Here is a 544,015-nt window from a genome sequence, read left to right on the forward strand (position 1 = left end):
GTGCACAAACCTGGAAAATCAGCTAACCCGGCTGATTACATGTCGAGACACCCTCGAGTGACGCAGGACTCCAAACCCTCTCTGGCTGAAGAAAACATTCACTTTGTAGTGGACCATGCCAGACCACCAGCGGTTCCCCTTGAAACTATATGTGAAGCCACTGCCCAGGACGACATTCTCCAGAAGGTGATGCGCCGACTGCAGACCAACCAGTGGTGCCATGACAATGAGGAAGAAAGCGAAGATCCACATACCCGACAGGAAATGCAGGCTTTCAGACATGTGAGTGAGGAACTAGCTGCCACCTCTGATGGGCTTCTGCTGAGGGATCACGGATTGTTATTCCCATGCGACTTCGCCAGGGTGTCATCAATCTCGCACACGAAGGCCACCGTGGGGTAGTTGCCACCAAAAGAGCGCTCAGGGAAAGAGTGTGGTTCCCGTTGCTCGACCAGATGGTGGAACTCACTTTAAAAGATTATCCTCAATGCCAACTTGTTAATCAAGGAGAGCCTCCAGCTCCTTTGCAGATGTCAATACTACCGAGCGGTGTGTGGCAAGAGCTGGCCATGGACTTCTATGGACCCCTTCAGTCAGGCAAATATGTCCTCGTAATAATGGATGAGTACTCCAGATTTCCCATAGCACAGTTTGTACTGTCCACCAACGCCACCAGCACCATTGCTGTTCTGGATGAGGTCTTCGCCGCCTGGGGTGTTCCTAAAGAGGTCAAGACAGAAAATGGACCGCCATTTAATGGACACGACTTTGGGGAATTTGCGAAACACCTTAACTTCAGGCATCGCAAGATCACTCACCTATGGCCACAGGCCAATGGAATGCTCGAGAGGTTTATGGCTACTTTAAAAAAGACATTCCAACAGGCTACCATTGATAAGAAAGACTTTCAAGAGGCTCTAAACGAAGTTCTGAGAGCGTATCGCACGACACCTCATGAAACCACTGGGAAATGTCCCGCCACACTCATGTTGGGATGACCGATCAGAACACGGATCCCTACGTGGGAAGGCGCCTTGCAACCAGTGTCATCCCCAGAGCACACGAAGAGCTGGTGGTGGCCGACCGAGAGCGCAAGAACAAAATGAAGTCCTATGCCGACACCAGGCGGAGAGCAAAATCTCCATCCCTCCATGAAGGAGATTGGGTGTTGGTCAAACAGGAACAGCAGAAAAAGACAGACTGTAAGTTTAGAGCGGAACCTTTAATGATCACACAACAAAAGGGTACAATGATAACGGCTGAATCAGAGAATAAAAGAATTACACGGAACGTATCACACTTTCAACGGTGCACTCCAGCCATCAAGGATGCCATCAACAAAATGCCTGAATGACTGAGTGCAGAGAAGCCTGCTACTGCCGTTGCAGTGCAGAGGCCTGAGAATCAAGCAGAAGTTGAGCCTGAAGGTGAAGGCGTGCTCCTGCGGCCCAGACGAACTATTCGCCGACCTGCACGGCTGATCGAAGAACTGTAATCAAGTCAGATTTTGTTCATTCTCTTTTATTTTGTTAACAAAGGGGGAGACGTAATAATGGACACAGTCTAGTTGTTTGGTGGGTGGAGTTAGGGGGAGCCAGGAAGAGGAGGAGCGGCGACAGGAAAGGGCAGTTAGAGTAGGGACGTGGTCAGGAGCAGCAGCATGAACAAATGCTCTCCAAAGATATCCAGTGTGTCTGTCTCTTATTGGTAGCAGGACGCTATAGCAGGAAATGCGCAACAAATATTACAGTTCTTTTTTAAATAAAGAAACGCTGTTGGAGACAATCCTGACTTCCTGTTAGTGTTTCAAGATCCAAACAGGAAGGCCTGGGATTGATATCGGGTACAGACCATCGGGCAGGTGTAAGATGTGAATGGTGTTTGCTCTTTTTCCGAATTACAGGGTAGTTATGGGCTCCTGCATCACTTTTTCTTTAAATATTTACAAATGAGAGATTATTTCTTGACTCATTGCAATTATCTCATGGATCTTGAAGATACTGATTTAATGGTGTGTTTTTATAAAGTAAGTAGGAAACCAATGAAACATTTGGTATAACAGGCTCTTTGTCAGCATGCAACTGATGATAATTTGCTACGGGCTCCAAAAATGGAGAAGGCAACTTGAGACAGATGTTTATGTCTCAGATATACAGAGGGCATTGGAGATTGTCGACAGATCAGTCAATTCGATTAACCTAAAGCTGCAACAATTCAAGACTATCTGTCTTTTATAGTATACACCAGAAATAATCTCTAAATGGGATCCCAATGCTCTTGGGAATAAAACTAGATGTCCAAAATGGAGGCAGCAGTCGGCAGACATGGCTCATATGATTGTTGCATGTCTTTACCTACAGCAGTATTGGTCAGAGGTAATCAAGTTGCTGTCTTACTGTCTTAACCTGAATTTGTTTTTATTGCCTTAAGAGATTTTGGTGGGTGTTAAATATAAATGTGACGGCGGTATCAAGTGTCTAGTATCACTAATGATAGTTTGTGCCCGGTTATGTGCTGGGACCTGGCGCATTATAATGCTGATTCTTTTTTTTCTCTCTCTCTCTCTCTCTCTCTCTCTCCTCTTTCTCTTTTCCTCTGTATGCTCGCCTGGGATGACCCTAAGTATGCATTCATGTATGTCTATATTAGGAATACCCTGCTCCCCAGCTATTTCATGTTGTAGTGTAATATTTTGTCTATAATGATGTGTTCTGCTTGTCATATAAATACTTTGTTTATAGAGACTTATGCGTTAAATATTCTGACTTGAAATAAAATGAAAAATCATTTTAAAATGCAGGGCTACATTAACAATAGTAAAGCTACACAGGGCAAGACGGTTCGGAAGAGTGAGAAGTGAGCTCCCAGTTTCCCTCCCTCTGGTCCGTGATGTAAAAGCTGAGCGGCAAAGCCAGGGAGATATCAGAATAAGGATAGGAGAATAGCACAAACTTACTGGCGGCATACAAGAAGGCATCTGTGATGGCGATGCAGCATTTGAAATAGGGTTGTGTTCCCAGTGGTGGTGGTTCCATAGAAGGGTTTGACAGCGTTGTAGTACCTGACTGATTCAGAGGCAGTGAACCTGGTGGTGGCAAGAGGCGGAGTCTTCCAGGCTCAGGTGAAGCTGTATGCCTCCCAAGTCGGCAAGAGGAGGGAAGACCCGCATAATGGTGGATGCGGTGTCTGTGAATAGAGCTGCTGCTACCGAGCACGGTATGCAGTGTATGACTTCAGATGGAGCACAGTGCAGTATGGACAATTTGTTTCAAGGAGGTGGGAAGGGAATGGATAACAAAAAAATTCCCCAGATATCTCTGGGTATAAAGAAAGTTACTGCACCACATGTTTCTAAAGTGAGTGCTGGGAAAACGCCAGAAGTAGTATTAGGAAATTTGGGCAGTGTCCTGGCGGATAATACATTTCAGGGGCAGCTGCTGTCAGAGGACTACTCCAAGAGCAATTCAGAACCTGCACAGGAAAGTGGGGATGATGCTAGGGAGATGGGGGCAGTAGCAGAACATATTCCATCCCTGGTGGGTACAAATGAGAGGGTGGAGAAAGAAAAAGCTGTGGAAAGTGTTGCCATCATGGGATCTATGCCAGATGGAGCCTCGTACATGGTAGAGCATGGAGGAGTCTATGAGGGGGCTGCTAAAGAGACTGACTCTGGAGAGAAATTAATTTCAATGTCGGATCTCTCAGACACTTCAGAGGAAGAAGGCATGCCAGGCACTAAATCAAGAACTTATGAACGGTCAATATTGAGTACTGGCAGCGACCAGAACTGCGTCAACCTGGATTATGAAAAAACTGATGTACTGATGGTGCGCAAAATAAAAAGTGCAATTAAGGAAAAGGGGCAGTAAATAGGCGAAAGGGATAATGCCTTATGGGACTTTTCTTCTTCATTAGAGCTGTCAGTCGAAGGAGAAAGAGCTGCCGGTTATACCACGGGAGAGGGACTAGGAAAACAGGACGAAGAAATTTCACTGGGATCAATGTATCAGAGTATTTTAGATCATAGGATTGAGACTCGCACAAAGAATTTAGAAATTCACACTGCCTACCAGACAAAGCAGAATACTGTTCGGAGGATAGCTAAAGCCTGCAATGAATTCACGGAAATAATTAATGAAACAGAGCCACGGATCTTGACGCTCGAGGATGAGATGGTGGCCCAAAAGGCAACAACGGAAGCTATGAGCTCACATAAGGAGGATGTGCAACTAAAGCTTGTCGATTTAGAGAACCGATTATGGCGTAATAATTTGAGAATATTAGGGATTCATGAAGGAATCAAGGGCCATGATATTCGTAAATTCATGGTGGAATTGTTTTCAGAGGCCTTCCCTGAGCTTTCAATGTGGAACTAGGCTAGTAAAGTACAAAGAGCACATAGGTTTCCATTTAAATTACAGCCTAATTTTCTCATGTTTGTTTTGTAAAGGGAATGCTGATGGAAAGGCCAGTTAAATCATGGTATTTTGGTGTATTATGAGGGTGTGTATCCCTATTTTGTCTTTGGAGGACGATATAGGGGGGACATTTTTTTTTTGTGTGGTTGATCTTCTGAATGACTAAGGGAAGAATTTTGGTTGCGAGGAGGAGGATATACCGGGTAGAAAGCCTGCTCCCCATCGCAAAAGCCATTGGCCACAGTGCCTGAATTTTTGGGGAAGGGTAGAGGGTGGGCGGGAGTGGGGGGTGGCACATGGTGGGGAGTGTTGGGGTGTGTGTGTGTGGTCATTGGGGAAGTTGCGGGGAGGGTGTATCCAAAAATTCAATCCATAGCAAGGGCAATATGGCTAATATGATCATTATAGATTTTTCTGAAGAAATGACATACATGTGGTTAGTTAAGTGTGCAAGTTATGGCAGGTTAAATGACAACTTGTGGGCTACATATCTGCTTGTTTAATGTCTGTGGTTTGAACAATATCAGTAAAAGGCAACGGGTAGCCGCTGACTTATGATTGTTGAAACCTGATATCCTGTGTATTCAAGGCAAACGCATAGTATTAAAAGAGCTTGGATTTACACTGATTGTGTCATGCCGACAGACCACTACTAACAGGGGAGTGGTGATTGAGGCCCGAATCTGTGGGACTGGGAAGAAATTGGCAAACAATTTTGGTAGGTGGGCTATTGCTGAGTGTTTAGTAGGGGGCACCAAGGTGGTAGTATGCACAGTATATGCATTAAATTTGGATGAAGCAGCAATATTAGAATGTTTAAATGTAGAGCTTGCCCTGTGGGATACCTCACTGATATTATGTGGGGGTTTTAACAACCACATAGAAGGTCAGATGTGGGAGGCTAACAATGATGAATATGAGGGCCGGAAACCCAGGGTCTTTAAAGCACTAGGGCAGCTTATAAGGGATCACAGATTGGTAAACGTGTGGTCAACCCTAAATCACCCGGATCCCAGGCATAACTTTTACTCATATCCTCACCATAAATTAGTTAGGCTTGATTATGTCTTTATGTCTAGGCCATTCATTGTGGGGGCAAAATACAGGTGTGGCCCAGGACCACAGTGGATTATGTTCCACTGTTATTGGATGTTTATAGGATTAGTCAAGTGAAGGTGGGTAGGGCATTTACCATCAATAGGAAACTTCTATTGGATAGTCTGTTTATTCACCATATGAAAATAGGGGTTACACAATATTTGGATGTCAATAGAGGGTCCACCTCTTGAGCCATGGTATGGGATGCTCTGAAGGCAGGGTTGAGTGGAGAGACGCTTAGTTATGGATTGGCTAAGCAGAAGCAAAAACAGATCATGATCATGATCTAAGGGAATCGGAGCAGGAACTCATAGAGGGGATGAGGAAGGGAGTAGAAGCTAAGGAAATACAAACCAAGATGGCTTGCTGTAAAGCTAAAATTAACATGCTATGGAGCCAGGAAATCGCTAGGCAATATAAGGTTTATAAAGAGGTACGGTACGAATATGGTGAAGCTACAGAGCGCTGCTTGGCACAGAGGTTACGAGTAAAACAAGCTCTACAGAAAATAACGGCATTGGACGATCCAGCTGGGAATATAGTAAAAACTATGGAGGGCATTTTGGGAGTATTTCATATCTTTTACAAAGAACTGTATACACAAAATGCCAAAAACACAACAGGGTGTGGGTCTAATCAGTAAGGCTGAGCCTGCTCAAATGTAATAACGAAGAAAAATGCCAGTACTGATACTTTAATCAAAAGACCTAATCTATCCAAAATGCATAGACGACTGTACAAATCATCCAGTGCTATTTAATAGCTTGTTTTATTTGAAAAATTACTTTTCTGATCATTTGAAAGTTGAACACATTTAAAACAAGAAATATTGTACAACAAATGAAAATGGACACACGGAAAAGTGCAGGAAATTCACAAGTATACTTTCAATCATACCGCTTCAGTCATTTCACAAACACACCTCATTCATTCATCCTGCACAATGCTAAATCAAACGGGGGATTGAATATACCAATTGAAAAAGCACTCGGTCTGCCAAAATGCAATAATTTATACCATTGGTTGATGTAAATACACCTTCTCCAAAGTCATATAGATTCTTAAATTCATTCACAGTGAAACAAGAATAGTACGGTGTAAAGTTGCCACAATCTTTGCTAAATTAATAAGCAAAAAAAGCAACTAGGCAGACTCGATGGTCTACGCGTTTCGAATCCCTCGAATACTAGGGATTCCACTCAGGACCAACCACACTCTGTGGAAAGAAAAAGAAAGAAACTATGTCTCAGCCCAATCTTATATAAATGTCTAAAACAACTAAGTAACATGACCACCAGAACTCCACTACAGCTTACCAGTAAGCGTGGTATAGAACTGTTTTATATCCGTAGGAATAATCTCCTTAACTCCTCTGTTCAATTCATGTACAGCAAAGGAAAGAGAGATAGAAAATCCATGAGTGTACCCATAGCCTAACGGTGTCTAGAGTCCTAGCATGCCTGCAGACAGTAATAAGGCTTACCTCTCGGTGTGCCTCAGTGTCCGGTGCGGACCGTGTTTCTAATGTCAAGCAACTCGCCTGTCACTGCACAGGTTAATCGTACCTCTGGGCATAAGGGGAAGCTGTTTTAATCGGTAAGCTCACCAAAAGAACCCTATGCACGGCCCCCTGTTTGTAATAGTTATGGCAACCATGCTGGCCTTTCTTACCTCCAGGCGCCCAAAGGCGCGGAGAAGCCTTAGTCTTTTCCTCTGTTAGGACCGTAGTCGCTGATCTGGAAGAAAAAAGGGGGGGGACAGTTGAACGTTGCAACCCTTGTTCCATCTCTGCTTGTCCAACACTTGATGTTATGATGTTGAAACTCCGACTTACCAATTTTAGATAAGGTGAGAAACACACTGAGGGCGCTGTGTGAGTCAGCCGCAGTCCTCCGAACAAACAATTGTCACATGCGACTAACGCATGCTTGATGGGAATTGTAGTGCGCCGTGACTCAATGGCGCATGCGTCGTGGTGCACAATCCTTCCTAGTCCAAAGATAACTTTTGGGTTCTATAAAAGGACCCAACGGGATTATAGTTCATAAGCATCTTTTACTTCACATTCACTGCGGAATATGCGGAAAGCGCGGCAGGGTTGAATAGGTTGCCGGCAGGCGGAGTAGTGCCGAGGGATATATGAGACATGTAGTCCCCGCTTGCATCTATGCCCTATATTATTATGCATTGGCCAATCGTCGAGGAAAATATATAGGCAAGCTGTATTAGCCAGGGTGGAAAAAGGTTTCTAAACAGGCGGCATCGTAATAATGAAGGCGCTGACTCTAGAGGCCCCACTCAGTCTTAGGTTAAAAATCCTGTGACAATGGAACATTTGACACAATCAAGAAAAAACAGTTTTGCAGGATAAAGAAAATACAGTATTGCAGAATCAAAAAGAAACTGAAAAAGTCACTATTTACAACTTGTATATTTCTGATATCTCGTTAAGCCCTGACACGGCCATGTCAAATTTAACGATCAGAAGAGCCTCTCTCTGTGATAATTTCGCCTCAAGATCACCGCCCCAGGGATCTCGCTCGACCTTAGATATTACTGTCCATCTTAAGTCAGTTACCAAGTGGCTCTTTCTTGTCCAATGGTTAACCAAAGGGGCTGTCTCTACCTTGTTTTTAATACGCGATTTGTGTTGGGAGATTCTCTGGCGTACCTCCTGATTGGTTTTGCCTATATAGAGTAATCCACACGGGCATGTTATCCCGTAAATCACATATTTGGTCTTACAGTTACTGAAGGCATCATGTTTCCAAGAAATTCCTCTGTGTGTAAACACTGAGTCTTCTATTGTAAGGTCACAACTGATGCATGTTCCACATTTATGATGTCCAATAATTGGAGCGAGACCCATCAATTGTCTCAGTGAAGGATGAGGATCTTTATGACTAGCAAAAAAATGGTCAGGGGTTCTGCCCACTTAACCCTCCCATACCTGAGCAGGAGACATCCTAAGATGAGAAAATAGCAACAAAGGGTACCGAAGGGATTGATCCAAATTTAATTTTCAAACAAGAAACAATGAATTCTCTTGTGAAACAGAAATTAAACATGAAAGAATTACATATATAAATTCATCAACACACATATGAGCGGACATCAAGGGAAGCACAACAACCGACAGTCTATCTACAAAATATCACATATACATATATACAAATATACATCACATTTACAGTATCACGTTTCTATGTACCCCAAACAAAAAATATATATAAAATATATATATATATATATCCTAATTCAGATCAGTGCCTCCACTTAATTTATAATGAGAGCACAACACAATGGTAGTCCCAAGAGTAAAGCACCTGGGGGTTACATAATCAATCCAGTCTATATTTGTAAAGGTGCCAATCAGACAAAAATCAAACAAATTATTTCATAGTAACAGGGGACTCCAATTGAAGCAAAAGGTGTTGAAGCAGTCGCGGTCGCGTTTCAGCCAGACGATGTAGGCTTCATCAGGACAATGGGTACTCTGTTCTTCTAAATCCTCGCAATTTCTCGGACAGATATCGGCGGTCAGCAAACACACCCACCCACACAGGGGTGTGGGGATGGGGCAGGAATCACTATCTAACCCCAGTACAAGGAATTCTTCCTTTATATATAAGCAGTGAGTCCACTTGGATGAGGCAAGAGGAGGACAGGCGTGGCTTGAATCACACGTACTTTCTGCAGTCACAAGACCAAAGCGACACAAAGCGATCGATGCCCTTACAATATGGTTAGAAATGCTAGGTTCTTTTTTTAATGCAAAGAGCAGCGGTGATTTCAGACTCGCTTCCAAGTTCTTCACTAATTGCCAGTTTTGTGAAATAACTTTCTTCAATTTATTGGAGTTAGGGCAAAATGTGGTAACACAAACCTGTCTTTGTATCTGCGGTTTCGTCTTTCTTTCCAAGAGACATTCCCTTGGTGTCCATCTTGCGCGTTTCATCACATTTTTTACCAATTTTTTAGGGTATCCGCGCTCCCGTAGTTTGGTTGCCAAATTGCCAGCATGTAGATTATAATCCTCTTTGTAAAAGCAATTACGACGAATTCTTAAAAACTGGCCACACGACAGGTTCTCCCGCAAGCTTCTTGGATGATTGCTTGGTCGAATCCTTCCTTCAAGATGGTAAATAGTTCATTCTGCAAGTCCGATGTGGGGTCTTTTAAGATTTTTCTGTAACATGTGCAGTCATTCAGTTGTTTCATGACCTCCGTAGTATAATCAGTAGTGCCCCATACCACTATCAATCCCCCTTTATCAGCCTGCTTAATTGTCACAGATGGATCATTCCTTAGTGTTGCCAGAGCGTTTTTTTTGTTCTTTTGAAATGTTGTGTTGCACAAAGCTTTTATTTTTCTCCATATCTGAAATGGCTGATAAAACAGTCCTTTCAAACAAGATAATTTATTTTATTGCCTGGCGGACAGAAAGTCGATTTTTTCCTTAAGCCTGTTACTTCCAAGGATGAGTTAGATGGTTTATCTGAAAAAAACATCGGCAAACTTAATTTCCGGCAGAATTCAATGAACTCAGTTTTCATTTTCACGAAATCTGTTCTTTTAGAGGGGACAAAAGAAAGTCCTTTTGCAAGAATACTTTCCTCGGCTTCAGTTAATGGTCTATTTGATAAATTAAAAATGGGAGACACCACTAATTTTTGTAATGTTGCCTGCGAGTGGTCATCTCCCACGGCTGGTTGTTGTATCTTACCCTTGCTCTTGATCTGGGCTGGCCTCTCCCTAAAAAAGAATAGGATGTGGAAACCTGTTGATGTGGCTGATTCCATTTACGGTTACGGTTTGGCCTAGTATCACTGTTATCCGTTTCCCCTCCAGAGGAAGATGAGGTGTCCGAAAAGGTGATAAATTGATTTCTAGATCTCCCTCGGTTGTCCGTTAGATATCGCCTTGAGTCTACTTTCATGTAGAAGTCCGCCTGTAAGAATGGATAAACGTTCTCTAAAGAGAATTTTTTTTATCCTTCTCAAATTGATTGTTTTTTTGTATAATCCTTGAATTCCTGGATTTCCTTGTCCACCTTGTCCAGTTAAGTTTTGAAGTCCGTTATTGTTTGATTGTTTTTTATCTCTGATTCTAATGATTCAATCTCTTCGAGTTCTTTTTGTGAGATTCTTAACGCTGTTTCAACAGTAAGGACCATCAGGTCCCTACTGCACTTAGTTTCAATACAACTAAAACCTTTTTTGAAAATGGGATCTTCTGTGAAAATTACCGGGATATTTCAGATTTGGAGGCCTCCTGGAATAGTCCCTTCTCTTAAATGTTGCAATAAAAAGTGACCATGTAAATCTGTTCTAATTTGTTTTTTCTTGAGACGTAACAATTTGTCTGATTCGTTCTGAGTAGCTGCTGAAGTACTAAGTGAGACTGAAGCGAAAACTGGTGGTGCACTCAAACGTTTCTTAATGTGGTCTTCACTTTAAGCGAATGTGTCCTTCTCTGACATACTTTAGGACCTATTAATGCCAAGCGCATAAATGTCGTCTACAAATCGTGAAAAATAATAATTATAAAGTGATGAAGAGAAAAACAACCACCACCAAGAAACATAAAGATAAAGAAATGGATTTTCAGCTGACCCTATTGAATATGAGTCCAACAGACACCCTCGCGGGAATGCTCCCGCTATCAATGCTAAAAACACAACAGGGTGTGGCTCTAATCAGTAAGGCTGAGCCTGCTCAAATGTAATAATGAAGAAAAATGCCAGTACTGATACTTTAATCAAAAGACCTAATCTATCCAAAATACATAGACGACTGTACAATGCATCCAGTGCTATTTAATAGCTTGTTTTATTTGAAAAATTACTTCTCAGATCATTTGAAAGTTGAACACATTTAAAACAACAAATAATGTACAACAAATGAAAATGGACACAAGGAAAAGTGCACGAAATTCACAAATATACTTTCAATCATACCGCTTCAGTCATTTCACAAACACACCTCATTCATTCATCCTGCACAATGCTAAATAAAACGGGGGATTGAATACACCAATTGAAAAAGCACTCGGTCTGCCAAAATGCAATAATTTAAACCATTGGTTGATGTAAATACACCTTCTCCAAAGTCATATTGATACTTAAATTCATTCACAGTGAAACAAGAATAGTACGGTGTAAAGTTGCTACAATCTTTGCGAAATTAATAAGCAAAAAAAAGCAACTAGGCAGACTGGATGGTCTACGTGTGCAGGATGAATGAATGAGGTGTGTTTGTGAAATGACTGAAGCAGTATGATTGAAAGTATATTTGTGAATTTCGTGCAATTTTCCTTGTGTCCGTTTTCATTTGTTGTACAATATTTCTTGTTTTAAATGTGTTCAACTTTCAAAGGATCTGAAAAGTAATTTTTCAAATAAAACAAGCTATTAAATAGCACTGGATGTATTGTACAGTTGTCTATGCATTTTGGATAGTATACGCAAAATGAACATCATGACCAGGCCATAAAGACATTTCTTCAACAATTAGAGCTAGTAGGTTTAAGACAAGAGGAGCAGATAGTACTCGATGCCCGATAACTATGGAGGAGCTTGAGGAGGCAATAGAGTCGCTGGCTAGGGGAAAAGCAGCAGGACCAGACAAACTGCTACTCGAGGTTTATCGAATGCTTTTTCAAGTGCTTAAGGAGGTCATGCTAGTTACATTTCTAGAGGCTCAGTCTGGAAACCCGCCACCATCATGGGATGAGGCTAATATAGTTGTTTTTAAAAAGAAAGATAAGCCCTCAAATTTGCCGGGGTCATATAGACCAATCTCTTGTAAAATGCAGATGGCAAAGTATAAGCAAAAATCCTAGCAACAAGGTTGGCACGAGTGATCACACCCTTGGCATCTACTCATCAGGAGTAGGAGCACGGTCAACCATATAAATAGAGTAATCACTTTGATAGATTATGCTAATATACAACATAGTCAGCCAAGTTTGATCTTTCTTGACACCGAAAAAGCATTTGACCGTGTCTCCTGGTCTTTTTTATGGTCTGTTATGGGTAAGATGGGGTTTGGTCAAAGCTACATCAGGGTTATACAAATTATGTATAAATCACCTCAGGCTAGGACTTGTGTAATGGGCAAGGAATCAGAGCCTGTGTATATCAGCAGGGGAACAAGACAGGGGTGTCCTTGCTCCCCCCTCTTATTTGCCCTGTATATTAACCCACTCCTGGTAATGCTGGAAAAGAGTAATAGGATCACTTCTATGACTTGGGCAATATCAGGTGTGGATTTCAGCCTATGCAGATGACGTCGCGGTGGTGACCTCAGACCCAGAGCAAGCAGTTATAGAGATAGAAAGCTTGGCCTACTCTTTGGGGAGGTCTCAGGGTATAAATTAAACCCAACGAAAACTCAAATTGTTTGCACCAAAGAGGCCTGTCCCGGAGATGCTTGAGTAACCGAGGAAACTTTGTATCTCGGTATTAAAATTAGGATGTCATTGCAGGAATTAATAGAGGTCAACTGGGGAGGTATAGTCTCAGGGATCCAACAACAGCTGGATCGGTTGGGGTGCTTGCATCTCTCACTGGTGGGGAGGTGCAATGTGCTCAAGATGAGTATCCTCCCCAAAGTTATGTATTATTTTAGGGTGGTACCTCTAGAGTTGACTAGAATACAATTACAGAAATTGCAATCCATAGGCGATAGGTTCTTGTGGGGGGATGGGCCGTGCCCAATTTCACATTTTATTATTACGTATGTCTTCTTAAAAACATGTGGATATTGTTAAAGGGGGGTGGAAGTGGCCTCATTGGTGGAAAAACCATCAATATATGAGATGTTGTTGGGGGTCAGCTGCTAGAAATTCCTTATTTAAGTTCTCGGAGCCAAGCTCCTTTAAAAAAACACACTTTAAGGTTGTGCTGGCAGCATATAAGGTATGGAAGTCTGTTCTTAAGATGTTAGCCATTTCAGGGGTTATGTTTTTATACTCCTACAAACTCTACGCTCGCACTACCTGCTATATTTTGGGAGTTAAGGATGGAGAGATGGAGGGCTAATGGGATAAGGCAATTAAGAGACGTATTTGAGGGTGGGTTACTTGCTTCATTTTCAGACTTAGCTGACAGATATAGTTTGCAAAAAAATGATTTCTTTAAGTACTTGCAAATTCAGGATTATTTATTGAAACATCATAAGCAGGTTGGGATGGAAACTAACCCTCTAGTGGAGGCAATTAAACAAGGGACGAAAATAGAGGTATTGTATGGTATGTTAATGGACACACAGCTGGACGATTTGGAAGTCCAAGATAGGAAATGGTGTGCTCAGCTAGGACAGGAAGGTGCATATATGCAGCAATTAATTGATACTGCGGGGAACATTTTGATGTCAGCCAATATGAAAGCCCAACATTTCAAGACATTATTTCATTTGTATCATACACCGGTGAGGATAATGAAATGGGGGGGGGGGGTTCAAATGATGGGAAGTGTTTTAGATGTGCGACTGAGAGGGATGGTCTCCCGCATATTTTTTATGATTGTACATGTCTAACGCAATTGAGGGGGCATATTGACGCGTTTTTGTCTGAAATCACAGGGGTTGATGTCCATATAACAATGGATATAATGCTAACAGGAGTTGGTGATGCTTTCAAGCAGGGCTAATCAGGCTATCAATTTAGATATCTTATATGTATACCTGTGGCGGTAGCACGGTTGTGTGTTGCGTCAGCTTGGTTGCAGCAGGATGCCCCATCGTTTGAGATGTGGCGGGCCAAATTCTATAATATTTTTAATCTAGAATACAGCCTCTATTGTTTGAAATCATTGAAAAGGCAAAAATTATGTATCCAGATATAGGGGCCTATGATAGAGCAAATGAGCTGAGAGTGCCATCCAGTAATTCTCTAGTATATTTTGTTAAATTGTTATTTCTTAATGGACAGCCCGCATATTGTTAAATCTGCCAAACTGTGTATGATTTTGTCAGCAGGTGCTAAAATAGTTATGTAACTGATTAAGACTGCCACTTGCAATAAAAACAATAGTAAATCTAAAAGTTAATAATACACAGAAAACATATCAGCATGAACACGTTAATGGCGATATAAATGCAAAACGTTTAATAGGTGAAAATCGCCTGCAGCAGTGGCAGAGCAAGCTGTACAGAAGGTTTGATACACAGAGGCAGGTACTTGAACTGCTCCAGAGAAGCCGCTGGAAGATAAAAGGACATCAAAAGCCCTTACCAAGCTGCAAGTCAGGGAGTTCTGTTGGCCTCGACAAGTGCATAAAGATTACGGCTAAACATGAAGATATGAAGATATTCAACTGTGTTACAACACTTACCTCTAGTGGCAATATGGAAAACTGCACACAATTCTAACGTCTGCAAACACTGCAGAGAGAGAATTGCGAAGCCTGAAAGATGGACAGTTTTAAGGAATCCCACTCGAGTCATAGATCTAAAGGAAAGACCGCAAACTTGTCAGTAAATGGTAAGAGTGTCAATATTATGCAAGTGAAATGGCTGTTCACCAGCGTGCCAATAGCGCATACTTACAATTAATATCCAGCAGTGGGCATTACTGTGCCCAAAAACTCTGCAGCATGTCAAGAATTACCACCTTTATATGTATTCAGATTTTCCACAATACTCAGCAGTCCTTAGTCCATGTTCATATTTGCACCACCACTCAATAATCCCAACTGCATTTTGGTTTTGCTCCGTTACTCAATAAGCCTTAGGGCGCCTCTACCTCTATCCCTTTGGTGCCTCAGCTGGGCAATCAGTCATCGGTTCTTTTACAATGGTGAATGCCGCTAAAACCATTTATCCAATGGCAAAATGGCAGACACCCACTTCTGTATCATTCGGGCCTTGTACATGGAATAAGTTAGGGTAGACGCGGGTAGGCGGCGTCCACCGGCTTTTTTTCAGAGGGTGGACGCGGTGCAACTTGCAAGAAGTGGGCCCCACTGAAATATGCTGAACTTGTGGTGTAATTTTCAGACACTGGGACAAATTCAGCAGCGCCTTCACATTGTCAGCAATTGGCAGGCAGGGAGGAAGGGGGCTTATCAGATTTCAGTTGGGCCCATAACAAAGGCCGAACTTAATGCCATCAGGAGTCCTTTTATTCCACTATCCTGGTTGGGAGTTAAGTGAGCCTCACACCAGATGCAAATGCAAGGGAGGGGCAACAAAGACACACAGCTTGCTATCACTTCACAAATACTTGAGGGGCATGCTTTGTACTTTATACATAAATATCTAAGGGATAAGAGATGAGCATGCCGTGTAAAAATGTCAGATGTGTTGGTCTGTCCCAGCAAAATTTAAATACCACTATTTTGTTTGATTTCTTTTACAGCGCTACTCATCCCAAAGTAAAGTGTCAGAGGCCTTTGCATCACACGTACACATTATACGTTGACAATAACTCATAGGAATTATATGGACTGGACTCAGACAGAAAGGTGCTGCAGGACTGAGTGGGCAAACGCTTATCTTCCTGGATATGGCTGTCCAGGCAGCAGTGCTTTATGAATGTATACTCTGACACCCATGTTGCAGCCTGGCACATGTACAGGACAGGCATTCCACGAGCCACCGCGATGGTAGAAACCTTAGCCTCACTGGAATGTGATCTCAGACCTTCCTGGGGCTGCTTTTTGGCCAGTGCGAAGGAGATCTTAATGCTGAGGACTATCCACCTCAACAGGGTCTGCTTCTGTACAGCCTTCTATTTCTTGGCACAGGAGAACCCCACAAACAGTTAATAGTGTTCCCTGGTAGGATGAAGAAGTAAGAGGGAATGAAGAACACTGGTAGAGTGATAGATTGCCCAATGTGAAAGAAAGTCCCACATTCCATCACCATCTTTTTCAGGTAAAAATGTGGTGTATGACGGCTGCACTGAAAACGTGTGGAGTTCACTCACGCAATGAGCTGATGTAATCGCAATGAGGAAAAACAGTCTTCAAAGTCACGAGAAGCATCGGGCAATGATGCATTGGTTCAACGTACACATGAGAAACATCAAGACCAAGTTAAGGTCGCACTGTGACATCGCAAACGGCTTGAGAGGGGGCATGTGTGTCAAACCTTTAATAAATCTTACTGCAACTGTTGGTTTAAACAAGGATGGTTAGTCCAGTAAACTTAGAAAAGCCAGAAAGGCCAACAAATACTTTTAATAGTGCCCACTACAAGGCGTTGCTGGCCAAAAATAAAATAAACAAAAGAACGTCCAACATCTTTGATTGTAAATGATCAGTTTTACAAGTGCCGCTGGGCTCATTGAAACTTAAGATCCCATTGTAAAGTCCACATGTGCCACCTTGAATAACTGACAGGGAAGTTACAGGAGGCTAAGATACTGAGAAGTTTCAGAGCCGCTATCACCAAGATCCAGAACCAAGGCTGAAACATTGGGATCATAGCCCGAATGTCCTGGACTCATTGGGGCAGAGGGAAATCCCTGAACTGCAGGATAGCTACAATGAATCGACGCCTCTTCACAGGGGTCAGAAACTACTTCAGCTCATTGATAGTGAACCCAAAAATGTCAATTGGTTCGCCATGGTCTGGAGGTTGTTTATGACTGAATGTGGAGAGCCTCCCTTCAGCAGTCAGTAATCAAGGTAAGGGGAGACTGGCATCCCTGACAGCAACCACTGTCATCAATTTCCTGAACACCTAGAGGGTGTTGGTGAGGTTGAAGTAGAGCACCAAAAACTGAAAATGGCCCGGTCTACCTTAAACGACAGGAAATGCCTGTGCAACTGCAGTGGGGTAAATGAAGATAGGCATTCTGCAGGCCCAAGGACACTATCCAGCCACCCGGGTTGGGGGCGGACAGGATCTGGGCCAGCGTCAGCATTTTTAATTTGCCTTTCCTCAGGAAGGCGCTTAGAAGCCAGACATCTAAAATAGGCCTGAGATTCCAGTCCTACTTTGGCAAAAGAAAATAGCGGGAGTAACAATCAATCAATCAATCAATCAATCAATCAGAGTACTTGTAAAGTGTGCTACTTACCCATGAGGGTCCCAAGGCGCTGAGGGGAGGGGGGGGTGCTACTGCTTGAAGAGCCAGGTCTTGAGTAGTCTTCTGAAGGCGAGTAGGTCTTGGGTCTGCCGTATGTGGGTAGGGAGGGTGTTCCAGGTCTTGGCGGCGAGGTAGGAGAAGGATCTGCCGCCGGAGGTCGTTTGTTGGATGCGGGGGACAGCGGCAAGGGCGAGGCTGGCGGAGCAGAGCTGGCATGTGGGGGTGTGGAAGCTGAGTCTGCTGTTCAGGTAGGCTGGTCCGGCATGGTGGAGTGCTTTGTGCGCATGGGTGAGGAGCTTGAAGGTGATCCTCTTGTCGACAGGGAGCCAGTGTACGTCTCTCAGGTGGGGGGTGATGTGGCTGCGGCGGGGCACGTTGACGATCAGTCGGGCGGAGGCGTTTTGGATGCGTTGTAGTCGTCGTAGGTGTTTGGCTGGGATTCCTGCGTAGAGTGTGTTGCCGTAGTCCAGTCTGCTGCTGACGAGGGTCTGTGTCACCGTTTTTCTTGTTTCGGTCGGGATCCACTTGTAGATCCTGCGGAGCATGCGGAGGGTGTTGTAGCAGGAGGAGGAGACGGCGTTGACCTGCTTAGCCATGGAGAGGGAGGAGTCGAGGATGAATCCTAGATTGTGTGCATGGTCGGTGGGTGTTGGTGCTGTTCCCAGTGTGCTCGGCCACCAGGAGTCGTCCCAGGCTGAGGGGGTGGGTCCGAGGATGAGGACCTCCGTCCTGTCTGAGTTCAGCTTCAGACAGCTGCTCCTCATCCAGTCGGCGACGGCCTTCATTCCCTCGCGGAGGTCGGTTTTGGTGGTGTGTGAGTCCTTGGTGAGGGAGGGGATGAGCTGGGTGTAGTCGGCGTAGGAGATGATGTTGATGTCGAGATGGCGGGCCACTTGTGCGAGGGGGGCCATGTAGACATTGAACAGCACCGGGCTGAGGGATGAGCCCTGGGGGACGCCGCAGATGATGTCGGTGGCTTCGGATCGGAAGGGTGGGAGGCAGACGCTCTGGTTTCTGACGGAGAGGAAGGAAGTGGTCCAGTCAAGAGCCTTCTCTTGGATTCAGGCTTCTAGACGGCATTTCTTTAGAGTGCGATGGCAGACCGTGTCGTAGGCAGCTGACAGGTCCAGGAGGATGAGGGCGGATGTTTCGCTGTTCTCTAGTTGGTACCTGATGTCGTCTGTGGCGGCGATGAGGGCTGTCTCAGTGCTGTGGTTTCGTCTGAATCCGGACTGGGACGGGTCCAAGATGTTGTTGTCTTCCAGGTGGCGGGCTAGTTGCATGTTGACGATTTTCTCGATGACCTTTGCCGGGAACGGGAGCAGGGAGATGGGCCAGAAGTTCTTGAGGCCCTTGGGATCCGCTTTGGGCTTCTTGAGAAGGGCGTTGATTCCGGCGTGCTTCCAGCTTTCCAGGAATGTTGCTGTTTCGAAGGAGATGTTGATGACCTTCCTTAGTTGGGATGCGATGGCTGCGTCTGCTTTGTTGAATACGTGTTGTGGGCACAGGTCAGACGGAGATCCTGAGTGGATGGAGTTCATGACCTTGCGTGTCTCGTTGTGGTTGGACCAGGAGGTCAGGCTGTTGGTGCTGGTGGTGTTCACAGGGGAGGTGGAGCCTGGCGTAGTCGGGGCAGTTGTGGCTTTGAAGCTGTCGTGGATGTCAGCGATCTTGCAGTGGAAGAAGATGGCTAGTGAGTCGCACAGTTCTTGTGAGGGCGGGATGTCGTTGGCGTTGGCGCTGGGGTTGGAGAGTTCCTTTACGATGCTGAAGAGCTCTTTGCTGTCGTGTGCGTTGTTATCCAAGCGGTCTTTGAAGGAATTTCTTGGCTAATCTGATGAGGTTGTGGTGTCTGCGGGTGGCGTCCTTGTGGGCTGCGTGGTTGTCCAGTGTGTGTTCGTGGAGCCATGTCTTCTCCAGTTTCCGGCATGCGTGTTGAGAGGGCTGGAGCTCATCGGTGAACCAGGTGGCTCTCTTGTTGGCGTAGCTGTTAGTGGGTTGCAGCGGTGGTCGGTCCAGTGGAGTTCGGTGGTGTGGTTGAAGGCGACGTGGGAGCCTGTGGAGAAGATGGGATCCAGCGTGTGGCCGGCGGCTTGGGTGGGAACGGTGACGAGTTGTCTGAGGCCGAGGTTGGCGAGGTTGTCGATCAGGGTGGCAGAGTTGGCGTTGTTGTTGTTCTCGAGGTGGAAGTTCAGGTCCCCGAGGAGGATGTAGTCCAAGGAGGCGAGTGCGTGGGTGCCAGCGGGGTCAGCGATGGAGTCACTGAACTGAGCCCGGGGTCCAGGGGGTCTATAGATGAGTGTTCCTCTGAGGGTGGTGTTGGGGTCGGTGTGGATCCCGAAGTGCAGGTGTACGGCGGTGTTGAGGATGAGGTCTGCGTGGGTGGCGAACTTGAGGGTGGACTTGTGGACGATGGCTATTCCTCCTCCGATTCCGCTGGCGCGATTCCTGCGGGTGATCATGTAGCCGTCCGGGATGGCTATGGCGATGTTAGGCGCCAAGGAGTCGTTCCACCAGGTCTCGGTCAGGAAGGCCACGTCTGGGGCGGAGGTGTCGAGCTGATCCCAGAGCTGGATGGCGTGTTTGCGTGCGGAGCGGGTGTTGAGGAGTATGCAGCAGAGGTGGTTGGGTCCAGTCCTTGGAGGTTTGGTGGTTCTGTCGCAGGTGAAGCTGCAGGTGTGACAGGAGAAGGGTCTGTGGGTCCATTTCGGACAACTCTTAGGATATAGAGTAACACTCACACCTTTTTAACAGAATGGACAGGTGCTCTCATTAAAAATTGGCACTGATGTAGGAGGAATATTTGGTGGAGCAAAATGAAAAGGAAGGGCATAACCATGCCAAATGATTTGTGAGACTTATCTGTCATATGTGATGATTTGTCACTCTGGGCGAAATCATGGTTCCTGTCCCCTAGTGGATGCGCATGCACACTAAGGGCAAACTACAGTGGTTTAGTTGCTATTGCAGCAAGTGAAGTAGGGATGGGAGGACTGTTGCCCCTGCTGGCCTCCATGCTTCATGTCAGACCTGCATCCACAGTTCAAAAGGACTGTCACTGTTGTACCGGTTGGGTGACTGACTCTGCTAATCCGGCAGTGCTCTGAATCAACCTCTGAACTTTGTGAATTGGTTTGAAACTGCTTGGCAGGGTTCATCAGTCCCACGGAGTGTAGTGTGGCTCTACATTCTTTAAAGTGCTCCAACGCAGACTTTGCCTTCTCACCGAAAATCAAAGGGCCTATTCATGAGGGAGGCCTGTACATCATTGGAAAAATATGTAGAGTGCCTCCATTCTTATCATCAAAGTACAACACTGATGCCAACTGCCCTCCCCAGGCAATCAGTAGTATATAGACCAGCACAGATATCATATTTGGCCACATTTGCCAACATAAACTGTTTGAGCCATCAAGACCCTAAGGTCTTCTGGGAGTGCTGGCATGCTCTTGCTGGCCATGTTCACACAGGGCATGTGTACAACTACCCAGTAAGCAAACCGCATTAACCGCCTGCAATGCCAGACTGGCAGATGAAAACAGGAGCTTGAAAAAAACCTCAATCCTCTTGGACTCCCAGTCAGGAGTCGTTACGGGGAATTAACTAGGATTCATTTTACTAGTTGAGTCCTGAACCTCAAGGCTATCTGGAGTAGGATGTTTGTAAGAAAATTAAGGTCCGCTGGAGTCGGTCTGTGGTGCCTGGTCATCTGCCTATTTACTGGTGGGCAGGAACAGAGCTTTGACCAGATTGCCATCAACACATCAGTAAGGTCCTCGAGAAATGGGAGTAAAGACTCAGAAGTAGCTGGCCTATGCTGCAAAACACCGACTGAAGGCAGCTGTAACTCCAGAACCCCAGCTTCCATCCAGACCACTACTGCAGAGGAGGCACTTTCCTCCATTGGTGACCCAAGTGGTGAGTCAAACCCTGGCTCAAGAGTGGTGTCCTTTTGAAAGCCCATGTAAAAGGCATCATCTGTTTAGTGAGTGGGGAGAAAGTCATCCCCATCACAAGCATTATCATCATCTACATCTTAAGGAGTCCCGTGCTCTGAATCAGTGCCCAAAAGATAATGGAGACTCTGCTGGCATTCACACCTTGGTAAAGGCACCAGATCAGAATGCATGATGTCTGGCTGCACCTTTGTTATTTGTAGTGTGTCATCGTTCAAGATCAAGCCGGTCAGTTTGGTGAATGGCATTGGTATCAGAATCAGATCTTTTTCCAGCACCGATGGCGTGTATCCCTGGGTTGAAGTACCAGATCAGAGTCAGGGTGCATGACGACCAGCTGCACTTTTGCAATCTTGAATTGTGGCATGAATCTAGATCAAGCCACAGTTGGTTTGGTATCCAACATCGGTATCAGAACTGGATCCTCTGCTGGCAATGATGGCATCGGTACTGGCGTTGATGTGGAATGGAGCAGTACAGGCCTCACAGCCAGAGTGGAGGCATGAACCTGTGTTGGTATGGGGCTCAAAGCGGGTTCATAAGCGTTCAGATAGCATTGAGGACAGATCCACCCTCAGTAACATGACCGAGGAACCTCAGGGCTCAAGGCATCCCAGAGGGCTTCGGAAGCATAGCAAAAATTGCAGCACGACCTCTTGAAGATTTTAATCTGCTGTGGCATGGCCAATGGCCTGGGATATTCGGGGCACACAGGAATCAGACGATAAATCAGCTCCATGACTGGACTTTGATTGTGAATGACTCACATTATGATGCCCTTGTGACTTCTCCTTATGTTCTGAGTGGTGGGATGCATTAGAGTCCTGCTTCATTTTTTATATTTCTGTTTGGACTTCAATCTGATTTACCACAGGACTTTGAGTGCAACGCTAACCGCTCCCGGGTACAGCTTTGGGAACAGGACAAAGACCGCATCCGTTACTTGGAATGAAACTTGTGTGCCGGTCATGGCTTCTTCTTCTATTTGCCAATGTAAAACTTCCCCTTTTGGTCCCAGATAACCTTCAGGTGCATGAGGGCACATACATATTACAGAACTTCATGTCATGTCCCAATACCAGAAACACACCTCGTGAAAGTCCGTCAGAGACATCAAATTTCTGCAGTTGCAGAATGGTTGGAAACCTGCAGTTTTGGGTGGGATCATCATTTCCTAGCACACTGGATTTTGTTTATGGAAGTTGACAGAAGGCCAACGAAACTGGATGAGACACTCGTGATTTACAGGGAAAGAAAGGTACCGACAGTAGCGTGAAGGGGTGGCTCCACTTCCGCCCCAGCACTAAACCAACACAGAGCTGCATGGCACCACCTAGCAGTTGTTGGGAGCACTGCTATGAAAACTTTCCGAATCTAGTGTGGAGCCTGGGGAATTTCGAAAGTGAGGAACTTTCAGTTAGAAGTATCCATCAGATTCCTCTGTTTCACAAGGGGCCAATGGAGACAATGTTGAGAGTCTGACTCATGATCAAATTTATGTAGCCCAGTGGCAAGCTGAAACACCACGTTTTGAATATGCTCCAACTTTGCAATAAGATATTCTGGCAGGCTGAGGTAAAGAGCATTTCCATAGTCTAGATGGGAAAAAATGGTAGCACTAATAACCATACACCAGTTTTTGTGGAGAATATTCAAGATTTTCAGCAAAACACATGTGGCCCAATGTTAAGTATTTGTGTGTCAGACAACAGATCTTGATCAGGCCCAAAGCCCAGTAATTTTCACAGAGCTGGATGGAGAAGGAATGTTGACTAAAGATAGTGGCCAGGAGGAATCTGGCCACGTCAAAGTTATTTTTAGACACCACAATCACCATCTTGTCTTTGTTAAGCTTGAGAAAGTTAGCAATCATCAAGCTATGGACTGCAACCCTTCAATTCTTAAGGGGCTGTGCCAAGTCAGCCACTGCATGATCAAACTTATGACAGATCCAAGTGTCACCAGCAGCAGAGACTCCTTGATTAGTGTGGAGAAGCATCACCCCCTCCTGCTGCGAGCGCAGCAAACACAAAAATTAAAATGCTAATAAAATTATTTTGTTACCATTTTATGTTTTCCTCCTGCCAGCCAGATCGGAGTGTGAAGGCGGGACCATTGCTGCTGATTGGCAGCAGGGAGGAGTGGTAGCGTCTCCAGTTTAAAGTGACCATGTCAGTTTGGCTGGCTGTCTTGCAACTGCCAGTCCAACGTGTGCACTTTGAACATCTCCAACCCGAGATGTGTTAGACAGCTGGGTGGAGAGTGAGACACAGGCCATCATTGTCTCAGTGCACTCCAAACAATCCTGGTGCTTTTCTCATGTTGGTTAATTTTTATTAACAGCACAAGAGTAGCATCTGGATTGGTTAGGGGAGTTGGCTCTGGGACATAATCTTGCATCCCATAAGAGTGTTAGCTATTTCCAGCATGTTGTGCTTCATTTCTTCCATGTAGATTATTACCCTTGGTTAGTGCATACTTTCAACTGAGTCAGCTCTGTGTTTTAACCCCTTCGCTGCGGCGGCTATTCAGCCGCAGCGCTAAGGGGGCGGGGCGGCGGCACGGCGGTCCCGTGCTCATGAAGGAACCGCTCCGTCACGGCACGCGGGTGAGCTGTGCTTGCGACGAAACGGTTCCGTCATGGCCCTGCCATTCAATAGAACGCACTGCGCAGGCGCGAAAACAGCGCCGCGCAGGCGCGGCGGCGGGGCCGTGAAGGAACCGTTCCGTCACCAGCACAGCCCACCCGAGGCTCGTGACGGAACGGTTCCGTCACGAGCATGGGAGGGGTTAATACCTTTTTGATTCACTGACAAGCACTCTGAGAAACTTGCATTGCCTTCAGCCTCAACACTATTAAAAAACGAGCCACAATTGAGAACTTTGGCTTTTAGCCTAAAGGCATTGCTGGTTTCTCACAATGCCTTTCAGTGGGTCAAAATATTGGCTTTGTGCACCCCATCACTTTTAAATGTCACCAGCTGCCACTGGTCATCAGTGTATGACAGAAGACGTAAACCAAAGTTGTGAATCAAAATCTCCCAGAGATTAAATATATATGTTGTAAAGTACTGGGGAGACAGGAGACTGTTGAGTATGCTACATCTCAGAGTCCATTAGTTAAAGGAATATGGAAGCAGGGAAGCTAAATGGGCTGGACAGAGAAAAATTAAATCAACCAGTCAAAAATTCATTCCGCATGGCTATGGATGAGGCTGTCTCGGAGTAGTGACCTGCACAACATTGTATCTTTGCCTGGGCTGAACAGCAAGTAATTCCCATCTACTCACGCCAGAATTTGCTTCAATATATTAGCAAAGACAGGATGATCATGCTAGGGTTATAGTTCATAGGTCAGCTAGCTGCCCTCACAGCATAGTCAAGAATGACAGAGCTATCCGAACCATCCCATTAAACTTGAATGGGACTTGGCAAACCCTGACCAGCATAATAATTTGTGGAACAGCGAAGATCCACAAGTAAATAACATGTGGCAACCTGCCAAAGGAAACATCAGATAAAGGTGTGTAAACAGTGCTACAGTCCAACGAAAGAGCAAGATTTCCGGTCAGTTACAGAGCGGTAAGATGTCTCACTCGCTTATGAGAGTGTCATATTGTATCCTGTGTTTTTAATATTGCGAGAGTATAGCATGAATTGCAGTACAGGTCACCTGCCACTTCTACGATGGCATCGTAACCCCATGTAGATATGAAATCTATAGGAATCTTATAAAATGACAGTGAAGACATCTAGTAGACTTCACACAAGGGACTAAAATGCGCTTAAGGAGTTAGCACTCCTAGCGCCAAGAAACCCTAAGGTTTATGTGCGCTCTAAAAATATTTTTAACAGGACACAGCAACCAGTCTTTAGGCAATATTCAACTGAGCCCATGCATTCCGCAGTGTTTAAAATCCTCCCAGTGTAGATTACTGTCATCATATATTGAAGATTTAAGGAGCAATCAGACTCTAGAAAGTATCCGTCTACCAGCACGTGCTGACCCGTGGCATCTCAGAGTAGGTAGGCGCGTGTTACATTTTCAACAAACTGATCCACACCAACCACACAGAAAGTGTTAAATTAGCCGTATCTGAAGAATCACTTTGCGCTTTTCTCTAATCTCTGTAGATCTGAATGAGGCAGGTGAAGACCGGCAGTTGGAAGGGTATGCCCAGACATGGGTCCCTTGCTCACTTTGCCACTGGATTCAAGCTAGCCTGGCTGATGACGGCTGATTAGCCAGAAAACCCGTCCCAGGATGCTTGTTTCCGGTCCAGGGAAGACATGGCTTGGCAGTTCGGACTGGACTGTTCCCATGAGGCACAGGGTCAGACTGATTTGCAAATGGCCACGTCTGAACTGGGGTGGTGGAGTGAGCTAAAGAATGATGATGGATTAAACCCAGATTGGTTGACTGGGGATGAGTGTTTGATTTGCTCAAATGCTCTGTCCATCATCCCCTTTGGCATCGCTTTGTTCGCCCTAAGTTGGCAGGGTATGCCCAGACGTGGATCCCTTGCTCACTTTGCCACTGGATTCAAGCTAGCCTGGGTGATGACGGCTGATTAGCCAGAAACCGGTCCCAGGATGCTTGTTTTTGGTCCAGGGAAGACATGGCTTAGCAGTTCCAGCTGGACTGTTGCCATGAGGCACAGGGTCAGACTGATTTGCATATGGCCATGTCTGAACTGGGGTGGTGGAGTGAGCTAAAGAATGATGATGGATTAAACCCAGATCGGTTGGCTGGGGGTGAGTGTTTTATTTGCTTAAACGCTCCGTCCATCATCCCGTTTGGTATCGCGGTGAAGACCAGGAAGCATGCCTGTACCAGACTGACGTCATATCAGTGAAAAAAACTTTTGTTTCACTGTTGTTAAGTAAGAGTAGATAATGAACGGAAGATGAGTGAGTAAAACATGGCGGCCTTGAACCACGAAGAACACTTTGTTCTTAAGAACCCAACATTAAAAACATTTCAATACTTTACTTATTTTACGCTATAAATGAAAGAAGCACACATGCGCATAAATAAATTAAAAAAATATATGTGTGGTCCTATTTTAAGCTATGCTTCATTTCCATCTAAATACAAAAAGGATGTAAAGTTTGTGGGCAGGGTTTTTTCTGTTTCTTCCACGACCATGAAGCCTGAAAACGTTTGAAAGTGTTTTTTTTCTTCCAGGGAAGGGTTGTAAAGTTCATACTGTGGTTCACCACAAGATTATCCTTGGACTGAAAACTCAGAAGTCTTTGTAGTCACGAGGTAGGTGACTCCTCCTTAGGACGAGTGTGCTCATGGGCATCGACTCCATCTCAAGATTGTTTTTGCCATGAAGGGTTATGATGGAGTTAGTACGAAATAGAGAGATGTCCTTGTGTAACATATCTAAGTAAGATAGTACTGGAACAGGTAGAGGTATCCAGGGAGGTGGGAGGCCGTATTTGAATCTACAGCTTTACATGCTAAGAACAGATGCATACTGGTAAGTAGCAATTTCCGTTCGCGGCATATGAGCTGTAGATCGTATACTTCTGCATAGACTATACAGCAGTTACCTCCTTAACGGTGGCTACCTGTAATCATGGCAGTGGTTTGAAAAAGTGTTCTTAATACAGCCTGGTCCACACTAGCTTGTTGTTTTGCTTGCACATCTACACAGTAGTGTTTTGTGAAAGTGTGCGGTGTAGAACAAGTTGCTGCTTTGCAGATGTCATCTAGGGGAATGTTCCCTAAGAATGCCGTATAAAACCCTAGTGTGCGTGTGAAATGAGCTCTAGGGGGAATGGTTAATGTGCGTTTGACTTTAATATAGCATATTTGGATGAATTTAACAATCCACCTTGAAATCCCCGTTTTTGAAATGGAATTCCCCTTATGAGGTGGGTAGAAAGCCACAAAGAGTTGTTTAATTTTCCTAAAGGATTTTGTCCTTTCAATGTAGTAAAGTATTGCTCTTTTAACATCTAGCGTGTGAAGAGCCCGTTCTGCCACTGAGTCTGGTTGATGGAAAAAAACTGGGAGTTCAACAGACTGGTTAAGATGGAAGGCAGAAACGACTTTAGGTAAAAAATTTGGGTTAGGCCTAAGAACCACTTTGTTATAATGGATTTGCAAAAATGGTCCTTGTATGGTTAATGCCTGGAGTTCACTAATTCTTCTAAGATATGTGATAGCGACTAGGAAGGCTACTTTCCAGGTGAGGAACTGTAGTTCGCATTTGTGCAGAGGTTCAAATGGGGGACCCATAAGTCTGGTAAGAACATTAGTTAAATTCCGTACTAGAGGGGGTGGAGCTCTGGGTGGAATTATTCTTTTAAGTCCTTCCATAAATGATTTGATAGCGGGTACTCTAAACAAAGACAAGTGTTGTCTGCTTTGGAGATAAGCTGCTATTGCAGCGAGATGTAGTATTATGGATGTATATGCTTGGTTACATTTGTGTATGTGTAAGAGATAACATATAATGTTTTGAATAGAAGCATCTAGTGGATTGACTTTGGTATTTGTACAGTAAATTACAAATTGTTTCCACTTTGCAGCGTAACATGCTCTGGTGGTAGGACGTCTAGCCTCTTTAATGATGTTCATGCAGTCTGGCGGGAGATCGAGGTAGCCAAACTCTAAGACTTCAGATGCCAGATCGCAAGGTTGAGTTGATTGGGATCTGGATGTCCCATGTCTCCATGGTTCTGAGTGAGAAGCTTGGGTGAGAGGCATAGCTTTTAATGAGGAAGTACATATAGTTCCAAGAGGGTTGTGAACCATGGTTGTCGGGTCCATGTTGGAGCAGCTAGGATCATTGTGAGGGAATGCTGTTTGAGCTTCCAAACCACTAACACAATTAGTGGGAGAGGCGGAAAAGCATAAGTAAATTTGCCTGACCAGTTCATCCATAGCGCATTGCCTTTGGACAATGGGTGTGGATACCTGGACGGGAAGCTGTGGCATTTTGAATTTTGATGTGTGAACTGAACAGATCTATTTATGGGTGGCCCCACATGTGGAAGAATGGAAGAAAAATTTGAGGATGAAGTTCCCATTCGTGGATCTGCTGTGTTTGATGACTGAGCAGATCTGCAATTTGACTGTGTACCCCTGGGAGGTGTTCTGCAAGGAGATATATGTTTTGCGAAATGGCCCATCTCCATATGCTTTGAGCTAGGTGTGAAAGCTGTAGAAAGTGTGTCCCCTCTGTTTCTGCATGTAGTAGATTGCTGTCATGTTTTCTGTACGGACCAGGACCGCTTTGCCTACAAGATGGAGTTGAATGCCAGAACAATTGCCAGTAACTCCAGGTAATGTATATAGTGTTGTTTTTGCCGAGGGGTCCATATGCCCTGAATGGTATGGTTTTGAAGATGAGATCCCCAGCCGGTGAGCGATGCGTCTCCTGTTAGCACTACCTGTGAAACAGGGTCGAGAAACGGCCGCCCTTTGGAAAGGATTTGTGTGTTCCACCACTGCAGAGAGCGATGCGTGTGGCTGTCCACCAACACCAGATCTGTTAGCTGACCTTGAGCCCGGTTCCACTGACGTGCCAAACACTCCTGTAAGGGACGCATTTGGAGTCTTGCATAAGGGACGATGAGAATGCAAGAGGCCGCCATCCTGATCAACTGCATGAACACTCAAGCTGGTAATCAGTGTTTGTTATATGGGGTAATGTGGCTCTTAGATACATTGTCGACATTGCTAAGTTAGCATGAGTTTGCTTGCCCTATGCCGCTGCTTTTGCGCATGCCTCTGCTAGAGTTTGTTTTCGCGACGCTTTGCCTCTGCCCCATACATGATAACAGATTGTTATTCATGTTCTCAGCTTTCCCTACAATTCTGTTTAAACATAATGTGCAAGGTCGATCAACAATGTCTCTTGTTATTTGTAGGAAGGTGGATACCTGGCTATGGTTACCCCAGATTTTTTGCCTTGTGTTTAGCTGGTTTTCGACTTAGTTGGCCTGGGATCCTGCTAATCAGGGTCCCAGGCTATCTGCTCTCACTTTAAAATGGACTCCATGTACCCTAGGTGCAAAACTAATTGGATTGGGTCACCTTATGAGCCCCTGTACAGTGTACTATAGGTACCCAGGGCATAGATGCATCCAAGGCCTACCAGGGGCTGCAGCATATCTTTTGCCACCCTTGGCTGGCCATCCAAACTGACACAACTGGCTGATCACTCAGCTGGGGCAAGGTCGTGTAATCACCCCTTGCTTAGATATAGTATACATATATCTAAACCTATATCTGGACACATATATACCTATAAGTCACTCCTATGGCAGGCCTTAACAATCCTGGAGGCAGAGTGCTTGGTTTTATGTGAGATGGTGCTCTAGCATGAGCTGAGCCTGTCTGCAGCTTTCAGAACCATGTCCTTATAGCTGTTCTGGGATATTGCCATACCATATACTCTTAAGTGCATTATAATCCTCGCGGTTATTGCTAACTTTGGTTTGGCTTTATCAAAACATGTCGTGTAAGGTTTCATACACTTTGGAATACTACCCCCTCGCCAGTTCTGGCGACGGGGGTAGCATTCCACCCTTCTAGAGGGCTATGACATGTGAGTAACAGTAAATGCGGTTAAAACTAACCAGAGCCTCAGCATCACAAAATGGATGCTGCTGCCACAGACACAAGTCTGGCCTCCTGCTGCTGACCGAAACTTGGCAGGGGAGGCTTGGACAAAAGGTTTCCTGTCACAGGGAGGTGTTACACCACCCCAGACAGTAGATAGTGGATTGGGGCAGGGAGGGCTGAATGAAACTAGACACTGCCTGGGGCACACAAGGTGTCCCATGCAAAATCCAGTCAAACCGGTTCTGGGGCACTCCAGCCCCAGCTCTGGCGTGAAACTGGACAAAGGGAAAGGGGTGTAACCACCCCCTTCCCTGGTCCCACCCATAGGAGGGACCTAGCAGGATATCCAGCCCCTTGATTTGGAATAAAGGTTGGAGCTGTGCCCATTGAAGACAGATAATCCTGACTGAAACTTTGATACAGAACTCTGGACCCTTCGACATCCCACTCGACGTGGAAGACTGAAGAATCTCCCTTGTGGTCAAGGAGTGACCACCCTGTGCAAACAGGCACCATCCAGCGCCCAACGGTTTGCTTTGTTGCAGCTCCAGCCAGAGCTCGAGCAACAGAGATCAACAAGACCCAGCTTCCCTGACTTCTAATAGCTGGATCCACAGTCCCAGCGAATCTGAGACCCGTGGAGGCGACGTGAAGTGTGGGGCCGGCCATCTTGAAAAGACTGCAAAGTGCTGGCCGTGCAGCTCCCGAGGCACCCTCGAAGCTGTGCATTGGGGTTTGAGAATCCCCAGCCCCGAGCAGCTCGTGCACCAAAGATCACTCCTCCACACTCACCGAGTGCCGCGTGGGGCCCTTTTGCATTTTCCTGCTCAACGCGTCTGTCCGGTCACTTGCCCGGTGGCTAGTGGCGACTACGACGACGAAACTACAAAACTACTCTGCTAGTCTGGTTGCTCTAGACTGGCCCTGCTCCTCTGAAAAGGAGCAACCTCTCTGACCTTGCTGGTTTGAGTAAGAAGCGATTTTCAAATCCTGCATGGGTTGCATTTGCCAAGGCCTGTTAACTCCGATCCGGACGCCGACACTGCCGACAGCGAGAACCTTTGTGGGACAGCTTGTGATCTACTCCTGGACATCCTCAGTGCCCCAGAGTCCACGTGGCAGCGGAGACAAGCTTCCCGACAACCACCTGATTGCGCCTGACATCGCCTGGTTCCTTCCTGGTTCCATCCTGGTCACTGGCTAGTGTCCCCTCTGCTTTCAGGTACTCTACATCTTCGATCCACCCTTGGATCCAACCGGACTCTTCTCTCCTGACCGCCTGCAGCATCTTCATCTCCAGGCTCCATAGAACTCCACGACGAAACCCGACACACTTTGGCACCTATGCACCCGCTTCCTGTGGGTGAGGTAACGATTGAACGCCGGTGCTCCTGTAGTGGTTAACACCTCTAGTGTCCTAGTTTTAAGTGGCTAAGTTCTAGTCCAGTCGGAAGACTTCTAAAACAGTAACTTTGTAACTTTTATGCACCACTGACTTTGCATTGGTGCATGTGTGTGCTTTTAGCGCTGCACCCGAATCCCACGGGCTACTCCCGTCCTAACTACAGTTAGTCCAGTGTAGTCCCAGTGATTCCCAAGGCCCTAGGCCTTACCACTGTTCGAAAAGCGGTTCTTATACCACTTATTTAATATATGGTTTGAGTGGCCACCGGGCCTATCCATAATCGTGCAACTTTTGTATGTTTAACTGTGCTTTTGTTTAAATGCTTGTGCCTCTGCACTCCTAAAGAGTACAGAGGATTATTCTAGTAATAAATACATATATTATTATATTATATAACTTGTATGGTGTCCTTTCATTTGATATTACAGGACTGCATATGGTAAAACAGCTGGCTTCACATGCCCTCTTGAGTTAAGCCTAAGACTGCTTAGCTCCATGCTACCCCTAGGATAGCTTGTCTATAAGGTTGACTTACAACCACCACCATAAGGGATTGTTTGGACTGATTCAAGGTGCCCACAGAACTGTGGACATCATACATCAGGCCAACTTCTCACAGTGGTGTGCAGCGGTTGGGATTTGAGTTTGCTGTTGTTTTACCATTGCAATCATTTGAAAGATCACATTGAGTACTATAGGTACATATAAACAAAGCTTACATACTTAAGTTCTACTGAACTTAGTAGTTGTAGATTAAAGGGCTTTGCACACCTTGACTACAACTCACTAGCAAGGTTCTAGTAGGAAAACAAATAGTGTAGGTAAGTGCACCACTTACACCTCACTAGAGTCATGTCTGGCACAGGTGAGCAACCCAGTCCTCTACCTGTGGCAGGTGACCTTACCAAGGCACCTTCCAGCTATGACAAACTCAGCTTCAGAGACTTGAGTGCCTTGTGCACTACAAGGGGGCTGAAAAAGGGTCACAACCCTACCATTCCAATCCTGATAGGAGTCCTAGGAAGGGATGATCTTGAGAAGGCTAGTGCAGGTCCCTCAGGTAATCCAGGAGAAGGAGTGAACTCCCCCAGATGATGGTAACATCACCCCAGATGAGGAGGAGGAAGAAGAAGAAGAAGAGGGGGATGGTCATGAGCACTGTTCCCTAGATCGTGCGCGGGTTAGTGCGCGCGCACTGAAGTCACCCCGAGCGCGCAGTGTCTCAATTGCAGCGCACACACACAACACAGCTCTTAAGACCATTCGCGCCGCATCAGGAAAGTGTCTCCCTCATGTCCTGAATGGCTAGGGAGGGCTCGGGTACACGAGCAAGTGACGCCTGCAGTTGCTACGTTTTTTTCTTAATAGCGCACAGCTGGGGGCAGATTGTGGGCCTTTGTGAAAGTATTCATGTGAATCGCAGACCCATCATGCGCTGCAATTAAACATGAATACTCTTACAAAGGCACAGAATCTTTGCGGTGAGGTGCTAATGAATTTCCAGATGTCTAGAGGATTTTCTTTTCAAGGTAACCCAAGTACAAGTATTAGAGTACTATTTAACCTGGGGAGTACAACATTGATTGCAGTCGATTTAAACGTGTGTGAGATGTTGATGTATAATTTTGGCTAACAAATATACCCGTGCGCAAGACTCTCACACGTCTGCCTGTTTTATGCACGGTCATCTTAGAACTTTGTAATACTGCATTCCTCAAAAGCCCCAGACCGCCATTATTAGCTTCCTCAGCAACACACTTTTTTTTGTTGGTATAATGCCCCCTCCTATGGACAGGCTGTGTAAGGCGCATTCTTAGAGGCTGTTCCATTAAGTGGTCCCGTTTGAGCAAATATCAAATCTTTTTGTATAATGTGTTTTTCTATACGTTGTACCAATCAAACTCGGGTGGACTCCTCAGACGGGTGCTGTGGTTGATTTCATAATGTAATTCCCATACTTTGTTCTTGTGCTACCCCAGACATCAAATGCCATCTCTGTGCATTCATTCATATGGTTTGCCCATCTCATTGTTAAGAGAACAACTCCACCCATACACCACTCTGTTGCACCCAGCCCCTGCATAGCGGATTCCAAAGAGTATATATAATGTATGGCTGGTTGCAAAACACCACACCTATTGCACCGCTGTCTGGATGAAAAAAACTTAAACTGTAGGCAACAGAAGATTGCACCTCTCAGGCGTTTCGCCCTTCACAACTGCCCTCTTCCCATGCTCCGTATTTATTGTGGCCTAAACTATGATGCAGACCACTGTAGAAATAGTAGGTATTCCTTAAAAAACAATGAAATATTACCTTCTGCTTGTTCCAGTGCGCCTCCCTGTCACACATGTCAGATTGTCTCGCACTGTTTGTCTTTGTACGGCATTACAGGCCCTCTTGCTGATAGCTGCAAAATGGAGGTTTTGTTCTTCCTCTCTTCTGGTGCATCAGTCTGTTTTATTCCTTCAACTACATTCAGCTCCAGGATACTCTCAGGGGTGACGAGAAGTGCTCTACAAATATACTCGTTTGAATGACACCCTGGTCCCTGACCCCTCCCTTCCACTCTAACTCAGACTTGTTTTCTCTTTCGTTCTTCCATGCAGATAGTCCTTCATCACTCCCCCTGCAGCTCAGAATGGTTTTTTTAATATGAAATATCAACTTATGTTATATTTGTGTAACTTGCAACTCGCTGATTTTTATGTAAAGCGCCCTGATACCTCCGGGTCTAGCCACCGCTGTATAAAACTCATCAAATAAATAAAAATAAAAAAATTAAAAAAATCTGCTCCGCAGATGTGCACTATTAGGAAAAGTAATGTGGCAATCTCAAGCGCGACATATTCTTTCAGATGATTCTGAAAGAACATGTTTTGTTTGACTCTGCATTCCTTTGCTAATAGTGGGCATCTGCGGTACTCTCACCTGGGTTAGGACAGAGAGCCGAAAGAGGGGGCTAGCGGCAGAAACAAAGTTGTGTGAGGCCTGCAGTAAGGCACTAGTGCGGAGGCCCCTGAGGAGAAGACTCTGAAGTGGAGGCTGTGTGTAGGAGGGCCGACCCAGTGGAGGGCGATATCTTTTTGCCAGCGTGCCCTGGGGGCCTGAGAGCCCCTGGCCAGAACCGGATGCGTTGCGGTCAATACAGGCGAACGGTCATAACACGGGGGCCTACCTGGATCACCCGAGGAGTTCTGGTAATTGCCAGCTGAGGGACGTGTTTGCAATGAGGTGGCATTGGAGGCAGCCAAAAAAACAGCCAGACAGCAGCATAAGAAGAGAGGGTGCTTGGTGGGGTTCTGCTGGCACCACAGGTGGAGAAAGTGGGCTGTGGCCAGCAAGATTTGAGATACAGAAAGACATTACAATATTCACCACTGCAGGAATAATGTTAAATACTGTTAAATGTTGTCTCCGCTTCAGGTATCGAAATGTTACTGCAAAAGGTTAAAGGGAGCACCCCTCACAAGTTAAAGTCTTTCTTTGCTCTCCAGGGGTGGGGACACAGAGTCAGTGACTTGCGGCCCTGTCCTCTGGCTCTGCTGGGGTACAACTGGGTCACTGATCGCCCCACTAAAGAGCTAGCTGGATCAATAAAAATCATACACTAGTGATTAGATATTGATTAGGCTGAAGTTGGGAATGTTTTTAACTCCAAGGCACGTTTTTTTCTCTAAATACCATGAGCTTAAGTATGCATATTCAATAAATGCATGCATCTTAAAAGCGAGCACAATTACCAACTAGCACTGACGAGCCTATTTTATCAGAGCTTTGCCTACTTTCAAATCATAGAAAGCAGAGTCCTACTGACCACAACGAATGACTCCCTCGGCAAACGTGCCACCCGGGCTGTATTCAGACTCAGCAGCTGCACAGTGCGTGCTCTGGACTCCAACGGCCACCACGGGTCCGTGGGTTTGGATCTCGGCGGTGGCAAGGATCATTCATGATTATGTTTGAATTACCGCACTGCGGTGTAAGTACTGCTCTGGCATTGCCAGGTCCTGCGTAATGCTCAGGAAGCTCTGAGGATTACTTCCTATTTTAACTAATACATTGTAGCTAGCAGCCCGCAAAGCATACCAGGAGCAGCGCTCTCGCACATGCGCGCTGCCACTCCAGTTTCAGTATAGCAGCATTATGGCTTGACAGCCGAGGCAGGTGCTATGGCTATTGTGCGTGAATTTGCATTTCAGTGAGGACCACCACACTGAAGTGCGTTGGTCTAACACCTGAAGCGTTGTACTTGGCAGAGTTGTGAGTAACACTTTCTCGCCAGCAAAATCACGCAATAAAGAGGAGGGAAACATATATAGAAATTACATGTATAGCTGTCAAGGTTTCACATTGCTCTGTGTGACCGTTTCATGATTTCAGTGTAATTATTAGTGACATTTCAACAACTATGAGTGCCGCTTTCTTTTCAGCAAAAGATAGCTGGCAAGTTTAATTTTCCTTATGTGACATTTTCACCTTTTCCTTGTGTTTGTGTGACATTTCTATACTTATGTCTGATGCGTCTCAATATTTTGCTTCCCAACAATATTTTGATCAATAACCAATATAACAATGAATTAACATAGTCTTTAATCAATATTAGCACTGCAAGTTAAACTGTAGAACTTGTGATTTCACATCTGCTTTTAGTATGCGTTGCCTGTGTATACTTTACAAAGCTTGTATTGCATTTCATGATGTTTCCTTTTTACATATAAAATTGTTCTGAAATTAATAATGCATCTACATAACACCTCAAGCATACCGAAGAGTGACCAATTCCTTTGCAATACATGGTGTTGCAAAGAGTTTCTTTGAAAAAGATGTCTTTACATCTACCTTCAAAAACCACTGTTCAACTACTAACACTTGAACATGAGTGATCACTGGTACTAGACAACAATTGAAAGGTGTGAACCTTTTATTGCTCACAAATGTACAGATTCAAGAAGAATAAAAATTAAGCAAAACAAACTAATATGAGCAGAGAACTACACATTAAATCACAATAGACTGTTTCCTTTCTGAAAGCCGCCTCTATTTCAACCTTTTCCATTTTAATAGGATCAAGCACAACAAATACACTTTCCTGATAGTGATTCGGGACAGAATTGTGTCATAAGTAATTTACTACATTATTGCTTGAAAGGGTGTTCTAACTTTAACCAAACACTGTGTAAGGCACCTCATTGACAAGCTGGGTGATGCTGGGTCAGTCACCTTGTAATTACTACACACTCCTTTGGCATTGCAACACAATGCGCGGGATAGAATTGGAACACGGTTTTATGCAACTCCGTGTTTAAGCTCAGTAGTTTCAGGAGCCGGAAAATAAGAAAAGGCGTCAGGGTCATTTTGAGGCTAGACCCAGTGCTTGCACTTTGTGTATTTAACTCCTTTGATGCTCACGTCGAGCTCAGCTCGTCATGAGCCACGGTGCTCGTGTGCTCATGATGAGCTGAGCTCGTTATGACCATTACAACGCTCGCATGCTGGGCTAATTCCCCTGCTGTGCGAGCGTTCTATGAAAACGGGTGTGGTCATGACGAGCTCAGCTTGTCATGAGCACACGAGCACTGTGCTGCATGACGAGCTGAGCTCGTCATGAGCACGGGGCCGCTGTGCGTGACCCCCCTTCCCCCAGCACAGTGGGGGAATGTGCCCAGCAGCGAAGGTGTTATAGGCTTCTCCAAGCCGTACACTTCCAGATTCATCTGGTGCCATATCCATGCGTATTGTATATATGTGATCTTGTATAGGCTCCTAACATTTTTCCACCCTATGAACAGTGCTCGAGTTGAGGATCTTAAGTAAAATCTTAAGGTACCATCGTTGGAGTCTAAATTGAACACCTGCCTTTAGACACTTTATGTGCCGCTACAGGTGTGGAAATGCCCTTTCACTTTTTTAAGCAAAAATTTGGAGTGATAGTTGGCGCTGCACCCACACTTGCGGTCTGGTTCCCGGCGCACATAGCCTGGGCTGCAGCGCACAGAGACCTTACACTGCCGCACACAGAGGAAAAAAATTAGAGGGAACATTGGTCATGAGTCAGATACTCGGGGGGACATCCAGGTCCAGGTTAGAAGGCTTAGCCAAGCTAACTTGAGCCTACATGGGAATGGAGAGGGTAACCACCTCCCCAGACTCAATAGCAGAATACTCCCTGGCAATAGAAGAGATAGATCCCTTTCCAGGGACTCTAACCTTTCTAATGCCTCAAGGGCTTCTCAAAGGGGAATGACTTCCCCTCAGAAGAAAGAGCATCAGGCCAGGATGAGAGCTGTCAGACTCCAGATAGAGAGGGAAGAGATAGCCCTGGCCCAAGCTAAATTTGCTTTGGCAAGGGAACAACAATTGTGTGGATTAGATTCCACTGGTGGCAGCAATATCCCTAGAGATAAAGACAATAGAAACCTGACAAAGATTGTGCCCCCCTATAAAGAAGGGGATGACATCCACAAATGGATGACTGCTCTGGAGAGGGCCTGCATGGTACAGCAGGTTCCCCAAGATCAGTGGGCAGCAATCTTATGGTACTCCTTTTCTGAGAAAGGGAGAGATAAGCTCCTCACTGTTAGACCTGAGGATGCTAAAAACTACACTGTCCTGAAGAGAGCTCTTATTGATGGGTTTGGCTTAACCACTGAGCAATACAGGTTGTTGTTCAGAGATACCCAAAAAGCTCAGACTCAGGACTGGACTGATTTTGTAGATTGTGCTACTAAGGCTCTGGAAGGTTGGCTACTTGGCAGCAAAGTACATGACTATACAGGATTGTATAATTTGATTATGAGGGAGCAGATCCTTGGTAATTGTCACAACCAGCTTTTGCACCAGCACCTGGTGGACTCAGATCTGGCCTCTCCACGAGAATTGGTTAAGAGGGCAGACAAATGGGTCAGAACCAGGATTAGGTCTAAGAATCAGGGTGGTGACCAAAAGAAGGATACTTCCAAGGCTCAAGAGAAAGGTGGGGATAAATCAAAAGACAAGTCTCCCACAGGGCCCCAAAACTCCAAGGGTGGGGGTGGGTCCCAAAACACTTCCTCTAACCCAAAGAAACAGAAACCTTATTGCCATGTCTGTAAGCAGCCTGGCCACTGTAAGACTGATAGCAGTTGTCCAAAGAATAACAATAAAGAAAATATTCCTCCAAGTAAAGCTCCAACACCTCCTGTTACTATTAGTAGTAATCCCCCAGGTGGTGGGAGCACCCCCAAGAATTTGGCTGGGTTTACTTTTGGAACTCATGTGGACTCTGGCCTAACCAGGTCCCCAACTACAGCTACTCTTGTCTGTGAAAATGGCATGGGGTTTGCCAACTTCACTGCTTGCCCAAACACTTTGAGCAAGTACAGACAGGAGCCCCTCATCAATGGTCAGAAAGTTGAGGCCTATAGAGACACAGGGGCTAGTATCACTATGGTGACTGAGAATCTAGTCCCCTCAAGGCAACCTTTACCTGGTGCCACATACCAGGTGACCAATATTGATGAAGAGCAGAAATATCATCCCATGGCAGTAGTAAATCTCAGCTGGGGAGGTGTCACTGGCCCAAAGAGAGTGGCAGTGTCAACAAACTTGCCTGTAGATTGTCTACTGGGAAATATTTGGAAATCTCAACCTGGGCTGAGGTAGAACAAGAAACCCATTCTTAAATGGTAAATCTCCATGGAAAGGTTAGTGGGGCTGTGAAGGCCAGTCTCAGCCCAATCTCAAACAGATTCTTTCCCTGAAAAGTTTAGCAGGGCTGTGATGGTAACAGCCCATACCCAAACTGAGTCCCTTCCTGAAAAGGTTGGTGGGGCTGTGATGGCCACAGCCCAAACTCAAACAGATTCATGTGTTGTGAAGCCTGAAACTATGGATCACTCCACACAAACAGAGAGCATTGAGGAGGAAGAGAAATCTCCCTCCCACCAGACTTTAGGAAAGGATCAGCCTCCTCAGGGAACTGATCTTACCCCTTGTGAAGAAACTGCCCCAGAGGTAGTCAGGCCTAGCCTGGCAGAGCCCCTGATGTCAGTGGAACCTTCCAAGGTGGGACCCAGTCTGGAGCAGGTAACCTGCCCCTCTCTACCCTGCCTCAGTCAGCGTAGGGCTGCAGAGATCAAGGAGGTCAGTGGACTCCAAAGGGCCCCCTGTCCAATAAAACACCCCCATCAGCAGATTAGGGGCACCAAAGCTAGCAGCCCTAGCAAGGTTAAAACTAAAAGAAATTCCTGAGGGATCACCCTTACAACTAGTTAGGGACCTCCCCCGGATGGACACTGTTGGGCACAGCCAAACCTGGGACCCCAAGGCCCCAAACCTGACCTGTCCCTCCAGTAAGCCAACCAAAGGGACCCAGCCTCCAGCTGTAGGCAGCCAGAGGTTGACCCTGAGAGCACAGTGTAACTCAGTCATGGAAAGAAAGGCAGCCATGGTGGATTGTGATTGGAGAAAGTTGAGCCCTACATTAGTGGAGCCTCACTTCAGTACTCCATCTCAACACCAGCCTTTTACTTTGCCAAAACACACTACAGGTAGTAATTCCCTATGGTAGGGACCCTCTGATACCCCTAGGGTTGAAGAACCGGGTTTTAGAACCCAGCGGCGCCAGGGACACACCCAAAGTCTTCGGGTTCACCTGTCTTGGCAAACAGAGACACGGAATACTTCTAGGTGGCGTCAGAGATCAAATTTATTTGCTGCGGCTAGTAACAGTAATCTCAGCAATACAACACGGTGTACAACTCAAGAAACTGTTCAATTTTCATAGAGCAAGACATCACCTTTTATACACAATATTCTCATTATAAATGTACACGAACTGCGCAAAATTCTGACCAATAGGACACATTTTCTAACTGAGTATCACATTAACAAAAACCCAATTTACAGTAACCCAACCCAAAAGTTAATTATTAGGACTGTTCCAAATTCAATTTCCACAAGCCGGACAAACTTATAATTGAAAGCACAACCCATGTAATGTAAAGTCGTAAGGAAAGAAACAATTCAGATGCTGATTAGGATAAGATATGTGCAAGGAAACTAAAAGTTAACGAGGTCCTGAACATTGATTGGAAATCTCAGACAACGATCAGCCAGAGAAATTGGCTTCGTGAAGGGTTAGTTTCAGGTGAAGAGGTCAGCGTCTTGCAGTTCACTCGCAAGTCGAAAAGGGCCTGTTAATATGTACATGGACTGCAAAGCCCATGCAACTTTGTTCGTTCCTTTACTTCCAAGGCCTACGTGAGGGCAACATAAAAATGGCGTCTTGAACAACTCAAACAAAATGGAGTCTGTTTTGAAATCACGGAACCTCAGGCCCTCCTTTTGCCATTACGTAGGCAATAACCTAAACTCACGTCAATCTGAATCCAGGTCTATATCTATTCTCATCAGGTCATCAAGGTGTTGCTGTAACATCATCTTATTATCCTTCGCTTCTCTCGGGACCGGTCTTCTCACACAGATCGTAGCACAAAGACTACAAATGGCGGGACCACACTGGATGCATAAGCAACACAAGAAAAGGATTGCTAAAGCCATACCAAGAAGCATCAGAATCTTCCATCCCCATTTGGACAGCAGTTCCCAAAACCATCCCATCAACGACCAGTTCCCGTCGTCTACATGTATAGACTCAGCGGACTTATGTAACCTCAAGATGGCTTGGTACACTGTCGGGGCGTTATCTGGTATGAAAACGCAGCAACTAGACCCGATCAATTTACATACTCCACCTCTATCTGCAAGTATAATATCTAAAGCAAAGCGGTTCTGTAATGTCATAAGGCGATTCGCTTGAAGCTCGGCTGTAATATTGCTAAGGGCACCTGCAGTCTCATTTATAGTGGCCTCGACCACTCTCGTAAGCTGAGGAATTGTCCTACCATTAGCCATAGGACCCCAAAAGGGCAGGAAACCCTTAAAGAAGTCTCCAACTTCTTGTGCCGCAGTGTCTTTCGCATCGATAACACCTCTACCATATCTTGTCTTATGGTAGTTGAAAGCAGCTGTGTATGTAGGGGGAAGCAACAATGCCACATAACATGTGCCTGAAAAGTCAGAAGGCAACCATGTATATGCTCTATCATAACAAACAAAATACGTGCCTTTAGCTGGCACGAACGGTGGAGATTTCTGGGACGTATAAACATAGGTGTGAACACACACACTCTTACCAAGCTGAGCTCTCGGATTCTGACCATTACCTTGCAGACAAAAATGACCTCGGTGGGGTACAATCCAAATAGGAGGAGACCTTTTCTGTCTCTCTTTCTCTGTCAGACTAATACTATATCTCGTCTTGTTCCAACCAACATATGCTTGTACCTCATCTTTAGGGATAGCATTATATGCATGAATATCTGACCATATCTACTATTCCCTGCATCAAGGCATTATTATTTGCATTGTCTTTGACAGAACGTACAGGAGATGCTTCATTCGCATAGATAAACATTGACTGGAGTGCCCATACTGACCCATTAGGCGAAAAAAGCCAAACCAAATATGGCATTCCCTTATCAGTCGTATGTGGCATAAGACCACACACCCAACAATTCGTGGTATTTACAACTAGCTGATGCTGATGTAACATCTGTATAAATGAATTGTTCACAAATTCTAATCTTCGTGTCTGTTCATGTTCAGGCAACGTATGAAACTCATGTGGGGAAACAGTAGGAAAAGAAAGAGTAGGTTGGGAGGTAGATGCAAGTGTCTGTTGTGATGCATAGAAAATCCAACCCACACAAACCAACGTAATGTTCAAAAGCATAAGAAAACACATTATTAAAAAACATTTGCTACGAACCAATATACACATTTGCACTCTGAAATCAACTCTTTTAACACCCTTGTCGGACTCAAAAGACTCCATCCTCTAACGTGCTGCTCACAGCAATTTTCCTTCTTCACTTAAGTGTGCGTCAAGATCGTACTAACGACCCTAAACCACAGACCTTGTGTCAATACGCAGCTCACCCCTTAAGAACTTATACCGTGACCCTGCAGCTGAATCCGGATGGTGACTCGAAAAAGAAAAAGTAAAAAAGTCTCTTGATCTGACAAGGTGTAATTCACTACATAAAAAAAGTTAGATTTATTTGTCCATTTCAAACGTCCTTTTTCGATCTCAGATTGTAGCACTCTTTGCCAGGCACAGTCTGATCCTTAAAGAGGAGTTCCGGATTCGTCGTGTCGAGTCTCCGAGACGGAGGCACAGCGGCTTGCAGAACATCATCATCTTCGCGTTCCGACTGAGTCCATGTCAAATGTGCATCACTAAAAGGTACGAATCTAGGGACTTTCTCACAATCTGTGTCAGCTATTCCATCCCTCACCCACTTATCATACGGTAAGGGCAAAGGAACTTTTTTACAGTGGGTGGCATGCACCCAGTTCTTTTTGACAGCTACTCTAACAGCAGTTCTAGTTACTAGCAGAACTAAATAGGGACCAATCCATCTCGGTTCCAAATTTTTGGTGCGCTGAAAGTTCTTTATCAAAATGAAGTCACCGGGTTGACTCTTGTGACCTGGATCTGCAGTAGCTGTCGGCAAACTGTCATAGACCTGTTGGTGGAGAACACGTAATTTAGCAGTCAAGTCATGTAAGTAATCCACCAACATAGGGTACTCAAGGTCACTGTATTTTTTAGGACGAGGCACACCCCAAACATTCGCTGGATGACCAAAAACTATTTCGTATAGGCTAAGTCCCACACTAGAATGCACTGTCGTCCTTGTTGACAAAAGAGCCAACGGCAAGGCATCCGGCCATGTAAGACCAGTGCTCGCTTGAATCTTAGAGAGTTTCAGCTTTAATGTGCCGTTATAGCATTCGACAAGACCTGCTGACTGGGGGTGATTCGCAGCATGGAACTTTTGATTTATCCCTAATCCAATACACACTTTCTTCATGACTCGACCCACAAATTCATTCCCATTGTCCGACCATACAATTCTCGGCAAACCAAATCTAGGGAAATACTCTTTGAGCAAAACCTTAGCTGTATACAAGGCAGTAGTATCCTTTAGGGGGTAGGCCTCCATCCATCTGGAAAAGGCGCAAACAACCACAGATTGTTGCATCTCCCCATGTGAAGGTAATCTAGCTGTATCACTTCAAATGGATACGTCAGAGGAGCAAAATGACCAGCTGGAGTTGGAGTTCCCTTGCCAGGATTATACTTCAGACAAATCATGCAATGCTTCACAACATTCTCGCAAAAAAAACAGTTGATAGACAGAATGTAGAAAAATGTCATACATTCATCCCAGTACAAGGATCTGGGCCTAAATCCATCGTTTTTTTTCACTCCACACCACCCTGGCTTAGACACTGGCTATATGCAAATCAGCTCTGACCCTGTGCCTCATGGGAACAGTCCAGACCGAACTACCAAGCCATGTCTTTCCCAGACCGGAATCAAGCATCCAAGGACCGGTTTCTGGCTATCAGCCTTCATCAGACTGTATAGCTTGACTCCAGTAGTGTGGAGAGCCTGGGACTCACGTCTGAGCATACCCAGCCCACTCGGGGTGAAAATTGCAAAAAACACAGTTGATGGACAGAATGTAGAACAAAGTCATACATTCATCCCAGTACAAGTATCTGGGCCTAAATCCATCGTTTTTTTGCACTCCACACCACCCTGGGTTAGACACTGGCTATATGCAAATTTGCTCTGACCCTGTGCCTCATGTGAACAGTCCAGTCCGAACTACCAAGCCATGACTTTCCCAGACCGGAATCAAGCATCCAAGGACCGGTTTCTGGCTATCAGCCTTCATCAGCCTGGATAGCTTGACTCCAGTGGTGTGGAGAGCCTGGGACTCACGTCTGAGCATACCCAGCCCACTCGGGGTGAAAATTGCAAAAAACACAGTTGATGGACAGAATGTAGAACAATGTCATACATTCATCCCAGTACAAGGATCTGGGCCTAAATCCATCATTTTTTTGCACTCCACACCACCCTGGGTTAGACACTGGCTATATGCAAATCAGCTCTGACCCTGTGCCTCATGTGAACAGTCCAGTCCGAACTACCAAGCCATGACTTTCCCAGACCGGAATCAAGCATCCAAGGACCGGTTTCTGGCTATCAGCCTTCATCAGCCTGTATAGCTTGACTCCAGTAGTGTGGAGAGCCTGGGACTCACGTCTGAGCATACCCAGCCCACTCGGGGTGAAAATTGCAAAAAACACAGTTGATGGACAGAATGTAGAACAAAGTCATACATTCATCCCAGTACAAGTATCTGGGCCTAAATCCATCGTTTTTTTGCACTCCACACCACCCTGGGTTAGACACTGGCTATATGCAAATCAGCTCTGACCCTGTGCCTCATGTGAACAGTCCAGTCCGAACTACCAAGCCATGACTTTCCCAGACCGGAATCAAGCATCCAAGGACCGGTTTCTGGCTATCAGCCTTCATCAGCCTGGATAGCTTGACTCCAGTGGTGTGGAGAGCCTGGGACTCACGTCTGAGCATACTCAGCCCACTCGGGATGAAAATTGCAAAAAACACAGTTGATGGACAGAATGTAGAACAATGTCATACATTCATCCCAGTACAAGGATCTGGGCCTAAATCCATCGTTTTTTTGCACTCCACACCACCCTGGGTTAGACACTGGCTATATGCAAATCAGCTCTGACCCTGTGCCTCATGGGAACAGTCCAGTCCGAACTACCAAGCCATGTCTTTCCCAGACCGGAATCAAGCATCCAAGGACCGGTTTCTGGCTATCAGCCTTCATCAGCCTGGATAGCTTGACTCCAGTGGTGTGGAGAGCCTGGGACTCACGTCTGAACATACCCAGCCCACTCGGGGTGACAATTGCAAAAAACACAGCTGATGGACAGAATATAGAACAATGTCAAACATTCATCCCAGTACAAGGATCTGGGCCTAAATCCATCGTTGTTTTGCACTCCACACCACCCTGGGTTAGACACTGGCTATATGCAAATCAGCTCTGACCCTGTGCCTCATGGGAACAGTCCAGTCCGAACTACCAAGCCATGTCTTTCCCAGACCGGAATCAAGCATCCAAGGACCTGTTTCTGGCTATCAGCCTTCATCAGCCTGGATAGCTTGACTCCAGTGGTGTGGAGAGCCTGGGACTCACGTCTGAGCATACCCAGCCCACTCGGGGTGAAAATTGCAAAAAACACAGTTGATGGACAGAATGTAGAACAATGTCATACATTCATCCCAGTACAAGGATCTGGGCCTAAATCCATTCATTTTTTTGCACTCCACACCACCCTGGGTTAGACACTGGGTATATGCAAATCAGCTCTGACCCTGTGCCTCATGGGAACAGTCCAGTCCGAACTACCAAGCCATGTCTTTCCCAGACCGGAATCAAGCATCCAAGGACCGGTTTCTGGCTATCAGCCTTCATCAGCCTGGATAGCTTGACTCCAGTGGTGTGGAGAGCCTGGGACTCACGTCTGAGCATACCCAGGCCACTCGGGTTGAAAATTGCAAAAAACACAGTTGATGGACAGAATGTAGAACAATGTCATACATTCATCCCAGTACAAGGATCTGGGCCTAAATCCATCGTTTTTCTGCACTCCACACCACCCTGGGTTAGACACTGGCTATATGCAAATCAGCTCTGACCCTGTGCCTCATGGGAACAGTCCAGTCCGAACTACCAAGCCATGTCTTTCCCAGACAGGAATCAAGCATCCAAGGACCGGTTTTTGGATATCAGCCTTCATCAGCCTGGATAGGTTGACTCCAGTGGTGTGAAGAGCCTGGGACTCACGTCTGAGCATACCCAGCCCACTTGGGTGAAAATTGCAAAAAACACAGTTGATGGACAGAATGTAGAAGAATGTCATACATTCATCTCAGTACAAGGATCTGGGCCTAAATCCATCGGTTTTTTTGCACTCCACACCACCCTGGGTTAGACACTGGCTATATGCAAATCAGCTCTGACCCTGTGCCTCATGGGAACAGTCCAGTCCGAACAACCAAGCCATGTCTTTCCCAGACCGGAATCAAGCATCCAAGGACCCGTTTCTGGCTATCAGCCTTTATCAGCCTGGATAGCTTGACTCCAGTGGTGTGGAGAGCCTGGGACTCACGTCTGAGCATACCCAGCCCACTCGGGGTGAAAATTGCAAAAAACACAGTCGATGGACAGAATGTAGAACAATGTCATACATTCATCCCAGTACAATGATCTGGGCCTAAATCCATCGTTTCTTTGCACTCCACACAACCCTGGGTTAGACACTGGCTATATGCAAATCAGCTCTGACCCTGTGCCTCATGGGAACAGTCCAGTCCGAACTGCCAAGCCATGTCTTTCCCAGACTGGAATCAAGCATCCAAGGACCGGTTTCTGGCTATCAGCCTTCATCAGCCTGGATAGCTTGACTCCAGTGGTGTGGAGAGCCTGGGACTCACGTCTGAACATACCCAGCCCACTCGGGGTGACAATTGCAAAAAACACAGTTGATGGACAGAATATAGAACAATGTCAAACATTCATCCCAGTACAAGGATCTGGGCCTAAATCCATCGTTCTTTTGCACTCCACACCACCCTGGGTTAGACACTGGCTATATGCAAATCAGCTCTGACCCTGTGCCTCATGGGAACAGTCCAGTCCGAACTACCAAGCCATGTCTTTCCCAGACCAGAATCAAGCATCCAAGGACCGGTTTCTGGCTATCAGCCTTCATCAGCTTGGATAGCTTGACTCCAGTGGTGTGGAGAGCCTGGGACTCACGTCTGAGCATACCCAGCCCACTCGGGGTGAAAATTGCAAAAAACACAGTTTATGGACAGAATGTAGAACAATGTCATACATTCATCCCAGTACAAGGATCTGGGCCTAAATCCATTCGTTTTTTTGAACTCCACACCACCCTGGGTTAGACACTGGCTATATGCAAATCAGCTCTGACCCTGTGCCTCATGGGAACAGTCCAGTCCGAACTACCAAGCCATGTCTTTCCCAGACCGGAATCAAGCATCCATGGACCGGTTTCTGGCTATCAGCCTTCATCAGCCTGGATAGCTTAACTCCAGTGGTGTGGAGAGCCTGGGACTCACGTCTGAGCATACCCAGCCCACTCGGGGTTAAAATTGCAAAAAACACAGTTGATGGACAGAATGTAGAACAATGTCATACATTCATCCCAGTACAAGGATCTGGGCCTAAATCCATCGTTTGTTTGCACTCCACACCACCCTGGGTTAGACACTGGCTATATGCAAATCAGCTCTGACCCAGTGCCTCATGGGAACAGTCCAGTCCGAACTACCAAGCAATGTCTTTCCCAGACCGGAATCAAGCATCCAAGGACCGGTTTCTGGCTATCAGCCTTCATCAGCCTGGATAGCTTGACTCCAGTGGTGTGGAGAGCCTGGGACTCACGTCTGAGCATACCCAGGCCACTCGGGGTGAAAATTGCAAAAAACACAGTTGATGGACAGAATGTAGAGCAATGTCATACATTCATCCCAGTACAAGGATCTGGGCCTAAATCCATCGTTTTTCTGCACTCCACACCACCCTGGGTTAGACACTGGCTATATGCAAATCAGCTCTGACCCTGTGCCTCATGGGAACAGTCCAATCCAAACTACCAAGCCATGTCTTTCCCAGACCGGAATCAAGCATCCAAGGACCGGTTTTTGGCTATCAGCCTTCATCAGCCTGGATAGCTTGACTCCAGTGGTGTGGAGAGCCTGGGACTCACGTCTGAGCATACCCAGCCCACTTGGGTGAAAATTGCAAAAAACACAGTTGATGGACAGAATGTAGAAGAATGTCATACATTCATCTCAGTACAAGGATCTGGGCCTAAATACATCGTTTTTTTGCACTCCACACCACCCTGGGTTAGACACTGGCTATATGCAAATCCGCTCTGACCCTGTGCCTCATGGGAACAGTCCAGTCCGAACTACCAAGCCATGTCTTTCCCATACCGGAATCAAGCATCCAAGGACCGGTTTCTGGCTATCAGCCTTTATCAGCCTGGATAGCTTGACTCCAGTGGTGTGGAGAGCCTGGGACTCACGTCTGAGCATACCCAGCCCACTCGGGGTGAAAATTTCAAAAAACACAGTCGATGGACAGAATGTAGAACAATGTCATACATTCATCCCAGTACAATGATCTGAGCCTAAATCCATCGTTTCTTTGCACTCCACACCACCCTGGGTTAGACACTGGCTATATGCAAATCAGCTCTGACCCTGTGCCTCATGGGAACAGTCCAGTCCGAACTGCCAAGCCATGTCTTTCCCAGACTGGAATCAAGCATCCAAGGACCGGTTTCTGGCTATCAGCCTTCATCAGCCTGGATAGGTTGACTCCAGTGGTGTGGAGAGCCTGGGACTCACGTCTGAGCATACCCAGCCCACTCCGGGTGAAAATTGCAAAAAACACAGTTGATGGACAGAATGTAGAACAATGTCATACATTCATCCCAGTACAAGGATCTGGGCCTAAATCCATCGTTTTTTTGCACTCCACACCACCCTGGGTTAGACACTGGCTATATGCAAATCAGCTCTGACCCTGTGCCTCATGGGAACAGTCCAGTCCGAACTACCAAGCCATGTCTTTCCCAGACCGGAATCAAGCATCCAAGGACCGGTTTCTGGCTATCAGCCTTCATAAGCCTGGATAGCTTGACTCCAGTGGTGTGGAGAGCCTGGGACTCATGTCTGAGCATACCCAGCCCACTCGGGGTGAAAATTGCAAAAAAAACAGTTGATGGACAGAATGTAGAACAATGTCATACATTCATCCCAGTACAAGGATCTGGGCCTAAATCCATCGTTTTTGTGCACTCCACACCACCCTGGGTTAGACACTGGCTATATGCAAATCAGCTCTGACCCTGTGCCTCATGGGAACAGTCCAGTCCGAACTACCAAGCCATGTCTTTCCCAGACCGGAATCAAGCATCCAAGGACCGGTTTCTGGCTATCAGCCTTCATCTGTCTGGATAGCTTGACTCCAGTGGTGTGGAGAGCCTGGGACTCACGTCTGAGCATACCCAGCCCACTCGGGTGAAAATTGCAAAAAACACAGTTGATGGACAGAATGTAGAACAATGTCATACATTCATCCCAGTACATGGATCTGGGCCGAAATCCATCGTTTTTTTGCACTCCACACCACCCTGGGTTAGACACTGGCTATATGCAAATCAGCTTTGACCCTGTGCCTCATGGGAACAGTCCAGTCCGAACTACCAAGCCATGTCTTTCCCAGACCGGAATCAAGCATCCAAGGACCGGTTTCTGGCTATCAGCCTTCATCAGCCTGGATAGCTTTACTCCAGTGGTGTGGAGAGCCTGGGACTCACGTCTGAGCATACCCAGCCCACTCGGGTGAAAATTGCAAAACACACAGTTGATGGAAAGAATGTAGAACAATGTCATACATTCATCCCAGTACAAGGGCTGGAGTCACGCTATCCAGGCTGATGAAGGCTGATAGCCAGAAACCGGTCCTTGGATGCTTGATTCCGGTCTGGGAAAGACAAGGCTTGGTCGTTCGGACTGGACTGTTCCCATGAGGCACAGGGTCAGAGCTGATTTGCATATAGCCAGTGTCTAACCCAGGGTGGTGTGGAGTACAAAAAAACGATCGATTTAGGCCCAGATCCTTGTACTGGGGTGAATGTATGACATTGGTCTACATTCTGTCCATCAACTGTGTTTTTTGCAATTTTCACCCCGAGTGGCTGGGTATGCTCAGACGTGAGTCCCAGGCTCTCCATACCACTGGAGTCAAGCTATCCAGGCTGAAGAAGGCTGATAGCCAAAAACCGGTCCTTGGATGCTTGATTCCGGTCTGGGAAAGACATGGCTTGGTAGTTCGGACTGGACTGTTCCCATGAGGCACAGGGTCAGAGCTGATTTGCATATAGCCAGTGTCTAAACCAGGGTGGTGTGGAGTGCAAAAAAACGATGGATTTAGGCCCAGATCCTTGTACTGGGGTGAATGTATGACATTGGTCTACATTCTGTCCATCAACTGTTTTTTGCAATTTTCACCCCGAGTGGGCTGGGTATGCTCAGACGTGAGTCCCAGGCTCTCCACACCACTGGAGTCAAGCTATCCAGGCTGATGAAGGCTGATAGCCAGAAACCGGTCCTTGGATGCTTGATTCCGGTCTGGGAAAGACATGGCTTGGTAGTTCGGACTGGACTGTTCCCATGAGGCACAGGGTCAGAGCTGATTTGCATATAGCCAGTGTCTAACCCAGGGTGGTGTGGAGTGCAAAAAAACGATGGATTTAGGCCCAGATCCTTGTACTGGGGTGAATGTATGACATTGGTCTACATTCTGTACATCAACTGTTTTTTGCAATTTTCACCCAGAGTGGGCTGGGTATGCTCAGACGTGAGTCCCAGGCTCTCCACACCACTGGAGTCAAGCTATCCAGGCTGATGAAGGCTGATAGCCAGAAACCGGTCCTTGGATGCTTGATTCCGGTCTGGGAAAGACATGGCTTGGTAGTTCGGACTAGACTGTTCCCATGAGGCACAGGGTCAGAGCTGATTTGCATATAGCCAGTGTCTAACCCAGGGTGGTGTGGAGTGTAAAAAAACGATGGATTTAGGCCCAGATCCTTGTACTGGGGTGAATGTATGACTTTGATCTACATTCTGTACATCAACTGCGTTTTTTGCAATTTTCACAACATTCTCAGCACATTTCAGAATTCCAGCATTCTGCCATACTGGAGCCAACAACTTGCATATTCCTTTCGAACTAATGTGAGCCATTCCATGAGCCATAGTAACCACTGGGAGTACATACGCATCAGGCGACAACCATCGCTGGTGTTCTGACAACTCAACCCAACAACCCGTCGAATCCAACATACCCGTACTCTCTCTCCACGTACTCACTTCTTTTTCCGTAGCTTCAGCCTGAATCATCTTCACACTTTCTATTGTGTCTGCACACATTCCACTTTCCACAACCCATCTTGCAGGACCTGCCACATACATACGGCTCATCATGTCTCTCGCCGTTTCCTTCGCAACTTCATCCGCAAACGCATTCCCTCGACCTACATCGTCCACAACTTTCTTATGCTCACTACACTTCACAATTGCAATCTGCTTTGGGAGAGCAAGAGATTCCAAAAGTTCATTCACTAACTGCCCATGCTGAATTTTTGTGCCATGGGAAGTAAGGAATCCTCTTTCTCTCCACAAACGTCCAAAACTATGGGCAGCACCAAATGCATACTGGCTATCAGTATAAACATTCACTCGCTTTCCCTCTGACAATACACACGCTTGTGTCAATGCGATCAACTCTGCTGCTTGCGCAGAATTCTGTGCTATGTGTGCTGTCTTAACAACTGTATGTAAAGTTGTGACAGCATATGCTGCAGTCGTTTCACCATTCGGAAGCTTGAAACACGAACCATCCACCCATAAAGTACCATCAACATTCTCAAGAGGAGTATCTTTTAGGTAAACTCTAGCTTTCGTTTCTCCCTCTGTACGAAGAAAACAATCATGCTGGTCTTGAGCATCCGTCTCTGTAGAGATCGGCAACAACGTAGCTGGATTCAACACATTACCAGGCAGATGCATCAAAGTAAATACCGGGAGCAAACGGGCAGATTCTCAGAATCTGGCCGTTTGCTCCCGGTATTTTTGCATTTGGGATGCATCATCCCAAATGCAGAAATCGCAATTGAAGGAATCTCTAAATAGCGATTCCTTAAATTGCTCTTGCATTTAAGGAATCCCAAAATGAGTTTCCTAAAATGCAATGCATAAAACCCCCAAAAATAGCGAATTCGCTAATAGGGGGAGCAAATTACCATGAAGTTGCACTTCGTGGTAATTTGCTAAAACTTTGAAAAATGCACTTTTGTGCATGTTTCAAAGTTACATGTTGCGCACACACATGCCCTTAGGGCATGTGTGTGTGTAACATTTGTGCACAGGTCCATTTCAGGGGTGCAACAGGGTGTCCTTTGGACACCCTGGCACCCTTGAAATAGCGGAACATTAGCGATTCGGTAATAGCTAATCGCTAATAAGGAATGGCTTTCCCATTCATTCCTATGGGCCCATAGGAATGAATGGGAAAGCCATTCCTTATTAGCGATTAGCTATTACCGAATCGCTAATAAGGAATCTTTAGGAATCGCTAATAACATTGCGATTCCTACATGCATCCCGTTTTGCGAGTCTTTAATAGCGATTCCTTAAAATTCACTATTAAGGACTCACAAAACATAACTTTGATGCATCTGCCAGTACATCTTTTAATGTGAACATGGCTAGCCAAAAGAGTCAACTCATAACCTGACATACGTGCACTAGTAAGGTGCTGTGTCTTGGTCTTGTTCAATAAGGTATCCACTGCATGTGGGACCATCACAATCAACGTATTATCCAATACCAAACCAGCAGACTGTCGGATAGAAACAGCCGCTGCAGCTCTCAAACAGCTCGGCAACGCTTTAGCTACTGGATCTAACGTCGCTGAAAAATACGCACATGGGCGTTTCTTGTCTACAAACTGTTGAGTCAACACTGACAATGCACAACCTTCTCTCTCGTGAACATACAACGTGAAAGTTTTACTGTAGTCAGGAGTACCCAATACCGGAGCCGAACACAATGCATCACGTAATTCAGAAAAACTTTTCTGACACTCATCAGACCAAGGGAGAGGATGCAGAGTATCTTTAAGAGTCAGCGCCAACAGAGATTTCGCTAGCAGGGAAAAATTAGGGATCCATTGTCTACAATACGAGGTGATACCTAAGAAAGCACGCACTTCTCTCTGTGTGGATGGTACACTCATTTGCGCAATCGTTTGAATTCGTTCTGGGGTCAATCTTCTTCCCTCCTTCGACAAGAGATGACCTAAGTAGATTACTTCTTGTCGGCAATACTGTAACTTGGAAGGTGACACTTTATGATGAAGGTCAGACAAATGCCGTTACAAAGAAAGAGTAGCCTCTTTACAAATCTCTTTGTCATCAGCGGCAACCAACAGATCATCAACGTACTGGATAAGAGTAGCACCAGTAGGCAGCACAAAGCTGTCAAGCTGAGTTTTCAACGCCTCACTATAGATGGAGGGACTTTCACAATAACCTTGAGGAGCTCACTTAAACCGGAAGCTTCGACCTCCTAAAGAGAAGCCAAAAATATCCCTACTCTCCTCAGCAATCGGAATGCTAAAGAAAGCATTCTTCAGGTCAATAACAGAAAACCAGGCTGCCGAAGCAGGGATCAGAGTCAACAAAGCAGTGATATCAGGGACAACAGGAAACTGTGGCACCACAATCTTGTTTACCTCTCGAAGGTCAATCACAAACCGGTACACAGGTGGCTGAGAAGCATCAGTACGCTTAAGGACAGGCAAAACCGGACTATTACACACATTACCTCTCGTTTCCTCAACTACACCCTTCTCAACCAGATCATGGACAATCGCTAATAGACCTCTCTCGCCATCACTAGATATTTTATACTGTGGGATACGAGGTAGCCTAGCATTTGATTTGAGGGTGACAACATAAGGTGGAATCTGCAAAAGACCAACATCATTAGGACCTGTAGCCCAAAGTGTATCAGGAAGAGAATGCAATTCCAGTGGAAGACAATCTTTAGACACATACATCGGAGAAATCACTTTCTTACCTAGGGTAAGATGTACTCCCGAAGGAGAACAATGTAATGTCGCATACAATCTTTTCAGGAAGTCCAAACCCAACAGATTCTCATCACAACCAGTCGTCAAAATAAGAGGAGCTTCCAATTCACAAAGGCCAACAGAAAGGGGCAAAGGATTAGAAATCGGGTCACAAACTGGGGCGCCTGAAAATCCTACAGAAACATTGGTCAAGCCAGACAAAGGTGCGCCAGGAAGTTTAGAGTGCATAATAGAACTCTTTGTCGCACCAGTATCCAAAATAAAAGGTTCTGTCACACCTGATGTAGTCACTTCAACATAAGGTCCACTCTGGTCTACTGGAACTGACACTACTCCCTCTCTTTGCCCATGGATGTCCTAATTATCATTATAACCAGCACTCTCACTCTTGACATAATAATCATCAACATAGTACTGTGCAGACTGACCACTCGGAACATTCTGTCTGTCAAAATAATTCTCAGAATTCTGAAGGGAAGAGGAACGCTCATTCTGGGGTAACACACCACGTCCCCTACCCCTAGGAGCTTGCTGGAAACCACCACGACCTCTCTGACCAGATACGCCATTCGCACGCTGTAACAAAGCCGGGCAACTATTCTTAAAATGACCTTCCTCTCTGCAATAAGCACACTGATTAGGACCAGGAAAGAATTGCGGAGCATAAGGCTCAGGTTTCTGTAACAATCTCTGAAACTGTGGAGGTTGCTGAAACTGAGGCTGATTCTGACGAGGCGGATAAGCTTGCTGCAAAAGAACCTTCGTCTTTAAATCTTTAGTTTTCTTCTCTGCTTTATCCTTCTCTTCTTTGTCCCTATTCTCATAACATTGTGCAATAGCCAATATCTAGGCCGACGAAGAAACAGCCCATGAACTCTCAGAGTCCTTTAACTTATTGGAAAGTTCAGGAAGCAAATTAAAGACAAATTTGTCCACGAACAACCTTTGACCACCTTCCGTACTCATGTCCTGACCACTATGATCGATAAACGTTTCTTCAAACCTCGTGAAGAAATCAGACACACTCTGGTCTTTCTTTTGTTTGCATGCTGCTAACTTGTCCCAATTCACTCGTAAAGCAGGCATCATAGTTTTCATTAGATTAATAATCCTACCAGGTAATTCTGCAACTAAAGGCTCAGGTCTGGCACCTCCAACCTGTCGACCATCTGCAGCAACAATATTAGCCCACGTATCTCCTAATTCTGCCGCATGATTCTCATGACGAATCTTCGCCCACAAAGGTTGAGGAACTACATTACCCATTAACATATCTATGTCAGATAAATTCATAATACACGCTTCAACTGTCTGGGACAACTCCTTGTAATAACCAGCAGGATTCTTACGAGGGTCAGGTAAGGTCTGCTTAAGAGCCAAGACCTCTGCTCTCTTCCAAGGGACATGTACTCACACTCGCTGAAAATGGGCTTCTGCAGCCTGAATACCCAAATTAACATTAGCAGCAACTGCCTCTCTCCATAAAGGGGGAACTTCTCATAGGATACTGCTTCACTTTCCTCCTAACAGAAGGATCAGGCTCGTACAATGGCTGAGACGGGAGTCTAGTTCTGAAGGCAAGCATCGTCTCTACAGCATCAGTAACATCAGATTCCACTATCGTCCCTTTAGCAAACTCTGACTGAACATCAAGCACTTCCTGCGGAATCGGACCCAACTCATTATCTTCCCATTCCTGCCGCAGAAAAGCACACATTACATCAAAAACATACCTTTGCTTAGGCGGCTCCCACTGAAAGAAAAACTTCCATAACTGCTGGCAAATTATACCTGGAAGCATTTAAAATCCATCTACGAGCCAACAAATCCAACACTACTCGCTCTTTGGAACTAGGAAGCTGACTACGACTCTGCTTACATTCCGAAACAGGGGTCATACTCAGTGGCCCAAACAATGGAGACAACAGATTAACAACAGTTTCTGTCATTCGTTTTCGAGCAGAAGGAGAAGAAGTAGGCGTAAAAACAGGAAAGTTAAAATCTTGAGACAAAGTAGGAACAAGAGCAGTAGGAGTCTGAGATGCAGAAGCAGAAGGCAAAGGAGTTTGAGGCAAAGCTGGAAGCAAAGCTTGCGACCCTAGAGTGGGTTGCGCAGTAGGAGGCAAAACCATCTGTGGAACACCGGGTGGCTGAACAACAGCAGGAGGTTGAACAACAAAGGGTGGAACAACCGGGGGTAATGGAGGCGCAGTAGCACCCTGCACATAAGGGAGTGGCAATCTCAGTAAATGAGACATCAAAGGATCTTTTTCAGGGTCTTACGTAACTTTCGGAGGAGAAGACGGCAAGGCCGGATAACATTTATCTATGGCCATGCAACGCTGTCTATCTAAAACTTCACACACTCGATCTTCCTCATCTGACTTAAACTGCCTAGCAGCTTGTAGTACTGACATATTCTTATCTTTCCTATCTCTCTTTGCTTGCTTAATTTCTCGCTGTTTGGCTTCCTTTCGCCAAAGGCGGAAAGAGTCAAACATTGCTGGCCGGGCTTTCTTCTTAAATAGCGCAACTTCCAGATTATCTAAAATATTTAATTCAAAACTACCATGTTGGGGCCATCATAAAACACCATCTTTTTTAGTATAGCGGACCCACACTTCATTATAAGTAATAGGACCCACTCCGTGTTTTGAATAGAACTCATAAGTCGGAGTTCCAACCGGAGGTATCGGGCAGGAATCCTCCAATCGGGAATCCCTGTTGCAACCACAACTAAACCATTTCCTAATTTTGTTAAGACCAGGCATCTTATAGCTCACTAATCAAGCTTCAAACTTCAAGGGGTTATCAACTATCGATACACTCGTAAATATACGAGCCCTTCGGCTTCGATTTTTGCAAAAATCAAATCAAAACCAAGAACCAAAACAAAGTCATGGGAGCGACCCACTTATACTTAACCAAATATCTGTCACGCCACCAGAAGACCGTCTATCGTCTCGCTTTACAAAGGATCAATCAAGGGTCCAAGACAGGGCGACAGTCAGGGCAGCAGTCCTTCGTAGCCGTTGGAAAGCGGGAAGCCTCGCAGAAAAGACCTTCGGTCCACGTCGACATGCATGGGTCAATGAAGTGGCGGCCTTCCTCCAGAATTTCCTCACGTGGCTCCTCACGATCCTCGGACTTGGACCGGTACCGCTGAAGTCGCCCCACCGTTGGGCGCCAACTGAAGAACCGGGTTTTAGAACCCAGCGGCGGCAGGGACACGCCCAAAGTCTTCGGGTTCACCTGTCTTGGCAAACAGAGACACGGAATACTTCTAGGTGGCGTCAGAGATCAAATTTATTAGCTGCAGCTAGTAACAGTAATCTCAGCAATACAACACGGTGTACAACTCAAGAAACTGTTAAATTTTCATAGAGCAAGACATCATCTTTTATACACAATATTCTCATTATAAATGTACACCCACTGCGCAAAATTCTGACCAATAGGACACATTTTCTAACTGAGTATCACATTAACAAAAACCCAATTTACAGTAACCCAACCCAAAAGTTAATTATTAGGACTGTCCCAAATTCAATTTCCACAAGCCGGACAAACGTATAATTGAAAGCACAACCCATGTAATGTAAAGTCGTAAGGAAAGAAACAATTCAGATGCTGATTAGGATAAGATATGTGCAAGGAAACTAAAAGTTGACGAGGTCCTGAACATTGATTGGGAATCTCAGACAACGATCAGCCAGAGAAATTGGCTTCGTAAAGTGTCAGTTTCAGGTGAAGAAGTCAGCGTCTTGCAGTTCACTCACAAGTCGAAAAGGGCCTGTTAATATGTACATGGACAGCGAAGCCCATGCAACTTTGTTCGTTCGTTTACTTCCAAGGCCTACGTGAGGGCAACATAAAAATGGCGTCTTGAACAACTCAAACAAAATGGAGTCTGGTTCGAAATCACGGAACCTCAGGGTGAGGGACTGCTTAGTGGACCATGAGACAGGGGGTAACCATGCTAGTGCAGGCACATCCTTATATGGCCACTTAGGCAATATAGGCTTACCTGGCCAAGGATAGCCTTATCTCCTTTCGTTTGGGGGGGGGGGGGGGTATGTAGGAAGGTGGATACCCGACTATGGTTACCCCAGATTTTTTTCCTTGTGTTTAGCTGGTTTTCGACTTAGTTGGCCTGGGATCCTGCTAATCAGGGTCCCAGGCTATCTGCTCTCTCTTTAAAATGGACTCCATGTACCATAGGTGCATAACTAATTGGATTGGGTCACCTTATGAGCCCCTGTACAGTGTACTATAGGTACCCAGGGCATAGGTGCATCCAATGCCTACCAGGGGCTGCAGCCTATCTTTTGCCACCCCTGGCTGGCCATACAAACTGACACAACTGGCTGATCACTCAGCTGGGGCAAGGTTGTGTAATCACCCCTTGCTTAGATATAGTATACCTATATCTAAACCTATATCTGGACACATATATACCTATAAGTCACTCCTATGGCAGGCCTTAACAATCCTTAACCTTAACAATCCTGGAGGCAGAGTGCTTGGTTTTATGTGAGATGGTGCTCTAGCATGAGCTGAGCCTGTCTGCAGCTTTCAGAACCATGTCCTTATAGCTGTTCTGGGATATTGCCATACCATATACTCTTAAGTGCATTATAATCCTCGCGGTTATTGCTAACTTTGGTTTGGCTTTATCAAAACATGTTGTGTAAGGTGTCATACACTTTGGAATACTACCCCCTCTCCAGTTCTGGTGAAGGGGGTAGCATTCCACCCTTCTAGAGGGCTAAGACATGTGGGTAACAGTAAATGCGGTTAAAACTAACCAGAGCCTCAGCATCACAAAATGGATGCTGCTGCCACAGACACAAGTCTGGCCTCCTGCTGCTGACCGAAACTTGGCAGGGGAGGCTTGGACAAAAGGTGTCCAGTCACAGGGAGGTGTTACACCACCCCAGACAGGAGATAGTGGATTGGGGCAGGGAGGGTTGAATGAAACTAGACACTGCCTGGGGCACACAAGGTGTCCCATGCAAAATCCAGTCAAACCGGTTCTGGGGCACTCCAGCCCCAGCTCTGGCGCGAAACTGGACAAAGGGAAAGGGGTGTAACCACCCCCTTCCCTGGTCCCAACCATAGGAGGGACCTAGCAGGATATCCAGCCCCTTGATTTGGAATAAAGGTAGGAGCTGTGCCCATTGAAGACAGATAATCCTGACTGAAACTTTGATACAGAACTCCGGACCCTTCGACATCCCACTCGACGTGGAAGACTGAAGAATCTCCCTTGTGATCAAGGAGTGACCACCCTGTGCAAACAGGCACCACCCAGCGCCCAACGGTTTGCTTTGTTGCAGCTCCAGCCGGAGCTCGAGCAACAGAGATCAACAAGACCCAGCTTCCCTGACTTCTAACAGCCCGATCCACAATCCCAGCGAATCTGAGACCCGTGGAGGTGACGTGAAGCGTGAGGCCGGCCATCTTGAAAAGACTGCAAAGTGCTGGCCGTGCAGCTCCCGAGGCACCCTCGAAGCTGTGCATTGGGGTTTGAGAATCCCCAGCCCCGAGCAGCTCGTGCACCGAAGATCACCCCTCCACACTCACCGAGTGCTGCGTGGGGCCCTTTTGCATTTTCCTGCTCAACGCATCTGTCCAGTCACTTGCCTGTTGGCTAGTGGCCACTACGACGACAAAACTACAAAACTACTCTGCTAGTCTGGTTGCTCCAGAATGGCCCTCGCTCCCCTGAAAAGGAGCAACCTCTCTGACCTTGCTGGTCCGAGTAAGAAGCGATCTTCAAATCCTGCATGGGTTGCATTTGCCAAGGCCTATTAACTTCGATCCGGAAGCCGAAACCGCCGACAGCGAGAGCCTTTGTGGGACAGCTTATGATCCACTCCTGGACATCCTCGGTGCCCCAGAGTCTACGTGGCAGCGGAGACAAACTTCTCAACAACCACCTGATTGCGCCCAACATCGCCTGGTTCCTTCCTGGTTCCATCCTGGCTAGTGACCCAGACTCTGTCCCCTCTGCTTTCAGGTACTCTACATCTTCGATCCACCCTTGGATCCAACCGGACTCTTCTCTCCTGACTGCCTGCAGCATCTACATCTGCAGGCTCCATAGAACTCCACGACGAAACCCGACCCACTTTGGCACCTATGCACCCGCTTCCTGTGGGTGAGGTAACGATTGAACACCGGTGCTCCTGTAGTGGTTAACACCTCTAGTGTCCTAGTTTTAAGTGGCTACGTTCTAGTCCAGTCGGAAGACTTCTAAAATAGTAACTTTGTAACTTTTACGCACCATTGACTTTGCATTGGTGCATGCGTGTGCTTTTAGCGCTGCACCCGAATCCCGCGGGCTACTCCCGTCCTAACTACAGTTAGTCCAGTGTAGTCCCAGCGATTCCCAAGGCCCTAGGCCTTACCACTGTTCGAAAAGCGGTTCTTATACCACTTATTTAATATATGGTTTGAGTGGCCACCGGGCCTATTCATAATCGTGCAACTTTTGTATGTTTAACTGTGCTTTCGTTTAAACGCTTGTGCCTCTGCACTCAAAGAGTACAGATGATTATTCTAGTAATTAATACATATATTTTTATAATATATAACTTGTGTGGTGTCCTTTCATTTGATATTACAGGACTGCATATGGTAAAACAGCTGGCTTCACATGCCCTCTTGAGTTAAGCCTAAGACTGCTTAGGTCCATGCTACCCCTAGGATAGCTTGTCTATAAGGTTGACTTACAACCACCACCATAAGGGATTGTTTGGACTGATACAAGGTGCCCACAGAACTGTGGACATCATACATCAGGCCAACTTCTCACATTATTCTGTTCTGATCAGTCCCTATTACCTAGACAAAACATGTTACCAACAGCTGCAACATGGAAAAATCATGATTTGATATAGAGTTGGTGCATGTTTTTAAAACACACTCGAAGAAAGCCGTTCCATGGCGCTGAGCTCTGCTGTTCCTATGATGTAAACCTTTGCTTTTAGGCTTTCAGGTAGGGGGTCTGCTAACAACGCCTAGAGAGCTTCTATTATATAAAATAACTTTTTACTGCAAAGGGGAGGGCGAATAGGCTTACTTGTTTTGCCTTTTTCACAGTCTTTATAAAATGACGACTCCTTTTGTATTCTATGGTATTGTAACAATGCTGCTGATGCTAACTTTATGCATTTTGCTGCTGGTTGTGGTTCGCATACTGTTTTATGAATCACTATAGTAAAAATAAACATTTTGAACTTATTTAGTGACTCTGATTATTCTTACTGTGGACAAGTACAAGAGAGAGAAAGATTGTCTTGTTTTTGCGACTCTGAGGTGAGTCAGGGGTGCTCTTATTTTGGGTTGTCTAAACATTTGTAGCTTCTTGATATTTGTAGGAGACCGAATGAGACACTATTGCTAGTTGGTTGGGATTTTGGGTACTAAGGTGGTAGGAGGTACACCCCCATTTACTGAGGTCCTGTATTTTTGTGCATAGTTCTGTGTATGAGCAGAATCCCCGCAACATGGCGTCGCCAACGTTTGGTCTGGTTCTTATTTGCAAAGCGCTTGAGAAGTGCTCTTGCTGGTCCACAATCCCCTCACTTCTGTTTCCCGACACAGCTGTGATGGAATAACCTCCTATATTGACATTTTTTTAGGATTAGTCAAGCTTGAAGTTTTAAAAGGTATTTCTTTTCTTATAACCGGAGTTTGACCTACCGCTCTTTAAGTTGTTCTATTGGCTGTAATTGATATTCCGGCTCATAGCAGAGCCGCACTGAGGACGCACTTGACTCGTTATGCAGTCCCTGATGCTGAGGCTGCATTTATTTTCGTGGTTGAAGCCGCTCCGGCTCACCAGTTTGAAGTTTTTTATTCTTGGGTCACCTTACCAGTGGTGGTTGGAACTGATATGTTTCACACAATGCTCCCACTGCCGTTCCTCAGCAGTATCAGCCTTATAGAGCTCTTGAGATTCTGCTTACGGCTTGGCAACACCGTATGTGGTTTAATGGTGCCCTTCCTCACCCATTAACGGCAGTTCATTTAGGCCCTTTATCTATAGATGGGATCACACAGCCCGTTTTGGCAGGGTTTACCCCACACCCATGTGCTTTTACAACTGTAACTCTGGCAGAGCTCCGCGTTTTACACACTTCGTTGATACGCATATATAGAGTGGTAATACAGTACGTAACCTGCACCGTCCAGGTGGGACCACCTGGTGCTGCTGTACAACCTGCAGGTCCCGTTGACGTGACCATCAGCCCCCTATTGGTTAATTTTGTCATGGGCAAGTGCCCACAGAATAAGGATGAATGTCCTTATCGGCTTGCCGAGAAATTTGGACAGATAGAAGCTGTCTTTCCTAATACCACTCCTGTGGAGAAACAGAGGATCCTAATTATTAGTTTACCTCAAGACTTAATTCCCGAATTGGCTGATTAGAACACCTGGAGCAGGATGTTTGCAGCGGTATATTCTTTGTGTTTCAGCACTCCCTCCATGACCGTACTCCCCTCTGTGATTAAGCGCGTTCAAGATGAACACGGAGTAGAGGCGGCTGTCGATGAGACTGGCGGGGTGTTCAACGTGGTTGCTGATATGACCCTTGCGAATGTCAAGGGCGATGCCGTTAGCTTTCAAGTGGCGAACCGCTTAGAAACGATTGCGGAGGCTGACAAACTACGAGAATTACCTAAGATAATTGCAAAGGCTTATAAAACCAGAGGCTGCAATAGTCTGGGAAATAAGCTTACGAATCAAACACAAATGCAGTCTCTAAATCAACAGAAAGCCCAGTCTAAGGATGGGCGCCCTTTCTTTCCTAAGAAGAATTGACAAAGAAATAAGAAACAGGGTTTCCAACAGCAGAAGCAGGGTTCGCATGTGAGTTCACTGACCCCTGATGCTTGTGAACATTCTTATGACTTGCGCAACCACGCTAAAATGAAGTCTCCTGATAGATTTCAGGTTCCTTAAAAGCGTTCTCCTTGTTCTTTACAGGAAACATCAGGCTCACAAGTCGGTGGAAGTGATCGCCAGAATCAGGGTAGAAGTCAACCTGTGACACAACCTCATGAACAGCCTCAACAGTTTGAAGTCAAGGACAAGCAGGGCGATTTCCCTCGAACCCAACCTCCTTTTCAAAAGAAAAAGGTTGCCCCTTTAACAGCGAGAGATATGTCACAGACGTTGAGAACGCGACTCCTGGATTGGACATGGGCAGTGATTCTGCTCGACAGCGCAGCAGAAGTTACCATAGTCAGGGAGGTTATGTATACCCATCTGGATGTGACAGCTACTGACACATTTGTTACTATTGAGACTGCAGATACCCGGGTTTCCCCCCAGATAGACTCTACAAAGTCATTTTCCAAATTGAAGGTGATATACAGCGTTCCATTAAGGTGGTTTTCTGGGAGAATCTGACTGCTTCATATGACATTTTGTTGGCAGAGAGGGATTGGCCTCCACCCTTTGTGTTAGCCTCTTCTCGAGGGGAAGATGTGATACCTCTGAGTTTTTCATGCTGTGTCCCTGAGGACCAAGCGCAGGCTTTCGCGGAGGAAGGGGCTTTGGCCTTGGCCCCAGTGGTGTATCGCAATCAGGTGGGTTGGGATGTTGATTCACCGGCTCATGATATACTGATGCGCTCTATGCCACAACCCCAACCTCAATATCCTATCAAATGTGAAGCAAAATCTTCAGTCTGTGACATTCTGTGACAGTTGAAGAATCAGGGGGTAATTGAGTCATGTACATCACCTATTGAATAATCCTCTCCTTACTGTCCCAAAACCTGATGGTTTATTTTAGATTGTATTGGATTATAGATATTTGAACAGCCATTGCCACAACTTTGAGGTGCAAAACACACACAGCTGTTCGCTGGTGAATAATATTGTTCGTAAAAAATACCAAACGACACTTGACATTTCCAATGGTTTCTATAGTCACAATCTCCACCGTGCGAGTAGTGACTTGACAGCATTCAGTGCCGTCGGAAATCAGAAAAAATATACACAATTGCCTATGGGGTGTAAGAATAGCCCCAGGGCATTTGCGGCACGCATTGTGTCTTTGTTGCAAGACATTGACCCTGAAGCCTTGTTGTACCGTGATGACATCTATTTGACTGACGACGACCTCGTGCCGCATCTTGACCGAGTCGACCACATAATATTGTCTTTTGCTGACTATGGTTATAAGTTCAATTTTGCAAAGTCACACATTGCCCATTTGTGCTCTTTTTGGGCTATGAGCTCAATGATGAGGGAAAGGGTTTAGCACCTCACTTTCTAGAGAAATGTGCACAGTTGCAACCTCCTTCTTCTTTGAAAAAGTTACAATCCCTGCAGTTTTTTTTTAAATTTCGGGAGGTCTTACATTCCAGATTATGCCCAGTGTATCAAACCGCTTTATGCGTTGATGCAACCAAAGCTTACATCTGCCAGCTGGCTTCCAGGACATACTTCCCTTCTGCAGTCTTTGCAGGCAGATTTGCTTGCGACTAACTTCTTAATGACTCGTGATAACACCACCAACCTGGTAACACGTAGGGGCAGTGGGTTTCACGTACTTAAGGAGACACAATACCTATTGCATACAAATCACACTTGTACACTGCAGCTGAAATGCTTTTGACCTCTGTTGAAAAAATCTTGACGGCAGTGCAGATGGCAATTCTAAAGTAACGCTCACTGGCACTGTGCAAATGCATTCTTATGGTCACCCCCTTCCCTGCTTTGGAAGAGGGGACTAAAGCAAGTGCACCTAACTCGAAGGCATTACACCCACATTGGATTCAGTGAGCTACTTCCTTGACATCTTCGGATGTCACGTTTGTCTTTGATCCATCAATTCTGACTCGGGAATTTTTACAGTATGAATTTGTCCATCCACCTCCTTTGTTGCTTCTTCCTCTGAGTGAATACAAATGCATCATTTTGTAGTTCTGAAAATTCTGAACTCGTGAATAAAACTTCGTCGTAACATGACGATTTTTATATCAAAAGACCGAAAATGGCTAGTACACTATGTACAAGCATTTTCGTCATATTCCAGTAACGATTTCACCTCGAAATCCTCATTTTCGTCCTGAACCCTTGGCTACCATTTTGTGTACGGCAGCCATTTTGTGGGTTGCCCTCACATAGGCTTATAATACAGCTAAATTCGATTCCCAAGGACACATACACCTTAATTGACTTCTTTCTGACCTGGGAAAGCTGAAACCATTGCCCCAGGCAGAACCTGTTTGGTTAGTTCCTCTCCCAGTGGCCGAACGAGATCGCATCAAGGCACAACATGCCATAAAACTCTTTTCATCACACACACACCCTGCCTAATATTGCTCACACCTGTCCCTGCTCTTTTCTCTCACTTGCTTTATGATGAGGAGGTGCCCGTTTTTATTTGGGGCCCACCGATATCTGATGAAAATGTTGGGCCTTGCCGGGTGATTTTTTATGGGCTGGACGAACTGTAATGTGGGCTTGCCATCATGACTCTGCTTTTCCTTTGTAGTGAAAACATGTGAATGGTATACTAAAATGTGAAGAATGTTTGCCTAAAGCACAATATTTGGTATAAAAAGAGAAGCCTGATTTTGTAAGATTGAGCAATCTCCTGAGAATATACACACCGTGCTGTTGTACTTCTAGGACGCCTGTTACTTGGTTGCAGCCAATAAATTCGATCTTTGACTTCACCTAGAAGACTGAGTTTCTGTGTCTGAATCAGGAAAGTACTCGAGGTCTTAGGGTGTACCCTGACACCGCTGGGTTACCGGTTCGGTACCGGTTCTGAAAAACCCAGTACCTCAGCTGGCGCCCAACGTGGGGCGATACCAACGGTACCGGTCCAAGCCAGAGGTTCGTGAGGAGCTTCGTGTGAAAATTCTGGAGGAAGGCCGCCACTTCATCGACCCCTGCATGTCGACGTGGTCCGAAAGTCTTTGCTGCGAGGTTCCCCGCTTCCCGACGGCTACGAAGGACTGCGGCCCTGGCTATCGCCCTGATTTGGACCTTTGATGTTTGGTAGAGCGAAACGATAGACGAGTCTTCTGGTGACGTCATCGATATCTTAGTTAAGTATAAGTGGAGCGTCTCCCAGTCCTTAGTTGGTTCTTAGTTTTGGGTATCACTTTGGGATCCTTGATTTGGAACTTGCAAGTACCAAAGCCGAAGGACTCGTGTATTCACGAGAATATCGTAATCGATAATCCTTTGAAGTTTGAAGCTAGACTAGAGAGCGAAGATGCCTGGTCTTAGTAGACTTGGAAATTTGTTTTGTCTTGGTTGTAAAAATAGGGATTCCCGATTGGAGGACTCGTGTCTGGTTCCTCCGATTGGAACTCCAACTTATGAACTGTATGTGAAACATGGAGTAGGCCCCATCACATATAATGAAGTGTGGATCCGTTACACCAGAAAAGATGGTGTTTTAAAATGGCCCCAATACGGTAGCTTTGACACAGAAATCCTAGATAACCTTGAAGTTAAACTTTTTAAGAAGAAAGCCCGGCCGGCGATGTTTGACTCTTTCCGCCTATGGCGTAAGGAAGCCAAACAGAAGGAAATTAAATTAGCAAAGAAAAATAAGAGAGAAAGGGGTCTTTCGATAATGCAAGCTGCTATGCAGTTTAAAGATAACGAAGAAGAACAGATGAGTGAGCAGTTGCACAGGCAACACAAAATGGTAACAGATAAATGCTATCCAGTTTTGCCGCCTCTTCAGCAAGATGCAGCAAAAGACCTTGAAAAAGATCCCCTAATGTCGCATTTGTTAAGTTCGCCACCCCCTTATGCGCAAAATGCTACGGCACCTCCGCAACCTTTAGTTGCGCAACCTTTGGTTGCATTGCCTCCTGCTCCTCTACAGCACCCACCAGCTGTTCTTCAGTTGGCTCCTGCTCCTCCGGTGCAGCCTCCTCAGGGGCCACCGGCTTTTACATCTGCTCCTCCTATACTTCCTACAACTTTAACTACTATAACGACTACCACTCCTGGTACTCCTCCTGACACTGCCTCTGCATCTGCCTTGCCTCACCCTGCTTTTCCGCTTGTCTTTTCATCGACTTCTCCTTCTGTTTGTCAGAGAGTGGCTAGTACTGTTACTAGTATTCTATATCCTTTCTTTGGAGCGGCAAGTCCGGCTCCTGTCTCTGAGCATAAACAGTTGCGTAGTCAACAGCCTGATTCTAGGGAGAAAGAAACGTTAAATCATTTGGCACATGTCTTCCATCAGTGGGAAGCATCAAAACAGAGATACGTTTTTGAGAAAATGTGTGCTTTTCTGTGTGAAGATTTAGAGGAAAATGATTTGGACTCTAATCCGTCCGAGTTGAGCTATGTACGGTTCGAGTTTTCAAAAGGCGCAATTGTGGGTTCAGATGTTAAGAAAGCAGTTGCGACGTTGTTGTCGCTTAGGACTGAAGGTGTTTCTAGGTCGTTGTTTGAGTCTGATTCCTCTGTTAAGAAGAAGGGGAGACAGTATCCCATGAGAGAAGTTCCCCCACAATGGAGGGAAGGGGACCTAGCATAACCCACCTATTCAGCCTCATTTCCAGCGTGTGTGGGTACATGTCCCATGGAAGCGAGCTGAAGTTTTGGCCCTTAAGCAGACATTACCTGATCCCCGTAAAAATCCCGCAGGGTATTACAAAGAGTTGTCACAGACTGCTGGGTCATTGTGGTCGTGGGGTGTCCGCGGGCCGGTAAATCAGGCAAGGAGGCCGGAGATAGTGTGCTATAGTTAGGGTTTTTATTCGCAGTACAACAGTCACGCAAGAGATGAATACAGCGGACTCCTGATGTTCGGATCCGGCGTCTGCGGGGGTGTAGCTCCCTTCGGATGGTCCTTGCCGGGTACTTGATCTTCGTTGTTGGTGGAGAGACCTCGGAGGGCAAGAAGAGAGAGAGGGACCGTTAGTCCGAACAGGGACTCGGCGAGTATGCCACTACCAACACCGGGAGGTGAAAGGGCGGAGCGGAAGGAGTGGTGAGGGAAGGAGGTACGGGAAAGAGGGTCGGTAGGCAAGGACAAAGATAGTGAATCAACAAGGGTGTTCAGGACGTGACGGGGGACCGGGCCGTGTACGGTGATATTGCTGTACAGTACGTTACAGTGTTTACTCTAAGTGATTGGTGCCTACAAGTGTGGAGATTATTTACAATATGTACAGAGAGCACCTAGCGCGCTCAAGGGGCGGTTAACGGTACTCACGCGGTCTGCCGTAGCTCTCCAGGTGAGCCACGGCCGCTCTTCAGCTTCCTCCTTAAGGGTTCCACCACTCCTCCGACCACTCGTCTGCTTCGGTTGGCTCCTCTCCTCCGTCTCCAGATCCAGCCTGAGTATCCTGCCACGATTCTCCGACCCCGCCTCCACTGTTCGGGTTGCTTTTCACCGGTTCCGACGCTTCCTCCAAGGCGGGACTTCCGGGGTCAAGGCGTAGTGCTTCCGGTGATTGCAGGTCCGTGATTGGCTCCTGTAATAGAGAGAGAGGCGGGGGACTGTGGGTCAATGTTATTGTTCCGGCCCGGTTGCGGACCCGAGGGTTTGGACGGCAAGTGTTCGTGTGGACGTCCCCGGGATGAGGTAAAGGCTCAGGGGGAAAGAATCCAGGGGGGGGGTACGCCGGGACTCCATCACATCCCCTTCCCCTAGCTGTCCTTCTTGTACGGGCAGGAGAGGGCGAGAGGGGGTACCGGGACAAAAAATCAGCGTTGCCTTGTTCGGACCCTTTTCGATGTTGGGTACGGAAGTGAAAGGGCTGGAGAGAAAGGAACCAGCGGAGGACCCGGTTGTTGTGTCCTTTGTTCCGGGCCATCCACTCCAAGGGGGCATGGTCCGTATATATGGTGAAGTCACGACCCTCCAGGTAGTATCTCAAGGTTTCGATAGCCCACTTGATGGCAAGGGCCTCTTTCTCAACTACCGCATAGTTAAGTTCCCTGGGGAACAGTTTTCGGCTAAGATATAGAATGGGTTTCTCATTTCCTTGCTCGTCCTTTTGTGACAGGACAGCCCCTAATCCCTGGTCGGAGGCGTCTGTCTGAAGAATGAAGGGCCGGGTATAATCAGGGCTCACCAGGACAGGACTGGAGGTTAGGGCTCCCTTCAGGTCAGTGAACGCCTGCCATATGAGGGGGTTAGGGTGCTTCAGGGCGTGCTCGGTGTGAGTAGCCTTTTTGAGAAGATCCGTAAGAGGTGCGGCTCTCTGAGAGAAGTTGGGCACGAACCTCCTGTAATAACCCAGGAGCCCGAGAAATGCACGGAGATCCTTTTTCGTTCTCGGAAAGGGAAGGGTCTCTATGGCTTCGGTTTTGGATTTCTGGGGTCTGATCATACCTTCGCCCAACAGGAACCCCAGGTACTGGACGGTTTGGGCAGCCAGGGTGGTTTTGGCGGGGTTAATGGAAAAGCCAAAGGAGCCCAAGGAAGAGACAACGTCATGTAAGTGGACCAGGTGTTGTTCCGAGCTGTCGCTGTAGATGACGATGTCATCGAGGTAGGCTCCTGCATACTCTGTGTGTGGCCGCAGGACCTGGTTCATCGCACGCTGGAAGGTGGCGGGGGCCCCGTGGAGTCCAAAGGGCATGACGATGAATTGAAACAGCCTCTCCGGGGTGGAGAAGGCAGTCTTTTTCTTATCTTGGTCTCGGAGGGGAATCTGCCAATAACCCTTGCAGAGGTCGAGGGTGGAGATGAATTTGGCCTTCCCTATCCGTTCGACCATTTAATCGACTCTCGGCAAGGGGTATGTGTCAAATCTGGACACTTTGTTCACTTCGCGGAAGTCTATACAGAACCTGACAGACCCGTCAGGTTTCGGCACCAGAACTATCGGGGAGTTCCACTCACTGATCGACGGTTCGATGATCCCCATCTTTAACATGTCCTCGGTTTCTCTTCTTATGACTGCCCTTCGTGCTTCAGGGACACGGTAAGGACGCAACCGCACCACTTTCCCTGGTTCAGTGTCTATTGCGTGTTCGGTGACGGTGGTTCTTCCGGGGTACGATGAGAAAACCGTCTTCACGGGGGACAGGGCTTTGTGGAGTGCATGGATTTGTCCCGGGGTCAGGGCAGGGTCTAGACAGGGATCAAAGGGAAAGGGAACCGGGAGACTGTGTCCCGACAGGACAGGACGGGGTCCCTCCCATTTCTTCAGATGGTTCACATGGTAGATCTGGGCTGTGCCTTTAGTGGAGTCGAGCTCGATCTCATAAGTGACCGGGGTCACCTGCCGCAGGACGACGTAGGGTCCTTGCCACTGACCCAGGAGTTTATGGTCGGAAGAGGGCATCATTAGGAGGACCAGGTCTCCTACGGAAAACGCCCTATTCTTGGCGCCCTTATCGTATTGCCTTTTCTGGTTGTCTTGGGCTTTTTCCATGTTTTGTTTGACTATGTCTCGGATCTGTGCTAGATGGGTCTTTAAGTTGTTGACGTACTCAGGTAAAGGGCGTGTGCGGTCCGGGTCAGCCTCCCAGGCTTCCTGTGCCATCTCCAGCAGGGTACGAGGGGGTCTTCCATACAGCAACTCGTATGGGGAGTAACCAGTACTGCTCTGGGGTTTACACCTGATGGCAAAAAGGGCCAGCGGGAGGAGCTCCTCCCACCGCTTAGCCTCCAGTCCCAACATCTTCTTTAGGGTCTGCTTTAAGGTGGCATTGTAGCGTTCGACCAAGCCATCTGTTTGGGGGTGGTAGGCTGAGGTCCTGATTTGTTTGATCCCTAGCCTTGAGCAGACTTGCTTCATCAGGGCAGAAACGAAGGGCGTGCCCTGATCAGTGAGGATCTCACGGGGGAAGCCTACACGGGAAAATAGAGTGATAAGCGCCTTGGCGATGTTCTGGGCTGTGGGCTGGCGTAGCGGAAAGGCTTCAGGGAAGCGCGTGGCATAGTCCACGATGACAAGAGCATATCGGCAACCGCTTCGGGAGGGCAATAGGGGCCCTATAATGTCCATTCCCACCCGGCTGAACGGTATGTCGATGAGGGGCAAGGGACACAGGGGTACCCTAGGGGGTCTGTACCGACTGTTCTTTTGACAAATAGCACATTCACGGCAATAGGTTTTTATGTGCTGATAGATTCCAGGCCAGTAGAAACGGTCAAGGACCGTTTGGCTCGTCTTTTCATCCCCGAAATGTCCTCCTAACAGGTGACTGTGGGCCAGGAAAAGGACTTTGTCCCGGAAGGGGCTAGGAATCAACAATTGTGGAGGTTGTTGTGGACCACCCTTTCTGTACAGCAAACCCCTTTTCTTAAAGAAATATGGACCTACTTGTGTAGGGTCTTCATTTTCTAGGGCCCTTCCCCAGGCTTCCTGTAGGAGCGGATCTTCCTGTTGAGCCCCGCGGAACTCGTGGTCCGTCTGCCATGGGTGTTCCTCCACCTCAACTGGATATGCAGAGGCGTATGACATCTTCTCCTGTCTTTTCTGTCTCTTGCTTTTGTGGGGTTTCGGATCCGTAGGGGTTCCGGTCGGGGTCTGAGGGTAGGGGGCCTCCTTCCACCACTGGGCCAGGGAGTCCGTTGTATCCTGGAGCAGCGTCGGGAGACCGGGGTAGTCGCTCCCCAGGATGGCCTGTTCCGGTAAAGCTGGTATGAGGCCAACCGTGAGGTCGGTTCCTGGATCGCCGGGATGCTGCACCCGAACCCGCGTGGTGGGGTACCGTTTCGTGTCGCCGTGCACGCACTGGATGGCCACTGCTCCTGTTGGGGTCTTCTGGTGGAGAACCAAGTCCTGTGGACGGAGGACGCTTTGTCGGCACCCGGTGTCTGCGAGGGCCAGAACCTCTTGTCCATCTAAGTCCACGGGACAATGAAACGGAGGGGGAGCAGCCCCGGGCGTGTGGCAGACGTAGTTCCGTACCAGTCCGATTTCCATCGGTACCTCCTTTTGGGGACACAGGCGGGCTATGTGTCCGTAGTTCCCACAATGATAGCATTGGGGTCCAGGGTTGGGGGGACGGTATAGGATCGGGGAGGGCAAGAGAGGAGCCGGTTCTTGTCTTCGGGGTTGTGGAGGCCTGGGGAATCGGTTGGTGTTGGAGGGGTGGGACCTGTGGGTGGCTTCGTCCTTACCACGTTGCAGGTCTTGAGCTCGTCCATACACACAAGCGATTTCTACTGCCGTCTCCAGGGTGAGCCAGGTATGTTGTCGTACCCATCTCTGCGTGGCGGGATGAAGGGAGTTTAGGAACTGTTCGAGACAGATCTTTTCTATGATGTCCTCTTTTGTGGACGCCTCCGGTTTGAGCCACCGGTTGACAAGATCCCTGATCCGGAAGGACAGAGCCCGAGGGTTTTCCTGGGGCCCTTCTTTGGTCTGCCTGAGCTTCATCCTATACGTATCATCGTCTACTCCCAGACGTTCAAGGATGCACTTCTTTATGTCCGGATACGGGGTGTTGCCTTGGATGTTGGCCTGCTGGTAAGCGGCCTGCAGGTCTCCTGTAAGCAGGGGACCCAGGTACTGGCCCCATCGTTCCACAGGCCAGTTCGCGGCTTGGGATAACCTCTCGAAATTGGTAAAGAAATAATCGGGGTCTTCGCCGGGGACATATTTCTGTAACACCACGGAAGGGAGAGAGGTCATGGGTCGGGGTTGTCCCAGGACGTCAGTCAATTTCCCCAATGCTTGTTCCTGCACTGTTCCTTGTCCTTTCAGGACGTCATGGAGTTGGCCCCTGTCGTCTTCAGCAGTTTTCAAAAATTGTTCCATGAGCTTCCCCAGCTGCTCCTGGGATTCGGCCATTCTCTTCATGACGGCCTCCATGCTACCGGCAGATCCCACTTCTGACACCAGATGTGGTCGTGGGGTGTCCGCGGGCCGGTAAATCAGGCAAGGAGGCCGGAGATAGTGTGCTATAGTTAGGGTTTTTATTCGCAGTACAACAGTCACGCAAGAGATGAATACAGCGGACTCCTGATGTTCGGATCCGGCGTCTGCGGGGGTGTAGCTCCCTTCGGATGGTCCTTGCCGGGTACTTGATCTTCGTTGTTGGTGGAGAGACCTCGGAGGGCAAGAAGAGAGAGAGGGACCGTTAGTCCGAACAGGGACTCGGCGAGTATGCCACTACCAACACCGGGAGGTGAAAGGGCGGAGCGGAAGGAGTGGTGAGGGAAGGAGGTACGGGAAAGAGGGTCGGTAGGCAAGGACAAAGATAGTGAATCAACAAGGGTGTTCAGGACGTGACGGGGGACCGGGCCGTGTACGGTGATATTGCTGTACAGTACGTTACAGTGTTTACTCTAAGTGATTGGTGCCTACAAGTGTGGAGATTATTTACAATATGTACAGAGAGCACCTAGCGCGCTCAAGGGGCGGTTAACGGTACTCACGCGGTCTGCCGTAGCTCTCCAGGTGAGCCACGGCCGCTCTTCAGCTTCCTCCTTAAGGGTTCCACCACTCCTCCGACCACTCGTCTGCTTCGGTTGGCTCCTCTCCTCCGTCTCCAGATCCAGCCTGAGTATCCTGCCACGATTCTCCGACCCCGCCTCCACTGTTCGGGTTGCTTTTCACCGGTTCCGACGCTTCCTCCAAGGCGGGACTTCCGGGGTCAAGGCGTAGTGCTTCCGGTGATTGCAGGTCCGTGATTGGCTCCTGTAATAGAGAGAGAGGCGGGGGACTGTGGGTCAATGTTATTGTTCCGGCCCGGTTGCGGACCCGAGGGTTTGGACGGCAAGTGTTCGTGTGGACGTCCCCGGGATGAGGTAAAGGCTCAGGGGGAAAGAATCCAGGGGGGGGGGGTACGCCGGGACTCCGTCACAGTCATGTATCATGAATTTAGCGGATATAGACATGTTGTTTGGGAACGTTGTTCCACAGCCTTTATGGGGAAAGATTCGTCATACAGATCATGATCAGGAGTTGGGTGACTCATGGGCTAATATTGCTGCTGCAGATGCCCTACAAATTGGTGGTGCTAAACCTGAGCCTTTAGTAGCAGAACTTCCTGGTAAGATCATTGATTACATGAAAACTATAATGCCTGCGATGCGTGTAAATTGGGATAAGTTGTCTGCGTGTAAGCAGAAGAAAGATTTAACGGTGTCTGATTTCTTCACCAGGTTTGAAGAGACTTTTGTCGACCACAGTGGTCAAGATATGAGTACAGAAGGTGGTCAGCGACTGTTCGTCGATAAATTTGTGCATAATTTACTTCCCGAGTTGTGTAAGAAGTTAAAAGATTCAGAGAGTTCATGGGCAGTTTCCTCTTCAGCACAGATATTGGCTACTGCACAATATTACGAAAATCGAGACAAAGATGAGAAAGATAGAGCAGAGAAGAAAACTAAAGAGTTAAAAACGAAGGTTCTGTTACAGCAAGCGTACCCGCCACGTGGTAGTCAAAATAGTGGTGCTCAGAGTAACTATCAGAATAATTATCAGCAGCCTCAACAGTTTCAGAGGAACTCGCAAAGAGTCGAGTATACTCCACCACGTGTCCCTGTAGGTCCCAATCAGTGTTCATATTGTAAGGAAGAGGGTCATTTCAAGTATAGTTGCCCTATTTTGTTACAGCGCGCAAATGGTGTTTCTGGCTCAAGAGGTCAAGGTGTTCAACGAGCACCTAGAGGTAGAGGACGTGGAAATGTCCCCCAGAACGCACGTTCCTTTCCGCCTCAGAATTCAATGAATAGGTTTGATCAGCAGAATAACGCGTCTGGTAGGACGGCTCAGTACTATGCTGATGATTACTATGCAGAAGATGAGCATATGGAAGGTAATGATTGCTAGGACAGCCATAGACAAAGAGAGGGAGTTGTTTCAGTTCCAGTAGATCAGAGTGGACCATACGTTGAGGTAATTACATCAGGTGTGTCAGAACCTTTTCTGTTGGATACTGGTGCTACAAAGAGTTCTATTATGCACTCCAAACTCCCTGGCGCACCTTTGTCTGGCGAAACGAATGTATCAGTAGGTTTTTCTGGCGCCCCGGTTAGAAACCCAGTTTCTAGTCCTATGTCTCTTTCTGTTGGTCCTTGTGAATTCGAAGCACCCCTTATTCTGACAACAGGTTGTGGTGAAAACTTGCTAGGATTAGATTTGCTGAAAAGATTGTATGCAACTTTGTACTGTTCTCCTTCTGGAGTACAACTTACACTGGGTAAGAAAGTGGTTTCTCCAATGTATTTGTCAAGGGACAAACTTCCAACAGAATTGTCATCTCTCCCTAATATTCTTTGGGCTACTGGTCCTAATGATGTAGGTCTTTTGGAAATACCGCCATATGTTGTAACATTGAAAGCCAATGTTAAAATGCCACGCATTCCCCAATACAAAATTTCTAGTGAAGGTGAAAAAGCTTTGCTAGCGATCATTTATGATCTGATTGAAAAAGATGTGATTGAAGAGACAAGAGGCAACGTTTGCAATAGTCCTGTTCTGCCTGTTTTGAAACGAACTGACCCTTCCCAGCCACCTGTTTACAGATTCGTGATTGATCTTAGAGAGGTGAATAAAATAGTTGTGCCACAATTTCCAGTTGTTCCTGACATTACGGCCCTATTGACTATGATTCCAGCTTCTGCCACCTGGTTTTCGGTGATTGACTTGAAGAATGCTTTCTTCAGCATCCCGATTGCAGAGGAGAGTAGGGATATTTTCGGCTTCAGTTTAGGAGGACGAAGCTTCTGCTTTAAACGCGCTCCCCAGGGCTACTGTGAAAGTCCATCAATATATAGTCAAGCTTTAAAAACACAGCTTGATACAATTGTTTTACCTGATGGCGCTACCCTCATTCAGTATGTTGATGATTTGCTTGTTGCTGCAGATACTGAGGAAATCTGTAAAAAAGCCACGTTGTCATTGTTGCGTCATCTGTGTGATTTGCATCACAAGGTGTCACTTTCCAAATTGCAATATTGTCGACAAGAAGTGACCTACTTAGGTCATCTCTTATCGAAGGAGGGAAGGAAACTGACCCCAGAAAGAATTCAGGCAATAGCGAAATTGAGTGTGCCAAGAACACAGAGAGAAGTGCGTGCTTTCTTGGGCATTACATCATATTGCAGGCAATGGATACCAAATTTTTCCTTGCTGGCCAAACCTTTGGTGGCATTAGCTTGTAAAGATACACCGAATACCGTTCCATGGTCTAAAGAGTGTCAGAAAAGTTTTTGCGAATTGCGCACAGCATTATGTTTGGCTCCTGTGTTGGGTACCCCCGACTACAGCAAGCCCTTTACATTGAAAGAAGGTTGTGCATTATCAGTGTTGACTCAGTCTTTTGGAGACAACCAGCGTCCATGCGCGTATTTTTTGTCAACTTTGGACCCGGTAGCTAAAGCATTGCCAAGTTGTTTGAGAGCCACAGCGGCAGCAGCTGTTTCTATTCGACAGTCTGCTGGTTTAGTGATGAATAACACCTTAATTGTGATGGTTCCACATGCAGTGGACACGTTGTTAAACAGAACCAAGACGCAGCACTTAACTAGTGCTCGATTGTCAGGTTACGAGTTGACATTGTTAGCGAGTCATGTGCACATAAAAAGATGCAACATTCTTAACCCAGCTACGTTGTTGCCGAGTGTAGAGGAATTAGATGCTTCAGAACAGCATGATTGTTTTCTTAGAACAGAAGAAGAAACAAAAGGGAGAATAGACCTCCAGGACACTCCTCTTGTAAAGTGTGATGGTACCTTATGGGTGGATGGTTCATGCTTCAAGCTTCCGAATGGTGATAAGACTGCAGCATATGCTGTCACGACTTTGCGTACACTTGTTGAAGCTGCACGTATCCCACATAATTCAGCTCAAGCAGCAGAATTGATTGCACTTACGAGAGCATGTGTGTTGTCAAAAGGAATGAAAGTGACCATCTATACCGACAGCCAGTATGCATTTGGTGTGGCTCACAGTTTTGGACGATTGTGGAAAGAACGTTGGTTCCTGACTTCGCATGGAGCTAAGATACAGCATGGTCAGTTGGTGAATGAGCTTCTTGAGTCACTGACTTTGCCCCTGCAAGTTGCGATTGTGAAATGTAGTGCGCACAAGAAAGTGACTGATGCTGTTGGTCGTGGTAATGCATTTGCTGTCGAAATAGCAAAAGAAACTGCAAGGAATGTGATGAGTCGAATGTATGTTGCGGGCCCTGCAAGATGGATTGGTGATGTTGGAATGTGTGAAGACACAAGCTGAAGCTACAGAGAAAGAATTGAGTGTGTGGAGAGAAAGTACGGGTAAAATGGATGCAAATGGTTGTTGGATTGAATTGTCAGAGCATCAGAGATGGTTGCTACCCTATGCGTATGTGCTTGCAGTGGTTACAATGGCTCATGGAATGGCTCATATCAGTGTGAAAGGGATTTGCAAGTTGTTGGCTCCAGTATGGCAAAATGCTGGAATTCCTAAGTGTGCAGAGAATGTTGTCAAGAATTGCATGGTGTGTCTGAAGTACAATCCTGGTAGGGGAACCCCAACTCCAGCTGGTCATTTTGCACCTCCAACGTATCCGTTCAAGGTTTTGCAGCTAGATTTCATCCACATGGAGAGGTGCAACAATTTAAAATACGTACTCGTCGTTGTTTGTGCCTTTTCAAGATGGGTGGAAGCCTACCCCCTAAAAGACAACACTGCCTTATCCACAGCTAAAGCCCTTGTGAAAGAGTTCTTCCCCAGATTCGGAATGCCTAGAATGGTCTGGAGTGACAATGGAAGTGAATTTGTGGGTCGAGTGATGAAGAAAGTATGCGAAGGGCTAGGCATTCATCAGAAATTCCACGCTGCAAATCACCCCCAATCAGCTGGACTGGTAGAATGCTACAATGGCACATTGAAACTTAAATTGGCCAAAATTCAAGCGAGCTCTGGTCTTAAATGGCCTGACGCTCTCCCTCTAGCACTCCTATCAACCAGAATGACTGTGCATTCGCGAGTGGGACTTAGTCCTTACGAGATAGTTTTTGGCCGCTCGGCCAACATATGGGGAGTGCCAAGGCCCACAAAGTTCAGTGAAATCGAACACCCTGTTTTGCTTGATTATTTGTACGAATTGACGGCTAAATTGCGTGTTTTACACCAACAGGTCCATGACACCCTGCCTTCTGTCTCTGAAACTCCAGGTCATCAGATCGACCCTGGATCCTGGGTTCTAGTAAAGAACTTCAAGCGAACAAAGAACGATCAGCCCAGGTGGACCGGACCGCATTTCGTTCTTCTCTCAACAAGATCAGCTGTTCGAGTGGAGGGGAAGAAAAACTGGATCCACGGGATCCACTGCAAGCGGATCCCTCTGCCTCTGCCATACGACCGGTGGGTCCAGGAGGGTGTCCCCGACTCAGAGACTGAAACTGTGCCACTTTTTCTGCCTTTCAGTGATGCATGTGTAAAAGGAACACTTACTGAACAGGAGAGTGACAATATTTTGCAACCAGCTGTATCACCGTCAATTCGATTGGACACTACAGAACCTGAACTCCTTTTCCAAGACCAAACAGTACCTGGGAGAAAACGTTATAATTTGAGGCCGAGACCTATGGGCAAATAAATAAAATTTTCCTTTTTTTGCTATTTTTGAAAGCGCAGCTCTCCCATCTGAGAAACTTGCTTATTTTTGTTTTTCGAACCGCCATCCAGGTTCCGCTGCTAGGGCCGCGATTGCCCAAAGTCTTTGGGGTGCAGCTGACGACGTTAGGTCGACAGTTCTGGTTGGTCTAAGGGAGTTGCCCTAGACTGACAGAAGCATTCCTTAGCAGAAACAACCTCCCACCGCGGGCAGCATTGTATAGAGGATGGAGTTTTTCGAGATGGAGAGACCTGCCAAGGAAACGAACTTCAAAAACAGAATATGTAAAATGATGACAAAGAAAAGCTTTTTGATATTGTGCATTTTCATGTTATTCAGTGTGATGATATTTTTAATAGGGTATGTTTTATTCTCTTTTCGAGTAACATTTGCACCCACTACATCGCCTATACCTCCTCTTTCTACTGTTTCCTCTCATTCTTTTCAACCCCTTCCTGAACATGAATCCGCTAGGAGATTAGAGTTTATTAATAACTCCTTTGTTCAGCTTTTACACCAACACCAACTAGTAATGAACACGACTAACTGTTGGGTGTGTGGTCTTATGCCTCACACAACGGATAAAGGTATCCCTTATCTGGTCCTGCCTTTCAGCCACAATGGTTCTGTGTGGGCATACAGAACAATGTTCATCTATGCACATGAAGTCTATCCCCTACGTTCTGTAACAGACAATCCTAAGAATAGTGCTCTAGTTAAGGGTATAGTAGATATGATAAAGGAAGACATTTCTTATGAGACTATCCCGAGAGATGAGACACTAGTATACATAGGATGGAACGTAACCGGATATGGAGCTACTCTGAGTGAGAAACAGCAAGCTAAGAGATCTTCCCCGATTTGGATTGTACCCCAACAGGGTCACCTGTGTCTACAAGGTAATGGCAAGAATCCCGGAGCTCAGTTAGGGAAGAGTATCTGCACTAAAACGTATGTTTTTGCAGCCCAGACTTCCCCTTCGTTTTTAGCAGCTAAGGGTACCTATTTCATCTGCCATGATAGAGCCTATACATGGTTGCCCCCTGACTTTTCGGGCACATGTTTTGTTTCGTTCCTGTTGCCTCCCACCTACACAGCAGCGGCAGATTACCACAAGACAAGGATAGTTAGAGGTGCCTTGAGTAAAGAAGACACTGCAGGACAAGAATTTGGGGACTTCGTAAAGGGTTTTCTGCCGTTCTGGGGACCGATGGCGAACAGCAGGAACATAAGGCAATTGACAAGGGTGGTTGAATCCACCGTGGTTGAAACTGCCGGTGCCCTTAGTAACTTGACTGCTGAGCTCCAGTCCGATCGTCTTATGACCCTTCAGAACAGGGTCGCATTAGATGTCATACTTGCAGACCGAGGTGGGGTATGTAAATTGATCCAATCGAGTTGCTGTGTTTTCATTCCAGATAACGCTCCAACAGTGTGCCAGGCCATCTCCAAACTACATAAGATTTCCGAATCTATTCATGTGGATAAAGGAGATTGGTCGTTTATGGGATGGTTCTGGGAACTGATATCCGCCTGGGGTTGGAAAATTCTGATGGTCATTGGGATGGTCTTAGCCATTCTTTTCCTGTTCTGTCTGTGCGTGCAGTGTGCTCCTGCAATATGTGGCCTCTGTGCTACATCATGTGTAAGGAAACCTGTATCAAGAGACGAGCTAAGTACTAGGATGATGTTACAGCAACATCTCAATGACTTTAGGAATATAGACCTGGACTCAGACTAGCATGAGGATAGGTTAATTGCCTATGTAAGGGCAAAAGGAGGGTTTGTAGTTCTGAAAATTCTGAACACGTGAATAAAACTTCATCGTAACATGACCGAAAATGGCTTGTACACTATGTACAAGCATTTTCGTCATATTCCAGTAACAATTTCACCTCGAAATCGTCATTTTCGTCCTGAACCCTTGGCTACCATTTTGTGTACGGCAGCCATTTTGTGGGTTGCCCTCACATAGGCTTATAATACAGCTAAATTCGATTCCCAAGGACACATACACCTTAATTGACTTCTCTCTGACCTGGGCAAGCTGAAACCATTGCCCCAGGCCAAACCTGTTTGGTCAGTTCCTCTCCCAGTGGCCGAACGAGATAGCATCAAGGCACAACATGCCATAAAACTCTTTTCATCGCACACACACCTTGCCTAATCTTGCTCACACCTGTCCCTGCTCTTTTCTCTCACTTGCTTTATGATGAGGAGGTGCCCGTTTTTATTGGGGGCCCACCGATATCTGATGAAAATGTTGGGCCTTGCCGGGTGATTTGTTATGGGCTGGACGAACTGTAATGTGGGCTTGTCATCATGACTCTGCTTTTCCTTTGTAGTGAAAACATGTGAATGGTATACTAAAATGTGAAGAATGTTTGCCTAAAGCACAATATTTCGTATAAAAAGAGAAGCCTGGTTTTGTAAGATTGAGCAGTCTCCTGAGAATATACACACCGTGCTGTTGTACTTCTAGGACGCCTGTTACTTTGTTGCAGCCAATAAATTCGATCTTTGACTTCACCTAGAAGACTCTGAGTTTCTGTGTCTGAATCAGGAAAGTACTCGAGGTCTTAGGGTGTACCCTGACACCGCTGGGTTACCGGTTCGGTACCGGTTCTGAAAAACCCAGTACCTCAATTTATACCGATGGCTCGGCGCAGCCAGCCATGGATTCCAACCATGCTTATTTAGCAGCTTGCGCTATTGTGACTGGCTCCATTGAAGATGGGGAGTTTAAGCCTTCCATTGTGCACACTCAGGCACTAGGGGACTGTACGGTGCAATTGGAGGAGCTGCATGCTCTTGTTCTAGCTCTAGAGTTTACTGATCCGCTTATGAATACTCTTATTGTGTGTGATTCTTACTATTGTGTCTAGTCGTTCAATGACAACTTATTCTTTTGGTCTCAAAATGATTACCGCAATTCTAAAGGCAGCGTAAATAAGCATAAAACGCTTTAGGTTTGAGTGGCAGATCTTAAACAACGTCTGCCTATCACACGTTATTCACACTCTTAGCCACCAGCTTGTCAGAACGCACGCTCTTGGTAATTCTTTGGCTGTTAAAGTAGCCACATCTGCAGTAGCCACGTGTTCCGTAGCAGCAGTTAAAAGATCTATGACTAAGATAGATAATGAGATTCTGGCAGCGGTCGCTGCAACTAGGGAGGGAGGTAATTATCCTTCGGGTTTCCCTTCAAAGTACTCTTATCATGTAATTCCCGAAAAAGTTTCTTATGCTACCATTCCTTCGGTTGGGGATCGGCTGATTCCCAACTATGACCGCACACATGCTTTGATCAAGGCCGCACACAAAGGCATTGCTTCGGCACATGCTGGTGTGTCAGCAACAGTCTCTATTCTTCAGCAATGTTACTGGTGGAGTGGTTTATATAAACAGACTCGTAACTATGTTCTTTGCTGTGATGTGTGCCAACATATCCAGCCTTCTACGATCCCACGCCCGCCGCAAACTCAGTTATGTATTTCTAATAGACCTTTTGGCTGTGTCGATCTTGATCACTGCGGTCCTCTTTCTTCTGATACTGCATACAAATATATCTTGGTTGTGGTTGATTTGTGAACTCGATTCCTGTGGATCTGGCCACATCGTAGTGCTGACACTCGAAATGTCATCAGGGATTTGTGTGTCTTTGTCGGGATGTTTGCCTGTGGTACCTTCCATTCTGATCAAGATTCAGCGTTTGCTTCTAAGGCTTACAAGGATGCGATGAAGTGGTTGGGGGTACAGCTGCAGTTTTCGTCTCCATACAGGCCCGAGAGCAATTCAGTTGTGGAGTGAATGAACCGTGACTTAAAGTAATCGATAACAGCTAGAATCTTAGGTACTGGCAGGGACTGGCTGTCCCACTTGTATGTGGTACAACGTGCACTAAATAATCTCCCTAGAAGATCTCTGGGTGGGCGGACCCCTTGCGAAATGCTCTTTGGCTTTCACATGTTTGTTCCTGACTTGATGGTCTGGACATTGTGGCAGCTGCCTCTAAGTTTGACGTAGATAACCATTCTGCTATGTTACAGGATCTACAAAAGACACGTAATACTCTGCAACTGAGCTTCCTAAAATTGGGGATGTGGTACGGGAGTAGATTAAAACCAAAAAAGAATTTGGTCCTTCTTACGGTGCTCCTGTTTCAGTACTTGGACTGAAAGGTAATTATACAGTCATTCTACCACCGTTGGCAGGTCGCAAATACAACAGGTACATCTCAGTGGACAATGTCAAATTACACCGTGTGGCCGATTGTGAATAGTGTGACACCTGCAGGTTCGTGCAACGCAATTTCCTTAGCACCATTGACTTTGTCGCCATCTGCTGCCACACAGATGTCAGCTCATATGATGGACACTGTAATTGATCTTCAACCATTGTGACAAACACCTTCTGCAATGGATATTGGGTGCCCTTTTCCGGCTATGGATTCCGTGAGTGTGATGCATCTAGCCAACGAGTACAAATGGACGGTTCAACGCTTTCACCTTTGCTTGCAAGCCCAGTGAGTGCCTGTGTTGGAGAACCGGAAAACCTTTCTTCTGGCTCGTCCTCCTCATGATCCAGTTTGTCTGATGCACCACCGTCTAAATTGCGTATTTTTTAATCCTGGTTTAAAAAGACATACTTCTTTCCTCCATGGACCTACATGTGGTTGGTGCTTATCCTAATTTTCCTCTTCATGTCAATTGGATTTGTGACACTGTTCTTTTTACTCATAAATGGCCCTTATCTCCCTGAACGCTCTGCAGTACAAATGGTCGATGGTACTTTGGCTCCTCACCCATCGTCCCATATCATGATTTTAATTTTACCCAATGGCAACATTGTCCTACTCCCTTAAACGGGAGTTCTGAAACTCTTAGAAATAGGTTATTATGAATTAACTAATCCTGAATCCTATTTTTTAGGCTTCAAAAACCCCCTGGATCCAAGCTCCTGTTATCCCAAACTAAACTGATTTACGCCAACTTGTTTAGAACACAGTTGGCTACACACGGTTATGACCATTGGAAACAGACTATAGATTTAAAATCAATCTAGGGCACAAAGCCATGGCAGGTTCAGGGCACTAAGGCATTACATTGTGCTTCCCTGATCCCGACTCAACTGTTATTTTTAAATTATACCATTTACCAAACATTTTGTTATGGCCTCACAACTGTAAAAAACCTGAATATCCCCTCCATTCCTTCATTAGCTGACAATTGGCGGTTAATTAATAACTACAACATTGAGGTTTTGCAAGCTGTGCCTCAAAATGCCTCTTTTAATGTTTCTGAAATGGATTCATCAGGATGGCTCGTGTAGCAAACTAATAAAAATGCATGCCAGTTGCGTTCCATTCAGACTAAGCCTGACCCTCGTTATCCATCTCATCATTCTGAGACTACATACTCGGTAGGTAAATTATGCCAGCAATGGTTACAACACTCTACCCTGGCATATGTGAAACAACATCTTTCCCTCTTATCGAACAATATTGATTTGACTGATTTTCTCCTGGGCCCAAGTAATCAAAGAGCCAAGCGATTTATTTCTGCCGCTTATAATGAAATTTGGAAACTTTCACAGATGGAAGCAGCCTTCCGTCTGCATCAAATTGATCAGGCTAATTTGGAAAAAGTCCTTGCTGTAGTGGACAACATCATTAACACGCTTACTTCACGCATTTACACCTTAGACAATATTGTATCTTCTGTAATAGATATTGTGCAAAGCGATGTTTCTGTTATACCATAGTCAAAATCAGGTAAAGTCACTCATGCAATTTGCTTGGACATTGCAGACACTGAAAATTGGTAAAGTGCCTTGGGATTATTTGAATGCCACTGCTTTATTTTTGCCTTTTAACCCGACTGATAAATAGGGTTTTATGCCCATGTAAGATGCTGTATACATGCTGTTACATATTGAACAATTGGAGCCTTTGCCATTGTCAGTGGCGGAAATGGACTCTGCTGTTTGGTTAATTCATGGGATTATCACTTTGCCCGTTTCGCTTTTTCAATTTGAATCATGTATGCAACACTATCCTGTTGGCCGCTTTGAACAGCTTGTTAGTGATTTCTGCATGAATTATGGGCCCTGTCCTTTGCTTATTGGTGTTTGAGGGAGGATAAAGAAGATTTCCTTACAGGGGAGACGTGTGATTCGACAGTGGTCACTCTCTCTTGTGTGAAAACACGTTAAATTGCACAACGAGTGTAACGTTTCAGCGCAGAATCTCACTTGCTTTTTAAAAGGGACCCCAGTACCATCCATCACACCTGTCTTTACATTGCTTACTAATGGCAGCTATCTTTTTTTAAACAATCTAGACTGCTGTGGTTTTCAGGCAGGAGTCCCATACTTGGTAACAGTTTCCCAGTGCGTAATTTGCTGTAGCAATATCCTTTTCCTGCAGCTGCAAGGAAGTTTAGATTCTTCACTTTGGCTTTCCATTTCGACTTTGAAAGCAGACTTCAATAAGCTGAGCAGGCTCAAAGCCCTTTTATTCCAACAAGAGGTGGCCCTCACTTCCGCCCGAGAAACATTCAGATTGCAGGTGGCTCGGACCTCAAGTGAGATACAGTCGCTTCTTAATACTAACCTCCCACTTCATTTTAGGGAACTAATTCACCAAATATTTAATGCATCTGAGACGACAGGCCTTGCACAATTTTTTAAATGTGTGGTATCTGTCCTAGTCTCTTCCTTTCAAACTATATTCGGGGTAATACCGGCTTTTATTCATTAGATATTTTCCAGCGTTTTCGGAGGGTTCCCCTTAATATTGGCGCTGGCAGCTGGTGTCCTGCTTCTCTTCATCATGCTTCGTAATGGCTGATCACTTTGTGGCTCTGCACAGGCCGTCCCAGCTACAGCTGTACCGTAACGCCTGTATGAGGCTTTTGGATGCTTGCCTTTAGCAATGATGTAAGTTACGACTTGACCTTTCGCTTTGCCTACTATACTTGCGTGCAACCAGTACTTAATTGCAAAAGATGTCCTTTCTACTGGGTTATGAAACTTTGCTTATCGAACATGTGGTGTCCAATCCCTAATTTTGGCTGGTTGATGGGTCCCTTAGAGGCACATGACGAGGCTTGTTCTGTGGATGGTCAAATGATGCGTACAGCTTTACTTGGAATCTTGGCTCAATGGGAGACTTTCCTACATCGTAGTTTCATTGAATATCACACATGTTTCCCTATTCTACTTTTGGATGTTCCTGCTTATGAGGAACATGATTGTTCCTTCGACTTACTTAATTGGATATCATCGCTTTTTTCTACCATTGACAGGGATGAACTATTGGAGGGAATTGCATTTCTATGCACACATACGTTCATGGATGACTGCTTAGGTCGTCACAACTACGCTGTCTGAGTACAGTCTCTGTTTTCAAGCTCAAAGTGCCTTTAGCTTTTTATTTGAACTTTCCCTTTTTCTCCGATTTGGCTTTTCAGAAAGTTCCTCACCAATATTCTGAACACTGCCTGACTTTTTAACTCAGGTATATATGGGGGGTCCCAGACCAAACAAACAAATCTTATTTAGTAATCACATATTTTTTGAATAGATCCAAAAACAAAGCAAATGAGGGTGCCGAGTGTTTTTATTTTCACTGCACCATGAAACATTAAATGATTGAAAAATCAGAGGTAAAGTACACAAAATTCAATGCGCCCACAAGGGGAGGGAAGGAGTGCAGGGAGGGGAATACATTTCAATAGGTTATACATCACTAGTCAAAGTTCAGAAAAACATTGAGCATAAATACTCTAGTCAAATCATAATTAACATTGATCCACATAGGAGAGGTCAAAGAAACCGGCATATATCAAACAAAACATTTCACGTGAAAGAAACTCCTATAATGATTATTATATCAATCTGGGGTTAGGAGTTCTTGGTTGTAGATGTCTACGTTTCGACCCGGAAAATGTAGGATAGTGGATCCTTACTGCGTGGGTCTTCGTCAGGACGTGAAGGGAAGTGGGGGGTAGAGTGGGGCTTTTTTTCTACGCAAAAAAATATAAAAAAAACTCATTAATTAAACCGGTCTCCAAAGAGTCCCGAAATGCTAGAAAAGAAAGTAACGAAAGGGCCTGTTAGTTAAAGGTAAAGATTGGGTGAAATTTAAAGGTTTTAAGGTAATTGGATTAAAAAGGAGGGAAAATACTGTGGATACACTAAAAGTTGAAAAATTCCATTAAGCAAATTACCTGGAGGAGCGGGAAAGGGGATTCCGTCAATAGGCGGTGCCTTGTCCTACGCTGTATTTTTATCAGGATCTGAAAGACCGTCATAGAAAAATATTGTTGCGCCGCCCCTGACTTTTTAACTCAGTTTTTGTTCTTCTGTCTATGTCCTACTGATTTACCAGGGGGAGGGTGTTATATGGGGTTATGTGGCCCTTAGATACATTGTTGACATTGCTAAGTTAGCATGAGTTTGCTTACCCTAAGCTGCTGCTTTTGCGCACGCTTCTGCTAGAGTCTGTTTTTGCGACACTTTGCCTCTGCCCTGTACATGATAACAGATTGTTTTTCACGTTCTCAGCTTTTCCTTCAATTCTGTCTGAACATAATGTGCAAGGTCGATCAACAATGTCTCTTGTTATTCTGTTCTGTTCAGTCCCTATTACCTAGACAAAATATGTTACCAACAGCAGCAATATGGAAGAATAGTGCTTTGATATAGCGTTATTGCATGTTTTTAAAACACACTCGAAGAAAGCCGTTCCATGGAGCTGAGGTCTGCTGTTCCAATGATGTAAACCTTTGCTTTTAGGCTCTCAGGTAGGGGGTCTGCTAACAACGACTAGAGATCTTCTATTATATAAAATAACTTCTTACTGCCAAGGGGAGGGTGATTAGGCTTACTTGTTTTGCCTTTTTCACAGTCCTTATAAAATGAGGACTCATTTTGTATTCTATGGTATTGTAACAATGCTGGTGATGCTAACTTTATGCATTTTGCTGCTGGTTGTGGTTCGCATACTGTTTTATGAATCACTATAGTCAAAAAAAACATTTTGTACTTCTTGATATTTGTAGGAGACCAAATGAGATACTATTGCTAGTCGGTTGGGATTATGGGTATTAAAGTGGTAGGAGTTACACCCCTATTTACTGAGGTCCTGTTTTCTTGTGCATTGTTCTGTGTATGAGCAGAATCCCCGCAACATGTTGAGGCTGTAATTTTGATGTTAGAGCTTGCATAGTGCTTATCCAGAGAGGGTTGGGGTATGCTAAAGCTTTTGAAGTGTTTATGGTAGCTCATAGGTATTGTTGTGTGCTGGATGGTAGGAGGTGGGATGTGATGAGATTCACCGTGAATCCCAAGTTGTGAAGCAGCAGGTTTGTTTTGTGTGTGTGTTGCACTCAGCTGCTTTGTGACTTGGCTTTTATGAGCCAGTCCTCCAGATAAGGGAACACTTGAATGTGTTGTCTTTGTAAGTGGGGCGCCACTACTGCGAGGCACTTGGTGAAGACTTTGGGTGCTGTAGTTACCCCGAACTGAAGGACTTTGAATTGGTAGTGTTGACCGTCAACCACAAACCTGAGATATTTCCTGTGAGAGGGGTGAATGGGAATATGAAAGTAGGCGTTCTTTAGATCTAGAGTGGAGAGAAAGTCGCCTTGTTGGAGCAGTGGGAGCACCATTTGGAGAGTGACCATGTGGAAGTGGTTTAGAGGTTTAACGATCTGAGGTCCAGTATTGGCCTGAGAGATCCGTCCATTTTGGGATTAGAAAGTAGAGGGAGTAAACCCCTGTGCTTTGATGAGGTAAGAAGACTGGTTTTATTGCATGTTTTTGTAATAAAGAGAGAACCTCTTGTTTCAGAAGAGTCAGATGTTCCAAGGACATTGGACGTTGTCTGGGAGGGATATTTTCGGGAGTGGAGGTGAGTTCCAATCAATCAATCAATCAATCAATCAGGACTCTTGTAAAGCGCATTACATACCCGCGAGGGTCTCATGGCGCTGGGAGGGGTAGGGGGGTAGGCGCTGCTACTGATTGAAGAGCCAGGTCTTGAGGAGTCTTCTGAAGGCCAGTAGGTCTTGGGTCTGCAATAGGTTGATGGGGAGGGTGTTCCAGGTCTTGGCGGCGAGGTGGGAGAAGGATCTGCCACCGGTGGTAGTTCTTCGGATGCGGGGGACTGTGGCGAGGGCGAGGCCGGTGGAGCGCAGCTTGCGGGTGGGGGTATAGAAGCTGAGTTGTCTGTTGAGGTATGCGGCCGCGTTGTGGAGGGCTTTGTGTGCGTGGATGAGGAGCTTGAAGGTTAGCCTCTTGTTGATGGGGAGCCAGTGTAGGTCTCTCAGGAGGGGTGTGATGTGGCTGTGGCGGGGGATGTTGAGGATCAGACATGCCGAGGCGTTCTGGGTTATTTGCAGTCGTCTCAGGAGCTTGGCCGACGTTCCTGCATAGAGGGCGTTTCCGTAGTCCAGCCTGCTGGTGACGAGGGCCTGGGTGACTATTCTTCTCGTTTCGGTGGGGATCCACTTGAAGATCCTGTGGAGCATTCGGAGGGTGTTGAAGCAGGATGAGGAGACGGCGTTCACCTGCTTAGTCATGGAGAGGGTGGAGTCGAGGATGACTCCTAGGTTGCGTGCGTGGTCGGTGGGTGTCTAGTCGGTTCCCAGGGATGCCGACCACCAGGAGTCGTCCCAGGCGGAAGGGGTGGAGCTAAGGATGAGGACCTCCGTTTTGTCCAAGTTCAGCTTCAGTCGGCTGTTCTTTATCCATTCGGCGACGGCCTTCATTCCTTCGTGAAGGTTGGTTTTGACGGTGTTAGGGTCTTTGGTGAGGGAGATGATCAGCTGGGTATCGTCGGAGTAGGAGATGATGTTGAGGTCATGCTGTCGGGTGACGTGGGTGAGGGGTGCCATGTAGATGTTGAACAGCGTTGGGCTGAGGGATGAGCCCTGGGGTACGCCGCAGATGATCTCGGTGGCATTGGAGCGGAAGGGTGGGAGGCAGACGCTCTTGAGTACTGCCGGAGAGGAAGGATGTGGTCCAGTCCAGGGCCTTCTCTTGGATCCCGGCCTCGTGTAGGTGTGTTCGTAGTGTGAGGTGGCAGACCGTGTCGAAGGTGGCTGACAGGTCCAGGAGGAGGAGGGCTGCTGTTTCTCCCTTGTCAAGCAGGGCTCTGATGTCATCAGTGGCGGCAATGAGGGCGGTTTCGGTGCTGTGGTTGCTGAGGAAACCCGACTGGGACGGGTCCAGGATGTTGTTGTCCTCGAAGTAGCGAGTCAGTTGTTTGTTGACTATTTTCTCAGTGACCTTCGCTGGGAACGGGAGCAGGGAGATGGGTCGGAAGTTCCTGAGGTCCTTGGGGTCCGCCTTGGGTTTCTTGAGTAAGGCGTTGATCTCGGCGTACTTCCAGCTTTCCGGGAAGGTTGCTGTCGAAGGAGATGTTGATAGCTTGCCGGAGAAGGGGTGCGATGACTGTGCTGGCTTTGTTGAAGATGTGGTGTGGGCATGGGTCCAGGCAATAACCATACTGAAACATTTGTCTTACCCACTTGTCTGTTGTGATAGAATTCCAGACAGGTAGGAACTGTGAGAGGCGTCCCCCGACAGGAGTGGGATGATCGGGGGAAGTGAAGGGAAGTCACTGCTTGGTGGTAGGGGAGTTGCGGGTATTGATACCGCGACCTCTTCCCATACCACTGTTGCCTCTGTATCCTCCAGGAAAGTATACTCTGGAGGAATTAGTTGGATTGGGGCTTTTATAGGAAGAAGAGGGATGCTGCGAGCCAATAGTTTTGGAGCCAGCCCTGTAAAAGGAGCAACAAAATGAACCTCTAGGGGAAGGTAATTGCAAGGCCCCCATAGACTTGGCAGTGCCCATATCCTTTTTCATCTTCTCTAAAGATGTATCAACTGTAGGCCCAAAAAGATGCTCTTGGTCAAATAGGTAATTAAGAATAGCAGACTGCACTTCCTGCTTCAATCTGGAGATTCTGAGCCAAGCATGCCTGCGTAGCAAAACCCTGGTATTAATAGCACGTATCAGCCTCATCAAGCGCACATTTGATAGATGTATTTGTTATTAATTTTCCTTTCTGTCTGTATAAGTTAATTAGCTTTGTCTTAACATTGGTCAGGAAGATGTTGCATAAGCTTTTCAAGCTCATCATAGTGAGCTCTGTCATATCTGGCCAACAAAGCTTGGGCATTGGCAATCCGCCTATGATGTGCAGCCTGTGACGCCTGTGCTTTGTGAATTTGCCCTCTTGCATGTATTACACACCACAAGAGAATCTAAAGGGACCTGACCTTTAATGTACACTGGGTCATTGGGAGCTGCCTTATATTTGTTGTCTTCCCCGGTGTTAAGAATCCTGACTCTGACAGGGTCCTAAAAACTTCTGGTGTATGTTTTAGCATGCCTTTTAACATTGGCAGGGTGTGCATGGACTTTTGTGTGGGTGCAAATTCTTCCAATAAAAAGTCTTCCTCTAAAGGATCAGAGTGTAATTGTACCCTGTGGGTATCTGGTAGTGATGGCCTAAAGGGATAGAGGTCCGGGTCATTGTGTGGGTTGTGATCTGTGTTGTAATCATCCCAAGGATCTGTATTGTGTGGGATGGTATGTGCGTCATCATACCGCTCTGGATCTCCATCCCCACCCTCATCAGTATAATCATCTTCATCATCCTGTTGTTGAGGTGAAAATATATGTTGTGGGGAGTGTGTGTACTGGAGAAATTAGCAGATTTGGATCAGCTGGAGAAGGAGAGACAGCTGGAGAAGTATTAGTACCTATCTCCTTTGGCTTCATGGGTATTTCAGAGTCTTCTGAAGTGTCCAATTTTCTCTTTTTAGGAGGCTTGGCGACAACTTCGCCAGTTTCTAGTTCAATGTAGAGAGTTTTTTGCTTTGGATCTGAAAAATTTGGCAGAGGCTATTGTGTGGGTACAATGTACTTTTTCGGTGCCAAAGTCAGAATGTTGTTTAGACCGTGTCTCTGAAGCTTTCTGTAGGGTCTTGGACTCCTTAGCTTTTGGTATAGGAGTTTGTGGCTCAGAGACTTTTTTTGGCTCCAAAGGTTTGTTGGGCTTCAAAGATTTTTTCGGCTCCGAATGCTTGTCCTTTGTTTGTTTCGGCGCCGAGGGTTATGGTGTCAAGGCTCTTTTCGGTGCCGACGAAGAAGGGCATGGCATCTCTTTGGTTTTGGACTTTGGTGTGGGAGGTGATTTTCCAGCACCGGAATGGGGTTGGCTCGATCCCGAGCTAGATGGCTTTTCTTTTGGTTTCAAAGCCGGGACCGAGGGCGGGGCCTCTGAAATGTGTTGCCGGTGTCGACCTGAGCCCAAGGGCGAAGGTGTTACCGGAGCCTTAGGTTTGGTTCTGGTTGGGAGAGGGTCTCAGTACTCACAGACCGCTGAGCCATGGTGACTGTCTCATCTTCGACGTCAGAGTCGTGAGCTTCGGAGACAGATATGTTTCCTTCATCAGCCTGTTGCTGCGCCTGGAGATTGGGATCTGCTCCAAAGATGTCCTGAATCAAGCTGCTTCCGCAAGACATTTTTTAACGTCGAGCCAGATGGTCACAGATGGTTTTCTTTGACCCAAAAGATTCACAGGCCTTGCAGTTCTTGTCTTCGTGCTCTGGGGAGAGGCAGAGGTTACAAACCTCGTGTAAGTCTGTGTGTGGGAACTTAGCACCATACTGTGGCATTTTTTGAAAGGAGTCCTTTCCATTGACTGCTGGCGTGGTCAGCGCAGATAGGCCCAACGGCCTGCGTCAAAGATCGAGGTCGAGGATTTTATATTACCCGAATATACACATACAAAACAAAACGTGATTGAGGCAATACTGTCGAGTGGTGAAATATTGCGCGTTAAAGGGGTTTGAAAACGACACCGACCCGGAGCGCAGCAAATCACATCCGAACCCGATGGCGGAAAAAAACAATCTAGAGATGGAGTCAATGCCCATGTGCACTATCGTCCTAAGGAGGAGTCACCTACCTCATGACTACAAAGACTTCTTCCAAGACAAAAACAAAGTGCAAAAATCCAAGCCCAACTCCAGATGGCGATCTATGCACAAGTATACGATCTACAGCTCATATGCCTCGAAACACTTCTTTTGCGCAGCTCCTCAATGCACCATGATATTTCCCCAATGGCACCTATCTCCACTCCAACATACTCCTGAACTATTGTCTCCTACTTATCCTCTCTCATTTCACCCACCTACCTTGCAACCCGTAGACCGTTTTAGTACGGAGTTTGGTAGCTTCGCGGTCCCATAATTTCCCATCCTACATATAGTGTATCCCACACAAACCCCACACTTGCCGTCTTCCACTCTTGAGCCTCTTGTAAAACTGATAAATCAATGGAATGGCATACACAAGCAGTTTGAGAGAATATCATTCATAGATCTATTGACTGCATTCGTTCTGGTTGACAAGTGCAAACTTTGGCTTGAGGAGGAACTAGAGTGGTTCTTCTAGAGAAGTTGTCCCCCTCTAATTCAACATTGTGTTAAGTCAGAGGGGAGTGCACTACATCTTTTAGACCACAAAGTGGAGTCTGCCAGTTCACATTAGATCAATTTCTTTTCAACCCTTGTATAAATGAGATTTAGAATGATCATAAGGAGGTACCTGCAGGCCCTCCTGGAAAAGTGGACACTCGCTACCTGCTACTACTATACACAGATGATATTGTTCCCATTTCACACATGGGCTGAAAGGTCAGGAATGTAACCTTCAAGGCACTTTGTGACTAAGGACTACTGTCCAAACATTTAAGGTTATTACGTTTGGCCCATGTAACATTAAAAATGAAAGTCTTCAGAGCTGGGGACATCTCAGTTGAAATGCTGAGTTGGTTAGGGTTGACTACGTTAGAAATTTGAACAGGGGCAGCTTTCACCTTATTTTCAACCTACCTGGTATTTAGTTTCGCCAGGAATGGCGGGGTGAGGGTTAACTACCCTCACCCCTAATTTCGAGACCATCATTGGTTCGCTACTAGCCAATGACATTGTAAAATTTTTCCAGCCATCACTAAATACCAACAGAATGCCCAGGCCCTGGGGGAATTGCTTGTTTTCCTTGTTTATTGGTGATATGGGAGTGGGATCCCCTATTTTGTTTTCGTTTTATATACATATAATGTGCTCTTTTCACTCTACTGCTAATTTAAAAGTTTAAAAAAAATGCAACTTAGCCTTCAAGGTTCCAATCTGACTAGAAGGTGTTGTGCACCACTGGGTGCACGTTTCATCGTTTCTAACCTCATAAAAGGATACGGTATTTTCTGTACATAACTCTGTAGCAAGTGGCTTGCCCAGAAGTCAGGATTCAGGAATGTTAAGGGAAATTCAAAGTACAGATGAATTTCAGATGCAGACTGGTTTTGTGGATCTAATAACCTCTCCACAAACCTTTTCCAGACCGACAGGCTTTGCACATTTATCCCAGGGCAAACCAAAGGGTCAATTGTGCATGTAATTCAGTTGTAAGGACTCAAGACAAACTAGCCTGGTTTAACGCGTATCACTTGCAAACCCAAATAAATGAACGCCATTTACCAAATGGCTTAGTCGCCATTACAAGTGTCCTAACATTTCAGAATTCTTACCGCTTAAAAAAGCAAGCAAGGCTACTTCAGTTATGAAAGTAAGCAGCAGACACCGCAATTAAACACCTAAGTAAAACTCAAAAGATTTATTTACAATGAAATAGTTTATAAAACAAAAGAGTAAAAAACAAGCTGCCCTGGTAAGCAAGTTTTTTTTTGGTCCAGCTATTAAGATTCGAAAAGTGTGGCAAATCGTTCACCAGATGCTATCTCAATATAGTAAATGTTATCACATTGGCCTGCGAGACCAAGAAAAAAAGAATACAGCTAAATGTGATAATATGCTATTAGAAATGGGATGAAATCGCAATTCCTCTCCTTCCCTGGTGTATAATGTCTGTTTGGAAGCTCGGATGTATTCTTTTGATTAGGAACAGTTTCTATAGGTTTAGTGGTGGCTTTGGCGGTTCTTCCTCTGGGGGTAAACAATTTCCGTCTGCAGTATTCAGTTCAATGGCGAATCAGTGTCTTTAGAGAATTTATGAAATTCCACTTAATCATTTGCTTAGGTGTGGTTTTCTCTCTCTTCTTTCGCAATCCTCTTAGTTACACCACTGAAATACTTCTCCCGGAATGAGTTGTGACCTTTATATTGCTGGTATTGGTAATCCGTGAGGTGGGCATGCTGGTCTTCATCCTGCATGTAATATAAACAAAAATATATTACAATCTCAATATTAAAGCATTTTGTAAGAAAAGAAACCATCAATAACTGCTGTGTTATTTGTTACATAAAACAAACGTAAGTTAAACATAACTGCTTGGGTTCCTTTTTTTTTAACAAAAACACAAAACAGCACCTATCAGTGACACTATTATGCTTAAAGTTTAAACGCTTCAGTAACAGTGCACCCTATGTTTATTATCTTTGTCACAGGAAGGTCACACAGAAGAAATATTGAATGAGGAGGAAGAACAGCCTGGAGCGATGGGGCGGAGAGTATACGCACTCAGCCCAAAAATGTACAACAGGCGTTTCATTTATACATTGCTATTTTACATTATATGGTTAGTTAACACAAATTCTTAACCTAGTAGGAGCTGGAGTACCTGTTGTACATAAATTACCCAAAACACACAAATGCAACTTCAATTAAGAGAAGCTTTGCCTTTGCAATAGATTCACCTTAAACAGCCAACCTCGCATTCCATTCTGTTTTTAAGAATGAAAACAATCAATCACGGATTTGTAAAGCGCATTCCTCACCCATTAGGGTCTCAAGTCACTGGGGGGTGGGAGAGGGCAGCTCCGTTGGGGTCATTCGAAGAGTCAGGTTTTGAGATCCTTTCTGAATTGGTGCAATGTCGGGCTTCACCGAAAGTGAAGGGGGAGATCGTTCCAGGTCTTGGCTGTGAGGTAGGAGAAGGACCTTTCACCTGCTCTGGAACTGCAGAAATGTGGGACGGTGGCTAGGTAGAGGTCGGCTGAACGGAGGTTTTTCTCGGGGGCATGAAAAGAGATGTGTTCGTTGAGGTATTGGGGCCCGGGGTTGTGGGTGGGCTTGTAGGCTTGCGTGAGAAGCTAGAAAGTAATTCTGTTTTTCAACGGGGAGCCAGTGGAGGTCACGGAAGTGTTGGGGGATGTGGTTGTGCCATGGGATATCGAGGATTAGTCTAGCTGTGGCGTTCTAGACGGTCTGGAGTTTGCGGAGGAGTTTTTGGTCGATTCCACAGTAGAGGGTGTTGCCGTAGTCCAGTCAGCTGGCAACGAGTGCGTGGGTGACTGTTTTCCTGGAGTGGAGGGGGGACCCTCTTGAATGTCTTGCGTAGTATGCAGAGGGGGTTGAAGCATGCGGAGGAGACGGCGTTGATCTGTCGATTCATGTTAAGTGATGAGTCTAGTATGATGCTGAGGTCGTGTGCGTGGTCCATCGGGGTGGGTGAGTTTCTGAGGGCGGGGGGCCACCAGGTGTCGTGCCATACGGAGGGGGTGGAGCCTAGGATGAGGACTTTTGTTTTCTCTGAGCTGAGTTTCAGGCAGCTGCTCCTCATCCAGGTTGGAATGGCTTTCATCCCTTCCTGGAAATTGTGTCTGGGGATGTTCAGTTCTTTGGTGAGTGAGAGGATGAGCTGGGTGTCATCGGCGTATAAGACCATATTGAGCCTATGGTTTCTGACAATGGTTGCGAGGGGGGGCCCATGTAGACGTTGTAGAGGGTGGATCTCAGGAAGGATCCTTGGGGTTATCCGCATCTGATCTCTGTTGGTTCTGAGAGGAACGGTGGGAGTCTTATAATTTGTGTTCTGCCTGTGAGGAGTGATCGTAGTCAATCTAGGGTCTTTCCTTGGATGCTGGCATTGTGAAGTCTGGTGGGTAGTGTGTAGAGGGAGATGGTGTTGGCGGCTGCTGATAGGTCCGGGAGGATGAGGGTTGCCGTTTTGCCGTGGATGAGGAGGGCACTGAAGTCGTTTGTGAGGAGGGTGGTCAAGGTGCTGTGGTTGGAGCAGAATCCGGATTTTAGAGGTGTCAGGATGTTGTTGGTTTCGATGAAGTGTGCTAGCTGGGTGTTGATGGCCTATTCTATGACCTTGGCTGATGGTTTGGCGTAGCTTGAGTGCGATGGCAGTGGTGGCCCTGTGAAAGCTGTGTGGCGGGCAGGGCTCAGAAGGTGCGATGGCAGCGGACGCTCTTCAAGGTCTTTAGGGAGTCTTTGGTCGTGAGTGTGGTCCAGGTAAGAAGGGTCGGTTGGGTGGCATCGCTGGGGTGGGCGTTGAGGCAGTGCAGAGGTCTTGGTCACTGAAGTTGTCATAGAGCGTCTTGATCCTGAAGTGAAAGAAGGAGCTGAGTCTGTTGCAGAGGTCTTGAGAGGGAGGGACCTCAGTTGTTTCGTTGTTGGGTTTGGCAAATTCCTGTATGATGGCGAAGGGTTCCTTGGGGTTTCGGGCGTTGGAGAGGATTTTGTCATGGAGGAAGTTTTTCTTTGTGGATTTGATGAGTTGGTGGTGTGCTGTGGTGGCTGTTTTGTAGGCGAACTGTGCCTCCGGAGTTTTGCTGTTTTTCCATGCATTGTCCAGTCGTCGGCAGGAGCACTTGGATTCTTGGAGTGCCATGCTGAGCCAGTTAGCTTTCTTGCTGTGTCGTCTCATGGAGTTCTGTATGGGGGCAAGTGTATTGGCGCAGTTGCTGATCTATTGGTGGAGGTTGCTTGCCGCTGTGTTGGTGTCTGTCGTAGTTGAGGGCGGAGGGGAGGTGTTCTTCGGAGACTTTGTTCCAGATTCTGTGTGGGAGGCGGTGCGCTTGCTCGTGTGCGGCGGGTTTAGTAAAGGAGAAATGGATGCAGTGGTGGTCGGTCCAGAGCAGTTCCGTTGTGTTTCCGAAGATGTTGATTCTTCCTGCGAAGATGGGGTTGAGTGTGTGTCCTGCTGTGTGAGTGGGGGCGGAGAGAAGCTGCTTCAGCCCTAGGATGGTGAGGTTCTCTAAAGGGCGGTGGTGTTGGGGTCGCTGTGGCTGTCCAGGTGGAGTTAGGTCTCCAAAAAGTATGCAGTCTGTGGAGGCGAGGGTATGGGGTGAAAGGGGTGCGCTGGCCTTCTGGCCTGTAGGCGAATATTCCGTGGAGCGTCGCTCTGGGGTTGGGTTGGATCTGGAAGGGGTGGTGCTCCATGGGGGGAGGGCGAGGTGTCGCCCGAGTCAGTGGTTATCAAATGGAGGGAGCTTTTGTGGACGTTGGCAAGGCCTCCTCCTGGGCAGTTGGGGCGGTCTTTTCCCAGGATCTTGTATCTGACGGTATGGCAGTTGCAATGTCGGGGGTGGAGATGGTGTTGGTCTAGGTCTCTGTGATGAAGGCGACGTCGGGCGTGTGAGTTCATCGTAGACCTGTTAATTTCGGGCAGGGCTTGTGTCTCTCGGCATCTGACCAAGCTATATAGATTCACCTAAAATTGTCTCAAACAATGTCCTGAAAGTTACTCAATGTATACCCCTTTCTTGTTGGCAAAAACTAACATTTCATTTTGAGATAAAAACTTTCACTTTTTGCCAACATTTCTAATTTTATAGTACTCCTTGTGACAGCCTCAAAGGTCTGCAGTATAAATCAAAACACTACAAGGGTATCAGCCAGTTCTTTCAATGTACACAGCCAGGTACAAAATAACTGTGAGCTGGCTTACTCTAGAAAACACATACAGAAATTAACAGGAAGCTGAAATGGAATCAATCAATCCTCCCACCACCTGGCCAGCAGCTAAACACACTGATCGAGAATGCAGAGGAAGTATGTTTCTGCATTCCAAATGGCCCAAAGACAGGGTTTACTTATACTGCCAGAGAACAAAACCTCAGGTCATAAAATTATCAATTGTTTACAGAGGGGAGTGAGTAAACCCCAAAAGTGTATTAAAATAAATATACACTTACATGTAAAAGACCACACAACTGGAGGCAGTGATTACTGGAGGCTGACTGCAACAATGAGTGCCTTTTGCCACTGATGTACTGGGGCTTTGCTTTACCACTGTACCAGCAACTGAGAGGAGTACACTCTTTGAGCACTTGACCCTCACGGCAGCAAAGTGGAACAGTCCAAGACTTTCTCAGGGAGGTTGTATGGGGTAGAGACTCAGATGTTGAGGCATACCAGTGCATACTGACCCTCACTCCTGCTGACTCTAGCCCAGTAATGCACAGCATTGTACCTCCAGTCCTGAAGAGGAGGGGCCATGTGGGTACAGTTCAGTTAAGGTGCTGCAGGAAAGGAAATCTTCGTTGTTGGAACTTCCTCAGGCTCTGCCACAAATTCACCACCCAAACAAGTAAAGTGACCACCATTCATCTCAACTGTGACCCTAGTTGAGGGTCTGCAATTGGAAATTACTGATCGTGTTTGCATGTTTTCCTTGTAGCAGGCTGTCACAGGTGCTTCATCTGATGAAAGTGCCAAAAGAAGTTCCACTTCCACAGTGCAGAGCCATCAGAGGCGATTCTTTGTAAGTCTAGCTTCTGTCGGCCTAATTCTTCACCTCATGGTAGCTCTCTGATTAAGGGACAGAGACAGCCTGGGAATTCACAAGCGAGCACAAATTCTGTGAGCAAGTCACTTGACTGTGGGCCACGCTGCCGAAGAACCATGGTCACACGGACTCGCAACACAGCCTAGCAGTGCAGATCCTTCCCTGTGTTACAGTCGTCCATTGGTCCTTTCCTCCTCCACGCTCTTTGAAGCCCTCCTTCCTCTTGACACCGTTTCCTTCATTTAGGGATACCTCCATTTCTCCCCTCTCATCAGTCATTCAGCTTCTTCCTTCAAGGTGGATGCAAAGCAGCTCGGTCTAGCATGATGCAGAACTTCAAGGTTCCAATTTCCATAATTGGTAAGGGGAGTATGCAATCAATGACCCCAAATATAATGCTCAATGCTCTGTGCTCTGTCTCTATCTCCACTGCTATAGGAACCTTGCACTGGTTGAATAGAAATTAAGGGACAAAGGCTTGAGGCCTCTGCCCATAGTATATCAAGTTTGTTGACAGAGTTTGTGTATTCCATAGATCTAGCGCAAGACCCAGTTTTAGCACTTCCTGTGGAATGTGCATCTCTCTCAGACTGGAAAAGCCAGAGCATTTATTCTCCGATGTCAGCAGTAAGGAGGGGGTGGGTCTGGGAACTTCCTGACAGGGTAACCCAAACAGAAAGCACAAAAGAGGAAGAGATCACCCCATTTAACTACCTCTCAAACCTAGTGGTAACACTTCTGGTGGAGAATGAAGCACAGAGGAGGGAGCAAGAGCTGTATCTACACTTCATTGCGGTCCTCTGCCTCACATCCTCCACACCCTTCAGTTTGGTACAGTTCAAAAGACTCATGGAAGGTTTTAGCGAAGCCCTACAATTCATAGGATCTCTCCAAACTCCATTTTAGGTAAAAGCATCCACAGAAGATCGGAAATACTACAAGAGCCACTCATGGCATGTATGCTCTCCCCTCTCATAAGGTCACACACATACATAGGTTCATAAAAATGCATACAACATTCATCTCCCATATGGATGCTGTGAAGCAGACAGCTTTGGGGGACAGGAAGAGAACTTAAAATGATGAGGCCGGTAGCCCAACTCTACTTGTGCATGCTTACACAAATAATTATGCCACCACAGTCAGAACTCCACAGTCTGCTGAGCTGACAGTAATCATAATTGCAATAGGTTGTGCAGATGGTAGGCCCCTCTAGAGCAGGGATTCAAGCTCATCACATTCGGTGGCACATTGGGCCCTCAAAGCATGCGTGTTACTGTTGTGTGTTGAGCTAAAAAATCAAACACAACCAGAAAAACATCATGGTTATCTCAAGGTAGGGTCTCTAGATCCTTGCAGAGGACCTTTACAATGCCAAGAGAAGCCTTCCCCCAAAAGATTTGAATGCCTGGGATGTAGTCCACCATTGGAGAAGCCTGATCATTGGATTAGGAAAACTAGGAAAATGTACATCTGACTTCTTCTGCGGTAACCCTGACTTAAGCTCCACAGTAAAGTCTAACCCCGCCAAACCAAACAACGATTGCAGTAGCTTGGAATTATCTCCCTTCATAGCCAACCGCCACTAGAGGAATACATGTCAGTTAAGCTGTAAGAAATTATATGCCAAGGAAAAATCTACAAAACAAACCACGCTTACAATTGCAGACAGTTGGCTAACAGCCAATTACAAGAATTTGACTACTTGCTACATAAAATGAGACAGAAGCAACAAAACAGTTTGTTGAAGCTCATTAGCTGCTTTACTGAATATCCAAGAGTTCTTGCTATAACTTCTCTACAGTCATCACAGGGATGACAATTGCTCATACACCCCCATTAAACAATGTGCCAGTACATCAAAGCATGTAATAGAGCTACTGCCCTACTTTCCTATATAGCAAACTTCCATATCTTCCATCACACACTTTAACAATACTTTAAGAAAATATCTATTAGAGCTTCTTCTAAAGCTTCAACACCTTTAATAACCTGCACAGCAGCAAAAGAGTAAGATTGGGCTATACTATTGTGCTCTAGCCTCTTGAAAGCACATCAGTTCTCCAGAGCAATGTTTCCCAAACTGTGGGTCACGAGCAACTGGTGGGTCAGGAGCCAATATTTGGTGAGTCTGGAAAGACTGAGCAATCAATAAAGATGCTTTAAAGAACAGGTTACTTACCTTCGGTAACTGTATATCTGTAAGACACAGTTAGTTATAGATTCCTTGCCATAGAATCTCCCCCAGGTGTCAGACTGGATCTGGAAAGTTTTTCGTCAACACTACCCCTGCGCATCGGAAGGTGGTGTTGATCGACTCCGCATTCGTCGTTGGCATCGTGGTCGCTGGGATGATGTTGCGGTAGCTACATAGACGACGCCTTTGTGCGCGGACGTCAGTTCGATACACAACTTTCCATGACAGAAGCACAGAGCCATACAAGACACTGACCACTGGTGCACAAAACTAGGGCCCTGAAAGGATGTCCTTAACCCTACAAGTCAGTTCGCAGAACGGGGAGGATGGGTGGGGCGGTAAGGAATCTACAACTAACCTATGTTTCTTACAGATATATTGTTACCGAAGGTAAGTACCTTGTTCATCTGAAAGAAACAGTGAGTTTTAGATTCTTTACCTTAGAATAGATACCCCAGCAATACCAACCCCAGAGGTGGGTCTGCGAACCAAGTTCACACCCGAAAGTCCTGAAAAACAGAACGGCCAAAGAAGCTGTCTCTCCGGACTTGGCTGTCCAGGCAGTAGTGTTTCGTAAACGTGTGCAGCAATGCCCACGTAGCTGCCTGACAGATGTTATTTAGGGGGACTCCTCATCCAAAGCAGTAGTAGCTGCTCACCCTGGTGGAATGGGCGCAGCCCCACTTGAGGCTCTTTCTTAGCCAAAGAATAGCAGGCTTTAATGAACAGAACGACCCACCTGTAGATGGTCCGTTTGTGCACGGCCCAACCTTTCTTAGCACCCATGTAACCAGCAAAGAGCTGGTCATCCACCCTGAATTGTTTGGTGTGATTCAAGTAGTAAGAAAGCGCACGTTTTGGATCCAGACGGTGGACCCTCTTTTCCTCTTTCGAAGGATGCAAAAGCAGAAAGAAAATGGGCAGAGTGATGGTTTGGCCAATGTGGAAAGAAGTAACCACCTTGGGAAGAAAGGAAAGTCTAGTTCTTAGGACGACCTTGTACGGATGGACTGCCAGAAAGGGAGGCTTAGAAGACAGAGCTTGCAGTTCACTCACCCTGCGTGCAGAGGTGATGGCCACCAGAAAGGCAGTTTTCAAAGTGAGAAGTCTGAGAGGACTGTTAAGCAGTGGCTCAAAGGGAGCGCACATAAGGTATGTCAGAACCAACTTCAAATCCCACTGGGGCATTACGAAGGGAACAGGAGGAAAAAGATGAGTAATGCCCTTAAGAAATCTATTTACAACAGGGGACTTGAAAAGAGAAGGCTGATCAGGTAGCCTGAGAAAGGCTGAAATGGCCGAGAGGTAGCCCTTAAGAGTGCCCAGAGCAGAGCCCAGCTGGGCGAAAGAAAGGAGGAACAGAAGACCCTCAGAAAGAAGGGCAGAAAGGGGATCCACAGCCTTTGCTATGCACCATGCCACAAATGTATTCCATCAGCAGGCGTATACGGTCTTAGTGGAGGGACGCCTGGCTGCCAAGATTACATCACAGACTTCGGGAGGTAGGTCAAATGACATCAACTACCGCCGCTCAATCTCCACGCAAGGAGCTGGAGGCTGGGCAGATGCGCGTGGAGGACCGTCCCCTGCTGTTGCGACAGAAGATTCTCCCAAAGAGGCAGTCGCATCAGAGGATCGAGGCCATGTTGAACAGCTCAGGATACCAGACTCTTCTTACCCAATTCAGAGCCACAAGACTGGCTTGGGCACGGTTGCGTTTGATCTTCTTCAGCACTCTGGGCAGAAGTGGTATAGGAGGAAAGGCGTATAGTAGACCACAACTCCACTTGTGACGAAAAGCGTTGTCTAGCAAGTGCCCCTTGGAAATTCCAATTTGCAGAATTGCGCGTTCTCTTCGGTGGCGAATAGATCTAACCACGGCTCTCTCAACTGCTGAAAGAGACCTTGCACCACCTCAGAGTAAAGATGCCATTCGTGATCCATCGTGCACCTGCGGCTGAGTTAGTCCGCCCTGGCGTTCAGTGAACCTGCCAGGTGTTGAACCACCAAAGCTATGCCCTGATGTTCCGGCCATGTCCAGAGGTGGAGGGCCTCTTGAGCAAAAGGATCAACGACACCTCCCCACTCTGTTTGTTGCAGTACCACATGGCGGTGTTGTTGTCTGTGAACACCTGCACTACTCTTCCCCGGACAGAGGGAAGGAATGCCTTCAGTGCAAAATGGATCGCCCAAAGCTCCAGAAGGTTGATGTGGATCTCGGACTCCGCCGGAGAACAGAGGCCTCTGATCTCCGCCTCGCCCATGTGGCCGCCCCATCCCAGAAGGGTTGCGTCTGTCACCACTGTGTGTTCTGGTTGGGGAAGGGAGAGGGATCTGCCGTTGACCCAATCCTGGTTCGTGAGCCACCACTGCAATGTTGTGCAGTGCCCTCTGAGATCTGGACGCAATCGGACAGATTCCCCTGATGCTGCGCCCACTGGAACATCAGGCCCCACTGCAGAACCCGCATATGCCATCTGGCATGATCGACCAGCAGGATGCAGGAGCCCATGAGGCCTAGCAGCCTCAGGGTCATTCTGACTGAAACCCGGGTTAGGGGCTGAAAGATCGGAATAATAGCCCGAATATCCTGGACTCGCTCTTTGGGAGGATAAACCCGAAACTGTGTAGATTCCAGAACCGCTCTGATGAAGAGGAGCTTCTGAGAGGGGTCAGTTGTGACTTCGGCACGTTGATGGAGAACCCCAGAGAATGCAGGAGGTCGGCCGTAGTCCGGATGGGGAGACGACAGCCTAGGACGAGCCCGCCTTCAACAGCCAGTCGTCAAAATAGGGGAAGACTGGAACCCCTGATCGGCACAGATTAGCTGCGACCACCGCCTTCACTTTCAAGAACACCCGAGGGGTGCTGGTAAGGTCAAAGGGGAGCATGGTAAACTGAAAGTGCTCGTGGCCGACTGTGAACAGCAGGTAACGCCGGTGGGCTGGCAGGATGTGAAAGTAATCGTCCTGCAAGTCCAACGTTACCATCTAGTCTCCAGGGTTGTGGGCAGACAAGACCTGAGCGAGCATCAACATTTTGAGCTTCTCTTTCCGGAGGAAGCAGTTGACGTCCCTGAGATCCAAGATAGGACACAGGCCTTTGTCCTTCTTGGGTACCAGAAAGTAGTGGGAATAGCAACCACAACCAACTTCTTGGGCAGGAATGCGCTCAATGGGACCCTTGGCCAAGAGTGCCGGAACCTCCTGTTGGAGAAAGGCCAGGAGATCCTTCGACTTGCGATGGTACTGAGGTGGCATGGAGAGAGGGGTAGGCTCAAAGGGGAGGGAGTAGCCCTTTGGACTATTTGCAAAACCCACCAGTCTGACATGATGGTGCGCTAGTGGGAGAGGTGATGGCAGATCCTGCTGCCCAATGGTGTTTGGTGGCCCTGAAAAGTCGGACTAGGAGGGTTTGGAGACTGCTGCAGAGGGGGCTGTTCTGGACTGACCCGCTCGCTGGCCCCCAAAACCACGGCGGTGGTTCCCACATCCCCGGCCGTGATGGGGCAGAACAGCCTGCGCCGGCCTGTGGCTCTCGGCGGGGCGTAGTGGGACACCCCTGCCGTGATGGGGAGAACAGCCTGCGCCGGCCTGTGGCTCTCGGCGGGGCGTAGTGGGACACCCCTTCCGTAGCTACGAAAGGGGCGAAAGGCAGACTGCACAGGGCAGGTGGTGGAGAGGTCCAAGGACCTGGGCATAGCTCTAGCGCGTTGTCTGCCTTGTCGCCGAAAAGGCGACGGCCATCAAAGGGCATGTCCATAAGTGTGAATTGGACATCCCCATAGAAACCAGTTGAACGCAACCAGGCGTAGCCCTGAAGGGCTACTGACGTGGTAATCATTCTGCCAAGTGCGTTGGCGATATCCAGCCCACAGCGGATGGTAAACTTCACTGCGTCTCTCCCTTCAGCAACCGCTCGAGAGAGCACGGCCCGGGCCTCCTACTGGCACTGAGGCAGCACGAGCGCTACTGTGTCCCACACGGCATGGGTATAATGGCCCAATAAACGTGCAGTGTTTACCGACCGCAGTCCCAAGCTGGAGGAAGAAAACATCTTCCCAAGATGATCCAGCTTTTTGGATTCCCTTTCCGGGGGTGCAGTAGGCAATGCGCCCTTGGACATAGAGGCTTGGACTACCAAGCTCTCAGGGGTGGGGTGTTGGGAAAGGAAAGTGGGGTCGCCAGGGGCCGGGTGGTGGTGTCGGCCAATCATCCTGTCCACAGGAGCCTCTGTGTTGGGCCTGGACCAAGTGCCCAAAAGATGTCTGTTAGGGCTTCATTAAACAGCAGCAGGGGTTCCGAAGAGCTTGCTGCGGGTTGAAGAAGCTCTGTCAGGAGGTTAGTCCTGATTACCACCATAGGTAGCTCGAGGTGGAGAGCCTCGGCCACCCTAAGCAACACCACTGCATATAATGCTCCCTCCCCCGTAGCCATGGTAGGAGGAGAGAACATGCCAAAGTCTGGTGAGGTATCCAAACCACTGGCATCCCCCAGTTCCTCTCTCCATTCTTGCTCATACTCCATCTGGACTGTCAAATGGTCTCCATTCCTCTCCCAGTCCTCCTCACCCTCTTCTGGCTGCCAATCTGGTCTCAAAGAGCCAGGGTGGAGCAGGGGCCCAAAAGTACCCGTCGGCGCTGGTTCCGGCATCGGTCGATGCGGCTATGACTCCGTGTCTACCTCGAGGTGGAGGCCGGGATCGGCATCAGCTGGGGACACAGCAGACGCCGGTGGCGGACGTGGTGCCATTGAGATCGACACCGAGGGAGGCGTAACGAGGTCGACCGGCGCCGATCCTCATCCAGGCCTGGATACAAGGGGACCCTGCGGCACCGAAGCAGCCGACGTCGAAGGCCCAAGGCCTCCAGCCGAGTCTGCGGGGCCCGAAGGCATGTCGGCGGAGTCGGGCTGCCAAAGATGGCATGCATCGCTTCGTAGAGGGGTCACACCGAGTCCCGGGAAGGGAGGGAAATCCGGAGTCGACCCAGCGGGCTCCGCATGCGGAGCTGCAGGAGGGGCACCACCTGCATCCCTTATCGCCTTGGCCTAAGGAAGGGGAGAAGTCGAGATTCCCTTTCCGGGGGTGCAGTAGGCAATGCGCCCTTGGACATAGAGGCTTGGACTACCAAGCTCTCAGGGGTGGGGTGTTGGGAAAGGAAAGTGGGGTCGCCAGGGGCCGGGTGGTGGCTTCGGCCAATCGTCCTGTCCACAGGAGCCTCTGTGTTGGGCCTCCTCAACACAGAGGCTCGGTCCTTAATGCTCAGAAATCGATGCTTCTTCGACTTCTTTTTGTGCTTCGACTTACCTCACCACGAGTGCGAAGACTTCGGCGAAGAGTGGTGTTGGCTCCGTGACCGGTCCCTCGACCTCCTCCGCGACCGGGACCTCGAGCGGTGCGAAGCAGACTGCCGGGCCTGGAGTAGCTTTCGGGACCACTCCCCCAAAGGCTTCGGGCCATGGTCCGGCAGTCTGAGAACGACTCGGGTTCGTGGTCGCACTCCATACAGTAGAGGCACACGCAGTGCAGATCTGTGACCGACATGAGACGGTAACAGGAACTGCAAACCTTAAAGCCGGGCATCCCTCGTGCACCAGGAGTCAAAGGACTCTAACAACAACAAAGTCGACAAAAGTCGAGAAAAAAGTTCAGTCAAAAATGTACTGGGCGTACCGCTCTCTCCAGATCTGCGCTTGCGAGGGCGGCGTCTATGTAGCTACTGCAACGTCATCCCGGCGACCACAATGCCGACAACTAACGAGGAGTCGACCTACCCCACCTTCTGACGTGCAGGGGTACTGCTGACGAAAAACTTTCCGGATCCAGTCTGATGCAAGTGGGAGATTCTAAGGTAAGGAATCTATAACTAACTGTTTCTTTCAGATTTATGTGTTTATCCTGTCACATGTAGTGCGCTTCAATGGCACTAGGCAACAGAGGTCAAATGTCAGTGTATGTCTTCTGACAAGCTGCTGCTTATTCATTTAACATGGGATCGGCATTTACTTTTCTTTTTCGACTGCATTGTGAGAGGAGTTTTAAAGTGAATTATATGACAATCTTAGGATGTCGGTTTTTTGCAACACATAAAATGTAAATAAAAGTTAATGAAATGTATGCATTCAACAGTTAGGAAAGCAAAAATGAAGTACACTGTTTTGTAATTCTGAAGTTAATGTAAATGTTAATGTTAGTTGCATTTGTAAAGCGCTGCTGTTACCAAAAAAGGTGTCCTGGCGCTAGGGTGAGGTGCCTACTGACGGACGCTAGGAGAGTGATTTGTATACTAAATTGAGCCGAATTGGTAAAAAGTCATGTTTTTAAGGCCTTTCTGAAGGCCATCAAGTTGGTCAGATGTCTTAGATGCGAGGGGAGGGAGTTCCAGGCTATGGCTGCATTAGCGACAAAGCTTCTGCCGCCCCAATTGGCTTTCTTCGTCCGGGGTGTAACAACCAATTTGGCATCCGAAGAACGGAGAGTTCTTTTACGTGAGTACCATTGGAAGTGTTGTTTTAGGAATTTAGGGCCTATTGCATGCAATGCTTTGAAGACCAGACACAAGGCCTTGAATTTGGTGCGCTTCCTCATCGGTAGCCAGTGTAACCCTCTAATTACACCTGTAATTGATGCATATTTAGGCGTTCCTGAAAGAAGTCTGGCGGCTGCATTCTGCAGAATCTGTAACTTATTCATTAGGCCTTCTTGTAGCTTGAGGTAAAGACTGTTACAGTAGTCTAGTTTAGACATCACTAAAGCATTTACAACCGTTTGTTGTGCTTCTTTAGGAATAAGTGGCATAATTTTTTTGCCGGCTCTAAGGGTGAACGAGGTAGAGGATGACACTGAGTTCACCTGGTCCTTGAAACTGAGAGTGTCGTCTATCGAAATACCCAGGTTTTTCACCTTCCTGGTCGGGACTGGTAGTTGTCCTAGTGAGTTCGGCCAGCAGTTGGGTGTCCAGAAAGCTGGATTGTTCCCGAATAACACAACTTCGGTCTTACTGGAGTTTAACTTCAGGCAGTTTTGTGCCATCCTGTTTCCTGTAGCGTACATACAGTCAGGAAATTTGGCCGCGGTATCTTGGGGTCTTTCTGGTTGAATGGTTACTACCATTTGGGTATCGTCAACGTAAGATGTTAAATTAAAACCATAGGATTCAATGAGGGGTGCAAGAGAGGACACAAACGTTAAAGAGTGTCGGGCTCAATGAAGACCCCTGCGAGACTCCACATGGTAGTGAAAAGGCATCTGCCTCACATTTGTTTAGTTTGACAGTTTGGGATTTTTAAAGTTTTAGGGCATTGTCCTTAATTCCTATCTCATCTAAACGGTCCACCAATACTGCATGGTGGACAGTATCAAATGCCACTGATAGGTCCAACATGATCAGGGCAGCCCTGCCTCCTTGATCTAGCGTAGCTCTGATTTCTTCCGTGGACTTAATAAGCGCCGTTTCAGTGCTATGGCCTTCTCTAAATCCATATTGGGTGGAGTCAAGGGCCTGAGTGTGATTGAGAAACTGGTTACGTTGCTTATTCATGTCTTTCTCTATTAATTTAGCTGGGAGGGGAAGTCTAGATATGGGCCTGAAGTTGTTTGGATCATTCGAGTCCAAATTAGTTTTTTTTAGCAGCGGCAGAATGGAGGCCTGTTTCCATTCTCTAGGAAAGTATCCTTCCTTATACATAAGGTTAAACATGGAGGTGAGTTTGCACGCCACCGTGTGACCAGCTAGTTTTAATATTTCTATCGGACAAGGGTCATAGGGGGACCCTGATTTAGTTTTAACCAGAAGATTGTAAGTGTCCTCTTCGGAGAGAGGGCGGAAACTGGTAAGATCGAGATTAGACTTTCTATTTGAGGCTGTGCTAGTGCAGGAGACCGGGTCGGCTATCATTCCCTTAGGTGAATCAGAAAATGTTGAGAAAATGTGTTGGAAACAGAGATTTGAATAGGATAAAAACAATTAGCACCACTTTAATTGGTGAAGCGCAAATGATAAATATTCACAGAAACCCAATTCCCACACATTATCAAATGATTGCTGTATGCCATATAATTTAACTAGTAAAACTGTATGTCTGTGCAAAGTTAACGGCCATTTCAATGGAAAATGTGCTTTCAGTAAATGAAAATGTGCAACCAAAAGATGCTTTAGTTACATTTAAAAATCACCAACTCTCATGTTCATTTAAGATAGGTGGGTCACAACAGTTTGTCATTCTGAAAAGAGTGGTTCCAAAACATTTAGGAATCACTGCTCGACTTTTCATTGACAGACTGTGGTATGCATGTTGCTTCTGTGAATTGATAAGCATGGACCCAGGAGCTTCAACACACCACCAGTTTGGAGAAAAAGCTCTAGAAAAGTTTGTTTGAGATGGTGGCACCCTGGTAGGGGATTCTAGCTTTTCACAGAGATATAGCAGGAGCCGACACCATAGCTCTATATGGAAACATGAATAGGCTTGTTGGTCTGGACTGCTCTCAGCCATTGCCTACTCCTCTGCTCCTTAGGAATCTCTTTGCTCCAAGCTGGAAGAATGGCTGAGATTCAAACAATCAGTAACGTGCTATGATCTGCAGGACACAATTCTAATTCCTTCAAGTGCAAACTCAGTTTTCCATTGGTCTGAAGTTGGTAAACTGAGCAATATTACACGGAGTAATAGAAACACTTGCTGTATACAGCACTTCTGAAGGCAACCTTGTGATACCAAGTGCTATCAAGGATGGTTCAAGGTTGAATGTGTGGTGTACAAATAATATTGTATTGCTATAAAAAAACATTATTATAGCATAAATTTTAAAACACTATAACATTTAGTTTGCCTCCTTCCATTTCATCCATCGAGCTCCTAACCCCACCAACTTTGGTTTTTCAACCTCTGTTGGTGGAGCCGCACCAACAGCCCCATGGGCAAATTGATGTTCATGCACGTAAAGGTCATATTTTTCTCACTCAGTGTCATTTCACTTTTTATATAGACAATGTCCCTTCACAGATAATAATAACCTTACTAGGGCGGGTTCTCTGTAGTTTGAGCCATGCTTTATATAACAACATAGTGTCTACCTTTGTGCATATACAATCATCTGAAAAGATTAGTTTTGTGTCACTGGGTAGCAAGCTATTTGCTAAAACATGGAAGACAAATTATTGTGCGTTCATAAATGGAATTGTAATGTCTTGGCCTCTGGAAACCACTTCCATAGAGACTGGCGTTAGACCAAAAAGGCCACTGTATTTAACAAGAGGTAAATACTGGCACTTTATTTAGCGAATGCAGTCCTGCAGTTTTCCTTAACAACCTAGAGCAATGTGAAACTGAAATGTAACAGCACCAAGGGCCACGCTGCACAGCACAAACATCTGTTTTTGGGTATATATATCCAAACAAATCTATGGTTCCCATACACTAAGCAAGTACCTGAATAGAATGAATGAAATGAATGAATGAATGAAAAATATTTATAGAGCGCACGATGGCCAAACGGCTTCCTGGCGCTGGGAGCTCTGAAGAACCGAACAGACAGGGCCAGGAGGTTTAGCAGGGGTAGGCCAGGGCAAACAGAAAAGTTTTCAGCGCTTTACGGAAATGAGAAAAAATAGGGATCAAACGCATAGAAAGAGGAAGGGAGTTCCAGAACCGGGGGGCAAGAACAGAGAAACGGGTTCCACCAGTGCGAGATTTGTGAAAGCGGGGAACAGTGAGGAGGGCAGAAGATGATGAACGGAGAGTGCGGGCAGGGGTGTGACGGGAAATCAAAGAATTAATGAAAGCCGGTGCAGAGTGATCAAGGGCCCGGTAAACAAGGCACCCTAGTTTAAACAGAGATCTCTGCAAGATGGGCAACCAGTGAAGGGATTTAAGGACGGGAGTGATGTGATGGGTTTTGGGCAAATGAAAGATGAGACGGGCGGCCTGGTTCTGGATAGCTTGTAAGCGGCGGGTTTCATAGGCAGGGATGCCAGCGAACAAGCTATTGCCATAATCAAGGCGGGAAGTGATAAGGGCGGAAATAATAATTTTAAGGGAGTCGAGAGAAAAAAAACGAGAGATTTTCCGGATCATTCGGAGGGAAAGAAAACAGGAGGACACCACGGCACTGACCTGGCCATGCATGGACAGGTCCTGTCTGACCTTGATGCCCAGAGTTTTAACAGAGGGAACGGGGGTGGGAGGGGGGCCAAGGATGGGAGGCCAGAAAGCAGGGGACCAGGGACTGGATGAGCCGCCAATCAAGACAAGCTCAGTCTTATCTGGGTTGAGCTTGAGGTGATTGGCGCTCATCCACCCAGAGATAAAGACCATGGTGGAGTGAAAAAAGGATAGAGAGTGAGAAGTAGAGGAAAGATCAAAGACGAGCTGGAGGTCGTCAGCGTAATTATACACAGAGACCCCCAGCTCAAGAAGAGAAGAGATAAGAGGGTGAATATAGAGGTTAAAGAGAAGGGGAGAGAGAGAGGAACCTTGGGGGACCCCACAGGGCACCGGGAGGGGAGAAGCAGAGAAGCCGGGAAGGTGAACGGCTTGAGAACGCCCTGTCAGGAAAGAGGTGATCCAGGAGAAGGCAGAACCTCGTATGCCCGCTGCGCTGACACGGTCATTCTAACTTTTCTCTTTCTTATGAGTGTAATAATGTACATGTGCAGTGGGTTTAGTGTGTTAATGCCAACAAATGGATAATTAGCCAAGCTGGGGAAATTCCATTTTCACACCACTATAGTGTATTCCCTTGGCATGTAATTTCTCCCACTCGAGAAGATCCAAGGCACACGTTATTATCTATCGCTGCCTAGTTAAGTAAGTGCAGTGCTTTAGGGCTGTACATACTCTTGTTGTGCTTGCAGCATACATTTTGTTTAGCTTGTAAGCTCCTGTCACAAGTTACTTGAAGATGGAAGTCTTCATTTTACACAGGGAAGTCTCCTCCACTAGGACGGAGAAGCTAGGCCCGATGCTTTCTCGCAGTGCGAGAAGAAGAAACACAAAATGGTAATAACTATAATTTTATGTGAAGCAGAAACATAAAATGGAATGGAATGGAATATACACTTATATTGCGCATGGTTACCCGTAGGCATCCTAGCGCATTAGGATAACTAGAACGCCAAACCACTCAAGGGAAAAGGAAGGTCTTCAGCTGTTTCCTGAATTGTAAATAGTTGGATTCAAAACGAATTGATTCAGGGAGTTGATTCCAGAGTTTTGCTGCGTGAAGCGCAAATCTGCGTCCGCCAGAGCGGGCCCGGCGAAACCTCGGAACTGTCAGCAACATTTTGTGATTGGATCTAAGAGTCCGTAATACCGGAAGGCGTTGAAACATCGGGAGAAGAAGCGATGGACCATTACCGGTAAGAGATTTATGTACGGTACACATAGATTTAAACACAATTCTTTGTTGCACAGGAAGCCAGTGTAGCTGACGAAGTGCTGGCTTAGCAGAGTCGCGTCTCGCAACCTTTAAAAGTAGATGGGCCGCGCAGTTCTCGACCAGCTGTAGGATCTTGATAGTCCCCTATGGAGCGCCCAGATAAATCGCATTAGAATAGTCAAGTCACGATAGAATAAGGGCTTGTACCAAAAGGCGTCTAGCATCAAACGGGAGAAGAGGGAGGATCTTCCTCAGCGTTCTGATCAAACCATAACATGTGGCCGCCACCTTGCGAGCCCGTACCAGAAAGCTTAGACTAGGATCGATACACACACCCAGACTCTTGATCTGGCTCTTCGGCAAAGGGCTAGGGCTCAGCACTGTTGGCCAACTAAGATCAAGATTAGTGGGAGGGGCGTGACCCAGTAGCATGACTTCCGTCTTTTAGGAAAGAGGCATCCATCTACTCAGCTATGTTAACCAGGCAGGATTTAAGATTGTTATTATTCTGGTCCAACTGGCTAAGAGACACTACCAGCTGGGTGTCATCCGCGTAGGTTACCAGTTGGACCCCCCAGGGAAGTACAATGTCTGCCAGGGGCCGCATATAGATGTTGAACATGGTGGGACTCAACGCGGATCCCTGGGGGACACCATACTACAACCCTGTCTGCTTCGAGTACACCTCACTCTCACAGACCACAAATGATCTGTGAGCTAGAAATGACCGAAGCCACTCCAGAGCAGTCCCCGATACTCCCACCGACATCAGTCTTTGTATCAAAATACGGTGATTTACCGTATCGAAGGCTGTGCTGAGGTCTAACAGGATGATCGCAGCGCAGCCTCCGGTGTCCACAATTTTCCTGGCGTCTTCCACCACTGCCAGGAGGGCCGTCTCGGTGCCCTGTTTACTTCTGAATCCTGTCTGAGTGGGATGTAAGGCTATGTCGCCAACGTAGTGTTCACGTGTCTTTCCGCTAATTTGCTAATGCCAGGGAGAAGGGAAATAGGCCGATAATTTGCCCATTCCCCTGGATCCAAGTTAGGTTTTTTTAACAATGCTCTGACACGTACCTGTTTCCATAAAGGGGGAACCTGTCCAGCTGCCAAGTAAGTATTGATAACATGCTGGATGACTGGTGCAATAGTCTCCGATACTAACTTAAGTACGGAGGGAGGCGCCACATCGGCTGGGGATCCAGATTTAAGGTTCTCCAGAAGACACTATGAGTCAGATAGAGAAAGAAGAGGGAACACCTCAAGCTTAGGATATGAGGGGACGCAAGGGGGTTGCAGATCAGTGTCCGAATGAGGAAATTGCGAATAGATGTTAGTAACTTTAGAGAGAAAGAAATTAGCAATTTCATCAAAACGCTATTGGGCGTTCGAGACATCAGGGGGAGGGTCAGGAGGAGTGGTGAGGGATTTAAAAATTTTAAATATTTCCCTAGGAGCATTGGCGGCCGACATAATCTTTCCCTGGTAGTACTTAGATTGAGCATCTTTAATTCCAGCTTTATACTGTCTAAGTGCTAATCTATACTTGTCCTTGCTTGATGTAGAGAAGTTTTTCCTCCATTTTCGTTCGGCCTGCTTACAAGTTTGTTTAAGCCTCCTAAGTCCAAGCGTATACCATGGCTTCTTATTAGTACCTGCTCGCAGGTCAAAATTCCTCTTTGGTAAAACAAGGTCTAAGGAGGCTTCCAACCAAATATTAAAATCATCATTTGCTTCAATAGGGTTGGTGGCGAGGGCAGGGATGGAATTATTAAGGTGGATTACCCACTCTTCCACCACAAGTTTAGACCAAATCCGGCCCGACTTAGTGGATTTTGTAGAGGATTGAGGGGCAATCACAGGGGTCCACACAAAGGAAAGAAGTAAGTGATCTGACCAGGGTACTGCAATCTTCTCCTTCAGGATAAGATCATCTAAGTTAGTGAACAGAGGATCGAGTAAGTGGCCAGCTTTATGGGTAAGGCCAGGTACAATGAGGTTAAACTGAAAAGCTTCCATTCCTGCGACCAATTTTCGAGAGGAGGGTAAATTTAAATAATCTAGGTGAAGGTTAAAGTCACCAAGTATTGAGAAGTTAGGGGAGCTACTGGCAAGGTTTATGGCAGTGCCTACCAGATCATTACAAAAGGCGGAAAAAGCCCCCAGGGGGCGATAGAACAGAATACCACAAAAAGTACAGGTGGGCGTGAAGGAAATGGCAAAAGTACAGTTTCTGCAGTCTGACAGGGACCCTTCATGACTCTGCAGCTGTAGAATTTTTTGAATATAATAGCAATACCACCTCCCCGCCCAGAATCTCGATCCTGTTTAATCAGAGTATAATCAGGAGGAAGGGCCAGGACCACATCCGAGCCTGAGGCTGAGTTTGTCCATGTCTCCGTGAGAAAAAGGACATCCGGCTCCCTGTCCTCAAGCAACATGTAGATTTCATTCGAGTGCTTAGGCAGAGAGCGACAGTTCAAATACAGCATGGAGAAGGGGACACTCTCTTTGATGTCTATGTGAGGAATTTTACAGGGGATGAATGTGAAATCACAATAAGGGCAATGGGGGCAATAGTTGTCATCATCATCCAGGGGAATAGTATGCAGACAACTGTGCGGCAGGTTATCCCGAATCATCAATAGTTCATCCCTACTAAAATATGTTAATTCTGGGGGATCACGGGCAGGGGTTCCTGCCCCTTGACCCGTACTGGCACGGACAGGCGCAGACGGGCTTGCCTCTGGCGAGCCTCCCGCGCGCCGTCGCTGTGCGTCGGCATTTCCTGCTCTAAATATAGTGGGGTGATAGTCCGTCCCAACCACTAGAGCGCCTCTCCACCTATGGCGGCCACTGATGGAAAGGCCTGCCTCACTCAGCCAAGATGGAACGGCCAGGTGAAGGGAGTGAGTGTTCCGCTCAAGCGGCGGGTGCCAATAATGATTTTAAAGTGCGGGTAAGTGGGGATGTTAACAATGCGGTATACACACATCGGCGATAATAACAATTTAAAAAGAATGGCAGTTCGTATCAATTACGACTATTACAGATGACCGGCAGTAGCTAGCGTTCTTCGCGCTCCCCAGGAGTAGTAATCACTTCTAGTATCCTTGAAGACGCGCAAGCATTTCCTGCTCTAAATACAGTCAGCTGATAGCCCGTCCCAACCACTAGAGCGCCTCCCCACCTATGGCGGCCACTGATGGAAAGGCCTGCCTCACTCAGCCAAGATGGAATGGCCGGGTGAAGGGAGTGAGTGTTCCGCTCAAGCGGTGGGTGCCAATAATGAATGTAAAGTGCGGGTAAGTGGGGATGTTAAAAATGCGGTATACACACAGCGGCGATTATAACAATTTAAAAAGAATGGCAGTTCGTATCAATTACGACTATTACAGATGACAGGCAGTAGCTAGCATTCTTCGCGCTCCCCAGAAGTAGTAATCACTTCTAGTATCCTTGGTAATAACTATCATTTTATGGTTCTGCAGCTCGCACTGCAAGAAAGCAGATGGGTTTGGTTGCGAGTGGGCAGGGCTGATCTGCAAGCAGGGCTAGGCAGGGGAGGACTGGTGTGCCCACGTCTGAGTGCGCATGACTGGTTTGGTCGGCCCTGGCTGGGCGGCGTCCCGAATAAGCACAACACTGCTTGCAGCACTGTGATTGGCTTAGGGGTGGGACTGGGAGCCCGGCTGCCTGCTTCCTGTTCCTTCCGGAAGCAGGAGAAGAGCAGAGACATCACTGGAGCAAGCCGGCAGGAAGGTAAGCATAATTGTTTTTTATTATTAAATTAAACCCCACCCTTTTTTACATGTGCCTCTGAGGCCAAAACCCCTTTTAAGTGTAACATGCCTTTAAGACGGCAACTTGCCATTCCAATGCTCATCAACTCATACACTGTGGAGGCAGACTGACGTCTCAAATATTGTATTACATGTGGTTCAGAATGGGACAGCTGTCACGGGACACAGCTTTCTGTCAAGAGACTTACTTCATTGGAGATAAAAAGCAGTTACTGATAAGAGCGTGTTCAAGGAATAGCTCAGGTACTTATTCTGAGCTCATTCTATTGTGACTACCCAAAAACACTCACCGTCACCTTTTGTTGCGGACTATTGTTAACAACACCATTTCTTCTACACAAATATGTTGGTTTCATTTTCTCACGCTTTAAGTTTGTGGTTACGTTTATGCCTGTCTCTAAGTACAGGAAACATTTGAAATGCCCCCATTATACAGCTTTGAGGATCTATTTTCATGTTCCTTGACACTGGGTACGTTTATACTGAGAGGATATTTCTTATTCCTAGCAGTTGTGGATTTTGCTGGCTGTTCAGAAGGTACTGAAAGGTGCGTGTCAAGCGAATCCTTTTGGGGCTTACTCCGTCTGACTGTGTGATTTTGAATGATCCTCAGATGGTACTCAGGACATTCACACTGGTGTTGTATCTATAGCAATCAAGTTCCCTTGAGCACTGTCTTTTTATGTGAGGGCTAAGGAAATTCTTATAAAATGCACACTACACCCAGTTTCCCAGCTGAAAAGGTGTCACTTCCAAATACCATATCCACTTTACTACAGTTCTCATGCACTACTGTACTCCAACTGCAAATCAAGTTACTCCCCTTATGCACTTTACTTTCCAACTGCAGCAAGGGTGTACAGTCAAGATTTTTTTACAGCAAGTCGCAGGGGGCTTTGAACTCAGATTCTGTGTCATCTGAAGATGGGACCAGTTACTGCACCAGCTGCAACTAATCTCTTCTGACAATGTTATTGAAGGGAAAACTATCAATGCTGTATGATGCAGCACCCTAGGTAGGATAATGGGTGCGCCATACCGCAAGGGACTGTATCATGAAAATGAGACTTTACCAGGTGAGATTTCTGGTTGGCTGGACCCTTAAGGGCTATAGGGTATCACCTGAACCCACCAGTTCACCAACTGGAACTGGGATTCTGGATCAGCAAAGGCTCAATCTGTTCAGAATTAGGGCATTTGTCCTGAGCCAAAGAAGAAGACATAAGGCAGAGAAAAAAAAACCTGTGCTCCTCTTGCTACAAAAGATGCACAAAGCCTCCCACAAAGCCAAGAATGGTGTTCATGGACTGAAAAGCAATCTCATCACGCTCAAAGTCTTTCCATGTCAACACATGTGCCAATGTACTGCTTCTTGCATACTGCCTTAAACATGTCTAGGGCTCCTTGGTTATGTCAGGTAAGAAACATTTCTTTACAATTCAAAACATTTGTGATATCAATGTATCTTCGATTTACATGGAACACATAGGAAGAACAATTTTTTGGTGTTATCAAAAATCTTTTTACTTTTCTTTTTATCAAAACAATGCACATTATCAAAACTACAAATGAGTGTGGTCTAATTATGTTTCCAGTATCGCTAGTCCAAACAAAAGAATTGCTTAATGATTCAAGGGCAACGAGATCTAAAGATGATTGGACAGATGTATCCGTCTATGTTTGCCCCTAACAAACGCAAAAGTAAGAACATGTCATGGCGGGTCTGCTTTGGGACAGGGGTAATGGTATTGCCCACGTGAAACACTGCTTGAGGTGAAGCCCAAGGAAAATCAAAACAACAAGATTGTGTGTGTAACCACATATAATACCAGAAGCCACAAGATCAAGAAAATCATTAAAAAGTATTGGAATTTGGTGGCAACAGAAATTGGGGCAACTGAAGATCCATTATTCGCCTTCAAGCGTGGAAATAACATCAAGGACTTCGTAGTGAGTGCCTTTTTAGAGACCCCAAGACCACCTGATACAAGGACGCAACTGAGCATCCCTCCATTGACTGGTCTTCAAAAATGTGGACATTGTAAAGCCTGCCATCTGACTATTGAAGGAAACACTTTCATACATGTTAACCACACCTACACTCTATCACAATACACAAATTGCAATAGCACCAATGTAATTTACGTGATAAAATGTCCTTGTGATAAGTTGTATGTTGGTCAAACCACCCAAAAAGTTAAGGCTAGTATTTTACAGCATGTCAGTAAAATTAAATGTAAAATTCAGGGGCAACCTTAGTTGAACATTTTTTGAGTCGCACCCACCCACCAGACAGACTAGAGTGGCTGTTTATAGAAAAAATCTGCCCACATCCAGGAGGAGGCAACTTGTCTTCTTCATTGAATTTCAAAGAATGTAGATGGATACATCAATTCCAGCCAATGAGGCCAAAAGTGGATCTAGTAGGACAAGGGTTGGTTAATGCCTTAGAGTTTCTTGGGCTAAGAGTATTGAACGGTCAAACCCCAGACGACTTCCCCCCGAAGTTTACATTCCATGGGGGGAAGTCAAGGTCAAGACTGGACTACACAGCAATCTCAGTATCTCTGATGCCATCCCTATTGCACGTCTCGATAGAGTACACAACTAGGAGTGACCATTCATATCAGCTGATACATTTTAGGACTAACATTGCCAAACATCAGGTAAATACATCTGTTGACGGTAACCTACACACAGTGGACCTAAAACGCCTAAAATGGTCAAACGTCACAATTGAAACATTGCAGTTAAAAATAAAAAAATGCTAATTACTAGCAAAATTGGAGCCCAGGACAAAATTCAAGCATGGGAAAATTTCACAGTTGAGCTAAAAACATTAATGCCGTCAGGACAAAAGCAGCCCAGTGCCCGGGAAAAAACAACGGCAGGTCTGCGAACCCTGAAAGGCAAACTCAAAAAATGCATAAGGATGCTAAAAAGAACAACACCTGACACAGCAGCATGGGATAGTGCAAGACCGCTCAGGAAATGTTATAAAAAAGACCTCTGGGAAGAAAAAAGAAAGAGTAACGACAAATTCTGGGCCGAACTACTCTGTAGCTCAAAGAAATCCAACTCAAAACAGTTCTGGACTATCATCAACAACTTGAACCGACCGGTTACAGTGTTATCCTCAAACATACAAGAATCTGAATGGGCGGAGTTTCTATCAGGGAGGATTTGGGAACCTCCCCTGCTAGAACCAATCTTGGGATACACTTATGACCGAGGGGCAGTTCATGTAAAGCACACCGGGTTCTTAGAAGCAACCAACCCAGAAGATGCCGCAACTTCAAAAGAGAAGGAGCAATTAAACGTAGTCATAAATCCAATGGAGGAAAATGTATCCCCGATTCCAGCCATAAGTTACTCGTCCCCTTCGACTGAAGGAGTTAGATGTATAATTAAGAAAGGCAGAAATGACGGCGCACCAGGCCCCAACGGAATTCCCCAAGTAATCTTCAAATACGATATCCCGTGTTGGGGCAATCATCTTTCTAACTTATACCAAGAAATAGAGAAACTAAACATCATACCAGTCAACTGGCAAGGTTCGATTCTGACACCTTTATTTAAAGGAGGAGACAGAGCAAATCTGGCTCACTACAGATTGATAGCCCTGCTGGACGTAGAGGCCAAATATTATGCCTCCCTCGTACTTGAAGAGCTTAAGGCATGGTCTGACGACCTTAACCTAATTCCGGAAAACCAGATTGGCTTCAGACAAGGCCTTGGAACGACGACGAACATTTTAGGTCTTTCGCTAATTACAAACAAGTGTAAGCAGAGGAAACTGCAACTTTACCTCTACTTTATAGACCTAAAAGCAGCCTTCGACAGTGTTGATCGCCATCTTCTGTGGAAAAAGCTGCGAGCCTGGGATATCCCTGAAAGGCTTTTAAAAGGCATTCTGTTATTCTATTCAAACACCTGGCTAAGGATCAAGAAAGGAGATGGGTCCAGACTCTCGAGGAAGCTATCAACCACCAGAGGCTTAAAACAAGGGTGTATTCTAGCCCAACATCTTTTTAATTTGTTTTTATCCGACCTCTCTCAAAGGCTGGACTGTACCAACTCCCATACACCAAAGCTTGGTGAACTGAGACTATCGCATCTCTCATACGCGGATGACGTGGTGTTAATGAGCCAAACAAAGATCGGCCTGCAAAGATGCCTGAACAAAATGTCAGTTTACATTTCAGAAAATAAACTTGAAATCAACACATCCAAAACGAAAACTATGGTGATTGGGACAAAACAGCCAAGAAAACAGACAATCTGGCTTAACAGTATCCAACTTGAGGAGGTAAAAAAATACAAATACTTAGGTATTTACATCGACAACTCAAAAAACCTTACAGAGCACAAAAAATATATGGCTCAGAGATCAAGTGCTCTAACATTTGCCTTCAGCCTATTAGCTAAAAAGCTGAAGGGCCCTTCATATAAACCTTTGCTCGCCATAATGAAGGCAAAACCCTGCCAACTCTAACATATGCCAGCGCGGCCTTCCATGGCGAGGATGGAGAGCTCCTAAACCAGTTGATAGCCTCCATCTACAAAAAAGTATTTCAGGCTCCAAGATCAGCTTCCCAAGCCCAGGTTCGTCTGGAATTTGGCCTTACAAATGAAGAAGTTGGCAGAATGTACGCGACGGTGAAAACTTGGTACCGCTTCAAGCTAAATGCCGCAACATCAAAAATCAATGAGGCAATCTGGACTGAATTAAACCAAGACAAATCTTCTCCTTTCAATCAATACCTTTGCAAATCGCTTTCAGCCACATGTACGACGGAATTATGGAACAAAAACTTGCCATACCAATCGTTTAAACAAGCTGTCAATAAAGTATCAAAAACCCATTCATTGCTATTGGACAAAAATATCTTAAGATCAAGGTCGCACGCCTGGATGGTGATAAACCATTACAAGTCCCTCGCACCGGCGGCTTATTTAAACGAAAGCTACTCAATCTACGTAAAAAAAAAAACTTATGGCACTGCGTTTTGGATCACTACCATCCCAGGCTGAGCAGCCAGCTTGGCGGCACACAGGCCCTAAATCATGTCGGCTGTGCAATCATCACAAAGAAGACTTCATCCATATAATTTGCACATGTAAAAAACTGCGGGCTGAACGTGTAATCCTTCTAAAGACAAGCTTCAACGAAAGAGGTATTAGATCCTGCAGAGCCGCAATAATAGCGTGCCTAAGCCCCTCAGACCCCCCACTGCATGGCAGATTGATCAAATTTATTAAAGCCTTTAAAAAGCTTTGCTAAAAGGGTCGGAAGTTGGGCAAACAAGGTCTAACTCACTACATTGAACTTTTAAGAAACAAAATGATTTTATAGTTAAATTTCTGCTTTTTAACTGTTTACTGTAACATTGTATTTTTTGCTACTTGTTTTAAATTGTTATGTTTTAACTAACTAAACAATAAACACTACTACTACATTCTTTGAAAACGATCACATGTGGGTTGAACGAAATGGAGGAAACACATAAATAAATGGGGCAGTTGAGCAATAGATGACACTAGAGTCCCTATTTTTGATCCTTTTTGACTTTCCATCCTCCTATCTGTTTGAGACACACGTCTGTTTACATGGGCTCAAAAAACTGAAAACCAAGTGATACGTGCTGCCGCTATCCTCCTGGCAATGCCACTCAATGTTATTTGTATTCACCCTTGGGCACAAGACCACATAGGTGGGCACTCTTTCTTATCATATGTCCAAACATTCATAACGTGCTGGCCGCAATTGGGTTTGATTTTATTTACTTTCAAGTTTCATCTTTTGACATTTACTCATAATGTATTACAATCATGGTTGACATGTCATCTTTTTCAAGTGAAAATGTCGCCAGTTCTCTCATTGAAGATTGTATCACCTCAGAGGTATGCGACAATGTGCCTTTTGTTGTGACCGCTGATGAGGACTAAGCATGTTTTATTTAGCTGCAAAGGGTAAGAATTGTCATTCACTTATTCATCACTATCCTTCTTGGCATTTTTTCCATCTTCTTTTTCAAACTCACTGTTTATGCCTGACGTAATTTATATGTAATGGGGAGTTTGTCGTTAGGTACACAGTATTTGCCACATTACGTCTGGGACCAATCCTCTGAATGTGGGTATGCACAAACTTGCCTCTTTAGGGAATGTGTTACCCTACATTTAAAGAGCTAGTGAAAACCCGGCCCTAATCCTTAATAGCTACCTCGTGCGCAGTTATTCCCTTTTCCTGTAATCTTTTACCTAAGATTTAAAGAGTGCGTGAAACCTTGGCCCGATCTTCATTAGCTACCCGGTGGCTCTTAAAAATATGACATTCCTTACTTTTTAATGAGCACACGGTTCCTTTTTAATGAGCGCACGCAACCTTTAGCCTAATCCTTGATGGCTTAAATTAATTTAATTCACAGAAATTGATATTGTTCAAAGAGATGCCTTCTAATTGATAAAAAGCATCGAAGTAACACATTATGAATTAATCCACACCACAACTTTCAAGACAAAGTTTTTGGGCTTTTTCTACATAACAATGTATGATTCATTGGATGCTGGCATAATTTATCATATCACCACCAGTGCGTGTTCTAGGCACTTACGTACTTCATTGTTTAACTCTAGGTGATTGACGACACAGCACTTTCACCCCACACAATCACTTGGAATCCCAATTTTCAGGTATGATTCTTTGGCATTCGTGTTTCCTTGATCATGGTTCATCTGGTTGAGCTCAGACTAACTAGCGCCCCCCCCCTTTCCTTAATCAAATTAAGGGCCGCATCCCTCCAGCCTACCTCGTGAACAGCATGGCGCCTTGAATTCCGGTTATCAGAATCCATTAATACATATGGATTGGGTGAGTTTATTGGCACATCCGAACGGTTTTCTTTTACCAGTACTCTGTGGAACACATTTTCATTTGAATTCTTTCCCCTCTAGGCTGTCAACTTCTGTTTCCCTGTCCTGAAGAAGACCCGCCAATGCATTACCTTACTTTTGCATTTGTTAGTGTCGAAACGTCGCCAGATACATCTGTCCAATCATCTTTAGATCTCGTCCTTGAATCATTCAGCAATTTTTTGTTTGGACTAGAGATACTGGAAACATATATTGTTTGGACTTGTAAAGTTCCTTTCTTTTTTATGCCAAATCTCTTCACGTCCATGTACATACACTCAGTCACTATTCTTCACATGGGCACTTTATTCACTGTAAATTTGTCACTTGCACCGTTCCGCCCCTTGAATAATTAGACAGCCCTCATTTGTAGTTTTGATTATATGCGTTGTTTTGATAAAAAGAAAGTAAAAAGATTTTTGAGAACGCCAAAAAATTGTTCTAGTTTCATCTGTTCCATGTGCTTCAAAGATACATGGATATCACAAATGTTTTGAATTGTAAAGAAATGTTTCTAACCTGATTGAACCAATTGTTGTTTATGATATACATGCCCAGGTTCTGAGGGATACTGGGTCCCCCTATTGCTTTCAACACTGTGGCTCCTTGGTGGCACATTTGCTTGATATACCACTTGCTGACTTCAGCATGCTGGGCACTGCTCTTTGTACATCTTTGCAGGAACTTTCTCCTCTCCTCACATCAGGCAGTACAGCTCTCCCTTCTTCTAAGGCTCACCCCTTTGCAGCGGAGCATTGTGGACTCCCTGATTGTCTAGTCTACCAGGAGGAAAGAAAGTCAAAGGGCAGGAGTGAAATAGACAGGGACAATGTGGCAGAGCTTTCCTTGCCCCATGATCACTTTCATCCCTACTCCTACGCCCTCAAAAAAGTCATACTCCTGGTCACTTTAAACATCCTTTTAACGTTAAGGGCACGTTATGCTTGGGATTCACTTTTCTTGTTAAAATGAAAACCTCTGGTTCAATAACTGTAATATGCGTACTGGTTTGTACATATTGTATTATGGATGCCCAGCTAGGGAACTCATCTTCCAGTCCAATTCAGCACCCTAGTCATTCAACACTTACCAAGAGACATATAGGACCACTCACCCATATGGGACGGAGGGGCAAATATACACCTTTGCCAGGGCATGACATTAACCCCTGCCTCCTCAAGACCCCCATCATCCAAGAAGCGATAGAAGTAGCCACGAACCTTATTTTGCCGAAAACGAGGCCTCAGAGACTTTGGCCACAGTACTATGAGAGGAACATAAACCGGTCATCAGAGGCCAAGGTATCTCTTTAAGGGTTGGGCACAAAAGAGAAAAAAAAGAGCACGTGGAAGCCATTGAGACAGGTATTAGCCTACTGGAGGCCCAACTCACAGACACCGCCGATGTGGCTCGTAGGCTGTCCCTCAAACACATGGAATATCGGGAACTGACAAGGTCAGAAGTCATAGGGAAACAAAGAGAGACACTTAACTGTGTTTATGAATACGGTGACAAGACTGGAAGATTCCTTGCCTAGCTAGATAGGAGGGAAAAAGGGAAGAATTGAGTCCACTGCCTGCAAAAATCAGAAGGTAAAGACATAACTGGTAAAATAGAAATAGTGGAATAATTTGCCACACCCTACAAATGGCTTTACTCCCCATCCAGCGACGTAAAAGCTGAACATTGCCGTGAATTTGTAAAGGACATTCATTCCTCTCCCTTCTCTGGCGGCTGCAGAAAAAAACCACCCTTGAGGAAGATATATATCAAGAGGAAATAGTGCAGGCAATCCAGGAATTAACAAGCATTAGAAATGCAATAGGTCTCGGATTTATTTGAGTTAGAGCTAATGGCATTGTAAATGGCAATGTCTTTTAGCCATGTGTTATGGAGTGTATGCATGTGGTGTGTAGTGGAATTATGTGGGTTGGATTGGAATTGTAGCAATGGTGGCATGCTGTGCTTTAGATGAATATGTTTAAAAGTAAAGTGCACCATACTGCGATTGCTACAATAGTTAATTGTGGATGCGTTAACAATTGATGTGTGCACTAATGGCTGGTGGTGTGTGTGCCTGTAGAAATTGTGCACTGATGGCTGGTGGTGTGTGTGCTTGGTGGAAGCGTGCACTGCCGGCTGGTGGTGTGTGTGCTTGGTGGAAGCGTGCACTGCCGGCTGGAGGTGTGTGTGCTTGGTGGAAGCGTGCACTGATGGCTGGTGGTGTGTGTGCCTGGTAAAAGCGTGCACAGACGGCTGGAGGCGTGTGTGCCTGGTAAAAGCGTGCACTGATGTCTGCTGTTGTGTGCCTGGTGGAAGCCTGCACTGAAAGCTGATGGTGTTTGTGCCCGGTGAAAGCGTGCACTGACGGCTGGTGGTGTTTGTGCCCGGTGAAAGTGTGCAGTGACGGCTGGTGGTGTGTGTGGTTGCGTGTGTGGTTGCGTGTGTGGTTGCGTGTGCGGTGGTGAGAGTGTGGTCTTATGTGTGTGGTTTTATGTATGTGGTTTTAAGTGTGTGGTTTTATGTGTGTGGTCTTATGTGGGCGGTCTTATGTGTGCGGTCTTATGTGTGTGGTCTTATGTGTGTGGTCTTATGTGTGTGGTCTTATGTGTGTGGTCTTATGTGTGTGGTCTTATGTGTGTGGTCTTATGTGTGTGGTCTTTTCCTGCGCACTCACTCTTACTCTGCAGTCATTCTGCACTAAGTCTGCACTCACTCTGCAGTTATTCTGCACTCACTATCATTCTGCACTCACTCACACTCTGCACTCACTCTGCACTCTGAACTCACTCTGCACTCTGAACTCACTCTGCACTCACTCTGCACTCTGAACTCACTCTGCACTCTGAACTCACTCTGCACTCACTCTCACTCTGCACTCATTCTGCACTCACTCTGCAGTCTCACTCTGCACTCACACTGCACTCACACTCACTCTGCACTCACACTCACACACACTCTGCACTCACACTCACACACACTCTGCAGCACTCACACTCTGCAGCACTCACACTCTGCAGCACTCACACTCTGCAGCACTCACACTCTGCAGCACTCACACTCTGCAGCACTCACACTCTGCAGCACTCACACTCTGCAGCACTCACACTCTGCAGCACTCACACTCTGCAGCACTCACACTCTGCAGCACTCACACTCTGCAGCACTCACACTATGCAGCACTCACACTATGCAGCACTCACACTATGCAGCACTCACACTATGCAGCACTCACACTATGCAGCACTCACACAATGCAGCACTCACACAATGCAGCACTCACTCTCACTCTGCAGCACTCACTCTCACTCTGCAGCACTCACTCTGCACACACTCTGTACTCACTCAAACTCTACAGCACTCACTCTCACTCTGCACTCAATCACACTGCTGCACACACTCTCACTCTGCACACATTCTCACCACTCTGCATTCACTGTCACTCTGCACTCACTCTGCACTCACTCTGCACTCACACTCACTGTCACTCTGCACTCACTCTGCACTCTCGCACTCACTCTGCACTCACACTCACTGTCACTCTGCACTCTTGCACTCACTCTGCACTAACTCTGCACTCACTGTCACTCTCGCACTCACTCTGCACTCACTGTCACTCTCGCACTCACTCTGCACTCACTGTCACTCTGCACTCACTCTGCACTCGCACTCACTCTGCACTCACTGTCACTCTCGCACTCACTCTGCACTCACTGTCACTCTCGCACTCACTCTGCACTCACTGTCTGGTTGTGTGTGTGTTGTGTTTGTGGCTGTGTGTGTGGGTCTGTGTGTGTGGTTTTCTTCTGGGCAAAAGAAACGGTGCTCTGACACCAGGCCCTTTGAGGACAAAAGTAAAGGCACTCAGAGGTCAGCAGGGAGTTTTCAAAACTGAAATCTCAGTAGGGAATGAAAGTTGCAGACAGATATTCCGGTGAGGATGCAGGCAAGTAATGGATCCGGTAAATACCTGCTGTAAATGCCATAAGGGAGCCCCACTGGCGATGATCTGTTCAACTCTGGGCGCAGCTCTAATCTCCTGACCTTGCACACTCACACACTGCTGGCCCTGGACACCCACATACTGATCACCCTGCACACTCACACACTGCTCACTCTGCACACTAGCACACTGCTCACCCTGCACACTGCTCACCCTGCATACTCACACACTGCACACTCACACACTGCTCACCCTACACACTCACATACTGCTCACCCTACGTAATGCAAAAAGACCTAGCTCTGCCCTTCGGCCTGTGTTGTAATCGTACAGTAGGTAGTGAGTAGTTGCGCTTGATTGGTTCGGGTGTCCCCTCTTTGCTGCTCCCCTCACAGAGGGCCGGCTGCCTCAATGAAGCTCCCAAGACACGTGTTCAGCTGTTCTTTGTTTTAGCTCCTGTGTGTCAGTGCACCGTGTAAGCGCACAAGCATACCCTGCTCTCTCTGGAACACTCACACTTCTGAGTCACCCGCACTCTGCAGTCACCCTGCAGTCACTCACACTCTGCAGTCACTCGCACTCTGCAGTCACTCTGCAGTCACTCTCACTCTGCAGTCACTCGCACTCTGCAGTCACTCTGCAGTCACTCTCACTCTGCAGTCACTCTGCAGTCACTCTCACTCTGCTGTCACTATGTAATCACTCTCACTCTGCAGTCACTCTGCAGTCACTCTCACTCTGCAGTCACTCTGCAGTCACTCTCACTCTGCAGTCACTCTGCAGTCACTCTCACTCTCACTCTGCAGTCACTCTCACTCTGCAGTCACTCTCACTCTGCAGTCACTCTGAAGTCACTCTCACTCTGCAGTCACTCAATCTGCAGTCACTCTGCAGTCACTCTCACTCTGCAGTCACTGTCACTCTGCAGTCACTCTGCAGTCACCCTATAGTCACTCGCACTCTGCAGTCACTCGCACTCTGCAGTCACTCTGCAGTCACTCTCACTCTGCAGTCACTCTCACTCTGCAGTCACTCTCACTCTGCAGTCACTCTGCACTCACACTCACTCTGCACTCACACTCACTCTGCACTCACACTCACTCTGCTCTCAAACTCACTCTACACTCACTCTGCAGTCGCACTCACTCTGCACTCACTCTGCAGTCACACCCACTCTACACCCACTCTGCAGTCACAAGCACTCGCACACACTCTGCACTCGCACTCTGCACTCGCACTCTGCACTCGCACTCACTCTGCACTCACTGCACTCACTCTGCACTCACACTGCAGTCACACTCACTGCACTCACTCTGCACTCACACTCACTCTGCACTCACACTGCAGTCACTCACTCTGCATTCACACTCTCTGCACTCACACTCACTCTGCACTCACCCTGCAGTCACACTCACTCTGCACTCACACTCTGCACTCACACTCTGCTTTATTGTAAAGCCAGGACACCCCCCGCCCCCTAAGCGTGGCCTATATTGGCGCCACCCCTTGGCCTCCATTTGCAGAGGGCTTTTGGAAAAGGTGATACAAGGACGGTTTATGTTGGCCAAAACCCCTCACATGCACTTGGTCCGGGTTTGCTGACTGTAGGAGCAGCTTTGTGCCCTCTGCTGCTGGACCCTTAGGGTCTTTCTTGCCTTAGAAGTGCTTGTGCACCCAGTTCTTCTGATGATAAGAATATTCGAGCCTACGAGAAAAGTAAATGTTTGGAAAACATTGTCTTTTTAGGGATGCAGCCTGACTTGGAGTTATGTCTGCCTGGCACGATGGGCAGGGCACCCGTGTCATTTTACACAAACCTTACGGATTTCCAGTTTACTTCTACTCAGTCTCGAAGGAGACCGCTATGCATATGTGCAGATGTGACCTTTCGCGCTGATGTCTTGTAGTGCGTGTTTTTATGATTCAATATCGGGTCAATTGATTTTGTGTCTGCTGTATTTGAATTGATTGGCGATATTGGCCACATCACGTGCACGAAAAAATGAACACTCTTTGAATAGGTCAGCAGTAAATTGTGGCATGCTAGCGCTTATGCAAAATACTATAATATATGATGTCGTTTTCACCGTTGCCACAGTGTTATTTTATGAAATAACCTTTTGAGAAATAAAATACAGCAGACCGCTTTTACCACCAACAAATCAAATGCTGCTGACCCTGAAAATGAGATGGCCTCTAACATGTTGGAAGTACAGCCGACTCAGAACGCTTTAGTAGGTGCTCAACTGCCTAGGGACATTTTGATAAACTACAAACGTGAGTAGACCTTGCTGCTGATCTACACGTAACGGAAAAGCGCACAGAATAAGTATTTCCATATTTCGAGGCTCCCTTTTTCCGCACACGGGTTTTGTGCCTTGAGGACGTTTGGCAGACAGTGAGATATTTTGGTTTGGTTTCTTTCCTTTGTATGTGACAGACATGTGTGCGCACGGCTTATGGGCATTCGTGTTCTTATGAAGCACCATTTGGTATTTACTTGGATGTCACACCATTGCTCCAATTAACGGGGTTTGCCTTGTTATTTCATTGGCTTGTTTTTAAGCTCAGGTGGTGACCAGCGCGGTCTGATTTATTTATTTATTTATTGGGGCACACCCAAAATGGTCATGCTAGAACCGTAAGATACATTTTATCTTGACAGTGCGATGGTAACTTAAATACCAGCTGATAGATATTTTGGCATTTGTCATACGTTTGTAGGCAGTGGATAAACAAATCTTTGTATTGCAACTATATTTTGCCCACTCTTCTGATTTTTGAAATCTATTTGTATTTTTAGATGCTTGAAATATCGTGTTGCTGAGAATTTGATGGGGGTGGGGGGTGTAAGGCTCTCCCGTGCCTCAAAGAATGCGTTATCTGCTTGTTATATAAACAAGCAGATAACGAGACCTAACAAAGAACCTTGTGAGTTGTGCCAGGCGCGCGCCACTGCGAGCATATGTTCTGAATTATCTCGGCTGTCAAGCCGCGATAATTCAAAACATATGGCCTTCTGGTGCACGTAACAGACACCAATGGGCCATAGGCGAAGCTACTCAACCTCCTATGGCCTATTGCGTGTTCTGTTTCTAAAGCACACGCACGCGAAGACCAATAGCATTGCACATACCAAAAAAAAAGCACAAAAAAGCACGAGCAGCCTGGAATTCGTAGGTACGTTTTTCGAAGCCCTGATAATAGGACTCTGGGCCACGCCCACTGCTGACGCAGTGGTACGGTAGGCCCGAGCCCTAAAAACGGGCAAAGCACTGGAAGCTAACAGTTTACCGGTTGAGCTATCCAGGAATAACGCCACAACACTAGCTACATATTTGCTGAAAATGTGGGAAGCAAGTAGGCAACGGGTGTACTTCCGAGCGATCAATGCATTCCCACAATAATACTTATCCACAAAGCGAGAAAGCCCCCAGAGGATTGCACCTCGCACAGACCTATATCGCTGCTGAACGTTGAAACCAAAGTGTTTGCAAAACTCCTAGCCTCCCGCCTGGTGAAAGTAATCACTAGCTTGGCACATCCAGATCAATCAGGGTTCTTGCCAGAGAGAAGACCTTGCTCAACCTCAGGAATCTTCACAGAGTGCTCAGTAGAGCACGATATATACAGGCAGACGCAGTGATCTTGTCCTTAGACGCCAGACTGGTGTTACAATACTATAGAATGGCCGTTTTCATTTGAAATGTTGGCAAAACTGGGGTTTGGGCCACAGTTCCTTGGCTGGATACACCTCCTATACTATGAGCCCCTCGCGCAGGTGGCAGTAAACGGAGATAGCTCTAAAACCTTTCCATTATGGCATGGCACCCGTCAGGGTTGCCCACTCTTCCCCCCTCCTTTTCGCCCTGGTTCTGAAACCACTCGCTGCTTGGATACGTTGGACACGTTGCTATGGGCCCCACAGTGGGAGGACAGAATATCGCTCTAAGCAGATGCTGTTCTCATCTACCTTACGGAGCCCAGACGTGCTCAGTAGAGCACGATATATACAGGAAGACGCAGTGATCTTGTCCTTAGACGCCAGACTGGTGTTACAATACTATAGAATGGCCGTTTTCATTTGAAATGCTGGCAAAACTGGGGTTTGGGCCACAGTTCCTTGGCTGGATACACCTCCTATACTATGAGTCCCTCGCGCAGGTGGCAGTAAACGGAGATAGCTCTAAAACCTTTCCATTATGGCATGGCAACCGTCAGGGTTGCCCACTCTTCCCCCCTCCTTTTTGCCCTGGTTCTGAAACCACTCGCTGCTTGGATACGTTGGACACGTTGCTATGGGCCCCACAGTGGGAGGACAGAATATCGCTCTAAGCAGATGCTGTTCTCATCTACCTTACGGAGCCCAGACGTTCCCTAGTCAGAGACATTAACATAATTGAAAGTTTTGGCAGAGTATCAGGATACACGATCAACTTGGGGAAATCACAACTATTCATACTAGGTGGAGCTGTACCCCTCCTCTCAAAGGGCCACGCAATTAGAGTAACCTCAGAGGGCTTCATGTACCTGGTAATCTTTGCTACCACAGATCCCTCCTTATCCTATGCTAAAAACCTCATACTGCAGCTGGAACGGATAAAGACAGATGTCCAACACTGGAGGTCACTCTCACTTTCATTGTTAGGGAGGGCAGCCCTCTAAGATGATGACACTGCCGCATTTCCTCTACGCCCTTCGTAATTCAGCATATCCGTTCCCCGAGAAATACTACAAAACAATACATTCTGAGCTATCAACTTTACTATGGGATGGAGGAGCCGTCCAGATTGTGCTCAAGAAGTTTTCCCGGCGCTGTTATGACGGGGGGGATTGGGCCGCACACCACTATAAATCCATGTGCATACCTACCTGACAGCGAGCCCTCAATCAGAATGGATTGTTGGAGGATGCGCCCAGGTGGGTATCTAAGAGCCCTATATGCGTCTCTCCCCTGCACGCTCAACAGCAGCACAACCACTACACTTAGAATCTGGCAGACAGCACATAAAGCGTTGGGGTTAGATAACAAATTGACACAATCCACCCCCTTATGGGCATGCAGATCTTAGGAACACTAGGAAGATACCCAGGATTTGATAAATGGGAATTCATGGGCTTCTCAAAAATTGGAGACCTATTGGTCAAGGGCGCAATACTCATTTTAACAGAACTTCAGAGTGAATATGATTTAGCGGGCTCAGAATTCTCCCGATACCTGCAAATTAGACATGAACTTCAATACTACAATCTGCAATTCCCACAGGGGACGAACTTCCAGAGTACTCACCTCTTGAAGACCGTCTGCTCAATGGTAACATGACTTGTAGAGCCACTGCCCTCACATATAAAACGCTAACAAACAATTTACCTAATACGCTCCTACAACCACGGGAAAAGTGGACACTAGGTGTGGGGGGGCTCGAAGAGGATGAATGGACAGCGGCACTTGCCTCAACTAGAGAGGTAGCAGTCAGGGCGGGGTTTAGGTTGATCCAACTTAAGACACTACACAGGGTCTACTATGCCTGCACTACACTCCTGAAATTGGGTAGATTCCGCTCTGAGAATATTCGCTGTATGTGTAATAAAAGAGGTACCTTTTTTCATATTATGTGGGAATGCCCAGCCATACAACCCAATTGGAAGGCGGTAGTACACAAAATGAACGGGGTATAGGAGGTGTTGGTAACTTCAACGCCAAAATGGTGCCTCCTAAATATTTGGGACGAAGTGACACTCACAACAATGGGGAAAATTTGGATGACGTTGGGATTAATTGTTGCCAAAAGAAATATAGCTTGTAATTGGGCGGGGGGGATGCCACCGTGCCTCAGGGACTGGGAAGCAGATATGGACACATGTATGATAACAGAAAAGACAGTCTACTCTAACAGAGGCTGCCCAGGGAAGTGCATTAATATCTTGGGCAAAGCGAATGAGGTACGTGGTGTGTTGTGTACGCCGATTACCCCCTCTCACCCGGGAGGGCGTCAAGAAAAGAAAGTCTTGTCATGAACATTGTGTTGAGTCACTCAACTGCATAAATCACCAGTTTCGACTTCATAGTGATGATTCTCGCACATTAATGCTGTCCTGTATTGTCACTAAGACTAGATCCACCGCAATAGTTGATTGTTTTGCATCTAAATGTTAATAAAAAAAATATATATATTTTTTCAAAAGATTCAGCACCCCGGTGACATTGCTGGAGAATCCTTTCACCCGAGGACTTCAGGGTATCAACCTTCTACAAAGAGTGGGATCACAACATGAAAACACTGAAGAACTTGTCAAACTTTAGAGCATGACTGGTGCTTGTCTTTTTTCCCCGAACTGCAGGAACTACCGAAATATGTAACATTCAAACAGATCATAGGTGGGATCAGGTAACCCTGATAATGTTGCAGAGGCTCTTTTGTATCATGGGTATGCATCATTCACCTAGACCTGGCACCCAACTACATACGGATCCAATCCTTTGCCTCTCTGTAGACAGCAGTGAGTGATAGCCACATATGTGACAAATGTAATTACAGTGAGTGAAGAAGGTGTACACAATTTTTGAAACAGTCACAGTGATGCACGAAAATAAAAAGGAGAGACAGAAAGAGTATAGTGAACGGGTGGATGATGTAATGCAGTATACGCAGAGGCTGGCGTAAGGCGTTATTTGCATGCGTAGTGTGAACAGACAGAGTTGAAAATGAAGGAGATGAAGTGTGAGGCATTCAGAGAGAGGGATATCAGAAAAATAGACGTGTGGAGAAAAAGGGTAAATGACCAACATTGACCTTACAGAGGAAACTCATGTGAAGATGAGAACTAGAGCAATCGTGACACTTGACAAAACCACCTTCCTTTACAAAGACCTTTGTAAAGCTCAATTCACAGTCGCCCATATTTTCGCAATATCTTTATTGTTACTCATTTATCACTTAACAGATATTGAATAAATAAATCGGTAGGAACAAGCAAAGGCAATTTCAATAGGTCTGGACTTGTTTTAGGTCAAGTCCGTTTTATATGATATGTCTGAATGCACCAAAAGAAAAGTCATAGAGGGACCCAAATACTAGACAGGTGGCCCCCAGTGCCAAACATTAGATTCTTGTTCACATTTTTAGGGCACATCCTTTGTTATATGAGACACACCTAGTATAGTGGATTACTAGTTACGCTTTATTAGTGGCGAGTTATAGTTAATGTTGTCTGGATAGAGAGCTGAAAAGAGTATGTAGCAAGGTCCACTACATATAATAATTTGAAGGTGGTGGATGAACCTTAAATGAAAGTTAAAACTTTAACTTTAGAATTTTTAAAGTTTGTGTAGTTTAAACCTGGTTTGTATAGGGAAATATGTTTTCCCTACTATAACAAAGCTTTAACTTTTGTGTTTTCATTTAATTTCAATGGGTTTTTAAAATTTGTAATAAAAATGTGATTTAACTTGTAGGGTTCAGTGTCTCAAGTGGACAGTTATGTGAAGTGTCTTACAGTACAGTGGAGAAGAGTGTTGTAAAGTCTTGTAACAGACTGGAGGATTGTCATTTGGAATAGAGTAGAGTCTAGTAGCGTATTATACAGTGTAGTAAAGTGTTATATCCTGTGGTGGCATGGTGTCCCACACAGTGGAGTTATGTATTGTAGACTAGAGCAGCCAGCTGTACAGTAGAATGGTGTGTTGAACAGTAGAGTATGGTAGGGTAGGGTGTCTTAGACAGTCAGAGTGGAATAGTGTTATTTATTTATTTATTTTTTTAGAGTGGAGCAGGGTGAAGTAGTTGTAATTGCATTTATATAGCCCTTATTACGCCTGACGAGGCATCGAATTGCTTTTTCGTCGAGTAGCCCGCTACTCCGGAACCCACAAAGAATTAGTGGTGAGTAAGTACAGTGAAATATGAAAGTAATTTGAGACGTTGATATGTTAGTCAGTTATTTAGATTGAGAAGGATATTAGAGGGATAGAAGAGGAAAAAAGGTTTGCATTTATATAGCGCTTGCTACCACTGATGGGGTGTTGAAGCTCTTTTATGGCGAGTAGCACGCTACTCTAGAACCCATAAAGGATTAGTGGTGAATTAGTATAGTGAAATATGAAGGTAATTTGAGTGGTAGATATGTTAGCTATTTGGATTGAGAAGGAAAAGGGAAGGGTATACAATTTTCATTTTTGGGGATGGTATAGCTGTAGGAGGGGGTTAGGGGTGAGTAAAGGGGAGGTGGAGGGGAGTCAGTATAGGGAAATATGAAATTAATTTGAGTGGTGGAAATTGAATTCAGTTTTTTTGATTGAAAAGGAATAGTGGAGGGATAGAAGAGGGAAGGAGGGATAGAAGAGGGAAGGAGGGATAGAAGAGGGAAGGGTCTAGAATCTTTGTTTTTTTAGTTCATAGCCATAGGAGAAGGTTTGAGATGAGTAAAAGGGAGGTGTAGGGAAAGAATCAGAGGTAAGGGTTTAGAAAGGCTTGTTTGGAAGATCTGGATAGTAAAAGATGTATGAGATGTTGCAAGGAGGGGTAGAGGAGGGAAGAGTCTAGAAAGGATTATTTTTGGGATCAATATAGTGGTATGGGATTAATGAGAGAGTAGAAGTAGAGGATATATTGATAGGGGTATAGGGTGCATTGGAAAAGTAGTAGAATGAAGTTTGAGATGAGTCAGACAGTTGAGGTAGAGGATATATTGAGAGCAGTATATGGTGAAAATTAGGGTAGTGCATTGGTTATGCTGAATTCGAAGAAAAGTAATAAGTATATAGATACATAAGTATATGGAAGGTATATGTATGCATAACAAAGGTAGTATATATAGATTAAAGATGCATTTCATAAACTCTTGATTTCAAGTGTTGTACTTATCTGTATTTTTAAGAACATAATTATTGTACATGTTTATACAAAGCAATACACAAATAGGTACATATCTATAGTGCAAATAAATGCTTATATACAGAAGGATATAATGTATATTTATGTTTAGTTATGGTGATTATATGGGAAATAGTAGTTTTCTGAAGATAAGGTAATTATCCATGGATCTTATGTTGGGGGTAAAGAGTTCCATAATTTGGCTGCTTGAACAGAGAAGGTTGTGCCACCCATTGTTTTTTGATTGCACGCTGGGACTCTGAGGTAAGGTGCCACTCTAGAGCAGAGGTTCCTTTATTAAATGTGTTTGGTGTTTTTTTACCTGATGAAGAGAGGTCCTGTTCCATGTATCGCTTTGCGGGTGATACAAAGCAGCTTGAACGTAGATCTTATGGCAACTGGTAACCAATGCGGGCCTTCAAGGAAGGAGAGATGTGGTGCTGTAGCTCTATATGTAAGGTTAGTCTGGCAGCCGAGTTCTGAATCCGTCATAGTCTTTTCATAGTTGTTAAAGGTGATCCATGGTAGAGGCTATTGGCTTATCGAGTTTGTACAGAACAAGAGAGATGATAGCTTGGACCATGTGTGGAAATCCCATATGGGGGAAAATTCATTGAATAATTTTCATAGTAACAAAGTTTGATCTTGCTAGTTTGTCCACTTGGGCAATTATTGATAGCTTGGAGTTCCTGGTCATTACAAGGCTTCTTACTTCCTTCTATACCTTTGGTGGTTTTCCCACATCATCAGGCCAGGCGGCGAGGAGGGTCATCATTTTCCAATCACCACATGTGAGTATTTCTGCTTTGGAAGCATTCAGTTTGAGATGGCTCCATGTCACCAATTGATCCACGGTTGTGAGACAACTGAAAATTGGAAACTTTCAAATGTCTTTGGGGAATTCCAGTTGAAGGAGCATTTGCCCGTCATCTGCATAGTTCTAGCACAAGGTGAAATTGATTGATCAGTGCTGGTAATGACTTCATGTAGATGCTGAAAAGCATGGGTGAGATGATAGAGCCTTGAGTATAGTTTGGACGAGAAAGGAGGGGTATGAATGACATTAGCTCTGTTGCGAAAGTAGGATGTGATCCAGTCTAGAGCAGAGCCTCTATGCTGGCTTTCTACAGTCTTTGTATCACAGTGTGATGGTCAACAGTGTCAGAGGCAGCTGAGAGGTTCAGGACAAGTAGCGCAACAACCCTGTTATGGTCAACTGTGTTCTTCAGGTCATCCCAGATGAAAACAAGGGCAGATTCTGTGCCTCTTCCTGGACGGAATCCCATTTGGAAGTCTGAAATTATGGCATCGTCGTCAATGAATTGTGACATCTGAGTGCATATTATTCTTTCTATCAGTTTGCCCAGGTAAGGTCCATTTGTAATGGGTCTGTAGTTGTCAGGGTACCATGGGTCCAAGTTTGTTTTCTTCAGTAATTGGGTATGTATGTCTTTTTGAGTTCTTCTAGAAATATTCCAGTAGTTAAGGAATTGTTGATGCTTCGTCTTATTGGCGTGGCAGCAGACTTTGTTAGCAGAATTCTCTTAAAGGTTTGCTGTGGACATGGGTCAGAAGGGCTGCCAGCAGGCCTACTTGCTTTGACCAGGTCCATAAATTCATCGAGTGAAATGTGTGGGAAGGAACGAAGAGGCTGGGTTAGAGTATTCTTTGATTATTGTTTTGGAAAAGGGCTGGTGCTGTTGCTTTGTCTTTGTTTTAAATATGAATCCAACATGTCTGCTTTGGCCGCTTAATGATTTGTCCGTGTTTTTGTGAAATCTTGAGTGATAGGATGAGCTCCTTCTAGGCAATTTGGTTTACGGAATACATTGAGAATGTTATAGAATTCTTGATTCGAACATTTAGCATTTTGCATTCTGTCTGAATAGTACCTTTTCTTGTAGCTGACGTGGATAATCTGTTAAGTTCTGTGGGCGAAGTTTGTCTTGATTGAGGTTTGTTTAGAGCTAGGCACATTGCAGCGTTCTAATTTGTTGTTTTATCTCATTTATCTCTGTATTTCTCCAAGGTGCCTGTTTTATTTTGTTCTTATGTGTTGTTTTTAGTGGTATCAGGATCTCAAAAGCTTCCTGTAGCCACTCATGTAGTTCTTTAACAGAATTTATTGTGTCTAGATCTTTAATGGATGTTAGTTGTGATTCTAAGTGTTCCAAATGGAGTTTGTTCCAAAGTCGGTAGGTGGATGCACGTAATGTGGTTTTAGATGTGCCACTTTGTGTTGTTTTATGTCGGAAAGCAAGCAAAATGGGGTTTGACTATGTGACTGGAGCCATTGTTTGAAAGGTAACTAGTTCTGTATTAGCAAAAAAGACCCCTAGGATGTATCAATCGATGTGTGTGGGTTTGTGGACAATCTGATGCAGGTTCAGTGCGTCTAGGCCAGTGATTATTGTTTTTGGATGGGTCATATTGGGTTTGTTACAGGAGGAAGATGATGTAGGATTGCATCAGGTGAAAAGGGCCTCACAATCTTTTATGGAGGCGTCATCAGCTTTAGAGATATGAAATGTTTGGACACAACAGCTAGGCGACCTCCTCTTTTGCCTATACAATTTTGGGAGATAGTTCAATAGCCTAGAGGAACGGCTTCATGCAGGACTGGAGCCTTATTGTCTCCCAACCATGACAGAGTAATGAATAGTATGTCAGGTTTTGTGTCAGTGAGAAGGTCATAGGTGTGATGTTTGATTTAAGAGAGTGATCGAGCATTTATCAGTAGACAGTTTAGAGAATGCACTTTGGTGATAGTGTGACTTTGTTTTGTAGATGAAGGAGCAGTATTTTGTGGACTTGCATCAGGTCTATCCTTAGTGTTGGTATTAGCTGTATAAGGATAGCAATTGTGTAGCTGTTCTGTGTCGTGTTCCTCGTCCAGCATGCTAAGAAGGCATTTTGATAGGTCTGCATGAGTTGGTGGTGGGGACGGAGCTTAAGAGTGATTTGGAGGGTTTTGTCATTTTTGTGGTGTTACTCTGTTGTGTAGTAGAAATGAAGAAGCAAAGGTGTGAGGTGTGGCATGTCGCTTATTTTGTTTGTGTCTGTTTAGGGCAGAAGGTGTATGAGTTAGGGGAGGTGGTTCAGCATATAGGTCATGCAGTAAGGTTCTAAAGTGTCCAATGGATGAGAGGTGGTTAAAAGAGAGTTGCTGTATATGTGTTAGGTGTGGGGGCTGAGAGAAAGCTTGGCATTGGTGTTTGTATGTTTGTAATTTGTGATGGAAAGTGTTATGAGGTGTTGCACATGAGAGATTTTGTTGTGTTGGTGTGCGTGTTCTGTTTTGTTTTTGAGGAGTAGTGAAATGAGGTGCTGATATACTTGTTTTATGAGATGGATTTGTTTGTGAGTGAAAGTTGAAAGGGGTGGTGGTGTGTTTGTGAGTAGAGTGTATGTTATGTGTAAGAAGGGGTAAAACAGAGTTAGGAGTGTCTTAAACTTGATAACTGCAAGAGGTAATATGTGTGGTGCAGTGGAGTGCAAGTGTTGTGTGGTTGTGTTATTGTGGTAGAAAGAAGAGTTGGTGGGAGAAATGATGTGTCAGAGTGGAGTATCGTCAAGTGGTGTGCTGTACAGTCCAGTGGAAGAGTTTGGCAGAGTGGAAGAGAGTGTCAGAGTGGAGTGCCATGTCATATAGTGGAGTGGCATATCGTAGAGAGACACTGAGTGTCGTCGAATGTCATACGGTATATTACAGTGGCGTAGAGTGGATGGGCATAGAGTGGAGCCCAGTGGCATAGAGTACAGTGTTGTAGAGTGGAGTTGCAAACACTGGAGTAGAGTATCGAACAGTGGAGAGGCATAGATCTGAGTATAGTACAGTTGTGTAGAGTGGGATAAAGTGTAGTAGAGTATAGTGGAGTTGAATACAATGGAGAGGGTAGTGTAGAGTGAAGTAAAGTGTCAGAGAGTGGAGTACCATCTTGTGTAGTAGAGTGTAGTGGGGAGTCGTACAGTATTGGAAAGTGATGGAGACTGCAGTAGAGTAGCACGGCATATAATCTAGTTGAATTTTGTAGAGTGGAGTGGTGTACAGTGGAATGACATACAGTGTAATAGAGTAAAGTGGCAATGAGTGGCATAGAGCGGAGTGGCGTACAGTGGAGGAGTAGAGTGGGGAACCCTGTCCGTGTGGGGTGAAATGGCATACAAAGAGTTGCGTACAGTCTTGAATAGTGGACTAGGGTGTTATAGAGTGGAGTAAAGTGCTGTACAGTGGCATTCAGTTTAGACAGAAGTACAATGTCAGAGTGGCATAGAGTACAGTAGTGTGTGAAACAGTGGAGCTGTGTAGAGTGGATTGCTGTACAGTAGCATAGAGTGAGGTAAAGTCTCATACAGTGGAGTAGAGTTGAGTGGTGTAACGTAGTGTGGAATAAAGCACAAGAGAGTGCATTGGTGTGTCGTAGAGTGACATGGCATGGAGTGTACAGGCGTAGCATAGGTAGTTAACTGTTATAAATTGGAGTGGGGTCTCACACAGTAGAGTGGGAGGGGGTCTCGTACAGTAGAGTTGAGTGCTGTGTCGTATAGAAAAGAGTTTTATAGTGGAAAAGAATGTTAAACACATTGGAATGTACAGGCAGGGAGTGAAGTATAGAGTTGGACTGTGACGTATACAGGCATAGAGTGGAGTAGAATGTCATAGAGTGCCATGAAGTGTGGTAGACTTTTATAGAGTGAAGTTATATAGAGTGGAGGAGCGTGTCATACAAAGGAGCGGCATACAGCAGAGTGACATACACTGAAGTGGTATACAGTGGATTTCCATTAATGGTAGTAGCATACAGTGGAATACTGTGCAGTGTAGAAAAGTGGAGGGGAGTAGAGTGGAGTAGGGTACAGCGGATTAGCGTACAGTGGGGTGGCATGCGTTAAAGTAGAGTAGCGTAGAGTCGAGGACACTTATACATTCGAGAGGTGTTTCATACAGTAGAGTGGAGTGCTGTGTTGTACAGGGTTCAAAACTGTTGTAGAGTGGAGTAAAGTGTTGTGCAATACAGTGTACGGGCATAGAGCTGAATGCAAATTCGGACACTGGAATGTACGGGGATAGAGTGGAGTAGAGTCTAGTGTAGTGGCATAGAATGTAGTTGAGTTTTCTATAATGGAGCTATATAGAGCAGAGGAGAGTGCACTGGAGTGGCGTAGAGTGGAGTAGCATACCGTGGAGTGGCATAGAGTGGACGAGCATAGTGTAGTAGAATACATTGAAGTAGCGTACATGTAATACCGTATAGTAGCGTAGAGTGAAATGGTTTAGACTGGAGCAGTGTATTATGGGGTAGAGTGCAATAGCGTCAAGTGAAGTGGGGTAGAATGGAATGCTATACAGTAGAGCAGCAAAGATTGAAGCTGCATAGCACAGAAATGAGTGGCGCACAGTGGAATAGCGTACAGTGGAGTACAGTGGACTGGTGTAGAGTAGAATAGCGAATAGTGTAGATCAGAATAGCATAGAGTGGAGTGGCGTACAGCGGAGTGGTGTAGACTGGAGTACTATTCAGTGAAGTGGTGTCCAATGGAATAGTGAGGAATGGAGTGGCAGAGAGTGGCGTGGTGTACAGTAGAGTGGCATAGATTAGAGAAGCGTATAGTGGAGTGGCATACAGTGGACCAGCAAAGAGTGGAGTGGCGTACAGCAGAGTGGCTTAGCACAAAGTAGCATATGGAATAGTGGCGTTCAGTGAAGTGGTGTACACTGGAACGGGATAGACTGTAATAGCATACAGAGGAGTGACTTACAGTAGAATGGAATAGCATACAATGGAGTAGCGTATTGAGTGGCGTATACTCAAGAGGCGTAGAGTGGAGTTGCATGCAGTTTAATAGCATAGAGTGGAATTGTGTACAGTGTAATAGCCTACTGTGGAGTGGCGTACAGAGTAGGCTTGTACAGTGGAGTGGCGTAGAAGATAATAGTGATTACTGGACCAGTGTACAGTTGAGTGGCATATGATGGAGTGTTGTAGAGAGGAGTGGTTTACAGAGGCGTGGGTAGAGTGTAATAGCATACAGTGGAGTGGAATACATTGGAGTAGGGTCCAATCAAATAGCGTTGAATTAAGTGGTGCAGAGTACCATACACTGGAATGGAAAAGAGTGGAGCAGCGTACATAGCCTAGAATGGAGTAGATAACAGTGGAATGGTGTGAAGTGGAATACTGTAGAAGCGTATAGCATAGTGGCATAGACTGAAGTGGCATACACTGAAGAGGCATAGAGGGGAGTTGAATAAAGTGTAATAGTATAGAGTGGCCTGACATATAGTGGAGGTGTTTACAGTGTAATAGAGGTGAGTGGCATAGAGTATAGAGTGTTGTACAGCGGAGTGGCGTATAGTGTAATATTGTATAGTGGTGTAGTATACAGTGGAGTGGCATGTAATAGAGTGGTATAGACTAGAGAGGCATACAGTGCTGTGGGGTGAAGTGTAATAGCACAGTAGAGTGGCCTACATTCGAGTGGGTTCCAATTAAATAACGTAGAATGAAGAGGCATAGAGTGGAGTCCCATACACTGGAATGGCACAGAGTGGAGTAGTGTACAGTAGAGTGGCAAACAGTGGAAAAGCATATAGTGGAATGCTGTGGAGTCAAGTGGCATACAGTGGAGAAGAGTAGAGTGGCATACAGTAGAATGAAGTAGAGTTGAAAAGGGTATAGAGGAGCAGCGTCCAGTGGCGTGGCATACAGTGGTATGAAGTAGCCTGGAGTGGTGTACAGTGGCATTGTACAGTGTTATAGCGTAGAGTTGAGTGGCATAGAGTGGGGTCTCATACACTGAAGAGGCGTATAGTGGAATGGTTACAGTGGCGTGGCATAAGGATGTATGTGAAATTTAACAGTAGTGTAGATTATGGTGTGCAGATTAACGCAAAAAATCGGATTGCCTTGCCTTTCTCCAGATTTACCAAGACATGCAGGGCCAAGCATGGAGGCCTTGCATTGCTTTGTAAATCTGACTTAAGTATTGCATTGCCCATGTGGCATCATGAGTGACGAAAGGCTACTGCAATCCAATAATACAGCAAAGCCATAGTTATATATTGGGCCATGGTATTCAGTGCTAACTTTGCAGTACACCAAGGTGCATGGCGATGACAAGCCAGTATATGATTGGGAAATGGCTATTTTTAGAGAATGAAAAGGTCATATATACAATTTGGCTGTGTTCAGTGATAGGGCTTTATTTTTTCTTCAAAAAGTTTGTATTAGGTTTTCAAAAACAAAGCAGGACAAAACAAAGAAAGGGAAAACAATTGTCATACAGAAATGTAGCAAGAAACCTAATGATCAGACAACATGTGCAGAGTCAGATGATCCCCTATAGATTCTCTCATGAGACGGAAACACACCAAAGGTAAAGCAGAAACAATGTATAATATACAAAGGATTGCAAATATACAAAGGAAACCAGAAGGAAATTATAAAGTGGTTCACTGAAGGACCTCTTGCCGTCCAATAATAGGGTCAGTTTCCAATGGTCAGGTATAGTGAGAATACAACCAGAGAATAACACATTTGCGGAGACAAATATGTGTGGGTGCTTGACTTAATCCAACATCCAAAACCAGGAGACCACACTCACTCAGAGCACAAGGAAGGGGATAGACCATGATCTATGGAGGTTCAGGGAGGTTTTGTCATTGAGAAGTAAGAGTCCAAAGATGACCATACCCTGTTATTTTGACGCTTCCAGGGGGAATTCTGAAGAGTGATATTATCTGCGCCTCTTAAAAAAGAGATCCAGTTGAGCCAGGCTTTAAAGGAGGAGGCGGCTGTTTTTTTCCAGTTGGCTAGTATCGACTTACATGCCAATGTCTGTAATATGTCCACTAAAAGCCTATCATTCTGTGTTTGGATTTGAGGGTCTAGAAAACCTTGAATTAATGATAGAAAATCCTGGTTAAGGCAGACAACACAAATAGTGTAGATAAAGTCAAACACACTGTCCCAAAAGGAGGAAACCTTAGTGCAGTAGAATAGAACATGACAGAGGTCCCCGGTAGTAGCATTACAGTTCCAACATAGAGGGTTATCTTTGAGAGACATTTTATGAAGCCTTGACAGAGTACAAAAGGATCTATGCAGAAGCCAATACTTAGTTAGGGAGAGTGCATGGAAGAACTTATGGGAGACGACTGAGTTCCAAATAGGTTTTCACTTATCGGGGGGATGGTTCCATGGCTATTCCTTTTTCCAACACAGCTTTCATGGAGGATGTGGATTTAGGTAATATGAGGTGATAAAACTTAGAGGCTTGGGGGCCTGATTTGTTAAAGGCCATTATTGTCTTGATGATGGAGGGATCTTTATCAGGGGGTTTAATTTGGACAGGCTTGCTTTGAATTTAAGAAAGTCATAAAAGTCTATGTCTGAAAAATCGTAGAGCTGTTTAAATTCTCTGAAGGAGAGAGGGGCACTCAAGGAGCCCAGTTGTCTTGGGAAATGGATGCTATTGAATGCCTATGATTTCCAGAATATGGTTTTCCCTTTGATTTTGGTCTTTGTGTTGTTCCATAGCGATATCATGTTAGAATGAATGAGGGGGGTCTCTGGGAGTTTATACATTTTTATCAGAGCACTTTTTGTATTGGAAATTATGTATGTTACTGGATAAAAGTGCTAAGGGTTGAAGAACACCAAGTAATTCTTTTTCAACTAATAGCCAGGAGGCAGTGTAGTCAGGGGGAGGGGAAAACCAAAGGGAGCCATGTCTGGCTAGGAAGGCGGTTTGGTACTTTTTGAAATTGGCTAGGTTAATGCCGCATAGGAGGACAGGTAGACGTAATTTCCTGAGCGAAATTCTTGCACATTTGTTTTGCCATAAGAATTATTTTTTTACTTTGTCCAGCTTGTGATGGAACTCCTCTAATGGAACAAGGGGTAGCATACTAATCAGATAGTTGACAATTGTTCATGTGAATTTGAACAGATCCCCAGTACAAAGGTTGTTCAGACCCATGATTTCAGACTTGTCGTACTTACATTTATATCCGGACACCTCTAATGACTTTAGTAAGGCAGAGATTAAGTGAGATGCATCTTCGGACAGGATTAATATATCATCCGAATATATAGCCACTTTTATTTTCGCTTTATTGAAAGAAACTCCAGCAATATCTGGGTTGGCTGTGATCCTGAGCAGTAAGGGCTCTAGTGTTAAAATGAAAACTAATGGAGAAAGGGGGCGACTCTGTCGGGTCCCCGTCTCAGGATTAAAGACTGAGGATAAAAAACTATCCCAACATACTCTAGCTGAAGGGGCACTATATAAGGCCATGAACATTCTCGTAAAGGTGTCACAGAGGTTATATTTCAGCAGGGTTTCTCAGAGAAAGCACCAAGAGACCCTATTGAAGGCCTTCTTGGCATCAAGGGTGATGGCTACAGTGTCTTATGTTGCGAGTTTTGCTTTCTCAATGATGTGACAAAGAAGGCGGGTGTTATCGCTTGAGAGTCTGTGTTTCATGAGGCCCATTTGCGTGATTAATTAAAGATGGCAACATGGTTCAAGTCTCTTACACAGTATTTTGGCGTAGGTTTTAGCGTCTAAGTTTATTAATGAAATCGGTCTATAGTTTTTCACCAACAGAGGGTCCTTGCCTTCTTTTGGGATAACCACAATAGTGGCCTTGCTGGTTGAACCAGTAATGGATCCTGTGTCTGAGAAGTGCCGGAACAGGGCAAGGAGAGTAGATGGAAGTGTGGGCGAATGTTTTATAGAACTTAGCATTGAAACCATCTGGGCCTGGAGCTTTCTTAAGTGAGTCAATAGCACTATTCACATGCTCAAGCGTTATTGGTGTGCTCAGTAATAGTTTGTCATGGTCCGAGATAGATGGGAGAGATGATTCCTCAAGGTATGATCTACCTTCTTCTGCTGGGGAGACAGAGCCTTCTTTGTAAAGAGATATGTAGAAACCTTTAAGAATTTCAATTATTTCATCAGGGTTGAAGTGAGGAATGTTATTCTTGTCTTTGAGTGAGTTAATACCCTTACAAATCTGTTTGTGTTTTAGATAGGAAGCCAGAATTTTCCCTGCCTTATTGGCTTCACACAGTTTTAAATTATTGTATTTATTGAGCCAGACCTCTGCTCTGTCACCCAATAATCTATTGTAGTCATATTTCTTGTTTGTTAAAATATAGAAAGTATGTGCATCACAACAAGAGATGAGGACGGCTTCTAGTGCTTTAATCTCATTTTCTAGAGTGTCTACCTCTTTGGAATCAGCTTTATTTAATTTAGCTTACCCTGCTGATATCTAAGACCCCAGCTGGGTTGCAGCGCCTCCTTGACAGATTCCAACTTTTTTGCGACAATAGGGGATTGGCCATAAACAGCTCAAAAACTAAATATATGGCCTTCAACTGCCACAAGTCTTATAGGAACAGCCCTCTGCTGGGTGGGGTACCCCTGAAAAGGGTAGATACTCTTGGAGACCCCAGTTAGCAAAGATGCTGTTGGGGCACAAGCGAGTGGCTGGAGCAATAGGGAAAGACCACCACCTCTCACATACTAGGCCGGTAGCCCCCCCCCCTTCAAGGTATGACGCCAAAGCAGTCAGCCCTGCTCTCTACGGAGCAGGGGTCTGAGGATTCGACAGGCTTGATGATCTCTGTTGATCCAAACATAAGTTTTTAAGAGATCTGGTAATGTTACCCAAATATGTTCCCTTTACCCCTCTATTGCTGGACATGGGCAGGCAGTCGATCGGTGATATAGCTAAGTTACGCCCATTACTCTTCTGGGCTCGCATTAGGCGGACTCCTGAGCTTCTTCCTTATGCCGAAGCTCTCACTGAGATCATCCGCCTAGACACTGGTGGCAAAATAGGCTGGGTTTCTAATGTAAAAAAAAAGTTGGCAGCCATTTGACTCCAGACCTATTGGGATAGCCAGGAATCCCCAAGGAGAGACGAGCTCAAATGATTGTATTGGGAATAGGTGGATCAATGGGTGAACCACAAACCTAATGTGGGCAAATTAGCAACAGATTTTTACTACCATAAACAAACTAGATATCTTGTGCCCTTTCTCGACATAATCCAGGTTCCTAGGGACAGGATGTTGTATATACATTTTAGGTTTGGAACTCTCCCTGTTCGCGAGATGACTGCGAAATGGCACTCAAGTAATGGAAAAGATTGCCCATGCTGCAAAGCCCCGACAAAAAGCACTGCCCATGTAATGTTCGCCTGCCCGGCATAGAACACCTCGCGGGCCAAATGGCTAAAATTGATTTGCCAGCAACTGGGCACACAAGATCATCACACAGCACTGCGCATGCTTAGGTCTGATCTAAGGCCTCTTTTTGCATGTTGCGCAGCAAAGTTTTTAGGACAGGCATGGCTTGTTAGGTGGAAAGCTCTTTCAAGAATGGTATAGTTCAAACAAGGTTGTTACAAATTCGTCACAATTCCAAATCTGTTTGGCCAAATATAAGACCAAGACAAAACTGATACTGGGTTACGAAAACCTTCCACCTTCACTCCTACTGACTCAATGGTTCCCCCTGAGATACTAACTTTCGAACGAGCAGTACTTAGGAGTCTGGACAACAGACCTAATACCTCCTCCTATAAAAATCTGAGCACGAATGAAAAACAAGCTGTCCTAGCCCTGGGGAATGACACCAGCATAGTCATCAAACAAGCAGACAAGGGTGGGGCCACAGACATTCAAAATAGTTGTGACTATGACAGGGAATGTAAACGCCAACTTTCCAATGTCAATCATTACAGACCACTTACAACAGACCCCACAAAGAGATTGACTACTACTATCACCAGCCTTGTGCTGGAGGGCGAAACGAACGAGTGGATTTCGAAGAATGAAGCAGCCTTCTTGATCACTACAGACCCGGTTATCCCATACTTTTACACTCTCCCTAAAATAAAGGGGTGTTACCAGTACCGGGAAGGCCGATTGTCTCAGGTATCGGCTCTCTACTTGAGCCTTTATCTAAATTTTGTGACTCTTTCCTCCAACCAGTGGTCAGAAAAATTCCGTCTTTCGTACAAGATACAAGAGATGTTCTCCACCTCGTCGAATCCATTGAGGGGAGGGATGATGTTGACCTTCTCCTCACTATGGATGTCGAGGCGTTGTATACCAACATCCCTCAACAAGCCACTTTGGAGGCAGTTGAGTCGACCCTTTTGCTAGAGGAATGGTCCTCTTCCACACCAGTGCCATTCATCATGGCGTGTGCCTCCCTGGCCCCGACAGAAAACTTTTTTCAATACGGCACACAACTATACCACCAGATCCAGGGGACCTCAATGGGTTCTACATTTGCTTCAAGCCTGGCATGCATTTACATGGCAACCTTTGAGGAGGGCATCATCAGATCTGCACATAATCCCTACTTTGGCAACATTACCCTGTGGCGCAGGTATATTGACGACATCCTTGTCCTATGGAAGGGTGATCGGGCTACCTGCGAAGCCTTCTGTAGGTGGATTAACTTGCAGAACCCCTATTTAAAGTTTACTGGTAACATCTCAGCAGACAGCATCCCCTTTTTGGATCTGTGCATCAACCTCGATCCTACAGGCCTGAGCACAACGCTCTACCGTAAAAGCACTGACAGAAATAGTCTCCTTCTATACCAGAGCTACCACCCTCGCGCCCTGAGGGATAACCTCCCCTTTGGACAATTCCTCAGGGTCCGGAGAAACTGTACAGTTAAAGCATATTTCCAAAAAGAAGCCACGCTCCTGCAACACAAGCTACAGGAAAGAGGATACCCCACATGACTCCTTAAAAAATCTTACAAGAGAGCATCTAACAACCCTAGAGAGTGCCTACTAGAGTCGCATCCAAAAAGCAGAGATGACCAGATAACATGTGTCACTAGCTTTACTCCAAACTCATTTTTTCTGAAGAAAACTATAAATAAACACTGGTCCATAGTGAACACAGGGGGCCTAGAAATTCCACGCCCCAGGTTCGCTTTTAAAAGGACCCCTAACCTCAAAGATGCTCTCATCCATACACGCCCTAAGAAAAACACAACTGACAACCAGAGTACCTTGTGGAGACTCCCCCCGGTGGTGGGCCATTTTCCCTGTGGTGGGTGTGCGGTTTGTCCACAGACATTACAAGCAAAAGAAGTAAGAATCACAGATACCTTCTTGTGGCAGCTGCGCAAACACACCAATTGTAATAGCACCAATTGTATCTACATGATCACCTGCCCCTGCGGGAAAAACTACGTAGGCATGACAATGAGACAAATTAAAGTGAGGATCATGGAGCATAAAAGCAACATTAGGTGCCTGAAGACACACACCAAACTGTACGAGCATTACTTTCAGAATAACCATCCTGCCGACAGCCTCAAATGGCTAGTTTTGGAATCCCACCCAGCAATCACAAAACTAGCACTGTTCAAGATTGAACAGAGATGGGTCCATCGACTCCAACTGGACTCACTGGGGCTAAACGACTCTGTCCCGTGGACTGCACTGGGGAGCTGAAGTCACCACCTCATTTTTTGAACGGTCTGTGTGTCAGGCATTTATTTCACAATTTTTTCTGAAAAACTAGTGGAATTATACCCACACTGCACCCCGAGTCAGACGAACAAACCCCTCCATATCCCGACTGTGTGTGTCTCTCTCCCTTTGCCCCAACCCCTCCTTCACTCTGTATAATCACACATTACAGGGTGGCACCCCCCTTTATCTAGGGTAGTCAAGATATGGTAGTCCAAAGTGAGTGGTTTCGCCTACATTGCCCCGCACTTACATTGCGCCATACTCCCTTCTAAGAGGGCCACTACCTGGATCTAATACCCCTTGCTCCAGGCTAACTTGTATGCACGGATGCAGAGGGAGAAAGAGAGAGAGGGGGGCTTTACCCACACAGAGCAGTTGACCGGGTTAAGTGAGGCGAATCCCGCATGATCCATGGAAATCAAATTACATAAACCTGTACAGAGTGGGTTCCTTCTAATTGCCCCGCTCTAACAACTTACCCAACTCCCTTCTAAGATGGCCGCCACTCGCGTCCTATAGTCCTGGGCTTCGGGCTACCGCCCATGCGCAGTTGCGGCAAGAGAGAGAGGAGGGGGGCGTTACCCATGCAGCTCAGGTGACCGGGCTGAGTGAGGCGATCATCATGCTTAAATAATGGCGTTCCCCGGCTCTCAGCTACCAGCTGCTGAGCGCCTCGATCGAGACGCTGTCCGGGGGGTAGGTGCAACGGCTTGGACCGTGGGCCGCCGAAGGTGAGGTTGCTATTTTAACTTCTTTTAACTTTAACTTCCCCCATAGTTGCCCGATCTAGATCTGCCCCACGTAGCAGAGGACATCCCGTCACCAGTGAGTGGGGCTGTAAGCACTCTCGACTACCCCTGAGTTGTTGGGTGCCGGGTGGCCATCAGTTGCCTGGCCGTGATGCTTTCTGGGGGTCTGATGGGCCGCCGTGGTGCTCGCCCGTCACCGGGCTCCTTGCTCCGCCGCGCTGTTTCGTCATGCTGCTTACCAGCGGGGTCGCCGCGCGTTGTTGCGGGCGCCGGGTGGCGGTGCTTGCGCCTTTCTGCGGCCATCAATGACCGCATCGTTTCAGGCTATGGAACGATGACACACCGTGACACGCGGGAATTTGAGATGCGAGGTACTCGTCTACCTCCTGGTGTGCGCCCTCATAGGGGTCCTTGTCACTCCCGTGCCACACTGTGATTACGTTCACAAGGCTTACTGTACCGCTAATCTCCCCCATTAGGTACCATACCCTTTTTCCCACCTGTTCATCGGAAGCAGACTGAGAAGCACTTCAGGGAACCTCCTGAGGTGAGCATGATTAACCCGGTCTCCTTCCTCTAACTAGCAGTCTTTGACTTCTTCCAATATTATCGCTACTTTATAGTATATTCATGTGCACAAACCACTGGTTGTGTGATTTTATCACCAAACTTGCTAAAAAAAAATGTATGCCTGTTTTCTCTCTCACTAGGGTTGTTGTATGTGTGTGTGTGTGTGTGCATGGATTATATGGGTGCAAATCCACCAGATGGGATCAGCACTCCGCTAATGCCATCTGAGAACTGTGTTCATTTTATTCTCCACAGGTCTAGAAACTTGAGCAGGACCAATCGGCCTGCACTTCGGTATTACCGCCCACAGACGGTTGTATACCATATTGCAAGTTCCCAACTTTTATCACTTCTTTAATTAATATCTGTTCACTGTGTGGTACACTACACCGAGGTCCTGAGGAATTGCCATTCCGGCAAGAAACATGTCGACCATACAAGAGGGTAGTAGCTAACTTGCTAGGATAGCTCCAGGGCATTTAGCTCCCTTCCCACCCCCTTTTAACCAAGGAAATCTACCACAAGAATAAAATAGATTGTGGACTGATTAACCTTTTTTAACTTTACCATTCACTTCACGACCACACTCCCCCCACCCTCTCACACGCATGTACCATATGGCCGGGACAAAAGATCTCCGATAAAGAGCCCCGGTTTCGGGAGCCCGTCAGACATTGCAGCGCCAGTCTGACGAGGAGCAGAACCCATATGATGAAGCATGACACCTAGCTTGCTGGGTGTGTGAGGGTTCTAGTCCCAACTAGGGGATTCCCCCCACTTCCTAGCTCACACACCTCTACTCCTACACTCTTCCCGGGGAACTTTGTACTCTCTTTGCATTATGGCCAAATATAAGACCAATTTTCATGCACAAGCACTTTACCTGTTAATATTTGCTGCCATGTTAGGAAAAATGTAAGCAACCCAGCACATACAACAACCTCTCACAGAATGAAAGGGATGCCATACGGGGACTACAAGAAAAACCAAATATAATCATCAAGCCCGCAGACAAAGGGGGCGGCATAGTGATCCAAAACAAACCAGACTACACTGCAGAATGTCACAGATTACTCAGCGATGATCGTAACTACAGACGCCTAAAAGAAGATCCAACCAATACGCTACAGACCACCATTATCACGATGGTAGAGTAGGCTGAGAACCACCATCACATTTCCAAACAGGAGGCAGGCTAACTATGCATGAAAAACCCTAGTGTCTCCTATTTCTACACAGTACCTAAAATTCATAAGGAAACCAGACCTCCACCTGGACGACCCATCGTGTCTGGCATTAACTCTCTCCTGGCAACCCTGTCCAGGTACAGTGATTACTTTCTAAACCCTCTGGTCCAGAAAGTCTCAACCTACATCAAAGACACCAAACATTTACTGTCTTGGATCAAAGACATGAATTTCGATGCAACCACACAGCTTCTCGTGGGACTAGACATTGAAAGTCTATATACGAGCCTTCCCCAAAATGCCACCTTGAAAGTCCTCGATGACATGCTGACAAGGACCCCGTGGGAACACTCTACCCGGGAGAATTCATTCTACAATGTGCCACACTTGCCCTGAAGGAGAATTATTTTGAGTTTGAGGGGAACTTCTATCTCCAAACCAACGGCACCTCTATGAGTAGCGTTTTCGCCCCCAGCGTAGCAGGACTATATGTATATCAATTCGGACTAGTACATATCCTACCGGCAACCAATACTTACACCAACAACATTGGGTCCTGGCGTCGATACATCGACAATATACTGATGATATGGACTAGCACAGAGGAATCACTGACCTCCTTTCTCAACTAGCTAAATGAACGCGATCCATATCTGCGGTTCACAACTGCAGCCCGGCTGCGTACCTTTTCTTGACTTCATGATAGAGGCAGAGGTTGGAACCCTGAAAACTTCCACTAACTATAAACCTACGGCCAGAAACTTCTTGTGCCAATTTGAGATCTTCCATCCACGCCTCCCTAAGGAGAACTTACCGTTTTGAAAATCTTTAAGCATCAGAAGCCATTGTAGCTCCAAGACAGACTACCAAAAACAATCAGCAGACCCAACGCTAAAACTACAGGAACCCTGACAAAATTATTAAAACCACCAAAAAACGTGCCCAGAACTGGAATAGAGAGGCACTCCTGGAACACAACGCACAGCCTGACACACCCACACCACTGACCTGTGTCACAACGTATAACGGAATATCAACCTCATGTGGCAAAAATAATACGAAAAAACTGGAGGATCCTCAACATACGCAATAGAAATTGGACAAAACCACTATTTGCTTACAAAAAAGCAAGCAGCCTGAAAGACTGACTAGTGTCCACCCGCCCAAAAACAATTGCAAAACCCATGACCAACACACTCCAGAATGCTTGGGCCCTACCAAGTTTGGTCGGCCATCACCCATGTAGTGACTGTAGTGTTTGCCATCTGACACAGCCCAGCAAAACACTGAATCTAGAACCGGGTAAAACATGGCACCAACTTAAACACACAAACTGTAAATCAACCAACCTAATATACCTTATTAAGTGTCCCTGCAAACTCAGGTATGTGGGCATGACAACCCGGAAACTGAGGACTAGAATTGTGGAACATTGAAGCCCTATTCACTGCAAAAAGATGAACAGCAAACTCATGGACCATTACCTACAAGAAGGACACACCCCCCAATGACATGTCTTGGACAGTGACTGAACACATGCCTTATCACCTTAACAACAATGACAAAATTCTACTGGCTAAAGAACAGCATTGGATATACCGCCTCTCGACCCATACCCAAGGATTAAATGACCATATACCTTGGAATAGTCTCAGTCGCTGAAACCAAATCGCTAAACACTGCTGGTTTTCCTACGCCTACCACTTAGGCACAACGCAATGAAGTCACTGTAACAAATGTGCCTGAGAGGTCTTCATTTATGTGCATGTGTCTATGTGTTTGTTTTGTCGACCTTTCCATACAGGTACAAACTTAGAGGAAAGCCTCCTCTTACAGCTATCGCACCTTAGCGAGTGCGTCACCTAGCATTGCATATACAATATATATAGCTCCTTTTTAACTCACTTTTCACACATAGGTCCTGAAGAAAGCTAGATTTAATACGAGGCCTGGCTGAAACTAGTTGACCATAGGTCTCTCCGACCACGTCCATTAGCCTGGCTTTTAATACTGCCAAGGGCCCACGAATAAATCATCCCTTGGATACTGGGACCCTTAGGACAGTTTTTATATTTCACTCGAACACCATCACTGAACACTCACTTAACACTATCCGCTCCACTGTAAAGAGACATCGCAGCACACCAGAGGAACACTCGGTGCCTTGGGTGGGGCCCGATGATGAAGCATGCCACCAACTACGTTGGTGGGTGGGTGAGGGCCTTCATAAAAACAAATAGTTTTTTCTGACACGCACTACATGAGCATTACTAGTATAGCTAGCTCTTTTTTATTACAATTAGGAAAAATTAAAACACTCAGCATATTAACAATTTGTTATTAAGATGAAGTGCTTACTGTTTTTATTCTGTTTTACTGTAGATTTGCACCTGATATATTATTTGCGTATTTGTCTTTGTTGTACTGTTTTTTAACCACTTGAATATGACAAATGTATTATGCCAAGGGCCTAATTGATTACCATGTTGCAGTGTCTGTTCATATAAGCTTAAGTGCATCCCAGTGTGTAGTAGGAGAAGTCTCCAACACCAAGTTATCACTCAGGTAGTTCTCTATCACTGTTTTAATAGTAGTTCTGGAAGCTGTGTTTTTGATAGATTTATCATTGAATCTCCAATTTTTTTTAGAAACTCTTTCCTTGATACCCGAGAGGGACAAGGTGATAGTCGAGTGGTCTAAAAGTAGTCTGGGTAAGATGTCTGTCTGGTCCAGAAGGTGTGTGAGTGTGATTTAGAATCAATAGGTAGATGATCCTGGAATGAGATGTATGGGGATTAGAGTAAAAAGTATAGTCTCTAGTGTCTGAGTGTTGTAATCTCCACGTGTCAAGGAGGTGGAATCTGTCACAAAGTTTGAGAAATGCTTTATGCGACCTAGAGGAGTGCAGTACTGAGTTGAACTGAGTGGAGAAGTGTGGCTCACTGGTTAGAGGCGGCAGACCCGTAAGCAGAGAACGGCCCGGGACCAGGGTTCGATTCCCGACGCGGCAGGGTCGTGGACCAGGGTCAGCGGACTCGATAATTCTCGCCTCGGTGCCTACTCTAGTCAGAAACCACACTCGGCAACTCTGGGCATCAGCTTGCCTCATCTTCACAACGGCCCCCCCAGACCGCCGGGGATGCTTGGTCGCACCTTAGAGATACCCATCAGGGACCATCGCTCAGGGTGAGCCAGGACGGGTTCCCCAGCGGTCGAAGCGTGGAGATACTCCTCCGGGAGTCGATTCCTAGCGCTATATAAACCCGCAATTAAACTGCTGGTCTAGTGTTAAGTCCATTGGTAGGTTAAGATCACCAACTAAGATAGGAGAGTTGGAGGGCATTGGGTGTAAATGCGGAGTTAGGTAGTCCCAGAGATCTGGATCGTCGTTGAAAGGACCGTACACATTTAGAATGTGAAGGCACTTGTTATTCCTAGACAATTTTATGTGGGCCCATCCACCCTTGCCATTTGTGGTGTGAGAGTCGACTGGGAGGCCAGATTTTTTGTGACTAACGTAATTACCCCACCCATCTTATTAATGGCCAGGGAGCAAAGGACATCAGAGAGCCAGCTGTTCCCAAATGAGGACACTTTACTAGTTGATACTTTCGTTTCCTTAAGGAGAAGCACATCTGCTTTGAGTTTGTACAGATAGTTTTCAATTTTCTTCCACTTGACTGGATGGTTAAGACTTCTGACATTAAGAGAGGCGATTTTTAGATTCATATCAGTGTGTGTGGATACTAATAATGAGGATGTCTACCTATGAGAATATAGTGTTGGAGTAAGTCATCATGTATGAGAGTGAGAGAAGGCCCAGTACGGAGCCCCTGTGGAACTAAGGGCATTTGAGACACAGAAGCTGGAAGTTAATGAGGAAGGACTGACCATAGGACGGACCAGAGCTACGGTAAAGAGGTAATGCTCGTCTGCAGAGGTGGACGTGAACCAGAGAAAAACATGAGAAGGTAGAAGCAAAAGGTCACTGAACACAACAAGCAAATACAAATGCAAATTAGGATAAAAAAGAAGAATACCCCCCACCCACCAAAACCCACTTTCTCTCCTTCCCTCCCCACCCACCCCAGGAACATGATTGTGAGGCTGGCGACAGCGTTGCAGAGCTAGCCCTGTGGTATACAACAGAGCTGTTATATGTGAAATAACTAGAAGGATCCAACTCTAAGTATTAATTCACAAGCTTCTCCAAAACACCAGGGAAGGATTCTAGATAGAAGCCTAGTATCGACCACACATATATGTCTATATCTAGCTCTATGATTAATGTAGCGATGTATACTAAACCAGACCTGCGGGATAGAAACCCTGCATGACTAAAATAGATAAGTATGGCTAACAAGCACCCTCAGTGTGTACAAATCAGCAAATTAGAAAACAGAGGTAACAGCATATTAGTGGAACATAAGTTAACAGCAGATTAATGGAACAGAGCGCTATATAGCGCCAAGCAATGAACAATAATTGATCCATAATGGCTAACAAGCCTACACATATCACAATTGGTGACACAGATAGGTGGAATACAGCACATAACAAAGCACGGCAGTGTAGTAAGCATGAACCCAGAGTCAAATAATTAACCCCACCAGAACAAAACCATATGGATTAAGACAATGAGAAGCTCTTGGGTCAATACTTGGACTGGTCAGTGGTGCTGGGTTGACAGAGCCAGATGTGTGTCCATTACAGATCTTCCGCTCTCACCCTCACTTTCATTTAAGAAAATTTGTAGGTCTCCATGGTCACTTAAGATATGGTGTCTGCCATCCACCAGAATTTCTTAATTTATCCAGAGCGATGAACGAAAACTGTATGTTGAAGTTTTTCAGTCTGGGTCGCAGGGCTAGGAAGCCTTATCTGGTTTCCATCGTAGATTTCAAATAATCGTGCGAGATGAAGCTTTTTTGGCCGTTCCATAGAATATGCTGGTTCCTGCATACATAGTTCAGGATTGATTCTGTGTGTTGATATCTTAGTGGGCGGCAGACAATCTGACGGATTTGGTTTCTGCGTGTAGACTTGAATGAGGGAACACAGTGTGCTCTTTCCAGCTCGAATTTGTTTTTAAAAGAGATTCCTTTGAGGGATCCACTTCTCCAAGAAGCTAATACAGGAGTCTGCTGAGTCCTCTGAACCTTCCGGTAAGATGAAGATGCGTAGGTCCCCTCAGTGGTTCCTGTCCTCAAGATCAGAAACTTCTCTTTGAAGGGATTTAGTGGTAGACAAAGGGTTAGACTCTGGATGAAGTAGTAGAGTTGTCTTCAAGGGTGCTGATGCAAGATTCTGTCTCTGATGTTCTAGAATTGATGCTAGTTATGTCAGATCTGATTGCAGCCAGTTCCAGTTGCATCGTATCAGTGTTGATTTTGGTGGATTTGGCGAGGTCATGTACCTTCTCTAACTTTTTAAGGATGATGTCCATGGTGTTATTGAACTCAGACTTCCCTTTAATCGGGGAGTACGGCAATAATGGTTCAGGTTTGGTGCGCTTGTTGTTTGGCTTCAGCTCTTTATCGCCCATGGTTTTTATAACAGAAAGGCAGGTATTGCAGCGCTGGGTAGATGCCAGTTTTAGAGTCTTTTATATGGATAGGGCTTGGTAAAAGTTATTGCACTCCCTCTAATACAAAGCAGAACAGAGCAGCACACAGTAGATGTGTTAGGATTTTGTGATAACCGCGTGGAGCAATTGAGACCTGATAAAATCCCTCGAGGAAAACAGGCATGCTGAGTTGGTCTGAATGGGTCAGAAGCTCAAATCACCTCATGTGTGGGCTCCATTTTAGGGTCAAGCAGAGTACTGTGAAGCTTCTGTACAACGACGTCCCCACTTCAAGCTAGAATAATTGGTGGATTCCTTAGCAATATTGTCCTAAGGGCATAGAGGAGCAATAGTTGTGTGTGTAAGCCCTTTTCAGCTGAGCAAATTGAAGTAATATTCTTATCCGGCTGTCATTTTCAGTTCAGGCAAGCCGATAAAAGGATCAGCCTCTTGAAAGAAAGAAGCACAGACTTTCAATATACCACCGGAATAGACTGGTAAGTAGATGGACCAACAGAAGGCTTTGTGTACTGAGTGCTTCACTCCTGGCTCCATCCCCAGGCGTCAGACTGGATCTGGAAAAGTTTTGCGTAGCAGTACCCCTGAGCGTCGGTAGGCGTCGTCTGTGGCTCTGCGTCCATCGTCGTTGGCGCCGGGATGACGTCGTCGGAGTACTTAGACACCGCCCTCGCGCGCTGACGTCAGTTCTTATACACAGCTTTTCCTCGCCAGAAACGCAGAGCCATGATAAAAAACCAACACTGGTGCCATGAAACTAGGGCCATCAAAGGGAATACCTTAACCCTAGATATCGGTTCGCAGAACGGGGAGGATGGGTGGGGCTGTAAGGAATCTAACACTAACTACTGTTTCTTACAGATATATTGTTACCGAAGGTAAGTAACTTGTGCATCTGAAAGAAACAGGTTAGTGTTCGATTCCTTACCTTAGAATAGATACCCCAGCAATACCAACCCTGGTGGTGGGTCTGCGAACCAATGATCACACCAGAAAGTCCTGGAGAACAGAACGGCCGAAAAAGCCATCTCTCCGGACTTGGCTGTCCAGGCAGTAGTGTCTAGCGAACGTGTGAGGCGAGGCCCACGTAGCTGCCTGACAGATGTCCTGCAAGGGGACTCCCCGACCCAGGGCAGTAGTAGCCGCCGTGGGCCGAGTGGAATGGGCACGCAGCCCCACAGGAGGCTTCTTTTTAGCCAGTGAATAACAAGCCTTTATGCACAAAACGACCCATCGAGAAATGGTCCGTTTGTGCACCGTGCGTCCCTTCTTAGCGCCCATGTAACCAACAAAGAGCTGGTCATCCTCCCAGAACTGGCGAGTGTGGTCCAGATAGAATGGGATTGCACGTTTTGGGTCCAGACGGTGGAGCCTCTCTTCCTCTTTCGAGGGATGCGGAGGCGGAAAGAAGGTGGGCAAGGTGATGGACTGCCCGATGTGGAAGGCTGTGACTACTTTGGGCAGGAAAGAGGGACGTGTTCTCAAGACAACTTTGTCCGGATGGACAAAAAGGAAAGGAGGCTTAGAAGATAGAGTCTGGAGCTCACTCACCCTCCTGGCAGAGGTGATGGCAACCAGGAATGCAGTCTTAAGAGTAAGAAGACGAAGAGGACAATTGTGAAGTGGCTCAAAGGAAGCGCACATCAGATAAGTCAGAACAAGATTCAAGCCCCACTGAGGCATCACGAAAGGGACAGGAGGAAACATGTGAGTGATGCCCTTCAAGAATCAATTTACAACAGGGGACTTGAAAAGAGATCGCTGATCAGGAAGCCTTAAGAAGGCTAAAATGGCAGAGAGGTAGCCTTTGACAGTGCCCAGAGCAGAGCCCTGCAGGGCAAGAGAAAGAAGAAAGAGCAGAACCTCTGAAAGGGGGGCAGAGAGTGGATCCACAGCCTTTGCTGTGCACCATGCCACAAATTTGTTCCACCTGCAGGCATATACCGTTTTTGTGGAGGGACGCCTGGCTGCCAGAATGACATTACAGTCTTCAGGAGGCAAGTCAAATGGCATCAACTGCTGCTGCTCAATCTCCACGCAAGGAGGTGGAGGCTGGACAGGTTCGGGTGGAGGACCGTCCCCTACTGCTGCGACAGAAGGTCCTACTGAAGAGGCAGACGATCAGGGGATTTACTGACATGCTGAGTAGCTCGGGATACCAGTATCTTCGTGCCCAGTCCGAAGCCACAAGGATGACTTGAACCCAGTCGCGCCTGATCTTCTTCAGCACTCTGGGCAGTAGTGGTATAGGCGGAAAGGCGTACAATAGACCGCAGCTCCACTCGCGACTAAAAGCGTCTCCAAGCGAGTGCCGCCTTGGAAATACTAACACGCAGAACTCATGACATTGCGCATTCACTTTGGTGGCGAATAGATCTAACCAAGGCTCTCCCCATCGCTGAAAGAAACCTTGAGCCACGTCCGAGCTCAGATGCCATTCGAGATCCATCATGCACCGGCGGCTGAGTTTGTCCGCCCTGGCATTCAGAGAACCTGCCAGGTGTTAAACCATTAGGGTGACGCCCTGGTGTTCCAGCCGTTGCCACAGGCGCAGAGCCTCCTGACAAAGGGTCCACGACCCCACCCCGCCCTGTGTGTTGCAGTACCACATGGCGGTAGGGTTGTCCGTGAACACCTGCACTACACTTCCCCAGACAGAGGGAAGGAATGCCTTCAGTGCAAGTCGGATCGCCGGCAGCTCCAGAAGATTGAAATGGAGCCGGGACTCCGCCGGAGACCAGAGGCCTCTGATCTCCGCCTCTCCTATGTGGACCCCCCAGCCCAGGAGAGACGCATCCGTCACGACTACATGCTCCGGTTGGGGTAGGGAGAGGGATCTGCTGCTGACCCAATCGCGGTCCTTGAGCCACCACTGCAACTGTCTCGCAGTGCCCTCCGAGATCTGGATGTGGTCGGACAGGTTGCCCTGATGCTGGGCCCACTGAAACTTCAGGTCCCACTGCAGAGCCTGCATCCGCCACCTGCCGGGATGCACCAGAAGGTTGCAGGAGGCCATCAGCCCCAGAAGCCGCAGCGTCAACCTGACCGAGACTCGGGATAAGGGCTGAAATATCAGAATCAGAGCCTGAATATCCCGAACCCGCTGCTCGGGAGGATAAACCCGAAACTGTGGCGAGTCCAGAACCGCTCCGATGAAGAGGAGCTTCTGAGAGGGACACAGGTGTGACTTCGGCACATTGATGGAGAACCCCAGCAGGTGCAGGAGGTCGGCCGTAGTCAGGAGGTGGCTGATGACTGTCTGGGGCGAGCCTTCCTTCAACAACCAGTCGTCGAGATAGGGGAAGACTGACACCCCTAATCTGCGCAGATGAGCTGCGACCACCGCCATCACTTTCGTGAACACCCGAGGGGCGCTGGAAAAGCCGAAGGGGAGCACGGTAAACTGGAAGTGCTCGCGGCGTACCATGAACCGCAGGTAACGCCGGTAGGCCGGCAGGACGGGGGTGTGAAAATATGAATCCTGCAAGTCCAACGCCACCATCCAGTCTTCTGGGTCTAGGGCAGCTAAGACCTGATCCAAAGTCAGCATCTTGAACCTCTGGAGGAAGCCGTTGACGTTCCGCAGGTCCAAGATAGGGCGTCGGCCCCCTTTGCCCTTCTTGGGAACCAGAAAGTAGTGGGAGTAACAACCACACCCTACTTCTGGCCCAGGAACGCGCTCGATGGCCCCCGTGGCCAAGAGAGCCGTAACTTCCTCTTGCAGAAGTTGCAAGTGATCCCCCGACACGCGGTGGTACTGCGGTGGCATGGCTGGAGGGGTCGCCTCGAAGGGGAGGGAGTAGCCCCTTCGGACGATTTGCAGCACCCACCTGTCCGAAGTGATGTAGCGCCAGTGGAGGAGGTGATAGCGAACCCTGCCCCCCACTGGCGTGGAATGGGCCTGAAAGCTCGGACTAGGAAGGCTTTGAGGCGGATGCTGCGGGGGTGGATGTGGACTGGCCCCGCCGCTGTCCCCTAGCACCGCCACGGCGGTTACCACGTCCACCGCCGTGCTGGATGTTAGTCTGCGGCCCGTGGCTGGCAGGACGTGAGGGGGCGCCCCTTCCTTGGCCACGAAAGGAGCGAAAGGCAGAAGTTTGCTGGGTCTGGCCCGACAGGCCCAAGGACTTGGCCGTAGCCCTGGAGTCCTTGAAAAGCTCAAGCAAACTATCTGCCTTGTCGCCAAAGAGGCGACGGCCATCAAACGGCATGTCCATGAGGGAATTCTGGACATCAGCCGAAAAGTTGGCGGACCTCAGCCAGGCGTGGCGGCGAACCGCCACCGTCGTGTAAATCGCCCTGCCCAGCGAGTCCGTGGTATCCAGCCCACATCGGATAGAGGACCGTGCTGCATACCGCCCTTCTGCAAGGGCTTGAGCGAGTTTGACCCGGGCCTCCTCCGGGCAAGCTGGCAGCACGTCCGCGACCGTCTCCCACAGAGAGTGGGTATAGCGGCCTAACAGGCAAGCGGTGTTGACCGACCGCAACCCCAAACTAAGTGAGGAGAACAGCTTCTTACCGAACTGCTCATACCTTTTGGATTCCCGATCAGGTGGAGCAGTCGGGAATAAGGTCTGGGAGTTAGAGGCCTGGATAACCAGGCTCTCAGGGGTGGGGTGGGTGGACAAGAAGCTAGGGTCGCCCGGAGCCGGGCGGTGGCGCCTGGCCATGTTACGATCTACAGGCGGACCTGTAGCGGGCCTGGACCAAGTGCCCAACAGAACGTCAGAAAGGGCCTCATTAAACGGCAGTAGAGGCTCCGAAGAGCTTGCCTGCAGTTTAAGGACCTCGGTGAGGAGGTTAGTCCTCACGCCCGCGACGGGGAGCTCAAGACCCAAGGCTTTGGCCGCCCTCGTCAGCACCACGCTGTAAGCAGCCCCCTCCTCCTTAGCCACGGTAGGAGGGGAGACAAAGCCAGTGTCGGGTGAAGTGTCCAAACCACTGGCCTCCCCTAGATCCACTGCCCAGTCCTGATACGACTGGCACTCCCGTGCCAGAGAGTCCTCAGACCCCTCCCAATCCTCCTCGTCTCCCATCTCTTGATAGTCAGGTGCAAAGGACGGGACAGGATCATAGAAGAATTCCTCTTCTCTTCGACGCCGGATCCAGACCGAGGGAGGGACCGGGGACGACGTCGGGGTTGTAAGGTCGACCAGCAGCGACCCGGATCCGGACCCGGATCTGGTGGGGCCCTGCGGCGTCAGGACCGAAGTGGCCGACGGCACCGGGGCCAAAGCACCCGACGGCGCTGGGGCCAAAGCCCCCGGCCCGCTTGGGCTCCCAGTCAGGCCGCGGGGCCCGAAGGCGCCACAGCGGGACCTGACGGAGGAGAGAGCGACCTCATGGCCATGAGGAAGGCATCAATCTCCTCCGGCGTCGCATTCAGCCCAGGGACCGGCAGGTATGTGGCTGGCAGCGGCGCCTGCGGCTCCGGCGGAGCCCCGTGGGCGGTGTCACCTGAACCCCCGGCCGCATCGCACGAGCGTCAGGGGGAGTCGGAAGAGTGTGGTCGTCTGTTCGACTTCTTGTGCCTCTTATCTGAGGACTTGGTGCCCGACGAATGGTGTCGACTCGCTGAGCTGTGATGACTGTGACCCCGCGACCGGTCTTTCGACCTTCTCCTCGACCTGGACGGGGCCTACTGCCGGCAGTCGGGGCACGACTTGTCGTCATGGTCGGCCCCAAGGCAATACAGGCACCGGCGATGGGGGTCGGTAACTGACATCAGTCGGTTGCAATCGGCACAGGGCTTGAACCCAGGCATCCCTACCGGCACCGATAGTCTAACGACTCAAAACAGGATAAAAAAGATCGAAAAAGTTAGTAAAAAAGTGACTAAGGAGTACTGCTTTTTCCGGATCTGCGCTTGCTGGAGCGGAAAAAAGAAGAACTGACGTCAGCGCGCGAGGGCGGCGTCTAAGTACTCCGACGACGTCATCCCGGCGCCGACGCCGACGACGGACGCGGAGTCGCAGACGACGCCTACCGACGCTCAGGGGTACTGCTACTCAAAACTTTCCGGATCCAGTCTGATGCCTGGGGATATTCTAAGGTAAGGAATCTAACACTAACCTGTTTCTTTCAGATTCCTTAGCTAGTTTTAGGCCAGTCTCGCTCTTACCAGTAGCCTCAAAGGTGCTGGAAAAGTTGGTAAATCAAAACTTACTCCCTTTCTGACAGAGAACAACTTACTTCACCCCTCCGAATCTGGGTTTGGAGCCCGCCACAGCACCGCGACCACACAATTAAAAGTATCTGAGTCCATTAAGCTCTCTCTAGATGCCGGACTCAATGTGATTCTAGTGCTGCTAGGCCCGACAGCAGCGTTTGATATGATGGACCGCAACATCTTGCTACACTGGGTAGAGCATTTGGGAATAACAAGCTCTGCGCTGAGCTGGCTAGGCTCTTTCCTCAAAGGACATGAGCAGAAGGTATGGATGAAGCTGTATGCCTCAGGAAGGAGGTAAAGTGTTGAAATGGGGGGTTTCTGCTAGGCTGCTCCCTTAGTCCCACGCTTTTCAACATTTACATGTCTCATTTGGCATATTCAGTGGAATCCTTTAACATCAAGATCATCTCATATGCTGAGGATCGCCAGCTGCTACTCAAGTATGATGGGGATCCTGTGAATGCAAAGGCTGTGTTTGCTAGCTGCCTGGCTGCACTGATAGATTGGCTGAAGGCTAACAGATTACAGTATGATCCGGATAAAACAGAAGACTTATTGTTTGGACAGGATCCTTTCCCGGGCTGGCATGGCACTTGGCCGGATAACTTCCCCTACCCCCTCCAATGGGGGTAGCCAGAAATCTCTGTGTGCTGTTTGAAGACCAGCTTTCATTTGTAGCACAGGTATCAGCAGTGGTAAAATCATGTTTCTGGATATTTTGCATGTTGAAGAAATGTTTTCACCTCCTATCCTATAAGGCCCAAGAGACAGTGGCCAGGTAATTTATTTTATCCAGGTTAGACTATGCCAATGTCCTATACTTTGGTCTCCCGGATTATTTGATCCACCGGTTACAGGTCAGACATGACAGAACATGCCAGAACATGTCAGTCTGTTTATTATTTAAAATCACAAACTTTGCCTTGAGTCATCTTATTGACATAGACTTCACTCGCTGCCAGTCCGTCAGCGTATTACGTACAAAGCTCTGACGCGAACTCCTCAAGCCCTCCACAATAGGGGCCTGAGGTATCTAAATTAACGCATTAAGGCATACTGCCCTGGGATGCTCCTGCACTCCAGTTCTGTGGGCCTTGTGATTCCTTGCTTTCAGAAACAGCGGAGAGGAGGCTCCTCTTTCACTGTGAAAGCAGCAAGCTCCTAGAATAAACTCCCTGAACATCTGAGACTTATATCTGAGGTTAGTAAATTCAAAAAGGCACTAAAAACATTTTCATTCAGGCTCTAGCTGTGAACATGGGCAGACAAACCCTCTGTAGTATACTCTTTGGCAGAACTAAAAGCGCCAGGACACTCTTACGAGTAACTGTGCACTATAGAAATACCCTCATTCATTCATTCATGTCATACACCACATCATGATTGATGAAATACACCATGTCATGAGTGAATTAATAAGTTGTGCATGGCAGGGCGCAAGTTAACTGGTGAACTTCAGTGTTTTTTTAGTTCAAACATTAATGTTGACACTGACATATTCCACTGAATATATATTTCACTTTCAAATTCCAAGTTGTTTTTTTTATTTAGACAAAAACTGTTTTTTTTACATCACACCTAAATATAAACTTCCTTTAACCTTTGGTTTTGTCAGTGAGATATATATATATATATATATATACATACAGTGAGCAAGGCGGTGGAATCCGCCGAAATGCGTCTGGGCTGTTGCATTTGGAATAAAGAAATCTTGGAAAGTTTGGACTGGTGTTCGATATATATACACATATATATATATGCAAAAAAGAAGGAGAGAACTCTGGGTAGATCTCAGTTTAGGTGGAAAGCAGCTCCTGTTAGAGCACTCTCAACACCAGCGACACTCTAGATCTGCTCACCTCAAATGTCTGTTTTTCTATCAAAGTTTTTAAGCATAGGATTAGACAGTGCTATCCATGCCGAGATAGAAAATGACAAAGTCTTTCGCCATTTAAACAGCAAAGTCTTTAAGCATAGGACTAGTACAGTGCAGTCCTTGCCGAGCTGTCAAATAACAAAAGCCATTTATCACTCCAGGCACAATATTACAGCTTTGAATTGGTAAAATACCAACTCAAGCCAACCTGAAATGATTAAAAGCAACCCCTGACACAGTCTTTCGCTCTAATTAGAGCTCTTCAGAGAGGTATAGCTTTGTCCAGACACAAGGGAGCACCCAGTATTAAGTCAAAACAAAACCCTTTCAGGCATAGAGTGACGCATAAATTATGCAAAAAAGAAGGAGAGAACTCTGGGTAGGTCTCAGTTTAGGTGGAAAGCAGCTCCTGTTAGAGCACTCTCAACACCAGCGACACTCTAGATCTGCTCACCTCAAATGTCTGTTTTTCTATCAAAGTTTTTAAGCATAGGATTAGACAGTGCTATCCATGCCGAGATAGAAAATGACAAAGTCTTTCGCCATTTAAACAGCAAAGTCTTTAAGCATAGGACTAGTACAGTGCAGTCCTTGCCGAGCTGTCAAATAACAAAAGCCATTTATCACTCCAGGCACAATATTACAGCTTTGAATTGGTAAAATACCAACTCAAGCCAACCTGAAATGATTAAAAGCAACCCCTGACACAGTGTTTCGCTCTAATTAGAGCTCTTCAGAGAGGTATAGCTTTGTCCAGACACAAGGGAGCACCCAGTATTAAGTCAAAACAAAACCCTTTCAGGCATAGAGTGACGCATAAATTATGCAAAAAAGAAGGAGAGAACTCTGGGTAGGTCTCAGTTTAGGTGGAAAGCAGCTCCTGTTAGAGCACTCTCAACACCAGCGACACTCTAGATCTGCTCACCTCAAATGTCTGTTTTTCTATCAAAGTTTTTAAGCATAGGATTAGACAGTGCTATCCATGCCGAGATAGAAAATGACAAAGTCTTTCGCCATTTAAACAGCAAAGTCTTTAAGCATAGGACTAGTACAGTGCAGTCCTTGCCGAGCTGTCAAATAACAAAAGCCATTTATCACTCCAGGCACAATATTACAGCTTTGAATTGGTAAAATACCAACTCAAGCCAACCTGAAATGATTAAAAGCAACCCCTGACACAGTGTTTCGCTCTAATTAGAGCTTTTCAGAGAGGTATAGCTTTGTCCAGACACAAGGGAGCACCTTTAGTTTAAATGGCGAAAGACTTTGTCATTTTCTATCTCGGCATGGATAGCACTGTCTAATCCTATGCTTAAAAACTTTGATAGAAAAACAGACATTTGAGGTGAGCAGATCTAGAGTGTCGCTGGTGTTGAGAGTGCTCTAACAGGAGCTGCTTTCCACCTAAACTGAGACCTACCCAGAGTTCTCTCCTTCTTTTTTGCATAATTTATGCGTCACTCTATGCCTGAAAGGGTTTTGTTTTGACTTAATACTGGGTGCTCCCTTGTGTCTGGACAAAGCTATACCTCTCTGAAGAGCTCTAATTAGAGCGAAACACTGTGTCAGGGGTTGCTTTTAATCATTTCAGGTTGGCTTGAGTTGGTATTTTACCAATTCAAAGCTGTAATATTGTGCCTGGAGTGATAAATGGCTTTTGTTATTTGACAGCTCGGCAAGGACTGCACTGTACTAGTCCTATGCTTAAAGACTTTGCTGTTTAAATGGCGAAAGACTTTGTCATTTTCTATCTCGGCATGGATAGCACTGTCTAATCCTATGCTTAAAAACTTTGATAGAAAAACAGACATTTGAGGTGAGCAGATCTAGAGTGTCGCTGGTGTTGAGAGTGCTCCAACAGGAGCTGCTTTCCACCTAAACTGAGACCTACCCAGAGTTCTCTCCTTCTTTTTTGCATAACTTATGCGTCACTCTATGCCTGAAAGGGTTTTGTTTTGACATATATATATATATATATTCACTGAAAAAAACATAGGTTTCACACACGTTATAGTTAGGAATTAGCATTTAAAAAACCTTAGAAATTCACTCAAAAAAACATAGGTTTCACACATGTTATAGTTAGCTGGACATTAGACTCATACAAAACCATTGAAATTCCCCCGTTATAGTTAGTTCAGCTAACTATAACTCGCGTGCCCGCAATGCACTGCTGATGACGTCACATATAACATCACTCATGACATGGTCAGTGACATCACTCATGACATCAATGATGACATCTCAAATGACATCACTGATGAGATCATCCAGTGAATGTTTTTTTCTGAAATTTAAATATGTTTTCTATATGTGTATCGCAAGTCGATGGAAGAATAAATGGATAAATAAATGTCTCAATGGATTTTTTTTTTTTTAAATGATTGCATAACTGACTTATTAAGTGTATCTTAGTGAATACATGTATTAGCAAGTAATGTTTAAATATGTAAATATCTGTATCAGTGTCTCACTTTGTCTATAATTGGCTCCATGGGTTCGTGAGTAGCTACAGGAGTGTCTATATGAGTTATTAGTTACTGTACTTGTATAGCGTACAAATCACCCTCAAAAGGGTCTCAAGGCGCTGGGGGCCGTTGGGAAGATTAAGCGAGCTATTGCCCAGAGTCGCATGGTGCTGGGCAGACCCCTGCCGCTGGAGCCGGGGATCGAACCGTGATCCCCAGCGTCCAGCATCAGTCGCCTTGGCCGTGGCGCCACACCTCTCCCCCACCTCTCTTGGCTTTTTGAGTATCAGTATGAGTGTCTGTATGGTTTGTTGGGGAGTATTACTTAGCGCATAGATGCATGAATGAGTGACTCACTGTTTGTATGTGTTTTGAAGACAGCATATATGCAGGACTGTATGGGAGCATGAGTGTGTGTATGGGTGTGTTAGTGAGAGATTGACTGTCTCAATAGTATCTTTATGAGTAACTACATATGTTTAATCTACTATATATGAGTATTGATGTATTAAGTGATTATATGTGAGAGTGAGCAATTGGAAGAGTTCCTGTATAAATAAATATGTGTTTCTGTAAGTGATTGTTTAAGAGAGTAAGTATATGTACATTTCTGTAAAAGTAAGTGTAGTGCTGTGTATATATCCTCTATATGTAAATGGATGTTTGATAGTTTATTTGCATGTGCGAGTATGTGTGTGAGTAAGTCTATGGATGAGTGCCGGTGTGTAACAGGATGTATAAGTGTATGAGTACATATGATGAGTGAGTACATGTATAAGTGACTATATAGAACGGTTGGTGAATGGGTGGATGTGGATGTAGATGGCGGAATTACTGAATGGCTTCTTGGTAAGTGGTATTGGTATCTCCATTTTTAAAATATTTTTACTTTCTATTTTTGAAGGTGTGTATCAAAGGTTATATTACGCTGAGAGGAGGTCTGCCACTCTTTCACTAGGATGATATCATCAGTGATGTCATCAGTGATGTCATTTGAGATGTCATCAGTAATGTCATGAGTGATGTCACTGACCATGTCATGAGTGATGTTATATGTGACGTCATCAGCAGTGCATTGCAGGCACGCGAGTTATAGTTAGCTGAACTAACTATAATGGGGGAATTTCAATGGTTTTGTATGAGTGTAATGTCCAGCTAACTATAACATGAGGGAAACCTATGTTTTTTTCAGTGAATTTCTAAGGTTTTTTAAATGCTAATTCCTAACTATAACGTGTGTGAAACCTATGTTTTTTTTCAGTGAATTTCTAAGGTTTTTTTAAATGCCAATTCCTAACTATAACGTATGAAAAACCTATGTTTTTTTCAGTGAATATATATATATATATATATATATATATATATATATATATACATACAGGAAAACCAAACAGCCACTTCCCTTACAAAGAAGTACAAAGTTTGCAAGTCTGCAGCCTTTCTTATTTTTCACCTTATTCATCTTCTGCTCAATAAACACATCATCCACACATACACACACCTACTTGCTCCCTTTCTTGGCTGGGGTTATCAATCATTCTTCTTTAATTAATATACAAAGTGCAGGCCCTTTATCGAAGCTTTTTATTAAAACAACTACCCCGGCCGAAGGCACTATGAAATTTGCACACTTGCTCCCTTTCTTGGCTGCACTTATCAATTATTCTTCAATTTCATATTTTGATTCAAACTCAAGTCCCTTTATCGAGCCTTTTTGTTGTAACTACTGTTGCAGTGATTCTGCTCCTACACACAACTGTGCATAAAGACTTACGACCTCAGTGAATTACGGTGATCCAAACCACACCTTAGTACCCAAACCCCCTAACAGACTAGCAATCAGTGACTCATTGGTTCTTCGTCCTATAGCAAAAACACCAATTATTAGTCAACCCACAACATGCGACTTAGGTTACCTCAGGTAAGGTAGATAACAAGAGCACTCTTTCGTTACAGTCTTACACCAGTCCAAAACAAACACAAAATAAAGACACCTTCAACTTTGAAATGTTTATTTCTAACACCATAATCTCATGCCCAGTATCTTAGATAATACAAGCAGATATATCAGAAACAAAGTTGTCAGCATTGTTACTATTCCATAAAATACAAAGGGAGAAAGCATCCTATAATGCAAAAGGGAAACAGATTTAAAATATACCTAGATTTCACCCTCCCTACTTAGCAGGTTAGTTTATAACTACAGAAGATCTCATACGACTACATAGGCAGACCCATACCTCTGTTACTCAGCAGTAGTGGATCACATTGAGTTCTAAACAAACTGTCAAGATACGAATGTTCTCCAACTGTGTGTAATCATGCCTGCACAGTGCATTACTAAACGCGTCAGTATCAGAGATACTACAGCTGCATATGTCTTTTGGCTCAAACGTGCGAAGATCATTCCGAATAACACACACAGTATCCAAGATAACCTTGATGTTTCATGCTCTCACTATACACACTAAAGTAGCGAGGCAGTCTACAAATGTAGTATATCAAATTATTCTCATATGAAGCAAAATACTCACCCTTCTCTAAACAATATTGCAAGTGCGTGTTGTGTTCAAAGCAGAGCAGGAAAACAAAAATGGAGTTTAAGCTTCTAATAAACCCATGCTAACTTAACACGGTGTAAGTGCAAGGCTCAGCCCACGACACCTTTCCTTGACCAAAGCACATAATATAAACGTGGGCAAATTACGAACACAGAGGCCAAGCCTAAAAAGCAGAGTCAAGTTCAATTTTGCAAAAAAATTATTCGATCTTTGATAAAAAAGCAGTAACTAACTAATAAAGAATAGGTAGAAAAATCAAACAGTCTTATTCCACCAGCGTATAAGCACAGTATGTAGCAACAGCCTCCAAGAGGAAGTCATTGTTCTCATCTGAAAACATTTCAGCCATCCAATTCAATAGTGGGAATGAACATACATGTTCCTCAACGACCGGAGCCTCTATCACCCTCAGAGGAAAACTCGGGTCATCTTCAATGTAACTGCGTGCCAAGAAGTCATGTGCCGCTGCAAAAACATTCCAACGTCCCATTATTCAATGTATCGCTGCTAAGGCCATAATCCTGCCGAAAGAACAGAGGAAGTCATGAACCACTAAGGGGCTCATCAGCTGGTCTTAATCAGCGTTGGGAGACACCGTACTGCAGAGACACAAATCCAGGGCCCTGTCGAAATCGCAGCTCAGGCAATGAAAGACAGGTTGAATGCATGTGAAAAAGGAGAAGCAAAACGATAATCCATTAACTGCGCTCAATGTAGCCTGAGGCAGCACTCCGTAATAACTAAGCATTCAGTTGCGCAACAGCCGGGACATATTGTCGTCTGCTGCAAGATGTGCATCCATATTTAAGTAAACAAATTAATACAAGCACACCGGCAACTAATGTGAGCATTAAGGACAACCCACCAAAGATGCTGGAAAAAATCGAATGAAAAAACACCGACAAGACACCAAATATAGTTTCTACAGAAGTCACAAGGCCACTGCTTATAACTTAAAAAAAGTAAGCTAACCCCCTACTCGAGGACGCATTAAAGATAGTCTAAATTAACTCCCTAAAATTCCGGGGCACGTCTGTATTTAATAAAGCATGCACATCTGTGCAGGTGTTTGCTACATGAAGGACAAATGTTTCTCTAGCAGATGTAAGAGCGACCTCTTTTTGAGACAATAGCGCTCTTATACAGCTCATTTGGTTGACTCTGCTTTCTAGGTCGGAAACGACGGCCAGAGGGAAACATCAAGCTTCCCAAGCAGAGGAGTCAATACAACTTTTTTATAGCAAACCACACGCTCAGTTACCGTAATCATGTAACCTATGCCTGCTAACATCGCACAACAATCTGCCTTATTTCAAAGTAAATAACTTCCGTTTGCCAGCAAACTGAACATTGTTATGATAGCAGATGTCGGAGTGCCTTTCAAAACTCAGGCCAAATCAGCCGCATCTTGATTACAAGAGCCATACAATTTTATGTGTCCACAAAGTAAGGAGTGATCTGGTGCTATTGAGCAATCCTCGCCATTCTGACAAACTTCTTTTCCCTCCCTCAAGCACCTATATATAAATGGTAATAACCAACCTTCATGGAGATAAGCGCTCCCTAAAGATCAATATCTGCCTATAGCATAGTATTTCATACATACCTCAAACTTAAACAGTCTTAAAAAGTAACATTATGATACCGTGGAAAAGCCACACAGCTGAATCGGATCTCCAATGAGTGACCACTTGTAACAATTCTCATAGCGCGCCTTGTGCTCTGATTTGACAGTGAGAGAGTGATTGCACCATAGTTTGTCTGCTAATCATTCTCATCATACGCTACGAATACGCTTTCAGGTAACGCGTCGCATCAAAGCTTACGTATGTCACGTACTGCACCCCGTACACGAAAGACGCGAATGTTTTTAATTGTTTAAAAACATATATTTATGTATTTAATGAACATACTAATAGAATACATTATTTAGGATACTTATGAAAATAGTTTTTTTAAACTTTGAACAATCGTATATTACTTTTAAAACCAATTACCCAAATCTCGCTGGAACGTCATACAAACCCACATCGTAAGCGTACGCAAAGCCATGAGACTTTAAAAGAAGAGATTTCATTGGTTCATAACACTTCCTATTCCAACTGTTGAAAGTTCCATCCCATTTTAATCATTCTACTTTCACTTTCTAAGAAGAAGCATCTCTTCTGAGAATATTGTCAAATAGAAGGAAAATTACCATAATAACACCAATGGACTCATCTTCCACCCATTCTTCAGAGGAATATTTCATTCCTAAAGAACCTCCAAAGAAGAGGAAAGAAGCTCTGATTTGCAAGTTTTTTTACTTTCACTGAAGGGCAAAAAAAGGTTAATGCTCCGTTAGTAACCTGTAAAATTTGCCAAACAACTCTTTCAAGGGGTGATCCGTCTAAAAAATACTCCTTTGGCACAGCAAATATGGAGCGACACGTGAAGAACTTGCACCCCAACAACTTTGCTCGAGCTGCAACACGGAGGTTGCAGGACAACCCACCTGCTGCAGCACCAACCACATCAACTGCTGCACCAGCATTTTCAGCAAGCAGTCCACACCCACAAATTGATCCAGATTTTGCTAAACTTAAAATTCTATGAATTTATTGCAATAAACTTTTGTGTTATGGGAAACAGTCTATTGACCTGATAAAACGCAGGAAGCAGGAGCATCGCTGTCCTCGACATAATTTTTTTTTCTTCTTTTTTTTGATCCTGTTGGACATTTTTGAGGTTCCAGTTCAATTTTTTTGCTTTTAAAAAAAACTTGTTCACAAAACACAAAAAAAAATAGAAAACTAAAAACACAAAAAAAACAGAATTATAGCAATCTCCTCCTAATAACTACACGGACACAGAGATAAGAATATGAGGATTTAATGTCCCAATGCTAGACTCGCTGCAACTCCCGTGCCCGCCTACGTTCCCAGAATGCAGTGGCCGCACGCTCTGGCATATCAAGTAAAATAGAAAAAGTGGCTTTTGAACGCTAGGAATCCGAAATTGTCAGAAAGTATATTTCCTTTATTTACACACACACATACACTCACAGACTCAAAGAACCACTCACAGATCCACACAGGCACTCACACACCTACTCACATAGCCATGTAAACACCCATACAGCCACTTACAAACCCACTCACAGACCACACAGCCATTTACACACCCATACTGCAAAACCACTGACAGCCACTCACACACCTACTGAGCCACTCACACACAACTCCGAGACCCACACAGCACTTACCCAGTCAAACACCCACCCATCACAACTACTCACACACCCACAAACACACCCACTGTATTAAATGTGTTGTTGTTTTGTGCTGAATGTGGGCTTTAAGTTGGGGATGGATCCGTTGCAGATCCACAAGCAGCACAGCAGACATATCCCTTAATTGGTTGAGGACCCATAGATCCGAGTGAGAAATTACAAAAAAGGATTTGAAAACAAAAAAACCTGTGTTTGGGAAAAGGGTTGGCTCTGAAAACAGCCTTTGTGTTTATGGTATGTAGATCATAACTACACGTAGGACAGGATGCAGTCTTTTAAGTTGTTAAGGAACATCCTGTAGCCTGTGAAATGGACTCCATGTTTTCAATATATTCTGTCCATGTTGAAGCGTAAGATGTTGTGGTATACAGAGCCCATGTTGTGGTCATGGACAAATGCAGAAACAGCTTTATTGGCATGTTTCCTGGATTTATCGAATTGTGGACAAAACTGGGTTGCCCACTGACACTTCTGTTCTTGGCAAAATGTTACAGAACACCAAGGCAGTATGTGGGAAAAGTGACATTAATTTACCAAAGGTAATCCTCCATTAGGATTTCCAGCTTTACCCCAGTAATTGGGCCTAGGTCATTGCCACCACAGTGTGCAATCATAAGGTCTTAATGTTGGCAATCCACAATGCTTTTAACCAAAGGAAGCATTTGATGCCATTTTAACCCTCTCCGGCAAACCCAAGTAATGTCTACATTAGGTAAACCCATGCCCCTGTCAATGCTACTCTTTCTAGAGCTCTCTCTGGCCCAAAAGACAAAATCACGGTGCAAGTTCCAGACTCTGACCATTTTGGAGGAAAGCAGGAGTAATTCACAGGAAAAGGCTGCAGCAGAATAAGGCAGATGTGAAGATGAAAGGCAGCTAAAATGGAGGACAGCAAGAAAACAATAAAAAAGAACTTATTTGATTGGTGGTGGAGTTGTGCAGGGAACTCAAATTAGGTAGTGACTAACAAATAAAGTAACTACCTCCGTTATTGGCTTTGGAAAAATAAAAAAGAGGTATGTTGTTTTGGATATGCTTGGATTGCCTAGCAGTTAGCAAACACCTGCTACCGTCAATGTGAAACTAGTATGCTGTTTAGAGAAAGTCCTGTGAACTTTTCACCTACGGGTATGCAGAAACTACTGGAAACACGGTCACTGTGGAAACAGGGGTGAAAGACTTTGGGGGAAGAGAACAAAGGAGACTGCAGTGTGAAACTGAAAAGCAGACTGGTATACATAAACTGCTCAGTAGGGAGTGTGTGTTGTAATTAACAATATTTTACAAAATGAAACAAAAATGAAAACCACTATCAAATTGTTGAATGCTCTCAAGGGTTTCCATGTGGATCGTGAATCTGCTGAGTATTCACATGGGAGGCCAAGCTGAGCGCCGCAGTAGATCCGCAGATCCATGAAAAACCGTCCAAATTGGGCTTCTTTGCAGGAAAGATGGAAAGCGTTAAAAATAGTGACCATTTATGAGTGGCATAACTAAAACAAAAGATGAAAGGATGTCTGTGATGTGTTAAGTATAGGAGTATGAGTAACGGCACATGAGGAAGAGTGGGCTTTATACGTACATTTCTAATGAAAGTGGAGGAGGAATGCCATAGTTTTGACTTGAGATTTGCAGTGGAAAAAAGATGTTAGATATTACACTAAATTTGGACAACAGCAAAGAGATTTTACAGGTATGTTAATTAGGTTATACTTAGGGGTCTCCAACAAGTAGCTCAGGAGCTACTGGTAGCTCGCCAGCACCCTGAAAGTAGCGCTCCGATTTGAAGACAAGCCAATACAATCTCAGAGAGTCAATGCATATTAAAGAAGATAACACCACTCATCTAAAAATAATTGGAGTGAAAGCTAATCAAACCAATAGCAGAGCCTTATAATAAGTCCCAAACCCAAACTGAGTTAGGTTATGGGGCCTGCCACATGACCGTCTGTATCCACTCTAACTCTAAATCACAAGGAGATTGCCATGTTATACGCCCTGCTCTATTCGTCCCAGAGCACATGTAAACAGTGCCCTATCAAAGAAGAGTGCCAGTAGTAATCAGTGCTGACTAACCAAAGTGTGGGACTGCAGGAGCCAGAAAGAAAATGTGTTAGGAGCATGATCAGCCCAAGAGCTGAAAGGAGCAGTGTATGGATCCAGAGCAAAGAAAACATAAGAGCCTCATCGGCATTCATTTATGAGTGTGTCTGCAATGGTGTACCTCCGTAATAAACAGTGTTGTTTCCTGGAAGCTTTGCCTAGAGTAAAGGACCGTCAAATGTATTTGCTGGCCCACATCTAAAGGGATTTATCAGTTCAGTTAAACTTTAATTTGGCCACTAGGGCCATGAAAGTACAGAAATATAAAATCACAAAGAGATAAAATTCACTACAAAGTATAAACACTTTCAGTTGTAAATCCACTTATTACAAATACCATTCAAAAGCAAAGTTCTCCCACTGTTACCAACTATCACAATTGGGCCACAGTTGTCTTCACACACTCCTAATATCAGTTAAAAACTTGAGATATAAAATGGTTCAAAGTATGCATAAAAATTACAAATAGAGGGAGGTATTGGCCGGACATAGAGCCACTACCATATAACCAAAAACACCCTTTAAACTTCCTATAACCCTGTTTGCCGAAATTGAGTCTTAATCACTCCCGGGCGTTTGTGGCACATATGGTTAAAAAAACGAGACACAGCGAACATGACTGGGGGGTATGTGTTGTATTTTAAGACTCTGTACGCCTGGGCATGTCTCACAAAGCCCACATTTCTGCAAATTTGAATTAACCAGCGTTTGCGGGGCAGTTGGTATGCAGGGCAGAAAAACAAAACATGTGCCTCAGACTCAAGCTTGTAATTACAGACGGGACACTCAGCCATGGACTCTTTAGCCCATTTGCTTGTATGTGTGGCTAGTGGGAGATTGCCTAATCTAAACTGCATATACAGTTTTCTGGCCACAGGGCAGTGGATCAGATCCAGGAAGGGTTCGCCTCTGTATACATCTTTTATCTGGAGCAACTCAGCAGTCATCCGGCAAACTCCAGATGAGCTTCTCTGGATGGCCATAATGTTAGCGAACCTATAGAGCCTCATCAGTTCAGTCCTGGCTAGAGTTGGGCAGGACGGCCTCAGGAGATTGCCACAAATTCGACCTGCCCATCCTCAGTGCAAGGTCCCTGATATGGCAAAGCCAGGGTATTTTCTTGGAGGCAATGAGTGACAAAATCTCCTCAAGCTCGGCTTTGTAAGAGGACAACTCCGGGGTCACCCAAACCCGCCGCCAGAATGTAAGAGGTCTAATAGCTACCTCTGCCTCAATAGGCCTCATATCCAAATCCAAGCGAAGTGGAATTAGAGGCGTGCTGCAGGGGAGACCTAAAAGTTGCCTCATAAAATTATTCTCAACCTTCATTAGATCAGGAGTTGAGCAAAAACCCCACAGTTCTGCCCCATAAAGCGTGGCCCCCCTCGCCTGAGCTTTGTAGATTTCCATAACCGGGGCTGCTGGCTTAAATACTGAGGCTCTGATCATTTTCAAAATACCACCCATGGTCTGCGTAAGCTTAAGGTTTGCCTTGACCAGCTGGAAACCCCACTCAAAGTTCTCAGAAAGAGTGACTCCCAAATACTCAAAAGTACTCACCCTTTCAAGGGGTATGCCATTTAAGGCAGGATTAGGGAGTGTCGTCCGGGGTGGGTTGAAAATCATAAATTTAGTCTTGGTTAGATTGATTTCCAAGGCCCGCAATTTACAAAAGTTCGCGAAACCATCAGGTATAAGCTGTATACCCATTGGTGATTTTGACAGCAAAAGGGTATCGTCCGCGAACATAAGTGCGTGTACCTTCCCTGTGACTAACTTAGGGGCATTGTTATCCTTTATATTTAGTAAGTGTTCAATTAGCCCGTTTAGAAAGAGGCAGAATAGTGTAGGGGCAAGGACACATCCCTGGCGTACCCCCTTTTTGACAGGGAAGCGTGCAGACAATTCCCCATGTTTTCCACACCTTACTTGGGAATAGTTTTCTGAATGGAGCCTTGCTATCACATTGAGTAAGTAGGGTGGAATCCACCAACTCTTTTAATACTTCCCAAAGTTTCTCTCTGGGAACCAAATCAAAGGCCGACTTCAGATCAACAAACATTAGACAGGCTGCCACCCTCCGCTAACACTGTTTTCCAAAAGAGCAACTGTAACCTAAATATTTGGTCTACAGTTGACATCTTTGCTCTGAAGCCGGCCTGAAATGGGATTAGTATCTCCTCCTCCTCTATCCAACTCTGTAATCGCTCTAGAAGGACCCAGCCCATCAGTTTCTGAGTGGTGTCGATCAGACTGATGGGTCTGTAATTCGAGTGAAGTAGGGGGTAACCTTTTTTAAATATGGGGACTATCTCGGCCCCTAACCATGTGTCCGGGAGGTCCATACCATTCAAAATAGTGTTGAACAGTGCGCACAAATAATGGAGCCCAAATAGCACATTCCTCCCGGAAAAGATCGCCTGGGAGTTTATCTAAACCCGGTGCTTTGTTACACTGGAGATTATCAATAGAGTTTGCTACTCCAGTTATAGTGATCTCCCCATCCCCTACCTGCTGACAGGCCCTAGGTTGACTATATGGGCTGATATTATCACTAGTACCATCCTTAGTGTCATACAACGCCCCGTAGTGAGACTCCCATGCCTTGGGAGCAAGGTTGGGCTCTAAGGCCAAACTCCCTTCCCTGACCCGTGTACTCACTATAGCCCAAAAGGTTTTTAGGTCCTTATCACTCAGAGCCAGCCTTAGGGCCTCCCACCTCTCATCCCAGTTTTTCCTTTCCTGAAGGGAGGTCTCTTTATACCTTGCCCTGGCAAGAATGATTAGTGGCCTATCGTTGTCCTTCAGCGCCGCCAAAAAATCACGTTTGGCACTACAACATTTTTCATTATACCATGGGCAGGTAGGGCGCTTCCGCTCTCTCCACTTTTATAATGGATGGAATATGTCAGACAATTTAGTGGCAAGCTCTGTGTGTATTTTGCCTGCTAGATCTCGTTCCTGTTCTAGTGGATCCTGTACTACCCCCCACATACTAGAAATCAATGGTGTAACTATTTGGTAAACTTTCGCCAATTTTGTAGGAGAGTGTTTGAAATAAGTCCATTTTACCCTCCTTCTATTGTTAGTCAGCCTGGGAGCACTAGACTCATTAGTGGGAGGGAGTAGTGGCTTGGTAATGCTGAGCTCTCCAGCATTTAGGATCACTATCAATGCGTTGTGGTCACTGCCTTGCCTAGGTTCAACATAAAAGTCTAGAATTTTACTTCAGAGTCTAGGTTCCACCATAATATAATCCAATAAGGAGGCCTGCCCCGGTCGGTTAAAGGTAAAGTGGCCTGGCTGGTCTGATTTGGTCCTCCCTTTACATGCCCTAAGTGAGTAGGCCAGGGTGAGTGAATAAAGTTGTAGGGTCAGAGGTAACCACACCTCAATAGGATTAATTAAGGGATCAGGAATCAACCAAAATAGGTCTTCCTCTGAAGGAGCTGCATGATTGAAATCAATGAGAGGTTCAAATTGGCAATTAAAATCACCCCCCACTATCAGCCACGTTGCAGGATCTAAGGTGTGTATAAAGTGCGCCAGATGGTCCAAGGTAGCAGATTTGTGCCTACTATTCCCAGGTCTAAAGTAAACATTAATGGCTATTTTTATCTTGGTAGGGAACACCAACAAAACACATTGGATGTCATTTGAGAGTGAGGATAACTGCTCAGCTCTATAGCTTAGATGTGTGCCTACCCATATAGCTAGTCCACCAAATGTTCTCCCTCTCCCCCCCATAGTTGCCAAGATATTAAAGGACGCAAAGCCAACCCGGTGGACAGTTTCCCTTGTCCAAGTCTCCTGGAATATGCAGAAGTCCTGTTTATCTACTAAATGCCACCAGTCTGGACAGTGGAGTTTGTTATTTAGGCTAGCCAAGTTCCAGGACAATATCCGTAATCCACTGTCCTGTACTTTAGGCTCTCTTATGGCCTCAGGTACAGTAGCATGAGGAGTGGACAGTTCGCCCAGGGTGGGCCCTTGCATGTTGGCAGAAACAGCTTCTGATCTATTCTCCCTATTTTGCCTGCCAATGGGGTTTTAGGTGTAGCATCGGGGGGCCTTCTCCCCTGCATCCTCTAGCTGCAAGATCTTTGGTGCAAGGCGGTATCTGTATTACTGTCCCTAGCTTGTTGCCTCCCACCATAACCTATTTCTCCCTTTGGGTCCTACTACTGCATTGGTGGCATATCTCCTATAGATGGACCGCCCCCCAGTCAATCCACAACCTCAACACTTTCATATCTATTGCTTACCGAGATATTGAATGAGGAGCGCCTAAAGGGAGCTCCCCTACTGGCTTCACTGGGGTGAGCCTAAACAGATATAGATGGGATAGCACCCTCTCTGCTAGTCATTTGATGTTGGGGATAAAAATAGTTCAAAGGTTGCAGGGGAATTCCTGTTAAAACACTATGGCACTGGGTGGTGGTATTTACAAGATTTCCAACAGTAAATGTATTTTTAAAATTGATAATTATACACTCCCCTTTGTCCGTTTTTGGGCTAGGTCCTAGTTACCCTACTCTTCGAACCGTAAAAATCTCCCAAGCTCTAGCATATTCAAAGTGCTTATACCTGGCCAACCAAAATAGGCATTTATTTCTGAGCTCAAGTTGGGTTTCCTTTGTATTGGGTGCGATTTGAGGGGCTACAGTCAGAATGGCTACATAAGGTGCACAGGCCGGGAGTAAGTTGATATTAGGCAGATCGTTATTAGCACTCATGTTCCCCTCTACAAGATGGACTTCTGCAGGTTGCCTCCCTCTTGCACTTGCTACATCCTGGGCATGAAAAATAGGGTTGACATACTGCCTATCATTAGGGGCTGACATCCCTGCACCAGACTTAGGGCCACGTGGCACGTTTTCACTCGCCCTTTGGGTACTACGTTCCCCTGCTCTTGAAATATTAGCAGGATCCAGGGAAAGGCGTTTCCCCTCCGCCCTCGGCTGGACTATGCTTGTAAAACCCACCTGGCAACCTTTATCCCTTCTTTCTACTGTTGTGCTAGTGGGGCCAACTTAATGGACCGATGTTCCTACGTCCCTTGCTACTAATGCTTTCTCCAGCTTTGCTAACCTGCTAGATAAGGGAACCAGTTCTTCCCTGATAGTGTCTCGCACTTTGGTGTGCAAGTCTGCCAGCAGATTCAATACCCAGTTGTGTCAGCTCTACCATCTTGCCAATTGACCAGATTTAGATCATGCACATCACCCCCCCTTTTCCTTCGAATGTACCTTCACATACTTTCTTATTTTTAGAGCCCGCCTCAACTACTGATTTACGTTTGCCCGGTTTGATGTTATGTGTTGTGATTTTAGCCTTGCAGGGACTTTTTTTGTGGGAACTTCCTGAAGAGATAGCTCAATGGACTCAACTAAAATCGTTTGGGGCATGGCAGATGAAGGAGCCGGGTCTGGTGACACGGTAGGCATATCCGGAGTAAGAGACAACCGGTTCTCCGTGCATGCAATTTCGGTATTCACCGCCCCAATTGCCCTCTGCAACATTTTATCTATTGATGTAGGTGGTAGCGTTGGGGTACTGGCACATTTACTACTGCCAGTGCCTACTTTTTTCCCCATTTTACTACCCACTCGTGCTCTGCTGCTCCTACGTTCCATCCACAAAATAGATTTCCGCTATTTAGACTTATGGGCAGGAGGCTAAACACCTTACTAACCACCCACTTACAACATACAGCATACAAAGATCGTGCTAGTCTTTCCACTTCCCAATTTACAAATTAGATGGAGACAGTTCTCCACGTGGATGCTGGACAAAAGTTCCTAGGTAGTAATACTGGATACCTCTGTACACACAATATCTGCACAAATTTTGGAAATACTATTACGCAAGTTTACATAGTCGGTGAGTCTCCTGTGACAAAACCAAGAGGCGTTGCCCTGCCCTGCCTCTTCCTGGCAATGACGGGCTTTGCCCGGGCGCGTCCCGCGCTGCGGCGGGTGAGGCAGCGCTATAAGCGCAATGGCCACACCTCACCCTGACCACCGGCACCTAAAGTTGAGGGCAAAGGACACTGGGACTTGAAGTCCGTCGATTTTTGCTGTAGCGCTTGGTGGCAGGAAGCGCTAGCTGGCGCAGTCACCAGGACTCCAGAGCCTCTCCCAGCCCAGACGATCTTCACAGCAGCCACAAGGGAAGAGGGGCGAAGACGGTAAAACAGCAGCAGCCAAGGTGCCCGCACCGCGGTGGGGGAGGCAACGCTATAAGCACGTTGGCCACACCTCCCCCTTACCACCAGCGAAGACGTTAAAACAGCAGCAGCCAAGAAGCCCAAAGGGATTTATCTCTGGTGCAATTGAGTCAGTTTGTGGCATAATAGTGCCCATGGTGTAAAAATGGTTTTTAGAATTATGTAATCTTGTCTATTTGGCCTCTATGTTGATTTGTCTTAACTTTTGTGATTTTTTAACAAATAAAGTTTATAAACTGAAAAATGGTCATCTATAACTATTATGGGTATTTTTTTAGAGTAGATTTCCCATGCAGGCTGCCATCACTGACATATTAAGAGAATGACTGGCCTACTATTAGCCACCCCTTATGGAATAGTGACTGTTCAATGCATATTAATGGCCATAACTGATATACGTTGGGCATTCGGGATGTTATGGCCTCCAGGCTTAGCACATTGGCCCTGGTATAACTGTGGACATTATTCGCATAACTTAGGCATCCTTGGACCAATGGTGAGCATCCATTACTTACGACTGTAATACACTGGCACTTGAAGCAGACTCTGTCCATGTAAGGCATGTTTACATGATAGTACTGATATTTGGGATTGTGTATTTTCTAAAAATGAAAACTGATATTTTAAAGGCAAAAAATAAGTTTTTCAGAAAAGGTTTTTATTCTGAAAACTGAGCTTGTTTCCCCAATATGTAAAGTGATATTTAATAGAAAAAATATGTATATTTTGAAAAACGAATATGCTGATATATTGTAGTTCTAAAACACATTTAAAGTTGATAGCTGAATGATAATGCAAGCTGATTGGAGGGGACGTACTGCTCGAGTTCTGTCCTTAGTGCCGCAGAGCAATTTGATCATTTGAATGTTGCTTCATTAGTGAGGGGGTGGCATTTAATATTGATTGAGAAACATTTTCCTGCCATTGCTGCTCGTAACCTTGTCTGGAATGCGTGGGTAGTCACTACTGATAATCCTGCTTAGAGTGGTCACTGTGTAATGTTAACACATGTTGTTACTATTTTACAGTGATAGTATATATTAGCTAGCAGCTCGGCAAGACTTTCCTTTTGCAGAAGTAGCTCTCAATACAGAAAAGGTTGAATACCCTCTGATCTATATATTTCAAGTGGCATCACACAAAAGCACAGCCTAAGCAGTTAAAGGTTAAATGATAATGGCTATTGCTTTCTCAATTTGCATGATACATTTTCAAGCACACAAAAGGATTTCAGGGGGCTCTACTTTCTGCAAGCATTTCGCAGATCACTTTTTTCTGTATAACACATTGTTAATCCAGGAATTCTGCTAAGACATACTATAAACACAATTAAGATGGTTAGAAAAGTGTTTGATAAATATTCTTGTTTTCTTAGGTCTGGCTATAGTTTTCTTAGAGACTTTATGGCACCAATATTTCAAAAAAAGGAAAGAGGAAGAAGGTTGAAGATAGAGCGACCTAGAGTCGCCCCTTACAGCAACTGGCTTTCATTTTATGTCTCGCATACACAGCACATGGGCTGCGAGACGTATTGTTTACTGTGTAGTGGGCTTACAACCCACCCACAGCATACTATTGGTTGTTATCGTTGTCATCTTTCGATTGTTTAGCTCCCGTAAGCTTCCGTTCCTTTCTTGTGTTAGCTCCTCAGTGAAGGATTGACCAAGTATGTATTCTTTCTTGTCTTTGTTCTTCCTCATCCTTTTGCAATGCACAGTTTTTTTTATAAGCACTTGATAACATTCCTGGACGTGCAGTGTGATTTCCTACTTTTAACACAGGCCTATGGCTTTATATTTATGTTGCTTTGACCCTATCTGCCATCTCTATCAATGCTTTATTTACTTAGACATTTTAACTCTACTACTCTACGCCACTCAACACAACTCCATTCTATGCCACACCACACCACTCTACTCCACTGTATGCCACTCTAATCCACAGAATGCTATTCTACGCCATTCAACGCAACACCACTCTACTCAATGTCGCTCTACACCACTCCAAGCCACTCTACGCCACCATACACCACTCCATTCTACTCTACACCACTCGTTCTACTTTGCTGCCATGATAACATGTTTGTTGCATTTACCGTTTTTTTTGTTCACAGTAAAGAAATGCTTGCATATAGGATTTCTTAACCCCTTGGACGCTTATGACGAGCTCAGCTCGTCATGAGCCATGGTGCTCGTGTGCTCATGACGAGCTGACCGTTGGAACGCTCGCACGCTGGGCTGGTTCCCCTGCTGTGCGAGCGTTCTAAAGAAACGTGTGTGGTCATGACGAGCTTAGCTCGTTATGAGCACACGACCACCGTGGCTCATGAGCACTGGGGGGCTGTGTGCGCCCCCCCAGCACAGCGAGGGAATGAGCCCCGCATGCAAGGCGTTAAAGATGAAATTAAATTCCTGGCCTCCTGTCAAAAGTTTCTACTTGGCAATAACCTGGTGTCTTTGTTTGAGGGTACAGTTTAACTCTGCTAATGTGCAGTCTGTTCAGGAAAGGGGACATACTCTGAGCTTTCATACTATTGTAACAAAAGTTGTTGTTCCATTGAGGCAGTTTCTTTCTAGAATTCTGAGCCAACACACACAAAGTCAGCCAATTATTAACACACAATTCTTCTCTCAAAACAACGACATATTTCTTTTTTCTTTATGAATGGCCATTTCACCTGTACGAGTCGGACAGTAACACTTTAGTCGGCCATGTTTGAGCTGAAAGAGAAACATCATTGGGTACAAACCGAGAAAACATATTTCTGTACTGTATTTTGTGAAAATTGAATGTTTTAACAAGCTTGAGAGTCGTGCAGAACACTAACTTGTGAACAATTACACAACAGCCTAGTTACTTTCACCTATTTGTGTATCTTGGATCATAAGTGGAGGACTGTAAATAGAATGTGTTGGGAAATATATTGGATCCAATTAACGATATCGCTATATTTAAAGCATGCTCTTAGCGGCAATGCTATTCAGACTAAGAAAAATCCTGCAATCTGATTGCCCCTTCACAGGCTGCTAAAGAATGCTCACCTCAAATTCTTTTACTTTCTCCATTGTTATCAAACGCCTGGATGTGTGACTGGAAAGTGTCTGTTCACAGTTGCTAATAAGCTTCAAGCAAGGGTGCCGTGGTATAATCTCTTCTGTGTATCTGGAAGAAATAAAGCAGAGCTTAGAGGGCTGCAGCTTGTGCACCTGAAAACAGAACTCGTTGCCGGCCTCGAACACAATTGGCTTACTCGGCCAACTTCGCCGTTTTATGGTTTCTGTGTGAGCTAATTAATTTGAACACTTTCTGACAAGCTCCATATGGTTGTAATGCGAACAATCCAGAGGCAGAGGCCAATGAAAGATTACCTTTGGATGGAAAATTACTATTTCGGTCGTCGCTGGTCTGCAAATTGGGAAATGTTTAAAAAAAAATGTTAATCAATGGAAATGTATTCTCTAAATGTTTACTGAAATACACCACACGAAACCATAAAACATGGCTTCCGACTTCATAGCACTTCTGTTCCTTGAAACAACTGATTTGGAAATGGGACGAATGTTTTCCTCCGATGTTCAGAAAGAGGATCAAAAGTAATAGGTAGGAAGATATATATTGATTGTTAATTTTTTCAATCAAAGTCAAACATTAAATATAAGATGAGCAGTAATAAAATTCTACTAAATGTAGTTTCTTACAAACAACGAACACAAATCTAGCAGCCTTACGTTTACCTTAGGACCATTGTTCGTTCAAAATATACAGCATTAGAAACAGGCGTGAAACAGGTGTATGCCGTGATTAAAAAAAAGGTTGCAAGGATTGTCTTCGATCCTCATATAATACCTGGGTATAAAAAGACAAACTGAGGCAGAGCGTTCTTTATAGCCAAAGCGTCTAAAGACAATTGGCATACTGGGGGAAAAAAACAGAAACTGTTCTCCTAAATTCAGCATGGGGGTTCAACAAAATCCTAACCAAGGGCCTGATTTAGATCTTGGCGGTCCGACCACCAGTCTGCCGCAGCGGCGGTCCCAAGAACTCCGCTGAACCTACGGCAGTCCTCCAGTCATATTTAGATGTTGCAGCAGTATATAGGAGATCACTGCCGTAGTGGCCATTCACCTAGCTATCAGTACTCTGCCGCTGCCGAGTTGGCGGTCTTGTGCTGAGCTGATTTAGATGTTCCAATGGACTGGCGGTCTGTGAGCGGCGGTGAAAATATGGGAGTGCACAGACATTCAAGTGGTGTTTTTATGTAAGATAAATCACATATATGTTGTGTATGAGTCCAAAAGTGCATGTATGCAATGTGTAGTGATCATTTTTCTCACAATCTGCATTGCACATACACAACATATACACACCATTCACTGTACACCTGCGCACACCACAAACTCCTACCTTTGATTCGGTTGAAACGGAGTGTCTGTCCATCGCGTTCAAGGTGCAGCAGAACAGGGAGGATCTGGACGAAGGCGAGGAGCAAGAAACCACAGCCTGAACCTCTAAAAAAGTTGAGTTGTCATCCCTTTTCTCCCCGTTCCGCTGTTGGGAAGTAGGAGGGATTCTCTCCAGAATTCCCTTTGAAAGAGGCCACATCCTCGTCGGGTGGGCGGCAATCCTGGCTGGACTCCCGCCGCCACCTCCTGCAGCTTATCCCACTCTAGGGGCCGGGAGCGAAGTCCTAGCAAAGACAGCGAGACCACAGCGGTCTTTTCTACCATTGCTAGCCAACATCTGAATTGGGCAAGTGGACCGCCAGGCAGGCAAGTAGACCGCCAAAAAAGCCCACTCCGTCGGGGTCCTGCCAACATCTAGATCAGGCCCTAATAGTTTTATAAGAGCAGAGGAAGTCTGGGGATACATTAAATATCTTGCTTTGCTATGAGTGGAGAGTCGTACAGCGTACCGTCGCCGAGTGGAGTGTTGTTGAGTGGAGTGTATCGTAGAGAGGAGTTGAGTGGTGTAGAGAAGAGTATTGTAGAGATGAGGGGTGCAGAGTGGCATAGAGTGTGGTTCCGTACAGTGGAATGTTGTTGGTTGAAGTAGAGTGTCGTGGAGTGGTGCAGTGTCGCGGAGTGGTGTAGAGTGGAATATGCATGGTGTAGTAGCGCACTGCAGTTACAGATTAAATTTTCAGTTGAAATTACGATTCAATTTGCACAGACATACTGCTTTACCGATAAATATACAGCACACAAACGATAATGTGTAGAAATCAATATCACCTAGTGTATTGATTTCATCTTATTAAAATATTTGTTTCACCCATACTTCAGAATTACAAAAAATTTCGTTTGGGCTTTCCTATTTCTGATATATTCTGAAATATTTGCACATTTAATTTACTGAAGTTTAAAATGTGTTGTCTGCTAGAAATAAATAACATCCTACAGCCTTTCCCTTTCACTCCCCGGGTACACAGCAAGATGTCGCATATATTATTCACTTTGTAGACAGAGAAGGAAAAGTAAATGCCATCCTCCTTTGGAATACAAAGCTTATCATTTGACCTCGGTCTTTGACAGCAAATGTGACAAGATAAAGACAAAATATGAAGGACTGTTTATTGTTCCTTAACTTCTGAACTCCAGCATCCCCCATCTCCTAATTCCAGCACCTATGGCATTGGAGGCAGTTAGCGAGGCAGTAAACAGACTTTGCTCCACAGAGGTACAAATACATGCTGGACAGCCTAAAACAAACAAAACCAGCAAACGGAAAGCAAGCAAATGTGAGATGCAAAACACAAAGTCAATGGGTGATGTGCATTCCTAGGGAAACTTTCAGCATGTCACGAATATGTCTGTGCAACCAGACAGCTGTGCTGTCTGATAGGCTTCGACCTACAAAGAGAAAGACTTAAAAGGAATGTTTGCCTTTGAACACTCAATGGTGATAAATATTCAGTTTAAAATAGTCTTTCATATAAAATCATAACAGGCAAAGCGAAAAAGTGAAATTCATGCAACACATTTTCACTTTTACAGCATGGAGCTATTTTTCAACTTCCCAGACATCTGCAAGCAACAGCATCAAGGGTAGCATTTGCACACTCAGACAAATGCATAACTAACCCAGGGTAATTATAGGCACATCAAGGTAGGGCTCTTGTACTCACTCTGCTTTGAACCTGAGGTGATACACTTCTAATGTAGAATAACTTGTGCTTTCAGAACAAATCATCTTGTTACTAGCTATAAGCAGTTTACAACAAATAGAATTAAAGATGGGTACCAGTGAATTACATGGATGTTTTTCACCGAGGTGTTCTGAGTGACATCAAAGAGAGGAAAGCCTGAGTTGTCTATAATGTCACTTAAAATCCAGAGATGAAAAACATCATGGTAATTCACTTTTTACCCTTCTATAATTTTATGTTATGTGTGGCCCCCAAAATCATCTGCCCCTATTTTGAACTATCATGCAAGGACAGGGGAGTAATGGGGGAGTCAAACATAAAATGGCCTCTGTTATGTTTCCCCATCCCAAAAAAAGAAAGGAGGAGAAATAAGAAACTATATAGAAACAAGCATTTGCAATGCAATAGGTCTCGCATTTGCGAGAGTTTTAGCTATTGTCATTGTAAATGACAATGCCTTCTATTCCTGTGTTGTTTTTTAAAACATAAATAAAAGGCATTGTCATTTGCAATGCCAATAGCTTAAACTCTCGCACATGCGAGACCTATTGCAGTGCAAATGCTTTTTTTCCATGGGCCATACAAAAAGTGTGATATTTACAGTGCGGCCCGGCAATGATCACATGCATTTTACGTAAAAGTTCTTATTTCAATAGACTTCACTGCTTGCGATTTTATCTTTTTTTTCTAGCGCACTCATATGTAGATCCTTTTATATTTGTTTGCACTTAAATGCATTAATTGTGCCGAAAAGTAATGAATTTTTTGTAATTATTTTATGGTATTAGAAGAAATGGTTTTAATTTACAGTAATAAACATGAACGCTGTGTGAGGGAAGCAAAGGTTGAACGAGGCGGACCTAAGGCCCACCATGTGTGTATTGGAATCTTACAATATATAGCTGCACTGTCAAAACCAATACCTAAAAAGCCACACACCTCACTTGCAGGAAGGGGATAGTGAGAGGCAGTTAGAAATAACAAGAGAGGGTAATCAGACATGGGTGTGCTTGGCCAGTGCACCCATTGACGCCTTAAACTAGGATCGAAGTGGGCACTGAGGTGACAGGTGAATGCCTCAGAAAGGAAAGGTGGGGCCGCTCGGCCCCAACGCACGCATGGCTGGGCCCGACGCCCCTTGCCCCTAGGGATTGGTCGGTCCCGCCATTGACCCGGAAGCGGTGTGAGTGCTTCCGGGTCAAGGGGGCGGGACCAGAAAAGGGATTTAAGAGCCTGGGGCGCGCGGGAAGCACCTTCTTTGTGCCCCCGCTTCCCAGGCTCGCTCTTCGCCCCGCTGATAATTTTCTTTCATTTAATTTTACAGGTTTCGTAGCGGAGGGGAGCGGCTGTCGGCGTTCATGGCGGACAGAGGGGGCAGGAGCGCACGATCGGCATCGGGAACTGCAGACGAAGGCCCGAGGGCTGCGGTGCGGCGTTCTGTGGAGGAGTGACAGGCGCCGGGCTGGAAGCAGGGATCGAGTGTACTGCTGAAATCGTCATTTGCAAAGCCAGTCGGGCGCGAGGTATTTTACGGGCTCTTCGGGGCGGCCGGGGAGCGAGGACCGGCCCGACGGAGCGTGGGAGGGCTTTGAATCAGCACTAGGTGAAAGCATTGTCACAAAGCGAAGCAGGGTCGGCCCGGGCAATAGATGGATGGGAGACCACAGGGGTTTGTTAAGGTAAAACGGATCGCTGAGTCTTATGTGCTGGCAGACTCTGTTACATTGTGTTTGAAAGATTGAACAGGCCTGTTATGAAGCAGGGCAGCTTTGAATAAGTCAATATAGCTCGCATTAGTTAAGATACTGCACTTGCATGCTGATTGGCACAGCCCAGCTGCAGCGACTGATAAAGTGATCAAGAAGGTGTTTTTGTGTAAAATACAGGCTGTATGAATTATTAGCAATTGAGGCTAAGTACTTTTGGAGCTTTTGCACATTTTGGGGCGTAGGGAGTTAGTAGGGGGACTGTGTAGGATAGGGGTGATTTAGGGGGGCAACCTTTCAAAATCCCCACCCCCTCCCGCACTCATTTGCATTTATTAGCTAACCGAGCAGGCGTGAGGGTTTTTCCAATTGCAAAGGAATTTTGTGTTGTGGAGCCAAGATTTGGTTGTAACATTTCTCTCATCATAGGCTTACAGACAAGGGCCGCTGCGGACCGAGTAGCTGAGGAGCTCACGGTGGACGGCGGAATCCGAGGACACGGGCAGGCCTGCATTTCACTGCTTCTGGCGGGCCGCAGGGCTACAGTTCGCTCGCCCAAACCCTCCAGGCTAGCTGGTGTGTGCGGTCACAGTTGCGTGGTGCTTACGGCCAGCCTGTGAGCCTCCAACTTGGGACAGGTACAAGGCACATTGTGCCCATAATTTACGTATTGTGTAGTGCAGGTGCGAGTAGTAAAAAATGTCTGGTAAACGGGGTGCAGGGAATTCGCGCATGGAGCTAATGTTTCAAACCATGATGCGCAGAATGTCAGCAATGGACAAGAGGTTGGGAAAGGTGGATAAATTGGGAAAGACCATGGCGGAATTGGGTCAGAAGGTTGATGCGCAGGCAGGGCCATCAGGGAGGCTCAAGTCAATAATAGTGCCACCTAGACCGAGGGGGGAATTTGAGGCCCCATCTAAGCGTGGCAGAGCTAAGAAGGGTTGTAGTCCCCCCCCCCCCCAAGCCCCATGTAGGAGGGGGGTCCCCGGGGCCAGTCCCTAGCGGAGCGCCTACGGCACCTGAGACGCCCATGACAGCCCCACCTATCCCGATAAGTGTACCAGTAGCACCGGCTCCAGACACGCCACCTATAAACGTAGTCCCAACAGTGGTCCCACCAGAAATTCCGGCCGGCCCATCCCCTGGAGTGGGTCAGGTACCCCCAGAACTAGCAGCACAGATAGCGGCAGTGCTTCCGTGGTTGGGGATTGGGGAAATGTTACCTTCCGCAGCTGACCCCACGGCCGAGGCACAGAGAATGGTTGCGAAAATCATGGTGGCTAGGGGTGAAGGTAGCATGCCAAGCACACCAATTTCTCCCCAAACAGGTCCGGCGAGCAATGCGGGGACAGTCAGGAACGTAGAACCAACGCAACTCGCTGAAAGTGGTAAGGAGGTTGCCTTGCCGGTATTAGGCGAAGGCACAATACCCTCCAGGGTGGAGAATTTGGCACAACATGTCTCACAGAGTGTGAAAGAGTTGATTTGGGCAGACAAATATGTTAATATTTTCTCATTGCTGATTGACAACAGGGAATGGGAATAGGCAAAGTCGCAGAAAGATATGATGTTGCCTAGTGAATGGCGGTCTCAGTTATATAAATTCAGGGTGGAGGAGACGCTCATCAACTGGATCAGGGCTTTTTCTGTGTTTATGGCGGTTACGGACGAACGTTCCCCTTCAATGCAGGCGGAGATGGCTTGTTATCAGAGTAGGATTACAATGTACAGTGAGAATCATGGGGGGGAAGCATGGAAAGAATATGACATAGCGTTCAGGAAATCTAGGGAATTTAACAAATCTTTAGCCTGGGACAAAGTTGACTCAATTTCCTGGCATTCTCAGTTTGAAACGGGGCAATCTGCAGGTGCTAGCACTAGCTGGAACAAAAGATATTCGCCCAAGCCCCAGCAGCCCTTTCGGTCAGCGCAAGGGGGGGAAGTGGCCAATAAGGCCAGAGGTAATGCAGGTGGGAAGGGCGTTTGCTGGGATTTCAACAGGCGAACATGCACCAGGGCACCGGGCACGTGCAAATTCACACACGCGTGTTACATTTGCGGCCACCCTTCCCACCCAGAAACGCCATGCAGGTCAAAGGGTAGTGCTTCAGGTAACGGGGAGAAGGAAGTCAGAGTAGCGGGGAACATGCCCAGGTCGCTCACTCCCCCATTGACGTGTTGGCTATGATTCCTTGGCTGAATAGATACCCAGACCACACCTCCGCAAGAATGCTGCAGGAAGGTTTCACTCACGGTTTTCGGATTCCAGCTGGGGGGTATACCGGGACACCGCAGTGTAGGAATCAGTTGTCAGAGAAGCACAATCCCGTGGTGGTAGCAAATAAAATCGAGAAAGAACTGCGCCTAGGTAGAGTAGCGGGTCCTTTCCTTGACATCCCAGTAACAAATTTTGTCTGCTCACCCCTAGAAGTGGTTCCAAAGAAAGAAAAGGGCGAATTTAGACTCATACACAATCTTTCAGCACCTAGGGGCTTATCATTGAATGATGCGATTGACGAGAGCATTTGTAGTGTGAAATATGCGTCTTTTGACCAGGCAGTAGAGATGTTGAGAGTTTTGGGCCCGGGGCATTGATGGCGAAATCAGATATTGAGTCAGCTTTTAGACTACTGCCAGTGCATCCATCGGACCAACACCTGCTGGGTTTTTCCTTCGAAGGCAAATATTATATGGACATGTGTATGCCCATGGTTTGCTCCATTTCATGTGCTTACTTTGAAACATTCAGTTCTTTCCTGGAATGGATTCTGAGACAATCTACGGGCCACCAGCATGTGATGCATTACCTTGACGACTTTCTTTTCCTGGGGGTGGCGGGCTCTCAGGAGTGGGCGTGGGCATTGCGTACGTTTTGCGTGCTCATGCGTGCTTTTAGGGTCCCGCTGGCACCAGGAAAAACAGTGGGGCCATCTACATGCCTGGAATTCCTAGGCATTGAACTTGACTCAGTTGAGGGTTGTTTCAGGTTACCCAAGGAAAAAATTGCCAAGTTCAGGGCAACCCTTTAACAATGTTTGATGAAGGAGAAAGTCACATTACAGCAGTTGCAGCAGACTGTTGACCAGCTGAATTTTGCACTAAGGGTCATCCCTATGGCACCCCCATTTTCCCGCTCAATTGCGCAAGCCATGAAGGGCCTGCGAGACAAGCACCATCACACGAGACTGTCAGTCGAGGTTCGCCAGGACATGCGGATAAGGATTCCATTTCTGGAGGATTTCAATGGCAGAGTACTGTGGGGTGCCCCCACTGTGACCTCAGCAGAGTTAGGACTATGGACTGACGCGGCTGGCAGTGTAGGGTTTGGCGCCATACTTGGCAACAAGTGGGTGGCACAAAGGTGGCCCAATTGGTGGGAGGAAAGTGGTCTGACAACAAACATTGGGTTCCTAGAACTGTTCCCAACATGGGTTGCTTTAAGGGTCTGGCCTGATGAGTTGTCCAATCGATCCGTCATTTTCTGGTCGGATAACATGACTGTAGTAGACTGCATCAATCAACAGGCAGCACGGTGTAAGTTGATACTCCGCCTTATAAAGGAGATTGTGCTAAGATGCATGAAGTTGAACGTGCAATTCAGGGCCAAACATGTTCCAGGGGTCTTGAATAACGCAGCTGACGCCCTTTCTCGCTTTAAGATGCAGGTATTCAGGCAACACCTACCAGCTGCAGAGGCCTCCCCAAGTCACTTCCCATCAACACTTTGGCAGATTGGTGCCCCCAACTACAGGACCTCGTGGCAGCCAGCCTAGCTCCCAGGACCAGGACAGCTTACGAAGGGGCGTTCAGGTCTTACTGTAATTTTCTGGGACAGGATTGGGAGGCCAAATGGGATCAGGAGGCAAATTTTACTGGGTACATGGACACATTGCACAAGGAGGGTCGCTCAGCTGCGACAGCTAGCAGACACAAGGCAGCTGTTTCCTTTTTCGCACAGACAAAGGGGGCCAGGGATCCTACGAAAAGCTTCTTAGTACAAAAGGCGATGAAGGGGTGGCGGCGCCTACAGGCAAACACCGCCGATGGCAGAAGGCCAATAGGTCTAGAACGGTTGGCAGCGGTGTTGCTCGCCCTGCCTGACACATGCTGCTCTTCTGGAGAGGTACTCCTATTCAGAGCCGCTTTTTCCCTGGCATTTTACGGGCATTGCGGGTGAGTGAACTAGTGGCTAGCAACAAACTCGACAGGTTAGGTGGCCTTCAGCTGAGAGATACTACCATACGGGGCGACTCAAGCTGGGTTACCATTCGGAAATTCAAGACTGATCAGGAGGCCTGGGGGGAGAGTTTGGTGCTACACCGGGCACCGAACAACCTGTGCTGCCCAGTGTCGCATGTTGAGGCTTTCATCAGACAACGGGCGGGTGAGGCAATGGGAGCTTTGTTAATACATGCGGATGGTACCCCACTGACCAGGTTTCAGTTCCAAAGAGTGTTAGCGATGGCTATCGCCAGATCAGGTTTGAACCCCAAGGAATTTGGAACACATTCTTTCCGGATAGGGGCGGCCACCGAGGCCACTGCGAGAGGATTGCATGCCAACAGTGTGAAGAGGATTGGGAGATGGTCTTCCAATGCCTATAAGCGTTATATGCGGCTGCACATGTTGTAAGGGTCAGTTCACCCCCCCTGACACCTGCCTTGGTGATGTTTATCTTTCAGTTTCTCGGGCCTGTGACGCAGGACGGAAACTACTACAGGGTCAGCAAATGCAACGATCAACATCTCGGCAACGGCAAGAAGACAAGAGGAGGACTCATGTAGTATGGGTGGTTGATCATTCTTATGTGAAGTGTGCTAAACCATTTTTCCTTTCAGGAGGGGGTAGACGGAGGTCAGAGTACGGGGGGTTCAATGTTTCCTTGCACGGCAGAGGGGGGCTCCGCCTTAGCCAGCTTAGGGGCTACATCTCTGACTTACTCGAAACACACACCCCACCGCCCTCAGTAGTCATTCTGCATCTGGGGGGGAATGATTTGGTGACGCTAGGCAGAAGGGTCTTGTTGGAAGAGATTATCTCAGCGGCAGGGTGGCTGGCAAAGTTGTTACCAGGTTGCACCATAGTGTGGTCACATTTGAAAACAAGACTTCAGTGGAGGGGGGGTGCATCAGTTAGGGCGTTGAATCACTCGGTAAAGAGGGTCAACAATAAGATCGAGAAGCTGTTTCAAACACCTCACCTGCAGAGTATCCCACATGGGTGCATTTGGGGAGATCAGTTCTACTTGCGGGATGGGGTCCACTTGACAGAAGCAGGTAATGACCTACTGGTAAGGAACATACTGGCATGGTTAGAAGGTTTTGCTAGGAAGTTATGACCTTTCAGTGTAGGCATTTTGGGGGGGGGGGGGCAGATAGTCGGTCAACTATGCTGGCCTGTGGCGGTAAGGTCATAATCGGTGAGCAGCAATTTAAGGTCCTTAGGGGGCGGCATCATTATCAAATGGGGTTGCCCAGGGGGAGGGGCCACTGGTCTCTCCTAGAACTTCAGGGGCAGGATATCCGCTTGCTTGGAAGGGTGCGGGGGAGGGAGTCACGCTTTCCTCGGGCTGGTAGCCACCCCGCACATACACTATGCTGTCAGCAAATGGCGCAAGTGTAAGGGCACTCCTTTTTGGTTAAATGGAGTTCACAGAGCGTACGAGGGTAACCAGGAGAGGAACGAACTCTCCCGGTAACCGGGCCCTTGTTGCGCATGCGCACTCAGGCGTAGCTGGGGAAAGGATCGGACACCGGTTAACGACCTTGCCGTAGGCCCAGAAATTATTAGAATGCAAATTTGATATGTAGGATGTTAGATTCGGTTAGGAAACACGCTGTATTAGACATTTGTTAAGGTTAGCCCTTCATACCTGTCTACCTTGCTGTAAATCTAATGTCTGAATTTTGCATTTAATAATTGTGTAAATAATGTTTATTTTACTCATTTTTACTTTGTTTTCATATTTTAATAAATACGTCCGGGGGTCGTGAGACCCCCTGCCTTCCAAAGAATTCTCTCGCCTGACTGATTACTACGTGGATGGTAAATATTGTTTGCATGATGAGGGGAGAGGGTGGTCGGTAGTCCCAGACCATGTAACCACTGCCCACCCGGGTAATAGTGCTCTATGAACCTTAACTTTCAAACTACGTCCTAACTATGATGGAAGAAATGTACCGGGTGCGGCCAGCAGCCCTGAGGACTTGTGTCGTCCATCCTTGGAGGTCACGACTGCAGTATTGTCCTGTAAAAATCCAGGCACAGGGGCCACATGAGAGTTGACTAGAATAATCCATCCATGCAGGGAGAAGACTTCTGCCCTCCTTCAAGTTCGTGTTTTCTCCTCTCCAAGGGACGAAAGAGGAAAAGGAGTCAGAAAGAGCCATGGAGAGGTGGACCATGGAGCACAGGGGGAGCAGTGAGAAAGGGGGAGCAGTGAGAAATGGAGGCAGAGCGATGGTAGAGGAGGCAAGCAGGAAGAACTGTGGAGAGAGGGACAAGGGGAGAGTGGAAGCAAGAAAAGCTGTGGAGGGAGGGGCGAGCGGAGAGCGGGAGCAGGGAGAGCTGTGGAGAGAGGGGCGAGAGGAGAGCAGAAGCAGGGACAGCTGTGGAGAGAGGGGCGAGAGGAGAGCGGAAGCAAGAAAAGCTGTGGAGGGAGGGAAAGCGAGCGGAAGCAGGGAGAGCTGTGGAGAGAGGGACGAGGGGAGAGCGGAAGCAAGAAAAGCTGTGGAGGGAGGGAAAGCGAGCGGAAGCAGGGAGAGCTGTGGAGAGAGGGACGAGGGGAGAGCGGAAGCAAGGAAAGCAGAGGAGAGAGGGGCGAGAGGAGAGCGGGAGCAGGGAGAGCTGTGGAGAGAGGGGCGAGAGGAGAGCAGAAGCAGGGACAGCTGTGGAGAGAGGGGCGAGAGGAGAGCGGAAGCAAGAAAAGCTGTGGAGGGAGGGAAAGCGAGCGGAAGCAGGGAGAGCTGTGGAGAGAGGGACGAGGGGAGAGCGGAAGCAAGGAAAGCAGAGGAGAGAGGGGCGAGAGGAGAGCGGAAGCAGGGAGAGCTGTGGAGAGAGGGGCGAGAGGAGAGCGGAAACAGGCAGAGCTGAGGAGATGGGTGAGGGGAGAGCGGAAGCAGGGAGAGCTTTGGAGAGAGGGGCGAGAGGAGAGTGGAAGCAGGGAGAGCTGTGGAGAGACGGGCAATAGTAGAGTGGAAGCAGAAAGAGCTGTGGAGAGAGGAACACAGGAGGATATGCCGAGCAGGGACACGTGTAGAGTGGGGCCTTAGCAGCGAGGGAGAGTTGAGAAGGCAGGGAAAAGTGGTATGATAAAGGTCAGGGAGAGCAGGAAGAGCTGTGGACAGAGGGACTATCATCAGAACCACTGGAATTGTGCAATTCTGCGGTTTTGGCATTTCCCACATAATTATAGATGTGCCGCATTTTCACCAAAATCCATCATCTACAACACAGTCAGCAGCTTTTAATACAAAAAAATGTTTTTAGCTCAAGTGGATGGAAAGTTGCTAAAAACGCAGTGACCGGTGTTGCGCAGCGTAAGGCCGTTCGCAAACGCTGACTGCCAGCATTCTATTTGGGTGCCATACTGACAATAATGAGGTGAAACATCATGTGTAAAACAGACACACCAATGTAGTGATATCATCCCCCAAAACTGCCACATTAAGCAGCATAATTTGCCTTCTGTTGCAGGATGATTAATCAACTGCTTAATTCGGACCTCCACTGCTGCATAATTCCAGTGGCCCTAACAACATTGGGCATGGGGGAGAAAGAAAAGCTGTGGAGGGTAGAACGGGGAGAGCAGGAAGAGTTATGAAGAAAGGCTGCAGAGAGGAGGAAGCGGGGCGTTTAGAGTAGAGACTGAGGCCGTAGAAATTCAAAGAACTAAAATAATTAGTGGTTTGGTGAAGTAACTGTCGGGTTCTGAGAAGGCCGCATTCTCGCTCCCCTTTTCAGCTAAAGTCTGTTTCTGTGGAAACTGTCCCTGGTCCCTGAATGTGCACAGACACCGCGCGGAGTGGTGGTGGTAGGAGCGAGGAGGGAGGGGGCGCCTGCGGTAACTGTCTCCCGGAGGCACCAGCACCTCTTCGACTCAACGAGGGCTGGATGCTGGGGGAGAACTGATAGGAGGTCCGCATGCTAGTTTTTTACTGTGCCTCACTGCCCTTGTTTATCAACACTGCAAGCGCTTGGAAATGGTTATACTTCACCCTTAAGAGCTATATTTAAGTTAAAAGTGCCATTATATTTAGTTTGAAAGGAGCAAAGTATTGCACTTCTCAAGTTAATACACTTGCAAGTCTATTTGCGAAGTTTCTGTTAAAACATTTAAATTTACAGTGCTGTGAAATAAGAAGACAGCGACAGTCAGCGCTAGAATATATAAATGATGTCATCACGGCCCTTGTCCCTATCCGGGCCAAGGTTTTCTTTTCGTCATGCGGAAGAGCAGCAGTACGCGAGCAAAAGACACTGCTATGACATCAGAACAGATGATAACAAAACTGGTCCCCCCCCCACCCCCACTATGATGGCCTAAATGCATACCAAGCAGACAGGGCTCTGTGCTGCTTGTTTGTGTGCTTTAAATAAAAGAATGTTATCAACCACATGTGAGCCCTGCACACCTGAACCAGGGGCATTCAATATTTATTCCTAACAAAGGTTCACGATACTGTTTCCAAAGACAAGTAATATTTACAAACAATTAGTGATACCAACAGATTCAATTGTTAAAAAAGAAAGGAGAAAAAAGAAACCATATAGAAAAAAACTATATAGAGGAACCCATATAAAAAAGAGTTAGAAAAAGATATCAATTTTTTTCAATTTGTAAATAGTAAAGCAATTAAGACAAACGCTCAGAACAATACATTGGTACATAGAAAATGTGCTATACAATATAAAAAACAGACAAGTGACAGGCAGAAGTGATTACATAGCAAAAAAGGTTCAGGACAAAACTGAAACAACATTTAAGCAAGACGATGCGTCCTTCATTAATTACAGCCACATATGCGTCAACGGCGTTTCGACCTTTGTATAATTACATAGTCATCATCAGGACAAGGATTTTTTGCACCCCCACCAAATGCAGGGATCATCCATTCCCCTGCCCGTTGTGTTACGTGAATTATTGCAGACCTAGGCTGCAGGAAGTTTCTCATCATCTTTGTATGTGCCTCTGAAAGTTCCCAAACATCAAACAAAAACTACGCCATGGAATGCCTATTTTCCAATCCTTGCAAGAGCAGATTTCTTCGCATTCAGGACACCATTAACACCTCCAGGAATCCCTTAGCAGACTCCTGAGAGGTGTAAAAGGGGGGGGGGGGGGAGCTTGAACAAATGTCAGAACTCCTAGTCCTGAGTGCAGGAAGCATTGCCTCCAAAAGGGAAGTTTCAAATGATTTTAATGAGAAGAGGTTAGCCCTAAATGCTTCACAGTTTGGAATTCCACATCCTAAATTAGCCTTTGTCTCAGAATACTGCCATTGTGACTTCCACCATTACCAATCATACCTTGTTACCCTAAAGTGCACGACTATTGCTGTAATTCCAGCAAGTGCATTCAACTTGCTTATATTAGATAATAAAATGTAATCATTGACAAAAGCAAGTACTGAGGACAGATTTAAAATCTCCTTGGTATTCATCTTCTCATTAGCCCATCAAGACTAAATTGCAATGCTAGCTTTTCAAAACAAATCATTGTTGAATGGCTCACTATACTTGCCCCATGGAAAGGTTATGTAAACTAGACTCACCCTCACTCTCCAACCACCACCAACCCAGCACCTTGTAAAACGTGGTTTCATTAATTTAGTGCACACCAATTATACAGAGCAAAATTATTTTTCCACTATAAAATATGGCAGGAGACGAGAAGACTCTAAAGAAGAAAGAAAAGCATTTGCAATGCAATAGGTCTTACATTTGGGAGAGTTTGATCTTTTGGCATTATAAATGATAATGCCCTAAATTTATGTGTTTACAAAACCTGCAAGCAGTGCGTAAACAAGCAAATGCGAGATCTTAAGCAATCGCAGCACCTGTGCTTTAGCTTAGGATGTTGAAAGCTAAAACGCAGGTGCCGCAATTCCTTTAAATGTAAACAAATAGAAAAAAAATCCGTTTTTTTTCTATTTGTTTACTTTTAAAGCAATTGTGAGACTCACCCTTTAGTTGAAGATGTTTAAAGCTAAACCGGAGTTGCCACCATTGTAAAAAAAGAACAAAACAAACTGAAAAAGAAAGGCATGCAGCCATGTCCAGCCAGCATATGACAAAATAAAAGCGCAGCCACCATATTTCTTCCAGAGCCACGTCGCACTGGATAAATGATTTTTTTTTAAAGTGTTGAGGGAGAGTGTGTCCTGCCTGTGTTGCAGGCAGGACCAACCCATTTAAGAAAATAGTGCCCAGAAGCCTACTGATTAACAACACATGTAACAGGGGTGAACTCATGGGAGGTTACAAGAAGAGAAAATGAGGTGCTAAAGAGGGAATCCTACGCCTATTGAACAATGAAAAGCCACCATTTAGAAAGGACGGGGATAGGAGCCAATTAAAAAGATGGGTGGAAAGTGGGTGGAGCTGCATGCCCTTAACCAGAATACAGCATGTCTCGAAGAGACAGTGCAAGCGCTGCCTAGGCGAGACCTAGATAACTATGATGTTTACCAAATCTCTTTACCACCACTAAAAAGCTCTTCTTAAGGGGCATTGCTACTTAAATTTCTAAATTCTGACACTAGAGAAGCCAGTCCATAAAATATGGGGTGGTATATTGTAGTGTGATGTGACAGAATAGCTTTAAAGAAAAGTACAGTCCCAATAAAGAGCTAGCTCTGAAATAATATTCAGTTGATAAACTCAGCGTCCTGTGATTTGCAAACCACACAGAAAAGTATGCTTGGTAGAGAAAGGAGAAAATGAAAGCCAGGAGTCCAAGTTACAGAGCACTGTCTGATAAAAGAATGCAGACTACAAACTGACATGTTTGGAAACGTTCTGAGGAGAACAACAATTTAATCAGATAACATTCTTCTGATTGAGCTATGTCAGAAAGAAAGGTTCTGATGGGTGAGAGGTGTAAAGAGGCGGGCTTTTGTTGAATCCAATCGATTTGTGGGTAGCTGCCAACGAACGTCTGCATATTGGGCGTTCTTCTGAAGTCGACCAAGTGAAGAAAGTGAGCATTGAGCAAGACTTCAGGATTAGATTCAGACGACACAATGGTTAGCGATCACCATGCAAAGCCTTTCTTTCCTGGGTAGAAGTAAACCCAGAAAATGGGTGTGTCAGGAAAAAAAATTCCAAAATATCTAGAAAGGCAACCAATACTAGCAGTAGACAAGCATTTGCAATGCAATAGGTCTCGTAAATTAAAAATGCCTTTTATTTAAGTTTTAAGAACCAAAACATAAATGAAAGGCATTTACAATGCCAATAGCTCAAACAGGCATAAATGCGAGACCTATTGCATGGAAAATGCTTATTTTACCTGGCCATGTTGCAGAACCATATGTGGCCAAAAGAGGTGGCATGGGACCTATACTACTACACACATACTACTGCAACCTGCAAAGTTGGAGTTATTGGCATTATAAATGCCAATGTTTTTTGTCTAGCCATTTTATAGGGAGGAGTATCATATGTGGCCAAAAGAGGTCCTATGGGACATCTTTTGGCCACATATGGTGCTGCACCTTGCAGTAGATGGGGTAAATCCACCCTACCCATAATGCATTACATTCAAGACAGTACCACATGTACATTCAAATAGCTATGTCCATATATAAAATTAGTAGCATTGATATGTGATAAAAGAGTTATTATATGAATTCCGGATTAGGTTCTACTCTGTGTTGAGCTGTCGAAGGGACATAATTGTAGAAGGTCTCATATAAATGTGAGATGTGCTAGTGAGTAAAGTAACCACTGCAAGCTTTATTTGAGGCTGAAGCCTGTGTTCTGTCTGAAGCCCAATAACAGCATAATGTTCTGTGGCTGTACTTTAAAGCCCAATAAGAACACAGTGTTCTGTGGCTTTACTTAAAACTTATGGAGTAGCTCACATAGAACAAGGTTGTACTTAAAACTTAGAGGGTAATGTCTCATATAACAAGATATGTTCTCATGGGAAGTTACAAGAATAAACAAGATGGTACTAGGGAAGGACTACTAAGCCTATTGATCAATGAAAAGCCACCATTTACAAACGACAGGGACAGGAGCCAATTAAAAAGATTGGCGGAAAGTGGACAGAGCTTTGTGCACATATCCTGAATACAGCATGTCTTGAAGAGACAGCGCAAGCACTGCCTAGGCGAGACCTAAAAATAACGTGACTGGTGTCCTGGCTTGATCATTCAATGCATCTTTGTAACTCTCTTTCAGAAGATCCCAAGAGTCCCAACATCTGACAACAGAAAGGTGCTTCAGCCCTAATTGAGAAATGCCACTTGCTACACCTATAGCTTGCAAGAACCTATATTCTTCCCATAATCAAAAGATATCAATGGCCTCTGCTAATCGAAAGAACAGTTTTAAACAGTTTTCTAACATTTACAAATAAAAGCTAAGTTTTTTCATCCTCTTCAAATGTGAAACGAATGCTTGCAGAATACTCTTAAGAAAAAGCGGACATAGGCTCACATTCTAGAGAACGCACAAGAGCCCTCAATCTCTTAATCACTGCAGAATAGGTATGTCAGTAACATATTATTATAAGCATGCATAGCCTGGTTAACAACTACAATGGTAAAAGTAATGTTATTGTTTCTGCGTGGTATCAGTTTCGGATTCACAGGTGTATTATCCAAATATATTGTAATGTTTGAGGTCTATAGTACTTGCCAAAAAATAACTGAGTAAGGCATATCCCATTTCACTGACTATGAGCAGTAGAAATTAAGCAGTTCCCTGGATGGATTTTCACTGCCCTAAAAATCTGCCACGGGTGTAGTCGAATTTGGTGGAGGTGCTGGTGATCACATCACTGTTTGCAGAATGTGTGGTTGGAATTGAGGAGGATTGATTGTACGAAAATACAAGTTTGCAAGGAAACAACATAGTGGAAAATCTGTCTGGGAGAAAAAACCTGTCCTGTGATCTCTGCACAATTGTTAACACTTTCAGGGCATACAAGTTGACTTTAAATTTTGAGACTTTTTATCCTGTTTAAGAAGATGGTACGCCTGTAGACAAGCACGCCCTTTTAAAGGGCGTGAAAATGTTTAGAAGAGCATGGTTTGCACTAATTACCTCATCACAATATAAAACAATATCCGCAGCATGAAAAAAAATCATCTCCATGAAAAGTTACATATGACCCATCTGAAAAAGCATAAACATTTCCAACTCTGGCAAAGCAGGAAAGCTATTTTAAAACAGACTTTAACAATCAAAGAGGGCATACAATTAACACACATAAGCTTTAAATAACTAACTCTAACAGCTAACTAACTGGAAGACACCTAAAGATCCAATCTACAACAAATGCAGTGCATCTGACAGACACTTTTCAGATAACCTGCAAAGAAAATGAATGGTGAAACAGCATATAAGAAGGAGAAGGCCATATGTGAATACATGCAATATGTAAGGATTAGCAATTCACAACCACAACACCTAATACGAAAAATTAAAAGTGTGTAAACCTTATAGTTAGATAAAATAGAACAAACCCATTTTGTGTGCTTGTAACAACCTGTATAAGTCATAGACAGTCAGTCCCCAGGCATACATTTAAACAAGGGTAGTTTAAGCCAATAGGTCACAGCAATCCAAGAGGTATTGGCTTTGTCAATGTCTCCAAGTCATGTTGTTTAGCAGCACGGGTGTTCAGCACGGCTGAAAGTAATAGAAAAATAGCGCTATTACGCACCCAGCGCTGGCCACATCATATTGCTGTTTTGTCTAGCAGGAGGGGCGGGATAAGCAATACAACATAAGAGGATGGCGGGTGGGGAGAAGGTAAAAAAAAGTGCTATGACGTGGCCACTGGAATCCACTTCATAGTGCCCTGGTATGGTGGTTGGGCACTTGTGTGGCATGGAGTGCAATTGTCTAGCGTGGAATGCAATTGTGTGGAGTTAAATTATGTGTTGTGAAGTGTAATCATGTGGCATATGTAGAATTGGGTGGGCATGGCGTGGAATTATGTGGCTTGAAGTGGAATTTTGTGGATTGTGGTGTGGAGTTGTGTGGCATGGAATTGTGTTGAGTGGAATTATGTGGCATGCAGTGGAGGGGAAATGTGAAGTGGAATATGTAGGATGGAGTGAAAATATGTGGAATGGGATTATGTGGTGTAGAGGGGAATTATGTAGCGTGAAAGTGTGTGGCAGTAAGTCGAATTGTGAGAAGTGGAATTGTGTGGTTTGGACTATAACTGTGTGGTGCCAATGATTATGCCACACACAGAGCTTAATATTACATGTCTTTATTCTGCCACGTTCTCGTTCTAAAACGTTATTCAATCTTTGTATTTGAGATCATAAAAGTACATGGCAAGTATTCACAGTGTTACAGATAAAAAAAGTTATACAAACATTTCCCAAATGAGAAAAAGAAAGCAATAAAATTCATTTATCTCTCAAGTGGGTATACCTTTACACACCTATCCATTCTTCAGTGAAGTTTTGAGCCATATCGGTTAAAGAAAAACAAAATAAAATACAACGATCCATAACCTTTTTACAGTTGCACGTCTCCTTTTGTTCCTACAAGCCCACCGAAATTACGCTAATGAAAAACACACTAAAGGATTTTAAAAAGTATAAGGCAACCCGATTATTGCTTAAAATGGTATTGTTTTAAAATGGGTACAATAAATTGATTTCTTTCCCTCTGATAAAAGCCACAAAAAAATAAAATGTGGAGGTCACTTTGGGGGGATTGTGAGTCACAAGGACAGAGGGACAATTCTGAGTGTTTAAAAGTCCTCTTTGGGAACCATAACATTAACCCCTCCCATGCTCATGACGGAGCCGCTCCGTCATGAGCATCGGTTGAGCTGTGCTCATGACCGAGCGGTTCCGTCATGGCCAGCTCGGCGCGCCTGCGCGGCGCGAATTCCGCGCCTGCGCTGGACGTTCCATTGAGCGGGCGGGGCCATGACGGAACCGCTCCGTCATAAGCACAGCTCAACCGTGGCTCGTGACGGAGCGGCTCCGTCACGAGCATGCGAGCGCCGCTCGGCCCCCCCACCTCCCCCTAGCGCTGCGGAGGAATTGCCGCTGCAGCGAAGGGGTTAAAGGTACTAGGCTCAGACGGAACCTCAGCAGGATGAATTTGTGGTGGGCAATGGGAATATCTTCTAAGTAAAAATATCCTCCCTCTAACAATGGTGGTGTTAATAGGTACATGAGGGCTGCCTGCTTATAAAAATTCCTTTCCTTTCAGACATATTGAGCCCGGCGCCTAAAGGTGTCTGCCAACTTCTGTTTGGACATCTTTTTGCATTTTGTAGGGATTTCAAAAAGCTCCGCCAAGCCTAGGGTTTTTAACTCCTGTTTCACATATTTCAACCACCTAATCCTGCCGTGGTTATCCATCTTTAAAATATCTCTAATTATGTTTTGGGTTAGGGTTACTGTGTCCCTGTGCAAGATGGAAAGCCAAAGCTGAAGGGGTGGCCAGTCTGATAAAGTCCGTAATGTACGACAGACCTAGTTCCATGTGGGCTACATAGTTTGAGAATGATTCTGGGAGGGAGACCACGGATTTAAAAAATCTGTTTTCGATAATATGCAATGGCTCAATAGATGCCATACCCCAGCTCCATAGGCAGCTGCCGACTTAGCCTTGGCATAATAGATTTTTTAATTGGAATTAATGGTTTTGCCCCCAATTTTTGGGAAAAAGATTTTATTGCTCCTACACTCCTCTCCATCCCCAAGGCTCTTCCTTTAACCAGCTGTGCCCACGCTTGTATATTGTCAAATAATACCCCTAAGTAAGGGAATGATTCAACCACAGAAATAAGACCAGAATCCATATTAAAATGTGGTTGCTTCTCTCTTTTACCAGCCCCAACGACCATTACAAATGACTTGGACTGGTTAACTTTTAAATCCAGCGAAGCCATAAATGACGCGTAAGCTGTAATAAGCCCTGTTCTGGCCATCAGGACAGCGTTATCCGCATAGGCGAGAATCGGCCGCCGTTTTGAACCTGAAACAGGGACGTCCTCAATTGATGTCACACCCTGACATTGTGGGGGTAAGTCAAACGTTGCTTCTAGAATGTTCTGGTGGCCATTTTGTCTTCACGCTGTGATGCACCTACTTTTTCCTTCGCTTTACACAGAGTCACAAAATGGTTTTCTTTACTACAACCTTTACATATCTGTCCAATGGCGGGGCATTTACCTTCGTATGGAAACGAAAATCCACATCTAAAACATACCTTCTTTATACACGCACTCTGGGCATCCTGGACCTCCATGTCAGCAGCTGGTCTTTCAGCAAGCTCCTCAGTGCTGGCAGCCATCAATACTCGCTCCAGGCTAAGTGTTCCTATCAGCATTCGTCGTCTGAATGAATCTGACAAGCATCCATTAACAACTCCACTACGCATAGATTCTTCATCATTAAATTATTTGAACTTACAGTGTATGTGGAGTGTATCAAGTACTCTCCAAATTCATCAATGGTTTCACCAAATATTTGGCATTTTTGACTGAAATGTATCTTTCGTAATCAACATTTGATAGGGGATTAAACTTGAGATGCAGCATTTCTTCAATTAGACAGTATGTAATTTCTTCGTCAGTTCGCTGCATTTTCTTTATGACTTTCATACCATCACCCTCAAGAATTTTGAGATACTTGATAATCTTTTTTTTTTATCAGTCTCTACAAGTGCCTCACTGAAATCATCAAATGTCTTGAACCAATCAGTCTATCTATTGCCAATATTTTGCTTTTTGGCTGTATCAAAAGTCAGTGGTGGTTTCAGGAACGCACCAGCATTATAGACCAGTGAGGAACTTACTGAACCGCTGGTGGATCATTGTGACTTGGTTTAGGCAACTCATCTGTGAGGCCAGGTGATGTGCTGGCCTCTGAATAATCTTTAATGATAGCTGGAAACTTAACTTTCTTCGGTGCATCTGAAAAATTTCACTATTTCGAGAGTCGCTCTGGGCTCTTTATTCTTCAAAGACCTGTAATGTTGTTCTAAGCCCCACTCTTCAACTTTGTGAATGAACTGCTTCAGGTATAAACAGCTCTGTCAGTACAAACTAGAACATTTCTTCTTGAGCCACCTTCACAGAGCATTGTGGTTAGATGGTTCTCTTTAGCGTATTTAGTAAGAAATGTATTTCTTCTCTTCTAAATGTTAATTTGTATTTTCAGACACCTGGTTGATCTCCGACGTGCTGCGCTTCTGTTTGCAGCATTATTTTGCAAGTTATGATCATCTGCGGCTGCACTTCATAAACAAGGTTGAACCACGCAAACTCTCTGGGAGGGCATGATCATTCTTCAGGTTTCTTATCCCCTATCTTGTCCCCAGTTGTAGCATCCTCCCCAGCCTGGGTACCCGCCAATGACTACACCACACATGGAGCTTAATATTACAAGTCTTTATTCTGCTGTGTGTAACTACGAACTCAACATTCTAAAACAAGCTTTCATTGCATTCCACTCTAACACCTACGTCACAGCTCTATGGAGTCCATTAGAAGCCAAAAGGGTTCTGTCATAAAACTTGCAAGACAGAATTGTGTGGTGTGAAATTAGGTGGCATGACATAGAATTATGTGGTTTGGAATGGAATTATGTGCAGTGGAATTCTGTGGTTTGGTATGGAACTGTGTGGCGTGATGTGGAATTGTGCAGCGTGAAATTGTGTTGTGCTGAGTGAAATTATGTGTCGATGATTGGAGTGGAATTATCTGTTGTGGAATTGTGGAGTTAAATTATGTGACAGTGGAATTTTGTTCTGCAGAGTGATTAATGTGGAGTGGATTTATGTGTAGTGGAGTGGAATTATGCGGCATGGGTGGAATGGAATTGTGTGGCATGGAATTACGTGTGGTGGAATGGAGTTATGTGGCATGGAGTGGGATTGTGTGACATGGAGATGAATTGTGTGCCGTGGAACTGTGTGGCGAGGAGTGCAATTGTGTGGAGTGGAATCAGTTGACATGATATCGAATTATGTGGTGTGGAATTACCTAGCATGGCGTGGAGTGGAATTATGTGGTGTTGAGTACAATTATGTGGTGTAGAATTGTGTGGCATGGCATATGTAATTGAACGGTTTGGCATGCAGTGGCATTGTGTGGCATGGAATTGTGTTGGTTCAGTGGAGTGGAATTACATGGCATGGAATGTAGTTCAATTATGTGGTGTAAAATGTGGAATGTGTAGAATTATGTGGCGTGGTGTGGAGTTATGTAGCACAGAATTGTGTTATGTCGAAAGGAGTGGAATTATGGTGCGTGGAGTGGCATTCTGTGGCATGGGAATGTCTGGTATGGGAATGTGTGGCATTAAGAGGAGTGGAATTATGTGGCATGGAGTGGAATTATGTGGAATGGAATTGTGTTGCATTGCATGAAACTGTGTGGCGTGGAGTGGAACTGTGACGTGGCATGCCATTGACTGGAGTGGAATTATGTGATGTGGGGTGGAATTATGTGGTGTGGCGTGTAATTAGGTAGCATAGTGTGGAAGTATGAGGCTTGGAGTGGAATTATGTGAGGTGCATTGAATTATGTTGCATGTCACAGAATTGTTCAGACTAGCATGGAATTGTGCGGGGTGGAACTGTGTTGCACTGAGCAGAATTGAACTATGTGGAGTAGAATTAGGTGGCGTGTAGTGAATTGAGTGGCATGGAGTCAAATTATGTGGCATTGAGACGAATTATGTTGAGTGGAATTATGTGGCATGGAGGTGAATTATGTGGCATGGAGTGGAGTTATGTGCTGTGAAGTGGAATTGTGTGGCGTGGAACTGTGTGGCGTAGAACTGTGTAGTGTGCTGTGGAATTGTGTGGTGTGGAATTGTGTGGTGTGAAATTGTGTGGTGTGAAATTGTGTTGAGTAAAATTGTGTGGAGTGGAAATGTGGGGCGTAGAATTGTGGGGCGTGGAATTGTGGGGCATGGAGTGGAATTACAGGTAGATATAATGACAGAAAACAAAGAGCATGGGGATGATTTTGGAAACACTGGGGAAGCAAACCGAGAAAAACGAGGACAAAAATAATAGACATAAGCAGTCAAGTTGAGCAGCATGTGGTGAAAAGAAGAGTGTTTTTTTATACAAAACAATGTTGAAAAGTCTTTCTGGGGGAGGAGGCACGCTAGCAACCAAGATGGCCGCGTAGGCTCCCGGCTCCGCCGACCGCTGACTCCCGCCGGACTATCCTGTCACTTATCCTGTTCTTGCGCCCGGCCACCGCGTTTATGAGCCTGCCGTGAGCTTAATGGAGCTATTCCGAACTTTTTACCTGTTCGGCTGACGAAGTTACGTCGAGTGGAAGTTTGCGGCCTAGATCTGTCCAGAAGCCGGGGTCTTGAGTACTGGCCCATCCGGGTTTCAGTTGAACAACATCGGCTGCGGTGGTGAGCTTGGGTCCGGTCCACCGGAGTGGAAAAATTTCTTTCGCTTTCTTGATTGCTATGGATGACGTTTGGCTGCCTCGGTGAAAGTCGGAGGAGGGGGGACAGCTCAACGGTCGCGGCTGCGGACTGGTGGTCCTGCCTGGTGACCCGGTAAAGGGCCCGCTGGTGTTCGCTGGGTTGGGGCCGACACCTGCGGCTGTGGACCTGGGATTTCATCTGAACCATTGATAAGTCTCCCTCCGTAGTCGGCTGTTCCCGACTAGCCCGTTCCCTCTCTGAGAGATCGAGTTTGAAAGGGGAGGCGATCATGACTGTCGCCGATTGCAGAGTAGAGGAACGGATCGAGAGTGACCCGTCGCTACGAACTGTGTTGGCAGCCATTGAATCTATTCATGTATACGTTGAAGAGCGTATTCAGACGATGATGGTACGCTTGTCTGAGTTGGTACAAATTGGACCGGACCCTACTCCACTACATGAAACCGTAACGACCGAGACACCCAAGATGGCCACTCTGCTGGATGACATAGACCCCATACTGTGTGATGTGTGGGAGCCTCTGCCCAGTGTAATGGAAGATAAGAACAAACTCGTTGCCACTAATGGATCGCCGAGCCTACGATCGCTGCCGCCTCTGAAAGAACTAATTGTTGTTCCCATTTTAGAGACTTTTGATGAGAGCTGTTATCGGAATGGAACTGCATCACTCCTCTATATATCGGGGCCGCTAAGATGGCGGAAGGATCGACGTTTGGACTTCATAACGAGGGGGGGAGTCTCTGGACCTGTCGGTGTTCACAACACTCAAGTTCTACTACTTTGTCTCGCATTGAATTCTCTTGCATTTTCTTCGTCTTTGTACTATCCGGTGGTAGAGGCGGTTCGTTCATAGGGGACTTCTGCGGCTGATCGTAAAGGGCAAGGATGAGTTTGAAAGACTGGGGGGGTTTTCGCTTCAGAACGATGGACACGGGATCTGTTAAACTTATGTCTAGGTGGCTGGGCGGTGATTGAAATTTCCCTTGCAGAGACTATGTTTGATATCGGATAGCTTTATTGACTTCAACTTGGGGATTCATGGTTGAATTTGAATTTAAAATATTTATATAGCGCTACATTCACCGTGCGGTTTCTTGGCGCTTGTGGAGACTAATTTTAGCAGTAGGAACAAGGAAACCAGTGAGGGGAATAAAATAAAATCAGATTACATTAGGAAAAGCCTGGGTGAACAAAAAAGTCTTGAGATCTTTTCGGAAAGGGGAATAATGTCTGGCCAGACGTAGGTGATCGGGGAGGGAGTTCCAGAAGGATGGTGCCAAGAATGAGAAATTGGCTCCGCCCCATTTCTTACGTCTGTAACGAGGTACCTGAAGAAGAGATTGGGTGGATGAGCGAAGCTCACGGGCAGGGGTATACTCTTTTAGCAAGGAAGAAATGAAGGCAGGAGCCGTACCCTGGCGCGCCTGGAAAACCATGCAGCCGGTTTTAAAAAGGGATCGCTCCCTAACAGGTAGCCAGTGTAATGCCTTCAGTAAGGGAGTGGAGTGATGGGAGCGGGAGAGACCATACACCAATCTGGCCGCCTGGTTTTGAACCAGCTGGAGCTTCCGCAAACTATACGTCGGAATGCTGTTGTATAGAGCGTTGGCGTAGTCCAGTCGGGAGATCACCAGAGCGGACATGATTAGTTTAAGTGCAAGGGGAGAAAAGAAACGAGAGACAGAACGGATAGTTCGAAGAACAAGAAAACAAGAAGAAACAACAGAGTTAATTTGTGAGTGAAGATTAAGTTGGTTATTGATTTTAATGCCCAAGGTTTTAACTGAGGGAGAAGACGTGGGGGGGGGGGGTCCTAGAGAAGAAGGCCAGAATAGAGAGTTCCAGGGACTGGAGGAACCACCCGTAAGGACCAGTTCTGTTTTATCTGGGTTCAAATTCAGATGGTTGTGGTTCATCCAGTCCCTGATGAAAATCATAATAGTCTGAAAGTTAGAAATGGAGTGAGAAGGGGAGAGAGAAAAGATAAGCTGGAGGTCATCCGCATAATTATAAACGGTGACCTCCAGTTGTTGAAGTGCAAGGATCAGAGGATAAATGTAGAGATTGAACAAAAGAGGGGATAAAGATGAACCCTGGGGGACACCACATGTGACCTTGAGTTGGGTGGCTGAAAAATCCCCCAGCCGAACCGCCTGGGTGCGGTCCCTCAGGAAGGATGATAGCCAAACCAGGGCTGAACCCCCGACCCCCGCCGCTCCGACACGGGAAAGTAAGATGGAATGATCCACCGTGTCGAAGGCGGCGGAAAGGTCGAGGAGTACCAGAGCCTGGTGGTTGTTTTGGTCCATACCCTACCTGAGGTTGTTCAGGACCGACACCACAACGGACTCGGTGGAGTGCCTAGGTCGGAAGCCTGCCAGGCGGGACGCTAGGCCCCCATTGGCTTCTACATGGGCACTGAGGACCGATGTTACATGTCGCTCCAGCACCTTGCCCAAATAGGGCAAAAGGGAGATGGGACGATAATTAGCTGGCGCAGAAGGATCCGCGCCAGGCTTCTTCAGGATGGGCACTATGGTGGCAGATTTGAGAGCTGGGATTACCACACCCTGAGCCAGCGAGCTATTGAGAAAGGAAATTGGCGGTTTGGGGCAAATAGAATAAATTTGTTGCAGGATATGAGCTGGGCATATGTCTGCCGGGGATCCAGACTTTACTTTTGGAAGTATTGCAAGGAACACTTCTTCGGTAAGCGGGGGGATAAAAGAGAGATAACCGTGAGCAATCGGGGGGTGGGGCTCAACAAAAGTAGGGGAAGGAAGTGGGATATTGGTTTTAATGTTACTAATTTTTTCCAGAAAATAGGAATTCAAAGAATCACAGAGGGACTGGGTAGGGGGAGGCTTAAGTGTGGCCCTGTCGGAATAGGCCAAGTCTTGAACAATGGAGAAAATCTCCCTAGGTTTATTCTCCGCCACCAGAATTTTGGCTGAAAAGTATGCTGTTTTAGCACCTAATATGGCCCTTTTATAATCACTCAGCAAAGTCATGTAGTGAGTTTTTAATAGGGGCAGTAATCCTTTCTCCATTGCCTCTCGGCCCGCCTGAGGGTCAGCTTTTTTATCTTCAAGTCATCGCCGAACCACCGATTTGACTCCTTAGGTCTTCGGATTGAAATCCGACGTAGTGGGGCTACCGTGTCGCAGCCTCCAGCAAGCCAAGTATCGATGGCAACGGCTTGAGAGGCAGAAGATAAACCCTCTAGGTTAGGTGCAGAGTTCAAGAGGGAAGATGACAATGCAGGGAGGTCTACCCTATTCCAGTTCCGCACCCAGGTGTTTTTGGCAAGCGGAATCTTTGCTGCCGGCTTAAGGCGGAGGGAGAAGGAGATCAAAGCATGATCTGACCAGGGGCATGGGGACACGGACATGGAAGAGTCCGAGATATTCAGAGACCAGACCTGGTCTAGTACATGACCGTGAATATGTGTAGGAGTCTGCAAGTGAGGGACAAAGTTCAGGGATACAAGTGAATCAGAAAATTGCTTAGAAGCAGCACATTCATGAGGGTCCAAGGGCCAATAATTAAAATCTCCTAATACTAAAACTGAAGCGTGATTAATCGCTAAAGTGGCCAACAAGTCCTGAAATGCTGGTAAAAACAAGTGGGATGGCTGGGGAGGGCGATACATTAATAAGCAGGTAAGCGGGGGAGAAAAAGCAAGAGAGCGAGCCACAAGGTGCTCGGTGGGGGTAATGGGACAGGAGGAGAGGAGTTGAAAGTTGTGCTCAGATCGGGCTATACGGGCCACGCCACCCCCTGCCTTCCCCGCTGACCGATCAGCACGGAGGGCCACATAAGATGGAGGAAGAGCGGCCAAAAGGGAGGGCAGGGAGGATTCACAGAACCATGGTTCTGGCGGGGGGAGGGGCGACCTGGGGCCTGTGCAAATATGCCCTCCTCCACTTCTCTACTCTGGTAGAGTTCTTCTTTTAGAACCTAGTTAGTTGGGGCGACAGGCACGCTGCTATTGGGAGTTAGGCGGTAACCGTTTGCAGGGGTGCAGGGTGGGGGGAAGGGTTTATTGTTTTCTTTTTGTTATCGTCCATATTATTTTCTAATTTTTCCTTTTTTCCTAGTCTTTCCTATATATGTACTGTTGTCGTAATATCCGGACTCTGATCCTTAATTTCTAGTGTCAGGTTGCCATCATTCTCCTGCTGTTTGATCTGTGGGTGGGTGGGTGTTGGAGATCCGCTTCCAAACTGTTTAGCGATTATATTGCAGTCAATTTTGTTTTTGTGCTTAATAATGCAGACCTCTCGAAGAATTGTGCTGTTATAAGTCTATCCTGTTTTTGTATCACTTCACCCTGGTAACATTGTATGTATCTATGGCACCTGATATGTCTGTTGATTTTTTTATTTTTTCTTTAAAATAATAAAAAGATATATAAAAAAAAAAAGAAAAGTCTTTCTGGAAACTTGCGCAGAATTCCATCATGGACAAAGAACTTCTGAAGGCTGTACCAGTGACTGGAGGAATGATCTGAAGTTAATGTATCCACGATTAAATGAGGCTTCAACATCTTGGATTTTCCTGGGCATGTCTTCTTTGAGGGACAGTGTCCAACATGTCAGACCTCCACGCTCTATCAAATTATATAATATGTGGTCTGTCTGCAAAGGAACATTAATGTGCTTCATCGCCAACAAATAAGCCACGATAAGTGGTCCAACTCTCTGCACTCCAATACATTACTTAGCAATGTAAAATAGGTTTCAGCGAATTAGTCTGCAAAGTTATATGATTGATTGGCAGGGCAACAATTAGAACAGAAGACTTCACCACTCATATTTACAGGTTTCTGCACGGTCTTGAAAAACTGAGCCTTAGTTCTACAGTATTTAAAGCCTGCCTTTGAAACTGGAAACATGCAGCACTGTTCACAATATCACCCCTAAAAACGGACTTCTGTTTGAGGAACCAAAGAAGAATTTTTCAACTGAGTGACGCACCCAGTCTTTCACTGTTGAAATCAAGAAGCTGTGTGCTGAGTACGAATATCGATAAACAAGAACACAAGCTGTCGGGAAGCAAACTTTTACTAGCTACAAACACTTGGTGAACAATTCGTCTCCAGGGGAGGCTTCATGGATGGTGGCATTTGAAACTCAAAGCAGCAGCATTTGATACTTGACCTATGGCGTAATACATTTTGTTGCAGAAAGCTCGGCCAAGCAATGAGATTGATCCCATCTTTAAGTTCTCATTAGATGCTATACGGTCTACTGTGCCGAATAATGAGCAGAGAAGATGTCTTTAAATATTTTGGGTGGAAAGAACCTCTTGAGAACACTTTCTCATTTTGAGATGAACATCTTGGTGCCCAAGGATACCATTTGAAAGGAGAAGGGTAAACTCTCAAGATGGACTTGTCAACGGTTTTCACAGAGGCTATCATCCAAGGCTCTACTATTATTTCCTTCAAGCCCAGAATAAACATGTATACCATGTCCCACAATAGGATGCAGTGCTAAGGAAGATGACAAATAAAGGAACTGGCATGGTTTGCGCCTCTAGCTCAGAAGTAGACCTTTTGCAAATGTCTTTGCTCTAACCTCTAGCTTGTACATCAAGCACATTGTAATAGAGGATAGAATAAAACCCCTGTAACAAGAGCTTGCACAAATCTTTGTTGGTCAACGCCAGTGGTGAGCACCTTTTTAGGTTGAGCATCAGCGCGCATGCGCTGTCTGCAAGACCTTGAGTAATTAATACAATTACTCTATTCCCGCCTCCTAGTTACCATTGGTGCACTCCAGCGTCGCTCTTCTTTGGTCCCTTCTGTCTCGTCGTGGTGCTGATACCTCACTTCCTTTCAATGCTGAGGAGCACCGGTAAAGTACAATGTGCTTAGGCTTGATAAACATATGTTCATTCCTGCGCACTCTTTGTTTTCTTTCCCTCACATAATTTATAAGAACAGCACTTCTTTTCTCACGCCACGCTTCTTGTTTTGGACAGCGCAGTGCTAACAATGGTTGTCAACACCATGGGCACGGAAACCAGTCTAGCAGTCGTTAGGATCCCTTTATGCATATGTTTATATTTGTCCTTGATTGCATCGTTTAAGAAAGGTGTTTCTAAAACAGCAAGACATTCACCTAATACGCTGCAGCTCTTCCCTGTTTCCTCTCACTCCACGTGAACACATGTTGCACAGCTAATCTCACACGGACGTTCGAGTCTTCTAGATCAGCCACTGTGCGGCTGAGGGCACTTGTACAGACTGAGACAGGACCTCATTTTGCGTTTTAAGGCAATTGTCGTACAATTGTGACGTTAAGCGATCCAGACCATAGACTTTAGCCCTCTCGCTTGCTTTCTCTGTGTGTCTCTCAATATCACGGTCTCTTATTAGCCTATTTTTTCACTCTCTTTCTCTGGTTCTCCCCTTCATGTGTTCCCTCTCTCGCTTTCTTTTTCTGTACCTATTTTTTTCTCTCTCAGTATCTTATGGCCTTTTCCCCTTTCTCTTGTTCTCTCTTCTTATTTGTCTCTATACCTTTGTCAACCGGCATTCTCTTTAACGTTATTGCACTCTTTCTGGCCTGTGAGTCTCTCTTGACATATGTCTAAGTTTCTCACTCTCTCATGGTCTTTACCTGCCCATTGTCTCTCCCCGTCACTGTCTCTTTCTGCTTCTATTTGTTACTCTCCTTCTCTTCTACTGGTCTCTTGCATGCAAACTTGGAAAGATGGAAGAATGATTCTGCCTTTAAACAGAACAGATTTAAACTATCAGATCACTGCAGTTGTCAGTAGTGAGTGTTAAGTCCCAAAGCCATCTTAACAGAAATAAAGACAGCCACAGGAATGTGCTTGTGTGTATACTAGAGGGAATAAGGGATAACAAAGCTGGAATAGATATTAATGTTCTTAAATGCAATCAGTACCCCGTAAAGAGTAAAGCTCTTTAAATAGACAGTTCTCTATGGCAAGAGGTTACAATATAACTCAAAGTCAAAATGATCTTTATTTCGGCAAAATGCCATAAAAGCACATATATATAAAAACATACACAAAGCCAAATAGCAATTGAACTTTGCTTTGATTGTGTAAAAGCTGATTCAAATATAGTTAAGGAGTGCAGAGCTATGAATAACAAATATACAATATGCATTCTAACCGAAAAGGGCGGATATATCACAATGATGGATAACATTAAGTTCCAAGCGAGAACAGGGCAAATATACACAAGTTTAAAATCAATTAAAAAGCCATAGGAATAAATAATGTTAAAATCGATAAGAACATTAAAAAGGCTAATAGTAAGAAGCAATTTTCGATTCCTGTTTTCTTCATGGGAGATTGTACAATTTTAAGAATAGCAGCAAACTTATTACATGGGCACTCTTGGAGTTAGCCCCGAGCTTGGTTTCTCTATAATAGCTCTACGCCTATGCCACATTGCAAGCAGGAATCTTGAAGTTGCAAAAACAAATAATGGGTGTAATTCATATTTTAGTATCCTATATGCCTCAGTGTGATCTCTTATTCCCATGTTTCTACACAACTGGAGCACCCATTTGGACCTTGAACTTCTGGGCAGAAAAGAAGGACATGAAGGTCGGACTCTTGAGTCAGCATACACCCTGGTCAGTCCAAATTTGGGATACCCTTCCATTTATTTGTAAAGGCTCTAAGGGTAAGTACCCTATGTCTAAATTGCAGAAACAATTCTTAGCTAGAAGTGGTTGAATCATATCGAGAACTGGTTCGAGCTTATGTTGCAGTTTGACATCCAGAAACCTAGAGGTCAAAGTGCAGGAATTGGTGCTCTGCGAGAGGTGTACTAGGGTATATTCTTTAATGGTGAGATGAAGGGATTTTTTTGAGATAGAGCAACAAGTCTCCTCAGGCAGTAACCACATGTTTGGCCTTCCCATTGCATAAAGTGTATTGCGAATAGCGGCCAACCAAGGGATATTCCCTGCTCCCAAGATAGACATTACATCCTTCAGCTCCTCCCTATAGGGTAATAGCTCGGGCGTACACCACAAGCGGCGCCAAAATAAAAGCGGACGGGAAGCAATTATATCACTAATAGGGCTAATCCCCATATCCATCCTCAATGGGGTCAGGGGTGTACATTTGGGTAAGTTTAAATGTTGTCGTAAACCGGTGTTCTCTGTTGACGATAGAACCTTTGAGAGGAAAAAGCCCCAAAGCTCAGCACCATAAAATGTGGCTCCCCTAGCCTGAATTTTATAAATTTCTGCAGGAGGCCCTACCACTTTTTGGGTGCATTTTTTGTACACTTTTAAAATGCCCCCAATCGATTGTGTGAGTTTCAGATTTGCTTTGTTCACCTGTGTCCGCCTCTCCATCTTGTCAATAAGGGTAAGACCCAGGTAATAAAAAGTGGACACCCTTTCTAGCGGCTTCCCTTCCATTTGTGGCTGTAGGCAGTTGCTTGTATTTGCGTGAAAAAACATATGTTTCATTTTTTAAAGATTAACCTCCAAATCCCTATTCTTACAGAATTTGCTGAACTCCTCCAACAACCACTGCATACCCATTGGAGTCTTGGAGAGTAGCAGCGTATCATCTGCAAACATTAGTGCCGGAATTTTACGGTTCGCTAACCTTGGTGAGTCTATATCTCTTCTAGCCAGCAGAGTCTCAATTAGGCCATTTAGAAAGAGGGAGAACAGGGTCGGCGTAAGTACACAACCGTCTCATCCCTTTCTCTACTGGAAAGGGGGCTGTCAATTCCCCTTTCTTGCCAAATCTAATTCTTGCATACGTGTCCTGATGCAGACGCTTCAGCATATGGCATAAATACACTGGAGCTCCCATATCATGGAAGATATCCCATAGCTGATCACGCTGCACCATATTGAATGCAGATTTAAGATCCAAATCTAGTCAATAGTTGAGATTTTACTTCTAAAAACAGCTTGTAGAGGTGTTAAGATGTTGTTTTCATCAATCCATGACTGCAAGCGACCCAGGACAACATTTGCAAATAGCTTTTGGGTAACATTGATTAAACTTATAGAACGATAATTCGCCAGGTTAAGGGGGGAACCCCTTCTTATAAATCGGGATGATTTCTGCACCTGCCCAAGCAATCAGTACCCTGTAACGAGTAAAGCTCTTGAAATAGACAGTTTTTTATAGCAAGAGGTTACAATATAGGAAAGAAGGATCAGGGGTCTCAGGAATAACTTGAGAAAATATATTTCACAAGTAGAGCAGTGGATTTGGGTAGTGAAAACTGCTAATACATTTGAGAATGCCCAATAGGAAAGAGGTGTCCCTTCTTCATGAAAAGTGTCCTCTTCTTCTCTGTTTGGGGGCTGGTTGAAATGATATCAAACTTAGTTGTCTGCAGAGGTAGCCGCACATAAAAGAACCCTCCATTACAAATGTGATGAAGATCTATACAGTTTTTCCAGAAAATGCTAGTTATTCGAGTTCAAAAATCCTGGCTGCGGGGGGCGTGGCCTAGCGGGCTAACATGGCGGACGTGGCTTAGAATAGCTCCGTCCCGCCCGCCGAATATCCGCCGAATTATCCTGCTCCCTCACGCCGCTGTGCAGTCCAGAAGCGGGGCGCAGGTGTATAGATTGCAGGCAAGGCTCCGGTGCGGTCCTGTGAATCCCGGGAGAGTCTGGACGGCCGGCTGCGAAGGATATAGGATTAAGGCCCGGTCCGTGCTGCGGCAGCCGGGGCCTCTATTTTCAGGTCCCAGCCGCCCCGCACAGGAAGCAGCAGTCGGAGGAGGGGTTGCGGCGGGCGAGCTGGCGCCCCGACCCTTGCAGGCAGAGACCCGAGGCCTTCCCTGGTGACATCCGGAGGTGCGTGGGCTGCCACGGGGGGCTAGATCCTTCCCGGGCATTGTTTTGAGACCCGGCGGCCGTCCGGCCGGAAGAAGGCCGCGAAGCCGGGACCCACAGTTTGGAGCCTCTTTGGCAGTCTCCTGGTGGAGCGGGGCTTCGTGAGGGCTCGGGGGGCAGGTCGGCCCTCGAACACTGGTGCTGTGCCGGGACACGTGAGGTCGGGAGAGGCACTGGACACTTTGGCAGTACGCGGCTGGGGGGGATCGACAGACAGATGGTGAGCCGGAGCTGTGGGACGCCCTCATAGTCGGTGGTGGCCTCGGGGACATTGGACTGGATGTGCCTCAGGAAGCGCCTACAGCGCCAAGAATAGCGAGCAATGGACATCCTGCTCGTGCTTTTTGCTAGTGGTGTGTGGTCCCCCCGGGATGGCGGGGCCCCCCCCCCCAAAGAAAACGTTCTGACCGGAGGCGGAATGACCCTGGGAGCTGGGGCCTGCGGGGTGGGCCAGAACTGAGTGTCGGGGCGCAGTTTGGTGGCTGGGCCTGGCATATTTGCCCTGGAGACAGTCGGCTCCTGAGAGGTGCCTATAAACACGGTGGCAGCCCGGACAGTGGAGGAGTGAAGCACAAAGTGTTGGCCCCTGGTATTGGAGAGGGACCCGGCAATAAATACAGAGGGGTGATACTAAGCTCCGACACATCCGGAAGTGAGCAGTGTGGGCCCTGGTCGGCGGACCATCTGTGCTGGTGAGTGCTCCAGAGTGCCGGCCGTGATGACACGTGGTGGGAGCCGAGGGGTGCCACAAAGCATGGGCCCATCGACAAGTATGGAGGTGCCGGGGCAGCGGGGGCCCCCAAACCCCGGACCTGATAATGCAACTCTGCTAGCCGCTATACCCCAATCCCGAGACACTCTAGATGCAAAAATTGGGGCTGTGGGAACGGACGTTACCCTGCTGCGTCAAGATCTGCGCAACGCAGTGGCCCGCATCACGGAAGCCGAAACGAGGATATCGAGGGTAGAGGACGACGTGGCGACCCTGAAGCGTAAAGTCGCCAACATGGAGAGTGTGCAGAAGAATCTGGCGCTTCGGGCCGAGGATGCGGAAGGGCGGTCCCGACGGAACAACCTGCGCTTTGTGGGGCTCCCGGAGGGTTGTGAAAAGGGCAATATGGAGGCATTTCTGACACAATGGCTGACGAGCTGGCTCCCTCCGGACTCCCTCTCAACTTGCTTTATCATTGAGCGGGCACACAGGGCTCTGATTCAGAAGCCGCCGGTTGGGTCCCGCCCCAGACCTGTGATTGCTAAATTATTAAACTATCATGATCGGGACACCATCCTGCAACAGGCACGGGTAAAGGAACCTCTCCATTATGAGAATCAGCGGATTCTTATCATTCCTGACTACACGAAGATGGTGCAACAGCAGCGGCAATCGTTTATGTAGGCCAAAGCTCGACTACGAGACCTCAAACTTCCATACGCTCTACTGTATCCGGCCCATCTGAGAGTGGTGTTTCAGTCTCGCACGTACTTCTTTGATACTCCTGAGGAGGTTTTTCAATGGACCGATGAAACCGTGAAGGTACGGGCACATACCCCACCGGGCCTATACTCCGACGCCTCGCAGGGTGGAGAACATCCGCGGAAGGCCCGAGGGTTACGGAGTAGGGGGAACTGGCGTTCCAGGTCCCGGAAGCGCTCCGAATCACGGGGGATGGAGGGGGGCTTTAAGAGTGCTGCTGATCCACCTATAGTTGTACCCTGACTGCAGGTCCAGTAGATACAGAAGCCGTAACAGTGCCGGGGTATTCTTCTGCCGGGGCCAAGCTAATGTCGCTTTGATGGACTACCTCACCAAGAAGGACTGTGAAAGTATGTTGTGGAGTGCTATTTGTGGTTTGCGGGGTGGGGTTTTGTGGGAGGAGGCTTCTACCCCTGGTTGGGATTTGTTAGGGGGGAGGTTAGATGGTGGGTAGCGTGGGGGGGATCCATTGGTGGGGCTGGGCTTGGGTCCTCTTTTTTGGGCCTTGGGCTACCTACACCGCGATAGGTACTTCAGTGTTCTTGAGGTATGGGGTTGGGAACCGGGAGTTTGGGGGGGCAGTTTGTTGTTGCACACGGGGGGGCGGGGGTCACATGACACTAAAGGCGTCTCCTTAGCTGTTTTGTCTGCACACATGGGGCTCAGTGCAAGGGCGTCCCCTTTGTGGTTCATTGATGGGGGGCGCAGAAGCTAATGTGAGTTGTGACAGAGTATCCCTTTAAATCCTCAGCTGGAATGTGCAGGGTATGTTGGATCAAATTAAGAGGGGCGCTGTGTTGCGACAGGCCAAACGAGAGCGCGCAGATATTATACTGCTGCAGGAGACGCACCTAATGGGTAATAAAACCCTCAGTTTGCAGCGCTTTGGCTATCAACAAGTCTTTCATGCAGGTTTTACTAGAGGCTCTTAGGGGGTGGCCATATTAGTGCACCGCAGGCTCATGTACATCCACCTCAACCAGTGGGTAGACCCACAGGGCAGATACATATTTATTAGGGGTACGATTGGGGACGAGACCTTTGTGTTTGGCAGTGTGTATGCCCCCCCTCCTTTGCAGTGGTCATTGATAGAGAAGCTGTTTACACTCTGGGCGACATCCCCGAGTCATTAGCAGTGGTGGGAGGGGACTGGAATGATGTCACGGATGGTTTGGTGGATAGGTGCAGGCCGGGAGGTGGTCGGGGGCCGGTAGCAACTACTAGATTGGGTGGCATGGTTACACATTTAGATTGGGTGGACACATGGCGGTATCTGCACGCAACTCGGCGGGAATACTCTTATGTTTCGGCAGTCCATAACTCCTTCTCCAGATTGGATTATATATTTGTCCCTAGAACAGTTATTGGCAGAGTGGGTTCAGCGGCCATCTTGTCGCGGGGGCTTTCAGACCACTCACCGGTAAGCATAGAGTTACAGCTGGGTAGGGCGAGGCAGCCGTTTTGGTGGCGCCTGTCCACATGGCATCTGCACAACGAAGATTATCGGAAGCGCATAGGGGAGGCCATTACTCAGTTCGTGGCAGAAAACATTGGATCAGTCCCGGCGGCCGAGACGGTGTGGGAGGCCCTGAAGCCCACGTTGCGGGGAGTGGACGTTGCGTGGTGTGCGGCTGCGCGTAGACAGTGTAAGGCAGACTTGCTGCGAGTCGAGGCGGAGGTAGAGACCCTGGAGCGGCGCTGTAGTATGGGTGGAGAGAGTCAGATGGTGGGACAACTTCTATTAGCTCAGCAATCCTACTCGTCGCTGCTCATGGATGAGGCTCGCCAGGTTTGGCTGGCGATGCGCAGAAGAATTTATCAGTGGGGGGACCAGTCTGGAACGATGCTACACCGGCTTTGTCAGGGCGCGTCTCAAGCTCAGACTTTGCCAGGGCGTTTGGATGCCGCTGGGGACCTGCTCATAGACCCAAAGCTGCTGGCCGAAAGCTTTGCACTATATTATGCGGATCAATATGCCCCGAACTAATGTCTCCCGGCGGAGATGGTGGACAAGTTCATAGCGGACCTACCGCCCCGGGCAGTGACTGACTAGGTCCGTGAGGATCTAGAGCTTCCGCTGACGCTAGAGAAGTTGGGGAGGGCCTAAGTGAATTGAATACAGGGAAAGCCCCAGGACCCAATGGGTTTCCCAGCGAGTTCTTCCAGAAATACCACACTCAGTTGAGGGTACATTACAGGGCGGCATTGGAGGAGGCACTTAACCGTGGCCACCTACCCGCAGATTGGAGACAAGCCGAAATAGTGGTGTTTCAGAAACCGGGCAGGCCGCCGGACCAACATGCGTCTTATAGGCCGATCTCCTTATTAAATGTTGAGGCAAAAATTTTGGCCAAGGCGTTGGCCAATCGTCTTCTGCCCCATATTGCGCGCCTTGTACACCCTGACCAGGCCGGGTTCATGCCCCATAGGGCCACTAGGCATAACATTCGTAGGGCGCATGTGGCAGTGGCAGCAGTCCAGGAACGTGGGGTGCAAGCGGCTCTTCTCCTAGCCGATATCGATAGGGCCTTCAACTCCCTTAGTTGAGTGTATTTATTTGCGCTACTGCCAGGCTAAATTTAGGGCCTCGTTTCCTGTCATACCTGCGGCTACTGTACACAGATCTGACGGCCTCGGTAAGGATAGCGGGTGCCATTTCTACTTAATTCGCAATCGAGCGGGGAACCAGGCAGGGCTGTCCCCTCTCGCCCTATCTGTTTGCTTTGGCAATGGAGCCGTTGGCGGCCTGGGTTCGCATGACGCACAACTTAGCGGCTTTGAGTGGGAGTTGGGTTCATCTGACAGGTTAGCTTTATACGCAGATGACGTCCTGTTCTTTCTGACCAACCTTAATAGGTCGGGCCCCGTATTTTGGAGATAATGCAAATCTTTGGTGAAACCTCTGGCCTGTACCTAAACCCCCGTAAATCGACGTTGTGGGTGCTGGGAGATCGGGCCAGAGTGGGAGACTGGGCCTCGGCGCTGCAGGTGGTGGTTGGAGGTATCAAATATCTGGGAGTGTTTCTCTCAGGGACTCCTGCTGTCTCATGGGAACGCAACTTGGTACCGGTCTGGGATCGGGTCCGGACCGACATGAAGACTTGGTCCCTTATGCCTCTCACTATCTACGGCAGATCGGACATTTTTAAAATGGTGGCACTCCCCCGATTACTCTACCAACTACAAAATCATCCATATCCTATACCTCCCCAGTGGTTTCGTCAAGTAAATTCTGCATTGGGGCAATTCCTTTGGGTGGGAGGTGTGGTGCGGGTGGCGCTGCGGACGTGTTTTCTTTCAACGTACTGTGGGGGTCTCGCGTCTACCGATGTCCTTTCGTATTATCAGGCCTCTCATCTCCTTGTTTTAAATGAATGGTGGTACGGGGACAGGAGCGATCCAGCGTATGCCCTGGAACGCCATCTGATGGGTACCAACTCTCTGCATCAGATACTATACGCGGCACATCTTCGCAGGAGGCTGCCGCCATCAACTCAACAAGTCTTGCAGATTTGGAGACCGGCATTGCGTCGCATGGGATGGTGGGGCAAACGGACTGCGGAAACCCCGTTGTGGCAGAATGGACGACTTCTGGCTCTGGAGTCCCTTCAGGGATTCAGGGGATGGGACAATATAGGGATCTCGAGATTAGGGGATGTCATGTCGGGTACTACCCTTAAATCCTTTCAGGACCTTCAAACGGAATACGGTATGCCCCGGTCCCAATTTTTCCAATATTTGCAGTTTCGTCACGCCATTACACCAAGCCTGGTGGGTCTGGATTCCCTCCAGAGTTTAGCCCCGTGGAGGCAAAGGTCTTCATGGGAGACTTGGGTGAAAAAAAGATATCACACTTCTATCAGACTCTCACCACACACTGCTCCTCGACATTGCAGAAGCTCAAGGAGTCATGGGAAGGGGATGTTGGAGCACTAGAGGAGGAGGATTGGCGGGAGGCACTGGAGGCCCCTAGAGGTGCGGCGATAGCGATGAGATTGCGACTGATTCAATTTAAATATCTTCACAGAATTTACTACACTAGGGAGAGGTTGTGGAAGGCGGGTCTCATTGCAAGCCCGAACTGTCTGAGATGTGGAGGGGAGGTGGGGACCCTGCTTCACACGGTGTGGGATTGCAACTCTTTGGCTAGATTCTGGAGTAGGATGTGGGGCTGTCTGGCCGAGGTTCTGGGGTAGGAACTCCCACGCACGGCACGACTGGGTTTGCTACATGTGATGGAGGGGGTTGGGGGGAACAGGCACAAGAGACACCTCTTGGTCTTGGGCTTGACCCTTGCCAAGAGGGATATTGCCCAAGCTTGGAAGGATCCCCGAGCTCCTTCTGTCTCTGTGTGGAAAAAGGGGTTGGACCTTTGCATGGGATTGGAGCAGCCAATTTATGTGGCCCGAGGCTGCCCGCGTAAACACTATCGGATTTGGAAGAGGTGGGCCGACTACAGGGGCTTGTGGCTGGAACCTCCGGTAGAGCAAGAGGCTATGGTGGTGAATGTGTGCTGAGCCAAAAATACGGATATCTATACATTGCTGGCCTGAGATACCATGTGCTGAATAAGGGAGACGGGGTTGTGTGACCAGTAGGGGGGGTTCCGGGGCAGGGGGGTGGGGGTGAGGTTGGGGGGGACTTTCACAATGTTCAGTTTGATATTGTTGCCTAATAAAAGGATGTAAAGATTGCTATGACAATGATGCCTTGTACCGATTGGCGACCTCCCCCGAAATGCGGGGTGTCGCATTATATGTGCAATGTACCAAATAAAATTTGTTCTTAAAAAAAAAAAATCCTGGCTGCTACAATTTGTTTGTTGCCAAAATTATTGAACAATTTCATGCCATGCTAGACATGCCTCGACAAGTTTTCAACATTCGCCCATCATATAATACACAGATATAACTAAACATTTTCAGTCTCATTAAAACTGGGACAGCTCACTAGACATGTATTTCCTTAGTTATTTTTAGGTCGAGCATCAGCGCGCTATGCAGTCTGTTACTGACGTTTTGTAGCACTCTATCACCTTCGGGTAATGTCCGCGCTATTCAAATCGCTGACTGGCCAACTTTGTATACTGTCATGTATTGCTGCTTGTCTTTGACATTGAACAATATCTTGTTTAGCTTCGTACTTGTTCACATCTCGTCACCTTATTTTTATTGCTGGTGAAATTGATTAATATGTAGTCTCTTACTGCGGTTTGTAGCACTCTAACACCTCTGAGTAATGTCCGCTGACGGTTGAGCACTATGTAGAACTTCAAATAAATACTGTTTTACTGGATGTACTTATTAGTCGCATATGAAGTTTATCTTTTGAGTTAAAACCTTCAAAATATAGTTAATGTTCATGACACCAACCCTGTTCGCGGTTCAAACGGCGAAATATCAGCATTCCAAGATGGCCGCCTTTATTACAAAAACGACATGAATGCTCTTCTCCGTTAACTCGCAGATCCTTCGTTGCTGTCGGCCTCTGACAAAGCACTCCTGAAAAGCCACTCTCATTAGTAACGATTGTGCTTATGGTTTTGTTTGGCTATTTGTGTTGAATGATTTTTATTCTTTTGAACTACACACCTACAGTTCAGGAATTATATGCATGGCTGATACGTTTACAGATTATTTGTGTGCTTTGAAAGGGAGTCTGTGATCTTCAGCAGTCAAATGTGTGACACTTCGAGTGATGCTTATTTTTTTGCAGATTTATATAGCGCACACTCGACCCGAAGGCACTGGATCACTTTACATGGGCACCAGTTACGTACACAAGGACATATTCATTTTTTGCAAGGTAAGGGGAGATTAAGTGATTTGTCTAGAATCACAAGATGCTGAACCGCCGCTGACGCTCAAACCTGGTTCTCCAGCTCAAAGGTCAGCAGCTCTGGCTGTGAGACCCACGCATTGTCACAGATAACCAGCATTTACAATGCAATAGGTCTCATATTTGCAAGACTTTGAGGTGTTGGCATTGTACATGATAATGACTTTTAATTGTGTTTTGAAAACCTGCACGCTGTGCCTTAACACTCACTTTGTACTTATAGCTGTTCACTTAAAAAGGTCTTGCATTTCCAAACGTTATAAGTACAAAGTGACTGTTAAGGCACCACCTGCAGGTTTTCAAAACACATGAATAAAAGGCATTGTCATTTACAATGCCAATAGTTCAAACTCTCACAAATGCGAGACCTATTACATTGCAAATGCTTGTTAATGAATTGCACGCATTGCATATCTTTAGCCATACATAAGGTGAAGAGCCAAGTAATGTAAAATAGAGGTGAAGAAGATAATTGAGCAATCTGTGGAGGAATGCCAGACGGAACTACCCTTCCCTACTAGATGCTCCCACATAATTGAACCCCCTTTCTCCCTTTCAAAAGGTGTAACTTCATTGTGTTACTGGTTTAGTGAACAAAGTTCTTCCTTCTGAGGAATGTATTTGTCAACGACCCAGATGCTGTCTTTGTCCTAGAGTACAAGTGAAAGGAATGTGGACTTTTTATTATGATCCATTACTGCCAAAGAATCCTTGATGAAATCTTCTTTATGTTACAATACAGCCTGTGATGCAAAAAGGATATCCTTTAGGGCAGAAGAGGAGACTAAGCAGTGAAAGAGTATATCATGAAGGAGGCAAACAGGTTCAAGAAAGAGAGCAGCTTGAGAGCCTCCGACTAATACCAGATGGCGTTGTTGATAGCCTTCATGAGGTAGGGATGAGTTTAAACATACCTTAGGCTCAAGGAGACAATCTGAGTGTCATTGCCTTCACAATGTGGTCACTGTCAGAAGTAGCTTTGATGAACCCATCAAGGAGGATTATCCCACTTCCCTGCAACATAACAGGCGAGCAGTTGAAGGTGTTGCCAAAAAGCCCATAGATATTTTTCAGAGGACAGTTCACGGGAGCCTACCTTCATCTTGGATTTTTACTAATGAGCCCTCCGTGTCATCGCCTCGAAAATATGCAAGTGACATTAATAGACAAGATAAAACCACACTGTGTCTCCCGGGGAATGTCCATTTTCCATCCACCAAAACTACAACTTCATTCACGGAATATACAATCTTGTAGAAAATTGTGTTAAACCAAGGAACCTGCAGCTAGCTAAACAGTTTTAGGAGAGCTGTTTCAGAATGTTGCAACAATTAAGAATTGGGAGATGGGTAAAATATAAATAATCACTTAAAATATAAATCAAGTGACAAGTTATACTTAAATGTAAAAAAATGCCCCTAGCTATGCAGCTTCCAGCATTTACAATACTCTTTTTTTTTTTTGTATATATTTTTATTGGTATTTACAGGATACAAATTACATATAATGACAGACATATAGTTACAAGTTCTTGGTTAAAATCTCGCCGCCGACAAAAAACATAGAACAGAAATCGTCTAGTGGTGGCGGTTGGTTTGATAGAAAAGCAATTCCATTTAATGGTTGGGTTGTTCTTTGACCCTGGTTGTTATACGGAGTTTGTGGGTTTGTTTGGTGTGGAGCCCACCTAACATATAGTTCTCTCCTTTGGTCCGCTAGAACCTAGGGGCTTGAGACAAGTACCACCTTTTGGATGTAGATGTGTGCTTTGACTATGGTGGTTTGAAGGTGTCCATGTGATTGTCCAGTTATGACCACATCGCTCTGAAGTGGTGTCTACCTGGCGTGTTTCTGAGGGTGGTAATGTCTGCACCTCTTAGGAAGATCACGCAGTTGAGCCAACTTTTGAAGGTGGCCTTGGAGGTGTCCTTCCAGTTTGTGAGTTTTATTTTCGTTGCAGAAGTGAGGAGAAAGTCAAGGAGGTTTTTGTCTTCTTGGGTCGGGACTACTTGTGAGATATGTGCTGTGACTATAGTGGCGATTGACTCTTTGAGGGTGCAGCCTAGTGTTTTGTTTGTAAAATCTGGCACCTGTTTCCAGAAGTTTTTGACTTTAGTGCAGCTGAAGATGAGATGTTCTAGGTCCCCTTTCTCTAATCCGCAGTTCCAGCAGATGTCATTGTCCTTTAGACCTACAGATGCCAGGCGTGCTGGCGTCTTGAATCAATTTACAGAACCCAAAATCCAGAGTACAACACACACAACATTTATATTTCTAGCATTAGAAGCTGTGGCCATGACAACATAATTGATGCAAAGCTACGACTATGCATATCTTGATATAAAAAAAAAACAGCCCAGAACTCTGTTCTTCTGCCATAAACATAGGGCTGCACTTCCCAGGTCAAAGGAACAGGCTTTGAGTGTATGTTGATAACATCCATCTTCAAATCAAAAATCTAGCATCTTGTGTCTTGAAGAATTGCTACAGTCTACTGGCCCAACAAGACTGAAACAGTGAATGTAGGATGCATTTGCATTCTCATCAAGCAGGGGTGACACCTGTGGTGCCTGACATTCTGTCCTGTTGGGTGTATGTCAAGAATTCTCAAATATGAATTCTTTGCTTCAGAGGTGGGGAAGCCTCATGTAGCCTTAATGTTCACTTTAAATGTTCCCAGGTGAAAGTCTTCCTATCCATATATATATGCACCTAAATCTGATAGTTAGGGCCACAGAAATTATGCTGAAAGTTTAGAGTTCCTACAACATCTAATACCTTAGCCAGTCTTTGCTTGAGATGCCAATGCATTTGAATGGTTATTTGCATCTACAGCATAAAGCAGTATATATATATATATTGTCCAATATCACTGTAATCCCCCTCCCCTAAACCCCTCTACCCCTGCAGTAGTGAAAACTGTAGACCTGAACCTTAGATATGAATGGAAGATCCTCAGTGACCACAATATCTACTAGAAATGGGCTGGGTGTTAAGAAACCTTATTGATTTGGCTCTCATATCTTTAATCACCAACCCCAAAAGGCGAAGACAACATGAAATGGTCAGGCTCCCTACGAATGGTCTACAGTTCTCACCAATGCAAGAATCACGTGGCAATTAGTGATTTGGGTGGGATGGAAAATGTGTCTTCAACTCCCTCTCAGACTACACTTTCCAACAAAATATAAATGATCAGTCAATCTTTTTGGTGAACAGCTATCTAGAAATGAAGATGGACTCCAACAAATTGCTCCCCAACATTCCAAATTTCAGATGTAGTATGTAGGACAGCACTCTGTAAGGCTTGCATGAAAATTCATGCCAATTTCTCTTTACGTCAAATTTTCTCAGCAAACACAGCATAAAAGCCACCCTTTATCAATAACCCAAAGTAATGCTGAATGGGTATCAGTAACTGCTCAGTGTTCAAGACGCAGAGCAAAATGTATCTGATCCCCACCAAATACATTGCAAGTGAAAAATACACAACCTGTTGAAAGAAAGAAAGAAAGCGTTGAACGTACCTGGACCACCCACGTATGTTCTAGTGAAACTTTAAGCATCCCAAAAATATTGTGCCCGGCAGTAAAAAGGAACAGACATTAAAGGAAGCTTGAGCAAAACAACCACAACCACTCCAACGACCTCAGAACCCGACAAGCAGTTGATAAGATAAGGCGCCGCAGCCTGAAAATGACCCTACACAATTAAGTAGCCTGTGGTCTGATGTTAAAGCTCAAAATGTATTTTGGGCTGCCAGGCTGGAAACATTCTCATATTTGCCTGTTGTGTGCATTTTGAAGGATCTAAGGAATGCATAAACTTGGACCGTTGGAGCTGGACCTACCTCTTTTGTCCAAACTAAGTGGAAACAGAATCCATTAGAATGGTGATGCATGTTTCTAATAATAATACTTAAGCAACATCAGAATGGGAAAGGAAAACATTCTTGAAAAGCTTTATGTGACAAAAAGGATTATTTGCATAAACTTTTCTGTTCTAAACGTCTCTTTTCAAAAGTGTATTGATTTTATGGGGGAGTGTGATTAGAGTAAAGAGTCCTTTGACGGCTTTCCCGATACGTAATAAGATCTGGATAGTGTGTACGCAGCAGTCACTACCTGGGACAATTTACCTGCAACTTGTTTCCACCAGGGAAGGCTGTCAGACTCTTCTGGAACGCGTTGGGCGCGCCCTTTTTTTTTTAATAATGAAGTAATGAATGCAAAGTAAAACATGCCATACTGTATCAGGAATAATACTCGTATGTGGTCACGGCCAGTGAGATATTCTAACAATAAAAGTGCACCTATTGTTAACAAGCATTTGCAAAGTCAATAGTTCCCCCCTTTTTTCGACCTCTCTTCTGGCGATGGTGTTCAACATTGGCAAGATGCTGCGCACATGGCCAAACAAAATGCAATGACAGAGCAGCATTTGCGTGATTTTGTAGGCACTTGCTTGTAATGTGCATGTTTGTGTATCATTACATATGCATGCCTACAAAATTAAGCAAGCGTCGTTTATTTAATAAAAACAAATAACAAAAAACGATGAAGAAGTACTGTGAAAGTTCTATTTTTATGGCGGAGGGCTGGCAGCAATTAGCTGCCTGCCCACCCGCCCCAAAAATATATAAATAACTGAAATACTATTTTCTAAAAGTTGGTGGGTGTCAGAAGCAATGGAGGAGCTGGTAGGGGGAAGCAAAGGAGAGTGGGGGGAGAAAGCAGCACATGAGGGAGAGCAACATGGGAGTAGGGGAGAAGCAGACAAGTGAGAAAGCAACATAGAGCAAGTGAGAGGGATGGAGTGAGTGAGTTTGGCAGAGGGATGCACACAAAGGAGAGTTCGCGACACAAGGAAGAGTGCAATCCGGAGCGCAGGTGCACATATTTGGCGGGGAGACAGACGCACATGAGAGAAAGATTTGGAAAACACTTGCACTCTCAAGGAGTGCTTAAGCATAAATAAAACAAGCATTTACAATGCAATGGTTTTGCCTTTGTTAAAGTTAGAGCTATTGGCATTGCTCTTGACACTCTGAAGCTCCACTCTGAAGCTCCACTCTGAAGCTCCACTCTGCACTCTGAAGCTCCACTCTGAAGCTCCACTCTGCACTCTGAAGCTCCACTCTGCACTCTGAAGCTCCACTCTGCACTCTGAAGCTGCACTCTGAAGCTCCACTCTGCACTCTGAAGCTGCACTCTGAAGCTCCACTCTGAAGCTCCACTCTGAAGCTGCACTCTGAAGCTCCACTCTGAAGCTCCACTCTGAAGCTCCACTCTGAAGCTCCACTCTGAAGCTCCACTCTGAAGCTCCACTCTGAAGCTCCACTCTGAAGCTCCACTCTGAAGCTCCACTCTGAAGCTCCACTCTGCACTCTGAAGCTCCACTCTGAAGCTCCACTCTGCACTCTGAAGCTCCACTTTGCACTCTGAAGCTCCACTCTGCACTCTGAAGCTCCACTCTGAATCTGCACTCTGAAGCTCCACTCTCCACTCTGAAGCTCCACTCTGAATCTGCACTCTGAAGCTCCACTCTCCACTCTGAAGCTCCACTCTGAAGCTGCACTCTGAAGCTCCACTCTGAAGCTCCACTCTGAAGCTCCACTCTGAAGCTCCACTCTGAAGCTCCACTCTGAAGCTCCACTCTCCACTCTGAAGCTCCACTCTGAAGCTCCACTCTGAAGCTCCACTCTGAAGCTCCACTCTCCACTCTGAAGCTCCACTCTGAAGCTCCACTCTGAAGCTCCACTCTGCACTCTGAAGCTCCACTCTGCACTCTGAAGCTCCACTCTGAAGCTCCACTCTGAAGCTCCACTCTGAAGCTCCACTCTGAAGCTCCACTCTGAAGCTCCACTCTGAAGCTCCACTCTGAAGCTCCACTCTGAAGCTCCACTCTGAAGCTCCACTCTGAAGCTCCACTCTGAAGCTCCACTCTGCACTCTGAATCTGCACTCTGAAGCTCCACTCTGCACTCTGAAGCTCCACTCTGCACTCTGAAGCTCCACTCTGCACTCTGAAGCTCCACTCTGCACTCTGAAGCTCCACTCTGCACTCTGAAGCTGCACTCTGAAGCTCCACTCTGCACTCTGAAGCTGCACTCTGAAGCTCCACTCTGAAGCTCCACTCTGAAGCTCCACTCTGAAGCTCCACTCTGAAGCTCCACTCTGAAGCTCCACTCTGAAGCTCCACTCTGAAGCGCCACTCTGAAGCTCCACTCTGAAGCTCCACTCTGCACTCTGAATCTGCACTCTGAAGCTCCACTCTGCACTCTGAAGCTCCACTCTGCACTCTGAAGCTCCACTCTGAATCTGCACTCTGAAGCTCCACTCTGCACTCTGAAGCTCCACTCTGAAGCTCCACTCTGAAGCTCCACTCTGAAGCTCCACTCTGAAGCTCCACTCTGAAGATCCACTCTGCACTCTGAAGCTCCACTCTGCACTCTGAAGCTCCACTCTGAAGCTCCACTCTGCACTCTGAAGCTCCACTCTGAATCTGCACTCTGAAGCTCCACTCTGAATCTGCACTCTGAAGCTCCACTCCGAATCTGCACTCTGAAGCTCCACTCTGAATCTGCACTCTGAAGCTCCACTCTGCACTCTGAAGCTCCACTCTGAATCTGCACTCTGAAGCTCCACTCTGCACTCTGAATCTGCACTCTGAAGCTCCACTCTGCACTCTGAAGCTCCACTCTGCACTCTGAATCTGCACTCTGAAGCTCCATTCTGAATCTGCACTCTGAAGCTCCACTCTGAATCTGCACTCTGAAGCTCCACTCTGAATCTGCACTCTGAAGCTCCACTCTGAATCTGCACTCTGAAGCTCCACTCTGAATCTGCACTCTGAAGCTCCACTCTGCACTCTGAAGCTCCACTCTGAAGCTCCACTCTGAAGCTCCACTCTGAAGCTCCACTCTGCACTCTGAAGCTCCACTCTGAAGCTCCACTCTGAAGCTCCACTCTGAAGCTCCACTCTCCACTCTGAAGCTCCACTCTGAAGCTCCACTCTGAAGCTCCACTCTGCACTCTGAAGCTCCACTCTGCACTCTGAAGCTCCACTCTGAAGCTCCACTCTGAAGCTCCACTCTGAAGCTCCACTCTGAAGCTCCACTCTGAAGCTCCACTCTGAAGCTCCACTCTGAAGCTCCACTCTGAAGCTCCACTCTGAAGCTCCACTCTGAAGCTCCACTCCGATGCTCCACTCCGATGCTCCACTCTGATGCTCCACTCTGATGCTCCACTCTGAAGCTCCACTCTGAAGCTCCACTCTGAAGCTCCACTCTGAAGCTCCACTCTGAAGCTCCACTCTGAAGCTCCACTCTGAAGCTCCACTCTGAAGCTCCACTCTGAAGCTCCACTCTGAAGCTCCACTCTGAAGCTCCACTCTGAAGCTCCACTCTGAAGCTCCACTCCGATGCTCCACTCTGATGCTCCACTCCGATGCTCCACTCTGATGCTCCACTCTGATGCTCCACTCTGAAGCTCCACTCTGAAGCTCCACTCTGAAGCTCCACTCTGAAGCTCCACTCTGAAGCTCCACTCTGAAGCTCCACTCTGAAGCTCCACTCTGCACTCTGAAGCTCCACTCTGCACTCTGAAGCTCCACTCTGAAGCTCCACTCTGCACTCTGAAGCTCCACTCTGAATCTGCACTCTGAAGCTCCACTCTGAATCTGCACTCTGAAGCTCCACTCTGAATCTGCACTCTGAAGCTCCACTCTGAATCTGCACTCTGAAGCTCCACTCTGCACTCTGAAGCTCCACTCTGAATCTGCACTCTGAAGCTCCACTCTGCACTCTGAAGCTCCACTCTGAATCTGCACTCTGAAGCTCCACTCTGCACTCTGAATCTGCACTCTGAAGCTCCACTCTGCACTCTGAAGCTCCACTCTGCACTCTGAATCTGCACTCTGAAGCTCCATTCTGAATCTGCACTCTGAAGCTCCACTCTGAATCTGCACTCTGAAGCTCCACTCTGAATCTGCACTCTGAAGCTCCACTCTGCACTCTGAAGCTCCACTCTGAAGCTCCACTCTGAAGCTCCACTCTGAAGCTCCACTCTGCACTCTGAAGCTCCACTCTGAAGCTCCACTCTGAAGCTCCACTCTGAAGCTCCACTCTGAAGCTCCACTCTGCACTCTGAAGCTCCACTCTGAAGCTCCACTCTGAAGCTCCACTCTGAAGCTCCACTCTGAAGCTCCACTCTGAAGCTCCACTCTGAAGCTCCACTCTGCACTCTGAAGCTCCACTCTGAAGCTCCACTCTGAAGCTCCACTCTGAAGCTCCACTCTGAAGCTCCACTCTGAAGCTCCACTCTGAAGCTCCACTCTGAAGCTCCACTCTGAAGCTCCACTCTGAAGCTCCATTCTGCACTCTGAATCTGCACTCTGAAGCTCCACTCTGCACTCTGAAGCTCCACTCTGCACTCTGAAGCTCCACTCTGCACTCTGAAGCTCCACTCTGCACTCTGAAGCTCCACTCTGCACTCTGAAGCTCCACTCTGAAGCTCCACTCTGAAGCTCCACTCTGAAGCTCCACTCTGAAGCTCCACTCTGAAGCTCCACTCTGATGCTCCACTCTGATGCTCCACTCTGATGCTCCACTCTGATGCTCCACTCTGATGCTCCACTCTGATGCTCCACTCTGATGCTCCACTCTGATGCTCCACTCTGATGCTCCACTCTGAAGCTCCACTCTGAAGCTCCACTCTGAAGCTCCACTCTGAAGCTCCACTCTGAAGCTCCACTCTGCACTCTGAAGCTCCACTCTGCACTCTGAAGCTCCACTCTGAAGCTCCACTCTGCACTCTGAAGCTCCACTCTGAATCTGCACTCTGAAGCTCCACTCTGCACTCTGAAGCTCCACTCTGAATCTGCACTCTGAAGCTCCACTCTGCACTCTGAAGCTCCACTCTGAATCTGCACTCTGAAGCTCCACTCTGAATCTGCACTCTGAAGCTCCACTCTGCACTCTGAAGCTCCACTCTGAATCTGCACTCTGAAGCTCCACTCTGCACTCTGAAGCTCCACTCTGAATCTGCACTCTGAAGCTCCACTCTGAATCTGCACTCTGAAGCTCCACTCTGCACTCTGAAGCTCCACTCTGAAGCTGCACTCTGAAGCTCCACTCTGAAGCTCCACTCTGAATCTGCACTCTGAAGCTCCACTCTGAAGCTCCACTCTGAAGCTCCACTCTGAATCTGCACTCTGAAGCTCCACTCTGCACTCTGAAGCTCCACTCTGCACTCTGAAGCTCCACTCTGAAGCTCCACTCTGCACTCTGAAGCTCCACTCTGAAGCTCCACTCTGAAGCTCCACTCTGAAGCTCCACTCTGCACTCTGAAGCTCCACTCTGAAGCTCCACTCTGAAGCTCCACTCTGAAGCTCCACTCTGAAGCTCCACTCTGAAGCTCCACTCTGAAGCTCCACTCTGAAGCTCCACTCTGAAGCTCCACTCTGAAGCTCCACTCTGAAGCTCCACTCTGCACTCTGAAGCTCCACTCTGCACTCTGAAGCTCCACTCTGAAGCTCCACTCTGAAGCTCCACTCTGAAGCTCCACTCTGAAGCTCCACTCTGAAGCTCCACTCTGAAGCTCCACTCTGAAGCTCCACTCTGAAGCTCCACTCTGAAGCTCCACTCTGAAGCTCCACTCTGATGCTCCACTCTGATGCTCCACTCTGATGCTCCACTCTGATGCTCCACTCTGATGCTCCACTCTGATGCTCCACTCTGATGCTCCACTCTGATGCTCCACTCTGATGCTCCACTCTGAAGCTCCACTCTGAAGCTCCACTCTGAAGCTCCACTCTGAAGCTCCACTCTGAAGCTCCACTCTGCACTCTGAAGCTCCACTCTGAAGCTCCACTCTGCACTCTGAAGCTCCACTCTGAAGCTCCACTCTGCACTCTGAAGCTCCACTCTGAATCTGCACTCTGAAGCTCCACTCTGCACTCTGAAGCTCCACTCTGAATCTGCACTCTGAAGCTCCACTCTGATCCTGCACTCTGAAGCTCCACTCTGATCCTGCACTCTGAAGCTCCACTCTGAAGCTCCACTCTGAAGCTCCACTCTGAAGCTCCACTCTGAAGCTCCACTCTGAAGCTCCACTCTGAAGCTCCACTCTGAAGCTCCACTCTGAAGCTCCACTCTGAAGCTCCACTCTCCACTCTGAAGCTCCACTCTGAAGCTCCACTCTGAAGCTCCACTCTGAAGCTCCACTCTGAAGCTCCACTCTGAAGCTCCACTCTGAAGCTCCACTCTGAAGCTCCACTCTGAAGCTCCACTCTGAAGCTCCACTCTGCACTCTGAAGCTCCACTCTGAAGCTCCACTCTGCACTCTGAAGCTCCACTCTGAAGCTCCACTCTGAAGCTCCACTCTGAAGCTCCACTCTGAAGCTCCACTCTGAAGCTCCACTCTGAAGCTCCACTCTGAAGCTCCACTCTGCACTCTGAATCTGCACTCTGAAGCTCCACTCTGCACTCTGAAGCTCCACTCTGCACTCTGAAGCTCCACTCTGAAGCTCCACTCTGAAGCTCCACTCTGCACTCTGAAGCTCCACTCTGCACTCTGAAGCTCCACTCTGAAGCTCCACTCTGAAGCTCCACTCTGAAGCTCCACTCTGAAGCTCCACTCTGCACTCTGAAGCTCCACTCTGAAGCTCCACTCTGAAGCTCCACTCTGCACTCTGAAGCTCCACTCTGAAGCTCCACTCTGAAGCTCCACTCTGAAGCTCCACTCTGAAGCTCCACTCTGAAGCTCCACTCTGCACTCTGAAGCTCCACTCTGCACTCTGAAGCTCCACTCTGCACTCTGAAGCTCCACTCTGCACTCTGAAGCTCCACTCTGAATCTGCACTCTGAAGCTCCACTCTGCACTCTGAAGCTCCACTCTGAATCTGCACTCTGAAGCTCCACTCTGCACTCTGAAGCTCCACTCTGAATCTGCACTCTGAAGCTCCACTCTGCACTCTGAAGCTCCACTCTGAAGCTCCACTCTGCACTCTGAAGCTCCACTCTGAAGCTCCACTCTGAAGCTGCACTCTGAAGCTCCACTCTGAAGCTCCACTCTGAAGCTCCACTCTGAAGCTCCACTCTGAAGCTCCACTCTGAAGCTCCACTCTGAAGCTCCACTCTGAAGCTCCACTCTGAAGCTCCACTCTGAAGCTCCACTCTGCACTCTGAAGCTCCACTCTGCACTCTGAAGCTCCACTCTGCACTCTGAAGCTCCACTCTGCACTCTGAAGCTCCACTCTGAAGCTCCACTCTGAAGCTCCACTCTGAAGCTCCACTCTGAAGCTCCACTCTGAAGCTCCACTCTGAAGCTCCACTCTGAAGCTCCACTCTGAAGCTCCACTCTGATGCTCCACTCTGAAGCTCCACTCTGAAGCTCCACTCTGAAGCTCCACTCTGAAGCTCCACTCTGAAGCTCCACTCTGCACTCTGAAGCTCCACTCTGCACTCTGAAGCTCCACTCTGCACTCTGAAGCTCCACTCTGCACTCTGAAGCTCCACTCTGAAGCTCCACTCTGCACTCTGAAGCTCCACTCTGAATCTGCACTCTGAAGCTCCACTCTGCACTCTGAAGCTCCACTCTGAATCTGCACTCTGAAGCTCCACTCTGCACTCTGAAGCTCCACTCTGCACTCTGAAGCTCCACTCTGAAGCTCCACTCTGAAGCTCCACTCTGAAGCTCCACTCTGAAGCTCCACTCTGAAGCTCCACTCTGAAGCTCCACTCTGAAGCTCCACTCTGAAGCTCCACTCTGAAGCTCCACTCTCCACTCTGAAGCTCCACTCTGAAGCTCCACTCTGAAGCTCCACTCTGAAGCTCCACTCTCCACTCTGAAGCTCCACTCTGAAGCTCCACTCTGAAGCTCCACTCTGAAGCTCCACTCTGAAGCTCCACTCTGAAGCTCCACTCTGAAGCTCCACTGAAGCTACACACCGCGCAGGGCAGCTCTGGATGCTGATGCGAGAGGCCAGCTGGGAGGCGCGCTGCTCGTCTTCCTGCTCGTGCTGACTCGGAGAGAAAACTTGTTTTCATTGGGAGAGCGGCCTTCAAAGACCCGGTCACTGCGCCTCTCCGAGTGTTTAGCTTGGGATAAAATGGGCGCAGTGTTGTGGTGATGACAGTAGAGCAAGGGAGGTGCCGGCAATGCCGGACCAGACTCGGGGGCGTTCCCGGCGTCGCGTGACGTCGGCAAAAGGCAAAGAATGTCAGGAACGCCCCCGTGTCTGGTCCGGCATTGACGGACAGGCCCCTCGTCCAATGGCAAGGCTCCGTTTACGGAGCCAGCCAATCAATGACGAGGGCCGACCCAAAGCACCCTACAGTTCTCAACAGGATTTCGCCTGCGCGAAAAGCTGCGCAGAGCGCAGCTTTCGCTAGGCAAAACCTAAAAATGTAGTCCTCTTAAAGTGAGCAGTGCAAGAAAAGAAGACAGCCAATCAGAGAGATTGTAAAGGGACTATGCTACAGGTAAGAGACGAACACAAAGAAGTCATCAAATAAGAAACAAGCAAATGAAAGTGACATTAAAGCTAACCAATGATAAGCAAAGGAAGGACTGTAAGCTTCTGTAAGTTCTTGGTAAGCTTACAATAGGTATTTTTCAACCAGACAGCTTGTGCTGTCTAGTAGGCTCGTCCAAAAAAAGAGTTGAGCTGGATAAGTCGGCAGTATGACCTAAATGTGGGTGTTTAGACTTATACTCATCTGTACTGATAAAATATGTGAAAATAGACTGAAAATTCGTTTTCACGATTCTAATCATAAACATTTTGCTAAATCAAATCACAATACAATTGAGATTAGGAAACATCTACCACAGATTCCACAAGAAGTTAGCATTCTTCTCTGCCCCTTTCAAACAGAAAAATGGATAAAAAAAAAAATCTGTGAACTTAATAATCAAACACTTCTATAGAACATCTTCCAAAGTGATCTCTTGCTAGGCAAATACACCAATACCTGCTTCGATTATTTAGAACTGCAGGTAATTAATATATCTGTCTTTAAAACCAATATAGCGATCAAGCACCAGAGCAGATGTCTCTCATACAGACACACTTTATATGCTATGAAAAGTGCCACTAAATTAAACAATTTTAATGACCTTGTCGTATTTACGCAATTACTTAGCTAGGTTAGTTACCACAAGACTTAAGCCTCCAGATGCACTGGTGAAGGATGGTGTTCTTTGTGTTGTCAATCTAACAATATGCTGAGACAGCATACATTGCAATTGAAAAATGGGCGCATAAAATAATACGCTCTTTCAGGTGGGCAAACAATTGTATTGTGCTTTGCGGGTGCAAAAAAATAGGAGGCCAGCATGCATGCAATGCCTGTGTTGCTCGGATATGATGTTACATTAAATAAAAAAATACAAAAGGCATTTGGCAAAACAGGAACAAGTTGGTTTAATTAAACGCAGCGGTTGGGAGAGTATCAGCAGAGTGTACTGGAGGAAAGTCTCTGTACAAGTTTTGGCTGATAATTTATACATCTCATGTGGTACAATAAAACCATTCTGGATTCTTGGGAAAGAATCTCAGTCATAAATTAACAAGTTTGGGCATCTGATAACGACGCAGATGGCTCTCGACCCTGGGGAAAGCAAGTGTGGCCCGTGATCACTACATGTAGTGTGCATGTTGTGTCTTGATTGGCTGAGTGATCCTACCTAAATGTGGCATCTAGCTTTGTGGTATTTCTGGGTAACGCGTGCCTTTGACCAAACGTGTTATATTGGGGAAAATTTCCTCTGACCTGTTTGTGGTGCAACTATCTATCTGTGTGATCGATCATGTGTTTTTCAGGGTGTCACGGTGCACGTTTGTCTCTAGGCTAAGGGAGATCCCAACTTTGACCAGTCACTCAATAGGCAGGGCTTGGGGTCGTAGGACCTCTCTGACCACGTATCCCTGACTCAGGGTTGATGGGTAGGTCACCTTGAATTAATCTGACCGCAATGATACGAGTTCATCAGAAATCCTGAAAATAATATATCAGTCATTGATATCATTTTCATCGACATTCTCAACATTGTGCATAGAGTTGTCACAGTGTACATCAACATTGTCATTACCAATATTGACGTAGTTATGCATGTCTAGATCATAGTGTACATCGACATTTTCTCCTAGCTATAAGCATACTACCTAATTTGAGGACTGTGTCTTTTCAGCGGGAAACCACACAACATAAGTACAGCAACAAAAACTGGGATGAGTGACGTGAATGGATTTGACACCCATAGCAGGATCCACAAAAAGATGCTATGAAACTAGTCCTGCTCCAGGGCCCCTCCCTCCTCCTTCATGATAGCTTGCAGATGATGCAGTTCTTAGACAGCAAGAGTAAATGTCCCATTGTCCATATCACTTCCAGGGATAAAAGTACAACGGGAGGCACCAACCTGGCACACACCCCACCCTCATATGCGGTCATCAAGTTCAACAAGTACCAATGTTGCATCACCATAAGGTGGATGGCTCTCAGTTCTTCCTTGATAGTGTGTAAGCCCAGCTCAGTACCATTTATCATCTTCAGCAATTCCCACCTGGCTATTTGCAACCAGCGGGCGTTTGCCTTTGTTTGCATGGTGAAAAAGGGAATTGACCCTCCGGCGTTTACTTGAATCGCTGTGAACAGTTTAAATTCTCCTGGAATGTCTGGGTACATAGCCCAGTCATACAAATCAGCAGTTCTTCTCCTTCAAGCCTAATGCAACTGAGTTGTTTTCTTCTGTCACAGATGTTGGGACAACTCAGACAGATCTTCTCCAGAGAAGACCAGCGTTGGGGTGTGTATGGTAATGAGGGTGCAGAGGCCTGCAGAGTGTAGGCCAGGTCACAGTGACGCCACAGTTTTCGTTACTGCCCAACAGTAGGGTTCCTTTGCCTCTGGACCAAAGAAAATAGAGTGTAAGTATCCGTACAATTAGGGTTTCTCCTTCTCCTCCAACCATGTGTACCTATTAATCTTGGTATCCCAGATTTCCGGGCAGTGGATGTCTATGCTAGCGTTGGACACCTTCCTATGGGACTCATTTCCCCCAGTGAGATCGAGAGGAGCAACCCTGCACTGAAATTCCATGCCTGGGGTCCACTTATCACTAAATAAGGTGGCCTCAAAGATGTTAAGGGCCACCCTGGAACCGCAGACGGAGGCACTGGTGCTGTAGTCTTCTATCTCCGGAAAACTCTTTTCTACGAAGTCCCGGGGCCAAACTGTGTCCTCTCCTAAAGTGCCCCTTCTGTGCATCCCGTCTACCTCTAGTTGGATGTCAATAGGATTGGTGAAAAGGTACAGTGCTGTGGGATTGGTCTTATATCAGGTGATGTTTACTATGGCCCTATGGGGTTGTATTCTATAGGGATGAATCCTACATAGATACAGGTGGACAAGGCATTTTGCTTTTTCAAAGGCTAATTCCTGGGATAAGTAAAGCCTGTCTACGCCTACAATGTGGGGTATTAGTAAACATATGTAGTACAATGGGTTCATACTTTGAGTGCCTATGGAGGTCATGTGTTGGGACCAGGTGATGTACAGGACTGCGCTGTGTAGTGCTTGAAGAATGGCTAGCGTTTGGTTCAGTATAGGTGTACACGAGGTGAGAGAGGTCCCGGCGCATGCGTTGCAAGAATGTTGTAGTAGAGTTCATGAGATTAGGCATCCGTCTAGCTCTGGAGGGGCTTGAGAGCACCACGGCTAAATAGAGCATGTACAAAGATACAACAATACGTAACTTAAAAAACATTTGTAGGCTGTAGAATCGTCTTCGTGGGAGAGGTCTGTCACCTGTGCGCCCAGAGGTGTCTTGTCTTGGTGCGATACAAAATGTGTCTCTTAAAGTGGTCGCAAAAGTTAAATGGGTTACTTGAGTGATTGGCCTTGTGAAAGTCCTTTTGAAAGCTTTGTTCAATGAAATGGCGGACTGCGGCGGTGAGGGTGCACTGCAGCTCAATCGCAGACCTGTAGAATAAATGCTGCGCGTTGTACGTTAATTTAAGAAAAAAACACATCATTAGAAAGTTTGGAGAATTCTTGCATTTACAGTTTACCAATGCACTCGATGGTTCTACTTTGAGCATATTTTTCATGGTGGGGTGCAGGAAAGAAGTGCTTGATTTTTATAGGGAAATGGTGAATTTTAAACTATTTTAATATTGTTGCATTTTTGGCTTCCCGCTCTCCTTGCTACAGTGGGGACTGTACTCTTTACCTGTGGGCTGCTCTGTATAAAGGTGTGACCTTTTGATCGGTGCTGGGGTGTCCTTTTGCCCTGCATGTGCAGCGTGCACTTGTGAGGGGAAAGGTATGTTTGAATTTTATACTAATGTTACTGTTGACATGTGCACGTCCAGGGGCGGCTGGTGCTAATGGGCGTAGGGGCCGTTGCCTTACTATCCCGAGGGGAGAGGCACGAAGAGAAAAAACACAGAGCAGCTAGAGACAAATTACCACTTGCTGCTCGGTAATAAAGTGAGCCGAATCTTTGTCTTTCTCCTAGGGGAGAAGGAAGTAAAGTTTTGGACACGTCCTGCTGCGCATGTGTGTGCCAAAAGGGCAAGGTATTACTCGACCTGCAGGCACCAGCTACAGCCGTGACATCATGTTAGAGTGCATGGTGAACTCCAGTGCCATCTATAAGGATGCATTTGGGGCATACAGACAGTGGCCCTGGTAGGAGTTCACAAAACTACATTCATTTCAATGGGGTGAGGCGGGGCAGGCCGAAGGGGTAGTGGGTTGGTCATCACGAGAGGGGGTGGGTTGTAGGAGGAGGAGTGCCTCGCATCCGATTATTTTTCTGGAACATGTATTTTTTTGATTTTTAAAAAAAAATATATTTTTATTGTATTTTCATTTACATAAAAACATACTCAAAGAGACATACATAAATGCCGGCTGTTAGTGTCTTCTGCTTATTTTGGCACATGCCAATACAAGACTTGAGCCATTTGTTAGTGTCTTTTCGCTTTTAGCTCGCATGACTCTCTTGGTTATACCTGTCCATGTATACCTTGCATTGGGCTTGGCGGGCTTTGTTCCCTGCTTGTTCTTACACAAATAACCTAACATAGAAGCATATAACATATAGTTGTTGTTGCTGGTTGGTGATCGGCTTTTGGTACCTTCGTTTGTTTTGGGTGCAGGTGCGCGTGTGGGTGCTGTCTATGGTGGTTTGAAAGGGTCTAGGGCGATGTCTAGTGCGGACCACATCTCTCTGTTTGGTTTCCTCCATGGAGTGTATTTTAGAACTGTGTTGTCTGCTCCTTTCAAGAATGTTATCCAGTTTAGCCACCCCTTAAATGTGGCCTTGGAGGTGTTTTTCCAGTTGGCTAGTACTATCTTCGTGGCGCTCGTTAGGAGAAAGTCTAAGAGGTTTCTGTCTTGTTGTGTGCTGATGTCGGTATTCATGTGTGCTGTTGTTAAAGTACAGAACTCTTTCTTTAGGGTGCAGTTTAGTGTTTGGTTTGTGAAGTTGAACACTTTGTCCCAGAACTTTTTTACCCTGTTGCACTGGAAGACTAGATGTTCGAGGTCTCCAGTTGTAGTGTTGCAGTTCCAACACAGGGTGTTCTCCCTTAGGCCTAGTTTCGCTAGTTTAGCGGGGGTCCAGTGTGCCTGGTGCAGAAGCCAGAATTTTGTTTGCGCTAGTGCTGGAGATATGATGTTTTTCGTGGGGGATGGCCACATATTGGCAGCTTCCTGCTCCGTTAGGTTCCTGCCTATCTGTGCTTCCCAATATTATTTGTTCTTTTCATTGAGTTTCGGGGAGGTGAGCCTTAGGAGTTTGTACAGGTGTGATATGTGGTGGCCTGTCTTGCTCAGATTTTCCATAAGTTGGAAAATTTTGGGCGTTTGGCTGTTGAGATTGGCTTTTGTGATCGCCGTTTTGATGGCTAAGAAGTTGTAAAGCTCCGTTTCTGGGAGGTTGAACCTGCTTTTTATAGTGTTAAAAGTGAGCGGCGTGCCTTTCTCCTCTAGATGAGCCGGGTGTGTGAGGCCTAGTTACTTCCATGTACCTATGTCAAGGGGTTTGCTTTTGTATTTTATTTTGGGGTTTGCCCAGAACGCTACCCATTTCGAATTTTTGAGGCTTACTTCTAGTTTCTGATCTACTTTGAGGAGTGCCTGTTTTGTTATTTTGATAAACAAAAAATTGCTAGCCCCACATTTAACTCGTCTCCAATTTTGAGAGCAACAAACAAATCCTAGTCTTATGTTTGTTGGGTATTTTTATTTTTACCCTTTTGAATTCATACTTTCATTTTTTACTTTTTAAATTTTCATGAGTAAGAAAGAACACTAAACATTTAATACACATTTACACATATATACGAAACGATTTCACAATTTACAAATATACACGTTATATACAATCCTCATCTATATTTCACTACTTTGTATCAACAAATAATTACTCTTTGTGCGATGTTTTGTCAAGTAGTAGTAACTAAACATAAACAACAATAATGGACAAAGTCATGCTAAAAGAAAGATTGAATGAGACTTTAAACGATATTATAAGTCAAATTCACAGTCAATGTGATTAGTTTATCCTTCCTTTCTGCCGACGCGTTTCGAATCCGGAAAAAGCGATTGCCGGATTCTCATCAGGGCTCTGTCGTTTTTTGGTTGTCTATAAGATATAGAAGGAGGGGGTTTATTTTAGTGGCCTATTTTTTAAGAGATAGTAAACCCCTAACGCTATATGTCACCAATTTAGACAAATGTACCCGTTATCCAGCTTGGCTGTTCTCACAGGTCAACTTCCTTTTTGTATTGACGCAAGGTATTCAAATTTGTTCTCTAAAAGAGGGAAGAATCTCCTGAAGTGAAAAATGCAAACAGTCATTTGTCACTCCCGATCGTTAGCCAGTCAAAAAGTGCCTGAAAACCAGAGCTCCAACTACACCTACCTCTTAGCTCAACGGGCGTGTGTGGAGACTCCTAGTAGTGCGTTCCTTAGCTCGACACGATCTGTAAAAACGATTGCATTCAGCCCTTAGTTTTATGCATACAGTGTAACATGTCTCTGTCTCTAACCTTGGAAAGAAACGTACCTTTGTTCATTAAATCTGCTCAAATGCGGCGAGCGCTTTCCTTCCAATGCTGCTCGCTGTCTCCTTTTGAATTTCACACGCTGTTTTCACCGGCGTGTCATGTTGCCTCAACTCTCCTATGTAAGGTCACAGCTTCGTTAGTTAAGATGGAAAACCAGTTCGCGCTTGACACTTTCTTCTTTAAAGAAATAATAAATAAAGGGAGCGCTATCATACCTGTGCATCGCTGCAACTCGGCGAAACTGCAAACAAACTGTGAGCACAGCGGACATATTGGGTCCCTCCCATATAACCAATCCTCGTGGTGCATTCTGGTCTATGGAGTTTTGTTTCTATGAATCGCGCTGCAGTTTAAGGCAGGGGCTTGACCTAAAGCTTTGATATCTCGGACAATGTATTCAGGCCAGTTTGAGTACTGTTACATTTTAACATTAAATACGCTTCCTTTCTCAACAAAACTTTATCCATATCTGTCATAGATTTTGTTTGATTCAAACTGAACAGTACAGTCCATTTAATGTCATTTTCCCCATGATTTTTTTCAATGAAATGTTGCACCAAAGGCGCAGTAATCACCTTATTTTTAAGGCGCGATCTGTGTTGGGTCATACGTACATTCACTTGTTGGTTCGTTTTTCCAACATAGATTTTAGGGCAGGGGCACACAATTGCGTACACTACATTTCGAGTCTTACAATTAGAGAAGCCTACGTGTTTCCACTTGACATTCGCATGTTGGAAAGCGTTCCCCTCAATTGTGGTTTCACAAGATACACAATTGCCGCATCGGTGATGTCCTTCTATAGGTTTCATCCCCCATTGCGACAGAATGTCCTTTTTGGGTTTGGGCAAAGCGATGTAGGCTCGGACAATTTGTTGGCCGATGTTTTGGTTCTTTGTATATGCGAATATAGGACGAGGAAAAGGGCACTCCAGTTCTTCTTGAAGATGCCAGTTCTTAAGGACCATTTGTCTTTTTTTGTGGGTGGACCGAATGTAGTGACGCACACCATTCTTTCTAGTTCACGTTTTTCTTTTACTTCAAGCAAGCATTCTCGTGGAGTGTAGCGTGCCCTCTTGTAGGAATGTTTTAATAACTCTCTGATATCCTCTTTGGGTCATTTCATCACAGAAACGCTGAGCATGTTGGTCAAACTCCACTACTCCTGAACAATTTCTTCTTATGCGAAGTAGTTGACCATAGGGTAAGTTAGCCCTTAGATTCCTGGGGTGCGAGCTTCTGTAGTGGGGAATAGTGTTTTTGTCAGTTTGTTTCTTGTAAAGGGAAGACTTCAAATGACCTTCTGCACATGCAATTTCTACATCTAGGAACGTCATCTTCACACAACTTGAGTCTAAGGAGAATTTTATATCCTGATGTTTCAAGTTAAGCCACTCATGGAATTCAGACAATTCGTTGCGGCTCCCCTGCCACAGGAGCCACACGTCGTCAATATATCTCAGCCACTGTAAAATGTTCTGTTTATACGGGTTATTCTCTTCCGCAAATTTCTTTTCATATTCTGCCATATACAGCACCGCCATTTCAGGAGCATAAGGACACCCCATCGCAGTGCCCTTAATTTGCATAAAGAATTCATCATTAAAGCGGAAGTAGTTCTTTTTCAGAGCCACTTCTGCTAGTTTTAAAATGAATGATGTGGGTACCCTATGCGGTCTCTCTCTCAAGTCCAGATATAGCTCCATCACCTCTAACGCTTCGTCCTGAGGGATCTGCATATAGAGGGATGTCACATCCATTGTTACCATAAGCTGTGTTGCTGGATCAAATGGCGTGCCTTCAACTTTCACCAAAAAGTCAGTAGTGTCTCTCAAATATGCTTTGACTTTACTGACAAATGGCTTCAAAAAGAAGTCAACGTATTTAGAAAGAGGTTCAAGGCATGAATCACACCCAGAAACGATGGGTCGTCCCGGGGGATTGTTCAAATTCTTATGGATCTTTGGTAGAAAGTATGCCTCGGGAGTTCGTTTTTGTATTTTATTTTGGAGTTTGCCCATAACGCTACCCATTTCGAATTTTTGAGGCTTACTTCTAGTTTCTGATCTACTTTGAGGAGTGCCTGTTTTGTTATTTTGAACACCGGGTTGTTCTTTAGGGATTGTTTATTTGATGTTAGGAGAGCTAGAGGTCCTACGTTGTTGAGGATGGCTTTCTCCAGGGCTAGCCACGTTGGTGAGTATGTTTGGTTTTGTATTACCCAGTGTAGGCCCTGCCTGGCAATACAGGCTGTTTGGAAGGTCCTTAAGTCTGCCACATTGAGGCCTCCTAGTTCTTTATTCAATCTTAATTTTTGTAGAGCAAGTCTGGGTTTTTTGTCTCTCCAAATGAATTTGTTAAGAGCTTGGTCTATTTTCTTGTGGAAGTCATCCGTTAGTGCGAAGGGGAGCATGCTGGCTAGGTAGTTGACTATCGGTGTTACCATCATTTTGACTGTTTCAACTCTTCCCCACCAGGTGATGAATTTAGGCGACCATTTTTCCATTAGGTCTTTTATCTTTTTGAGTGTGCTCTCCTCGTTTCTTTCGAGCGTGCTTCACAACCCTAGCCAAACAAGATGTCAGAATCAAAATCCAGAAAGCCATCACAGAAAACGAAACCCAAGACACAAATCCCAGCACGGTGTGGGAGGCACTCAAGGCAACAGTAAGAGGGGTACTAATAGAAATAAAGGCGAGAAGGAATAGAGAGGCGAGAGCCCAACTTGAACAGCTTGAAAGGGACATCAAAAGGCTAGAGGCGCAACACATTAGAGACACCGCAAATCAGAGTACCCTAACGCAACTTACAAAAAAGAAATACGAATTCAATAGAATACTTAGCGAGCGAGCGGGTCTTTGGATAAGGAAATACAAAGAGATTAACCTATGTAAAGCAGGGAAGTCACTAGCCTCTTATCTCAAACGCAAACGAAGGCAGCACAGCATCACAACAATCACAGACACCTCAAACAAAACACACACAAGGCACAGCGAGATAGTACACACCTTCAAAGAATTTTACGAAGAACTATACAACAAAGACGAAGGACTAAACACTAAAGGAACTAAATCCTACTACGAGAAGCTAACACTACCAAAAATAACAGCAGAAGAAGCAAAAGCATTAGGCTAGGACTTCAAAACCCTAGAGATCAAAACGGTTATAAAGTCTCTGAAAGACAACAAAGCCCCAGGGCCAGATGGCTACACAGCACATTTCTACAAATCCTTCCAAGATCAAATCACACCTACACTAACGAAGGCTTTCAACCATTGCGGCGGTTCAGGGCAGGTCACCGACACAATGTCACAAGCCAGCATCATAGTCATTCCAAAAGAGGGTAAAGACCCACAATGGCCAAAAAACTACAGACCTATATCACTTGTCAACATAGACTGCAAAATATATGCCAAAATTCTAGCAACAAGGCTAAGTAGGGTGCTCCCAAAGCTAATAGGGAACACACAAGTAGGATACATGAAAGGTAGGATGTCCAGCGACAACACCAGACTCCTATGCCAAGTAATAGAACACTGCTCAAATTCACACTCACCAGCAGTCACAATCACACTAGACGCTGAAAAAGCCTTTGACAGAGTGTCCTGGCACTTCTTAGAAGAGTGCCTACAGGCATACAATCTAGGAGAGATATACGTCAAAAAGGTTATGGCCCTGTACAAAAACCGAAAAGCGCAGATTGCAATCAACGGCACCACCTCTGCCCCTTTCAATCTTAAGAGAGGAACTAGACAAGGCTGCCCACTATCCCCACTGCTGTTCCTACTGGCTCTAGAACCACTAATCCAAGACATCATCACCAATAAGAATATTGCAGGCATTTCCATCAACAAAACGACGGCCAAACTAGCGGCCTATGCTGATGACCTCCTGATCATCACAGAAAACCCGACACAATCAATTCCCTCGCTTATGCGCACCATCGACTCATATGCCTCCCACTCCGGATACAAATTAAATAGAGACAAATCAGAGTGCATGCCTATGAACATACACACAACTAGAGAGGTTCTAGGTGACTCTGGTCTGACTTGGCAAACGCAGTCGATAAAATACCTGGGAATCATTTTTGACTGGAACATGTATTTTAAACTGCGTGGTTTAGTTTGTGAAAACCGCGTTCTAGAACGAAGCCCGAGGCAAATGTTGCCTCATCTCGTTTCTTGCAACAGAGGCCCGGGAGACACAAGGAACCAGCTGTGGGCAATAAAACACACAGATCACTGGGAGGCCCATTGATCGGTGTATCCTGCCTGTGACAGATACTGAACACAGCCTTTCAACTGCAGCAGGCATCATGTCAGAAACATCGTCACACTTGTTCTAACTGTTGTTTTTTTAGATGGGTTAACTTTTGCAACCAATACCAGGCAAACAAATAAAAAGGTTTCTTAAAAATTCAAATATGCCTATTTCTTTTACATATTGTGGCTTACGCTCGCAACCATTCTCTGGAACCTCCGGGCCAACCTCGCAGTACTCGAGGCAGAGGCATTTTATTCTGCTGCATTTCCACCCATCTGGCGCTGTGAAGGTGACACTGTAATGTGTGCTCCTCTGCATACTGAGCCCCTTGACAGCACATATCTGCCAGTGCCGGCAGACTATGGGTGTATGCTCTGCTTGGAAGTGTTTTCACCCAATGGAGGCACTGAGAACCAGTGCTGTTTCCAATGCAGCTGGCCCGTAATGTTGTAAATAGCCTAACTTAATGATACAGTCTTAGCTGACCTCTGAAGCATGAGGGGCTGAAATGGCCAGGCCTGGATCTCATCTATGAATTTTGCAGCGAATGTATAGCTCCCAGAGTCACAGGCATGGTTTCTCAGTCGGCTGATACCGTCATGTGACGACTACGGGTGCTCAAGTACAATGCCCCAGTTCCTTGAGGTCACGCTCGCACTATATAAATCTGCAAAAAATAAAGTAGGTCGTCATAAAAATTGGGGAAATGCTAATACTTGCACCGAATGCAGAAACTCCAAAAGCTTTAGGTTTCTATGACAGCTGACCTCAAAGGCATGTAGCTGCAAATAAGTTCATTTACTCTGCGCATGTTGCAGAGCAATAGGTGGTAGAAAGCCCATACTGGCTGCTTGCATTCCTGACCTCTCAAACCCGTGGCTCCTGGTATTCTGTGATTTACATGACCCCTGGGCTCTGACTAATAAGATAACCTGTGGGATGCCAAGGCCGCGGCTATTGATATCACTGCAACCCAACCCCTTCCATCAAATGGATCTGCAATGAAATGCTCCAGCAACAAAGAAAGGTCGGCATGTGACTGTGTCGAGGAGGAAATGTGCTTGTGGGCCGCATGTCAAGAATATGTTTATAGTGACGCTTGATAAAAGGGGCCAACATCCGATCCAGTCATTGAGAGCACACACGAATTAAAGAAATACAATGAATCACAGTATCTGATTTGTTGTTACAGGAAAGAAATAGCAGGATTGCAGAGAGCATCACTAATTTACAAAAACATAATTCCTTCCAGTTTATGTGAATCTTGTTTCTAGAGATGATACAAATAGTTAAACCTTTTCCAGCTCTCTGCACTAAAATTTGAGTTTGGTGTCTGCCTGTGGTCGTTTTCATTGCAACCCTCCTGTGGTAACTCGGCTTTGCTTCCTGTTCTCTCATTGCTCCACGTGAGATAAAGAAGTGCAGACACTTCGCCAGCTACGCTTCACTTCACACATAGTACACGCATATCACCTGCTCAAAGTACCCACACAACTCGGGTGTGTGCACATCATTCACTGCACACACACAGCACTAGACACCTGTGCAATAAAACCACCACATCATAAAAGCCCCAATTTTCTGCTCATTACAACTGTCTGCACCTTTTTATTTTGGTACTTTTCTTGGTTTTTTATAAGGCTATTTCGAAATAAAGGCTATCAACTTTTTATTCGGGCCTGATGGCTTCCTGCATTTGCAGCGTTCTTCCCAGAGGATGAGCCTATATGCCATCATTGCCAACACCCACCCCGTGCCTGAGGATGATGTTTGAAGCATCCTCTGGCTCACAATGGAAGTGCATTGGGTCAATGTCTATGGATCTGGTGTGCCATAATTAAACACTGCAGTGGTGTTGGAACAATTGCCATAGTGGTGTTGCTGCCATCAATGTTGCATTACTGAAATCATAGGGATTGTGAAAAATCCAAATGTAGCACAAGTGTCACAAATGAGCTACATTTGTTCATCAGGAACGTGTTAAGGCTGTGGTATGTAACAGGTGGCCGTACACTTTGGGGCACACTGTATCACTAAAGGATGGGGCAGTAGTGATCTCTCATTTTCAGGTTGCACATTTCCACTGAAAGGGGCATTACATTTTCACAATCCTGCAGTTCAATGCATAATATTATAAAGCAATGATCTGCCCACTCCATTTAAAAAAAAAAAAAACGAACCTCTCTTATGATAGTCATGACGTAAAATTCATCCACGACTTTTACGCCCTACCACTTTCAAATGTCACAAGCCGCCACTGTGCACGTCCCTTGGGTCTCTTGCACTTGGCGTGGAATGAGTTTTTTGTCTAATTAGGTTGAATTGCTGAGTTACGCCATTATTATCCTCGGAGGGATGAGAATTTTCGGGCTGTTTTCTTAGGACATCCTGCGCCTCATACATAGGTTTTTCTTGTACCGCGCACCAATCTACCCCCCTTCGCCATCTCTCGGAACCTGGTGGCGTGTGAAGCTTCCAGGAGGCGGCTATGTCCCGCTTGGCCGCAACCATGGCAGTATTGTAAAGCAATTTCTCGTTTCTGGACCCGTCTAGTCCATCTGTAATCCCGAGAAGGGAGGGACGTGGATCGTGAGGAAACTCCCACCCCAGGACCTCGGTCATTTCACTTTCGAACTCACCCCAGAACTGAGCTAGTTGTGGATACGTCCACACCATGTGGAAGAAGGCGGCCAGGTCTTGACCGCATCTCGCACACGAGGTGGACGGGGAGAAGCTGGCTCGATGTAGGCGCTTCGGGGTTAAGTAAGCCGCATGCAAATAGTATAATTGGATCAAGAGGAGTTTAGCGAAAGAGGAGACCATCTTGGGTGACATGAGGGCATCACGCCAATCCTCCTCATCCAGCGGGCCTACCCACTCCTCCCATTGGTCCCTGAGTCGGTCTAGTGAGGTCGGGGTGTTGTTGATCAGTGTCCGGTAGATGCAGGAAATACCCCCCTTCCCAATTTGCTTAGCACTGTGCTTCTGGGGGGGGGGGACTGTATTCAGGGATCCTGGTATTGTCTGGTATGTGTGCATGGAGAGTGTGTCTCAGTTGTAGGTATTTATTAAATTGTGATGGGTGAAGGGAATACCTGGACTGAAGATCTGTAAAAGAGAGCATATGGCCGCTTGCCCACGCATCACCGAGCTGCGAGATCCCTATAAGATCCCAGGTTCTAAACCCATGTAACCCACTAACCTCCCTGAGCCATGTACCATGCCATAGAGGCGTGTGGTGGGTGAGTTTGTGCGTCCACTGAGTATGTCTCAGGGCAGCCCGCCAGGCCAGGAGCGAGGAGCGCGTGACGTCAGGCAAGGTGGATGGGATGGATTCCCCGTACATTAGGGCTTAGATTCTGGACAGCCGAGCTCATTTAGTTCAAGCCTATAGGCCGAGTCGGACCAGCCCCCGTTGAACCAGTCGTGTATGATCAATAGACGAGTCGCCAAGTAGTATAGGTATAAATGTGTCATCCCCATGCCCCCATCGAAAGACGGAATCAGACAAGTGTTTAACGTCAGCCGGGCTCTCCCTCCTCCCCAGAGGAATTTAGTAGCCTTAGTGTCTAGCTCCCGAAACCATGCCCTTGGGAAGCAGACAGGGGTGTTTTGAAGGATGTAAAGAAACCTGGGAAGAATCATTATTTTAAATTCGACCCTCCCCAGGGGGTTCAGGGGTATTGTATGCCATCTGTGGAGGTCCGCCTTAGCTTTTCTCACAAGCGGGGCGACAATGAGGGACCATCCCAGTTCTGGGAGGAGAGCAACCCAGATCCCTAGGTATTTAAAAGACTGATGCCGAAGCGGTATAGGGACTGCCAGTCGTAGCATTCTCTTGAGAGGTGAAGTGGGACCAGGACCAACTTATTAGGATTCATTCGGAGGCCGGAGGTTTTCCCGAAAGAGCGCAGGATCTGGAGACAACGAGGACAGATTGGGCGGGGTTGGTTAAAAAGAGCAGGACATTGTACGCGTATTGAGCGATCTTGTCCACTTCGTAGTTGGGCCATTCCCATCCCCGAACGAGATTCTCTGACCGAATCAAGGTCGCTAGAGGCTCCATCGCCAAGGCGAAGAGAAGGGGCGAGAGGGGGCATCCCTGCCTCATCCCCCTCTGAATGAGGAAGGCGTCGGAGAGAACCCCATTGACCAAGACGCGGGCGTGAGGCCAGGCGTACAGAACCCCTACCAGCTGATTGTAGCGAGGGCCGAAACCCATCGCAGCTAGCACATCGTCTAGGTACGTCCAGTCCACAGAGGCGTACGCCTTCTCAAAATCGATGAGAAGGAGCGCCAAGTAAGGGCAAAGCACCTGACCTGAGCCAGGGCCAGGTGAAGCCGCCGGAGGCAGTGTCGGGTGCCTCGCTGAGGCATGAATCCACACTGGTCCTGGTCGACCAATATGGTAAGGTAGGGCTTCAACCGCTGGGCAAGGATTGCGGCGTACAGTTTAACGTCCGTGTTAATAAGGGAGATGGGACGGTAGTCAGTGCAGTGGGGAGATGGCGGTCGTGACTTCGGGAGGACCACGATGGTGGCCATGTCAGTCTCAGGCGGGAAGGAACCTTTCTCTAATGCTTCGGGATACAAGTCAGCAAGGCGAGGCACGAGGGCCTCCCGGTATGCTGCATAGTATTCCTGGGGTAGGCCATCTGGGCCGGGAGTTTTACCCGACGAGGTGTAAGCAATAGCCTCATTAATCTCATCGTGGGAGATTGGGCGGTCAAGATCGGCTTGAGCAGTAGAATCCAGCTGAGGGAGGTGGGCACCTCCGGCGTCCATAAGCTCGCCGAGTGACCATACCGGGGTTCGTTTGGCATAAAGGTGACGATAAAAGGCGGCAAAAGCTCCGGCCATATCCGCCGACCCCACGTTGTTGGCGAAGAACTGCTTCAGTTCCGAACCCACCACTTTCTTGAATTCCTTATCTTGAAGGAGCCAAGCATTCAACCGCCATACTGGACGCATGTGAGGAGGAGCCCCTGTACTAAGGAGCAGCGGGGAATGGTCAGAGATACGTCTCGGGAGTATTCGGACGTCTTATTTCGTGGTGCAGTCCGCAGACGGAATGAAAATTGCATCTATGCGGGCCTGCGTGTAGTGTGCGGCGGAGGTGTGCGTGAACTGTTTAGCATTTGGGTGCCAGATTTGCCAACTATCGCAAAGGCCCAGGGATTCAGCCCAGTGTGTTAGTTGTTTCGCTTGCGCCAGCCTGGAGGTAGATGGAGGACCTGTTGTGTCGAGAAGCGGGGTGGAGACCGCGTTAAAATCGCCCCCAATAACCGTGGACCCCAGGGGGAGGGCGGTCAGCAGCGCGGTGGATTGTTTGAGTGTCGTGGTGAGCATCGAGGGCGGTGAGTCAAGGACAGAAGGTTAAGGGAAGTGCCCCCCAGTATCCCACAAATAATCACAAACGTGCCCTGTGGGTCATGAATAACTTGCGTAAGTCCAAAAGGCAGAGTGCATTTCAATATTATGGCCACGCCACGAGAACCTTGAGCGAAGCCTGAGTGCCAAACCCTATCGTAGCCGTAACGCGCTAGGAAGCGGCAGTGATTCCCGTCAGGTGCGTCTCCTGAAGCAGAAGCACTCCTATATTGAGGCGCTGTGCGTAACACAGTACGGCTGTTCGTTTGTGGCGGTCCAGCAGGCCATTAACATGTCATGATAAAATATGGAGGGCTGCCTTCGGAGATGGTGTGTCAGTCATGGGGGTTGGAGATTGTTGTAGTGGCTCGTCGGGCCCTGGAGAGCCGACGGCAATTGCAGGGCCCGGAGCAGGTTCAAAGGAGTGTCTGTGGGACGGACCATAGATAGTGGACCCATATGGGGGTAAAAACAAGTGTCATGCGAGTGTTGGCGCAGCGAGACAATAGGAAACCATAACAAAACATGGGACAACGGTCCCACCCCATCCCCTCTACCACCCCCCACCCTACACTTCGATAACTTAAGCATCTGTCGCCCTAACAGTACAAATATGTGAGCAACCAAACTAAAACGCTCGGGACTGGGGAAGTGTGGAGGACCCCTCCTCCTATCCGGATGTCTGTTTAAGAGCCCATCGGGAAGGAAAGAAATTCCCGAGCTAAAGCACCATCTCTGGCCATGGAGCCTGGCCCAGCGGGCAGAGACCAGTTCAGGCAGACGCATCGGGCTACGGGAGAGGTCCGAGTCCGGGAGATCAATCACCGAGGGTCCAGGCGAAGCACCACCGCCATCCAAACGACCGGAAGAGAAGGCGCGCCTCCCGGCCGATGGTCCCTCAGAGAGCGGTATTGGCTGCTGGGAATGAGTCAGAGCGGGCCCTCCTCTGTCCACGGAACCTGCGGGAGCAGTTACGCTGTGGTTGAGGAGCGAAGGGAGCAGGGCGGCCAGGTCCATTCCCTGCTCCGTCCAAGCCCAGGTCCCGGTTCTCAGCCCGCAGCGGGCGCTCCTCCGTTGCCCAGGTCCAGGCCTCCGTCGGGTTGTCAAAGAACACCATCTTGTTCGCGAACACCACCCTCAGGCGAGCTGGGAAGAGGAGCCCATACTGGATGTTAAGTGCCCTCAGCTTTTGCTTGACCTCCCCAAAGGAGCTGCGCTGGCCCTGGACCTCGCGAGTGTAGTCTAGGAAGATCATTATTGCACTGTTTTCATAGAGTAGCCGCTGTTTGCAAGCTTCAGACAGTTGAGAACCCGCATTATGAATGGGCGGGGATGTGCGCCCGGTGCCGGTGGCCAAAGACCGGTGGGCCCACTTGATCGCGAACCAGGGAGAGAGAGAATCCCCAGGGATCCACGACCACAGCCATCTCTCCAGGGAGCCCACCGTGCGGCCCTGCTCCGCCCCCTCTGGAAAGCCCACCAGGCGGAGGTTATTGCGTCGGGATCTGTTTTCGGCATCCACCGCACGATGGTGCAGCTCTTGAGTGTGCGACTGGAGACGGGCCACCTGCCCCTTAAGTTGCTGGACATCATCCTCCACAGCAGAAATCCGGGTCTCAGTTTCTTTCATCCGAGCCGTGGCGTTTCGGACGTCTTGTCGAATGAGAGTCACATCTACTCGCACCTCTACGATCTTACCCTCCACCGACGTCTGTGAGGCATGGATGGCCTGAAGGATGGTGGCCGAATCCGCGGATGGAGGAGCTTCCTGATCAGTCACACCTCCGGTTGCCTCCGCCTCCAAGGAGGTGAAGCGGTCCATTTTCGTCTGGGTGGCAGGAGTCTTCGCCGACCTATCCGTCCAGCCCATGGCGACCCCAGGAAATCACTGACTCGAAGTCTCCACCCGCAGACCCCACAGTGGGAAGGTGACAGACCAACATGTGCGGGCCGGGGGTTAGCACGAGGAAACAGCAGGCGGGAAGACTCGGCCTGGATCAAGCAGCCGCCGCCCAAAGAGTGTGGCCGAAGTAGAGGGAGAAGAAAGGAGCAAGGCGCGATCCAGAGCCACACGCAAGTCCCCCTTCCAAGGCCACCAGACAATTTGCCGGGGCAGCCACACAAAGTATCTGTAAATCCCCGGGGTCACGGCGGGTCCAGGGTAAAGGGCAGGTGCAGGCAGAAGATCCCAGGAGTGCAGCACTGATCAACGATCCGGGGCAAACCCAAGGAAAGGATTAGGAAGCAACACAGTTGCCGCCACACGAAGCTATGGTTGGGGCCCCCAGGGAGTCATCAGACCACCATGCCGGATTTGGGGGGTTACAGCCGCTTAAGTGGCAGCCAAGCAATTCCTTCCACGCCCCAAGCCCAGAGAGGGGAGGCCCAACAGGCTTCGCCGCCGCCACTGCCCCACTGGGCAAGAGCACCCCATCATAGGAGGCGTGTCAGAAATGGGGGGAGGAGTGGGGAGAGGAGGGGGGGGGAGGAGTGGGGAGAGGAGGGGGGCGAGGACGGGGGAAGGAGGAGCCGTGCTGTCCAAGGGCCCCCGCACCCTGTCTGACGCCCGATCGACGGCCGAATCCTCACCCCAGCCCAGACGCCTCTGCGCCCTCACTCCTTACCTCTAGGCCGGTTCACAGGGACACTCCACCCGTCGTAGACCACCAACTGGCAACCACCGGCGCCCGCAGCAGCGGCTAGGGCCCAGGGCTCAGCAGGGCCGATCAGGCTGTGTGCAGGCCACCTCCACGTGGATGTCAGTAGGTCTACCACTCCCAGTGGCCTCAAAGCTGAGGAGGGTCCACAAGTGCAATGGCGGCTGTTAGGGCCCAGGGGGTTACTGGGGAGGCCGTCTTCAGCAGGCCGCCCAGCTGGCAGCAGCCCACAACACAGGTCAAGTCCGCCAGGGCCTCAGGGCAACCCAGTAGCACCGCTCCCAACAACGCGCGTGGCAGGCGCGAGCCCACGGCGCCAGTGATGTCTGTCAGGGCACCGAGGAGCAATAGTGAAATGCAGCACCCTTCAGTCTCAAGTCTAGCAGAGGCAGTTCTAATTTTAACAATGGATACCGGAGTTAGTCGGAGGTTTGTTTGTGGACCCCATAGGGCCTTGCAAGGAAATAGCTGGAATTATTATGTCAGCTGCACTTTTCGACGAGTATTAAGGGTCTAGTTGTGGACTTTGTGTGCTCAGTATTATGAAGGTGACACTAATGAACTCAATGGATTTTCCAATGGACTGGGGTTGTGTGATTCCTGGGAAGCTGTCCAGTGGCTCCTGTGACCTAGATGAAATCATGACTGGAACTGGGCCTCCCCCTTCCTTGGACGATGTTCCATGCGACCCTGTGACTATCATTCAACTAGTCAGGGCGTGGTTGGTGAGCTCAACCCTGCAGCTGGTGTGCGGACTGTGAAGGTCATTGGATGAGACCATCCGCCTCACATCTGGGACATTTCGGACCTGCTACCTTCGGTGGGAAACAGGGGATTTTTGTCTGATGCTACACTACTCCTGATGCTTTGGAGGGGCATGTTCTGATAAGTGGACCTTTGGATGCGCTTGAAAGAATCAGGGGAGAGAAGGAGGAGGCAGCATGTTCTGCCCATGATGGGATTCAGGTGTGCAGTGGGTAAACAAACTAAACAGGCTGATAGCCTCTGTGGATTTCTCTATTGACTGGGTGCCAGGTTTGTGCATGGCCAACGGAGCTCTATGGTCATCTCAACCTCCCTCCCTCAAGTGCGTGGGAATACTGGCTTTACTGACTCATTTTAGAACTATAGGAGGGCCTCTGTTTGGAGAAGGTCTAACAAATGTTGAGGAATGAGGTCCTTTCGATCGGGGGCAAGCCCTAGTGACTTGTGCAAAGGGATCTGGGTGCCTGCTTCTACGTTCCTGTGGGGATCGCCCTGCTTCCCCGTCAGACTGTCCTCCCCCGGGAACGTGGTCATCCAACCCCTCCCCAGGAGATCAACGGCAATGGGGGCTTCAGGCATCTGCAGGCACCCAGATGGCAAACTCTAGAGTGGATTCCCAGTCAACTTAGTACAGTCGTCCTGACATTTTCTTGTGTGTAACTAAAGGCTTGAGTCTTTCCTACTGCTGTGTTGATAGTCCTTATTGTTGGGGTGAGGTTTCTGGAGTGAGTATGTAGTGACATACTGTACTAAGATCTTGGATCCACTGCGTGCCAATACAAGTTTGAGGTACCCTCAGACAACCAAACTATGTATAAAAGAAGGTGGGAGCTCTGGGAAGGTCTCAGGTTTTAGGTGGAGTGTAGCTGCTTCACAAGGACTATTTTACAACACCACCAACATGCTAAATCATATAACCTCGAATATTTGTTTTTCTAGCACAAACTTTGAGCATTGGAAAAGCACAGTGCCATCCACACCAAGCTAGAAACGTGCCAAAATATTATCCCATTTTTACAGTGACGTCTTTAAGCTAAGGATTGTGCTAGCCCCACTTTTATTTTTATTTTCACAGCACTCTAAGCATGAAAGAATATTGTTTGAACTTATATTGGTTGCTCCCTTGTGTCTGCACAAAGCATTTCCCCTTCAACAAGCTCTAATAAGAGCAAAACATGTGTCAGGAGCGGCTTTCATTCATTTCAGGTTGCAATGGATGTTAGTTTACCAATTCAAATCTGTACTACTGTGCCTGGTAATGGTAAATGGCTTTTGTCATTGTGGTGCCTGTGTATGTTGTGTTAATCTTTGTTATGCTTGCTGTCATAGGTTAGGAATTAAGGAATGTTGTGTATTTTATGGGCACATGTACAAACATTAGGAATACCGATTTCCTAATCGCGATTCGCTCCAAATTGCATCTAGGAGATCAGTATTCCTAATGTAAGAAACTCATCGTGTTTCATTTAGGGATTCCTTGTGGGTTGTAAATCAACCTACCTCATGAATAATAATGAGGTAGGTTGCAGTTTGTGACCCACTGAGAATCACATGGTTGGTGGTACGTGCTCACTTCGCATGCCTAGTGCTCCTCCTTGCCAAGCGTGCGCTCACCCTCCAATGGCACTCTCCAATGGCCCTACTGGTGGCCGCATGGCACGAGCTATATGCAAGTGGTGCTTAACCTAGGAGGATGCCCTCCACTATGAAGAAGTCTGATACTTGCGCAAGCGGCCTATCTCCCCTCAATGGCTACCTTCCTTTCACAGTTCCTACAAGAAGTGGGGAACAATAACCTTTCCCTGTGACTCGCATGCGCCACCACTGTGATCCATCGCCCCGCGGTGGAGACCTTTTCGCTTGAGCTTGCCTGCTGTCTTCATCCCAACACGCTCCGTCACCACAGTATTGCCGGCCTCTCTACCTGTCCGCAATCATTTCACCATTGCATGGATGCACCCTACCACTGCCTCCTAGACCATCCACCCTATCCGCACCCGGGTTCATTGGATTACTCCCAGATTACAGCAGTGCGGCAGTATACTCCTGACATTTACACTGACTCATTAACCGAGTTTACATGCACATTGCAGGTTCACAGGCACTTGTTTCCGTGTTTTCATACACAATGTACTGCTTATGCTATACACTGCTGCATTTTGTTATCCTGATGGACTCTGCCAATTGTAACTGTTGTTCAGAAGGAAAAACCTAATAAATATATTTCTTTTAAATTTTAATCACAGGGGTGGTGGCCTACTGAGGTCAGCAGACTACCTTGTCTGTGAGTGCTATTTAATAAAGCAATCTTTTATTTCTTTAAAAGCAGCCTGTTTTACTTAAAGGACAATGGGATGCGTTTAAAAGGAAAAGACTAAACCCTTGAAGTTTCATTTTTTTTAAAGCAGGCAGTGGTCCGTTGGACCACTGCCTGCTCTTAAAAATATTCTTATTTACATTCTCAAATGGAAAGGGGTCCCTTGGCAACCCCTTCTCCTTTGCGAATGGGTTACCACCAGATTTAAACTGATGGCAAAGTATTACTGTTTTGCAACCGGAATTTGGACGCAAAACAGTAATGCATATGTATCAATTCCGTATTTAGAAGGGACATCCTAAACACGCCCCTTCCCAATACTAAATAGCAAATGCGATTCTGTAACAAGTTACCGAATCGCATTTTGGACATTTGAAAAAGCATTTTCTGGTTTCAAAAGTGCTACCAGAAAAATGCTTTGCACATCTGGCCCATAGTTCTTAGATTGTATGAGGTCAACCAACTACTCACAGGTGTAAGCTTCAGATTTTCCAACAATCACGCTGGCATTCAATCTGAAGGCGCATGAGAGAGGAAAAAGGGGCGGTGGAAAGGGAGTGGAATGCAGATTGGTATGGTTAGTAATAAAGAGAAAACACAAAAGTTTGTACAAATAACCACAATTTTTGAAGAATTTCAAAACTGATAGACCCCTCATCACACTCGACTGAAAACACCTGTACCCAATTTTTTATCAGAAAATAATTTTTGGGGGTTGTAGTCCTGAAGTTGCGCCCTGCTTTATAATTATTTATAGACATTAAATCTTCATTTTAATCCCATCCTCGTCATCGAATTCCCCGTGTGTATACCTGTACAGACCATCTATAAGAAAGAAACAAGCTACTAAACTGCCACAAAGAAAATGTCAATTCATTATTTATGCGGTGTCAGTACGCCGGTACAGAATACAAATTTCCAGGTTATCCTACTTTGTGATTTGAAGAACGTGATATGGATTTAGTTGATTATTCACACACTACGCGTGGCAAGTTGTTTACTTACAAAATACTGGCAAGCCCAGTCTGAAACGGAGGCAACTGTATGGAGCTTTCAAAAATACCTTGTTGCCATCGACTGTAAAGTAATTCCAGCTGACTGGAAATAAAACTTTATTATTTAGATTATTCAGTGATTCCGGACAAGAAATATTTGACAAACTTTCAGAAACATAGGCACCGCCTGGACAGTTTAATCCTTGGGATGATGAGAGTGAGACAGTGAGCAGGCTGGAAAAGCATTTCAAGAGTCAAGTATGATGCTGGATCATCACCATGTTTTAAATGTAAATAGTATGGTAAAGAGACGGTCGAAGAATATATAACAGCTGTTGAATGAATTGTGGATTTGGTTAAAACAGACACCTGTATCAGAAACAGGGTTGTGTTGAATTTTGCGTCAAGGAAATTTAGGAACGATTGTTGCATTCCAACTTTATCAGGAGCGCTAGGCACCACTAAAGGAATAGAAAATCAACTGTTTCAGTTTAGGCACGCGGGCTGGCTAGCTAAGGCAGGCAGACAGGCTAGCTTAAATTGGAGAGGGGGAGAGAGAGAGAGAGAGAGTGTTACAAGACAGATAAACTTTACAAGAATGTCACTAAGAAGAGCGTTTCTTGTTACAAGTGCATGTCAAAATTACACTTAGGAAGCGATCCCAGCTGTACCGCAACTGAGAAGAGCAATGTAACATTAAATGTAACTGTGCAGAGGAGGTAGATCAAGCAATTGGCAGTAATTCTGTTTCAACAAGTGAGGAACAATGTTGTCAGGTTCCGAAAAGCAATGCTCGTTTTAAGGCAACTCTAGGATGGGTTCATATTGGTAAAGTGGGCATCAATGTAATAGCAGACTCAGGGTCTCCAAATACTATAATATCTGAAAACTATTTCTATGAGAGATTGGAGATCGTAAAATTGGTTACAACGGACATTAATCCCACAGTGTTTGGTGGTTTTCGAAATATTTATGCTAGGATATTTTGAAAATAGTCTAGAATTCAAGGGGCATTCAATTAATACAAAAATATATATTGCCATCAATTGTATACACATTGTGAGGTGGCTTGATTTATGGAGATTATGCACTGAATTATGTCCGGATAAAGATTGCCCAATTTATCTTTCCTATTGCAAACATTGCAGTTGCAAATGAAAAAGTAGAAAACGATAGTAAAATGCATTACACTGTTTTTGCTCCACAATTGGATGGGTTATGGGGCTTGAACATATCAAGTTGAAAAAGAAGCTATGCCAATTCAAGTTAAAGATTGTCCCGTACCTTTTAGTGTCAAAGGGGAGCTGAAAAAAACATTTGGACATGGTGTGCAAAGAAGGAATAATTGAACCCACAGATAGTTCAGAATGGGTTTCTGCTGTTGTAAAAGGACTAAAAAAATTTGTCGATATAAACTTCTAACTTAAATAAGTCCACTAGAATTTTAAATTAAGAAACTATAAATAAAATAGAATATGAAGATGATGACTAGTATGGACTCAGTTTGGTAATATCTTACATTTGCATCATTCAGTTAGCATCCATCACTAAAAGAAACCAGTCTCTCCAGGAAATTGAACTCTTTATTCTTAAACAACATCAACGCAAAAACCCTCCTCAGCTTCTTCTCCAACAGTCACAATGGAACATTCCAACATTCTAAAAGGGAACAAGGGGGAGGACAGCGTGGCGGAACGTACCATTTTAAGATCAAGAAAGTTAGATACATGACTGAAAAATATATGCAAGTGGTAGTAGAATCTATTAATACCTTTAAAATATAGCATAATGGCAATTAACCTTTGGGGGTTTTCATGAACCTGTGTCGCAATAGGCAATAGCACAATCAGAGGTCTCTGTATCCTGACAAAATTGTGAAAAAGCATAAGATCGCAACCATTTTGCTCATGAGTATAGCAAAGGAGACAGCGTCTGAATTTCATGCTTGTAGTAATGAATAAAGGTACTTCCAATCACATGCTCACAGTGACAATGGCAGGATTTGGCAACTTCTTCAAAATCAATTGTATTGTCAATGTGCATCCAATGTGAAGACCGAAACATTAGTGGAAAATATTATTTTAAAAAGGTTTTCATTCTTTTTTACAGTTAATGTGAAGTTGCCGCATTTTTCTCTGTAAACTACCCTTTCTGTTTTCCTGATGTAGGTGTGTTTCGTCAAAACAGGACCTCTGCTGAAATTGTGAAAAATTGTGTTTTATTTCCAGGTAGGCCGCCAACGCCTTCCATCTTTCCCACACACTAGCACTGCTATATGACTTCACTAGAATAAGTCATACGAAGCAAGTTTAAGTAGGAAATGTGTAATTATTCAAATACTGGGAAAAGAGATAAAGCAACAAGACATCATTAATTATATGCAATATGGTATTGGGGGTGTTGTCCCGAGGGGTGCGGGGGACATTTATATGCTAAACCATTTTTTTTTTTTAAATTAATTTAGCTTTTTTTTTTATACATGCATTTTGGCAAATATTCAGATCTAGAATTCTAGTCGCTGTGCCAATTGGATTTAACTTTAACAGTACAATTGCTCAGTAACTTCAGTTAAGGTAAAACATTTGTCACAAAGCTTCACGCTTTATTTCCTTGGCTATGAAACACGCCTGCGCAGATTCAAACCCAATTTACTGTGAACAAGACTTTATGTTCAATAAGAGCCTTTCCTTAAAATGGCGTGAACTGTTCCAGCTAGCAATAACTGTGTTATTGGAATTTATTGAATTTGTAAATGGAGTGTGTTCAGTGGCGTTTATAACTGTAATAATATTAACCCCTCCCACGCTTGTGACGGAACCGTTCCGTCACGCCCCACGGGTGGGCTGTGCTTGTGACGGAACGGTTCCGTCACGGCTCGCTCGCCGCGCCTGCGCGGCGCGAATTCCGCACCTGCTCGGCGCGAATTCCGCGCCTGCGCTGAGCGTTCTATTGAGCGGGCGGGGCTGTGACGGAACCGTTTCGTCACAAGCACAGCTCACCCGTGGGGCGTGACGCGTGGGCCCCCCCCCCGCCCCTTAGCACTGCGGCGGAATAGCCGCCGCAGTGAAAGGGTTAAAAGACGACAGTTAAAGCAATACAACAAATTATTTGTTTAAACTTTTTCCAAAATGGTATCTAGTGGGCTCTTTCTATCCCGAATGTTTTTTTATTTTAAAAAAACATTATCCAAACACAGAAGTAAATGGCTAAAGCTTAAACACATATAATGCAGATAATGGCATACACACGCAGTGCTCAAATGATCATTATGTCGTAAAAGAGTGGAAAACAAAACACATAATGGTACTTACTCTGGTCTGTAGACGGGTAGCCAGTATACTAATCTTCCACCTCTGGTAAGATACTCCGCAGAAAAATGTAAAAGGTCAGAAAAAATGTCGCTCAGGTGGTAATTTGATGAGACAGGGATGTGGCTGTCCTGACTATTTTAAAAGAATAAAAAAAAAATAATTAATAAATAAGAACATTATAAGACAGTATTTTTCAGGAATTCAACTTGAACATTTCCACATGTAAATAATTTATGCTGAGGAATACCATATGACACAATAAGAACAGAATAGCCAATAATGCCATTGGCCTCCTATTACAGGGTTGTCATAGACATGCACAGAATCATCACAAATTTCAACATTTTTATACAAAAAAGGTACCCCTACGTCTCATTTAGTGCACTTAACACATCTGAGTGTTGATTGCAGTATCTTCCAAGCCATTCAGAGGCATACAATGACGCTCACATGACAGTACAATTAGAAAATGTATCGAGCCATGCCAAACCTGTGTAAACATGTGGGTATGGTTCAGAGCTTGCTAACACATCTAGATGACCTAGCACTAGTCAGAGACAAATCATAAAGTGAGATGTAGATTCTGGACGCGACCACAGTCATGAATCAGGGCAAATAAGTTTGTGGATTCACAGTGGACATACGGCCCTATAAATATCAACGTCGAGCTTGGGGGGTGGAGCTTCCCTGGCTCGAAGATAGCCTCATTATGAGCGTGCTCCATCGGCCAATTTCAAATCCAACATGAGCCTAGTGCCTAATCGATACAGAGCCTAGCTTCACAGACTTACTGTGCCTACCTGAACTCGGCACATTTCTTTTTTTGTGGAGTGCCTGACGCCTGGGGCTGGAGCATCTCGAAGATCAGAGCTGCGACGTGAGCTGCAGGTGGGGCCTATAATAGGTGTGCGCAGTGCCGGGGATCGCACTGAAGTCAGCTGCCGCTGAGGGGGTTGCCACTGGTGATGTCGAGGCTGTGAAGAAGACGGAGTTGGCAGAGCGACCTGTGAGAAGCCCTGCAGTTATGGATTTGCGGCCTGTCGGGGCTGCCGACGTCGACGCTGGGTAGCGGCCTAGACTGGAGTTGTCAGTAGCAGCGACGGTAAGTGATGCGGCGGGCTGAAGGGGGTCGCGGCAAGAATAGTTAGTGGAGCACTACAGTAAGCGGATAACGACACCAGGCATCCCCCCCACCGCTGGCTGAGACAATTTGACTGAGAAATTACAGTGTTAGCCCCATCCAGTCCTGCTGTCCACCTGATCCTAACATGGAAACGTGAGCTGCGGGTAGAGGTACTACAGGTGTACAAATTTGAATTTATTTAGACTCCTTGCTCCGAACAGACTTGCTTATAATGTGCTGCTCTACAAAGACAGGCTGCAGTTACAACAACCACCTTTAGGCGCTGTATATTTAGAGAAGAGAATTGATATCTGAGACTGTGACAAGGCTCGCTAGGAAGAACATTTGATTGTGTCAAGGCAAGGAGAGTAGGTTGTCTCTCATAAATCAGGTGATATCTTCTAGAGGTCTCCACTGTTGTCTATAGGGTAGACCGAGAAGTTCTGTGAAATACAAGGTGACCTAGGTGTGCTGCCTAACAGGGTGGCCTACAGTGGCAACAGTACTAGGCGATGTCTGCGTATCACATTGTTGGTCACAATGAGCAAGCTGGACAAATCTCAATCCAAATTACAATTTGATCTCAGGGGTTTTTATGAAAAACGTGATGTTGGGGATACTATACAGGAGACCTTGCTTGAAGACTCTGAGATGGAAGATGGCCCATATATCTGAGACAGATACTAATGACTACGCAACACAGCCTCACAAAGGTTGTAAGTAAAATAGATGCTCCAACTTTTAGAATGGACCGAATGTCGGAGTGTCTTGACAAACATACTGCGTGCCTGGAAGCGGTGGAGCAAAGAGTTTCAGAGATTGAGGATGAATATACGACCATGGAAATCTCTAAAATAAAGTGGATAAATTGGTGGCAGTGTTGCAGTTAAAAGCTGAAGACTTAGAGGCTGGCTCGAGGCGGAATACTTTGAGAATAGTAAGGATTGTGGAGTCAACAGGTATTGCCAACATGGAAATATTTGTAAAGCAGCTTCTTACTGACTTACAGGGCGGGGAGACATTATCTGAGATCTTCATAGTAGAGCATGCCTACCGGTCTCTTGCCCCAAGTCCAAACCTGGAAGCCCAGCTGTGTCCTATTATGGTGCAGCTTCTGAGCTATAGAGACAGAGATGCTGCATTGAGAAAGGCTCGGTTTTTAAAAGAGTTAAGATATGAAGGTTCATAGATATCACTGAATCCTGACTTCACACAGCAGGATCAGGAGGCGAGACGTTTATTCATTCCAGTAAAACAAAGGCTACATGAACTTCAGTTGGATTACAACATGTTATATCCTGTTAGGCTATGAGTGCTGTTAGCTGGCAAAGCAACTATATTCAGTGATCCAAAACAAGCAATGCAATTCCTCAAGATCAGGACTGCAGGCACGCGTCGTCGTTCCTCTAGATCAGACAGCGGAGAAGTGGAGAATACACAGGACAAGAATGAATAGACCTCCTCCCTTTGGCTACAGGTCCTTCAACTTGTTGGATTATGGTGGGAGAAAATTCCACTCCATCTGGGAGTGGTTTGGATTCTTTGTTGTGAAGTCCCTATCCTCTACTCCCCCTGGTTCGAATACAGAGTCAGGTTCAAGTCAGTCGCCCGGTTCCCGGGTAAGAAGGCCATGGAGGGCTTAAGACAATCACAGGGGTTGTGGGCTTTGTACTAGTCGAACTTTTCACGGAGCATTGATATGTACTTGTGGTTGTAACAGAGATTATATAGTTGTATAACGTAATCATTATTACGTGCAAACATTAGTATAATTATAAAGCCCTAAGCTGAGACCAGCTTTTTGAGCTTGATCAGTCCGACAACATCTGCCCTCATGTGTCTGCCACATGGTTCAGTTTCGGGAATGGGTTGGGTTGCGTGAGAGTGGAAGGGAACGTGTAGTTGATTGCTTGGCTGTGTCAGTTGTGGGATTGCACAGCGTGGGTGGTGTGTTGGGTTTTATGTTAATTTCCTTAAAGTGTTTGCTGCTGCTATGTGGTAATGATTAGTTGGATGTAACAGAATATTTGAAATCCGTATTAAATGCCAGATGACTTGCACCAGGGGGCAACAATGTCTTCTGATTCCTCGCTAATGCAATTGCGAACATGCATGCAATGTCAGAGGCTTAAATGAACACAGAAAAATATGCAAAGTGTTGACTATTAACAGAGACACAGAATAGATGTGGCAATATTACAGGAAACGCATTTGGCCCCTAGGGAGTGGAGTCCTAACGCCGAGTAGGATGAAGGGTCAACACATTGTGGCAGGGTTAACTACGCATGCCAAAGGTGTCCTAGCTTAAGTACAAAGGAGTGTGATGTTAAGATTCAGGAGATGTATTCAGACCCAGCCGGTAGATTAGTGGTGGTGAGGTTCTGTGAGAATCGTTACGGTGTTCCGGGCATGAACGAATACGGGCAAGTAAGGTATCTATGAACCGTAAATGACGTGTTCAGTAAGTGTACGCGTTTTCACTACACTACCTGGCATGGTTCGCCTTATTTACGTGTTTCTACATCTGGACCCTTGGGTTCCATTTTAGATACGGCATCCATTTTGTTTCTTGCCCTCACGTAGTCAGCGAACAGGCAACTGTCCGCATCGTGACCTTTTAGTACCCAAGCTTTACGGAAGAAACATATTCCTTTCATGCGTCTTTTATAACTAGGGGAAGGACACTGCTAAGGCAATTGCCTCCGATCGAAGGTGATTCTGCCCGGTCGGTCTATTGTTTCAGCCTCGCACATGCTGGGATCAAGCCCTTTTAAGCTACGATTACGCATCCAATATTAACTTCTTCCCTGCTGTCTGACTTCCTTGCAGCTGAATCTTGTCTCTTTCTCTTGCCTATTTACAAAGATGTGCTTTTACAGTTGGAACTGGTGATGTTAATGTAATTATGTTCCGGGGTTCTGAATACATGAAAGCGACCCTTTTGAAGCCTTTTGTGGGAACTGGGTTGTAACCTTTTGTTCACATGTTGTGCAATGGTAAAATCTTGTATAAAAGAGAGCGACTCACATATGCAATTTGAAGCAGACTCTCAGAACTACATGTTGTTGTACTTCTCGTGACTTTTGCCTCCCTGCAGTAATAAACGCTGATCTTTGATGCCGAAGGAAGTCTCCCGTGTCTCTGTCTTTAGTGCGCCAGAACAGGTATCCCACGAAGGTTTTAGGTGTTGTTCCCTGGCACCGCTGGGCCTTAAATAGTCCAGTCCTTCAGTTGGCGCCCAACATGGGGCGACATCGGCGGTACCGGTCCAAAGCCTGACGATTGTGAGGAACTTCGTGTGAAATCTCCGAGGAAAAGGTGCACCCCGCTTCATCGATCCTGTTATCGAAACAAATGGCCCGAAGATTTTTCCCGCGAAGATTCCCGCCTCCTGACGGCTGCGGCGGACCGATGCCCTGACTGTCGACCTGTTTTCGACGCCTGGCTTAGACCTTTCATACAGTGAGACGATAGACGGGCCTTCCTGGTGACGCCATTGAAGTCCTCAGTTAAGTATTTGTGGGTCGCTCCCAGTCCTTAGTTGTTGTTGAGCCTTTTGAAGCTTTGTTGTATGCATGGTTCCATTGCATTTGTGGTTCTTAGTTGTTGGTTCTTAGTTTTTATTTGACAGTTGCAATTGCCAAAAACCGAGGGTTTTGTCTTTCACGAAGAATTAGTGCTTCGGTAACTCTTGAAGTTTGATACTAGGTTAGTGTGCACGATGCCTAGCCATAGTGGTTTTCTTGGTTTCTTAAAATGTTGCAACAAGGATTCCCGGTTGGAGGATTCGTGTCCGATACCTCCAGTTGGAACTCCGATATATGAGCTCTATAGTCGACATGGTGTGGGCCCTATTATATATAACAAATATTGGATCCGTTACCCGAAAAAAGATGGTGTCCTTAGTTGGCCACCACATGGAAGTTTCGACCTTACGATTTTAGATAATCTAGAAGCGAAGTTGTTTAAAAGGAAAGCTAGGCCAGCTATGTTTGATTCCTTTCGGTTGTGGCGTAAAGAGGCCAAGCAGAAAGAAATCAAACAGCTTAAAAAGGATCGAAGAGAAGGGTTTGTTCCGATAATGCAAGTTGTACAACAATGTCAGCGAGATAAAGAAGAGAAAGAAATAGAAGTTTCCACTAGACTGCATCACATGAGGATAGACAAATGTTATCCGGTTTTACCAGCTAGTCTTGATAAGAAAGAAGAGGATTCAAAGGAGGATCCCCTGTTAGCGTATTTGATGAAATCGCCACCTCCTTATGCACAGGGTGCTACAGCCCCTGTAGTTCCTCCTGTAGTCCCGCCAGTAATTCCTCCTGTTGTCCCTCCTGTTGTTCCGGCGGCTGCCGGTCAGCCCGTTGTTAATCCTACGTTTGTCCCACCACCTGTTCCTATTCCTACTGCTCCTTTGCCTGTGCCTTCGCAAACTCCAGTCTCTGTTACCCCGACTATCTTGCCTGTTTCTGCTGTTCCTAAGTTCACTTCTAATATTGTCACTCCTGTTCTTTTTCCTTCTTCTCCTTCTGTTCGTACCCGTATTCCTAATACTGTTGCTACGCTCTATTCCCCACTATCCGGATCGATACTACCAACCAGTGCTTCCGAAACTCCCCAGAGACGAAGTCAAATCCCTGGTGGAAGAGAGAGTGCAACGTTAGTGACAATGGCACATAGGTGGATAAGACATCCTGCTAACTACCCTCCACGCATGGTCTTCGAGACGTTTTCTCAGTTTAATGAGCCTACACAGAGATTCGTGTTCGAAGAAATGTGTAACTTTTTGAGGGAACAATGGTATAATGATGATCTAGATAACGTACCGCCCGATATGATTGAACTTCAAGGTCAATTTTCGAATGGTATGATTGTAGGTGGAGATGTACGACGTGCCTTAGAGCGATTGTTAGCCCATAGGTCGACAGTGCCTTCTCGAGTGTCGTTTGATGACGACTCTGAGAATTGGAAAGCGGCTCCTGGTCAGTACCCTATGAGAGAGGTTCCGCCAGTGTGGATGCCAGGTGATCCTGGTGCTGCTCCCCCAGTTTTGCCACATTTCCAAAGAGTTTGGATACACCTCCCATGGAAGCGATCAGAAGTCTTACAGGTCAAACAGTCCTTGCCTGATCCACGCAAGAATCCGGCGGGTTACTATAAAGAGTTGTCTCAATTGGTAGATGCTACTGTTATGAACCTTGCCGACATCGACATGCTGTTCGGTAACGTTGTACCACAGCCGGTTTGGGCGAAAATTCGTCAGGAAAATCATGCCAATGAATTAGGTGGTGATTGGGCTGCATTAATAGCGGCTGATGGACTACAAGTTGGTGGGGCTAAGCCTGAGCAGTTAATTTTGGATCTGCCTCAGAAAATAATTACGCTCATGAAAACGCTTATGCCGGCGATGAGAGTAAACTGGGATAAATTATCAGCTTGTAAACAAAAGAAGGACGAGACTGTCTCCGATTTCTTCACTAGATTTGAAGAGGCATTTGTCGATCATAGCGGTCAGGATATGGGCACTGAGGGAGGCCAACGTTTATTTGTCGATAAATTCGTATTAAATTTGTTGCCTGAACTAGGCAACAAATTGAAAAATTCAGAAAGTGCCTGGGCTGTTTCCACTACTGCTCAAATATTAGCGACGGCTCAATATTATGAAAATAGGGAGAAAGAAGAAAGCGATCGTGTAGAAAAGAAAACTAAGGAGCTCAAAACGAAGGTTTTGTTGCAGCAAGCGTATCCTCCGCGTTCCAATCACACTGATTTGCAACAGCAATATAGACCACAATCGCAATCCTCCAGAATGCAGCCACGTCCTGACTCCTCTGACTTCAGATCTATGCTTGGGTATAACCAGTGTGCATATTGTAGAAGAGAGGGACATATAAAATATGATTGCCCCGCTTTGCGTGACCGACTTAATGGTGTATCGGCACGAGGGGGTCGTGGTGGTCCTCAACAATCATCTCGAGGTAGAGGTCGCGGTACCTTCCAAAATCAGACTGAGCGCCCTAATACGTCCTCGGACGCGAATAATTGTTTTGACCAGCGAAATGTAAGGTCCGATAAATCAGCGCAGTATTACGCGGACGACTATTACGTTGAACAAGAGACTGTTGTAAACGACCGTTACTAGGACAGCCACCGACAGAGAGAGGGAGTAGTATCAGTTCCGGTTGATCAGAGTGGGCCTTACGTCGCAGTTGCTACATCTGGCGTAGTTGAGCCTTTTCTGTTAGACACTGGTGCGACGAAAAGTTCCATCATGCATTCGAAACTCCCTGGCGCACCTTTGTCTGGCTTAACAAATGTTTCCGTTGGATTCTCTGGCGCCCCGGTTAGCAATCCTGTTTCTAGCCCTTTGCCCCTTACGATTGGCCCTCGTGAGCTGGAGGCTCCATTGATTCTATCTACTGGTTGTGGTGAGAATCTTCTGGGCTTGGATTTGTTAAAATGGTTATATGCGACTTTGTATTGGTCTCCTGAAGGAGTGGAGCTTACATTAGGTCGGAGAGTAATCTCTCCTATGTACTTGTCGATCGATAAATTCCCACCGGAATTGAGCTCCCTTCCTGCGTCTCTATGGGCCACAGGTCCCAATGACGTGGGTCTCTTGGACATCCCACCTTATATAATCAAACTGAAACCAAATGTTCGAATGCCACGTATACCACAGTATCGTATCTCCACTGAGGGAGAACGGGCGCTATTAACGATTGTACACGACCTGATCAAAAAGGATGTCATTGAAGAAACTCGAGGAAATGTGTGTAATAGTCCTGTACTACCAATTCTAAAACGAACTGATCCATCTAAACCTCCTGTGTATCGTTTCATAATCGATTTGAGAGAAGTAAATAAAATCGTGATTCCACAGTTCCCCGTGGTCCCTGATATCACGACTTTGTTGACTAGGATTCCAGCTTCTGCCTCCTGGTTCACGGTGATCGACCTAAAGAATGCTTTCTTTAGTATCCCGATTGCTGAGGAAAGCAGAGACCTATTCGGATTCTCATTAGGTGATCGCAGTTTTAGATTGAAACGCGCACCACAGGGCTATTGTGAGAGTCCGTCGATCTACAGTCAAGCACTTAAAAGTCAACTTGATTCATTTATATTACCGGTAGGCGCAGCCTTGATTCAGTACGTTGATGACCTGTTGGTAGCTGCTGATACCGAAGATATTTGTAGAACTGCTACAGTATCGTTGTTGCGGCATTTATGTGACTTACATCACAAGGTGTCACCTTCCAAGCTGCAATATTGTTGCCAAGAAGTAACCTACTTAGGTCACTTATTATCAAAAGAAGGGAGAAGGTTGACCCCAGAGAGAATTGCAGCGATTACCCGAATGACTGTGCCAAAAACTCAGAGAGATGTACGTGCCTTTCTAGGTATTACGTCATACTGCAGACAATGGATCCCAAATTTTTCACTATTGGCGAAACCATTGTTAGCTCTCACGTGCAAGGATGTTCTGACTCCTTTGCCCTGGACTGAAGAGTGTCAAAAAGGTTTTTCAGAATTATGTGATGCGTTGTGTTCGGCTCCTGTGTTAGGTACTCCTGATTACAGTAAGCCGTTTACACTGTACGTTCACGAGAGGGATGGTTGTGCGTTGAGTGTTCTGGCGCAACAATTTGGTGACAAACAGCGCCCATGCGCATATTTTTCTTCGACCTTAGACCCAGTAGCTAGAGCTTTGCCGAGTTGTTTAAGAGCAACAGCGGCAGCTGCGGCGTCCATTCGACAGTCCGCAGGTCTGGTCATGGATAATACGCTTACGGTGATGGTCCCGCATGCAGTTGACACTCTCTTGAACCGAACGAAAACTCAACATTTGACGAGCGCAAGGTTGTCTGGGTATGAGCTGACGTTACTAGCTAGTCACATACGGATAAAACGGTGTAATGTGTTGAACCCAGCAACATTATTGCCGATCAACACGGAGTCAAGTGATGCAGCACCACATGACTGTTATCTGAGAACCGAAGAGGAAACGAAAGGTCGTATTGACCTAAAAGATACTCCATTGGTAGATCCCGATGGTACTTTGTATGTTGATGGTTCCTGTTTTAAGTTACCGAACGGTGATGTGACGACTGCGTATGCTGTGGTGACGTTGAGAACGGTTGTGGAATCTACAAGATTAAATCAGAACTCGGCTCAGGCAGCTGAGTTGATCGCCTTGACGAGAGCGTGTGTGTTGTCCAGAGGAAAGCGGGTGAATGTGTTCACAGACAGCCAGTATGCTTTTGGTGTGGCACATAGTTTTGGGCGATTGTGGAAAGAAAGAGGATTCTTAACGTCGCATGGCACAAAGATTCAGCATGGACAGCTTGTGAATGACCTTTTAGATGCACTCACATTGCCTAAACAGGTGGCCATAATTAAATGTAGTGCGCATCGAAAAGTGACAGATGATGTTGGTCGTGGTAATGCGTTTGCAGATGAGACTGCTAAGGAGACAGCTAAAGATCTGACAAGTCGAATGTATGTCACAAGTTCAGTGAGATGGCCTGCGGAAACTAGTATGTGTGAGGACACAGTGGAGAGTGTGAAGGAAATACAGAATGAGGCCACTGAAATGGAAAAGACTAAGTGGAAAGAAAGCACGGGAAAATTAGATGAGGATGGATGTTGGGTTGATTTGTCAGAGAAACAGAGATGGATGTTACCGGATGCATATGTGCTTGCTGTTGTTACAATGGCACAGCACATATTAGCTCGAAGGGCATATGCAAGTTGTTGTCTCCTGTATGGAAGAATGAGGGGATTACTAAATGTGCAGAGAGAGTGGTTAAGAATTGCATGGTATGTTTGATGCATAATCCCGGTAAGGGCACCCCCACTCCACCTGGTCATTTTGCCCCTCCTACATGTCCTTTCGAAGTTATTCAGTTAGATTTCATCCACATGGAGAGATGCACAATTTGAAGTATGTGTTAGTCGTGGTTTGTGCATTCTCCAGATGGATTGAAGCTTACCCTCTTAAGGATAATACTGCCCTATCCACAGCTAAAATTCTGCTCAAAGAGTATTTCCCCAGGTACGGCATGCCTCGGATTGTATGGTCGGACAACGGAAGTGAGTTTGTGGGAAGCGTGATGAAGAGTGTGTGTCGTGGTTTAGGAATATCCCAGAAATTCCATAGTGCTAATCATCCTCAGTCAGCGGGTTTGGTGGAAGGATACAATGGCACCCTGAAACTAAAACTTGCTAAAATTCAGGCAACAACTGGTTTATCATGGCCTGACGCTTTGCCTCTAGCTCTCTTATCGACCAGGGCTACTGTACACTCTCGAGTAGGGCTTAGCCCATATGAGATTGTGTTCGGCCGCCCTGCGAACATTTGGGGGGTCCCGAGGCCTAAAGAATTGAACAGACTTGAATATCCAATGTTAATTGATTATCTATATGATCTGACTGCTAAATTGAGTTTGATTCATCAACAGGTCTTTGAGGCTCTGCCGTCACGAACAGAGGGTCCTGGTCATCGGCTCCGACCAGGGGACTGGGTCCTCACCCGAAATTTCGGACGAAAACGCCATCTTGAGCCGAGATTTGTGGGACCCTTCCAGGTGCTACTAGCAACGAGGACGGCGGTTCGACTGGAGGGACGGAAACACTGGGTGCATGCCACCCACACCAAGAAGGTTCCGCTTCCTCTGCCGGCAGACACATGGATACGTAAAGGCTTTTCCTCGTCTGAAACTGACGTTCCCCAGCATTTTGTCCCCTTTAGCGAAGCTCAGACCATAGGGAACACTCCAGTTTTTTCTGACACCCCTGTTGATTCCTCTCAAACAATTTCCCTTCCTTCAACATTGGGGAATACAAGTACTGAACAATTGCCTGGACAATCGAACACTCTTTCGCCATCCAATCCACTGTTTGAGGATCAGACTCGACCCGGGAGAAGTCGATACTTTCTTCGACCGCGCGTTAAGGACAAATAAAAGAGTTCTGGTTTTTTATTCCTTTTTTTTTTTTTTTTTTAATTTACAGTACCCCCCAGTTGTCATGAACATTGTAGACATTATATATTGTGTTTATCTTTTCTTTTCATGCAGCTAAGAGACTATTATTGAATTGATTCGAATTCATTTAACCTATCATCTGGGTTGGCCGTAGGGCCGTGCGGGTACTTCCTTCTGTTTAGCAGCTATCGACACTAGGTCGGTTTCTTTTGTCGATTTCTGGGAACTCCTGGGAATTGGCAACCGCTACTCAGAACGAAGTGCGTCAAGAACGTCACGGACGGTTTTTTAGAGGATGGACTTCTCGAAGCTGTCGGAAAGAGAGAAAATGTTGACGCAAAGATCAAAAGTGTTTTGTACAAAATGTTTTCTATTTCAGATCTTTATGTTGTTCCTAACCGTTTCAATGCTACTGGTGGGTGGAGTATATTTTGGGATTCAATTATTGTTACCTTCCATTTCACCTACTCCTCCTTCCTATAATCTGAATTTCGCTTCCACTGTTTCTCCACATTCCTTTCATCTCCTGCCCCAACATGAACAAGTCAGACGTGCAGAATTTAGAAACAATTCCTTTGTGCAACTTTTGCATCAGCACCAGTTGGTGGTAAATACAACAAACTGTTGGGTGTGTGGGCTAATGCCGCATACCATGGACAGGGGTATCCCATATTTGGTTCTTCCGTACAGTCCCCAAGGGTCAGCTCGGGAATTCCAAACCATGTTCCGTAGTGCACTAGATTCTTACCCCCATCGAGAGCCACGCTCAGCAAACTTTGGTCCTGGCCCGTATCACAAGTCTCTAATGATAGCTATTGCCGATCTAGATAGAGATATCTTCGATACATCACTTATCCCAGAAGAAGAGGTGCAAACCTATACGTACCTTAGTGAGGCTGAGTATAGTATATCAGTGGGTGATAGGCAGCTTAAAAGCTCATCTCCAATCTGGATTGTACCTCACCTAGGCCACTTTTGTCTGCAAGGTCGTGGCCGAAATCCAAGAGCCCAGCTTGGGAAGAGTGCTTGTGTGGATACTTACGTTCTACCGATGCTCTCTTCCCCTGTCTTTCTGACTGCCAAGGGTACCTATTTTGTATGTTATGACCGAGCATACATGTGGTTACCTCATGACTTCTCAGGTACCTGCTACATTGCAAATCTCTTGCCCCCGACTTTCACTGTTGCTGCCGACTATCACAAAACCAGAGTTGTGAGAGGTGTCATTAGTAAAGAGGATACTTCCGGCCAAGAAGCGGGAGACTTCTTCAAGGGTTTTCTACCGTTTTGGGGCCCTATGGTCAATAGCAGAAATCTGAGACAGTTAACTCGTGTAGTAGAGTCAACTGCTAACATAACTGCAAGCGCCCTTGGTAATCTGACAGCAGAGCTTCAAGCGGATAGGCTTACGACGTTACAGAACCGTATGGTACTGGACGTTGTTCTAGCAGATAGAGGCGGCGTGTGTAAGGTCATCCATTCGAGCTGCTGCATATTTATACCTGATAACGCTCCAACGGTTTATCAAGCCATCTCCAAGTTGCACAAAATCTCGGAGTCCATACACGAGGACGAAGGAGATTGGACGCTTCTAGGATGGTTTTGGGGACTAATGTCGACTTGGGGTTGGAAGATTCTGATGATTACAGGGGTTGTTGTGACATTTCGTGTTGTCTGTGTGTACAGTGTGGTCCTGCCTTATGTGGCCTTTGCGCTACAACGTGTATAAGAAGGCCATCTGTTACCAAAGAGGCATTGATGGTTAGAATTATGTTCCAACAACATCTGAATGATCTGATGAATATCGAGATCGACTCCGACTTCGACTAGTTCTTGCCTACATGAGGGCAAAAGGAGCGTCTGAGGTTCTGTGAGAATCGTTACGGTGTTCCGGGCATGAACGAATACGGGCAAGTAAGGTATCTATGAACCGTAAATGACGTGTTCAGTAAGTGTACGCGTTTTCACTACACTACCTGGCATGGTTCGCCTTATTTACGTGTTTCTACATCTGGACCCTTGGGTTCCATTTTAGATACGGCATCCATTTTGTTTCTTGCCCTCACGTAGTCAGCGAACAGGCAACTGTCCGCATCGTGACCTTTTAGTTCCCAAGCTTTACGGAAGAAACATATTCCTTTCATGCGTCTTTTATAACTAGGGGAAGGACACTTCTAAGGCAATTGCCTCCGATCGAAGGTGATTCTGCCCGGTCGGTCTATTGTTTCAGCCTCGCACATGCTGGGATCAAGCCCTTTTAAGCTACGATTACACATCCAATATTAACTTCTTCCCTGCTGTCTGACTTCCTTGCAGCTGTTCTTGTCTCTTTCTCTTGCCTATTTACAACTCAAGTGGAATGTACCTAATGGTGAGAAGATGTGCTTTTACAGTTGGAACTGGTGATGTTAATGTAATTATGTTCCGGGGTTCTGAATACATGAAAGCGACCCTTTTGAAGCCTTTTTGTGGGAACTGGGTTGTAACCTTTTGTTCACATGTTGTGCAATGGTAAAATCTTGTATAAAAGAGAGCGACTCACATATGCAATTTGAAGCAGACTCTCAGAACTACATGTTGTTGTACTTCTCGTGACTTTTGCCTCCCTGCAGTAATAAACGCTGATCTTTGACGCCGAAGGAAGTCTCCCGTGTCTCTGTCTTTAGTGCGCCAGAACAGGTATCCCACGAAGGTTTTAGGTGTTGTTCCCTGGCACCGCTGGGCCTTAAATAGTCCAGTCCTTCAGTGGCTCACTGCCACAAGGATTATTTACTGGTCCTATTAGTTGGGATTTACGGCCCCAGTTTTGACGACCCCCAGTTTTATCACGCCCGTAACAGATTATTAATAGCATTTGGAAGTTTACTACGTATATGGGGTGAGATTTTGGCGGTAAGGCCCATTTGTCCAAGAGGTTTGTAGGATAAGTGGTGTCAGCCGTACAAGGTAGTGTAGAAAGTTTATGAGGTAAACTACTTGGTGGATACAGGTTCCACAAAGGAGCCAAAGATGGTGATTCATGAAAACAGGCTTAAGCTGTAAGTCGGGGAGACGTCATAATGAACATTATGGCAATGACAGAGGAGGTTGAGGAAGACCATGAACCATTTACAGCATGGTGATGTGAAAGAGGGTTCGCTGGAATAGGAAAGATATGCCCCTGAGCTAAAACCTGAGCAACAAAAAGACTGTAGAGAAGTGCTGGGTTGAATTTCACATCTCCTTTCACTTGATCCACGAATGACACCATTTTGTGAACGTGACGAATGAGTTACTTACATTCGGTAACAATGTATCTGGTAGACACACAGTCTAGCCACAGATTCCTTAACTTAGAATATTCCCCAGGCGTCAGACTGGATCCAGAAAACGTTTTCCCCAGCAGTACCTTTGCACGCCGGGGGGCAGCGTCGCCCGGCTCCATCCTGACGTCGTCCACGGAGTGATATCAATGAAGCCATATAGGGCCCCCCGGTTGCTTACGTCAGTTTTCTATGAAACCTTTCCGCGCCACAATGAGGAGCCACTTCCAAAAACTACGAGAGTATAGGAACAGTGTGCCAAAAAAAAAGAGTAAAAATTATTTAAACAACAAATTTCTCGGACCAACAATGAGAAGAAATCAGATAATGATGAGATCACCACCACATTGAAAGAACACACAACATTTTGAAGGGACTGAAGGGAGCGTACAGAGCACCTGCCCCCAAAAAAATCCCACCAAAAAGAAGAGCCGCAGCCCCCGTAAGAGGCAACAGCAGTGGAAAGAAACGGCATAACCAAGGAAGGGGAATTCGTAACCACAGAATGGAACTGTAAGAAAGAGTCAGTAACTATATTCTGTAACTGCAAAGGACAAGACTGGAACAACATGACAATGACCGATGAACATCAGCATAGTCAAATAGAAGCACAACCCAATCGACTGCAGCAGAGACAAGGACACCCCAAGGAATGGGGAGAAAGAGACAAGGGCAGAGGGAGGGTAGAAGAACATGAGAATCTCCATGCAGTAGCAATCAGGGTAGGGGAACATGGAAAGCACAGAACCTAGCCACCCAAGAACCAAAGTGGCGGAGGGCCAATGTGCCAAAAACAGAATGACACACCCTGCCCCAGAGGCAACCCTTGAGGTAGACAAACCCACCTGGAAAGGCTCTCGCAGAATGGGGAGGATGGGTGGGCATTAAGGAATCTGCGGCTAGACTGTGTCTTTACCAGATACATTGTTACCGAAGTTAAGTAACTCGTTCATCTGATAGAGACATCTAGCCGCAGATTCCTTAACTTAGAATAGATACCATAGCCATACCCCATTGGAGGAGGGTACACGAGGGAAAGACACCAACTCCCCAAGGAAAGTAAACAGACAAACACAGTGAAGAAAACAAGGTGGGGACAGCAATGCCAGCGTGGCTGACACCAGACCCATAAACCTCAGCATTGCCAGCTGAGCTGACACTAAGCCACGAAGTAAAAAGTGGAGCATGAGCAAAGGAAGCCAAGAACCACAACCTATCATAGAACGGCACAAAATACTCCATTAGCCAGACAGGGACTAAATGAAAACACAGAACCAGAAGGTACAGTGCACAATGGCAAAATGCCTAGCTGCCAGGAAAAGAGAAAAACTAAGCGCAGGATCCCAGAAGTAGTAAGAGACAAAGCCCCAGTGAAGGGACTGAACAAAATTACAGAGTCAGAACAACCCAAATGAGTGGCACAGCATCAGGTGCCAGCAAATGGTGGCAGAAGGCATCATGCCGAGACATACACCCTATGTCCACCATAGATGTGAATCACAAGATGACACGGACCAGACAGTGTGTACCGTGAAAACCACACACTGCATAGGCCAATGGATCATGCGCATCGACAGAGAAGGGTGGCATCACAGGAGGAAGTCAACCAGTCAACCCCACCCACAGGGTCAGCGACGAAGGGCCATCAGCAAGCCGGACACACCCAAGCTATCTCCCATGAAGGAGAGAGAGAGAAAGAGAGGAAATCTGGGACAAGCCCCAATAACCACCGCAGGGAAACCCCACACGCATGTCTGCTCTCTCAAGTGCGTACACAGCTTCATAGAAACATACGAAAAAGTCAAGAAATTGACAACCAAGGGGAAACTGGAAGAGGACCCCGAAAGTCGCCCAAAGAGGCACCAGCAGCACCGATGTGAACGTAGCAGGACACCCAAATCCATGAACAAAGAGGGCGACCCCAACCACCCGATCGGGATAGGAGCGGTTGAGTCACCGCGAAACAGACAGGATACTGACCCCCACACTAAGGAAGAAGAGGGAGTCAGTAACCCTCAGACACAGAATGTCTGAAAAAGTATAACCAGAGACCGGATGATGCTAGAAAACATCCAGGGGCAGAACAAGTCTGTTGAAAAAACGCAGCAGAGGCCAGAAGGAGAAACACCTGAGCCATGTGTGGAAACAACAGAAAGACCAAAGATCAGTCTGGGAACCGGCAAAGGGAGGGAAAAACACAACAGAGAGCAGCCCTGGCGAAAACTCCACTGCCCATAGGCAAACCCCAACAGGGGAAGCCCAAACCTGTTCCAACACCAGGGAAGAAGACTACGCAGCCATGACGATGGCTCAAGGAACACCATGGGTCCTCCGTGATACCGCACACACCCAGTGTGGACCCACATGTGGTGCCCGCCCAGAACACAGAGGAACCAGACTGGAGCGGAATGGAACAAGGCACCCACAGGGATGCGCACCCATGCCCAAAACAGCTGAAGTGCTAAGGGCAGGACGTAAAGCGGGAGAAGAGCCAAATTCAAGGCAGGAGGACGTGAACCCCTCTGTGGGACGCCAACAACACACCGGAGCAGACTGCATCCACAGACGCAGGAGAGTTCAACGGAACAACCGTAGGCAGCAAAGAAGCTCCGGGAGAGGGCCACACCAGCCCGTTGGCCTCAACAAAGGAGATGTTCCACCACAGCAGGAAGCAAAGTACAAAGGGGAATGATCACAGCAGAACCCGCAGGGAAAACCCCCAGATGAACAGAAAATAACAAAGAGAACTCCACGGGAGCCTTCGAAACTTCCCCGCAAAGAACAACAGCTACACAATAGCGACCCAATACCCCACATAGGGTAAGTCACATCCCTTCAAAAAATGAGGGACACCTCTTGAGACAAGCTCATAAGCAGAGGTAAAAAAAACATCCTAAACAGCTGGCCCAGCTGTACCATAAGGAGGAAAAAGACATAGCTGGACAGCCATACAGGGTGGGCAATAATGTCTTGACCAGAGATGGAAACTATAAAAGCAGGGACAATACTGCAAACGAAAACACAGGTCCTCCAAAATAACTAATAACCTGGCAGTCATCAATATCCAGAGAGGAGACGTCGGACCGCTGAGTCGGCATGCTTATCAAACAGATGGACCCCATCCAAGGGCAGATCCCTGAGTCATTCCCAAACATTGTCCAACTGACCTAGCTATAGCCCGACCAATGGAGTCAGTGGTTTCCATGGCCGACCAGACGGAAAACTGCGCCATGTCGCGGCCGTCCCGATTAAGTCTGACCAGGTCAGCATGAGGGCCCTCCGGCAAAGAGGGGAGGAACCGCTCGACCGAGTCCCAAAGGGCAAAAGTGGCCAGAGCAAACATGCAGGACGTGTTAAAGGACCGAAGGCCTGAGCTGGTGGATGCAAAGACACTGCGGCCACACAACTCCAACCACCTAGACTCCTGAGTGGGAGGAAGCAATGGAGGAGGAGAGGAAGGGAGCGCTGCCTGGAATATAAGTCAGTGAGCCCTAGGATGGAGGGACAAACAGGCAGGGTCGTCTGGAGCTGGGCGATGCACAATAGCGCGACCCACGTGATTCCCCAATGAGGGTCTGGCCCAAATCCCCAGAAGGACATCATACAAAGAGCCGCCGAAAGACAACAATGGCTCCACATCCACCGTGCCCTGGTGGAGCAGATCCAATAAAGGATCCAAAGGCAGGGCGACAGAGAGTGGCTGCAACTGCAGAATATCCGCAGCCCTGCGAACCGCCCTCGCAAACCTAGCACCAGCCTCTGTGGCCATCCGAAGCGGAAACAGCAATTCGTCCAATGGGGACGGTTGCAGGCTAATCCGTCCACCCAGCGACAGAGGCCCTGCAAAATGCTGAGCTGGCCAGTGCCCCATGGGCCCCTGCTGTTCCATGGGCCCCTGCTCCATGGAGCAATGGAATAACGCCGGAGGTGGAGAACCCACTGGGGTCAAGTCCTCTACCATGCAGAGGAACAGCCGGGGACGGAACTGGTGTTGACCGACCTCGAGACGGTGTCGGATCGACGTTGACGACCCCCAGAGAGGACTCGTCGGGCCAGAATTGACTTGACCTCCACCAAGGCAGGGGCCTGCGGGAAGGAACGACGTAGACTCCGAGTCGAGCTCCGCACTGCTGCTGCCTCCCGCGATGACGTAGGGAGCCCCGCAGGGTTGTGCGAAGGCGCATCAGGAGGGCAAGACGTCGCAGTGGGATGCCCTTCCGGGCACCGGAGTCAAGGTACTTGGTCGGCGCCGAGGGCGAACCCGCCGGCGAACCCCCGACCTGAGTCCCTACCCCCTCTGTGGGGCCCCAGGGAGAGGGGGTGACCCAAAGATGGCCTGCAGACAATAGTCTTCAATCTGGGTCTGAGTCGCACCCACACCAGGAAATGGTGGGTAGGCTGGTGCCGACTCCTGAGGGGCCATGTCTGCTGAAGACTGGGAGCGGCGGGCCCCGACATCACGCTTGAGCATGGTCGAAGACTCCTGTGACTTCTTCTGGTGCTTACCTCATGTAGGCGAGCGACGTCCACTGGAACGACTTCGGGACCTGTCCCGGACAGGAACCGCAGCGTGGGAAGAAGGACTACACCGTACGGAGCCTTCAGCTGGAAACGGAGACCGGCACCGCGAGGATTCCAACAGGGACAGCCGGGTAGACATCTACTTCATCCGTCGTTCCCGCAGGGACTTCGGTTTCAGCTGCCAGCAGGCGTCGCACTCGGCAGAGTCGTGGTGTTCGCCCAGACACCACATACAGTTTTCGTGGGGGTCCGTCGCCGATATCCGCAGCGAACAGGACGCACATGAATTGAAGCCCGAAGGCATTGGCACACTGTGTTCGACATGAAAAGGCGTCGCGAAGGCCTGAAAAGAAACAGGTCGGAGGAACCGCTTCTCCCGGATCCGCATTGGGCCACGGTAAAGAAGAACATAAGCACGCCGGGGAGACCTATATGGCTCCACTGACGTCACTTCCGTGGACGGCATCAGGGTGCAGCCGGGCGACGCTGCTCCCCCCAGCCTGCTGAGGTACTGCGGGGGAAAAAGTTTTCCGGATCCAGTCTGATGTCTGGGGAATATTCCAAGTTAAGGAATCTGTGGCTAGATGTCTCTATCAGATCAACACAGCAGATAGCTTGCCTGCAAAGAGCAATAACTAGATATCTGACCTAGTGCAGGAGTACATCAAGACAGAGGTTGCCAAGATGCTAGACTCAAGGTGACTGAGCATTCCTGCAGTTCCTAGACCAGTCCATTCGTTTTGGTGCCCAAGCAAGGAACCAAAGACTTGCACTTTTGAGTATATGATCATTCACTCAATGTCCAAGAGCAATGCACACTCGATTCCCAGAGAAGATGAACTAGTAGACCAGCTGGGCAATGCATGATACTTAGGTACCTCCATACTGACCAGTGGTTACTGGCAAATCACATTAGTGTCTAACGCAAAGAAGAAGACTGTATTCTCTAAGCAGAAGGATTAGATCAGTTTAGGGTGAGGCCTTTAGGGCTTGAGAATTCTCCTGAAACTATCCTGTGCCTGGTGAACCATGTTCTCTCACAGTTGGAAGAGTTTTTCGTGGCCTACCGTTACAATACGGTCAATGTTAACAACATATGGGCAGACCACCTGAGGCCCTTCTAGATTAGTCAGGATACAGGGAGTTAAAGGGATCACTGAGGCAAAGTAGTGCAAGGTGAGGCAGTTCTATGTAGTCTGCCTTGGGCATCAGATGGGCAATGGAGAGATGCCAAGATTCAGTCTGAGTTGAAGTAGAAGGTTCCCACCAACCCAGACTCAAGTTTGAGCATTTCTTGGACTTGGTGGCGATTACAGAAACTTTGTGGCCAATTATGGGACAGTAGTTGTGCCCTTGCCAGTCTTGGCACTCAAGAAGCAGTCTTAGAAGTTGATTTAGACTGTGGAGTGTCAGAAGGCCTTTAAAGATCTGAAGACAGCACTATGTAATACACCTGTCTTGAAGTCAACTTGCTGTGGTCAGAACTTCACTTAACAGATTGAGACCTTGGATAAAGGAGTTAATGACCTAGATGGAGAGTCCAGTGGCCTTTATCAGCCACAGAGTGCTTGCTACAGACCAAAACTAGGTTGCCATTGAAAATGAATGCTTCGAGATAATGTGGGCTTTGAGGAGGTTTCAAGCCTTATTTGTTTGGTACCAAGTTGTGTTCTCAATAGATCAAAAAATACTCAAGGGGTTGATGGTAACAGAGGGTAAGAATCTGAAAATGTTGAGGCGGTCTACCTCTTTACAAGACGTAGATTTCACAGTAAAGCTTAAAACCATAATGATTCATGAGAATAGAGATGGACAGTGCCATTGGTTTTGCCAACTTGACAAAAGGTCTTCTCCAACAGTAGGGTATGGATCCATGTAGTCAGATCTCAGAGGAGCATCTGTTGGGAAGGAAATATCCCATTCATGGTAAACACGTTTGCACTGCTGCCCTGAGTACCTGACTGCTTGTAAAACTGGTATCCTTCTTGTCTGGCCCAGGCACTTTGTTAATCTATTGTGTGTCAAGATCAAAGCCTGTCCCTGGAAATGTGAGGTCCAGAATCAGTCCTGCAACCTGGATGGGTGCACAAAGCGTGCACCTGTAGTCAGCATAGGACTACTGTCCATGCCTTGCGCAAGTCACATAAAGCAGTGGTGGCAGCGTACCTCGTTTTTATGAATCCTTAGTGTGATAAGACCAATTTCCTCTGTGTCAAAGAGAGAGCAGTCCACTGAACCCCTCTCATGTAAAGTTCCACTGTTAAGTGAATACCAGGTCCTTTTGCTTAATTCCCATGTGTGTCTTGAGTGTACGTATGTGCAGTAAGTCTGTGGTAAAAGTATGGTAGTGGGAATCTGTGCATGCTGAAAGCCTGAGTATACTAGACCCAGTGTGATCCATTTTGGAAAGCCCCTGGTTAACTTATTTACTTATGCTTATACCCTCCTGTGGTATAGGCCATCAACCTGAACCCTCCAGTCATCTCCGTCCTGGGCTTTTCTTTCAATCTGGCTCTAGGTGTAACCTATCTCCTTGCAGTCAGCCTTGAGGCCTCTGCGCCAGGTGATTCTTGGTCTTCCTGTTTTCCTTTTGAGGGTTCCAGGACAGGGCATGACTGGTGGTGTTTGATGAGAGCTTGCGGAGGGGTGACCTATCCAGCTCCAGTGTCTTCTTGTGAGTTCTTCATAAGCAGGGAGTTGGAAAGCCTGCTGCCATATGTCGTTGTTGCTGATGTATTTGGCCAGTGGATTTGGAGGATTTTGCTCAGACAAGTGTTGATGAAGGTCAGGATTTTGTTGATGGTGGTCACTGTTGTCTTGCAAGTTTCTGCTCCGCACAGAAGGCCCAATTTTACGATTGTGTTAAAAAGTCTGATCTTGGTGTGCAGCATTAAGTCCTTGGCACGCCAGGTCTTCTTTAGCTGAATGAAAGCAGCCCTTGCTTTTGCGATTCTTGCCTTGACGTGAGGCCAGGTATGTGAAAGCCTAAACTTCTTCCAGTGCATCATCTGCACTCTTGCTGGCTGTGTTAGCCAACTGGATCTGTTTTTCCCCTGTGGATGTTGCGGCAAAGTTGTGAAGATGTGGCTGAAACATTGACAGTCTTCTCTTGCATCTGCAGATGGGTAAGGGAGAGTAGGGTCAGGTTATCTGCAAAGTCCAGGTCAATGAGCTGCGTCCATGGAGTCCACTGGATCTCATTTCTTCTCTTTGCTGTGGATGTCTTCATGATCCAGTCTATGGCCGGCAAAAAGAGAAAAGGCGAGAGAAAATAACCCAGGCACTCCAGTTCTTACTTGGAAGGCTTCAGTGTGTTCTCCTCCAGTGACTATCATGCAGGTTATTCCCTTGTATTAGTTTCTGATGATTCTTAGGAGGTTATCTGCCACACCATAGAGGGATAGGAGTTTTCAAAGGGTCTCTCTGTCCACGCTGTTGAATGCCTTCTCACAGTCGATGAAATTGACATAGGAGAGTTTCATTCCATCAACTGCTCAATGATGATGCGCAGTGTTGCAATCTATCTTTGTGGAAGCCAGCTTGCTGTTCTCGCAACTGAGGGTCGACTTCTTTCTTCATTCTGTTCAGGATGACTCTGTTGAACACTTTGCCTGGGGTTGATAGAAGAGTTATCCCTCCGTAGTTTGTACAGTTACTCAGGTCACCTTTTTGGGGGATCTTGAGGAGATAACCTTCCTTCCTTTCTAATGGCACATTTTCCTCTTTTCGGATCATTCCAAACATGGGGTAGGGCATGTCTACTGAGGTTTCAATGTCTGTCTTCCGTGCCTCTGCAGAAATGTTGTCAGGCCCTACTGCCTTCCCTTTTCTCAGCTGCCTTATTTCTTCCTTTGTTGGTCTGTTGAAGTTGATTGGCAAGTCCTTGTCAGCTGGCTGAATTTCTGATGGAGACTGGCACGGGCTGGTTCAGCAATTCTTTATAGTGCTCTACCCATCTTAGTTGTTGGCTTTAGTTACCCATGACTGATTTTCCACCTTTGTCTTTAACAGGTCTTTCTGGCTTGCTGTACTGGCCGGAGAGTTTGCATGTTATGTCGTAGAGTTCTTTCAAGTTTCCATGGCGGAGAATTTCCTTGTTATGTCAGAGTTCTTTCAAGTTTCAATGGCGCGCTGCTTTCCTGGCTTCTGACGCAAGACCATCGATAAATCTTTGCTAGTCTGCTCTTAAGCTTCTCTTTGCTTCCTTGTCGGTTTTGGGTGTATTCGCTTTTAAATGACGCTCTTTCTTCTCTTGTTAAGCTGGAATTGACTGCAGCTTTCTTTTCCTTCCTCTCTTGGATTTTGTGGAGAGTCTTGTTGAAGATCCATTCTTTATGCTAGTGTTTCTTGGGACCCAGTAACTCCCACCAGGTTGATGTCACTGCTTCTTTGATCTTGTCCTACTGACTTTCTACTAGATCTTCGTCCTCCTCTAGTTATTGCAGGACTTGAAACTTGTTATTGAGTTTCACTCTGTTTCTGTCCATGTTTTAGTGGTGGGGTTATATCCCTGGAGTTGGTCTGCCAGTTCCATCGATACTTTCTTCAGGTTTAACTTTAGCCTGGCTATGACAAGGTGATGGTCTGACGCCACAACCGCTCCTCTTATCACTCTCACAGCCTACAAGGACCTCCAGAACATATTGGCAAAGCAGGTATGGTTAAGCATGGTGCAAAATTGTAATTGTTAGAAGTGGGCTACTGATTAATTATTCCTTATGACTGCCATCTGGTGGTGGAGGGTAAGTGTGAAGGGTGAGACTGCAATTTTTTTTTTCGAAGTGAGAACGTTTCTAGATAGGGTCGGTCCTTTTGTCTGCCCCTGATTAACCGCTTCCATGCGGCGCACATTTCCCAGCTGTGCGGGTGAATTCTACACATGCACAAATCAGACGGCCCCCAGGTGTCCGACACACATGTCCACTGTGACGTCAGACGGCCGGGGGCCTTCCAACGCATGGAAGAGGCTAAGGCTTCAGGAATACTGTTGTTTTGCCCTTGTTTCACTTATTCCTTCTTGAAACCAGCATCAATGATACTTGCTGTCAGAGCCATCACCTTGCACAAAGGCTGCACCTCAGAAACAGCAAGAAAATGATACATGAAAGAGGACCAACCAAAACTGTTTCTTAAATATAGATAGTGGATTCACTTACCCTGTTTGGATAATGCGTCTACAATCTAGATCCAAATCACTCCACTGTGTCACACCTCTGCCTGAAAGCAAGGGAATGACCCACTGAGTACTTGAAGGACTGCTGTGTGATCAAGTCTGGATTCTGAATGCAAGACAGTTTCCCGTGGGAGAAGGGACATCACCTGAGGTCTGCACTCTGCTGGTGGAAGTGAGGATCCGCCTAGAGACTAGAAGTCCTGCTTGCCTGCCTTCCTGCCTGCTGAAAGAAGGAAGGAGAGTGCCTAGCTCTGCAGGAGAAAATTCTGTCCAGGAGGAGAATCCCAGCTTGCTCCCACCTTAAGGAACCACTAGGGGGGCAAGCTAATATAAGAGAATGAAGCTAGGAGTGACCCATGTATGAAGGGCCACTCAATCTACCTGAGGGTTGTTACTGTAAGCTGCGCCAAAACAATGAAATTGCAGAGCATCATCAGTGATCAGAATTCTGACTTGTGCCTGAGAGAATGGTGCTGTGTTGTGAATAATCATGGATCGAACTTCATGATGGTAAGTTCAGGTGTAGAAGTATAGAGAGCCCCATTAGGAGCAGTGTATCTGCTGCTCAGCCCATAATACTGAATATTTCCATCAATGACCTACACACTTTCAACTACTGGGTTAATTCATATGCATTTCAATAAATTCATAAACATTAAGAAGGCAATAGTGACCATTCATTTTCTCATTATTTTTTATATTTCATAATCTTTTTTCTTATTTGTTCAAAACATTATCAGACACATATTTTCCAACTGCTTTCATTACTTTTACAGTTGTTCATTGTCACAAATTCATATTGACAAAATTCTTTTACAGTCAAAAGCATACAAAATTTATAAATAAGATATGTAAAAGATCATTTCCTATGAAAGAATCTTGTTCTGCAATTTGTCCCTGGAAAAGAATAAATACATATAATCAAGATACAGTCATACAAAACCACACACTCTATCTCTACCTATACATTCAAACTCTATCTGTACACAGTTGAGTGATTGTTGACAAGACAATGCTCCTGCCAATGTCTGAGTCTCGGACAAACCATAAGACTCCGCACAAGGTCGACGCGCGTTTCAGTGGAAAGCAGTTCTATAAGCTACCTTCCTCAGGACCTATCCAGATATCAAGCAAACAATTCCCAGGGTACCTATATAAATATATGACATGATCAGCACTATTGCACAATTGAAAACAACTTTTGCATTTATATTTCTACAAGAATATTTATTCTGATGAGGCCAAGATGCAAACACTCAATTACTACCATGGATCGCATCACATTCAACCATTGATTGAGTCAAGGATAAGAAAAAAAGCAAACTTGAGTAAATGAAATTCAGAGCATGACACCCTGTGTGTATATAGATACAGTATCAATGTCACCAAGAAGGTTAAATTAGAAAGTATGATGAGGTATAGTCCACACCCTGTGTTTTAGAGTAGTACCTGCAACCAGAAATACCTAATCTTTTGGCAGTAATAGTACTTCCTTCCCTTACATAAAATCAATGGGGCTAAACTCCTGCCCTTTACTGCTAACATTCCACGAGGTATGCCTCCATCTAATCGAAGGTCTTGAATATCTCCCACAGTAAGTTTATCGAGGAAATCCTAAAAATAGAGAATATATGTTTAAATTTATGTCTTTTGTATTAGTAGCAAAGCTGGGCGGAGGGGAAGATACTCTACCAAATCCTCTTACCTCAAAAATATTGTTTTTTTGTTCGTTTTTAGTTGTATCCACTTTTCAGAAAGTCACAGACAGTCAACTGTAGAAAATGATATATTTTAAATCTAATTAGTATTCGTAATTTTTGCTGGTAATTTTTGCTAGTATTGGTTGGTATAAAGTCTTATTATTCCCAGATATATACTAACCTGATATTATTGCTACGCAGACATAGGTCGTTGTCCAACTCAACCATTTATGATTTTCTCCACTTGCGTCCAACACGAAATAATGTAATCCCTATAAGGGGAGACATAAATATTCACGTGGCCTGTTTGTGCTCTTGAAAGTTCAAAGACTTTGCATCCTAGTTATCTCAAATATGCCGCTATATATGGGGTTCCTTTGGTCCAGTAATTTGATTATAATCGGTAAGGGATACATTGATATTCCTATCTAGAACAGTACCATAACTCTTCGCCTAATATCGTGTATAGTTCCGGGATAACCCTCCCACAATACTCTCCTGATGGTGGGACTCTACGTGTACCCCCGGCGGGTGGCTCCGCTGTTACCAATATATACCACCCAGTCCAAGTTTCTAGTCACCAATAATCCTAAGAAGCCCCCAAAAATATATTACACTTTACTGAGGGGTAACGGTGTGGCAAAAAAACTGAGTGGGTACCTCATTTCCCTAAAATTCATTTGTAACAATTTCCTCAATCATTACCTCACTTTAAGGGATGCTGACATTTCAAACCTACTGCATTTATCTCTACTCGACATTATCCTCTTCATATTGACTAACAATTAATTCTCTTTATATCTTTACAAACACTCGCTCTATACTCAAGCCTCCATCTATATGTGTACTATTTATACATATTCGTATTATTACACCGATAGTCAGAGCGTAGTCCTACTTCTAATATGGACTACATAGAAATAAGACCGCCACCAGGCATAATCTTTGATGTGTAGAGGTTCCCCCTCGGTTAAGAACAAAACAAAACCTAATGTTAGTGTGTTCTCTATTACCTCGATGACAAGCCAAAATTAAATGCTAACCTCTTATTTAAAGTAAAAGGGTACTAATATTATCGCCCAGTTGTCACTTACTTTTTCCAATTTCTTATGGTGTCTCCATCATGCCGTCTCGCAATCCGCCAGAGGTCGAATTAAGACGTATGGGAGGTAGACCTTTAAATACTTTAAAATCCCCGCGCTTTTACTAATTACTGAACAAGAACGCGAGAATACAGGCGAGATTTCCCGGACTCAGTATAGCAATAGGTGTAAAAAGGGGACTAGCTCCGGTCGCCATCTAAAGTGTGCCAATATATCTTGCGAGAATTTTCACGAGGTTTTCAAGTTCGATGTGGCCATCTGTCTTCCCCGGACTCAGTGTAGCAATTGACCTCATCAGCACCCACGCCCTCGCTTCCACGGACTACATCCTCCTCGGGGACCTGAACATCCACCTAGAGAATAACAACGACGCCAACTCCACCGCCCTGATAGACAACCTCGCCAACCTCGGACTCAAACAGCTTGTGACGACTCCCACCGACGCCGCTGGACACAAGCTGGACCCCATCTTCTCCACAAGCCCCCACATCTCCTTCAACCACACCACGAACCCCACTGGACCGACCACAGATGCGTCCACTTCACCTTCAGGAAACACACCACACACCACCGCACCCAACAGCTGCCACGTCGCTGCTGGGGCAAGGTCACGAAGGACCAATTGACTACCACCCTCGCCCTGAGACCACCCGCCGACCCCACCGACCCCGACACCGCCGCGACCAACCTCAAGCAGTAGATCAACAACTGCGCCAACGCCCTCGCCCCTCTCAAGACCTCCACAACCAACCACACCAACAAGAAAGCCGCCTGGTTCACCAAAGATCTCCGGACCTCCAAGAGCACCTGTCGGAAGCTGGAGAAGAAATGGCTCCGCGATCGAACACCAGACAGCCACACAGCCCACAAGAGTGCCACCCGCAAACACCACCAACTTATCAGGACCGCCAAGAGGACCGCCTTCAAGGACCGCCTAGACAACAGCGCACACAACACCAAAGAGCTCTTCAACATCGTGAAAGAACTCTCCAACCCCAGCTCCAACACCAACGACATACCACCATCACAAGACCTGTGCGACTCCCTGGCCACCTTCTTCCACCACAAGATCACCGACATCCACAACAGCTTAAACTCCGAGACCCCCACACTCACCACCGAGTCCACCACCCCCGCGACCACCACCCGCACCAGCCGCCTGAACGCCTGGTCCAACATCAGCGACGAAGACACCATCAAAACCATGAACTCCATCCACTCCGGATCCCCATCCGACCCATGCCCTCACCACGTCTTCAACAAAGCCAGCACAACCATCGCCCCCCACCTCCGGAAAACAATCAACAGCTCCTTCGAGACAGCAACCTTCCCGGAAAGCTGGAAGCACGCCGAGATCAACGCCCTTCTTAAGAAGCCCAAGGCGGACCCCAAGGACCTCAAGAACTTCCAGCCCATCTCCCTGCTCCCGTTCCCGGCAAAAGTGACAGAGAAGATTGTCAACAAACAGCTAACCTGCTACCTCGAAGACAACAACATCCTGGACCCTTCCCAATCCGGTTTTCGCAGCAACCACAGCACCGAGACCGCCCTCATCGCCGCCACTGACGACATCAGGATCCTAATGGACAAAGGAGAAACAGCCCCCCCTCATCCTCCTGGACCTATCAGCAGCCTTTGACACAATCTGCCACCGCACCCTATCAGCACGCCTCCATGATGCCGGAATTCAAGAGAAGGCCCTGGCCTGGACCACATCTTTACTCTCCGGCAGAACACAGAGCGTCCGCCTCCCACCCTTCCGCTCATAAACCACCGAGACCATCTGCGGCGTCCCACAGGGATCCTCCCACAGCCCGACGCTGTTCAATATCTACATGGCACCGCTCGCCCACGTCGCACGTCAACATAACCTCAACATCATCTCCTACGCCGACGACACCCAGCTGATCATATCCCTCGCCGAAGACCCCCACACCGCCAAAGCCAACCTCCACAGAGGAATGAAGGCCGTAGCCGACTGAATGAAGGACAGCAGACTGAAGCTGAATTCAGACAAGACGGAGGTCCTCATTCTCGGACCCACCCCATCGGCCTGGGACGACTCTTGGTGGCCCACATCGCTAGGCACAGCCCCGCAACCCACAGACCACGCACGCAACCTGGGAGTAATCCTCAACTCCACCCTCTCCATGACCAGGCAAGTCAACGCCGTCTCTGCATCCTGCTTCTACATCCTCCGAATGCTCCGCAGGATCTTCAAGTGGATCCCCCCTGACACGAGAAAAACCGTCACCCAGGCCCTCGTCACCAGCAGTCTCGACTACGGGAACGCTCTCTACTCAGTAACAACAACCAAGCTCCTGAGACGACTACAACGAATCCAGAACGCCTCGGCACGCCTGATCCTCGACGTCCCCCGACGCAGCCACATCACACCCCACCTGAGAGGCCTGCACTGGCTCCCCGTCAACAAGAGGATCACCTTCAAACTTCTCATCCACGCACACAAAGCACTACATAACACCGGACCTACATACCTCAACAACCGACTCAGCTTCCACATCCCCACCCGAAGCCTCCGCTCAGCCAACCTCGCCCTCGCCACAGTTCCTCGAATTCGAAAAACCACCACCGGTGGCAGATCCTTTTCCTACCTCGCCACCAAGACCTGGAACGCTCTCCCCACCAGCCTACGACAGACTCAGGACCTGCTGGCCTTCAGAAGACTTCTCAAGACCTGGCTCTTCGACCAGTAGCGCCCCCCCCCCACGCCTTGAGACCCTCACGGGTATGTAGCACACTTTAAAAATGCATTGATTGATTGATTGATTGACATTTTCGTGTATTTCTTTAGTTCCACTCCTTCAGAGATTGCAATTCAAAAGATTTAGACCTGTCCTACTTTTTCTGCAAATCCTCAATTCACCCTCGGTACGCCTGGCAGTAGGTTCTTTTATCAAATTTACTATTCAGTATAGAAATACTTTAACCTTTTGAGTATAGATGGTTGATCTCACTAGCTCATTCAACTGAGAGGAAATTATGTTGTCTTTAATGTTGTACTAATGTTTAAGTTCCAGTTCATTTATGTCTTACCTCATATAAAAACTTCCTTATGTGCATCTTTAGCTTTCTAGGTTTAAGAAAATGATGGTTCTTGGTAAGATCATCATTTTGTGTATTTTTTACACAATCATATGCATGAACTCTAAGTGTAAATCCCTGTTGGTTATGTATCGATTAATTAAGTGCTTTTATGACTATTTAAAAAAGATTGACTACAGAATAACAAAAGAAGAAATAAAGACAAGATTTACTTACCATATTTCTGTTTTAATAATTTCTTTTTGTGAACCTGTTTTTCTTGTTGCCTCCCTTATGCCGTACGGGGCTGTATAAATATAAAAATGATAAAAAATCAATTGGCATGCACATGCATCAGAGCACCAAATAGATAGTATGCATTATGTGTTCTAGAAAGAAATGCAATTGGGATAGTCAAGTGCATCTTATCCATGTTTCTGCCAGGAAAGTCAATCTAATCAAAAGGCAGGAAGAAGGAGAAGATGCCAAATTGGGTCTGTTTGGGGTTCCCAAGATGGGGTTGGCGGAGAGCCTCTACAGGCCAAGTGAGCATTAAGGGAAGCACCTGTATCCGCGCATTCCCGGCATCAATGAATAATGTGCTGATCTCTTTTCAAATTTAATTCATAGTTACTATGTTTCCCACCAAAATAAAAGCAGCCTACATTACTGAATTAGATAGCTAACAAAATGGTCCATGCTTGCAAAGTGGGGCAGTTTTGAACTCACAAAGACACTGTTATAAGTGATACGGAGAGTATGGAAGCATGGATTTAAGCTTGCTGTAGGCAATGCTTGTTTTTAATATCTGGGAACCTTTCATAGCTCATAATGTTTAACCAGTCATTTAAGAGAAAACTGATTCACTAACTTCCCTTTCCCACACTTGACCAAAATAGAGACATACGGGCTGAGAGGAAGAATTCTGAAGGTTGGGGGAGAATCAGCATGCCTATTACTGACTTGTTTTTTTAATTTTCAAAAACCTTTATTGTAGGCTAAAATGATCGAACACAGCATAGTGCCTACAACCCTATTCGGGCCGGCAGCGAAATCTAGCATTGGGTATAGCAGTATAGGCAGTGGAAAAATACACAGAAAGCCGTCTACAACCACGTCGGGCTGGCCGCGTCAGGTGTAACATTTTGGCAAATGTCTTTTTAGGGCTGTGATCATAATAGACAAACCTGAAGAAATAAACATTACTACTTAAACATTGTTGACATTATAAGTTGCCCACTCAGATAGCATGGACGTACTGGTAGCATCACAAGTGCCACTTCCCTAGTCCCTGTCATCCCCCTGTGTATTATCCCCAGTCTAAGTGAGAGCTAATGTGCTTTAGCTCGCATTTCCTTCAGTTGACTCCTCGTCGCCAGGTCAGGGCTCGGTGACTGTGTCTGTGGTGGTGGTCTGCTCCAGGAGATATGTTTGGAGGGGAGCCCATATGTCACATGGACGGGAGGAAGGTGGCAAGAGCTCGGCATAAGTATGTAATTGGTCTTGGCAATAGAGAAGGTCTTGCAACCAGTCTTTACATTTGGGAGCTCTCCCTCTACCCCACCTGCAAGCGATTCGCCTCTAAGGGACAAGGAGCGCTAGGGAGACATATTTCCGCACCGCAGCAGCTAGTGCCTCAGTAATATATGTATTTGACACAAGATCCAATCATTTCACGTTCTTGCTTGAGTTTCTAAGTAGGGTTAAAAATTGTCAAAGCGTAATTATCAAATGTTTTTTACAAGACTTGGGAGGCAGCATATTTACTATAGCTGTATCATCTCATATTGACATTTACATTTGGAGCAGTGTTGTGTAAAGTGGTACTTCTGTCAACGCAGGACAATAGCTACGACTTTTGTCCTTGTCTGAATTTTCCTTTTACAGATATATATGGCAAAGAAGACTGATTCTCGTGCTCACAAAATGCTTTCAAATTACCATTTCTAACCTGTCAACCAATATATAATCTAGCAAACAGATTGGAATTACTTTTTAACCAGTATAGTTTGTCTTTGACCTCAGAGGTTTTACACTGGTTGATACTGAGAAATTGAAGTTTGTTCCTTGGTATTGTATCTGTTATGGACTGCGAACACGTTTGCAACACCTCATGAAAATAAGAATTATATTGCAAACTACCCATTTCATGTGCTTTTAACCAATGTGATAACTGATGCAGACATAACTTTGTTGCTGTCCAGATTGAATAGATCACCATTCTCCTCCATAAACATATTAACAACTTCCTCAACTGTGTATAGCAGAGAACTGGCATCTTTTGTCAAAGAGTTTTGTACACTAAGTATTTATTCATGGTGGCACTGGTTGTTTTTTTGGCATTCACGAATGTTAGTTCAAATTCATTTACAACTCTGGAAATCTATGCCTCAAATATCATCCATCTTCTGAGAGCTCCTGGATTTTCCGTCAGACCTACAGGATCTCCTTCTCACTTGATAATAGCAGTTTCCTGCTCATGATTTTGATCTAGAGCAATTGATGAGAACAGGTGGTTGCTTTTATTGACAACAAACTTTCCTTTAAGAAACTCTTAATGAATATGTGTGTGGCGTTCTGCTAGTGTTGCCTTGTCGCAAATGTAGACAGACAGCCATCAAGAATAGTGACTATGATTTGTAGCAAACATCCATGGAACCATTTGATCATGTACTTGAACATACAAATCAAAGTTACCCTCGCTAACTGAGGAAACAAATTCACGTGCAAGTATCTGCAGAGCCATAACAATAGGCCAAAATTAGAAATGAAGGTGCTTGTTCGATTTCCACTTAATACAGTTAGACAACTCCCTTATTTCTTCATCGGACTATCTAGATAACGTTGATAAGCCTTCCTCTGTAATATGTACACTGCAGCAACAGTAATGTGATGAGCATGAGGTGTAAGGGCAAGTGGAAAACCTTCAATACAACATCAGCTTTACCTATAGTAGTGATGTCAACTCACACCAACATATTGGTCCATCCACTGTTCGAAAGCCAGTCTCCAAGTACTTTAAACAAAGTTATTTTGATATGAAGTCCCTCCCCCATCATCACAACATATTTACCTTTACCATATAGATGTGGTACATCTCAGTGAATTTGTTTAGCTAGGGTGAAGAGAGGTTAGTCCACTGAAATAAAAGGTGTTTGTCCTGGATTGAGATAATGAACAGACTCCTTAATGACTTTCATGCAATGCAAGACCATGGATTTAGAATAAGCACTTTCTATGAAAAGCAGCAATAATGCAGTAGTTGACAGTGGTCTATTGATAGGTAGTAGCAATGATACATGATATGCTGCCCAAGATATGCTTTCATCAGAAGAAATATTTCCACTCTCTACATTGCGCGAAACTCTTTCAAGCCATTTATATTCATAGGTATTAGCAGCATCAACTCATTCACTTTGCCGATCACCTGCTACAGATAGTAATGGAACGTGATCATCTGTTTGTTGACTGAAGCTATTACGATGTTTGTACACAGTACCATAAGATTTCAAATCTGTTTTGACTTTTTCATATTAGGATTAATCAACACAATACCATGATCAATCCTTTCTAGTTCTTGTTCTGGGTGTTGTGTCAGAGCAATTGCTGTTCCATGGAAAAGTCCTTAGCTGTGATGGAACTTGCGATGTGATCTATGTTATCAATATTTCCACTGGTGGGTACTTGCAAGTTCAGTTTTGGTGGACACACAACTTATTCACTCTCATACAGTGCGCAAATGCTATACGTCAGCAGATATTTGCAAAACCCGATCATATGAAATACGAATACCTTGTTTATGGAACTTGTTTTTAAGTTCTCAATTTCTCATTTGACTGTGGATAGAAAGAGCAGTGTATATGGGCAGAGGTATTTCTTTGTTGCTGTTATGTCTAGGAACTGAAGAGTCGTTTCTTGAATTCTTTACACTGTTAAATATTAGTAATTCGGAAAAAGACAACGCTATATTGGTAGTGGCTGTTTCACAGGAATACGGATCTCCTATGTTGAATCCATCAAGTATCATTTTACCCAGAGCAAGAAGTGATTCCAGAACTCATCAGCGTTTACCATCATCTCCAAATGTTCTATTGAAATGTTCTGATTTCTGCATCATGTCCCTTCTGACAATGTTTGCTGCATTAGCAATATTTACGCCGTCAGAACCTGACATCACAGGCAAATACTAATAAGGATCCTAGATCATCTTCAAAAGCTAACAGGACATCTCTTCCTTCATTGTATGCCCTCAAACCTCTTGTATTTCTGAGAATTCTCTCTTTTAGTCTTCACGAGTTAACCTTACCTGCAGCGGATTAAGCTGTTTTACTCTAATTGTGTAAAGGTTTACTAAGTCACATAGTTTGAAAATTGTTTTAACATCTCCCACTTGCAAATCTTTCAGATAAGGTACAAGCTTGCCTAGAGCCATTAATTTCTTCTACTGAGGACTTACTAGGTGATTCACTGTCATTCTTTCATACATTGTGTGCTCTGTTATAGAGTCCAACGAAATATTTATGATTGAAATTCACTATCTTGTGTGTGCAATATCACCTATATTGAATTTTACAATAAGTGCTGTATCTTGAACTAACTCAGAACACTGATAAACATTAGCATCCACATCATCCATTTTTTGGTTTATGCATTTCAGATGTATCTGATTCTTTGCAAAAGAAGGAAAATGCTACTTATCCTGTATGCTTCTGTTCTTGGCATATAGAGCTGTAGAGTCATATGCTTTAGCATAGATCGCCATCTGGTGTTGGACCCGGATGTTTGCACTCTGTTTTTCTTCGAAGAAGTCTTTGTAGTCATGAGGTAGGTGACTGCTCCTTTCGGTGATAATGCGCATGGGCATCGACTCCATCCCTAGATAGTTTTGCAGTAAGGGTGATGATGGAGGTAGTAAGAGTAGAAAGAGATGTCTATGCATAGTGTATCTAAGTAAGATAATACTGCAACAGATAAAGGTACCCGGGCAGGCAGGTGGGTGCATATGACTCTATAGCTCTATATGCCAAGAACAAATGCATACTAGGTAAGTGGCATTTTGAGTTCGAGGCATATGAGCTGTAAATCATTTGCTTTAGCATAGACTATACAGCAGTTATCTCCCAAGCGGTGGCTAACCAGTATCTGTTGCAGTGGTTTGAAATAATGTTCTTAACCCCTTGCATGCTCATGACGAGCTCAGCTCGTCATGAGCCACAGTGCTCCGGTGCTCATGACGAGCTGAGCTCGTCATGGCCTTTAGAACGCTCGCATGCTGGGCTAATTCCCCTGCTGTGCGAACGTTCTAAAGAAACGGGTGTGGTCATGACGCACACAAGCACTGTGCTGCATGACGAGCTGAGCTCGTCATGAGCACCTGGGTGCTGCGCGCGCCCCCCCTCCCCCCAGCACAGCGGGGGAATGTGCCCAGCAGGGAAGGGGTTAAAACAACCTGGCCCACACTAGCTAGTTGTTTTGCTAACACATCTACACAATAGTGCTTTGTGAATGTGTGTGGTGTAGACCATGTTGCAGACTTGCAGATGCCATCTAAGGGTATGTTCCCTAACAATGTCATAGAAGAATTGTTAAGGTGAGTTTAGCTTTAAGGTAGCATATTTGGATGCACTTAACTATCCACCGTGCAAAACTTGCTTTTAAAATGGGAGTGGGGAAAAGCAACAAATAGTTGTTTAGTTTTCCTAAAAGATTTAGGGCCAGATGTAGGTAACTTCAATTTAGCGAGTCCTTAATAGCGATTTTTACCGAATCGCTATTAAGGACTCGCTAAATTGAATGTAGGTAGGAATCGCTAAAATATTTGTGATTCCTTAATATTCCTTAATAAGGAATCAGTAATTGAGATTCGTTATTAAGGAATACCTAGCCATTCATTCCTATGGCCTAGGAGGCCCATAGGAATGAAAGGGAAGATATCCACTATTAGCGATTCGGTATTACAGAATCGCAAATAGCGGGAGCTATTTCAAGGGTGCCAGGGTGTCCAAAGGACAACCAGTTGCACCCCTGAAATGTGCATGTGTGAACATGTGGCGCACATACATGCCCTAAGGGCATGGATGTGTGCCACATGGCACATTTAAAAAAGCAAAAAAGTGTTTTTTTAAAGGAAATCACTACTTACCACCAACTTGAAGTTGGTGGTAATTAGCGATTCCTTAAGGCTGAAGTGCACTTTTTAGGTCAAGCTATTTATAGCTCTGAACTATTGTAGGGGAACAACAACCAAGCGGATTCCTCCCAATGCATGTTGTCTACTGAAGCGTGACGCTTCGCCAGGCGCGCGCTTGGCGTTCCCTCCCTCTTGCTCGCTCCCCTGCTCCCCCTCCCCCGCCCCCCACGCCTCGCACTAGACTTCATTGTAATACGCTCTTAAGCTGCTTCCCCGCCGCTCGCCATATGCTCGTTCCCTCCCACTCGCTCGCTCCCCTGCTCCCCCACACAGCAATGCCAAGAGCTTGTTACGTTCACTATTTAACAAGAGGTCCTACATTTCCCACAGATCGTCTCAAGTCTGTCCTCTCACACACCTTCCTTTCAAGACCCCACTGTCCCTAGGGCTCACCTGGCCTCTCACCACAGGCTCGGCAGCTATCTCGATGCCGTACTTCATGTGGGTCAGCTCTTCCAGGTTCAGGAAGCCCCGAGCAGATGCACATAACCTCAGAAGAACCAGCAGGAGCCGTGGCCCCGCCATCTTGGTAAAGCTCTCAACCCCTTCCTTGCTCAGTCAAAGCTGCGCCCGCCCAACAATGCCGCTAGGACACAGGCACACACGCGAAGCTTTTCTATTGGCTAGATGTGTCGCCCGTCTTACTCACTCTGCTTCAGCGGTCTACTCTCATTTCAATGGACTCCGATTTGTTTTGGTTCTCAGGTGCTCGGAGCGAATTGGTCCGAATCACCTCTTCTGGATCCAATAACACTCACAGGCCTGCCTGTACTGTACAAATTAGTGCCAGGAATACGAGCTGCGGCCCGGCCTCCGCAAGTGACGTCACCCTGCCGCCAGAAAGACTAGCCCATCAATCCTGCTTTAGCATCTACCGGCAGCACCTCTCAACCCTTTGTAGCGGGTTGGCGGGTGAGGCTCACTTTTAAGAGAACAACGACCCCCCACCCCCCTTTTATTTAAAACAAACTATAAAATGAATTAGCCTGTCAACTGTATATTTGAATAAGTAGACTCAGCATACACTAGATACACACTCATTTTAGTGCATGCCGTCTGTAGCAAATTTGGGTACATGGGACCTGTCATGCTTCACTCTAAACTTTTATGTACAGCTGCGACAGATAAGCAGTTATTCATTCAGAGCCGCTGCTGCGGCCATTTCGGAACTGCCAAGGATCTTAATCTCTATGCAATAAGAAAGCGACCTCGTTGTACCTGCAAAGGGCGTGAATAAGAGGATTGCCTGTGTAACACCCCCAGGACAAAGTGCCACCCTGCCGCTACGAGAATGAGGAGGCTCAACGCCAAATTTCGTCCTTTGAGGGCTGCCCGATGACTCTTTAACTTAAGCCATAATCTCAAGGGAGCAAAGGTGTGCAGCATTCAAGCGTTTTCAAATGCTTCGTTTTTGCCATCAATCCTGCCTTAGCACTCCAGAGCATCTACCGACAGCACCTCTCAACCCTTTGTAGCGGGTTGGCGGGTGAAGCTCACTTTTAAGAGGACAACGACCCCCCACCCCCCTTTTATTTAAAACCAACTATAAAATGAATTACCCTGTCAACTGTATATTTAAATAAGTAACGCCACAGCACCACTCTATGCCACAGCACCACTCAACGCCACAGCACCGCTCAGCGCACAGCATCCCTCAATGCCACAGCATCACTCAACTCCATAGCACCACTCAACGCCACAGCACCACTCAACGCCACAGCACCACTCAACGCCACAGCATCACTCAGCGCCAAAACATCACTCAGCACCACTGAATGCCACAGCACCCCTCAACGCCACAGCACCACTCAACGCCACAGCACCACTCAACGACACAGCACCACTCAACGACACAGCACCACTCAACGCCACACCATCACTCAGTGCCACAGAATCACTCAACACCACTGAATGCCACAGCACCCCTCAACGCCACAGCACCCCTCAACGCCACAGCACCACTCAATGCCACAGCACCACTCAACACCACAGCACCACTCAACGCACAGCATCCCTCAACGCCACAGCATCACTCAACGTCACAGCATCACTCAACGTCACAGCATCACTCAATGCCACAGCATCACTCAGCACCACTCAAGGCCACAGCACCACTGAATGCCACAGCATCACTCAGCACCACTGAATGCCACAGCATCACTCAGCACCACTGAACGCCACAGCATCACTCGGCACCACTGAACGCCACAGCATCACTCAGCACCACTGAAGGCCACAGCATCACTCAGCACCACTGAAGACCGCAGCATCCCTCAACACCACTGAACGCCACAGCATCACTCTGTGCAACCATTCAACAAAACTGGTTCTAATATGTTCTCTCAATGTTTCAAGCTTTATTACAAATGTCACAAAAAGATGTTAATATTTCACTGCTGTTCTTGGATTTTCATCACAATAAAATACACTGAACATAATCTTCCCAAAAGTTATTTACAAAAGTTTAAGCTATTGCCATTATAAATTACAATAACTTTTATTTAAGTATTAATTAAAAAAAAAAATAAAAGCCATTGTAATTTGTAATATTAATACATCTAAGTCATGTAAATACAACACATATTGCATTACAAATGCTATAGGTGTCACGTTTGCGAAAGTTAAAACTATTGGCATTGTAAATGACAAAACTATTAATTTCGCTATTTTCAAAACCAACACATAAATAAAATATTTGCCATTTACAATACCAATAGCTCAAACGTTCCTAATGCGAGACCTATTGCATTGCAAATGCTTGTTTTTAGTGCTACATACATTGCATTTAAGGAATCAGTATTTCCAATTCCTTAAATGCAAGAGCAAAATAAGGAATCGCTATTTTGCGATTCCTTCTTTTGCAAGTAGGTTTACACTCACCTACATTGCACTTAGCCATATATGCGAATTTCTGCATTACCGCTCGGTATTTGGCCACCTACATCTGGCCCTTTGTTCTTTCAGTGTAATAAAGCATCGCTCTTTTCACATCTAAGGTGTGAAAAGCACATTTTGCTACTGAGTCTGGTTGAGGACAAAACACGGCTAACTCAACAGACTGGTTGAATTGAAAAGCAGAAACGACTTTGGGTAAAAATTTTGGGTTAGTCCTAAGAACCACTTTATTTTGGTGAATCTGTAAAAATGGTTCTTGTATGGTTAGTGCCTGGAGCTCACCAACTCTTCTAAGAGATGTGATGGTTGTAAGGAAGGCTACATTCCAAGTCAGAAACTGTAGTTCGCATTTGTGCAAAGGCTCAAACGGTGGGCCCATGAGTCTTGTAAGGACTATATTAAGATTCCACACGGGAGAAGGTGGAAGTCTAGGAGGAATGATTCTTTTGAGTCCTTCTATAAAGGCTTTGATAGTAGGTACACAAAACAAAGACAAGTGTTGTCTCTTTTGTAGGTAAGCTGATAATGCGGCAAGATGTAATCATATAGATGTATGTGCTAAATTAGTACGTTGCAGGTGTAACAGATAGCAAATGATGTTTTGATTTGAACATCTAGCAGATTGATTTGATTTTTAGTACAATAAATTACAAATCATTTCCAGTTTGCTGCATAGCATGCTCTTATGGTAGGGCGTCTAGCCTCTTTAATGACGTTCATGCAGTCTGGTGGGAGATTAAGGTAGCGAAACCCTAGGATTTCAGGTGCCAGATCGCAAGGTTGAGTTGACTGGGATCTGAATGTCCTATCTCTCCATGGTTCCGAGTGAGAAGCTTGGGGGAGAGGTGTAACTTTTGATGAGGAACTACTGATAGTTCCAATAGGGTTGTGAACCATGGTTGTCGAGCTCATGTGGAAGCAACTAGGAACATTGTGAGGGAATGCTGCTTAAGCTTCCGAACCATTAATGGAATTAGCGGGAGAGGTGGAAAAGCATAAGCAAATTTCCCTGACCAATTCATCCATAGCGCATTGCCTTTGGACAATGGGTGTGGATACCTGGACACAAACTTTGGGCATTTTGTGTTGGTGTGTGGCAAACAGATCTATTTCTGGGTATCCCAACATCTGGAAGAATGGAGGAGTACTTGAGCATGTAATTCCCATTCGTGGATCTGTTGTATTTGATGACTGAGCAGATCTGCAAAACATTGTTTACTCCTGGGAGATGTTCTGCAAGGGGAAATGTCTTTTGAGGTATGGCCCATCTCCATATGCTTTGAGGTAGGAGTGAAAGCTGTAGAGAGTGCCCCCCCTGTTTTTGTATGAGGTACATTGCTGTCATGTTGTCTGTACAGACTAAATCAGCTTTCCCTTCAAGTTTTTATTTGAGTTGTATTTGAAAAGCTTTCAATGCCAGAAAAATTGCTAGCAGCTCCAGATGGTTTATGTGGAGTTGTTTTTGTTGTAGTGTCCACATGCCCTGAATGGTATGCTTTTGAAGATGAGCTCCCCAACCAGTGAGCGATCCATCTGCTGTTAGCACCATCGGTGGAACCGGGTCGACGAATGGTTGCCCTTTGGAAAGGTTTTGTGAATTCCACCACTGCAGAGAGTGATGGGTGCGGCCGTCTACCAACACCAGATCGGTTAACTGACCTTGAGCCTGGTTCCATTGACCTGCTAAGCATTCCTGTAGGGGACGCATTTGGAGTCTTGCGTAGGGAACAATTAGAATGCAAGAAGCCATCATTCCGATCAATTGCATGCACACTCGAGCTGGTAATGAGTGTTGAGGCTGAAATTGTGATATCAGGGTTTGCATGTTGATTATCCTGACTGGGTTGTGGTATGCTAGAGCTTTGCAAGGGTCTATTGTGGCTCCTAGGTACATTTGCATGTTGGAGGGTTGGAGATGAGACTTGGTGAGGCTCACAGTGAATCCCAAGTCGTGAAGCAACTGAACTGTTTTGTGAGTGTGGCGTATGCAGCTATGTTGTGACATGGCTTTAATTAGCCAGTCGTCTAAGTAAGGGAAAACGTGAATGTGTTGTCTTCTTAAATGAGCTGCGACTACTGCCAGACACTTGGTGAAGACTCTGGGTGCTGTAGTAACCCTGAACGGAAGAACTTTAAATTGGTAATGTTGTCCATCCACCACGAACCTGAGATATGTCCTGTGCGCCGGGTGATAGGAATATGGAAGTAGGTGTCCTTTAAATCCAGAGTGGAAAGAAAGTCGCCTTACTGAAGCAATGGGTCTGATTGAATATAGTGGTTTAGCTGTCTGAGGTCTAGTATGGGCCTGAGAGAGCTATCCTTTTTTGGAATCAAAAAGTATAGGGAGCACACTCCTGTCCCTTGATGACATAATGGGACGTTCTATTGCATGTTTTTCTAACAGAGAGAGAGAGCCTCTTGTTCAGATCCTCTGCTGTTTTATACATTGACCGAATTAAGAAACCTGATGGGACATGTTGAAATAGCTCCCCCCTTTTGGTAGGTCCACCTTACGCCTGCACTAGCCATATCTTTCTTTGTAAGCAGCATCTCCTTGTTTAAAAACTTTGTCTGCATCTTTTACGTTGGTCCCTTTTTCTTTCAACCTGTAGTATCGCTAAACTCCTGACATCTGAATTTGGGACCAGAACCTGAATCTCTTCACCCCGTGGACATCGTATTTCCTGAAGCCTACTAGGCTTGTTATGGTATGAGTGAGCCCCCTAGCTAGCAGGTTCTGTAAATGAATCTATCTGGGATAACCTCCCTAATCCTTAGCTATTTATTCTGTTCCATCTAGCTAATCTGTATGGTGAATTGGGTCCTTAGCTGCCACTTGATGGATACCTAGCGAGCAGGGAACCACAGTTCGTCTGACCTTCCTCTCCATTTTTAAGGTATATATATATTTTTTTCAACTGGCTCATCCATCTGTTAGGGATCTGTGAGTGTCTATATGTAAATTGTGTTTATTTGTAGACTAAGTTTAATGTACGTTTTGGCCTAACGAGTCTTTGGAATTCCTGGATGTCGCTGTTATTTTATGCTATTTTTTAAAATGTAATCCTATAAATTTTGAAAAAAACTCTGAACCCCACGTTGGTTGTAATCTAAACAAATGTTGTTTTAAATATGTCATCCCTACAGAAAATCTTCTTTCCCCTGTGGCCCTCTCTCCCTCCACCTCACCTCTGCCCTGAAGAAGGTATAGCCCGTGCCGGGCTATATACCGAAACGCGCGTCAGCGTCTGTTCCACTCTAGGAACCTACAAAACCATCTGGGACTCCAGGTCATCTGTCCCCAAACCATCCTATGCATCTGTGGCTATCGTGTGAAGTGCTGTATGATGTGTGATTGATTAGGTTTGTGTGATTGATTAGGTTTGTGTGTTGGTGGTTTGCGTCATGGGAGTATGGGCTATGAATAGGAATTAATCCCCTTGTAAAAAATTTTTAGCACTGTATATTTATAATTATTCTTCTTCAACATGTCTGTTCATACTACTAAAATATAACATGAAAATGAAAAAAATGAATTCCTAATAAACAAGTTTGATAATACATATGTTTCTAATTCATTTGTGAGACATCCTCCCAAGGTTCAGAGTGCTATATAAAATGTTTTTGGACCTCTTGTAGGCCATCTTTCTTAAATCACAGGGCAGGTTCCCTTCCTCGTTTGATTCTTGTCTTTTCCCAGTCTACCTGCCTGATATTGATGTGGGGTCCCCCGTCTTTTTGCAGTTTTTCAGGGTTACCATTATACCTGGGATTGGGAATAAATATGTCCCAGATGCCCACAGTATGCCAAGATCTACAACACTTATGCCAGAGTCAGCACTATGAGGGAGAGTGCACAATTAGGCCATAGATGTCACCAACAGGGCAAGAATTAGTACTATTAGGGTTGTGCAAGAATTATGTCAGAGGAAGGCAGCATCATGTTTTGCACTCCTAAAATATTCTAAGAATTACCACCATTAAGGCAGCACCTGCATTATACAAAGGGTGTGCACCACCATGCCATTGATAGTCACAATACAGCAGGAAGTCCCACCATCATACCAACACTTTTACTATACAAGGGACGGGCACCATTATGCCATGGATGCCCATTACATACTACAAATTATCACCATAGTGTTAGCGCCAACCCTATACCTGAAGAAGTCATCAATATGCCATGGGCCTTCCGAATTCACCAAGAAAAAGAAACATTATGCCACCTTTTATCCCTCATAAGCTTACTGAATAAGTGCTCACACTGTTGTGTGAAAAACTGAAGTATGAACTGTTTTCAGACCAACTGTGTTAAATTCCTTTCAGGAGCTTCAACAATAGCAAAATATGCATCAGGACTTATAATCAATATATTTGTTGTACTACAATGACTATAATGCACTGGCATGTGCTAATTACCTAAAAGACAGGATATAATGAAGATGGCAAGAAAGAACTGTTGATGGAAAACCACATGGTCCAAAATACGAAGCAAGGCTTCCTAGCAGAAAATGGTAGGTCTGGTTAAGCCATTAACTACAGATGTAAGTGATTTGCTAGCCTTATGGTGAGCACAATCCATTCTGTTGTTTATGGGTGTATGCCAGGGTCAGCATAATGGCAGTGGTGGGCCTCATCATGACCCCAATACCCCAAATTTGCCATGAAATGTCACTATTGTGGTGCAACCAACACTTTTCCAGGTGTGGGTACTATCAAGTGATGGATAGCACAGTATGTGAAGAAACACCACCTACATGCTCGGGAAAGCACTATACCACAATATGCCATGCTATACCAAAGGATGAGACGGTCATGCCATGAGGGCCCACAACATGCCAGGAATAATTATCATTATAGCACTTTTCCAGCATCATACTACATGAGGTAAGGATCATGGTATGGATATTCAATAAAGTCCATAAATGACCACTGCTATGCCAGGTGCCAATAGGGTAATTATCAAAGACCCTAATATCTCTTACTTAACCAGTGGCAACACCAATGATAAATAAGACCCTTCTGGCTTACTTAGTGTGCCCTAAATAACTTAAGTATTTGAACCATTAAGTGCAAATGGGGCAAGTATGCACTAAAGAAACAGGCCTTGGAGGGCCTGTTAGGTAAAATTTGGGGGATCTGGATGAGTACTCTCTAAAATGTTAGATAGGGCTTAGTTGAAATGGATGGAACACAAATGGTCCCAGAGTTCCTAATAGAGTGGGCCCGAAGAACTGCCTCCTGGAGAATACTAATTGGGGAATTTCATCCAGGCAGCGGAGGTCCATCCTGTTTTGGGCAGCTTAAAGGTTTGCAAGAGTTGGCAGCATCAAATGTTGAACCAATAACCCAAGACTGGTTAACAAAACAGTCATTTGTTAAAGAGTCGGTTGAATTTGTTCAAACATTCAAATAAACAAATTCAATTCGCGGAAAGTGTTACAGAGAACAACTCCTTCTTCTTTGCCTGTAAGAAGGGGATGAATTCAGAATAAAATTTCACTAGATCCAAAGAATAACCAGTTTTCCATAGACAGAAAACAGCTGCTGCCAAAGGAGATCAGGGACCTTAAAAACAAGGGGGCATGGTATGAACATTCCTGCACCCAAAACGTTTTCACTGATCCACAAAAAAGAAAGGGATGTTCTGTACATGATAAATCTAACCAAATGGAATTACTGAGTTTTGTGAATGATCTTCAAGATGGAGAGTCACTTCTCAAAGTTCTTCTACATGAAACAGGATGGCCGGGAGGATGGATCTCAAAGACAAATATGACACTGTCATTTTCGAGAGTTACAGGAGTCTCCTTTAATTTTCGAATATATGTTTATTGCCCTCCCGTTTTGTTTGTCGCTAGCACTATAGTTCTTCACATCCAGTTGTTTTCGTGCTAAGGGCACAAATATCATGTAAATGACATCAAATTCATGGCCCATAAAAAGGCCCTCCTACAGGTGCATGCCCAAATTGTCCATCCATCTTATGATCTAGGGTTTGTCAATATTTGTTACAAGTTAGATAGAGTTGCTAATTAGCAGCTGAATTATTTGGGCTTCAAGTTGAGTTTGGTGGCTACTATACTTACCCTGCCAGCATATTAGTTACAATCCATCAAGAGCAAGATTCTGCAACTGCTACATACAGGAAATTGTTACCTGACGACTGATATTAATTGGTGCAATATTAAGCATGAGCTTAATACATAACATTCTCTAAACTATGAGAGCATTACGAAATTTGAAACGTAGTAAGACCCAAGTTGCATGATGAGTAATGAGAGTATTAAATAGTGAATCATTTTAAAATAGGACTCTTTCCAAAGTCTTTTAGATTCCACCCATTCTAGTTAAATTCCGCACAGTCTTTATTTTTTTTCAAAATAGGAATATTGTATTCTCACAGGAGGAAAACGAGCATTTCATAAGTATTTCTGGCTTGTCCCAGAACATACTTTCAAGTCAGGCTGATCATGTAAATGATAGATAATGAATTAATAGATATTATTGATGTGAGAAGTTGGCCTGGTATATGCTGTCCACTAGTTTAAGTGGGCACCCTGTACCAGTCCAAACAACCCTTATGGTGATTCGGTCAAAGATAACCTTTATTGAAAGCTATCCTAGTGGCAGCTAGGGAGAGCAGCCTTCAGGCTTAGTCTTGAAGGAATGTTAAGCACCTTGTTTTAGCAGAATGCAACCTTATAGTATTGGTTAAATGAAAGGGAAACCACAAAGTAGTTATAAAAATAGGTATTTATTATCTACAACACTCTCTAGAATCCTCTACACGAGGATAGAGCACAAATCAATAATACAGTTCCAAAGAATTAAATGTAAGTAGCACAATACAAAGTGGGCTCCAGGGGGAGACCAAACCATATACTAAATAAGTGGTATTAGAACCACGACTCGGGACTAGGTGCTCCATGGGACTCCTGAGACGGCCTGCGGCGTGGCGCGACTGCGGGCTCCGGCAGTGACAGTGCGGAAGACCTCCCTCCTGCTCTGTGTGCAAGATTGTGAGTTGCGAGATGGGGGCGGCCCGGGTGAATATCGGCAGCCCCCGAAAGACACTTGCTAAGAACAGACTGGTTTAACCTGAGAATTCAGTGAGCTGCCGCCGCCGCCGACCGGATGCATTCTATCCTTCATTGCTCCAGATTGCATCTCCCCTGCCCCTGCCTCTTCCTATCCTTGAAGGAAACCTTGCGTCACCAATTAACTTTACATCTGAAACCTTTCCGAAGGGGAAAAGGCTTTCTATGTGGTCGTGTACCTGCTGTCTGCCGGCCAGCTGTATGTGCGCACACCAGTATTAAAAAACGGAACCCATATACAGAACTGTTCCTTCACCTACCAGGGAATTATCAGCTTCGTCGCATTGACGTCTGCTGCAGCTCTAGTCTCACTATCTGCCCTCGGGTGCTTTATTCTAGTTGTCTACAGGTCTTAAAGATTGTGATACCTTGGCACACTGGTGTTAGCAGAGAAAATTAACCTATGAACAACAAGATTGATCTACTTGAAGTTAACTTAGCACATTAGAAACAGATTAATCGTCTTCTTTGTGGTTCCATCTCCTCCACCTCACTTTGCCCTGATGAAGGTGTAGCCCCGGACGGGGCCACACACCGAAACGCGCGTTGGCGTCTGTTCCTACCCTGGAACTTACGGAACCAACCAGGATACCCAACCATCGCTTCCCATTCTATCAAAAGACCATCCTTGCATTGTGTTGTGTGATGTATGAATGTTTATGTATGTATGTAGGTGGTATGTAAGTGTGGAGTAAGAACCACTGTTAATTTTGCTTTGTTGTTCTTTTCTATTTTTGTACATGTTTATTCATTGGATTGTTTCAACCTATTTATGAGAAAAATGAACTTTAAAATAAAAATTTTTTTTGATAAACTTGAGTAAATGTATCTTTGAAATGTTCCTTGTGGGTTCAGGGCACGTTGCTTAATAAGGTGGACCTCTTTGAGGCCTCAACTAGACCATATAGGGCAGGTTTCCCTCTCTTGTTTAACCTGAGAATACGCCTGCATACACATAACGCACCGGGGGAGCCCGGCGGACGGATCACCTGCAGCGGGGATCAGAGCGGATCAGTGCAGAGACACCGCAGAAGCCACAAGTAAGGGTGGAGGCCCAGGACGGGCCCAGGACAGACCCAGTCGCACAGGAGCACAGACACAGGCCGCGCTACTGCAAGGTGTCCACAAGACGACATGATTGCCCCATATGTGGATCCCCAGATGTGAGAGCAACGCAGCTGCCATATGCATAATACAACAATAGCAAAGAAAGGCCAGAGGAGCACCAACGAAGGCTTAGTGGGGGAGAAAGTCAGCCGAGATAGTAATTAGATTTGGTGAAAAGTCTGACATTAGCTGCAAAACTAACCAGTGAGGGAGCCTCATCCATACACTAAAATACTAAGGGAGTTGCTGTGCAGCGAAATCTCCCAGTTCCCACAGCGAGGACTGCTCCAGGTAAAGTAAAGCAAACGCTGCACGAGAAACACATCATCCCAATCGCACGCCACCGCGGCAGAGGGATTGAGAATTGCATATGTGACATCTCTGCTTATTCAGCGCAGCGACCCGCGCAGTGCGCCTGAAATCCCGCACCAATAGAAAAATGCCCAAGGCACCAGAAACATACTGTAGCAGACACTTCCAAATTCGAGCGCACACCGCCACTGCGCGGAACATCGACTAGCGCCTGGTCCCCCGAATATCGCAGCGTTTTAAGATGCCTCACTAAGAAGCTGCTCGATCAACATCAGCTAATCCGCAGACTCAGAGCCCATATTCTGAGATGCAAGGGCACGTCCCTGGGAGACTCAGGTGCAAGGTGCCCTGACAGGACTAGGCTTAGTGTATCTGCACACTGTAGAAACGCGCTACAGGAGGAGAGCAGCGATGGGAAAAACAGACAACAAACAGGCTAAAATCACCTTTGAAAAACGATCATCCAGAATGCAGGACATTGTCCCGTCCCAGATCACTGTGGTGTCGGAAATGCAGCTGGAACCGGAGCAAGATAACGATATCAAAACCATGCTCCGTGATGTAAAGGGTAGCCTCAGAGCGATAGACGCCAAACTAGACTCCCTGGTGATACGGATGGACCAGGTCTCACAAAGAGTGGACAAGCACGGGGATAGAATATTAACTCTGTAAGCTAGAGACTCGGATGATCGGCAAGCGGAGACGCAAGAACACCTTCTTCGAATGGATAAAGTCCTAGATGTTATCAAGGCACTCAACAAAGACCTTGAAGCTAGGTTGAGGAGGAATAACGTCCGAATCACAGGAATACCGGAGTCCACAAGTATAATAAATATGGAAAAATTTGTGGAGGTCCTTCTGCGGGATCTAATCGACCCTGACCTCTCGCCCATGTTCCTTGTGGAGCGCGCACACCGGACACTAGGTCCGCAACCCTCCCCAGGTGGAGGAGTTATTTTTGTTTTAAGATGGCAACTACAGTATGATTCAAATCTGTTGGCGAAGATTGACAAGACTTGCAACGCAACCCTCATACAAAACACACATGATACTGCTTGCAGAAATGCACTGCAAGGCACTAGGGGAGGGGGAGTTGGCGTCAAGACGCTCTCAGGATGGGATACCTCTGTGCATATGAAACTGTCACACCCTACTCCCATGCATTACCTGTAACGTCCGGGGTCTTAATGATCATCGAAAGGGGAGATTGTTACAGGCATATCTAGTCAGACACGCGACAGACATATGTCTCCTAGAGGAAGACACACCTAAAGGACACTGGCCGGGCAAAACTGACCAACAACAGATGGGGAAGGTGCATACATCGAGCTACTCAAGCTAATCGCGCGGGCTGGGTATACTGATCAGAAAATGTGTACCATGGCGACCATCAAAACACTAACAGACTCTACGCGGGCTATTGTATATTCAATCGGTTATAATAGCTAACGCTTATGGGCCCAACACCGACAACCTCACTTTCTTTCAACAAGTATGGCACCAGATACAATCACTGCCAAACGAGGCACTACTGTGTGGGTGTGATTTCAATATTGTTCTATTGCTCTCGGAAGACAGAGAGGGAGCCTCTCGCATACACCACCCAAGGACTACTGCGATTTTACAGGGAATAATGCAACACCACCACTTGGTTGACTCATGGTGCGCGCTCCACCCCACGGATCGTGAAGGCGCATGCATAACACAGTAGTATCAAGCATGGTCCCAACTGGACTTTTTGTTGGCAACCAAAGATTTACATGTCTGGGTTACTGATGTTACACATCAAGCTTTCACACTCTTGGATCACGCATCGGTGACACTGACTCTCTCGGTACCACCACCATATAGAAAGCCATTCGCATGGCGGCTCCCCTCAATGCACTCTCTGACACAGCATTCAAGGAGAACCTAAGAACACAGATAGTGGAATATTTTGAGCGCAACACGAGCTCAGTAGACACAATGGGAACATTGTGGGAGGCGTTCAATGTAGTAATAAGAGGATTTTGCATAGCCGGAAAATTGGGAGTACTCCGCGACATTCGGGGACATCTAGGTAGATTAGAGGCAGAAATATGAACGCTAGAGGCACAATACTTTCACTCTCCCACTTCAATGACGATAGCCAGCATCCGCGCCAAACTGACTGAGTACCAGGAAACAGCAGACCGAGACACAAACATTTCTATATAAGCACGCACAGGCTATGGGGAGGGGGACAGACCGGGGAAGACCCTCACGAACCTACTCCGGAACCCCAGAGGGTCCACATTCGCTACTGAATTGATCATACCGTAAGACACAGTGCACTCCCCACCCGATATCCTTGATTCAATTAAAGATTTTTATGGAAAGTTGTATACCTTCAGGTCCAGCCAGCCGAACGAGGTCCTGCAGGACTACTTCAACTCCGTGAAACTACTCTGGTTCAGCAGAATACATCAAGAGTATATGGACATCCCCTTTACAGTAGAAGATGTGCGGTGAGGTATAGGCAGCCTGCCAGCTGACAAGGTACCTGGGGTCGACGGCTTCACAGCAAAATTCTACAAAGAGTACTCCGAACTCCTGGCGCCACGGCTCTTGGAGCTGTAACAGGAAGCCCCAGAAACGGGTATTTTGCCTAGCTCCATGTGCGAAGCTATAATTATCACTTATCACCATATTAAAACCCGATAAAAACCCTGCGCAGTGTGATTCCTACGGGCCACTTTCGCTGATTAACCTGGATGCTAAGATTTTTGCTAAACTGCTGGTTGTCCGTCTCCAGCAGCTATTGCCGATGATAGTCAGATCGGATCAGTCCGGTTTCATACCAGGGAGATTCACAATCTCAGAACACTGTTCGAGCTTCTCCACTACCTCGCCCCCACGTGTCTGCGATCGCAGCTCTCTTGGACACCACTAAGGCATTTGATTCCCTGGAATGGGGGTTCCTCTTCCCACTCCTACACAGACTGGGCATGAGTCCGCTGTTTATCAAGCAGATACAGCAGCTCTATACAATTCCAACGGCGCGATTGTGGGTAAATGGCCTAGTTTCAGACCCGATATCTATTAAAAGGGGCACCAGACAAGGATTCTCCTTGTCACCATTATTGTTCCCAATAGCCACTGAGCCCTTGGCGGCCAGAATTCGGCAGCAGCACACGGACAGAGGAATTGGGTTCACTACAAAGGCGCTCACTGTGTCAATGTACGCAGATGATATCACCTTATATATGGTAAACCCACAAGACAACAACTCGCTCATATCATGCGAGGTGTTGCGCTTTGATGGGCTGTCGGAAGTTGAAGTGAACTGGAGTAAATCTGTCCTAATCCTTTTGACAGTTGGGACAGCCCTTCGACACAGAATACCCAATAGTGTGGGCAACTGGGCCGACAAGATATCTGGGCATTTGGATTAGTAACAACCAGCAGGAGCTTTGGACGGCAAATTATGGTAGGGTGGTAAATTGGATTGAGGACCAAGTGCAGAGGTGGAAGACTTTCCCCCTTTCACTAATAGGTCTCGTAGCAGTGGCCAAAATGATTATCCTGCCAAAGCTGCTATATTTGTTCGTAAATATCTCAATCCCCCTCCCAATGCACTTGTTTAAAAAACTCTGTTCCTTAACGGTTGAGCTGGTCTGGGCAGGGAGTCAACCGAGAATTTCATGGGAGGGACTAACGTTGCCTCAAACACAGGGTGGGCTGGCAGCCCCAGACTTTGCCCTTTACGCACACTGCGTGCAGGCTCAGTTCTTGCACTATTGGGTGCACCCCACCCCATTTCAACCTCACATGGCTGTCGAGCTGGACAGAGCTGCCCCCTCCTACTTAACACAGCCATTTATCAATGATTTAAGCACCCATGCAATAAAGTGGATACTGTTGATGCAACGCGGTGGGCCTGGGGAGGCCTCTGCAGATGCGCCAATGTAGACACACTTTATGCTCTCTCAATGCCCTGGCAGATAACCCGCTAGTTCCGTCGCTGATGGACAATAAGGCACGGGAGCAGGCTCAGGTACACCACATACTCTCTGGCTCTGGAAGGCTCTGGATGCGCTTCACTGGCTGCCTGTGAAGAAACGCGTGCTGTTCAAATGCCTCCTCTTCTGTCACCAAATTGTCTGGGGCAGGTCGCCTGCCTACCTTAGGGACTTAGTCAGCCGCTACGAACCAACAAGGACCCTCCGGTCGGTGGGTACCGGGCTGCTGACAATTCCTAGGATAAGGAAGGCCAGAATGGGTGGACGATCTTTTGCTTTCCAAGCAGCTCAACATTGGAACAAACTCCCTCCTGCTCTGAGACTGGAGAGCAGTGAAGCGATGTTTAGGGCAAAGCTAAAAACACAACTTTATGTGGTAAATAAATAATTAATTACCGGTACTATTTTTGAATACAGTGAATAAAACAGATAGCTCAATAAATAAGAGACAGGATTCGAGGTATCTTGAGTCTGACAGGCTTTAATCAGGCATAAGGGAAGGGACAGGAACTGGATAGCCTGCACGGAAATAGAATGAAGGCAGCTGCCGGGGAATGGGAATGGCATGGGCAACATTCAGTAACAGTACATAGTATATATACTAAAACAATTACATTACATTCAATACAGTAGGCGTAGCAGTAGGCGTAACTCGTAGCAGTCGCGAAAGATAAGGACAAAAATGGGTGTAGCAAGAAGGCGTGTACAGGGCGTATACATAGACATGTGATGTAGACGTCACAGAAGTGTCATAAATGGGGCGGAAACATGGAGGGTGCTACCTGAGCAGCTGGGACCTTTAACCTAGTGGTGCGCGCAAACGGGCAATGACGTGTTTACCAGGAGGAACTGGGGGCTATGACTTCTGCGCTAGAAGAGGAGACTAAAGTCTGCAGTGTCAGAACGACTTGTACCTATATCATATCTGGTATCTGGTGTTTGGAGTACATGTTGATAGAATCCAAAAGTTATCAGGGCAAAGGCTACTTGACACTAAGACTGGTGCGTGCATAATTCTACATGTATTACGTGTGCTAGGAATATTCTATGAATATTAATACAGTATTTCTCTTACATGGAGACAGGAAGGCTAGACCATGGCAGAAACTATTGATGCGATTCAGTAGCTTGGGAATGCAGAGAAGGAGGGCTGGACTGATAACTAGAAGCATAACATACTCTTGGCAGACTGGGAGGCAGAGCCAGGCCGGGCCGGGCACTGTGAGGCAGGAAGTAAGTGAAGGGTCAGGGATGCAGGTGGGGGCTGTATCGCTCCTCGGAGTGGGTTCAGGAGACTGGAGCTGAATCTGATGTCCGGGCCCTTTTGAGGCCTAGAAACGGGGACAATTCAATGAATTAACGTGCACACTGTATAATGTGGCAACTTAGGCCTAATACTCGTTGCTTTCACGAGAACTGGAAACTGGCATACTAGAGTTGGACACAACTATAATTGCGTCTTTAATTGATCATAGGGGAATACATGCATATCGATCATGCACATATAGCATAATATGGGGAACACGTAGGCACATATAACATGGCAAAATTTACTTTTCCACAGGAAGTCGAAGTGAACTGGAGTAAATCTGTCCTAATCCTTTTGACAGTTGGGACAGCCCTTCGACACAGAATACCCAATAGTGTGGGCAACTGGGCCGACAAGATATCTGGGCATTTGGATTAGTAACAACCAGCAGGAGCTTTGGACGGCAAATTATGGTAGGGTGGTAAATTGGATTGAGGACCAAGTGCAGAGGTGGAAGACTTTCCCCCTTTCACTAATAGGTCTCGTAGCAGTGGCCAAAATGATTATCCTGCCAAAGCTGCTATATTTGTTCGTAAATATCTCAATCCCCCTCCCAATGCACTTGTTTAAAAAACTCTGTTCCTTAACGGTTGAGCTGGTCTGGGCAGGGAGTCAACCGAGAATTTCATGGGAGGGACTAACGTTGCCTCAAACACAGGGTGGGCTGGCAGCCCCAGACTTTGCCCTTTACGCACACTGCGTGCAGGCTCAGTTCTTGCACTATTGGGTGCACCCCACCCCATTTCAACCTCACATGGCTGTCGAGCTGGACAGAGCTGCCCCCTCCTACTTAACACAGCCATTTATCAATGATTTAAGCACCCATGTGATAAAGTGGATACTGTTGATGCAACGCGGTGGGCCTGGGGAGGCCTATGCAGATGCGCCAATGTAGACACACTTTATGCTCTCTCAATGCCCTGGCAGATAACCCGCTAGTTCCGTCGCTGATGGACAATAAGGCACGGGAGCAGGCTCAGGTACACCACATACTCTCTGGCTCTGGAAGGCTCTGGATGCGCTTCACTGGCTGCCTGTGAAGAAACGCGTGCTGTTCAAATGCCTCCTCTTCTGTCACCGAATTGTCTGGGGCAGGTCGCCTGCCTACCTTAGGGACTTAGTCAGCCGCTACGAACCAACAAGGACCCTCCGGTCGGTGGGTACCGGGCTGCTGACAATTCCTAGGATAAGGAAGGCCAGAATGGGTGGACGATCTTTTGCTTTCCAAGCAGCTCAACATTGGAACAAACTCCCTCCTGCTCTGAGACTGGAGAGCAGTGAAGCGATGTTTAGGGCAAAGCTAAAAACACAACTTTACACTGAGTAGGGACACAGGCTCATATTGGTGATCGTCTAGGAGCTCTTAGCGCGGGAACACGCCGAGATGGCGTTACTGGGCGCTTTATATAAAAAATTAAAAAAAATACTGACTGGACAAGACTTATACCCTGGGGATCCTTTTCTCACACTGCAACAGATGTGCAGGCCTATGCCACCATCAGCGCTAGATGTACTACTTTATTATCAACTAAGAGCAACTTGCAAAAGTAAATTTGGAACATTTCCAAAGCCCTCCCCACCACTGTCGGCCCTTGAAAATATACTCACCATAGAATCTGGTCGCAAAGTGATCACACAACTTTATACAACCACACAAAGAGATCACCCGATCACCATGCCGACAGCCCAAGCGGTGTGGGAGGTAGATTTAGGCGCGAACATAACTGATTAACACTGGGACTTCAGCTGTAGACAATTGAAACAGATGACCCCCAATTATCGGCTCAGACTAATACATTTGAAGTACGTACATCAACTCTATAAAACCACCATGCAACTAAGGCGGATTGGACTGCATGGGGGTTTTATAGAGTTGATGTACATACTTCAAATGTATAGAGTTGTTGGAGGTGTGGGGCATCCACAGTGTCATTCATACACATAGCAAGGCAGTGCAGGCCCATAGCAAATTTGTGGTTACAATATATTGAACCCATAACAGGACCAGCCTTGTCTTGCACGCCACTGGTGCGCTGCTGGGAATTATCCCACAAATACCACCAAAGCTGAGGAAACTACCGGCCATACTCTTATTGATTTCTAAGAGGCAGGTGGCCCTACACTGGGGAGCTGTCCACCCCCTGAAGGTGACGGACTGGGTTCGGGAGGTGACCTAAGGCAAAACCCAAATGGCGGAATACTGGGAGCCAATGCCGCCGCGGTCGCGCCCCAGAGACATATGGGAGCCATTTGTAAGCTGGCTGAACTCTGCAGACATAGATGAGAGCTAGCACAAATGCACAACAGATCTGAATGCTCCGAACTAGACTGGGCTACGAGGGGTAACTTTTGATCACAGTATGCGAGAAATAGCCATGCAGGTAGACTATTGTTCCGTCTGTTGTCAAGACAAGCTGCAAAAATGCGCTGATATTGAAATATATTTTAGAACTGTACCATGTTCAAAAACGCTGGAAGAGATGTATCATTGATGTATCATGTAAGTTGCAACTTCCCAAATGATCTTTGACAGATTTGTATGTAATGCGCTGTTGATTAAGAAATACCACTGTTTGTCATTTTGCCTCAAATGCCAATAAAAAGAAGTTTTTAAAAAAAGTGAGTGAATCGGGACCCCATGGAGAACGGGTGCAGAGTGAGAACACGACTGTGTGCTTCGTACAATTCAATGGGAAAGTCGCGGTTCGAAATTTAGAGATTAAGGACCCTTCCCAGCAGATTACGAAGACAACCCTTGGAACTTAAGAGTTTGAAGAGCCAACCCACCCATGGATACCTTTGTACCAGAGTTACCTATCCCAGAGGAGCCGGGTGCATAGATGCAAAGTGGCGTTGAAAACCCTCGTCGTTTTCTATGGATGTCGACAAAGAAATGCTGCTGCTGGAAGTATGAAAAGTGTACGTGGAATACAAAAGTGGATTCTAGATGAGAGAAACCTGAAAGCAGAGGGGACAGAGTCTGGGTAACTTTGGAGTGAACAGGGGCTCGGTAGACGAATGCCCACTGATGACGGGTGCTTCAGGTGTGTTGATGGTGATCTTGACTCTTAAGCTGCGTGGAGCCGGAGGCGTCTAGGACAACTAGGAGCTGGAGGCAAGCTGTCCCAAGATGGATGTTTTGTGCTGAGGGGTCAGCGTCCGTCTGGATCACCAATAAGCCTTGGCAGCGGCAACAACAGAGATAGTCAGATTCAGAGTAGATCTGGCCCAGCAAGAACCAGAAGACTCACCACAGCAAGGGGAGTCAGGGCAGGCCTAGAGCAACCAGCAAAGTTGACCGTCAAGTGGCCCCACAGGCCGAAGGCACAGGAGTCGCGAGGGGACCTCAGGCGGTTTCACAGGATACCAGCTAGCAGGGCACAGAGTGCGAGGATGCCGGAGTACTTCACAGAAACGATGCGCTGGGGTCAGGGCTACAAATGTTCCAATGCACAGAATTGTTGCACGACAACAAGCATGTGCAGCTGCAAATGAAAGCGGTGTACAGGGGTACGGGTATACGTTCCCCACGAGGGATATCCACCTCAAACTCAGTGAGAGGGCAGCTCAACCTCGGAGACCTTCAGAAACCTACCTCCTGTGTTGCTGGAGTCTTCAGAGTCTGCAGGAGCTCTGGAGCAGCAAACCGGTCAGATGTGTTCCGGTGCCTGCGGTTGCAGGGGAGTAGCTCCTTCACTCCAAGGGAGATTCTTCTGTTGTCTTGGAGGTCCACAGGGTCCAGCACGGAGCCTGTATGGATCATGGACAGTGGCAAGACTGGGGACGGCAAGGGAAGACAAAGTCAAGCCCAAGGGAGGTCCAGCGAAGTCCAGCATGTTAAGACGGTCGAAGTGTAGTGGTATCTTTCTGCAGAATCTTGTCCACGTAAAATCTAATGTCCTGTAGCCAGGTAACCCATTTTATACCCACGGGAAGGGGTTGGACAGATTTTAGGGACCCTCCTAGGAAGGGACAGGACAGAGTGGTGGCTACACTCATGTCCTTTGTCCAGTTTCGCGCCAGAGCAGGAGCAAATGTCTCCCAGAACTGGTCTGAACTGTACTATGCACAGGGACACCAAATGTGCCCCTCGAGCAGACTTTCTGGCACTGAGACCGTACACCCACCCAGCCCCAATACACTAAATCCTGCCTGGGAGTTGGTCACACCTCCCTGTGACAGGATACCTATTGTCTGACCTTCCTCTGCACGAGCTTGGCTCAGCAGTAGGAGGGCAAACTCGTGTCTGTGGCTGGCAGCATCCTTTTTATCCTGTAAGGCTCGAGAAAGTTGGTACCGGTAGAATTAGGTTTCCCAGAACCTCGGTTCGGAGGGGAGTAATCATAACTCCCAAACCAGTTACTGGTGTAGAGGTATGAGTCCAAGGTGTTTGACACAAAACACGACATACTTCGCTGCAGTTGTGTTCGAGATAGCATTTACAGCGAGGTTATAATGCACTTCTACCTATATGTCTGGTAGGATCACGTACAGCCTGAGGGAATGGTCTCCGAAAACTGCAGAGGGGCCCTGCTCATGCAGTAGCACCCTCACATAAAACCCAGCACCAAGCCTTCAGGATTGTTAAGGCCTGCTAGAGGGGTGACTTATAAGGTTTTAAGTGTAGTGATATATATAGATATAGTGAACCTATATCTCTCGTAAGTGGTGCAAGCACCAGTTTACACAGGCTGCAGTAGCAGACCTGATGTTCCATTTTGCATGGCCTCTCATCAGTTGCATAATCCATGCTTCCGCCCATGGAAGGCCTTTGGGTTACCTATGCCAAGGGTACATGTGTACCATATACTAGGGACTGATAAGGGCACCCCAGCATCCAATCTGGAGTTGTACCAAAGTATATACATGTCAATTTAGAGGAGAAAACAGATAGGCTGGGGTCCCGAATAGCAAGATCCCAGCCAGACAAGTCAAAACAGTGGGAGCAAAAAGTGGGGGTAACCATAAAAAGCAGATCCTACTTTCCTACAATTAAAAATAGAATAATATATTTATTTTTGTTGCAATAATCCTCTTACAAATGACCTTCTATGCATTGACATTAACACCCTGCCAAAACATGTATTAATGCTCACAAATGTTGGTAACACCAGCAGAATGGCACATGAGAGCGGGGCTTGAACTACTTCATATTTAGTTGATCTTCTAATTAGCACAAACTTGGAAACAAGACTAACATAAGCATAAGTAAATACGGTTTTCCTACAGGGCAATTTTCTTTAGCACCAAAATAAATTCACACCAAGAGTGCAATCATCAAGCAATATTATTTTCCGAAAATAAACTTACGATCTGTGATGATTGCATCAAACCACGTGTTTTTCCTCCATATGGATTTAGATGTATCAGAAACAAATACATCAAGGTAGTACTTTTCTAATCCATACTGGCGAAGATTGGCTCGGATATTTTCATCTGGCCCTCTCCATTTCTGGTTTTTCCTACTCGCTTTTCCTATAACAAAATATCAGACATTTCAAACTGGAGATTACAATTATTTTATTGTATGATTATCATTAATAAGAGTGCATCGCCTGTCTCCAGTTGCCCCCATAGCCATTGCCAGATGCGGACTTCCAACCTATGATGTGCACCTGTACCTCACTGCGACACTATTGGGACTGGGCCACTTCTGTCCTCATATGGGCAAAAGGACACACACTCCAAAACTTTCTTGAGGCATGTGTTGGATTTATACTCACACTCCAAAAACTATAATGCATTTTGTAGGTTCGTAAATCTAGCATTGTTATTGGCATGCCGCTCTATCACCATGAACTGGAAAAATACCTCTCTTCCCTCTGCTGTAAACTGACATGCAGTGACAATTAAATGGTTGCATGCAGAGAGCAGACAACTGCATAGGGGAGAAGGAGCAGGCTACAGATAATTGCAAAAAATGTATGAGTTATGCTTGAAGTGTTCCAATCCCACAATAAAAAGGATCACCAGCACCTGTGATGTCTTAGCCGTATGGTAGGACTTTCTCTTCTTTACGGGTTATAACTTTATTGCCCGCCTCTGACATTTCATCATTAACCACCCTAAATATCACAAATGGCATTAAGGCACCAATAAGAGATCTCTTACGATCCAATAATTTAGTGAATAGCCTATTGAGGGTAAGAACCCGATATCGTAGGTATTGTAAGAACAGCGCCATACATAAACTATATTTGAGAGCCTTAGGGTAGGGTAAAATAGTTGCGTACAGTGTTAGGTTTCTGCAAGATATAAACAAATATACAAACATGATTTTCATTATGTAAAATCGGTCTCGGTTACATCCTCGTTCTAAATGATTTGTGTATGCAGTTTTCAATTATTGCTGTCTCTGGCACCATGTAAAACGAAAATGTGCATATTGTACCCTGATGATCCTTTGATTTTACAGTAAATAAAAACAGATATAAAAGACAAAGAAAATAATAATATGGTACCATTGTCGTGAGTGGTTTGCAATATAAGCTTAATACGGTGACACGCTAAGCCCCACATTCCGAGTTCCACAGTACTGGGGACACGATAAAATTGCATGCAATAGATCTGTCGGCGGCCTTCGACACCGTCCCGCATGAGGGTCTTCTTGCAAGACTCTCAGAGGTTGGTCTCCGAGGGACGGTGCTCCAGTGGTTTCGATCTTTCCTGGCAGGCCGTCGACAAACGGTCTGGGCTTCTGCTTGCTCCGCCGAGATGTCGCCATTGGGTGTCGGAGTTCCTCAGGGCTCTGTCCTGAGTCCAACTCTATTTAACATCTTTATGACCCCTTTGGCGGCATTGGCGGAGTCTTTCGGGGCCCAGATCGTTTCTTATGCCGATGACTCCCAGCTCCTCTTCACCTGTGAGAGGGGTGCGGACTTCGATGGAGGTAGGATCCAGGGTTGCCTTGAGGCGGTGTTTCAATGGTTTCATCACAATAGCCTCAAGTGCAACTCGGATAAATCCGAGGTCCTCTTTTTTGGGTGCAGTTCGGATCCGGACTGGAAAGTGTGGTGGCCTGAGAACATGTTTCCACCAGCAAGTTCGTCCCAGGTGGCCAAAAAGCTTGGGATTAAGATCGATAATGGCCTCACACTACGTTCACAGGTAATCGGTCTCACTGGTACCTGCTTTGGCCTACTCCGGATGCTACGCAAGTTCCTTCCCTTGTTATCGGAGGAACATAGGAAGATCACGGTGCAGGCGATCATAGGCTCGAGAATTGACTATGCCAACGTCCTTTATCTCGGCTTGCCAGAGTATCTGCTCCAACGGCTACAGGTTGTCCAGAATTCGGCAGCACGGGCCATTTTTGGACTATCGCGCCGTGCCAGAGCCTCGGGTCTTCTGGAGGCTCTGCACTGGCTCCCTGTCCGGAAGCGGATAATTTTTAAAACGCTTACTCTGGCGCACAAAGCCTTGCACGCCTCCGGAGCAAAATACCTGCAGAAGAGGCTGGCCTTTTATCTGCCTGCTAGGCCGCTCAGGTCTGAAGCCCTGTCTCTTGCGGCGGTTCCTCGTGTGAAGAGAGCCCGCATCGGAGGCCGCTCTTTTAAACTACTAGCACCTCAGTTATGGAATAAACTTCCTGTGTCCCTGCGCAGCATTCCTAATTTGTTGGCCTTTCGGAAAGGGCTTAAAACCTGGCTCTTTTCCTCTTAGTTTCGGCCCCTTTTAGGTTTCTCTTATTTCTGTCTCTTATTTTCCCTGTTGTGTTATGAGATTAGTGCGCAATCTAAAGCGTCGGGACACTCTTCTGAGTAGCCGTACGCTATACAAAACCCCTGCATAACATAACATAACATAACATAACATGTTACCATGTGATAAATACACCCCAGTACCGTGCAATTATAATCTAAACTTCTTGGAATAGGGATTTACTGTGTGGGGTCCATTTTTCAGGTCGTAAAACTACAAGGAATTCTCAGTTCCATGGGGGGTTACCACCAGCTTTGAACAGGAGATAAAACATGTGCAGGGACCTCAGGTTGGGGTGGTAGGTGAAGGAGGAGGGAAGGAGTGGTGGGAGTACAGGGACAGAAGGGAAAGATGTTTTGTAGTGGGGAGCATTGTACGCTCCACCCTGTCAGAAAAAAAGATACTTCAGCTGAAACTACGTATGATTTGACTGTAAGGAATTACCGAAAGGTAAAATCGGGGCTAATTCTCTTACACTCAGAAACACAGGTGTGAAAAAACCTGCCCAACCGGTATTTGGCAGAGTGGACCTCCACGAGGTAATTTCACTCCGCCTAATTCATAATGAACACCCATGTGATTTATATAAAGGTGTACTAAAGTGCATCGATCCTGTGAGTACTAAGAAAACATATTGCAAAACATACAAATTAAATAAAAGTAGTAATTAAATTATCACATCAGTGTAGAAGTTAGGAGATCTACTGGATGCAATACATTTAATTAAAAAGGTTAAAAATAGTGTGTTTACCGTGCCTGGTGGTGAGGAAGGACAGAGAACTGAGAATGGATCAAAAAGCAACTCTGTTTCTTAAAGATAAAATCTCTAAAATATTTCTACGAAATTCCCGACAAAAAATGATATGCACTGTACAAATTCACTTTTTAGAGTTCTACACTAGTCATCCCACATACAAAATTATCTTCTCAATAGCCACAGAAGCCATACTCTTCTTTCGTGACTAGTTCACAACAATCAGCATTATGCAAATTCTTGTAACTTGCCTTACTTAAAACTGGGCAGAAACTACTTTCTAGTCCAAGGGCTGCACATTTCTCACCTTCCCTATCTTTTGGTAATTTTCTTATCTTTGCTGAGCTGCAGATTCCGCAAAAATCAAACTCCAGAACTACGAAAGTCAAGGCTTTGTTCTATGGGTTTACCAATGACAATTAGGTTCAGAAGCTTTGTAAAGTGTCCTCTCCACTTGTGTCTGCACTGTAAATCCCAAACCTCACTATTCCTCTTTAAAAAAGAGCGGGTAAAGACAAAGCTTCTGCTCTTCTACGTGCAATGTATAGAAATGTCCCCCTGAAAACCTGCGCCACCTCCTCTTACACGGAGCAGCAGCAAGTAGCTGCCCTCTTTGGTCTGTGCAATACTTGTATTGTCAAGTGGAAGCTGTACAGTTTAAAAAAACATATGTTCAGAAACTAAAAACAAAAGCATTTCCAGTGTCTTTTAAATAGCAAAGGCCATCCCATGTTGTTAATGGCTGGTAATCCGTCTTCCATTCACTGAAAAGGGGTACATGCTTTTTGTGTTATCAACAAATAACTCACTTCTAGCAGCTATAAAATGTTTAGTGGTATAAACCACCCATTTTGATTTGGGCGCTACTGACGTAATGCCAGATCACCAATACACAGCAAACATGCAGCGTAAAAATCTACATATTAAGCCACAGAAAGTGATTTACACCTCAGACAACAAGATGGCAAATAGACCGTCTTCACCAAAATGAACAATATTACCAGCACATTTCCACGACCAAGAACAACCAACCAATTAGGACCATGGAAAGCGGCATAAGACTATATGATGGTTCATGGACCATGATAGGAGGACATTGTTTTAGGCCCTTTTCCTAGTGTTACTGGGAGAGTTAGTTCTGGTAATGGTTTTAAATGTATGAAATATATGTAATAAAGTGAAGGAAAAAAGCATAACCCTCGCCTCTGTGTCCTAAATAGAATTGAAACTGTCTATTACAAAAGCTAGGAAATGTCATATTGTTTATGAATATTAAAGATAAGGTTATTTTAGAAAATGTGTTTTTCTTCTGCCTGAAGCCTCCGGCGGCCCATTTGCTCTCCCACTTCTGCTAGCCAGGAATTAGCATTTGAAGAAATGCAAATGGGTCTAAAATGCCTCCTAGGAGCATGCAATAGGCTGACCTGAATGGACAGAGATGACCCCTCAGAACCTGACAGAATATGCAGTGTCAAATCCTGCTTGACAAGTCTGCTGAGACTTTGCATATAACTCTTGGGGCACACTTCAAAGTGTAAGAACAGGATACAAAACAATTCTTGTGTACTACTGTCTGGTTACTGGAAATAACTTTGTTTTACCAGACTTCTGTCTCTGGGTTTATAGGGAGTACAGTGTCTGCCCCAAACTGGATTTTAGTTTCAGATGGGGTGGGGGGGGTACCATGAGTACAAATAGTACAATCCCCACACACACCCTCAACCCTCAGAGCCGATGTTTAGTGTGGCCGAAGTCTTCTGCTATCTTAAAAATGCCCAGAGTGGGTAGGGTTAGCCCTAGGAGCTTTTACACCATTGATGAGGTTGTGCTCATGAGTCACCCACACACACTAGCTCATGCCAGGCATATATGTGGCAACTCCAGGCACACACTTCAGAACACTCCTAGACATGAAGAAGATCACAAGATCCTGAACCGGAACTTGTTGTATGCAACCTGGGAAGAACCCTGTGGGGCTGGACCAGTTGCATCTTGTACCCAAAATGAAGAGGTGGTCTCCAAGGATGATAAAACTGACCTCCAGTTATAAATAAGGGACAACAAGCTACAAGAGGCACTACCTTTGCCTAGAACTGTACAGCTGGACAACAGGACCTGGAATGGATCCTGCTGTTTGGCCTCTGCCTGACCTGCCTTCCCTAAGGTCCCAGAGGGATTCAGAAGTGTACTTCTTGTTCATATGTTGCTTTCACCAACTCATCTCCATTGTTGGCCCAAACCTCATTCAGAATAATTCAGTTACATGCAACAGCACTGGTTTCTCCTCTCTGCTGAAACTTGGTATCTTATCAACTGGCAGACATTCCAGCTCCAAAAGAAACATTGACCATAAATACACTTTGGATGCCTCTAGCAGGAAGTTGTGAAACATATTTTGAAAACCATCTTCTAGACTCTAGTGATCAGACTTTTTTCTAAAAACCCCAACATATCTTCAAAGTTGTAGAATTTGTCAGAAAACAGCTGCAAGCCACCATATGGACAATCACCACAAGGCATGCTCCAGACATGCACAAGGATATCACTGACAACAGAAGCATCTCCTTGTGAAGCAGGCTAATGGTATACAAGCCATCTTTAGCATCCTAGACCTGATCTGTCACAGTAAAACCTTACTTATATTGCTGGGAGATTGTTCGCTGCATAAGGCTCAGGTGGAGCCTGGCTAATGTCTATCACCACAAACAAGTAAATATCTTCTTCTCTCTCTCCTACATTCCCTACTGAATAATAGTGTTCAACAGTCCCCCTAGCTGTACCCTCTGATTTAATGACACTCAGTGCCTCTTGAAGATATCAAGAAGTTTAACCCTCCATTCTAAAATAATGTAGGATGATGACAGTCAGGTAGATTGTTTGAGTTAGCCCAAGGCAGAACATGATAGCATTTCCCACATACAGACTAATGCACACATTCCCCTTCCCTAAAAGATGGGCTGCGGTGGAAGACTAACAACCAAATTAGCAATCAAAAGCAGCAAAATATACATTACACTCCTTTGCCTGCTCTATTGAGCATCGACTGATTCTTGAAACTGACATTCTGGCAAAGTAAGGGTCCTAGAATTGCAAAAAACACAGTTGATGGACCGAATGTAGAACAACAATGTCATACATTCACCCCAGTACCAGGATCTGGGCCTAAATCCATCGTTTTTTTGCACTCCACACCACCCTGGGTTAGACACTGGCTATATAAAAATCTGCTCTGACCCTGTGCCTCATGGGAACAGTCCAGTCCGAACTACCAAGCCATGTCTTTCCCAGACCAGAATCAAGCATCCAAGGACCGGTTTCTGGCTATCAGCCTTCATTCAGCCAGGATAGCTTGACTCCAGTGGTGTGGAGAGCCTGGGACTCACGTCTGCGCATACCCAGCCCACTCGGGGTGAAAATTGCAAAAAACACAGTTGATGGACAGAATGTAGAACAATGTCATACATTCACCTCAGTACAAGGATCTGGGCCTAAATCCATCGTTTTTTTGCACTCCACACCACCCTGGGTTAGACACTGGCTATATGCAAATCAGCTCTGACCCTGTGCCTCATGGAAACAGTCCAGTCCGAACTACCAAGCCATGTCTTTCCCAGACCGGAATCAAGCATCCAAGGACCGGTTTCTGGCTATCAGCCTTCATTCAGCCTGGATAGCTTGACTCCAGTGGTTATCATTATGTTTAGCTTAACAAAGCTGGAAAAAGTGCGTCCATCAGGAAGAAACCTCATTCAGTTCTCACCTATGAATCTCCAAGCCACCTTGAGCAGAATAATTCTTTTTTTCCTGGGATAAATTAAACAAACTACCCAGAAACCAGCTTCCTCAACTAAGTAAATTCAAACTGTAAAGAACGTAAAACAGAATGACACACATGAGGCACACACCAAATCTACCTCAAAAAATCTACAATGGTTACCTTTTGAGGTCCATGTCAAACGCCTTTGTCGTAGGTGAATGTACTTACTGTTAGATTTCTTTATATCTAGAAAACTTAAAGGTTACCAAATTTGCTATGATTAAATATCTTTCCGTGTTATGATGTGGTAAATAAAATTAAATATAAGAAGGTGTAAAAAAAAGAAAAAATCCAGGTTGGTTTGAATCACGTGCTAAGGCTCAACTCAACAAGGATATTTCCATTCTAGATTCTAGATTAGTGCTTACTGATCAAGCAAATAAGTATCTACAAAGGCAAAGTTAGTGTCTCTGTAATATTCATCAAAGAAACAAATGATTCTGACGTTTTTCTGGCAAGCCACCTGATCTGTAAATCTTTCGCATCATCACAGTGACTGACAGGTGACAGAGGAGCACCATAACTTAAAGTTCACTCTAAAGATAAAAAAAACCTTTATTAAGCCCTCATTTTGAAACCGGTTGCACTCTGATATACTGGTCAGCAGCTTCTTCACCCTCTTATTTTCGTCAAGTAAGAATATTGTTAAACAGGTTACTAACTCAGCGCAAAGGTGACACTGTGATAACTCAAGGACGCAAAGCAAAAGATAAACAAAACTTGCAAAGTAGTTTGCCTACCACAAACTTTGTTATGTGAACCTACCTATTCCATGGACAGTGTTGTAATCAATATCTGTGCCACATACGTAGGCTCCAAAGTGTGCCGAGGACAGCAGGAGGCCACCTGCAAAACAGTAACCCATTAGCTGCTAAGATGCTATAGAGGTTTAAGCCCTCCAAGTAAAATCTAGTTTTCGGTATCATAGCTTTGGAGAGTTTTGTCTTGTACCTTTTTTAGTCAAAATAAATTTCGATGATGAATCACAATAGTAGTTCACATGTGTGTGGTGAAGTGTTGCAAAAATGTCCAATACAATAAAACCCGGAGTCAAAAGCCTCTTCATTGTAAGCTCTAATATACGAGCAGGTGTTTCCTTCTTGTTCACCCTTAGCTTTTGCCATAATTTGAATGACTGAGTTGTGGTCTATTCACTGTACATTAATGAGACGCAATCAGAACCCATAATACAACTAATAGTTAAAAAAGCACCAAGAAAAGAGGTATGGTTTTCTGAACTGCAAATGTTTAGAATAAAGGAAGAAAACAAAGTAACCACACTGTAGCTTCAGCTCATTACTGTCCACATCAATTGGAGCAACCTGATTTATTTAGCAATTTAAAGATTATTTTGAAAGCCACATTGCACCAGTGCAGAGTACATTTCAGTGGTGTGGAGTGCAGTGACATACAGTGCAGTGAGTAGAGTAGTGCAAAACAGAGTAGAGTGGTGTAGAGTGCAGCAGCATAGAGTAGTGCAGTGGCGTAGAGCAGTGTGCAGTGGTGTAGGGTGGTACAGAGTGCAGTGACACGGAGTGCAGTGGCATAGAGTGTAGTGGAGCAGATTAGAGAGTCAGAGAGCAGCAGAACAGAGTGCAATGGTGCAGAGCAGAGTGCAGTGGCATAGATTGGTGCAGATTAGAGTGGTGTAGAATGCAGTGGTACTGAGTAGAGTGCAGCTGCAAAGAGTGTAGTGGCACAGAGAAGAGTGGTGTCGAGTATAGTGACGGAGAGAGCAGTGGAATAGAGTAGAGTGGTGCAGAGTAGATTGGAGTGGCGTAGAGTGCAGCAGTGCAGTCTCGAGCAGAGTGGCAAATAGTGCAGTGGTGCAGGGTAGAGATGTGTAGAGTGCAGTGTCACAGAGAGCAGTAGCGCAAGGTGGTTCATAGTATAGTGGTGTAGAGTACAGTGGCGTTGAGTAGGTTGGTATAGAGTTAAGTAGAGTGCAATGGCATAAAGTACAGTTGTGTGCAGTGAGTGCTAAGTAGAGTGGCGTAGAGAGCAGTGGCATGAAGTGTAGTGACCTAGAGAAGAGTGCTGCAAAATAGAGTAAAGTGGCATAGAGTTGTGCAGAGTAGAGTGTTGTAAAGTACAGTGGCATAAAGTGGCACAGAGTGCAGGGAGTAGTGCAAAGAAGAGCAGAGTGACAGAGTGCAGTGGCATAGAGTAGAGTGGTGTAGAGTAGCCTAGAATGCAGAGGCATACAGTAGAGTGGTGCAGAGTAGAGTGCAGTGGCTCAGAAAAGAGTGGTGAAAAGTAGAGTGCAGTGGTTTAAAGTGCAGGGTAGGTGGGTAAGAGGGAAAAAAAGCAGCATGGAAGGGGGGTGGGTGGGCGTAGAAGCTACATGGACAGAGATATGGGTGACAGACTGAAAACACAATTGAATATGGTGTGCATGAACACAGAGAAAGAATTGGCTCAAAAAATGGGAGCAGTGGATGGACACAAGTACTTAGTCCGTGCTCCAGGGGAGGGCAGTGCAAAAAGTAGAGTGGTGTAGAGTGCAATAGCGTGAAGTAGAGTGGTGCAGAGTAGAGTTGCACAGAGTGCAGTGGGATAGAGTAGAGTGGAATGGAGTGCAGTGGTATAGAGTGGTGCAGAGTAGAGAGGCGTGGGAAAGGTGGGGCGCAGCGGCCAGAGAGGTTGACTATGGAGCGTAGGGCTCCCGGTTCAATCCCTCGCGCCAGTGACAAGTCAGCTCAGCATCATGTGACTCTGGGCAATAACTCACTTAATCTCCCTGACATCCATCCCAGCGTCTGGATACCCTTGGGGTGATACGTTTGCGCTTTACAAATGTGGAAACATTATAGTAGAGTGCAGTAGTGTGAAGTAGAACAGAGTAGAGTGCAGTAGCGTATAGTGCAGAGGGGTAGACTGGTGCAGAGCAGCATGGCAAAGAGTGCAAGGGCACAGAGCAGAGTGGTTGTACAGTAGAATGGCGTAGAGTGCATTGGCGTAGAGTGCGGTGGCACACAATAGAGTGCAGAGGCGTACAGCAGAGTTGTGCAGAATAGAGTGGCATAGAGTACAATGGTGTGGAGGAGAGTGCCACAGAGTGCAGTAGCCTTTAGTAGAGTGGTGTTGCGTAAAGTGCAATGGCCTAGAGTAGAGTTGCGTATAGTAGAGTGGTGCAGAACAGTGTGTGGAGTGGCTTAATGTGCAGTGGTGTGGAGTGGTGCATAGTAGAGTGGCACAGAGTGTACAAGCATAGAATGCAGTGGCCTAGAATAGAGTGGTGCACAATAGAGTAGATTGACGGGGAGTGCAGAGGCATATAGTAGAGTGGTGCAGAGTAGATTACAGTGGCGTAGAGTGCAAAGGCTAAGAGTGCACTGATGCAGAGTAGAGCAGAGTGGTGTAGAGTGCAGTGGTGTGGAGTGCAGCAGTACAGAGTAGAATAGAGTGCAGTGGTGCAAAGTACAGTAGAGCAGCGTTGAGTGCAGTGGCATGGAGTACAGTACAGTGACGTGGAGTGGCATAGAGTAGAGTGGTGCAGAGTAGATTGGCATAGCGTGCAGTGGCAAAAAGTGCAGTGGCATGGAGTGGTGCAGAGTAGAGCGTAGTAGAGTGCATAGGCATAAAGTGCAGTGGTGAAGTGCAATGGCGTAGAGCGGAGCAGAGTAAAGTACAGTGGCGTAGAGTACATCGGCATAAAGTGCAGTGATGTAGAGTGGTGCTGAGAAGAATAGATGGCTCAGAGTGCAATGGTGTAGAGTAGAGAGGCATGAAGTAGAGTGGTGTAGAGTGTAGTGGTGCAGAGTACAGGTGCGAGGGTACGAAGCAACATGGAAGGGGGACAGTTGGGATGGAATAGATGCTAAGTGGATGGGGATATGGGACACAAACTGAAAATGCAAGCACTCTCATGGAATGCTTGTACACAAATGAAAAAGCACTTTGTCAGTGCTTCAGGGGAGGGCCAAACGCATGAAGAGGACTTGACTGCCATGACAAACGCGGACAAATAAAATAATAGTGACACTGAAACTAACAAATAGTAAGCTATGGGTGGGGGCTGTAAGCCAACTGTAAGTAAACAACAAGTCTCAGAGATAGCGCATGCGCTGTCCAGGTGAAACCTACAAAGGAAGGACATTAACCAATGCTTCATTTTCACAGCCCTTTAAATGTCTTCAAAAATGCAGTACTCTTGGCTGCTTTAGCACATTAAAGCACTATTTATGTTATTGGTGCGACGCAACATTTCAGGTGGTTTTACTTTAAAATTAACACTTTTCAATTCTTTAAACTTGGTGTGCTTTCTGATCATTTATTTCTTATCTCCGTTATCTTTACAAGCGCAAGTTCAAAATGCTCTTCAGAAGACAAATTACACAGAGGAAAGAAACACAGCTTATAATGCATTTTGTACTGATTAACTACGTTTTTCAGACCATTAGTCTCACAAATACTTTCTGCTAGTTGAAATAGAGCTTTGGGTTCCATCCTGGATCTCCACCCTTACTGTGAATTATTTATTGATGAGAAGTCAACAACTTCTGCTTAGTTTCCCAACATCGTGAGGCTCCAGACTAAAAAAAATGAGTAAGAATGTATCCATCGTGGATGTATATATGCGAAACACAGCAAGGACCCCCTGATAAGGATTGGTTTCCTGGGTCAGGGCAAATTCCATCGTGGATGTACTCATAGCAACCTGCTTGAGCCTATGCGCCTGTCATTTTTAACCACTTAACTGCTGGGCCTTTCCCTCACCAGTGCTGAGCCCTGTTTGTGCTATCTGGGGTAGTTTCAGCCTAGGGCTCCAGTTTTTTCCCACATAAGTTAACCATGCTATATTTGCATCCTTTTTCCCAACTTCCTGGGGATTCTAAAGGTACCCAAGGTTTTTTTTTAATTCCTCTGAAGGGGACTGAGAAAATAGGTAAAATATAGCTAAACTGTGATTCTTGTGGGAAAAGTAGGAAAAAAGTGCTCTGAATTAAGTGTCTGAATTAAGTGTCTGTCCCCCCCCCCTAAAAATGGCATAAACGAACAGTTTGCGGTGCTAAAGACATGATCTTCCTAGCTTACGGGAACATGCAGAGCTGAATAATAAAACCTAATTTTTTACTACATTTTTCAAAGAGGCAGCCATTTTATTTTTCCTATCATCAGTGCTCTCAACCTACTTGCAGTTTGTGGTGGAATCCAGTGTGAAACCCATGAGTGATCTAGGAAAGCTATATAATTCTGATAAGTAGACAAAAGTTTGAATTCAGCAAGGGGTCATATGTGTAGATTCCTCATGGTTTTCCCAAAGAAAGTGTTAAATTAAAGAAATCTTGAAAATTAGTAGGAAGAAATGCCCATTTGTGAAGCTTTCATCTTTAACTTTTTTGTTAAAATGGCCGATTTTCATAAGCAAGATACCATTATGTCCAGGGTTTGTAGGTTCTCCAAGAAATCAAGTTACCCAGAGCCAACAACTGAGCTGCACCATACAATGTTTTTTAAATTGTGTATAGAGCAATTGATATGGTGAAATATGTAGAGGGAAAATGGGTATCAAGAAAACATATGTATTCTGAAATGGGCACAGATATGGAGTTTAAGAGCAGTGTTTATTTGCACATCTTTGAATTTGTGGGTACCCGCACCAGCCTATGATTTAGAGGGTATTTTTCAAAATGTCTTCTTTCTTACAGGCTGGCTTACATTTGGAAGCTACAAATGCAGCGAAATTCAATTGGTAATAACAAAGTTTCTACTATTATATGCTTCCACATTACTCCTGATAAAAATGGTAACTCTCTAGGGTATATAGGGCTAGAGCATGCAACAGAAAACGGCCCAAAATGAAACATGGACACATCACGTTTTCCACTCAAAACAGACCCTTTGTTGCAAAGTGGGTAGCTGTGGATTTTGGGCCCTAGCTAGGGTAACCAAGCAAACCTGCACATTTTTTAAAACCTGGGGACATTCAGGCTGGGGTGACGCGTGGCTCTCCCCATGTTTTTTTTTACCCAGAACCCCTTGCAAACATCAAACTGACAAAAAAAAAATGTTTTCAAAAAATAACTCCTCATATTTCTGTGGGGGCAAGTTCTGGAATCTGCAGGAAGCCACAAGCTTTCTTCCACCCAGCACTACCCCAAGTCTTCCTATAAAAATGGTAGCTCACTAGTGTGGGTAAGCCTAGTGCCCTAGACAGGAAACGGCCCAAAATGCAACAAGGCTACATCACATGTTTCCACTCAAAACTGATGGACAAGTTACTTTCCATCGGTATGGCCTTATCTGGTAGAGACATGATCTAGCCACAGATTCCTTACCTTTGAACTTCCAGGCATCAGGCTGAATCCGGATTTTTTTTTTTATAACAGTAACCCTGCGCGATGATAGATGGTGTTGGTATACTCCGCGTGATGTCATCAATGTCATGTTTGTTGTGACATCCGCATTGTCAATATAACCGCCACTCCGGCGCGTTGACGTTAGTACTTTTTATGACTTTCCATGTCAGAAGAACAGAGCCATGAAGTGACTTACTATGGTGTGTTAAAAAAGTAACTACAGCCCTGAAGGGGAACAACCCTGACACTAAGAACAATTCCGCAAGGCAGGGAAGATGTTGTAAGGAATGTGCAGCTAGATCATGTCTCTACCAGATAAGGCATTGCCGAAGTTAGGTAACTTGTCCATCTGTTAGAGACATCTAGCCGAAGATTCCTTACCTTTGATCAGATAACCAAGCAATAACTTCTCTGGAAGTGGGACTGCGGAAAAGCTTTAAACCAGAAAATCCTGCAAGAGAAAGTGGCCAAACAGGTCCTACCCATGATCCTGAGAATCCAGGCAATTGTGTGTGGCGAACGTGTGCATAGATGCCCACGTGACCGCTTGGCAGATATCAGCAACTGGAACACCACGGTGGAGGGCTGTAGTGGCTGCTTTCGCCCTGGTGGAATGGGCCTCAAGGCCTTCAGGACCCTGTTTCTTTGCTAAGGCGTAACATATTTTAATACAGAGGATAACCCAGCGTTATATGGTGCTTTTTCAGACAGCACGCCCCTTCTTTGCTCCCACATACCCTATAAAGAGTTGGTCATCCACCCGGAACTCTTTGGTGCAATACGAGGTAGAACGAGAACGCTCTTTTTGGGTCCAGACAGTGGAGATGCTCCTCTTCCTTAGAAGGATGTGGAGATGCATAGAAAGTGGGCAAAGTAACAGACTGTCTCAGATGTAAGGGTGTTACCACCTTATGCAGAAAAGATGCCCTAGTCCGGAGTGCCACTAAGTCTGGAAAGACGGTCAGGTAAGGAGGCCGCAATGACCGTGCCTGCAGTTCGCTCACCCTCCTGGCAGAGGTAACTGCAACCAAAAAGGTTGTTTTGATAGTGAGCAGCCGTAGAGGGCAGTTGTGCAGCGGATCAAAAGGTACGCACATCAAAAAGGTAGAACCAAGTTAAGGTCTCATTGTGGCATAATAATGGGAAAGGGGGGAAATAAATGGGTTAACGCCTTCAAAAATCTCTGCACAAGATGGGATTTAAAAAGTGAAGGCTGATCTGGCAGCCGACGAAAGACAGATAGGGCCGAAATGTAGCCCTTCAGAGTGCCCAGAGCAGAACCCTGCTGGGCCAAGTAAAGAATAAATAGGAGAACATCTGACAGAGAGGCAGATAAGGGGTCAATAGACCTTTCTGTACAATATTTACATAATTTGTTCCATTGGCATGCATAGATCGACTACGTGGAGGGACACCTTGCTGCCAGGAAAACTGACTTCGGCAAGAAGGTCAAAAGCTATCAACTGTCGCCACTCAATCTCCACAAAAGGGGGTGATGAGTGGACAGGTTCGGGAGGAGAACCCTCGCCTGCTGCTGCGACAGATCCTCTCGAAGGGTCAGCTTCATAGCTAGAAGCTAGCTGCTCGGGATACCCGTGCCCAGTCCGGAGCGACAAGAACAACTTATGTACGGTCGCTCCTGATCTTCTTGAGCACTCTGGGCAGGAGTGGTATGGGTAGATAGGCATACAGGAGGCCTGAGCTTAACTCACGACGAAAATCGTCACTGAGCTAAGCCGCCTTGGAAAATCCAACGCGCAAAGCTGCTGACATTGCACTTTTTCTTTGGAAAGGAAGGATCTAACAAAGGCTCTCCCCATCGCTGGAAGAGACCTTACACCACCTCCTGATGGAGACGCCACTCATGATCCACAAGGCAACGTTGGCTGACTTAATCTGCTCTGGTGTTCAGAGAACCGGCCAGAAGTCGAACCACCAAAAAAATGACTTCTTGTTTCAGTCGGGCCCAGAGACGCAGGGCCTCTTGACAGAGGGTCCCCGACCCCACACTGCCCTGTTTGTTGCAGTACCACATGGCGGTAGTGTTGCCCATGAAAATCAGAACTAGCCTTCCCTTGATGGATGGTAAAAAGGCTTTCAGTGCCAACAGGATCACTTGAAGCTCCAACAGGTTGATGTGGAGCCTGGCTTCCACCGGAGACCAGGGTCCTCTGATGTTCACCTCCACCAGATGGCTGCCCCATCCCAGAAGAGACGCATCCGTCACTACTGTGAGATCTGGGTGAGAAAGGGAAAGGGGTCTGCCTCTGAACCGATTGTGGTTTGTTAGCCACCACTGCAGGTCTTTCACAATGCCCTCCGATATCTGAACCAGGTCGTTGAGATTTTCCCGATGCTGTGTCCATTGGAAATTCAGGTTCCACTGCAGAGTCTGCATGTGCCATCTGGCATGGTCCCCAAGCAGGATGCAGGAGGCCGTGAGGCCCAACAGCCTCAGGTCATACTCACCAAAATCCAGGATAGAAGCTGAAACATCGGTATCATAGCCTGAATATCCTGGACTCACTGCTCAGGAGGATAAGCCAGAAACTGCACCTTGTCCAGAATTGCTACGATGAAAGGTAGCATCTGAGAGGGAGTCAGGTGTGACTTTGGCATGTTGAAAGTGAACCCCAGCGAGTGCAGGAGGTTCGCTATTGTCTAGAGGTGGGAGACAACTGCTTGCGACGAGCCTCCCTTCAGCAACCAGTCTTCGAGATAGGGGAGGCTGGAAACCCTTATCTTCACAGATGGGCTGCGGCCACCGCCATCACCAATGTAAACACCTGAGGGACACTGGTGATGCCATAGTGGAGTGTGGCAAACTGAAACTGCTCGTGGCTCACCGTAAATTGCAGGTAGCGACAATGGGCAGGCAGGACAAGTATATGGAAATAGGTGTCCAATCCTACCATCCAGTCTCCTGGGTCCAGGGCAGACAGGACCAGAGCCAGGTTGAGCATCTTGAACTTCTCCTTCTTGAGGAAGTAGTTGAGGGCTCTGAGGTCGAGGATAGGACGAAGGCCTCTATCCTTCTTAGGAACCATAAAGTAGCGGGAATAACAACCACAGACTATCTCTGGCCCAGGAACCCTTTCTATAGCTCCCTTGGCCAAGAGAGTCTTGACTTCCTTGAGGAGTAGGGCAAGATGATCCTCTGTCAGCCGATCATAAGATGGAGGCATGGATAGAGGGGTTGTGTCGAAGGGAAGGGAGTAGCCCTTTTGGACTATTTGCAACACCCACCTATCCGAGGTGATATCCAGCCAGTGGGGAAGGTGATGACATATCCTGCCACCAACAGGGCGTGTATGATCTGGTGGGATCGGACTAGGAAGGTTTTGCGGCGGAGGAGGGGATTGTGGCTTGGCTTGACTTTTGGATGCCTGAACCTCTGGGTCAGGGTGAACCGATCAAGTGGAGTAGTGTGGCTCACTGGTTAGAGGCGGCAGGCCTGAGAGCAGAAGTCAGCCCGGGACCAGGGTTCAATTCCCGACGCGGCAGGGTCGTGGACCTTGGTCAGCGGACTCGATAATTCTCGCTTCGGTGCTTACTCTAATCAGGAGTTACACTCGGCAACTCTGGGCATTAGCTTGCCTAATCTCCACAACGGCCCCACCAATTCCAGGGATGCCTGGCTCCACCTTGGGGACTCCCAGCAAGGGACCATCCCACAGGGAAAGCCAGGACGGGTTCCCCAGAGTTATAGAGTGCCGGGACGCCCCGTTGCTGGGGCAGCTGTGCGCTTTACAAGTATACTACATTTACATTTACATTTACATCCACAGCCCGCAGAGGATGCCGAACTTGCAGGACTCTCTGGCTGGAGTAGGGTTGGCGGGGTTGGAAGCCCCTTCCGTAGCCACAAAAGGAGCACGAAGCAGACACAGGCTGGGATGTGGTGAGTCCTAAGGACTTGGTCGTAGCCCGTGAGTCTTTAAAACGCTGAAGCGCTCTATCTGCTTGGTCTCCATAGAGTGGGGAAGCATCAAAGGGCATTTTCATAAGATTTAGCTGGACATCCCCTGAAAATCTAGACATCCTCAGCCAGGCGTGGCGGGGTATAGCCACTGTCGAGGAAATCACTCTGCCAAGGGAGTCTGTCATATCCAAGCCACAGCGGAAGGCGAACTTCGCTGCATCTCTCCCGTCTGAAATAGCTTGGGAGAGCAGAACGAGATCCTCCTCAGAGACTCTGGGCAGCACCTGTGCAGCCGTATCCCATACAAAATGGTAATAACGGCCCTAAAGGCATGCGGTGTTCACCGACCTCAATGCTAGACTGTCGGGAGAGAACGCTTTCTTCCCAAAGCTTCCCAGTCTTTTGGATTCCCTGTATGGGGTGTGGAAGGGAACGCGCCACTAGAAGTGGAAGCCTGGACCACCAAGGGGTGGGGTGGGTGGTAAGGAAAGCTGGGACGCCCGGTGTAGGGCGATAGCAGCGGGCAATCTTTCTGTTCACAGGAGCCCCAGTCCTGGGCTTGGACCAAGTGCCCAGAAGAACATCCATTAGGGCCTTGTTGAAAGGCAGCAAGGATTCTGAGGTGGAGACACCAGGCAGCAAGACCTCTGTCAAGATGTTAGTCTTGACTGCCAACATAGAAAGCTGCAGGTCCAAGACCTCTGCAGGCCACGCACCACCATTGTGATTTGCACCACCATTGTGAATTACACCCCCTCCTCCGGAGCCAGGTTGGGAGAAACAGCATGCAAGAATCTAAGGAGGTGTCCAGGATGCAGGCATCACCCAGTTCCTCATACCAGTCCATATCTTGAGGTTGTGGGATTTCCAAGGGATCCCAATCCTCCCCATCCATTCCTAACCCTTCAGAATAGGGCAGGTTAAACGGCATGGAGCGGTACAGCTCCGTCAGCGCAGGTGGACGCCCGACGGCTCTGTGTCGTCTGGAATGACGATCGGGGAGGGGCCGCCGGTGGGTGCCGGGTCCTCGGCCTCGGGTATTTGTACCCAGTACAGTATGTTTATATCATCAGCATGACGACTTACAGAATACAATAATTTCTAAGCCAAAACACTTTAAGGAATATTAAAACGGTATGGTAAAAATTGAGCTATCAATTGCAGTGGGTGACTATCTAGCTCAAGGAAAAAGCGCAACACTTGTCAGGGTGAACCTTCAAACCCACTAAATTAACCCGGTAGCTATGGCTCAACCTTCACTTTGGGAAATATGTAAAGTATTTATGCAGCACCAAAACAGTAGTAAAGTCAAAATGCAAAACAATAAAAATCTCAAACACCATTAAGAAAATAGAGTACAATGTAATAAACAAAATGAAACAAAAATGACAAAAAATCCAATAAGAGGAACTAGATATATGAATTGTTAAACCCTATCGAAGGAATAACATGAAAAGCACAAAGTACCACTGCTAATCAAAAGTCGCAGTGGAATGGGACCTAGGCAGAATTTGGCGCTGATCATAATGGATACATCAACTTGGTTCAACCTGGTCAAATATTTTATGTTCTGACTTCCCAGTCCACCAAAGAAGTACACTTCTACAACACCCTCCCACCCAACCCCCCCAGGAAGTATCTTAGAGATTCACAGGGTGTCAGGCAAAATCCAACAGAAGGCTCCAGTGAGGTCCAGTTATCACAATCCTAAAGCTAGCAAAAATATAGGGTCCGGCAAAAAAGAACAACTAAGGGATGAGCACGCAGAAAAGGCAGATTTACTTCAAGTATCAATTATCAACACTGTACCGTGTGTCTAGAACTTACAAAAAACTGTGGAAGAAATAAAGATTAGGTACCCAGAGGATTTCCTCGAAAACTTGACCCATGCAAACGGGCACCACTCTGGATTAGAATGTAGACTACATTACCTCCTTCAGTCAGATGAAAAGACTGGAGAGTCCTCCACCCCTACACATAAAAACCTGGTTGAAGGGAATGGATCCATCCAAGTCAATGAAAATGTGTGCTTTGAATGGGAGAGTATATGTAAGAAAAACAGGAGTAAACCCATGAACCGAGTTGGGATGGGTGAGTAATGAAACAAGAAACAATTGCCAACAGGTGTCAATAGAAGTCAGTTAAATACTGTATGCAATCAGCATTACAAAAAACAGGAAAGAACCAAGGAGTCTCAAGGACGTTTTTTAGAAGCTTATTATTCAGCAATTTTGCAGGGTCTTTCACATGGCTAAATACAGTTAAACAGCACTGTGTCGAGCAAATCACGTGACAACCAGGAGGGCACTTGGTGAATGGTGATATATACAATAAGTGAAAGTGCAAGTGCTAAAGTGAGCAGCGTGAACGACGCATAGTGACAGTGAATATGTACAGTGATGGCTCCACAATTTCAAGTTGCAATTACTTTGAAGCAAAATTCAATAGATTGTTTGGAGCACAAAACGTAAAATGCGCCAACAAATAATGCTGCAGTGTCGACGGAGTTTCGATCCCCGTGAGTCGGGATCGTCATCAGGACAAGGTTGTCGATGAGGGCAGTGCAGAACACGCACACAGCGGTTGCGTGAAAACTGTACTCCGGGCTGGGTCTACGGAGGGGCAGACTGATCATAGATTCGGGTAATCAGCATGGGGGGGTGCCTGTAGTAATTTAGGGCTGGAGAGGGCGGTGAATAATCTCCTTGAGTGGCAAGCTCGCGATCAATGCAGGAGCTCACTCACGGGGATCGAAACGCCGTCGACACTGCAGCATTATTTGTTGGCGCATTTTACGTTTTGTGCTCCAAACAATCTATTGAATTTTGCTTCAAAGTAATTGCAACTTGAAATTGTGGAGCCATCACTGTACATATTCTCTGTCACTATGCGTCGTTCACGCTGCTCACTTTAGCACTTGCACTTTCACTTATTGTATATATCACCATTCACCAAGTGCCCTCCTGGTTGTCACATGATTTGCTCGACACAGTGCTGTTTAACTGTATTTAGCCATGTGAAAGACCCTGCAAAATTGCTGAATAATAAGCTTCTAAAAAACGTCCTTGAGACTCCTTGGTTCTTTCCTGTTTTTTGTAATGCTGATTGCATACAGTATTTAACTGACTTCTATTGACACCTGTTGGGAATTGTTTCTTGTTTCTTGAATGGGAGAGGACACCCACAGACATTCCGCAAAATAGGGCCCCACAAAAAACACACATTGGAATTTAGCTAATGGTTTCAAAAGAAGTGTACATAAAAATGTATAATATCCGTTCAGAAAAAAAATGGACAATTAATATACCATTGAATAACGTGGTGCAATGCATAATTATTAGGCATGATGCATCTTTTCTTTTTGTACAATTACAAGAAAATATAACAATGCATGTTATTAAAAAGTTCATTGTCTCCAAGAGCAATCTAAACAACCATTTTAATAACAATCCTTGAATTGTTACTGTTCTACAATCTGGGGACAAACCTACCTGTTCCGACAAATGGATCATACACCAGATGATTCTCTTTCACCTTTGCATGATTTGCCATAATGAAAGCAAGGCATGCATCCATGCTTGTGTTTCCAATAAAGTGCCTCTTTTTAACACTGTAAGAATTAATAAGCTCTCGCTGTCCGTTAGCAATCTGTATGACAGAGGATTCAAAAGAGAAACGTCTGTTTTTTTCTCTGACAAAACTAGTGCATGGCAAAGGTGTGAGAAGACATTGCTAAAGAATAAATTACGAAATCTTTATTTTTGTTTAATATCATTTGTGAGGAAAAGTCGACGCAAGCAAAATACCAAGTATTTACAAAATGTTTTCAGTAGCATACGGGGTAATGTCTCTAGGACAACTGATTGTCAGCCTTGAGCTTTCCCTGAACAAATCCCTGCTTACAGATGTAAAAGTACAATAGTTTCAACTCAAACAGAAGAAGACTAGAACAACGCACTAATGTAAATTAAAAATGAAGACAGGAGAATATGTATCCTCGTTATATGGAGTTACATAGCAACCATAATTTCAAAACCTGTAAATATTAACGTCAGAGAGATCCTCATCTTCAGAAAGGCCATGGCTAACCAAACACAATAAATGATGTAGCACAATGAATTTCTGTGAGCACAAGCTATCAATTAACTAAGAGCACTGTGCTTTGGAGAAAAATAAAGATTCTCTAGATAACTTTCTCAGCTAAAAGTGAGAAAATGACCCACTTCACTTATAATACCAATTGCAGCGATATTTTATTTTACTATGCTGTCATCTGCTCCAATATAACATGAGCAATTCAGCTTTTGAAGGACACAAAGATCCAGCAGACTCTCTTAATCTGAAGTTGGAGCACATTAATTTTCCCTTTCAATAACTATTACAGGGGTATTTGATTTTAGCATGTAGTAATCAAGCTACTCAGGAGTAGAAGGTATTAGAAGTAGAAGCAGTTTTATTAAATACCACTGGACGTATTTCTCTATGTTTCATCTACTACCCACAACGGCTTATTCATCTTGAAATGTCGTATTCACTTGCTATTTTCTCCAGCATTCAACTGGATGTCTAGCCTCTAGGCCTTACCTAGATCAAGGAAAAACTTAGTACTATACCAAATAATTTTTATTTTTTTTAAATCCATATTTATTATGTAATATATGGCAATATTGTGTCAGATAAATACATCTTTTGAAACCAATGTCTGAAAGATATCCTAGAGGGAGTCCTTACCCATCGGCCAAAGAAGACATCCAGTGGCTGGTCTGGAATATTATTAGGGTCAACGCCATAGTCTTCAAGAAGAAAGAAGATGTGGTCAGCAGTCTTCAAATTTACTTTCCCCTTCAGTGGAAGAAATGCTAAATCCTGTTTTAGATCAAAAAAGATCAACAAGCATCAAACATCACAGAACACATAACTGAATGTAAAATCAATAATAATAAACTAAAAGCAATCTATTGCTGTACAACAACAAAAAGAGAACACTAACGAGAAGGAAGTAAACTTCTAGTATACTATCTCTTCTTCTCTCTCTCTTAATCTCTATCCTTTCCCTTTTCACTCATTTTTATTCTCTTAGCCGGACAGTGGATAGCGGAACAGCCTAACATACATACTGTGTAACAGTATTGTCTACAACACGGCCAGTTTAGGCTGCCACCCTGTAATGACAAAGCATTGACGGATATGTGTAAAAATTCATAAAAATATGTTGAAATTAAAAAGTTATATCACACGTGTAAAAAAAAAATATATATATATATATATATGCATTTGATATACCTTTGTGCAATGGACCTTAAGTCTTGGGATTACTTTCCAACTCACACAGCATCATACCACCCTCAATTACAGACCATCATGAGTAGGCCTCTTAAAAAATCTTGATCTAGTCATCCATGGCTAGTGACACAGAGTCAGGCTCCAGATTAGGCCCAATAAAGAATTATATGAAACAAGGCAAAAAGACAACTGTACAAAACTACACCACTAACATGTTGGTGGCAGGAATATGAACCTGGCCGGCATCAGCTCTGGGCAGCATCCGATCATGTAATATCATTACATATGAATGACAACGTCAGAAAGATGTAGGTTTGTGACAGGTGACTACCTAGAAAGTTTTATAAATTAGGAAGGAGAGGTAAGAAAAGAGTTCCGTGAGGGTGTCCTGCACCAATACTCTACTTATGTAGCATTGACGAATTGTTGTGGTGCCTCTTGGCCCAAAAGAGCACCACATCGAACAGTATAACCAGAGAAGCAGAACAAGACAGAATACTCGTGCCCTTTTATAGGCCAGGTTGTTTTGCTCTTCTCCTGAAAACATCTTTAGATGCAGAGGAGCCGCTGTTGCCTCAAAGAAATAGATTTAAAAGATCCAAATCCATGGCAGTGGTCATCATGGGCATGATACAGACCAAACGAGTGTCTATTCCTTGAAGCAAAACCCAGTTTCTTCAATGGTAAAGTTTAAGAGCTCCACAAAAGCCATGCTCCCTCAGTCCCAAGCCCCTCTTCCTGAAAATTATTAACACAAGCTTATGCTGAATAGATGGAGAAGACACCACACCAATAGAAGCCAAATAAACGGACAATGAAGTGAAGAGTTGGGCTGGTTTCAACACATCAAAGGGCTCTAGATGAGAGCAGAGTGAGGAGTGTGAACAGATGTGTATGCATGTAGTATCTGTATATTCCAAACCTAGACAAAAGCACCAACGAGCTATACAGATTCCTGGAGTGACTGGAGATAAAGCATGACTCTGACTGTGAAGGTGGACTATAACTTCTTCATGATGTCTGGGGCATAGGCAAAATACTTGGGCCTTGCATTGTTGGAACCTAAAAAAGAATAGGATAGGGGTCATTGATAGTCGAGGATAACCCCTGAAAAAACAGATGTTAATATCCAGCCTGGGGCAAAATTATTTAAATCTTTGTAGGTGGAGTCACTGAGGAAAAAGAACTTCAAATTTATGTTAGATCGGATTCATCTTTGTACGATATTAATGAGTTCTTGTATTAACACACCAAAATCCACCTTTCATTCAAGACAATCTATACTAGATTTCTGTTTTACTTCCTAGAGCGCCACATTGCCTCAACTGGCATCTTGTTTTCATCCAGCCAGGCCATCACTGAACATCCAAATGTGTGCTTTGACCACTGCCCACTAGTTATTACTGCTACGTTGTGCTCCTCTGACTGACAGTTGCAATGCCCTGGCAACACAATAGAAGCAAGCAACACAAGCTGCAGCAATAATTCCAAGGATGCTTCAGTGTTTTTATTATGTATATCTGGCCAATTCATTTCCCCAGTAGACATGCTGGGGCAAGGACCATGCCCTGCCTTAAACTCAGATTTGTAGGAAAAGATGGCAAGGAGGAACACTGAGCAATCCACATTATGAGAAGCAGGTACATCTGCACCTGCATGTGTAGTTCACAGCTGCCGTGATTTACTCTCACTGCCCACATAAATTTCCACACAGGCCAGGAGTCTTAAAGAGCACACATGAAACAAGAACACAACAGAAGTCAAACGAGAAATTCAACAAAGAGGAAGAAATCAAATACACTTACTTCTATCTTTGAAATCTTTTCACTCTGGGTCAGTGTTTTGTTAAATGTATGGATATTTATTTTATATGTAGAATCATGTTGTACATATGGCGCCTGAAGGAAAAGTAAAAACTTGTATTTGATTTGAAAATCATACTTAATCTGACAAAGAATAAGCATAGCAACACAACACCTTAACAGCTATCACTACATCATCACTGATAAATCTACATTATCTACTTAGTAAGTATCGCTAAATGTAAGAAGCATCTATGCATTTCCTCTCACAATTTCACTCACACAATTTTTGTAAGGAAAAGATAGATGTGGGCAAATGCAACGGTTGATAATATGTGATGCAAAATGTTGATTGTCAAAACCAAGACACACAACAGCAGACTAAGGTTTAGCACATCAACTTCCTCTGTTTCGTGAGTTTGTTGTGGTGCAACCACTCTCCACATCCGCTGCCAAGGATGTCTGTTATACAAAGAATATACAAAAGAATCGAGAGGTGCACTCAATACTGTAATTAGCAAGAAAAGTTCATAGAGTTTGTGAATCTTCTGTTCCTTCTTTATTGATTTCTTTCTTTTTAGAATACAGAGGCACAGCCAACGCGTTTCATTCCCTTTCGTGCCTTGGGAATTTCGTCAGGGCTAAAGTAACATCATTTTTGAAACAAATAGAGGAGTATCCCCTGCAGATAATAGGGTCAATAGTCTGGAGGGTAGATTTAATGGCATAAAAGGAAAAAATGTCCTTTTCTTTAAAACCCCTCACTCACCAGCCTGGCGGTGACATGCTTCATCATCGGGGTCCATCCTGGTGGCCTAGCGTCACCAGGGTGTGCTACGACACCTGAACTACAGTGGAGCGGGTTGTGACTGTAGGTGCAAAAAGAAATTATGTTAAAAATTGTCCTGGTTTAACTCAAAAATGACTTTATTATAGAGTAACTGAACAATGTTAAAAATAATAGTGAGATGGTAGTAGGCAAGTTACGACCGACTCATCTCTATATGTGTTGGTGTGCATTGGTCGACATGTTTCTACCAAAGGGACAGTGCCCGGTTTCTTCAGGACCAAAAAACAGGTGGACGGGAGGTGTGGGCCCCCTAAAAGGCTCACCCTACCCTGATCCCATGTTGAACCCACCGGCAAATTGCTCGGGGTGTGTGTGCTCAGCTAAATAAGTGAGCAGGCAAGAGAAAAAAGAGACCTGTGGAGAAAAAGGGATAAAAGCAGGTTTCAATTGTGAACATATTTACTCTCCTGTTACGTCGTGGAGTGTCTCTATTTAGTGAAATATCATGCCATATAGATATCATGTTAACCCTCCGGGTGAGATAAAGTGGCATCCAAAGATGCTGAGCATAATCGAATCATCAATATGTGCGTGCATCGCTGCATGCGTTATGCTTGTCATGGTTATATGTCACCTAGGCGGCGTGCTTATCCGCTGGTAATTAACACAGCAATCGGGGTGATGGGGCTGTGCTTTGGTCAGACTAAACACCTTGGTGCGCGTAGTAAATAGTGGCTATAAGAAAATGGTGCTATGGTAGCGTGCGCTTTAATCATATTTAATCGTTCTGTTTCGTGAAATTGACCGTAACAATGAACATACAAGACTGACATACATTTAACATTTAGAAGTACACATGGGCATGGTGGCGTGAGTTCAGGCTTACTTAATTGAGAGCTCTGATGTGCTTCATCGGGCAGGGCGTAGGCTCTTCGCAACAGATGAACACATTCTGCAATTGCGGAATATATAGGAAAAAGGTTTGAGCGTGTGGCCCGGGTAGCGGAAAGAGAGGCGCAAGGGAGAAGCCGTTCCGAGTGGGAGTCTCGGATGGTTCAGCGCGTCCGCTAGGAGGGGTATGGATTACTTACAGTTTTCCGGCGTAGCGATTAGCTAGAGACCTACTGCCATGGTTCCCTGCTCGGCTAGTAGAGCCGTTCGCTGCAAGTTGTAATTGTAGGCGTCGGCCGCTTCCGGGGTGGGCGCGGCCGAGCGCACGTCTGGGGGCGTGGTCACGTGAGCACGCGTGATGACGCTGCTGTGTGCTTGGGTCCTGGCACACCCCTTCAGGAGGTAAACAATCACTCGTGTGAGCGTAGGTGAAGGCGCACATGGGGTGTTGGAACAAAGGAGCAGCTGCCCTCTAAGGGCAGGGGTGAAAAATAGAACTGGCTGACAGGCAGTGCCCGTTAGGGAGATGGCGCGAAGGTCTGAGGGCATAGAAAATTACCAAATCGGTGCATGTAGCATTAGGGATGTTAAAATAAAGTTTTCAAGTTGGTGCATGTTGCACTAGGGATGTTAAAATAAAGTTTTCGCCCAGTTCTATCAGGGAAAAGAAAGGGCTGGCAGGTAGTGCCGCTATGGAATAGGGGCAGTGTCATGGCCCATGTTACAAGGGAGAGAGAGTGTGTCTCAGCTTGGCAGACTCAGAGTCTTGGGGTTTGGAGCCTATCTCAGGGTCGTAGTAGGTTAACAGGTGGGAAGAATTATGCGTACTTTGGAGCACTGGGAGCTCGTAACAGTTATTTCAGGACGGTGGCCCACGGAATATTATCGTTAAGGCCCGTCTTGTGGCTAGAAAGTCTGTAGATCCAACGCTGTTCCTTCTCAAACAGTCGTGCTTGCACATTGGGACCTGGTTGGATTTGTTCGATGACAGTCCATCGCATGTCATTAGGGGTATGGTGTGCCGTCAGAAAATGGTCCGTTAATCTGGTGTTATTCTTCTTGCATCTCACTGTGCTTCGATGTTCTGATATGCGCAGTTTCACTTTCCGGGTTGTCATTCCTATGTAAGGAATCCCACAGGTGCATCTGATCAAGTATATAACATTTGTACTGTTACAGTTTGTGTGTGATCTCTGTACCCATGTTTTTCCTGGTTCGAGATCCAGGGTTTTTGTGTTGGCAGTAAGGTGGCAGACGCTACAGTCCCCGCATCTGGAATGTCCGGTAACTGGTGGGAGGCCCCATATTGCAGTGATAGTAGGGTTCGTGTCGTTGGCTGTAGTTCTTGGCCGGGTGTTGACCAAGCTGTCTTTCAGGCTGCGCGCCTTTTTGTACGAAAACAAGGGTTTTTCCCAATTGAATTTGCCAGTGCAGAGTATAGACCAGTGTTTTCGTATGCTTTTACTCACTTGATTTGATGCTGCATTATATGTTGTGACACATGTGAGTGGAATGTTTTCCATATTTCTGGGTGTGTCCTCGAGTAAAGCTTCTCGCGGTTGGTTCCTGGCTCGTTTCTGACATTTGTTGATGATTGTCTGGGGGTAGCCTCGATTGGCGAGTTTGATAGTGAGATCTTGCGCCTGTTTCTTGTAATCAGATATTTTGCTGCAGTTCCTTCTTAGTCGCAAGTACTGTCCATAGGGTAAGTTTTCCCTGAGTGGGCGAGGATGGAAACTGTCAAATCTCAGGAGGTTATTTTTCGCAGTTGGCTTGAAATGTGTTTTGGTTATCAAGCTCTCATTTTCTTTTTGGATTACTATGTCCAGGAAGACCATCTTGTTAGTGTCTATACTGTGTGTGAATCGTAAGTTTGGATCACAGGTGTTCAGCCAAGTGATGAATGACATTAGTGTCTCTCGTGGCCCTTGCCATATGGTGAAGACATCGTCTATGTATCGCCGCCAGAATTTTATGTGAGAACCGAAGGGATTGTTCACTGACAGGACGAATTTCTTCTCGAAATCGTAGACGTAGAGCCCCGCTACGCTGGGGGCAAAAACACTGCCCATGGAAGTCCCCCCTGTTTGGAGGTACAGGGTGCCCTGGTATTCGAAAAAGTTCCTTTTTAGGGCCAGGGTTGCGCAGTTGACAATGAATTCCCTGGGAGTGCGATAGTTCCACTCACAGTTGCCAAGTGTTTGTCTCAGTACCTCAATTGTTGCATCTTGTGGAATGTTAGTATAGAGACTTTCTATGTCAAGGCTAACCAAAATGTAGTCTTCTTCGACTTTGATGTTTTCTAAAAGGGTCAATAGGCTTTTAGTGTCCCTTAGGTATGTACTAGTGCCTTGTACGATTGTTTTCAAAAAGAAGTCGCAGTATCTGGACAGTGGTTCTAGCAACGATCCAATTCCTGATACGATCGGCCTTCCTGGTGGTGGGAGTTTGCCTTTGTGCATCTTGGGCACCACATAGAAATATGGGATCTTGCCCTCCGTCGTGGTCAGGTAGTCGGCTTCTTGTTTCGAGATGTCTCCAGCGGTCTCTGCTGTTTCTACCATATTGGTAATTTCAATGCGTAGATCCTCAGTCGGGTCCACTGGTAGGATTTGATAATTGCTGATGTCACTTAGTAGGCGTTTACACTCTGTATCATAGTCATTTGCGTTCATGACCACTAGGCCTCCGCCTTTGTCAGCTGGTTTGATAACGATGTTGTTATCGTTCGTCAAATTTGATAGTGCTTGGTTCTCAGCCCTACTGTTGTTCTTAAATTGAGCATTTTGTGTGAGAGCTTCAATGTCATTGAACACAGCCTGTTCAAAGGTGCTGATTTCCACCGGGATACAGTGTGGGGGTGGTATGAAGGTTGATCTCGGTCTAAGACCAGTCTCGTTGGTGGTTTCATTAGGTTCAACCGGGGTGTTTCTCTCAAAGAAAGCTTTGAGTTTGAGTTTGTGGAAGAAGCCTGCTAGTTCACAATGTAACTTGAACTTGTCAAGAGCTGCCGTAGGCACAAATCCTAGTCCCTTGTTAAGGACCTCAGTTTCTGTGGTGGTTAGTGTACGTGAGGATAAGTTAGTCACTAACTCGTCACATTGCTGGGGCCTGCGTTGTTCGCTGCCGACTTGCTCCTGGTGATGCTGCCCGTTGTGTCTTCCTCCTCCCAGTGTACATTGTTCCCTCGTTTGTTACGTCCTCTTCCGCGCCTGCCTCTGTTCTGAAAAGGAGGACGGAATTGGTTTTGTGGAAAAGGGAATTGTTGGAAGGGCGGTTGCCATCCGTACATGGGGAATTGTGGTGGTTGCTGGAAGGGGTTCATTTGGGGATGCTGAAAAGGATGTTGCATAGGGTGATTGTACTGTGGCCACTGGTAGTGCCCTCTGTATGTCCCTTGCTGTCTTTGTCGTGGCGTTCCATTGTTGGATCCCGCACTGCTGTTGGAGCTGTTGGAGTTGTTGCTTGATGCATCAGAGTCCTGTTCTGTGGTTACAGTTGCTTTGTACTCTGGATCAGAATAGGGGTAAACCTTCACAAACGAGAATTTCTTCAGATCTTTTTGAAATTTTTGTACCTTCTGTTGTGTGAGGTTTTCCCGATACTCGTTTATTTCTTTGTTCAGATCATCCAATTTTTTCTTGTAGCCAGTGATTGTGGCTTTTATTTGGCTTTCTGTTAATTGGATCTCGATCTGAATTTTTTCGGATAGACGCACGGCTGTTTTTAGGATTAGTATAATCCAATCGTGCGTGCAGTGCCACGCAATATGGGCCCAGTCTTTTCTAAATTCAGCATCGTCCAGGAAGATCCGTGGGGCGTTGGTAACTAGTAAGCCCTTTGGGGCTATGCTGTTTGTGAAGTACTCCTTCAAGATCGTGCCATGTAGGATGGTTCTAATTCGGTTCCGCTTCATCTCCGTAAGCTTCTCCCAATCAGATGTTTGGGAGATGGTATTGCTGATGTTTGCGTCAGCAAAAACACTGAGATCACCCATGATTGAGTCTATTTCTTCCGAAGAATAAGTTAAGCCAGGATTCTCAGCCATGGTATCGGTGGTGTGTACTTAGTGGATTTTACGGGTATAAAATACACTCTCGCAGCTGTGCGCTGCCAGGAAATGTGATAATCAAAGGAGAGAGTAAGGGTTTGTCCACAAACATCCAGTTATGGACCAGGATTACTCCTATTCCCCTTGGGCGAGTATTTTTGAAACAAATAGAGGAGTATCCCCTGCAGATAATAGGGTCAATAGTCTGGAGGGTAGATTTAATGGCATAAAAGGAAAAAATTTCCTTTTCTTTAAAACCCCTCACTCACCAGCCTGGCGGTGACATGCTTCATCATCGGGGTCCATCCTGGTGGCCTAGCGTCACCAGGGTGTGCTACGACACCTGAACTACAGTGGAGCGGGTTGTGACTGTAGGTGCAAAAAGAAATTATGTTAAAAATTGTCCTGGTTTAACTCAAAAATGACTTTATTATAGAGTAACTGAACAATGTTAAAAATAATAGTGAGATGGTAGTAGGCAAGTTACGACCGACTCATCTCTATATGTGTTGGTGTGCATTGGTCGACATGTTTCTACCAAAGGGACAGTGCCCGGTTTCTTCAGGACCAAAAAACAGGTGGACGGGAGGTGTGGGCCCCCTAAAAGGCTCACCCTACCCTGATCCCCTGTTGAACCCACCGGCAAATTGCTCGGGGTGTGTGTGCTCAGCTAAATAAGTGAGCAGGCAAGAAAAATGGTAATCCAATTATAGTTATCCAACTTTCAAAGTTTATTTAAACAAGAAAATGTCTTAATTTGTCGACATGTAAAGATGATGTTATTCCACATCAGGTTCAAATGATGATACATATTTTAACACACATCCCGATGCATTTCGGGCGGAGCCCTTCGTCAGGGGATTACTCTACAAAAAAAGCAACAAAACCAAGCTATAATGTAATGTCACGTCCAAGGTACAAAAATTCAAAATGCTACCGTATCATTCACTAAAACATAAAATAAACATGCAAAACTGCGTGAACAAGTAATAGTCGTCCTGAATGCAAAAATAGTGCCTTAAATAGAAAAAAAATCCACCAAAATCAACATGCGTCGTGCACAGTATTTATATTGGTAACCAGCAACAAAAACCCGAGAAGTACCCGAAGAGTGAGAAAAGTATAGGATGATTCACCCGTGTGTTCTAAATATAAGTCAAAGCGGTAAACGGTGAAAAACGGTTAAAGATTAACTCATGCGATGAAAGAGCGGTGCAACCAGTAATTGAGTCCCAAGGAGGGTACTTACGTTTGTGTGCTTATGTGTGGACCCCGCGGAGTTCCACAGGAAAGGATCAACCGCGGGGACGGAAACAAACCAAAATAAAGGCAAAGCCGGGTGTATCAACATAAAAAACGGACTAAGTCACCGAAGGTGAAAAGGTGCACATGTATTCAAGCGCCATGTTTAAACGGTAAAAAATCAGAGAGCAGGTTGAGAAAGTGAATGAACACACTAATCAGTATGTACAGTAAAGCATAAAGAGATAGAAAATAAAGGGAAGAAAACGGGGAGGAATAAAACGGAGAGGAATAAAAGAAATTACAAAGTGGGAAATTCAAGGGCATAGAAATATAAAATAAGAAACAGTATTAATAGAACAAGCATGATGCATTATAAATAGCAAAGAAATTCAATACGGTCATTGAGCCCATGGGGGACCATCGTGGACAGAAAACGGATCCAAAAGTTCTCTCGTTTTAGTAAGGTATTCCTATTGTTCAACGTGATTTCAACTTGTTCCAGTATCTGAAATTTGAGTTGTGCAACAGTGTGTCTATTCTCCAGAAAATGGGTAGCAACGGTAGATTTAAGATTCTGTGTCCGAATGTTGCTCTTGTGTTCTAAGATCCTCACACGGATCTTCCTCTCAGTGTGGCCAACATAACACTTGCCGCAAGGACATTTAAGAACATATATGACATTCATGCTGTTACATGTGGCATTTACCTTGAGTTTAATGGGATTACCTTTCATCGGGTGGTTGATGGTGTTACCAAGGATACAATTATTGCAATTACTGCATTTGAAGCAGGGTCTAAGGCCCGTGTAGACAGTATTCTTTTTGGTTCCACTAGGTTGGCTGAGAATTTCCTTAAGGTTCCTGCCTCTGGAAAATGCAAACATGGGCGGTTGGTCAAATAAACCCTTAAAATCAGGTTCAAGGGACAAGATACTCCAATGTTTGCGAATGATTTGTTGGAAAAGGTGCGAAGTCTTAGAGTATTTCGATACCACGACCATCCGATCAGTCGGAGTTTTGACCTTGGGTTGCAGGAGAAAAGATCTCGTACACTTCTCGCTCCTTTCGGCTGCCAAATCCAGTATAGGAGTAGGATATCCGCGTGCTCTAAGTCTTTCCAGGACAATCTTGATCTGTTTTTTGCATTCATCGTCTTTCGACACAATTCTTTTTATCCTGAGAATTTGTGCATACGGTAAATTGTTCTTCAATCCAACACGGTGGAAACTTTGGTAGTGTAAGGTAGAATTTCTGTCCGTGGGCTTACGGAAAATGGTAGTAGACCATTCTCCCAATTCTCTCATGATTTTAACGTCCAAGTAATGGACACATTGCTCACTATGATCCCATGTGAATTGTATCCGCTGGTTAAAAGTATTCCAGGTAGTCAAGAAGGTCATGAGAGTTTCGGTAGTACCTTCCCAAAGTAAAAAAATGTCATCAATATAACGCAGGTATAACCTGCCATGTTCCTGCCAGCTGCTGTGGCTTAAAATATGTTGTGACTCAAAGATCCTCATGTAGATGTTTGCGTAGCAAGGAGCAGCCGAATTTCCCATGGCTGTGCCATTTAGTTGTAAGAACCATTTGTCAAAGATCGTAAAATAACTGTGGTATAAAGTAAACATGGTGAGTTCCATCAGAAAGACTTTCAGATCTTGATCCAGATCCGATTGGGCCAATACATGTTCAATGGCTTCAATACCTCCATCATGGGGGATGGAGGTGTACAAAGAACAAACGTCCACAGTGCACATGATCAATTGGGTGTTTCTCAATTCATTCATGATAGGATCAATTTTGAGTAGGAAGTCTGTAGTATCCTTTACATGTGATGCTGTTGTAAGTACAATAGGTTGCAAATATTTGTCCAAAAACTTGCCCACATTTTGGTGGATACTACCAATCGTCGACACGATGGGACGAAATGGCGGGTTGGTCGGATGTTTGTGCATTTTTGGTAGCATGTACAAGGTAGGAGCTCTCGGGTTAATGGGTGTCAAATATCTTCTGGTTCTGTCAGTGATAGTACCGCTTTCAAATGCATTGGTGATGATCTTAATAAGATTGTCAGTGTATTCCCTGGTCGGGTCTCCAGGTAGGATGTCATAAGTATTAGAATCACTAATATGTGCTTGGACCTGCTGTTCATAAAAAGTGGTGTCCATGATGACCAGGGCACCACCTTTGTCAGCGTTTTGACAAGTGATGTTAGGATTGTCCGCCAATTTTTGTAAGATATTTCTCTCTTTACGGGTGAGATTCCCATGTCTCTCCGGTTGTGTGAAAGGTAATTTCAGAATGTCTTGTTTCACCAAGTTCTCAAAAGCATCAATACTTTTGTGGCTTTGAGGTGCCACAAAATTGCTGTGAGGTCGTAGTCCTCGAAGCATATCTTCTTCCTGAATAGTGGTGGGGCTAATGTTCTTAAAGTAGTGTTTCAATCGAATGTTGCGTACCAACTTAAAAGCACTCACTTCGAGTTCCAGTGTGTTGGTTCTAGTGGTTGGGACGAATGATAACCCCTTTTGTAAAGTGTTGATATCTTCGGTAGACAGTATAGTAGAGGAGATGTTAATCACCAAGTTATCCATTTTATTTACCGTCTTGTTTTCGGTTTTTTGCCCTTGGTTGTTGGAGGAGTTTTTTCTGTTTCCTCGGCGGGTTTTTCCCTTCCGGGATCTTTTTGTTGATCTGGTCCAGAATCTAAAAAATGAACCGCAGGTTCAGTTGAGGGCCCAGGCATCTGTGATTCGACATCAGTTCGAACGGTAGTCGGTCGTTGTCTTGATTCTTCTTCAGAAGAAGACGTTTCGTTAGCCGAGAATGGGTTATAAGGTTTGTTAGGTCGTCGGCGGGCGTACACCTCTGCCCAGGTGTACACCTCGCCGAGCTTGTAATCGATTGTGTCTCTTTTGAATTTTCTTAATTTGCGTTCCTGTGTTTCCCGAGCATGCTTATCTAGTTGAATGTTCACATCCTCCAACATCTTTTTAAGTTCTTCTTCAGACACGGCATCGTCCAGCTCCTTTTTTACGCTGGTAATTTCATGGGAAAGTTCATCAAGTGTCTTAGATAATTCCTCAACAATCAGGAGAATAAGATCAAGGGAGCACTTATTTAAAATAGAATACCAGCGTTCAACAAATTTCACGTTGTTTTTGCACAATAAAGGTTTCAGAGGGACCCGTAGGCCACGGGGGATCCGTTGGACACGATGGTACCGAATGAGGGTACTGGCGTGTAATTTTTGATTACATTGTTTCTTCATTAAGTAGAGTAATTGTCGAAGGTTGCTCTCCACACTTCGAGTGTTACCAGGGGTGCTGATGTCGTCCTGTATCAAACCATATATCTTATCTGCATCCTCAATGGAATAAGCAAATGTACTGGCTTTTTGGTCGGTCATACCAGAGACCGAATCAAAATTCATCGTGGCTGCGTGCTGAGATCCGTGGTCAGAAAAGGTAGAATATCACAAATGGAGAGGAGCTCGCACAGCAAAGTTAATCAAAAAAAGGTGAAGGGTTTTGAAGATTTGTGGTGTGCTACTGGGGGAACACTGTCTGGCCAGGCAGTGGAAAGTGATAAACGAAATGCAGCTCCCCCGCCTAGGGAGAGAACACCTCCGAGCACAACCCAGGTGGACCAAAGGTCTTATTCCATAATCACATGGTAATCATCCAATGGTAATCCAATTATAGTTATCCAACTTTCAAAGTTTATTTAAACAAGAAAATGTCTTAATTTGTCGACATGTAAAGATGATGTTATTCCACATCAGGTTCAAATGATGATACATATTTTAACACACATCCCGATGCATTTCGGGCGGAGCCCTTCGTCAGGGGATTACTCTACAAAAAAAGCAACAAAACCAAGCTATAATGTAATGTCACGTCCAAGGTACAAAAATTCAAAATGCTACCGTATCATTCACTAAAACATAAAATAAACATGCAAAACTGCGTGAACAAGTAATAGTCGTCCTGAGTGCAAAAATAGTGCCTTAAATAGAAAAAAATCCACCAAAATCAACATGCGTCGTGCACAGTATTTATATTGGTAACCAGCAACAAAAACCCGAGAAGTACCCGAAGAGTGAGAAAAGTATAGGATGATTCACCCGTGTGTTCTAAATATAAGTCAAAGCGGTAAACGGTGAAAAACGGTTAAAGATTAACTCATGCGATGAAAGAGCGGTGCAACCAGTAATTGAGTCCCAAGGAGGGTACTTACGTTTGTGTGCTTATGTGTGGACCCCGCGGAGTTCCACAGGAAAGGATCAACCGCGGGGACGGAAACAAACCAAAATAAAGGCAAAGCCGGGTGTATCAACATAAAAAACGGACTAAGTCACCGAAGGTGAAAAGGTGCACATGTATTCAAGCGCCATGTTTAAACGGTAAAAAATCAGAGAGCAGGTTGAGAAAGTGAATGAACACACTAATCAGTATGTACAGTAAAGCATAAAGAGATAGAAAATAAAGGGAAGAAAACGGGGAGGAATAAAACGGAGAGGAATAAAAGAAATTACAAAGTGGGAAATTCAAGGGCATAGAAATATAAAATAAGAAACAGTATTAATAGAACAAGCATGATGCATTATAAATAGCAAAGAAATTCAATACGGTCATTGAGCCCATGGGGGACCATCGTGGACAGAAAACTGATCCAAAAGTTTTCTCGTTTTAGTAAGGTATTCCTATTGTTCAACGTGATTTCAACTTGTTCCAGTATCTGAAATTTGAGTTGTGCAACAGTGTGTCTATTCTCCTGAAAATGGGTAGCAACGGTAGATTTAAGATTCTGTGTCCGAATGTTGCTCTTGTGTTCTAAGATCCTCACACGGATCTTCCTCTCAGTGTGGCCAACATAACACTTGCCGCAAGGACATTTAAGAACATATATGACATTCATGCTGTTACATGTGGCATTTACCTTGAGTTTAATGGGATTACCTTTCATCGGGTGGTTGATGGTGTTACCAAGGATACAATTATTGCAATTACTGCAATTGAAGCAGGGTCTAAGGCCCGTGTAGACAGTATTCTTTTTGGTTCCACTAGGTTGGCTGAGAATTTCCTTAAGGTTCCTGCCTCTGGAAAATGCAAACATGGGCGGTTGGTCAAATAAACCCTTAAAATCAGGTTCAAGGGACAAGATACTCCAATGTTTGCGAATGATTTGTTGGAAAAGGTGCGAAGTCTTAGAGTATTTCGATACCACGACCATCCGATCAGTCGGAGTTTTGACCTTGGGTTGCAGGAGAAAAGATCTCGTACACTTCTCGCTCCTTTCGGCTGCCAAATCCAGTATAGGAGTAGGATATCCGCGTGCTCTAAGTCTTTCCAGGACAATCTTGATCTGTTTTTTGCATTCATCGTCTTTCGACACAATTCTTTTTATCCTGAGAATTTGTGCATACGGTAAATTGTTCTTCAATCCAACACGGTGGAAACTTTGGTAGTGTAAGGTAGAATTTCTGTCCGTGGGCTTACGGAAAATGGTAGTAGACCATTCTCCCAATTCTCTCATGATTTTAACGTCCAAGTAATGGACACATTGCTCACTATGATCCCATGTGAATTGTATCCGCTGGTTAAAAGTATTCCAGGTAGTCAAGAAGGTCATGAGAGTTTCGGTAGTACCTTCCCAAAGTAAAAAAATGTCATCAATATAACGCAGGTATAACCTGCCATGTTCCTGCCAGCTGCTGTGGCTTAAAATATGTTGTGACTCAAAGATCCTCATGTAGATGTTTGCGTAGCAAGGAGCAGCCGAATTTCCCATGGCTGTGCCATTTAGTTGTAAGAACCATTTGTCAAAGATCGTAATATCACTGACAGAACCAGAAGATATTTGACACCCATTAACCCGAGAGCTCCTACCTTGTACATGCTACCAAAAATGCACAAACATCCGACCAACCCGCCATTTCGTCCCATCGTGTCGACGATTGGTAGTATCCACCAAAATGTGGGCAAGTTTTTGGACAAATATTTGCAACCTATTGTACTTACAACAGCATCACATGTAAAGGATACTACAGACTTCCTACTCAAAATTGATCCTATCATGAATGAATTGAGAAACACCCAATTGATCATGTGCACTGTGGACGTTTGTTCTTTGTACACCTCCATCCCCCATGATGGAGGTATTGAAGCCATTGAACATGTATTGGCCCAATCGGATCTGGATCAAGATCTGAAAGTCTTTCTGATGGAACTCACCATGTTTACTTTATACCACAGTTATTTTACGATCTTTGACAAATGGTTCTTACAACTAAATGGCACAGCCATGGGAAATTCGGCTGCTCCTTGCTACGCAAACATCTACATGAGGATCTTTGAGTCACAACATATTTTAAGCCACAGCAGCTGGCAGGAACATGGCAGGTTATACCTGCGTTATATTGATGACATTTTTTTACTTTGGGAAGGTACTACCGAAACTCTCATGACCTTCTTGACTACCTGGAATACTTTTAACCAGCGGATACAATTCACATGGGATCATAGTGAGCAATGTGTCCATTACTTGGACGTTAAAATCATGAGACAATTGGGAGAATGGTCTACTACCATTTTCCGTAAGCCCACGGACAGAAATTCTACCTTACACTACCAAAGTTTCCACCGTGTTGGATTGAAGAACAATTTACCGTATGCACAAATTCTCAGGATAAAAAGAATTGTGTCGAAAGACGATGAATGCAAAAAACAGATCAAGATTGTCCTGGAAAGACTTAGAGCACGCGGATATCGTACTCCTATACTGGATTTGGCAGCCGAAAGGAGCGAGAAGTGTACGAGATCTTTTCTCCTGCAACCCAAGGTCAAAACTCCGACTGATCGGATGGTCGTGGTATCGAAATACTCTAAGACTTCGCACCTTTTCCAACAAATCATTCGCAAACATTGGAGTATCTTGTCCCTTGAACCTGATTTTAAGGGTTTATTTGACCAACCGCCCATGTTTGCATTTTCCAGAGGCAGGAACCTTAAGGAAATTCTCAGCCAACCTAGTGGAACCAAAAAGAATACTGTCTACACGGGCCTTAGACCCTGCTTCAATTGCAGTAATTGCAATAATTGTATCCTTGGTAACACCATCAACCACCCGATGAAAGGTAATCCCATTAAACTCAAGGTAAATGCCACATGTAACAGCATGAATGTCATATATGTTCTTAAATGTCCTTGCGGCAAGTGTTATGTTGGCCACACTGAGAGGAAGATCCGTGTGAGGATCTTAGAACACAAGAGCAACATTCGGACACAGAATCTTAAATCTACCGTTGCTACCCATTTTCTGGAGAATAGACACACTGTTGCACAACTCAAATTTCAGATACTGGAACAAGTTGAAATCACGTTGAACAATAGGAATACCTTACTAAAACGAGAAAACTTTTGGATCCGTTTTCTGTCCACGATGGTCCCCCATGGGCTCAATGACCGTATTGAATTTCTTTGCTATTTATAATGCATCATGCTTGTTCTATTAATACTGTTTCTTATTTTATATTTCTATGCCCTTGAATTTCCCACTTTGTAATTTCTTTTATTCCTCTCCGTTTTATTCCTCCCCGTTTTCTTCCCTTTATTTTCTATCTCTTTATGCTTTACTGTACATACTGATTAGTGTGTTCATTCACTTTCTCAACCTGCTCTCTGATTTTTTACCGTTTAAACATGGCGCTTGAATACATGTGCACCTTTTCACCTTCGGTGACTTAGTCCGTTTTTTATGTTGATACACCCGGCTTTGCCTTTATTTTGGTTTGTTTCCGTCCCCGCGGTTGATCCTTTCCTGTGGAACTCCGCGGGGTCCACACATAAGCACACAAACGTAAGTACCCTCCTTGGGACTCAATTACTGGTTGCACCGCTCTTTCATCGCATGAGTTAATCTTTAACCGTTTTTCACCGTTTACCGCTTTGACTTATATTTAGTACACACGGGTGAATCATCCTATACTTTTCTCACTCTTCGGGTACTTCTCGGGTTTTTGTTGCTGGTTACCAATATAAATACTGTGCACGACGCATGTTGATTTTGGTGGATTTTTTTCTATTTAAGGCACTATTTTTGCACTCAGGACGACTATTACTTGTTCACGCAGTTTTGCATGTTTATTTTATGTTTTAGTGAATGATACGGTAGCATTTTGAATTTTTGTACCTTGGACGTGACATTACATTATAGCTTGGTTTTGTTGCTTTTTTTGTAGAGTAATCCCCTGACGAAGGGCTCCGCCCGAAATGCATCGGGATGTGTGTTAAAATATGTATCATCATTTGAACCTGATGTGGAATAACATCATCTTTACATGTCGACAAATTAAGACATTTTCTTGTTTAAATAAACTTTGAAAGTTGGATAACTATAATTGGATTACCATTGGATGATTACCATGTGATTATGGAATAAGACCTTTGGTCCACCTGGGTTGTGCTCGGAGGTGTTCTCTCCCTAGGCGGGGGAGCTGCATTTCGTTTATCACTTTCCACTGCCTGGCCAGACAGTGTTCCCCCAGTAGCACACCACAAATCTTCAAAACCCTTCACCTTTTTTTGATTAACTTTGCTGTGCGAGCTCCTCTCCATTTAAGAAAAAAAAGAGACCTGTGGAGAAAAAGGGATAAAAGCAGGTTTCAATTGTGAACATATTTACTCTCCTGTTACGTCGTGGAGTGTCTCTATTTAGTGAAATATCATGCCATATAGATATCATGTTAACCCTCCGGGTGAGATAAAGTGGCATCCAAAGATGCTGAGCATAATCGAATGATCAATATGTGCGTGCATCGCTGCATGCTTTATGCTTGTCGTGGTTATATGTCACCTAGGCGGCGTGCTTATCCGCTGGTAATTAACACAGCAATCGGGGTGATGGGGCTGTGCTTTGGTCAGACTAAACACCTTGGTGCGCGTAGTAAATAGTGGCTATAAGAAAATGGTGCTATGGTAGCGTGCGCTTTAATCATATTTAATCGTTCTGTTTCGTGAAATTGACCGTAACAATGAACATACAAGACTGACATACATTTAACATTTAGAAGTACACATGGGCATGGTGGCGTGAGTTCAGGCTTACTTAATTGAGAGCTCTGATGTGCTTCATCGGGCAGGGCGTAGGCTCTTCGCAACAGATGAACACATTCTGCAATTGCGGAATATATAGGAAAAAGGTTTGAGCGTGTGGCCCGGGTAGCGGAAAGAGAGGCGCAAGGGAGAAGCCGTTCCGAGTGGGAGTCTCGGATGGTTCAGCGCGTCCGCTAGGAGGGGTATGGATTACTTACAGTTTTCCGGCGTAGCGATTAGCTAGAAACCTACTGCCATGGTTCCCTGCTCGGCTAGTAGAGCCGTTCGCTGCAAGTTGTAATTGTAGGCGTCGGCCGCTTCCGGGGTGGGCGCGGCCGAGCGCACGTCTGGGGGCGTGGTCACGTGAGCACTCCCAGGGAAGTTTTCTTGCTAATTACAGTATTGAGTGCACCTCTTGATTCTTTTGTATATTCAAAATGTTGATTGTGGTCATGCCAAGTTATCACTGTCCCGTATCACTAAAATTAAATAGAACTATTCTAGATGTTGTACATATTGTGATTACTTGATGCATCAGTCAGCATTTAGCAGTGCTCCTGCCTACAATGCATAAGAGGACTTTACAGATTATCAACAATCCTAAATTCACTGATGGATAGTGTTTTGGCACGTAAATTTTACAGGTCAAGAGGTGCGAGTCTTATTGTAATGTTCTCTAGATTTATGTGATAAGCGCCTTGAGACCCTCACGGGTGAGTAGTGCACTTACAATTCCCCTGATTGATTGATAAGAGTGACATGGTCTTGTGGCTAAGCTGAGGACTGTGGCACTGCAAAAGAAACTAGTCACCTGTAACTCCAGTTCTCCAGTGCTGAAAGCTCACAAGAGAACTTTCACAAAATGCATGATGATCTTCTGGGAGATAAAAGATGGAGAATCAAAATATCTTCTGAAATGTGATATTGCTGCTAGATTAGGTGAAGTAGGGATGGTAGAACTTGATGCAGCTGTGCTCACATGGGATTTAGGCCTTCATCCGTGTGCCAGATGATGAAAATCTTCCATGTGGCATTGCAGGTTTTAGTTATATAAGGGAAGCAAGTCTGCTCCAGAATCGCTCTTCAGTCTTGAAAACTATCCAGATTGCCAAATTGTAGGTGTTCAGAAACCTGGTTATGAGCTGCAGAGACTTCCAGTTGTGATGCAACGTCTGTCTGCTGTACCTTGAGGTAAGATTTGGATATCATTTCAGAACAACTGGTGGAATTCAGGACATGCTGACTAGAGCTGTGTACGAGAATAACTTGGCCATGCCAGGGCTATTAGAGTCAGGGAACATAACTGCAACTTGGCCTACTGCGGAACACGAAGAGTAGGGGAAACAATAGAATGAGGTAAACGAGGACAATCAATCATGTCATCGAGAAGGCATTGCCCATTAAGCCCTGTTGCTAGAACCTGCTTGAATAGGTTTCCTATCTTATGTACAGAGGAGTGGGAAACAGATTTAGGCTATGGTGATTTTAATTCTTAAAGATTTCCTGGCACTGATCTTGATGATGCTCCCACTTTTGCCAATTCCATACTAGCTATGCCTACTCTGAAAACATGTGCGATCTTGTATCTCCAACATGGCGATGTAAAGCATGGCGGTTGTGTTGTAGTTTCCAACCAAGATGGTTTGATTTGATAGTCACCACATGAATGTTTGTAGATCTAGACAGAGGGAACATAGCTCCAGAAAACTGATATGGGCATTTTGTTATTCCTCAGACTGCATCCCGCTTGTGGAACGGTCCTGCACACTAACTTTTCATCCCACCATAGTGACATCTATCATTATGATGAGTCTGGCTTACTATGGCAGAAGCGGAAGTCCTGTTTTTAGATTTTCTGCGTATCTGCAGCATTGCAGAACTTAACTGAAGCAACAGGTAACTTTGGCGATGTTGTTTCATGACCCTTTAGTTGTTGCCACTGCTGATTTAGTTCTTGCTTAACTGGTCTCCTTTGTAGGTGCTTAGCGCTAACCAAGATGATATATAATCAAGTAGTTATTGGTACCCTCTAACAAGTACTGTGTTGCCCTTTCAACACTTTGCAATCATGGTCTGTAGTTCTGAAATATGTTTTGCTGATGAGAATGCCTCCAGTAATCACATGACTACAATTGCTGCCAGGGACTTTATTCATTTAGTGGGTAGATAGATGATTTGTCCTCTTTGAGCATCAAGCTGAGGCACTGGAACAAGTTGATGCAGGCCACTGTGGAGGCCTAGCTTTTTTGAGCAGAAGACGATTTATCCAGCCAATCGTCAAGCTATGGAAAGACCTGGTGATCTAGCCTGGGACTAGATCTGACCTGGTGATGAGACACATTTGGTGAAGATCCATGAAACACATTCAGGCTAAATGGGACTGCTTTTATTTGGTAGTGCTGGCCCACCACTGAGAACCGCAGATATTGCCTGTGGTCAACATAGATATCCTGTTGACCCAGGGAGGTGAGAAACTGTCCTTCCTACAGCAACAGGAGAACCTCTTGAAGGTGGCCATCTGAAAGGACTGTTCATTGAAGAACTAGTTGAGATCCCGGTGCAGGATCACTCTCTGTCCTCTCTGTCTTCTTCCTCACCAGAAAGAATCTTGAATAAAAGTTGAGATCTCTTTGGGCCTGAGGAACAATTCAAATCACCTCCTTAAAAAATTCAAGAAAAAAAAAGGTTCTGCTAGGGTTCTTGAAGGTGCAAATGAAGTTCAATCATATGTGCATGACGAGGTGTTTATGTAGGAACTCTAGGGTGTGTCCTGACTCCTCAATTAGGAATAGCTAGTGGCCAGCTGTGATTTTGTTCCATTCTGGTGCAAAACAAGAGATTCTCCCACCCACAACGTTAGTATGGGATAATGGCAAGACAACATAAGGGAGTCAGGACTGCTTAGTGTTATCTTAACAGCTTGACTGAGATGTGCCCCTCTATTTGTCTACAGGCCTCTGATGAGGAGAGGGAGGTAAAGATGGATGGATGGATGAATTATACACTTGGGATCTTCTGGATCCACAAAAGTACACTTATGACACCGGTAATGAAGGGCGCCTAGGGAAACAAGCAGTGTTGCTGTCTCTTTAGTTGCTTTTCAGAGGGTCATCAAGAATAATGCTGAAAAGCTACTGCCCATCAAAAAGCGAATAGAGTATTGTGGCCTGTACTTCCAAGCAGAAATGAGTGGATTTCAAGTAGCCTTGACTCCTCAGGACTCCAGCTTCCACCAGCTGACGGAAACCTACATTTGAGACGTCCATCGCTGCATCAATGGCTGCAGAGGAGTTGCCCTCTCACTGATGTTGGGATTAACGTTGTCCCATCTGTGCTAACGAATGAGGTCCACCAGTGGTGAAATATGAATGGCCAGGGCATTTAGTACATTTTTTGAGGATATTGCTATAGACTAACCCTGCTCCCCAGATTGCCAATGTGACTTTCGTCCCTATCCAGGGCAGTGGAGCTAGACATTATGGGATTGTCGGGCATTCTTTAGGCCACTGTCATGTGACTGGTTTACGATGGCAGTAAAATGAGCTGGTCCTGAATCCTGTGCTATGTTTCTTTTCAAGGCTTGGCACAAAAGACTGAGCCAGAGCTAGAGTTTATCAGTTTTAGGCTTCTATCCATACTTACCTCTGCATTTCTTTGAAGTAGCAGAGAAAACATTGCTGCTCTACTGCCATCATCGGCAAGGAAACATGCTTAGCAACCCTTTCCAACAAACAAAAGTCCAGGTGGTATGTCTCTCCTTTGATGGAAAATGAATGCCTCAATTCCTCATCTTCTCTATGTTCTTCTTCATCATCAGAATGCTTTTTCAATCCCTTGACAAGGAAATTTAGGTTTTCATCTTCATGGAGGCAGGTGCTCTTAGAGAACTCTAGCTCTGAAAGCTCTTACATGCTTTAAGATACTGCTAGGTGGCACACTTTGCATGGATTTCCCTAGGTAATTTAGAGAGGAGAAACATTCTTTTTCTCCAAAAGGTATATGGATAGCCTCCTTTCTCAAAACCTTAGGGAATTTGTAAGTAACATCTTGTAGATGTCACATGGAGAAGCATTACCCTTGGGATACGTGCAGTAAGGGAACTGTGTGTGTCCTCTGCATAGATCTTTCTTTTGCCACAAGAAGAGCATATTTTGAAGACAGATCTCTTCTCCTTTTCTGTCATTAGGTTGTTTTTTAATGAGGTGAATCATGCTTCCTTCACTCTGCTGAGATGTAATGTAATGTAAATAAAATTTGTAGAGCACAACTAATGCCCAAGGGCGTCTTGGCGCAGCCGAAAACTGAAACAAGTGTGGCAGAGGGAAACTGCTGCAACTTGTGAAAACAGCCAGGTTTTTAGGCCCTTTCTGAAACTAAGTAAAGAAGGAGCTGTTTTTAGAGTATGTGGCATTTGATTCCAGTGCATTGCTGTTGCCCCGAAAAAACTCATTCCTCCCCATGAAGCCTTCTTAAATGGGGAGACCATAATGTTCTTGGCCAAACGTGACCGTAGAGTTCTTGTCGGCATATACCATTTGAGTTTGTTCTAAAACTGGTCCTGACCCAGTCCGTGCAAAGATTTAAAAGCCAGGCAGAGGGCTTTAAATTTACATCTTTGTCTGACTGGCAACCAATGCAGTTTTCTGATGGCTTCTCTTGCTGATTCGTTTTTTGGAATTTTAAAAATGAGGCAAGCTGCTGCATTTTGTAAAATCTGAAGTCTGTTAACAAGACCTGATGCAAGAGTGAGATAAAGACTGTTGCAATAGTCAATCCGTGTAAAGACCATTGCCATGGTCACCGTTTTTAAGAGTTCAGAAGGAACATATTTTTTTATTTTATTAATCAACCTAATGGAGCTGAAGGATGCAGATGTAATTTTGATAATTTGTTCTTTAAATTTAAGTTCATTAGCTATTATAATTCCTAGATAACAGTAACCTCTTAAAATTAAAGCATGTAAAGTAGTCAGGAGGCCCCATTTATAGTCTTAAACTAGAGCTTCAACGAGAGGCACAGGAAGTATTACCAAGATATTAAGATTAAAAAGCACCACTGAGTCTGACCTGGTATTTCATCATTGAGAAAAATTAAAATGGTCATATTAAGGAAGATGGAAATACTCCCATTATGAATTTGGAAAGATTAGGTGCAACACTGTTATCTGGTCGAATGAACAGGAAGTAATTTAGAACTGTAGGTATTAGTCAAGAGGTATAATATGAGATCTGGTTATGACAACACCCCCAAGACTGACCTTATTTTTTCTGGTGAGAAGCTGGCTTGTGTGTTTTCTAACATGAAATGATGTGCGTCTGTAATTCTTCCTCTAGGCTGACGTGTGTAGTCCAGTCCATGACATCTATGTTCTTCAGGTGCCTTACAAATGCATTTGGAGGTAACCGAGCAATCATTAAAGGCTACGAAAACACTGACATGGGCACCATAACTTTTGCAACAAGAGAGTAACTTCTGTCTATAAATAAGCAAGGCCAAACAATGAAGAGCAAGTAAAACAGGCCTTGGCAAATAGGTCACCAAAAAGAGCACAAAAAGTTCCCTTATAGAAATATTAATGTCAGACAGCAGTCCTCAATCTTTAGAAAATGGAGTACTGTAAAGAGTAAACAAGCAAGTCACTATTAAACATCTGTATGTACAATCCAAAAATGCTTGTTGTCTCTAGTAACACGTTGACTGTCCAATAATGGATCTGTTGATGTAAGATTGATGTATGTCACAAAAATTAAATAAAATATGTAGACAGGAACAATTATTATTTTCTCCATTTCCACGGCCTGTTCCAAAGTACAGTTAAGATCACTACTATTTATATGACTACTTCTAATTGAGGGGTAGTTTGAAACATTCCTCCATATCAAGGAGAGGAGGGGGACTTGTCTCCATTTTAGATTCAACAACTAAATCAAGATTAAACATGAAAGGTCCATGCCAACAATCTTTGTTGTATCTAGTAACATGCTGGATGTCAAATAATGTATCTGTTGAAGTGAGATGGTGTCTGTATGTCGCATGGAAATTCAATAAAATCGGTTAAAAAAAGATTAAACATTTGTATAAAGTACCATTGTGATAGCAAGAAATTGGGACCCCCTCTATTGAATTCTTTTGGCCAGGGAAAAGAGAAGGCAATATAAACAAAACCAAGAGAAATTCCCCTATGACCTTCTACTTTCATATTCGACATAGTTCAGAATATATTTCACAGTAAAAGAGTCCTTCTAATCACCACAGGTAACATAGATTTATATCATTTTCATTATTTTCTTTTATTTTTTTATACAAACAGACTTTGGTCATCTGGACTACCTCAAACACAGAAATGAATGGATGTATTGGATGTTGAGTGTAGAATGCTATGGAGTATGTATGAATAGGGAGTGTTAGTTGTTGTATGTGTGGTTAGCAGGGTCTTTTCAAAGGACTTGTTTGGTTTTTTTGATACATGAATAATGTATTGAATTTTTAAATGTTTATAAATTTGAAAAATAACTCATGATATGATGAAAGTATCCAAGAAAAAAGAAATAAGTCTGTTTGTATAAAAAATGTAAGAAAGAGACAAAGCAAAAGCAGATTGTTTAAATAATGTATCCAATGTAATAACAAAACATATCATTCCATGCGTTTCATATCACATTCACTCTAAGTTACGTTTACACCAAACCTCACACATGCAGAAAGTAAAAAGCACTACACAATGATATATCTATGCTCGCTGAAACGATACACATAACATGATTTCTCAGTGACAAACAGAACTGCTAAAGCAACTTCATTGTGATCTTTACTATCATTATTTTTAGCAAAGTTGAGGATGAATAGGGTTATGTCTGCATCCTAAGCTGCCAGGACACAGGTGAATGTAAGTAAAGCAGCTGCTGTAAGGCTCATTCTATGTCAGGACCGGAGGCTCAGATTATGCTTTTAGTTCTCCGCCTTTAACCCCTTCAGCGCTGCGCGAATTCCGCTGCAGTGCTGAAGGTTCTAAAGAACCTATGGGTTCATGATGGAACGGTTCCGTCATGAGCACAGGACCACCGACGCTCATGACGGAACCGTTCCGTCATGAGCATGGAAGGGGTTAATAAATTTCACAGCAGCCAGAAAAGCATCAAAAATCCTTTTTCTCGCGAAATTACAAGATAAACTGAACCAATCCATGAAAACGTTGAATAAAGCATAAACGAACTGCAACTCCCATGGTCCCAAGGGAGGTTCCATAACAAGTCCTTCCACAGTGTTCATAACCACACATAGTCCCTCAATTTTGGCTGTCCCCCCTCTTTCTTCGCTGCTTCTCAACCAGTTGTTGCATTTTTCTTCTCCCTTATGTATTTGAGACTCAATACAATTCCGCCGCCAACTGCACTAACTTCTATCCCACCAGAGGCCAGGAGTTCTAGGGGCGAGGAGGATTCAAGAACAACGCCGGTGGCGGTAATTCCAGCGGTAAGTGTTATACCAGCGGCTTAGGTCCGCATCGGGGGTCGGTTAGCCGCCTTCCGAGACTTTTGGGCAGATATTACGGCAGACGCTTGGGTCTTGCAAACCATCCAAAGTTTTCAGATAGAGTTTTACCAACACCCTCAACAGCAGGGCTTTCCTTGCCCCATTTACTGTTCACTCGCCGATGCACAGCTGATCAATGAAGAAGTCACCGCTCTGCTTCACAAGGGGGCCGTTTAATGGTCAGTTCTGGATCCCAATGGATTTCTGAGCAACATCTTCTTGGAGGACAAGCCCAATGGGGGCGTTGTCTAGTTATCAACCTCAAAGAGTTCAACGGTGGTTGATTTACTGGGATTTTAAGATGGAGGGGATTCATCTCATCCGGGACGTTCTGCTTCCATTCGATTGGATGGTATGTCTGGACCTCAAGGATGCTTACTTGGTGGTCCCTATTCATGCTCCGCATCGTCGGTTTCTGCAGTTCTAATGGAGGGATCATATTTCCGAATACACCGCCCTTCAGTTCGGCCTTTCTTCAACACATTGGCGCTTCACAAAGGTCCTCCACCCAGCGGTGGAGTTTCTCAGAACCCAGGCATACGCATGATAGTCTACCTGGACGACATTCTTCTCATGGCGCAGTGTCCCAAGAAGGTGTCCAGTCAGCTCCAACAGTTTCTCTCCTACAGGGCTGGGTTTCGTGAAGAATGGTCCTCAAGCCCTCTCAGAGTGTAGTGTTCCTTGGATTTGTCGTGGATTCCGCTCGCTCTTCCTTGAGTCTGCCATCTCGGAAGATGGCCAAAATCCGACACGCACTGAGACAGACCATCTCCAAAGCTCATACTTCTCTCTGGCAAATTGCCCGGCTGGTGGGACTGCTGTCCTCTTCCATCCAGGCAATTTTTCCGGGTCCCCTACACTATTGAGCGTTTATTTATTTAATTTAATACATTTGTAGAGCGCGGCTGTCACCTGGCAGGTATCCTGGCGCTGAGAGTTTTACACCTGAGTTGGAAGCAATGGGGGACTGTTTAGGGAAATGAGGGGAATGAGGTGGCGGGAAAATTAGGGGAAGAGCCACGTTTTGATTCGCTTTCTGAAAGGTAGGAGTTGTGGAGTTTGACGGATGTCTGCGGGCAGACTGTTCCAAAGTTTAGCAGCAGCCACTCTGAAGGATCTTCCCCCGGTCCTTACTTTGTTGAATCTAGGTACCGTCACAAGGCTGTAGCGGATCATAAAGTTCTGGTGGGGGTGTACCAGGAAAACATCTGTTGTAGGGATCTGGGGCCTGATCCATGTAAAGCCTTGAAGACCAGGCAGAGAGCCTTAAAAGCTATCCGTTGTTTCAAAGGAAGCCAGTGTAGCTCGGCTAAGGCTGCTGTGGCCGAAGATCTCCTTGTCCAGCCAAGGGCCAGTTTGGCTGCTGCCGACTGGACACGTTGGAGTCTGTCCAATAGTACAGCTGGAGACTCGAGCAGGAGAGCATTACAGTAGTCAAGGCGACTAAGAATAGTACACCTGACTATCAGCGCTCTGGCCTGGGCGGGGAGTAGTGGCAGAATTTTGCGTAAAGAACGCATAAGGGCCGAGCAGGTGGAGGCTGTTTTGGTTACCTGTGTTTCCATGCTTAGGTTATTGTTGAGCATAACGCCCAGATTGCGGACACTGGTAACCGGCTGTGGTTTATCAGAGTTTTCCGGGGGCCAGAATTCCACTGGAAAAGGACGAGGGATTCGGCTCCTGGGACAGAACAAGACCTCGGTTTTCGAGGAATTGAATTGCAGGGAATTCAAATGCAGCCAGCCGGCTGTGTCTCTTAGGCAGTCATGGAATGCTTCCATGGGGATAGAGTCTTCTCCCTCCCAAGAAAGAATAAGCTGGGTATCGTCCGCGTAATTTACTGTTTTCATTCTGTGACTTCTGATTAAAGTGACCAATGGTTTTAAATAAATATTAAAAAGGATCGGACTAATAGACGAACCCTGAGGTACACCGTGAGGGACTGGGGAGAAGGCGGATTGAAAAGGGGGAAGGGATACAGCTTGTTTCCTATCGCTGAGATAGGAATGGAACCAGAGCAGAGCTGTGCCACCGACCCCTGCCTCTCGCAGTCTCTTTAGCAGAATCACGTGGTTAACCGTATCGAATGCGGCAGACAGGTCCAATAGGATTAAGGCCACTGCGTGGCCCCTGTCTGCACGCATACGAAGTTCTTCCATGGCTGTGAGCACTGCTGTTTCGGTGCCATGTGCTGGTCGAAATCCGAATTGGAAGTCGTCCAGGACGTGACTCTGCTCGAGATAGGTTGATAGGCAGGCGCTAACCCAGCGTTCCACCACTTTCGCTGGAAAGGGTAGAAGCGAAATAGGTCGAAAGTTGGAAAGACACTCTGGGTTCAAGGATGGTTTTTTCAGCAACGGGGTGATGAGTGCTCGCTTCCAGGGGGAGGGGACGAGTCCGCAACACAGCGATTGGTTGCAAATCTTCCGGAGGGTGTGGAATAGTTCTGTTCCGCACGCCTTCCAGGTTTTTGGGGGCAGTGGGTCAAGGGGGGACCCAGAGGTGATTCCGTGTGCCAGTCTGTTGAAGTCCTCCTCAGGGATAGGGGGGAGAGCCTGTAGACCTTCCCTAGGTAGGCAGCCAGGGCTTGGTGGATCACAGTTGGTGGTATCAACTGCGGAGGAATTAAGATTGTTTTGCGATGGGGGGGTTGCCAAATTATTAATGATGGTCTCAATTTTGTCCGTGAAGAACTGGGCGAGATTGTCGCAGAGGGTCTGTGAGGGGGGGGATGATTTTCTTAGCACAGTCAGGGTGGATGAGGTTATCAAGGATCTGGAATATACTTTTCGAGCTATTAGCTGCGTTAACTATAGTGGAGCAGTAATAGGTCGATTTGCTCTCTGTGATGGCAGATTTATATTCGAGGAGCTTGTTTTTCCAAGTGGTTTTATTAGTGTCGCAATAACCTTGTCTCCACTTCCTCTCAGCCTGTTTGCAGGCGAGCTTGAGGTTCTTCAGGGCATCATTATACCATGGCGCAGGTGCTCTGCCTTTAGGTTTACAACGTTTTAGTGGAGCGATAGAGTCCGTGGTGGATACTATCTTCATGCTAAAGGCTCTGTAGTTGTTTTCAATCGAGTTGGTTGATGAGAAGCTGTCTTCCACATTGAAGACAGTGGTGGAGGAACTCAGTTTTTCCAGAGCTTTCCAGTCTCTGTACGTAAATTCTGGTAGAGTGCGTTTGTTCAGTTTTCTAGTTTTTGTGCAGGTAATATGAAATGTGATAAGAGCATGATCCGTCCAGCTCATAGGCAGAATGTCATTCACATGTGTTAAACCAGGACTAGAAAAGATAATGTCGAGTCGATTGCCTGCTGAGTGGGTAGGTTGCTTGACCAGCTGGGGAAGTCCCACGCTGTCACAAGACAGCAGGAGGTTTTCTAGACCAGTGTCTAGGCTACCGTTAGGCCAGAGGTTAAAATCCCCCAAAATGATAAGTTTGTTATGGGAGGTTGCCATGTTCGTAAGGGTAGTGAGTAGTGCTTGCTGTTGATGGGAGGTAAAGGACCCTGGAGGTCGGTAGCAGATGATCGCCGTGAAGGTATCTCCAAGGTGGCAGTTTATGGAAAGGCCGAAGAGCTCAATCCCGGCCACTGGATCTATATCTATGGTGTATATCTGCCAGGAGGCTCTGAAGATAATGCCTACTCCACCACCACGGCCCTTGTGTCTGGGAAGGTGCAAAATATTAAAATCTTGCGGGCATGCCCATGCTAAGTCAATGTCGCAGTCGGCGTGAGTCCATGTCTCAGTTAGAAAGAGGACATCTAAAAGGTGGGATTCTATAAGGAGATAGATTTCGTTAGCATGCTTTGGTAGTGATCTAACGTTCAAAAGACCTCCCAGGAGCAGACCCTTAGGTGTGAAATCAAGCAGTGGAGAGGCTGTGTCGGCAAAGGTGAGCCGACCTTCATGAGCGAACCCTTGCAAATAATCAGCGTGTCCTGGGTGTACTGTGGGGGCTGCGGGCCAATTTGGGCAGAGTTGGCGGCGCTGGTCGCGTCCTCGTCGCGGACGAGCGCAGACGAGCTTGCCTTTAGTGCGCCTTTGGCGCGCAATCGGCGCTCCCGCTGCGCTCGTCCGCTGCGCTTCCGGTATGAACTCATCACTAGTAGTGGTGGTTCAAGCGTTGGAAGGGGGGTGTGGCCAGCAGAGATGGGCGTGTCTCTCGGCTCCCTCGGCGTGGGAATGGCGCCAAGAAGCGATAGTTTTGTGCCCCAACAGCTCTAATATCAGCTGCTCGGCGAGGCTGGGTAGGTGCCAGAATCATTAATGTGCAAAATAAGGCAAGTTTAAAATGACAGAAATACAATGTTAAAAATCGCAGTTTCAGACTCCCGGCTTTTCGCCTCAGGAGTGTCACTCTCAATAGGGCAGCGCTTGTGCTCAGCGCGCTCTATTTGTATCTGTGGCGGGGGGCGTGGCCAGCAGAGATGGGCGTGTCTCTCGGCTCCCTCGGCGTGGGAATGGCGCCAAGAAGCTATCGTTTTGTGCCCCAACAGCTCTAATATCAGCTGCTCGGCGAGGCTGGGGTAGGTGCCAGAATCATTAATGTGCAAAATAAGGCAAGTTTAAAATGACAGAAATACAATGTTAAAAATCGCAGTTTCAGACTCCCGGCTTTTCGCCTCAGGAGTGTCACTTTCAGCGCTTAAAGGCCTAAGGAAAGGGTTGTCCTACGATCAGTCCATCCCCCTCTCTGCGGAGGGGTAAGAGGAGATGCTGTGGTGGCTCACGCACATGGATGCGTGGAACGGCCGAGCGATTTCCCATTCTGTTCCGGACCTACTCATAGAGTTTAACGGCAGCAGGTTGGGTTGGGGGACCCGCTGCACAGCGTTTATCACCGGAGGCGCTTGGTCATTAGAAGAACAGACCTTGCACATTAATTGTCCAGAACTCCAAGCAGGTTCTTTCGCAGTTCGATGTTGGACCAGGGACAGAGTGCGGTTGTCTGTCCTGTTAAAGATGGACAATGTTTCCGCAGTCCGTTACATGAACCATCTGGGAGGGCACGATCCTGGTGCCTTGGCGAATATGGCAAAGGATTTTAGGGATTTCTGCCTGACTCATCACATCTCGGTAACAGCAGAGTACCTTCCGGGCCAGGACAACCAGGTGGCGGATTGGCACGCGAGGCACCTCCACGATTCCAACCAGCGGAAGCTGGATCCTCATGTCTTCAGGTGGTTACTCAACCTCTGGGGACCGTTTTCAGTGGACCTCTTCGCGTTGCGCCTGCATCATCAGATCCCTCGTTTTCTCAGCTGGAGACCGGATCAGCTGGCCGAGGCTTTGAATGCGTTTCTGCAGGATTGGGGGCTGGAGAGAGGTTACGCTTTTCCCCACATTCTCGATGATTTTGAGAACGGCTGCTCAAATTCGCCGCCAGAGAGGGAAGGCAACGCCGTATTGGAGATCTCAAGTTTGGTTTCCGGTTCTTCTGGAACTTCCTTGGGATTCTCCAATCCTACTCCCCATGTTTCCTCATCTCCTTCTGAATCCGGACGGGGAACCACATCATGTGGTCACCCAGGGGTCACTCCACCTTGTGGCGTGGCGGCTTTCAGCCAGCGATGGTCACTCCCGGGACTTTCGAGACCGGCTGAGGTCCTCCTGTCAAAGGCTTGGGCAGACAGCACTGTGAGAAGTTAGCCTGGCATATAATGTCCACTAGTTCTAGTGGGCACCTTGCACCAGTCTAATCGACCCTTATTGATGGTGGTTATAAAGTCAACCTTATAGAAAGCTATCCTAGTGGTAGCATGAACCAGCAGTCTTCAGGCTAAGACTTCAAGTTGTTTTACCATATATAATCCCTTGAATACCAAATGAAAGGACACCACACAAGGTATATATCAAATATATATGTATTTAATCTAAACACAACCCCTCTGCACTCTTTATAAGGTCAGAGGTCAAAATACAATACAAGTCACACAGTTAATGTACAATAAGTTGCACAGTATACGTTATGCCCTAGGGGCCTCACAAACCATACACTAAGAAAGTGGTATAAGTACCAGGTGAGAGTTAGAAAGCAGGCCTGGGGCCTGTGGAATCGCTGGGGCTACACTAAAGAACCAAAGGTTAGGAAGTAGGAGGCCCACGGGAGACGCGTGCAGTGTCTAAACACAGTCGCGAGTTACCATGGACTTTCTATGGGAAACAAAGAAGTTACAAATATGCAATTTAAGGATACTTCCGGATGGACTAGGATGGAACCCTTTTAAACTAGGACACTTCGAGAGTCAAGACCCACGGGAGCACCGGAGTACTCGTGTTACCTCACCCAGGGAAGCCGGGTGCATAGGTGTCTTTTCATGTCCGGTTTCATCGTCGTTTTCTATGGAGAACTGCAAAGAAGTGCTGCAGGCGACCAGAGGAAAAGTGTCCGGGTGGATCCAAGGGTGGATCGGAGATGTGAAGTACCTGAAAGCAGAGGGGTTAGTGTCTGTTTCAATAGCCAGTGACCAGGAAGGTACCAGGAAGGAACCAGGAAGGAACCAGGCGATGTTGCATCGATCTCAGATGAAGAGGTGAAGCTTGTCTCTGCAGCCACGAAGTCCAGGAGGTGTCGACGGCGACCAGGAGCTGGATTGGAGCTGTCCCAGGAAGGATCTAGTTGACTGCGGTGTCGGTATCCGGATTGGACCCAACAAGCCTTGGCAAACGCAATCCACGCAGGAGATGAAGATTGGCTTCGGTGCAGACCAGCAAGGCCTGTGGCGCTTCTCCTTTGTAGGGAAGCTGAAGCAAGCCTGGAGAAACCAGGAAAGCAAGTTAAATTCAAGATGGCGTCTTCAGGGGGCTCAGTAGCCAATGGGCAAGGAACCCGGAAGATGCGTCGAGCTCAAATGCAAAGGCAGGGCCCACGGGACACTCGCAGAGTGTGGGGGCCTGGGCTTCGGTGCAAATAGTGCTCGGGGCTGGGGCTTCTTGTACCCCAATGCACAACTTACTGAGGTTTCAAGAAAGGAGTGCAGGTAGCAAAATGCAGGATGTCCAAGATGTCTGGTCCCACGTTTCTCGTGTCCGCCACGGGTCTCAGCTTTGCTGTGGATGTGGATCCGGGTCAGAGAAGTCTGGAAGACCAGTTCTTGAGTCGCAGAGTCTTCGGGTTCCGACGGGAGCCTTGAAACTGTAGACCGGCGAAGTTGCTGTTGGTGCCTGTTTGCACATGGTGCTCACTCCTTGACCACAAGGGAGAGGTCTTCCGTCTTCCAGTCAGAATGGAATGTCGAAGGTCCAGGATATGTCTTTCAAAGACTTGTCCAGGATAATCTAAAGTCCCAGGGACACAGCTCCTATACTTATACTAAGGATGGGGGCTGGATTACCTGACTAGGTCCCTCCTATGGGTGGACCTGAGAAGGGAGTGGTTACACATCTTTCCCTTTGTCCAGTTTCGCGCCAGAGCAGGGCTGGAGTGTCCCAGCAACTGGTTTGAACCGGGCTATGCATGGAGCACATTGTGTGCCCAGGCAGTGTCTAGATGCATTCACTGAATGCAGCCCTCCCTGCCCCAATACACAAAACCCCTGTCTGGGGAGGTGCCAGCACCTCCCTGGACAGGAAACCTATTGTCCAGGCCTCCCCCGCCGGAGTTTCGTCCAGCAACAGGAGATCAGACTCGTGTGTGTGGCAGCAGCATCCATTTTGTGATGCTGAGGCTCGGTTGAACTTTAACCGGGTACAGCAGTAAGCTACATGTCTTTTCCCTCTAGAAGGGTGGAATGCTACCCCCGCCACCAAAATTGGAGGGGAGGTAGCATTTCAAAGTGTTTGACACCTTACCCGACATGTTTGGATAAAGCCAAACCAAAGTTAGCATTAACCGCAAGGATTATAATGCACTTAAGAGTATATGGAATGGCTATATCATAGAACAGCAGTAAGGAGAAGGTTCCGAAACGTGCAGAGGGGCTCAGCTCATGCTAGGGCACCCTCTCACATAAAACCAAGCACTCTGCCTCCAGGATTGTTAAGGCCTACCATAGGAGTGGCTTATAGGTGTATATGTGTCTATATATAAAGGTAGCTATAGGTATACTATATCTAAGTAAGAGGTGATTACACCAACTTACCCAGGCTGTGTGAACAGACCTGTGGTATCAGTTTGGAAGGCAAACCAGAGGTGGCACAATACATGCTGCATCCCCTGGTAGGCCTAAGGTGCACCTATGCCTGGGTACCTATGGTACACTATACAGGGGCTCACAAGAGTGACCCAGTAACCAATCTGGTATGTACCTAAAGTACATGGTCTTAATTTAGAGAGAGAACAGCTGGGCTGTGGGTCTGATTAGCAGGCCCCAGCCACACTAAAGTAAAAAAAACAGAGAATCACAGCAAAAAGTGGGGGTGACCATAGGAAGCAGACCGTACTCTCCTACAAGCACCACAAAGCGTTATCGGTCCACCTGCGCAAGGTGGGTTTGCTGGTGTCTTCGACGGGATTTTGATCCCGTGGTCGCAGGTGTTGTTCCAATTTTGAATTTTCTCGCGGACTTGGCAAATAGACGGCCTAGCGTACCGTTCGATTAATGCGGTGCAATCGGCGATTTTGGCAGGACATTGCCCAGTGGAAGGAGCTCTGGTAGGGGAACACCCTTTCATCTGTAGGCTCCTGCGGGGCATACGTCTGTCGAAGCTCCTGGAACAGCGATATTCCGTTTTTTGCGACGTCAATTTTGTTCTGAATCTTTTTCTATCTTGGCAGCCAAATAAATATCTCTCTTTGAAGGAAATCTCGTCCAAGCTGGCTACATTGTTGTGTTTAGTCTCCTGTCGGAGAGTTTCTGACAATTGGGCATTGGACATTTCCGCAAGAGTTTTTTCCCCGTATGGGGTCACATTCACGGTGGGTTGTCGTACTTAGTCTCTTACAAGAACGATCTCATATCCAGCTTTTCTGGATGCTCCAAAGTGGTGTGTCGTAAATTGTCTTAAGGCATATGAGGACATAACTGAGGAATTCCGCCCTACGGGTGAACAACAGCTTCTTATTGCCTTGAAAAAACTGCACAGGACAGGCTCTTCCCCCACTATTGCTAGGTGGGTGCGTTGGGTCATGCATTAAGCGAGCATTGACACAAAACAGTTTGAGGCTCACTCGACCAGGGGTGCAATGGCTTCAAAAGAGTTTTCCCTGGGGGCCCGCTTGGAGGACTTGATGCGTGCTGCAGATTGGTCCTCGGGTTCCACCTTCAAGAGGTTTTACTTCAAACCAGTATTGGAGGTCGCTCAGTTGATGGAAAGTAAGCTATAAACTAGCATAATCTGAGCCTCCGGTCCTGACATAGAATCAAAATTTGCCTAGCATAGTAACGGTAAGTTTCAATTCTATTAAGGACACGGAGGAAAGGATTATCCCACTCAGGGCACATCTCGTGCAAACCCTCCCATATGTTCGGAAGTAACAGCATTTATTTATTTTCACCTTTGTGAGCTTTGTCATGATTTAGAGAATTGTTTTGCAGACCCTTGTTAAATTTTGACAGTTCTTAGGGTGTTATCCTTGGGATGCCTTACGCTGTCTAACTCTGTTTTAGGAAATGACGATGCGAAGCAGGACCAATGAGAATTTGGCATGACTTGCGCGAATAAAGAGGAGGGACAGCCAAAATGGAGGGATTATGTGTGGTCATGAACAATGTGGAAGAACTTGTAATGGGAGTTGCAGTTTGTTTATTCTTTATTCAACGGTTTCATGGATTGGTTCAGTTTTTCTTGTAATTGTGCGAGAAAAATTTTTTTTGATGCTTTTCTGGCTGCTGTGAAATGTGTATGTTATTAAAGGGGGAGAAAGAAAAGAATAATCCTCGCCCCGTGTCCTTAATAGAATTGAAACTTTCCGTTACTATGTTAGGCAAATTTCGATTCCAGAGGGGTTAAAACTGCACGCTGAAAGTACTTCATACTAGGGCTTTGAGATATATGCTCTAAGACATGAATGAGTGGTGGGATTGAGGCACACAATGCACCAAAGGCCTTTGGATGCCTTACAAAGTTCCTTTTACCCTAAACGTGGATCGGAAAATGTAATTAAGAGCCCTGGTGAGATTACAGGAGTAGAGCATCATCGTAAGAGTTCTTTCAGGAAACCCATCCATCTTCCCTACCTACCATCTTCTCCAGAGGGTAGCTCATCAGTGACTTGCGCAGCTCTTCACTGGATTTACCATGACCCCAAAGTTCAAATATAGACCTAAAAAATGAAATCAATAAGTATAGTTATTTTTTATTAAAACACACATAAAACATAATATAGACTGAGACAGTGGTTAGGCTTATAGTCAGGGGTAATCCTACCAGAATATTCAGCCTTTGAACCACGACAGGGAAAGCCAACACAAGCATAAACTAAAACGTATTCCATGATAAAAAAACACATGCCAATCTAAATTGCTTATATATGCTATTTATTCATTTCCATCAATTGTGTAATATAATGATAAAGGAATCTACATACAATGACTAGTGTTATCAGAAAAAAGAGAAAAGCAAAGTAGAAAACAGTGGATCAATATAAATGTAATGATTTACAACACCAAATTAATGTGATTACATTTATAAGCGGGAGTCATTAGTAAGGCCAAAACACTTTGAACTATTAATTTCAAAGAAATGCACATCCCAAAGCATTCCCTGCTGGCAACTATAATCTGTACATTGACAATGAAACAGCATTCAAATACTGCGCTATGATTCAAACTACTAGATAAGAAAACTAAATAAATGAAGGTTAACCAATGAGCACAGTACTCATTTGTTTTTTAGAAATTTTAGGTTTTAGAAAAAATTGCCAAACAGTTGGCGCTTCTTAAAATATACCTTAAATAGTTTTACTTAGATTAGGATCCCACCCAAAAATATGCTTAATAAAGATTTTTTTTTGCAACAAAAGAAAATAATATTTCAGAATTTGACGTCTTTGACGTTCAGAGGTTTTAGGCTGGACAGTTACTTTTGGACTGCACATGTTTATACAATAACTGAAATTAGTGATTAGATACGCATTAATATTTTGACCAGGAAAGAGTATAGATTACACTCTGATGTATTTCAACTTTATAGTTGGAGGAATCAGCCCGTGTACTGCTTTTTAAGTCCTCTGCTGGAGATTTTTTTGAGATATTGAAATCTGGCGCTTTCAAAACAAGCACTTGAAAGGACCAAAGCTTTGCCATCAAGATGAAAGCCACTTACGGTACCACTGACTGGCTGTTTTTTAAGGTAAAGTTTGAATTTAGGGCTGTCCCTTTTGTGAACACCTGAGGCGCAAAGGTGAAGCTGAAGGGAAACCCGAACATCGAAAATGTTCCTGGCCTATCCTTGAACCGGAGGTCACGACTGTGGGACTGCAGGATAGGTATGTTAAAATACGCATCCTGTAAGTTCAGGACTACCACCCAGTTACCCAGATCTAGGGCAGACAGAACCTGAGTCAATGTGAACATCACAAATCTGTAGGAAGGAAATAGCAGGAGTAACAACCAGTCCTATTTCCGACACCGGTACCCTCTTTTTCACCAAACAGGTGAGAGCAATCAAAAGGCATATCAATAAGTAACACATGGACAACACAGATACGCTCACAGATTGTTTCCAAGCATGGTGACAGATCCACACACTGGTGCAGAATGCCTGACCCAAGCAAATGGTAGTATCCAGGCTGGAAATAGGCAACTGGCACTCAAGAACCTCCACGCTAGGATGGCAATGTTTTCAGAATGCTTCAATTCTTTTTGATTCCGTGTCCTGGAGGAATCTTGGGAAATAAATTGAGGTTCACCTTGCTCGTCGAAGCTTAAACCACTAGACTCCCTGGAGTCGAATCTTGATTCAGAAAGTCAAGGTCACCTGGTGCTGGCCGATGGCACCTGACAGCCCGGCTGTTAACTGGAGAGCAAGAGCAAGGCTTCCCCCAAGTGTCCATCAATGTGTCACTAAGAACAGGCTTTGCTGAATGGAAGCAAAAACTCAGAGGAAGCTTACCCTGGCTGTAACACCTCTGTGAGTGCATTATTCTTTAGCTCTACAGAAGGGAGTTCTGGGCCCAATCCCTCAGCTGCAATGTCTTACCACCACAGTAAAAGAAGTGGTCCAGTGGAGAAAATTAATCCAGTATCAAGGGAAGTATCCAGCCAAGTGGCCTCTATGTAGAGAGAGGCTGTCATCATAAGGATGGGGCAATTCATCTCCATCATCTCCACTGCCACCTTCAAAGGCTAGCTGACTGAGATAATGCCAGAGTCAAAAGGTTGATGGACCACCTGAGTGCAGATCCCTGGCAGAGCAGGTGTTCTATCTGAATTGGACTATATAAGGGACTGCATTTGTCAAAATGCATATGGGACTTGATCTTGGTCAAAGTAAGTTCAATTCTAAGCCAGGTCCCCAGTATCGGTCAAGGGTGCTCCTCCGGCTTTGAGCCCCGCGTCGAAGGAACCAGCACAGATTTTACAGTTCGAATGGTAGTTGCCACAGAAGCCGATTGCAAATCCAAAGCTAGTTGAAGAGGCACAGATGGCATCAAGGACAGATCCACCAGCAATAACCAGATTGTAGGCTTCTGCACATCCGTGGGGGCGTAAATCGAGCCATAGGGAATCAGAAGAGTGCCAAACATATGCAACATGGCTTCCCCGAAGGCCTCCATTTGTTGCAGCGACTCTGTTGACATAGGAAACTCTGGGTACATTAAGACCAATTGTTTATTTTGCCAGGTCGACATGGCATGTTAAAACTGCACATATGTGAAAAACAAGGGCCCCCTGAATAGAAATAACGATTCCTAGGACAGGGAAATAAACAAGTGTGTAAAACTTCCTAGGCAATCATAAACAAGGAAACTAATGCAAGGAGGGACGGACAGCTAAATAAATGCATATACATACATGTATTATTTATTTCTCAGAAAACATATTTTATACACAAAATTTAAAAAAGACAATTCATAAATCACAATAACAAAATAGATTATTAAAAACAATAATAAAGCATCAACATAGAAATAGATCAACAATTAATAATAAAACCAAAGGTGGCAAGTTTATGTATTTCGACGCGCGTTTCGGCGTGCAAGACAACGCCTTCTTCAGGAGCCACACAATTTTTAAAATCAGGGACAGGGTATAATTGTCTTCGTGCCTTTACTTGATATGGCTACGATTTCTAACGTGCACTGCAGAATTTCCAAAGGGGTAGGGTATTTCTTACATCAGTGGTAAGGTTACCTTTTCACTAAACATTTCCAAAATTCTTTGGTTGAAAACGTCTGGCTGATAATACAAGGTGCAACGCGATAAGTAGAGAATTAAAAAACAATAGTTTCATCAAAAGATAATTTTTTGACGGCGTGATCTTTAAAACCTTTTCAAAACGGGTGCGTGTTTCTTCCTTATTTGTGATTGCTCGTGGCTCTGACAGGGTAATGTCGAGCTATGAGTCAGTGAGAACGCATAGACTTTATTTCTATCCGGCGTCCAGCGTCCGGCATGTGACGATTCAAAACCTTTGGAAGTAACCCGATACAAGTGGTTCACAGTTCCAAGAAGAATGCGTCTTGCTTTTTTTCCCTTCTCTATATTTACTCGTTGCTCAAGACAGGATAATGTCGAGCTATGAGTCAGCAGAGTTTAACGTGCATGGAGTCTACTTCCATCTAGCGTCCGGCGTCCGGTGTAAAACTGCACACACAGGCTCTGCAATGGTAGGCCTGAGACATGTTTAGAGTGGGTTGCACAATCAGTGCTGCATGGGCACTAGTTGCATTTAATTTACAGTCCCTGGGCATATATAGTGCACTTTACTAGTGACGTATTAAATATGCCAATTGGGTATAAGCCAATTTTACCACGTTTGTTTTGAACAGAGAACACAAGCACTTTAGCACTGGTAAGCAATGGTAAACTGTGCTGAGTCCTGCGGTCAGCAAAAACAGGAGGTCTGATGCAAAAAGTTAGGGAAAACCACGCCAAGGATGCCAGGTGTAACGTCTTCGACCCACAGTAAGCCATCATCACTCTTTCTCTAATATACTAGGTATGTTTCTATCGCTAACCCCAACAGTATGCTCACATTTAAAACATCTTAAAGACTGTGTACCAACATCCCATCTTCTTTGATCTTTTCTTCAAGCAACATTTTTTCTCTCTGTGCTTTAGTCTCTCATTTGTCCCTAATAACTGTAGCTCATTCTACGCAATGGAGTTAAAAAAACGGTCACATATTAATCTACTGAATATTATTTTGTGTCCATGATATTAGTTAATGGCAATCTCCGTTCCACCAATCACATTGGGAAGATGTGCCTCAAGTAAATATCACGACTTGAAACCCACATACACTGCCACCAAAACTTTCTAGAAAGGGACTTAAACAATCCACTGACGAACGTCCCTTAACATACATTCTAGCCGAAATCCTCGGGTAAGGAATTTACTTTTCTTAGTTCCATTATCAAAAACTTTATTTTCTCCTAGTAAACCTGTGGTGAGAACTCAAAGTCTTCAATCAAACCAATTGCACCCAAGTCCAAAACCTACCACACATCTAGTCTACCAACATGTCCTCCACTTCACCAGAAGTTGATTCTAGGGAGTCACATCACCTTTTCTAAAGCAGACTATCAGATGGTGAAATAAGGAAAGTCTGCAAAAAGTAAAAAGCTTTCTGAATCACCACAAAGAATCCAAATCGAACAATGAAAATGATAAATAATGTATCTGATCTTTCCTCATACGAAATGGTTGGTAAAGCATCTCTCTCATTTAATACAAGCAATCAAAGTTGACTTTGGAATCTGGAGATTTTAACATATAGAATGCAACTCAAGTATAAAATAGTTTTCCTAAAAGAATCTGTTTGCAAGAGGTCTTAATGAATCATAGTATTTCGAACTGCCAAGTACAGATAGTCTGCGAATATTTTTTGAAAATTAGGCTAAAAATCCCCACTTACTTCAGTGACCAATAATCACCTACAAAATCTCTTCTCCTAGCATGCATGCTAGACAGCTATTCTACCAAACCATACAGCTCATTAAGTGTTGTCACACCAACAGCACTTCATACACCAATTTCAGCCATATCTCAAGAGTCAACACTTCTTATTAGACACCACACATCTAATCCTTATGAACACTACACGTCACCAAAACCATAGGGCTAGCTAAATGCTGTCACCTGAACTGCATCTAACACTTCCATTCTTTAAACCCCTACAGGAGATTATCTGTTAAAATATACTTCTTCCAAAATTAAACAATGAGAATTAAAAGATGTATTTAAAATTAGACCTACGCCAACAGAAAACCTTACACATTGCCGAGCAAGAGCATGCTGTCCAGGCTTCATGTCAACTACAATCATTGTTGAAGAAGCTACTCTCATGCCTACTTTAAGTGTGAGCAAGTTTATTAAGCAAAAATAAGTAATGTGTCATTCCACAATACAAAGTGACAAGGGTTTCCCTTCATAGCAGTGTACATCTGATGCTACACCTCTTCCCCAATGGAGTTTTTATAGACTTTTGCATTCAGGCACCAAAAGGATATATGTGACAGAAACCCAAACTCTGATATCATGGCAGGTGTACATCGTTCTTGTGAGCGAGGTGCCAAAGACCTTAAGAAGATATACAAATAATGACAACTTCTAGATGCTGAGCTGGCTACTTGAAAATACTCGCTTACAGATGCCAAGCATGGGATTAAGGAGAAATACACCAGAAGCTGTATCGACTGCACAGCCATGGCTAACATGAGCAAACAAGATGGCGCTGGCTAAAGCAATACAGTAATACCAAAGTAAATTAACGTGATTTTTCACAATTTATTTTGTCCTTTAGCGTTGGGATTATGTAAGACTTTGAGAGTGCTTTGCTTACTCTGATGAAGAGTACTACAAACATCCACCTTTACATATATTCGGGTTTATGTATATAAAGCAGGTGGTGACCTTATCCCAGGAAATATATTTAAATGATCAGGAGCTTTGCACAGATCAGTGATTCTTTCAAAGGATTTCTGTCTTCCTATAATGGAAGGCTGGCTTTAACCAAGAGGGTTAACATTTCCACGCCAACTTCCAAAATATTCTAGTGATACCAATTCACACACGATTCAGCAATCTGAACTCTGATATCATAGGACTGTTATATAATGACAGCACAAGTAGAGTAGCCTTGGATAAAATCCAGTTGCCTCTGACAGAGTGAGGACTAGTTATGGCAAGAAGAAGGTGCATGATATCGGCTGTACACGTTCAACATGTGGGTGGCTGGCTTATGTACCCATGAATTTTTATTTCTGGAAAAATACCTGTGAACTGTACCTTTGTCTGAAGCCATTATAAGCATAGTGTGACGCAACAGCTACCTTCCAAATCTGATTCCAGTTGCTCACCACAGCTAAAAGAGGCGCCTTAGAAAGATTACATTAACCTCTGCATATGCACATGGGAACATCCTTTAGAGTGTACTCCTTTTTTTAGAGGTAGTACAGGACGTCAACACCGCTAGTGTAGTTTCGAACGGGGATCACCAGGTGTAGGTAACTTGTATGACTGGGGGACTATGTAAACATTTAATGAAATAAGACTGATCTACAATGATAAAATCAGACTGGTGACCAGACCATTATACTAGCAAGAAGACAGTATCTGTCGTGTGGACTCCTGTCATGTGCAGCCAGCTTGACCTAGGCCTGTGGGATATTAGAGAATATGGAGTCATAGAAGCACTGCTGAACCAGAGCACCAGTAGGAAAGCAAAACATCTCTTAAATAGAGAAAGTTTAGGAACGTGGAATGGTACATTGCATGACATGCACGGGATTGGGGATGTGGGACAAAATGTAATTACAAGGAATGGAATAAGATAATGATGGTCATAACTAAAGCACGTGATTGGCAAGATTCAAGCTAATACAATTTCAATACTTAAACCTCAGATACTGGACCACGAAACGTGGTATGGGGATGTCCAGTCATCCTGCCTTTCTGTCCATGTGTGATGATGGAAAACGTGGAAGCACTGATGTGCAAGATGAGCATGTCCCTACCATATATGTACCTTGCAGAGACTGTTGACTTTCCCTATAAGTGCACAACAGTGGAGAATAATAGACTTGACTTTTTGATTTGTGAACCAGAGGACTGTCATGAACTGGAAATATACTTTAGTAAGGCTGAAGAGTGAGTGACTAACATCTGCACGTGGCTACAGCCGAGTGAACAGCCCTGGGACTGTGGTGTAGCTATCTGGAACAAGGGTATTCAATGACTATTTGGAAGAACCTATTGACTGAGTCTTTTTCAAAGCCTGCACTACCAAGTTCCAGATGCCACAGATGACCATGGCTTGACTTTCACAACTGCCATACAACAGCGAAACAACCAAAGGTTCTCTGCGTTGTACTGTGAACAATATCTAGGTTTAATCCATAACTTAGGGGTGATTTTGTAGCCATTACAAAACATAGAGAAACCTTTGCCCTGTAGAGAAACCTTTGCCCCTGCCTGGGTTGTTTAATATCATTGTGTGTACTAAAAGTCGCCATAACTTGTCCATGGAGCCTGTTTCACGTGTTAATTGTTTTATTTGTGAATAAAATATATTTAGGAAAACAACGTGCCTCTTCTGTTTGGAAACAGCACTGAAATAACTCTAAAAAGGTGTTATGTGTATTCTAATTAATAAATTGAAGGTGCATTCTCACATTCGGGAACGCATCTTCAGATTTAACATTTTAAATGTTCATGATTCAGGATAATGGTATATCACACCACATTTTCCACTACTGAAAGTCTGCTTTTAGGTGGTATTAATCAGGTGTAAACGACATACACAACAAACCAAGCACAAGATCACAGCGTGATGCAACCCACAATGTTCGGCCTGTAATTCATTTTACAAAAAACCCTGGTGTCTGCATTCTTACTTTGCACATACTGTTCGCTTCATCAATCCTCTGGCCATATCTTCTGAAGGAATGTTTAGAATCCAGAAAGGCGACTGGAAAGTAAAAAAAATACAATAGACGATATGAATAATACTCCTTCCAAATGAAACGTTTGCATTAAGAATACAAATCAGAAGTCTTTTTCGGTCGCAAAGCAATATTCCTTTATGTGAATATGCAGTTTAATGGCAGAGTTATTTGAAAGCAGCAACGATATAGATAGACTCAAATATCATAGATAAACAATTCACAACTATCTCACCGATCTACTCAATTAGATACCGTCGTTTTAGAGCTCAGCTACAAGCAGCTCTAGTTGTGAAGTGGGCCTGTGTATTGTTCCAATATACAGAGAATGGGCTTTGGGTCAGACCCTTGTTCAGGACTTGGTGGCTTGGTTGATGAGCTTAGTTGTTTCCTCTTGACTTGATGCCTTTCCTCTAGAATCTTGTCTTTGTCCCACCCAAGAACATATTGTTCGCTCTCACACTGTTCAGACTGTTTGAATGACATCCTTCCACAGCTCATGCTGACTGCAGTGACAGAGCTATTTTGTTTTTTTTTCCTTTTACGCACTCCATGGGAGTGCATTTGTTTTCTTTTTCTCTCCCCTGTGCTCTGTATCCCCTTCACGTTGTCGCCATGCCCCCATCCCTCCTCCATGTTCCTTCTCCTCCTAGCTCGCCAGTGCTGTTCTTGCTCCTCCCACTTGGCTTTTTTTTTTTAAATCACCCTTTCTTCCACAACCCTGCTTGTCCTTCGCGATGCACCCCATGGAACAGAAGTAGAAAGTAAATTCCGGAAACCAACGTCCACTGGGCATCAATAGAGGGCCACCTTGAACAGATGTAGTAGTGGAAGTTGTATGAAGACCTGCACCGAAAAGTTAGAGTTAACTGATGCCTCTGTGAACTAAATGAAACTGTCACACAATTATTTTATACCATTAATGTGAAGCGATTAGGGAACAGAGGTAAGAAAATGGAACAAGTGATTTAAAATCAGTTATAGTTATCTTGTCATCAGTGTGGTTATTTAAAATCGATTGCAATTAGGTCAAAGTGCATAGTGCAATGGGATTAATAGATCTTTGTGGACCATGTATCCTTCACAAACTTGTGGTATCAAAAGAATAGAAAGCATATTTTAAAATCAGCAGTCATTACATAAAAAATCATATGACTGAAGTCTGTTGGAGATAAACCGGGTCCACGGTGCATTTTATTGATCGGCAGTCATCGCTGCGCTTAGTTGGGTTATTTGCGCAGGTCCTGCACCGCCTTGAAGTATTTGCAGATTTGTGCCAGTTCCGATGGGACCAGGTTAGTGAAAATGTAGGTCGTAGCGACGCTACAGGTCCTTAACTTTATCAAAAAGAGATTCCTTTCTGTGTATTGATCTTTCAGTTAGTGACCATGAGGCCTACGCATTTAAATCAATTCTTATTGCTTTATGATTATGGTTTTAGTTAACATTAGTACTCCACACTAGAATATCATTCTTTGTTACTCTCAAAGTTTTATTTTTTTAAGGAAACATTTACATTTGTAAACCTTGTTTAGAATTATAAACACTTAAAATTATAAAAGGGTGCTCTGTTACACTCTTAACCACTTTCTAACAATTCCAAGTTACGGTATCTAATGCAGAGTCACACCGGATTAAAAAGTTTTTGTATATTCAAATTAGGTACACAATACAAACAATTCATATACAGTAAAAAGTCCCATTGTCAACAGGTCCTTAAGCCATAGGTTAACAAGAGCGGCTTACGAAATGTCCGCCTAGAATGGAGTAGCAACGGGCAACAGCAGATTAGGCGTTGGAAGGTTTTAACCACAAAGCCTGCACTTCACAATATTGGGGAGGGTTGACCCGTTTAGGTTAAAGTCTTACATTTGTAGTCATCAACCTCGCAGCCAAGATTTGAGTGACGCAGGCTTTCCCATATGAACAACTAAGATATGGCTGTGGCTTTTGGCCGACCTGGTGTTCATTGTTGTACGAGGCTGCCAAGGCTTGTGAGAATGGAATGGCCTTAATATTTTCCACATCAGCAAGTTTCAAGAGACATCTTGTCTATTTCTTCAATGTGCTTTTCACTGCTGTGTGAGTAAGCAATGGATAATTTAATGCCCTTAAGTCTATTTGGAGGGCATCAGCTGATGCCATTAAATATGCGCTCCAGGGGCGTGGCCGTAATGCATCTATGATAGTATTTCAGGATAGAGCCCATGTTGGGCAAATTTAGGGCCTCTAGGACTGGACTGCTCCGACTACCCAGACTCAATCAGAGCTTTCTTGAGCCTGACTGGATACTACAGAAGATTTGTTATGGGTTATAGATCCATAGTGACACCCCTTGATGAGCTCACCTCCAAAAGAATTCCCAAGGTAAGTTCAGTGGACAGTTAGCACTCAGAAGGCATTTGATGACCTATGCTATGCTCCAACCCTGCAAAGTTCTGACTACTCCAGACCCTTCGTTGTCCAGAAAGATGCTTCTGAGAGAGGAATAGGTGCAGTTTTGTCACAACTTAATGCAGAAGGCCAGGAATAACCAGTAGCTTTTGTCAGCAGAAGGTTGACCCCCAAGAACAAGCATTGGAAATGCAATAGGTCTCGCATTAGAAAAGTTGTAGTTATTGGTCTTGTAAATGACATATTTTATTTATTTGTTGGTTTTTAAAATTGCTAAATTGATGGCTTTGTCATTTACAATGCCAATAGTTATAACTTTCGCGAATGTGACACCTATAGCATTTGGAATGCAACATGTTTTGTATTTACGTCACTTAGATGGCAGCTCTGGTCGTTAGGCCACATCTCTAGAGAGCAGGAGAGTGCAGCAGGGGAGAGAAGCACAGCAATGCAATAGGTCTCGCATTAGGAAAGTTTGAGCTATTGGTATTGTAAAGGACACATTTTTTATTTATGTGCTTGTTTTGAAAATAGCGAAATTAATAGCTTTGTTATTTACAATGGCAATAGTTTTATCTTTCGCAAATGTGACACCTATTGTAACACAATATGTGTTGTGAGGGTGAGTGAGGGTGAGGGGTTGAGGGTGAGTGAGGGTGAGGGGTTGAGGGTGAGTGAGGGTGGGTGAGGGGTTGAGGGTGAGGGGTTGAGGGTGAGTGAGGGTGAGGGTGAGTGAGGGTGAGGGTGAGTGAGGGTGAGGGTGAGGGGTTGAGGGTGAGTGAGGGTGAGGGTGAGGGGTTGAGGGCGAGTGAGGGCGAGGGGGTGAGGGTGAGTGAGGGTGAGGGGTTGAGGGGTTGAGGGTGAGTGAGGGTGAGGGTGAGTGAGGGTGAGGGGTTGAGGGTGAGTGAGGGTGAGGGTGGGTGAGGGGTTGAGGGTGAGTGAGGGTGAGTGAGAGTGAGGGTGAGTGAGGGTGAGTGAGGGGTTGAGGGTGAGTGAGGGGTTGAGGGTGAGTGAGGGTTGAGGGTGAGTGAGGGTTGAGGGTGAGTGGGGGTTGAGGGTGAGTGGGGGTTGAGGGTGGGTGAGGGGTTGAGGGTGAGTGAGGGTGAGGGTGAGGGGTTGAGGGTGGGTGAGGGGTTGAGGGTGAGTGAGGGTGAGGGTGAGTGAGGGTGAGTGAGGGTGAGGGGTTGAGGGTGAGTGAGGGTGAGTGAGGGTGAGGGTGAGTGAGGGTGGGTGAGGGTGAGTGAGGGTGAGGGTGGGTGAGTGAGGGTGAGTGAGGGTGAGGGTGAGTGAGGGTGAGGGTGAGTGAGGGTGAGGGTGAGTGAGGGTTAGTGAGGGTGAGTGAGGGAGGGTGAGTGAGGGTGAGGGTGAGTGAGGGTGAGGGTGAGTGAGGGTGAGGGTGAGTGAGGGTGAGGGTGAGTGAGGGTGAGGGTGAGTGAGGGTGAGGGTGAGTGAGGGTGAGGGTGAGTGAGGGTGAGGGTGGGTGAGGGTGAGTGAGGGTGAGGGTGAGTGAGGGTGAGGGTGAGTGAGGGTGAGGGTGAGTGAGGGTGAGGGTGAGGGTGAGTGAGGGTGAGTGAGGGTGAGGGTGAGTGAGGGTGAGGGTGAGTGAGTGAGGGTGAGGGTGAGTGAGGGTGAGTGAGGGTGAGTGAGGGTGAGTGAGGGTGAGGGTGAGTGAGGGTGAGGGTGAGTGAGAGTGAGTGAGAGTGAGTGAGAGTGAGGGTGAGTGAGGGTGAGGGGTTGAGGGTGAGTGAGGGTGAGGGTGGGTGAGGGGGTGAGGGGTTGAGGGTGAGTGAGGGTGAGGGTGAGTGAGGGTGAGGGTGAGGGTGAGGGGTTGAGGGTGAGGGGTTGAGGGTGAGTGAGGGTGAGGGGTTGAGGGTGAGTGAGGGTGAGGGTGAGTGAGGGTGAGGGTGAGTGAGGGTGAGGGTGAGGGGTTGAGGGTGAGTGAGGGTGAGTGAGGGTGAGGGGTTGAGGGTGAGTGAGGGTGAGGGGTTGAGGGTGAGTGAGGGTGAGGGTGAGTGAGGGTGAGGGTGAGGGGTTGAGGGTGAGTGAGGGTGAGTGAGGGTGAGTGAGAGTGAGGGTGAGTGAGGGTGAGTGAGGGGTTGTGAGTGAGGGTGAGGGTGAGGGGTTGAGGGTGAGGGGTTGAGGGGTTGAGGGTGAGGGGTTGAGGGTGAGGGGTTGAGGGTGAGTGAGGGTGAGTGAGGGTGAGGGTGAGGGGTTGAGGGTGAGTGAGGGTGAGTGTGAGTGAGGGTGAGTGAGGGTGAGTGAGGGTGAGGGGTTGTGAGTGAGGGTGAGTGAGGGTGAGGGTGAGGGTGAGGGTGAGTGAGGGTGAGTGAGGGTGAGTGAGGGTGAGTGAGGGTGAGTGAGGGTGAGTGAGGGTGAGGGTGAGTGAGGGTGAGGGTGAGTGAGGGTGAGTGAGGGTGAGTGAGGGTGAGTGAGTGAGGGTGAGTGAGGGTGAGTGAGGGTGGGTGAGTGAGGGTGGGTGAGGGTGGGTGAGGGTGGGTGAGGGGTAGTGAGGGTGAGTGAGGGTGAGGGTGAGTGAGGGTGAGTGAGGGTGAGGGGTTGAGGGTGAGGGGTTGAGGGTGAGGGTTGAGGGTGAGTGGTTGAGGGTGAGTGAGGGTGAGGGGTTGAGGGTGAGTGAGGGTGAGTGAGGGTGAGGGTGAGTGAGGGTGAGTGAGGGTGAGGGTGAGTGAGGGTGAGGGGTTGAGGGTGAGTGAGGGTGAGGGTGAGTGAGGGTGAGTGAGGGTGAGGGGTTGAGGTGAGGGGTTGAGGGTGAGTGAGGGTGAGGGTGAGTGAGGGTGAGGGTGAGTGAGGGTGAGGGGTTGAGGGTGAGTGAGGTTGAGGGTGAGTGAGGGTGAAGGGTTGAGGGTGAGTGAGGGTGAGTGAGGGTGAGGGTGAGTGAGGGTGAGTGAGGGTGAGTGAGGGTGAGGGTGAGTGAGGGTGAGGGGTTGAGGGTGAGTGAGGGTGAGGGTGAGTGAGGGTGAGTGAGGGTGAGGGGTTGAGGGTGAGTGAGGGTGAGGGTGAGTGAGGGTGAGGGGTTGAGGGTGAGTGAGGGTGAGTGAGGGTGAGGGTGAGTGAGGATGAGGGGTTGAGGGTGAGTGAGGGTGAGTGAGGGTGAGGGGTTGAGGGTGAGGGGTTGAGGGTGAGTGAGGGTGAGTGAGGGTGGGTGAGGGGTTGAGGGTGAGGGTGAGTGAGGGTGAGGGGTTGAGGGAGGGTGAGGGTGAGGGGTTGAGGGTGAGTGAGGGTGAGGGTGAGGGGTTGAGGGTGAGTGAGGGTGAGGGTGAGGGGTTGAGGGTGAGTGAGGGTGAGGGTGAGGGGTTGAGGGTGAGACAGACAGAGCAGACGGCGCAGACACACACAGGAGGCTGCACGTACGGCAATCGCAGAAGGCTCACGCACACAGCGTGCATAAGGTATACCTACATAGCAGATGACGAAGTGAATGTACACACAAACTGTGCCTACAACAGTAAATGCATTCCTTTAGAGAACACACACTTAGAGTATACAAAACATGGCGCACGCCTGCGGGCATAGTCACAAATAGGCACCCATACAGTCTGCGAGTACAGCAGACGCATGCACACAGCAGAAGGCAGCCTGCATAGAAAGACACGTCCACATGCACAGAGCGGGGTCACAGCTGACGCGGCGCTCGTGCAGGATACAACACACATGATTGAAGAGAGAGACAACTTGGAGGAATGCTTGTAGGTGTGTGTGTAGACGATGAGGGTGTGAAGCAGCAGGAATTTAATCTCCTATTTTTTTATATGAAATGTTGAGTTGCCCATAAAACCGTGTCTTGTTAAAAGGGTTATAAAAATAGTTATGATTAAAATCCGTGACTCGCTCAGTTTTCTGATTGACATTGTATCAGCTGGGATAGATAGTCAAAGCTGTCTAGTAGAAACTTCCAGTAAATTAGTATCGGGAGAGGCGGCATAACATGATTATTCGCTCTGCATAGGAGCTCTTTAGATGATGCAGTCTAATAAAAAAAAATAGAGGTTTGCCAATGACATTTTGCTCCAAATTCAAAGATACAGCTAACTGCTGATTTACCTTAATCAGTGACACGGTGAAGCATGAACGCATGCGGTAATGACGGAGATGCAGTTCTTGACCCGAGTTACAGTTTCACGTTTCTTACTGGGGTTGTTTTGCAACTTTACAGATTGGAATAATAATAATCCACTTTGCTGAACAATATAACATGTGAATTCACCACGATCCTATAGCAACTCGGTGTAAAAAGATAAAATCCCAAATCAAGACACAAGTATTGTTGCAAAAGGTGGTGTGAAGCAGCAGGAAAAGACAGCACCAACCCTAACGAAAACGAGTCAAAAGAAACACGAGAGACGGCGGAGGGCATTGCTGTGGGGAGGGGGGAGGAGAAATGCGACACGGCGGGCAGGGGAGGGTGCGGAGCGGGTAAAAAAAAAAAACAAGACGGAGAGAAGGCAGAGAAGGGGAGGGGGGAGGAGAAATGCGACACGGCGGGCAGGGGAGGGGGCGGAGCGGGTAGAGCGGCATGTGGGTGTGAAGCAGCCGGGGCCTTTGAAGTGAAGCTAAGCTTCACTTCAAAAGGTGTGGGAGGAATGCGGCTGAGGGAACAGACGGCGATTTGGTGATGTGCACGCGCATTTTAGGTCAATGCGCAAGCGCATTGACCTAAAAGCCACGGGCACAGCACCAAATCGCCGCAGTTAGGTAAACTTTGTTTAAAGCCCTATAGTCTCGCTCTGCTCGATGCGCATGCGCATCGACAGGCGAGACCTAAAAAGCGTTGGTCAGCTAGTGAGAGGGAGGCCTTTGCTGTGGTCTGGGCTTTGAAAAGGTTGAGGCCATACCCGTTTGGCACTTACTTCACTATTCAGACAGACCATAAGCCCCTCTTATGGCATAAACAGATGAAGAGTGAAAACCCCAAACTTTTGAGGTGGTCCATTTCCTTACAAGGGATGGACTTTTCAGTGGAACATAGACCTGTGAGAAACCATGCCAACGCAGAGGGACTTTCCAAATATTTCCACTTCGAAAATGAAGTCTCAACTGGGCAAGGTTAATCTCATGTCTTTACGTTGGTGGGGGTGAGGGGGTTGGGTAGGAAAGTAAGAACAGATTTCATGGTTACCCCCACGTTTTGCCTGTTGTCAGTATGTTTTTGACTTGTATGAATTATGAATAAGTAAGTGGCTGTGTGTATAACAGTATAGGTGAGTACATGGCAGTCTGAATGACTCTAAAGGCGAGTGAGTAGCTCTATGAGTGACTGTATCAGTGAGTGAGTAGCTCTATGAGTGACTGTATTAGTGAGTGAGTAGCTCTATGAGTGACTGTATTAGTGAGTGAGTTGGTGTATGAGCGGCGAGAGAGAGTGAGTGAGTGAGTGAGTGAGTGAGTGAGTGAGTGAGTGAGTGAGTGTGTGTGTGTGTGTGTGTGTGTGTGTGCGCACCCACTGGTATGGGTGTGTCAATGGTTTGAGAATGGTAGTTTGGAAGTTGGAGTGGGTGTATGAAAGGGTATATTGGGGTGTGAGCGGATGCGTCAGATTCTGTGGATGATGTCATCAGTGATATCATTTGAGATGTCATGAGTGACGTCACTGACCATGTCATGAGTGATGTAATATGTGAGGTCATAAGCATAGCACTGTGGGGCGCGAGTTATAGTTAGCTCAGCTAACTAGAACTGCAAAATTTCTCTGGTTTTGTACGAGTGAAATGTCAGTCTAACTATAACGTCCCTGTAACCTTTGGTTTTTTTCAGTGAATTACTGAGGATTTTTAAATTCTAATTCTTAACTATAACGTCCCTGTAACCTTTGTTTTTTCAATTTTTTTTATATCCAAGGTGTTTTTCAAATTCTATTTCTTAATTGTAATGTCCATTTTGTTTATCTGAGCCTCTAAGATTTTCGTATTTTCTTTCTATAATTGGATATTGCATATTATATTTATATTATATACCACTTATTTTTTGATTTGGTCCCTCCTCCCGGCTACGCAGATGTCGTAAGACGTAAATCCTCCTGTCATATGATCGGCGTAGTCACTCAGCCTGCACCAAAGGCGTTACTCCTTGTATTCCATAAGCTAGTTTGCGGCGCTGGGTGTGTGCGGCCGGGCCATGCGCTTTCTGTACAGCGGTAGAGAATTACGCACGTAGCGGGAAGACTACAATTCTCTGCAGCTGCAGCAGGCATTCTCCCAGTCAGCTGCCTTCATCGGATATCCGTGTTTTACATAGCGCGACCCGAGATGGCGGGTTTGAGCGAGGAGAAACGGGCAGAGGAGACTAGGCGGCGGCTTGGGCAGCGCAGAGAGCGGTAAAGCCAAAGAGAGAGCAGCAAGGAGGGCCTAGCCTGACCCAGCATCCCCGGGGCCTTCAGGCCTCCCCATGGGGCTCCAGTGAGGCACTACCACCTGCCCGGTCCCAGTGCTCCCCCAGCGGCTCCTACCCCCTCCCTCAGCCTGTCGCCACCATCAGGGTCTTCCCCGCCTACAGTGAACAACCTTACCCTGTTACTGATTTGTGCTCCCTCTGACCGGTCACCCTTATTACAGCATTCGTGGCCACAGGCCTGAGGCCCTCGCCCATTAATTATCGCAGCACTGCCCTCTATGTGGTTTACTACACCCACCCCCTAATCTAGTGGCAGTGTGTGTCCCATTTTTACTTATGTTTTGGTTGCCACCCTTCCCGACCTTGTGCCTCCTTCTGTAACCACCCCATTCAGCCCCTGAAGCTCCATACCCATCCTCCCTGTCCTGTTTATAACAGCCTACTTGCCCTCATACCGCCTTCCTGTCTTTGCTGTCAGCCTTTTCTCTGTAAACCGCGTTCCCAGAACGCCCTGCCCGTGCTCCCTTGGGCACCCAGTTCACACCAGCCTGTGCCCCGACGCTAGAGAATGATGAAGCTGAAGTCTAACCAGATGCGCACCTACAATGGGGACGGCTACAAGAAATGTGCAGCCTGTCTACCTATGACCCTGATCGCGGCCTACCTAGCGACCTATGACCCTGCTCGCAGGCAGGTCGCTCCCCACGCTGCTGCACGGCTCTGCCTGCATTGTTTTTGCCTAATCTTGTATTTTTCCTCTGTGCCTAACTTGCTTTCTTGCCCAGACTTGTTTTTATTCCCCTGTGCCTGTACTTGCTTTCTTTCCCAGGCTTGTTTTTATTCCCCTGTGCCTGTACTTGCTTTCTTGCCCAGACTTGTTTTTATTCCCCTGTGCCTGTACTTGCTTTCTTGCCCAGACTTGTTCTTATTCCCCTGTGCCTAACTTGCTTTCTTGCCCAGACTTGTTTTTATTCCTCTGTGCCTGTACTTGTTTTCTTGCCTAAACTTGTTTTTCCTTTCTGTGCCCAGTTCTCCCGCGGCACCCGCCCATTTTTCCCGCCTCTGCGTCCCTGCGGCCCCGCCCACCTGCAATCCCATTCGCCGCCCCGATCTCGCCTCCCAGCTGCTCCTCCCTCCCACATCCCCGCTGGCGCGCCTACGGCAAGCCCATCTGTGCCCGTCCGTGCCTGGACCGCGCCCAGCGCAAGGACCCCTGGACACCACGAACGCCACGACGCCCGACACCGCTACGATGCCAGAACCCTCCACGCACTCAACACTGGACGATCACACACCTGCTTCCTGGCCGCCCCGAAGTTCACCCATGGAGCTTTCACCTGCCGGAACTGCAGCTTCACAAGCATCCGCCCCACCATGCTGCCGACCAGGAAAGAACCCAACCACCTCAGATGCATCCTTCTCAACACCCGCTCCGCCCGAAAACATGCCATTGAACTCTGGGACCTACTCGACTCAACCTCCCCAGACGTCGCCTTCCTGACGGAGACCTGGCTGAACCCCACCTCGGCACCAGACATAGCAATAGCCGTCCCGGAAGGCTACAAGATCACCCGCAAGGACCGCACCAACAGAGCGGGAGGAGGAATCGCCATCGTCCACAGGAACACTCTCAGAGTCTCGACCAACACCGACGACACCCCCAGCACCGCCGAACACCTGCACTTCCAGATCCACACCGACCCCAACACCACCCTCAGAGGAACCCTCATCTACAGACCGCCCGGACCCCGACCACAGTTCAGCGACTCCATTGCCGACTTCGTCAGCACACACGCCCTCGCCTCCACAGACTACATCCTCCTCGGGGACCTGAACTTCCACCTCGAGAACAATGACGACACCAACTCCACCACCCTGATCGACAACCTAGCCAACCTCGGACTCAGACAACTCGTCACAACACCCACCCACTCTGCCGGTCACACGCTTGACCCCATCTTCTCCGCAAGCCGCCACGTCTCCTTCAACCATACCACCGAACTCCACTGGACCGACCACCGCTGCATCCACTTCACCTTCAAGAAACCCACCACGCACCACCGCACCCAACAGATGCCTCAGCGCTGCTGGAGCAAAGTCACCGAAGACCAGCTAGCCACCACCCTCGCCCAGAGCCCACCCGCCGACCATACCGACCCCAACACCGCCGCCCGCAACCTCAGACAGTGGATCAACAACTGCGCCAACACCCTCGCCCCGATCAAGAAACCCTCCAACAATCTTACCAACAAGAAAGCCAGCTGGTTCATTTAAGACCTCCGGGCCTCCAATCAAACCTGCCGAAAGCTGGAGAAGATCTGGCTCCATGAACGAACATCGGACAGCCACGCCGCCCACAAGAATGCCACCCGCAGACACCATCACCTCATCAGATCCGCCAAAAGGGCCTCCTTTAAAGACTGCCTAGACAACAACGCGCACAACAGCAAAGAGCTCTTCAACATCGTGAAGGAACTCTCCAACCCCAGCTCCAACCCCAAAGACGTCCCACCCTCGCAAGACCTGTGCGACTCGCTGTCAACCTTCTTCCACCGCAAGATCACAGACATCCACGACAGTTTCAACGCCACGACCGCCCCGACAACCATTGAGACCTCCACCCCCACGACCACCATCCGCACCAACCGCCTGCTCTACTGGACCAACATCAACGACGATGACACCATCAAGATCATGAACACCATCCACTCCGGATCTCCGTCAGATCCATGCCCACACCACATCTTCAACAAAGCCAGCACATCCATCGCACCCCATCTCCGGAAAGTCATCAACACCTCCTTCGAGACAGCAACCTTCCCGGAGAGCTGGAAGCACGCCGAGATCAACGCCTTACCCAAGAAACCCAAGGTGGACCCCAAGGACCTCAAGAACAACATCCTGGACCCTTCCCAGTCCAAGACTGCCCTCATCGCCGCCACCGATGACATCAAGTCCCTGCTGGACAGCGGAGAAACAGCGGCCCTCAACCTCCTGGACCTGTCAGCCGCCTTCGACACGGTCTGTCACCACACACTACGAACACGCCTCCACAACGCTGGGATCCAAGAGAAGGCCCTGGACTGGACCACTTCTTTCCTCTCCGGCAGAACACAGAGCGTCCGCCTTCTCCCCTTCCGCTCCGAAGCCACCAAGATCATCTGCGGCGTACCCCAGGGCTCATCCCTCAGCCCAACTCTGTTTAACATCTACATGGCACCACTCGCCCACGTCGCCCATTGGCACGACCTCAACATCCTCTCCTACGCCGATGACACCCAGCTGATTCTCTCCCTCACCAAGGACCCCCACACCGCCAAAACCAACCTTCACGAAGGAATGAAGGCTGTTGCTGAATGGATGAGGAACAGCCGACTGAAGCTGAACTCTGACAAGACGGAGGTCCTCATCCTCAGATCCAACCCTTCGGCCTGGGACGACTCCTCGTGGCCGACCGCATTGGGAACCGCTCCAACACCCACCAACCACACACGCAACCTAGGGGTCATCCTCGACTCCACCCTCTCCATGACTAAACAGGTCAACGCCGTCTTCTCCTCCTGCTTCAACACCCTCCGTATGCTCCGTAGGATCTACAAGTGGATCCCCACTGAAACGAGAAGAACAGTCACCCAGGCCCTTGTCAGCAGCAGGTTTGACTATGGAAACGCCCTCTACGTAGGAGCCTCGGCCCAACTCCTGAGACGGCTCCAACGCATCCAGAACGCCTCTGCACGCCTGATCCTCGACATCCCTCGCCGCAGCAACATCACACCCCACCTGAGAGACCTGCACTGGCTCCCGGTCAACAAGAGGATAACCTTCAAGCTTCTCACCCACGCACACAAGGCACTCCACAACACTGGACCAACGTACCGCAACAGACGACTCAGCTTCTATACCCCCACCCGCCAGCTCTGCTCCGCCGACCTCGCCCTCGCTACAGTCCCCCGCTTCCGAAGAGCGACCTCAGGCGGCAGATCGTTCTCCCACCTCGCCGCCAAGACCTGGAACAGCCTCCCCATCCACCTACGGCAGACCCAAGACCTGCTGACCTTCAGAAAACTCCTCAAGACCTGGCTTTTCGAGCAGTAGCAGCATTCCCCACCCCAGCGCCTTGAGACACTCACGGGTGAGTAGTGCGCTTTACAAATGATATGATTGATTGATTGATTGATTGTCTGTGTTTCAGGAGCGAGAACAAAGTGAAGGTACTTCTGGTCAGCAGCAGTCGTCACTCAGATCGTTGGATCGTTCCTGGAGGTGGCATGGAGCCAGAGGAGGAGCCCAACATGGCCGCTACTTGTGAAGTCTGTGAAGAGGCTGGCTTAAAGGGAACCTTAGGAAGACTAGTCGGCGTGTTTGAGAATCAGGACAGGAAGCATCGGACATATGTCTATGTCCTCACAGTCACAAAAGTGCTGGATGACTGGGAAGATTCAGTGAACTTTGGAAGGAAGAGGGAATGGTTCAAGTTGAAGGATGCCAGACAAGTCCTGCAGAACATAAACCTGTTCAAGCCTCTTACTTTTAAACTCTCCGGCAAGGTAGGCTGGCAAACAACGGCACGCAGTTATTGGGCTCCGCATACACCACTTCAAGTCAAAACAAGCTTTATTCGATTACATTTAAAATCATAAAAGCAACAAGACAGCGTAAATTTAAAAGTTGATTACAATGAAACGAAGTTCAAGAGGTTAAAAAACATACAAGGGTCAAAATCTGTGACATAGTCCAATGTACAAAAATCTAAAAGTTCACACCACTATAATTCATACACAGAATAAAAAGGTTAAATATAGTTAAAAACAATAGCAGCAAATACACCACTTCAAGTCAGAGCTCGCTGTCCGATATCAGATGACAGAAAGTCTTTGGGAATCTGAAAACCATTTTGGATAGGACTGAAAAGCCTGCCTTTCCTATACCCTCCTTTCTTTCACCCTGCCCCTGTGTTCGGCAAGACACAGTCAGGAGCCCCACCAAAAGTAGTGTTTGTAGAGAATGTTGCAGTTTAGTGCAGAATGGAATGTCCCCCATCCAGGGGCCTCATTGCTTCCCATTCCCATTTCTGCCCTCTCCAGAGGATAATTTTGTAAAATAATTATTTGTGCATGAAATGCCCCTCTACCACACTATCCCAGTCCTGTGTGCTAGAAAAATAGAAAAGTATTACCACTACTGTACCTGCCCCCCTTGAGACAACATTACCAACTGCTATGGAATGCAGATTCTTTTTAGCGCCCAAAGGCCAGTTTGACACCAGTATCACCTGTATGTGATAATAATTTATATTATATACCACTTATTTTTTTATTTGGTATGTGTTAATCAGAAAGTAAATTAATAACTGGTTTTATTTTTATGAATTATTTGAGTCGGCACGACATTGCTGCATTTACTGTGGAGAATCTGTGATCAGCAAATGTATTGCACATACTGAAAAATACACAAAGACATTTTTCAAATAAAGTATAAGTCTAAATATTTAGGAAGATATTGTTTTAACTTTCATTCTATGATCAATTTTAGGAGAACACCACCTTCACAAAAATGTTTAATATTCACCATTACCAACGTTGTCGCTGTGATGTCAGTAGTCACAAAGAAAGCGTGGTTTGTACAAAGTGTAAAATATATATATTATATATATATATATATTCACAGTGATGTCATCAGTGATGTCATTTGAGATGTCATCAGTAATGTCATGAGTGATATCACTGACCATGTCATGAGTGATGTAATATGTGACGTCATCAGCAGTGCATTGCGAGCGTGCGAGTTCTAGTTAGCTGAACTAACTAGAACGGGGGAAATTCAATGGTTTTGTACAAGTGAAATGTCCAGCTAACTAGAAAACCCCTGAAACCTATGGTTTTTTCAGTGAATTTCTAAGGTTTTATAAATGCTAATTTCTAACTATAACGTGCCTGAAACCTATGGTTTTTTCAGTTAATTTCAAGGGTTTTTTAAATGCTAACTTCTAACTATGCCTACAGAGATAAAACGTGAAGAAAGAAGAAAAAACGTCCAGAAAGAAAAAAAAAATGCAGAAAGAAGCAACAGAAGTCAACAAAGAGGAACAAAAGTGCAGGAAGAAGAAAAACGTGTAGAAAGAACAAACAGAAGAGCAGAAAGAAGCCTAGTTGCAAAATCATCCTGCACCCTCAACTTTTTCAGACGGGAACTGGTGGTAACTGACTCTGACTAACTAGTCCTAGAGCCAGTGCTATGTTAAAAGACACTTGGAATACAGTGAAAACACCTGCATACACTAGGGAACACTATGTGTTGGGGTCTCACTGTAATTAGCATGACCTCCTCTGTAAGCCCCTAGTAAATAATAGGGCAGGGGGATTAAAACTACCTCTTAAAACTCACCACGGGACGCATTTGCACACTGGTGAAGGGAGGGGGGTTCTGAGGTGACATGTGCAAACATGCCCTGTGGCATGTTTTAAGTTTGGGGATTAAGTCCCCTTGAATCCTGAGGGTCCCTGGGGTTCGAACAAGCCCACTAGGTAACTCCAGTAAGCGCCACAGAGCTGCGTTGCACAGAGGTGTAAAAAGGGGCACGGCCTGGACCACCTCTCTGCAACGCAGCGCAGTGGCAGTTACTGGAAGTACCTGGTGGGCTAGTTGGACCCCAGGGACCCCTAAAATTGAAGGGGAATTATTTCCCCAACTTAAAATGCGCCACAGGGCATGTTTGCACACGTCACCTCAGGCCCCGTCCCCTCCATTCCCCACTGTGTAAACACGCCCTGTGGCCGTTTTAAGTTGGGAGATTAAGTCCCCTTGAATCCTGAGGGTCCCTAGGGTCAAATTATCCCACTAGGTACCTCCAATAAGCGCCATTGCAGAGAGGTGTAAAGAGGGGCACCGCCAGCACCACCTCTCTGCAATGCAGCGCAGTGGCGCTTACTGGAAGCATCTGGTGGGGTAGTTGGCCCCCAGGCTCCCTCTGGATTGGCGGGGAATTATTTCCCCAGCTTAAAACGCACTGTGTTTGCCCACATCACCTCAGGCCCCATCTCCTCCCTTCACCACCGTGTAAACGCGCCCTGTGGCCATTCTAATTTGAGAGATTAAGCCCCCTTGAATCCTAAGGGTCCCTAGGGTCCAACTAGCCTACTAGGTGCGTCCAGTAAGCGCCAAAGAGCTGCGTTGCAGAGAGGTGTAAAAAAGGAGCGTGGCCTCTGAACACCTGTCTGCAATGCAGCTCCCTGGCGCATACTGGAGATACCTGTTGGGCTAGTTGGCACTCAGGGACCCTCAGTATTGAAAGAGAATTCATTCCCCAACTTACAACTCGCCACGGGGCGTGTTTGCACAATGGTGAAGGAAGGGGGCGTGGCCTGAGGTGACATGTCTGCAAACACGCCCTTGTGGCGCGTTTTAAGTTGGAGAATTAATTTCTCCTCAATCCTGAGGGTCCCTCGAGGCCAACTAGCCCACCAGGTACCCCCAGTATGCGCCAGAGAGCTGTGTGGCGCTTACTGGAGGTACCTGGTGGGCTAGTTGGCCCCCAGGGACCCTCAGGATTGAAGAGGAATTAATTCCTCAACTTAAAACGCTCCACACGGCGTGTTTGCACACGTCACCTCAGGCCCCACCCCCTCCCTTCACCACTGTGCAAACGCGCCCCGTGGTGCGTTTTAATTTGGGGGATTAACTCCCCTTGAATCTGAGGGTCCCTAGGGTGCAACTAGCCCACCAGCTACCTCCATTAAGCGCCTAAAGGTTCCTATGGAAAGTTGCATGGGGAAAACACGTTTTGGGACCCCCCTTTTATCTCGGCCCCTGCTTGACGAATCACCCCGAGACTTTCAGGATAGGAGCAGATTGGAGCTGGCCAAAAGTTTTGACAATTTCGCGAAGATTCGTCGACCGGCGCCAAAGATATTCCACATAGAATGTTGCGGATTTCCTATAGAAAATAGGTCCTAACTATAACTACCTACTGGCGGCAGCCAGTAGGTAATAAATAAATAAATAAATAAATAAATTATATATATATATATATAGGCACATTCTATAGTATATTTAACAGTAGAGCTTTATTAGTGTACTTTTGACACCAGGCATTGCAACAACGTCGGGAGTCACGGACATCGCAGGGTTTTTCAGAAACTCTAAAACACATATATACAGATATTTTGATTGATGTTTGATACTAATTGTTTACGGATTTCCTGTTTAAAGTTATCTGTCTATAATAATTGTTTAACAAAATTACATTTACTTTGAATTCCCGTGTTTGCAGTGACAGAGGAAGTCGCAATGACCTAATCATCGCAGATACAGAGCATTTTACAAAAACTCAAACACATATATTCACCTATTTGTAGCGGGGGCGGGTCGCAACCCCTGGTGACCCAGGACTCCGTACCCCCTCCCGGGGATTTACACCAAAACCCGCCCCTCTTCTCTTTTCAGCATAACGACTGGTCGGGTTCAGGCAGGATATACCAGCCGGAGGAGGACGAAGAAGCTGGTTACTTTAACTGGGAGGACTCCGAAACATGGGCGGAAACCTGGGCGGTCCCAACAGTAACGTCAAAAGCGGCCACTGAATCAGACCAGGTGTGCTTGTTCACCGGAGGAGAAGGCGTAAGGAGAGCGGAGGCGAGAGAGGAGCTAGCGGAATCGAGTGAGGAGTTGTTGGAAACAGAGGCAGAGGAGGAGATCGGAATACCATCTACCGTGACGAGGAGGGAGAGAGAAGACCCGTCGGCGGCGCGGGAGCCAGGAGGCCATCGGCATTACGAGCCGCCTAGCCACACGCCAGGAGGTGTGTGGCTCACCAAGGTATGGGGGCGGATAGCGGGCTGGGTGGGGAGAAAGGGAGGGTCCGTGACGTGACTTGGTACCCTTTTCCCGGTAGTCCTATTTTTCCCCTTCTGCACAAGTTCACCCCATTTCTCACCACGTCGTGATATTGATAGCTCTGCACTGGTGCAGCCTCACTCCCTTCCCTGGTAGCGGGAGAGAACATACAAAAAGACTGATACATGCCCTTTCTATCCTTTTCTCTACACGCCCTGAGACCCTGACACGTCATCACGGAGCCGTCCGCGTATGGAAGCCGGCGGAGTCCCGGAAGCATAAGAAGGGAAGAAGAGGGTGAGAGAAGGAGAAGTCGAACCAGCAGAAGTCGTTCCCCTAGAAGACCCCCATCAACAAGAAAGACTTGTACTGATTACCTGTTTGCCAGAATAAAACCCGCAGTAACCAGAACTCGTACCTTGCCCTTTACTGCCACACCCGCTACACTATTATAATTGATATTTGACACTAGTTTTTTACTGCTCTCTTGTTAAAAAGTGTCGGGCTACAGTTATTTTTTTACAAAATTTTATTTTAGTTCCCGCATTCGCGAAGACAGCGGAAGTCGGGATAACATTGGTAATCGCAAATACAGAGTCTTTTTTAACAACTTTGAAAAATGTATAAACCGATTTTGTGAAATTGTTTGAGGATAGCTGTTCACTATTATAGTATCAAAAGTTCTGCTTTTGTTTCCATTTTTAATGAAAACTACTTTAAACTTGTATTTTGAATTTTCACTTTAATGCGATAACCAAAAATATGTTGTTAACCGCGATTATGTCGGTCACAGCGAATATCACAGGACTGGGTAGGCAAAGATATAATTGGATAATATACTTTTCAGCAAAATGAATAGGAAGTACACACCCACTCCCCCTTCTGGAATCTTCTTTTCCAAAACATTACTGTGGGCAGATGGATTATTTTGCCTGGAGACTTTTTGGGGGGTTTATGGTACCAGATATGGCAACGGAACAAGGAGATGGATTCAAGAAATTAGATTAACTTGAGAGAGCAGCTGGGATGGTGGACACTGACACTGATTTATGGGGATCAGGACTTAATTTTCATCTTCAGACTTTGATACAGAAGAGTGGGAGAAAGTACCAAAATCGTGAAAGGAGGAGGCAGTAAAAGATGGAAAGCCGGTGACAAAAGGAGAAAACAGGGATGAAAAATAACCTGGAAAAGGAAGACAGGAAGCATAGGGAGGAGAAAAAAAGAGGCATTAGCTGGAATCAAAAGCAGGGTACCGTGATATTTGATAACCACAGTACTTGGTTGAAAAGGTAGCAGGCTCCGTAAAAAAACATTGGCACATGCACTTATGTAGTTTTTTAATACAAACTGCATTTTTCCGTAGGCTAGCGGACATCCAATTAACTTTTTTTGTTCCTTGTGCTATACAGTGATGGGTCATCTAATAATAGCCAAACTAAATATAAACTTTGGATAAGAAAAGGGATCTTCTTAAGTAATCTATTGACCACTTCATCAAAGGTCATGCAATAGACTTCTACAAGTGAAGTAATTTGCAACTTACCTTCGCAGGACTTTCTGGCTGGCTAATAAACTGTCCGCCATAAAGGGAGAGTAAGGACGTTATTTCCTACAACAAAAACAAAGCACAACAAACAAGATTACATCAACTAAAAATACTTCTGTGGATTTTCGGTTACACTTTATATTTCATATATCAAAAGAGTGTGAGATCAATAACTAGGGCACCATCTCTCGCAAAATGTTAAACGAAATTAGAATTAGCAAGAAGTGGTTCTTACACATGGATGTTTCCAAGTGTGGAGTGAATATGGTTTAACTCCTTTGTCTACTTTACTAGTCTGAAAACACTGTGATAATTTATTCAAAGGGGACCCTACTTCGTTCTCTCTTGAGGGAGAGGCCTCAGGGAAGCTAACATCAGGTACAAATATTGTGCCACATTGGTGCTATGGTATCGAGGGCCTTCAATACTATGCCTATAGTTACAGAGGTTCCATGCTTTATCTATGTAACTTTTTCACTTGTGGGTACTTGAATCAAAATGTGTCACTTGTTTTGTAGGTTAATGTCAAGCACATATTAGAAAGCTTTGTCATGTTAGCTAGCACGTGTTCAAAATTATGGTACTAACATAGACCTTTAGTTTGGGGTCAACATGTTTCACTAACTATCTGTCTTTGGTAGAAACAGAATGATTTAAGACCCATTGAGTATTTAGATAGGTGTCTCAAAGTGTATTACATTGCCCCATGTGCCACTGTCCCTGTAAGGCAACGCATAGAGTCCCACTTTAATTTACAGGTAGGGAAAGCAAAGTCCACTGAATTACGAATTCAACAGCTTCAAATGTATATATCTATGTTCTTCTCATAGTCACATACCTAAGGTATTGTTATCTGTGTTTGCCCTAGGCGGGACATGACGTGTGTAGCATCACAACACCTGGGGATGTAACTGATGCACAATTTCATGAATGAGAGCTGGCATTAGACAAGTATATTAGTGCTAGGGTCCCAGATATGAGATTTGAGGCCTACCCTTCAACAAGTGTCAAAGTAGTCTCCCTGGAGTAAATCAGCTACATGTTCTAGCGTACCTTAGCTGCTCACATCAAGAGAAAACATTAGAAACTCCAATAGGTCTCGACTACGTAGGCGACCGGCTTTGTTAAATGTAGTCTTGTTGTACAGCAGCATGGGTGCAATGCAGCCTGTCTTAACCCGTTTACCGCGGTGGCAATTCCGCCACGGTGCGGGCGCTCTAATGCGCGGGCGGGGCCACGCCGGCCAACGTACGTGCGCAGCACTACCGCAGTAGTGCTCGCGACAGCTGTTGGTCAACGCACGCATGCAAGGGGTTAAAATGCAAATAAATAAATAAATAAATAAATAAAGTGATGTGATGCAGCCAGCACAGGCTCTTGCCAAGGCAGCGCGCATGTGCTGCTCTAGGAAATGACCTTTAGAAAAAAGGAGCGAGCAGCGGCGCGCGCTAATTGAAAACAGATGGCCCGTGCGCCGTTGCTCACTCCCGCAAGATGGATGCCAACACGAGTGCTTGAAAAGAGCAGCAGCAGCACAGCCCGCACGCCGCTCCTTTCTTCACTGCGCTCAGCTCTAGTCATCGCTGGGCTCGCACTGCCAAGCGCTCCCCTACCTCCTCCTCTCGCCATTCACAAAGTCTAAGAGCTGCCGCTGAATGCATGCTGCTCACCTCTTGCTTTGCTTCACTGCGCTCAGCTCTAGTCCTCGCCGGGCTCGCACTGCCCTACGCTCCCGTTCCTCCTCCTCTCGCCATTCACAGAGTCTGAGAACTGCCGCTGAATCCACTCAGCTCACCTCTTGCTTTGCTTCACTGCGCTCAGCTCAGCTCTAGTCCTCGCAGGGCTTGCGCTGCCCCATGCTCCCCTCCCTCCTCCTCTTGCCATTCACAGAGTCGGAGGGCTGCCGCTGAATGCACCCAGCTCACCTCTTGCCGCCAAACCTGCTCACAATCGCACAATCTGCTCCAGCTCCAACTTCGTTAGCGTCTGCTTCCACTTTTAAACTTTTACATTTTAGGGATCAAGATGTAGGTAAGTAGTCTTAGGATTTGTAAGTTCCCCTGCTTTTGCCTCTTGCTAGTCAATTTCCTTCTTCTTTCCAAGACAAAACCTAAGGCTATTTAGTCTTGAAAATATGCCTGGATCAACTTCTTAGCGATACCAAAGGGGATGATGGACGGAGTGTTTGAGCAAATCAAACACTCACCCCCAGTCAACTGATCTGGGTTTAATCCATCATCATTCTTTAGCTCATTCCACCACCCCAGTTCGGACATGACCATATGCAAATCAGTCTGAGCCTGTACCTCATGGGAACAGTCCAGCTCGAACTGCCAAGCCATGTCTTCCCAGGCCCAGAAACAAGCATCCTGGGACTGGTTTCTGGCTAATCAGCCGTCATCAGCCAGGCTAGCTTAAATCCAGTGGCAAAGTGAGCAAGGGACCCACGTCTGGGCATACCCTGCCAGCTTAGGGCGAACAAAGCGATACCAAAGGGGATGATGGACGGAGCGATGAGCAAATCAAACACTCACCCCCAGTCAACTGATCTGGGTTTAATCCATCATCATTCTTTAGCTCACTCCACCAACCCAGTTCAGACATGGCCATATGCAAATCAGTCTGAGCCTGTGCCTCAAGGGAACAGTCCAGCCCAAACTGCCAAGCCATGTCTTCCCTGGACCGGAAACAAGCATCCTGGGACCGGTTTCTGACTAATCAGGCGTCATCAGCCAGGCTAGCTGGAATCCAGTGGCAAAGTGAGCAAGGGACCCACGTCTGGGCATACCCTGCCAGCTTAGGCTGAACAAAGCGATACCAAAGGGGAAGATGGAAGGAGCGATGAGCAAATCAAACACTCACCCCTAGCAAATCAAACACTCACCCCCAGTCAACAGATCTGGGTTTAATCCATCATCATTCTTTAGCTCACTCCACTACCCCAGTTCAGACTTGGCCATATGCAAATCAGTCTGACCCTGTGCCTCATGTAAACAGTCCAGCCCGAACTGCCAAGCCATGTCTTCCCTGGACCGGAAACAAGCATCCTGGGACCGGTTTCTGACTAATCAGGCGTCATCAGCCAGGCTAGCTGGAATCCAGTGGCAAAGTGAGCAAGGGACCCACGTCTGGGCATACCCTGCCAGCTTAGGGCGAACAAAGCAATACCAAAGAGGATGATGGACAGAGCGTTTGAGCAAATCAAACACTCACCCCCAGTCAACTGATCTGGGTTTAATCCATCATCATTCTTTAGCTCACTCCACCAGCCCACTTCAGACATGGCCATATTGAAATCAGTCTGACCCTGTGCCTCATGGGAACAGTCCAGCCAGAACTACCAAGCCATGTCTGCCCTGGACCAGAAACAAGCATTCTGGGACCAGTTTCTGGATAATCAGCCGTCATCAGCCAGGCTAGCTTGAATCCAGTGGCAAAGTGAGCAAGGGACCCACGTCTGGGCATACCCTGCCAGCTTGGGTCCCTTGCTCACTTTTGCCACTGGATTCAAGCTAGCCTGGCTGATGACGGCTGAATAGCCAGAAACTGGTCCCAGGATGCTTGTTTCCGGTCCAGGGAAGACATGGCTTGGCAGTTCGGGCTGGACTGTTCCCACGAGGCACAGGCTTTGACTGATTTGCATATGGCCATGTCTTAACTGGGGTGGTGGAGTGAGCTAAAGAATGATGATAGATTTAACCCATATCAGTTGACTGGGGGTGAGTGTTTGATTTGCTCAAACGCTCCGTCTATCTTACCCTTTGGTATCGCTCTGGATCAAGTTCTTGGCAGTAACGTGAGGGCCCGCACCGTATTCACGTCTGCTGACGCCAGTGGCATAACTGGAACACCTACTCGGTTGCAAGACTTCAGCCTGCGGCAGACAACGCTGCTGACAAGCACGAAAACGTGGAGTGGAGTAACCACCTGCACTGCACCAGACCTCAAATGCAGTGACTAAGTAAAGGAAGCACTGCATCAACCATTTTTGATTTATTGCGTATCCTGTAGTGTCATGCCCTACTTTATAGGTGGATCATGACTTCTTTTTGGACTATGATAACAATTTACTCGCACTGCACTTTCCATAGCGCAGTAAATACCAAGTTCACTATTATCCAAGTCGTAGATAGGCACCTTATCGATCTTGGAAAGATCAAGGGTTAAGCTTGCCCATCAGGGGTTTGACACTGTGATTGCATCTGTGAAGACTTACATCACTGAGTAATGAAAGGTTCCTCTGTTGATGTGGTGAACAGGACTTTGGAAGATCTAGATGATGCCTGAACTTCTAAAATGTCAGTAGGCTGAAGTAAAGACGTCCAGAAATGTGACAAACCCAGCTACCTTACTAGATTGCCCTATAACCCCCTATTTGTTCGTCAAATCTTTTGCATGAGGTGTGCATATTTCTTTGGTTGCCGTTTTTCTCTTTAGTAATTTGTTTGCAACTTTGGGACCTTAATTTTACTTCTATTTTAATTTCTTCTCTGCAAGATTGCATTTTACTTTGCTAATAATAGTGCAATATTTTATGTACCACTACCACTGGTGAACAAGCATTGGCATAGCCAATAGGTCTCGCCTTTGGGACCTTTATTTATTTAGTTATTTATTTGCTTGTATAGCGCAAGGATTCAACCCCCGAAGGGGTATCTCCGCGCTTGTGCTTCAGCTAGGGTGCTCAAAAAACATGCATAAAAGAAGTTGTACTGTTATTTTAAGATGTTGAGAACAAATAAGTTTTAAGAGATTTCCTGAAAGTCTGGAAATTTGGAATTTTCCTCAAAGTGATGGGGAGCGTATTCCAGAGTTTGGGGCCCTTGTAGGACAGTGCTCGGCCTCCTTGTCTAACCTTCCTAACATGAGGGACCTGAAGTAGCAGTTGATTGCTAGAACGCAAAGGACGGCCAGGAATATAGGGATTGAATTTTTCAAGTATAAGTATTTAGTTATGCAGCACAATATCCTTTGTGCAACAACATCAACTGTTGCATGGCTAAACACTTATAAGGTCCCAAAGGCGAGACCTATTGGCTATTCCAATGCTTGTTTTAAATTGCTAGTAGGGAAGGAAGATGAGGCATGAGACGAGACAGAGAGATGACATGTGAAGGGCAACACAGATAACAAGCATTTGCAATGCAATAGGTCTTGCATTAGAAAAGTTTGAGGTATTGGTATTGTAAATGACAAATATTTGATTTATGTGTTGGTTTTGAAAATAGTGAAATGAATAGCTTTGTCATTTACAATGCCAATAGTTTTAACTTTCGCAAATGTGACACCTATAGCATTTGTAATGCAATATGTGTTGTATTTACGTGACTTAGATGTATTGATATTATAAATAACAATGGCTGTTTAAAAAAAAAATATTTAATACTTAAATAAAGTTATTGTAATTTATAATGGCAATAGCTTTAACTTTTGTAAATAACTTTTGTGAAGATTATGTTCGGTGTATTTTATTGTGACGAAAATCCAAGAACAGAAGTGAAATATTAACATCTTTTTGTGACATTTGTAATAAAGCTTGAAACATTGAGAGATCATATTTGAACCAGTTGTTGAATGGTTGCACAGATTGATGCTGTGGTGACAATGAGTGATGCTGTGGTGACAATGAGTGATGTGGTGGCGACGAGTGATGCTTTGGTGTTCAGTGATGCTGTGGTAGCGCATAGTGATGTTGTGGTGCCCCTGAGTGATGTTGTGGTGCCCTGAGTGATTCTGTGTTGGTGCTGAGTGATGCTGTGAGGATGCGATAGATAGAGGGAGGGAGGGCGATAGATAGATCGATAGATGGTTGTGTGTGGGGGGATTGTGTGTGTGTGGAGGGGTGTGGGGGGGTGTGTGTGGGGGGTTGTGTGTGTGAGTGTGTGGGGTTGTGCGAGTGTGTGTGGGGTTGTGCGAGTGTGTGTGGGGTTGTGTGTGTGTGGGGGGTTGTGTGTGTGTGGGGTTGTGTGTGTGGAGGGGGTGTGTGTGGGGGGGTCTGTGTGTGGGGTCTGTGTGTGGGGGTGTGTGGGGGGGGTTTCTGTGTGTGGGGTTGTGTGTGTGTGGGGGGATGTGTGTGTGGGGGGATGTGTTTAAGGGGTTGTGTGTGGGGGAGGACGATCAACAGATGAGAGAGAAAGGAGAGAGTGAGAGAGAGGGAGGGAGGAGAGAGAGAGAGAGGGAGAGGGAGAGAGAGAGGGAGAGAGAGAGAGAGAGAGAGAGAGAGGGAGAGAGAGGGAGAGAGAGGGAGAGAGAGGGAGAGAGAGGGAGAGAGAGGGAGAGAGAGAGGGAGAGAGAGAGAGAGAGAGAGAGAGAGAGAGAGAGAGAGAGAGAGAGAGAGAGAGAGAGAGAGAGAAAAAAAAGGGGGGGAGAGAGAGGAGAGGTATAGAGGGAGGGAGGGAAATAGAAGGAGGGGGAAGAGAGAGTGGGAGAGAGAGAAAGAGAGAGGAGAGAGACAGAAAGAGAGGGAGGAGAGATAAAGTGAGAGAGGGAGGGAGAGAAAGGGAAAGACTGAGAAAGAGAGAGTGGGGAGGGAGAGCGAGAGAGGGGAGTAGAGAGATCCAGAGAGGGGGAGAGAGCCAGAGAGAAAGAGAGCGGGAGAGACAGAAAGTGTGAGGAGAGATATAGAGAGAGAGAGGGGGTAGAGAAAGAGAGAGATAGAAAGGGAAAGAGTGAGAGAGAGAGGGCGAGAGAGGGGGAGAGAGAGAAAGAGAGTAGGAGAGACAAGAGAGAAAGAAAGCGAGAGACTATGCGCCCTGGTGGGAGCTGTGGGAAACAGGTTCAAACAAATTCTGTTGAAAAGAAAGGGTGACATACGTAACATTAGATGGATTCTTGAAAAGCACCCCGGCTTCTTGCCTGGGCTCTCAGCAGGCATCAGCTTTACACAGCATGTTTTTTTTAGCCTTCCTAACACAGAGCACATAAAGTGTTCAAATGGGGGAGGCGATGTTGTTTAAAGGGAAAAACTGCCAATGAACGAGTTTGGAAACTAGATTTTAATGTCTGATTGTGCTTAATAGCCTGTGATTGTGGACGTATTCTTATACACACCAAAAATAAATATGACCTAAAGTGGAGCTACGCTACTAATTTTATTTGTGTATAGCTGCAAACACGCAGTGACAGCCGCCCTACTAGCGCTTAATTTGTAAGAAAGGAAGTGCCGGTGTTGTGATCAGGCAGCAGCTTCATACTCTATAATTCTTTTGTTAGTTTGCGTAACAGGGAGAGAGCACTTAAACTGAAATTTAATAATGGCTTGGCTACAGCCGCTTTCAAGTGGCTGTAGCCAAATCACTATTAAAATTCGGTTTATGTGCTCTCTGTTACGCAAATTTAAAACGGAAGATGGGGGGGGGTTAGAGAGATGCGTGCGAGAAAAGATGCCGGGAAACAGAAGGAAAGAGGGAGGAGGGTAGAAAGGAGGAGTCGAGGGAGACATGAGCGCCTGGAGAGGGGCGGCGAGGCAGACATGCACGAGGGGCACGGGAAGAGGAGACGAGGGGTCAGAGAGAAGTTAACAGTAAAATTAGAGATAGGGTGAGGGTGGGAAGAGAGGGCGAGGGTGGGAAGAGAGGGTGAGAGGGGGGAGGGGGAGGGCGAAGGAGACGTACACAGAGCACATAAAGTGTTCAAATGGGGGAGGCGATGTTGTTTAAAGGGGAAAACTGCCAATGAACGAGTTTGGAAACTAGGTTTTAATGTCTGATTGTGCTTAATAGCCTGTGATTGTGGACATATTCTTATACACACCCAAAATAAATATGACCTAAATTGGAGCTACGCTACTAATTTTATTTGTGTATAGCTGCAAACACGCAGTGACAGCCGCCCTACTAGTGCTTAATTTGTAACAAAGGAAGTGCCGGTGTTGAGATCAGGCAGCAGCTTCATACTCTATAATTCTTTTGTTAGTTTGCGTAACAGGGAGAGAGCACTTAAACTGAAATTTAATAATGGCTTGGCTACAGCCGCTTTCAAGTGGCTGTAGTGAAGCCATTATTACCAGCCAGACATGCACGAGTGGCACGGGAAGAGGAGACGAGGGGTCAGAGAGAAGTTAAAAGTAAAATTAGAGATAGGGTGAGGGTGGGAAGAGAGGGCGAGGGTGGGAAAAGAGGGTGAGTGGGGGAGGGCGAAGGAGAAGCTGAGATGAGGGGGCACAGATTGAGAGAAAGAGAGACAACTAAGGACACAGTAAAGTGGCCGCGAAATGAAATTAAAAGCGGCCGGGAAATGCGCATTCCTTTCTACTGTGAAGCAGGGATGTAATTAGTAAGAGACACTTTCTAATTAACAAGCTGGGCAACAGAAAAGGAGACACGGCCTGGCGGCCGTGAAACTGAAAGCAGGGCCGGCCGGCCGTAAAAGCCTTTGATGCAACAGGGGGTGGAGCGGGAAGAGCTGCTGGCGGCACCAAGCTGGGCAACATATGGCTGGCGATTTGATGCTGTGCACGCGCATTTTAACTCATTGCGCTTGCGCATTGAGCTAAAAGCGCACATGCACTGCATCAAATCGCCAGTCTAGTTAAACTCTGTTTAAGCCCCTATAGTCCCACAAGCTCAATGCGCATGCGCATTGACAGGCGAGACCTAAAAAGGAAAAGAAAAAAGTTCTATGACACGGCTAACACTTGCCGCATCAAAATGCTTATTTATCAATTGCAGATAGGGATGGAGTGTGGGGCATGAGGAAAGATGAATGGAGGATGTAGGGAGGCTGGCAGCATGGACAAAAAGTAAATTTAAAACAAGCATTGGAAATGCAATAGGTCTCGCATTAGGAAAGTTTGAGCTATTGGTCTTATAAATGATTTTTCTTTTTATTTATGTGTTTTTTAAAATAGCTAAGTTAATAGCTTTGTCATTTACAATGCCAATAGTTATAACTTTCGCAAATGTGACACTTATAGCATTTGTAATGCAACATGTTTTGTATTTACGTGACTTAGATGTATTGATAATACAATTAACAATGGCTTTTAATTTTTTTAAATAATTAATATTTAAATAATTTATTTAATCTGTAATGTCAATAGCTTAAACTTTTGTAAATAACTTTTGTGAAGATTATGTTCAGTGTTTTTTATTGTGATGAAAATCCAAGAACAGAAGTGAAATATTAACATATTTTTGTGATTTGTAATAAAGCTTGAAAACAGCTTGAAACATTGAAAGAACATATTTGAACCAGTGATGCTGTGGTTGCGCTGAGTGATGCTGTGGTTGCGCTGAGTGATGCTGTGGTTGCGCTGAGTGATGCTGTGGTTGCGCTGAGTGATGCTGTGGTTGCGCTGAGTGATGCTGTGGTTGCGCTGAGTGATGCTGTAGTTGCGCTGAGTGATGCTGGGGTGATGCTGAGTGGTGCTGAGTGATGCTGTGGTTGCGCTGAGTGATGCTGTGGTTGCGCTGAGTGATGCTGTGGTTGCGCTGAGTGAAGCTGGGGTGATGCTGAGTGATGATGTGGTGATGCTGAGTGGTGCTGAGTGATGCTGGGGTGATGCTGAGTGATGCTGGGGTGATGCTGAGTGATGATGTGGTGATGGTGAGTGATGCTGGGGTGATGCTGAGTGATGATGTGGTGATGCAGTGGTGCTGAGTGATGCTGGGGCGATGCAGAGTGATGATGTGGTGATGCAGAGTGATGCAGAGTGTAAAAAGAGGGAGAGGGTAAAAAGGGGGAGAGGGTAAAAAGGGGGGGAGAGAGGAGAGAGAGGGGGAGAGAGGAGAGAGAGGGGGTGAGAGGAGAGAGAGGGGGTGAGAGGGTAAAAAGGGGGAGAGGGTAAAAAGGGGGAGAGAGAGAGGGGGAGAAAGGAGAGAGAGGGGGAGAGAGGGGGAGAGAGGAGAGAGAGAGGGGGAGAGAGGAGAGAGAGGGGAGAGAGGAGAGAGAGAGAGAGGGAGAGAGGGGGAGAGAGGAGAGAGAGAGAGAGAGGGGGAGAGAGGAGAGAGAGAGGGGGAGACGGGGAGAGGGAGAGGGGGAGACGGGGGAGAGAGAGGGAGAGACGGGGGGAGAGAGAGGGGGAGACGGGGAGAGAGAGAGGGGGAGACGGGGAGAGAGGGAAGTGAGGGAAAGGGAGAGAGGGAGGGTAAGAAGAGAGGGGGAGGACGAGAGCGAAGGACGGAGGGGAGAGAGGGGAGGGAGGGAGAGAGAGGAGAGCAAGCAGAGGGGGAGATGGGGAGGGGGAGAAAAAGGAGAGCAGGGGGAAGGTAAAGAGTGGGAGAGAGGAGAGAGAGGGGGAGAGAGAGAGAGAAGGAGAGGGTGAGAGGAGAGAGGAAAGTGAGGGAAAGGGAGAGAGGTAGACGGAGAGAGGGAGAGTGAGAGAGTGAGGGGAGATTGAGAGGCATTAGAAACGAGGGGCGACAGAAAATATTTATACCGGCGAACCTAAATGTAGCACAGCACTATGACATTTTTATTATATACAGAGGGGTACTTATTTTGTACCAATCACTGACCGATGTTAATGTAAGGGTTGTAGATGGTGGGTTGCGCATGCCTTGTTTTCATTTCCATTATAATGACAATAATCCTTTCTTTGACCCTGTGCTCAATCAACGTGGACTGTATTATAGTGAATACGAGGGGCTTAGATAAAGAAATAGGAGAGGCGAGGAGGAAGGGAAACTGGGGTAAGGAACAGCAGACGGAGGAGAACAAGACGGAGGGCATTGCTGTGGGGAGGGGGGGGAGGAGAAATGCGACACGGCGGGCAGGGGAGGGGGCGGAGCGGGGAGAGCGGCGATGAGGGTGTGAAGGTCTCACATGAGGGGGCGTGGTATCTTAAGTCGTGTTGCTTTGGGAGGCAAGATTTTAAAAAAGCGCCATACTGAAAGAAAGGCGTGCGCCGCCTTGTTGAAAGTGAAAGGTGCTGAAAATAAACATATGCAGCGGCACTACTGCTGAAGCGCAAGTGCGGAGCTGGTTAAAAAACCATGAGTAATTGAAATTTAAGGGAGCCTGCTGTGAGGAAAAAAAGCCTTGCCCGCCATTGTTTGTATGCGCTGTGCTTTGCTCAATCATGAAGCACGAAGCCCAGGCGATGAGGAGTGCACGACCCCAGAGCCTAACCCTGCTTGGTGTACATTTAAGAACTCCGTTTGGTCTCTCATGAAGGGGCGTGGGATCTTAAGTTGCGTCGCTGCGGGAGGCAAGATAAAAAAACAAGTTAAACAAGTTTTAAGAGGAGACGCGGCCGTGAAACTGAAAGTACGGCCGACCGGCCGTGAATTATTAGGGGGTGAGAAATGCGCTGGGAGGGCTGCCTTTGATGTGGTAATGCGAGGCAGGCAGGCGGCTGGTGGCATTGTGAACGCGCTTTTTAGGGCTTGCGCTTGCGCAATGACCTAAAAAGCACATGCACTGCAAGAAATCGCCAGTGGAATCGCCAGTTCGGTAAACTCTCGATAAGCCCCTATATATCTCGCTCCCGCTCAATGCGCATGCGCATTGAGATAGGTCGCTCGACCTAAAAATGCACGTAGGGAGGCTGGCAGCATGGACAAAAAGTAAATTTTTTAAAATGCACTATTGCATGTACAGCAACGACTGCGTCATAGATTTTGTTTTGTACTGCGGGTTGGAAGGTAACACAGAGAGAGGGAGGGTGCGTGAGACGAGCTGGTAACAGGCAGACAAACATGTGCACTCACACAGAATGTTTCAACAAAATGAAAAAGTAGCGGAAGCATACAAGTACTTTGCCCATGCTCCAAGGGAGAATCAATTGCAAGTTGAAGATTTGGTTTATCAATCAGAAGCAAGAAAATGAGAGTGACAATGAAGCCAACCAATGTTAAGAATTGGGAGGGCTCGAAGCCCACTGTAAGTTACCAAAATATCTTACAAGCAACAGCGCATGCACTGTCTCAGGAAAGACCTGAAAAGGGAATCGAAGAAGCTCAGAATCTTTGGTAAAGTAGAATTAGGAATTTCATTGTGAGCCAATTTTTGAGACTTTATTTTTATTTAAAGTCCTGTAAAAAAGGCAGCATTGGGCTTTATGAGATAAAGCAGATAGAAAACTACGGTTTCCCATGGATTTGGGGCACAGCTGATGATTTTAAAAGCAACACCTAAAGCTCAGATACATTTTTACTTTATTTAGTTAGCATTTTAATAAGACAAAGCAAGGCACTGATTCCAAAGAAAGGACATTTCGGGTACAATCACGAGGCATTTCAATATTAGTTACTTTCTATACACAATAGGCGATGTAATATATTATGCCGTATACATACAATACATTTAAGGCCCCTCTCAAGCGATAGTGAAATATGCTCATCCGTAACCCCATCTGCTCCCTCCACCCAGTAGCTTACTGTCAAAATGAGAATAGACCCAGGCTACCCGAGGTGGATGCTACAAACTCTGGGGTGTTAGTACGGTTAGGGTGTTAGCCTAACCCACCCCGGTTGGCACGATGCCATGTTCCTGCTGTATGGGGGGATCTTGCTGTTGTGCCGTTAGGAAGGCCTTAAAGGGGCACGAGATGTCAGTAGGCCTAGAGGAGGGAGGGAGTGTGCTAGCATACTGACCATTTCTCGTAGAACAGGAAGCTAAGCTTTGGATTCATTCCTTTTTTGTTGGAGCCCTTCTGCCGCCCCAGTGTAATGCTACCTCCCTTTTAGCCAAGAGGGGAAGGGGAACTATTGTGGCAGCCTTAAAAGCAGGCGGTACTACCCCCTGATTAAGAGATGCATTCAAAAAAGGAAGAATGCTATGTGGCAGTGCTGTAAATATATCTTTCATAATGGCTGGAGGACAGCAGTCATTCGGAGAGCCGGACTTAACCCGGACAAGTAAGTCAGGGAGGTTTTTGGGGCATAAGGCGGCGAGAGAAGTCATAGTAACCGGGTTTCTAGAAACATCATTCTGGCATGCTATGTTGGTCAAAGGAGAGATGCTTGATCTAATAGTTACAATTTTGTCCACGAAGAAATTGTTTAAGACATCACACATCTCTTGCGTGGGAGCATGGTTTGGAAGTATTCTCTCGTCACTACTGATGTCGCCAACAATTTAGAATATTTCCTTAGTTCTGTTATTCGCATTAAGTATTTTAGCTGAGAAATGTGTTGCTTTAGCCGTCAATATTGCTTTTTTATATTCTGTACGAGCCGACAGAAACTTAAGTCTGTCTGGAGTGAGATATCCGTGCCTCCATTTCCTTTCTAATTGTCTGAGCGACAATTTTTGTGACTTCAGTTCGGCAGTGAACCATTTGTGAGCATCTTGGTGACTACTACGAGAAAATGGAATCAGGGGGGCGTGCTAATCACTGGCTGATTTCAGCCATTCCGCAATGGCAGTTTCCATGGCGTCAACATTTGAGTTAAAAGTGGGAAGAGAGCCGGTAAGAGTGTGAATGAACTCTTGAGTTTCAAGAGTTCTCCACTTTCTTTTTAAACCTCCCTCAACCTTTGGTTGTTTCTGCCTATTACTGAGACTGAGCGTACAATCAATCAGGTGATGGTCTGACCATATACAAGGAGATATCAAGGGTACCGATATTGACAGGTTGTTGGACCAAATATGGTCCAGTGTATGTCCTTTAATATGAGTAGGGGATGATACAATCTGGGTTAAGTTCAAGTTGGAAAGTAATTCAATCAGTTCTACTGCTTGTGGTCCGCCATGTGCGTTGTTAGCCCAGTAATTCAAGTCCCCCATGAGTAAGACCCTGGAATGATTTGTCAAAAGGTTGGCCATTTATTCCCTGAGTAAGAGCGGGAAGGATGGCATGGACTGAGGGGGCGGTAAATCAGCACTAGTGCGATAGTTCCTGCAGTGGAATCTAGGGAAACTACCTTATTCTCCACATCGGGCAATTCCAGGGAGGACCTTAAGGTACTATTAAGTTTCTTATGTATAATAGCTGCCATGCCCCTGCCCGACTTGCCTGGGTGCCGGTTGACATTCAAGATATAGTAATCTGAGGGGAGGGCAGCTAGTATGTCTGGTGTGGACTCCAGGGTCAGCCATGTTTCTGTAACCAGCAACACATCCGGCTTTTCGATAGAAAGCAGCAGAAAGATGTCCAGCTGATGTTTGACTAATGACCTGGTGTTAAGATAGAGAAGGCGAATGTTCAATGACTTGGGAGGGGTAGGACCGCTAGTGGGAGGAGCGTAAAGGGGTATGGTCGAATCCACTGTTTCGTTTCCTATTTGGTACGACCGAATGCGGTTAACCACATCGTGAGGCAGCAGGGTGTGATGTTTCGCCAACACTCTTAATTCCTGGGGTATGTAGGATAAGTTTTGCCCAGGGGTTGTGGCCCCTGGACCCGGTAGGGCGCGGACGGGCGCAGACGGGCTCGCCCGCTGCGCGTCCTATTCAGACACATTTAAATAAGATGTGGCCAGTGCTGAGGAGATGCGTCCAACGACTGGACCGCTGACCGCGCGAAGTGCGTGTCACATCCAAGATGGCCGCTAGCCGGCTGTAATTGAGGTCGGGAGTGCTACGGAGCCGTGGCAAGGGAGGACTGAGCCCCGAAAAATGCCAGCAACAAAGCGTTAATTCTATTTTTTTAAAGTTCCAAAAGCACGAAAATACAAAGCAAAATATCAGGCACTCCCCCCCCAAATTCCCTTCAGGCACGCAAAGTGAAATGATAACAGGTACGAGTGGTTTAAAATACGAAACAGACTAGAGCCTGAGAGAGCAAGAAGCTGACAGGAGCAGCGCTCTGCAGCAATGGGCCCGGTTAAATAACTTTGCCCAGTGCTGAGGAGTTGCGTCCAACGACTGGACCGCTGACCGCACGAAGTGCGTGTCGCGTCCAAGATGGCCGCTAGCCGGCTGTAATTGAGGTCGGGAGTGCTACGGAGCCGTGGCAAAGGAGGACTGAGCTCCGAGAAATGCCAGCAACAAAGCGCTAATTCTATTTTTTTTAAAGTTCCAAAAGCACGAAAATATAAAGCAAAATATCAGGCACTCCCCCCCACAAATTCCCTTCAGGCACACAAAGGGAAATGATAACAGGTACGAGTGGTTTAAAATACGAAACAGACTAGAGCCTGAGAGAGCAAGAAGCTGACAGGAGCCATGCAACCACAACCACACATGTAACCACAACACCACAACCACACATGCAACCACAACACCACACACACAGCTACAACCAAACACACAACCACACACACAACCACACACACACACAACCACACACACACAACCACACACACACAACCACAACCACAACCACACACACAACCACACACACAACCACACACACAACCACACACCCTCACACACAACCACACACTGCGCCCTCACACTACTTTAGGACACACACTCTGCACCCTCACACACTCTGCACCCTCACACACTCTGCACCCTCATACTCTGCACCCCTGTTTGTTTACCGCACTCATTATTACTTCACTCATATACATCTTTTTTTAGCAATAACAAATTACACACATTTGGAAACACATCTCTGCAGTTTTCACTATTATTTATCACTAAAATCTTCTGTATTTGTAACAGACATAAAATAGAATCATTGCACAATACAATCACCAAACAAAGAAACAAACTGATACATTCCTTATAAAAGAAAACATTCAGTCATAAACATGCATTTGGCTGTGCCACAACACACACACACACTGCACCCTCACACTACTTTAGGCCACACACTCTGCACCCTCACACACTCTGCACCCTCATACATCCTGCACCCTCACACACTGCACCATCACACACTGCACCCATATTTCTTTACCGCACTCATTATTACTTCACTCATATCCCTCGTTTTTTAAGCAATAACAAATGACACACAATTGGAAACACTTCTGCATTTTTCACTATTATTTATCACTAAAATGTCCTGTATTTGTTAGGGACATAAAATAGAACTATTACACAATACAATCACCAAACAAACAAGCATTTACAATGCAATGGTCTCGGCATTGTTAAATAAATGGCATTGTCATTTACAATGCCAATAGATTAATCGCTCGCCCACAAGCACAGCCAGGGGGCAGGGGAGCAAGCACAGCCAGGGGGCAGGGGAGCAAGCACAGCCAGGGGGCAGGGGAGCAAGCACAGCCAGGGGAGCAAGCACATAACAGATGCTGAATCCGCAGCTATTCAGTGGAAGAGCTCAACATACAACAAGCAGGGAAACAGAGGCACGAAAACGGCGGGCACAATCACCGGATCACGAGCAGGGAAACAGAGTCACGAAAACGGCGGGTACAATCACCAGATCACAAGCAAGGAAACAGAGGCACGAAAACGTCGGGTACAATCACTGGATCACAATTTGGCTCAGGAACCAAAAAACCCAAAATAAAAAACAATCAAGTCTCTAACACAGATTAGATTGAATTTGACATATGCCATACGCAAAAACTCAAGACCCGTCACCTAGTAAGCAATCCATCAGAATTCCAAAAAGACAAAAAAAGCAGGTACAACTCAAACGTTTTGGATGAAAACAAAAAGGACCTATAGATCCCCCAGTGTAGCAACCAGAATTGGTAACAGATAATGCAGCTTACACTCAGTTGAGATGACCAGTAAGTTGGCAACATCTGACCATTTATCTCACTCAATCCACACTGCCCCACTCCTAGCAGCACAACAGAACATGACTACCACATTCTTTAGTTCTTCAGGCCCGGGAAAGGTTGCTGACCCACACCACACCCACCCAAAATTATCAGTCCTGCAAACCCTTAATCACGTTTATTAATATACCGAGATTCTACAAAGAGACAGGAAGCAGAGTATGCTGTAATACATAAAACGGAGTCCTGCAAGCCACTGATTTACAGTATTGAAAATCAATGTATCAGTAAGGACAGGTACTGCATCTACCAGTACCTTGTACTGCAAAACCACAGAAAAACATAGCGTGACAGTAAACAAGCATTTATGTATACTTCACACCATGGTAAGAAAGCATGCATTCACACATACACTCATGCACACACACAGCCATCCATACGTTTATGCAGACTCACACCATGATAAGAAAGCATGCATTCACACATACACCCATGCACACACACACAGCAGTCCATGCAGTTATGTAAACTCATACACACACACACACACACCATGGTTAGAAAACACGCATTCACACAGACACCCATGGACACCCACACCCAGCCGTCCATGCGTTTATGCAGACTCACGTCATGGTAAGAAAGCATGCATTCACCCATGTGCACACACATACAGCGGCACGCAGGCAGGCACTTACACACACACACGCACACACACACACACACACACATCCATCCGTTTCTGCATACACACACACCCAGAGCCACACACACACCCAGAGCCACACACACACACACCCAGAGCCACACACACACACACCCAGAGCCACACACACACCCCCAGAGCCACACACACACACCCAGAGCCACACACACAACCAGAGCCACGCACACACACCCAGAGCCACACACACACACACACCCAGAGCCACACACACACACACCCAGAGCCACACACACACACACCCAGAGCCACACACACACAAAACCGCTCACCCACAGGCGGCACCGGGGGAAACATCCTTTACAACGCAACATTTACCACGCAGTGCCTTTACGACGCAACTTTTACAACGCAAACCATTACAACGCATTGCGCTGGGGGGCGCTCTAGGATAGGGAATAAGTTTAATTTACTGTCCAACACCTTCCCTAGTGTCCACGGGGACTGGAGTTGGAATAGTAAATTAAACTATTCACTATCCAGCACCCCAAAGCGCTATGCGTTGTAAAGGTTTGCGATGAAAAAACCGCGTTGTAAAGGCATGCGATGTAAAAGCATGCGTTGTAATGTCATACATCCGGCACCGGAGAGGGAAAGACACTAAAAGTACATTGGCTAACACCCGCAGGCCACAGTACCGAGGGCGAGAGGGGGCATAAGGGGGGGGAGGAGAGGTGACGCGGAGGCGCTGGGGGGGTGGGGGGGTCTGTGAGAACCGACGGAGCAGGGATGAGGGGAGCCTGGCAGGGAAGGTGAGCCATGGCAGACTCTGGGGTGGGGGCTGTGGGGGGCGGGGGATTAGGTGAGGGGGCGGAGGGGCAGCTCTGAATGACACGATGGATTTTTGCCTGGATTGCTTTGTCAACATTTACCGAGTCTGACAGTACAAAGGCAGTGGAGGAGAGCGCCCCGGACGGGGGCCCGTCTGCGGCTCTCCGCGGTGTGTGCAATCACATTAGGAGCATGTAAATGTCCGGCGCTGCTCAGGGACCCGAGGCTTGAAGGCTGGCGGCTCTGCGGGGGGGGGGGGGGTCAAGGACGATGACCTGCCAAGGAGGTAGCCATGGGAGCGCGGGACGGGGGCCGACAAAGGAGGACTGTTCATAGGACTGTACCCGATGCTCACCTTCCCAGCCTTGCGAGATCGGTGCAATTACCGGCCAACAGTAAATCTCTGTCCTTCCCTCTGTCACACCTCTCTATCTACCCCCCCCCGCCCCTACCTCTGTCACTTCCCTCCAATATTGTCGACGTACTGCTGGTGTGCGACTCCTACCACGGCCACAATCACAGATGCGGAGCGTACCCGGGGCTCCTGAGGCACAAAGGGCGGTGAGAGCCTAACTCAATGCGACTCGCACTGGGAACGCCAGCTGGGCCTCGCCAAACCTCACGCGTCTCGCGTAACCAGCGTACGGCGCGTCTGAGGCAGCAAGGAATACGGGGCGTACGGAGGCTGGAAGACCCGTACAGCGAGGGGGGTGGTCAGGGGAACGTCTCCCTTGTACGATGCGGACAACTAAGCAGAACAAAAGCTATCACAGGGGGGTGCGTGCCTCGCGGACACGGCAGTACCTTAGGTTTCGAGGGGTGGTCCGGGGCGGACAATGCAGGTTGAGGCGATGTCCCTCGTCGCGGTGCCTTCCTCTCAAGTTTCGAGCTTTGGATCTTGAAGAGTGCTGTGAATGATATGAGTTGTTCTGCTGTCTGTGTTGCTGCAGAGTTTCTCCCGGCGCTAGGGAGTCACGTCCACCATCATGGCGAGCTTCGGGCAGAAATGGCTGCCTCAAAGCTCCGAAAATTTCGGATTCGGGGCGTGTTTTTTGCGTTCCGAGTGACGGATGACGTCAAAGGGCGAAAGAACACAAAAAACACGCCCCCGAATCCGAAAGAGACGGGGTTTGAATGGAGTGATGCCCCTCTCCTCCAATGGCTGGCCTCCGTTTAGGAAGCCAGCCAATGGAGGAGAGGGGCGGGTTCCAAGCCCCCCTAACCTGAAAACATAATTTCTTCGGACTCCGCCCACTGCTTCGCAGTGCGACGGTCCTCGACCTAAAAAACAAACTGCTACATTCCTTATAAAACAAAGAGCATTCAAGCATAAACATGTATTTAACTGTGCCACAACACACACACTGCGCCCTCACACTACTTTAGGCCACACACTCTGCACCCTCACACACTCTGCACCCTCACACACTCTGCACCCTCACACACTCTGCACCCTCTCACACACTGCACCCTCACACACTGCACCCTCACACACTCTGCACCCTCACACACACTGCACCCTCACACACACACACTGCACCCTCACTCACACTGCACCCGTTTGTTTTCTGCACTTATTATTACTTCACTCACGCATAGCTTAACAAGCATTTGCAATGCAATAGGTCTTGCGCAGCTGTTCTCCAAACTCTATTTCCAATTCCAAACAAACGTCTGCCACACTCTGTTGTGACCCTTCTGATGCACGGCGTGGGTGGAAAACATTAGCTTTTTATTGTTATTTTCACGGTGTACGTTTTAACAGACACACTTCGAGGCTGTTATTGGCATGATGTCGGTGTACTCCTCTTTCAGCTTTCAAAAGTTATTATTTGGTGACTTTGCAAGGGACGTTATATTATGAAAGCAATCTACAAATATATGTAATACAAGAAGTGTGCAAACTTTTTTATTATCGCACACACCATTTGTAAGCACTGGTTTAATGATCTTTAACAGAGTTCGAAGTATGTGCTCAGCCCCCCCCCAACCACCCAAGCTAACAATCACAGGAGGATATTAAGTATATTTATTTCTTGAATAGTAGTTTGGTAGGCGCACACTGCGCACTCCTAGCACTAATGTTGGAACCTACGCAACTTAAGGTTAATACAAGAAGTCTGCAAAAAAATGTTTTATCGCACACGCCCTTTGTAAGCACTTTTTTAATGATCTTTAAAACTGCAAATAATTTTTTTTTTTAAATGCACACTCCTTATAAGCACTGTTTTTAGGACGTTTAAAACTGCACAAATATACCTGAACGCCAACGCCATTTGATGCAGGATTATGTTGACATGAGTACAACACCCAGTGGCAATGGCAGTATATTCCAACCATTGTCACAATGAAAATTGAGCTTTAGAGTACTCACCCTACCTGCAAATGCCTTGCACTAATGGCTGACTCACTCTCTCACACAGACTCTCACTCTCTCACTGACACTCGCACTAATTCTCACTCACACTGACTCTCTCACTCACACTGACTCTCTCACTCACACTGACACTCTCCCACTCTCACTAACTGACTCTCCCACTCTCTCACTCACTCACTGTCACTAACAGACTCTGACTGACCGACTCGCCCACTCTCTCTCACTCAATGACTTACTCTCCCACTCACTAACTCACTCACTGTCCAGACTCTCACTGACCGACTCACCCACTCTCTCTCACTCACTAACTGACTCTCCCACTCACTGACTGACTCTCCCACTCATTCTCACTCACTCCACACATATTGCATTACAAATGCAATAGGTGTCACATTTGCGAACGTTTAAGCTATTGGCATTGTAATGACAATGCTATTAATGTATCTATATTCAAAACCAACACATAAATAAAAAATGTGTCATTTACAATGCCAATAGCTCAAACTTTCCTAATGCGAGACCTATTGCATTGCAAATGCTTGTTTCCTTTTCTTTACAGTGACATTAATGGAGGACTTGCCTTCATAATTATGACTTCTAATAAGATTTCTCTGATATGAATATAATTTGGAAACAGAAGCATAAGTGAACAAATTATAATATTACACAGATATTTCATATATTGAATTTTGTTTTTCTCTTTTCAGGTATATTATCTCTATTGCGGTTTTTGGAGTAATGCATGGGCACTCAAAATAAGGTTACCAGGGTGATTCAGAAGTGAAATACATGTGCAATTCAGTCGACAGCCTCTCAACAGGGTTGCGGGTAAAATTTTCTTGACAACTGAACTATAATTCACCTGTCACATACAGTCAGCTAATAGCCTGGGATGAAGAAACAGCAGCCATTCTCGTTCTTGTTGGAGGTTCACTATTGATGACCATATATATGCAAGTCCTAGCTCGTTGATAAAATGAATAGTATCTTCAGTAGATTTGCAAACTATCAAATTCACTGGAGGGAAAAAGGCATGCCAGACAAAATTAACAGGGCAGAGCAGAACATATATGCCAAGGCACGAAGAGAATGTCTGACCCATTCAGGATTATTGAGTCAGTATAATAGGGTAGTATATATATTTGTTAATTGATGCACATTTAACCAATTGGGTTCTTTTCTATGTGTACCGTTGTTAAAAACAACTTGAGTTCCGTTATTTCATTTTATGTTTACGTTTCTCAACTCTTAGTAGGAACTGGTGTTTGGGAATGTCATGGATAATTCTCCTTGAGGGGGATGTATACCACCATATTACAGTTGTCAGTGGAGCATTCCCACCAGAACCCCTTACAGACCTGCCTTCTGGTGAGGGTCACCTACGTATACCTTTCCTCCAACTGGGAAGGCTTCCCTTGGAATGCCCAACAGTGGAGATTCCATGTTAAAGTAATCTATGAGGGTCATAATACCAGTTTCCTGCTACTGGTCTTATCCTCCAAATACCAGGCTCCCTTTGGGAACACATCCTGAGTTTGGGATCATCCCCGTACAACATAAGGGACACAGCTACCTACCGAATCTGACTTAAAAATTTTAGTTTGCAACATAGAGGAGTTAGCTCAGGAGAAATGAGCATCACCAGTAGTATAGGCTTTACTTTGCTCTACAAAACAATGGGTTTCCCACCTTTGTAATTGTACAAGATATAATTAAATGTTTTCAAATTAATGAAAGGCCCTTCAAAAAAAGCATTAGCACCATATTGACTCTGACCATGGAGTTATCTTCTAGTGGTTTCGATTGTGCTCTGTGCGCTCTCTGCCTCTCTTTTAAAAAATCCCATGGAAAGCCTAGCCAAGGCCGTAGTAGTACTCACATGAGAGTGTTCCAAAGAGGGAACAGCCTTGATGTGGCTACACCTATGGCAGTGGATTTGAGCACTTCAGAACCCTAATTTTACATGAAATAACTCACTTGGATAGACACTTCAAACAAGGATAACTCCCACCCAACCAACAAGCACCTCTTCCCCGTCTTCTGCATGCAGCTACACCTACTTCTCAGAAACACATATGATGTTTTTCAGTGCTTGCTCTGTTCCACACCCACTGAGAGAAACTGGTCTACATTCTCCTATTAAAGATTGGCTCCCCTTCTCAAAAACACAGAAATGTGATGCCTTACAAAGCATGTTGGAGAGGCTGCAACCGGTGTCACAATTTAAGGTAATCCCAGGCTATATATCTTGTTTTCAATCCAAAAGCAGGTTTCAGCTCAGCTGATCGTAATTGCAGGTTTGAGAGATGATTTTGAACACTATTTACAAAGTAAAACAAGCATTGGCATAGTCAATAGGTCTCACTTTTGGGACCTTATAAGTATTTAGTTATGCAGCACAATTTCCGTGGTGCAACAACATCAACTGTTGCATGGCTAAACACTTATTAGATTCCAAAGGCGAAACCTATTGGCTATGCCAATGCTTGTTCAGTTTGCTGGCAGCACCTGCCTCAACTTTAAAATGGGGACAGAGATCCCCTGCATGCAGTGGCGAATGGCATGTCCCGAGGGTGATGGGATGGGTGGCACAAAAAAAAAATACACTAAAATGAAACAGACCTACCTTCCTGCAACAAGCGTGACGTCCTCAATCATCTTCTCTCCTCGAGGCAGGCTAAAAAGCCAATCCTGGCCTGCTCTCATGCAGTTATCTGGCATTAGCGCAGAGCCCAGATTGTAGGAAGTGGCCTGTCTCTGCGTTTCACAGTGCACCGGAGACCTGCACTTATTCTTAGCCTAGTTGTCTGAAGACAGCTGGGTTGAGAGGTTTAACGTGTGCATGTCAGGCTTGCTGTCGCAAGATGGCCCACAAGATGGCCTGTCAAAGAGACACAATCACTTTAAACAAGCACAAAGGCAGCCCTCTGCCTACCACTCTTCCCTACTGCTACTGCCTTTCAGCAGGCCCTGCACTCTCCTGACACTCCGTTCGGGACGGGTAGATGTGGCGAAAAATAAAATGGCAATGAATGAACTTCATTACCATTGGAAGGGGGGGGTTCAATGTAATCCCCTTTTCCCGCCTCCCGAGGGAAGCCCTCAGGGTGCACACGAGTCTGTGCACCACCTAGCTGCCTCTATGCCCGTATCCAGGGAATAGATCTTAAGATAACCCTTGCACTAAATGCGCGCAAGCTTGACTCACCATATCTATTTAAGCCTCATGGACATAATAATACACCTAGTGTTTCACATAGTTTGAGGAGGGATGAGCCACTGACAGATTGTCAAGATAGCCACTGAGCATATAAATGAGTTAAACTGGTTGTAAATGTACCTTATGCAGATATATAAAAAATTGGGCTGACAAGCTAGGTGGCCACCCTAAATTTGAACCACACAAATATTAATCACAAAGTGAGTGTTGCCTTATTCATACTAATATAACAGATGGAAAATAAGAAAAAATATGGAGCTCAAATTTTATATTTTTATTTCTCCTGAAACGTTTTTTGTGATGCAAGCTCAGATTTCTGCTCTCATTTCATACAGGAAATTGGTCCTGCTTTTTGCGGGTGTTTTGAAAGCCCCCAGTAGTCAAGACTAGGGTAACGCTCCACTGAGACCTGTGGATGGGTTGGGTGGGTGCAAACTGAGTGAGACTTCCCAAAAGAGAAGGAATGAGTGAGACCCCGTGGATAAGGGGGAGTCCAATGAGATTTGTGGTTCATGCATGTGCGAGTAGGCATAGAGATATTCCTCTAAAGTGCGTGAGTAATACTCTGAGGGTTGCCCTCTGAGGTAGGGAGTCAGGCATAATTGCAGTAATACACATTTGTGTGTAAAAGTTCCCATGTCTTAAAATGTGGAAAATGTCAGGGTGGTTAAACTCTTGGGAGTTGAGGTATGGCAAAGTAAAACAAGCATTGAAAATGCAATAGGTCTCGCCTTTTGTTAAGGTGAAGCCATTTGCTTTGCTATACATTACCATTAGCAAAGCAAATGACTTTAACTTAATCAAGGCGAGACCTATTGCATTTTCGAGGCTTCTTTTTGTTAGGCATGGGGAGAAGAGATTTGCCCAGAATCACAGAATGTCGACCGCCCTAGCCATTAAGCCACACCACTTACTATGTCCTATGTTGAATATAAAAAAAATGTAATACAGTGTAATACAGTTTAAAAGTATCTTCACTCTATTTCAAGCAATCAATGATTTCCCACACTGAAACATATTTCTTTTGCTTTGTGTGGCACATACATATCGGAAATACTCGCGTCACAACCACCTCCCACGACGCCACATTTTTCATATGTCACCCGAAAATGCGCCACAATGAAATTGACACTTTTCTTACAAAAAATATACAATTCAAACTGAAAGAAGAGCAACGAGTAGATTTAGAGAAAGCATAAATCAATATAAACGTTAGAACAGTCACAGCTCTTAGTGTGTTAAGGAAGACCGCCTTCTATGGAGCATTTGGCATGGCGTAGATGATGAGTCACTGCATGTACCTAAATAATAATTTAAAATACATGACGGCATGGCTCATCCACATTCCTGACTAGTGAAACATTCCTTTCACAAAAATAACTAACTAACATTCTATAGTGCTATATTATAATCAAAACGAGGAGTCTGGATGTGGGAAACCCCGCTGATCAGAACACCTTGGATGCAATTTTCACAAACCCTCTCCTCTCAGAGTAGACAAATATATGATTTGAAAAGAAAAGTTGTTTCCACGTGACTTGAGAGGTATGTGCAGCGAGCAATGCATCTCTACAAACCTAACCTCTCACTAAGAGATTTGCAACATCACTGGTGCGTCTCACCGCATTCACTCAGCGTTTGTTTATGCTGTTGTTAGCGGCTGCCCTTCTTCGCGCCTACTTTCTTGAGCACAATATCTTGGCACACGTATGTTTATTCAGAGACGGGAACAGTTATATATATATATAATATATATATATATATATATATATATATATATATATTCACTGAAAAAACCATAGGTTATAGACCATATATAGTTAGGAATTAGCATTTACAAAACCTTGAAAATTCACTGAAAAAACCATAGGTTATAGACCATATATAGTTAGGAATTAGCATTTAAAAAACCTTATTTTACTCACACAAAACCATTGAAATTCCATATATAGTTAGTTGCACTAACTATATATCGCGCACCCGCAATCCACTGCTGATCATGTCACATATTACATCATTCATGACATGGTCAGTGACATCACTGATGACATCACTGATGACATCTCAAATGACATCACTGATGACATCACTGATGACAACATCCAGTGACTGTATGTTTCTGTAAAGTTAAAATATGTCTTACATATTGAAGAATGAGTGGATGTATAAGTGTCTGGATGAAGGATTTAGTAGGTGCGTGACTGACTGTATGAGTGAGTGATTAAATGTGTCTCACTGAATGCATGGGTTAGTGACTAAACTGTCTTAATTTGTGCATCATTATGTCTGTTGTGATGTAAACTGCTGCATGTGTTGATCATTAGCTATACGAGAGGCTATATGTGTTATTAATTGGTTGCCCAAGTATTTCTATGGGAGATTGAGTTTGCGTGGGGGTGGCTGGAAGGTGTGTGACTCTGTGCATAGATGTGTGAGCAGTTTATTCACTAGGTGTATGAGTTCAAGAGTGCATGTGGAAACAGCTGCATGGGCAGTTGACTGTGTGCATGAGTGTATTGATGAGTGAATGGATATCTCAATGCTACATGTCATAGTAAGTACATATGTAAAACACAGTACACATGTGAGAGTTGGCATATATAAATAACTGTGCATGAGAGCCACTGAATGAGTGAGTGGTTGTATCGATCATTGTGAACTTGTATCAGGGATTGTATAAGAGAGTAAATATGTGTTAGTATATGTTTCAATAAGTAAGGTGTGTATAACTGTATAGTTGAAGAAATGGAGGTGAGATTGTTTCTTTGCATGACTGACTGGGTGTGTGAGTAACTCCATGGATGAGTGGCAGTGTGTGAGTGTCTGTATACACTGAGTGTATCTAAGGTTATATTAGAGTCTGAAGAGGTTTATCGTATTAGCACAAGAATGATGTCAAATGAGATGTCATCAGTGATGTCATCAGTGATGTCACTGACCATGTCATGAATGATGTAATATGTGACATGATCAGCAGTGGATTGCGGGTGCGCGATATATAATTAGTGCAACTAACTATATATGGAATTTCAATGGTTTTGTGTGAGTAAAATAAGGTTTTTTAAATGCTAATTCCTAACTATATATGGTCTATAACCTATGGTTTTTTCAGTGAATTTTCAAGGTTTTGTAAATGCTAATTCCTAACTATATATGGTCTATAACCTATGTTTTTTTCAGTGAATTTCAATGTTTTTTTAATAGCAAATATCATAAGCTGTCGAATGTCAAGTACGTGGTAAGTAAAAACATTTTCGTGTTTATGCACACTGATCTGCTTTGAATGCTGCCCCCCACCCCTCATTTCTATTAGGAGTACTCTCTCTTTGCAGATAGTGAAGGGTAGTTAACGCAGGCCTTTGCCCCCGTTGTAATCCGTCATGCCTGCTTCTCTCTCCATTTGATTGATTGTTCTCTTTGGTTCATTCTCTATTTACAAACAAGCACAGAGTCGCAATACTCTGTTTAGTCTTTGCAGATAGCGAAAAATCGTGTAAAAAAACAAAAGGAATCGAGCAAAATCAGTAGGCCACTAATGGGATCTCTTTTTGACCTCCCTAAAATAGAAACATTAGGAACAACCTGTTGATAATACCAATGTGTATGTACATAAGCGGCGTTCATTTGTGTTCACAGTACCCCTTGTTGATTGTTTGAATCGAGCATTGAATTGTTCGAAGTTGGTTCTCTTAAGAATCTTCTCTGCCTGCAAACGAGGAAGAATAGGAATATTCTCTCTCCCTTTGCAGATAGTGAAGGGTAGGTAACGCAAACCTTTAACACGTCGTGCCTATTTCGTTCCTCATTGATTGATTGTTTCCCCAAACATTGACTGTTTGGGAATTGGTTCTTTTTGGAGGTATTCCCTGTTTGCAAATATACGTAGGAAAATCTTTGCAAATAGTGAAAGGGTACGTAATGCGGACCTTTCTCCCCCGTTGTAATCTGTCATGCCTATCTACTCCCCACTGATTGATGCACCTGTTTCACCCGGACCATTTACTAGAGATACGTCATCTGGCCCGACCAGAGAGCACCCCTAGTGAAAAGGACATATGCAATAATAACGAAGTGATCACTGTATCCTGTTAACAGAAACTTTAGCATGAAACAACCTGGAAAGAAAAGAATAGGAAAACGAAAATCAGTAGGCCACTGATGAACATGAACTTTTATTAAACAACGAACAAAGAAACGATAACATAACGTAATGATAAAACCTATTAATGTCCTAGAAACAAGAAAACGTTAGAAATATGCCAGTGGTGAGAGACCAGAAAAACAGTAAGAGAAACCAAATCACCCCTCGCTGTCCCACCGCCTGCCACGCCAAAAAAATCGATAGACTAGGGAAAATGCAAGTCAGTAGAACATCCGCCCCCACTCTGGAAACTTCCAAGGTGGGGCAGGGTTGCGGCTACGCCCAGCCGGGAGCAGCCCATATAAGGCGGGTCCTGCTGCCACGCCCCGGCCAGGAGATCCTAACGTAGGGTGTAGCCGGAGGAGAGGCCGAGGCCAGCGGGACCCGGCCAGGGGATTGCCTTTACAACGCTGAAGAGTTGCAGGGGGGGGAATGTCTCCTCGACCCTCCCCTCTCTCTCCCAGTCCGGCCGCGGTGGCCCTTGAGAGTTTCAGGTAGTCCCGCCACATGCTCTTCCGGTCCGGCCACCAACGGTCGGGGGGCCGAGGCCGACGGGATCCGGCTGCAGCCGATCAACCAAGGAACCCGTTCATGGGGCCAGAGCCAGGGGCGTCCGGCCGACATCCACCAGAAGCCCGGCCCAAAGACGGACGGGACATTTTTTCTTTTCTCCTTCGTAATAGCAGCGGCAACACGCCAGGCACCACTTCTTTCTTCAAAAATGGCTTTGACAACACTGGGGGGGATGTCTTGCACATGCCTCCGACCCCCCCCTCGTCCTCATTGCCTGGTCCGGCCATAACAAATGTCAAGCGGGGCGCCGTGGGGTGCACTGGGAGGGAGAGACGGTGCAAACAGGCCTCTCCCGCCTCCTCAGGTGAAGGCTTCCCAGCTGCACCCTCAGCGCTCCAGGCGCCCCGAAAAGGGTTCGTCCACTGTGGCGATGCTGCAACGTCTCGCCCGGCAGGGTGGAGCCCGTCCGCTCATGTGACCCCGCGATCGCCGGTAGCTGCCGAACTTTCAAAAAGGCGATCGACCTGGCAAGAGCGGGCCCAGCATGAAGAAATGGCCCGGTCACTGGATGACTCCACCACCGTAGTCCTCCACAACCTTGAAGATTCTAGAGGAGCCGCGGGAGTCTCCGACCCCCGATGGGGAATGACTGCCATGATCGCCCGTGGAGTGACGAAACTGTATCCGCGGGACGTCGGCGCTCCCATGCTGGCGCCAGCCTCACTTTGAATTACTAGAATCCTGCAGACCTCAGTTCCGGTGAAAGCACAGTGTGACCCGGTAGGAAAAATTGTTGCACCCCCTCCCCTTTTTGAGTGATAGTTCAAACCACCGATCCTTTCCTTTGCCCTTTTAACGGAACTTTGGACTGCCTCCCCCTCTTTTACATTTTCTAGAGAAAACAAAACATTAACCACTACATTACCATAGCAGTTGACACCAGAACTGTTTTCAAATTGAAAACCAACAACATCTTCAACAGAATCCTTTTTGTTTCTGCTGTGACCCTGCTACAGCACAGGCATTGTCCCCAGCAGTAATTCTGCAATGCCGGTAAGAATAGCTGTGGTGCCTACTGGACTCACTCACCCCCGCGGCGCCCCACGCCGTTATTTGCTGGGCGGCAACTTACTAGACATCACTTTCGTGCCATCTAGATTTCAGCGCGTTCTGCTGCCTTGGAACTATTCGCACAACAGACTGCTACTGACGACCCACCCCCAGGCAACATCTTCTGAATTTTCATAATTTGAAAGAACTAGTAACATGTCCTCATCAGGAATTCAAAAGAAATTGCCACGGTCTCTTCGTTGTTTAAATGTTTTTACTGTTTTTGTTTTGTTGTATATATTTATATGTTATTAAAGTTTTATATTCCTACTACTTTGTTGGAGTGCTATATATTTTTAATGTGACACATAATTGTAAAAACTTTGATGTACAAAGAGTCATTCCTGGAATCTTCCGCTTCAGGCTCGGTCCCCTCCCCAATCACAATACAGGATGGTTTTCAGATAGTAGGAACACGTGTGGTGTGACGGATCTCATCGGGTGTGGGCCTTGATCTACTATAACTCCTTTGAAGAGGGGTGATTCTTTACAGCTGGAGCCATAAACTACATCTGCAGGGCTAGCTGATAGCCTGGACAATCGGACACAGAGGAAGAGGAGTGTCAGAGGGTGCGGTAGTGAATAGGGCCAAAGGGAGGTGTCGGGCGGGCACAGAGTGTGATTCTCAGGGAAGAGCAGCGCAGATGGGGGGAGGTTTATTGCCCATGCATAAGACAGAGAGCGGGGGTGACCAGTGCCTGGGGAAGATGCTTGCGAGGGTGGGGAGCCATGCTACGAATCGACAGCGTGCAGAGAGTGGGTCTGGTCAAGGCATCTAAAATGGCTGCCGTGCACGACAAAAGTGTGGCATTTCAAAAAAGGCAAGATGGCGCAAACAATGTTTTTCAACACTTCCTCATTTCCTTCGAATCGAACGTTAACAGACGTTGGTGCATATTACCAAAGTTAAGCGATATTTATCGCTAACGATGCTTACCAACGAATTTTTTACCGCTAAGCATCGTCAGAAATTATCGAAGATAAACCTTGCTATTATCAAGGTTTATCGCAAATGCGATAAAAAACGGCCGCAATGCATGAATATCGCTAAAAAGTCAGCGATATTCATGCATTACCGAGCTAATGCTCTTAGCCATGTTATCCACCTCCCATTGGATAACATGGCTAAGAACTGCTCAGGGCAGGTGTTACTTTTTGGAGATATTCGTGCTTAGCGCGAATATCTCCAAAAGTTGGTAATAGGAGATATATATCTTGCATGTTGTAATGCAAATTATTGTGGTATATGGAACTCATACCATAATCTCTCAGGAAAGCAGAAACTGATCCTTTTGGGACCGCCAGAGAAGGCCTAGGGGGTGAGGGGTACTCTACTTTGCCCCCTTTTCACGTTCCAAACTATTTTATTTTACTCTCTTCTGTAATTACACAAAATAGCAGCGATAAGATGCATCAGAGACACACAGTGAGAGAAAGGAGGCCGGAGATGAAGAAGAGATGTCAAATACACATTGGAGATAATATAGTGGGAGAAGGGAAGTAAATATGAGTAAACTTACCATGTAACATAAAAATGTTGCACTCTATACTATAAGTCTCATTTTATACTACAATCACTTCGCTACAACCTCATAAATTAAAAATAAAAATGAATAATGTCTCAAACAATTTTGGATTTCTAAATATAAATTTATTCTTCAGAATTTTCTAAATTTGAAAGAACTAGTAACATGTCCTCATCAGCAATTTCCTCTTCAATCATCTCATCTGGAATCTCCTCATTAAAAGTCTGCAATGATGATTCTTGTAACTCTATGGTCTCCAAACATTCGATAAATTCGCCATCAACAGATTGATCAAAAAAATCATTCAAGTCATCTCCTCCTTGTGACAATATTTCATTATTGGTGCTGTCAATTTCAATCAATGTAGTGGAATCATTCAAGTCATCTCCTCCTTGTGACAATATTTCATTATTGGTGCTGTCAATTTCAATCAATGTAGTGGAATCATTCAAGTCATCTCCTCGTGACAATATTTCATTATTGGTGCTCTCAATTTCAATCAATGTAGTGGAATCATTCAAGTCATCTCCTCCTTGTGACAATATTTCATTATTGGTGCTGTCAATTTCAATCAATGTAGTGGAATCATTCAAGTCATCTCCTCCTTGTGACAATATTTCATTATTGGTGCTCTCAATTTCAATCAATGTAGTGGACAATTCAAAAGAAATTGCCACGGTCTCTTCATTGTGAGCCATTTTATTTTGAAATTGCTTGCTGTAAATTGCAGAAAAAAATAATCACTTTCATTTATCGTTTTTAGTAATACATAATATAAAACTAACTTTATCAAGTATTTAGTATAACAGAAGGACTGCAAATAAATAACAGAAAACATTTTTCAAATTATCTTCAAGTGTACAACATAGTTCCCCTTACAAATTAACAACTCACCTTTTTAAAAGTAGGAGAAGTGTTAGTACTGTGTAAATCAAACACCAGAAATTCACCACCAAAATTCCTCACAAATGTACCTCAGACAGTAGTATCACAAAATGGCTGTGGTTTCCTCTCATTTGAGATATATACATAACCAATTAACTTTCATCACACACAAATACAAAACCAAAGTAACATTTTAATTGGTTCTAAATTTCAACACTTTCAAAGGTGTTTTCCCCATGCAATTTTCCATAGGACATTTACATACGTCTACAGCCTGAATGGCTGAACGGAATTACACCAAACTTGGCAAAATGGTACATCAAACCTAAGAGGTCAGGAAGGATCTACTATGCCCCCTTATGGTCATTTGCCCCTTCGCTTTGGCCTCCTCTTGTCTCTCGATCCTACCGAGAGACAAGATGGCGGCCGCTACGGACTGTTTGGAATGTTGACAGACGCCGGAGAACCAATCAGCTTCGCAAAGCTCCATAACGCGAAAAGTACGCGAAGCGGAGCGCTGTTACAGATATATATCTTTTTTTGAACGTTAATTTCTCAAAATCCACTGGAGCACATATATTAAGACCTAGCAAAGGCACATCGGGCTACCAGTCCCTAATATTTTGCCAAGTTTCGTGCAAATCCATTCAGCCGTTCGATTATTGACATTTAGATACGTCTACAGCCTGAATGGCTGAACGGAATTACACCAAACTTGGCAAAATGGTACATCAAACCTAAGAGGTCAGGGAGGATCTACTATGCCCCCTTATGGTCATTTGCCCCTTCGCTTTGGCCTCCTCTTGTCTCTCGATCCTACCGAGAGACAAGATGGCGGCCGCTACGGACTGTTTGGAATGTTTACAGACGCCGGAGAACCAATCAGCTTCGCTTCACAAAGCTCCGTTGCGCGAAAAGTACGCGAACTGGAGCGCTGCCCGGTCCGCTGTTACAGATATATATCTTTTTTTAAACGTTAATTTCTCAAAATCCACTGGAGCACATATATTGAGACCTACAAAAGGCACATCGGGCTACCAGTCCCTACAATTTTGCCAAGTTTCGTGCAAATCCATTCAGCCGTTCGGGCTAAAAGTGAGGCCAACCGCCCTATGGAAAACTCAATGTTAAAAACACGTTTTGGGACCCCCCTTTTTTCTCGACCCCCCCTGGACGAACCCCCCCCCCCCCATTTTCAGGGGCTGCTCAGAAACAAAATGTGCCACTTTCCTGAAAATTTCAGCCAATTCCGTCCACAAACGCCAAAGTTATTAGACATAGAATTTTCAAAAATCCCATAGAGAAAAAATCCTAACTATATATACCTATATATATATACCTATATATATATATATATATATATATATATATATATATATATATATATATATATATAAAACTGTCCTCTTCACAAGTAGACAAGGGGGCACAACGGGATTCAAGAGTTTCATTTATTGAAAGGATGTGGCATAACGCGTTTCGGCTTTCACCTTCATCAGATGCAAACCTTCCCAAATGCTGCTGACGCAGGAATCCTAAGTGTCTTTTATATCGGCGCATCTGAAGTAGAATGTTTGCACACCTGCACGTCGTTCATCAGGATTCTCATTGGTGGTTGAAGGTGGAAGGACTGCAACTCCCAGAGTGCAGTTTGTGCAGGTTGCGATTTCGCGGTGAGTAATCCTGTGAGCCAGCTGCTTGTGGTGCATCTAGTTAGAGTGCTGGCTCTGAGCGTCGTCAGTTTGAGGATTTCAGCGTGTTTTTTCAGAGCGAGAAATTCCTCTTAGTCCCGCACTTCCTACCTTGCGATCCCTTTAGGCAACAGGTCTGGGGCATCAATATATATTGCCCTGCGAAAGAGAAACACTTAACTGTCTAATTAGCCAAAAAACACAACATTTGCACAGGTAAGAGAGTGCAGCCCGGTTACTTCATGGGTCAGCTGCGTATCTTACTGTTTACAGACAGCCAGTGGCAGACCATTTGCTCTGCATTCCTGTATTGAGCTTTATGGCGAGGGCATCCTAAACTACGAGCACAGCCCTCTATCTCCGACCACCTGGCTTCGCTGGGAGGTAGGCGTAACCTGGAGCCCCGTGACTGATTGGAAGGGATGGGGAGAGCAGACAGAGTGGGATGGAGAAGACAAGACAGTGAAAGCAAGAGCGCTGTGCTGATACAACGACTCCTAGTAAGAGCCCATGCCTGCAGTTCTTCCCAAGACCAGAACCAGTCCACGATCGAGGCACAGACTGCCCCCACCTCCAACGTGCACACGCACCAGCCAAAGACACCCTTCAGCTTGCAACCTTTGTTAGGCACAGCCACTGCAAAGAAACAGCAAGGTGCCCGAAAACCAAAATAAACCTGATGCAACCGTACAACCACTTTCACCGGACTGAATAACTATGGAAGCACAGCCAATAAATGAAACAAACCCAAAACTGATCAGCATGGACCGTAACTTTCCTCGCTGTAGTATTTAACAGTTAGTCGTTCTCAAACAGTATAAAAAAACTGAAACATACCATATCAGAAGTGTGTCTGCAAGGCATTTTACTGCTGGACAAAGACAAGGTCGGGAAGAGGCCTCCACAGCACCTTAGCCGCAAGCTCCTCAGTTCCACAGAGCCCACACCCAGAGCTTCGGCTAAAATGTCCAGAGTGCCCCTAGGCAGCACAATCCATTGAAGTAACACACACCTGAGGTAGCCTGGCAGCAGGTGGGTACTGGGGAGAGAACGATGATCCTGGCACCAAAAATAAAACGAAGATACACACGCACAAACAAAGGCGCCGCCCACCGCATCCTTATCACAGACAAGGCACGGCTTCGCCCGCACTCGACATTCAGGAGACGGTTGAGGCGAATTTACAATTTACAATTAGACAATTGACATGAATTACGTCAATAACCGCCTTCCAACCCCTCTAAAATGCTTACGTTTAAAACTGAGCGCGGCGCTGCTTTACGGACACCGCGCTCGGTTTCTTTATATATATCATTACCTTTAACACTGAGCGCTGTGTCCTTGAAGCTGGCGCTGCGCTCAGTGCTAAAGTTAAGAAATATATAAATAAACCGAGCGTGATGTCCGTGAAGCGGCGCTGCGCACATTTTCCAAGTTAAAAAGACAAACACAAACAGAGCGCGGTGTCCCTGAAAATGTGACAATACGCTTGTGCAATTGAAGCTGCCCACGATAACAAACGCAGGCGATGGTTTAAGAAAAAAAAAGTGCAGCAAGTTCATATGAAGCCTACTGTGTCACGCCGCCAGTAAGAGATCCAATCCCGATGGGCGTGGCCTACCAAGGACAGGGTGGCAACCAGGAGGAGCTAAAAACAGTCCGGGACAATCAGCAAGCTCGGATTGGAATAATAAGTGACGAGAAACGATGCATACCAATCTAATTTGGAGGCGGAGCCGAGACACAGCTTCGTAATCCGAATTGATTCCAAGAAGCCTCACATGGCGATGCATCGCATGCATGTTGTTAACGCCAGGCGAGACATAAAAAGACAAGCGCGGCCCGCGGCCGCGAAAGTTAAAGTCCATCTACAGCGTTTACCTTACGGGAGCGAGCGCGATAATTGCAAACAGATGGCGCTGCTGCTCGCTCCCGCAAGGTAAACGTCACACATGCACGAGGGCTCATTGGGAACAGTGCAGAACATGCACGAGTTTCCCAAAAAGTCCTGAGCGATTACAAAAGGTCCCTTCTACGCAGCACATACGCGCTGCATAGGCGAGACATAAAAACACGTGGGACCTTGCAATAAATATGAACAAGGTAATGCACTTCTACCTGCATACCAGCCATGGGGCCACTCCTGCAAGTATTGTAAGCCCTGTGAGACTCCGAGTGAGTGGCAAAAACTGGGCACTGTGACCACTGTCTCCTCCAATCTTGTCCTAGTTGATCAATGCAAAAAATGAGTTGAAGTGATCAACTAAACTGTAAAAGCTGCAGTCCATAGCTTAGTGCGCAGGACTGCATATCACTTCAAGTTAAGATGTCAATAAACTTAATAGCACATCAGTCACTAATCTCCCTCTGCACAGTCATCCTTCACCCACTGACAGTGAGAGAAGAGATACAGCAGTTTTCAGAGACGACTTTGTGCATTCTTGTTTCCCACACATACTCGGTCTCTCTCGCTCGTGCTCTCCCTGTCTGCCATCATGGCTGAGTATTGATTTAAGTTCCCAGTGGCATCGCTACACGCCAGCAGAAGCTGGTGCATTATTCTTTTTTAATGCAAGGGCAAGGAGTCATTATTATATCACTGCAAGTGTTTGCATGCTACAGAAACTAGTGCAAGACTATAATGAGGGCCTTCTTACCGTCCACATAGAAATAAAAACAGTACTATATGATGGAAATAAACATGAAGCTATACGAAGGTTCTTTTGCCATCCGACCTTCATCTCACCTAGAAACAGAAATGGTACAATAATGAAGGCAAGGGTGCATTCAATGCGATCCTACCTTCATTTCTATGTGAAACAAAGGTGCATAGGGCAATTTGCAGCACCTGGCTTTAATATGCTTATGTTCAGGACTAAACAAATATGCACTTCTGCATACTCCTATTTGCACATTACAACATTATAGCCTGGCCTACTGTTTTGACAGTGCTAATTTTCAATGTTGGAAGACAAGCTGTTAAAAGGGGTAGAGTGTGCTTCACCCGGAGGTGGATTTCACTACTAGGTTATAAAGGAACACCACCGGACTACTCAATCCAAAAGTGAGTGCACTCCTTCAACAAATCTGAGGACATCACATGTAAGCAGTCGAAAGGGGAGAGAACTTCCGGCAATCTCCCCATAAACAAGGAGCGCCCCAAGGAAGATCCATTCAGGTCATCATCTTGGTCTCAATGCTGAAGGGTATTGGAATGTGTACTATGTTTAGTGTATATTGGGACTAGAATTGAAGAGCAGTTGAACTTGCCTTCTCTGGAACTTCAGTCGGTTTTAAAATATTGTATTTCTTTTCACACCTTTTTTAAGATTTCGCTAAAAAGCTTAAGCTGTCTGACAAAATCTCAAGAAACCACACACAACACTCACATAAATATCCAGAGAGTGGCTTTCAGACAGGTCAAAGCAGCCGTTGACCTCATTGAGTGACCCCCTTTTATGCACTGGCATGATGGACTTGTTGTAAATGAATCTAGGACCCTAGTGTAAATTTTCCCGATTCATGCCCTTATATAGATACTGTTGGAAATGGGGGTTACCCAAGTCTCAAAGGGGGTAGCATGGCATCAAGCGGGCAGGCCAAACTTGGAGGACATGTGAAGCACTCACGCAGTACCCTCAGTCAACACACCAGGCACACCACAAAAGAGGCAGGACACCAATTTGAGTTGGAAAAAGATACGTCATTTAGTAGGGTTTCCAACCTGCAAGTCAAAAATGCATTAACAGTGTCATCATAACACGGCGCCAACTGGCACCAGAGCCAAGTATTTCAGAGGGGGAATTATTTACATAGGAACAAAAAGGGTTTGAGTCCATAGTCCATAGCTGTAAGGAAAAATTGTGATTAAATATCAGTAGACCTGGGGCCAATCTGGCGGGGCCAACTCAGGCTCTCATCCTTAGGGGGTTGTAATTGCAAAATTCTACGTTAGCATAAAAATACATCATGCACATTAGCACCAACCCGCCCCTGTTAGGGAAAAACAACAACAGAGCATTACAGCACATACTAGTCAGGAGCACCTGTAAGAAATCAGTACGGCAGGCTCATTAATCAGGGGCATAACAGGGGCCTGGAATAACTCTTCAGGCCAGCATAGGGGCACCACGGCACTAACAGGGCGCAAAAGCATACGATCACCCATCAGGTGTAAAACCACAGTATACCTCGGCCTCAATAACCTTAGTGTAGGCATAACATTTGCATAACCACATTAGCAGGGTAATCAGCAGACCATAACACTAGGCGCAGTGGCGCATCACACCTGGACAGGTAACATGAAACGCTGCGTTACCCTAGGCAACCAGCATCCTGATCAGAAATGAACATGGCAAATAACCATTGCAGGGCACAGGGGTCAACAAGCCATTAACAACCAGGCTGAGTTACCCAGCCCTTCACTCTGCAGGGCCTGACACCTAGCTAGGGGTTAACTTGTCCCTCTACCAATCCCGGGGAGGTTTCAGTAATGTCCCAGCCCAGTCTAGAGGCTTAAAAAGGAGATCAGTACAGTTTCCAGGGGGGCTAGCACAAGTCCTGGGGCGAGCACCGACCCTGTGCCCCGACCTCCACACAGTTTAATCCAAGCCCCACTCACCAACTACTCCTGGGTTCTAGATCCGGGCTCCATCCACACTGCTGGCCCCTTTTGTCAAGGGGGGGCGAGCAGGAGGCTCCACGCGGCCTTCTCCCGGGACTTCTGAGATAAGGGGGGGGCAAGCACCGACAATGTGCCTCGAGGCCCCCCCTCTGGGACCTTGCCACCAGTCGCAGGACTCACGGCAGCACTCAGGGCTTGCAGGCTCCGTCTGGGCCCTCTCCCTGCTTTCCCCCGGAATCCTCCACAGCTCGGGGACCCGGGATTTCCCTGTGTGGGGTTCTCTTCACTGGCTCCCACAGGTCGGGAGGCGGGGCTGGTACCGGCAATGCACCCCGGCCCCTCCTCTACCATTACCGGCCCCTCGCGTGGGGCACAGACCGGCGGGGTGGCCTCCCGCTCCGGTCGCTCTTCTCAGGGCTCCCTCCTGATCACGGGGGCCCTGCAACGAAGCTTCACCCGGGCCCCTCCTTCCTCATGGGGACCCGGGGCTGCCTTAGGTCCGGGCAGGCTCTCTTTGGGGCGCAGACCGGCGGGGTGGCCTCCCGCTTCGGTCGCTTAATCCTCGGGGCTCCCCCCTCGTCCACGGGGGCCCCGCTCCAGCGCTTCACCCGGGTCCCCCTCCTACCTCACGGGGACCCGGGGCTGGGATTCCGCTTCTCCTGGCCTTCCCGGCCGTCAGCCAATCCCTGCGCGGCCTTTACAGGTCACGGCCGCGCAGGCCAATCAGTGCGCGACGGGGGCGGGCCGATGACGCGGCCGGGCCCCCGTCATGTGACGGGAGAACCTGACGGCCTCAGGGCCTAGCGCGGCCCTTCCTGCACTTCGGCGGCCCTCTCCTGGTACCGGGGGCCGCCGCAACGATTTCCACAGCGGTGGGGGGGTCCCCACGATGGCGCCGGGCCGTGGCGGTGATTTCCGGTGGCAATAAGGGGTAGGCTCCCTTCTAATTAATTATTTATATAGCGACAGAAGCGCGCCTCCTCACAGTTTCCTCAGCCCCCACAGCGCGATTCTCCTCAGAAGATGGCGCTATTTACAGCGCACTGCTCATCAGCGCTTCACCACACAGTGCTATGCAGGGCACAGTTCGAGTACCTAGCGCTTCTCAATTATAGCGCTTGACAGGCAGTGCCTACAAGGGGGTGACAGTTCCTAGGAGCCTACTCTTCCCCAGATGGCGCTTGATAGGCAGTCCAGAGGCAGTCTAATAGACACAGTTCCTCAGAATAGCGCTTGACGGGCAGTACCTCACAAGGGCAACAGTTCCTTCAGGCAGCTCCTCACGACCCAGTACTCCCACAGGGTCACAGCTTCAGCAGGGGGAGTGGACAATCCTATTTCTCACCTCCTGGGCGCTTCTTCATGGTAGCGCTGGCGTAACTCCCGGTTCCCACAGTGTCAGGGACCTGGGTAGGGGCCCTCCCTTGTCAGGGGCCCATGGGGACAGCAGAGGGGGGGTCATAGGGGTGCAGGGCCCAGCTCACAGGCCCATGTGGCGGTAGCACCTCACAGCAGGTCCCCTCTCTTCCTTGTCCCAGCGCTGACTGACTCTCTGGTGACACTTCACCCTATTTATACCCTCCTCCCAGGCAGTGCCAGGACCTTCTAGAATGTTGGCACATCTAGCCTAAACTGGTTCTAGGGGAGGGGGTGAGCACCCTGGGTGCCAGGCTTTCCCTCCAAAACTAGGGGTAGCTGGGTAATATTATCTAGACTGCTGACCTATGTCAGTCCAGTGGCAAAACCCATGGCCATGGCATCCATTTTAAAAACAATACATTTCAGTCAGGTACATTTCCAAAATGGGGGTGCAGTTTTAAAATGGGGGATTTTACAAGTGCTCACATTATGTCAGGTAATTACATTTTTACAAGATGTCTCACACCACTCATGGCCTATACAGGTTTAATCCCATGGGGGAGACAATCCAGATAAGGGGGTCAAAAGCGAAAAATTTTGGGGGGAAAAGGCCAAGTCCAACACGACTCCCCCCCAGCCAAAAGCCAGGGTAGACATATCAATGCCTTGATGGGCTTCCCTGCTTGGGGCGGAAAAAGGTGGACGCAGGCCTGCAACTACAGGAGCACCTGCAGTCTCTCCTCCACTCTGGAACCCAATGGTTCTTTTTCGCATCCCTCCTTTCACCAACAAAACCACCCCACTGGTGTTCCCTAGTGGGATGTTTCTCCTTCCTAGAGTGGGAGGCACTAGCCTCAGGCTTGTAATTCCCTTGGACCACTCTTCTCTCTCCAAATTGCCACTGGTCCACCCATCTGGGGTCTTCACCCTCAGACTGACCAGCCCTTAGGGGCGAGGCTCTCCTCCCCCTACTTCTCCTCCTAGGGTTCCTCCATCTCCTACGCTGGGGGACACCCTCACACAACTCTCTCCCCAACCTGGAGCCGAAACCCACAGGCTGAACCGGTGACAGGGGCGAGTCCTCCCTCTCCCTGCACCCCCTCCCAGAGTTCCGCACCCTCCTAACTGGAGTAGTACCCCTGAGAGTCAACTTTGGGGGGACCCTGATTACAGAGGTCCCTCCCACCAGGGCAGGCAAACCCTGTCCCTGGCCACCCAACCCAGGATCTGCGCCCTGTGGCTGAGCCGGTGACAGAGAAGAGACCTTCCTCCCTCTGCACCCCCTCCCAGAGTCCCGCACCCTCCTAACTGGAGTAGTACCCCTGGGAGTCACTTCCGGGGGGACCTTGGTTACAGAGGTCCCTCCCACCAGGGCAGGCAAACCCTGTCCCTGGCCACCCAACCCAGGATCTGCGCCCTGTGGCTGAGCTGGTGACAGAGAAGAGACCTTCCTCCCTCTGCACCCCCTCCCAGAGTTCCGCACCCTCCCACTGGGAGTAGTACCCCTGGGAGTCAAATTGGTAGGGACCTGAATTACAGGTACCCCACCCTCCAGGTCAGGCAACCCCTTAACCTGGAACCCCAGCCCAGGATCTAAACCCTGTGACTGGTCAGACCCCTGAACCACTGGAGCTCCAATTAATGATGCTCCGGGTCCTCCTGACATGAGGGGATCCCTTCCTCTGGATGACGCATCGGGACAGCCTAGTCTCCCAACCGGAGGTTCTCTTAAAGAACACTCCAGGCCCGGTGACCACAGCTGGGGCCTCTCGGGACACCTCCCCGTCTCACTCCCTTCAGGATCACATCCCTCAGCCTTCCCAGATGCTCTGGCACTTACCCAGAGGTCTGCCTCCCGTGCAAGTTCCCTGGGGTCTGAGAACCCGCACCGCAACAGATGGTGACGCAGTCTTGGGACACAACTCCTTAGCATGTGCTCCCGGATAACGGCATGGCACAGCCCTTCCCAATCCTCCACTGCTCTCCTCACCACCCAATCCTCCAGTACAGTCCAACACTCCTCCTCGAACTCTCCCCAGGACTGATGGAACAGCTTTCCCCTGCCCCTAAACACTAACCCGTCCTCCTCTTCCGGGGAATCAGGCACAGTCTCTTGGGTCTCGGGAGTGGGACTCCTTGCACTGGACCTACACTCGCTGCCATCACTGGATCCCACCCTCTTCGGTGAATCCAGACTCCTAAAACCACTCTCAGGGGACAACCTACCCACCTGAGCTGATCTCTCCCTGGCGAAGGCCCTCTCCGCCTCCGCCATCCTCTCCAGTGCTAGGACTTTTTCAGTCTCTAGTCGCTGCTCTTCTACCCTCAGCTGCGCTAAGCCCTCGGCATGCCTGAGCTTTGCCAGCGACAGCTGATACTCCCTCTCTTCTCTCCTATCTACCCACTCTTCTGGGGACAGGGAAAGGGATGGGGCAGTGCCCCCGGGACTGGACCCAGTGCGAGACTCCCTATCTTCGGTGTCCTCCACAGCTACTGGCGTCTCTGCCCTGCTAGACTCTTCCTCCTCCTCATCGGAGCAACTACCTCCCAGGGTTCTGGATGGGGAGCCCTCTCTCTGGTCTCTAACCCACTGACCCTTCAAAACTTCGGGGGGGTAGTCAGACAAATCCCCACCAATCTCTAAGGGCTCTCCCCTCTTGAGGGCCTCATAGAGAAACAAATTTCTCCTAATGTTCCCTACTGGGGGTATCCCTCTCTCCAGGAGGAAGTCTATCACCTCCTGTTCGGTGTACTCCATCAGTTCCACTTCCTGGTAAATCAACCCCATCGTGGCGAGGTACACCCGGGACACACCCTCCCAGTGGAACAAGGGGACAATTCAGAATACTCTTCAGGAGGAAGCAATCAAAAAACAATATTCAGCCAAACAGCAATAATCCCCACCACAAGGCTCTACCTGTGGTGTAACCTGTGGCCGCTGTGGTACTGCGCAAACACAAGTCCTATCCCACCGCTCTGCCACCAAATGTTGGAAATGGGGGTTACCCAAGTCTCAAAGGGGGTAGCATGGCATCAAGCGGGCAGGCCAAACTTGGAGGACATGTGAAGCACTCACGCAGTACCCTCAGTCAACACACCAGGCACACCACAAAAGAGGCAGGACACCAATTTGAGTTGGAAAAAGATACGTCATTTAGTAGGGTTTCCAACCTGCAAGTCAAAAATGCATTAACAGTGTCATCATAACACGGCGCCAACTGGCACCAGAGCCAAGTATTTCAGAGGGGGAATTATTTACATAGGAACAAAAAGGGTTTGAGTCCATAGTCCATAGCTGTAAGGAAAAATTGTGATTAAATATCAGTAGACCTGGGGCCAATCTGGCGGGGCCAACTCAGGCTCTCATCCTTAGGGGGTTGTAATTGCAAAATTCTACGTTAGCATAGAAATACATCATGCACATTAGCACCAACCCGCCCCTGTTAGGGAAAAACAACAACAGAGCATTACAGCACATACTAGTCAGGAGCACCTGTAAGAAATCAGTACGGCAGGCTCATTAATCAGGGGCATAACAGGGGCCTGGAATAACTCTTCAGGCCAGCATAGGGGCACCACGGCACTAACAGGGCGCAAAAGCATACGATCACCCATCAGGTGTAAAACCACAGTATACCTCGGCCTCAATAACCTTAGTGTAGGCATAACATTTGCATAACCACATTAGCAGGGTAATCAGCAGACCATAACACTAGGCGCAGTGGCGCATCACACCTGGACAGGTAACATGAAACGCTGCGTTACCCTAGGCAACCAGCATCCTGATCAGAAATGAACATGGCAAATAACCATTGCAGGGCACAGGGGTCAACAAGCCATTAACAACCAGGCTGAGTTACCCAGCCCTTCACTCTGCAGGGCCTGACACCTAGCTAGGGGTTAACTTGTCCCTCTACCAATCCCGGGGAGGTTTCAGTAATGTCCCAGCCCAGTCTAGAGGCTTAAAAAGGAGATCAATAGGGCCAATGAAGATCAGTACAGTTTCCAGGGGGGCTAGCACAAGTCCTGGGGCGAGCACCGACCCTGTGCCCCGACCTCCACACAGTTTAATCCAAGCCCCACTCACCAACTACTCCTGGGTTCTAGATCCGGGCTCCATCCACACTGCTGGCCCCTTTTGTCAAGGGGGGGCGAGCAGGAGGCTCCACGCGGCCTTCTCCCGGGACTTCTGAGATAAGGGGGGGGCAAGCACCGACAATGTGCCTCGAGGCCCCCCCTCTGGGACCTTGCCACCAGTCGCAGGACTCACGGCAGCACTCAGGGCTTGCAGGCTCCGTCTGGGCCCTCTCCCTGCTTTCCCCCGGAATCCTCCACAGCTCGGGGACCCGGGATTTCCCTGTGTGGGGTTCTCTTCACTGGCTCCCACAGGTCGGGAGGCGGGGCTGGTACCGGCAATGCATCCCGGCCCCTCCTCTACCATTACCGGCCCCTCGCGTGGGGCACAGACCGGCGGGGTGGCCTCCCGCTCCGGTCGCTCTTCTCAGGGCTCCCTCCTGATCACGGGGGCCCTGCAACGAAGCTTCACCCGGGCCCCTCCTTCCTCATGGGGACCCGGGGCTGCCTTAGGTCCGGGCAGGCTCTCTTTGGGGCACAGACCGGCGGGGTGGCCTCCCGCTTCGGTCGCTTAATCCTCGGGGCTCCCCCCTCGTCCACGGGGGCCCCGCTCCAGCGCTTCACCCGGGTCCCCCTCCTACCTCACGGGGACCCGGGGCTGGGATTCCGCTTCTCCTGGCCTTCCCGGCCGTCAGCCAATCCCTGCGCGGCCTTTACAGGTCACGGCCGCGCAGGCCAATCAGTGCGCGACGGGGGCGGGCCGATGACGCGGCCGGGCCCCCGTCATGTGACGGGAGAACCTGACGGCCTCAGGGCCTAGCGCGGCCCTTCCTGCACTTCGGCGGCCCTCTCCTGGTACCGGGGGCCGCCGCAACGATTTCCACAGCGGTGGGGGGGTCCCCACGATGGCGCCGGGCCGCGGCGGTGATTTCCGGTGGCAATAAGGGGTAGGCTCCCTTCTAATTAATTATTTATATAGCGACAGAAGCGCGCCTCCTCACAGTTTCCTCAGCCTCCACAGCGCGATTCTCCTCAGAAGATGGCGCTATTTACAGCGCACTGCTCTTCAGCGCTTCACCACACAGTGCTATGCAGGGCACAGTTCGAGTACCTAGCGCTTCTCAATTATAGCGCTTGACAGGCAGTGCCTACAAGGGGGTGACAGTTCCTAGGAGCCTACTCTTCCCCAGATGGCGCTTGATAGGCAGTCCAGAGGCAGTCTAATAGACACAGTTCCTCAGAATAGCGCTTGACGGGCAGTACCTCACAAGGGCAACAGTTCCTTCAGGCAGCTCCTCACGACCCAGTACTCCCACAGGGTCACAGCTTCAGCAGGGGGAGTGGACAATCCTATTTCTCACCTCCTGGGCGCTTCTTCATGGTAGCGCTGGCGTAACTCCCGGTTCCCACAGTGTCAGGGACCTGGGTAGGGGCCCTCCCTTGTCAGGGGCCCATGGGGACAGCAGAGGGGGGGTCATAGGGGTGCAGGGCCCAGCTCACAGGCCCATGTGGCGGTAGCACCTCACAGCAGGTCCCCTCTCTTCCTTGTCCCAGCGCTGACTGACTCTCTGGTGACACTTCACCCTATTTATACCCTCCTCCCAGGCAGTGCCAGGACCTTCTAGAATGTTGGCACATCTAGCCTAAACTGGTTCTAGGGGAGGGGGTGAGCACCCTGGGTGCCAGGCTTTCCCTCCAAAACTAGGGGTAGCTGGGTAATATTATCTAGACTGCTGACCTATGTCAGTCCAGTGGCAAAACCCATGGCCATGGCATCCATTTTAAAAACAATACATTTCAGTCAGGTACATTTCCAAAATGGGGGTGCAGTTTTAAAATGGGGGATTTTACAAGTGCTCACATTATGTCAGGTAATTACATTTTTACAAGATGTCTCACACCACTCATGGCCTATACAGGTTTAATCCCATGGGGGAGACAATCCAGATAAGGGGGTCAAAAGCGAAAAATTTTGGGGGGAAAAGGCCAAGTCCAACAGATACGGATTATCCTATCCTTATATAGGCATAGAAATCATTACCCTATTTAGACTGAGCCTATGCAGCCCAAATACGGCATGGTTACTTCCACTATGTTCCAAGAATCAGCAACGATTTCTTAGAGAAACCCGCCTTCAGCAGCTAGGGACATCCCCTTGCCTGAATACTAATTTATCTAGGAAATCATGGACTTTTCGAACAACTAAGTCTTCTATGATGTTATTAAGTCCAATCACACGTCAAACTCGGCACCTTCATAGTATAAATATGCCTAGATTTGCCCAGGCAGACACACAATGGTTTGGAGTAGATCGACTAACTACTTGCCCGACGTCCTGCAGCAGCAAGTGCCGAAGGAAGCCGACCCTCCAGCTGACGCACTGAGAGACTCTGCTTTTTCTCCTGCCGAGAAATCCAGCTCCAGTGTTTCCAGGCTACCGTTGCGGGTTGCTGGGAAATCGAGTCCTGAGAGAGAGATACAAGACCTCCTTCATTCTAAACCAAGGTACGGAGCTGATTAGACCCGTAGAGAATTCTTGATTATATTCTTGGCAGAAAATACTAAGCTCAAACTACTCCTCACTTACTTCTTCCCTTGTGCTAGGCTTAGGTCAGGTACACCGGGGTAGGCGTATTTTAGAAGCACCAGTTGAGTACTTTTAGCCATCATTTTTACACTGTATGTATTTTATCCGTTTTAAGGCACTTTATGGCTTAAATACCAGATCATGCTTTTACAGTACTACTTTATAATACTGTTCGTATTATATACTCTGTACTTTAGTACCAGTATTACGATTGTAGCAGTACATTTCTTATGCTTGAGACAGAAGACTGTTCAATAAATACCTTTTATTGAAACCGCCCGTCTCTCTATTTTCTCAGCACCTCTGGTGGAACGAAGCATGCAGGAATGACTGAGTAAAATAGCTATCTATTGTTTCCGCGACTCTAGAGATTGATTTCTTATTCTTGGGAAACAAAGTTGTCATGTTTATACGGTTGTCAGAAACTAATCCCTTCTTGTGAATTCGAGAAAGTTTCTTGTGACCTCTGAGCTAGCTGGCACTCACAATTAAGTCTAATAGATTCGGTAGAGACCTAGTCGACCTCAGTCCTACGTCTAAACTACAGGATTTATTATTCCAATGCTCAGAGCCTATTGGGAATATAGGAACTACACTACAGACTGTCCATTGTATTTTTACCACCACACAACCTATTAAGGATGGATACATTATCGTCAGTTATGCTTACCTAGAAAGAGGTCAGCAGGGTAGGGTTTTTTGCAGCACCGGGGAATGCAGGTGACTCAGCCATTATTGTATTTTATATAGTAGCAGGCAGAGCCTGATAGGAGCTAAATGTCATCCTTCACCCTGGTCGCTGAGAAAACTAATGGGGAGCTTGGTAATTGGGTTTGCCTCCACAGCAGCATATGTCTGTTCAGGCCATAAGCCATGTCTTAACTGTCCACTTACTGCAGACGCTGCGATGGGTAGGGGTCAATATGGATGATACGCACAGTTGCAAGGCTCATGATAAGTCCAAGGCATCTCCATTTTATAACCGGCATGTGTTGAAGCAAGTTTTTCTCTGAAGGTAGGGCTATGTTTATAAACAGTGCCCATAGAGAGTCGGCAGGTGTTGCCTATTGGGTGCTTTGTCTACCATGTGTATTCTGTCTCATTTAGTTAGGGCACCATTGTAAACACCTTACATCTGCTTATTTAAAACTCTGGGGGATAGAATGATGCTAAACCAGCAAGCGATTTTAATGCCTTCGTGAAAAATGAATTTGAAATGGATTTATCTTTGCATGATTCTAGATATTTTAGACGAATACCAAAGCATTCATATGAAAAAAGACTTGCTCTCTGGCTATGTTTTTGATTCCTCTATGCACATATGTCCTCTCACAAGCTGCTGATCCTCCCATTTCTTACTCAGTCATTTATGGATTAGGCTGAGAAGTATTTGGTGAACAAAGGGAGGATGTCAAAAAAAATCCTCTGATGGGGCATGACTAAGATGGCAGCCACTTAGGATGTGGCCTATTATCCTCCACCCGCTCGTAGCTCTACGCTCCACTTTTTTGGGCAAGTCCCCAGAATTACATTCCGTGAGGGGCTCTGCAGATGCCCTGGAAGTTGAGGCATCCCTCAGACTGGTCAGAGGGTCTCCAGGGACCATAGTTGAGGAATGCAGTGATGCCGCAGCGGCTCTCTAACATCGTGGCTGCCATTCTCTGAGAGGAGTGCAAAAACAACAATTGATGGACGGAATGTTGCACAATGGCAAACCATTCACCCCCAGTCACAGATCTGGGTTTAATCGATCGTTATTTTGCTCACCACACCACCCCAGTTCATGGCCATATGCAAATCATTCTTGACCTTTGTGCCTCATGGGAACAGTCCAGCCCGAACTGCCAAGCCATGTCTTCCCTGGACCAGAATCAAGCATCCTAGGACCGGTTTCTGGCTATCAGCCTTCATCAGCCAGGATAGCTTGATTCCAGTGGCATAGAGAGCACGGGACTCACGTCTGAGCATACCCGTCCCATTCGGGGTGACAAATGCAAAAACAACAATTTATGGACGGAATGTTGCACAATGGCAAAACATTCACCCCCAGTCACAGATCTGGGTTTAATCCATCGTTATTTTGCTCACCACACCACCCCAGTTCAGACATGGCCATATGCAAATCAGTCTTGACCCTGTGCCTCATGGGAACAGTCCGGCCCGAACTGCCAAGCCATGTCTTCTCTGGACCGGAATCAAGCATCCTAGGACCGGTTTCTGGCTATCAGCCTTCATCAGCCAGGATAGCTTGATTCCAGTGGCATGGAGAGCAAGGGACTCATGTCTGAGCATACCCGTCCCACTCGGGTGACAAATGCAAAAACAACAATTGATGGACGGAATGTTGCACAAAGGCAAAACATTCACCCCCAGTCACAGATCTGGGTTTAATCCATTGTTCTTTAGCTCACTCCACCACCCCAGTTCAGACATGGCCATGTGCAAATCAGTCTGACCCAGTGCCTCATGGGAACAGTCCAGCCCGAACTGCCAAGCCATGTCTTCCCTGGACCGGAAACAAGCATCCTGGTACCGGTTTCTAGCTAATCAGCCGTCATCAGCCAGGCTAGCTTGAATCCAGTGCCAAAGTGAGCAAGGGACCCACGTCTGGGCATACCCTGCCAACTAAGGGCGAACAAAGCAAACACAAGAAGAACGATGGATGGATGGAGCGCTGAAACTTTTCAGAAACTCACCCCCAGTCACAGATCTGGGTTGAATCCATCATCGTAATTTAGCGCACTTCACCACCTCAGTTCAGAGCCAGCTATATGCAAATCGGTCTTGACCCTGTGCCTCATGGGAACAGTCAAGCCCGAACTGCCAAGCATGGGCATCCGCAGAAATTTTTCCAGGGGGGGCGCTAACCTGGCAAATGAAGGGGCGTGGCTAATGTTAATCAATAGGGGCGGGGCTAAAATGGCAGACATTCAGGATCGGGTAATGCTCAGGCCAAGCTGAGAAAAAAAAAGTGGTGAATTCTGCATTTGAAACTGGACAACAATTAGAGCACACATATGAACCCTAATATTACACCCTGGCCCCTTAAAACTCATACATTCCCTAATCCCTGAAATTAGCCCCCTGGCACCCCAAAACCCATAACCCATACGCGTCCTGACCCCTAAAATTGTCCCCCTGGTACCCCAAAACCCAAACCCGCCCTGAACCCTAAAATGTCCCCCCTTGCAACCCAAAACCCATACCCACCATGAACCCTAAAATTACCCCCTGGTACCACAAAACCCATACCCACCCTGAACCCTAAAATTACCCATGCCCCCCCAAAACTCATACCCGCCCTGAACCCTAACATTACCACTGGCACCCCAAAACCCATATCCACCCTGAACCCTAACATTTCCCCTAGCACCCCAAACCCCATACTCGCCCTGAACCCTCAAATTACCCCTGGCACTACAAAACTCATACCCACCTTGAACCCTAAAATTATCCCTGCCACCCCAAAACCCATACCCACCCTAAACCCTAAAATTACGCCACTGGCATGCCAAAAGCTGAACGCTATGGGGCAGATTTACAAGCCCCTGCGCCACTTTTGCGTCACTATTAACATAGCAAAAGTGTTGCAAAAGTGTCCCAAGGGGCTTGTAAATCTACCCCTACAAGCTTACACTACATTTGCATATTCGGAGGGGACTTTCCTCCTTGAGGTTTCCATGAATGTAAGTCTAAAACACTGTAACCTAGATATGCAGCCAGTAGGTAATGCTGGTGATGCTGCAGAATGCATTGAAGTTACTGGAACTTACTTAAAAACTGGTGCCTGCTCTTCTGATACTATTCGGTGGAGTCAGGCTGATCAGCAGCACTGTCGTCCTGGCATCCAGCCCCTCCCGAAGGTCTCACTTTCTAGATAGGTGTTGGTCAAATGTCTCCTGGATTCTCCTTGCCTGGGCCTCCTCTGCTTCTTCATCTGTGCCCTTGGATGCAAAAAGAGACAGATCCATGGCCCTGTTCACCATTTATCTGGTGAGTAGCGCCATGGATGTGTATTCCATACAAGTGCACAGACAGCAGGGTGAAAGGGATGGCAGTGCAGGTGACGCTTTTCCTTTGTAAAGTCATGCCTGCTGGCGTCATAGCCCATGGTTTGCTGTCTGTGCACTTGTTTGGATGCACACCTATACAAGTGCACAGACAGCAAACCCTGGGCTATGATGCCAGCAGAAATTCCTATACAAAAGAAAAGCGTCACCATCCCTTTCCTCTTGCTGTGCACATCTTCCCACTCCCACGCCATGACCAGGCAGCTAGAAGTGGTGATTTGTCATTCTGAGGGGTGTGAATGTTATAAGAATGTGTGTACCCTGCTGAGACAACTTCCCCGCACACCACACACACACAGCTGCACCCGAGTACTTCACACAGGTCTTTAAAAAGACCATTTACTTGGTAATGAGGCTTTGTTGTGTTTTCACCCCGACTTAGAGCCCCTGCATCTCCACTCTGCACATGGCTTTGGCTGGATGAATTAGCCCCCCATCCGAAATTTGAGGGAGAGGAGTTGACGTGAGGTTTAAAAGAGGGGTGAACAAGGGATTGAAGACACTGAGTGGTGACCGTGATGGGGCAGACATTTAATGCAGTTTCCTTTACAAATAGGTTTATTGTACAAATCTAATTTGACATACTCGCAGACAGCAAATGCTGCTGCCTTTCCATGGTGTCTGAAAGTTTTTTTCAGGAAGTTGGGTCGACGAGCTGATCGGGTTATTTTCTTCCTTCATGTGGTGGTGATGAGTGGGTTGCAGGGCGCCTGCACTTGTCGCCTCTGTCATTGGTAGCCCCCTCTATCTGAACGCCAAGGATCACCGCCCCCCCCCCCTGTAGCATCGTGTAATGCAGTCTAGTGCTTGGGAGGGCGGAGCTAGAAGGAGGAACAGGAGGAGCCAGTACCGGCTAGTGGGCAGTTAGAGTAGGGACAGGGATGATATTGGATGTAAGGAATAAAGCTCCAGTTAAACAGTAAGCTGTGTCTGTATTTACTAGTAGCGCGATGCTACAACTGGCGACGAGGGTGGGATGAGCAAACCCACTGTCTACAGAACCCCACGAGAGCACCCTGTCCCAGGCAGCGTCGAGGAGAACGCTGCCGAGTGAAGCAGAGCTGCCGCCTGAGCAGAGAGGCCAGCAGCAGGTGACCCTGCCCCTCCAGAGACCGTGAGGGAGCCAAGAGGGGCCGAAGCAACGAGCGCTGAACCGCTCGAGGAAACGGAAGCCGGTTGCGCCGAAACGCGACTCACGCTGGAAGCGTGCACATTGGGTGAGTGCTGAAAGTACAGAGGTCGGGAGCCTACTCCGACTCTGCCTAGCACCCCAGAGCGAGGAAAAGGTGCCCCGGTGTGGAGGACGCTGTCCCCCGAAAGTCCGCTGGCAAGCGCCGCCGAGCGCGTTGGAGTCGGAGCTCGAGTGCCATCCGACGTCGGAAAACCTCACGCCTGATGCGTGAGTCTCGGCACGCTGTCGCCGAAGGAGCGCGGGACCCTGCAAAGTAAGGCCGGAGCCCACCCCAACCTCACCTGACTGTGGCAGAGACTGAAGAGAGCCAAGTCCAAAGTGTGCTGACCTCTGAATCGACTGCCGGTGACTACCAAGTGCAGGAGCTGGGGCTGAGTGAGCAGAGGAAAAGTAGTGCATGCAGTTAGCTACGGCGGCCATCTTAAAGTCAGGCAGTTTCAAGGACAGACCCCTTGGTCAGTGTGGGGCGGCCATCTTAAGGTCAGGCATAGTGAATAACACGTGGAAACAACAAGCACGAGCTGCAGGGAGACCCCTGACAAGCGTGAGACGACGCAGATGAACAAGACAAGCAAACAAGCACGAGTCAGTGCAAGGAAGAAACAGCAGATAAGCACGGGCAAAGCCAAAAGTAAGATAAGCAAACAAGCACAGACACATGCAAGAGCTAGATAGAAGCGATAAGTGGACACAAATAATCACGAGCAAATACAAGGAGTATAATAAGAAAACAAGCCCGAGCAAACACAAGAGCCAACACAAGCGAGCACGAGCAAAGACAAGTACCAAAGTAAACTTCAGCACCATGTGAAGACAAGTAGCTACAGAAGTAGAAGAAGCCAAGAAAACAAATGATCCAGAAGCGGTAGCAAACAAATATAAAAGAAGTCTTCTCTCGTCAACTAAGTGACTGGATAATCCGCAGTAGTCTGGAACGATACGAAAGAACACTGTCAACGTTGCCACGTATCATTGCGGAAGCACCATCGACCGCCTGCAGTTAGCACGCAACACCAAAGAAAGCGGGAATTCGCAGTGCCACGAGTCACGTGTGGTACAGCTGAATGGTGGCCAGTTAATATCAGGAAATCCATAATCAACTCACAGAAGCATACCAAGACAGCCGCGCCAAGGGCGGACAACATACAGCAGTCACCCGGGAGCGGCGAACCCTACCACAATTCAAAGGAAACGACCAAACAAAGACTAGCGGCCGAAAAGGGTCAGCAAAAGAAGACAAGAAGAAAATGAGGAAACAGTTCTGTGACATCGACATGCCAGCACATTCCACCACCATCATGTCGGTGAGAGAGGAAACACATACATCGAGCCCCTGCATTGGAGTGCCACCCCCAGTGACACGGACCAGCGACCAGAGTCTGGGTCCAGAATGGAACCGGTGGCTGGAGTCACTGGATGCATTTCTTGACGTTACCGGAGAGTGGAGAGATAGCAAACGTCTACTACTACTACTCCAATTGGTGGGTCACGAAGGCCGACGCCTGATCAGAACCTTTTCAGCAAAGGATACAGGAACATATACAAAACTCAAAAAGGCGTTATGTGCTCATTTCATCACAAAGGAAGATGTAGATCGTGAACGCATTGTTTTCAATGCAGCACGGCGGGAACCAGGAGAATCCTTATCAAACTTTGTAACGCGGTTACACAAGTTGGTACGATACTGTCAATTCAACACATTCACAAATGAGGAAGCCATCCGCCTGTGGGCGATTGAGAGCTGTTCAGAACTGGACACACAGAGCAAGATACTTCAAAGGCAATTCTCGTTGAAGGAAATTGTCAGGAGGGCCAAAGCTGGAGAGCGAGCCGAAACGAGAGAATTGTCAAGAGAGTCGCACATCAATGCGGGAAGAAAAGATAAGCTAAAAGAAACCTCCCTCAGGTCAGAGCATAAGATTTAAGAGGCAACTGAAACCAAAAAAAGGAATGGCGAAGGCAGACTAGAGACAAGACAGTGGGAGAGGCAAAGTGTCACAACAGACTCTGAGTCAACAACGCGAAGATCAAAGAATGGAATGATCCAGAATCATGACAGCTTCACAGACATAACCTCTGGGAGTTATTCAACTTCAAGGAGTCACTTACCAAATAGCACAACCTATTCTGAAGAAGAGTCAAGTGAGATAGCTCACAGGGATGGAACCGATGTCAGCCTACTCAACGAGTATGAAGAAAAGACAAGCTATAGAATATCGGACCAGTCATGTCAACTCTGGGAGCCGGCACACAAACGCACCCGAGCAATCCGCGGGTCACCGATCTTCACAGACAAGTCCGAAGAAACATGCAGTCGTAGAAAACACCACTCCCAGGACTCAGGCACCAGGGCTCCCAGCGAGCAAGAAGACGAACGAGACCTCTCAAAACTGGGTGACTCACTCCGACACCAGGAAATGATAAGCGAGCACACTCAGGACATACGTGAAAATGAGGGAACTGAGAAGAGACCAGTAACATCGCACGAGAAGGGCAGCAATGAAAGGCCTTGGGATCGAACAAGGAGACCAGTAACATCATACGAGAAGGGCAGCAACGAAAGGCCTTGTGATCGAACAAAAGAAATACACACTTGGTTGGCAGATAATCATTCCGCTGAAACAGCATGGAAGACATGTCGCGACACATACCCTGAGAAGTGTCCCAAAGACATCTCCAAATCTAAGAGCAGTTCGTCACGGTATACCAACTCAAGAAAGGCATCAGTTCAAATACCTCTGAAAGAAGGGTCCCGCAGAAAAGCAGTCAGCGACCTATCTGATTCAGAAGACATGTCGGTACGATCACTGGGGTAAACAGAATCAAATTCACGACAACATCCATGGCACCGACCACCTGAACGGACCTTGAACTCGGAGGTTACTCTACCCATCCAAACCAACATATTGCACGCAGATGTCTCGTAACATTGGATCACCCCGTCAAGCAACCTGTCCCGTCGGTCGCAGTCATATCCGGACCTGAGGAAGGTACCGTCACCCCTGACAGGATTTGCGAGGCTGACCCCAAGGGTTCTCATGGGAAGGACAACCATATGGGACACTATACATTGGCATAGGAAAGGACCGTCTCATCACCCCGTCAAGAAGACAAGATGCGTTGACAACGATGGATCCGCATCACAAAGACAAGAGGGGGTGAGAACGGAACGTACCCATGCCCTAATGCTCAATGAGTTCAACATGTACAAACGCGAGTGGGAACAGATAGGACCAATAGAGCCTGCATATGCGTCCCAAACCCGGATCAAGACACTCAGTGCTCCATTGTCCAATATGCAGGGTTGTGAGCCCGAGAGCACTGATACCCCTGACCAAATGGGCACAAGAAGTGAACTCACAAGCGGATGCTTAGAACAACAAGTGCCACAATGGAGAACAGACCGCCACTGCCACGCGGATTCTGAGAACAAGTAATTCACGCACGATGTCTCACATTTTCAAGAACGCGCTCCCGTGGTCAAAAATGGTGGTGTTGAGACAGCAGAGAGATCGGACAAAGACAGGCCCATCACTGACTCAACCTTACTGCTGCTTGAAGACCGGATTGAATCTGAGTTCATGCATGGGAACACCTTCCTGTGGCCCAAACAGACTGTCTGCCGATTCATGGGGCTGTGTGGACAATTGCAAACTTGATAGAAGTTAATTTCATTTGCTAAGAAAGGGGGAGGTGTAGCATCGTGTAATGCAGTCTAGTGCTTGGAAGGGCGGAGCTAGAAGGAGGAACAGGAGGAGCCAGTACCGGCTAGTGGGCAGTTAGAGTAGGGACAGGGATGATATTGGATGTAAGGAATAAAGCTCCAGTTAAACAGTAAGCTGTGTCTGTATTTACTAGTAGCGCGATGCTACACCCCCCAACCACCGGTACCTGGAGGGGTCGCTGTGATGCCTAGAGTGACCAACTGGCATATGTGCAAATTCAGGAGAGTGAGTGTAAAAATTCAGGACAACGGGTCAAAATTCAGGACAAAAATTTAAGACAGGAGGTCAAAATTCAGGACAAAAGGTAAGGTTTAAAGACACATCAGAGAAGGTTGCACAATAGTATATAAGTAAGTAAATAGACAACCACTAAAGTACGAGCGAAAATAAGTTTATATTAGGCTGAGACAATTGTGCACTTCATGGTTTGTCTGTATACGTGCAGCTTTAATCAAATGTGCAGGTCTTTTTATGGTAACAAAACCGCCCCCACCTTTCCAGCTCCCAGAGAAAACGCCTGATGCCCGTTCCGGCCAGTCTGGCCTTGATACCACCCTCCAATGGCGCCCCTCATCTTCACATAGACCCTCTCTCATGTGTATTTAATTTCTTGTATAGTGCTACTCATCCCAAATATGTGGGGCAGAGTTTTGGAGTGCGTTACAACACACACATATTATTTAGAGACAATCACTCATATAAATGAGAAAGTCAATATATATGAAACGTTGCTTAAGATAATGGGGCTTACAATGTGTAATCATACTTTCATCCATCATTCAGTCTTTCACGATTCATTCTGTCCTTCCATCTGTGTGCCGATCCATGTCCATATTCATCCATTTACAAACCTATCCATCACGTTTCCTTCCATCCATCTGTACACTCATCCATCCACTCTTCCACACATCCATCCATTAACTCATCCATCCAGCCATTCACCAGTTCAGTCATCCAATTACACATCCCCCTTCCTCTTTCAATTCCCCTTTCACTTAGCCATCCATCCTTCCATCCACCCACCCATCCATCTACTCATCCACTCCTGAATCCATCCATTGAACCTATCATTAATCTATCCTTTCTCTCATCCATCCACCCTTTCACTCCTTCACTCATCTATCCATCCTTTTGTCCATCTACCCGCCCTTTCACTCACTCATCCAGCCTTACATCCACCCTTTCACTCATCCGTCCATCCATTCACCCTTTCACTTATCAATTCATTAATCCACCCTTTCACTTATCAATTCATCAATCCATCCATCATTTCACTCATCCATCCACCCATTAACTCGCCCGGTATCCACCCTTTCACTCATCCATCCATCCATCCATCATTTCACTCATCTATCCAGCCATCCATCCATCCACTCATCCCTTAACTTACTTACTCACTCACCTTTTCACATTAATTATGAGACCCATCAAGGACTCCACCCTCACTGTAGTTCCTAAAGTAAGGGGTGGGGTGGAGCAGGGTTCACTATGCCCCTGCACATAGGCAATCTGAAAAAGTGGAAGGCATGAGTCATGCATGATGCGCAGGGCCTTGACGTGGGGTGACTGTGACATGGTGTTGTTTCCAGAGCTTTAAGTGGGATGAGAAAACTAGGGTGTCTCAGGGTGCTTGATGTAACAAAATGTGTGCCTTAAAACACATAAGCAAAAATTCTGTGCTTAATATAATGTGCCGCCTGACTGGTATTGTTGTTGCTTCTGTCATTGCATCCAGATATATAATACAAGTAACGTTACACTTAGAACAAGTAACGTTTCACCTACAAGAAGCCAGAACTATTGGCTTTGTCAATGGTTGTTAGTTGAATAAAATAAAAAAGCAGCAATCATGGTTGCTGTACTAAAACTATAATCCTTTCCTTTCAACTTCTTTCACAGCCTTCCTTTGGCTAAGTGGATTCTCACCTAGCAGCAGCATGGGTGTTTTTGCACTTTCATGTGACAGAATGCCCTGCCCTGGACCGAGGCTGGATGAGGCCACCACATGCTGTGCCAGCCCAGACTGACCCATTGTCATTCTGTATGGGGCAATCAGCCCCACACAGAATGATAATGGGCGGGGTGGGGCTGCTCTTGTGCTCAGAGGAGTACGAGGCGCCCCATCAGGGAGCTGAGGCCTTTCACAGGGGAACAACTCTGTTCCCTGCAATGCTTAAAAGCCCCGGCGTCAGGCCTCACTCCTGCATGCACTGGTACAGATGGGCTTGCGCAGGGGGGGCAAGGAGAGGTGCTCCAGGGGGGAGCAAGCGCCCCTCCTTGCCCCCCCCCCTGCGGACGCCCATGCTGCCAAGCCAGGTCTTCCCTGAACCGGAAACAAACATCCTGGGACCGGTTTTGGGATAACACCCCTCATCACCCAGGCTAGCTTGAATTCAGTGGCAAAGTAAACAAGGGACCCATGGCTAGGCATACCCTGCCAAAGTAGGGCGAACAAAGTAAACACAATGAGATGATGGATGGAGCGCTAAAACTTTTCAGACACTCACCCCCAGTCACAGATCTGGATTGAATCCATCATCGTTCTTTAGCTCACTTCACCACCTCAATTCAGACCCAGCTATATGCAAATCAGTCTTGACCCTGTGCCTCATGGGAACAGTCCAGCCCGAACTTCCAAGCCAGGTCTTCCCTGAACCGGGAACCAGCATCCTAGGACCGGTTTCGGGGCAGGCTAGTGTGAATCCAGCCATCTTAGGGCAAACAAAGCAAACACAAGGAGATGATGGACGGAGCGCTTAAACTATTCAGACACTCACCCCCAGTCACAGATATGGGTTGAATCCATCACGGTTCTTTAGCTCACTTTACCACTGCAGTTCAGACCCAGCTATATGCAAATCAGTCTTGACCCTGTGCCTCATGGGAACAGTCAAGCCCGAACTGCCAAGCAAGGTCTTCCCTGAACCGGAAACAAGCATCATGGAACCGGTTTCGGGTTAACACCCCTCATCAGCCGGGCTAGCTTAAATGCAGTGCCAAAGTAAACAAGGGACCCATGTCTGGGCATTCCCTGCCAACTGAGGGCGAACAAAGCAAACACAAGGAGATGATGGACAGAGTGCTGAAACGTTTCAGACACTCACCCCCAGTTACAGATGTGTGTTCAATCCATCATCGTTCTTAGCTCAGTTGACCACCTCAGTTTAGACCCAGCTATATGCAAATCAGTCTTGACCCTGTGCCTTATGGGAACAACCCAGGCCGAACTGCCAAGCCAAATCTACCCTGAATCGGAAACAAGCATCCTGGGACCGGTTTCGGGGAAACACCCCTCATAGGCCATGCTAGTGTGAATCCAGCGGCACAGTAAGCAAGTGACCCACGTCTGGGCATACCATGCCAACTTAGGGCGAACAAAGCAAACAGAAGTAGATGATGGACGGAGCGCTGAAACTTTTCAGACACTCACCCCTAGTCATAGATCAGGGTTGAATCCATAATCGTTCTTTAGCTCAATTCACCACCTCAGTTCAGACCCAGCTATATGCAAATCAGTCTTGACCCTGTGCCTCATGGGAACATTCAAGCCCGAACTGCCAAGCCAGGTCTTCCCTGAACCGGAAACCAGCATCCTGGGACCAGTTTCGGGGTAACACCCCTCATCGGCCAGGCTAGTGTGAATCCAGCCATCTTAGGGCAAACAAAGCAAACACAAGGAGATGATGGACGGAGCACTTAAACTATTCAGACACTCACCCCCAGTCACAGACATGGATTGAATCCATCATCGTTCTTTAGCTCACTTCACCACTGCAGTTCAGACCCAGCTATATGCAAAACAGTCTTGACCCTGTGCCTCATGGGAACAGTCAAGACCGAACTGCCAAGCAAGGACTTCCCTGAACCGGAAACAAGTATCATGGAACCGGTTTCGGGTTAACACCCCTCATCAGCTGGGCTAGCTTAAATTTATTTATTTATTTATTTATTTATTTCGCATACTTTTAGAGCGCAGACCTGTCACCCAGAGGGCATCCTGGCGCTTTGATCAGAGAACCCACCGCACAAGACCAGAGCAGACGCGCAGCCATTACTTGGGAAAGAGATGAGTTTTTAAGGCTTTCCTGAATGGAAGATAGTCCTTGCAGCTCCTGAGAGTGAGTGGGAGAGAATTCCACAATTTAGCTGCCGCCACTCTAAATGAGCGGCCGCCCATCCTCACTCTTTGAAACCTAGGCACCACCAGAAGGTGAGCCGATGACGACCGCAGAAGCCGTGGGGCAGAATACCATGCAAACATGTTTTGTAGTGGAATGGGGCCTAAGAGGTGAACCGCTCTAAATACCAAACAGGCCGCTTTGAATTGGACCCGTAGTTCTACCGGGAGCCAGTGCAGGTCACGAAGCGCAAGAGTAGAAGAGCTGGATCTGGGTCGTGAAAGGGCCAGTTTAGCAGCCATATTCTGCACCCTCTGCAGTTTCCCAATCAGATTTTTTGGGGCCCCCAAAAGGAGGCCATTGCAGTAATCCAGCCGACTTAAAATAGTCCCACGGACTACCTCCGGCCTGGATCGAGCAGGAAGCAGAGGCAAAACTCTGCGGAGCATACGGAGCAGCATCATACATGTTCCCGTGGTTTTATTAACATGTAGGTCAAGTTGTAAGTTAGGGCCGAACATGACCCCTAAATTACGGGCTGACTCCGATGCCGACACCGGTTCGGAAAAAGTGCTGGGCCAGAAGTCGGTAGGTAAAGCCCGCGGGATCCGGTCAGTGGAGCAGTGGAGCACCTCCGTCTTCGAGCTATTAAATTGCAAAGAATTTGCTTGAAGCCAATCCGCTGTAGCTGCCATGCAGCGATGGAAGGTGTTCAGCGAGATTGCATTGCTTCCTTCCAAGGAAAACACCAGCTGAGTGTCATCGGCATAATTAAATGCCGAGACCCCAAAAGATTTTATTAGCTGGACAAGCGGACGGAGGTACAGGTTAAACAATAGCGGGCTGATGGCCGAGCCCTGTGGCACCCCCTGTCCGATTTTCCTTGGCTCCGAGCTAAAAGGCGGAAGTGACACCAGCTGTTGCCTGCCCTCGAGGTATGACATCAGCCAGTCTCCGGCCCCCTCGCAAATAAATGCAGTGGCAAAGTAAACAAGGGACCCATGTCTGGGCATTCCCTGCCAACTTATGGCGAACAAAGCAAACACAAGGAGATGATGGACAGAGTGCTGAAATGTTTCAGACACTCACCCCCAGTTACAGATGTGGGTTGAATCCATCATTGTTCTTAGCTCAGTTGACCACCTCAGTTTAGACCCAGCTATATGCAAATCAGTCTTGACCCTGTGCCTTATGGGAACAATCCAGCCCGAACTGCTAAGCCAAGTCTACCCTGAATCGGAAACAAGCATCCTGGGACCGGTTTCGGGGAAACACCCCTCATAGGTTCCACCCCCTCGGCCGTCACCTACCCAGCGGATATCTGACATTGTTTTCCTAATTTTTCCCATTGTGTATTCCCTCCCTTCCCCTCCTCCTCCCCCGTGACTCTTTCATTTAAGTGATATAACTATGTAACTCACTGTAACTCATGTAAAGCGCTCTGATACCTCCGGATCTAGTAGCGCTATATAAAACTTTTCAAATAAATAAAATAGGCCATGCTAGTGTGAATCCAGCGGCACAGTAAGCAAGTGACCCACGTCTGGGCATACCATGCCAACTTAGGGCGAACAAAGCAAACAGAAGTAGATGATGGACGGAGCGCTGAAACTTTTCAGACACTCACCCCTAGTCATAGATTAGGGTTGAATCCATAATCGTTCTGTAGCTCAATTCACCACCTCAGTTCAGACCCAGCTATATGCAAATCAGTCTTGACCCTGTGCCTCATGGGAACAGTCAAGCCCGAACTGCCAAGCCAGGTCTTCCCCGAACCGGAAACGAGCATCCTAGGACCGGTTTCGGGGTAACGCCCCTCATCAGCCAGGCTAGCTTGAATCCATTGACAAAGTAAACAAGGGACCCACGTCTGGGCATTGCCTGCCAACTTAGGGCGAACAAAGCAAACACAAGGAGATGATGGACAGAGCGCTGAAACGTTTCAGACCCTTACCCCCAGTCACAGATCTGGGTTGAATCCATCATCGTTCTTATCTCACTTCACCACCTCAGTTTAGACCCAGCTATATGCAATTCAGTCTTGACCCTGTGCCTCATGGGAACAGTCCGATCTGAACTGTATCCCCGCCATGTGTCGTAAAGTTTTACCACCCCTCAAATTGTCAGAGTGAGGGAATCTGAGGTGTGTTCAAATCCTGGTTCTTGGATAGTCCAAGACAGGAAGTTTGTTGCACAGTGTCATTCAGTAATATTATCTGCCCTGGGATGAGGCATGTTCGAAATAGTGCCTCTGTTCCCTAAAAATTGCCATTCTTTTGAACCCCAGCCCAATTTTATGTGTATAGTGTCCTTCCATAAGTCGAAACCCTGTTCAGACAGGATGAAGAGTAAATCTGTTTGAGGTTTGTTAGCATATTCTATTGTGAAGTTGTAGGTGCAACCTTATAGAAATATGAGGTCAGGTCTGAAGTGTTAAACCCTGAACAATAGGAAATCTTCTGTGCGAACGTGCTTGAGCTACCTTGCGGTGGTGTTGGGCAATGTTCCCATTGGTGGTATGTAAAAACATTACGTGGGATACTGGTTTTATGCAAAAAGTGATGACAATAATTTTGGTAACAGTACATTGTGTTGTAATCACTTGTATCCCCTAACATCTCAATGCTTGAAAATGCAGCGGATTGCTTAAACCAGACAACATGTTATTAGCAGTTTCAAAATCCCAATATTCAGAAAATGTACTGCAAGTAATTATATCATTTAAAGAAATTTTAAATACATGAAGTATTTTCAAAAGTTCTGTAGGACCAAATACATCATACGAAACTCACAAAGGACAAATCTCTTTGTTCACGATGAGATGACGTATGAGGTTTCAGGACCAAATTCACATTTGAGACTGCAGAGCGTTCTGGGAGATAGTTTCCATTCAAGGGCAAGCAAAAGAAAGTCACCAGGCCAATCCAGAATAGAAAAAACAATATTCCAGTTATTATCCAGAGAAGTAGCCAAGATGAAACTAGGTAAGTCTTTTTCAGAAAAATGTAGAAATCATGAAGTTGTTGTTTACAGGAAACTGGAGCTGGTGTTGATACAGGTTCATTGGGATAAAGAGAGAAATTATCAAAGTCGATAAAGTAGCCTGATAAAGTTCGATCTATCTTTGGAAGCTCAGCAGGTTTTGTTGAACTGACAGATGTCTCTTGTAGAGGCATATTGATGAAGACATCGGTTGTAGGCCAAATTGATATATGTATTTCATTTGTGTTTTGAAGTTCTATTTCAACAGGAACGAGTTCCATTTGATTGTTGGTAAGTTCATTACTTTTTATTGGTGACTCTTCAAATGTTATGAGTCTTTCTGTCTAAACTTCCTGAATGGTAGCGAGCGGAGAGAAGCGGTTACCCAGGAGCAGACGAGGCCTACTATTCAGCATCGGCCACATAGTTCAATGAGTGGGATCTCTTTACTTTTTTGCCAGCAAGAGGCGGAAGAAAAACTGTTCTTGTTCCTTCGACAGCCAGGACAGGGACAGGCTTTCTGTATTATGGCAAAAATTCCCTCTTGTACACAATCAATCTTTTTCTGACCAGATGCCTGACTTTTGGGATCCAAGCAGGTCTTGCCGTGACTGATTTGACTGGCTTCCCCAGTGGCGGTGCGTTTTACTTGCACTTTGCTTTGTAGTGCCCGGATTTCACTGAGATCCTGTAAAACAGCCAAACGTTTATTGATGTCAAATAGTTTTTCATCGCCACTGTGCTTTCATAATCGAGATCAGGTACCCACATACTCGTCCTAAATAGCACTTCCTAAGGAGTGACAACTCCTAGGGAACTTCTTGGCATATTGTTGAGAGCCCTATATAAGTGATTGACCCAACTACCACCCAAACATAATACTCTTGCTGTTAAAGATTGATTTGAGTCTTGGTTTTTCCTCTACACAACCGAATTTCCCTTGGGATGGTTCGGAGAGGAGTACCGCAGAGCAACACCCAAACTTCCCATGGCTTCCTTGTAAGCCCTAGAGCTAAACGCGGGCCGCGGTCAGAATATAATGTGCCAACTGTTTATGTCCCTATGAAGACAAACAGATCTTTTATAACAGTTCGATCATCAGCCGAGCACTGAAGCCAAACCCACAGGAATCTGGAGCATGAATCCACTGCCACCAGATATACTTGTAAGCCCAGTCCCATGGTAGTGGGCTGCAGTGGTCCAAATAGTCACAAGTGAGTGGTCTGTCTGATATCAATAATGGTGTCTGTGCTGGACGTGCTATGGGGGAACCCTTCATCTGCTGAAAGATGTCGCACTTTAAGACAAAAACTTTTGTCTGTTTAGTTAATCCTGGCCACCAATAGTGTTGTTTCAGTAAATAAACTGTTGTGCTAACTCCTGCATGGGCAGACCCTTGTGTGCAGCTAGTGTTAAACCTAATCTGCGATCCATGTTTGGTATTACTCTATCCCTCACTCCTGGAATGTGAGCATACGGAATGTTATTTGCATCTAACTTGTAGGAGTACGTGAGTGGAAATGTCTTTGGTACAGCTGAGTTGTTGCATGTAGCAATGAAAGCTACCATTATGTCTCCATCTATTCTCGTTTTAAAACAAGTGATTGCAGGTACGGCTGCAATTCGTACTGTCCCTTTTGCGGCTTTATCAGCAAATGAATTCCCTTCAACGTGAACACCATCACGTTGACGACTCGGCGTGTGTATCACGTGAGCTCTTGGTAGTTCGTTTTTCAACTCAGCTACCTGTTTCCATAGCGATTTATGCTTTATTGTGTAACCTTTTGAGTCTTTAAATTCATTCTGATCCCAGTATTGAAGCTATTCATTTTATAACTGGACACAGTAAAATGAATCGCACACAATCAGTGTGGGGAATTCTCAATCCGTATTTATCAGTGCCAGTAATAGTGCTTTTAATTCTGCCAGCTGTGCTCTGCAGTCTCCTAGAGACTGTGTCTTCGTACTGCTAGGATGGAACTTGCCTTCCTGCATACAACCCTTCACAGTAGCACATGTGGCGCTGTATTGCTGTTTACTACCTATGGCCAGCTGAGCAGATCTGTCAGTGTAAATGATATATTTATACTGATCTAGAGGCAATATTTAAATCGGGAGAGGATATTCTTGTTCATATTGCAGAAGTTCTTGCTTTTAAGTATAGAGTCAAATTTGTAATCTACATCTGTTGCAGCAGAGAATTAGCCCATTGTATCCATCTTGGATGTAATGCTTTAGCATTTGGAACACTTGCCTTTTTTTTTTTCTCAAAAACCTTTATTGTACCTTTCAATTTACACAGCTATTGGCCTAAAACCCATCTGGGCTGGCCGCCATCACATTAACATTGTCAGCATGCAGTAATATCCAATGCAAATCCTATTGTCATTTTTCCTACATTACATTATCACCGCCTCAGAGAAAAGGCACAGCTATTCCATTGTTCAGTCAAACAGTGTGGTTTTTGTTTTTTTCTTTTTTGCAAAAACAAGAACAGAACAATAAAACGTAAGGAAGCACATTATAGTCATTCATTATTGGTACTTAGGTTCCATGGCTACGTAGGGATGTTCCCCCCTTGTACTCATTCCCTTTCGTGAACCTCCACCCATCCCCAAAACCTATTGTCAGTTGTGTACCTCCAGGTATCATCCCTATGGTGACGCCACTACTCTGACGCCCAGGACAAGTCCGGTGTGTTCCAATGCAATCTAAAATCTGTGAACCCTCCCCCTCGTGGGTTCCAAGTGGCCCCTTATCCCGTATCCTCATCATCTTCAGACTCGTCCTGCTCCTCCTCTGTTAAGGGATCACAAATCTCCCCTCTGTATATGTTCCACTTGGACCAAATTTTGCTCCATTTCCCCGGGCATGCCCTGTTGGAGTATACTGCTCGCTCCGTCACCATGACCCTGTCCATGTTAAGACCCCATTGTGCCGCCGTAGGTGCATCTGCTGCGCCCCATTTCTGTGCGATGTCTCGTTTGGCCACTATTAAGCCCACTGTGACCCATGTTTGATCATGTCTAGAGACGTCAGTCGCCTCCCATATATTTAGGAGACACCGCCTCGGATCGGGCAACAGTGGAATCTCTAACGCTTGTGATATCGTCCGCATTATTTGTCGCCAAAACTCCTGGATACGGGGGCAGTCCCATATAGTGTGGAAAAATGTGCCCTCTTCCCCGCATCCACGAAGGCAGAAAGGGTGTTGTGTACTGTGTATGCGATGGAGCATGGTTCTAGTATAGTAAACTCTATGCAGGACTTTTAGTTGCACTAGTCTCAGTCTTGCCGAGATACCCACTTCTTTAGAAGATGCTATCGCCTCATTCCACTCATGTTCGTCCATCTCCCCGGCGTCCCCTTCCCATTGCTCCTTCAGTCTAGCTAGTGGATCCGGTAGGTTGTTGAGTAATTTACGGTATGTAAGGGAGGTTGCCCTCTCAACCATGTATTCCGTGAGAAGCCTGTCTTCAAGTGGGGATGCCTCCGGCAAGGTACTGTCAAGGGGAATGACCGCTAGCAGTGCGTGTCGTATCTGAATGTATCTGTATAGTTCCCTCTCTCCCAGGTTGTATTGCTCTCGCAATCTGTCAAAAGTAACTACTGCGCCCCTCTCCCAAAGATCCCCAACCGTGGAGATTCCTATCATGTCCCAGTGAGAGAAGCCTCTGCTGCTTCGCATGTTGCCAAAGGCTTTTGAGTCCCACAGTGGCGTGAGCTTCGTTACTTTCCCCTTCCAGCCCAACGCTGCTGTTGCCGTATGCCACAGCGCTGCAGTTAGTCTGGTAGGCCCCTCCAGTTTACGCGCTTTAGTACTATCATATAGTGGGGCCAGTAGACTGTTCGTGCCTAGTTGCGCCCTGTCTGCTTGAAATGCCGGCTCGGACTGTGAAGTATGTATCCAGTAGTTGATATGCTTTAATTGCGCAGCCCAATAGTACAGTTTCAAGTTGGGGAGCGCTATTCCTCCGTCATACCATCCTCTATTCAGTTTGGCTTGCGCGATACGTGGTGGGAGATTGCCCCACAGTAGATTCGACACCAGCGCCGCCACTTTCTGAAAGAATCTAGGGTTCACTGGGTAAGGGGTATTTTCGAGTACATACAGGAAGCGGGGTAAGGACATCATTTTATACAGAGCGGCTCTCCCTAGCAATGTGAGGGGCAGCCCCGCCCAGAATTTAACATCCTGCTTTAGTCGCTCAATGTGGGGCCCCAAATTCTTGTCCATAAACTCCGCTGGATCCTTAGTGACATGGATGCCTAAATATTTGAATGAGGATCCTGCGATCCTCAGAGGGCAGTCTATACTCAGCACTGGAGTCGGGCCCCTCAGGACAAACATCTCCGATTTGGTCCAATTGATTGTATAGCCAGAAATATTCCCGTGGCTGTCACAGAGTTGCAGAAGGGCCGGCACCCCCCGTTCCGGGTCAGTTAGATATACCAGCATATCGTCCGCATAAAGGGAGAGCCGGTCCTCCCAGCCCTCCGCCCAGCTGATCCCCTTCAACAGTGGCGTGATTCGTATCAGGGTGGCCAATGGTTCCAATGAAATTGCGAACAACAGTGGCGAGAGTGGACACCCCTGACGAGTGCCCCTTCCCAGAGGAAACGTGCGCGAGACATGGCCATTGGCCACCACTTGGGCAACCGGGTCAGTATATAATAATCTCATCCACGCAATAATCTTGGGGCCGAAACCCAACCGAGACAGGACCTCAAACAGGTAATTCCACTCCACCAGGTCAAAGGCCATCCTGGCGTCAAGGGTCAGTATAACCGCCGGCGACGTAATCACCGCTGCCTGTGCCAGTATCCCATGTAGTCGGCGCAGATTCAGCGCCGTGTTCCTGTGAGGCATGAACCCGGACTGATCTGGGTGTATAAGATCGGGCAGATGCGGTACAAGTCTGGTCGCCAAGAGTTTGGCGAGGATCTTAACTTCCGCATTAAGCAGCGAGATGGGGCGGTAAGAGGAGCAGTCCTCCGGCGGTTTCCCCGGTTTGGGGATTGCTACTATAGTGGCCAGTCTTTGGTCTGACTGGAGTATTCCCTTCTCTAGACATTCTTCGTGCATAGCTAGAAGATGGGTGCTCAGTATTTCAGGCTTCGCCTGGTACCATTCAATAGGTATGCCATTTGGGCCAAGTGCCTTGCCCGGGTTCAATGCGTTAATCGCCAGCTGTATCTCCTCTGCCGTGATGTCAGCCTCCAAGTCTGCCGTAGCCTCTGCGGAGAGCGTCCGGACCTCAATCCGTTCCAATGCCTCTCTGGCCATTTCAGTTGTTACAGTCCGCTCAGGGGTGTATACCCCCTCGAAGTGGGCCGCCAGCGCCTCGACTATGAGTTCAGGGCTCGCGTGGGTCACCCCCTGACTGTTCCTCACCTGCTGGATGCCCCTGGAGCCACCCTCCCGCTTGTCTAGCCAGGCCAGCATTCTACCCGCCTTATCCCCTACCTCATAGACCCTATTTTGTGTGTCAGAGATGTGGCCTTTCACTTGAGTTCTCAAATGATCCGTGTAGAGTTGCTGTTGGATGGTAAGTGCGTGTGCTGTAACTGACGTGGGTTGCCGTTCGTGTGCTGTCGTCAGTTCCTGTAAAGTAATTTCTAAATTGGTGAGTTCCAAGGCTTTCTCTTTTTTGTGACCCGTGATCGAGGTTATTGCTTGTCCCCTAAGCACCGCCTTGTAGGCCTCCCACAGGACCTCTGATGAACGCACCGAATCCACATTCTCAGCGAAATACTGTGCTGTCACCGTCTTAAGAGCCTTTCGGACCCTGGGGATCTTCAGGTATGTAGCGTGTATAGGGAACATTCGCCGGCGTGCCTTCTCATGGGTGGATATTGTCAGAGTGATCGGGGAGTGGTCAGAGATACCCCTGGGGTGAATGTCTACGGTGTCTATGTATTGGGTGCTGTTACCGGGGGTCAGGAAATGGTCTATTCTCGAAAGGCTTCCGTGCACTGCGGAGTGGAAGGTAAACTGCTGGGACTGGGGGTGGGAACGTCTCCATATGTCTATGAGACCCATGGCAGACATGAAGCGCTGGAAGTGGGAAGATCCCCCGGTGGGGCCGCCCGCCGGGAATCTGTCTAGCTGGGCGTCCACTATGGCGTTGAAGTCCCCCCCTAGAATCACCTCTCCCCCGGGAAGGGCCATTAAAAAAACAGCTAATTTCGGGAGCTGCACCGAGTGGAGCGCAGGAGGAATGTATACCGACACTAAATTAAGGAGTCTACCCTCCCGTTGCCCCTGCACTGTGGCAATGCATCCTTGATCATCAATCTTAGTCTGTAGTGGAATGAACTGTGAGGATTTCTGTATTAGTATACCGGTTCCCCGTGATCCGGACGTAAATTCCGAGTGTACTAGCATTTTGTACCCTTTCCTATCCATGGCCTTAGTCGTCCCTCCCGTTAAATGTGTCTCTTGCAGCATCGCTATAGTGGGCTTCTGTCTTTTCAGTGTGGTCAACACTAGTCCCCGTTTGATCTTATCCCCTAGCCCTCGTACATTCCATGTCATTAGTCTTAAGGGGGAACCCCGGGGATTCGGGTCTATGTCCCCCAGTGCAATTGAAGGGTTATCCGCCATGTATGGCTACAAAGTCTCTAAAATGTTCAGCTTGCATTCTGATAGAGCAGCCCTTACACCTTCGTTTCAACCAATGTTCCGTTACATCACGTGAGTGTTGAGGTTCAGTTCTTGACCATACATGTGTGTTCCAATCAACTTCAAAACAACCCCCCCTCCCTGCCCCCCTGCCTAACGGACTTCCAACTGCCCGCCTCCCCAACTTAGCAGAGTGCTTATCCCCTCCCAAAACCAGAGTACTTGCGTGTAGGGGGGAGAATGTCTCCCTCGGCAGGCGGCATCCCTGCTCACTTCCGGGGCAAAGCAGGCCAGCGTCCAATTGCAGCTACAAAACAGTAGTTCCTTAATGAAGAGACAGCAGTGCACCATTTTCTTATTCCAAGTGTTCATTTCCGTCTGCTTCCACGAGGTCCTGAGTTGGGGACCTTCCCGGCCCTCCTCTTCCTCAGGTTTGTGACCCCGTCCGGCTGTCCGCACGTTGATCAGTATTGTGTCTGTGGTTCCTCCGATTCCTGTCCGTAGTATGCCAGCCCTCGAGCCAATCTCTAGCCACCTCAGGGTAGTCAAAAAAACAGACTTTTTTGTCAGCAACTACACAGAGCCTGGCCGGAAATAGCATGGAGTAGGGCAGCTCTTTTTCACGTAGCGTTTTTTTTTACCTCGTATAAGGTCCTCCGCCTTCGGGATACCTCCGCTGTGTAGTCCGGGAAGAAGGACACCTTAGAGTTTTGAATCTGAATGGCCGGCGTCACCCTAGCTGCTTGTAAAATGGCGTCCCGGTCTCTGAAGTTGAAGAGTCTCGCCAGGATCGGCCTCGGGGGTCCTCCCGTTTTCGGCTTTCCCCCCGGCACCCTGTGTGCCCTCTCCACTGAAAAGAAATGTGACAGGCCTTTTGGTTGCAGTCTGTTCTTGATCATATCCTCCACATAGAGGTCCATTGCTCCCGTAGTTTCGGATTTCGGCACCCCTAAAATGCGGACGTTGTTCCGTCGCGAACGTCCTTCCTAGTCGTCCAGCTTCTCCTTGAGTAGTTTGTTGTCCGCCCGTAGCTTACCCATTTCAATTTGGAGGTCTGACACATCCTCGACCAGTGACTTGGTTACCACCTCGACCTGTTTCACTCTCTCATTAATCTTCTGGAGGTCTGCGCGGATTAGGGTAACTTCCGTTGCCGTCGCCCCCACCGTCGCCTGCACTTGAGCCAGCGCCGTCAGGACGTCCTCTAGTGTAGCCTTCTTCGACCCTTCCGCGTCCGCCGTTTTCCCAGGCTGCTTGCGCTGTTCCTGCGGGGGAGTGTGCTTATCATAGGCAAATTTGTCTAATTTGGCTTGCATGGAGCTGTTTCTAGGGCCCCTATTCGCCATATTGGTCAGCCGGCAAGTAGATTGAGCACAAGCTGGGGTCGTCACTTGATCGGGGCAGAGGTCGCACTTGTGCCTCCTGGACGGTATCTTCGCACTCGGCGACTGCTGTTCAGGACTCGCGACTGCTTCTCACTTGTGCTGCAGCCCGCCTATGTGACCCCCACTCTCAAGGTCCACCAACACCTGAGGCAATCTGAAAGTCGTGGACCACGGCTTATAGTCCCTCCTCACCTCGTGTCTGTGCTGCGCTGCGTTGCGTTAATCTCCGTTGTCAGGGTGAGGCCCTCAGCGGGACGGCTGGATTAAGGAGGCCGACGGGTGGCCGACGCCGGCGCTGCCCGGTGCTTCAGAACGTGGGGGGGAGGGAGGGGGGAGTGTGGCGCCGCGCGGAGTCTCGCGGCCCACTGAAGATCTTCCCTCCCGTTCTCCGCTTCATACACCTCCGGGGCCCCCTCTTATGCTCTCAGTGGCGGACCTACCCGCCTGAGGTTCCGGATGACCGAGTCCCAGGTGCGCCGATGCTTGGGCCGCTCCGCCGCTCCCGGCCGCCGTCCCGTCCCCGGAGCCGCGTTGGTATCGCGGCACCGGCGTCCACACCTTCCGCCAGTCCACAGGCTCTCCTCTTTCGCGCAGCCAGCGAGTCCGCCGGGGGTCCGCCGGGGGTCCGCCACTTCCGGCGTCAGCACCCGGCCTCACCTCACTTCCGCCCAGCCACCGTCCACAGGTTACCGCGCTGTCTCAGCGAAGGCTGCAGGCCCCTCCTCTCGCCTCGGAGTTTTGCCGGTTGTGGAGCCGCTGACTCTCCCAAACTTTCACGCTGGGCGCCGCACGGTCACCAGACCCTTTCCGCCCCGAAAGCGTGGATAAATGCACGGATTAATGTGCCGGATTTAGGTGGGAAGCCGCCCTACCGCTGGAGCCTCCCTAAGCTGCGGCCGCCATCGTTGGCTGCTAGCCACGCCCCCAACACTTGCCTTTTTGACAGCCTCTAAGGCTGGTACCGTACTCACTGCACTTAATTGTTTCCCCTAAGCCTGTGCTCGCTCTCTCACTACAGTAGTCTGTACTGCGGTCAGAATGTTTTCTGTAAAAGCAAAACGCATTTCTGCATTTCTGTACAGGTGTGATATATATGCTATAGGTACTGTTTCACCTTCATTGAAAGTTAGGTAAGTATACCCAGATTGACCCGCTATAACACAGATCACCAAATTTGTGGTATTTACACGTGTGTGTAGATGTTTTGAAGGTATCATGTCAGCTTGTAAAGAAAGAAGTATATCTGTGTGTTCCTGTGTCCAATTCCTAACTAAAAAATCTGGTCTAATTAGGTCGTAGAAAGATTTTACTTTTTCTGCGTAATCTAAAATGTAAGTTCCGACAAAATTTAGGAATCCCAATATGGATTGTACATTTTTCAAAGATTTAGGAGGTTGGAGCAGCGCACACTTTTCTAAAAAATTTGCCGTCAGGCTTTTACATTCACTTGAAAGCTCATATCCCAAAAATAGGAAACAAAGGTGGGCTATTTTATATTTTTTAAAGTTGAATTTGAGCCCTCCGAGGCGATCCCAAAATTAAGTTGCTCACCCTGGTCAAGTGATCGTTTAAATCATCATGCAGCAGATCAATGTCATTTACATAGGAAAATGCTTCTTCAACCAAAATCTGAACTAACTCTGTTACCCTAGCGGAGAACAACCCAGTGCTATTCTTATACCCTTGGGAGAGTCGACAGAATTGATGCTGAGAATGGAGCACTGAGAATGCTGTCAAATATCTGCTTTCAGGCGCTTTATTTTGGCAGAAAAATCCATTTGAAAAATCTAGTGTTTTTGAATTTTTTTCGCACAATGTTATTCAATAATGCGGCCCTGTGTACATATGTAATGCAAATGTTTTAGTGCATGTGTTCAGATGTCTGTAGTCTAAAACGAGACGGTATGAATTATTGGGTTTCATTATGGGAAACAAAATATTCATTGAAAAAGTGCAAGTTTCAATTAAACCCTGGTATACAAGTTGATCTAAGATCTACTGATTTGTTTTTCGCTTCTTGTTTTATTGGGTACTGTCTATGTGGAGTTGGAGTAGTTTTTACTGGGATTACATATTGAGGTGACTCAGCATCCCACCCAACATGGTTGCGATATAATGCTGGAGCAAGTGCTACTGGCACTCCTGCGCATATGTATGTTTTAGGAATATTGAAACAAGGTCGAAAAAAGATGGTAAGATTACAGTTTCTCCCTTTGGGCACTTCATAACAATTTCAGGCGGACAATCTTATTCAGCCAAAAAGATGTCATGTACATAAGTCAGGTTCTCCCAAAAGAGGCCTTTATTTTTTGGGGTTTTCCCCCTCTATTTGGAGTGGTATTTCATGTAACCTATGTTGGACACTTACCCTCGTATCAGGTGTCTCCACCGTGATATGTTCAATCAACTCCGCTGTCACCAGAAATTCCATCAGGTTCTGGTGAGCTATTGTTACTTCTGCTGTGCTGTCTAGCATAGTCAGAGCCCATTCCCCATTTAGAAGTTGAGTCCTCAGAATACTGGGCATGTCTAACTTGAAGACCTGCTACTTTGTGCTTTTTAAATTGAGGTTTTGATTTTGGTTTCTCATCTTTTTTGGAAGTATAGTCTGAAACGAGTCGCATGTCTCTGGACTTTGTACGCTCTTCTTGTCTGTTTTCTGACCGTCCTTTCCTCTCTGAGTTTTTTTATGAACCGTGAGAGGAACGTGTATCAGTATCCGGACACCTGTCAGGTTTTTTTTATGTTTTCTCGATTCCTACCGTTGTACCTCCTTTCGGAGGACTCCTATTGTGGAGACCCACCCCTGGATTGTGAACTATTTTGTCTATTCTTTTGTTTTTTTATTATTATCCCATTTCTTCTTGTAAGAATCAGGTGCCTGCTTGGTGTTATCTTTTTCAGGACCACCCATGATTTGAGGTTTTGTTGCTCTAGCTCCCAAACGATCTCTAACTAATTCGGGATAGGTATCTTAGATAATTTTAGGTAATTCACGCTACTCTTGTAAAGGAGTGAAATACCTCAGGCGTTGGCGTATTGCCATTGTTGCTGCCTCCCCTTTTAAGTTTGCTAATATAACAGTTGAAACCTGGGCAAAATGTTCTAATAATGTCATCCCTAGGTTCAGAGCAGGTTCTGCTCCATACTCATTCTGTATTTGTCTTAATACATCTAGTATTCCTGCTATTATAGGGATACCATGAGTTCTGGTATATATGGCAGCGAAAACTGTACCCTAAGAGGTACAATCCTCAATCTGGGGAGCTATCCCCTATGGCAAACAGATTGTTAACATTCTGTGTTCTTGAGGGCTTGTGTGTGGAAACACTGCCTCTGTGTTATTTTTTTGAGCTATCCAAAATGGCATTTGCTCGTGTCTAGTGGGCATTTTACCCATAACTGTGTGTAGAGTTTGTGGAGTTATTTTAGTTGTAGATCCCTGAATTTGTCCTGCTGGTGTATCCCTTGCTGGTTGAAGTGTGAGTGTTTTCATCATGAACTGTGTCAGGTTTCTGTAAAGTTTTCTTATTTCTTTATGAAGTGGACGTAAGTCTACTACTGGCATTAAGTTGATGTCTGGATGCGGTGTGTAAGCCGCTAGGACTGGCCAAGTTGCAACATCTCTTCTGAGTGGACCGAGTTACACTTTGTCTTTTGTGAGTGGGAGGGCACCTTTAAACCAGTGTATATTCTCCTGGAAGGTGAGCAGAACCTAAATGTCCTCATACGGACAGTATACACCTGGTGTTTCATCTTCAGTGTAAGATTTAAATGTATTTGAGCGTGCATCTGCTGGTGGGAACTTAACCCATGAATAGAATACCTCCGTTCTGTATCATTTGTGTGCCTCAATCACGAAAGTTACTGTCCCACCTCAAGTTGTGACTCAATAGTCTGCTCGTTTTCGTTTTAAAGTAAGGGCAGTTCTGACATTTTCTGAAATGTTTATTTCACCTTCCTGCTCTTCCTCCCTAGCTGCATTCGCACGTTGTGCTGGTGCAGCGGCGTCTTCATCAGCCAATATTGACGAAGGAGAAGTTACAAGGAAACTGAGATAAGGTTTTATGCACAACAGGGAACTGTTTGTCCTTCAAGCTTGATAAACCTACAGCCAATACATAGGATGTGTCTACTCAGCTGTGGCGGATCCTTCCCTTCCCACTCCAGACGTCTCTGGGTAAATGTGAGTAGGGGTCTCTGTGAACAGCACGACTGAACTACGCAGATTTGACCATTAAAGTACCAAACAAACATTGGCTGCGCCATGTCGTGTAATTCCTATAAACCTATATAGGATCTGCGCGTTTAGACAACATACACTGTGGGATAGGTGTCCAGACTGATTTCCGACACCCCCACCGAGTATGTTAGCCTGCATACCAGCTAGCTCACAGTGCCACTATAAACACCTCTTACGAAGGAGAGAATAGTTCTTGGCAACTATCGACCATAACAGCTCTGTCTCGTCAGGGATCGTGGAAACAGTCCAGTACTTTTCGCTCAGTCACTCATGCCCACTTGGTCTCACAGAAATACACAGAATAAATGGTGGGGATGTTTTCAATAAACTTAGGTAGTGGTCGGAGGGCAGTGCCTTCTTGATTTGTATTTTGTAGGAGGAATAATTTCCAAAGTTCATTGGTAGGTTTCAAACACGATGTGTTTATTCGTATATTAATGCTATAGAACAAAACACAGCCGACACGTGGTTCGCCCGTTTGGCCCATTGGCCGGGGGCTTTCTCAAGGCAGAAAGTCATGATTGGTAATTGTGTTCCTTACTAGTGAAGTGAAGCGGTCTCTGCGGTCCCAGGCACAGCCCTTCGCCCACTACCTAAACTTGTACCCTGCAATGGCTCTTGGGTGTAGCCATTTGTGAGGCACATGCCAGTGCTAAGATTGGGCCCTGACAACTGTAGCATAAATGCCCAGTTTCCTCCACCCATGCCAGTAACCTATGTTTTCAATAAGCATGTAATGAACCGTCATTATAATGTAAAATAGGTGTGCTGAGACAACCATAAGACAGAAACAGATATAAATGATTGTAAACACCAATAGAGTAAAATGATGGTAGATTCCTACCATGGTGCTAAAACAATGAATACGGGCAAGTATAAAAATACATGACAGTAATAATGTGTACTCCTATGATGCAACCCTAACTAGATGTACCTAAGTGTGAATAGCATGTACGTAGGTGTAGAGCCAAGAATACCTCTAGGATATAGTCAACCCCATTACCTCAAGTGAGAGACTGTCGGACCCCGTCTTGGTCTCAAGATGGACACCCCGCGAGGATGTCAGACCACTGCGAGCTACAGTGTCTGCATGCAGGAACCTCAGCGTCTTGTGTCAGTGTGTCAGCATGGAAGTCCAGTTTCTCCTCTCCCTGCCTCATCAAAGATATGGTGTTAATATACCCAAAGTGGTACCCTACCTTGCTGTGTCAATGTTGCACTAGGATAACAGAAGGCATGACTCTTATACATAGTTATTATGCAGGAGATGGTAGTACTGCGGAGATTCCAAGAATCCTCATGCCTCATGAATGAGGCTAGTTTTCGGAGAAAGCCCCTTGTCATTTAGGCATTACTGTAATTAGGTAAGAGGTCAGTACTGAGATCCATTATACAGTGTAATGTCAGGGGAAAAATAGGTAAAAGGTCTGGTTGCTACTTGAGCCTATATCGGGGCACCTGTATGAAACATAACAATACCAGGTTGCTGTAAATAAACATGAGGCCAGGCCTCCATGTAATGCACCCTAAGTCAAACCTACATGAAACCTCAATTCCCGCAAACGTGCCACCAGCGGCACATTCAGTTTGATGTAGGCCAAGGGTAAGCGAAGCACACAGCAGTGGAACTTTTCTTGAATGGGTCAGCAGGGCCCACTCCCATTACACATGTAAAAAGGCTTAGACATATTACTGATTACTTATTACAAAAAAGGATGCTGCCACCGCCATGCTCGTAACACATATCCCTTAGTAAGAGCAATAGTCCTTTACTACGCGATTAACACATTGTGCGTGCCTCCCGGCCTAACCTGACACAATCCGTGACATAGGTTGAGGCCACCATGCACACGCTTGATTCATGTTCGCCCACGACCGAAAATTGATACTAAGGATCCAGATATCACTGCAGGTGGGGCACTCAGGGCAGGGGTTCACCTCCCATCACCATACGAGATGCTTTTCCATCCCAACAATAACAACAGCTTAAGAAAGCTGGTGGAAAAGCTAGTACATCGGGAGGCTTTGAAAACTATCATGCCTAGAAATATGTTGTCAGTTAACATGCATGTCTGTAGAGTGGCCTGGAGGGGTCCGCCACAAAGGCTGGCAATCTGTGTTTGGCAAAGGCTGGAAGCAAGCCTCAAAATAACGCACTATTGGAAAAAAACAGCTCCTAGGCTAGTGTGAAGAGCCTTGATTTAATATATTGCAAATGAGCTTTCTGATGTTTGCATGATTCCAAGTATATGACTTAGACATGACTCTGATACATGGAAATCATTTAAAATTTCTTATTCTGTGCACCAGTTAATTTAGAGTTTCTCGTTCCTTAAATGAGTATAATTTCTCATATTTCTATGTTTTCCTCATTTTCATAGCTTGATTTTGCTCACGAGAAAGTGTCACTCATATTCATTAAAATGTCACTCATAATTACTCAGAAATTATGAAAATGTCACACATGGCAATCTGAAACCTTGGCAGCTATGAAGTCCCATGAAGTTCGACAACATCAACCAGTGCTTTTTAATCAACAACGCTCTGCATATTTATTTTACTATTCATTCAAATTTTATAATCTAAACATCAAGTCAATGCGCAAAGTGCAATTGACAAAAAAAAGACACGCTCAATCAAATAGAAGTTTTGACAATTCTAAATATTGCACTTAATTCTGATGACTTATCAACTGCAAGTAGTGGTAGACGTTTAATATAGTCTGTCACTCACCGGCATTCTGAACTCAAAGTTCTCTTGCGCCAGTAACAGTAAGTACCTCTTCATCATACTGCAACTGGAGGGCGCCATCTTTCCCAAATATGTCACATGCTTTCACGCCTTGACGTCATTGTGATGAAGCAAGAACCAAATCCATGACCACAAAAAAAGGACTGTCTCGCCTGTCTCGTAATTTGTGCACATAAACGCGGTGGCCATGTTGAAAGAGAGAGACTCGTTCAGAGAATACCTACAATTTAAGGATGGCCAAGAAGAGCATTATTGTCCCCTCTCTTTTCCAAGGTATATCTTCTGTGCGCAGACTTCCAACTGTCGAAATCAATGTAAAACAGCGTAAATGTAAATGTATGTACGACATACTTCACACATTTCAACTGTTTTGACCGCGGAACATTAAATGTTATTTACGTGTTTTTCGTCGTTTATTATATAGTTAACTAAACTCATCAGTGCTGTGTGGTGGCTAGAACCACCTGTGTCCAAAGGGTACGGATTATTTCTTCGTTGTGCTGTAAAGGTAGTCACCTCTTTTTTTACATTTTTTTAATTTATTTACTTATGGGTGGTCGCGGTTTCTCTGAGATGTGCCTTTACGTGATGTTTAGAGGCCTATCCGTTGTGGCAAAGTATTGGAGAGAGCCCAGAAAACTTGTAAGTGATCTTTAAAATATGCTGACCATCTACTCTGCACACCACCCCCTGCTCGGCATAGCACCCTTAAGATCGTAAGGATGTTTCGGTTTGAGTTAGATAGGGCGATTTCTTGTTAAAAGTTCTTATGTAAATTAACAGGTATGTTTTGATTCACGTTTCCGACTTTGGATTTTTGAAAATGTGTATTAATCATTGAAGGTTGGGGCTGAGTCTGTGCAACCTGTCAGTGTTATCGCTACGTTATGGCTTTGTTATCTGCTAATTGCCTGCTCTGCTGACTTGGGGTGCATCCGTAGTTCTTAACCTTTTTACAAATTTGAACTCCCAGGGAATCACTGTTGAAATCCGGGAACCCCATACTAAGCAATATTTACGATTTGAACCTCAGAGCAATGCACACAAATAGGGAACCAAGTATACATCAAACAAATGTACAAACTGTGAAATATTTGTATTAAAGTCGAAAAAAAAAATTCTGGAAAGTTCGGTGCATGCTTTTCAACATGTAGTTATATTTCTAAAAGACAAAGCAATATGCTATACTCCCTGAGATCCAGTTTTTTTTGTGTTTTTGTTTGTTCATTTGGCTTGATTTGAAGCAACCAATTGACAAATAGTTGCCTCAAATGTTAAATTCCTTAATGTTCTTTAAATCTTAATTTGATTATTGATTAATAATCATAAAAGTGTGGATGGGTTATGTCGGCGTGGATGTGGTTTGCTTGCTACTTTCCTCCATATTATATGGGAATGCCCGGCGGTAATGGTTTTTTGGAATCGAGTGCATGCGGTGATGAGTGAAGTGACGGGCGTCGGGCTACTTCCTGAGGCCCGACGCTGTCTGCTGAATGTTTGGGAACCGAATGATTGTACCGTTGCTCAGACTCAATGGGTCACGCTGGGCAACATTATTGCAAAACGAGACATTGCTCAGCTCTGGGGGTCTCATAGGACACCACTGGTCTCGGCCTGGGAGGAGAACATGGACTGGTGCATGTTTCGAGAAAAAATTGTATACATCTCCCGAGGTAGGCCCAAGAAGTGGGATAAGATCTGGGGTCAGTGGAACTCGTATCGTGGAGAGATTTGTGTCCCTCCCCTTACAGAACCCCCTGATACTACAAGCTCTTCTTGACTGTGCGTTCCAGTATTTTTGATTTTGCATTTGCTGTGAAATATTGCTTGCTCTTGGTCCACGCTCCCCATTTCCATGATTTCTTGATGCTTGCTTTTCGTTGTCTCCCTCATGCCACACGTAGCGGCCCTTATATTGATACCTTTGCCTCGACTTTTTTTCTTGTGGGGTTTCTAGTTTGTTGTTTGTATGTAATAAAATATAAGAACCTTTTATTTATCCTCATCTGCCAGATGCTCCGAACAACATCATGCCTTTACGCTGCCGAACCCTTGGGTTGTCGGCTGATGAGCTGTGTACTGATTTATTCTTTTTGCTTTGCATTACTGACCGGCCCTGGTGGTTGTAGGTCTGTATCTGTCTTCATTTTATAAAATAAAGGTTTTTCAAAAAAAATTAAATAATAATAATCATAAAAGTACAGTTAAAAGCACAATCGATGTAGCATATATCATGAAACCAGGAAGCCATGACTACTGTACAATAAATAGTTGAGATTGTAGTTGCATTTATATAGTGCTTACTACCCCTGATGAGGTGTTTAAACGCATTTTCATCGAGTAGCACTCTACTCCTGAAGCCGAAAAGGATTAGTGGAGAATAACTGTAGTGAAATATGTAAATAATTTGATCAGTGGACATGTTAGTCTGTTATTTGGATTGAAAAAGATAGTGGAGGGATAGAAGAGGGAAGGGTTTGCATTTATATAGCGTTTGCTACCCCTGATTCTTTTTTTGTTTAAATCTTTTTATTGTCATTTTTAATAAAAAAAAAATGGCATTACAAAAACGAATCAACGACACTGTACACAAAGAGAGAACACATTTGCATGTCGACTGTTGATAATACAGCGGTGATGGTATGTGCTTAATTTGTCATGCATGAGGGATTAAATGAGTCCATATCAGTAGGTCGCCTGAATGAAAGAGTAACTGTGTAGTCTGCCTACATGATATGCAGTTCATTGATGATCCATGTATGGTATAACGCTTCTCTGAACAGTGGGCGTAGGGTTCAACAAAATGAGGACAAAATAACTCCACAAAGGGGAGGGGATAACCACCCATGACTACTACATCAAGTGTTTATCTACTTGTAGTATGTGTTAAGCCACTATGTTATACCTGGCTGAGTAGAGATTGAGGGACAGTGCCCCACCTCAGTCATCGCAGTAGCAACAGAAATGTGTGGCATTAGAGCTGCTTAGACTTCCGTCCCCTCTTGTATATCCTCAGTGGGTGTATCTAGCTCCTATACGTCATTCACAATAGTCACCCAACCACTAGCTAGGGGAAACTTTCAAAGTCCCAGCAGGTCTTCCCTTTGCAGGGCCACACCTTCTGCCCTTGCCCTGTTGCGCAGTGAGCGGCGCTAGGCAGTGCATGAGGTGCTAGCGGTGCCTTCCATCTCTTAGTGATCAGGCGTTTTGCTGTGACTAGGCTAAGGTCCAAGAATCGTGAGGCGAGCCTGTATTTCTTGCTCCTCTTGAAGAGGTGCAAAATATACACCTCCAGTTGAAACGGGATGTCGTGCTCGATGCAGCGGGCTAAAGCGGTCGCTATGTCAGTCCAGTACTCTCCCAGGGCAGGGCAATGCCAAAGCATGTGCAGTAGATCTGCACTGGGCAAACGGCATCTGGGACAGTCTGAGTCAGTGCGGTGGAAATACTTATTTATCTGATCTGGGGTGAGGTATGCACGGTGTAGGATAAAGTATTGAATCTGCCGAAAGCGCTGGCTGCGAGGGACATGTGTCGGGCCCTCCAGCACTGCCATCCACTCCTTCTCCAAAAGGGCATGCCCCAGGTCATCCTCCCAATGTTGTTTTAGGGAGACCAGTGTGATCCCTGTATGTTGACGGAGAGTCAAAGCAAGCCAATGTATCAAATAGCCCCCTTCCCCCATCTATATCTATACTACTATTATAAAGGAAGAACTTTGAACCTTTGAGGCGGGTAAACTCGGGAACCACAGCGCCAATCCACACACCAGATACATCGTTGTAATCGTCAGGGTGTGCAGATGGACATAGGCTATATAAACGTAATAAATATACGTTATTTAAAAAATTTACCGAAAGAAAAAAAAGTAGTCCCTTGGAAGAAGCGCCGGCCGCGGCGTGCGTGCCCGACGTGAGGCGCGCGGGGAGGAGCGGCGTCCAGGAGCGCGAGGAGGACCGGCGGACATGGCGGTGAGGAGAGGCGGGGAGGAGCAGTGAGCGGCGGATTGATTTGATTTGATTTGATTTGATTTTGGGTTTTATAAAGTGCATAGCTACCCTAGGGCATCCCAGCGCTAGTGACCACTGTCCTGTGGGGTGAAGAGACAGGATGGAGGGCTCATGGGAAGAGTAGAGTCTTTAGTTGTTTCCTGAACCTGAGGTGATTGTGTTCTTGCCTCAGGGAGAGAGGAAGGGCATTCCAAAGTCTGGGGGCATTGTACGAGAACAGGCGACCGCCTGTTCTGGACTTTCTGATTCTTGGAACGTTTGCAAGGGAAAGGGTGTTTGATCTTAGTTGTCTACTCGACTGTTGTTTTGTTACAAGTGGCCTAAGGATGGGAGGTCCTTCGTTGTGCATAATTCTATGGGCTATGCACAGGGATTTAAAGTTGACCCGTTCCTTTACTGGTAGCCAGTGCAAGCTTCTAAGGGCTGGTTTGGCCGAGCTCCTTGCGGCAGTTCCTGTGAGGATTCTGGCGGCCGCATTTTGTGCACATTGAAGTCTGTGGACTGCAGAGGCTGGGGCCCCCAGATAGAGGACATTACCGTAATCCAATCTGGAGTTTACCAGCCCCTGCATTAGGAGCTTCCTGGAATGGAGGGGGAGTAGGTGTAGAATTTTTCGTGCCATCTTTATAAGGCCGAAGCAGGTTCCCGCGGTTTTCCTAGCTTGAGTCCTAAAACTGAGCTCCTGGTCCAGCCATATCCCAAGGCTCTTTACTTCGGGCTTAGGGGATGGCGGGGTTCCCATGCATGGTGGCCAGGGGAGGGTAGTGGGGATTTTCTTAGGGTTTCCCAGGAGGAGTATTTCTGATTTCTCCCCATTCAATTTTAATCGGGAGTCGCACATCCACTGGTGTACCTTTTCAAGACAACTGGATAGATTGGGGAGGGCGTTGTCGGACTGGTTGAGGGAGACGACGAGCTGGGTGTCGTCGGCATACATTATTGATTTAATGCCAAAAGGCTTGACAATGTCCTCGAGTGGTTCCATGTACACATTAAAAAGTGTGGGGCTCAGGGAGGATCCCTGGGGCACCCCACACTTGAGTGCTTGAGCCTTGGAGATGGATTGCCCATCTGAAACTTGAAATGACCTGTCTTCAAGGAAGGATGAGATCCAGGCTAATGCGGAGTCCTCCACTCCCAACAGCCCAAGACGGTGAACAAGGGTTGCGTGGTCCACCGTGTCGAAGGCGGCACTCAGGTCGAGGAGGATCACTGCCACTGATCCTCCTACGTCCAATATGCCTCTGGCTTCTTCGACTACGGCTAACAGTGCGGTGTCGGTCCCTTGTCCTGGTCTAAAGCCTGTCTGGGACTGGCGGAGAAGATGGTTGGTTTCTAGGAACTCAGAGAGATGTTGATTTGCAATGCGCTCGGCGATTTTACTAATGGCCGGTAGCAGTGAGATCGGTCTGAAGTTAGATGGGTCTGTTGGGTCTAGATGCGGTTTTTTTATGAGAGCCTTGACTATGGTTTTTTTCCAGTTTGCTGGGACTGAGCCGTTTTTGAAGGAGGCGTTGATCAGGTTGGTGAGAGGGGGGGCTATGGTGGAGGCAACTAACTTTAGTTTACTGATCGGGGCTGGATCTGATGGAGCGCCGCTTTTGACTTTGTGTAGAACGTCAAGAAAAGTTTCGATGGTGATTTGAGGGAAGGAGGATAGCCTTGGGGTGTCTTGGCGGGGGAAATGGTTAGGGCTTCCTAAAGTGACCGTAGTAGGCGGGAGGGAAGTCAGGATTTTTTCAATTTTTTGCGAGAAGAATTCGGCCATCTGATTACATTTTGCTCCGTCAAGATCTGGTGGTGACGGTGGGTCCTGAATTTTGGTGAGGTGTTTAACAATCCTATAGGTCTCTTTTGCGGAATTTGCCGCCGAGGCTATTCGCTCTTCGAAATAGGAGGCCTGGGCTGATTTAAGAGCGTTTTTATAGAGCCTGATATGGATTTTGTATTCACTTCTGTCTTCCGGGTTCCAGGTCTTTCTCCACTGGCGCTCTAGCCTTTTGCCTTTCTTCCTTAGTTCGCGTAGTTCGTCGGTGAACCACGGTAGTTTGGAGGATTTCCTAGAGGAAGGGAGGATTTTGAGTGGCAGGACTGTATTAAGGGAGTCGCTAATCCATTTATGAAGCTGGATTTCGGCTTTAGACGGATCTGGGTCTACTGTAGGAACAGTGGAGGACAGAGAGCGTTCCCAAAGGAGTATATCTAGTTTTTTCCATGGGCGTGACGTGGCCTGTGGACGAGAAATATCCACCATCTTCCCTGGAAGTTGGAGTTTAAAAGGAACCAGGAAGTGGTCTGACCAGGGAAGGGGCAGGGGAGTTTGAGCAGAGAGTTTGGAAAGATTAGAGAAGACGGGATCCAGTAAATGTCCTTTCGTATGAGTGGGATCGTTACTGAGAAGTTGTAGGTTAAGGGAAATTAAGTCGGTTTTTAAATCTGCGGCGGGTTTATTGTCTTGGTCATCGAAGTGGAGATTTAAGTCGCCGAGGATTGTAAAATTGGGAGTAACACAGGCCAGAGAGGAGACGGCATCCATAAGTGAGTTTATGAAGCGCCCTACATGACCAGGGGGGCGGTAGATTAGGACCCCTGATAGTGTGGTGGATGGCGGCAGATGTAAAGAAAAAAGAAAATTTTCACTATCTAGAATGGGGCTGTCTTTGAACTGACAGACAAGGCTATCTCGATAGATAATCGCAATTCCCCCTCCGGTGCCCGTCGGTCTGTTGAGAGTTTTAATGAGGTACCCGGGAGGTAGAGCTTGGACAATATCCGGGTTGGAACTCGTAGTTAGCCAGGTTTCTGTTAAGAACAGAGCGTCAATGTCCGAGTCTGTTAATAATAAGTTAATTTCTGTCTGGTGCTTTGGGAGTGACCTGCAGTTCAGCAGGGCCATCTCCAGACAAGCTGGTTCGGGAGAGTGAGAGGGCGTAAACCTGAAGGCGCAGTTCGGACACTTAGGATGCTCGTCTTCCGGGCTGATCGGTCCGGTGCATCTAGTGTTCAATGGTACTCTGAGTTGGTGCAGAGTTTCCTGGGAGTATTTGATACGGGGGGTTTTGGAGCCGGCCAGAGGTTTGGGCTCTGGGCTCGGTCTGGCGCGGACGGGCGCAGACGGGCTTGCCTTAGGCGCGCCTTCGGCGCGCAAACGGCGCTCCCGCTGCGCTCGTCCGCTGCGCTTCCGGTGAATGCACATATTTATAGGAGGTGGAAGTGGGCGTGGCCTGAATGGGCGTGGCCAGCGCGCACGCCTCTGCTGATGGCGGCCGCTGTTTGCAAGAAGCGCGACCAGCCTTCAGATCGGCTGTGCGCTGAGGAATTGGTATCAGGAGCACGTCAATACAACAAGGGTAAGTGAGCAATAGGCAGAGTAAAATGCAGTTTTTTAAATCAAAGTGCAAGTATTACCGTTTGTTAAAAGAAGCAAGTTTTAAAATCAAGGTGCTAGTTTGTTACCAGAGTACCTCCAGCTCCCGGCTATTTTGCCTCAGGACTGGGTGAAAGGGTCAGTGTAGCGTTAGCTGAAGCGGAGAATTTATAGCGCTGTCCGGGGGCGTGGCTTGAGTGGGCGTGGCCTGAATGGGCGTGGCCAGCGCGCACGCCTCTGCTGATGGCGGCCGCTGTTTGCAAGAAGCGCGACCAGCCTTCAGATCGGCTGTGCGCTGAGGAATTGGTATCAGGAGCACGTCAATACAACAAGGGTGAGTGAGCAATAGGCAGAGTAAAATGCAGTTTTTTAAATCAAAGTGCAAGTATTACCGTTTGTTAAAAGAAGCAAGTTTTAAAATCAAGGTGCTAGTTTGTTACCAGAGTACCTCCAGCTCCCGGCTATTTTGCCTCAGGACTGGGTGAAAGGGTCAGTGTAGCGTTAGCTGAAGCGGAGAATTTATAGCGCTGTCCGGGGGCGTGGCTTGAGTGGGCGTGGCCTGAATGGGCGTGGCCAGCGCGCACGCCTCTGCTGATGGCGGCTGCTGTTTGCAAGAAGCGCGACCAGCCTTCAGATCGGCTGTGCGCTGAGGAATTGGTATCAGGAGCACGTCAATACAAACAAGGGTGAGTGAGCAATAGGCAGAGTAAAATGCAGTTTTTTAAATCAAAGTGCAAATATTACCGTTTGTTAAAAGAAGCAAGTTTTAAAATCAAGGTGCTAGTTTGTTACCAGAGTACCTCCAGCTCCCGGCTATTTTGCCTCAGGACTGGGTGAAAGGGTCAGGATGAGGATGAGGTAGGTTATTTATTTATTTATTTAGGAGCGGTGAGTGGCGGAAAAATGAAGCAAAAATGAAAATCGTGAGCAAGAGGAAGCAAATGGAGCATTACAAAAGTGAGCCAAACGGTGCATTACTGGAGGAAAAAGCTACGTGTGCAGGTTACAAAAGCGTACATCGTGAGCAAGAGGAAGCAAACGTAGCGTTACAAAAGTGAGCCAAACGGTGCATTACAGGAGGAAAAAGTTACTTGTGCAGGTTACAAAAGCGTAGAAAGTAAACATAGAGGTATAGGAGGAAAAAGTGACGTGTGCAGGTAGCAAGAGGAAGCAAACGGAGCATTAAAAAAGTGAGCCAAACGGTGCATTACAGGAGGAAAAATTACGTGTGCAGGTTACAAAATCGTAGAAAGTAAACATAGAGGTATAGGAGGAAAAAGTGATGTGTGCAGGTAGCAAGAGGAAGCAAAAGGAGCATTACAAAAGTGAGCCAAACGGTGCATTACAGGATGAAAAAGTTACGTGTGCAGGTTACAAAAGCGTAGAAAGTAAACATAGAGGTATAGGAGGAAAAAGTGACGTGTGCAGGTAGCAAGAGGAAGCAAACGGAGCATTAAAAAAGGGAGCCAAACGGCGCATTACAGGAGGAAAACGTTACGTGTGCAGGTTACAAAAGCGTACAAAGTAAACATAGAGGTATAATACTGCAATATATGGAGGAAGGCTCCGGGGGACCCACGGACAACGTCGGGGCGGGCGGGGGCCCTGAAGCCTAATTGCTCCCGGACAACATCGGGACGGGCTGCTACAAAAGCGTACAAAGTAAACATAGAGGTATAATACTGCAATATATGGAGGAAGGCTCCGGGGGACCCACGGACAACGTCGGGGCGGGCGGGGGCCCTGAAGCCTAATTGCTCCCGGACAACGTCGGGACAGGCTGCTAGTTATATGTAAATACTGACTCAAATGGTGTGTGGTAGGCTCTGTCGTTAAGTTAACCCACCGAGATGAAAGTGACGTTTTGAGCTCGTCAGTGCAATAGGACATTTTGAGGGGGCAGACCCTCCTCTGAAATGAGTTCCGCATATGGGATTAAAGTGCCATCTCTAAAGAGGTCTCCTGTGTCGCAAATTTCCACTGCATCCCAACTACGCAACTCCGCTGACGTGGTAGACAACCCTCCCCTTGGTGTTCCTAGTAGGGGAATAGCCAGGGCATATGGTGTGGTGCCACATGTGATGTATAGACTTCTGCGGTAGCATTTGAATGGTATGGAGCAAGGAGCTCATATTCCTGGGCTTCGCACATGTATGAAACATGTGAAGTAGGATATGGAGTGACATTGGTGTTTGTAATGTGACTGTATCTGACAAGTGACATGAAGCTAGCCACCAGGCTACCCATTGCAGTTGGGCAGACAGGTAATAGTGCTCCAGATTAGGCACCGCGAGTCCGCCCTGTCCCGTTAGCAGATAAAGCTTCCTAATGGATACCCTATGTCTAAACATCCCCCACAGAAAATTTCTGACCATTGTTTCCAACTTACCGAAGTAGGAGGTGGGAATATAGAGAGCCAGGGTGGTACAGTAGTAAAGAAGTTGTAGGAGGATCACCATCTTCGTAAGGGCCACTCTACCAGAGATAGACAGCGGAGAGTTTTACAGAAATCCATCTGTGAATAAATGGCAGAGGTAGCCTTGGTAATGTTTCCGTCAAATAAGTCGGCTTTACTCAGATATATCCAGGCACCCAAGTAACGGAAGGCGTCAATACACCACGTGACTGGGACCCCACCCAGGGTATGTCCAGGGTCTAAAGTGGCTGATGAGAATTGGAAGAGAATGGACTTTGCCGCATTGACCCTTAGCCCTGATACAGTGGCAAATAGTGAAAGTACTAAATCTAACGAAGAAGGGATGGAGAGGAAATCACTTGCATGTAGCAAGATGTTGTCCGCATGCAAAGAAGTTGTGTGAGTGCCATCACCCAGAGGGATACCTATGTCTGCCCGTGCACGGATGTACACTGCCAGAGGCTCCACTACTGAAGAGAAGAGGAGTGGGGAGAGCGGACAGCCCTGGCGGGTCTCACGGCCTACTCGAAATGGAGTCCGAAATATAGGGCCCAGTTTTTACTCGGGTCGTTGGGCTCTTATATGGTAGCTTGACTATGATGATAAAGAAAGAGCCTATGCCGAACCTGGGCAGCACTACAAAGAGATAGTCCCACTCAAGAGAGTCAGAGGCTCTCTCGAGGTCAAGTACCAGGCAGCCTGAGAGGGGCCAGTCCAGAGAAGCATATTCTGCTACTCTGAAGTAGCGGCGAAGGTTGAGCAAGGTGTTTCCTGCCGGAACAAATCCATTCTGGTCTGCGTGCACTAAGGAGGGCATGTAGGGTGCAAGTCGGTTAGCGAGGGCCTTTGCCAGAATTTTATAATCAGTGTTTAGGATCACTAGGGTCCTGCAAGACCCCAGGGCTGTAGGATTCTTGCCTGGCTTCAACAAAGAGACCACGTTAGTGGTGCATAAAGAGGGAGGAAGGGATGAGATGTCAAGTGCAGAGGTGTAGAGCACATGCAGGCGCGGTACCAGGATCTATGCATATGTCTTAAAAACTCTGTAGGAAGCCCGTTGGGACCTGGCATCTTCCCCGATGCCTGTGACGCAAGAGCTTACCGAATCTCATCTACTGATAAGGGGAATCTAATGCTAGGTGTTGGTCAATGGATAGATTAGGCAGCTCAACAGAGTCCAGAAAAGTGTTTCTTTGGTGGGAGTCCACATGCACGCTGGACACATAAAGTGCAGAGTAATGTTCAGTCATGGCTGTCTGAAAGTCCAGTTGTGTGTACCTCATTTGCCCTAGCTCATCTCCAATAGAGTGTATAGGACGGTGTGCGTGCTCCTGTCTAATAAGGAAGGCAAGCAGTTTACCCGCCTTGTCAGACAACGTGTGGGTGCGAGCTGAGTGAGCTAGGTAGTTGTGACAGCTCAAGTTTCTCGGAGTTCTAACGGGTTCGCGTGCATAGCATCTAATTGTGTCTTGGCTTCGGGGCGGGTGACTGACAGGGATTACCAGTGGAGGAGCTTCCGCTCAATAGAAGTTAGGGAGGCGTCCAAATGCTTGCGGATGTTCCATGTAAGGCCCATCCAGTGCCTTCTAGTCGTGACCTTGAAGGCCTTCCATTCGGTCAAGGGGGAGATCGTAGAGCCAACATTGTGTTCAAAATACTCTAGCAACGCCGTTTCCAAGGAGTTGCGAAATACCTGATCCTCCAGCGCTGCTATCTGGAGCCGCCATGTTGGGATCAGCAGAACTCCCACCTCCCAACTTAGCAACATTTTCTGTGGGTTATGGCCTGAATGGGTACGACCCAGATAACCGGTGTCTTGCATTAGGAGGAGTAGTGTAGCTGATGCCAGTATGAGATCTAACCGCACATGAAGATTATGAACTGGTGAGTAGAAGGAATATATCCGTGAGTCAGGGTTGCACGCATGCCACACCTCCGTTAAGGACCAGTGCCCTAGCCAGCTGCGCAATGCTTGTGCAACGTTTGCTACCCCTAATAAGCTGTGGAAGCGCTTTTCAGCAAGTAGCACACTACTCCGGAACCTAAAAAGGATTAGTTGTGAATTAGTATAGGGAAATATGAAATTAATTGAAGTGGTGGAAATGTTAGTCTGTTAGAGGGTAGGGTCTAGGAATCCTTTTGGGGGGGAAGTTCATAGCAGTAGTAGGAGGTTTGGGATGAGTAAAGGAGAGGGAGGAGAATAAGAGGGAAGGGTCCAGAAAGGCTTGTTTGGGAGAACAGAATAGTAAAAGAGGTATGAGATGATGCAAGGTGGGGTAGAGGAGCGAAGAGTCTAGAAAGGGTTATTTTGGGATCATAGTAGTGGAATTGGGTTTGGGATGATTGAGAGAGTGGAGGTAGAGGATATATTGAGAGAGGTATAGGGCGAGAAATAGGGTCTTAATTATATCTTAAAACAGAATCTAAAATCCGGAATAAAAAACATCCTAACTTTAGTGCATTTAGCTAAATATATTCACTTGTTAATATTAGCATTCAAATATAGGGCACTCTTTAAAAAGGACATAACTGCAGCTATAATAGCTGATCAGCCAATATCTATAGGTGGAGGAAAGCAGGCCCAACTGGTAAAACAAGCATTGGCATAGCCAATAGGTCTCGCTTGTGGGACCTTATAAGTATTTAGTTTTGCAGCACAATATCCTTGGTGCAACAACATCAGCTGTTGCACGGCTAAACCTTGTACCTTACAAGTGTTTAGGCATGCAACAGTTGATGTTGTTGCACTAATGATATTGTGCTGCATAACTAAATACTTATAAGGTCCCACAAGCGAGACCTATTGGCAATGCCAATGCTTGTTAGAGGGGCAGGCATTTGAATTATTTACTTTTTGAATGTGAAGAGAAACGGAGCAAGTTGGTGAATTGGGGGTTCAAAGATGGTGGGACACTAGAAAGGTAAGGGAAAAGAGACAGTCCTGCAAGCAGTTAAAAGTAAGTTACAGCCCACTTATGAATAACATTTGCTGAAAAGAGAAGCCAACTATCTGAGATTCGTGGCAAATGAGGACACTTGATATGATTACCATTTTAGTAAACATGGTGCTTGCTTACTTACGCATCAGGTAAATCGCTGGTGGCACTAGAATTGATCACATGTAGAACAGCCGAGCTGAACTTCACAAAGTATCTTGTATAACTCGTGGATAAGTTCACTGAAATAAGAGCGAGACATGCATGCAGCCCGGCCTGTTAAGCAAGATGCACCCTTTGAAATCACGGCCTGCGGCCGTGAATAAGTGAGGGCGGGGGGCGGGGCAGCGGAAGCCTTTGATGAGGCAAGAGCGAGACATGCGTGCAGCCCGGCCTGTTAAGCAAGATGCACCCTTTGAAGTCACGGCCTGCGGCCGTGAATAAGTGAGGGCGGGGGGGCGGGGCAGCGGGAGCCTTTGATGAGGCAAATGCTGCTGGCAAAGCTGGCTGGGGAGGGGGAAAGTTTATAGCCCAAAAGCGCGTGCCTGTGGCCACGTGAACCCGATGAAAACCGCACGAAAAAAGCGGTGGTTTAACGAGAATTTCGAGCACTTGAATTCTCGCCATTTCCCATTCCTTCGGAGTGGAAAAGGCGAGACCTAAAAAACTGAAAAAATGAGACCAGGTGATCCACGATCTGTAGTGTGGTGCCATCACAAGGATATGTTAAAATAGAATTACAGTCAAATTGTCCAGGAGGGAAACATAATCTGCATTGGATTGAGCCCACTAGAAACCTTGTAAGCAGTGATCTATCCCACATATTGTTAACCAGGGTGAGATATAGCTCAAAACCAGAGTTAGATTTTATTATCTTACAGGCTCTCATAATCGTTTTCTCCAGGTCCATAGTTTCCCTAACTTCAGTGACTAAGTTAAACAAAATTCTCTTTCATCCTTATCCCGTCAGCTATAACATTATGCTGAGGAGCATATTACAATTCAGAATGCTCCAACTTAATAGCCAGATCTCTGATATAAGAAAGCCACGTGATTTTGTGCCCCAAAATACAATTGAGGCAATCCTGGATTACTTCCCTGTTAAAGGCTGTATGGTCCCCGCACCAGAAGGTGATCCATAAGAGAAGTAGGGCGAGTCTTATTAAATCTTCGACGAACCTCAAGCCCAGTTCATCATGGATAAAAGTGCTAGGGCTAGCTGGACCCACCCCAACCAATTTTCGACAACACGGTCTTCTTCCTTCTGCACCTTAGTGCAGTTCAGATAAGCCCAAATAGCTGCACCGTAGGTGAGAACCGGCAGACCTTTCATCCAATAAATTTGGAGCAGAGGAACTATAGTTTTTTTTTCCCCAATAGATGCAGAAAACTTAAAAAGGGCACCACAAGCGTGCTTAAACCAATGACATCTAGGAACTAGACAGGGGCTCCACTTTCGATGTTGATCAAAAGTGGTACCCTGGTTTGTGAAGGATCTAATATGCAAAATAATTTTGCCCTTCCTACACACCATTAAATGGGTTTTAGAGATGCTGATATCCAGATCAATATCATAAAAAAAAATGTACAAACAAATCCACCTGTCCCCTAAGGCCATTTACTGTGCGGGATAACAAAACTGCATTGTCTACATATAGCTTAGACAGAACACTAACAGAATTGACCCTGGACATGCCCTTTCCATTGGAGACAAAAAAACTGATTCAATCCATCAATATAAAATAAAAATAGAAGTGCCAAAACACGCCCTAGCCTAACTCTTTTGAGGAGATTAAGGGGGTTCGTACACTCTGCCTCCTGTCCGTACCTGACTGTAGCAGCTATATCAGAGTGCATATCACATAAAAAAGTCCAATAGGGTTTTAGGAAATCCCAGGTCAACTAATAAAGACCACATCTTTGACCTATTCACTCAGTCAAAAGCACTGCTTAAATTTATGAATGCTAAACCAATAGCGCTATTCTTTGCCACCACATATTTCCTAATCAGCAAAGCACAAGTCCTAAAAAAAGAAGCGGGGAGACGCTGTCACCGGAAGTGACGTCACAACAGGAGGTGACGTCACGAAAGGTGGCTTGCACCATCGGGCTCGTTGCCTCCCCTCCTCACCCATTAGATGCGATTGCATCTGAGGAGTCGGCACGTGCATTTTAACTTCTTTTGATGCTTCCTGTGTGTTATTTCCCCGTGTTGCCTCCTCCATGCTGCCTTTATGATGTACCCCGGCATTGCAATTCTCTGAGCTTTTTCCTTCATGTGTTCTCCTTCAGCTGCCTCCTGCGAACTGCTAGTCTGGGGTGCAGCCAGAAAGCTGCTGCCTCTACAAGTGACAGAAGTCCCTGGGAGCTCCCCTTTTTTATTCTTGATGTTAGAGCTCCTCGTCCCAGAGAGGCCAAAGAGTGAAGTCCAGCAGAGGGGGAGGCGTCCACCCGGTAAAATAAGTGGGAGGACTCCGTCCACCCGCGTGGTACCACGACTCGAGCCCTGCTAATCAGCAGATTTAGGTTGAGACATTGTTCCCTTTCTTCATATTTAAAGAGCGTTATAACCTTGTCAAGTTTAAATATTGCTTTTTTCAAAATAGTTGCAGGCCTCAGGTTAAGGACCACTGCGTTATATTTATTCTGTGGAACACTATCTGACTTGAGGCAGAGCTTTCAAGTTTCCTGCATCCATGTGTGAGTAGCACATCCAGTTCAAGAATTTTATTAACATAAGCGCTCTGATATTGTCAAAATACTTCACAGAATAAAACCGGTGACAATGAAAAGACTCATTCTGTAATAGAGCACATCTTGCAACACCTTATTTCACTTTCGTAGCCTTGTTCTCAAATTCACCAGCTCCGTGTTTTATAAGCTCACTAGCAGCCAGTCCCGACGTTGTCCGGGTATGAATGGCTGCCGGCCGATTGTTGCGCCCATTGGCCACGCCCCCAGAACACGAAATATTGCCCAATAAAAATGACCATAACAAATGCCTAAATCCTAATATGTGAGCGCCCTTCATAGAACCTCTGGCGGGAGGTGTGTCTAAAAGTGTATCTCAGTGCTGGCCATCAATGAGAGAGACCTGTGCATTTTTCAAATGGGTGGTGAAACAATAGGAGTATGTTGCTGGAGATGTGGCCCGCCGTGCCAGCAATGTACTTACCGGGGGAGGGATAGGCCCTTTCCTGCTATTTCCGTGGAGGCGGGCCTTGTTTCCGGATGTGCGTCGCGCGAGGCCTGTGCGCAACAGAAGTGGTAAATCTCCAGTGTGCGCATCAGGCGTCACCGGACGATAAGGCGAGATTATATTTCCTGCACAATGGCCCCTGTTTGTGCTCCTTCCGGCCCTTGGGAATAGCGCCATGCCTGACCTACATACAGTAAAGCAGGTGCACGGCACTGGGAGCGCGGGGCAAGCACACCCGGAGCTGGAATGTACGTTCACTTTTTTTTCTTCGTAATGCCTCACCCTGCACACGCCCACGCCCCCAGCACAGGATATGAGACATGGCATGAAGGGCGGAACGTACCACACGTTTTCGTAATGCCACTCCCCCAGCACACGCCCACAGCACACGATATGAGACATGGCATGAAGGGTGGAACGTACCACACGCCCCCAGCGTTTGTCACGCCCCCAGCACAACGCAGACACGCCCACAAGGGACTACCTTGCTGGCACGGTTCTTTTACCTTTTAAATGTATATGGTGGGCGTCTGCATAGCCTATGTCCTTCTGCTGCAACTGCCCATTCTAACGCTGTATTGGGTGTTGTGGTTGGTGCTGTGGTTACTGAGATTACCCGCCTCAAAGGTTTGGGCTCTCTCTTTATAATATTAGTATGGATCTAAGCCACCATGTCTTTACTTAACATTCTGGGATTTATAGTCCTTATTTAAGACAAGATAAACAGGAAGTCCCAGAATGCTATTCTTGCATAGACTTGGAAACCCTGAGCGCTTTAGGAGTGTTCACTGCTTCCTAGACAGACATACATTCTGAATTAGTACTGTAAAAGTTTTAGAACAAGCATTTTCAATGCAATAGGTCTTGCATTTACGAGAGTTTAAGCTATTGGCATTTTACATGACAATACCTTTTAGTTATGTGTTTTCAAAAGCAACGCATATAAAAAGCTCTGTCGTTTCTAATGCCAATAGCTCAAATGCGAGACCACTTTCTTGTGGCCACGCCCCTTTCTTTAGACACTGCTCACCATATTTAGGCTACAGTGAGCAGCGTCTAAAGAAAGGGGCATGGCCAACATTAAAGTGAAAGCACAGTATGGGGTGCTTTCACAAAAAAAATGAAAGCGAGTTTCTGTTGTGCTGCCTCTAAAGTGAAAGTGCACTGCGCTTCAAATTAAAGAAAGAAGCGTGGCCGCTTAAATGAAAGCGGACCATGGTGTAAGTTAAATAAAGAAGTGGGGACGCTAAAGTGAAGCGGAATGCACTGCAAATTAAATAAATAAAGAAGCGCGGACGCTAAAGGGAAAGTTGACCGCACTGCAAATTACAAAATACATTAAGGAGAATGTAAAAGAGGGCGGCGACCGGGTAAGCCCACAAGTAAAAGTCCAGTCGTTCTGTTACAATTGCAGACAAGGCAGTACCAAGGAGGGCCTTGTAAGCCTATTCACGAATGAAAAGCAACGATTTTGAAAGGACTGTAACAGGAGCTAATTGAAAAGAGGGGTGGGAAATGGGCAGAGATTTTATTACATTCCTCGATACAGCATGCTTTGCAGAGCAGTGCATGCGCTGCCCAGGCTCAACCTAAAAAGAGGCAATTTTATGGACCAAATTCTTGACGGGAGGTCACTTTTAGGTACACACCCAAAAAGACAAAGTATTTATGTAAAAGCACGTAAATAAAAGTCAGACAAGAATATATGCTGTTCAGAGTGTGTGAAGTATAGGGCACAACTCCTAACATAGCAGTTATAGCAACCAGTTGACTGTTCTTTCTCACTGGCTATAAGGATTGTAAGGGATGTGTGCTTCCTTGGAAGCAGTACCCTCAAAATATCCACCTCCTGGCAGCTCCGACTCTGCACTTTAGTTTTCCAGAGTTTCAGAATGGCCAGATGAGGAGAGGGATGGTAGGGAGGGTACTGTTATGTTAAAAAATATTTTTAGGAACAGGGGGGCGTGGCAAGATGGCGGCGTGAGCAGACGGAATACTCTGGAGCTTCCGCCGACTGCCTGTTTAGCACCGGCTTCAGGGCCGTCTTAGCACACATCAGCTGTAGCAGTGGTGGCGTCCTTGTCTGTGGGGCTCCTGAGCGACTCTTTGAACTGGCGGTGGTGGCTGAGGAGAGATCCGGCGCCTGGAGCCCGGAGGTGCCTGCTCCACGGTCTCGTTCCAGGCTAGGAGTGCTGTGGGGCGCCCGACGGGAGGCCTCCTGGAAGGTGCAGCTGCGGCCGCTTGACTCGAAGACGGCGGTGTGGACTCTGGAAGCCCGGTCTTGGCTGCGGCGGCCTGAGGGGTTGCGGATTGCTGAGCACCTGTGGCCGGGGCCTTGAGAACTGAAAGGGAGTGGCACCCGAGTCGCCATCTTGAGGGCAGCGCGGCCCGATACCTGTGGTGCCGTGGCGGTGCATCGCCGGAGCCTTTTTCCCTCTGAGAGAGGGACATACTGAGCGAGCCGCTCTGTGAAGCTAGCGAACTCCGAGACCTCAGCGGACCGCGACGCGGCGGCAGGTAAGCCGCAGGGGGGGCCCCGACTGGCCTCGCATAGTGGAGGTGACTGGGAGCGGACGGCCCGGGCCAGGGGGGCCCTCCGGCATCGCGGCGATAAAGAGTGCCTGGTAACTGGTGGCGGCTGGAGAGCAGATGGTTGGACACAGTGGTCCCCCGGGGGCACTGTAGGGGGTGTGATCTGGTGGAGGTGCCTCCTGAGTGGCCCGGACCTTGGTGGTTCCAGGGCGCGCACCCACCTACGCACGGAGGCGGACGTAGGGATCCTTGCTGCCTGCGACTGTGGGCCCTGGGAGTAAGAGAGACACTGCGTGTACCTGGGAGTGTGTACGCCAGCGACGACGGACTGGAGGTCTGGAGCCTGGGTCGCGCAGTTGGCAGAGGCTTTTGGTGGGCCCTGAATGTTGGCCTGGGCCTCGCTCTGGAGCGAGAGTAACATGCTTGGGGGGTGAGTTGGACACCTGGACTTTTGCAGCCCTGATGAGTGGCCTGGTGTGCAGTTGAGTAGCTTTGACACCTGGGCTGTTACTCATGCTGGGCTTGAAAATTCCACTCGACCGCTTGCATAGTCTAGCTAAATTTAACAAGGTCGAGCTGTTTTTAGGTCCTACTCGCCCTTTCTGGCGAGTAGGAAAACAAACCAACTTTTGTCCTGTTTGTGAAAGCGGAGCAAATGTGACAAGATAACAAGATTTAAAGGCATTTTTACTGCTCACAAAGTTAATGAGCAATAAAGATGCCTTTAAATCTTGTTATCTTGTCACATTTGCTCCGCTTTCACAGACGGAGGTCAAGTAGGTTGCAGTTAGGTCGAGGACATTTTTTAGGGTACTAGTCCTGCAGGACAAGAACCATTTTTTTTATTTTTTTCGAGCCCTGTCAAGGGATGTGAGCTCGCTGAGGTTTTGTGCCTTCACAGGAGCCTCTATTGTTGACTCTGCTGGCGTTCTGAAGGTCCGATGGGGGAGTGAGTGTCGGCCATTGTTGCTGCCAGGGGAGGCGATAAGAGGCTCCGACTTGGTTCATCCACGACAGTCTTATTGGCAGCGACCGGAGGATTGGTGGTCCTTTTGGGAGCGGTAGCATCGGGTCTGGTGGAGCAGCGCAGTGCGTGGGGGCTACTGTCTGAGGAGCACGACAGAGCTGGAGGTGGTGCAATGTCCACTACCCAGGGGTGCAAAGATAAAACGGTGAAGGATCTCTTTGCTAAGGTTCAAGCGAACCAGCAACGTGACGCCATGGCTTCTGCCTCGACGCAGGCACCTTCGGAGCTTGAGGCCGGCTCGGAACCTATCACAAAGGCCTTTTTGGAGTCCCTGTTCATGTCTCTGCGGGAGGACACCCACACCCTGAAGAAGGAATTTGCCAGTGAAATTAGAGAGGTTCGCAGGGATGTGGATGGAATCGGGGAACAGGTGGCTGAACTAGAGACTAAGAGTGATAACAAGGACACTGAACTCGAAGCTCTGCAGCAAGAAATCATACGGCTTCATGACCAGCAGGTTGATCTTCTTTGTTTCATTGTGCCTAGGGCAAGTACGCTGGACCTAATAAAAGCCCCACTAAGTCTCCCTAGTTTTTTATAGCAATTGTGCACAGGTTTAACCGCCCGTGGGATCACTCTGGTTACCAGTAGGTAATTTTTATACCTGACAGGCCCACTCTATCCACTATATTAGCAGGTTCTTTCAGACCCTGTAACACCAACTCCACCTACACTGTCCATTGAGATAGCACTACTGACCCTCCGTTCCACGACAAATGAAAATCCCGGACTGAGTTTTGATGACGAGGTTGTAGCAGCGATTCTTAGAGACAATCCATCTATTTTGGACACAGCAGGTCCCTCTTCCTCTAACCAACAGACAGAGGAATGGAATACTTTGATTTCTATGAAAAAAGAGTGGCTGAGAGTTACACTCCATGGGGCAATGATGGCTGAATACTTAAGAGTGAGTATAGCTCCCAATGGCCTGTTAGTGAGGAACGTTCCCCGTATTTTCTTGGAGGATGCCACCTTTAAGGAAGAATGGTCACTGGTGGCTTGGAAGTGCACCAGAGACTTACTTGTCCTAATCATCAGGACAGCTAAGAGGCTAGCAGATGCCCTGCTTATCAAAATTCAAATGGCGGAATTGACCCTTAAAACAACCATTCAGATTTCCCTCTTTAAGACGAAACTAACAGAAATCAATAATGAAATAGCAGAACAGAAAGAGTTCCTGATGAAACAAAAGATCACGAAACTGCAGAAGGATGTACAGAGATTTGACAAAGAAAAAGTGTACCCCTATCTTAAACCTCACTTTGTCTCCAAAAAAGACAGCTGCTCTTCAGATGAGAGCGGAGAGGGATCAAGGAGAGGCTCTTCTAGTAGCAATTCCAGTAATGGGAGCTACAACAACGGGAAACACCCAAGAAGGAATCAGCAACGATATCCGATGCAACCATTCTTTGGATCCCCACAATTCCAAGGTCCCCCGCCCCCTTTTTGGCCTTACCAGATGCACCCTCCTAATCAACCACAGAATTTCCAGAATGATAACCCCCCTTTTTTAGGCAGAGGTTGGGGCAGAGGAAGAGGGCGCTGAAGAGGAGGCCTGAAACAAGTTCAGTGGCAGGATGCCGAACTGAGTGGGATGGACACACCGAGCAAAACAAGGGGAAGGAAAGCCTAATAGTCAATGTCTCTAAGAGACAATTGACAGTGATGGAAAAGAGTCTTGGAAAAGGGCCTGGGCTTTGTCCCCACCCCTAGAATAGACCTATTCAATGAACAGTGTGAGATTCACAAATTCTTTAGAAAGATACGCCTCAAAGCTTTCTTCGAAGATGACATAGAACCAACAAGGGAAGACACGGGTTTACATAACCCTTCAACCTTCACGCCCACAACCAACATGGTACCAACAGAGGTGTTAACCTTTGAAAAGGCAGTTCTGAAGGATTTGGTCAAGGCAATGTCAAAGCCCCTTTTCATAATATCACAAGGGGTGAACGCAAAGCGATACAATCCCTAACAGAGGACAAAGGGATTACGATCAAACACGCAGACAAAGGTGGTGCCACTGTTAGCCAGTCCACGGAAGATTCCAACTTGGAATGTCACCGGCAACTTAACAACAGGAGATTCTATACTCCGATTACAGTCAATCCCACAGCACGCCTAACGAATGAAATCACTATGATGGTTTTTGAGGCATAGAGCAATGGGTGGGTCTCCAGAAAAGAAGCTGACTTTCTAGTCAACAAACAACCTAAGGTACCATATTTTTATACTCTACCCAAAATACATAAAGGTACCACACCCATCCCTGGTCGACCCATAGTCTCCGGTATCGGGTCCCTTTTGGAACCCTTATTGAAGTTCGTGGATGTCTTTTTACAGCCACTGGTGGAATTAACGCCGGCCTATTTAAAGGACACCACTGAGGTACTACGCATAGTTGACACTTGGGACACCAATATTGAAACTGACCTACTGCTAACACTAGATGTTGAGCAGCTTTACACCAACATTCCCCAGGGCGATACTCTGCTAGCTGTTGAAAAAGCTTTGAGAAACAGTGAATGGCTTTCTCCTACACCCATCGCCTTTGTCATGCAGTGTGCCACTTTGGCACTGACAGAAAACTTTTTTGAATTCGACAATCACCTCTTCCATCAGTCTCTGGGTACATCAATGGGGAGTACATTTGCCCCTAGTGTGGCATGCCTCTACATGGCGAATTTCGAACAAGAAACCATACTAAACCCCAACAACCCCTTTAGCAATAACCTGAGACTATGGAAGAGGTATATAGACGACATACTTATCTTCCTGAGAGGTGACTTACCCACGTGTATGCAATTCTGTGAATTGATTAATACAAAAAACACCCACCTGATGTTCACCCACACCATCTCAGATACTGAAATCCAATTCTTGGATTTAACTATCAGGCTCAATGAGGGTAGACTGGACACCAGGCTGTACAAAAAACCTACAGATACTAATAGCTAACTGTTATACAGTAGCTCTCCACCTAAGAAGGAACTGCACCTCAGTACATGACTATAAAAATAAGCTAACCTGCTAGCTACTAACTTAAAAAAGAGACAGTACCCTGAAAAGACAGTAACTAAGTGCATGAAGCAAGCCCGTAACAATAATCGGGACGGACTCCTTGAACCCAAAACTAAGGCAGTTGACAACACCATGACCTGTGTTACAACATTTTCGCCAAGATCTAATCTGATCAAGAAAACCATCAACAAACACTGAGGTATCTTGAGTGTAGGGGATTTGACAATCGCCAAATCCATTTCTACTCAAAAGAATTTGTGGGGTCTGCCCCCAATTACCGGTCACTATCCCTGTGGCTCCTGCGTAGTCTGCCCCCAAACGAGACCCACAAAAGAAATAGAATTGACAGACACCTTCACATGGGTCATGGCAAGACACACTAATTGCAATACTAGTCACTGTATATACCTGTTGATATGCCCATATAACAAATTCTATGTGGGGATGACCATGAGACCAGCTAAAGTCAGGGTTACTGAACACAAAAGTAACATCAGATGTGGAAGAACCACAACCAAATTGTACACACACTGCCTTGAGAAGACATACACCTGAACGCATCAAATGGTGTATTCTGGAAGCGAACCCCACAATAACTCAAAGAGCTCTGTTCAGGCTTGAACAGAGATGGGTTCACCGTTTACAGGCGGCTACAAATGGGCTCAATGATGATATTCCTTGGGTGACGTTGAACCCCCTGAATCATCATTACTACCAGCTGCAACCTATTCTGCCTAGTGATTTTCTGGCCTTAATGGTATATTATTAGACGTTCCCTTAGCCTTTACCGCCCCAGAGCGTTGCCCCAATTATTCCATTGCCATCCCAGTATTTGGGCCGTATACCAAAGATACCCTATCTTGAAATTGCATAATTCACTAGCATAATAAACACACATGCGGCATGGGCCCCTAGCATCATTGACACAGCTTTGACCTTTGATTTAGTGGGGTTGGTGGATCCGATATCAGCACCTTGATATTCCCCTAGGTTTTTGATACATATTTGTCTAACGCACCCCATTTACACCTGCCATGGTTCTTTCACATTAAGACAAGATTGTCAACTTATGCATGTGACTTTGTCAACAACAATGTTTGGGTTCTGTAACTGCCTCAAAACCCTTTAGGTAAATAAACTCTTAGTTAGAATCCTCCTTTCTCCCTATACCATACAGGGCCCTCTCTACACTCCAAGATGGCCGCCTCTTATGCTAGCAAGTCTACACCATACACAGCCTTCTACGCTGTCTACCATCTAGGCCACTCCCACAGTCCCTATTGCAGTGAAGCTTCCAGCATACTTATACGCTTTCCGCGATTACCCCGTTACCTTCCTGAGAAGCAGCGGCAGGGTAGGTCGTTGGAACGGTTCCTACTTGGAACAGGTAAGCACTTGGGGTTACCGGCACTTTGTCCAGACTCCGGGTGGTTCTATCAAACGGCTCGCTGACTGCGGCGTCCCCATCATTTTGCCTTTGCAGTTCTCTGACTTTTTGTACGTGAGAAGTCACCGGGGCATTTCTCTTGCCTTAAACACCCCAGCCGCAACATGAATCTCCCGTTCTGTGGTTACATTGCCCTAACGAGCCTGACTTATTTACGGGTGCCGACGCTGCTCCCAGTGGATGATCCGGTTGCACCGTTTTTTCCACAGACGGACAGGTTAGCCCGGCTGAGCACGTTCGGTTATCGCACATGGGCAGGCACTCAGACGGAGATAGAGGCTTTCTGGTATTTCGGTCCCAGTGTCCGGCCCGTGATTTTTGCACGGTTTTCTAGCCTGACACCCCTTGGCACTATGATACGTGACACAGCTGCCTCAGACTTGTGGCGTGATTCCACCTGGTCGTCACTGGCCATATGCTCTAGCACCACAGTGTCTCCTGCTCTCTACATATACGTTTAGATTCATTCTTTCCTTCTGCTTTCAGCGGCACTACTGTTAGAGTGTCCAAATAACCGCTGCATCAGATGAGGCCAAACACACGCTAATTTAGGTGAGTGCTGCACTTATATTTGTGTTAGCAGGTTCACCCCATGGTTGTAGGTGTTGTTGTTATATCTGCTACCTGCTAGTTATACGGATGTCTAACCGATCAGAGGGGCACCATAGGTGTGGGTCACCCCCTGAATTAAAGCTCCGTTTTTTATCTAATGCAAATTTACTGGCACTGCATCCTAAGAGTTATTACGCACTAACTCAGGATTTCTGTGCATATATGTATATCTTTTATCCTTGATTTGTTTGTATTACAGGCGGTCTCCAGCACCTAGGAGGATCCCCCTAGGCGTTTTGACAAGTGGCAAGTAGAATCTAAGCATTCACCCCCTATAGTTAGTAGACAGTTTTTGTTTAGCACGTTTTGTCCTTTTTACTCACGGTCCTGAAGAATCGCCGTTGATCTTTAATAGACAGTTAGGAAGCAAGAAACATGTCGACCATCAAGGAGCAGAGTAGTAATTCTTTCACCTAGTTAATAGAACATACTACCCTCCTTTCTTATTTTACTTAGGTAAGGTACCCATTAGAATAACGTTTTGTAGAGGAATCCTTAACCTATTTTAATACACTGCACTTACATCTACATCTGACTAGGCCCCCTCACCCCACTGCACCCTTACGGCAAGGAACAAAAGATCTCCGAAAAAGAGCCCCTTTAAGGGTGCCCGTTGGGCATTGCAGCGCCGGCCCAACGAGGAGCAGGCTCAAATGATGAAACATGACACCTAGCTTGCTGGGTGTATGAGAGTACTAGTTCCATAAGGAGGAATCCCCCTCCTCTCTTACATCTTACTATGACCCCTGTTTTCTTCTTCTTCTTTCTTTTTTACTTCACCAGACAATATTACCCTGGTGCCTTGTGGTGAATAATATTTCACCAAGGAACTGCGTACTCCTTTGTTTCATTGATCTTCAGATCCACCTGGAGGATCTGGAGAATCGCTCACGGTGGCATAATGTAAGGATTAAAAATGTGACACTGTCTGACGAAACCAAAGACTTGTTTTGCTTTGCAACGGAACTCCTCAATCACATCCTGGGGCGCCCGTTGGAGTTGGAGCTACGCCTAGATAGGGCTCATCGTGTCGGTCCCCTGCGGGCTTCCACGGCGCCCCCACCAGATATCCTGGTCTGTTTACAGGATTTTCGCATGAAGGAAGAGATCCTGCAGAAGGCCAGACAGATGCATCCACTAACGTTTCAGGGTCCGTCAACGGTCTTGTTCCAGGATCTCTCAGCCCTTGCATTGCAGAAACGCCGACTTTTCAAACCTGTAACGACCCACTTGCAGCAGTGGAACGTTTCTTACAGTTGGGGCCACCCGTTTTGTTTGGTCTTTAAATTGGACAACAAACTTTATCAGCTGCGTTCAGTCCCTGAAGCTTGCCGTCTGCTGGGCATTGATCTACCTCCCAAGGAATGCGGAGGAACGAGCCAGGTCACTGACACAAGTGATTCTAAACCCCAGCGACGTCAGCAGGGCAGGCGGAGACGAGTGAAGAAACCCCCAGAATATTTGGATGTAAACTGGAATACCCCGTTTCACCACTCTTCCGATCATCTGGGGAGGATGGACATTTTGGACATGTGTTTCTTGTTTGGTTCTGGGGTTTTCTTTGGGGTTGGGTAGTTGGGGGGAGGGTATGGTTGTTCCAAGTTCACCGAGTTCTAGAGGGGGGGGTCCGATGTCTGGGGTGCGTGTCCCTTAGAGAGGCGAGATTTACATGGCCCGTCCCGTACGCAAGTGGTCCTTTACCACTGGCATCTTTTGACCCCTACTGCATAGATGCCGGCCACTGACCTTAAAGGCCTTACGTTAAACGTGAGGGGATTAAACAATCCGGTAAAGCGCAGGGCGATCCTTTCCCTCCTAGAGCATTCCCAAGCGGATATATGTCTCCTGCAAGATACGCATTTGTTACAGAAGGATTGCCATCGCCTTCGATCCCGTAGTTTCCCATTACAGTTTTTTTCCTCTGCTGCCACGAAAACTGCAGGTTTTGCAATTCTAGTGGCCCAGAGATGTTGGGGTATGCTACTGCATAAGGGGGCGGAGATAAAGGGGAGGTTATTGACGTACAGATTCTCCTTGGGTAATTCACTGTTCACTATTGGTTCTGTTTATGCCCCCAACGAGGGTCAGGAGAGGTTTTTCCATCTTGCTATTACTGAGGCTACTAGTACTATGGACCGACATGTTCTGCTAGGTGGGGATCTTAATCTGGTTTTCGACAACACGTTAGATGGGTCATGTCAGCGTGCTTCCCAGTCGGGCGCCCTCACCGCGGAGGGTCTCGCCCGATTGCGGGAGGTCGGTTTGGTGGACCTGTGGCATTGCTTTCACCCCCGGAGTCGAGAATACTCCTACTCTTCTAATGCCTATAAAACATATGCTCGCTTGGATTATTTGCTGCCTTCCCCCTCGTTGCAGGCGCTTACGACCGCTATTGATATTGGGACCGCATCACTCTCGGATCATGTGCCGGTATCCGTAGTTCTTACCCTCCCGCCCACTCCACACGTGAAACGACACTGGCGATTACGGGAAACATTGCTGCATCGCAAGGAGGTGGTTACACGACTCCAGCGCGTTATGGCTGATTACGTCACACATAATTGTAATACAGACACTACACTGGCGACACAATGGGCAGCACTGAAAGCGGTATTGCGAGGCGAGCTTATTGCAATTGCAGTGGCTGATAATGTTGAGCGTGCGCGGAAAAAAAGGGAGGAGCTCACACAGCAGACACGGGAGTTGGAGCAGATGCACCAACAAACGGGGGCTCCTCGGGTTTGGCGGCAGCGCGACAACAATTCGCGGCAATAGATCAGGACCGGGCAGAATATGCGGCCCTGAGGCTGAAGCACGCATATTACACAGGTGGGGATCGGTGTGGGTGCTTGTAGGTCACAAGCTGCGCGAAGTTCGGCAGCGCCACACCGTACAGGAGATTCTTCGACGGGGGGCGGGCGTGTCATGGAGGATGCTGACATTGCAGCGGCCTTTAGCGACTTTTATGCTTATCTTTATGCTGGGTCCTCTATCGAAGTATCTGTTGGGGAGTCCTTCCTCGACTCTATTCCCCTTCCAGCCCTTACAAAAGAGCAAGCAGACCACTTGGAGCGTGACATCAGGCCAGAGGAAGTCATCGCAGCTATCTCCTGCCTTAAGCTGGCGAAAACGCCAGGGCCAGATGGTTTCCCCATGAGTTTTTATAAGACGTTTTGTGTACAGGTTGCTCCTCTCCTTACGGCCCTTTTTAACTCATTCTCAGAGCCGGGTGCGATCCTCAGAGACCTTTTAGATGCTACCATCGCTGTAGTTCCTAAGCCGGGAAAGGATCGCTCGCAATGCGGGGCGTATTGCCCTATATCTCTCTTAAACCTTGATCTTAAATGATATACGAGTATTCTGGCGGCCCGGCTAGCGCCTCACATGGGTGGCTTGGTCGACCCCGATCAAGTGGGATTTATCCCGGAACGCCAGACCTCTGATAATACCAAGAGGGCCCTACATCTGGTGGAGAAAGCTACACGCATGAAGGGGGAGTTTATGCTGCTGGCGATTGATGCCGAGAAGGCGTTCGATTGGGTCCACTGGCCCTACCTGGAACGAGTTCAAGAGAAGGCGGGAATGGGGAAGAAGTTTCGTACCTACATTATGAATTGCTATAAGTTTCCAACCGCTGCAGTTCGAGTTAATGGTTGTACTTCCCCCCGGTTTGCTATAGAGCGTGGCACGAGACAGGGGTGCCCACTGTCGCCTCTACTTTTCGGTCTGTACATGGAGCCGCTGGCACAGCGACTACGCCTTAACCCGAGGGTACAGGGAATTAAGTTTGGAGGCTATGGCCACACCATCAGTCTTTACGCTGACGATGTTTTGATCTCTTTGTCCCACCCGAGGGAGTCGCTGCCTGCATGTCTTGAGGACCTGGAGGCCTTTGCACAAGCGGCAGGTTTTAAGGTTAACATGAGCAAGTCCATGGCTTTAGATCTGTCCTTAGAGGGGCCCACCTTGGAGTTCTTGCAGAGGTCGTTCCCTTTTCAGTGGGCGACTGAGGCGATCCCGTATTTGATGACAATCCTCCCTCAGATTCTATACTTGTTCCGCACTATACCTTTGCGACCACCCGTGGGTTGGATCCAACAGACGCAGTCTGAGCTGGCCCAGTTTATATGGAATGGCAGAAAACCACGACTAAAGTTGCGCCTAGCGACACTCCCTCCGGAAGCGGGGGGGGGCTTGGCTTCCAGGATCTGCTCCTCTACTTCCAAGCTGCCTAACTGCGCCTGTTGGTGGAGTGGAGTAAGTGGGAATCTGAAAAACATTGGCTTTTCCAAGACCAAGCAGTGGCAGGTCGGCCGCTTCAAGAAATCCACTTTCTTCGTAAGCAGCACAGGACCCCCAATTTGTACATCTCTTTAATCACCAAGGTTCCCCTGGAAGTCTGGGACCGCACCAATGTCAGCCATGAGCTCACCTCCTTCCCGTCGCCTCTTACATCTTTGGTGGATAACCCTGACTTTGCCCCGGGATTGGATTCTGTGGCCTTCGCGAGATGGCGACCAGCCGGGTGTCGGTTCCTATATCATTTATAGGCAGAAAATGGTGTCATGTCATTTTCTTCTTTTTGGGAGACATATGGTTTGCCGGAGTCGGAGAGACTTCAATATTTCCAGGCTCAGCACTGGGCACTCAACGAGCATGTCCGTCCCACGGCTGATAGGCCGCTACTACCGTATGAACATTGGTTGATCACACGTGAATCCGACAAATAACTTATTTCGGATTTATACCGGATGCTGCAAGCTAAGTATACACATATTTATAGCGCCGGGAATACCCGCTGGGAGAGGGAGCTGGGAAGGGTACTTAGCCATAAAGAATGGGAGGGCATCTACTATAGAGCTCGACATTCGGCATATCACATGGGGCTTACAGACACACTTACCAAGGTTGCAACCTACTGGTACTATACCACCGGCGGCTCCATGCGATGGATCGCTCTAGAGAGGTTACATGCTGGCGAGGTGGAAACATTAGTGCATTTGCTCTGGGAGTGTATCCATCTTCGAGAGTATTGGAAACAAATTTTAGATGAGATCGATGCACATTTGATACAGAGGTACCACGATTCCCGTCCTATGTTTTGCTAGGCTTGCTAAACCCAGTCACTTATCCGCTGCGCTCCCATAGAGGTCCCCTGATAGGTATTGCTCTGGGCGCTGCCATGCAAAATATCCTCTCCCATTGGCGCACTGCACATGTTCCCACATTTCAGGGTTGGCTCCATCGCTTGTGGCATGTGTTGGATATGGAGAAGCTGTCCTAGACGCTTGCAGGGGAGGGTGCTAAGTATTCAGAGCTGTGGCATCCCTTCCTGTCTTTGCTGGCCTCAGAGTTTCGAGAGGTTACTTGTCCTCGTTACTTGCCCTTATTGCGTCTATCAGATGTGGAGCCGCCGGAAATGGGTTAGTGGGTGGGGGCGCTGAGACGATATGGGTAGTGGACTTGGAACGTGGAAGAAGGGTGGGTTTGAGGAGGGTCTGGGTGGGAGTTTGGGGGTTTTGGTTGCTCTTGTTTCTTTAATATTCAATGTTGATTGTTTGCACTTAAAATATGTCCACCACCTGGCCTCTTTTCGTAGTGGGGCATTGCCCTGTGTTGTTTTTTTCGAGCCTTGTGTTTTTCCAAGCCATGAGTTACCCAAGCCATACCCACATAGCCAGGGGCTATGTGGGTATGATCTGTCAATAAAGATATTTAATACTAAAACATATTTGTAGAGCACACATACACAATAGGGTTTCTTGACTCTGGTTATAGGGAAACACCTGCAGCTCGTTGTCATTCATAAGTCTGGTAGAACAACCAAGTTTTAGGAGTCCCTTAAATTGAAGGTAACAAGATGAGGATCTGATGTTTAAAGGGAGTTGGTTCCAAAAACGAGGGGCCAGAACAGCAAATCTAGATCCTCCTAATCTCTTCCTTTTAGAGGTGGGGATGACCAGGGGGTTAAGATAGGATGACCTCAGGTTATGGGCAGGGGTATACCTCTGGATGAGGGTAGAGACACATTCTGTGCAGGAGCCATACAGGGATTTAGATATGAGGCATCCAATCTTAAATGCACTGCGTTGTGTTACTAGTAGCCAGTGCAGCTTCCTCATTAGGGAAGTGATGTGGCACCATCTTGGCTGCTGGTAGATCAGTCTAGCTGCCTGGTTTTGTTTACTGTGGGGAAGGAGACACAGATGATTAGAGCCTTGATATGAACCTTTTTTTGGAAAACCTCAGTACTGAACTCTACTATTACCCTTTTGAGAAATAGGATTCTCTTACCTGAAGGAGGGAAAGGTGAGGAAGAATAAGATTAACCTTTCTTCATCTTATTCCACTTAATCTGCTCCTCAATAGATGACTGGGAGTAGTGCAGTTGCAGGGATTTTCTTGAATCCTCCACCTTTAATGTTTTTGAATTTAGACCAGTTCATGCTCACCAGAAGAGTGTCTCGAAATTCTCCTGTCCTTTTATCCTAAAGTTATACCTTGTGCGAAGGCAATGACTTTTTTTTAACAAGGACTTGGTTATCCTTTAAACGAACACTGTTCCGGAACTCTCAAGTGCCTTTATTGCTCTCAAGTATAGATAAATACCTTGTGGTTCTTCCCAAGGGAACCAGTTTTATTACAAACATCTTAATTAAGTATTACAGAGAAGTGCAAAATATGCAATGAAGTCTCAAGCACAGAATACATAGTCAGAAATCAGAATCATACTAAGTCCCACTAAGCAGCAAAAAATAATAAAAGGAATGGACAGAGTCCAGTGAGGAAAGTGAAAAGGCCCTGGTTCACTGCCCTCAAACCAATCGGTTTTCATACACATTTTATGAATACAACATTTTAAATAAAATCTAATTCAGCATGGCATGACTAGGAATAACACATACTGAGCAAATCTGAATTGAGATTGTCACACATAATCATATAACACTAACCCAGTTCTAAGGAAAGGAAAACTCCATCAGCTCCTACAGCAATAGCAGTGTAGTCCGGAGAGGTACAACACAATATGAAACATTTTTCAAACAAAGAGTCATACACCAGTGAAGGTAACGGATTCACATCGGAACTTCCAGCGGAAGGAACTTGCAGAGTTGATACTTTCAGTACACAAAGAAAAGTCTATTCACAACACAGGTGCTCTAAGGAAAATGACCAGTTATGTCACAGTGTCCTGTGAAGACTGTGGGGAGAGAAGAGACGCAGAGGGACATTAATTGGGAGGGGTAATGAGCAGGAGCAAGATGAGCAGAGCACCAAATAGCATCCCTTTTAATAAACAGTGTCTCTGAAAAAATGTGGCACAGTTGAACTACATTTAGAAACCTACTTCTAAACGTCTAATCAATATTGTTTCAAGTACAACACTGATAACTCATGGCTTATGACTATTTTCATTATTAAAAATCATTAGGATTCAAAAAGAATGTTACTCAAAATTTCACATTTAGAAACAGCTACCCCATGCTGACCCCCGAATATTTTTTAATAATAGCTAAAACGCATTAATAACATTTTATTAATCAGCCATCAGTCAGTAGATGTCGTCCTCATTTTTAGCTACTTACAAGAATTTTCATCTGCCATTTTTATCTGGTTATAGATATAATCCATAAGACTCAACTTTTCCACAGATCGTTTACTTTATTTCAACCTATTGGCACCCTTATCCTTTATTTCTGTACCTACTAATCATACACTCAGAAAATGTAATGAAAACAAACAAAATAATTGCAAAAATCATTATGATGATTATAGGGGTTAATATAGCCTGTGAAGTAATTCCCCCTGAACTACCTAGCCATTCGCGAACTTTACCAAAACGTTTCCCTACTAGACCATGAACCTTCAGTTTCCCATAAGCCAGGTTCCTTAAGAGACTTAATCTTATGCAAAATATTAGTAATGTTAGTCACAAAAGAAACAATAATCCTACTGTTATCTAGTATAAATATGCAAACCCTCTTTTATCGCCTTCCAGACCTTCCCCTCTGTCGCCACAGTATATCTAATGCAAGATGATTCTTCATCACCATAACCCTAATAGCTACCATTTCAATATCTACTTGCTTAAATGGCCATGCTGTATTACTGCTAGCATATCTACTACTGTAGACAAACACCTAATCTTCACATCATTAATTGCTACACTTGTAGAGGGTATAATATCACCCTATATATCTAAACAGAATTGTCCAAAACTGTGTCTCACTCTTTTCAAACTGTGTTCACTATCTAATTCATCCATATGATGAACTATAGGAAATAGTAAAGCTGAATAACACGGACACACCCAAGTTCTTATCAAATTGAAACAAGCACTTTTTCCACAGACATAATAAATTCCCCTCAAAATAGGTTTTCCACCTAACAAATAGTTTCCACTAATGTTATAAGTTCGATCACATGCACTCTCTCTTACAAATTCTACCTCTTGGGTGTAAACCTGACAATCTAAATAACTCTTCTTTCGTCTGCTGTAATGCAACCTTCTGTTCTTCCCAGTTTCTCACTGATTTTACTATTCTCTTATTGTATTCTCTAATACAATTTTGCTGCTCACTCCTCAAAATACACACATAACCTTGATTAATATTAGCATCATACTTGTTTTGTGCAATCACTCTAAAACTTTTTACTGTATTTAACTTCTCTATTGTCTTCTCAAGTAGGTAAATCCTATAAAGGCACGTTAAAATCAAATAAGTAGAAAGAAACTCACTATGGTTTAAAATATATATATTACACAAGAAAAAGTAAGAAATAGGAAGCTGCACATAAGTAGAACCCTCCACAGCTGATGTAGGAAGGTAGAAACAAACGTATCATCCACTAGCCTTCATTATATCCACATATTCTCTGAGCATTTTAGTATACACATTATGCCTAAACCCACTAACTAAATGTTTTCTTTGTACTGGTGTTTTATCTTATTGTCTTTTTGTAGCAATTTCAACATTAGCATAACTAACAAGATCTGAAACATATCTCACAGTAGAAAGTAGGCACAATAGTCCCACTATAAACAATAACATTATTATTAATACTAATCCTAACATTTTGCAGCATTGTTTGTACTCCATCTCTCATTGAGACAAAAACTGTTATTGTGGTGAAAATAAAAAAAACACAATTTGTCTTTCAAATAATAATATATATTTTACTTTTCTTTTTCTTCTTATTTTATTAAAACAGTAATCAAAAACAACATTCAAATGTAGTCTTCTGGACAGTTCAAAAGTTAGTTTCAAAATTCTTTCAAACGTTAATCAATCTCTACTTAGGGACTCGGTTTGCCCAACGTCTCTTTACTTTTCATCAATTCTCAGCTTTCACCTTTATTCAGTAGTCTCTATTTCCCTCATTCAAGTGGGTTCTTCTATTTCAAACTCAGTCTAGGATTTACTTTCAAATATATACTAGCGTTGATTACCAAAATGATAGTAATCTAACTTAGTTTCATCATCACCATCTTCTAAAACTGTAGCTAAATACACCCATTCAGGAGAAGATCTTTTCAATTTAGAACTCTCTTCCTCAGTGATATTTTTCACTGATGATTCATATCCACTATTTCCTAAAACGGAATCTGTTTGTATCTCAGGCTTTTCTTTTGGTTCATAATGTTTTCTTTTGCAAGTTCTCTTCCTTGGAATATCTTCCTCAACTCTTTCTCTTTCAGCAACATTCTTTGTCAGAGTCTCTTTACTCTCCAAGGAAGTTTGAGGAGCTCAAACTCTAACTTGAACTTCGACTTACACTTTGACCAGCTTTGTCTTTTTCTGTTCTGTTCATTGTAAACTTTTTCTTTCCTTCGAGGGATCTTTGTAAATTTGATCTTCAACAGCAACTTTTCACCACATGGATCAGAGACTGCCACTCATGCCTTTGTCTTCTGCCCAGCAACTGTTCTTCACTCTGATCTTCATCTTAAAAATGGACTTCTGGAATTTCAGGTTCAGAGCTTTCTCTAACCTGAAACATCACTACTCCATTTTGCTTGGGCTCGCTGTGTTCACTAGTTTAACATTTTTCAAAATATTCACCATCTCTGGATTCACACTGCAAACTTGAGCTTGATTTTGCATCTGACTTTGTGTGCTCATTTCTGGACCAGCTATTTTTCTACTGCTTCAGCTACTCCCCTTCTCTTTATGTAAGCAGCATGGAAGCATTATGGCACACCAGTACATTTCACTGCAGTGTTTGTCATTAAAATCACTTGATAGGGTCCTCGCCACCTTTCTTCCAGACAGCTCTTCCTCACATGTGTGCAGACTATGTTCCAGTCCCCAGGCTTCTAACCATGGCAGACATTGTCTCTTGTGTCTTCTGTTGCCACACCCACCTGATGAGGGATCAATTTCACAATATCAGAAATAATGTAGCATGATTTAATCATTCATTAAAACTAGCACAGCTGAAGGATCATATGCAAGGCTCATTGCTCTTCCCATTACAACCTCATGGGTCGATAAACCAGTCTTTCTGTCAGGAGTACTTCTCATGCTCATCAAAATCTGAGGAAGGGGCATCCGGCCACTTTAAACTAATTGATGCACACACTTTTGCCAGTTTGTACGTGAGGGTTCAATTGGCTCCACCCCACAATTCCTGAAGACTGCGGTCAATATCTACAATAAAACTTTTGGTTGATCTCAAATTCTGTGTTGATAACGTGCAATAGATGATTTTTAAAATGTGTTCCACAATCAGACTCAATGGAAGTAGAAAGTGCAAATCTAGATATTCATTCCCTCAACAGCAATTTGGCAACGGTAAGGCTACCTGATCTCCTGGCTGGTTACACCGCAAGCCATTTAGAAAACATCATATAATTATCAAGGTGTGATTTAAATCATTGCAATTTGGCATTTCAATAAAATCTGCTTGAGATCTTGTAAATGGGCATTCTAATTTGCCAATATGAAACATAACAGTAACTGCTCTCTTGCCTCGGTTATTCAAATTAAATACCAAACATTGACTGCAAACATCTTCCGCAACATTTTGAAACCCTATTTTTTCCCAGTACTTTTAAATATTCTAATTAGACTATTTCTACCCGAATGTGACCTGTTCAGGCCTCGAGAAATCTACTCGCTATGGCGAGTCAAATTTTATCAGGGTAAGTTATTTTTAGGGACTACTGGCCCGTTCCGGCGAGCTGATTTAGAACAGGTGTTAATGAGCAATAAAGATTCATTTAAATCTTATTTTTACCTTGTCACATGTGCTGTGTTCTTTTTTTTTTGTGTGTGATGGCCTACTTGGTAAGGCTCCACCTTCCTTTCCTTGATCTCCAGAAGATATCAAAAACCACATATAAATCTCCCTCACCATATATGGGTATACAATTCAAGTACTTTGCATGATGTCATTCAAGATAAGACATTAGAAGTAATCCAATGAGCAAAATGTCAGTTGATCATCAATTTTTCATTGACTCATAGTTAATTTCTTAAGAAAACTTACCAGTACATTCATGTTTGTCTAGAAACACTCCCCCACTTTACATTAAGGGTCACCACCACTGCAAAAGAGCATAAAGGCGCAATAGAGTAAGAGGTAAAATGCACAAAAAGTAAGCCAAAAGAGCAAAGAGTGAGAGGAAAAGCGCAAACGTGAGCGAGTAATGAGCAGAGTGAAAGAGGAGTGAGCAAATGGTGAAAGGCACAGAGGGCCAAAAGAGACAGATTGACAGAAGAGGGAAGAACATCGCAAGGCAGAAGTCACAGATGCAGCTAAGGCAAGTGCCTCGAGGTGGAGGAGCTGGGTCTGTGAGGGCCTGGACTAGTCGGAGGAGAGGGCTTAGGCACCTGCTTTATCTCAGTGTTCTGATCAGATGAGTTGTATCCGTCCATTGCATACTTTTCGGGACAACTCTTATTTTACATTGAGCATTCCTTGGGTGTGCATGTATTTCCTTGCTCTGTTGTCCCTACTTTTTCCAGCCGCCCTTCACCCCCTCCCCCAAGGACTCGCATGCTCCCTGTCGAAGCAGCCCTCTCTTTTTCTGTTTTCTACTCCCCTCTCCTGGTTTTATTTTTCTGTTTTACTCCAATGGCACAACAGCTGCAAAGTGCTGCTCGGCCTCCTGCATCCGTTTTTGCTCCTTGTGTTCACTTTCAATTCATTTTTTTGTGCATTTTAATTTACCGATCTAATATAGCTATCCTTCATATTAGAACGGTAAACTAGAATTGGCCTCCATGTGACCTGCTACATGGGCATATGTGTGTCACGTTGCAGACATGCACTTCAACTGTGATCTTAGAGTGGATTTTCTTTCATAAAAAACCCATTGCAAGATTGACAGGTAGTTCGAAAACCTTTGACAAGGGCAGTAGCTCACGATTTTAGAACTAGGACCTATTGGCTTTGGCCATGCTTGTTAACTTTTGACTTTATTTCCGTTGTAGATATTTTTCCACTACCATAGTCAATGAGTATTTATTATGTTGGTTTTCAGAATTGTGGGGTTTAGCTCTAAACTTCAGACATTAATTTGTTACTTCATTAAGCACAGCAGCGTCCTCTGTTGTTCCACATTTCGACTTTACTGCCACTTCATTTGATAAAATAAAGTTTTGTTTCCTACATTCAGGAGACTATACATTTGTTACTTTGAATTACACCATTTCAATCCATCCTATCGCTTAGAAACTAAGTACAGTCACTCCCCTTTCATCTTTCTTGAAGATGACCCCTTCTTTTGTCTGTTAGGATAAAAGAACTGAACAGAGTAGACCATGGACCTATTTTTGAAAAAATGTTTTATATTTCCATGGATGGTCCTCACTGTAGGGTGCTGTTATTTTATATTTATTCCCTGGTTACAGAAGTACTTGATATCCAGTTATTGGCCTACAACCTTTCACCATATCATGTGTGATCACAAGGGCATAAATAACTTCTCCTATGTTTGTTCATATGGTTATGGTTTATATGGAATAAAAATTGTCTATTTCGATGGTCTGCTATTCAAGAATTAATTTCTCCACGTCTTGATTCTTTATTTTTCTTATATTGTACATTAACTGTGTTGCGCACAGGCATTTTTAAGATTATGGTTCATCTTAAATAGGTAACTAGAACTCCAGACATCACTCCCACAAATTGTTACTATTTCACATAACTATGCCCAGGGAAACATTAAATATACTTTGAAGCCAGTGTTAGACAGTGTGTACGCCTTAGAGATAATTGAAAAAAAAGTCCTTTACGTCAACCTGATGGCCTTTTATCAAAGTACAATGATACAAGGGAGAAATTATGATATTCCAAGGAGAGCAACAATTTTATGACTAATCTGAAGCATTTGCAATTTCTTAGGATTCTGGTTCTTAAAATTACTGTAATTCTAAAATGTTTATAACTCTGATTGCATCTTATGTCTTGTTTTTTAGGATCTTCAGTGCTGTTGAGTCCATCGTGAAAAGTATGGCTGGTGCTGCTTGGTCTGCGGACATTATGTATATAGTTGTGCATACGATATAGGGCACTGGGACCAAATTTTCCACATACTTCTATTTGATGTTTATTGTAAACCATAATTTGTTTATTAAAATAGCCACTGCCAATCTACTAATAAAAAACAAATATAGAACTCGTCATGGACGAGTCAAAAGTTATAACTCCATCTGGAAACCCAATCTCCAGCCCTGTAGGCGATCTAAGACAGAGCTGGCAAAGGTGGACGCAGGACCACAAGGACTACCAAGCGCAGAACCCTTTTAGCGGCGATAGCACCTCCGCTTCCAACAAAGCTGTGCATTATCGTAAAGAAGACCCAGAGTATGGGAGGCCAAAGCATGGGTCCAAAACTGAGCAAAGGGGAAAAGATGCCCACACTCACCTTGGAAGAGAGGTGCAAGAGCTCTGCTATATCATTGAGAGCATTGGAGAGAAACGAGATGATGGAAACATCAGTGTGACTTTTAAAAGACTCTTTGAGCAATATGTAACGATATCTAATAAATTAGTAGGTGTACTATTGAGAGCAAGAAAGCATGGGCTGGTTCACTTCGAGGGTGAAATGCTATGGCAAGGACGAGACGATGCAGTAGTCATCACTTTATTTCACTAGTGGTTTGGTATCTAAACTGGCAGCTTGTCTCCATCCAGGAATGACTTTTTTCAAGTTTAAAGCTTCATGGCCACGGCACGAAACAATAAACCCACAATAACTATTTAATCGATCTGGCCAGACTACACCAGCAAACACTACAACATTGAACCTATTTTATGATCTCAATATCTGCAAACCGGCCACTCTAACATGTTTATTTCACACCACGCTTATGTGTGGCATTCATTTTACTTTAGAAATGAATATTATTTATTGAGATATGTCTTCAGAATCATCTGAATTGAAAGGTTCCTAGCACCCGATATTTTTCATATTTAGACTGATGATTTGAATGTATTTATTTATATTGATAGGGGAAATTAAATGGCGACAGATAAAGTTATGTGCTGGGCTGTGAAAGACTGACTCCATTGTCAACAGTTGGAAAACTAAGTGGACATTGCTTCACCATTGCATTCACAATCAAGAATATGCAGTTTCATCACCAATCATGCTCTGCTTTGTGGTGTTTATTTCTGTTTTGTTCAGCAATAGATGATCAGTAGTATACAAAAATGATGAAGGTGGTAGCGAACAGTAAGCTGTCTGCTGTGAAGTTGGATAGGGGGCGTCAGGTCAAAGAAATGTCAATTTGTGATTGATGATATTAAGTTGTTAATATATTGGCATAGGCAAATCATAGCAGTGTTCTTCTAATAGGTTCATAACACAGGGAAAATGGCAATCTGATGAATAATGTACCAAGTTAGTTAGAAAAACTGATCTTTTGTCCTTAGTCGTCAATTTTGCAATTGTCCAGGAAGGTTGGTGAAGGAACATGATCTAGATGCACTTATTACTTCCAATTAGGGACTGATGCCCAAAGTAATTCCTTAAGATTAATTCGAGGTGCACTAGTTAGCGACTGTCTTCCTGTTCTGATCGGGGTGGTGTGTGAGAAGACCGTTAAAATGAATGCAGAAGAGCTACACAGCTTAAAGTCTGTTCTTATTAAAACTAAACGAGCTGCCCTTTAACTCCAAGCGGTTACCAGGCATGTCTCCCTAAGTGGAAAGTTGTGTTCCAGGATTCATTCAAACTGACTTGTTGGTTGTGCTTTAAATACTTTAACATATCAGCCGTCAACCGCTAAGCCAAGGAACCATATGTATGAACACGTTTTCCCATAGACACACAATGGGTAAAACCCTTTGATACATCTGGCCCAGTGTCTCTAAAGGTAAGGGCTCATTGGCAAACAGTGATTTTCTCCTCCCAAATGAGCAGGTGAATTTTTCCTGTACCCAGGTCCTGATTAACAAGCATAGGCATAACCAATAGGTCTCTCCTTTGGGACTTTAGAAATGGTTAGTCATGCAACACATTATCCTGGATGCTGTGCCACTAGGGATAGAAGAGCTATACAAAGCTCATATTTAAAAGCGCTTTCATAAATAGAATTCAGGACTTCGGCTTGCATGATAGATGCGACTAGCATGATTGGTGCGGCGTCGTGCCACACGCCCCAATGTGCCAGCCACAACTGGTCAGTAATTTATTTTAAAGAGTTACGATAGGTCCTCCCCGCTCTCTTTTTGAAGAGGATAAAACAGCATGTGCTTGATGACTGATTTAAATATGTATGTTCAGTCATAAATAAAGTGTGGCTAGGGGGCACAAGGTTCCTGACAGGGGTGTTCGATAAATAACGCAGGGTAATGTGCAGGGCTGGTGCGAGATCCAAGTCTGGCTTTGGGGAGGGTGTTCACGTTTTGTTTGTTAACCATGATGGAGTAGGTGAGCACAGGCCCAGGATAAGAAAAGCTGACCATAAGGGCGAAAGTGCTGGTGACCTGTGTTGGGGGGGGGGGGGGGGTGGGTGCTCATTCGGTGTCCGTGCATGGGTTTCTCAGTTCATGGCAATATTTTCGAGATGTTCCAGTGGCTCTCCAACCTGCCCCAATGCCCTCCCTCTCAGTATTTATGAGCAGGAAGTCTAGGCCTTATTACAGGGGCTCATAAATCTGCTCCCCTGGGCCCAGGCCAAACGCTCTTCTTCAAGGGTAGCTCTGCAGAGAGTGGGTCGGGGCTGCGTCAGACTGTCAAAAGGGGATGGCTAACTAATGATGTGGTTCAAAAGAAAACAAGATAAAACAAGCATGTGTGAGTGTTTTTTATTTAAATATTGTATCTCCACGCTGAAGGGTAGATGCTCATCCATCACTACAGGCTGGGGAATGTTAAAATGTTACATTTGTGTTTCCATTCGTTTCCCTGCGTCTGGCTGGAAGGAAGGGGCGTGGATCTAAATATACACTTGAAACTTTAAAACTCCTTTAAACATATTAACTTTAAAACCTGATGCAACAGAGGTCCGTGTTCCTTCTGAATACGCCCACGACAGTTCGAACCCGGATTTCCAGACAGGCTGCCTCGTTAATGAATCAGTTGTTGCTGTGCCAGTGGAAGAGAGTGGTCACTTTCCCTCCTACCGCTTTTCACCTCTAGTTCTTCCCCTCCCTGAATGGAAAGCTGCAGAGTTGGGGCAGGGCCGGTTCTAGGATTTGCGAGGCCCTGGGCCAAAAGGGAATGTGCGAGGCCCCTCTAATTTAAATAAGTGACCCCTTGAAAGGAGTCCCATTCAGAGACACTGTGGGAGGCCCATTGTCCAGCATTTTAGCGCCCCTCAGTTTTAACTATCAACCCAAAAGCGATTCTCACACCCTCAGTCCGATAGGTGTGTGAGAATTGCTTGTGGACTAAAAGTTCAAACTGTGGGGGCGCTAAAATGCTGGACAATGGTCCTTCCGCAGTGTCTCTGAACCAGGGCCTCCAGACACCGTCTCCGAGAGGCCCAGGGAGGGAGGGCCCTCCCCTGGACCCTAATTGCAAGGAGACACCTTTCTTCCAAATTGATTGCTAGGGAAACAACAGGACACACCACCGGTGCGGGGCCCTATGCTGGTAGGCTGAGTGCAAGGCCCTGTGCCTAGCGCCGGCCTTGAGTTGGGGCATAACACACACAAGTATTTCCCAAGAAGAATGAACAACAACATATGCTTCGAAGTTTTTGGCGGGTGGCAGAGACAATTAAGTGAGAAATGTTCGGGAATCTGTTGAAATCTTCCATGCTAAAAAAAAAATCTGACAAGGGTATGCAGGTGGAGGATCATTTTTTAGAATACTGATCAAGAATACCGGGTTGTTTTCTGGGGTTACTGCATAATTGAATAAACTGCAGTGATTAATTGGGTATACTGTGTTGGGTAGTTTTAATCAGGGTAGAATAAGGCTACACTTCCCACTCTATTGATGATCTTCTGACAACAATGGAAAAAATAGTTGAGGAATGGATTGAGCTGTCTATAAACCTAGTGTGAGATGCGGCAAATTATGCATTTGATTTTGGACATGAGATTGTACAGTGTGTACTTCTGGGATTGGTGGGAACTAATTAAATATAGTTTTATGTAACAAGAAGGTCTTGCTCAAGAGTTCTGCTTGATCACATCAATAGTATGCTGGTTGTGTCTATGGGAATGGCTTCATGGTAAAGCTCTTTAGCCTCTTCCTTGCATATTTGGATGCTGCCATTTTGTAGATAGTGAAGAATTCCTTGGGACCTACTGCTGGTCCTCCACTTTTTTAATCCTATACATGGCAGTGTGTGCCTGTAGTCTTGATAGGGTTTTGTCCCGGAAGGCTCCTGGGTATTACCTGTAGGATACTGACCTCCAATCCAGATGGTAGTTGGCATCAGAGGGGGAGGTAAGGGTAGATATAACTCCTGTTTATTGTTCTGGGGTACTGCAAGCGTAGACAGAGGCTTGCTTATGTCAGCAGCCTGCAGGCTTTCGAATCAAATAGACCAGGCAGAGCACTTTCCTGGAAGGACTTTAAAGCTCCCATCCAGGGGGCGTGGGCAAGATGGAGGAGTGAGTGGTCGCACTCCCTGCGAGCTCCCGGGAACCTGGAGCCCTGAGCCCTGCTCTCACGCTGATCTCCCCCCGATTGGCTCTCACCTTGCAGCGGAAGCGGCGGCGCTGCCGCTGATCTGTTTTGAGTCCGCATCTGACCGAGGGTCTCCGCCGGAGGCTCTTTGCAACGCGAGCCGGCGCGGGCGCTAGGGGCGAGAAGGGCCGCGGCCTGCGGCCTTTGGTGGTATCAGGATGCGAAGTGGCCGGGTCCGCGGCGCTTCCTGGGGGAGCTGACTGATCGACTGCCCGACATCGGCTTCAGCAGAGCAGCGGACGGCGGCAGGGGAACGTGAGGCATCCGGAAGTGGTCTGCGGTGCTGCCGCTGCTCCCCCGGCGGCCGGGAGCTTCTGCGCAAGGCCGGGGACGCGGCCTAGAGGCGGAGCTTCCTGGATCCCCGTGCCGGCCTAGAAGGGTGCGGCGCTTGCCATCGGCAGCTGTGTGGTGCGGGGACAGTGGGGGCAAAGAGGCCAGAGCACCGAGGCCCGCTTTGAACAGGCCCCACCACTGGAACTTGGCCGTGTGTGTGACTGGCCGTGGGGCCCTTTCTTACGAGGAGCAGACAGTACTTGAGGAGAGGCTTCCCAGCTGTGATCTGGGCGGCTCAACGGACGGGCATAGCGTCTGGACAATCCACCGCGTGGCACAGGGGTGTTACCAGGAGAGGCCCCGAGCTTGAGGCGCGGCAGAGTTCCCGGAGACGGAGGCACGGACGTACTGGCCCAGGCACAGCACACGCGCCGGCCGGCGTCGGTAGCTGACTGGGGCGGCGGCGCCTAGGAGGAGCCATCCGCAGGAGCCGGAGGGAGCCGAGTCCCTGACGACGGTGGGTGCAGTGGCGGTCGGTTGAGGCGGCCGGTGGACTATCACTGGGGTCAGCTGTGGGGGACGGCAGGAGCCGACCGAGTGCTGTTCCGGAGCTGAGCAGACACCTGGACCGCGCAGTCTCTGTCCGCGGCAGTGGAGGCCACCCATAGATAACTGCCAGGCTGGTGTGGGGCGGAGAGACCCGAAACAGACGGCTTGCCGGTCGCATTTGGTGCCCACCACGGTCCGGATCTCGCAGGGGATCGGACCTGCTTCACGCTCCTCGGCGCAAACCACTGAGTGGCGAACCAAGGACACACCGGCCATTACTGAGCATCTCCGCGTGGCGAGCGCTTGGGTGCCCCCGAGCTCTGGGGCAGAGGCGAACGGCCCCGCCGGAGGGGTCAGGCGGACCGCCGGTGAGGAGTGGGGCGGACGCACTGAACTCACAGTGATCCCAGCGTATTGTGGGCTGTCCCCAGGGGTCGGGGACCCGCTGCGCCCCTCCCGAGCAGCTTCTACATCCAGGATGGCCAGCAACAGAGGGGGGAAGAAGGGGGAGCGGACATTGCCGAGATGCTGAATAGAGGATCCTCCAAACAGGATAAAGGTCAACCTTCACCAGGCTCCTCACGCAGCCCGCCTGACGCGGGAGGAGGTGAGCCACCAGTCACTAGGTCCTTCCTGGAATCTCTTTTCAGCTCGCTGCGGGGGGACTTCCAGACTTTAAAGCAGGAAGTGGCCGGTGAAGTCAGAGAGGTGCGGAGAGAGGTGGATAGTCTAGGTGAAAGAGTGGCTAGTATGGAGGAGGCCGGACACTCGAGAGATGAGGAGGTCGAACATCTACAGCAGGAGGTGCTGCAACTGCGAGAACAACAACTGGACCTCCAGGCCCATGCGGAGGACCTGGAAAACCGGTCCCGCCGGAACAACATCCGCGTCCGGGGGGTGCCATCCAAAGAAGAAGGAGAGGATACTACTGGTTACCTGCAGGCCCTGTTCAGGGAGAGCCGGAGGACTTTCCTATCAGGATTGACCGGGCGCATAGGGTGGCATGGCGCGCCGGTCCTCAGCGCCCCCACCGGATATTCTAGCTTTCCTGCCGGACTTCCCACTTAAGGAACGTATCCTGCGTGAAGCGAGGAAACGACAATCACTCCAATTCCGTGGGCACGCAGTTGCGTTTTTCCAAGACTTATCAACAATCACACTGCAAAAACGCAAGTCGTTCAAAATAGCAACAGACTTTTTGAGAGCCCAGGGGGTGCAGTACTCCTGGGGACATCCTTTCCGTCTCATCTTCCGGTGGAATGGCGTCCTCCATCAGCTCCGATCGCTCCAGGACACTTGCGAGGTACTGGGGATCACCGCATCGGACGAAGATGCCCGCACGCCGCGGAGGAGGCGCATCACCAGAGATGGCTGGCAGAGGGTCTCTGAGCGACGGTCCTCTGCTTCTTCTGCTCGACCGGACTCGCCTACCATCCGGGCCGGGATGGACGGGGCGCTTCGGGAGACGACCGGTCACACTGCCTCGAGTGACGTCGCACTGACAGCTTGAGTCAACTCCGGGGGGAGATCACCACAGCTTCCTTCGCATTGCAGGTTTGGGGGTTCTGGGGGTGGAGGGGTGAGCGGGGGTGTAGTGGCTGGACGTCCACTTCAGTGACTTACCACGGACTTGTCCCTTGTGGACCGGTTTGGGACTATGCCGTTCTGGAACTTGCTGAGGGTGGGAGGGGGGGGACTGGAGGGGTGTGCGGGCTGGTTTTCTGAGGGGGGTTGGTTAGGTGTGAGGGAGGGAGGGGAGGTGGGGAGTTTTGGGAGTTTGGTTGAGGGAAGAGGGCTGGAGGGGGGGGGATGGGGAGTTCTGGGTAGGGGTTGGGGAGTTCGAAGGGAGGGGGTGGGTCGTCCAGTGCACTATACAGGTCCTGCGCGTGTTCACAGCATTCATATACCTTGCCTCGCTCGGGTGAGGACATTGCGCTTTCACTATGCCTTCTCTTGTGCCTCCCAGCACATTTAAGGTGGTGACCCTTAATGTTAGGGGTCTCAACAATCCGGTCAAAAGACGAGCGGTGTTGTCTCTCCTGGAGAACACCCGGGCTGATATTTGTCTTCTTCAAAGTAAAGTAAAGTCCACATTTGTAAAGCGCACAATCACCCGTAAGGGTCTCTAGGCGCTGGGGGGCCGTCGGGAAGATTAAGCGAGCTATTGCCCAGAGTCACATGGTGCTGGGCTAACCTGCCGCCGGAGCCGGGGATCGAACCGTGGTCCCCAGATTCCAGCGTCAGTCGCCCTGGCCGCGGCGCCACACCTCTTCCACACCTGTTACACCAAGACACTCATAGACTGCGCTCACATAAATTCCCGACACAATTCTTCTCTTCTAGCACCACTAAGACGGCGGGAGTGGCAATCCTGGTGACCAGACACTTCAGGGGGGACATCCTTCACAAACACACTGAACTCAAAGGTCGGCTATTGGCATACCGGTTTCGGATCGGGGGTATCGCCTTTACGATTGGGTCCTTATACAGCCCTAATGAGAGACAGGAACGCTTTTTGCGGTCCGCGATCACGGATATTACTGCTTCGCAAGATAGACATGTCATAATCGGGGGAGACTTTAATATGGTCTTTGACTCCGCCATGGACAGATCCGCGCAGCGCTCCCCGCAGGTCGGGGAGTTTTCAACTGAGTGTAAGGCACAGTTGTCAGGGCTGGACCTTCACGATCTCTGGAGACACGTGTACCCCACTGTCAGTGGGTATTCGTATTACTCCCATGCACACAAGACGTACGCGAGGCTGGACCACCTCTTGGTCACGACTCCGGTGCGGGCGTTGGTCTCCGCGACGGACTTGGGAGTGCTGTCCTTGTCGGACCATGCCCCGGTCTCCGCCACCTTGGACCTGCCACCGGTGACCACTCCTTCCAGAGTGTGGCGCCTCCGCGACACCTTACTTCACAGGAAAGCGGTGGTTGATCGCATCGAGGGGGCGATCCGAGAGTTTCTCTCCCACAACGATAACCCTGATACCACCCGGGCAACACAGTGGGCGGCCCTGAAGGCGGTCCTTCGGGGGGAATTTTTGGCCATCTCCTCGGCTGAAAATAAGGAACGGCAGGCCAAGAGAGATGAACTTACCCGGCGTGTCCGCGAGCTGGAGCAGATGCACTGCAGGAAGGCAGCTCCCAGAGTATGGAAGCAGCTGAAGGAGACGAGGAAACTCCTGGCGGCCCTGGATCTAGACAGGGCGGAGTATGCTGCACTTCGTCTACGTCATGCATACTACTCTGGGGGGGACCGCTGCGGCAGACTACTGGCTAATAGGCTCCGGGCGGCGCACCAACGCCAGCTAGTAAACGAGATCACTGATTCCACGGGGACTGTGATGTCCGAAGACACCTGTATAGCGGACACGTTCCGCAGCTTTTACGCGGAGCTATATGCCGGAGACCCCGCGGATGTCCCGGCGATGTCCACATACTTGGACTCGGTCACCCTGCCCGCCCTGGACCCCTTGCAGGCGGAGCACCTGGATAGGGACATTAGACTAGAGGAAGTAATTTCCGCTATTGCCAGACTCAAGCATGGCAAAGCTCCTGGCCCAGACGGGTATTACCTCACTTTTCTGTAAAACGTTCTGCACGACGTTGGCCCCGATCCTCACCCGCCTCTTTAATTCGTTTGCCGTCCCCGGGGCCATACCATCTGACCTCCTGAGAGCCTCCCTTACAGTTATCCCCAAACCTGGGAAAGATCGGGCGCACTGTGGCTCTTACAGGCCGATATCCCTTCTGAATGTGGATTTAAAACTGTACACTGGGATTCTTGCGGCCAAACTGGCACCCCACCTGCCGGGGCTGATTGATCCAGACCAGGCAGGATTCGTCCCGGGAAGGCAGACGGTGGACAATACCAAAAGGATTGTTCATCTCCTGGAGAAGGCCTCTCGGATCCCTGGTGAGCGGATGATGCTGGCGGTGGACGCCGAAAAGGCGTTTGACCGTGTGCATTGGCCTTATCTCGAACAGGTATTGCTGAAGGCGGGTATGGGAGACAGGTTCTGCACCATGATCCTCAACTGCTACCGATTTCCAACGGCAGTAGTGCGAGTGAACGGTTACAACTCGTAGAGCTTTAACATCGAGAGGGGCACCAGGCAGGGATGCCCGCTCTCGCCTCTGCTCTTCGCCCTTTATATGGAACCCTTCGCCCAACGGGTGCGTAACAATCCGGCGGCGACGGGGGTGCGGTTCGGGGGCTTTACGCACACTGTAAGCCTCTATGCGGATGACATCATACTGTCGCTACACAAGCCCCGGACGGCCCTTCCGGCATGCATCGAGGAGCTGGACTCCTTTGCTGCTGTCGCTGGTTTTAGAATGAATGTGGGGAAATCTGTGGCTCTGGACATCTCCCTTACACCAGCCACTAGATCTCATCTGCAAGACCAGTTTCCCATGCTCTGGTCATCGGGGCCGGTGCCTTATCTGGGGATCCAGCTGGCTCCCACCTTGCTAGCCATGGTGACGGCTAATTACACTGCACTGGGCAAGAAGGTCCGGGAGGAACTAGGGCGTTGGAATCGCGGCACGCTTTCCTGGCTAGGCAGGATAGCTGCTGTCAAGATGACTATCCTGCCCCAGGTTCTTTATCTGTTCCGAGCCTTACCGCTCCAGCCACCGGTCGGGTGGATCTCACAGTTACAGGCAGATCTCTCGCGCTTTATCTGGCAAGGCAAGAAACCTAGAATGCGTAGGACTCTTTCTATGTTGGCCCCGGAGGCGGGAGGGCTGGGAATACCGGATCTCCGTAAGTACTTTCAGGCAGCACAGTTGCGCTACCTGGTTGAATGGAGCAGGTGGGAATCAGACAAGCACTGGCTCTTCCAGGACCAGGCGGTGGCGGGCCGGCCTCTGCAGGAAATCCCGTTTCTACGCTGGCCTCACTGGCCCAGGAATCTGTACGCCTCTTTTGTCACCAGAGTGCCTCTGCGGATCTGGGAGGCCACCAACCTGGCGCATACTCTTACTACGTTCCCGTCGCCACTTACACCGCTGGTGGACAACCCGGATTTTACTCCGGGGTTGGAACGGGGAGCTTTTGCCCACTGGCGGGAGGCCGGGTGCCGAGCCTTGTGTCACATGTATGTTCCGGAAGGGGTCATCCCCTTCACAAGCTTTCGCCAGGAGTAATCGCTCCCTGAATCTGAGAGACTCCGTTACATGCAGGATCGCCACTGGGCACTACACCCGCAGGTGCGGGAATCGGCCGATAGACAAAGGGGCTTTGTCACTCAGTTGTCTGTTCTTCAGAAATGTAGTTGAGCACTTTCTTCACCACATCATCAAGATATACTGTGGTGTGTTTGAACTAAATTGATATAAATCAGGAGAAGAAATAGTTGATCGACCTGTTTGCATGTAAAATAAAAATGGTTTCCACTTTTTAAGTTTTTCTTCCATGAGCAAAAGCACCGTGCAAGTGAGTCACTGGCTAATGCTACAGATTAGATTCATGTTTCCCATTTGTGACCTCATAGCTTTGTCTCTTTTATCCAGGCGGTGCTGAGGCAAAACATTTCTGATGTCAGAGAGAACTCTCATTGGTCCAGCCTGGCTAAGCCAGGTAAATCTTTAAAAACCTTTGGCTATTGGCAATTACTTCCATCAGTCTTCCATACTCTATATAACAAGGCCTTTCTTCTGTAGCTTGTGCTTGATATTATCTGAACAATAGAAACATTTCAGAGTTTCAAGGGTCTTAATGAATCACCAATTAATTGTTGGTGCTAAACCCTGTCTACTCAAGTTAGTAGATAGGGTTTAACACAGGTGGTTGCATGGGAACGCCCATGTACCACCTATTTAACACCCCCTTGACGCAAAGTAATGCAGAGCAGCATTTTGCTCTGCTTTGAGTTACTTTCCCATACAAACCAAAACTAATATGTGTATGTGTAATAAGCTTTATTTGATAAAAAATGTATCATAAAAGTATATGCATATAAAAATCCAATTTATATAAGCATGGAGCACTTAAAAACAACATAATATACATTAAGTTCCAGGCACTTAAAAACCACAAATATACAAGTTAAAATAGATATAAAGTAAAAAGAAGGGGGATCCATTTTCACAAGGCTAATAAAATTACAACCATAATAATTTTTACACTAGACATTCTTTTAAGACGGTAGTTTTGTCATAACTGTCGCCCATACATATCTCAGGTGTTAAGACTTATTACATTTTTCGCCTGCATCTTTGTTCGTATCAGCCATGCGCATCCCAGATATTTAGCTACTCCAAATATCATTGTCAAGGAGGAAGTATCAGTTTTTAGGATGCGTAGTGCAGCACAATGGTTCGTAAGGCCTAATGTTTTACAGACTGGTTTGAGCCATTTTGCTCTAGCCATCCCGTAGGCCGGGCATGCAAAGAAGAAGTGGGCAATGGACTCATTGGGGTGGGCACAGCTTGGAGAAGGAGCTGGTGTTGAATTAGGCCCCTTCCAAGATGCTATCACATTATTGAGTGGCAGGGTCCCTAATCTCATCTTCAATCAATTAGCATTGGTTTGTTAAGCTCCAAAAAGATTTAGCGCCGGGTTAGCGTTAAACAGGTAACGCTAACCCGACACTAAGCCTTTGTGAATCTGGGCCATGGTCTTGTAGGAATGATCCTCCAATAGCATTCTAAACTCTATGATATAATACATGGTTACAACATGGTTCCTAGTAAATAATCTGATTGTTTTGATTTAAAACTAATTATGAGAACTGTTTCCCTGACCACTTACTGGCTTATGTGTACCAAAAACAAACTAGACGTCGGAAATGGGGAAAAAGAGTCATTGAGATAACACATTTGAAAATACTGTGCAAGAGAACCATATCACAGTATTTGAAAAAACATTGTATCCCTCTTCAGGAGTTTTGAGGATGACGCACCATGGTGACTGACTCGCTGTGCCAGCCATTTCCTTATTCAGACTTGACTTTAAGTTACACTAGGCTTGAAAAGCCGGAAGAATGCAAATCAAATTTTAAATCGGAAATGATTAGACCTGAAAAATGACCAAAGGGAGGTGGTCAAGTGTTTCCACAATGGTCTTCATCAACTCTGTCATAGGTACTGGAGAATTAAAATAAACGAGGCCCAGATTCTGAAATGTCAGGCAACGCAGCACAGTACACAAAGATGCTGCCCTGTGTGGCGTGATAAGGAAAAAGCAGGAGCGCGTATTCACAGAGATATGACACTCCTCCCCTCTCCCTTGCAACAGTGTTAAAATGTAAAATCTGATTCTCGTTTTTTAATTAAGCCATGCCACATTAATTTTCACCTCTGCCCTGCCTCCAGCTCGGCTCTATCCATGACACAGTATCTGTATAAACATGAGTAAAGAATCTAGATTGGGGTATTGTAGGCTCTGTAAACAGATAGCAGATCTTGTTGTGCAGCTTCAGGACGCGACAATTGCACAAGGTACCAAGGCTGGCGATTCTTACCGTTACCTCCTTTGTGTGTTTTTCCCAAAACTCTATTTACCTCTGGGCGTCCCTTGTTTGTGATCTTTTGCTATAAAAACCCATGTAACCATTGTTCGGTGTGCTTTCTCCTTGAGTATCTCCATGGTGCTTGTCGGATGAGGCCCCATTCATGAATACTAAACAAATGAATTATGGTTTGTACTTCGCTCCAGTGTCGATTCCTTCTTAGTTGTTAAGAACCCGTGGACGAAGGGTGACTCGGCACCATAGATTATTAATAATCTACTTCCACAATGGTACTGATTTCCGCTGTTGTGTGCGAGGCACACACCTTAGCGCCATAGTGCTAGGGTGTGTGCCTGAGTCTAGAATAGGTTTTGTACAGGAAGGGATCTTCCTGTACAAAGAAACCAATGCCTAGACAAGTTTAAACGCTGTTCCTACGTTGTAGGCGTGCTGTACAGTGCAGAATGTATGCAAAGTCAGAAAAAGCACGGAGAAATTAAAACATTATTCTCAGTTCCACACCTGCTTTTCAACGGCGTTAATTTTTGATGCTACACCCTTTCTACAAATGTTAGGGAATAGGGTTTAGCATCAAAAAGCATGGGTGGCTGCATGGTAACTCCAATGTACCACCTGCTTGACACAAAGTAATGAAAAGCAGGGTTTTGGGTTGCTTTGCGTTACTTTTACATACAAACCAACGCTACTACCAATTAATGTTGGTTTGTAAATCCCTAAATAGGTTTAGCTTTAGGTTTGCGTTTGCGTTGAAAAAATAACACTAACCCGATGCTAAACCTTTGAGAATCTGGACTCAGGTTTTTCTTGACAATGGGCTGCTGGCAGGATTGAAGGACCAGAGAAGAAGGTCCAATTAGAAATGTTCAAGACAAATGTAAAGACCTTGAAAGTTCGAGTGATTGGGATATAAAATACGAAAGAGGAGGTTAAAACATTGATTTACCTGAATGCCTGTGGATGTTGTTTAGGCAGATCCTGGAAATAACAGAAAAAGATACAATGGGTGTGTAAAGAGCCTGCAGATGGATCCTAAATGCTTTTGCACGGACCAGTTACCTAAGGACATTTTGCCAAAAATGTCCTCCAGCCAGCCTCGTGAGATAATCTCCAGGAAAGCATGGCAACAATCTCTGATGATGAAACCTTGCCCCTCCTCCCTCAATAAATGAGAAGAACTTAAATGTAATGCTTAGCTATTGAATGATCAAAAACAATCAGGTTCAAGTGGACCTCTCCCTGTTTTATCAGATTCCAAGCAGATGGCAAGAGAATTGATATGACCACTCTAAGACAACATGAAGATTCTAAAGATGTAGGAAATGCTCTTTGCAGTGGATGATGGGCACCGCAGTTGTAAGCGTGGAGCCAAACATAATTGGCCTTGGATGCTCAGGTCCTGGAGGAGTAGCAGTACCATAGTGAAAATCAAGAAGATTAAAAGGTATCAGGCTGTATAACATGAAGCTAAAACTGTTTTTAGGCCAAATCTAAAAATGCATAAAATATTCTGTATAACATGGGCAGGTGACTAGCATCCTGTTTGGCCACACATCCAAACGTCTGTGTGGATGAATAGCTACCTAAAGTGGAAACTGGTCAGCATGAACAATAATGGATGTTGCATGACTCCAACCAAAAGGGAAACCAAAGATAAAAACCTGTAGATATATCCAAAGAGGAGCAGTTGTTATGATACTTTCAAAGCAGCATTAATGCAATCTAAGAGAAGTGTTAGGAATTACACGGTCCTCGTCAATGCGGAAAAGAATGGATCAGAATGTAAGCTGGAATTGCAAGAGGTGTTAATTATAATAAACTAGTAATAGGACTCCAGTCACCTACAACAGGTCATGAAATGATTATAGCAGAGATTACTTTCAGCGCTGTAACTCCAAATTATAGTCTGTGCTGTATGTATAACTATTTCCTGAAAGACACAGTAACCATGGACATTTGGATGAGTTTTTAAAGTGTAACCCCATGAGAGACACTTCAAATGGCCATGAACTAGATGTCCTAAAATCTATGATTAAGTTGATACATTGGGCTATCACTTCGACATGTAAGAGTCAAAAAACGCAGCTCTTGAAGAAGCAAATCCAAGTATGTAAGTTTAACCCAAATGAGAAATTTCACAGAAAATCATTTACATCAAGGGTTAATGGATAATTTTTAAATCAGTGAATCAAAAACCGTAGTAGATGTTATACGAGAAACAAACTAAGCCAGGCAACGTATCAACGAAAAAGATTATAGCAATAATATATATCTGATATGTACAATATATTTGTATTCAAATTGTGTAATTTGTTGTCTGCTTTTTTGATGCTCTACACTTTTAATACTATTTTGTTACTGCAAACAACTAGGTGCAGTCCATCCCTGAACCCCAACCATTGCAGTACCTCTGATAGCGATGATGTAGTCTCTAAAGGATGACCACCTGGTATAAGGGTATGCCTTTTCTCATGCCCGAGCCTTTTGGAAACCTATTTATTGCTCTATTGTTTTGTGTGTTAAAGTTATGGCCCATTTGATGTAAGGCCCAATTTCTCTCTCTGCAGCAGACCTATCCCATCAAGACATTGTCAAATGGAATACTCTCTATCCTAGTTACAGCCTTTTCCCCCACACCCGTGTTGTACAAAGTCTCTCCCTTTTCATGTGCCCTAATTATCTACTATTCAATATACCCCAACAAACTCATAAAGGAAGTATTTCTCCCAACTCAGTCCTTTCAAGCCCATTTAGGCGACTGCCTCCATATGCCCGTACCTTATTCATCGCCCTGATGTGTCGATGTCTTTCTTAGCAGGCAATCCCAAATGGATATATCCCACTATGCTTTTCAGGTTGAAAATGATCTCCAAATATCCAGTTCTCCCCCGCTCCCTGTATAGCTTACCTTTAGCATATGGCCCCCAAAGTGTGAATGAATAGAGATCTAGATCTATCATTATTCCTCTTGATTCGTTAGGTTAGCCAATCCTTTCCACTATATCTCAAATAAATAAGTGGCTTCATGCAAATGGCAGTCTAGAAAAATTACTGTGCTGGCGAAATAGCCCTTCTGTGACCTTTTCCAGGGTTATAAAGTAACTGGTACAGCTGTTCTTAACCTGTGGTTCGTGGACCCCTGGAGGTTCGACAAAGCCTACTCACGGGGTCCGCGACTGTGTAGAAAATTAAAAAATATCAACAGATTGATAAAATGTATATAAATTAAGCAAAAGGTAAAAGTGACAATTTTTAAAATGTTCTGTAAATGTGAAGGAATTTGAAATTGGAGGCTAAACAGTAAGTTGGTATCCTCAGATTGATTAATGAGACCGTCAGAATATAGCATATACTATGGGTTGCCGTCATTGAATTTAGAAAAGCTTCCACCTTCCCATTAACCGTAAGTGTGTGAGTTTTTTTATATTTGTTTGCGAATTAAATAAAATATTTCAAACTGTTTGTATTGTATTGTGGTTCACAACATCAAAACTGCTGAGGCCAGGTGCCCAGCTTCTAGTAATGATTCAGTGGGTGTCACCAGATTCCAGTAATTATTCAGTGGGGGTCCCTGGATTCCAGTAATGATTAAGAGGGGGACCACAAAAGTCAAAAAGGTTAAGAACCACTGATTTAGTAAATTCAAGATTACTTCATCACTAAGAGACAAAGGGCATAATCTGAGTAAGATTGTAATGGGCTTCTGCAGAAAATTGACACCCCATATTACTTTCCTCTCTGAATCACTCTTATAGCTCATGTTCTGACAGTGCTGCCATGGGACGTGGCAGCTCGGCTGACAAATGTATCTTCCTTGTAGTAGCTCCCACCATAGTTGCAGATGTGTGTCCTGGGGTGGGGATGAGTGCTGGGCAGAATGTCCATTTGAACAGTTGCCATCTTTAAAATTGGTAATCTGGCTGTCTCTGGGTTTGAAAAGGAACTGCCTCCACCACAACAGTGGTTTGATAGCATGGCCACTGTACTTAAAATAATCCAAAACACCTGTTCTACAATTATTTACACGTAATCAGTGGGAAGTTAGGCAACCATATCAGAGCCTCTATTCCAAAAGACCGAAATACTTAAACATTTTTTTATAGTTCTATTAGTGAATTATATAATTCATTAATAAAGAAATAAGATAGCCAGCCTCCGACAAAGCCATACCAAAGGAATCAATTTGAAGGAAAACAAAAGAGCAAGCAAGCAGTTTGCGGCTTCCTAGAAAGGAGTGGCAAACTCGGATTGTGCATCAGGCACGCATGTCCGCCCCTTCCCGAAACCACCGCCAGTGAAAAGAGGGGACTGCAGATCGATCAGACTAGAGTCGGCAGGAGAGCAGAGACTCCAGTCAGGCAGGTTTTTCGCGCATGCCACCAATTCCAGAGGCAGTACTTTAAATGGGCCGGTACTCACCGGTACTTAGTACCGAGACTTGTAAATTTTCTGCGCTTGAGTACCGGAACTTCTTCTTGTCCAAAGAGAGTACCTGTACTCATGGGGCAGCAAGTCAAGCTCTAAAATGTGGGATGTACAAAAAGAAGTGCGAAGTCGGCCTGTTGATAATCAAGTGCTAATCTACCCTTTCAAGGTGCTAATTGAGCAGCACCGGTATGCATTTATTCAGAGCACAGAGCAAGAACACAGAGAGTCCGCCTACCACCGTACAAGTCAGAGGCCTCCGAAGTCATCTGCGGCGTCCCTCAAGGATCCTCTCTGAGCCCCACCCTCTTCAACGTCTACATGAGCCCCCTCACGGCCATCGCACGCCAACACAACCTCAGCATAATCTCCTACGCCGACGACACCCAGCTGATCCTCTCCCTGACCAACGACCCCGCCACCGCCAGAGCCAACCTACACGAAGGGATGAAAGAGGTAGCCGAGTGGATGACGACCAGCCGCCTGAAACTGAACTCGGACAAGACGGAGGTCCTCATCCTGGGCTCTTCACCCTCCGCCTGGGACGACTCCTGGTGGCCTCCCGCCCTGGGCACCGCACCCAAACCGACAGACCATGCACGCAACCTGGGCTTCATCCTGGACTCCTCCCTCTCCATGACCAGGCAAGTCAACAACGTCTCCTCGGCGTGCTTCAACATCCTACGCATGCTACGGAAGATCTTCTGGTGGATCCCCACCGAGACCAGGAAGACCGTCACCCAGGCCCTCGTCACTAGCCGACTGGACTATGGCAACGCCCTCTACGCCGGTACCACCGCCAAGCTCCAGAAGAGACTCCAGCGGATCCAGAACGCCTCAGCCAGACTCATCCTCGACATCCCACGACACAGCCACATCTCCGGACATCTGAGAGACCTTCACTGGCTCCCCGTCAACAAAAGAATCACCTTCCGCCTCCTCACCCACGCACACAAAGCCCTACACGACCAAGGCCCGAGCTACCTCAACAGCCGGATCAACTTCTACGCTCCCAAACGCCACCTCCGTTCAGCCAACCACGCCCTCGCCGCCGTCCCCCGCATCCGAAGAGCAACTACAGGAGGAAGGTCCTTCTCCTACCTGGCCGCCAAGACCTGGAACTCCCTCCCGACCGACCTGCGCCTGACCCAAGACCACCTCTCCTTCAGGAAGAAGCTGAAGACCTGGCTGTTCGAGCAGTAGCGGCACCCCCCCCTCCCCTAAGCGCCTTGAGACCCTACGGGTATGTAGCGCGCTCTATAAGTGTCATTGATTGATTGATTGATAGAGCAGGCAGGGAGTTTGGGAGGGGCCTGAGTCACACTGTGATTATTTTACACAGGGTCTACTTGGGCTCCTTGTAATCAATATCACAGTAGGTGTGTGAGCAGCGCTTTTTAAAAGCCATGTCTCATGGCTTGACATGAAATCTAGGAGAAGGCTTCCAGCTGGCATAGCAGAGTAGGGCAGCACTTGTTTGGAACAAGACTTGAGGACGAAGGTTGTCATAGTGATGCAGAAGAAGATTGGGTGGGAATCAAGGTTAATAACGTGGATGCATTGATCCCTCCAAGATGTAAACCTTAAAAGCAAGGAAATCTCAATATGGTATAAGAACTCCCTGGAGGCAGAGGAGAAGGAATAGCCCCCACAACACCTAGTATGTAATCAGGTCCCCTTGGAATGTGACATCGAAGAATTATATGAACCTTCTTTGAAGCTTTTGTATAAGTAAATCAAGCAGGCAAATCTCAAGAAGAATCACTTCTTTGTTATTAATGGATTATACTATACCCCTGCTAGGATATCAACGTTTGCTCCACTCTCCATCCCTAAGTGCCCAAGATGTGACCTTACTGAAGCCAACAACCTCCACATCTTTTACGAGTGTCCCAGACTCATTGCTTTTTGGAGGGGAGTTGCAGATGCCCTTTGTGGTATCTTTGGAGAGAAAATTATCTTAAATGTGACCCTGGTCCTTTTTGGGGATAATGGTACGTTAAGTAAGAAGATGAGGTATTCACATAGAGGCTTACTGCTATATCTTGTCTTAATAGCATGTAAGGAAATGTGTATGAACTGAAGAGATCCTTTGCCCCATAAGCTTGAAGACT

General features: G+C 46.3%; 1 protein-coding gene and 1 pseudogene across 1 annotated transcript; one reads left to right on the plus strand and one right to left on the minus strand.

The window, feature by feature from the left end:
- Positions 1 to 94,406: 94,406 nt before the first annotated feature.
- TRMT11 (tRNA methyltransferase 11) lies at positions 94,407 to 486,603 on the minus strand. Its single transcript, XM_078648927.1, has 13 exons — positions 486,490 to 486,603; positions 409,283 to 409,348; positions 390,118 to 390,191; positions 382,299 to 382,380; positions 348,567 to 348,659; positions 346,210 to 346,344; positions 344,970 to 345,126; positions 332,020 to 332,100; positions 324,293 to 324,457; positions 296,327 to 296,396; positions 266,140 to 266,271; positions 185,745 to 185,865; positions 94,407 to 94,985 (listed from the first exon to the last, which is right to left on the minus strand). The coding sequence occupies exons 1-13, from the start codon at positions 486,565 to 486,567 to the stop codon at positions 94,854 to 94,856; spliced, it is 1,386 nt and encodes a 461-aa protein (XP_078505053.1). The 5' UTR covers positions 486,568 to 486,603; the 3' UTR covers positions 94,407 to 94,853.
- LOC144761363 (diphosphoinositol polyphosphate phosphohydrolase 1 pseudogene) lies at positions 399,473 to 403,576 on the plus strand (annotated as a pseudogene).
- Positions 486,604 to 544,015: the final 57,412 nt, after the last annotated feature.

Source organism: Lissotriton helveticus, chromosome 6 (assembly GCF_964261635.1).
Source record: "Lissotriton helveticus chromosome 6, aLisHel1.1, whole genome shotgun sequence".
NCBI lineage: Eukaryota > Metazoa > Chordata > Amphibia > Caudata > Salamandridae > Lissotriton > Lissotriton helveticus.

What these genes read in the sequence shown, in the direction of transcription:
- TRMT11 (XM_078648927.1), bottom strand. Translation starts at nt 486,567, where the DNA reads ATGGCGCCCTCCAGTTGCAGTATGATGAAGAGGTACTTACTGTTACTG. An exon ending in AGCCAGAAAGTCCTGCGAAG is followed by an intron (nt 390,192 to 409,282) that starts GTAAGTTGCAAA and finishes TTTACTTTCCAG; the next exon opens with TCGCCTTTCTGGATTCTAAA. An exon ending in AAAAGATTTCAAAGATAGAA is followed by an intron (nt 346,345 to 348,566) that starts GTAAGTGTATTT and finishes GATCTAAAACAG; the next exon opens with GATTTAGCATTTCTTCCACT.